Source organism: Pseudonaja textilis, chromosome 2 (assembly GCF_049901715.1).
Source record: "Pseudonaja textilis isolate UNSWEBS1 chromosome 2, rPseTex1.2, whole genome shotgun sequence".
NCBI lineage: Eukaryota > Metazoa > Chordata > Lepidosauria > Squamata > Elapidae > Pseudonaja > Pseudonaja textilis.
The window spans coordinates 238,294,051-238,793,533 of record NC_141991.1 but is presented as its reverse complement, the minus strand read 5'-3'; the positions used below and the strand labels follow the sequence as shown (position 1 = coordinate 238,793,533).

The window sequence follows — 499,483 nt, the reverse complement described above, 5'->3', positions numbered from 1 at the left end:
GCCTCATCCCCCTCATTTTGGCATATGGTGTTCATGTCAGCTACCATTTCATTAGATGCACATGCTGATTAAAAAAAAATTCCTTTATACTTGCATTAGGCAACTAATAGCAATAGCACTTAGACTTATATACCACTTTACAGTGCTTTACAGCCCTCTCTAAGGATTTACAGAGTCAGCCTATTGCCCTGAACAATTTTGGGCTCTCATTTTACCCACCTCGGAAGGATGGAAGGCTGAGTCAACCTTGAGCCTGGTGAGATTTTTACTGCCAAATTGCAGGCAGCCAGCCTGCAGTACTGCACTCTAACCACTGCACCACCATGGCTTGTATTTATGTCAGTATTGAACCTACCTCAGGCACCCCAAACTTTACTGAGCTAGAAGGGGTCCCCGTTATTTCCCCCTTACAATGTTGACAAAAACATGTGCACCTCTTTAGGGAAGAATTTAAACTTGGAAATTGGGAATTGCCATTTAAACTTAGGAATCAGGACTGTCGACTTGCTTAGGCTTTCTTAGGAATTTTAGGAATTTCTTAGACTTTTAGGAATAAAAGCAAGAATATTTTTTAAAACAACAACAATTCATGTGACATTCTGACATGCCATAGGGCATATCCTGGTAATATAATTTATAACTATAATTTATAACAATCTAAGTACCATATCATATTGTTAATATTTCAATTATTTTAAATCCATAAAGTCTATAAAAAGATAAATATCAGACAAAGGTCAGTACATTTTTCATGCCGCTGACACATAATTCAATCACAACCACTAATAGAGCAAGCGGAGAGTTTTACAAGGTAAACAAATGTAATTGGATTTTAAAGTTCTTACCCTTATGTCATACTCAAACGTTCAGTAAACCTTTGATCTGAATCCTGAACGTTTGCAAAAATGGGAACTTTTGCCCATTTAAAACATTAATTAAATAAGTTATTAATTTAATTTGGAACTACTATTCTATTTAGATTGTCAAAAATATTATGTCACTTAAGACAACATACTGCAATCCCTGGCATAGGGCACTGAATATGGGTTTTTTAAAAGTAATTTTATTAAAGACTAAATAACGTGTGACCATCTGAGTTATCCTTTCAAAGGTGTTTCTTTACTAGATTCTTCAATGTCTTCAACGATGATAGAGCTTGAAACGTACTGCCTTCACTGGAAAAGTTGGGATATATCCAGAAATGTTATCTGCTTTGAAAATAATTCAGGTTGAACTATATAGCACATTTAAATATCAGCACAGGAAATGTTTCATGATACTTTGTATTATGTCATAAGCTGCTTTATGATATTTTTATGTCATAACATATTATATAAAATGAATAAAATTTCAATTCAACAAGAGACATGGGTCCCAAAGACATGGGTACATTCTGTAAATTATTGATGTAACTTGGTTCAAAACGTTTTGCCCAGTGGTGCACCATTTCACCCAGTTAAAGGTTACAAGAAAGCTTTAGTAGTACATAGTATAATTAAAAAGATAAAAACTAATATAAATTTAAAAATAAAAAAGAAAGTGGAGAACCTTCTGTTAAAATAAATGAGCTCTTCTTCCCATATCCCATCCAGAGGTGATATTCAGCAGGTTCTGACCAGTTCTGGAGAACCAGTAGTGGAAATTTTGAGTAGTTCGGAATACCACCTCTGACTGGCCCCGCCCCCATCTATTCTTTGCCTCCCAAGTCCCAGCTGATCGGCTGAGTCTTCTTTTGTTGCCCTGTACAGGAGAATGGAGCTGGAAAGCAGGTTAGTGGGGTGGGGTGAGAATGTGGATTTTACAGTAACCTTCCCCTGCCATGCCCACTAAGCCATGCCCACCAAGCCACGCCCACAGAACCGTTAGTAAAAAATATTGAATCCCACCACTGAGCCCTTCTCTTATTTATAAACAAATCCTCAAAGCCTTTTTTCCCCCAGTTCTGATCAGCAAAAGTCAATTAAGGATTACAGTTATTTTAACCTTTATCAAACAAACCAACGTGATATCCCTTCCTTTTTACTTTTAATAACCCCGAGTTCCTTCAAATAAAGTTCTAGAGCTTAATTTCTTTTCATTTTTTCTTGTCACTTCTCACAACATTCTTCAAAAGTTTACAGGCTTCTTTTGTAAATCCAGTGTAGGAAAATTCTCCAAGACATTCACCTGGTTTGTTATTTGTATGCTGCTTTTTAAGACATCGATCAGCTTCTTTTGTGTGCGCCCAATGTAGCATCCTTTTCCATATCATTCTTATAGCCTGATATTTTTAAATCCACTTTTATGTCAATTTCAATTTTGTCAGACATAACTTTTTCTCTTTCATAATGTCCTTTAAACAGTTTATTCAAAGGGAAAGATACTTTAAAAATTAACCACTGTGTTCAGTTTCAAAAATATTGTTTAATATATCCAATATTGAAACATATTGCTTCATTCTATATTAGAGAGCCAAATTTAAGTGTTCTTCTCCTTTATTTATAATATTTAGTTCCTTCTAGCCCTCTCTAATGTATAACCTTCCAAGTCTCATCTTATTTTTTTAAGAGAATCAAAAATAACATTTTCCTGCTGGAATGATTCTTCCAATTACTTCCAAAAGCTTATTTTAAATTCATCTGGATCATCAGTCTATTTGAAACTTTCCTAAATCAAAGTTCAAATCACCCTTTTGCTATTTATTCTAAAAGATTTTTTTTTAAGTCCTTAAACTTGTATTTAAAAGCTTTTTACTGAGAATTAAAGGAAACTCACTAGGTGCTGTAAATCCAAAGTTTTCTAATATACTGTTGTGTCTGAAAAGCGGTTAACAAGCAATATCAAAAAATGATTAGAAAAAGTAGTATGCAAACCCAATATTCTTTTTGAAGGTGCTGTGATTTCAGCAAGAAGGTCATTCCCTGGTCTCTCAGAGCTTTAAGCCCACCAGAGAGTGCTGTCTTGAAGTCCACACGCAAGGAGCATCTACATGGAGTGCTTGTGAGCAATCTCAAGTCATCTCTTTGTCCTCTTCCTATATGGTATTGAATAGGTTTCAATAGATTTCACAATACAAGCCAGTTGTACAAAAACTGAAGATTTACTAAACCTTTAGCACTAAAATGAATGGTTGCAGGATTTGGATTTGGCTAGTCTAGAGAAAAAGACTTGGGGGACGTGATAGATATTCCAGTATCTGAGAGGTTGCCACAAAGAAGGGGTCAACTTATTTTTCAAAGCACCAGAGGGCAGGACAAGAAACAATGGATGGAAAGTAATCAAGGAGAGAAGCAACCTGGAATTAAGGGGAAATTTCCTCACAGTGAAAGCAATTAACCAGTGGGACAACTCTCCTTCAGAAGTTGTGGGTCATCACTGGAGGTTTTAAGAAGACACTGGAAAGGACACTTGTCTGAAATGGTATAGAATCTCCTGCTTGAGCAAGGGGTTGGACTAGAAGACTTCAAAGGTCCCATCCAGCTCTATTCTGATTGATTTATTGAATTAAAAATATGAAAGCGCAAACTTGACTGAAATCGGACATGCAGAAAAAGTCGAATTTTAGTCAAAAGGGAGATAATTATTTGATAAACAATAGAACTATGTACAGAACAATCCTATTCAATATATAAATTATATAAAATGTTGAACAAAGTAACTTCTTCCATTATTATGTTTTAAAGTCTTACATGCTATTATAGCTAGCCAGAGAGGCTGCGCAGGGATGATTTGTTCTGACCCAGGCTTTGTCAAACTTAATAAAACACGAACTGAATTTAAAAGTAAAACCCTTTTTAATGTGACCTGGGAATTACTTGCACTCCCAGCCAAAACTAATTAGACACAATTCCTCCAGATAAGAGCATGCTTTTCAGTGCTGTAGAATGCTGCCAAGAAATAGAAGTCCAATTAAGGCTAATATAAACCAACCCAAAAATCCAGAAAAAAACCGACTGGAGTACAGAGCTTCATAAAGGACTTGGAGATTACTGAACGACCTTGCTTCCTGCAAAGCTCTTCGTCATTGAGGACTGACTTTTATCCCTGATGAAAGGGGCAATCACCTCCCATCTGTACTCCTGAGTCACTCCCTCTGCTTCAGCTGCTCTTGCCCTCTCGCAGTTCTGCGCACATGTGCACTGGGAACAGGCTCCCCGGGGTCCTCTGCTTCACTGCTGCCAGATTCTGAAGGCTCCGAAGGCAGCACCCCACTCTCAGAGGGTCCTGGCCCCATCCCTGCATCGGATGTAATCAAGTCCTTGCCGGACTTCCTGACTGGTTCCCTTTCATCCTCACTGTCCGATTCCTCTGCCGTCTGCACTGGCTGCCGGCGAATCACAACAGGATTGTGCAGTGCAAGATAGGATGTCTCTGACCAAATTCAAGGCAGAGATACCACCTTCCTACCATGAGAATTTCTCCAAAATTCCCCTTGGAATTAATGTCTAAAACAAACTTTCTTTTGTCACATTGAATCAGAACTGGCAGGAGAAAAAAAAAGAGTTCATTAGTATAGGAACATCTGTAAATTGCATTTGGGCCTTGATAAACCATGGCTAGTTAACATATAGCAGTCTTCCTAAGCTGGTACTTTCCAGAAACACTGGACCCACAGCTTGGAGAGAGGTAGCCTACACAAGTAACTGCCAGACCCCAGGAATTGCAGTCCTGGTATTCTGTATATCAGGAGATAATCAGGCTGAGATCACTTCTTCCTTCTCTGCCAAGAGCTGAGTCCTACCAGCATGCATAATAAAATAAAGGAACAATGCTGGACTACACCAAAACCCCACTACTTCCATCATCTCTTATGCATAAGCTTTTCCAATACCTTCTTCAGGCCAAAATAATTAATTGAACTACAACAGAATAGAATTCTTTATTCTATTCAACATTATTTATTTATTCTGTTCAACATTACAAAAATGCTGGCATGTTTACAGCTAGAACTTTACTCTTTTCAACTTCTGACTCCCGTTGAGAATGCATGCTTCTTGGCACAAAGAACCCCTCACAAATAAGAGGCACTGTTTATTATCCTCTTCCATCAGGCTTGTGTGCTTCGCATTCAAATGGCTTCAGAATTCAACACCATTGCTAGAAGCTTTTCCCACCCTAATAAAAGCTGGGTATTGCCAGCCCACGCAGTGAACCACAAAAGCCAAAGGCTTCATAAATATAAGCGTGGGCAAATTCAGCTCTATTCTAACAGCCGCCTTTTATTATAAAAAGTTGTAAGGTCCTCTGTTGTTGTTTTCTTCTGCTTTGCTTGCAGAGGCAAAAAAAAAAGACAATAAAACTCTGGATAAATACATACAGCTCTGGGAAGTTAGAAAATAAATATTTAGAATAGAAAAATAATCTGCAAAAGTACACAGGGGCTATATTAAAGTAGCTTTCTTTATTATGTACAATAAGGCAGTACATGAAATTGAATTGAACTCTTAAGTTAGAGTGACACAGAAGTGGGCTAGTTTAAATCCCCTCTTTCCTCTGAAGGTTTGAATTCGAAAATCATTTATTTTGTAAGTACTTTCTCCAGTGCCCAGGGAGATCTTTGGAATGAGCTCAACCAAAAAAGGAATTCGAGAACCTAGCACACCAAAGCCATACAAGAGGCACAAAATTTTCCCCTCTCCCTAGTTAGGTATATTTTAATTGCTTAGAATGAGGTCAGTTTTTAAACATTTATAAAAATAGGACTTTTTTAAATAGGAAAAAAAAGCAGAGAAATGACAACATAATAACAAGCCTTTTTGGAGCTTCTAAAATGTGTTAAGGTACATAGCAGCATGTGACATAAATTTGCAAATTTTCACTAGCAGCGTATCATAGAACCCGCATGAGTAACAACAGAATGCAATTGTGCAACGTGTAAAGGGTGTCAATTTTCTGTCATGGAATCCAGGCATTTGTTTGGTTGTTAAGTGTTATATTTATTCTACTGAAGCAACAGAAAAGCATCCTGTTTCTTGTTGGCCAAAGAATAACCCAACTTAGACATCAACAACAAATTCCCTGCACAGTGCCATGGGCCTCCTATTACAGGAAGTCCTTGACTTACAATGATTCATTTAGTGACCAAAGTTACAACAGCGCTGAAAAAAGTGACTTACGGCCATTTTTCACACTTACAACCATTGCAGCATCACGTGATCAACATTCAGCTGCTTGGCAGCTGGTTCACACTTATGACGGTTGCTGCATCCCGGGGTCACATGATCCCCTTTTGTGACCTTCTGACAAGCAAAGTCAATGGGGAATCCAGATTCACTTAACAACCGCGAGGAAAAAGAAAAAGAAGTATTGACTTCCAACTCTTTTTGTTGCAGTAAAATAAGACAATAACATCAAACCAAAACTTTTGTTTTGTTTTTTTCATAATAATATAAACTAGCCGTTTCTATGAGGATCTAATCGGTAAAACCCAAAATCAAAGCTTCATTCTTTTCCACTTCAAGCACAAAGTCCAGAAGCGGTTTCCATGTGGAAAAAAAAAAGTACTGATATCCTTTCCTTTAATCAAGACAGTCCATTTTGCCATTTCATCTTCTGCAGCCATCTGTCCATGGTAGGAACCAAAGCGTCCCTTCCATTTTTGTGCATATAATAATCTTGCTGATGTCAACATATATAGTGTCAAAGTTCTCTTCCTCACTTCCCCGCCGACCACTATTTTCCAATTTACTTTCTTATTTTGTATTTTATTTTATCTTATAACTCAATTTTAAAAAATGTTAAAAGTAAGAAGAGAGAATAAAGGCTGAACAACCGTGTTGCTACCTTGGCAAATGCTGTGATTCACTTAACAACTGTGGCAAGTAAAATTGTAAAGTGGGGCAAAATCACTTAACAAACCTTTCACTCTGCAACATAGATATTGGGCTCTGTTGCGATCATAACTCAAGGACTACCTGTACTCAAACGGTTCCTTGAGATGGTTTAATGCTTTCACCGAGCACTTCACTGGGCAATGGAACGTCCGCAAGAAAACAATCAAACTCAGAGTACCAAGGACCTCACTGCTTATATTTCCTACTGTGACCAAGATCTCTGCTTATATTGCTCTATTGAGCTACGGACAAATATACCTATACCCAAGGGTGGGATGCTACCAATTCTGCCCGGCTCTATAGAACCGGTAGCTCTGAAGAGCAGCAGACATCGAACCAGTTCAGTGTTTGCTACCGTTTGGCCCACCCACATGCCCGGGCTCTTATCTGTCTTTTATTTCCTGCTTTTTTGACCTCAGCTGCTTTGCGTGGCACAGCTGAGGTGGAAAAAGCATGAAAAAAGTGGCTTTTCAAATGCTGCGCACCTGCACGCAGCGCTTTTCAGCTGTCCGGGTGGCACAGCTTAAGGCTTTTTACACACACGTGCATGCACGCACATAGTCACCAAACCTGTAGTAACACTGGTTGAATCCCACCCCTGCCTATGCCACCAAAGTTGCCCATACCTCAGCAGAGCAATATAAGTACAGATCTAGATCACTGTGAGAAATATAAAATGGTGGAATCCTTAGTGTTCTCTGCGTTTGGTTGTTTTCTTGCGGACATTTCACTACCCAAACTAGGTAACATAATCAATGCTAAATGATGCTAAAAAAGGAGAATATTTGTAGATCAGGGTTCAGGGGTTATTGGTGTTCTCTGAAGTTGGTTGTTTTCTTGCAGACGCTTCATTTTCCAAAGTGGGTAACATCGTTAGTGCCAGACTAGCTCGTTTGGGTAATGAAACATCTGAAGAAAATTACCACACTCAGAGAACACCAACAATCCTCATTTCAACCCGGAGCTACAAATATTCTCCTTCTTTAATTATAAATGGCAGCTACTCAAGGTGCTTTACTGTGATGTCCTCAGTCTTTTGCATCTTGTGGGAATACAGGAGACCAGGCAGGAAAACCCTGCTCTCAAATGGTGATGAGGGGGGCCGGGGGTAGAAAATAGTCACCAGCAATTTGAGTTCTGTGGCACTTGAAAGAGGAACACTTTTAAATGCAGTGACTTATGGCCGTTTTTCACACAACTGTTGCTTTTTATGCCAGTGAGGGTTAACCTTTTTGGCACTGAGTCGCAAAGTGCGCGTGTACACACGAATCCCCTAAATTGCGCTCCACCTCTCTTGCGTGCGTGGCAGAGACCCGAAGACCAGCTGGCTGGCGGGAGGCGTGCAAATATGCGCAGTGGAGCTGAGCTGGGGCGACAGCTCACATCCCCCCAGAGGTTCACCATAGGTTCGCGTGCCGTAGGTTCGCCATCACAGGCCTATGCTCTTGTATATTTCTTCTATATGGTATCGGACGTCATGGCTCAATCAAGTAAAAATGGTGGGTTGCACATCTATTGTAGCCTTCACCCCAGGGTGCCCAACCACCACTTAACCAAAAATTCTTGATACTTCATCATTTTTGATAAGACATGTCAGAAATAAATCAAATAGGTTGTGGTTTGGAATAAAAATCATGACACATACTTTCCCTAAAGTCAGACTTCACCAAAACAATTCTCTTAATCACAGACAGCAAGATAGATTCTGCCCCCCGCCCCCGCTGTCTGTTCTTAATGACCAAATGCAAAACATAAACAGGTGTGAATTATAGCGGAGCAATTTTGTGCCAAGAATGTTTATTTTCCTTGCGTCACCTGGGGAACTTCAATTTGTTTATTAATGAAAGGCTGGCATAAAGTTACTTGGATCCATGTAATCTAAACCACCAATCTGTATTTTGCACAGGTTGGGAACGGGGAGGCAATAGATCATGTTTTTCTCTGCCTGGCTTTCCAGATTGGACTCCTTTGGGGGTTCCTGAAAAGAAGGCAAGGCCTCTGGTAATAGTACCAGAATATGATCCGTTACAACAGTTGAAACCTTGGAGTATTCTTTTGCATCTGTAGGCAGAGGAGCCTTTTCAGTTTTCTCAACGCTTTCTTTCTGTTTGGGTAGCACAGCCAGCGCTCCGTCACTGCTGACCTTGTGAATCTCTACATAATCCATTGGCTTCGTAGATGTAAAAGGCAGCTGCTCCAGAGAAGCTAACCAGAATGATGCCTCTTGATTATGCTGAGAGTTTAGAGACAAATTGGCTTCATCTTCCAGTTGGCTTGTTTTTACTTTGCTGATAGTCTGAATGGTTTTGGTAGGTTGAGAACAATGCTTTCCTTCACTTCTCCCCAAAATGGGTGACCTTTTTATGTTTGTGGCATTGAGTACCCTTTTGCAGATCTGTATGGCATCATGAGAGGAATACTTTGGAGTGTGGGAGTGGTCTCCAGGCCATGTAGATGACTTTGGGCTCCTGTTGGCCAACTGTGGGAGATGCCTTTCAGGGTCTACTTTTAATGTTTCTGAAAGTTTTGTTCTATCGGTGTTCCTTTGAACCTCATCAGGATCTGGTACTTCTGCTGCAGGGGGCAATTTTCTGGCGTCCTTATATTTCTCTTGCAGGAGAGGCGGATTCTCACAGCTTCCTCTTCCTGAATTGGAGTCTATTTCCAGCCGTACATGTTTGTTGGGGTGACTCTTTCCATGATTCGGCATTAGCTGCTGGTCTTCGCTGTCGTCTATCTCCAAAAATTCAATCAACAGATCATCAGAGTCTGAAGTTGGAGGGAAACCTTGGCAGTCAAGAGCACTCAGCAATTCTTCAGATTTTCCTGCCTGGAGAAAGACGAAATGGACCCTGGATTACTATAAAAATGACATATTGCATAAAAATGAGCTCAAAACATTTGGACCTACAGCAGAGGAAATGCAGATGTTGAAGTGGATTACATTTTGTTAAGCAAAGTGAACGGGATTGTTGAGCTATGATGAGGCCTGCACTTCAAAATGTTTATGGAGATAGGGTAAAGCTATGTTTAATATTATGTAAAATGTTTACACATAACCACTGTACCCAGCAGCCGCATCTGACATTTTGAAGAGCCCTGAAGCTATAGTTTTGCCTCCCTAATACATAAATAGGCAATAAACTGATAGAGAATGTGAATTAAATGACAACAAACTTATTTTTATGAGTTATGAGTTATAGCAGGGGTGTCAAACTCAAGGCCCAAAGGGGACATTTGGCCTGTGGGGCAGAGGTGGTATTCAGCAGGTTCTGACCAGTTCTGGAGAACCGGTAGCGGAAATTATGAGTAGTTCAGAGGACCAGCAAATACCACCTCTGACTGGAGATTTTACAGTCTCCTTCCCCTGCCATGCCTACCAAGCCATGCCCACAGGACTGGTAGTAAAAAAAAATTGAATCCCACCACTGCTGTGGGGTGTAGATCTGGCCCATGGGGCTGCCCTGAAAACAGCGAAGGACTGGCCTGCGGTGCTTCTGCCAGTGACAACAGAGTCCGGGAGGGTCATACGCAGCCACCACAGGCGGCGACATGAGTTATGTCAAGCTGGCCACACCCACCCCACCCCTGGAGGTTAAACACAACCCTGATGCAGCCCTCAATGAAATTGAGTTTGACACCCCTGAATTATAAGGATCATAATGAAGAAATAATTTCTGTGAAAGAGATGTTCATGACACATGACACATTTGACCTATTAAAGCAGCCGCATCTTTTTCCAGACATGTGGGATGTTTCAGAAGTTGTTTCTAATTCTTTCCAGAAGCGTTTGCCTTCATCGCTGCTTCGTATTCGAAATATTAGTAGCTAATATTTCATGTAAAAAGGTGCTTAGTATACACTCCTACATGTTTCAAGGCACCGCTTTTAAAATATTTGTATAGTAGCCTTTTAAGACATATGTTATATGTTTGTCTCTTGAAAATATACAATGGTTTAATATTGTGGCTACCAAGGAGACATATTGTGGCACTGTGGCAAGCTCTTTATTAAATGTTGCATCGAAAATGAGATACGCTAGGCAACATTTAGACTGCAATCATAACTAAGGACAAGATAAAGTTCCCTATTTATACTCCATGTCCCCAATTCAGAATAGAACTTCTGTACTGGGTCTTCTTCCAAGAAAATCCCACTCAAAGGAAATGTGTTTGTATATGAAAATGGAGAATGGCTTTGCTTTTAGTTCAGGCAAATTAGCAATTTATTTATTTATTAAAGTTATATACCCGTGTTATATACAGGTTATATCCAGGTGGCACGCAGAGCCATTTGTGCGGGCACGTGAGCCCAGCCAAACTTACCTGCACTGAGCATGTGCGCCCCTCCCAGCTGATTTTTGGCCCGTTTGAGGCAGTTTTCACCCTCCCAGAGGCTTGAGGGAAGCCTCTGCAGCCTCGGGAGGCCGAAAAACGGGCTTTCCAGAAATATCAGAAGTGCTGAAATGGGCCCGTTTTCAGTCTCCCGAGGCTGCAGAGGTTTCCCTTGAGTCTCCAGGAGAGTGAAAATGGCCTCAAACAGGCCAAAAAATCAGCTGGGAGGCGCGTGCATGTGGAGTGCAGGTAAGGGGACAGGGCAGGGGAGTTGCGCGCGCATGCACAGGGGGGTGGGGTGATTGCATTGTGGGTGCTGGCACACACGTACTTTCAGCACACCACAACAAAAAGGTTTGCCATAACTGTTATATACCGTCCATCTTATTGTAGGGGACTCTGGGTGGCTTACCAAATCATAAAAGCCAAACTATAAATGTTTAAACATTCAATATTAGCAAAAATTAGATAAGAACCAGAATACAAATGGGGGTGGGGTGGGAATGGGGTCTTTTCTTAATCCATTAACAGTCTCCAGAATGGATTGCCCCTTTTGGGACCCCAGGCCAATTGGCAAAGCCAGGTTTTTAAAGACTTTGCAGGTGGGGGCTGATCTCACCTTAAAGGGCATGTCCCAAAGGTGCTTTTTTCAAGAGGCCACTGGACTTGCTGGTTTTTCTTTGAAGACGTTTCGATTCTCATCCAAGAAGCTTCTTCAGCTCTGAAGAAGCAGCTTCTTGGATAGGAAGTGAGACATGTTAAAAAAACAACAACAACAAGAAAGTCCAGTAGCCTCTTGATAAAACACCCTTGGGACAACCATGACCTGGATGACTGAGATTCTCCATAGACATAGGGGCAGGATGTTCCAGAGGGAGAGAGCCATAGCAGACAAGGCTCTTCTTTTGGACCCTGCTAGCCAAAATTCCTTGGCTGTCAGGATCCACAGCATGGCCCTTCTGCCAAAGCAAGTGGGGCAGGCCAATCCCACTGGGGTGAGAAAGCTTCTCAGTAGCCTGGTCCCAGAAGCAGATTGGCAACCAGTGCAGTTCGCGTAACAGAGATGTCACATGGGCTATCATAAGGTCCCCAAGAACTGGCTGTGTAGTTGTATTCTGTGCCAGCTGTAACTTCCAAATACTTTTCAAGGGTAAACCCACGTAGTGTGCATTGCAATAGTCCAAGTGCTCAGGGCATGGGTGATTGAGCATAGGGACTCACAATCCAGGAAAGGGCACAACATGAAGTTGGGCAAAGGCTCTCCTAGCAGAGAAGTTATCTTATTAATAGCAGAATAATAACAGCTGAAAAATTGTCCATTTGGAATGCAACATGTTTGTGGCTTGATGTTCTTTTTGGGTCAAAGAACATGTGACCAAAGTAAAACAAACATAAACAAGGTGTGACCAAGCAAAGGATTTTCACATTCTGGTGGTGAAGATCCAAACGCTCCTTTAACAGTTTACCTGTAATAATTGAGCATCCAAGCCTTTTATTTTTGGACCAGGAACTGGTGGTAGAAGGCGAGCTACCATCCTGAAATGCAAAAGGAAGACGGAAAAAAATGATCTTTCCATCTTATGTTAAAATACCATTTCTGAAAGCAACCACTGTAGTGGGAGTTAATTCCTTTTCCCAAGAGGAATGAACATAAAAAAAACCTCTGCTTATTGGAACATTTTTAGTAGGGATTTTCACAAGATATAGGTGAGCCCTTCAAAGAATTGATATCAACAGAGCCCAGGAGGAGACTCTAGACCAGGGGTCTCCAAACTTGGCAACTTTAAGACTTGTGGACTTCAACTCCCAGAATTCTTCAGCCAGCATAGAATTCTGGGACTTGAAGTCCACAAGTCTTAAAGTTGCCAAGTTTGGAGACCTCTGTCTAGACATTGGAAGAGAGTTGTTATTCTATTTCCATCATCATCATCATCCTTTGGATAAGACTTTTGATGCAAGCAGGCACGTGTATATGATGCTTTACACCAATGTTTTCCAACCTTGATAACTTTAAGGTGGTTTGTTCAACTCCTACAACTCCCTAGCCATGCTGGAGTTGAGCTTCACAGATCTTAAAATTATTGAAGTTGAGAAAGTCTTCTCTAGACTTTCTGAAATAATAAGTTTCAGAGGGGATAAATATTTTCCCTCTCATCTTTTAGCTATTGGGCTCAAATAATAATAGCTTGATGGAAATTTTGTCTCAAGTGGTGTAGGGTTTCCTGTCTAAGCAGGGGATTAGACTAGAAGACTTCCAAGATCCTTTCCAACTCTGTCATTCTAATTATGAAATACTAAATGATTAAAAACTACCATTCAGTGGCATGGTATAGGTATAAGTTGCCTATGGAACATCATCTTTATATAACATGATCTCTGGCACCAGAAAATTTGCTCTGCTTCCTGCTCCTCAACTGACTGATTATTTCTTGTTAAATACAAGCCATGGCAAAGAAGCCACTGGAAGTGAAGTGGAAATTTCAAAGCTTTCTCCCCATGTTACTGATCTGTGAATAATCACATCAAGTTGCTTCCTTGTACCAAGCAGGAAGTCTATGTTTTGTCCTTCCATTCCTGCTGTTTAAATTTAAAAAAAATTGAGATAGCATGGATGTATTTAAGGAAGTTCTAAGTTGGCACTGACATTCTTAAAGACATATATCAGAGTTAAGATGCAGGATTTTGAATGCCGAAACCTGATAATGCGGTTTGTGTTTTAGAACAAAGGAATTGACTCTAGAAAACATTAAGTCGTTTGTTTAGCCATGAATTTCCGAATCAACACAATTAATTGAATTTGCACAACATGCTATGTCATAAAGTGACGTTTACAAGCCACAATATGCCAATCCCAAATCAAATCAATCATAACTTTATCCACCCCAATTTCAAATGCTGATAGTTTGGAAAGTATTATTTAAGTTAGTGGCTCTCAAACTTTTCTTCACCATGGACCCCCCTTTAAATACCTTTTATGGCCATGGACTATGACCACAGACTCCCAAGACTTAACTCAACATTTAAATCATAACATATCTTCAAGCCTTCAGGGACCCCCTGTGATGATATTGTGCCCCCTCCTCAAGAGGTCCACCAATTACAGGTTGAGAACCACTGCTTTAAATGAAAGAAATGGTTTCAGACAAGACAATAGTCCATTAGAAAGGAACAGTAACTCTTTTCCTTCAGTGCTAATATAGATTTTATGGCAGATTTGTTTTTGTGCATTGTGCAACATCTCAAGTTGTAGCTTACTTGGTTTTTTTCAAAGCCAGTATCCAGAGCAAAATCAAACAAGCAGCAATTGATAAAAAAGTCACAATGATCCAAACAACTACATCCTTTATGCTGATATCTGAGAAAGAAAACAGACTGGTTTAAATCACATGCAGTTGCACAAAATTTTGTTGTTATTTTTTTAACTTAGAGACGACATTTTATTTGCAGAGTTTTATTAAATCTCCACAATAAGTTTGTGAAGATAAATTATGGTGTTTGAATGAATCAAGAATATCAAGTTGACTGAACCATGCAATGCCAACAAATCTGGAGAACATCATAGTGGCCAACTACAATGGCCTCTAGAGGCCAATCTACATTAAACTATGAATGAATGAATGAATGAATGAATCGACTTAACAGTGTGTGCAAACTGCTGTACAATAATCTTTATTTCACCTGCTAGCAAAATAATGCAATACAGATAATTGCCCTGCATGGAAAAAGGTATCCCAAATGTTCAAGATGATTTTAGAAAGGCTGAGTTATAGAAAATATAACTGCAACTGTCAATACACAAGAAAGCCAAATATCAAAAAAAGAAGTCAGAATGTGCTTCATTAATTATACAAAGATCTTTGATTGGGTTGGTCTTTATGAAGTTATTGAAAGTTCTGATTTCCAGAACCTCTCATTTCCCTCATGAGAAACTTAAATACAGGCCAGGAAGTCACAATACAGGCTGAACTTGGTTAAACAGACTGGCTCCAGGTTGGCAAAAGAGTGAGAAAAGTTGGTTAATTATTCAACAGATTTGCTGAAGAGAGGAAGAAAAGAAATCCAAGAAGCTCCACCCATTCCTGTCCTCAGCATGCCCTCTGAACAAAAAACAAGGATAGCACCATACCCATGGCATGATAGAGAACTACCCTTCTTATGCCAATAAAGTTTTCTGCTGGCTCAAGAAGTAGAAGATAGTATTTAATTTTGCCGAGGGGAAAAGCCTTAAGATAAATTGAACTTGTTCTTGGCTTCATAAGCCTAATGCCAACAGAAGGCCAGTCAAAAGTTTGTCTCACCTTTTTGGAGTTTAATATAAGTTTTAGGGCTCCAGTTGCTCCAGATACCATGATCTGATCTGCATCGAACCTGGGCAACATATCTTTCTCCTGGATTCACACTGAACATCTTGTAAGACATCCTTTGCCCAACAAATATTTTCTGGAAATAAAAGAATATACATGAAAGAGCTTCTATACAAAACACAGAAAAAGCTTCTCTTCTTTAAAAAAAAATACAACAACAAAGTATAAGTAGCCCTTGTTTAATGAGCACAATTGGGATTGGCAACTTGGCTGTTAAAATAAGTGGCCACTAAATGAAACCACAATGCTATCAACTTCAGCTTTCCTTCACTTTACAGACCTGCAAAAGTTGTAAATGTGAGGTCAAAAAGTTACCTTTCATCAGTGGTGTAACTGCGAATGGTAGCTAAACAAGGCAATTGCTAAACGTGGTCTATCTGCAGGGGTGGGATTCTACAGGTTCGCACCTATTCGCTAGAACTGGTTGTTAACATTCTTAAGCAGTTTGGAGAATGGTTGTTAGAAGAAATTACTGACCTAATCCTGTAAGGAAGGCAGGAAGGAAACATTCTGGTGTTGCTTACAGAAACTGCATTAACCCTTATTACATTCTTGGCAGGACTAGACTTCCTGTCTCAGGAACTCTGGAGTTTTTTTTCCTCCTTTGCTGGTACTTTGCTTGTGTAGAGTGACCATTCAAAGTTACAATGGCACTGAAAAAAGTGACTTATGACCATTTTTCACACTTACGACTGATGCAGCATCCCCATAGTCATGAGAGGCCAGGCGACGAGATGCGTGCCTCGATGTGAGTGATACTGAGTTGGCCATGCCCAGGCAGTCACATGACCACCAAGCCATGCCCACCAATTAAGCCATGCCCGCAGAACTGGTTGTTAAAAAAATTGAATCCCATCTCTGTCTATCTGTATATTTTACTTATTCTGACAAGCAAAATTAATGGAGAAGTTTAGCGGGAGGTTGCAAACAGTGACCTTGTGAACTCACTTAACAATGGCATGGGATCTGCTTAATGATGGCAACTGGAAGTGTCAAAATAAATGTCACCAACCTGTATGCAGGGGTGGGCTGCTGGGCATTCGCAGGGGTTCAGGAGAGCCCCTAGTTAAGATTCTGTGCAGTTCAGAGAACCCCCAAATCCCACTCCTGGCTGGCCCCACCCATCCTGCCCCTCCCTCCCAGGAGTCCCCATGTGGGGACGTGTTTTGGATGCAGGTAAGTGCAGGGCGCATGTGATAGCTCAGGGAGCGTGAAAAACGGACCTCCCAGAAGTTTAGGAAGGCCAGAAATAGCTTTCGGAGCCTGAAGAGGCCATTTTCACCCTCCCGGACAGTCAAAGAAAGCCTCTGGAACCCAGGGTGGGCAAAAATGCCCCTCCGCTGTGGTGCAGGAGGCCAACTAGGCCACACCCACCATGGCCAGGCCCACCCAGCAACCAGGTGGAGAACCTGTTGCTAAATTTTTTGAAGTCCACCCAGGGGTGTGATTCAAATTTTTTAACAACTGCTTCTGTGGGCGTGGCTTAGTTGGTGGGCATGGCTTGGTGGTCATGTGACTTGGGGGGCCATGGCTTCACGGTCATGTTACTGGCTGGCCATGGCCAATTCAACATCACTCACATCGAGGAATGCATCTCCTCGCCTGGCCTCTCATGACTGTGGGGATGCTGCAACAGTTGTAAGTGTGAAAAACAGTCATAAGTCACTTTTTTCAATGGTCACTCCACATAAGCAAAGTACCAGCAAAGGAGGGGAAAAAAACTCCAGAGAAGTTCCTGAGACAGGAAGTCTAGTCCTGCCAAGAATGTAATAAGGGTTAACGGAGAGGCAGTTTCTGTAAGCAACACCAGAATGTTTCCTTCCTGCCTTCCTTACAGGATTAGGCCAGTAATTTCTTCTAACAACTGGTTCTCCGAACTGCTTAGAATGTTAGCAACTGGTTCTAGCGAATAGGTGCAAACTGGTAGAATCCCACCCCTGAGTCCACCCCTGCCTGTATGGTCATGTGATATTGTGCTTTAATTCTTAGCTGTAGGAATTGTGACCCCAATTAGTATTGCTTGTTTGTTTGTTTATTAAAGTTGTTTGCTGTCCATCTCACCACAATTATTAAGTAAGGACTATCTATATTGTGTGAATGAGACTAGAGAAGTGTACAGTAAAAATACTCGTATACATGCATCGGAGCGTACTGTTTTAGGATATACTATAAACTGCAGCAAAAGCTTTATTTACATTACACATACAAACATAATAAACAAGGAAGTATTTTAAGTGCTTGCTCAGTCCCAAAGTTCTAAAGACACACCATTTTTATGGTTTATTATTCAATATATAGCGCAGGGCATGGCAATTATTATTTGTTATTATTTGACCATGGGTTTTTTATGACCTAAAAACATGCAGAACGTTTGGCCGCCAAGAGTGAAAACACTTACTTCCCACTCTTGCCCTTCTTCGGGCTTTATACGTAATTCATACTCCAGAGTTAGCCAGCCAGATTTGACATCCCCCCGAGAAGGTGGAGTCCACGTCAATAACACATATTCTCCATATACTTTTTTCTCAAATTCTAGGGAAAGATTTTCGGGAGGATCTGGCTGAACTGGAAAAAAAAAAAAAAAAAGAAGGACCAAGGATTTACAATTCACAGATAAACATGGAGGCATCGCTCAAACACTAAGAACTGGTCTTCACTCTCTTTTATCCTATTATGATGGAACATACAGAGAGCCTTTCTGGCTACTTGTATATTAAGACGTTAATCAAAAAGAAATGCTTCTTATTGTGTTATTGTCTCCTTTCACTCTTCCTCTAGACCAGAGGGAGACTGAGCTTTGCTGGCTGAGGAATTCTGGGGGTTGAAGTCCACAAGTCTTAAAGTTGCCAAGTTAGGTGACCCCTGCTCTAGACGAGAGGAAGACACCTCCTACAGCTAATTCCCTGCTTTCATTTAAAGAATCGGCAGATGCAAGTAGATGACAGTGTCCATCAAGAGGCAGCAAAAGGAACTGCCTTCTGATCATTTTCTCTTTCCCCAAACTAGGGGAAAGTCACTTCTTGACTGCGCCAACTCAGAAAGCTCAAACTGCCCAAGGAGCTGCTGATACAGTTCTACAGAGGAATTATTGAGTCTGTCATCTGCATCTCTATAACTGTCTGGTTTGGCTCTGCAACCCAACAGGACAGACACAGACTCCAGAGGATAACTAGAACTGCAGAAAAAACAATGGCTACCAACCTGCCTTCCATTGAGGACCTGTATACAGCACGAGTCAAAAAGAGGGCTGTGAAAATATTTACAGACCCCTCACACTATAGAGCACTGCACACCAGAACAACTAGACACAAGAACGTTTTTTTCCCAAATGCCATCACTCTGCTAAAATTCCCTCAACTATTTACAAAGTCTGCACTACTATTACTGTTAATCTTCTCATCACTCCTTATCACCCATTCCCTCCCACTTGTGACTGTATGATTGTAACTTTGTCGCTTGTATCCTTACGATTTATATTGACTGTTTCCTAGTATGATTTGATTGCTTGTCGTACCCTAGGACTATTATTAAGTGTTGCACCTTATGATTCTTGATGAATGTATATTTTCTTTTATGTACACTGAGAGCATTTGTACCAAGACAAATTCCTTATGTGTTCAATCACATTTGGCCAATAAAAGAATTCTAATTCTAATTCTTTGCCACTGTTTGTTGCTGATGCAACTCAACTCCAGTTTGCGAATCATGGGTTCTCCAACAGGAAGAAGTGAGAAGATAAAGAAATGCCAGCAATCCACTGATGAGCCAGGATGAGGTGATTGCTTCAATCTCCAGGCTTTCTGTTTATACAGAGAATTTACTCCCTGCACAACCAGTTCGTTGTTGTCTTAACCTCATTTAATGTCTATGGAGATTCTCCGTCAACCCAGGTTATAATTGTCCCAAAGGTGCTTTTTCAAAAGGCAACTGGACTTTCTTTGTTTTTCCTTCAAGGTGTTTCATTTCTCATTCAAGGAGAGAAGAAGCTTCTTGGATGAGAAGCAAAATGCCTTCAAGAAAAAACAAAGGAAGTCCAATTGCCTTTTGAAAAAGCACCTTTGGGACTTAACATCACTTATTTTAATCTATTAGGTGCTTAACAAAGCTACCTTTGGCTGACTGCCATTTATAGATGACGCTCAATATGACGTAAAAAATTACAATAAGATGTGGGTGAATTCTCAGGACCTTTGAACATTCTGCTATCTTTCCTGTTCAGAATAATTTGTACTGCATACCTATATTAGCTACGTCCACGTAATAAGGGTCTGCCACACTACTCCCCATTTCATTCATTGCCATTAGAGTAAAATTATATGTCGTCCAAAGCGATGTGTGCTTTTTATCAAAGTAACAGGAGTTGGACCCCGCTGTTGTGTAGTCTGGGCATTCATAGTATTTTTTATCTCTGAAAAATGCAAATAGAAAAAAAAAGGGAAACACGTCAAACAGACTGCTGAAGGTATTGCTATTGTTTATCAAATTAGTAAGTTGTCCTATGGGGAAAGATAAGAACCAACTTCTGTAGAGATACAAAATTATGTAATAATCCATTTAGACTGGGGTGGAAAACGATAGCCCTTGTGGACTTCAACTCCCAGAATTCCTGACCCAGTATGGCTAGCTTAGGAATTCTGGGAGTTGAAGCCCTCAAGTCATAAAGGCACCGTGTTTCCCCACCTCTGATTTAGAGGATGATTTATATCTTTTACCTTTCTCTGTTATAGAGCAGCGTATAGTTTTTTGGGAGACTTCCCTCAGAGCTCGGCTTCCACCAGCAAGTAAAGGTTTCTTTTTCAGGAGAGCGACATCCTATAAAGATTGGCTTCCCTGGAGGCTGGTCTGTAAGAAAAAGGCCCATGTATTTAGTCAGTGTGCCTCATTTAAGTACCTCCAACTTACAACCATTTGTAAGTGACTTAGGATCAACCCTCCACTTACAACTGTTGTAGCATTCAGATAACAGATAACAGATAATCAGAGTTGGAAGATACCTTATAGGTCATCTAGTCCAACCTCCCACCCAAGCAGGAGACCCTACACCATTTCTGACAGTTGGGAGTCCAATCTCTTCTTGAAAGTCTCAAGTGATGGCTCTCCCACAACTTCAGAGGGCAAGCTGTTCCATGGGTTGATTGTTCTCACTGTCCGAAAGTTTCTCCTTATTTCCAGGTTGAATCTCTCCTTGTTCAGTTTCCATCCATTATTCCTTGTCTGGCCTACAGGTGCTTTAGAAAATTGTTATAGAGCAATTTTCCCACAGTAATGTGATCAAAATTTGGGCTTTTGGTAAGTGGTATGCATTTATGATGACTGCAGATTCCAGGTATTTATTATTATTATTTGCAACCTTCCCCGCCCACTCCCAACAAGCAAAATCAATGGGAGCAGCAAGATTTGCTTAAATACCATGTAGTTCATTTAACGAGAGCAGTGGTTCTCTTAACAACAATGCAGAAAGGGTTATAAAACTGGTTGCAACTGACTTTAACAAATGCATTGTTGAAAATGGAAATTTTGGTCCCAATTGTAAGTTGAGGACTATCCTGTATTAGCACCAGAATAAGGGTGTTTGGGAATAAAGGCATCTTCCAACTTGTTCTGTCTTCTTGTGTGGATCAATAAAGTTTAAGGCCAAAGAAACAGCTATTGGGCAGTTAGCTGTTGGTGATTCTTTAATAATTTACCCAGAAAAGATCAAAGTATAAATTTTGATCCTGTGCAGTTTTCAAAATTTCTTTTAGCTATCATTTCTTTCCTATTGCCAGGCACTCCAAGTACTTTCCCAACTAGATTTTAGCTATTTGATGGACTCTTGGTTTACTATGTATTTTTTTTATTTCTAACAATATGCTCTTCATGTTTTTTCTACCCCTGCCTTGTTTGCATTCTTCTATGCCTTCTTTTTTTCATCTGAGCAAGACTTCATTTTTTAAAAAGAGGATACTGCTGTCATGAATGAAAGCAAATATTTTGGCAGGGATCTGTTCTCCGTGTTTGCTGTTTAGCTCCTGAATGTTTTGTTATCAAACTAGGTAACATCTTCAATGGAGTTTTTGAGTAAAATGTTCTTGTTCTTTCCTTTGTTTGAAGGCAAATTTACATGTCCCAGGATAATGTTGCAGGATCTAATCTGGGTCGGCCATTATTTCTGTCTTCTTCAAATTTGCATGTTAACTATGACAATATTATATTGATTTTTTTTTGTACTTTTAAAAAACTGTGGAATAACTCTTTTTGGAATCCTTTTAAAATAAACTTCACGCCTCTTCTGTCTCTTCCTTTTAATAAAATAAACACATTTTTGGAATCCTCAAAGATTTGGGTATAGCTGTGAAGTTTGGGAAATATGCTACAGAAATATGCTGGCAGCAAATTCATTCCTCAGCTACTTATATGTGAACCGTTTGGCTTATATGAATCAGCAGTGTAGATTTTATTAAATATACTTGCATGCAATGTAGATGTCTATCCTTAAATATTACTTCAGTGATTTTTCAGGTCTACATTTTTGTCAAATATTAAGTTTCTGATTTTCCATGGCAGAAAAAATTTCAAGAGACTGACTCACCACTATGGAAGTGGATGTATCTTTCTGGGCTCCACACACTCCTTCCACCATGATCTGTTACACAACGAACCTGAGCAGTGTATTTCATTCCTGGATGCAACTGAGATATTTTATACTGCAACTGCTCTCCCACAAAGTAATTCTGCAAAGGGGTAAAGGCAATGGAAATTGTGAAAAATGTGGCATGTTCAAGTTTGAAAAAGTTGTGACCAAAATCATATGAGTACATCAAATATATGGGTAATTTGAACCTGTATTATCTAGTCTTGGCTGACTTTGAAGTGGATTGATTTATAAGTCTTATCATCTCCTTCTAGCATGGCCAATAACCTTATTATCTGGCAGTGTGTACAGTTTTATGGAAAAAACAACATTGGGAAGGGATCATCTGTTAAGTGTTGTGCCTTATGATTCTTGATGAATGTATCTTTTCTTGCATGTACACTGAGAATATTTGCACCAACGCAAATTCCTTATGTGTCCAATCACACTTTGCCAATAAAGAATTCTATTCTATTCTATTCTATTCTATTCTATTCTATTCTATTCTATTCTATTCTATTCTATTCCATAGCTTTAAATATTTTTTTCTTTTAGATCAGTAAACAAATTCTTACAAATAAATGTATGAAATATCTCCAGGTATTTCCAGATAATGTCAGCCTATGATTATGCAATTTCTTCTAAGCCTCTTTGTTTTGGCCACTTCCCAAAGAAAAAGGCAAATAACAACAATCATATAATCAGTTGCAGGTTTTGTTTGGTTTGATGCCACTAATGATACAGAGTCACTTTGGATCACTCCCACCCTCTCATATCATAAATTCAAGATAAAATTTTTCCAGTACTATCATAGTTAAAACATATACATGTTATGGTTGTAACAATCATGATTTATATATATATATATATATATATATATATATATAAACAAAATTCAAATAAAATCAAGAAGATTACAAAATTACCCAGCAATGCAAGCCAGTAAAACAATTTAACCCTGAAATGGAAACAATGGAAACAGACCTTAAAACGTGGTTCAAGAACAAAGAAGCAAGCAATGAAATTAAACAGAAGGCATGAGTTGGAAACTTGGCTACAATGGGCCATCTTCTCTCTTATAAAGATGATGTTGGGGCAGAAAACCCTGAGGTTGATGTGGCAAGAGTTGGTACCTTTCAACAACTGACTTGCTCTGACTGCTGAAGATGCTTGGACATCTCAAACTAACAAAAAAAAAAATGAATCCAGGTGCCATGATTCAACTTTCAGACCCTCTTGCAAAGACGTTTCTGTGCTTTGTTAGGCAGCAGAAAAGCCAATGCCGAATGTTTTCTGATGACCATCCAATATTATGTCTGGGGTGAATCTTTGCATCTGTCTCACAGCTCACACTGAATAATTCCTTTTTGGGGGGGCCTTGTTCAAGAAAAATGTTTCTCAGTTGAATGCGCATTCTGGTATTTTATTTGGAGAGATGTCTGTGTACTTGGAATTCTCAGAAACATTTTTCATTTGTTTATTCTTCATTGAAGGGACTTGCTTCCTCATTGCTAGCATGACAATACCTCAAGAGTTATTCATTCATTTAAATGGTTGCTCCATGGTTGCTTACTTGAGAGATCAAGGAGATGCTGGCCTTGCATTGTATAGCCTTTCCTGAAGCAAAATATATTCATTCACACAGTATGTTTTATGTAGCCCTTTTTCATTTCTCTTCAGCATCAACCTACGCTTAGGAAATCTGCTTCTGCAAGCCAATTATGTATTCTGCCCTGCCTTGCAGCCCAGTCCTTCCTATCTACCTCAACTTTTCTTGTATACACGTGTTTGAATGTCAAGACATGTAAAGAATCAAACTTTACTGTGGTTTCAGCCCCATTTCTGAACTGAGGAAATTTATTTATTAAATTTAGGTGCCCTTTCTTTTTTTCTTTGTTAACATCAGTAGCAAAGCTATGCAACTTTCTTACCTCCCATTTTTTTCCTTCTGCAGACTTCAGTCGCAATTCATAATTACAAAGTGCTGAATCATTCACCCGCGGGGATGGAGACCATTTTGTCCACATATACATTATTCCATTTATCATTTTGATTTCCAAAGAAAGGTTCATGGGAGGGTTTGGCTTAACTAGGCAAAAGAAAATTCAAATATGAGTATTTTTAATGCTCTAGCCAAGAATTCCTCTTTTTACATTTCTGCATATCAGTCTTTCTCTGTGTCTGGGACCAGGCTCCAATAGTTTCAAAACAAATGATATAAGGTGCATGAGAGAGACTAATCCTTTATATAAGCCAGCATTATCCATTTATCCAGCTTTTCATCTTACGAATCTGGTTATCCGACAACTCTTTTAACTAAGATATTACGAATCACATCTGGGTCTTAAAACCCATGAAACTTTCAAATGAGTCATAGATCTTGTGTCTGAGATAATTCCAGTCCGATATTATTTTTCTTCTTGATTTTCAACAGAATTGATGACTAGCACTGCTGGCCTCTTCTATCAACATTGAAATTAGCTTTGAGAAAATCACGATGTTAAACTACTGTGCCACCTTCTCTCTTTCTAATTATAGAGCAAAATCAAAGCTTCAGTTTCATTTGGTTTCTGCTCTTACCCATTTCTTTTAGGTTCACATAATGGGGATCAGATAAATTACTTCCTGCGTCATTGGTAGCTTTTACACTGATGTTGTATGTTTGCCACAGCCTTGTGATTCTTTCATTAAAGTAACAGGAATTGGGCCCAGCAGATAGATAATCTGGACATTCATGGATCTCTTCTTCACTGAAATATAACCATGTGAAGCAATAGTTAACGAATGTTTATATTTATAAAAAATAAATAAGCATATACTTAAATTATTTAAAAGAGGTATAACATTAACATTACTGTTGTACGTACGCAACATGCATGGGTGGGATTCTACCAGTTCACACCTATTCGCTAGAACCGGTTGTTAACATTGTAAGCAGTTTGGAGAACTGGTTGTTAGAAGAAATTACTGGCCTAATCCTGTAAGGAAGGCAGAAAGGAAATATTCTGGTGTTGCTTACAGAAATTGCCTCTCTGTTAACCCTTATTACATTCTTGGCAGGACTAGACTTCCTGTCTCTCTGGAGTTTTTTTCCCCTCCTTTGCTGGTACTTTGCTTATGTGGAGTGACCATTGAAAAAAGTGACTTATGATCATTTTTCACACTTACGACTGTTGCAGCATCCCCACAGTCATGAGAGGTCAGGTGAGGAGATGCGTGCCTCGATGTGAGTGATATTGAGTTAGCCACACCCAGCCAATAACATGACCACCAAGCCATGCCCACCACTTAAGCCACACCCACCTAACCAGTTGTTAAAAATTTTGAATTCCACCCCTGGCAACATGGAATTAAACTTAGCTGATATCCTTAGGAATGAATTAAGGTAAGAGCTCTGCAGGTCACCTAAACACCATTCAAATGTAGTAAATCACCACATCTGGTAGTTTGCCAGATCTGTTGGGAGGCTAACTGGAAATTCCAGGAACAACAATCTTAACATATAAAGAGGGACCAGGCTTGTAGCTTTTGCAACTTCACTTACCACAGTTCATTTAGTAACTGTTCGGAATTACAACAGTTCTGAAAAAAAGTAATTTATGACCATATTTCACACCTATGACCATTGCAGTATCCCCACAGTCACGTGATGAAAATTCAGACCCTTTGCAACTGACTGATATTTATGACGGTTGCAGCGTCCTGAGGTCATGTGATCACCTTTTGCAACCTTTTGACAAGTAAACTCATTGGGAAATTCATATTCACTTAACAACTGTGTTACTAAGTTAGCAACTGCAATGATTCATTTAATATCTGTGGCAAGAAAAATAATAAAATAGGGCAAAATTCATGTCTCATTTCACAACAGAAACACAACACAATTGGGCTCAATTGTGACTGTAAGTTGACGACTATGTATACAACAGTCATTTGTCCCTCATCCTAATCCTATTCTTAAAACTATCAGATCTAGATGGTAACAATCCACATGGTCATTAGACTTTCAGTTGCAGTGTATACCTCTGAGTAGAAAACATTTTGATTCAATGAACATTATTTTACCTATAGGGTTTATCAGTGCCTTGTTGAGTTTTTACAAGCTTATGCTTCAATCTTCAGGGATGGTATCTATATCTAGTCACTCATCTTTTGTTGGCCTTTTTTTTTCTAACTGCCTTCCATTTTTTCCAAGCCACAGAGTGTTCTCTAATGACTCTTGCATTTTCACTGTTTCTAAAACATGGGGGTCAAACTCTCTGCCATCACACAACATTTCGTGATATTTTTCCCCTTCATGGAAGCTGGGGTGGGTGTGGCCTGTGCATGAGGCATCCGGCCTGCAGGCTGCCAGTTTGACACCCCTGTTCTAAAACATTTATACTTTAGCTTCATGACTAGTGCTTCAAAGGAGAAGTCTGGTATTAATTCACCTATTATTGAATGACTTATTCTTTTAATAGTCTAAAGCAGGCTTTCAAACTCCCGGCCTGTGGGCTGAATGCATCATGTGCTGGCCACGCCCACACCCGGTTTAGCGAAGGGGGGAAAGTCTCAATATATCATGTGACAACGCCGTGATGACGTGAATTTGACACCCCTGGTATAAAGTTTTGTAACAATTTTCTCCAACATCACATCCATTTTTTTTCATTCAGCCTTTCAGATGATACCCCTGACAATACATGACTTCGATATGTAAATTATGCCTGTGGTATGTTCAAATAATCCTAATTTTAAAATTATGGCTTAGACTTGTGTGTTTACAGGCATTATATTACTTTATACATAGTAATCTTATTCTTACCTTCATTGAACCTATGTGAAGAACAAAGTACATAAAAATTATTGTCCCCTCCCACTTTCCCATATATTCTTACCCAATGGTGTTGTACAGCAAAGTATAATTTGTAGGAAGACCCCCATCTGAATTAGGTTCCCATCGACAAGTAAATGCTTCATTTCCTTGGAACAGGCAACTTACTATTCTAGGTTTCCCAGGAGGAGAGTGTCCTGAAGAATTGAAATAATTAAATCAATTATTCTTAGCAGAGTAGTTACAAGCCTAAAATATGGACTTGAATTTGACTTGGTTGCTACTGTGTTCATAATAGTTTAATTCTATCCTGATTTTCTCTCCCAAAAAAACTAATAACATCATACAGAAATGTGTACCACACTGCTAAAATACAAATATAAATGAGTATTAAAGCTATAATAAAGCTACAGTGTCTCAAATTCAATATTTAAGGGGACAAAACACAATTAAAACCAAGGTTTGGTAAAAATAAAATCAAGGAAAAAAGAGATCACCTACATTCTAGCCCATAATGTGCAGACATGTTGCAAGTAACAAACAGCTATTACAATATAACAAACACACTTTTGGAATAGGCATTTGCAAGGTTTCTGCCTCACTAGCCTCAAGTCAAGTCTTAACAGGTGTTAAAGAACTAGACTTTGCCATGGTCAGACTTTGTTATTGAAGAAGCTACTCCAGCTGAATCCGTGGGATGTTAGCCTCAGGAGATACCAAGCCAGAAATCACCTGAGACTGATCAAACTCTGAAGCAATCAGATGATACGATATAATCTCCACGACTTGGCAAGTCAAGAGGAGACCAGAGCAAAGATGCTCATTGAGGCTCCTTGCCAAGCAAGGGGGAAACTCTTAATTAAAGACAGCTGTTTGCAGCCTGATTTAATGCCAGCCCTCGCCTAAGTTTCTCTGTTGGAAACAAAATACATTGAAATAACCAGAGATGGCCATGGGTACAAATACAATGACGGCTCTGTGGCCCCAAGATTTTGTAGAGTTGTATGCAAAAATGAGTCCAGCAAACACATATTCATTCATACAATAAATGCCATTGCAAAAAACAATCCCAACTACAAAAAAACTTCACTCAAGACCAGACTTATCCATATTGCAAAGAATCCGCTCCCATGAACTCAGCGCAGGACTCAAAAACTGTCTAGACAACGGAGAAAAGGACCTAAACATTGACTACAGAGCTGATTGCATCAAAAGAAAGTCACACAACCCACAACTCCGCATCCAACCCCACCCGATCCAATCCAACATCACTCAAAACTAGGCATGCACGCCCCTAACTACCTCTATTCCAACCACAACTGGCCTTAAATGCAAGCTACTCAATGCAAGAAGCCTTGTAAATAAAATATCTGAATTTCTCCTCTTACTAAATACAGCTAAATTTGACATTATATTTGTCTGTGAAACATGGCTCAACACATCTCTCCCTGACTCTATTACCACAGTAAAAGACTATCATATTTACCAATCAGATCATGAAATCTATAGAGGAGGAGGTGTTGCTATCTTCTATAAAAAGTCCCTACATCTAAAAAACATCCAAGTTACCCAGGAGCTTGCTATTCCTGAGACCATCATCTGTGAACTGTCCTTAAATATCACATTTCAGTTCTTACTATGTTACAGAGCCCCTGATTATGACATCGAACATGCAAACAAGCTAAATACACTACTAACATGGGCAGCATCCTTCCCACACGCTTTTATCTTTCTTGGTGACTTCAATCTACCTCATATTAACTGGACCCTTAACGAATGTACAACTAAACCCACACATGCAACCTTCTACAATGCAGTAACAAATCTGGGACTACAACAGCTAGTAACCAACAACACTAGACTTAACAACTGCCTCGATCGCATCTTCTGCAATAGTTTGAATTCAATTTACGGAGTACAAATTAAAGAACCATTTTCCAAAAGTGACCACACCATGATCGACTTTTGTCTCAACATACGTCCACACAAAAATCATCACAATGATGGAATCCCCAATTATAACTTCAAAAAAGGCAACTATGATCTTATAAACAATGATCTCTCATCCCTTGATTGGCGATTTCTATTCTCTGGATGCAATACTGTAGAAGACCATTACAACATATTTTTACTTGAAGTCAAAGAGTCATCAAACTATATGTACCATTAAGAACTCCCAAAACCAGAAAAAACAAATTACCCCAAACAATAAGGAAGCTTCAATCCAAAAAGAAATCACTATGGTGGAAAAACAAATCTGGTCACTTTGCCAACTTCAAAAGTCGATACAAAAATTTATGCCACCAGATTAAATCGGAATGCACCAATTATCACATTAAACAAGAAGAAAACCTTCTACGCACCAATTCCAGCTGCACTTTCTACAATTTTATAAACAACAAACTAAAAGACTCAAGGTCCACCCCCACCCCTGAAAGGACCTAATGGTAAAGACTGCAACAACGATACTATTAAAGACAACCTCTTTAACACATTCTTTGCCTCAGTATTTGTAAACAGCAATGGATCATGCCCAGAATTTCCTAGTCGAACCACAGACAACTTCAATGATCTAATACAGATCAATTTTACAGAAGACATTGTTGAAAAAGCACTATGCAATCTAAAACCATCTCTATCTATTGGACCGGATGGAATATGTGCCTACTTCTTAAAAAAGCTACCCACTGCCATAGCTGAACCTCTAAACATAATCTTTGAAAAATCTTTTAGGACCAGCTCCTTCCCAAAACTATGGTCACAAGCCACAGTCATCCCCATCTTCAAAAAGGGAGACCCCAGCCTAGTTGAAAATTACAGACCAATCTTTATGCTGCATCACCTGTAAAGTCATGGAATCAATTATTAACCAATCCATTATCCTCCACTTAGAAACAAACAACCTACTCTCTAATAAACAATTTGGTTTTAGGAAAAAACTATCCTGTAATCTGCAACTCTTACACTGCAAAAACATATGGACTACACAACTTGATCAGGGCAAAGCAATAGACGCAATCTACATAGACTTCTGTAAAGCCTTTGATTCAGTGGTACACGACAAACTAATCCTAAAACTAAAATCTTAGGGTATCTCTGGACACCTGCATTACTGGATAGAAGCATTCCTGTCAAACAGACAACAAATGGTCAAAATTGGGAGTGTCCTATCAAATTCTGTACCTGTCAACAGTGGTATCCCCCAAGGCACTGTTCCAGGACCAACTCTTTTCATACTCTACATAAATGACCTCTGTGATCATATCAAGAGCAGCTGCGTTCTCTTCGCTGATGATGTAAAGCTATTCAACACCACAGACAATACTGCTACCCTTCAAAAAGACCTTGACTATGTATCAGAATGGTCAAAACAAATGGCAACTTCAAATCTCAACAAATAAATGCTCTGTCCTACATATTGGCAAAAAATATCAGAAAATAAAATACAGGCTGAATAGTCAAGACCTTGTTGATGATCCAAACTCTCTCAAGGATCTTGGAGTACTCATCTCAAATGACCTAAGTGCTAGAGCCCACAGTAACTACGTAGCCAAAAAGGCATTAAGAGTTGTTTACCTAATCTTACGTAGCTTTTTCTCTGGTAATATTACACTAATAACTAGAGCATACAAAACATTTGCTAGACCAATACTCGAATACAGCTCATCAGTCTGGAACCTACATTACGTATCTGATATTAACACAGTTGAGAAAGTCCAGAAATATTTCACAAGAAGAGTTCTCCACTCCTCTACCCGTTGCAGAATACCTTATGCCACCAGACTCGAAATTCTAGACCTAGAAAACCTAGAACTACGCCCCCTTTGGTTTGATCTAAGTATAGTATATAAAATCATACCTTGCAATGTCCTACCTGTCAATGAATACTTCAGCTTCAACCATAACAACACAAGAGCAAACAATAGATACAAACTCAAGGTTAATCGTACTAAACTTGATTGCAGGAAATACGACTTCAGCAACAGAGTGGTCAATGTCTGGAATACTCTACCTGACTCTGTGGTTTTTTCCCCCAAACCCCCAAAACTTTAACCTTAGACTGTCTACTATTGACCTCACCCCTTTCCTAAGAGGTCTGTAGGGGGAGTGCAGAAGCGCACCAATGTGCCTACCATCCCTGTCCTATTGTTTCTTTTATATTTTTTGTATTTTTTCTTATATGTATCCATGTATTCATAACTATGTTTTTACTTATACCTATTATCTTGTAAGCAATTGACGAATAAAAATAAATAAATAAAATAAATAAAACTATTTGATTGCATACTGTGGTGTATGATTTCTGTGAATTCTGCTTATGAAACTGGCTGACAAATCTGTCTGAACATTGGATTCGATTTTGATTACACTTTTGCGTATTGCTACTGAAGGTGAATCTAATTAGGCCAGCTTCTTTTCCCAGACAAATTGTTGGTTTACATTTCTTCCCTTGTCTGCTGTTATCTGCTCGGCCTTGATCTGTTCCAGATTAAGAGCGTTCTCAAGTTAGCTTTTGAGAATATTCATATCTGAAGACCAAGCATCAGAAAAATGCAGGAGAGCTTGGCTCTGTTGAGAAACAGCTGGTCTGATATTCTGAATTATTCTGCAGTATCCTGATGAAAGAAGCACTTCTCGACTTTGAAATGTTACTGGAAGAAAACTAGTTGATGAATGATTCTGTGGCTTTCATCTTAGAACTCCTAGCTGCAAGGACCTTACATGGAATTGACTCATTTTTATCTTCTGACTTTCCTTCTCTCCTTTTTGTACATTGCCTTCTGTGAGCCAACTTGGATTATTAGAATTTTGAGATAAACCTACTAGATTTACTATAACCTTAAGCCAGATAAGCTTTCCAGTCTATGAGGCTAGCCCAAAGACTCTTATCTTGTGAAACTTCAGATGAAATGGCTACCAGGACAAAAGCATGGCAATCACCAAATGTTTTAAAGCTACGCTGGCAAATATGGCATATATGACACAAACCAAAGTTTCAGCAATGTATATTTCAAGCTCTGGCAATAAAAGCGAAAGTGGCAGCACAACTTTGCTGTGACAAATTAGGAATATTCAGTGTAAAAAAGCACAGCTGCTGCTTTCTCAGTAGATTGTTATGGTATAACAGATGGACCAGCAGATATTAGAACAATTGCCAAATTCAAATTGCAGTTGCCAAGGCTATACTTCCAGCTGCTTGGCTTCTCCAGTTATACAATAACAGATAGAGTATTTCGTTGTCTCACTTTAGTATTTTGCCAGAGTTCTATTTTCTAAAGTTTAAGCTTCCCCTAATCAGATGCTTTTCAGATGTGCTGGACAAAAAATCATATCTCTCAAGCAGCAAGGCTTCCCAATCAAATGTGGGATTTATGCAAGAAGCCTTTAGTTTTTGAACATATGCTAAGTTTAGCTAACGTTCCTTTCCTTTACTCATGAAGTTTAATTTATCTGCTGTTAATAAACTGTTATGCCAATAGATGAATTGCACATATGTATGCATGTACAAAGTAAGCTAAAGATATGAAAGAAATTTACATTTAAACATTCTAAAAACATTTAAAGGTGGGCCTGTTTTATTGTTGAAGATAATTTTTGCTGACATTTTATGATAATCCAATGAGGTTACTAGTAACAATTTAAATATCTCACTTTTTCCATGGTGCCCTATGTTTAAATGAGATCTGTACCTAAACTCACTCTTCTTGGGGCCTATAATTATCATTTCAATTCCATGATTTTGGAAGAAAAGATAATCAAGATGATTCTATGGCCCTATTTCTCATCTTTTTATTGATGATACTGAATTGTTATTTTCCCCCTCTAGTTCAAATCTTTGTAGCTACCCAAAGGAAGGAGGCTAATGTAGTGTGTATTGTTGCTCCTTATGTTCTTAGTGCTATGCCCAAAGCAAACAATGTCTGAATAAATGAAACTAGTAGAAGACTACTGCTTAAAACAAGGACATTAGCGAGCATCTAACTGTGGCTAAGGGTGGTATGACCAAAAATCAGAAATGATAGAAGTCACAACAAACACCTGGAACCAGCTTTGAGGAAAAAATAGTCTAGACAACTTGAGTATTTAATGCTTCAAAGCTATACAACCATATTAGAACACTGAAAGCACAGCATGAAATATATTAACAAATAAAAATACAATATTTAGTTTTAGTTTAGTTTAGTTTAGTTTACTTTATTGTCATTGCACCTCGTACAATGAAATCAAACACCATCTTCAGTTCACATCATGACTATGAAAATAAACACAAACACACATCCTTCACCCTTCACATATTGAACGGGAAACCCCCAACACCACACCAACACTGCACTATACAGTGGAATTCAGCAGAGCTACTACCCTGGGATAGAAGCTGTTTTTCAGCCTATTTGTCCTTGTTTTTATTATTCTGTACCATCTGCCAGATGGTAATAGTTCAAAAAAAGGGTGCCCAGGATGAGATGGATCTTTGAGAACGTTTTGAACTTTCTTAAGGCAGTGGGAGCTATAAAGCTCTTCCAAAGAGGGGAGAGGGCAACTAATGATCTTCTGGGCAATGACATTAACCTTCTGGAGTGCTTTCCTATCTGCTACTGTGCAATTGGCAAACCATACAGAGGTGCAGTATGTTAACATGCTCTCTATGGTGCAGTGGTAGAAGGTCACCAGCAGTTTCTCATTCAGTTGTTGTTTTCTGAGAAGCCTCAGGTAGTATAATCTCTGCTGGGCCCTTTTGACCAGGTCTGCAATGTGGGCACCCCAGATCAGGTCCTCTTTGAGGGTAACACCCAGAAACTTAAAACTGGCCACTTGCTCCACTCGGTCTCCATTGATAAGCAAGGGCTGGATGTCTGATCTGTTCCTTCTGTAATCCACTATAAACTCCTTGGTCTTATTGGTGTTGAGGACCAAGTTGTTGTCTCCACACCACGAAAGCAACCAGTCCATCTCATCTCGGTAGGCAGACTCATCCCTCCCAGAAATAAGTCACACCACTGTTGTATCATCTGCGAATTTAGCAATAGTATTACTAACGTGAGCGGGAATGCAGTCATGCACATAAAGAGTATAGAGTAAGGCACTCAACACGCAACCCTGTGGTGTACCAGTGTTAAGAATAAGGGCTGAAGAGGTATGATTACCTAATCTGAGCGGCCAGACAGGAAATCCATAATCCAAAAGCAGATTGAATTAGAAAGCCCAAGGTCCAGAAGTTTAGACACTAGTCTATGTGGAAGAATTGTGTTAAATGCAGAACTAAAATCCACAAAAAGCATCCTCACATAGCCCTCCCGCTGATCTAGATGAGTCAGAGCAGTGTGAAGAGTGATGGCTATACCGTCCTCTGTAGATCTACTTTTTCTGTATGCAAACTGGTGTTTATCAAATGTATGCAGAAGACCAGAAATGATGTGCCAGCAGACCAATTTCTCAAAGCACTTCATGATGATAGGAGTGAGTGCCACTGGTCTGTAATCATTGAGGTTATTGATAGGGAACTTCTTTGGCAGCGGAACAATGGTGGAAGCCTTCAAACTAGATGGAATAGTGGACTGGGATAAAGACCGATTGAAGATCCTGATCAGCACAGTCTTTAAGCACCGTCAGGACTGGAAGCCTTTCTAGGGTCCACAGCCCTCAGAATGCTCCTCACCTCCTGTTCCTCTACAATGAGGTGGGGGCTACAACTGGCTGGCAGTTGTGTTTTATCTGTCTCTGTTGTCTCCACTTCAAAGCGAGCAAAGAAATGATTCAGTTCCTTTGCCAATAAAGCCTCCCCCTCAGCAGGGATGACATTGGTCAGTTGATGGTTTGTAATTTGTTTAATCCCTTGCCACACCTGCCTCATGTAATTGCTATAAAAATTATCCTCAATCCTCAATATAAAAACATAGCAGCAGACTGAAGAGTTTAAAAGGTTCTATGAAATACTTGCATCTAACATTGTACAGTAAATTAACTTACTAACATGTTAAAAATACCAGAATTAAAATGTTTGACATTAGAAAAATAATAATGCCAGGAATACCTTATTGGGGTGGTAGGATATTCCAGAAGTAAGGAGATGGCAAGGGGTGATCATAAGTAGCACTTATTGCATTTGTGCATAACATAACATCTAGCGCATGGTCTCTGATATTATTTAAGAAATGTTTCTCAGTCTTGGCTACCTTAAGATGTGTGGACTTCAATTCCCAGAACTCCCCAGTAAGTATAGTTGTTTGAGGAATTCTGGGAATTGAAGTCCAACTATTGTGAGGCAACCAAGGTTGACAAACAGGAGATTGGAAGGGGTTGATGACTCAATTATAGTTTCTACGAAACAGACTGAGTGGGGTGGCAGATAACCAGATTTTCAGGTGGTATTATACCAACTGAATACTAGAAATAAAAGTTAAACATTAAGAACTATTAACAGTAGAGGCAGTTGTATACTAAATTATTTTAAAATTGTAATAATAACGAGTAAGAAAGACTGAGCACTCACCATCAACAAGCCATACACTGAGATACGGTAACAGAACAAATGCTTCTAATATTGACTGCCACAGCTTCATGCCTGCGCCCACTTTCACTTCCAGAAAGAAATTGGAATTCACTGGGAAATGAAATAAGATGTATTTGTTTATGACACATATCTAGAACAGAATAGCAGAGTTGGAAGGAACCTTGGAGGTCATCTAATCCATGGAAAATATTCCATGGGCCCTATTTTCAAAGTATTGTTTTCAGATAATTTAAAGGATTGATTAAGCATTTGACAAAGTTTTAAATGAGATTTCAGGAGAAAAGATGGCATGGTATGAGCTGGACTGTCTACCATTAGCTGGACACAGAGCTGGTTGAACAATTATACCCACTGAGTCCCCCCCCCCCCCCACTAGTTCCATATCTCACTTGAGGGAACTGTCAAGGAGTCAGTACAAACTGCTGAACTTATTTCTAAATAATTAATATGTGAAGTTAGAAGATACGTTTATCAAATCTGTGTATTGTGGGTAAATAGATATGGGGGGGGTGGGGGATGGGGCGCATGCGGGAAGATGTGTACACATTCACAGGAATGCACGCGCATTGCATTTTGGGGGGGTTGCGTGCGCATACATTCATGCACGCGCACCTGTGCCTTGGGCAATCGGTGCCAAAAAGGTTAGCCATCACTGCCCTATATCATTTCAGACAAATAGCTGTCCAATCACTTCTTAAAAACTTGAATTCTAGCAGAAACAAATGCAGAGTCCTTCCCACCTGAGTAGGGGAAAAAACATTAAATATGTGAATATATAGGATGTGGGTGATACTAAAAACACATCTGCAAAGAATTCTAATTAGCGGGGAAAATTAGAACAAAAAAACCCTAGCAGACATCTGAAAGCAACAAAAAAGATATAATTTTCAGTTCTACATCACATCTGTGGGAGGGTATATGAAAGACATTAGACACATACCTTCTAATCCTAACATATATAGCAACAGAAAGCAAGTCAGCTCCAGTTTCTGAAGATGGTGGCCTTGAGAAATTTGTGTTTACTCTTAATTTTCTCTAGCTTAGCGTACATATCCTTTTCAAAAGATTCTTGCCTTTCTTTACACAGCAAATAGATTGGAGTTCCTCAAAGCAGCTATAAAATTGGTTTGATTTCAGTTGCTATCTCAAATCACTGTATTATATAGCAAGGGACTCACATCTCTAAGCATGAATCTTGCAAACTAGGCTGCTTGGTTCTGGCGTAGGTGAATGCATGCAACAGCTTCATTTCAGCATGTTTTTTTATGTTGAGAACAAATGAAATGTTCTTGCAAGAAAATATTTTTCCATTTGAATTCTTTTAATTAGAAGGAGGCTAATCTGACAAGAGAAACAAACAGCAGCAGAAAGGTCTGATGTTTTTATTTATGTTCATATTAGACTTTCCCAACACTGATACTCACTCTGTAATTATTTTTTTAAAAGTGCACTTTCTCAAATTGTTTTTCTTTTATCTGAGCATTTTTATCTGAGCACTGAGACTTGAGTTTTCAGTTGCTAATTAGTTCTTTGCTTTCAAATTTGCATATATGTTCCTGAACATTTTAATAGACCTTTTCCAACACTGTTTCTGTCCCATCTTTCAATATTTTAAATAATAAATTTATTTTTTAATTGTGCCTCGATTCTTTTTAAGTCACCTTCCTGATTTAAAATAAATCCCATTTAAAAGGAATGACTTAAGTCCTCTATGCTTATACTTGTGGCTAATCCTCTTTTATCCCAACCCCAAAATTGCCAGTTCTTTCCTGTCATTGACCTGGATTAGACATTACATAAGCCATTGAAATAGTTAAATATGATCTGTTAATTAACCCAACATTAGCTAGTCACATACTGGATTAAACCATTCAATAAAATTTTCATACTATAATAGATCCATATTGCACACTTAACTAAAAGCGGACACATCACAATGTATACATCTAGCCATAATGTTCCTTCACATTAAAGTCAGGATGACTTATGACACATAAAAGACCAGGATTTCAACCACAGGTTTGTAGCTGCCATCTTGACCTTTCTAACTCACTTTGAGGATGCCTCTGGGTAGTGCAAGCTTTGCCTCATCTTACTCAATTATTAGAATATTACTCGTTCTTGATGGCTCCCTTTTTAAACTTTATTTGGCTCTTTAGAATTCAGGCAAAGAGAAAATCTATTCAATTACATGAGTGATTGCAAGCCATCAAGTAATTGTTGACTGCTAGAGACCATACAGTTATATTTTCTCCATGACTATTTGTCCCTGACCTGGTCCTGCAGTTCCTCCACTGGTGTCCTGATCATCATTGTAGTTGAGACCATCCATCTTGCCACTAGTGATTCTCTTCTTCTCTTCTGCCCCCCCCTCAAAAAAAAAAACATATTTCCAGCATTAGAGCTTTTGCCAGAGAACTGGGTCTCTCTATAATGTGCCATTTGATGAACTTGGTCCTTTGTGCTTCAAATGAGAAGGGTTGATTTTTGTGTTGATTCCTTTGTTTGTTTTCTTGGTTGTCTATGGTATTCTCAGGAGTCTTCTTTAACACCAATTTTCATGAGCATCAGTACTCCTCTTATCTTACTTCAAAATCCAGCTTTTATTTCCATAAAGTCTCATATGAAATATCATTGATTGCATGATTCTGATAGAAACTCATCCTGACATTTGAATAACTTTTCAAAGGTCTTCATGGCTGCTCTATCAATGCTAGCCTCCAGAGTATTTTTTTGAATGCTTGTTGTTGGTTGATCGTAAAAGGAAGAAGCTATCCACCGCTATGACATTTTCATTGTCAGTGAATGTCTATTCAGGTAGAAGAAGTAAACATTTCTTAAGGGTAAACTTTGCCTTTGATGCATAAGCTTATTAGAATACCAAAGCAATGTACATTGGGGTGTACTTTGCCCTATGAAAATATTCTCCAGTTTTGTTTGAAATAACATCCCGCAAGTATTTTCCTTTTGTTTTCCAGAAAAAATTGCTTTTAAACTCTTTTTTTTTTTGCTGTTCAATGTTCCAGTATCTTCAAATGGAATAAATATTTTATCCTACAACTGAGAAATTATGGTCAAATTGAATTACTGGACAATTGACTTGGACTTAAATACTTTAAAAAGGGATAAAGAAGATATAAAAGAAGTGTTTGAAAATGGCAGAACTTTTCTTGAAACTAAAAATGGAACTAAGAAATATAAAAAAAATGCTAAATGAAAGAAATGAATCGTGCTATATTACCTTACAATTATTAGAAATGGCGATTCGGGGAAAGAAGAACAACAATGAGTGCTAGCAGGAGAGGAGCTAATTAAAGAAGAAGAAGAAGCCAGCTTCAATGAACAAAGGGAGCAACGACCATCAAAATGGGAAAAAAATGGGAATTAAAAATTCGAGGGTTGAGGAGGCAATTAAAAAGGGAAATGTCTTGAAAGCCAAACAAAGAAAAAGGAAACAGCAGAAAAGGGAATTACAGAAGAAAGTCTTAAAGAGGGAGGGGGATAAAAATTGGAATAAGAAAAGGAAGGAAAAAAATGAAAGGGAAAAGATGTAATAAAGAACCAGAAAATAAGGAGATATGGAAATCAAACAAAAATAATTAGAAATTGTTTAGTCAGGAGACATAAAGACAATGGGTAGATAAAGATCAAAGAAAAGGGATTCTGCAAGGTAATGTGTTATAATAAATAAGAACGTAGCTTTTAAATGTGAATGAAATTGATATATATTTTTTCTCTTTGATTGGCTTTTTATTTAAGGATTTAGAAAGTAATTGAGGGGAATACCATGTGGAACCTTGCTTAAAAATATATATATATATGCACATGTGACATATAGTAGTTAGAAGATTATTGTTATTAAACTAGAATGTGACAATTATATAGGGATTATATTATGACAAATTTTGATTATGGATTGAACGGGAATAAATTGAGAGATGTATAAGAAAAAGGGTGGCATACTCTAATTGATACTTAAAGGGGGAAATTTTGGGAATTATTAGATTTAAGATGGAATTTATTGAATAATGAAATAAAAGTATGCGACAAAATTGCAAATATGACAGATAAAATATAAAGGTATAATGAATTTAGAATTAAAAAATATGAATGTTAGAGTATAGAATAAGATTTGAGAACATTCATAGAAAAAGGAATTAAAATAAGATATACATTGAAAATGAATTTAATAAGTGTAAAGAAAATAAGAATAATGGAGAAAATTTACTGGAAAATGGAAGTAGTGACATGATATAGAATTGAATGTGAAAGATAAATATTTACTAAGATCATGTTTGTATTGAATGTAAACCTGGAACCATGTTGTTCACTGAAAGAGATGTTTTTAAAATATAAAAATAATAAAAATTTATTTTTTTAAAAAAGGATCACCTGAGTGGTGCAAATGGATGTGTGGAACCTTCTGGGAACTGTTAAAAGGATTGTGTTGTAGATTGGAGATAGATGATGTCGTATCCTTCCCCTTCTGATGGGCTCTTTGATCCCCTCTTTCAAATCAGCGGTCCTCTCTGTCCAAAATGGGGGCTTTGCTGTCTTTAAATGCAGGTGGACTGATGAATCTAGTCCTGATGGGTTTGTTCTTCTATGTTGTGTTCATAAACGCATGGCCCAACATAGATGTCATGCCCCTGGTGGAGACTGACTCTGAGGGAGAGGAGGAACAGCCGTGTGGCTCCAGAGGTGGTGGAGGAGGCTGAGGATGGCGGCTGAGCAGTCCGAGGAGGACCCAGGCCCATCCCCTATCCATCCTAGGGCATGCAGGGAGGAGAGGGGCTATGATCCTCTTCATGGGTTGCAGGTATGAGATCTGCATAAGAGTTTGGACCTGAATGCTAACAAACGCCGGAGACAAATTAGTGTTTTATTCCTGGATGAGGTTTGTCTTGGTTGGTGTTCTTCCAACGGACTGTAACTGGTTATCTTCCTGAAGTTTGTAATTATTTATCCTGGTCTGCTGTGGAACTTTCTTCAGTGCGGTTTGTTTTTGGTTTTTGCTTCGTTATCTGCTCTTTGAATTTGAACTTTCTTTCCTTTGGAATGTTATTTTGAAAATAGTTTAATCTTCAACTGTGAACAATTAAACAGTGAAGCCAAGTTGAAGGCGTTAAAAGACCTTTATTTACCTTTTGGTTTTTGTTATATTTTTGATACACACCAGGTCATCACAATAGGAGAACAAACCCATCAGGACTAGATTCAGCAGTCCATCTGTACTTAAAAGACGAAGGCCACTCTTTTGAAGACAGCAAAGTCCACATTTTGGACAGAGGGGTCAAAGAGTCCATCACTGGAGGTTTTCAAGAAAAGACTGGACAACTGAGATGGTATGAGGATTTCTGCCTTGGGAAGGGGGTTACAAATGAGTAAATGCAGGGGTGGGATTCTACCGGTTCTGTACACTTCTGTAGAACTGGTTGCTCTGAAAAGCAGCAAACAGAGAGCATATATAGAACCAGTTCTATGTCTGCTGCTGTTTTGGCCCACCTGCCCGCCCAGGCTCTTACCTGACCTTTATTTCCTGCGTTTTCAACCGCAGCTGCTTTGCGCAACACAGCTGCGGTTGAAAAAGCAGGAAAAAAGTGCTTTTTTAACCGCTGCACACTAGATGATGATATACACGCGCACTCATGTAAAATCACCAAACCGGTAGTTATACCGGTCGGATCCCACCCCTGAGTAAATGTTATAAAACTGCTCAGATGACTCTTGTTTAACTTCCTTCATAGTCAAAAGCATCTGCACAGAAGGTATTTACTAGGAGTGAAGGACAAATCCAAGCTACAGATATCATGATCTACTGTACAGGATACAGAATGAATTATTCTATATTTCAAGGTAGGCTTTTAGTTAAATTTTCAGGAAATAGCAGATGATGGTGGTCTGAGTCTCTGGCAATTACTTAGTACACTGTGTAATCCGTAAACCACGGTTAGACGCTCAATGTAAAATTTAAATAAAGTTACTTATGCTTTATGCACTTGTTCTCCCATTCCTTCAGTGCTCCCACAAAGGCTGGTTTGTTTGTTTGTTGTCCTGGAGTGACCCCAATAGGTTGCTGATGGAGTGTGTGCATGTGTGTGTGTGCATTTTGCACTAGAACATCTGAACTCAGGCAAAGAATAAATTCTTAGAACCTCATCCAATGACAGTTCCCATAATTTTTTGTGAAGAAGCTATGAAATAAATAATGGTTTACAGGGTACATATGGCCAGGAACTCTCATTATTCTCTTCACAGACAGATAAGAAATTGGCTGAAAAACCCTTAACATAATTACAGTACTTCAAAGTACAGCTGCAGCACTACATACTTACTAGGAAATAAGTTCTACTGAATCCAGTGAATCATATTTCTGTGTAAATAATGGTGAAAGTCAAGTTAAGTTTTACTGAAACTTATTTATATGCATAGATGCTTAAAGTTTTCCTTTAAGATTTGGAGAATAAGAGAAAGCCTTGGGAACAAGATGGTCGAGCATAAAATAAGCAAGGAACATTATTCAATTTTCTTAAAATGTCAATAAATTAAGGTTTAAAATACTTATTGCTTGAATGCTGTTATGTAATCTAAATATAAAACATATAACTTTCCAGGATGCTAGTTCAAAGCAACAGAAATGCTTCTTTCTAGTACTATAACACAAATGAATAAAAATCATCAATACAGTGACTAAGAGACTTATAAAGAAGTTTAAATTTAATTTACAAAAATTGCAATTAAGACTGAAATATAAAACCACAGGTTTTCATGATGCGCTTGTTACTACTGCATTGAGACAAATAAAAATTATCACTGTAATTTTGCAATTACAGTTACCAAATCAAGTAAAATTCTTCATATACTATAGTTTACAAACTATAATGGGGGAAGAAAACACAGCAATGGCCATTGGATTAAGAGAAATCCAGGAGAAAAACTGGCAGTGTAAAAAGTGCTCAAAATAGCAAAAAATAAAATAAAAATAAAATCCGCATCTTACAAGCTAGCAAGATGTTGCAATCTAGATTTCAACAATAATGAAATGAGAATTGCTAGATATACTCAACTCAGAAGACAGAGGTGAATCCTGTGGAAAATGGAAAAGGTAAGGATGTTCCAATAAAACATCTATTACTAAGTGTGGAATGACTTTGGACTATGGTGACTACAACAAAATTTTATAGATATCCCTTAAAAAGAGGAGTGTACATGGGCTACCTCATCTGCCTATTAAAGACTGTTTTATGACCAGGAAGTAACTGTTAGAAAGAAACATGAAGTAACTAAATGTTTAAAAACATAGGAAAGGAATGTACCAAAGTTATATACTGTCACCTCTTGTTGAAGGTGAAAGTTAATAGTAGTGACTGCTGAACAGTAAAAAAAAAAAACAACTACAGGCAACAGAATAACAGAATTGGAAGAGATCTTAGAGGGCTTCTAGTCCAACCCCCTGCTCAAGCAAAAAATCCTATATCATATTCAGACAAATGGTTGTCCAATCTCTTCTTAGAAACGTTCAGTGTTCTACTACCCACAACTTCTGAAGGCAAGTTGTTCTACTGATTATTGTTTTCTCCGTGAGGAAAATTCTCCTTAATTCTAGGTTGCTTCTCTCCTTGATTAATTTGATTTTACTATTCATGGACACTATTAACATTTAGATTATTATTTATGGCTATATTAAATTATTATTATTACGGTTGGTTGCACAGTCGTCCAAGTTTAAACTGAATTTGGCATTTTTACACCCATCGAGTCCTTCCCAAGGACCTGTGATAGACAGATGATGTTTAATAATGTTAATAAAAATTTCTTTTCAGCCAAAACAACAGATTTGCAGTGGGAAAAAACCTCTTCCATGGCATTTCCATTATGCACTTACTGTAAGAGTGTTATTTAGCACTAAGAGTTTTTTGTAATTGTTTTATTAATGCATATTTTAAGTCCTGTTATCAAATTGGGGTAAGTTTTGATTGTATGTTATGACAAGCATGAAATTTAATAAAGATGATATCCCATGAATACTGTTTCTTATAATGTGTTTTGCAATCAAAGAGAGGAGGTATATGCAATAATGCTGGAGGCACAAATTTAACCAGAACAGCTTATACAACTAAACTAAATATTTTGGCATTTGTTCTCTGCCTCTTCGATTCTGTTTGGAGTAAAATTATTATACAATTAACTGTGCAACTTTGACTTAGGGTGAACATTTCCTTACACAGCTAGTGCCTACTGCCAGATATTTGAAAAGCCATTGTTCACAATGGCCTTTTGACATGTCCAGTCTCATAAATATCGAACTAGAAAACCTCTTTCTGGTTTGAAAGAGGGTCAAAGAGACCATCTTTGTCAAAACTGAAAAGCCCTCTCACCTGAGGGGGAGGGATATGACATCATCTATCTCCAGCCTACAACACAGTCTTTCAGCAGTTCCAAAAAGGCTCCACACCTATCTGCACTACTCAGGTGATCCGGAGGACACAGATAAACTTCCAGGTGGTCTTAACGACTCGCTAAAAGAATGCAAATGACCAGCTGTCTGCAAGGAATATAAATCCTTCCATTTCCCACTATCCTGTCAGAGCTGAAGAAACTTCTTGGATGAGACGTGAAATGTCTTCAAAACAAAAAAACAAGGAAGTCCAGTTGCCTCTTGCGAAAAGCACCTTTGGGATAACCATGACCTGGATGACTGAGAACTCTATAGACATTGAACAAGAAAGATTGCAGAAGATGAAAAGAATAAAGAGGCAAAGAAAATGATGGGGTGGGATTCAAATTTTTAACAACTGGTTCTGTGGGCATGGCTTAGGTGGTGGACATGGCTTGGTGGTCATGTTATTGGCTGGGCGTAGCCAACTCAATATCACTTATATTGATATTATGACTGTTGCAGCATCCCCACAGTCCCCACAGTTATGACTGTTGCAGCATCCCCAACTCAATATCACTTATATTGAGGCACACATCTCCTCGCCTGGCCTCTCATGACTGTGGGGATGCTGCAACAGTCGTAAGTTTGAAAAATGGTCATAAGTCACTTTTTTCAGTGCCATTGTAACTTTGAATGGTCACTCCACACAAGCAAAGTACCAGCAAAGGAGGGAGGGAAAAACTCTAGAGAAGTTCCTGAGACAGGAAGTCTAATCTTGCCAAGAATGTTAAAAGGGTTAATGGAGAGGCAGTTTCTGTAAGCAACACCAGAATGTTTCCTTCCTGCCTTCCTTACAGGATTAGGCCAGTAATTTCTTCTAACAACCAGTTCTCCAAACTGCTTAGAATGTTAACAACCGGTTCTAGCAAATAGGTGCGAACTGGTAGAAACCCACCCCTGGTCTTACATGTTAGAATATCCAAGAACAAAATTAAATAAAGGAAGCTTTTTTTGTACAGCCATCTCTTTCTTCAACATGTATGAAAATCTCTGTCTCCCTCCCTCTTTTCCCGGCATAAGTATTTTCCCTATCAACTAGATAGATGTGGCTTTCACTCATTTTTAACTTCTTTTATTTTGATCAATGGCAAAGCAGTTCTAGGAGTTTTATCTCAAATATCTGCAAGGCACAAGATTGCCTATTCTAAGAACACTTAAAGGGAAAATGGACAGTGGTAAACTGGAAGAATCATAGAATTTAAATTTGCTTTTATATGGAGATTTGATGGCTTACTTGGCCATCTTTCCAATAATTTTCCAAATAATAACTGTTTTTGTTATAGTACAAAATGATCGTGACTCATTCCATTTACTGCCTAGAACTTTGGCTCTTTGAACTTAACTCTCAACAGCACAAATATACCTTGTGAACTTTGGGTGAGAGAATGTTTACTGAAGTCTTACAAGCTTTGCCATAGCAACCAGTGAGGCCAGAGTTGAAGGAATGTAGGAAAAAAAACTTTAATGGAAATTTCTTGAACTATGGGATCAAGTAATTTTCAATAACTCAAACAAAGGTCAGAATAAACCACCCAGTTTGCACTGGGGCCCTTTAATTGAGTGCTCTATCACTAAATCTTTGGATTGAATTATCCTTCTCCAAAAGTAGCACATTGTTTGAGATGTTCATATGATCCTCAGTTACACTGATTTTCCTATACGTTTTTTGCTTTACTGTTTTACAAAACAAGAGTGTGCAGAAAAACCCAGGAGAAGAGAAGCTTTTCAATCCTTTTTGCTACACTAAATGAATAGTTGCTGCGTTTCTCCTCCTGGTGATAAAATGCAGCTACCATTCATTTGTAGCAAAAAAGGATTGAAAAGAAAAAAAATATTTCTTTTCTTTTCACCTGAAGGCAGTAGATTGATTAGAGCAGCTTTGCACAGCTTGATCCCTTTTTAAATTATTGCGATGACAACCCCGAGAGATCTAAGACAATAAGACCATCCGGCTATGATGGTCTAACTCTAACATGATTGATTTTGGACCTACTGAATAATTGAAACATGCTGGCTGGGAAATGCTACCAGTTGAGGTCCACATATGTTAAGGTTGCTCAGAGTAAGAAACACTGATTTAAATCAAAGGTTTAACAAAGGATTGTTGTTTTTTTAAAATCCCATGGAATAGGGGTCTAGTTTTGATTCAGACCCGGGTACATGTTAGAACATGTAGCCGTCAAAGACAGTCCTGCTAAATAAGGGCATTGAAGCCAGGCAGATGTAGCCAGGCAATTAATGTCCAGGGGTGGGTTTCAATTTTTATATAAGAATGACTTTTACCCAGAATAAAAGATCAACAATTTGTTCAAGCCTTGATTTAAAAAGTCTGTTTTCAGTGACAGTTTTCTTATGTTGCACTTTATATCCCTTATTGTTTAATTATTTAATAACTAATTTGACATCTCCCCGAACCTTTTGCTTTAAAGCGAGTGAAAATGCTTCTCTGAAATAACCACAATAATGGCCTTGGAATGAAATGACTACTTCTACTTTCTTGTTATGTAAAAGAGCCATTCAGCTTTCCTGCTTTCCCTTCCTTTCCCTTGTCATGTGGATTGCAAAATAAATAAATAAATAAATAAAAATAAAATAGGTTCCTTTATTTCTGTTTTAATAAATCATGATTTGGGTCTTAAACTGTGGCTAATCTCTTTCAATTAAATGATACAAATTTATAGTTGGCTTCTACACATAAACCTATCTAAGATTAATCAGTTTTTCCAATTGATTATTGTTGGTCAATCAGAGATAGAAAGGCTTCCAAAATTCTTGTGACTATGCTGGAGCAGAAGGAGGAGAAACACACAAACCAGAGGAATCAATAATTCACAGTTGATTAGAACTTTATTAGACATTATGAACTGTATTAACAATTCAGTTTGTTAGAAGTGGAAGAAAGGGAGAGAAAGGCATCATTTGCCCAATAAACTATGTATTTCTTCCATTTTGTACCTGAAATAACTCTTTGGGTCAAATTTTTGATGAGCAAGCATAGTTAAATCTTTTCTATCATTTACTCTCTACTATCATTTCTGTGCAATGTTTTCCACTGGATTTTTTTCAGATAAAAAAGGATCTTTCTGATGAAAACTGCAAAAACTGGAGCCTTCAAAGGTTCTCTTTGAATAATGTGCTCTTCTTTTAGATTTTGCATATAAAATTGCTCAGCATCTGCTATAATCTTCACATAATCTAATATGTGTCACATGAAGGTAAAGTGCAATGTAGTTGTGTCCTTTAATTTAGACAATTATTTCGGGTTTTTATAAAACAATGTAAGTATTGCAGAACATCTCAGTCCCACATATTATTCTCCTGAGACTGTCGTTTCTACCCTAGTCAGTTTTCAAGCTGGCTACAACATCCCAAGATACGTTCTTTGAGCCAATTCTTTTATTATTTCTTTAGCAGTGTTACAATCAAATTTCAGAATCTATCGGTATTGCCTTCAGTCATATGAAGACAATGTTGTTAGGAGGTAGTTACAGTTCACAATAACGTAACTACAACAGTGGTGCCCCTCAAGGCAGTGTTCTAGGACCAACTCTCTTCATACTCTACATAAATGACCTCTGTGATCATATTAAGAGCAACTGCATCCTCTTCGCTGAATAGTCAAGACCTTGTTGATGATCCAAACTCTGTCAGGGATCTTGGAGTACTCATCTCTAATGATCTAAGTGCTAGAGCCCACTGTAACTACACAACCAAAAAGGCATTAAGAGTTGTTAACCTAATCTTACGTAGCTTTTTCTCTGGTACTATTACACTACTAACTAGAGCGTACAAAACATTTGCTAGTCCAATACTTGAATACAGTTCATCAGTCTGGAACCCACATTATGTATCTGATATTAACACAGTTGAGAAAGTCCAGAAATATTTCACAAGAAGAGTTCTCCACTTCTCTACTCGTTGCAGAATATCTTATGCCACCAGACTTGAAATTCTAGACCTAGAAAAGCTAGAACTACGCCACCTTCGGTCTGATCTAAGTATAGTATATAAAATCATACATTGCAATATCCTACCTGTCAATGAATACTTCAGCTTCAACCATAACTATACAAGAGCAAACAATAGATACAAACTCAAGGTTAATCGCGCCAAACTTGATTGCAGGAAATATGACTTCAGCAACAGTGTGGTCAGTGTCTAGAATATTCTACCTGACTCTGTGATTTCTTCCCCAAACCCCCAAAACTTTAACCTTAGACTGTCTACTATTGACTCACCCCTTTCATAAGAGTCTGTAGGGGGCGTGCATAAGCACACCAACGTGCCTACCGTCTCTGTCCTATTGTTTCTTTTATTTTTCTTATATGTATCCATGTATTCATAACTATGTTCATTCAACATATGGATGATGGTGATCCTGAATCAATCCAATGCAGTACAAAGGCCTTTTTTACTGAAGAATGGACCATAATCTACCACATTTATAGCAATAGCAATAGCACTTAGAATTATATACTGCTTCATAGTGCTTTACAGCCCTCTCTAAGCAGTTTACAGAGTCAGCATATTGCCCACAACAATCTGGGTTCCACCCCAGAAGAACGGAAGGCTGAGTCAACCTTGAGCCTGGTGGGATTTGAACTGGCAAATTGCAGTTAGCCGACAGTCAGCAGAAGTAGCCTGCAGTACTGCAGTTTAACCACTGCACCACCGAGGCTGTGTTATCCCTTGTGGCTTGATCTAGAAATATGCATTTTTACTTTCTGGTCTAGGTTGAAAGAGAGGCACAAAGAATCAGTTAAGCTGACTTATTGCTCATGCCTACGCATAAGAATCTACTCAACTAATGGTCAAATTGGTGTTATGTAAGAGTTAAGAGAGTTCAAGAGAGGTTGGATTTAGACTGCTTGTGGGAATGTAATGACTCTAAGTTGATTCCTGTCTTCGCTCTGCTCCCAGGCTCTGCCTGTCATTCTTCTACACTACTGGTCCAAACCCACTCAACGGGTTTTCATGCCTTGGGCAATTTTCTCACTTTTAGTTCAGCATCTTAACCACTATGGTGCATTATGCAGGCTCTATTACAATAATTTATGAAGGTGATTTTTTTTTTAGTTAATCATTAATTTTATACTAGTAGAATGGTTCAGGTTTCATTTCTCTTCATTCATCAGCACCCGAAATAAACAGGTTTGTTTTTAAATACATAGAGAATGAGAGATACATCCTTAATCATTTTTTTCCCTTCCCTTTCCTGGGATGAAAGAAAAGACAAGAAAAAGTAGTTGCTAAGGTACATACAAAACAAACATTTAATCCACCCCTCAGTCACATGGGATTGGACTGGAGCCATGGAGGAGATGGCTTAATTGGATTGGAGCCATGTAGGAGAAGTGAAATAATTAGGACAATGAACGACCCTAAGGCCAGTCACACGGAAGGGAACCAGCGTGGTGGGGGTGTGGGGAGGAAGTTGTTATGCAACTTCATAATTATGAAAAAATACCGAATCAATCTCTCAAATACTGTGTGGGCATTATGAGGGCACAGAATTGTGAATCTTCTGTCCTATATAGACCTACCCCTTCTGATTTTCACAGCCAAAATGTGCACTGAATTTTCATGCTTCTTTATTATTATTTTTTAAACAAATTTTATTAATTTTACAAAACAATATACAGACAAACAAAGCATAGGATATAATAATTAAGAAATCTTTTTCTGAAAAAACCAATAAGACATCTTATTTAAAGACAGGATAATTCCAAATTATCACATTTCCATATGAACATGCTTCTTTATTGATGGTGATCAAAAGCAAACTAGGATCTTGCGCAGCTGCTTTGGATATTTTTAAAAACCCAGAGGGCTTTTGGAAGAAACCTGCTAGATTACCAAGGTGTCCTTGACCCTATAGGTTTCTGTTCATTATTTGATTCTGATTTTCTGGGTCAGCTCCTGGCTTCCAGCGATTTTTAAAAATATATTATTATTTAGTCAATTCACATGGCTGCCTGACTCAAACATATGACCCTGTGCAGCTAACCAGAGAATGAAAAAAAGATCTCTCACAGCTGCTTGAAATTCCCATGTGAGACTCTCTTCCTGTGGTTCTCTTTGGCTGTCTTAAGAAGCCACATCAATGTTGTCAGATCTCACTGCTGTTATTGTTGTTGTAGTTTTTTAAGGAAAATAAACAACAGGAAAGTATTCATGCAGTGCCTCGAAGAAATGCATTTTGTGTTTGGTGCTTATTCCCTCTGGGAGTTATGGCGTAGGAACAGGGGTGGGATTCAATTTTTTTAACAACTGTTTCTGTGGGCATGGCTTAGGTGGTGGGCATGGCTTGGTGGTCATGTGACTGACTGGGTGTGGCCAACTCAACATCACTCACATTGAGGCACGCATCTCCTCGTCTGGCCTCTTGTGACTGTGGGGATGCTGCAACAGTCGTAAGTGTGAAAAATGGTCATAAGTCACTTTTTTCAGTGCCATTGTAACTTTGAATGGTCACTCCACACAAGCAAAGTACCAGCAAAGGAGGAAAAAAAAAACTCTAGAGAAGTTCCAGAGACAGGAAGTCTAGTCCTGTCAAGAATGTAATAAGGGTTAACGGAGAGGCAGTTTCTGTAAGCAACACCAGAATGTTTCCTTCCTGCCTAAGCGAGACATTTGTCAAGTGAGTTCTGTCCTGTTTTACAACTTTTCTTGTCCCGGTTGTTAACTGAATCACTGCAGCTGTTCAGTTAATAACCCGATAGTTAAGTGAATCTGTCTTCCTCATTGATTTTGCTTGTGAGAAGGTTGCAAAAGATCTTCCGGGAACATTTATGCAACCGTCATAAATATGAACCTGTTGCCAAGCATCCAAATTTTGGTCACATGACCATGAGGATACTCCAGGGGGTCATAAGTGTGAGAAATGGTAAGTCCTTTTTTTTCAGTGACATTGTAACTTTGAACAGTCACTAGATGAACTGTTGTGAGTCATGGACTGCCTATACTTCTCAGGGGAGGTTGTTCAGACATTCTGCTGTCAATCAAGTTAATGTCCCAAAGGTGCTTTTTTCAAGAGGCAACTGGACTTTCGGGTTTTTCTTTGAAGACGTTGTGCTTCTCATCCAAGAAGCTTCTTCAGCTCTTACTGGGAGTATAAATCCTTCCATTCCCCACCATCCAATTAGAGCTGAAGAAGCTCCTTGGATGAGAAGTGAAACGTCTTCAAAGAAAAACCAGAAAGTCCAGTTGCCTCTTGAAAAAGCAGCTTTGGGACAACCAGGACCTGGATGACTGAGAATCTCCATAGACAATTATGTTAATGCTTCTACCATACTTTTGCTGCCTTTTCAATAAGATATTATTGCCCAATGTGCCATAATTAGCTATTTATTGTAAAAAAGATTGAAGTATTACTGTAAGAATTATTGTCATATAACTTTTAAAGTTATATTCATTTTCACTTTGGTTATTTCCAGCTGCTACTGGCAGCTGTCTTGGAGAACTCAGTTGAAAGAGGTCAAATGAACATATTATCCAGACATTAGGTGTTATAGGTACCCAGATACCTTCTTGGTCTATGATTAACTAATTTGTTTCCTTATTCAAGCCCTAAAACCAAGAAAAGTCTTATTAATCTGGGAGCAGAGAGTCTCTTTAGCTCTCGTCCTAATGCTCTACTGAGAAGTAGGAGGAGAAAGGCTATCCAGTTCAGAACATGGGAAGGGCCACTGTACTCAGTGACCTTCATTTATATAACTGGAAGGCAATATATTAACAGACCATCATTAAGCAAAGATTCCCCCCAAAACTAAACATGAAAATTGTCCCTAGTTATCATGACAGCTGGAATGGAGCCTAGAGATTATCTAATCCAACTTTACTTAATGAGGTTCCGTGTACAATAGAGTTTGTACAGAAGTTAATTCTTGAACAGAAAACAATACTGAGTTTGTTCTAACTTGAACTTTCTAATGGACTACAAGAAGGATTCAAGCTGTTTATGATAAAATGTTTCCAGAAGATCAACATAACGTTGAAAGAGGTTTATGCAGATAATTATTTCAAATTTCAGTTGGAGTTTTCTTTTCATTTCATTCCCATTTTGGTAAGCAATTTATTCTTGCTACCAACCCTATAGGTTGGGGAGCCTACCTTGGTGACCTATGAAAAAAAATTTTCAGGTAGTTCTAATTGTCATATGAGATTTTTAAAAAAGCTCAGAAAGGTGTAGTAAAACCCCATGTATTAGAAGAGAACAAATTAAAACACCACTCTTTGTGGTGGAACAGAGAACAGGCAACCAACTTAAACACTTTTATCTACCATCTGGCACTCCATTTCTTTTTTTGTTCTGTATATGTTTTATTTGTAATTTTCCTTTAATAACCAACATTTTTGTGGACAGTGTAATGACTGGGTTAATATATTTTTCATACAATGTTAATAGTAATAATACAATTACATATACAGACTTCTAACCTTGATATGCTCATTATGATTATAATATATTCTTTTATGTATCAATATATATTATACTATTTTCCCAGTTTGTACTTATGTCTTTATTTTCCTATTTGTTGGGTTTTTTCTATATTCACCTCCATTTCTGAGCAGTGCATTGGCAGATTCAGGAATTCCCTACATATTAGAAAGCAGTTCATTTTACTGCTATTACAGCCACTGTGGTAGCGTGGAATAACGTAAGGTAGTCCTCGTCTTATAACAGTTCATTTAGTGACCATTTGAAGTTTCAACAGATTGAAAAGAAGTAACTTATGGCCATTTTTCACACTTATGACCATTGGAGCATCCCCATGGTCACATGATCAAAATCCAGACTCTTGGCAACTGACTCATATTTATGACAGTTGCAACTATCACCTTTTGCAACTTTCTGATAACCAAAGTCAACTGGGAAGCCAGATTCACTTAACATCCATGTTAATAACTTAACTACTGCAGTGATTCACTTAACAACGGTGGCACGAAAGGTCGTAAAATGGGCCAAAATTCACATAACAACTGTTTTGCTTAGCGTCAGAAATTTTGGGTTCAGTTGTGATTGTAAGTCAAGTATTACCTCTATATATATCAGTTGTGGATCGATGGTGGTTAGCTTAGGGAAAAATCTGCTCTACACAAGAACAACAATCATACTATAGTATTTCCTGTATGCCACTGGCAGAAATGCCCTCCCTCCGGGATAGGCACAGGTGCAGCTCCTGGCTGCTCCTTCCCTCAAAGTTGGGACCTTCTCTTTAAGCATATCCTGCTAGCCTCCCACTTCCAAAACAGGGTTTCTTTGCCTGGTCAGTTTGCAGATGTTTCTGTGCGTGCCTTTGAGCTGTTGCTGATTCCTGGACACTGCCTGGACCACTCCCTGAAATTTTCTTGGCGAGATTAAAGAGGGATTATCTTAATTAAAATACTAGCTTTGAAGTCAAGCTCTAAATTGTATTGTAGCTGTGTAACTCGATCTACTTATTGTGAATAAGTGTTAGGCATTATCAACTCAGCTTGCCCACACAGTCATAAGTTAGAAACCCATGAATATATATACCTAATTGTGATATAGTTGCAGGGCCAGATTATCTATTTCTCTATTATCTCTAGCTATGTGCCAATTCACAGTGCTTCTAATGAAGAAACAGAGTACTTCTATTTAGTCAATTACTGGATGCAGAAATCACAGCAACCCAAATGACTCAGTAGTTGAGTTCAGTGCCCCAAATGGTTACAATGACTGTAAAGATATAGAACAGAATGGGCAGATATAACCTATGCAAAAATGCAAATAGAGATTACAGTACTTTTATTAAATCTGATCTAGTATTAGCAAATTTTTAGTAATAAAACTCCGCATATGCAAACCTAGGTCAGTATATGCAAAAAACTAAGTATATACTAAAAAATAAATAAATTAAATGCATTATACCTAGCAAAAATCCCTCCAGGGCCAAAAATGTGGCTGGTTTAATTAAAAATAAAATTAGACGATATCAGGAATTATATGTCAATTAAAAATGGAAGAATTAAAACATGGAAATAATTGATCCAAAATCTATATTTCAAGGAAATTCAGTCCAGCTCCAGCAAGTCTGGATGCTGGTATTATTAACTATAATTCACAAGTAAAAAAAAGCTAATATACAGTTTAGACAAAGACTCATCACGACTAGATTAAACTTAAAAAGTCATTAGATGCTTAAAGGCACTAGGCCCAGAAGAGCTGAAATCAGCAATATGTAGGACTCCTCTTCTATCTTTAGTTCCAAGACCCTTAGTTTTTATTTAGGAAAATGTAGAAACTTCATCAAAAGGGTGAGAAATGACAGTTATCATTAAAAAAAAAACCTTCTTGTAGCAGCCATGGAGATATTTTTTGCTCAATATCTTATATAAAAATAATGGAAAGAATATTTGTCAGTTAACTTCTGTCTGAAAAGGGTACAGAAAAGCAAGCTGGATTTAAAAATGGACCTAGATGCACTGATCAAATCTTTGCAATGCTATCCACTAGAATTGGATTTTTGAACATACCATTTGTTGGTTTCAAAGGAGTACTTGATAGTCTGGACAATGATAGTATTTGGCAATGCATCTGGCAGACCCAAGATACCACATAAAATACACCAAATCACCCAAGCCTTTTGTCAGATGACAAGCTGTCAAAGTAGACAATATGGAGACTGGAGTCAAGATTTCTCTATCTCATCTGGTGTATGTCAAGGTGGCATTATCTTATCACTTTTTAATCAATATAGCTCTGGTTTGTATTTCCAGAAAATCATTGAATGGAAAGGTTACCGGCAATGTTACTCAACAATTTGGTTTAGTAATTATGGATTTAACATTTATTGATGAAGCGGCCATCCTAGTCATCAGTCATGAACATCTACAAGAAATAATTAATTGTGATCATATCACAATTAAAGCGGACAAAATTGGCTTCTGGGTAATTCCTATTAAAACCAAGTATCATTTGACTCCACCTGACTTTCCAATGACGCAACAAAAATAACTGGACAAGTGATTATTTTTACATACCTTAGAATTGAAGTAAGAAGAACTAGTGTAGGACACAAGAAGTCACATCTTGCTTGAAGTGAGCATCCAATGTCCTTTTCTCGTTCTGAAAACAAAAAGATATGACATAGTATTATTGCAATCTGAGTAAACCATGCAATAGAATCAACTAGTTTTTCTTTATGGCTATGAGACTAGGTCAAGGAGACTGAAGACTATAAAAAACTATATGTTTTTGATCATTGATATCAAAATAGAAATAATCTGAAAATGAAGATGTCTGAAGAAAATGCAAGATATTAGCAATCTCAGACTTAATAAAAATCAGATGATGTAAATATTTTGACCAAGTGTTGGGAATATTGACAACTGACTATCCAAGCTGCCATTCACCAGTTTCAATAAATGCAGATAGAAACAATCCTGCGGTGGGGTTTAGTATAATGAAAATACTCATTCTGTCATGGCCCAGGGCTCAGGCTCCGATTCTAAAGAAACTGCTCCAGCTGAACCAATGGAGTATCAGCCTTATGAGATACCAGGCCAGGAATCACCTGGGCTGAACAAACATAGAGACCATCAGAACAAGTAGTGTAGTCAGATGATGACATAAGGCCTCTAAGCCCTCAGACTCAGTGTGTAGTGTGGAGATCAGGGCAAAGTTGCTCAGTGGGGCTCCTTGCCAAGGAAGGGAGTAACTCTCTTAATTAAAGACATGTTTCTCTGTTGGAAGCAGGTGTCTGATTCCCCTGTTCCAGTGTATTATGCCTTGTGAAACACTGGCTTTGGACTGGCTGGTAAACCTGACTTGGCTCTCTGAACTTTGGACTGGATTTTGACTACTTTTCTGCATGTTCCTATTGAAAGCAAAATTACCCAGGCAAATGTTCTTCCCAAGAGACTTGGTTGATGTACATTTTCTCTCTTGTCTATTATTATCGGCTCTGCCTTGAAAAATTGTAATTCTTACTTAGCAGCTGAATGTGTGTGAGTTTGAAATCTGAAATAGGCACATTTAAAAGAAGCAGAAGGTATTGTATTGAAGCCCCTAAACTTTAGTAGGAAAGAATAGAGTAGAAACTGGTATGTCCATTTAGCTACAATTATTTATGAACACCTACAGTAAAAACCAATTATAAAATAAATTAATGAAATTCTTATATGATGAGATTCTGTACCCAAATGTTGGGTATAATGCCAATAAACAAAATAAGCTTACATGGGTTATCTGGTTTATAGAGTAATTTTTGCTACAATCAATAAATGCAAATTTATTTTCTATAGATCTATAGATTCTACAGATGATAAAAGAGGTCACCAGGGTAACAATATCCATATCAATCTTTGGTCTCTGAGTATATATAATGCTTTGCAAGCATTTTCAAAATATTTATCAGAAATCTATTCCATAATCATAGCTAGTGCTCATGCATAGCTAGTGCTCCAGAATATTATCAAAGAGAGCAAAACAGGGACAGTTTAAGCTATGAATCAAGAAATCTAGTACCAGAAGTATCTTTAAAGGAATATAAATTATTTCAGCTAGCAGGGTCTAGGAGAAAGGCCTTCTCTGCCATTGCACCTGCCCTCTGGAACATCTTGCCTCCGATAGGAGATTAGCCCCAACCCTCCTGACCTTTCGTAAGAGCCTAAAGACCTGGTTCTGCCAGTTAGCTTGGGGCCCAAATGGGAGAGCATCACAGTGGAGGTGGTTGATAGATTAACAACAGATCCCTCCTCCCCTCCACCCTGCCTCCCCTCCCCATCTGGAATTGGATCATAGCATTTGCGGGTGTTAATTAAATTACAATGGAGCCTTAGGTTGTGACATAATCCATTCCAGGATTTCAGCTGCAAGCCGATTTGGTTGTGACCAGAAGCACAACTGTCTGCGCATGCACGGACAAAAACAAAAAAAAATGGCGCCGAAAGGGAATCTTTCCGCACCAATTTTGTTCGCATCCGATTTTTGAATCGTGACCCAATTCCAAAATTGGGTGGATTTTTTGTTTGCCACCCGAGGTTCCACTATATGTTTTTAATACATATGTGTATATGTATGAGTAGAAGTATATACTGCAGAGGCAGTCCTCCAGAAATTGGAATATGAGGCAATGAAAATTTACGAGCCCAGGTTTTGGGCACACTATGTTGATGACACATTTGTCATTATTAAACGGCGAGATAAGATCAGATTTATGAGCATCCTGAATTCCATATATCCAGACATCCAATTTACAATGGTGGAAGAGACCAATAACATGCTGGCCTTCCTGGAGGTGCTAGTCAGCCATAACCCAGATAGGAGCCTTCACACAGGTGTGTACTGAAAAACCACAAGCACGGACCGCATCCTACACAATGAGAGCAATCACCTCATTGCACATAAAGGCAGTTGTATTCGGGCACTGTTTAATACAGTAGACACTCACAGTACACAATATACTGACAGCCAAAGCCAAGGAACAGGCATATCTTTATCAGGTCTGCAAGCTCAGCGGTTATTCCATGGACTTCATCCGAAGGTGTACTACCCAGGGCCCGACAACCCATTGAAGTTGCCAGTGGAACAGCTACATGCAGGATGCTCCTGTATATATGGGGATTATCTGAACCTGCTGCACACATTCTTTTGGAGCATGGAGTCAAAGTGGCGCACAAACCAGACCAAACTCTAGGAATGAGAGTGATGTACCCAAAGGAAACACTACCTAAGGAAGAGACATCTTTGGTGGTTTACTGCATCAACTATAGTGACTGTACAAGCAATTACGTAGGGGAAATGGCCAAGCGGCTACAAACCAGAGTACACGAACTGGCTGTCTGGCATAAAGAACAGTGCTCTCAGATCTGGGCACGTATGAAGGAGCATAATCACAGATTCAATTTTCGAGAGGCTGACGTTGTTGCCCGTGATATAACTAAAGGAGGACACCTACTAAAAGAAGCTTGGTTTTCCAACAGCAATTCCATCAATAGACATATTGAACTACCACCGGCCTACCAGGCATTGAGACACCAGGAAAGACCCTGCAGGAGGAGCAGAGACCACTTCCCATCGGGGAGTAGAGACCAATGGCACCCCTCCCCCACCCCTGGGCATGTGGATGCATCCTATGAAGGTACAGCCAGGCCTGACCAAATCCATAGGAGCCCAGCAGAGCTGCCTCAAGCTATAAGAGACAAGAATAATGAAGAATGAGCCGGGTGACCACAAGGTCACGGGCAAAGCAACAAATTGCAGTAGCTGACAGGTTAACATCACTTCTTAGAGATAAGTAATCTAAGCTGGAAACCAGCATGACCGAAGCAAAAACAACAGAGTTAATTACAGGTGGGAGGTGGTTGGAAGGGCCTATTACCTGTGCAAGGGCTAAATTGATTAATGATATATAAAGGCATAGATCTCTGTAATGATAGTTTAAAACTGACATTGTCAGCAGAGGCTGATGAAAGCTTTGTTAAGTATAATAAATATAATTTTAGTTGTGGAGATTGCAAGATGTCTGTTTCTTCTTTTATGTATACATATGTATATATGTGTGTGTATGAGTGTGTGTGGATATATTATCATTTTAGCCATTTTCTATCCACTGCAAGAATAATAACCTCTTCTGCATGTTTCCAACCAATACAATCCTGAGCTTTCTTTTGGCAATTGGGCCCACAATACTTGCTGATCTCATTGATCCATCTGGTTTTAGGTCTCTTTTGTGGATGCTTTTTAATCAAGTGGGATCCATTCTATGACGCCTTTGCCCACCTGCCATCACTTCTTCTTGCTATGTGACCAGCCCATTTCCATTTCAGCTCTTTTATACTCTTGATGATATCATATACTTTTCATTTGTTCTCTTAATCCATGTGCATTTTTATCTTGTCTTGTAATGCCATGTGTATGTGAGCGTGTGTGTATTTATCTTGATGGTAAGATGGGCGGCAAATACATTTTATAAATAAATACATTTAGGAATGATGAAGGAATGACTGAACTTTTAAGGGAGTGTTTAGGAAAAGATCACTCATTCATGGGAAAGAAGGAAGCACGAGAAAGAAATTAAAACAAACTTGCCTTGATTTTTGTTTGGTATAAGAAGTGGCAAGGGACGACTCGGACAGGTTTTCAAGATGCTGTTATTCTATCTTATAGCAACCAAGGGTGTTCCTGAAATCTCTGCTGTGACTATTTCTTGATTTTGACTTTCTCAAAAGCTGACACTCTGTAACCTCAGGAAGCAACTGCATGTCATTGTGAAGATGCAATTTTAATTAATTTGAATAGCTGCAATGCAATGATGCTCTGAGGTATAATGGAAAATTCATCCTGAATCCTCAAGATACATAACCCTGATTATAATGGTGCTGATTCCCTTACATCCCTCCTCAAACAATACACTATCTCAAGTCTGAACTTTTGCTTATTACAAATGCAGAAATGAACGCAAGGCTGCCATTTTCTGTAGTAGACATACTCATTTTCTCTCCCTCACTATGCCAGCCTCCCTTAACTATTATATTTATGACATGTTGGAGCATTTCTAATAATTTTCACATTTAATAGTTAGGCATCCTAACTAGGAATACATGGCATTTGAAGTTCCACACATATTCTGAGGGTCATTCGAATATGCGGGTGCTTGTGGTTTTCATCAAAATCACTTTGCAGTATATGCAGAAGCGGCAATGGAGAATTTTTCTCTGGCTGCAAATATTTTACACACCTTCAGCATTTTGCTTAAAATAACCTCATCCCTTGAGAAAAACAGAAGCTAATTCTCTGAGTGTAGGCTATTTTGGCTACCTGGTAGACAATTCAGATTTATGATACTATGGCATCCAAGAATGTGCCTCCATTTTTCAATTAGCATAGTTTTCAAATTCTTTTTTTAAAGAAATTCCTTTGGTTTGTTTTTTTTACAGGGAAATACTATATTAAATAATGCCTTTTCAAAGGACTGGAGAGTAAAAATTAACAGAGAGGAAGGAATAGAGAGAAAAAAATTCTTGTCTTCCATATGATGTTATCCGTTTAATTGTGTCCAACTCCTGGCAAAGTTTACAAATATCATTAAATGGAACAGAACATTGGAGGTTTCTCATATTATTTTATTATCTAATCTAGATTTCTGAGCATCTGCCTCTGCCTCTCACTCCCTATCAATCATCCTTAAGTTATAAGATCTAGCAAAATGAACATTGTTGAATTCAGTTACCAAGTTCACTTTGGCCTAATCTTTTGTTTTTAACAGTGGCCAATCTAATAAAGCTATTGTTGAAAGGAAAAACATCCTTCAGATATGTGCCTGCCATCTTTATTCCCAGCGTGCATTTCTTGAAACAATAATAAATGTGATTATCTGCAGCATAGCTAGCTTCATTATAAAATAAAAAGAATAGAGAGTCCTTCAGCCAACTGGGCTCCACACCTGTGCCCAGGGGTGGGATTCAAATTTGTAACAACCGGTTCTGTGGGCGTGGCTTAGTTGGTGGGTGTGGCTTGGTGGCCATGTGACTGGGTGGGTGTAGCTTGTTGGTCATGTTATTGGCTGGGTGTGGCCAACTCAATATCACTCACATCGAGGCATGCATCTCCTCGCCTGGCCTCTCCTGAGTGTGGGGATGCTGCAACAGTCATAAATGTAAGAAATGGTCATAAGTAACTTTTTTCAGTGCCATTGTAATTTTGAATGGTCACTCCACACAATCAAAGTACCAGCAAAGGAGGGGGAAAAAAACTCCAGAGAAGTTCCTGAGACAAGAAGTCTAGTCCTGCCAAGAATGTAATAAGGGTTAACAGAGAGGCAGTTTCTGTAAGCAACACCAGAATGTTTCCTTCCTGCCTTCCTTACAAGATTAGGCCAGTAATTTCTTCTAACAATCGGTTCTCCGAACTGCTTAGAATGTTTACAACCGGTTCTATGAACTGGTAGAATCCCACCCCTGCCTGTGCCCCTACTCTGGCTTACCAGAGGCACTGAATATTTGTTTTACAAATAAATATATAACAATATAGACAGCCAATCTGTTGTAGTGATTAAGGCAAGAGGCTGAAAACTATAATGAATTCTGGTCTCACTTTAGACACAAAGCCAGCTGGATGACCTTGGGCCAGTCATTTTCTGTCAGCCTTAGGAAGAAGGCAATGGCAAACCAGTTCTGAAAAACTTTGCCTGGAACACTGCTGGGACTTGCCTGAGATCTATTGGACTTATTCTCCCAGATTAGGAGTCACACTTTAAACACTCCTACCACCACTAAGGCATTTTGACCTTTGCTTTCCACATCCTCTCCTGTTCCTCTAGAGCTCTAATAGCTTTCCAAATTCTCATTCTCCTTCTTTCTGATGTTGCTGCCACCTGGCACTGCTACATTCTGTAAATCACCACTGATCTGCATTGCATTATATATCATATCACATCCAGTGATGGGCTTCAAATAATCTAACAATTGGTTCACCCAGGGTCAAGTTGATTGTCATGGGAGATATGGCATACACCCATCCTCCAGCTCTGCCACACATGCAGGACGAGCCTCCCATGACGCCCAACCTTACCCTGGGCGAACCAGTTGTTAAATTTCCACCCTTTGTCAAAAGGCTGTTTCCGAGGGTACTTGGCTGCACATTGGTCTCATGGCTGCTTCAGCCTTCTGGACGCAGCTCCTTTAAGAGGCAAGGTTTCAAGGAACGAAGAGAGGGGAGTTACCATAGAATCAAGGAGTTGATGCTCCTGAGAGCTTGCACAGGAAGGTGAAGAATTAGGGGAAGTGGAGGGATTCCTCCACCCCAGTCGGTGGAGCTGCGTGTAGGGGGTGTTGGTCAATCTGCGGGCAAAAGTGAAAGGGGCGAGGAATTAAGTTGGTAACATGATCGAAGCTGGGCCCAATGTAGGGTAGACTGTGGGGTTAGTTTGGCCAGGCAAATTATTACAACACACACACACACACACACACGCTATCAAAGTGGATCCTGGATGATGTGCTGCACTGCAATGGAGAAACGGGCAATGGATCCACTTTGATAGTGGGGGTTGGGTAATTTAACAACTGGTTCAACTGAACTGGTGAAAACCGACTGAATCCCACCAGTGATCATATTGTATCATATCATATCATAACTTTTTTCAATGCTGTTTGAACTGTTGTAAAATCAATAGTTGTAAGTCAAGGTCCACCTATAATAGCCACTTAATTAAATTAACATAGAGGCAGCCCTGGGTACACCTAAGAGTTAATTTGCCTGCTTGGCCCTTTCATTTTCAACTTCTAGAATTGTAGTTTGATATCAATTCACAATACCAGTGGTAGTATGGCATTTAACGTATTCTTTTATTCTTGAAGGACTTAATTTACTACAATGAAGTCATCATCTAGCTGTTTCTGATGGATATAATCTCACTACACAGCCATTCTGTTCGGTCTACGATCAGCCACTTGATTAATCCAGGAAGAACCTTTCTTTATTTTCAACTGGTTCACTAATTGCTATGTAATGCAATTCAACCTTAAAGTTAAATATCACCCCCAAAAAGAAAAAAGAAATAAAAGCAGGCATACAGGAGGAAAACCTATCTGAACATTAAACAGGAGAGAGGTTGAACATTAGAAAAGAGTAGGGAAGTCCTTCTCTCAGTCATCATGCCCTAGTCAGCTCCTGAATGGACTACTGTAACGTACTCCACATGGGACTGCCTTTGAAGAGTATCTGGAAGTTTCAACTGCAGCACCGTGAGCAAGTTATGTATGCGAATGGTCGTAGAAAGGCACTTTCACACTTCTGCTTCACAAATTGTATTAGCTACCGGTTTGTGGGTGCTAATCTCTAAAGCCTCATGTGAAATGGAGCCAGGTTATCTAAGGGTCTGCTTCTCCCCAGTTATATCCACCTATCCCATCAGATCTGGTAGAAGGAACATTCAGGCAAGAAACTCTGTTTGGTGGATCCAGAAAAAGATCTTTTTCAGAACTTGGACGTGCTATTGAGTTGAGGGTTCCAAGGAAGTACTGGTAGTCCTCGACTTGCAATGGTTCATTTAGTGACCATTTTAATGGTTCTTTAAAAGTGACAATGCCACTGAAAAATGTGACTCATGACCATTTTTCACCGTCATGACCTTTGCAGCATTCCCACCATCACGTGATCAAAATTCAGATGCTTGGCAACTGGTTCATAGTTATGACCATTGCTGTGTCCCAAGGTCATGTGATCGCCTTTTACGGCCTTCTCACAAACAAAGTCAACGGGGAAGACAGATTCATTTAACAACCGGGTTACTAACTTACCAACTTCAATGATTCACATAGCAACCATGGTAAGAAAGGTTGTAACATGGGCAAAATTCACTTAACAAATAACGTCACAACAGAAGTTTGGGGTTAAATTGTGATTGTAAGATGAGGACCACCTGTATGGAACCCATTTAGTTGTTTAAGAATCATATTATCAAATGGCTAAAATGAACCTTGGAGGTTTTCTAGTCCAACTTTCTGGACAAGGTAGGAGTCTTTATACCCGTTGTGGTTTGACGGCAGCCTGTGCAGACAGCATCAGAATTGGACAGTGGGGAATAATAGGGACCAGTCTGGGAGATTGGGAAGGACTCGGATGAGGGTCTTGCATCTGATACAGAGATGGGGCCAGGACCATGTGAGAGTTATGTGCTGACTCCTGAGCCTCCAGAATCTGGCAGCAGTGAGGCAGAAGAACAAGGGGAGCCTGTTCCCAGGGCACATGTGCGCAGAGCTGCCAGAAGGCAAGAGCATTTAAGACAAAGGGGTGATTCGGGAGTAAGGCTTGGAGGTGATTGCCCCTCCCATAAGGTATACAGGAAGTGCAAAGGTAGAGAAACCTTTACAGGAAACAAAGTCATTCGCTCTATTCGGATTAAACCTTGAAGCTCTGTGTGGACTTTGTTTGGCTTTTTACAGTTCATTTGGCACGTTAGTTGTTGGCAGCAATTCAAAGGAGATAAAGGTGGGTGCTTATCTCAAGGGACTGTTTGGGACTCATTACAGGTTGGGAATGAACATAATTCCCAGAACTGAAATAAAACAAGAGCTGTTTGGACTAAGTATGTGATTAATTACGGTCTCAGGAAGCCTTGGTCAGAACAATACCATCCCAGACAAACGGTTCAATCTTTTCTTGAAAACCTCGAGTTACGGAGCATCCACGACTCTAAGAGCCAAGTTGTTCCATTGATTGATTCTTCTCACTGTCTGAAAATTCCTCATCGTTTCCAGTTGGATCTCCCTCTGATGAGTTTCTACCTATTGTTTCTTGTCCTGTCCTCAGATGCTATGGAGAATAAATCAACTCCTCTTTCTTGTGATAGCCCTTCAAGTATTGAAAGACTGCTATCATGTCTCCCTAAGCCTTTTCGTTGTTAGACTAAACATGCTTAATTCCCTTAGCCTTTCATCATACAGTTTAGCCTCCAAACACCTTATCATTTTTATTGCTTTTCTCAACACACTTCTTCTATAGCCTCAGCATCTTTTTTTGTATCTTGGAGATCAGAACTGGACGCAATATTCCAAGTTTGGCCTCACTGGTGCAATACAGAGTAGTACTATCACTTCCTGTGATCTTCATGCTGTCCCTGTTGATGCAACCTAGGACTGGATTGGCTTTTTTGGCAGCTGCAACACACTGCTGACTCATACTTAAGCAGTGGTCCACCAGATAGGACACTTAGTTCCTTCTACTATTGTGCTAGGAGCTGCCTATCTTGATCTAACGTGTCTGGTTTTTCCTGCCTAAATGCACAACTTTACTTTTCTAACCACTGAAATGCATCTTGTTAAATAAACTGAGATGTCTGCTGCTTCTCCAACTTTCCTCTCACTGCATTCTATACCAATGTTCATTTTTTTCTCTATTGAAACCTACAGTCTAATAAATCAGATTATGGAGAGAGAGAAAGTGCTAAAATAAGGAGGCAATTTAGTGTTGTTCACTATCTTGAGTGAGAAGGACAATCCATGAGAACAGTGCAAATACTAAACCATATCATGACATGTGCTGGGAATTTCCAAGGGCTAGAAATTGCACTTGAGAAACCACTAATAGGGCGTTTGTTATAAAGTCTTACACAAATTAATTAACTGAAATACCATAATAGGGTGTTGTAGTAGTACATTTGAGGTAATGAGAAGATACTGTGAGGTGCAACCAACTTTGCAAAGAAAGTTGGGAAGACAAGATTGCTTTCTGAATGTTGAAACCCTATGTGAATCAGGAAGTTTAAAAAAATACAATCCTATTATCTAATTTATTAGATAATAGTTATCTGAAAGTGAGAGAATTTTAAAGAGAATGTAGATAGAAAGATAATAAGGAAGAAGTCCCAGATATATTAACTTGAGAGGGTAACTGTACTTAACATTCATTGAACTCAATTTCTATTTTGATAATAAGGTTTGAAAGATGGAAATGTAATAGTTTGGGAAATAATATCTTACCTCTTTATAATTACCTGTCAAAGATGAATTATTAAATAAATAGCAAAGTGAGGAGACTAACCAACCAGACTCCAAAGGAGCATTTCCTTCTGCAAAGCAACATTTCATGCCCTCTTGCCTTTCTGTCTCAGATTAATAAATAGGTGAAAAATCCTTGGCATACTAGTGATTTGGATATTAATGCATATTTCATGTTTTAGACAAGTTTTGATCCTACTAGCCATCTCCAAATGTTCTGGGACTACAACTTTCTGTCCAGCACATGAAAGATGCCAGCTTGGGGATGATTTCATCCTCTGACATATAAGTAGTCCTCAACTTTCAACAATTCATTTAATGACCATTTGAAGTTTCACTGGCACTAAAAAAAAGTGACTTATGACCATTTTTCACACTTACGACTCTTGCAGCACCTCCATGGTCACGTGATCAAAATTCAGGCACTTGGCAACTGTCTTAAATATATGATGGTTGCAGTGTTGTGAGGTCATATGATCACCTTTCATGACCTTCTGACAAGCAAAGTCAATGGGGAAGCCAGATTCACTTACAAACCATGGCAAGGAAGATTGTAAAATGGGGCAAAACTCACTTAACAATTGTCTCACTTAGTGACATAAATTTTGGGCTCCATTGTGATCGTAAGTCAAGGACCACCTGTATTGGAATCTGATAACAACTGTTGTGTTTTGGAGCAGATACTTATTTCCCTCACAGATTAATTAACCAATAAACTATTTAAACAATTGAAGACTGCAAGAGGCACAGATCCAAGGATGTTTAATGGCGTATTTAAAAAAATCAACAGATGTAAAATAACTGTTTGGTTGAAATAGTTTTCACTGAGCTCTGACACACCATCTGCTTGAGTTCTGAATAATTCCCCAAGCCATCGCATGTTTCTCTTGTTTTTTCCTCCTCATGCGCAATTCCCAAACGTGCTCAGGGCTTCCCTTAAACGTGAACTGGGAGGTGAGGGAATGCAACATATGGCATCCCAAAGGTAGGCAAGAGTTCCTTAATAGGCCAACACTGTTTTTCAGCTTTCATTTTTCAACAGTTAGCAGTATAACCTGCACCAGATGTTTCTTGTAATACTTGTGTGAAAGTATACTTTAAGACTTTTTTTAAAATATATAGATAGTTCTCAATATTGCTTCCAAAGCCTCATATAAAAAAAACCCCTGGATACTGAAAGCGACAACCAAAATGAACAAACACCAAGAGCAATTTCTTTGTCAAGAAACTGGATTTTCCTCTTTTTCTTGATGTCATGTACCTTTTCCCTGGATAAAATATGAGAAAATGTTACTTGGCCCAGATTACTTATGAAAGAAATAATCTTTTTACTTGTTTTCTAAAAATAGGCAAATAAGCAATGCTTTCTTTCAGGACTTTATATTGAGACTGGGACAATGAAAGAACTCCATAGTCCAAGTCTCAATATAAAGTCCTGAAAGAAAGCATTGCTTATTTCCCTGTTTTTAGGAGACAATTTTTTTCTCTCCTATATTTCACTTTTATTAACCTCAAAAAGATTTTTCTTCTTCTCCTAATTCTAAAGTACCTCTACACTGCAGCTTTGTACCAGTTTAGAATCAATTTGTAATATCTGTCAGCGGGTTTGATGTGGGTTTTTTTAAAAAAATTCCCAGATTCATACTTTGTTTATTTGAAATTGTTTCAATAAGTACATGTTTCAGTAAAAGAAACTGGATGTTTTAAGATTGAAACACTGTGGAGCTTGCAGAGGGCCTATTTTCTCATTCATAAAACATTCTCCCTGGCCTCAGAGCATCCAATATAATTTCTCCATCCCCTCCAGCACTCTTTTTCTGTGAGGGTGTTCAAAATGTGTTTTCCTTCCACTCCAGCCGTCATAGTAACTTGCAATGGAATTTTATGTTACTGGAGAAAATGCCAGTGTATGTTGGAATGCAATCATTGCAATAGCTTAGCTTGTAACAACCTTTTAAATATTATACAGAAGTAATGGTGTAATTGCAGTCAGGAGGCTCCCGCTTACTGTTGCCTATTCTTTTTCAAATGGCTAAATATGCAATATTCTCTGAACACATTGATGGGGGTACCAAAGGTGCTTTTTCAAGAGGCAACTTTTCATTGAAGATGTTTCACTTCTCATCCAAGAAGCTTCTTCAGTTTGCCTCTTGAAAAAACATTTTTGGGGAAACCATGACCTGGATAACTCCATAGACATGGATGGGGTGGGGGGGAGTATTAGGAAGTTAGCCTGTGTTAGTGGGAACTGAGGGATGAGTTTATTTATTTATTTATTGAATTTATATTGCCTCCTATTCACCCATGGCAACTCGAGTTGTTACTTCTACACTAACATCCATTGAGAGTAGATATGGATTGATAGGCATTATTAAAGATATTAACTTAATGGTCAGCTGGAGAAAGCACATACGTTTTGTACGACCTTAAGTGCTTAGAGATCTCCAGAAGCAAAAAAATGATACCAGATTAGCTTCAACCTGCTTTGTGAGGGATTGGAAAGTGAATTAGGCAATGTAGAAGTATTTAAAAATTGCTTCAGAGCTTTTGATATTACAGATTTTATTGTCAAGTTTTTTCAAAGTTCATGTTTATGTCCACACATGTATTAATTTTAGCAATGTGCTTGTCAAAACACACAGGTCTATAGCTTCCTACTTCCATGGACAAGTAACCAAATACTGTAGCACCAAACATTTACTATTTAATTTTCCAATTTTCTGGTTAATTTTAATACTGAGCATTTTTCTTTCGTGAACTGCAACTTCGCAACTCTTAATTTTTACAATTAATATTGGATTAATTTGTAGCAATTTTCAAACTCAGTAGAATATATTATTACCTATAAGTTGTACTGTGTTCAACTTTTTGTTTTTATTTTGTAAACTCAACTTCACAACTCTTAATTTTTACTACAATTAATATCAGATTAAACTGTTAGCAATTTTCCAACTCTGTAGAATACATTATTATCTATAAGTGAGTTGTACTATGTTCAACTTTTTGCATTTATGTTTGTAATAAGATATTCCTCTCCTACCATCACTGCATGATTAGTGCTGATCTGAGGGGCTAAATCCCCCCAAATGCAACAGACGCACATGTATGCGTGCATGCATGCACCCTCCCCAAGGGTTTTCAATATTCTTTACAATAAGTACAGTTACATTTTAACCTTTGTGTCTAAATTTACATCATTTTATTTATATTTTATTTATTAAAGTTATGTGCCACCCATCTCACTACCGACACAACTCTGCACTTCATAATTATAATCATTCTATAATCTAACCTGTGAGGTCATCAAAACCATAAATCACAAGTTCATTTTTTTTTTCATTTTTACGCAAAAATACATACAGTGAGAGGTTTCCAGTCACCCATATATGTAGATAGCTTCTTTTCTCTAATCAAAGAAGTTAGTTTGTCTATGTCAGCAAGATCTGTTAATTTCACCAATCATTCCTCCATAGTGGGTAGTGTTGATTCCAGATGCAGCTACAAATTGAATGGAGTCAAGGGCACGTTAACTTTTGCAAGACTTAATGGTTATTTAATAAGGGGCAGGATGGGAAATTTCATACGCCCTTAATTGGCATTGCAGCACCGGAGCTGTTGATACCATCATATAGAGCAAGAAAAGAAATCAGCATCTTACATGAATTCTATTAAAATTGTTTACCCTGGATGTTTATGTGGTGGCTAGTTCAGACAAGGTCTGTTCAAACTGGATACCCAAGTTTACTTAAGACACACCCTTAATTTATATGGTCTTTTGGCCTTGATCTTACCAGCCTTCTCTTCCTGCAAAAGACATTGTGTGGATGGATGCCTGGGCAAGGTTCATTTTATATTATGCAGCTTTCATCACTACTCAGCTCAAGCTGAATAACATACATTATATGCAATGGATCCAGCCAAAGATTTTAATTTTAATAGAATGATTTGCTACGTGAAAAAGTTACTCTAGCCTTAGGCAGCTGAGGAGCAGTGGGAAATGGGACTATTGAACTTCTGTCAAAAAAGTAACCAGAAGTGATTTAGAGCCATCAGCCAGTTGTCCTGGATGGGAACTGGGGAGTTAAACAAGTAGTCGTCTCTCTTATATTGCAAGTGCTAGGATTTTAAAATGCTAAAATACAGTTAGATAGTATCCATTATTAATAGACATAAAATATGGAGAAGATTAATATATACTGTAGCTATGCAACTTAAGAATGTATGCTTAAATAATTATTCTCTATAGCCTGATTTTTTGGATATTTATTATGGAAAAATATATTTTATAGTAAGTACCATGGGGGTTATCACAATAAGTTCACTGCTTCAATTTTGTTAAATTAGGGTTTGACAAAATAGTCCCCAAGGTCAATAACAGTTCTCAAAGATTTTGCAAGAGGGAATCTTGAGTTTATCTCACAATAATTCCCTCCCTCTCTTCCATATAGCATACATCACACTTCTGACTACATTTGTTATTTCAATTTATATCTTTCTATTCTACCCATCAAGGACTTAGCACGAGTAACAATTAGCATCGTGGTGGTGCAGTGGTTAAAATGCACTACTGCAGGCTACTTTTGCTGACTGCCAGCAGTATGTCTTACCAACTCAAAGTTGACTCAGTCTTCTATCCTTCCAAAATCGGTAAAATGAGGACCCAGATTATTGGGGGCAATATGCTGAGTCTGTAAACCACTTAGAGAGGCCTGCAAAGCATTGTGAAGCAGTATATAAGACTAAGTGCTATTGCTATAAATCCCATAAAAATAACTAACAATATATTGATGATTTCTGGTGAGGATCTGGGAGTTAGATATCCCCAAAGGATTAAGGACATCATTAATTACAGTGGAGTTTGGCAGTCAGAGGGTGAATCCTGACGAGTGAAATCTCTCCACAAAAACATGAGATTGTGAGATCACCCATATTTAACATATATACAGCTGCTCCTTGCCAGTAGACTGCAGGAATCAAGATTTTTCCAGTCAACAGGTGAGCTGAATGAAAGGGAATCAAGAGTTTCCAGCTAATCTCATAATCATAATGTAGCCTATAGGGAAATACACTTTGGTTGAGCCTCATTTCTTAAGCCTCATTTCTTAATGCTTTTCGGAAATACTTTTTCCTCCTCTTCAAAATTTAAAAACCTTTGGAACAGCAAGTTTGATGGCATTCACTGATGAGATGAGTTTTCTTCAGTCCTTAGTGAAAGAAGTTTTAAGTACTTATTTAAGTACTTAAAGAACTTAGAATTTAAAGAGCTTTTGGTGTTTAAGGGCTTAGAAAAAATGTTTAAGGGGAATAAACACAAAGAGTAATTAAAATGTTGGGTTTTTTTGGGGGGGAGGGGGAAGTTTTGGAAAGTTGCAGATCCAGATGGATTTGAAGACTTCAAAATTAATTACAAAAATCTTTCCTATGGGAAACAACTCTTGTTTTGAATTCTGGGAAAAAAACATGATATGATAGGTCTTTGAAGGTTAGATACTACAGTGAACCAGAATGAACTAAATATTAAAATTAGAGGAGAATAAAACTAATACTTAATTTGCTAACACAGAATGGAGCAAAATATTTTAATATTTGATGCACTGAAGGTTAGAAGTTAATTTTAAGTATGTCTGCCATTATAAATAGACTGTGTGTAAATGATGTTATACAATAGAACAGAATTCTTTTTATTGGCCAACTGTGATTGGACACACAAGTATTTTGTCTTGGTGCAAATGCTCTCTGTATATATAAAAGAAAAGATACATTCATCGAGAGTCAAGAATCATAAAGTACTACACTTAATAACAGTCATAGGGTACAATAAGCAATCAAATCACACTAGAAAACAGTCCATATAAATCATAAGGATACAAGCAACGAAGTTACAGTCATGCAGCCACAAGTGGGAGGGGATGTGTGATAAGGAGTGATGAGAAGATTAATAGTAATAGTAGTGTAGACTTTGTAAATAGTTGGACAGTGTTGAGGGAATTATTTGTTTAGCAGAGTGATGGTGTTTGGGAAAAAACTGTCTTTGTGTCTAGTTGTTCTGCTGTGCAGTGCTCTATAGCGTCGTTTTGAGGGAAGGAGTTGAAACAGTTTATGTCTGGGATGTGAGAGGTCTGTAAATATTTTCACAACCCTCTTTTTGACTCATGTAGTATACATGGCCTCGATTGAAGGCAGATTGGTAGTAACTGTTTTTTCGGCAGTCCTAATTATCCTCTGAAGTCTGTGTCTGTTCTGTTGGGTTGCAGAACCAAACCAAAGTTATAGAGGTGCAGATGACAGACTCAATAATTCCTCTGTCGAACTGTATCAGCAGCTCCCTAGGCAGTTTGAGCTTTCTGAGTTGGCGTCAGAGGTGGTATTCAGCAGGTTCTGACCAGTTCTGGAGAACCAGTAGTGGAAATTTTGAGTAGTTCGGAGAACCAGCAAATACCACCTCTGACTGGAGATTTTACAGTATCCTTCCCCTGCCACACCCACCAAGCCACACCCACGGAACCGGTAGTAAAAAAATTTGAATCCCACCACTGGTTGGCACAGAAAGAACATTCTTTGTTGTGCTTTTTTGATGACTTTTTGATGTTAGGTGTCCATTTTAGGTCATGTGATATAATAGAACCTAGAAATTTGAAGGTCTCTACTGTTGATACTGTGTTGTCTAGTATTGTAAAAGGTGGTAGTATGGGAGGGTTTCTTCTAAAATCTACCACCATTTCTACCATTTTGAGTGTGTTCAGTTCCAGACTGTTCCAGTTGTAAGGTAAATTGTACAACCTCCTGTCTGTATGCTGATTCGTCATCTCAAATGAGACAAATCATTGTTATGTCATATGCAAACTTCAGTATTTTAACAGATGGATCGTTATGGAAGAAGAACAGGTTCTACTGGGCAAGATTGGAAACTGATCTGAATGTGGATTTGAAAATATCAGGCTACGATTTGGAAAAAGATATATTGGATATACAAATGAATGATGTCATAATAATTAAAAGGGACATCAAAATAACTTGGATCACTTTCTTATAATAATATTAATTTTACAAAGAGACCAATTAAAAGTTTTGAAGTACAGTATTTTGTGAGAAGGAACAAGGAAAAAGGAAAAGAAATCAAGTTCTATGACATTATTTGAAAGAATTAAAGGCCAAGGCCATTAAAAATAAAGGGAAGGATTATAAATTTGGTTAATTTGATCAGAGTTAAAATTGTTACTTTAACGGTTTTAAAATAACACAGGACTCAATGATACGGCTTTAATTTTAAGTTTATAAATGAGATACTGGAAGAAAAGTTCATTTGTTGTATTTTAAGAAAGATGAGTTGTTAAAATTCTTGATACTTGTAACAAAGGGGAAAGTTATTTCTTTATATATATCTCTTCTTTTTCTTTACTATATTGTTATTTTTCTTCCACTTCTATTTTTTTTTTCTATTTTTCTATTAGTTTTTTTATTGCATTAACTTCTATTTTTTAATTGTAATGTTTAATAACATTTCTACAAAAAATCTAACAATATATTGGCATTTTGCACTAAGTGGAGCTTCTGGATACCCTTCAAAATTAATTCCATCTAGATTATTGGATTACTCTTAGTGGTGACAGCAGGCAGGAGTGTACATCCACAATGGATCAGTATGTCATGTTAAAATTTCTCATAGACAAATGCACATATGGACAATACTGCCTCTTATCTGTTCACCTTTACTGTTTCAAAATATTTTGCTTTTCTATCACAAGGAATAAACTCTGATGGAAGCTGCCCCTCACATCCATGGATCTGCAACTACTCTTCTGAATTAGAATTCTGCATAAGATTGTAGTCACTTGAGTAAGCTGAGATCCAGCTGGCCAATTTACTGTTGACATTCTAATTTGTTGAGGAGTAAAGTAGTTGTATTCTAGCTTCCCCACTGTTTAATGTCTGTGTAAATTCAGTGGTATGTGTCCTAAACTAAAAGGAATTCCATACTCCTAAACCTAGTCAAATCAACAGCAAGGAAAACAGCTGTCAAGAAATATGCCACAGATTAGAAGAGTAGTAATTAAGGCATTGGAAAAGATATTATAATGCCAGGATTTGTCTATAACTACAAAAAAATCAGAATGGTGCAGGCAATCATTTTCCATGTGATAAAAGCAAAAGTTGGACTCTGAAGAAGCAGGCAGAAATATGCATTGATGCTTTTCAACGTTGGTGTTAGAAATGAAGAACACAAACAAATAGATCATTGAACAAATCCACAGCTTTCACTTGAAGCACAAATGACCAGACTCAGGTAATTGCATATTATGTGTAGACCTAGCTCTCTGAAGAAGGTTATCATGCCAGGAAAGATGGAAGGAAAAAGAAGAGGATGACCAGCAACTAGCTGGATGAGCTCAGTTACAATGGTGATGGATGAACCATTGGAAACCATGAAGATCTATGGCAACAACCTATTTGTAGATGCTTAGAGTTGGCACTGCCTTGGTAGCATACAATCAATCAAAATCTGACAGTTGTTTGGTATATTGCTATGTGCCAGCACTCCATCAACATGGAAAGAGGACGAATAAACCTCAATCAATCTGTTTATTGTGGCCTTTCCATCTTTTACACAGCTGTCTCTAAGTTTAGAGAAAGCTGAAGCTGAAAGAAATTTTAATATTGCAAGACAGAAGGATTTGGATGCCGTAGCCAATATTCTGTGGTGGGTTCCAACATGGAGTCTTTTTATGACTGCTAACTATTTATTCACCCTTATCCCCAGAAATTTTAGATGGTGGTGGTGGTGCAACAGGATCCTCTTCACTGAAAGATGCTATCTTTTGGTCAGAATAATCCTGAGACCAAATTGCATGTTGTTATCGTCTGCGCTTTCCACACCAATTTATGCGCAGACATACCTTTACCTGCTCCCAATAAAATTAAAACCTGATATGAAATTAAAATGGCATGTTTCCCTCCCTCCCTCTTCTGTCACTAACAGAATTAAATATCTGCAATGATTTCCATAAAAAAACATAAGTTTCCCAAATCTTGAAATATTATTATGTAAACTTTTATTTATTAAACATGAAACTTAGTCAACTGAACATTTAAAAATGTATCACAAATATTGACTGGCACTGATGGTTGATACGGGTTGCTGCCAGCATCCTAGGTATCGACCAAGTATCTTCTTAAAATGTATGGTGTTCTGAATAGCGTAGTTTTTTTGCATTTCCGCTGGTGTTATTGCAGGAAGCTGCAATTTTTTAATGTATTTTGTAAAATTCTTGGACATGGTGCCAAGTGCCCTGATGACAGGGGGTATCATTGTTACATTTTTCATCCATTGGCCAGGTTTTTTTAAATTATTTCTTTTATTCATTAAACATGAAACTCAGTCAACTGAACATTTAAAAATGTATCACAAATATAACTGACTGGCGCTAATGGTTGATATGAGTGCTGCCAGATCCTAAGTATCAACCAAGTATTTTCTTAAGATGTACGATGTTTCGAATAGTGCAGTTTTTTGCAACTCCACTGGTGTTATTGCAGGAAGCTGAAATTGTTATTTTTATTATTATATTATTTTTGTTGCCGCTGTTGCTGTTGTCATCTCAAGATTATAAATAATAATAATTGTATGTTTGGTATTAATTTACTATCTGCTATTCAATTTATCCCCTTATCCAATCTATAAGACTTACATTGTTTTGTTGCATTTGGTTGTTGCTTCTGTGTTTTTTTTTACTTTGCAGGTCATCTACTCAATCTAAATAGATTTGTCTTAATTTGATTTATGTATGCACACAGAATAATAATTCTCCTCAGACTTTCACACATCTGGGAGTAACCTTCCCAAATGTAGAAAGTGGTTATTGCTTCAAAGAGATTTGTTTCTTTAACCCACTTTACAAGCCACTTGTTCCAGACAAGAGTAATATTGCCAGATCTGACCAACTCAGAAAGAAAATGCAGCAAATGCATGGATGTCTAAAGATAGATGGTAAATTCCCAGAATTAGTTCCACAGTCAGATTTCCTATTAACCAGTAGTAATATAGCCATCTCATCTGGGTATAATCGGATTCCCCTTAATCCTGGCTATTAGACAATTAGGTAATGATTAAGAAAATCTAGAACTTCCTTGGAATTGAATGGCAAAGAGTAATAGTTATTACTATTATTATTATTTCAATATACAATACATGTCACTCAACTCTCAACAATTCTAGATGCCTCCCAACAATCAAAGAAATTACAATAAATATAATAAAAGATAGATATACGTTAGGAATAACAAGGTTACCTAACGTAGTTTGGGTAAAATAATATATATAAACTATGATAGTAAGTTTAAGTGTGTGTCACTTTAAACTGCAAAGCATGTAATTTTGGGTGCGGTTGTGAAAACTCCATAAGAGGGAGCAAGAGAACCTGCTGGTTTGCTGGATTGATGGTTTGCTAACTGCGTGTTCCCTGATGCTGAGTTTTTGAACGTCGAAGGAAGAAAGGAGGTTTGACTTCTTCATATCTCTACTGCGAGGAGATATATTACTGGACTGATATTTGTAAGTTTACTGACCTTATCTTTCGACACTGGACTTTGCAACTGAATAACCCCCGGGCGAACTGAATTAGTGAATGATATATGGACTGTTTGACTATGCTAAAACTCTTACTGGAATAAACTATTTAACTAGCACAGTGTATCTGTTTTACTGAGTGTAAGCTACAAAACCGTTTATCTCACATATTTTGCCTGCCTGCCTGACTGCCGTGCACATTCTGCTAGGGTGTATCCCTAACAATATAAAAGATAACAAATGTGATAAACAAGGTACCTCATACTGAAAGGTAGGGTGACATCTCCTAGCACTTTACATAGCAATTAAACAGCATAGAGAGTATAATAGAACTCTGTAGTCCTCATGCTGGCTGGGGAATTCTGGGAGTTGAAGTCCTCACATCTTAAAGTTGTCAATGTTGAGAAACACATCTTTTGGACACCATCTGACAGGAGGGAGTGAACCACTGCAAGTTGTTCCGTCAAGACCCACTTATGATACTAAGCTGGCAGGAATAGCTAACCCCCAAGAAGATAGGCTCAAGATCCAGGTGGATCTTGACAGACTAGAACACTGGGCAGTATCTAACAAAATGAAATTCAATCTAGAGAAAAGTAAAGTCCTACACTTAGGCAAGAAAAACCAAAAGTACACATATAGGCTGGGTGAAACCAGGCTCAATAGCAGTAACTGTGACAGAGATCTTGGAGTCTTAGTGGACAACTAGCTAAATATGAGCCAGCAGTGTGCAGCAGCAGCCAAAAAAAGCTAATGCAATTCTAAGTTGTATTAACAGAGGGATACAATCAAGATCAAGGGAAGTACTAATACCACTCTATAAAGCCTTAATAAGAGTACTTATTAGAGTACTGCATCCAGTTTTGTTCACCACATTATAAAAAAGATATTGAGACTCTAGGAAAAGTACAGAGAAGAGCAACCAGGATAATTAAGGGACTGGAGGCTAAAACATACAATGAACAGTTACAGGAACTGGGCTTGGCTAGTCTAGTGAAGAGAAGGACCAGGGGAGACATAATAGCGGTCTTCCAATATTTGAGGGGCTGCCACAGAGAGGAAGGGGTCAAGCTATTTTCCAAAGCAACTGTAGGCCAGACAAGGAATAATGGATGGAAACTGAACAAGGAGAGATTCAATCTGGAAATAAGGAGAAACTTTCTGACAGTGAGAACAATCAACCAATGGAAGAGCTTGCCCTCCGACGTTGTGGGAGCGCCATCACTTAAGACCTTCAAGAAGAGATTGGACTGCCATTTGTCAGAAATGGTGTAGGGTTTCCCGCTTGGGTGGGGGGTTTGGACTAGATGACCTGCAAGGTCCCTTCCAACTCTGATTATCTGTTATCTGTTATACTGACAGGCAGTCCAGGTGTATAACACAAACACTGACAATAAGTCTGGGAAAAGTAGCAGAGCTGTGTTCCTGCTAGGCCATCTACCAAGGTGACTCTGGATTTCCTGTCTTATCATGTCGTGTTGGAAAATTACACCTTTTTTATTTTTCCATTTGATTAGTTTTAATTTTGACTTGTTGTCAAAACGTTCTAACCTTGTGAGCCACTGCACTCCTACAGAACAGCAAGTGAAAATTGAAAGGTAATCCAAGAGCTGCATTATGAAAATCAAAACCACAATTGTTTTGAAAGAGACACTAACCTTTTGTGATAGTTTTACTTGGAAGGCTCATGCCGCTTCTTTTTCAGGGTTAATGTTTTTATTATGGATTACGATAGCTTTAAATGTTGACTTAAGCACAGATAGGAGTAGGGTATTTTTGCTATTATTTACCTCAAGTCAGGAGACCAGCAAAAGCAAACCTGGGGAGCTGAGGCACACAGCTAGAACACCTTTCTACATGCTTTTATTTTTTGAAGAGAAAAAAAGACTCATAACGTAAAGGCAGAGCGTGATTTGTCAGAGTGAAAAGGACTCTCTGCTTGCACCAGTACAAGGCGGTTTTACTTACCATCAAAGCAAGGATTTCACCTCAGGCTGTTGGGTATAATACTATTGATGTCTTAATTAAAACAGTGAGTCTTTCAATTAGTACTGAAATGTACGGTAGATATTATTTTGCTGAAGATTACTACATTGGATTTTCTATCACCACAGTGCCTGCAGCGCAATTCTATGCATTCTTTACCTAAAAGTAAGTATCAATGCATTCACTGGTGCTAGCTTACTCCTTGGTAAATGGTTTGTTAATTTAAGATAATTGTTTGCACATAAATATGAAGGATTGATCTCTCAGTTTTCTTGGGCCAAAGTTGTCCGGATAGCAGATTATGTGGAACCAACATCCATTTGACATGTATCACACAACAGTCACATTTGCTGAATCACATTTCTCCAAATGTATGCCTTTTGGACGTCTTAGACAGTAATTTCCAGACTCTTATTTTACCATGCTAAATTAGATATTTCATAATAGGGCTGGAAGAAACAACAGGGCGAAAGGAAATTTTTCTTGTTCTTAATTAAGAATATATGAGTTAGAAGACATTTTTTTTGTAAACGATCTAGGATCACTTAGGAGAGATGGACAGTATAGAAATGTGACAAACAAACAAACAATAAATAACAAACATGTATCTTGTTGAACCATACTTCAAAGATTATCAGCAACCTAGTGAAGAACATCTTGGTAACAATACATAGATCCTTAGCTGGTCTTATTATTCTGTCCAAGTCAGCTTTGGCCTAGTAAAAACATCAGCTTTAAAAAGCATTTAAAACTGAATGCACGATTCCAGGTGGATGTTATCTAGCTATTCATCTTTATAGAACTTTAAAGTCTTTAAAACATACTAAATTTCCTGCACAGGTAGCATTTTAATATGGGAGACTGTGTACTTTGCACATAAGCCACTGTTAAGCCTAAGGCACTTGTTTGCCAGGTGAATTGGTTGGTTGGTTGGTTTGTTTGTCAAGATGGTTGCCTCAGACAAGATGTCCTTTGAACAAAAACTTCAAAGCACGTAGAGTAGAAGGATTGCCTCCTGCAGTTTAGTTGAAGGTCTGATAGAAACCAATTGAGTTTCTTGTGTAGAAACAGATGCAACGTTTTTTACTTATTTTTTTAAAATTCTGTAACAAATTCCAATCTGTTAGTGTATTAACAAAGCAAGCATGTACAACAGTATTGTTAAAACTAATGACCCACATAAAGAGAACACCCAAAAGCAATTAAATAAAGTTAAAAGAACAATGGAACAGACTGGTGTAATTGCTTTATGAAACACCAAGAGAGCACTGCACATTTTTTTGAGGTCAACAAGTTCCAAAGCCTGGAAGCTGCTATGCAGAAATCTTGCCCTCTAGACCAGGAACTGGGTATGTTTAACCTACAGAAAAGACAACTGAAAGGAGATGCAATAGCAGCCTTAAATTATCTGAAGGACAGTCACATAAAAGAGGGAATTGATTATTCCCAACTGAGGACAGGACCAGAACAAGAACTGATGGATTAAAGTTACAAGGAAAGAAATTCAGGTTTGATATATGGAAGAACCTCCTGACTGTTAAGAGTGGTCAGAAGATAGGGAATTCTCCTTCACTGGAGATCTTCAGAGGCTTTGATAGCAATTTGTTAGAGCAGGAGTGGGCAACTTTACGACCTGTGGACTTCAGGTCCCAAAATTCCTGAACTAGCCATGCTGTCTCAGGATTTCTGGGAGTTCAAGTTCACAGGTGTAAAGTCGTGGTAGTTGCCCACCCCTGTCTTAGAGATTCTCAAAAGGATCCTGCACTGAGCAGAGAGCTGGACTAGATGGCATCTATGATCCTTTCCAGCTCTATGATTATAGCAGGATCCAATCTGGCTCCATCACTGGGACGTCTTCTGAGCTTTCAGACTTGAGCTGGAACCCATTTTCAGGGAACTTCTCTCTAGCAGAGTGTGCTGCTTCTCTGTGTGGTATTTATATTGCCTGTTTCTATGTGAGTTTTTAGGTGTTGGTTGGTATGTGTTGATGGCTGACTTTTAAGTCATTGACTGTTGTTTGCTTGTGCTGCTCAGCCTTCACTTTCAAAGTACGTTTAGGCTGGTGGTAAATCAGCATTGCTGTTGACTGATGAGGGGCCTGTTTCCCAGGTTTCAATCACTTCCCTGGCTGTTTTTGTGCCTGCATATCCAACAATCTTGGTAGCTGCAAAATTGAATGTGTGTCCTCGTTCATTGCAATGTGAGGCTACCAATGAGTTTGGGTCTCATCGTTTGACTGCTCACTTGTGCTCCTGCAATCTGGTGGTTAGCTTCCTCCCCGCCTGTCCTATATAGTCACAGGAGCAATCCATACAGCTTCTGACATGTTTTGATATATGGCAGGGTGTGCCGTCTAGTTGGTCTTGTACCTTGTTTCTTTCTTCCTCTCCCCATCATGTTGCACAACAAGACATCTTGTTACAAATGATTGTGGATACCCATTCTGCTTCAATTGCTCATGTAGTTGAATTGTTCTGTGATTATATTTAAATTTTAGCTTCATTGCTTGTGCTTCCAGAGAGCAATCTTGTTTTAGTAATGAATTATCTGCTTTCTTGTGGTTCAATGTACTGTCAACAATTCTTCCTTACACAACTCAAAGGCATCAATTTTATTTCATTCAGCCTTTCTGCTAGTCCTGCTTTCAAAACCATATACTTTATAACAATGGGAAAAAAAATTGGTCTTTGCAATACATTCTTTTATTGTCAGTTGATATCTCTGTATTTTAATGTTTTATCCAGGTCACAGACTTTCTTCAAAACAGCTGACATCCTTAAGAATTTTTGAGCCTAAGAAACTGCAATAAAATCTGCCCTTACTTCAACTGCTTCTCCTCCTACCTGCTTGGTTGTCACATTATCTTCACATTATCTTATTTATATATTCAGTTTTTGCAATGATGAGCAGCAGATTGGCTTTAATGTTTATTTCACCTTTAGCATGAGACAGTTTAAGCCTTCCTAAATGCTAGCCATCAAAGTAGTGTCATCGGTGTGAAAGGAATGATGATTGCATGGGGTAGGAACATTGGACATACTATTGATCTGGAAAAAAGGGAAAAGATCTGGAATGTGAATTATAAAATAACAAAATTGGCAGCAAGTAAGGAAAACCAACATAAAATGTTATATCGTTGGCATTTGGCAACCTCAAGACTGGCTAAGATCTACCCAAATTTAAAACCAAATTGTTGGAAGTGTCGAAAACAACAAGGTACCTTCTTTCATTCTTGGTGGACATACCCCAAAGCAAAAAAAAAAATACTGGAAAATGATTCAAACGTGGTTAGAAGAGTTAACTAAAAACAAAATTGATTTTGTCCCGGAGCCATTCCTTTTAGGAATAATTTAAAAAAAACTATAAAAGAAAGACAAAATGTCTTATATTACATATATTAACAGCAGCAAGAATTTCATATGCTCAGTACTGGAAGAAAAACTCTATTCCACCTGAAAGCTTAATAATCAAAAAAAAAAATTAGAGTGTGTGGAAATGGATAAATTAACTATGGAATTAAAAGGGAAGCAGACACAGAATACAATGAAGTATGGGAAACATGGTTTATTTGGATTGATAATAGATATAACAATAGAAAATGTAAATAATGTATATAACAGATAAGAGGGTATGAAAGTATTGTGTATTGTAAGTTTTGATAGGACATATTATATATAATGTCACAGCACTGTTTAATAACTATTGGTATTATGTATAAATGGAAAAAACTCAATAAAGCATTATAAAAAATAAAAAAACCAAAGTGGTATCATCAGCATCTCTACAGTTGCTGAAGTTTCAATTCCAATTAAATTTTAATTTCTTTCTACTTTAATTCCAATTTCTTCATTCTAGACCAGCATTTCTTGGGATATATTCTGTTTATAAATTAAAGAATTAAGATGGATTGCAAAGTCTGCAAAATCTCGAAGTATTATCTTACTAGCATGCAAGATCAGTATGTCTGTTATACAGTTTGCATTGTCCACTTTTGGCATTGGGATTAAATTGATATATTCCAGTTTTCTGGCCACTAAACTGTTTTCCATATTTGTTTACAAACTCTTGTAGGATTTTAAACAGTTCTGCTGGTATGTCCTTGACAATATTCTAGGCCCCATTTAACTTTCCTTTCCAGTTTGTTGCTTACAAAATATATGAGAATACCCTTATCTGTTCAATTCTAGTATTTTCTTACAGTGGTTGGTCAGATGCTTTATGAGGCAGAAACACACTTTTCTCACACTGTTTCTCCCTGTAGCTGGTATTTGGGGACATCTAGCTCTCAACCTAGTCCTAGTACTAACATTGAATCATGAAGATGGTAGAACCAAGCAAAGTATTTGCAAGAGTCAGTTGGGCTGACTCTTCCTGTTCATGGTCTTATGGTCTAAATGGGAATGTGGAAAGTGTTCCTCACCTGAAATTGCAGGTGGAAGCTGGAATGTGTTGGTTTTTCTGGCTACTGTCCTGTTGATTAACTTTCAGAAACCCAAATGGTAACAGCTTCTTGAATGGAATGGCAATCAACCTGAGTAATTATCCAAAATTGTTGAGGAATGATGGGTGTTGTTTAGTGCATGCTGGCATTTTCTTTTGGGGGGCGCTATTTTGAGGTTCTTGCAAATCACCAGGAATCATTACAAACTTTAAGCAAGGAAGTAGCAATTAAATAATATATTTTATTTATAAAATTTATGGGCCACCTTTCTTACCTCAAGGTAGTTTTGGGCAGAGTATTGAATTAAGCAAAATTAAGGAGGTCTCAATTGGCCAAGAAAAGGATTTAACAATGCAGCTCGTGTTAATGATGAACTATATCTCAACAATGCTTGTCATTTTCTGCCATTGACCATATTAAATTATAATGTAAACAAATGCTGATATATGGCTCTTCAAGTATTTCTGTTTTAAGCATAAAGCATTAAGCCAATGAAATACTTCTTTCTAGGCCTCTAAAGAATTCTTAATTCAGGGTGCATGAATCCCAGAAGGGTATGGCTAGCTGATGAAAGCTAAATAGCTTGAAATAGATCTATATGAGTCTCCCTCTATTTCTTTGTAGGTAAAACATAAAATTCAGGCTGCATGACTTCTTTCCTTTTCTTCCTCATCTTCCTTCTACATATTTCCTCACAATAGAAAGGAAAAACATACACCAGATTTACACTTGATGTATTTAATTACACTTGTTCTGGAAATACGTTAGGAAAACAAGAGGGCTTTGGAGACATCAAATTAAAGCCAGTCAAATACCAAAATGCTTCCTTCCCACTACTAGAACACTGATGGCAAAAAATGACAATGGTCTTCTATAGAGAAGCGTTCACAAAGACATTTGTATCTGTGGCATGATACCTGGAAAATCCTTCAAGGGATTACACAGTAGTGTGCAAAACAAAAGAATAGGAATTCACATCCTTTGAATATAATTCAAAGCTTTGAGACCTCAGAAAAAACAACTCCCAGCAATGTCTACAGGAGCTTGCTACTTTCATCAAAATAATTATGAAATAACACAAAAAACATCATGATGCCATGATGTTTTAGACCCTCAAATCCCAAGTCTCAAATCCCAAGACCAAATTATTTGCCAGACTATGTTGCAAAATTACATAATATTAGCACCCCTTCCAACAATTGGGGGAAGCGGTAGAGGCAGCAAATGCACCAAGGTTAATTTTTAATATGGTAGACATATAACCCACAGAAACAAAAGCTCTTTTGAGGTCATCTGCAATTTTTAAAAGTGGAAAGAGTCTTGAGAGGAAAACATTCAAGGAACATTGCTTTAGGCATTCTGAGCCCCCTGCCTCACTTATGAAGGTGACTGATATCTTTGCTACTAATTAAAGTAGAAACCACTTTTATAAAGGATTCCTCTCTGCACTCACTCTAAGGAGTTATCTAATTAAAGGATCTCTTCAAACAGCAGCAATTTTTCTCTCCCCCCCCAAAAAAAAACCCTAAAAAAAACCACAGCTCCCCTAATGAATAGCAAAAAGGGACTGTGATTGCCTGAAACATACAGTACTTCTGAATGGACCCTTCTATAAAAGAGATCAGATAGGCTAACAGAAATGTATTTGTCTGAGGGGCAATGAACCATATTCACTTATGATGGTCTGCGTAAGTTTATGATACAGAGACAATTTGCTGCTTCAGTTTGTAATGTAGATCAAAGAAAGGGTTCATGGGTTAACCATTCTGAAAAAAATATGACTCTTAACGCAATGTTTATGTTCAGGTAAACTAGAACTTTGAACACACTGGTTTTTTAAATACCTGGGCACTCCCTGATTGCTGTCATACGTTTACTATTCTGTCACATGTCACAGCCACATATTTTGGCATTTTATCATCTTGCATAGGAGAATAATGGAGTCCTTAGCTATCAGATAACAAAGATTTCCAAGTCTGTAGGGATTTTTTTATTGCTTTCTTTGGATGGATGCATATTATATACTTTTCTTATCAATAAAGGAAATGATAGTGTCCAAGGCCATAAAAACAGCCTAAACCAAGACCGGAGAATATTTTTTGTAGTTATATTCTGCTCAGCTGTGGGCTTGGGAAGTGAGGTACTAAAGTGACTTTTTTTTTTTTTTTGTGGTTCAGGGAAAGTTTAATTAGTTTCCACTTTTGCTTGGAGATGATGGTGGGGAATCTATGAAGGTTAATAGGTGTGTTAACCTTTGTCAGAAATATAATTAAGTTTTTTTCCCCCCGCTGCTTAACATTGGTCGGGAATTGCACTGCTATAATTTAGTCACCCCATGGGTTTATGACCATTTCAAAAATAGTGCTTTGGAGATGCACAGGGCACGGGGCCTTATAGACAAACCTCATCAGCTCTGAGCTTAGGGTTTAAATAATCTTCTTATATAGTTTGTAGAAAGATTATAGCAGATGAAATTCAAGGTATTCTGCTGATGTTTCCAGAAATAGCAGCAGCCAACAACATTCATAGATAATAATAACTTGGTATTTCAATCATTTCTGTCCCTCTTTTAGGGACATCTAACTTAAGTGGTAATGATATTGAATGGCAGCAAATGTCATAACTATATTATTTTTAACTTCTGCTAGATTATTTATGCTGTCACAATTATGTTTATGAGCTGTGGTGGCACAGTGGTTAAAATGCAGTACTGCAGGATACTTCTGCTGACTGCAGGCTGACTGCAATTTGGCAGTTCGAAGCTAACTGGCTCAAGGGTGACTCAGCTTTCCATCCTTCTGAGGTCAGTAAAATGAGGACCCAGATTGTTGGGGGCCATAGGCTGACTCTGTAAACCGCTTAGAGAGGGTTGTAAAGCACTGTGAAGCAGTATATAAGTCTAAGTGTTGTTGTTGTTTTGCTTGTGGCATTCTTTAGTTGTTGGCCTGTCCAACTCTACCAGCCTCAATTAGCATGGCCAATTGCTAAGGAATACCAAAGAAAAGGTGAAGTTTATTCTTTTATTTGCCATATGATTCACTAGCAATAGAGAAATAGGATCCTTCAAAGAAAACTTCAAGAAATTAATCCAGTTTGCACCTTTATGCAACCTAACTCATTCTTATTTCCCCAACAGCATTGAATATGCCAATACTTTTTAAACTTTTTGATGCAGTTCACAATGAAAATGTGCATAAAAAAACACTCAATACAGAGGTAAAGCACAGTGCATACAGTATATTTTTAAAGAACAACGTATTAGGGAAAAAGAAATGTGCCACTGTGAAATTTTTGAAACAGACGTAGAATTTATGCAATCTTGTCATATAAATACTGGAAGCCACAGTGAAACAAGCTTACAGCTTACAACTAACTAAGCATCAGGTCAACACAGTTGCTTATTTGAGAAGTACTGACCTCATCAGCTTCTCTTGGCATCTACTCACATGCTCATCTAACAATACTAATTGGGAAAAGAGACTCTGTCATTAAGTGACAGTCGTAAATAAAAAAAAACCTGCATAATAGCACTACTCCGCAATGGCTCTTATAGCAGTCCTGGTTGTTGTTGCTAAGAAAGGAACACGACAAGTATTAAGTGCAGATCTTATGTGACTCATGCGACTTGCAACTTCCTGCCAGTTTCTCCATGGGTGAAGGATGTTTAGACATGGACCCTTCTGTTTCTCCACTGACTTTGCTTGTTGGAAGTTGACAGGGAAGATTGCAATTCACAATCACATGACCTTGGGGTTAACTGAGATGGATGTAAGTAGTATGACCAGTCATAACAACCACTCTTTCAGCATCGTTGTAAATTCAAACAGTCACTGAATGAATGGTCATTAAATGGATTCCACCTACAATCTGCCATCTCCCACCATTGCTGCTCGTATAGGTAAGAACCTGTAATAGTGGGATATGGTAGGCTACAGGTGGGCAATGCAATGACTGAGAGGTTCTCTTAACAAACCACTCCACTATTGAAAATGCTTGTTTTAACTTTAATGGTTTGTTTTATTCGGTGCCAGTATGCCAAATCTGCTGAAAATATGAGTTCTTACTTACCTGTGCATGCTACTCGTGGCTTAATGGAGTCCACTAGTTGTAACCACACTACACCAATTTTATGCCTTGCAGTTTAATTTAGACTGACTTATAAAACAATGAGAGCAGGGCCAAGAAAAAGAGCTAAAGCAGAATAATTTGCTAATGCTAGAGCCTAAAATTAATAAAAAGAAGGCTTTTGTAGCCAAACATTAAAGTGCATATAGCTAGTAAGGCAACATTTTTTTATCTCATTCAATATCTCATTCAGTATCACAGCTGAAAATATCATACCTATCATAATCTATCTATCTAACTAACTAGAGAGCTAGCTAGCTAACTAAGTAATTTTGGACTCGTATTTTTTATTCCAATTTTATTCATTGTGTTGATTTGATAGGCTAAGGCATCAGGTTAGAAACCAAAAGACTGAGGGTTCTAGTCCTAACTTAGGTGTAAAGCCAGCTGGGTGACTTTGGGCCAGTCACATATTCTCAGCTGTAGGAGAGAGGCAGTGGCAAACCACTTCAGAAAAACCTTGCATAGAAAACTGCAGAATTAAGTCCAGGCAGTCACCAGACATCGACACTGACTTGAAGGAAAAATAAACACTGTAAAATACATGTTTTAAAATATGATGTGCCTTGTATGTAATGACATTTAATTAATCTGCTATGATTAACAAAATTGTTTTTGAGTTTAGGAGTTTATTTCCATTGGATCAAAAAGCAGAAGCTAACACAGCTTCATTAATAAACGTTAACTTAATCCCTATTAATCCCTAATGTAGTTTGCTTATTTGCCAGTTGGGTCTATTTGTTAAGATACAAAGCTAGAAACCAGGTGATTGGAGTTCTAGCCTGACCTTAGACATGAAAGCCAGCGGGGTGACTTTGAGTGAATCACTCTCCATCAGCCCAATCCACTGGTTTGGTTCTGCAACCCAACAAGACAGACGCTGACTTCAGAGAGTAATTAGGATTGCAGAAAAAACAATTACTACCAACCTGCCTTCCATTGAAGACCTAAACACAACATGAGTCAAAAAGAGGGCTGTAAAAATATTTACAAAGCCCTCACATCCTGCACATAAACAGTTTCAACTCCTACCCTCAAAATGACGCTATAGAGCATTGCACAACAGAACTAGACACAAGGACATTTTTCCCCGAATGCCATCGCTCTGCTAAACAAATAATTCTCTCAACACTGTCCAACTATTTACTAAGTCTGCATTACTATTACTATTACTATTAATCCTCCATCCTTCCTTTCACCCATCTCCTCCCACTTATGAATGTAACCTTGTTGCTTGTACCCTAACAATTTTTATTGACTGTTTCCTAGTATGATTTGATTGCTTATTGTACCCTATGACTATCAGTAAGTGTTGTACCCGACGATTCTTGACTCTTGGTGAATGTATCTTTTCTTTTATGTACACTGAGAGCATGTGCACCAAGACAAATTCCTTGTGTGTCCAATCACACTTAGCTAATAAAAAAATTCTATTCTATTAGTCACACGGTTATGGTGTCAACCCTAATTAGCAACACAGTTGTTAAGTGAATCTGGTTTCCTTATTGACTTTGCTTGTCAGAAGGTCACAAAAGGTGATCACATGACCCCAGGATACCGCAACCGTCATAAATATGACTCAATCGCCCGGCAGGCATCTGAATTTTGAATTCAGGGGAATGCTGCAAGGGTATAAATGTGAAAAATGGCCATAATCCACTTTTTTCAATGATGTAACTTTGAACGGTCATGAAATAAACTGTTGTAAGTTGAGGACTACCTGTATTAATGTGAACTAAGGCAACTGGAGAGAGAAAAAGTGATTCATGTAAAAGCTTTTTAAAATAGATTCCAAATGTGAAGAGCAAAGGGCATGTAGATGTGAATGAATCATAGCAGCCTTAATCTAGAGCTTTACCTTGCAGTGACCATTGATTTCCAGCACGGCCACTTGCAGCCAATTAAATACTATCAAGTAGTTTTTGGCATATTCTAAGCTGTTTATGCCTACGCATTCACTCTGTGCTCAGGGCCATTAAACTGTTAGGACTGTCTATTTGACTTGATTATAGCAGAGAACTTCCTCTATCTGAAAAATTATACTTTAGCTCACCTTAGCTTGTTTATCGAAACTCTGCTATAATAGAAATAAAGGGGAAGTGGAAAATCAAGCTCTGAAAGAAACATATGACTTTGTCTTGGGGCAGTGGCGATGTCCTCTGTAGTTGGAGGAATACTGTACAGGCAGTCTTCAATTTACATCAGTAATGGAGCCTGCCCATTATGGTCGTAAGTCGCAACAGTCATAAAGCAGGACATCACATGACTTGTGATTTTACAATTGTAAGTAAATCACTAATTGTTAAGCAAATCTGCACTCATTAAGCAAACCTATTGTTCATTATGGGGTGCATTTCTCTAAAGCATTTGTAGTGTGTTTTTACCATATTTTCAACTTACTTGTGCATTATTTCACTTCTGAAGCACACAACTAATATTCCTTTCTCCCCTTATAGTAACAGCATAACGGACGTTCCTGATACAAAGCAAAAATCCAGCTGTGAATTTTAAAAAATCAGAAAACATTCACGCAATTAAACAAATGTTCAAAACATTTTTATAACAGCATAGTGGGGATAAATTGGTTTACTTATGTTAATCTATTTTTGAAATTACACTCCATTTGACTGTGAATTGGGATTATCTACCTCTTCCTCATCTTTAACCATGCACATGCCTGGAAGGTCATTGCCTGTCTGGCTATAAGGTACTTTTTAAAAATGGAGAGAAAGACAGGTGTCTGCACAAACTTCACAGTCTGGGTGTTGAAGCTATACCACTCTGAGACCATCACCACCCATTGGCTGTTTCATTGTTGGACCCCTGTATTATGAATCTTGCATTTCAGCCTCGAAATCAGTTACAGCTGTAGTTACTTAAGAGTTCTCCATAAAAAAAAAATGAAATGCACTTGCACCTTAAAATCTGTTCCAGCACAGAATAAAAGTGTATGGAACTGCTTTTTGGATCTAAACTTCTCCAAAGAAATAAAACCAATGTTTCCATAGAGTGAATTATCTATGAAAGTATATTGCAGTGTATTTTAAGAAACCAATATCCTATATGCTTTACCAACACTGATTCATATGCAATACACCATATGCCATGAGATTGGAAGTTCATACTTCCACCCTCATACCAATATGAGTGACAGTGAAAAAGCTTAAACTGCTAATTCAGGTTTACCAGATGAACAGCTTCAGATTGTTTGCCAAGATAATAAAAATATTGATAAAAATGGGTAAGTATAGACATTAAAACGGTAACATTAAAGAATTAAAATTTTGCAAGCATTGTTGTAAATAATTGGACATAGTAGTCTGGATCCATTTTCTATTTGTGTGACTGAAAGGCCTGGCAGAACTAAATCTTATGTAACTTGATATCAATATAGATTACCTTCTTTTTTTGAATTCTAGATTAGCAATCAGTAAAAAACAAACAAACCCACAGCAATTCCTTAGATGATCAATCATTTCAGTTAATGTACAATCTGATGGTGTGATAAGCAATGATGAAGATAGGTGAAGCAGAAACAGAACAATTTGGCTCATTCAATATGCTGAGCTTCTTTCAGCAAAAACTTTATCCAGTAATAAGAAAGTGCATGTTTGTCCATTTGTGAACAATCAACATATGTTGTTCTGATTAAAAAGAAGGGGTTGCATTCTGGAGAGCACTTAAAGGACATGCCAAGCAAGTAGCTGGACGTGAGAAACCGTTGTTCTTCCTGTGCCATGAAGGCAAATGAACACCTTAACACAGAGGTCCCCAACCTCTGGGCCTTCTCAGCCCACTGGTGGGCCGGGAGGTGTTTGCAACCATGCTGCAGAAACAGTGATTGAGCATGCACGCATCCCCACTTGGGCAAGCAGTGGGCAAGTGTGTGCATGCACACTCCATTTGCATGAGTGGTGTGAGCATGTGCTTGCTGTTCGTGTAAATGGAATTAAGCATGCACACGCACTTATTGGATACTCATGTGGAACCTGGGGAACTGTGCCTTAACAAACGGAAACCTCCAGTATAATTTTTATTGAATTTATAAGAATGCTTATCCTCTTAAACAAATCATCAAGCTCAGGATGTATAGAAGCTAGAACTTTCAATTTGCTTGTAACAAGGGCTTAGTTGCTGGGCATAAGCAGGAAGCAGGAGCTATGGTAGCCACCACGGTAAATCAGAGGGTGAAACTGAGAAACAGTCCCATTGTAAGAAACAAAGGACAGCTGAAATAGACAAGAAAATACTAAAATTTAGGAATATTCAGTCCTTTCAAGCCAACTTTCTTCATAACCTCTTTTGTCTTTTCTTCTTTTACAGCAGCAAAATACAGTGAAGAAGAAAAATAAAATAAAAAATGAATGGCTTCAAAAATATTGTTCTGATCATTAATGTTTGGAGGTTTCTATTTTGAACATGGGTGTACAACATTGCCACATTCTCAAATTGAATAGTAATTAAACTTGTTCTGGGTAGAATTTAATTTTAAGAAATTGTCTCACACAACCCATTTTGGAAAATATTGGCTGTGTTTGCAAAGACACCCAATGATTCAGTGCAGACCAGCATTTTTTCAACATGGCAACTTTTATGATGTGGGCTGGCTTGTGAATTCTGGCAGTTGAAGCCCACAAAACTTAAAATTGCCAAGTTGGAAAAATACTTGTCTATAGAAACTTAGAAAAAACAAAGGAATGGCAATGCGGGGCTCTTGTACCATGATCAGCTACCCAAAATATCCAGATCGAGACTATTTTCCTAGGAATCCTTGAGTATGTAACTATTCCAGTCTCAAACAAAATCTTTTACAAGAAGTAGAGAGGTACATAAAATTAGACGCCACTAGGAAGAAAAATACCTTGTATTGCTAAACATAAAGATATAGTACAGCTAGCTGGCATTAATGTGAATTTGAATAACACAATATTAAATTTAGTGTTGCTTTCTATAACTTCTCTGAACCTGAAATGTGGTTTGAAAGCAGTACTGCAGGCAACTCTGCCCATCGCCTGGAGTTCAATCCTGATGGGACTCAAGATTGGCTGAGCCTTCCACCCTTCCGAGGTCGGTAAAATGAAGACTCAGATTGTTGGGGCAATATGCTGACATTGTAAAGCATCCAAATAGCGCTTTAAAGCACAATGGGGCAGTATATTGTTCTAAGCGCTATTGCTATTCTCTGCCGCTGCCTCCACTCTATGAAATATCTTGCCCCCAGAGGTAAGCTTGGCCCCCATTCTTTTGGCTTCTGGAAGAGCATGAAGATGTGGCTCTGTCAACTGATGTGGCATGCAACTCTGGGAATGGTGGGTGGATTGAGGGTTTTGCCCTCCACCTTTTAACTTGCCTTTTTAATACTGTTTTTATTTTATTCTTCACTCTGTTTTAATTTTGCTTTTAATTATGCCTCTCTTGTATATGGCTTTATGGTTTATATTTGTAAACTATCCAGAGTTACTTGCATAGTGAGATCTAAATTTGGAAAACAAATAAAGGAACTACTATGTAACTTGGTTAATTCTTAATTTAAAGTATGCTTAAAGTATGCTAAAACTCTGACAGAAAAGTGGAAAGAAAACAAAACTTGGGCTCACTGTGATTTATTTATATAACAGAGTTATTGGCATTATAATTTCACAAAAATGGATGCTCACATTACAGTCCTAGAAAATCCCCCAATTGTTCCAACTATAAAAGAAATGGTTTAACATAATTGTCAAATTAGCATTTCAATAAGCAGAAATTAACACTTGAATTTTACAATTATTTGCATGATTATTAATAGAAACTAAAGAAACAGTATCATAAACAGAACAATTAAAATATGAAGAGAGCCCTTTCCCAACCTTGCAGCCATAAAGAAAAAACAATAGTCTGAAATACGATTAGAAATGCATCAACACGATGTATTTAAAACCTCCTGTCTGGTTCGTGTATAGGATCATCAACTACTGGAAAAAAGACTTGAAGATAAAACAAGTAGTCAATACAAAATCTAAAGTTCTGACTTAGGGATTATCTATATCCCATCTTTGCTTAGTGTTGAGAGGGATTGCTTATGGGACTGAGCTGGGTTGAGGGCAGCAGATCCTTCTGAAGAGGCCTCAGTTTTGATGCTAGGCTGCTGGGCAGTCAGCTTTGGTCCAGGTTCCTGGATCTTGAAGGAAGCTACAATCTTTCATTGACAAATTTATTTATTTTTGTCAATTGTTTACAAGATAATAGGTATAAGTAAAAAACATAGTTATGAATACATGGATACATATACGAAAAATAAAATAATAAAAGAAACAATAGGACAGGGACGGTAGGCACGTTGGTGCGCTTATGTACGCCCCCTACAGACCTCTTAGGAAAGGGGTGAGGTCAACAGTAGTCTAAGGTTAAAGTTTTGGGGGTTTGGGGAAGAAAGTCAGGTAGAGTCAGGTAGAGTATTCCAGACATTGACCACTCTGTTGCTGAAGTCGTAGTTCCTGCAATGAAGTTTGGTGCGATTAACTTTGAGTTTGTATCTATTGTTTGCTCTTGTGTTGTTATGGTTGAAGCTGAAGTATTCATGATATGGTAGGACATTGTAAAGTATGATTTTATATACTATACTTAGATCAGACTGAAGGCAGCGTAGTTCTAGGTTTCTAGGTCTAGAAGTAGAGTAGAGGAGTGGAGAACTCTTCTTGTGAAATATTTCTGGACTTTCTCAACTGTGTTAATATCAGATACGCAATGTGGGTTCCAGACTGATGAGCTGTATTCAAGTATTGGTCTAGCAAATGTTTTGTATGCTCTAGTTATTAGTGTAATATTACCAGAGAAAAAGCTACGTAAGATTAGGTTAACAACTCTTAATGCCTTTTTGGCTATGTAGTTACAGTGGGCTCTAGCACTTAGGTCATTAGAGATGAGTACTCCAAGATCCTTGACAGAGTTTGGATCATCAACAAGGTCTTGACTATTCAGCCTGTATTTTATTTTCTGTTGTTTTTTTGCCAATATGTAAGACAGAGCATTTATTTGTTGAGATTTGAAGTTGCCATTTGTTTGTCCATTCGGATACATAGTCAAGGTCTTTTTGAAGGGTAGCAGTATTGTCTGTGGTGTTGAATAGCTTTACATTGTCAGTGAAGAGAACACAGTTGCTCTTAATATGATCACAGAGGTCATTTATGTAGAGTATGAAAAGAGTTGGTCCTAGAACACTGCCTTGGGGGACACCACTGTTGACAGGTACAGAATTTGATAGGATGCTCCCAATTTTGACCATTTGTTGTCTGTTGACAGGAATGTTTCTATTCAGTTATGCAGGTGTCCCGAGATACCGTAAGATTTTAGTTTTAGGAGGAGTTTGTCGTGTACCACTGAATCAAAGGCTTTACAGAAGTCTATGTAGATTGCGTCTATTGCTTTGCCCTGATCGAGTTTTTTAGTCCACATGTTTTTGCAGTGTAAGAGTTGCAGATTATAGGATAGTTTTTTCCTGAAACCAAATTGTTTATGAGAAAGTAGGTTGTTCGTTTCTTACCCTAGTCACTATTCAGCCGCAGACTATGCTGTCTCTTACATGACCATGGCCTTGGCAAGATCATCCCCACATACCATTGTACCATGGGATCATCACACCGCCTCTTTTTAATGCACACTGCAGGTGTAACACACATTAAAAGGGATGGTCAAGGTGATGTCATGGCTGCCATTTGACTTTTTTTTACACCTCTTGAGGCCATCTCTGGGAAGCAATCCTGCCCAGTAAGAATGGAATGAGCAGTGAGGGGGAGAAGCAGGGAAGACAGAATGCTTGGCAACTGGGAAGAGGTGCAGTAGATAAGATTCTGCTAAAGGTTGCAAGGAAGAACTCTTAGAACTAGCACTACAATCTTGTTTCTTATTTCTCTCTTCTGTTGTAGGCAATGATAAGTTGATTTCCAGTGAAAGAGTCACTGCCACTAATGTTGCCATTTTTGTGGTCTTTCAAACAAATATGTTTTCCTAGAGCCTATTCCGTGTTTCTATCTGCTAGAACTGATGCCAGTCAGGTTCTTGGGTGAGCATATATTAAAATGAAAAGTATCTGCTATATTATCTTTCCCAGCCCCCAAATATGGAAAATCCACTATCAGTTGTTAGTCTATCCTCTTCTGGTTCTCCTTGTTTTTCAGCAACTCTGCATTCTTAATTGCAGATTCTAGAATTGCTAATTCTCAGGTGAAGTCATTTTGAGTGGGTGTGTTCAACCACAAATGGGACGCCCATGGCACAATTAGATATCAGTTTGAGCAGACAATTCCAACATTAACTATGTGAGGGAATAGCATTCATTACAGGTTCAGATGTAAGGTATTATTCACTGCTTAGGCTTGTTTGTGTGGTAAGGACAGTTCAACATCTCTCTTAGAGCCAACCAGATTCAGTAAGGAAGTATCTCAAAACACAGCTGTGAAATCTTACATTTTGTAATGAGCATTTTTCATATGAACAGTAAATGAGAACCAGGAGATGTAAGTCCAATTCACATGGATTTATATCTTAACTCAGCATTTAGGCAGCACATGCCTAAAACAGATAACCCTCAGCAAACATCTGTTCTGTACCATAAGCTGACAAGCTGAGGAACAACAATTTGTCAATCTTAATGATGTTTTTCCTTACAAGAATAACAATACTAGACTCTTTTAGGAAGCACTTAGCAGAATTACTAAAATAATGAATGTAAAATGCTACGAAAAGCATGAACTCGCTAATTGTCTCCGTACTTCTCATTAACCACAGTCCTTTTTGGGACTGACTCATCATGAGATATTAATTTATTTATCAAATGTATTTAAGTGCTCATCTGTACATGTGATATATGATCGCTGACAATTCTGAAAATTTTGGTCTCAGGATTTAATCAGCTGAGCCCTTCGCTCCAAATGTAACCCCTTTTGTGAGCTGATATGGAAGCTCTAAGATTTCTTTGAGAAAAAGAAAAAATACGTTTTGCATAATCTGTGTACTGACAAATCTGTTGATTCTCAAAGTCCTGCTGGAGGATTATCAGGCATCTTCCGCAGCTTTCCCTACTCTCGCAGGCCAAAGCCTGTAGGCTGCTTTACCCTTTTCCCTGCCATGCTGATAAAATTGGGCTTTTTGCCTCAGCTTCAGGCCCTGTGCACACCCAGGCTGACATCAGCCTGATCGTTTCCCTCAGCCCCCTCGAGGAACCGCCCTGCTGATTGGCTGATTTATGATGATAGATCACTGGTGGAAAACTGGTTCATTGAAGCATGCAATTAATAATGCAAGTTGCAACCTGAGTTTGCTCCCCTCCACTTTTCCTTAAACAAAACAGTGGAACGGTAATTAATGGGGTTCTAAAAGGGAGACTGAGGACTCACATCCACATCCACTGTTTCTAAGCCACCTGAAAAGATTCACTTACACTAGCATGGACTCAAGCCTCAAAACATGTGGACTCTGGGGATTCTGGTGCGATAGGATGGCATCAGATTCCCCATGTGTCATTCCATGCACTAGGCTAAGGGAAGACAACAATAACCCACTAGGGACTTTAACATGCTTCCACAATAATCCACATGAGTTAAGTAATCAGTGTGAGAAAGAACTCTAGTGTTCTAGTGGACAAAATAAATATGAGCCAGTGGGGTGCTGCACCTGCCCAAAAAATCCAATGCAGTCTTAGGCTGCATGAACAGAGGGATAGAATCAAGACCACAGGAAATGCTAATACCAATTTATAATGCCTTGGTAAGACCACCCTTGGAATATTGCATCCAGTTTTGGTCGCCACAATATAAAAAAGATACTGAGGCTCTAGAAAGAGTGTGCAGAGTAACAAAGATGATTAGGGGACTGGAGGCTAAAACGTATGAAGAATGGTTTCAGGAATTGGATATGTCTAGTTTAATGAAAAGAAGGACTACGGGTGACATGATAGCAGTTTTCCAATATCCAGGGGGCTGCCACATAGAAGAGGTGGGGGGGGGGGTCAACCTTTTCTCCAAAGCACCTGAAGGCAGGACAAGAAGCAATGGGTGGAAATAAATCAATGAGAGAACCTAGAAATAAGGAGAAATTTCCTGAAAGCTAGAACTATTTATCAGTGGAACGACCTGCCTCCAGAACTTCTGATTGCTCCAACACTGGAGGTTAAATACCTGTTTGCAAGGATCAAACTTCCTAAATTGTAAGGGAGGAAATAATGGTAAGGGAGAAGCAACGAAGAAAGAGAGCTGAAAAGAATACTTTTCCCATGGCCAGGGGATCTCCTCTCCTCAAATGTTTTCTCCCACAGCATGGTACACAGACTTCTGGGAACTGTTCCTAAGGTAAGGCACAGTTAGTAATACACTTGTATAGTGACAATGTGTTCCAAGGCATTTTTCTTCCAGTGAAGGCATAATCAGACTATACATGCCCAATATAAAACAATGCAAGAAAAATTAAACACACCACAGAAAAATTGTGGCAAAAATCTTGGAAATCTGTACAACCCACAAATATTTGCATTGCGACTGCAATAGTCAATGTATCATCAGAGTACAAAACCTGGTGTGATAGCATGTTAAGTTAACGAGCAGAAAATATTTTACAATATAAATAGGCTGCTTTTATTATTGGCCAGATGTAATAGTATGTGAGAAAGACCTTGAGAGACTGGCTGAGGAGATGTTGCCAAGGGAACAGACAGATAAGGGACAGTTTAGTCAGCAGCTGTATAGTGGGTGGGACAAGAGGTTCGGAAGAGGCTTTCCCTAGTTTCTTAGGCCATAAAGGAGAGAGTGGGAGAATTATACTTTCAGCCAGAGGTGGGATTCAAATTTTTTAACAACTGGTTCTGTGACTGTGGCTTAGTTGGTGGGTGTGGCTTGTGGTCATGTTATTGGCTGGGCGTGGCCAACTCAATATCACTCACATTGAGGCACGCATCTCCTCACCTGGCCTCTCATGACTGTTGGGGTGTTGCAATAGTCGTAAGTGTGAAAAATGGCCATAAGTCACTTTTTTCAGTCCCACTGTAAGTTTGAATGGGCACTACACACAAGCAAAGTACCAGCAAAGGAGGGGAAAAAAACTCCCGAGAAGTTCCTGAGACAGGAAGTCTAGTCCTGCCAAGAATGTAATAAGGGTTAATGGAGAGACAGTTTCTGTAAGCAACACCAGAATGTTTCCTTCCTGCCTTCCTTACAGGATTAGGCCAGTAATTTCTTTTAACAACTGGTTCTCCGAACTGCTTAGAATGTTAACAACCGGTTCTAGCGAATAGGTGTGAACTGATAGAATCCCACCCCTGCTTTTAGCCCTGGAAGATTCTGTCAGTGTAAATTTACAATAAAGTGGAATTAATTTATCTGGTTGTATTTCCTGTCTGGTCTACCAAGTATGAACAACATTAATCTTGGAAATTTAAAAGTACAATTCTCCCCTCTTCTCTTTTACAGCCTGAGAAACTAGGTAGAGTCCCTTTTCTGAGCCTCTTGCTCTGCTCAGTATCCCACTATGGGCTATACTATCTCTTATTTTAATGTTCCCTTGGTAACATCCTTGGCCCAGTCTCCCAAAGTCTGTCTCACATACTAGAACAGGAGACATCATACTTTAAAGTAATACGAAGTAAGCTACAAGCCCATTTATTTATTTAATTTTACACCATTTCTACAAGTTTGTCTGCCTCAGAGGTTCTTGTAACCGTTCAAACCATATTAAGAGTTCGATGAGATATAGAGGTTCCTAACAACAACTAAAAACTTCAAGTAGAAAATTATTTCATCTAGATAAATAGCAGGAAAAAAGATATCAAGATATTTTATGAATATTTAAATGGAAACATCTTTTTAAATCTTAAATATAATTCACTGAAGTCTGTAATTCAGAACATAAATTTGAGGAGCCATATTCTGATTTTAAGTGAATACTGTAGTACAGGCTTAACCTTTCATTGTAATAATAACAACATGCTTCAGGAGATAATTTGGTGTTGTGATATTCCAAGTGATAATGAGAAAAGAGCAGAGTGAAAATTCAAAAGGGACACGACAGAATGAAACCTATACACCTGTACATACCAATTTGGGCAAAAACACATAGAAAGCTACCTTAAGGCAGGAAGAGGTATGAGAATGTATGTTCTGCTTTAGTTCAGCAGCACCTAAGATAAGAAACTTGCAAATTACCACAAATGTTGAGCGAATGAAATGAGACCTGGAAATAGCTCATAGAGATTCCATATATTCTTAATTTGTGCCTTCTCATCAGGGACTGGCTTTTATTCTTGCATCCATATTATTATTAAAACCTATTTACAAGTATGATAAAGATTAAATATGAAAAGTGTCTTCCCAAACAACAATTTCCATTATCCAGAATGCAACATATGATAGCACATGGCAAATTAACCAAATTACTATAAGATAAAAATTGAGAAGCAGCATCCCCACACACACATACCCCCAAAAAAATCTATAGGAAAAGTAACCCCATATTTGGAATTAGTTCATAATACATTCTTAAATGCATATCTAAATGTATATTCTTTAAATATGTATCTATATATATATATATATATATATATATATATATATATATATTATATATATATATATATATATATATATTCTGAGGTTCTCGCGGGTATTTGTATGTGGATCTTTGGTTGTTCGGGTTTTCTCCCGCATAAGATTCGAAGTATCTAGGCAACGTTTCGATGAAGTCTCATTCATCATCTTCAGGCTTCTGTCTTCGGCTCTGTGCTTCTCAGAGTGATTCAGAAGCCAGATAGAATTCTGCCAAGACAGAAGCCTGAAGATGATGAATGAGACTTCTGTATGGCATTCAACTTTGTTTGGGTATTTTCCCATGTCATTGTAGTTGTGCTTTTAAACAACTTTAAAAGCACAACTACAATGACGTGGGAGAATACCCGAACAAAGCTGAATGCCATATATATATGTGTGTGTGTGTGTGTGTGTGTGTGTGTGTGTGTGTGTGTGTATGTGTATGTGTATGTGTATGTATATGTATATATATATATATATGGCATTCAGCTTTGTTCAGGTATTTTCCCATATGTATATGTATCTATGTATCTATGTATGCATATCTATCTATCTATCTATCTATCTATCTATCTATCTATCTATCTATCTATATAATGTATACATTCTTTAAATGTATATCTAAAAAAAAGTCTAGGTCCCAAATAGTACCAAGATTGATGTCACTATTATGAATAATAAAACTGTCTTTTGCTTAACTTTACTCAACTAATCAATGATTACGAATGTTTAATGATGACCACAGTGCTTGAGGAGGCTTGCAATGTGTTTCACATATGTGATAATGAGCCTTATAGCCAGAACTATGCTATAGCAAACCCAGAGGATGAATGACAACACGTGTTGTTATATCTATATGTAACACTATACATTTGAAACAATTTTGAATGGTCTAACCTAAATCCATGTTAATGTTAAAAAATATGTGCAACAAGTGATTGACTTTGGGGTTTCTTCAGCTCTTCAGCAGAAGGTTAAACCACTGGTAAGAATCCCATATCCCCTCGGTCTTCTGATTTGACAGTGACCTAGTGACCCTAAAGAGAGCTTAGATAGACACACAATCTCTTGTCTCAAGTAAGAAAGACGGTACTTACTCTTGAGTGGTAAGAAAGTCTCTCCGCGTTCATGTCAGCTTGGAAGGCTTCCTGGGTGAGAAGAAAATAAAAACCTGGTGTGGATCAGATGGTTTCAGATCCCTTGAGTAAATCCGGAGAGAAAGTGTGACTGACCCACAGAAAGGCTCCAGGAAGGCACCAGACGACCCCAGGCGGAAAGAAAAATCCATATGCTTTGAAGGGATTTTGGAATTTCAAGCCTGAGACCAGAAGCAAATCAGCCCTGTGGGAAACACGACGACTCGATGAACTTGTATGATTTTTTTCACTGAAGGAGGAGCCAGAATTGCAAAATCCATGTTCCTTGCTGCAGGCAGAATTAAAAAAAAAAAAAATCTTCAGTATGCAAAATGTCCAGAGCCTGACAGCTTTACAAGGTTACAAAGGTACAAAGCTCATAAAGATGCAGCCATGAAAAAAAAAAGTATATATTTTAAGCTGTGGATTTACATTCTTAAGCGCACGTGTTTACATTCAAGCACAGAAGAGAGACATTTGGGTGTTTTTAAAGTAAACTCGGAATTCCATTCTTTCCATACAAAGGGCTTACAGACCTTTCTATGAAGTGTAGAAATTAAAAACCTTTTCTTTCTTTTTTCTTTTTCTTTTTGTGACAGTGATTTTTGAGTGCCAATCATAACTGTGAGAAAGCAAGAAGGAACAAGATGGTTTCTGATAAGACTTCATAAAATTTTGTTTGGGGGAAAAAAATAAAAGGCCCAGTGCTGAGTGTTGAAGCTATATGCTTACATTTATTTACTATGACATTTCAGTTTCTACGGCTACCAGATCTGCGTTGCATAAATTCAGAGGGCTACTAATACTTTGCTGTCGTCTGCTGGACATTTGCAGCTCAGATCTGATAGCTCAAGGTATCACTCTGTAAGATAGCTTGGACTAAGTACCCAATTATTAGCTACGATACAATTGTCTTCAACTCAGAACCACTCATTTAGCAAATGCAAAATTACAACAGCAGTGAAAAAAGTGACTTACTTTTACAGTCAGTCCTCACACTTATGACCATTACAACATCCCTATGTCACATAATGAGAATTCAGGCTCTTGGCAACCAGCCTGATTTATAATGATTGTAGCATCCCAGGGTTATGTGATTATCATATGCAACCATCCCAAGTGGCTAATGGGGAAAGCCAATGGGGATGCTATGTTCTATGGTCTACAGATATCATCGCAGGGTGTAAGCCGCCTTTTACAATTGACTGATGGTGAATTTGTCAATGCCAATGGTGCACAAGTGGTGCTCCAGTTGTTTTGGGAATAGATCCAAGGCACCAATTACTTTTGGGACTACTTACTAATTATTAGTATGCTTCGTCGCAGTCAACCAGATGTTCAAACTGGGTTTGGCATTTTTGTCTACCTATTGAATCTTTTCCAAGGACCTGAGATAGGCACATCTGGATGTTTTATGGTGCTACAGATATCATTGCAGGATGAAAGCTGTAACGAATAAAGCTCCTTTTGTAACTGATTGATGGTGAACTTGTCAATGTGTTCAAATGGTGCTCCAAGTGTTTTGGGATTGTACCCAAGGTTCCTATTACTGTATTGGTATTACCTTCGCTTGCTTTTGCCATGGTCATTCTATTTGTAAGTCTTTCCATTTTGTTATCTTCTTCAGTTCTTTCTCTTCTATTCTAGATACTGCCACATCCACAATCCAGACTTTTTTTTGGTCTTTCTTATCAAAAATTGTTATGTCTGGGGTGTTGTGTGGCAGGTGTTTGTCTGTTTCACTTCTAAAGTTCTAGGGAAATTTAGCTTCTTCGTTTTCTATGACTTTCTCTAATTGATGGTCCCACCAGTCCTTGCTTATAGGCAAATGATATTTCTTGCAGACTGATGATGATGATGATGATGATGCTTTGCAACACTGAGTGTTTTTCTGTACCAGAGAGAAATTCCTTATGTGTTGAATCAAACTTGCCAAATAAAGTTCAATTCAATTCAATTTTAAAAAATTGGACCTTTACATTCAAAAGTTTCTGTTCCCCAGACATCCCATTCATATTCTCTCTCTCTCTCTCTCTCTCTCTCTCACACACACACACACACACACACACAGAGCCAATCAGGTTGTGGTGCTTTATTTCTGTTTTATAAGAAATGACAACCATTCAGGCTTTATGATGGAAGGCATCATTTCTCCCATGCAAGTGTGGGAGGAAAAACTCAGCCTTGCAGGGTTGTTCTCTATTTACTCTATAAAGGTGTGAATGTATGGATACAGGATGCCAGAGGATTGAAGTATGTTGCTTCCATTTTTTTTAAAAAAAAAAAGAAGTCGGGGGTTGGATAATTCTGGAACAAACAGTTAAGCAATCATTTTATGAGCATTGAGAAAAGAATGTATTGTCTGGCAGGAACCAGCATGGCTTTCTCAATGACATGTCATGCCAAATTAACTTGACCTCCTTTTTTGATACAACGATCAGTATCATTAGCCCAAGGAATGCAATGGACATAGTGTACTTTGATTTCAGCAAAGCATTTGACCAAGTCTGCCATGAGATCCTGGTGCAGAAAATAGCAAAACACAGACTAGTCTGTGCTACCAATAGAGGGATACAGAGTTGATAGAAGAAAATCACAACCAATAAATGTATAGCTTCACATGTTGGGCTCCCTTCTAGCTTCCGGGCTGTTATAAACATATTGATAAACAATTTGGTTGAAGTATTACAAAATATGGTTATGAAATTTGCAGATGACACAAAGGGCAGGTGACAAGTGTCCTAGGTGGTTCATCGGGGTTCAGAAGGATCATTACAAGCTGAAACAATGCGTAAAAAACAGTAAAATACTTAGGAAAATTGTTTAGGAAAATGAAAGAAACGAGCATAGGCTGGAGAGATTGAATTGGGTAGCAACACATGTGAAAAAGATCTAGATATTTTGGTAGATCACAAGCTGATTGCAAGCCTGCAGTGTAATGCAACTTCAAAACAATCACAAACCCTCGCAGGCTGCATCAACAGAAGTGTAATGTCAAGAGTATGGTTGGGTTCTATCTTGCATTCATCAGACTACTGCATCCAGTTTTGGTCACCATAGATGTTGAGATTCTGGAAAGCGTGCAGAAAAGAGGAACATAGTTTAGAGAGATGGAGACTAAAACATATGAAGAACGGTTGCAGGAATTGGATATGTCTAATGAAAAGAAGGAGTGACATGATAGCAGTATTCCAATATTTGAGGTGCTGTCACAAAGAACAGGGCGTCAACTATTTTCCAAAGCACCAAAAGACAAGATAAGAAACAATAGATAGAAATTAATCAAAAAGAGAAGTAACCTTGAACTAAGGAGAAATAGCCTAACTGTGAGAACAATTAACCAGTGGAATGGGTTGCTTTCATAAGTTATAGGTGCTGCATCACTGGAGGCTTTTAAAAAGATACTGGGGGCAGTCGCAATCTTCTCCTTGAGCAGGAGGTTGGACTGGATGATCTACAAGGTTCCGTTCAACTCTGTTTTTTTGTTCAGTTGTAGTTAGGTCACTTTAGGAATGACTTTGAAAGGCTGGAATGTGCACTAAGGAGAGAATGCTAGAGAACAAGAGAAGCAAGTGGAAATCTATGATCTCCAGAAGGAAAAAGATCAAGAGGGACTCAGTACAGATGGAATTCAAGGCTCTTGCCAACAATCATAGCCAGCTGAGCAAATCTTAAAAACCCTGGCTTCCCAGGACAGGGGGGGAAAAAAAAGATAGTTGTACCCTTATGGGTCAAGGAAAGTCAGGAACTCCTTTGAGAAGATGGAAGTTGTGACCTAACCGTTCTTCATATGTTTCAATCTCCAGGCCTTTAACCATCTTAGTTGCTCTTCTTTGCACTTTTTCCAAAGTCTCAACATATGCTCCGCTAAGAACATTTGAGGTTACAGCATGTAGAGTTGTGAATGAACATACCTCCTTCACGGTCAATATTCCTATATGGCTACAAACTGTCATACATGATCAGAATCAGAATTGGAATAGAGCTGGAAGGAACCTTGGAGGTCTTCTAGTCCAGTGGTCGCCAACTGGTGAGCCGGGGACCACTGGTGGTCCACGAGAAATTTTTGGTGGTCCGCAGAGAAATGTCCCCCCCCAAAGCAATTAATCTAGGCTGTGCGGAAACACAAGGCTGCACTGCCCACATGGCCCGCCCACCCACTGGCCCCCACCCTTTGGCCGAGGGCAAACCTTGAGTAGAGCCATACGAGCTGGACCTGGAAGGTAAGACCAATGGTGGGGGAGGGAAATCCACCTCGGGGTGGATTGCTCACGTTGGTGGGAAAGTCTGTCCCATATTCCAGAGCTGCAGTAGTCACAGGACTGGCCCTTTGGTCATCCTGGAGCAGCTGCTCCTCCACTCGGGTGCACCAGCCTGCCATGGACTGGAGGAGCTGCTCCGAGATGACCAAAGGGCTAGTCTTGTGACTACTGCAGCTCTGGAATATGGGACAGACTTTCCCACTGACGTCAGCAAACCACTGTCAGTCAAAATTCATATTAGTGGTCCGCAGGATTTAAAATTATGAGTTTGGTGGTCCCTGAGGTCCAAAAGGTTGGCGACCCCTGTTATAGTCCAACTCCTGCTCAAGCAGGAGATCCTATATTATTTCAAACAAGTGAGTGTCTAGTCTCTTCTTAAAAATATCCAGTGATGAAGCACACTCGACTTCTGAAGACAAGCTGTTCTACTGGTTAATTGTTCTCACTGTTTGGAAGTTTCTCCTTAATTCCAGATTGCTTCTCTCCTGAGTTTCCATCCATTGTTCCTTGTCTTGCCCTCTGGTGGTTTGGAAAATAAATTGATTTCCTCCTCTTTGTGGCAGCCTCTCAGATACTGGAAGACTGCTGTCATGTCACCCTTAGCCCGTCTTTTCTTTAGATTAGCCAAACCCAAATCTTGCAACTGTTCTTCATATGTTTTTTTATTTTTTAGTATTTATTTGATTTGTCAATCGCCTACAAGATACAGGTATAAGAATATAGTTTTGAATACATGAGATAGATACTTATAAGAAAAATAAAAAAACAATAGGACAGGGATGGTAGGCATGATTAGTACGCTTATGCACGCCCCCTAATGTTTTAGTCTCCAGGCATATCTTAGTTGCTCTTCTTTGCACTTTTTCCAAAGTCTCAACATATTTTTTGTAATGTGGTGACCAAAACTGGATGCAGTATTCCAAAGGTGGTCTTACTAAGGCTTTATGAAGCGGTACTAATACTTCATGTGATTTTGATTCTATGCCTCTGTTTATACAACCAAGGATTGTATTAGTTTTTTGGGCCGCTGCCGCACACTGCTGACTCTTGTTTAAGGGATTGTCCACTAGGACTCCAAGATCCCTCTCACAGTTATTGTTTCTGATTTAGTAAAGTTTAAATCTAGTTCCTGTCTTTGCTTTTCCACCCAGAATTCAAAAAATGTATGTGATGGAGGAGTGCTGCAATGGTAACACTTAAACAGCAATTACTCATCAAAGAAACCCAGTAGTTTTATCGAGCCAAGTTTCAGTGTCTTACAGATGGTCCTCCACTTACAACTGGTCCCTACACTTACTTCCCCAAGGACACTTGATCAAAACACAGGTACTCGATAACTGCATGTAGTTGTGACAGTTGCGACATCCCAGGGCCACGCAATCACTTTTTGCAACTTGCCTAGCCCGCTTGTAACAAGAAAAGTCAATGGGGGAAACCAGATTTATTTAACGATTGCATGATTCACTGAACAACTGCAGTGATTTGCTTAACAACCATGACAAAGAAGGTAAAAAAAAAATCAGTTGTGACTCACTCAACAACTGCTTTGCTTAGCAATGACAATTCTGGTCCCAACTGTGGTCAAAGAGCATCCACTGTATATACAGTAGATCAAGGGTGTCAAACTCAAGGCCCACAGGCTGGATCCAGCCCATGGGGTGCTTAGATCTGGCCTGTGGGGGTTGCCTTGAAAACAGAGAAGGACCAGCCCGCGGTGCCTCTACCAGCAAAAATGGAGCTCACGCAGCCCACCCAGGCTCTATTTTCGGCCGCAAATATAGCCCTCTGTCAGAAAAAAACAGAGCCTGGGGAAGCTGTGCACGGCCCAGCCAAGCTCCATTTTTGGCCGTGACAGGCTCAGTTTTTAGTCATGGCCACCCCAGCCCCTGAGGTCAAACACAACCCTAATGCGGCTCTCAGTGAAATTGAGTTTGAAATTGTGATCTTCTTTCTCTGATGATGTAAGCAGGAAGATTGTATGTTGAAGAGGAAGGCCAAGCAGGTTCAGGGAGCTGAATTGGAGAGATTCAGAAGCAAGGTACCCCATAACACTTTGTATTTCATCATGTCATGACGGTATATTTCCTGGGAAAATCCATCCCCTCCACATTTCCCTGTTAAGCATAAAAGAGGAACCATTGGGAGCAGAAGTGGTGACAAAACATCTTAATTGTAAAGAAATTGACTTAAGCTTGGAACACAACACAACAATTTCCTTAGCAACAGAATGAAAGCAGTTTCTATTGTCTTTCCCCTCAAACATCCCAGCCTAATTTGCAGGCAAGTGATTTCTAGGTTTCTCCTACCCACATACTAGCTACCTCTGATCCTCTTCCAAAACCCGACAATGTTGGCCAGATGCTGCTACTTGCTGACATTTAAATTATACTGTAGCAACTGCCAATAATTGTCACAGTCACCATCATTGTTTTGGTTAATTAAAAGGATACAAAACTCGTCCAAGTTTCATCATAATGAAAGTGGGGGAGGGAAAGAGACAACAAAGAAAGTAGTAGAGTAAAATAACCCAGTAGTAGGGTAAAATAAGACAAAGCCCCCATGCTTAATAGTTTAGGGTTTGATGGATCACGTGTGGTAGATGTTTGGTCTAAAACAAAGGAGAGATCATGTTGTTTGAGATGGATTTTTCTCGCAAATTCAGACAGCAGTTACATCTGCTTGCAAACCATGGCTACCTTGTGCATACACTATTCCTCCAAGGAGAAAAATAATCCCATGTTCCTGACTAAATATTTATGCAGTACCCCTAATCTTGCAACATATTCCCTCACTTGTAAATTCATAAGCTAACATCTCGATTAGCTGTTTCTTCTTAGAACTAATGCTAATTAAATCAAAAGAAAAGATAAAAGAAATGATGCCTGCTGTGGTTGGTTTTGCTAATCCAAGTAAACAAAAACAATTCATATGCTTTTAGAGTGCAATTAGTCATAGAGCTCGATTTCAAAGTACAACAATGAGCCAATTGAGCCATTAAATATCACGTGCCTTCAATATTTTAGTGGCGTTGGATCGACAGCTTGAATCCTTCTCAATCTTTTTCCTTTGTGGGAGCCCAAAATTTCCATTTATCTCTGCTTCTCTTCAGAATGCAGAAAAGAAGTGAAAGAAAAGTTTTCCTTTGGACAGGAAAACATCCTGATCATCAGTTTGCAGAGATTTTCAGTTATCCAGGTCATGGTTGTCTCAAAGCAAAGGTGCTTTTTCAGGAGGCAACTGGATTATCTTGTTTTTTTTCTTTTGAAGGCATTTCGCTTCTCACCCAAGAAGCTTCTTCAGCTCTGACAGGATGTGGAGAGTAGGAATGGATTTCCAGAAGAAAAATTGCAGACTGCAGGAACCAGGAGCACTACTCAGGTTAATTTGTATCTCTTACAGATAAACCTCCAAGTGCTTCAATGATCAGGATACAGATTACCAGCTGTCTGCAAGAAATATATAAATCCTTCCATTGCCCACTATCCTGTCAAGAGCTGTAGAAGCTTCTTGGATGAGATGCAAAACGCCTCCTGAAAAAGCACCGTTGAGACCTCCTGGTCACCAATGCATGTCATTGGATGAGATACTCTTGGTTGCCATTTTCTGGCTGCCCAAATTTTTGCAGCCCAGGCCGGACCCATGAACTAGCTAAGTTAATTAGTCCACAGGAAACATGCCACGCGATGCCCAGTCCCCTCTGCTCTCTGAGCTCTGCTATCTGGGGAAAAAAAGAATGATTAGCAGCTTGCTAATCATTTTCAATCAGTAAACACATTTGGAATTTTGAGAGCACCTCTCACACAATGTGTGTGTGTGTGTGTGTGTGCAACCTGTCACAAAGTAGTACATCAGAAGTCCATTTCCTGCCAGTCCCTAGTTCTGCTTCTGAGGCATGGTCTCTTCTCCGCCCCGTTTCCAAGAGATTGGAAAAAGAAGAGAAGAGAAGACTGGCAACAGCGTAGGAGCAGGAGGAGGTTCGATAGAAGCAATACAGCAACATCAGCCTGGCAAATAAACAGCCACTGCTGTGAAACTCAACCTAGCCTTCCGTAATAGCAGAAGCTTTACAGCCATCACTGGAAATGGTAAGTGGCTTTTATTGCTGTGACATATGGTTTCAGCATGTGGCCTGGCCCAATCTGGCTGCTGTTTTTCTTGGCAGGAGTCAGCTACTGAAGTGAATAATGGGTGGGAGGGAGCTCAGTTTTGGCCTTGAGGAGAACCTGTGCTCATCACAAGGCCTTAAGAGCTCCCCTGGCTTCTATCCAGAGATGGTTGGAGAGATTTTGAGTCAACAATCCTATTGGTACAGTGAGGTATATGGTTATTAGAGACCAGAGCCCTAGGGGAGAACACCCATCTCCTCAAATGCTGGGGGACACACGCTGCCAGTCTGATTAAAACTTGCTGTGTAATGCAGCATTTCTCCACCTTAGCAACTGAAGAAGTATAGTATGAACTTCAACTCCCAGAATTCCACGGTCAGCTTTGCTAGCTGGAGAATTCTGGGAATTGAAAGCCATACACCTCTTTTAAGTTGTCAAGCAGAGAAACTCTGGAAATTTCTGGTCAGAATGAACCAGAAAAATACGATCTATGGCCTATTTTGCATTTTTCTAGAGATAGTCTCGATTGTAAGTCTCCATTTCATGCACCCATGCAACAACATAAATCATAAGCAAGCTGCAGAAAAGAAGTCTACAATATTTTACAATAACTAACCAACCTGGCTTAGGTTTTGTCTGAAAGTTAATTTTGTAATTTTGTTTTACTGGATTGTGCTATGAAAATCTTTAAGAAAGTAGCTGTTGGATATGATGCTGAAGAATCAGTTGAGGAGACAAAATACTAGCTAGCTTGGTTTGACTAGCAATGAAATCATTTTATTGCTGAACTGGGAGCCAGTATGGTTTAATGCAGTTACAGCATCAGGCTAGAAAGTAACAGAATACGAGTTCTCCTCCTGTCTTAACCACAAATCAGCTGGGTGACTTTGGGCTAGTCACTTTTTCTCAGGAAGGAGGCAATGGAAAACCATGTCCAGAAAACTGCAGGGACTTAATCCAGGGAATCTCCAAAAATCAGACACAACTGAATAAGAAAAAAAGTTACTTAAACACTGGCCATTTTTTTAAAAATAGAATATGAAATGTTTTTAAAATGATAATCACAATAATCTGTGGGAGCAAAAATGATAAGAATCTGTTGCCGTTTAAAGAAAAATATATAGTTGCATAAGTATTCATTGAAGTGGTCTATTTCATCAGATACATATTCCCTTTCAAGATTAAGCAATGTTGCATAGAAAAGAAATAAGGAACAGTGAGGCAAAGTTATTAATGTAAGATAAGAAAGGCCATTATACACTGTTTCTCTCCATGCTTTTCCATCTTTGCTTCTACTAGACATAATACTTCATTCATTGCTTTTTGTTCTTTATTTTTAGAAACGTTGCATGAACATACAAGAACTAAAAAAGTGAAAAAAATTGACGAAAGAGAAAAAAAATGAAAGAAATATCTATGAAAAAGAGTAAATTAAATCTTAATCACATGGAATGATATTGTTCTGAGTTTCTGTAATAGTATTAAAAGCCAATTCACGTGAGTATGTGTCGCAGGGTTTTAAAATGCTTTTGTAATCTTTCCATCAGAGTAAAAACAGCTTTTTAAACGGGACTACATATGAGTCCTTTATGCTTGGACAAGTCTGAGTTTTCAGTATCAAACCTGCCATCGCACCCATACTTTTAACCCAACTAAGTTAAACTTCTTAGCACTGCCTTTGTTTTTTGTTTTTAATTTTGGCCTTTTTCTGAAGACTTGATGGATTCCGCCCAAACACAACTTTCTCAGGCTTGTTGGTTCTTCATGATCATTCACTATACCTTCATTCAATTGTTTTGAAGTTTGATTTTCATTTTCATTTCATTTATTCTTCATAAATGACCAAACAGCCTCAAGGTAATTTTTCCAGATGTGGGAAGAATCAGATAGCAGAATTAAGTGCTTGTGAAGAAAAAGCTTGTAGTTGTGAAAATAAGATAGATGTTTTTATATTAAGATTCTGGCTTATAAGGGTTGTCTTTGTTTCTATACTTTAGATTGTTGTAACATCAGTACTGGGTAAATAATATTACATGTCCTGTATGAATATGAAGGGTTTTTTTGGGGTGGGATCTATAGTTCTCAGCCATGGGAGATAACAAACTCCAGATGTCGCATTTTCTGGGGGAAATTATTAAGAAGTTTGTTTATTTAGTTATATTATTTATATAGCCATCCATGACTCTGGGTAGCTTAAGGATTCAAAACAAACAACCCTCCCCAACATAACCTCCCAAATTCATCCCAGTGCCATGATAAAACATAATCAAATGCAGAATGGTGCAGAAAGTACAGTATTGCATGCATTAAAGGTATTTTACTCTGGGGGTGGAGGTTTGGGCTGATGGTTTCAAGGCACCATCATCTCTGATCAATAAATGAGAATAGAGCTGGAAGGAACCTGGAAGGTCTTCTAATCCAATTCAGGAAACCTATACCATTTCAGACAAATGGTTGTCCAATCTCTTCTTTAAATTTTCCAGTGTTGGAGCCCTCATAACTTGAAACAAGGTGTTTCACTCTTCTCACTGTTGTCCTCACTGTTAGGAAGTGTTTCTCCTTAATTCCAGGTTGCTTCTCTCCTTGATTAGTTTCCATCATTGTTTCTTGTCTTGCTCCTGGTGCTTTGGAAAATAAGTTGACCCCCCTCTTCTTTGTGGCAACTCCTCAAATACAGGAATACTGCTATCATGCCAGCTCTAGTCCTTCTTTTCTCTAGACTAGCCATACTGAATTCCTGCAACTGTTCTTCATATGTTTTTGTCTCCAGGCCTTTAATCTTCTAGTTGAGAGCCTCTGGTTCACCTTATTCAAATTATTCCCCCATTGCTTTGTATTCATATATTATTCATAACATCCTCCAACCTCTATACAGTCTTGCTTCTAAGAATGTTCAAGGCTCTTGACACAGGATTTTGTAGTATTTTTTGCATAATAAATTTTTGCCAATCTCCAATTTCTTTAATTCTTTAAGGTTGGCACTAATTTCTCCATGACACATACTAGTTTGTTCATGTTTTTATTTAACCATGAGCCTTCATAGGTACCTTCACTCAGTACCTATTCATTCTTGTCTCTTTTATCTTCTTGTTTCATCATAGGGTATAAGTAATACACTTCACTCTTACTGTGTTGAAATTATTTTGTCCCTCCTGATGGAACTCCTCTCAGGTTCCATACTTCAAAGTTGACAAAACTATGCTCTAAGAATAATCATTTTTTTACTTCTTTCAACATTCCTTCCTTCAAGTAGTTTACATCTTGCTCACCACCTTTCTACCAGTATTTTCAGGTCTTAAAATTAAGTCATTCATTTCCCAACTTTAGTAATAGTCTACAGACATACACACATCCATCTACTTGCTTTCATTCTTGTATAGGCTGACTCCATTTTCTATGTCAAACTCATCTTGCTTCTGCTTTAATAGTTTTCAGATTAATATTTCTTGTCATCATAAAATCTAATATGCATTGCAAATTATTCAGATTCTTAGCCAATAATAAGGTATGTTCTATATACAACAATGCACATACACTCCAACTGTCAACTCCAATCGTCAACTATCACACAAATATTCATGATGGGAAATGGAAATAAGATATAGCAACATAGCATACCTTAATGTTTCATTATTCCTGCTAACAGTCAAGTATGACCAAATTAGGCTTATCAGGGAGGCCCAAGGAATAATAACACTTCAAAAGCAAATGTTCCCACACTTCCTTTGTCAGAAGTGAGGATGGTTCTTCAAGCCTAATTCTTAAGAGCCACAGCCAAAAAACTATAGATCAGGGGTGTCAAACTCGCTTTCATTGAGGGCCGCATCAGGGTTGTGTTTGATCTCAGGGGGCCAGGATTGGCACGGCTGGTGTGAGAATAGCCAGGTCGATGTCACTAATGTCAGGGGTGCCTGTGGTGGTTTGAGCACCCTGCCAGCCAAAACAGGCTCCCAAGTTCCGTTTTCTGCTGCAATGGCCTCCTGCAACCCTCTGCCAGCAAAAACGGAGCTTGGGAGGGCACTGTGGGCCAATCCTTCATTATTTCCACGGTGGCCCTGTGGGCCAGATCTAAGTACTTTGCGGGCTGGAACTAATTTTGGGTGGATTATCCTTCAGCTAATGATCAGCTCTTCGCAATTATAATTTTCTCTTTTCACTCTGAAAACGTTAGAGGTAGGGTTTTCTTGTATTATTCCTTTTTCTTTTCTAATTCATTTTAAGTTGTTTTTTTCCCCTATTCACTCCCCCTTTCAGGGCAGGTAGAACAATTTTGATGATTGCCTTCTTAATGATTCCAGTTGCTTAGCACGTTCTGTATATAAAAATGCTGAAAACACGAGGTATACATTTATTTTATAACAGATGAGCATTGAACCAAATTGACCCCATTCAGTTTAATTTACATTCTCTATCAAACAAATTTATAAGACTAACAAATTACATTTAATGAGGTTCTGGCTATTTACAACCAGGGATTCAGGGACAGGAGAGGTTTATCTTCCTCACAAGCAGCTGAGATCTTTTTTGCAATTGATTAATGGCATCAAAGCATTTATTATTCTACTCCTGAAATAAAAGGCTCCTAGAGTGGCTTGTAAATGATTAATAAAAACCTAGTCCATGACCATCAGTTTCTCTTATACAGTATAAAGCATATAACAGAGAACAGTGGGAAAAATGTAAGCCCAGTTCTTAAAATTAGATAATAGTTGGGAATAGAATCCTTGTGGTATCTCCAATTCTATCTTATTTCAACCTTGGCAAAATGGTTGTTGCTTGATAATAATAGAAATGGATCATTTTGATAAAATGATAGCTGCCCAGAATCATGTATAACTATGCATACCTATGAATAACAAAACATATATTTAAGGAATTAAATAAAATAATATTAATGAACAGAGTGCATGAATGAAGCTTTTCAGAATGCAAACAAAGAGGATGATGAAGCCTTCTTTCTTTGCTGATTATACTTTATTCCTAAAAATTTTCCCATGTTTATTTGTCTGAACAGAGTTCTTTACTCTCAAAATACACATATTTTGGTCCATGAAAAAAACAAAAAAGTTAACTCATATTTTCTTTTACAATTTGCAGATAAGAGAAAAAGATGCTAAAATATTTTTAGCAGCATTTAAAGGATAATTTGCTCAAGCTGAAAGGTCCAAATAAACATTCAAATATTTCATCATACAAAATACACACAGTACAATTCTAGAGCAATTTCACTGCATCCCACTGAAACCTCAGTCTGCTTTGATGTATTGTGAATATCACTGAAATAAATGCATATTTTCTCCATTGTTTCCCTGCTAGCTCTTTGTTCTCCTTTCCATTTCTGCTTCCCCAGTGCCAATTTTTAGATGTTTAGGTCAGGGATGCCAACTCTTATCCTGTACAAAGATGGTGCTACAGCTAAAGGCATAAAGGCAGTTATGCCATTCTATTTTAGCAGCATGCTGCCAAAAAAAACTATAGGGATGTGTCTACAAAGTAATTCGGAATCAAAATCCATCTGAAAGAGATTAAATGATGCTACAAGTTGCAATTGAATGACTGATTTTCAAGATTATGTTGATATTGTATTTTCTTCTCACCCGTCTAAAAGATTTCCCTCAAAGGTAAAAGTGTGCAAGAACATTAAAGTGAGAGGATAAATATATGGATATATCATGAGTGGATTTAGAAGAAAAACTTATGACTGTTCAGCACTGGCCAAACAACGTGCAAAATATTTGAAAACAACTGGAGAGCAGCAAGTACCTTAAGTCCAGTGGTGGGATTCTAATTTTTTTACTACCAGTTCTGTGGGCTTGGCTTGGTGGGTGTGGCAGGAGGACTATACTGTAAAATCTCCAGTCAGAGGTGGTATTTGCCAGTTCTCTAAACTACTCAAAATTTCCGCTACCGGTTCTCTAGAACTGGTCAGAACCTGCTGAATACCACATCTGCTTAAGTCGGATATATGGGATGTGAATAGGAAGAAAGCTCTAGAAAAATAAAGAAGGTGAAACATTTTGTGTGGACAAGGACGAAGGTCACACAGCCAGCTGAGAGTTCAAACTCCTCTTTAATGCTCCAAATGTCCCCTCAAATGCTCCCACATTCTTGGCAAGCCCCCAGAGCAAAGCACACGGGCACACATACACACAGCAGTTTCTGGCTGTGCCCAGTCAGCAAAACAAAGGAACAGGGAAACGAGTCCACGAATCAAGGAACAAACAAGGAATCCACAAAGTCAGGAAGAAGGCACTGAGTCCACAAGTAAGGAAGAAGCAAACAGACCTGCAAACTCCAAATGTCTGTACCAGCACACCAATTCAGTGTTTTTTCCCAACAAATGTCCCTTCCCACAGTGTCTCCTTAAATGTCAGTCCCCAGGTATGCCTTGTGAAAAGGGGCGGGGCACTCTCCTCCCAAGTCGTTGGGCTGGCCTACACTATTCCTGCCTTCTCTCTACTCTCCATCCTCAGGGATCAAGAGGGGTCAGTACTAGCTCATTGCCTGAGCTCTGTTGCTCCTGTCCACCGCTTGCCCTCTCTCGGTCATCCTGCCCCCGTTCCTCCTTGCTAACAAGCCAATCCTGAGGGGCCCTAGGCTGCCTTGGTCTGCTCCTCTCCACATTCCTCCAAAGCCAATGATCTACTTGATCTCCGTTGGCTCTAGCTCATCCTCCTCTGCAGATTCAGGCTCTGACGGGGGCATGACACATTTAAACTAAAAGCAAAACAACTGAGAAGATGAGAAATGGTGCCATAAGTGTTCCTTAAACAAATACTATGCATTTAATAGTAGTATATAATACTTCCAGTTTATTAATTTCTTGAAATATTTTGATTCTAAAACTATTTAAAATGTAGCAAATAAATATTCAGGATGTAATGGTTTGTGCTCCAATACCTTTTGATTGATGTTGGGAGTTGGTAGAATAGATAGAATACTTTATTGGCCAAGTGTGATTGGACACACAAGGAATTTGTCTTGGTGTAAATACATAAAGAAAAGATACATTTGTTAAGAATCAAGAATCATAATGTTCAACACTTAATGATAGTCATAGGGTACAATCAACAATCAAATAATACTAGGAAACAGTCAATATAAATCATAAGGATACAAGCGACAAAGTTACAGTCCTACAATCACAAGTCGGAGGGGATGGGTGATAAGGAGTGATGAGAAGATTAACAGTAATAGTAGTGCACACTTTGTAAATAGTTGAACAGTGTTGAGGGAATTATTTGTTTAGCAGAGTGATGGCTTTTGGGAAAAAAACTGTTCTTGTGTCTAGTTGTTCTGGTGTGCAGGGCTCTATAGCAGGGGTCGCCAACCTTTTGGACCTCAGGGACCACCAAACTCATAATTTTAGATCCCAGGGACCACTAACTGGTTCTGTGGGCATGGCCTAATTTGTGGGTGTGGCTTGGTGGTCATGTGACTGGCTTGGCATGGCTTGTATGTAAATATTATATTTATATAAATATTGCATTTTTTATTTTTAAAAAAGAGCAACTTTTACCCAAAATCAGGCAAAGCAAGCAGGCTGATTGAATTGCTCACAGAATCACAGATTCATTCAGAAATCTATCTGCCATTGGCTAGCTCCATCTGTCACATAAAATTTGCTTGCAAGCAAACTCACAATTAACTCACAACACACCACGCATGTAAATATTGAATTTTTTATTAAAAAAAGAGCAACTTTTATCCAAAATCAGGCAAAGCAGTCAGATTGAGTTGCTCACAGAATCATTCAGTGATCTATCTAGCTGCCATCGGCTAACTCAGTCTCTCAAATTTGCTTGCCGTGAGTCTGCACTGAATTTGACTATGCTTAGCTAGAAAGCAAGAAATCCAACCATTTCCTGCTTCCTAGCTAATCTAAGTCTCCCTGCACAGCAGAACAGATGATGGTCGGAAAAAGGAAAAATAGCAACTTAGCAGACAAGTTTGCCGGAAAGGAATAAGTGGGCGGGGAGGGTTCCTGTGGGCCATGTGAGCTGAGCAACCTTGTGTTTCTGCTCAGCCTGGATTAATTGCTTTGTGGGGGGTGCTCTGTGGGTGAGATTTCTCTGCGGCCCACCAAAATTTTCTCGCAGCCCACCAGTGGGCTGCAGGCTACCGGTTGGTGACCGCTGCTCTATAGCGTCGTTTTGAGGGAAGGAGTTGAAACAGTTTATGTCCAGGATGTGAGGGGTCTGTAAATATTTTCACAGCCCTCTTTTTGACTTGTCACAATTAACATGTTCGTAATATCATCATGGACCATATTTTGTTTGAATACACAACAAGGGTTGTCTTTCTGAAAGTTCTCAGTATATTTCTGACTAAGGGCTGGCCTTGTTGCTATTATCTCAAAAGTTAGCAAAGTAAATTTAAATTTAAAGTCTCCTGAGCCAGAAAGATATTGAAGAAAGTAATGGAGAAGATTGCCTTGGTAATCTTTGAGAATTCCTGGTTGGCAAAATCCCAGAAGATTGGAGGAAAAGCAAATATTGTCTCTGCCTCCAAAAGGGGAATAAGAGAGACCTGTGGATTTACAGACTTGATAGTTTGATATCTATGCTAGGCAAGTACAATTACCAGAAGCTAGCATTGGTTTATTGCAAACAAGTCTTGACTTTATGAGATGTACTCAGACCTCAGCAAAATCCTCTGACTCATATTCTCCTTAATAAAAGGATAATAGGTCTAGGTCAGTGTTTCTGCTGGCTGGGAAACTCTTGGAGCTGAAATCACCATGATAAAGTAGCTGAGATTCCTGCAACTGTAAGAGGGACTCACAATCGACTGAATGCATGCTTATTACTGGTGGAAATTATTTAATGGAGTGCTCTGTCCTGTTAAGTATTTTTGTCAATGAACTGAATGAGGGAGTTCAAGGGATACATGTTTGTGGATGACAAAACTCAAAGGGTTAGATAATATTCTAAAAGAAAGAAAGGGGATTCAAAAAGAACTAAACAGGCTTAAGCAATGGACTGAAATAAATGGGAAGGCATTCAATGGGGATTAAAGTATTCTGCATCCGAGAAGAAAAATAAAAAGCAGACTTAAAGGATGGGGAAAATTGAGCTTGGCAGTTGCATATACAAAAAAGATCTGTGTATCTTTGTAGTCAACAAACATAGGTTAGCAGTGTGATGCAAGTTACTGAAAAGGTCAAAAGAGCATTAATAGAAGTGTAGAGTCTAAAATCATGGGAAATAACTGGCCTTCTCTGTCCTATCCAGTTCTGGGCACCACAGTCCCCAAAGAACAGTGGCAAATTAGACAAAGTTGAGAGGAAGAGTATGGCAATAGTGAGGAGCTTGGAAATCAACTATGAGAAATAGTTAAAAGTTCGGAGTATGTTTAGTTTAAAGAAGAGACATCTGAGAAGCGATAAGACGGAGGTTTTCAAATATCTGAAGGATTGTCATACAAATGAGTAAGTGGGATTCTTTTCTATTGTTCCAGGGGACCAGACCAGAGCCTATGGGTTCTACAAGGATGCCACAATATGTTCACCTTGATTGGAGTTCACCTTGATTGGAGATCTTTCAACAGAGGCTAAATCAGGAACAGCTGGCCCTAGACTAGTTCCATCGTACCATTCAATGTTATGATTCTAAGTACAATAAAGTAAAAAGTCCAAAGAATATCACATATGCTTTAAGTACCCTTTCATCAAGGTACCCAAAGTATATAATATACATTTCTCCAATTCTTTGTCTACAACCAAATTCCTTAGAAGTCCTCTCTAAGTTTTATCTCTACAAGCAATTCCCTCTCTTTCCATTGTTAAATGAACTCTTCTCTTTAATCCCAGCCCCTACATATATGCACTCCAACCAAACGAAAGAATCATACTGAATCAGACCAGTGGTCCAAATAATTTCCTCTACAGTCTGTTTCCAAAGCTAGGCAGCCAGATAACTGAACCAAGGTGGAGTGCAGATCCAGATGTTCTGCACAGCAACATGAAATATGAAGTTGTATCAGGCAGAAGACCAGAGAGTGGGTGGAATAATGTATCAACTGAGGTTCTTATTTAACATAGTGAGTCCATGAATGGGTATAGGAACTATTTTTGTGCTCTGCTTTTGGCATCAAAACATCTTGTGCTAGGACTGATATGAAGGCAATGACATTCCTCTTTTTCCAGCTGCTGATATTTTGAGAAATAGTGTTGCAGCACACAAATGCTGAAAAAGAAACCTTTTTTTGGAGGCCAGGTAAAATTTCTCTACCCACACATTGATACCCACTTCTGTTCATTTTATTTCATCTCCCACTAGCATAATTGCCTCAGGATTGATCAGAGAAATGCATTAGGCACCTCGCACAACATAACACTGTCTAACAAGAGATGAATCTGAGTAGGTGACCAATGTCACATTGTATGATGACAGCCATAAAAGAAAGCAGCTGGGTTCAGGACAGTTAAATCTGAGTTATTTCTGCATAAATAAGTAAAGCTGTTCAAGTCCCTAAAAGTCCCTAAAAGTTGCATGAAAATTGCAACACGACGTCTTCAGCAATACCTTTCCAATACCTTATTACTTCTATATGAATCCAGTTTTTTTTACCTTGCCCTTTAAAATAGTTTATTCAGCTTTTAAACAGTAGCTCAGTTGAGATGAATAAACCTCTCCAACTTTCAATGTAACTATTCTCAGGGTGGCTAATAGAATATATGTCTCAACAAGCCCATCTGTGATCATGATCACCATTAACAATAACCATGAAGTTACAAAACTAGTGATTGAGTCAGAACATTGGTATATTAAGAAAACACACCCAAGATCATCAACATAAACATGTATTATAGTTCTTTTTTTTATTCACAGAGCTAATTCCATGCTGTCAATAGCATGTCAGGATGTGGAATGCAGGCTAATGCATTCAAATATACCATCTTCAGACCTTCCATGGAACTGGTGATTATACGGAAAAGGCCATCCTGTACAATAACCAAAGGCATAAATTCAGTTCTATCATTAATAATCATTAAAATCTTAACATCTTTAACACTTCTTTTCAATTAAATATCATACTTCCTTGAAGACACATATAATCTCCATAATTAATTTTTCCCTTATTTCTCTTCACATATGTTTTGTAAATCATTAAATATTCATTTTGTTACATTTGTTTATTGACAAGTATTCCACTGAATTACAATAGCTATTTTATCAAACATTTTAATCATATTGTTTCATATTTTCTAAAATTATTTCTGTTTCTAATATAACCATACTATCTTATGTACCTTTGCAGAATCCCTTTTTCCATTACGTTTTCACCCCTTAACTCTAAATAGGCCCTGTTTCTCTATATTTTGCTTCTGTCCTTTATGACTTCTTTTCCTTTCTTTCTTCCCTCTCATCTTCTCCCTCGCCTTTTTACCCCCTTGTCTCTCTACTTCTAATTCTCTCTTCTGCAGTTCCTTCTTCTGTTGCTTTCTGATTTTATACTTATTGTTCACTCTAATTTTTTTTGGAGTTGTTTTTCCCAATCTTAAACTTTCCATTCTCTTTCCCCACTTTCCTTTTTCCCCCCACCTAAGATTATTTGTTCATTAAAGTTCATTAAACGTCTTCTTTGTCTCAATCTTCTTATTCTGCAGGCATTTCTAGTTGTTTCTCATAATTTCAAATCTCCATTTCTAAAAACTGAAATACGAAGCCAAAAGAACCTCTCCCTTCTTGTGTATCTTCTTTGTACTTTTTAAGTTCCATTTTCAGTTCTTCTAAAAGTGGAGCCATTTTAAACAGTTTTAAACAACCACCCGATTGATTTTAGTCATTCGAATACAATAACCAAAAATCCAGAAAACATCAAGTAATCCAAATAGTGCATTCACAGACAAATTTAGTTGTATTTAGTAAGAGGAGAAATTCAGGTATTTTATTAGGTATTTTATTAGCATTTTATTAGCACCAATGTGCCTGCAGATGCTTCTTTTTTCTACATCTGAATACAGTTATTTATTTCAATTAACTAAAAGAGGAGAAAGCATTATGGTACAAAGCAAAGTGTAGGTTTCTAGCATTATCTTGACTTATCAGAATGGCTGGACATTCCAGATAGACTGCAGAGGCATTGTAGAAGACAGGCGGTTGGCTGCAGCCCATTGCTTGTCAAACCAAACTCCAAATTTCTTTCTTTTTTAAATTATTTTTACCCCACCTTTAGTTTTATAAATAAGTCAAGGTGGTGGGAACTGTATATTTAATACTCTGTCCTCCTATTTTCCCAACAACAATCCTGTGAGCTGAGCTGGGTTGAGGCCATGTGACTGGCTCATGGTCACCTAGCTGCTTTCATACCTTAAAATGGCACTAAACTCTACATTGTCCTGGTTTCTAGCCTGGTATCTTCACCACTAAACCAAACTGTGTTTTCAATTCCATAGTATCATGACAAGTTCACACTTACTTAATGATTTCATTATTATTTTAGTCTCCCCCCCGCCCCCCGTTTTCTGACCATATATTAAAATCTAGAAGGATCAGTCTTCTTTAAGTCCCATTTCTGATGGAGTGTTCCCACCAGGAACCACACAGAATGCCATTTCCTTTTGTCAGGTGCAAGTGACCACATCTACATGTGTACAGTTAAAGTTAACTACTTTATTGTATTCTACCTATAGTACAGGGATCTCCTCTGAATACTTGGCTGCCCTTAGGAACAGATGAATAAAGTTCCCTGAAGCTTTGGGAATGGGGCCAGTCCAGGATATTTTGTAGCTGTACAACAGCTCAAGACTAATTCCCACTTGATCTCTCCTCCCTGTCTGGCTGAATGTTTCCTAAAACCATTGCTGCCCCTCACCTTGGAAACTGTGCTCCACCCAGTCTATCAGTACTAACCCCTGGCCTCTGCTTAGAAAAACTGATTATTTCTAAAAGCCTTCACCATGATGGATTGATCCTGTAATAGATCTGATTTTACTGGGGGTCTTATTATTCAGTATAAAGATTATGGAAGGATTATTATTATTATTGCTTGTTTGGGATCATATTATTGTTTATAGTTTTGGAATGTAAAACATTGAAGCCATATATACAACTAAATTAACAAATATGAATGGTATCCTAGGAGGAAAAGAAAGGAAGTATTCTTTACAGCCTTTAATTTAAAAAGGACAGAGGAAAGCAAATGACACAAACACCATGAAAAGAAGACACAGTTAGAAGAAGAAATAAAATTCTGAAAATGGTGTTCATAGTTAGAATAAATGACTAGGATTTATTTTTTATTTACTTCCAGGAAGCATTTATCATTTGTAAACGTCAGTTCTTTTGAAACAAGAAAAAAAATATTTTCACTTTCTATTAAAAATCTGCAAGTTCTCTCTTGAGCACTGTATATGTAATTTCCTTTTCAAATGGCATAAATTGAAACATTTGACAACCCAGGTTAATTACGGACCGTCTATAAATATAGAAAAGAAATGATGAATCTTTCATTATGATGGTGATCATACCTTATTTAGCTAGAATATGCAATTACCTGTTCTGTACTTACTTTACATCAAATTGTGTGCTAGGGATTTTGCTTGTAGCAGTTTAAGGCTTCCCGATCACACTGAATTTCTTTTCTAACATTTATGAATTTCTCGGAAACAAAAAGTATCATTAAGTATATTATAATTAACCTCAAAGCTCCCCCACATTATAGTCAAATTAAATACCTTTCCATTTATGTATTTAATTTTTTTAAATCCCACCTTTGTTATGTACTTTATAAATAACTCAAGGCAGCAATGATTCTTAATGCTCCTATTTTACCCCAACAACAACCATGTGAAGTGGTTTGGCTGAGAAAGAGTGATTGGCCCAAAGTCACCCAGCTGGCTTTCATGCATAAGGTGAAACTAGAACTCACAGTCTCCTGGTTTCTAGGCTGCCACAAAGAAGGAGGAGTCAAGCTATTTTCCAAAGCACCTGAGGCAGGACAAGAAGCAATGGGTGGAAACTAATCAAAGAAAGAAGCAACTTAGAACTAAGGAGAAATTTCCTGACAGTTAGAACAATTAACCAGTGGAACAACTTGCCTCCAGAAGTTGTGAATGCTCCAACTGGAAGTTTTAAAGAAGAGATTGGATAACCATTTGTCTGAAGTGGTATAGGGTTTCCTGCCTAAGCAGGGGGTTGGACTAGAAGACCTCCAAGGTCCCTTCCAACTCTGTTATTCTATTTTACTCTACCTTAACTGTTACACCAAACTACTCTGCAGTAAAAGAAGATGGTGTAAGTGAGGTATTCTAAGTGAACAATACATATAGTAGGAAGACAAGAGAAGAGATCTGGATTTTCTACAACCTGGGATAATCCCTCATGAAGACTGCTAACCACGTTAGTTGCATTTCTTAAGAGAAGTTGTCCAGACAATCTGGTACAAACATGGAATGATTGTTCCTAATCTGATCCTGAGTCTCTTCCTGATCCTGCAGGCATCCGTCAATTTCCCTGCTCTTTGCTAATCTCTTTCTAATTGTTTCTCTTATATTTTGATTCCAATTGTCCAGCTAAATTCCTCTTGCTGGCAAGGCAGACAAATACACATGAAATACTTTGAAATCTTTACTGGCCCAGGAAGAAGAAGCACTTGCTATTGAAATGTGACCATAGAGCAAAGGTCAAAATGTGGTCGTCGTTTTATACCCAGGATCAAATGCTGAAGTTAGTGCATATTCAAATTTTATATACAGGTAGCTTTCGAGTTACAACCGTAATGTAGCCTGCCCATCCCAGTCATAACTTATGTCAATCGTAAAACAAGTCAGCCACACAACTTGGCAACCTCTTTGCTAATGAGTTGTTAAGCAATCATGGTAGCTGTTAAGCAAACCCTTGGTTCACAATTGGCCAGTTTTGCTGAAAACTGGAAGTAGACGCAGTTTTTAGCAAAAACATTGTAATGCAATTATCTGAATGCTGGATGCTACAAATGGCTGTAAATGTGGCTCCATTGCCTGGAACTCAAAGTATGGCCTTGTAACCCTGGGGAGCGGGGGGAAGCCCAACCATCAGAACTTTAAATCCAGGTTGTAAGCAGGGGTGGGATTCTATCAGTTCGCACCTATTCATTAGAACCGGTTGTTAACATTCTAAGCAGTTCGGAGAACCAGTTGTTAGAAGAAATTACTGGCCTAATCCTGTAAGGAAGGCAGGAAGGCAACATTCTGGTGTTGCTTACAGAAACTGCCTCTCCATTAATCCTTATTACATTCTTGGCAGGATTACACTTCCTGTCTCAGGAACTTCTCTGGAATTTTTTTTCCCTTCCTTTGCTGGTACTTTGCTTGTGTGGAGTGACCTTTGAAAAAAGTGACTTATGACCGTTTTTCACACTTACGACTGTTGCAGCATCCCCACAGTCATGAGAGGCGAGGCGAGGAGATGCATGCCTCAATGTGAGTGATGTTGAGTTGGCCATGACTAGCCAGTAACATGACCACTAAGCCATGTCTACCCAGTCACGTGACTACTAAGCCACCCCACCAACTAAGCCATGCCCACAGAACCAGTTGTTAAAAATTTGAATCCCACCCCTGGTTGTAAGTACTCTCTAGGTAAGTCCATTGGACTAGGTAAGTCCATTGCTCACTAAATGGCTTATCATAAGTTGAGGACTACTTGTAGGTAAGTCCATTGCTCACTAAATGGCTTATCATAAGTTGAGGACTACTTGTATATTTCCTCATGTCTAGGATTGTGATCCTGCCTCTTATGGAACATAACCGACACTGAGCTCACAAGGAGTAACTCCTGAGTAATAATGGATGAAAGAAAAAAAATGCCTGAACATTTGGGAACTGGAGAAAATTTCAACTCAACTCAAGATTCAGAGGGATCTCGACAGACTCAAACAATGGACCTTATCTAACACGATGCAGTTCAGTGGTGAGAAAAAGCCCTGCAGTGAAGCAGGAAAAACAAAATGCACGGGTACACAACGGGCCATACCTGGCTCAACAGTAGTGTTTGTGAGAGGGAGCTCAGTGTCCTGCTGGACTACCACATAAGTATGTGTCAGCAGTGTGCTGCAGCTGCCAAAAAAGCCAATGCAGTCCCAGGTGGCCTCAACAGAGGGATAACTTCAAGATCACACGCTCTACCCTGCACTAGTTAGACCACACTTGGAAGACTACATTCAGTTCTAGTCATCAAGAACAGAAAAAGATGTTGAGACCCTAGAAAGAGTGCAGAGAAGAGCAACAAGGATGATAAAAAGTCTGGAGATTAAATCATAGGATGAGCGGCTAAGGGAACTAGGTATGCTTAGCCTTATGAAGAGAAGACTCAGAGAAGACATGTAGCAGTCTTCCAGTATTTGAAGGGCTGTCACAAGGCAGAGGCCTTGATTTATTCTCCATAATACAAGAAACAATGGGTAGAAGCTCATCAGAGAGAAACCTAACTGCAAATGAGGTGGAATTTTCAGACAGTGAGAACAATTAATGAATGGAAGATGTTGAGACTCTAGAAAAAGTGCAGAGAAGAGCAACCAGGATGATTAGGGGACCGGAGACTAAAACATGAAGAATGGTTACAGAAATTGGGCATGGCTAGTCTAGTGAAGAGAAGGACCAGGGGAGACATGATAGCAGTCTTCCAATATTTGAGGGGCTGCCACAGAGAGGAGGGGTCAAGCTATTTTCTTTCTTTTTTTTAAATAAAGTTTATTAAATTTTCACCTTAAAAAACAACTTCTATATACATTTTTGCAGTTATTTGTAACATCAGTTATACCATTCTCCTATACACACACACACACACACATACATTATTTACAATTACACTTTAAAGCTTCTACCTTTGCATTATATTTTCTTTCTATTTTCTAACCAGACATATCACTTTTCCCAGGCCATATAGAATTCTTTATCTTCCCTCTCCTTCAATTCCTTTGTGAATTTGTCCATTTCTGTACCATTTTTTATAATCATGTCATCTGTGGGTGTACTATCTAATTTCCAAGTTTGAGCACATAGTATCCTAGCCACTGTTAAGATATGTATCATTAGACATTCATTCTCTTTCGTATATTCTCCTTTGGTTATCCCTAATAAAAACATTTCAGGTTTGGGTACTATCTTTAGACTTGTTATTTCCTGTAGCCAGATCTGTATTTTATTTTAGAATCTTTCACTTTTGGACAAGTCCACCACCTGTGAAAGAATGTACCGGGTTTCTTTTTGCATTTCCAACACTCTGATTTTAGATTTGGATAAATTTTAGCCAATCTCGCCGGTTCTAGATGCCAACGATAAAACATTTTATATAAATTTTCTTTATATGAAGTTGTCAATGTTAATTTATAATTTTTAGTCCATTATCTTTCCAAATCTTCTAATTATATGCTGTATCCAAAATTTTTCATCCAGGTTATCATGGTTGGTTTCACTACCTCCTCTTCTCTATCAAATCTTAAAAAATAATTATACATTTTAGTTATAAATTTTTCTTCTGATCCTAATAATATTTTGTCTAGTTGTTGTGGCGGTTTGTTCTGTACTGAATTCTTCTATGCCTTTTTTTATATTTTGTTTGCAATTGTAGGTAGGGCCACCAATCTATCACTATACCTTCCTCTTTCAATTTTTGATTTGGTTTCAATATCCCTTGATCATCTTATAATTGATTGTATCTCATCGTTTTATTTGTATCTAAATTATTTGGATATATCATAGCTTCCATGCTGGAAAAGCAACCTGATATTTTAATATAATGCTTTTTCCTGATTCTGTTCCAGATCTCCAATAATGCCTCTCTTGTTCAGTGGTTTAAAAAGTGAGAACTTGTCTTATTTCTCTTCTCCCACATAGCAGCATGCCAACCAATTTGTAAGTCGTGTCCTTCAAGAGTTGGGGTCAAGCTATTTTCTAAAGCACCCGAAGACCAGATAAGGAATAATGGATGGAAACTGAACAAGGAGAGATTTAACCTGGAAATAAGGAGAAACTTTCTGACAGTGAGAACAATCAACCAATGGAACAGCTTGCCCGCTTGGGAGCGTCCTCACTTGAGACTTTCAAGAAGACGTTGGACTACCATTTGTCAGAATGGGTCTCCTGCTTAGATGGGGGGTTGGATTAGATGACCAACAAGGTCCCTTCCAACTCTGATTATCTGTTAATCTGTTAATCTGAATAGCTTGCCTCCCAGAGTTGTGGGAGCTCCATTGTTGGACTTTTCAAGAAAAAAACCGGACAACCATTTGTAGAATGGTATAAGAACTCAGGCAGGGGGTTGAACTAGATGATCTCCAAGGTCCCTTCCCGCCCTATGATTCTATGCAACAAATTGTGCCCCACATTCCTCCTATTAGAATACTCTTACTTAACAAGTGATGTAGGCTTACAACCCAGAGCCAGTTTGAAAATCTCATTTCTGAGACAGTCTTTTTCATATGAAATGATTTTAGTCACATGAACAATAAGCTGGATGACACACAAAAATGGGCTTATTTTTGTATTGATTCAAAGAACAGAGCTAAAGAATTCAGAACTGAATTCTTTAGTTAACTGTCTGTGAAATGAGCACTTATGATTACAGGAAGAACTGAAATATGTATTTCTCAAGGCCGATGAAATGAATATGAAGTGAAATGGATATAAGAGAGCATGGATGGAGATTTATTTCTCTCTTCCTTTAAAATTATTTAATTTGGAATTAACCAATCAAGGAATGACTGGGAGCTTCAGGACTTAAAAAAAGGACTGCAAAATATATCATCAACCCTATCATATTACACAATTGTGATTTACTCAAATAACTATCATTATTACATTATTATAATTTATCATTATAAATTTTACAAATTTATAAGTCATTGGTTGTTGAAGAGTGTTGCATTAAGATCTGGGCAACCTTCATTCAGGTACAGGAGGCAACACATTTGTTTTTATTTTATACCTCAGATGATTGTTACGAAGAAGTAATGGATGAGAAATACATTTATTGAGGTTTCTTGGAATAATGATACAAATGTGATAAATATTCAATCTTTTATCAATGTCTGTACACGAGATAACTAAGGTTTGTTACATGAGATAACAATTATTTGCTTCAGTATTTTTAGCTGCCTTAGGCTAAGAAGAGTAGCTATAGGAGGTGGCTGCCTGGCTTCAGGAATGCCATGACTTCAAAACTTTATGAATACATAGATGAGTAGTATGGCAAACTGAATTCTACACTTGCTAGCCTCTGCAAAATGCAAGTCTAGGGCAAAATTCAGGCCAAAATCGAATCTACCTTTTCTCACTGAAACAGGTAAAAATCCTGGGCATTCAAAGCCAGAATTAATAGCTGGTGTTTTTAGTCAATGTTAATACTAGGACTGCAATGTAGCAATTGCATTAGGTGGAAAAAAATGTGCAAGCCTTCGTCCAAATAAGAAAAAAAAAAGGGTTATGTTATTGATTCATTGTTATTTAGAAATTACATGTGGGTTTGGTTTCATTATTTGTACATAAGAGTCGTGCTGGTTTTCGCTATTTACATTTAGTGTGTCTTTTTCCTGTCCTTCATTACCAGAAAAAGGTTGTGTAAATAGAAAATTGGGACAGGCATGTCTTGGAGTTATGGAACTGAGTCATTCATCCACTTTACATGACTGCCCAGCTAGCAAAGTGATTCTGGGTGAGTAACTTCTCATTAAAACAACATGGAAAAAAAACAACAGAACAAAAAAGCTAAAAACACATCACAGTAGAGGCCAGTCACATATCTATTCAATTTAATCCTTTAAAAACAGCTTACCCAACACTCTGGTTGAAAACCTGAGGGAAAAGCAAAATTTTAATGCCTTATGACAGGCCAGTAGGGTCTGGTTCAGATCTTGGGCTGCGGGTGGGCAGGTTGTGGTTTTATAGAGCAGTGATAGAGGTGTCCTCCTGCTTCCCCCGCTCCCCAGATGATACTTCAAACTGCACTATTTACCTGCAGTTTGATTCTTCAAACTGCACTATCAGGAACTAATGATGGAAGGCTGGGTGTCTTCAGATGCTAACAAAGAACCATAACTTGGTTGGCCAAGGGCAGAGATGTATAACTCCATGGATATCATCTGCATACTGATGACACCTAATGCCCCACCAATGGATAACCTCTGCCAGCAACCTCATGGAGATGTTAAATTGGAGTTAGATTCTTCTTTTTTTTGCGAACATGTAACTGACTCCAGAGGAAAGAAAAGAACCCCTGAAATACTATGACCTTAATTCCTAGTCCCGTCTTCCCAGAAATATAAACAATACTATTTTGGTGCTATAACCTAGTTGTACTATACCAAATTGTTTGATTTTCAAATGGTGATGTACTTTATTTCAGTTTTCAGTTAAAGCAACTGAACCCCACCACATAGGATGCAAATTTATATCTATCATGGTCAAAGTTTCTTTTTATTTATCTTTAGGAGTCATAGTTCTTATTAAGACAGAGGTTTCAAGTAGGAAGCCTTAACTATTTTCATCTCACCTAATATCTCTCTGATAATTTTAAGCATACTGCAATTACTGAGAGGAAAAAAAGTAAACACTGTTAATGCAGTATATATATAAACAATGTTTAGGAAGATAATTAGTTTTATTGAAATGAAATAATGTTATTTTTTTTGCAAGGTGATCTAAGAGGGTTCATTCGTCCCAGATTTTATTGCTTTTCTTGGTCAGAAAATTCATTCATGTATTGGTCAGCCCTACCTTATTGTAAGGGGTTTGTCTGTAAAGCCGATATATACTTTTTAAAATTAACATATTATTAAACAATAGTAACACTGTTGTATGTGATTGCCTTAGGGTAGATAAATTGGCAACCTTTTCAACAATCCTTTTTAAAAAAAAATCAAAATAACAAAATCTCATAGCAAAACTTTATAACTATAAACAAGTCAAGTTGGTGTTAAAATTAAAACAGAGCCAAACATTGACAGTTAATGTCTAAACAGATTTATCTGAAATCTTATAGAATTATATGACCAGCAGAAAGGGAATAAAAGCAAGCAGAAAAGAGTCTGCCATTACAGTTCACTGGACATTTCTAGATGTTTTATATATGTAAAAAAATTAGACCATACTCTTACAAAAATCAGATTCATACTTTTCTCTATTAATACACTGATCATTAGTGCTATAAATGCCGATGAAGTTTTCATAAAACATACAGAAGTATTTTTTGTATTGTTAATAAAATAAAGCAGATATCATTTCATTCAACAATTGATCAAGCCCATCACTACAATTATTTAAAAATAGTTTGAACATCTAAAAGCACTTGTTTTACAAAGTGAAACAGAGGGTTGCAAATACACACCTTCAGTTGTAATAATAATCAATACTACTTCATTGGGAAAAATATTTTTAGTACATTGCCATTGAAGCTACATAATTTTTTGTTTGATCTAGTTCTTTTAGTGCAAAACTCTTGGAAGATCAATCTTAAAATTATTTTATAACTAAAATAATATATGCAAAACCCCTAACTAATCCACAAATCTACAGCTTGTTGGAGATACACAGTACAGATTCTGAAACCATCATGTTTAAGTTCTACATAGCATCTTCTTTGCCAGTCTTGGGGAAAAAAATAACAAGTATCATGGGTATTTGTTTGACCTGGAACTCTTTTAAACTTATTTTACAATTATTTTTAGCTTGCTAAATTACAAGCATGAAAGTGTGCTTGCCCGCATATCCACATAGCCCTATGTTCCAAAAATTATTTTCCCATCTCATATGTAGAGAGATTAAATGCATGTATTAAAATGATCCATCATTCTAATACATGAATTAAGTAAAGTAAGAAACACAATGAAAATATGTGCAGCAAGAATAAATTATGTTTTACACACTGCCCTTGGGATGCTGTAAGTCTTAAGTAATTGTCAAAATGCATGGCTTTTGGTGGGTTTGCTAAGCTGCATATAGCAGACAGATAATTCTAGGATACCATATAGTGAACTTGTATACCAGAATAATCACTAAACTACAGAGGAAAGATATCCTGTGTAAACTTTTTTTTTGTTCTTGAAGCAACATATCTTCTGTCATGAACAGGGCAGGTTTAGTTGGGGTTAAAATTAAAAGCTTCACTAAGAAATATATTAGCATAATTATAGTCAGTCACAAGGGATTTCCCAGTCTGACTCACTTCAATGGAGATTAGTTCTCTCTTTGAAATCTGTTGGATTTTGAATTGTTTAATTATGTTCCCATTGCAAACATTGGCATTCTATTGTCCTCTACATCATTACAGTAGATTAAATTTGAAGGGGGAGCATAGAATCAAAAGATTCTCTAGCCCATTAAATTCTGTCTGATATTATCTATGGATAAATGATGGGCAAGTGGAAATATATGAGAGAGTCTGAATGATATTAGATGCTATCATAATCAATGCCGTCTATTGCATAAGCTATAGTTTGCCTAATAAACTACCACCAGCTGGGTTTCATAAAATGCAAAGCCATAAATTGTGACCTACAAATTAGAATGATCACTTAAGCCATATTACGGTTAGAGCAATGCATGAGCTTTATCTACAAAGCGTCCCTGTGTCTCTCAATTAGTTTCAATGCACAATTTTCTCCCATTGCAGCGCAAAAGTACAACGAAAGTCAAATGTGCAATTCTCTGACACATCACAGTGAAATCAATAAGGCATCTGTGCTGGAATTGAATACCAAAACATTATTGGATGACATTTGTTTCAATAAAACATACACTCCTTCACCTAGTGCAATAAATTTCCACTTCAGTGACTTTTCACCAAAAAATTGAAATAAATTGGTGATAATATTAACTACAAGCTTATTTCAGCAATTATTTTCTTAGAAGAAAAACATCTATTGCAATTGAGTATATTATTCGATCTTAACTACAGTTAGATTCAGTACTTTAACCCAATACTTTTACATAAAGTCTACTGAATGTGCTGGGAAAACTAGCCAGGGATGGAGGAATTGCAATGTAACATCTGGAGGATGCCAAGTTGCAGCAGGAGTACAATACAAACTACTTCTTTATGATCATATTGGATTAAGCATTGCTTTTCAATGATTAATTTTACTTCGAATTCACAAAAGTCTTTGCAATGTGGTTTTCAAAGTCCAAATGCCCCGTTAAGGAAACAAAAGTGCTAATCCTTTGCAAAAATTTTTTTCCCCCAGTTGCAATCAATAACCCTTACTGAATGCAAACACACATAATGCCTCTAATTTCTTAACAGCCACATAGAGCTTTGTTTTACTTTCTTTTAAAAAAGTATGCTACTTACGCTTTTTTCTCCAAGAAGTCGGTTTTCCGAATAATCCACTTCCAGCCTTGCAGTCACACAGTGTGCAGATGCCAACCTAGTCTGCACAGGTTTTTTTGTGTGTGTTTTTCTGAAAGAGGAATACCTGCAGAGTACAGACCAAATAGCTTGTGCTTCTTTCTGATAAGGTCACCAGGGCTTAGCAGAATATAACAATGCTTAATCCTCATTGGTTTTGCCTGCTGAGCACCCGGCTGTTTCCTTGACAACACATTTGCAGTTGCTACGGCATTCTCAGTCACATATGATGTCAAGGTTTGATGTCAACATAAAAGAAAATTGGCCTCCTGTTTGCAAATCAGTATGGGGTGGGTCCATATAAATGTGTATGCAATTATGACTTGCATCAGTGAAAGTCTAATTTTAAAAAATTTTCAGGAGCAATCATGACAGTCTTTTCTGCTTTGGTCAATCCCTACCTTGACTATGGTGTTCAATCTCCATAATTTAAGATTTTTTTAAGCTGACAATATTTGAAAACTAAAGCTATGATGAAACATTGAGCATGCTTCATTTTGAGAAAAACCTGAGTTCAAGGAGATGTGACTACATACTTCAAATACCAGAGGTTATGTGTTGCATAGAAGAGGTTAAGATCTATTCTATTCTTTCTTATTCCAGGGGATAAAAGAAAGAATTATGATATAAATTATAGGGAGGGATATTCCAACTGAATGCTAGGGAAAACAAACTTCCTAACAGTCTGATAATAGTACCAACAATCCATAGAAAGTTGATCTCTTCTTCACTGGATATGTCCAAGCAGTTGATTAAACAGATTGGACTCAGTGGTTTTAATTGCCCCTTCAGTGGTACATGGGGGGAAAATGTTGTCTGAAACTCTGGAAAATAGGTTTTAGTGCAAGGGATTTTCTCATTAAAAGCAACTTGGTATGTTTACTTTGCCTTAGTTATGGAGAGGAATTTTGGTTCTGACTATGCAATCATACACATTTATTCATAAGTAAATCCTATTAATTTCACTAGGGATGCTTTTACATAGAAATCTCTCTTAAAGACTTTAATGGAAAAGAAAGTTGGTCTTCTCCAGCTCAATTGTTGAGTCTCAGCATCTGAAATAATTAAATCACATCACATTACAGAAGCAGTTTAGTCCTAAATGTGAAAAGATATTAAACCTCATCTTAATTACTAATGTTCTTATCCATTACTAGAAACAATTATTTTTTAAAATCATCCTAACCTTATCTCGCCAATCTCCTCCAACACCACCTGGGCTCTTGATAATTAATTTTATTATATCTCAAACACATTGCTTTAGATGTAACATTACTGAAAATCAAATTAAAAGTAATGCCCACAGCCCTCATCTTTTCAAATACAACATTTGAAGATAACTTAGTTGTTCTGTTTCTTTGTCCCAAGAAGCAATAAATATCCTGCTAGACTTTTTTGACATCTTTCTGCATAAAGTATACAGTTGAAATTGTTGTGGTTGTTGTTAGTCACGAAGTCGTGTCCGACTCATTGAGACTCCATGGACAATGTTCCTCTAGGACTTCCTGTTCTCTACCATCCCCCAAAGCCCATTTAAGTTCACCCCTACTGCTTCAGTTACTCCATCCAGCCACCTCATTCTGCCATCCCCTTCTTTTGCCCTCAATTGTTCCCAGCATTAGGCTCTTCTCCAGTGAGTCCTTCCTTCTCATTAGGTGGCCAAAATATTTGAGTTTCATCTTCAGGATCTGGCCTTCTAAAGAGCAGTCAGGGTTGATCTCCTCTAGGACTGACTGGTTTCATCACCTTGTAGTCCAAGGGACTTGCAGGACTCACAATTGAAATACTTATATCCAAAAGGATTAAGCATTTGTTTTTCATACTTTGTATTGACTCCGTTCTCTATATAAGAATAAAATGGAAAGATCTACTCTATATGCTCGTATTCCTAGAGGTATAGATGACGTAGACTGCAGAATAGATTAGACTAGACTAGAATCCCTATTATCCATTCATTAAACAGATTAAACTAAATATATATATACATATACTGTATGTACAATATATGATGTACAAGTAAAAGGTTCTCCACATCTCATCTAGATTCTGCATTTCTTCAAGGGAGGAACAAATCAGTTTTGAAAACCAGGCTTTACAGGAATATGATTTGTCCATTTCTTTTAATTTGAAAAGGAGGGAAAAAGTAGATGAAACAAAATGCTGACATACAAAAAAGCAGTAGAGAATGAAACCAAATAGAGATCAGCTGACTTTTCAACCCTCCAGATGTCATCAAGGTGGAATTTCACCTCATGTCCTATAAGAACTGCCAATTTTTTCCAAGTTCTTGGTATTCTCATGCAGAGCATTTGATTTCAGCAAGAGATCTCAGTTTTTTTCATTTTTATCCTTTCCCCAAATGGAACAAATTTAGATACTGGACATGCTTATTTTGTTGTCTTTCTTCTATTTATTTCCTTGCTTTCATTGATATCGCTGACAAATAATATATATTGTATTCTTCTCTCTGTAACTTGTCCTATCAATTTTATTTATTTGTTTATTAAATATGGCCTCCCAACTCACTTATATTGACTGGGGGCAGGCTTACAGAAATAAAATCCCCATACAAACCCAATAAGCCTCCCACACCCTCCCTGGCACCAACAATCAAGCCAACCACTTGATGGACTCCCTATTATCCTAGGGTCCCCAGGCCCATTAGAAAAACCATGCCTTCAGGGCCAAAAGAGTGTCAAAGTAGGGGGCCCATCTTATTTTGACATTGATGATTTTCCACAGAGAAGGGGCCACTACAGAAAAGGCCCTTCTTCAATCCCACCAGATGGATTCCTTTAAGAAATGGCATCCATAATATACCTGACTCCTTCCTCTGGTGAGCAAAAGGCAGTCTTTCAAAACATAGGCCATAGGAGTATTTGGAGAATTTCGTGATTTATTTAAAACATTCACTCATACTTTATAATTCTGGATGGCACAGAATTATACTGTAAGTGTTTTTGATGTTAGGTATAGGTCAGCTATTCAAATTATGTCGTAAATGGAAAGGTTTAAAGTACATGCTGTACAATGCTCAGTGTTTTTGGTTATTAAAGGTTATTAAAATTTTACCAACAAAACAGCTGAATGTATATTACCTTTGTTAGATGCTCAAGAACACTGGCATTTCAGGGACTCTTAAGGTTTGATCACAATCTACTTGTACATAAATAATACTGGAAATAATGTCTTTATAGAATACAGGCGTTTGAGGAAACCAAACATAAAATAGCCTGTTTGTCCAGTGATGGGGTATGTAATGTGGTTCATATTTGAATAAAAAAGTAATCTTACCCTAATTTTCATTTTCTGAATACAAATTTGGAAGGGAATCATGCATTTTTCTTAATTCTACAATTCAGGTTTGATTTTTTTCTGCAATTGCAACATAATTTAGGGGAAGTATAATAGAAAAAACAACAGAAAAAATATACTTTGGGGAAAGGATTTATGAATTGCCTGTTTATATTAAAATGGATGCAAAATGCATCTTTTTGTGAAAAAAATGTTTTGAAAAAAATAGAAACATAGCAGTGATACAAAATAACTTGCATTTATAAAAATAATATTATAGGATCTATCTCTAGTTTTCAAAGACATTTAAAAAAAAAAACAGTCTTCAAAATACAGAATTGGGTGCCCACATACTGTATTATACCGTGTTATTTTGTTGTTAATGAAGTTGTCGTTTCTAGCTTCCATCTCAGGCAAGAGTATATTTATCTATCTAAATTTCTAGTTAACTACTCAACAATATTAAAAGATGACAATGAAATTTAAAAGGATAAAAAGAAACATTCAGTTATTTCTGCCTAGATGGGGAACAATTAAGACTATACACAATCCTCCCTTGTGTGTGTAATCAAAGGATCAACAAATGAGCCAGCAAGGTTCCTACAAACAACGTTGATGTGACAATATCAACTTAGAATGGAAATCTGTTTTATTTAGATCAACATGAGTGTCTAATTGTTAGAAAGGTCCTTGTTCCTGTATAAAGTTAGCACCCACCCCTCTCCTAGAAGAATGAAATAGTCTAGGAAATATTAAAAAGGCAGAATATTGTACCTCCCTGGATGAGAAAAGGAGAAACATGCTCTTGGAAAGCAGCCCCCACCATTGCTAATAGCTCCAGAAAGACTGGGCCATCCTAGCTACAAGACAAAAGGCCTTCAGCTCCAGGGTGATAGGATTAGCCCTCACTCAAGATCCAAACCAGGACAAACCATTAAGCCATAATAGGAATTGACCAACATCCTTTCAGAACACAACCCTCTTCACTTCATCATCACCTAGCAAGATTCAACCAAGTGTGGAACAAAGATAGCCTACAAGATTAGCTGGACCCCTGCATAGCCCTCTGGGAGTCTGACAAGCAATAGGATACATTTCTTGCAAAGCCCAAGACAGGGTATAACTATATCTCACTCTCCACTCCATGTGGTCAGCTACCCAGAATCACATGTGCTTGGTGGTTCTGCTTCACCGTTAAAATCAAGCAACCTCCGTGTTTCCATGTTTTTCTTTCTTCCCACTTGGAACTGAACCCAGATAGACATTTCTTCCAACACGCTAATAAAGCAAGATTTCTTGTTTCATATAAATACATAATGGGGAGTGGAGAGAAACCCTTCCAACTCCCTTAATTTTTCCAGATTTTTGTTTTGCCTTCTACTGAGGTGTTTAAGGATGAAATATTTTGTCTTTATTTTTGCCAAAACAAGGTGGAAAACAATGCCATTAAAATCAGCAATTTTTGTTTATGCAACAAAATACTCTGGGGGCAGCAAAGTTCAGTTTGACACTCACATGCACTAAACTATAACATAGCTTGTTACCTTAACTTGGTTTAGCAACTATACTGATCTGTATGAATTTATGCTTAAAACAAACCATGATTTAGTCTGAAGTGTGGATCCAGGCAATGAATCATAGCTTTTAAGATACTTTTACAGATGCCAAAAAACCCACAAAGCTGTTCGAAAAACAAATGTGATATTTGACACCATCAAATCCAGATTTTAAATTTTAGTCACTACCATTCCAAAGAAAATGGTTTTAACAGTGCAGATTAAAGACAAATGTAGCACATAAAAACAATGCCCCAAAAAATGACAAAAATAGGGTTACCAAGTGATTTGTACTGGGCACAAATTAAAACACTTTAACTTGCACAGGCTCATACCTTTCCAAACTGCCAGATCTAAAATTAAGATTATTGTAAAGTTTCCATCTCATTATTTTGGTTGTTTCAAATTTAGAATAAATGGCTTAGTGCTACATCTGGGCTTTTGAAATCTGGGTCAGCTGAAATACTGGTCGCAAATAAGATATATATTTTTTTAGTGTTGTGACTGGAAAAAGAAAAATCCACGCACTCAGGACTACAAACATCTGATTCAGAGCACAAGCTCTAGACAGCTTGGGTATATTTTAGAACACTTTATGTTGATGCAACAAAGAAACAACTACAGACCACAACAAAAAAAAATGACCTTTCCACGATGTCCTGGGGATAAGGACAGGAATTTCTCTTGGGGACAGGGCTCTGGTAAAATAATTCTGGACAGAGATGGCATATGGCCCCAAAACAACACACATAAGCTTTGCTTGATTGGTTTTCTTGTAACAGAAGATTGAATTTTGCATTCTGAAATGTAAGATGGGAAGTCTTCCATTTATAACCGGTTGTTTAGCCACTGTTCAAAAGTTACGATGGACACCCCAAAGGTCAGTACAAGTCAGATTCGATATCCATTCCCCTGGCCACTTGACCACATTTTGAGTGCTTGGCAACCAGCCCAAATTCACAGCCATTGGTAACATCCTGTGGTCATGTGATTGTGATTTACAAAGTTGTTTTTAAGAAGTTATTTTTGGTTTCTGGGGGGGGGGGAAATACCTTACAGCAGTGGTCCCCAACCTTTTTTGTGCCATGGCCCGGTACCGGCATCACAAAATGATCCGCGGCCCGGTACCGGCATCAGCACGCTTGACAAGGCAAGGCGAGCCGAGCGACCGACCAGCCAGCCGTCCCCCGCTTCTCCCTGCCACCTTCAACCCCTCCTTTGTACCTTTGTTGATGGGCTTCGCTTCGGGATGGCTTTGGGACGGTCACTCATCTCGCCTTGCCTTGGGTGCTGAAAGAATCCTCGCGCCTTAGTTTCATCCGAAGCCCCCCCCTTCGATGAAACTAAGGCGCGAGGATTCCTTCAGGACCCAAACACCGCTTTCCAACCGGAAAAGCTCACCCGGAAGCACTTTCTCGTCAAACAAGATGGCGGCGCCCAGCAAACCGGCGGCCCGGTAGGAAATGTTCCACGGACCGGTACCGGTCCGCGGCCCGGTGGTTGGGGACCCCTGCCTTACAGCTTACAATGGGTTTGTTTAACAACCATGGTATTTATTCACTTAACAACTGTGGTGGGGATTTTTTCAATGGCTGGTTTTTCCCCCACCTCTCCTTGGTGTTCACAGAGGTGCTCTGCTACTTTTCTCCCTGTCTATCCTACATGGTGGCTTCCTGTGTCGTCTTCTTGACCTACTGGATCTTTTTTTTCATTTACTTAAGATGTTTTGGAGGTCTTTTGAATAGAATAAAATTCTTTATTGGCCAAGTGCGATTGGACACACAAGGAATTTGTCTTGGTGCAAATGTTCTCAGTGTACATAAAAGAAAAGATACATTCATCAAGAATTATAAGGTACCACACTTAATAACAGTCATAGGGTACAATAAGCAATCAAATCATACTAGGAAACAGTCAATATAAATCGTAAGGATACAAGCGACAAAGTTACAGTCATACAGTCACAAGTGGGAGGGGATGGGTGATAAGGAGTGATGAGAAGATTAAAAGTAATAGTAGTGCAGACTTTGTAAATAGTTGGATAGTGTTGAGAGAATCATTTGTTTAGCAGAGTGATGGTGTTCAGGAAAAACTGTCCTTGTGTCTAGTTGTTCTGGTGTGCAGTGCTCTATAGCATCATTTTGAGGGAAGGAGTTCAAATAGTTTATGTCTGAGATGTGAGGGGTCTGTAAATATTTTCAAGCCCTCTTTTTGACTCATGCAGTATACAGGTCCTCAGTTGAAGGCAGGTTGGTAGTAATTATTTTTTTCTGCAGTCCTAATTACTCTCTGAAGTCCACGTCTGTCTTGTTGGGTTGCAGAACCAAACCAGACAGTTATAGAGGTGCAGATGATAAACTCAGTAATTCCTCTGTATAACTGTATCAGCAGCTCCTTGGGCAGTTTGAGATTTCTGAGTTGGTGCATTCTTTGTTTGCTTTTTTGATGACGTTTTTGATGTTAGGTGTCAATTTTAGGTCTTGTGATATGATAGAACCTAGAAATTTGAAGGTGTCTACTGTTGATACTGTGTTGTCTAGTATTGTAAGAGGTGGTAGCATGGGAGGGTTTCTCCTAAAGTCTACCACAATTTCTGTGGTTTTGAGTGTGTTCAGTTCCAGATTGTTCCAGTTACACCATGAGGTAAGTTGTACAACCTCCTGTCTGTATGCAGATTCATTGTTGTCTTGAATGAAACCTATCACTGTTGTATCATCTGCAAACTTCAGTATTTTAACAGATGGATCGTTTGAGATGTAGTCATTCGTATAGAGGGAGAAGAGGAGAAAGCACACAGCCTTGGGGGGGCCCTGTGCTAATTGTACATGTATTAGATGTGATTCTGTCTAGCTTCACCTGCTGCTTCCTGTCTGTTAGGAAGCTTATGATCCACTTACAAGTGTGTTCAAGTACCGCTAGCTGGTTTAGTTTAGTTAGAAGAATGTGTGGAATGATGGTATTGAATGCTGAACTGAAGTCTATGAAGAGGATCCTTGTGTAGGTATATGAAGATTCAAGCTGTTGTAGGATGTAGTGCAGAACCATATTAACAGCATCATCTGTTGATCTATTTGCTCGGTATGCAAACTGCATGGGATCTAACAGCAGATCCATAATGGTTTACACGTGGGACAGCACTAGACTTTCAAAGGTTTAGTTGCTTTGTGTGTAAATTGATTGTGTTTAAATTGATTGTTTAAATCTAATCCTTAGCATGGAAGAAACATTCATATTTACATTTCACATGAAAAAAAATGCTAAACATCTTTTCAACAATGATTAAGACACCAGTGAATTACTTGAAATGTGTAGAAAAAGAGGAGTTCTGTAAAAACCAGGATTTTACGCTTGTTAGAAGATTTTCTGCTTATTGCAGACCAGTCTCCAACTTAGGACATTGTCCTCATGTACCCTAAGCTGGAAACAGCATTTTTCATGCTTGAACTCAGATTGCATTGCCTAGAGCCTTGAGTTGTCTTTCTCTGGAGAGAAGTGCAGAGATAATCATGTGTTGTACATGTGAAGCAAATCTCCAATAAAGGAATGAAAATTCTCCTTCTGAGGAAAATTCTGTGGCAAGGAATTGGCAATTGGGAAAGATGATCAAAGGTGGAAAGTGAAACTAGGGAAAGAAGAGTTGGGTAATATGCGAATCAAGACAGAGGGAAAGGAAACAGGATTTATTGCAGATATGTCCTGTTTTTATAATTATATACAGTGGAACCTTGAGTCGTGAAGATTCCTGTTTGCAACCAAGTCAGGTTTCGACCAAAAAATCCACGGGTCAGAATTCAAAAATCAGGTGACGAACAAACCTTGCCGCCACGATTTACTCTTTTGTGCATGCGCAGTCCGTCTGTGCATGCGCAGTCCGTCGTGCTTCCAGTCACAACCAAATTCGGTTGTGACCGTAGTCCTGGAACAGGTTCAGCCTGTGTTTTTTTCCATTTAAATTTTGAGTGTAACTCCAAATCCAGACCTCCATGGGTCACTAACTTTGATTTCCATTGATAAATTTTGTGTGATTTTGTTGTCAGCACATTCAACTATGTAATGAACAAAGTATTTAATAAGAATATTTCATTCATTCAGATCTAGGATGTCTTATTTTTGTGTTCCCTTTATTTTTTTGAGCAGTGTATTTAACTGCATTTGGCATTTTTATCCACCTGGGTCCATCCCAGGGAGATGTTGTTTGATGCTGTTAAATATATCATCACAGGATGTAAGCTGTTCCAAGTAAAGCTGCCTTTTGCAATTGACTGATGGTGATTTTTTGTCAATGCCAATGTGTTCAAATGGTGCTCCAATTATTTTGGGATTGCAAGCAAGGCACTTAATACCATTGGTACTTTTTATTTATTTGTTTGTTTATTTAGCAAGTCATTCTACTTCTATTTGCAAGTCTCTGTATTTTGTGATTTTTCTCTAATCCTTTCTCTTTTCTGTTGTCTCCAGCTACTGTCATGTTCACTATCCAGACTTTTGTCCTTCTTATTGACAGATCAGATTCTTATTTGTTTGAATTCTTCACCTTCTCCTCCTTCTTTTTCTCTTCCTTCCTCCTCCCCCTCTTCCATCACCACCAGCAGCAGCAGAAGAAAATCACAGCAGCTATTGACCTCTGAATAAGAGGCTGGGCTGCTGTATTTCTAGAGTAAGTGGCAAATATTTAGGAAAACAAAACAACTAACCTAATTCATCTTCTTTCACGTTATTTTTAACATATCTGAGGAGGGTCTATTTTCATCAATTTCACTTGACATGGAACTTTCAATTTCCTGACTGGGGTGTAGTGTCAGTCCATCTTCAGCCTCTCTTTCCTCTGGTTATCTTTCAAAGATAGCATCTCTTTTTCCCAAATCCCCATTCCTTTTATCTATCCTGATAGCTTCCAGTGACATAATCATTCTTCGTATGTGTGAAAAATCTGCCATATCTCTTCTAAAGCGAGTTATAGATTTATAATGAATAGATTTACAGAGGCATCCTGCCTGTATTGCCATTGCAAAGGACAATTATGGTGGGATCCATTTTTCATTGTGCTTTCTTGTATAAAATAGTGTCTCCTCCATACTCACAGCACGACCAAATAAGATCTTAGTTTTCCAAAAGCAAGTCTTTGCATTTTCCCACCCACTCCCAGTTATTTCCTAATAACTGTTTTCTCATGCAGCCTAGCTCAAGACTTTTATCACTTTCTGTATCTCCAAGGCCAGCTTCCAGTGGATGAGCTGGTCTTGTCTCACATCATCTTTTGATCATATTAGGACTCAGCATGGTTACTGTCCTGTTCTGGCCAACTACGAAATTGAAACACGTAATCCCAGCACATAAAAATCAGAAAAAAAGGGAGGATTGCTGGGTTTCTTACAGGACTGAAGTGGGAGATCTGTATTTCCCTTCATTTAGGCTTAGCTGTTAAAGAATTTTGTTAAGGTTTTTTTTTTTTTTCAATTTTTGCAGAGAAAAGTACATTCTAGTTTTTCTCAGTTTAAGAAGAGAAGACTAATTTTAACTGACTAATAAAGTCCAGCGTAATACATCTCCCTCTGGCCTTTAAATTTAACATTTGGGGGAATCAAATCAAAATGGGATATTTTCATTATCTTTCTCATCCAATTCTCATACTTCTTCCCTCTCTTGCCTAACTGAAGGTAGAATTGAAATTGTGGGGACAGTCTCCATACTGCCTCTTACCATTCCCATGTCTTCTTTTTCTTCTCCCCTGCAGTTCTATTATTTATTTATTTAGGAAATCTATTTGCCACCCATCCCGTATCCAATGACTCTGGGCAGCTAAAGCCTCAGTCACAGGCTCGTAAAATCATAAAGCTGGGAGGGACCTCAGAGTCTTCTAGTCTAATCTCCCACTCAAGGCAAGAGACCTTGCACCAACTGTGTCAAATGACAAAGAGATAGGTTGGAATCCATGCTCAAAAAAGAGCACCAACTTTCTCAGGTTGGCAGCTGTCCTTTTTGCTTTGGAACAGGAAGTTCCTGACTATCTATCCTCTGGCTGCCCTGCTACTATCCTTTAGCCTTTTTTACCTTTTCCAGATGGTAGTTGAAGGAGCGCCCTTCAAAAAGAAACAGTGGCTTATAGTCCTCTACATCTCTATACCCTAAAATGCTTCCATTTTGAGTGGCACTGCTGATAAGCTGTGCTTGGAATAGCAATAGAACTTAGACTTATATATCACTTCACAGTGCTTTTACAGCCCTCTCTAAGCGGTTTACCGAGTCAGGATATGCCCCCAATAATCTGGGTCCTCATTTTATCCACCTCGGAAGGATGGAAGGCTAAGTCAACCTTGAGCCTGGCAAGATTTGATCTGCCAAATTGCAGACAGCAGCAGTCAGCAGAAGTAGCCTGCAGTACTGCACTCTAAGCACTGTGCCACTGCGGCTCTAATGCTGATGCCCTCCTTCCCTCCCAATTTAAACATAGCATTTCCTAAATGTTAGAAGAACTGTTGATGGTACACTGAGATCCATGGTTGGCAGCTCCCATTCTAGAATGTAATTTCTAAAAGATTCTGGGAGATGTAAATAGCCTTACAGCATCAATATGGTGTATAATACATTTGTCATTACTTGTACTACTCTTGCTTTGGTCACTAGGCATGCTCCTTAGACAACTTGTGAAAGCCTTGAACACTTGAGAAACATTTTCAAGTTATATGTATAGATCACATAATACTAACAATTCCTTCTTCAGCTTGAAAATACATCTTTCTCTGTGCAGCTGAATGTACACTGGAATCAATGCACCTTTTCCTTACTATTATGATATGTACAGAATAACCCTTGAGTAACAAGGATATGCACATGGAAACGTTTATGAAAAGGACTTTTCAAGAACTACAAGAAAAGGAGCTGATTTTCTCAGAGTTGCATCAAGTTTACATCATTCTTTCTTTGGATGAAACTTATGATGATTATGTGTCTTCACTGGGAGTTTTAAACAGAGATAAACTTACATTGACTGGAATAACTGGAAGACCGTTAGAAGAGTCAAGAAGAAGGCAAGACAGAAATCAACTGAGAGAAAGACAACTGCAAGAAGAAAAACTATCTTCAACTGCCTATATTGTTAGGAAATGTTTTTCTTGTGGGGCTAAAGGTCATATAGCCAGATATTGTAAAAAGGGTAAGAAACAGAATGCCATTAATATACAGAGAGCTTGTAAAGATGTTAGTTTAGCCATATCAAGTACAACTACAACTGTAAACCATGATATATGGGTAGTTGACAGTGGAGCATTGCAGTGCTAAAAGAGTGGTTTGTTAATATGACAAAGAGTAAACAGCATGTATCATTAGCTAATGGATGGAAATTGAGAGCATCTGGAGAAGGTACTGCATACTGTTCATGTATTAATGAACTTTTACCGATGTTATATGCACCTAGAATGATATTTAACTTACTATCTATAAGAGAAATGGTAAAAGCAAGATTTGTTGTAACTTTTCAGGGAGATAAATGTTTCATTGAAAAACAGGGTAAAAGAGTTACTGCAAGATTGGATAATGGTTTGTTTATTATACATGACAATCCATTAATTAATGCTAATTCAGTTTATGAGAATAAAAAGCCTCATGATGAATGTATTCATCTGCTCCATAGACGTATGGGACATATAAATTTCAAAATGCTAAAGAAAACTGTTGAGTTATCTAATGGTATAAAATTAAAACCTTGTACAAAGTATATAAATTGCAATGCTTGCAATCAAGAAAAAAGCAAGGTAACTCCTGCAAATAGGGTAAATGGATTCGAAACCAGTGAATCATTAAAGATTGTTTTTGCTGATATTATTGGACCTATGAAACCTAGTTTAGGTGCAGCCTGTTACATATTAAGTATAATTGATCATTTTTCCAGATATGGTTTCTGTTATTTAATGAAAACGAAGAAAGAAACATACCAGTATTTTGTAAACTGGCTAAAATTTGCTGAAAGGAAAACAGAAAGTTATTAGCTTAGTAACAGATAATGGTACTGAATTTACCAATAGAAAATTTGAAGCCATGTAACAGAAAGCTGGCATTGAACATAAGCGTTCTACTCCTTATAGACCACAACATAACTCATATATTGAACGTAGAGGACAAACATTACAGGCTATGATTTCGGATTCTGGTTTATCAGAGAAACTTTGGGGTGAAGCAATAATGTGTTGTAACCATGTTTTGAATAACATAGTGAATTCAACGACTGGTGAATTACCATTTACTTGTTGGAATGGAAAAAAGCCAGATCTGTTATTTACATACATTTGGAACCCCAGCATGGGTTCATGTTCTCATGCAAGTAAGGCGAAAGGGACAACACAGAGCGAGACAATTATATTTTGTAGGTTATGAAGCTAATCATAGATCATTTAGATTTTGGGAGCCAGGTACTACTAAAGTGTATTGTAGTGCAAGTGCTAAATTTCTGGAGCATGTTGGCTGGAGAAAGCTTGAACAGGAATATAATAAGGAACAGGATAGTGTTGTTGTTGAGACTCCATTGTTTACCGATAATTCTAATGATAATAATATTGATAAGATAGTGGAGGAATCCTCAATGGAGGAATCAACAATAGAAGAACCCTCTATGACTGTAGAAGATGAGGATTTGATAAGGGAGGTAAAGGAAGAGGACATGTCAACAACACGTACTGAGTTGCCTAGGAGGTCAACTAGGGAGAGACGTCCACCTGACAGATTTCAAGCAAGCATTGTATGTCAGGTTAATACAGAACCTTCTAACTTCAATGAAATAAAACTGTATCCTACAAATGATCAGGTAGCTTGGCAGGAAGCTATGAATAGGGAGTTAAAATTATTAAAGGATTTAGAGGTGTATGAGGATGTAAAGTTAACACCAGGTCAGCGTGCAATAGGTTGCAAATGGGTGTATAAGATAAAGATGGGTGTGGATGGGACTATTACCCATAAAGCAAGATTAGTTGCTCAAGGATTTGCTCAGTCAGATAAGGACTATGATGAAGTGTTTGCACCTAGTCTGAAAGTAAATACATTGAGAGCAGCATTAGTTTGGGCAGCTAAGAATAAATGTAAAATAAACCATGTAGATGTTGAAACTGCATATCTACATGCACCTTTACAACATACCATATATGTGAAAAAGCCATTAGGTTTAAAGCATGATGGAAAAAATGATTATTGGAAATTAAAGAAAAGTCTTTATGGTCTAAAGCAATCCAGTTATGAGTGGAATAAATGTATTGTAAAGGAATAAGTTTCAATAGGTTTTGAAGCTGGTATAGCTGATCCTTGTTTGTTCCGAAGAGAAAAAGATGGTTTAATTTCTCTATTACTGTTATTTACGGGTGACATAGCAATTATAACTAAAACTGAATAAGAAGCAAATGATATTGTTCATAGATTACAGAAAAAGTTCAGGATTAGAAATTTAGGGAAGATAAGCATTATTTGGGTCTTGATATAGTGAAAACGAATAAAAGTTTTAAAATTTTGCCAGCCAAGAAGATTAGCCAATTATTAAAATGTTATAACATGGAGCATTGTAAATCTGCTAAGACACCTATGAGTAAGGAATTTACACATAGTGATATTAAAAGTCCTATGTTTGATAAAGAAATATATCAATCCTTAATCGGTAGTCTATCATATCTGAGTAATTGGACTAGACCAGATATGTCTTACAGTGTAAACCAATTGGCTAGGTATAATGCTGAACCAAATGAAAGGCATTGGCAAGCAGCTAAGCGAATAATTAGGTATTTAAAACACACAATCAATTAGTCATATTTAGAACCAAGTAATGAATTAGTCTTAACTGCATATGCTGATGCAAGTTTTGCTATTGATATAACTACTTGTAAGTCAACATCAGGTATAATGGTAATGTTGGGTAATGCTTTAATAGGATGGAAGTCTATTAGGCAACAACATATTAGTTTATCCACTATGGAAGCGGAATTCTCATGTTTATCTTTAATGTGTACAGAATTGATATATTATAAACAATTGTTGAAGGATATTGGAATTACTGTACATGATCTGTTTATTGTGTATGAAGACAATCAATCTGCAATTAATATGGCTACTAATTTAGCTGTTAAAACAAGGTCTAAGCATACTGATTTGAAATATTTGAACATTAGACAGTGTTCAAAATAAATTAATTCAGTTACAATACTGCATGACTGAACATAATATTGCAGATCATTTCACGAAAGCTCAAGGTGCAATTAAGCATAAAGAGTGTTGTGAGAATTATGGTTTAAAGATGTATTATATATTGACCAACCCAAAGGGGAGAATAGTAGGAATCTGTCCACCAATTAGTTGGGTTGGCAACATATAAAGCAAAATGTATGTTTGTAGCTTTAAGACAAAGTCACTGTGTTGATTTGTACTATATTCCGATTGGTTGGTTGTGTTGCGAATTGCCATAAGAGGGAGCTAGAGATCATGGCTTGCTCTCTCTGACATTCTGCTTCTATCTAAGCTGTGCTTATACTTTGATATTTTGTTTACTGGAAATGACAAAGGCAACCAGTAAGAAGATTTTGTAATTGGATATTCTTTGGACTGTAAAACATATATGACCTGGACCGTTTATTGGACTGTGCTATTTCCTCAAGTAAACGTTAACTCAGTTCAGTGTAACTGTGTGTGGCTGGATAATTATTCATAACTATTCTCATAAATGTTTCCATGTGCATATCCTTGTTACTCAAGGGTTATTCTGTACATATCATAACACTTACCTTCAATAGATGCCCCTATTTTCATCCCTCTTTCTGCAAGCCTATGAATCTGGGTACATTCCCCTGAACTTAATATATCTCCTATCTGAGTGCAAACATCATTCTATTTAAGAAAGACAAAGAGCTGGCAGAGAATAAATGAAGAATTATCGCTGTCAAAATATTGATGAAATTATTCACAGCTTATGAAGCAACACTTTTTAGTTCTAGAGGAACATATGGGTTTTCATGTTCCCAAGACTGCTTTTGTGCTAAAAGCTTGAAAAAGAAACATAGCACAGTTCAGGTCATTGTAATTTTAAAAAGCATCAACCTAGAAGGAGAAATATACAAGGGGATTATGTGGAATCATTATTATTAAAAGAACATATATAAGGATATTTGTACTGTTTAATGGCAAAACATCAAGGATCAGAAAAGGAAATGAAGGCTAATTGCTGTAGTGCTTTATTAAGAGACAAATCTATCCACCCTGTTACCAAAAAATAGATGAGTTGTGGTATAAATTTGAAGTGATGGACCAGCAACTCATGTCATTGAATCTTTAGACACTGCAGATCATCTGATTCCAACTGGAAGTGGTGCAATTTCCCCATAGTGAAGTATTTACTGTTCTACTGTTCTATATTTTACTATATGTAAGCTACTCTGAGTTCATTGGCAAGTGCAGTATTTTATGTTTTAAATTCAGAAATGTATAAAATACAAATGGCCATATTTCACAAGCTTTTAGTAAGAAAACGGAGTTGTGCAATGAAGCTAATTCAAAACAGAAACAATGATTCAGAGAATGTGTGGGCACACATGTTGAAGATAATGGAATTTCTTTAATCCAAATGTCATTACTTGAAGCCAGAAAATGCTGTTGCTTTTTAAAGGCATTACAAACAGGTGCAACACGCATGTCCATACATTTCTCCTACAGAACCCGATCCCTGCACAATCGTTGAAATGGTATCAAGTGCAGCCCAGAATTGAGAACACTACATAAAGGTGTGTAATCTCCATAATTCTAAAGGGTTCTATGTCATTACAGCTGTAAGCAGCATATCAGCTGTTTGAAGTAGTCCAGATAAGAAGCACTAACCATGAGTATTACCACTATTTTTATTGTAAGATTACAAGTAACAGAAACTTGCTGATCAGAAAGCCTTACTCCCTTCTTTTACTTTCCAGAAAACTAGGGCGGGTCCTTCTGAGATGCTTCTTCCCACAACGCTTTTTCCTGTTTTCAAAAGTCATTCTGACATAAAAGGTAAAGCTAAAGAAGTCCCTGCAGATTTTACTATGGTGTGTATGTGTGTGTGTGTGTGTGTGTGTGTTCAAGACCATTGAGCCAGTGCTGTCTGAAGACATTTCCATCGTCAAGTGGCCAGTATGACTTCATGGAACACTGTTACTTTTCCACCGAAGTAGTATCTATTGTCAGCTGGAAAGCTCAACCACATACCTGGAAAAATTAACCAAGAAGAAAATTATAACCAGCCACATGAGCAAAGAGATCCAACAGACGATCATCCCAAGAGAAAAATCTTCTAGATGCCCCAAACTATACGGCTTCCCAAAAATACACAAAGAAGGCATACCTCTCAGACCCATAGTCAGCTCCAGAGGAGCACCACTACAAAACCTAGCTAAACACTTAGCAAAACAGCTACAGCCCCATGCTGAAACAGCAGCTTCACATGTACAAAACTCATACCACTGCTTGGAAATGATCAAAGATCTACACGTGGAACAAGAAGATCTGCTTGTAAGTTTTGACGTAGTTTCACTATTCACTCAAGTCCCGATAAAAGAAACTCTTGAAATCATCAAAAATACCAACCAGCTAAACACCTCATGGAGCTAACAGAACACTGCTTAACCAACGCATATTTCATATACAAAGGACAAAGATACAAGCAAACTGAAGAAGCCCCTATAGGATCACCACTGTCACCTGTCATTGCAAACCTGTTCATGGAAGAATTTGAATCCAGAGCCCTGGCTAATGCCACCCACAAACCCAAACTATGGTTAAGATACATCAATGATACATTTGTGATTTGGCCCCATGGAAAATAAAACCTAAACAATTTCCTAACACACCTAAACAGCACACACCCCAAAATCAAGTTCACCATGGAAACGGAAACAAGCAAACAACTACCATTCCTAGATGTACTAATCTACAAAAAAACAGATGGCACACTAGGACACACCGTATACCAGAAGAAAACACACACCAACCGCTACCTCAATGCCCAATCCCACCACCACCCAGCACAGATAAACTCCGTGGCCAAAACACTAATTGCTAGAACCAAATGCCTGGCAGACAAGACACACATAAAGGCTGAACTATGCACCCTGATTAAAGTACTGACAGCCAATGGCTTCCACAAAAGCAAAATCACCGGTATGATCCACAAAAACACACTGAGACATAATGGAGACCTAGAAGATGAACAGACCTATGGAACAGCTGTCCTGCCCTATATAAGAGGTACTACAGACAAAATCAGTAAGATACTACACAGGCATCACATCAAGACTGCCTTCAAAACAGACAGAAAAACAGCAGCCATCCTTAGAAACCCCAAAGATAAAATTGACCTGGAAAACCAAGGCATATACGAAGTCCCCTGTGTATCGTGCCCGGCCACATACATTGGACAGACCAATAGAAGAATAAGTATCCGCCTGGATGAACACAAAAATGCAGTAAAAAAGCTGGAACACGCTTCCTCACTAGTCCAACACATGAAAGCAACAGGTCATAGCATCAACTTCATTGGCACCAAAACCCCAGCCACAGAATTATCAGAGAAGCCATAGAGATTGAAAAAAGACCTGAAAGCATGAATAGAAGAGATGATTCCAACAGACTGTCAATTATTTGGAAGCCTGCACTCACAAACAAAAATATCTCCACACCACTAGCCAGGCCAACACCTGGGCACAAACAGATCCCCTCTGATACCTCCAGCTCAAACACACCCCAACCAGGCACACAGACGAAACCTAGCTTCCTAACAAATGATATCCGTCCATTTACTCGGAGCCAAGCTGCACTAAAAGCCTCCAATACAGGAACACAATGTTGCCAGCCAATCAAGACACAAAAAAGCCACAAAACAGACAGAAAATATTAGAAACACCAGTCAAGCAGAACACAGCAAACTCCAAGACCAATAAACACAGACCAAGACTCCCAACCAAACAGGATGAAGAAAAAACCATTCTGGCACAGCAGTAGGCTAGCCCCAAATTTAAAACTGAAACAACTGTAAAAGTTTGACTCACAAACACAATACAGAAGCCTGATGATGGCAGATGAGATTCTGCCGAAATGTTGCTACAACTTTAAAAGCACAACTATAATGACATGGGGAAATACCCAGAACAAAGCTGAATACCCCATATATGTGTGTGTGTGTGTGTGTGTGTGTGTGTTTTCTTAAGTTTTCGCGGGTACTTACATGTATGGTGTTCAGCTTTGTTCGGCTTTTGTATGGTGTTCAGCTTTGTGTGTGTGTATGTGTGTGTGTGTGTGTACACACAGTAGTTGTGACATTGTTTCCATAGTTACCCATGTCTATACAAATACATTACATTTGTTACTGGTTTCCCTTATCACTTTATGGGTTATTTTCTCAATTCATAAAGATTAAATTCACATGACACAATGAAATTATGAGGTCAAGCTCCTGTTGTTTTGGAAGAAGCTATTAACATCTGTTGATCAGAAACTGTTGTTACTCTTCAGCTAAGCATCCACTGACAACTTAAAATGCTGGCTCTTTTTTCATTTCCTTGTTGTTTCAAATGAACTGTGATATAAATGGGGACATAGATGGGCAACTTCTGCCATTTTCTTTTGCTTTAAATTACGAAAGCAAATAAAACAATTGGGAACATTAAGGAAATAGTGGGCCCAGATGCCAATGGAGATTCTCAGTCATCCGGGTCATGGTTGTCCCAAAGGTGCAATAAGTTGTTGTTTCTTTTTAGTCAATTACATTTAAGTTTTTCTCCACAAAAGTGGTTGCAAAAGTGGCTCTGTGTTTGTATGAGAGAATGAAAGGACACTGTACAATGGCCAAGTGCTAACTTTTGCAGGCCTCTTAGGCAAGATGAATTCTCTTTTAAAGGTGCTTTTTCAAGAGGCAACTGGACTTTCTGGTTTTTCTTTGGAGATGTTTCGCTTCTCATCCAAGAAGTCTTCAAAAAACAAACCAGAAGGTCCAGTTGCCCCTTGAAAAAGCACCTTTGGAAGAGAATTGTATAGTGTCTTTTCGTTCTCTCTTTCTCTTACATAGAGCTGCTTTTACAACCACTTTTGTGGAGAAAAACGTAAATGTAACTGATTCAAAAACAATATTTATTGTATAAACCTGTTTTTAAATAATAAAGAGTTTTGAGGATCAGATGGCCACAGTTCTGTGTTTAACCATGAAGGTCACTGGATGACTTGGGACCAGTGATTGTCTCTCACCTTAAACTACCTCAATGGATTTTTGTTTTTCAAATGACTAACAGCTGAAGATTCAAAACCACCTATATTCACAAAAAGCATCAAATGTGAAACTGTCATTCTTGGTGACATAAAAGTCTACATGACTGCAACTTGTTAACTTGCAGTCATGTGAACTTCAATTCCAAGAATTCCACATCCAACATAGCAATTGCTGAGAACTGAAGGTCAATAAGCTGGTTAGAAGGAAAAAGAAGACTGAGACAAGAAGATCTGTCCAAGTAACAAGTGAATTCAAGAGAAATACAAGAATAGAAAAGCAATGCAATCAAATAAATATGAAGAATAAAGGATTACAACCAAACGGGAAGGGCAAGAAATTTATTTACGTAAATTACACATATTACTACTACATCTGGTGCAAAGATGGATTCAATAAACAACACAGAAGCCAATGTTCTACTAGATAAAGAAAAAAAGAAGACACATATGAATTATGCGACTCTTTGGATAAATGACACAGAAAATATCCCCAAATCAATTACACGTATCTTATTTATCATATTTATATAGCTGCCCATCTCACGGAATTTGACTCTGGGAGGTGTACAATAAAGAACAACAATATAAAAAGACAGTTAAGGTTTATATGAAGAACAGTGAAGATTTGATCATTAAAGCAAAGCCAGCCATACTAGAAAATAAAATGGGCCTTAAAAATATTGCTAATATCAAAGTTGAAGGAGTTGATGAAATATCAAGAGAATTTTTTAAAATTCTAAAAGATGATTCAATTAAAAGAGTTCATTCAGCCTGAAAACAGTATACTTTTGGCCAAGAGCAATTTATTATTCATATATACACCAATCCATATACACACACATATACAAAATCTTTATTGAGATTACTGATCCATATAGCAATTTATAATCCCATATCAAACAAAAAAATGCTAAAGAATGTTCAAAGTATCAAACAATCACACTTACCTCTACATGTTACTAGGATAGCACTCAAGATTTTGTAGTCCAAACTTTAACAACATATAGAAGGAGAAATGTACAAGTGGATTCCAAAGAGGCAACCTGAGATCACATTGCTAACATCTGATGGATGATGGGAAAGGTTGTACAGTTCCACAATGACATCTATTTTTGCTTTATTGATTATATTAATGCTTTTGACTTACTGTACAACAAGAAAATACAAATAACCCTTAAAACATGGGTGAATCTATAAAATCCACCTATCTGCCTATTTTAAATGTGTATATTGACCAGGAAGCAAAGTAATATGGAGTTCAAATGGAATGAGGCATAATAGAGATCTACTTGTGCCAAATTTGCATATTCTCACCTTATTGATTTAATTGGTATACAGAAGGTATCATTCTGGATTAGAAGAAATGGTATCATCATCAGACAAACATTCTTGAGGACTAAAGTGAGGAAGACTTAAGGAATCTCTGGATGAATGTAAAAAGATTACAAAACTACTACAGAATATTAATAAAACTAAGAGTCTGTCTACAGGAAATACAAATACAATACAACCCAATACAAATTGGCAAAAAACAGCAACAGTGCTAATTTTCCTAGGCTCAGAAATTTCACAGTGATTTTGACTAGCCATGAAATAAAGAGACAAAACAGTTTATGGCAGATTAAAGTGAAAAGACATCACATTAGCAATAAAAGAATATACTGTTAAGTCACTGTTGACATGACTTGAAAGGTTAATAATCTGAATAACAAACAAAAAATGATGTATCGCAGTACTGGAGAAAATTATGGGGACATGCTTGTATAGCAAAAAAATAATAATTATAAGTAAATGGTTCGCTGCAAGTATCAGTGATGAAACTATACATGAAACATTTTGGACAAATAATTTAAAGGGAAGAGTACTGTAGAAGAAAGATTCCGATGGTTTGGAGAACTGAAAACAATTGAAAAAGACATCATTAGAAAGATAAGTATCTACTATCATGGTGAGTTTACCAGCAACTGAATGATAGAATAATAACACTATTACAATAGGTCATCATTTGTTCTGATTCATGTATTTCGGGAACATTTTGAAAATGAAAGAGATGCTTTTAAAAAAAGATTCAATTGAAGTTACATCTTTAGTCTGAATTCAGAGTACATTCCAGATGAGTGCCCACAGTTGTTTTCTTTCTCTCAAAATATAAAACAATCAATTGGGAAGCATGTTTTGGAAATACATTGCCAACTTAAAATACAGTTTAGCTTTCACATAGCACGATCTAGTCTTCAAGTAAAAGACAGTATTGTGACAGGTCAGCCAACCTGATGCAGCTGGAACATACGTCAAATTATTAGTGATAAACTGCAGACCTATATTTTACTTGGATCAGCACCAACCATTGTGCAAAATAATTGAGTTTATCAATCAACCTGGTTTTCATTACAGCCTTTATCAACACCTGTGCAATACAAACCCTGCACACCTTCCGTGAAGGGAAATTCAAAAGTAAAAAAGAAATCCTATGTTTCTGCTGATGGTAGTTGATGATTTCTGCCAGTCCCCAGAATATCTCAAAATCTGATTCTAAAAACACTAAGCTTTTAGCGCAGCTTCTAAGGCTGCACTGGAGAGGGAAGAAAATGCCTCATCACATGAGTTTAAGTCCCTGGATGCAATATTGGATTTTACAACTTAATTTCAATACTGCATACAAAGCAGTAAATGCAAAATTGATTTTAACCGTTAAAAGGACTGGTCTTAGATTCACTCCCAATAGTAAGGCCTGAGGCACAAAGTACATATGAATAAAATTTATATACTGAGTCATGCTTTTATAAAATGCTCACATGTAAGAAGTTTTTATTATTATAAACGGCTGGTTATAAATTTACCCACCCTTTCATCAAACACAGTAGTTTATACATGTAGTTTGAACTATCTTCTGGCAACAAACCTGTGAACTATCAGCGATATATTTCCTCAAAAATAAAGAACTACAATATTCCTCAGTCTTTAACTATTCCATTTTAAAATATGTATATTTTGGCTGAAATAGAAGAAGTCCTTGACTTATAACCATTTGTTTAGCAACTAATCAACTTTACAATAGCATTGAAAAAAGTAATTTACAAACTAGTTCTATCACTTATAACCCATGCAGTATCGCCAACATCACATGATTAAAATTTGGGTGCTTGGAAGTGGCATGTAATTATGACAGTTGCAGCATCCCAGAGTTATGTCATCACTATTTGCAACCTTTCCCAGCTGGCTTTCAATAAACAATGAGGGTAAACATGATTCTTTCGTTGGAGTGATTTGCTTAACAACCATGGCAATAAAGGTAATAAAATTAGGTTAACAACCACTCTGCTTAGTAAACAAAACTCTAATCCCAATTGTGGTCATAAATTAAGGACTACCTGTATTCACCATCTGGCTTAAACAGAAGTTAAACTGACTGCCTTTTTGACTCATCTCTCAGTAGTATGCAAAATGAGCAAGAGCTACTGAAATCTCATTGGTACCAATGAGGTATTAAGCAAACTTTAGGCATTTTAATTAAATAGATAGGACACCTTTCATCTTTTTTTTACATAATCAAGGCAAGACCAGAATAAATAGACTCCTATTCAAAAAATATACTGCCAAGCAATACTTGTGTCACTGTCCTACAGAAGCAGTGTAGCTCAACACATTAAAACTGAAGCTTAGATTACTGTTCATAAATGGATTATATATGCTTGATTCTAAGTGCTTAAGCAGCCTAAAAAGTCTCACTTGATCCCAATATATTCACAACTTGGTGAATGCTATTGAGGAATGTGAGATGAGAGTTCCTAAAAAGACCCAATTTTTTATAGGACCTCTTCCAATATATTGTTTCTAACATGGAAGCAAAGAAGTCAGGGAAGATATGATTCTCCCCATTAATTTTACCCATTCCATTAGGTCTGTTAGGAGACCCACTAATTCATCCTGCAGAATGTTCTCTAAATGAATGCAGTGGGACTGAACTAAGACATAAGACGATGCACCATTATTTTCACAATCAAACTTTCCAAATCCTCTCCAGCCCTCTTTCCTCTAGTCTAGATTGCTGTAGATAAAAATCAATTATTTTCTATCCATAACAGGCTGCAGCGGACAAAAATGCACAAAGAAGTTGATTGAAATACATTAAAAAGATGCAGGAGTCACCGGCTGGATTTATACCTCAATTGTAAGCCAAAACAAACAGTATTATTGCTTAGAGCAATCTAAACCAATTTCTTCACATTGGTCACACCTTTCGGTATCTCCAGGTGAAGATCTAATTAAGTCAGGAGAACAAAGGCAAACGGAACTCTTTCCAAAACTCACCCCGTAGAGAGAAAATGTTCCTAAAAATGGTTGCTTGCTTGCTTGCTTGCAGAGTGTGAGATTCTCTGGCTTTGTAGGGCTCTGCCCAATTTCTATCAGGATTGCCAGTGAGGTTTCCTAAACCTGCCCCCCACCCTTTTTCTCAAGATTTACCTTCAAGTAAATCCAAGTACTTTACGAAGAATCCAGGTAACAAAACCACAATGACTCAGGTTTAAACTTATATATATTCCGAAGCACGAAACATCTTTTAACTTGTCAATAAACCTGCAGTGGCTAAGTCCCCTTTCTTTCTTCCCTCCTTCCCTCGCCTCCTTTGCTTTGAAAAGTTGCGGGGCAGGTGGAAATTTAACACACACCTATATACACACCGGTTACATTTCTACCTTGCCCCGCAACTTTACAAAGCAAAGGAGGCGAGGGAAGAAAGGGGACGTAGCCACTGCAGGATTCTTCTTCTTCTTTTTCTTCAGCGTTTGTCTCGCGCTCGGGCGAGGTCCGCTAATGTCCTTGAGTACTGCTTCCACACCTCTCTGTCTGCCACGTGTGTCGGGTCTGCCTTCGCGATCTCTAGATCGGCCTTGATCGTGTCCATCCAGCGTTGTTTAGGTCTACCACGCGGTCTCGCTCCTCCGACAGTCACCTTCATTACAGATTTGATGATGGATTCTTCCTTGGCGCGGCTCACGTGGCGAACCATCGTAGCCGGGACTGCCTCATGACCGTGGGGATGGGCACGGCGTTGAACCGTCTACGCACTTCTTCGTTCTGGCGCGATCGGTAGGGTGAGGCCTACCGACCATCGGAGCATTCGCATCTCCATTATCTGGAGTCTGCTTTCGACTTCTTTGGTCGTCGGCCAGCACTCTGCGCCGTATATGGCCACGGGCGCACCACAGAGTTATAGATTTTCGCCTTCAGGCGCATGGCATCTTCTTGTCACAGAGGACGCCCGTGGCGGACTTCCATTTGCCCCACGCTGCATTGATCCTGGCTGCCACCTCAGTTTGTAGTAGGCCTTCTTCCCCAAGAGTAGTTCCCAGGTACTTGAAGGTGGAGGCGCGCGGTAGCTCCTGCCCGTTCACGTGGATGGAGCCTGTCATTTCATTATCAGTGGTCAGGTATTCGGACTTTTTTAGGTTCAGCCGGAGCCCGAACTGCTCGGGCGGTCGTGCCACTGTTGGACTCGGTGCTCGAGTTCAGCCTTGCACAGGTTGGCCAGGAACACATCATCGGCGTAGAGCAGCGTCCATGGGCGGGCGTGTACAGAGTGGTGTGTAATTGTGTCCATCACCAGAATGAACAGCAGTGGTGAGAGAGCAGAGCCCTGGTGTCGCCGACGGTAATATTAAACTCCTCTGATATCCCAGCTGCCGCTTTTACACGGCTTTTGTGACATCTGTATAGGAGTTGGACCCATTGTGCGAGCAGCTCAGGCACGCCGTGATCTCGCAGTGCGTACCAGATGAGATCGTGCGGGACTCGGTCGAAGGCCTTTTCCAAGTCTAGGAAGGCGGTGTGGAGCGGGATTTTCTTCTCTCTGTGAGCCTCCATCAACATCCGCACACCGAAGATGGCGTCGGTGGTGCCGCAGTTCTTGATGAATCCAGCCTGGTTGACGCTGATGTCGACGATGTCCCAATAGCTTATCAGGACGCGTTCAAAGATCTTCATAGTGTGTGACAGTAACCTGACCGGTCTGTAGTTGGAGCAGTCCGCTGGGCTGCCTTTCCCTTCCAGATCGGAACAGTGGTGCTGCGGTACCAGTCGTGTGGCACTTTTCCCGTGGAGACGATGTTGTTGAACAGCTCGCACAGCCACAATGCCGAGCCCGGTAGTGCCTTTTCCAGAAGTCGGCAGGGATGTCGTCTGGTCCTGTTGCCTTACACGTTTTTCATGGCCTTGATGGCGTCGGCGACCTAGCTGGCATAAATGCCTGAGACTGGGCCTTCAACTGGGTCACCTCGCGGGGTTCGTGGGTGTGGGAACTCCTCGGTGGAGATCTTCTCGAAGTATTGCCGCCACCTCTCCGCAGCATCTCTGGGGTTGACGATCAAATTTCCCCCTTCGTCGTTGATCCCATGAAACTGGTCAATGTCCAGGGTCTTCCTGTGTCTGCTTTTGGCTAGGCGGTAGATCTCATTCTCGCCTTCTCGCGTGTTCAGCTTCTCGTAGATGACATCGTAGTGGGAGCTTCTGGCTGTCGCTACTGCTTTCTTGGCTGCCTTTTTGGCCGCCTTGTATTCGCATGAGCTTCTCGCTGGTCTTGTCCTGAAGAAAGGCCTTGTAGAGCCGTTTCTTCAGGTGTACGGCATCTTGTACTTCCGGTGTCCAGAGCCATGTATCTCGTTCGATGCGTCTCCGTCCTGGCTTGGTGCAACCAAGCTGTTGGCAACTTGACAGTGTGAACAGTGCTCTTCAGCATGGACCCACGCTTCCTGTGGCCCGTCGACCATCTGCAGGAACTGCTCCGGTTTGATGGGGGTCCCGCCATCTTCTTCTGGTTCCACCACTTGATTCGTGGCTGGTCTGCATTCCTTTTTGTCAATCCTGGTCTTGGGCTTGCTGATCCTGATCTTCGCCATCAGCGGCCTGTGCTGACTGCTCGATTCGTACGGGTACACCTTGGCGTTGAGCACGTTTTTAGCGGCTCTTCGTCGTACGATGATGTAGTCGATCTGTGTGTGGTGGCTCCCGTTTCTGCTATGGTAGGTGAGGAGTTGAGATTCTCGCCTAATGAAGCAGGTATTCGTGATGGTCATATCATGGGAGTCGGCAAAGTCCAGGATCCTCTGGCCATTCTCATTCGTATCGCCTATTCGTATTCGTATATTCGTATGGCTAAGTCCCCTTTCTTTCTTCCCTCCTTCCCTCGCCTCCTTTGCTTTGAAAAGTTGCGGGGCAGGTGGAAATTTAACACACACCTATATACACACCGGTTACATTTCTACCTTGCCCCGCAACTTTACAAAGCAAAGGAGGCGAGGGAAGAAAGGGGACGTAGCCACTGCAGGATTATTGGCAAGTTAAAAGATATTTCGTGCTCCGGAATTTAAAACCGGCCGCCACCGCCCGCCAAACGATTGGAAACAACCCCGAGGGTGAGATGGAGGTGCCACAATTAAAGTTTCTAAACTGCGCATGCTCTCACCCACAAACCGCGTTTCCCCGATTCCTCGGCAGGACCTTCGTTACCTCAAACGGGCTCAGCCCAGAGCCCATTTGGCTAAGTCTGCGCAGGCTCAGTTTATTCTCCCCGGCGCTGCTTGTCGGGCCGCGTCTCTTTTAAGCCATGCTGGCGCGAAAGGGCCGGTTGCCGTGGTGACGGGACGCGGAGCGTGGCTGGAGCCGGTCTCGAGCCAAGCGGGGAAAGGGCGCGGAACTGCGGCCGTTCGCGGCCATGACTGGCATTCTGTGCGATTGGCTGAATCGGGAAGTGAAGCTCTCGCGGACAGTGGGTGAGTCCAAGGAAGCGGGGTGCCATTGCTTTGAGGCGCCAGGTGAGGGGGCGACATCGCCCCCACCTCCTGGCTCGCCTCAAAGCAGATCGTGTGTTTTCTCTTGAAACGTCCTTCTTTCAGGGTGGGAGAAAAGCACCAAAGTGCATGACATTTTAGATATGCTCAGAGGCACTGAGAGTCTCCATCGTGCTGAGTTTGGGTTTTTTTTTTTTGGTGTTTTGGCTTCTGCCACAGCCTTGGAAAACGGGTGCCTGAGTTGACCCTTCTGCCTGCCTTTTTACCTGCTGCAAGGGGAGATTTTTTTAAAAAAGATAATAATATGAGGGACTTTTGAGGAGAAAGCCCTGCACATTTATGGTGTTGGCGTGGCTTATATGCCAATTCCTAATGGCCCCATATATTTTAAGTGTTGGATTTCAGCTCTTGGAAACTTTTGAAGTATTTGCTTTTGGTGACTGAGAGCAAAAGATATTTAATGGCAATAGGTTAGAAGTACCTTAGAATTGAAAACAACTGTTTTTGGTGGCAGTGCTTTATGAAAATAATATTGAACCCTGTTTCCACACAGTTACTTTGTACTGTATTTTCCATTTATTTAAAACAGGCTCATGTGATAACTTTTCTTACAAACTTTACTTGTTGACTATTTTGATAGGTTCCCTGAATTTGCAGAAAGAGTTTTCTAAGAAGGGTGGATTTGCAGTATTTTTTTAAAAAAAGACAGAGAATTGTGATTTAATGACTACTGGGACTCTATATACTGTATCAGTTATATGAGGCCTGGGGTCCCCATTTGTACCACCCAGAGGGCCAATATATGCCATTACATACCTCTGTAGCTGCTTGGCAATTTATCCACTCCACGTGAATTGTTATATTCTTCAAAATATATTTAAACTTTTTTAAAAATGGGAAGTTGACTTGCCACAAAGCAAAACATCCTCTTCCAGAATAATCATTTATTTCTTTATATCCCATTATTTTTGTAAGTAATTTAAAGCAGCAAACATTCCAAATATCCCTCCTTCGACTATTTTCCCTAGTCCTGTGAGGTAGGCTGGGCTGAGAGAAAGTGACTGGCCCAAAATCAGCAGTCAATTGTTAACTCACTGAGCTATTTCTGAAATTCCCTGCAACATGAAAAAAGTACCCAATGTTTTGTTTAGAAATGCATCCACCTGTCCTGAAAAGGTAGAACAATTATAAGTGTAGGGCTGTGCATTGTTAGAATGTGGAGGGATGCACTTGTCTGCAATTCTTTAAACCAAATACGGCCTTTTCTATGGGCAATTGCATAATTCTAGGGGAAAATGCAGCCTCCTTGAAGAATTGCAAACAGATGCAGCATTCCTTTCTCTGTGCTCTCCAAAATATTTTTTTTTTGCATTTGAATCGAAAATGCAGTGGTATAGTACAAGGGTGCTAGGAAGAATACACAATCAAGAAATGTTACTTGAAATAGATGCTTTGAAAAATTATCTGTGGCAAGTCTTCCCAGCTATTATATTGCAAAAGCGTTCACAATAAATAGCCATCAAAATCGAAACATGGGGCCCCAACTTTAGGTGACATTTATGGCTGCTTATTTTGTTATTTTGTTTCTACTGCTAGAAAAGAAATGAATGAGAAATTATCATTTTTATAATTATTCCTGAAGTGGAAGAAACGATTATATAAAAGGATTCATATTTAATTGAATATATCATTATAATTAAGCCAAAGATGCAATTTCAGTAAATTAGAATTTGCTCACAGAAATTTGCAGATTAACCCATGACATCTCCACCAAGTGATAGGAAAGCTGTTTTTCCACTGAACTACATGCAGTCCTCAACCTGCAACCATGATTGAGCCCATAATCTTGCTAAGTAAAGTGGTTGTTAAGTGAGATCAGAATCCTGATACTCCTGGTTGTGTTGTTAAGTGATCGCACAGGTCATCAAGTGGACAGAGTCCTGTGTAAGGAGTGTGTGATTCCTCAAGATAGGGGTAGATCCTGGGAGGCTCTACTCAGGAAATGAAAATCTTCCCTGCTGAAATCCAAGCAGTCCACCAGTCTTCCTGTATAAAACACACTTGCATGTGGCCTACGCTGGGCCTCTCAGGGATCTTGCACTGCTTACCTTATCATGCTGCCTCTCTTGTATTTCAGCTTCTTTTCGTCTTTAGGGACTTGCAGAAAGATCTTCCTGCCAAAGAATGTCATCTTTCCTCTGAATACAGAAGGGAATTCAAACAGAGTTCAAATCATCTGGATCTGAACTCTGTTTCTGCACCCACTGAAGGAGTTCAGTCCCCTCAGCAGGCAGCTCATTCAGTCAGCGCTTAGAGATGAGAGGAAGTTCTGGAGGCAGGTGACAGCAGCTTGCAATCTTCCCTGCCGGTTTCCCCATTGACATTATGGGGAAGCTGCAAGAGAAAATTGCAAATGGCAATCACATGATTGTTTTGCAACTGGTAGTAAGTACACACTGGTTGCCAAGCAACCAGATCACGATCACATGACCAGAGTTTGTATGCAATGTTTTGCAACATTAGGAAGTGCTTTACAGGCCATAAAACACCCTTTCTGAGGTGGTTTTAACACTGAATGGAATGTATTACCTGACTCTGTTGTTACATCCTCGAACCCCTACTCCTTTACCCTAAAACTATCTACTATTGACCTCACCCCATTACTAAGAGGTCTGTAATGGGCGTACATAAGCACACAATCATGCGTACCGTCTCTGTCCTATTGTCTCCATTTATCCGTACCTATTTCCTATATTCATACTCATGTTTATTCTAATACCTATTATATTGTAAGCAATTGACAAAACAAATAAATTAAACCACCGGCTGTAAGTTGAGGACTACTTGTACTGTGTAGCTTTTGACTGGCTATCTCCTAGCAGTCTAACCTTCTTTATTTAAAACCTTCAGACCCGCACCTTTGAAGATTTTGTAGGCAGTTTGGATAAATGGGAAAAAAGAAGCCCGAAGACTTAAACGCTGGGCCCTATCTAACAAAATGGAATTCATTGTAGAGAAAAGTAAAGTCTTACACTTAGGCAAGAAAAACCAAAAGTACACATATAGACTGGGTGAAACAAGGTTTAATAGTAGTAACTGAGAGAAGGATCTTGGGGTCTTAGTGGACAACCAGCTAAATATGAGCCAGCAGTGTGCAGTGCAGCCAAAAAAGTCGACGCAATCTTAAATTGCACTAACAGTGGGATACAATCAAGATCAAGTGAGGTACTAATACCATTCTATAAAGCCTTAGTAAGACCACACCTAGAGTACTGCATCCAGTTTTGGTCACCACACTATAAAAAAGATGTTGAGATTCTGGAAAGAGTGCAGAGAAGAGCAACCAAGATGATTAGGGGACTGGAGGCTAAAACATACGATGAACCGTTGCAGGAACTGGGCATGGCTAGTCTAGTGAAGAGAAGGACCAGGGGAAACACGATAGCAGTCTTCCAATATTTGGGGACTGCCAGAGAAAGGAGGGGGGTCAAGCTATTTTCCAAAGCACCCAAAGGCCAGACAAGGAATAATGGATAGAAACTGAACAAGGAGATTTTCTGACAGTGAGAGAAATCAACGAAACAGCTTCCCTTCAGAAGTTGTGGGAGCTTCATCACTGGACCCTTTCAAGAGAGATTGGACTGCCATCTGTCAGAAACGGTGTAGGGTCTCCTGTTTGGGCAGGTGGTTGGACTAGATGACCTACAAGGTTCTTTTCAACTCTTAGTCTGAAAAAAATGTGTATGATGTGATGTGGATTGCTCCTTATAGGAGTTCAAAGCTTGAAAACTGCCTGAAGCAATTTGCAATATCTATCCTCTCTTACACTGTAACTTATAATTAGCTGTCTGTGAAAGCAGCATAATCCCGGGTTACATTTCTTCGTATAGACACAAATTCAAGTTCATGCTCATTTTTATATTCTGTTCCATATCTTATTACTAGATCCTGCCCTTATTCTTTTTCTCTCCCTTCCTGCTTATAGAAGAAAACATTTTTAATGTCCAGAAAACTTTATTGTCCCTTTGGCATTTAGTTATATTTTCAGCTTAATTGCCTATTGATGCCAAAGCGGATTTTTCCAATTTCTTATTTAGGTCTCTCAGTTGTCAATATAAGGAAGGAGAGAGAAGGAAAAAAAATCCAAACCTTTCCCTTTTCACTTTCTTTTGCTGCTTCCGACTCTTCTTTGGGAGCGATGTTATTTCTTGTAAAATTTAAATTCCAGGGTACCTTAGTTGTTGCTTTTTCAACTTAGCCCGGTCAGCCAAAACTTTGACTTCTTATCTTCCTCCTGCACGTTCTTTTCCAGTTGAGTTCTTCTTTGAGGTGGCCATTTCTGACCACCGCTTCTACCGCCTTTGGGAAAGGGAATAATGGCCAGCTGAGGAGGAGAGATGCGGCTCTCCTTGACCCTGCTGGCGGTCTCCCCGCTCTTCACCACCTCTATGGGGTGGCTTAGCCCCGAAACCAGCCATCTCGGGGCACTCCAGCGGCAAGCCCAGGCAGAAACTGTGCACGATTGCGGATTCCTGTCTGTCGCCGAAGCCCTTCAAACCGGAAGTCCCTTCCAGCCCTATATTATACTGTACTTAAGCCTCCTTCTCAATCCAGCTAGAGTTATTAACATATAAAAAAAGCTCGGCTGTTGATATGTGACTAAGTTTGGAAGAAGAAATGCCACTTTAATCAAATTAATAATGGTTCATTGCATTTATATGCTGCCCAACTCTCAGCATCTTTAGTTATTATTAACTGCTTAGAATAATAAATTTTTAAAAAGGGAACCTGAATCTGTTCTTGCTTAACACTTTTCAGATCAGGAACGGGCTTGGTCTTGCATCTGAGTTGTATTGATGTATTTTTGATGTTAATCAGCAGTAGCTGCTGCCAACTGATGTTCCAAGTTTCATAGATGTGTATCTCTGAAATACTAACTCAAGCTAACATCACAAAGTTTTCTGCACCAAATAGTTAAAAATATACTTCTGGTTTGTTAATAAGTAGACCAAACTTCTGGTCCAGATAGAGTTGTAATTGGCTGACTATGAAGAGATTAATCAAGAAAATATTTTAGAAATATTTTTGTGCAGTCTTACTTGCAAAACTGTGTGGGTGACATGTTCTTCCATTTATATTGTACTGGAAAATTGTTCAGGCAGTATCTGTTATGACAATAAAAGAACAATGGTTGTTTTTCTTTGGAAATATTTTTATTCATGTACAAATGTGTGCAGGTTGTAGTTATCCATACAGTTGATTAAATAAACCCTTAAAAATTGTGTGGCATCCCCTCTTGGTAATTCTGAAATAATGATGTGGATTGCATAGTTTGATGCTTAATGGTTAAGATAGCCTTGAGATATTTGACATTGAGTTTCCAGAATGCCTGTTCAGATGCCCGTTGAGTGGGTTTGCTTTTGTAGTCACAAAGTCTCTGTTTCAATGTTGAATCAGGAATGTACGCATTTTATTACTGCAACTTCAGGACTTTCTGGGGTGTGTTGAGGGCTGTATATAAAAAATGAGTGGGTTGAGGACTTCCTTAGGAAAGGGTAAAAATACTGCTAATGTCACCCATTTGGCTGAAATTCTACAAGTCTTAAGGTAACCATTTTGGCCATGCCCACTTTGAGGGATGGGGAACAATCTGGATACCACAGAAGAATTGCCAAGAAGTCATGATTTTCACACTTCTGACTTAAGGAAACAAATCTCTACCAGAATTTGGACACAGAGCTTCTCATGTGAAAAGCCTTTGGAAGATGTTCCTTCTGAGCAATCTATTTACATATCTGAAATTCCCATAAGGGAAACAAGGAGAGGGTTTTCATCACCCAGGATGCTTTTGCAGATTCAAGGGATGTACTGTGACTAGGTCCTCTCAATTAATAAGGACTCCAGAGAGCAAGCAGTCCTTGTAGGTAACTGTTTATTGCAGAGTTCCTAATGTTTTAGCTACAAATGCTTTCCCTCCAGAGCAGAGTTTCACCCACACTGGAGATGAAATCCTCCTGAGGAGAAGCAGAAGAACCAATGTTCTATTCACTCTAGTTCACAGGGCAGTGCTTTTATGTTTTGTTTTGGGAAAGGTCCTTTGTTTACTGGTGCTAGGCTCACTTCTGGCTTATATTACAATTTTGCTTTTATTTCTTTGTTCAAACCTGCAAGAAGATACGCCACTGATTTTTAGTATTTGTGTTACTTAAAATCAGATTTTGCTTCTAGGCTGAAAAATTAGGATTAGAAATTAAGCGATGCCCCGGGACAACAGATTACATTTATTGTTTGTAAACTACCCGTAGCAATTTATGGGCAGGGTAGAAATTTAATAAATAGATAAAAAAATTAGGACCATATCGTATGATCAAGGATGGAGATGGCAATTGTTTCCTTAGTGATTCTTCCTAGCCAGCATTTATTATCTGCTACCTGCTATTCTATCCGTAGTCGCTTAGAGAGCCAATTTTTTGCTGATCAAACTGTGACCAAAGTAACCAAACCACAAGGTAGTTTTCAGATTTACAAGATTCTGTTATTGCAGCTTTACAATAAAGTAGAATTAACTCATTTGGCCATGTTTCCTGTCTAGTTGACAGGGGAAGGCGGACATCCCCACATTCTATACGCTACACATTTTTACTTTATATTATATTAATTTTTTTTATTATTTATTTGTATTATCTTAAATCTATTTGAATAATTAATACTTATTTAAAATTTTAATACAAAATGTCATAAAACATTTCCTGGTCTGATGTTTGACTGTGTTATGCATTTCAGCATGGGCTATTTTAAGGAGGATACATCTCTTAATCATTAAAATATCAAAGATATTTTTAACAATGACAGAATTTTTAATGTACTACTTTCACTGGAAAAATTGAGATACATTAAGACTTAATGTATCTCAACTTTTCCAGTGAAAGTAGTACATTAAAAATTCTGTCATTGTTAAAAATATCTTTGATCCTACTAGTCATAGGGTGCTATATATTACTAAAACTCTTCATTTAGATGTTGAGAAAGTCTGTTGTGAGGTAAATGGTGCAATTGATCTCGTGCTAGAGAATGCATAATTAACTTCTCCACTAGCTATTTCCATAAATCTATTGGAAGATTCAAAGGAGACTAATTCCATGTTAATTAACATGGTGACAAGCAAACCACTGCTTTTTGATGAACTATATTTTGTTTGTTTCTTTGCTTTGTTTGTTTATTGTATATAGTTGCCCATATGCCTGGGAATTCTGGGCAGCAAACAGAAACAAAAACATCAATCAAGACATATAAATCCATTAAAGATAAGTTGGATTGTTATACTGTACATCATGATAATAATGGTTGGTTATGCATCAAATGCGAAGAATCGCAACTTATAAACAAAATACTTTCCTTTTTCCTTTGGAAATTAAATCAGATGCAGAATCTTTCGCCAGAGAATTTTCTTCTGGTTATCTCATTGGAGAACTTCTAAACAAGTATGAACTTCAGGAAGATTTTGATCAGTTTTCACAAAGCAGGTGGGTAGTATTAATACTGTTCTAACAATGTTCCGATTTACTCTATACTATATCATAACTAAATTACAGTAGGCTCAATTAACACTTCCTTGTATTGGAGAACAGGGTGCGAATTTCTGCAATTCCCCTTCCCATTTTTTATATAGAATTTTTCCTTCATTCCCATATTTGCCATTGCCCAGTCAGTTTTCCACTGAAACAGAAAAAGATTGCGTGGTCTCCTGCCCAGCTTTTCTGAACTACAATAATCAGCACCCATAGCCAGACTGACCAATGTTTGTTAAAAGTTATAAAAAGAATACCTTGTTTATACTCGTGTCCCCAGAATTATCACAGAGGTGGCTGTAATCTGCAAGGAACCAGCAAGGCAGAAGTGTGCATTTCCCCCCCATATAGTTGCTTCTCCTTTAAAAGAAAACACTTTCTGGAACTGTCTCTAAGCTTTTGTCTTGGAATTGAAAAGACTGACTTTACAAGCCACTTTTAGTGAAAGTGATGCAGGACAGATAAATTCTACATTGGCAATTTTGGATAGTGGGGCAGGGCCCGAAGATTAGTAACATCTGAAAGCCAATAAATTCCCCATCCCTACTCCAACATATTTCCATCAGTATATAAAGGGAGAATACTAATAAGAGTAGAGTTTGGTATGCTTTGTATTCTTGCCATTGCTTGGTTGGAGACATCAGGTGAATGAGCAGTCCAAATAAGAAGGACAGCATGAAGATTAAGGAGTGGTTGGATTCAGTTATGAAATTCAGGAGGTGCGTGACAATGGTAATTTCTGATGTCAAGCCTTATAGCAAGATGATGACTTACATTTCATAATTGGGCAGATTCTGAAGGTACTGGTTTTCATATCATACTAAGTGATAGATTAAAAAGTTGTTAACTTGTGTCACCAGATAACTAGTCATAGTAACCAATTTCAGACACAGTATGGCTGCTTATGTCACCTCAGATGCAGTGGCAAGATTCTGTTCTGCTTTTAGATTCCTGTATGGATTAGTTTGGAGACATGGAACAGTGGCCTTGATGGGCCGTGGACTTGTTGACCACGTTCATAGTGTGCAAATAAATTACTGTATGGTATAATGATAAAGTCTCCTTTGAGTCACACTAGATTTCTGATGACTACATGGAGAACTTTATGTAATTTTCACAGCAAGAGCACAATATTGTTTGGTACTGACTTTAGGGATTCCCCCCCCCCCTTATTCTAGTTTACAACCGTAATATCCCTTGGTAGTCCATTCCACTCCAAATAGTGACGGAGTCTAATCCTACCTAGCTTTTTAAGTAAGTTTGGCTAGAAGCTGCCACTTAAACATATTAAATTCCAATGGATTGTATAAGCAATTGATTTTATAAGCAATTAAAACTAAATTAAGAAACATCGATTTTACTGGGATTAAATCTGAAAACCAGGCGTGTGTTTGAGTTCTGACGTTGCTTAGTCCCATTGCTACCATACCACATGAGGCTTATTTGAAGGGTATTAGGCTTGCAGATGAACTCACAGGAAAGTTTTACATATTCTACATATTAAGAATTTTTTTTATATTGTCTCAACAGGCTTGCCAATGCAAAACTCAACAACTTTTCTCGCATGGAGCCCACCCTTCAACTTCTGGGTGTACAGTTCGACCAAAATGTAGCCCGAAACATCATGACAGAGCAGCATGGAGCTGCTATCAAACTTGTGTACCAATTGTATGTGGCCCTAGAGAAAAAGAAAAAAGCAGGGCTCACTGGAGTTGCCATGGATGCAATGCGACCTTCAGCAAATGCAAAGCTTAAAAGTGTAGGAACCGAAATATATCGTGAGGTGAGTTTCTTTCTGTTAGGACACCTTTCTTATTGGTGAATTTCTGTCAACAAAGCATTGCCTTTCTATTTACTCCTTTTGGAAATGAGTGAGGATCAAATAAATATACAGTACAGTTCCTGTTTAGGCCACTTCATCCATAAGTCTAGAGCGCAGTGTTTTAATTGTTAATTAATAGTGCTATTATTGTTATAGTTCAACATGTAGTCAATCAGATGTTTGTATTGGATTTGGCATTTTTATCCATCTATTGAATCTTCCCAGAGACCTGGCATAGGTAGATATTGTTGTTCCATAGTGTTATAGTTGCAGGATGTAAACTGTGCCAGGTAAAGCTGCCTTTTGCAATTGACTGATGGTATCAAATGTCAATGCCAATGGTGTTCAAATGATGCTTCAGTTGGAATTGCACTTAAGGTGAAGGTGGCAAACAGACCTAATACAGCAGGGGTCCCCATCCGCGGTCTGTGGACCAGCACTGGGCAGTGGCATGCCAGATATCGGCCCGCACAAACAAGTGAAGCTTCATCCATGGGATGCAGGCAGCACATAAAACCACATCCCCTTCTGTCTGCAGAAAAACTTCTCTCCATAGAACTGGTCCCTGGTGCCCCAAAGGTTGGGGGCCACTGTAACACCATATTCCTGCCTCCTAGTTCTATCTCCGCAACAACTATGTTAAGCAGATTAGACTGAGAGGGAGTAACTGGCCCAATATCACCCAATTGGCTTTATATATTTGGAAGGAATATATATTCTGGTCTGTTCATCTATATTTTAGATTTTGAATAAAAAATGAAAAGACATATTTCCAGTTCTCATCTTATTTTCATAGGCAAGTCGCCATAGAGACCAGGCTGTTCTCATTAGAAATGCCCTCTTAGTAAGCTAGCCTCTAACTCTTTTCAAAGGTGTGTTGAGATTGCCTTTCACAAAGAGATTTTGTTAAACTTTGCTGCTGTCTTTCTTAGTGGTTTGCATGGTAGTTTAAGATGGTTTAAATGTTTTCACCTTCTTAAAAAACTATGCTGCTACAAAAATTTTTAAAAAACCCAACCCCTTAAACATGATTACTTTTTTTAAAAAAAACATCTTGGATTAATTACTGCCAAGTTGCAGAAGGTAAACACCTCTATTTAATAATTTGCAACAATACTCTGGGTCCATTTTATTGCACATATAAAGAATGGGAGCACAAAAAAGGCTTTCCACTGGACCAAACAAGTTCCACAGTGTTGATTCGTATGGGGATTCATAGTACCACTGGCTTAAACCTCTGGGAATTTCTCAAAGTTGCTTCCCGTCATAACTGGTTCACTGGAGAAAACTGATACTTTAATTACAACCGAATTCTTTTATTTATCTTCTCCCAATGGGTATCTTCACAGCTTTTTACATTTTCAGTCTTGAAACAAAGAGCTGTTGTATAAAGTTGAAGCCAGGCCGTAGGCCCAGAAAATTAAATAAAGAGATCGGTGCTATGCATTTTTCAGAACATATGTTCCCTCACTTCACATACATTATTGCTCCCTCTAAGCAGGTTGTAGCCTCACCATTAAGGCAAAAATTATTAAGTTTGTAGGTAGTCCTCAATTTACCACCACAGTTGACCCCAAAATTTCCATTACTAATCAAGACGGTTGTTGAGTTTTGCCCCATTTTACAACCTTTATTGCCACAATTCTTAAGTGAATCACTATAGTTATTAAGTTAGTAACATGGTTGTTAAGTGAATCTGACTTCACATTGATTTTACTTCTGAGAAGGCTGCAAAAGGTGATCATATGACCCCAGGACATTTGACAAATCCATGCCAGTTGCCAAGTGTCCAAATTTTGATCACGTGACCATGGGGATGCTGCAACAGATGTAAGTGTGAAAAAAGGTCATAAGTCATTTTTTTCTGTCCTATTGTAACTTTGAATGATCACTAAACAAATGGATATAAGTTGAGGACTGCCTGTATTGCATCTTTCAGGCCAAGTTTACAATTGGAATCTTTTTCACACGTAAGCCTGTTCTCTTTTTTTCTCTTTTGCTGTATTATATACTTTACCTGAGCTAATCTGGGCTCTAAAACAATCACAATCAGTTACTTAAAAAATACCATAATTCAATTGAATGTTCCTGGAGTATTGATAAAATTTCTCAGATTCTTGTGATTGGGAAGAGAAGGAAATAAAACTAGAGCATTAAAATGCCAAATACTGTCCCAGCATCTCCAACTAGAGATAAAAGAACTCTGTAGCTTATAATTGTTGAGAATTATTGATGCTCAATGTAGATTTTTCCAATCTGATACCTCGTCGACATACTGTATTCACTACAACTCCAAGTACCTTCCTGATGTATTACAAATCTGTGAATTCGCCATCTGCATGACTAATGATACTGGTGAGAATAATAGGAACCATTCTCCAACACATCTAGAAGCTACCATATGGAAGAAGACCCATACAGTTAATGTGATTTTGACGATCCTTCAGACGAGGCACTTTGCAGCACAGAAAAGCTGTTTGGAAGAGCTCCTTAAATTATTAAATCAACCGTAGAATTTTCTAGGCATGATTGCTTAGGAAGCAGCTCCTAGTAGTGCCTGTAAGGGCCACTTCTCTTCACTAAAGAGCAATATGAAGAGGTGCTTCACAAGCAATGTGGCCTTGTGAAAAAATGAACTCCCCTGTGCATGTCTCAAGTCTTGGTCTCTTCCAGTAAAATTTCTCTCTTCGGAAAAGGAAGCATAGGTGAGCTCTTCTAGAATGGATTAAATCCACCAGTCCAGGACAAACCAGATTCTTATGCATCTTCATGTGTCATATATACGTTTGTATGTATATATCTGTCTCATTTCATTTCAGAGACTCAAAACACTAGTACCCCGCCAGGCAGACCTCTCACTCCAACAAATTTCAGAAAGCTTTCAAAACAAAGTCAAGATTCTGGAAAGTAAAATGGTTGGTATGCAATTTGTGAAGCAACAGCAGGCTAGACAGATCCAGGAGGAAAAAAAGGTTGAAGAGCTTGAAAGGGTGAGTGCAGATTTCTTTCTCTGACCCAGCTACACGATACCTTCATTCCCTGCTTTGTGGTTAACCAGAGGCCATGTGTATTAGTAAATTGGTGTTTATAGCTTTATTTCCATCACTCTCATGCCCCTCCAGAAATGGCAGAACAACATGTCCCAGAATTCTTTAAAAAAAATAATTGCCTGGCTGATTGGACTTTCTAAAGCTTGCAGCTTTTATGCATCTGAAGGGCCAAAGATGGGAAAGAATGGTGTATAGAGAAAGACTTAAGAAAAGCGGTAGTAGTTAAGATTGTATTGTCTGTGGAGATTTTCAGTCATCCAATCCTGCTTGTCCAAACATGCTTTTTCAAAAGGCTACTGGACTTTCTTTGTCTTTGCTTGAAGACGTTTTGCTTCTCAGCCAAGAAGCTTCTTCATTTCTGAACTTAAAAAGCTTCTTGGATGAAAAGCAAAACAATTTCAAGCAAAAACAAAGGAAGTCCAGTTGCCTTTTGAAAAAGCACCTTTGGATTAAGATTGTATTCTATGCCATTAAAAGCAGAGTGAATGGTATCATTTACCAGAGGATATTGGACAACGTTACACAAATTGCAATCATAAATAGTCACTTGATTATTTTGAGTTAGCATGCACATAGATTTATGCATCAAGAGATACACCTAGATACGCTTTAAACTATCATGGGTTATGGGAGGAACTGGATGCACATGAGTAACTGTGATCAGAGCCTCCCAGTCCAGGAAGAGAGATAATATGAAGCATATGAATGCACAATATGAAGCTGTGCTAAGATCTCCCAGACATGACTGTCACTTGCTCTTTGAGCAGAAGTTGGGTGTCTAGGAAGATCCACAAATTATGTGGTTAGTCTATTTGGGGCAGTGTAACCCTGTGCAGAACCAAAGATGGCATAGTCTATAAAACCCAGGGCCACTCAATCTTGCCAAGGTTCAGCTAAAACCTGTTGTTCCCCGTCTGGATCTCAGGCACTGGGTTAGGATATCAGCAGTATCATTTAAATTGTCAGAGATAGACAGGCGTAATTGGGTATCATCAATACACCCCATGGCACTGGACAATCTTATCCAGCAGCTTCATGGTGATGTTGAATAGGAGGGGAGAGACTTGAAGCTGGTGGAATCCCATAGAGTTTTTATGTGATAACAGGATAATATTTAAAATTATTAAGTATGTGAAAGAATCATATTAAAATTGGCGTTAAAATTGTGTAACCCTACTGTAAAATTTTATTTCTGCACCCACATATCCATAGCTTCATCTTCGTAGTAATAATACAGGTAACAATAATAATCCTCTCCCTAGCCTTATTAGATTATTATTATGAATGAATGAATAAATGAATGAATGAATGGCACTCATTTATCTGAGTGAGACTGGTGAGTGTTAAAGCTACTTTCCTGGACAAAACTCAGAACATCCAGAAGTGCATCAGTAAGATGGCACCCAAAGATGAGCTTTGAGAGAATGTCTGAGGCAGCAGCAGATATCAAGCAGAGGAAGTGCCATGGCAAGCAAGACTAAATAAGATGGTCATTGACAGATAGCTAAGGTAGTAGATATTAAAAAATCCCACTAGTGACTACAAAGAGCCGGATTAAAAGACAGCACTGTGGCACTGATTGCAGCAGCACAAGAACAGGCACTAAGTACCAGATCCATAGTGGTCCATCACCCTAGACAGGATCTATGCAGAAAGACTTCAAAAACAGTCCAATGCATAGTGGCAGGGTATAAGATGAAGACAGGAACAGCATACACTGAATGGCACAACCAAGTAGCTGGCATTATGTACAGGAACATCAGCATGGGCTAGATCCCACAAGTCCAGATGGGAGATCCCACAGAAGGTACTGGAGAAAAGGAGGGCTGAGATCCTGCAGGATTTCCAAATCCGGCAGACAGCAGATACTGTCCAATCAGCCAGACATCATGGTAGTAGACATGGACCAGAAGACAATAGTGGTGATAGATGTAGCAGCTATATCTTCAGGAAGAAGGAGTAGCAGAAGCTGGAGAAATACTAGGACTAAAGGAAAAATTAGAATGTGGGAAGTAAAGGCCAAAATGGTCCCAGTGGTGATAGAGCCTTCGGGACCATGACTCCTAAGCTGGGAGAGTGGCTCCAACAGATGCCAGGATCAATGCCTCTATCCAGAAGAGTGCAGTGCTAGGAATAACTAGGATTGCACAGAATTCTCAAATTCCTAGTGCTCTGGGAGAGGATCCCAAATTGAGGAAGATACATATCACCATAGGAGTGAGAAAGGAGTTTTAAATTTGCTTCTGTGTGATTAAGATTTAGTCAGTAACCAATTTAAAACAAATTACTATCTTTCCCCTTGAATATTTAGAAAATTGCAGAAAAACGCAGGCAGAATGAAATCATGGCCAAAATTCAAGCAGCAGTTATTCAGATTCCAAAACCATTGCCACAGCATACTGACAAAGCGATTGAAGACCAAAAACTGCAGAAGAAGAAGAAGGAAGCAGAAGTAAGTTACGAGTTTTTATGGTCATTTAAAGAATGCACAAGCAACAGCATGTACTACATATTTTGATTATCTTGTGTCTTAATGTAAATGCATTCATTTTTAAACACAAGTATTTCATTGTGCAACATTATATTTTGTTAATAATAATGGGGTCTGATAAACTTGTGCATGAAGTAGCTTCTGCAGAGGGAATTAAAACAGGAAAGATGGCAATTTTGTATATACTGACATTGTATAAAAGGGCAGGACTACCATCGCGCTGCCACAAATGCTGTTTTTCCTGTTTTGAAGTCCTCCCGCCTTCAGACACCACCATATACATGGAAAAGAATCTTCAAAACAATGCTATGAACTGTGAAATAGATAACCAGAGATTCTTCCTGAGAATCAAATTAAAATGCCTTCCATCAGTTCTTAAGCCAATGGAAGAATATACTGGTATATCATTTGTTCTGCTCAATGGACATCCCTATCATGCCAAAGGCATGATGCTAGGAATAGGTGCTATGATTATTTATGATGTTCAGGGTACATTAAAGACAAGTCTGGATAGTTTGCCTCTGCTATGTTTCCTTCCCGTCCCCTAAATGCCAGCTACCAGCAGGAATTCTTCCACAAATCTCTCTCCTTGATGTGAGAAGGAAATGGGTCCAGGGAAGAGTCAAGATCATCTGGTTCTAGGGCTAAGCTCAGGCACCTGGCAGCTATAGGGGATCAGCTGATCTGAAAGAACCTGATTTTCCCACTGCCAAAGAAGATTGGCCTCAGATTACAGTGTTCAAGAGTTCAAGGGAGAAGAGAGTGCCCCTGCCTGCTAAAAATAGCCGCAGGATTGAGCTAATCTCACTCTCTGCAGTTGCCTCATTGAAACCCTGCAAAATATTCAATGAGGTCTCTTAGACGAGGGGTTGCCAACCTTTTGGATCTCAGGGACCACCAAACTCATAATTTAAAATCCCAGGGATCACTAACCGGTTCTGTGGGCGTGGTCTAATTTGTGGGTGTGGCTTGGTGGTCATGTGACTGTCTGGGCATGGTTTGTATGTAAATATAAATATTGAATTTTTTTTATAAAAAAGAGCAACTTTTACCCAAAATCAGGCAAAGCAGGCAGGCACATTGAGTTGCTCACAGGATCACAGATTCATTCAGAGATCTATCTATTTGCCATCGGCTAGCTCAGTCTGTCACATAAAATTTTCTAGTAAGCAAACTCACAAATTAACTCACAACACATCATGTATGTAAATATTGATTTTTTTATAGAAAAAGAGCAACTTTTACCCAAAATCAGGCAAAGCAGGCAGGCAGATTGAGTTGCTCCCAGAATCATTCAGTGATCTATCTGTTTGCCATCGGCTAGCTCAGTCTGTCACATAAAATTTGCTTGCCATGTGTCTTCACTGAATCATCGAACCTTCAGTCCTAAGGGAGGTTCAGCTATGCTTAAAAGCAGAGCCGAAGATCTAAAGACTAGATAAAAAGCAAGAAATCCAACCATTTGCTGCTTCATAGCTATTCTAAATCACAGCAGAACAGCAGATGGTCAGAAAAAGGAAAAATAGCAATTTAGCAGGTAAGTTTGCCAGGTAAGGAGTGAGTGGGCGGGGAGGGTTCCCACGGGCCATGTGGGCCGTGCAGCCTTGTGTTTCTGCACAGCCTGGATTAATTGCTTTGGGGGGGGTGCTCTGGGGATGAGATTTCTCTGTGGCCCACCAAAATTTTCTCGCTGGTTGGCAACCTCTGTCTTACACTACACCATGTAAAACTGCTAGAGTTTGTTCAGTATTTAGTGGGAAAATAATATTTTAACAGTGAGCAGATAAAGACACTTTACAGTGGCTCACATATAGGTGGGAATGAGATAAATCATCATCATAAGGACTTTGCACTGCAGTTAGGTGCAAATGGGGGAAAAATGCTGTAGTAGCTCCCTATAATTGGAATTCAGATCATTAGATGCAGAGTTGGAAATTCATCCCTTTTTCTTTTTCTTCATAATAAATATCCAGGGGAAGAAACATTCTTAACCCATACATATCCCTTCAGTTAGACAGGAGTAAATATAAATCTAGAGAAAGGTTGTTGTTTTTTTCAGAATTTAGCTGAGCAATCCTTATTTAGAATTACTTTAAAGGTGTAAATCTGTGATTGCTAAAAGCAATGGCTCCTTATATCCTATGAGTAAGTAATCAGCAGGCTGCATAGGCCCCTCACCATTCTATTTATCATCCTTAGGGTTGAATTTTTCAAGCTTTTTGTGGGGGGTTGGATAGATTTGGGGGCAAAATACACCTTAAACCTTGCAGAGGCACTGAATTTGTTGCACAGTACCACCTAATTATCCCCACCCCACCCCCCAAAATACCCACACATAGTGTACTTCCAAAAATGTAACCCTATCACTCCAGTAATGTCACACCAATAATTTTTCCACCAGCAGACAGCAGTTAAGTCTAGACTGAAAGAGGTTGTTAGAATTTGCCTTACTGACATGTTAAAATTCAGCGTAATCTGCTGTCCTCCATCTTCCCCTTTCCCTTTCAAAATGTTTTGAGGAATAACATGCACTGTTCCTAAGACAGCAGAACAGACATAGTCCCTTGATTTTATAGTTATATATAAATACTGTATAAATATCTTTTCTTAAGTTTTCACAGGTATCTATATGTATGGTATTCAGCTTTGTTTGGGTATTTTCCCACATCATTATAGTTGTGCTTTTAAAGTTGTAGTGACATTTCAGCAGAATCTCACCTGCCATCATCAGGCCTGTGTATTTTTTTTAACAAAGTTTTATTGAGTTTTAACAAAAAAAATAAAACATCGTATTTGAGTACAGCATCGTTCCAGGTTATCACATTTCCATACAGACACAATTTCATAAGCATATTCATCTTAAGGATTCAACTTCATATCAGATAAAACCTAGCTTCCTAATAAATGATAGCCATCATTTTACCCGAAGCCAAGCCACACTGAAAGCCTCCAATGCAGGAAACACAATATTGCCAACCAATAAAAAAATGCTACAAAACAGACAGAAGATATTAGAAACACTAATCAAGCAGAACACAGCAAACTCCAAGACCAATAAACACAGACCAAAACTCCCAACCAATCAGGATGAAGAGAAAACCATTCTAACACAGCAGTAGGCTAGTACCAAATTTAAAATGGAAACAGCTGTGAAAGCCTGACTCACAGACAAACACAATACACAGGCCTGATGATGACAGGTGAGATTCTGCCAAAACGTTGCTACAACTTTAAATAGCACAACTATAATGACGTGGGAAAATACCCGAACAAAGCTGAATACCATACATACATACCTACATACATAAATACATACATACATATGGCAGAACTCATATTATTTGGGTGAACGTATTATGTTTTATTGTATTCACTTGCTTTAGTAGGATCTTGTTGAGATAATGTGTGGATATTCTTATCTGGAATGGTTGCATTACTGCTTTTCCTGCTGCACTGCATTTGTTAGGGAGTAAAGCTGCTCTTGGAAGCAAAAATATCAGTGTATGGAGTATATATGGAGCATAATAAGCTGCCTTGAATCGCCATGTGCAAGTAGGTAGCAATATAAATTTTCTAAATAAAATAAATAAATAAAAATGAGCATTTAAAAATGAGTGGGGCAATCATGCAACTGCAGCCACCATCTTGCTTTTTGTAATCTTCCCAATGGACACTTCTGGTGGGGAGAAAAAGTGGTATAAAACTCATGTTCTTGAATCTTTTATGTTCAGGAACAAGAGGTGAGGGGATATTAAATTCTTCATAATTAAACATAATTAAACATATTTCAATTAACCATTGTTGTTCATTGTTCCATTTGTTTATGTGGCTATTGTTTTTTCTTATTTCATTTGTCTGCTTAAAGATGAACAGTAATTAATTGGTGCAATACAAATTAAATCATTATATTTACAGAAATATTTTCCTTGGTTCTCATCTAATCACTTAAAAGTTTGCAATACTTTCAGACTCACACAGCACATGGATGATGTAACTTAATGAAGCTCCAATGCGCTTTACTAAGCTTACTGGCACAACCCCATATTTTTTGTTTAACAAACATCTTTTGAACAGTGGAAATCCCATGGCGCAGTGCATTTCTGCTTGGGACATCTTGTTAATTTATAATGAGATGCAATAAAGAATTAAACCCAAGGAATGAATTAAAACATGCTTACTTTTTTCTAGACAACGTACACTGAAATTAGGAACTTTGAAAAACAAATGAGGAAAGAGGCTGTTGTACCTGCCAAACTCACAGAGAGGTAACATTACTTCTAGTAAATTTGCTCTGTTTTTCTGCTGGACTGTGTGGAAATAGAAACTCTGATTACCTGTTAAAACACCCTTCCACTTGCCAAACAACCTATTAATAAGCTTTTGTTTCAGTCATGCAGGTGGTTAAATCTGCTGTATTTGTACTATTGTATTGACATAAAGCTGCTGAAAAGATATGCTACCATCCATAATTTCATTTTTCACTGGAAATATGTCATATTTCTCCATGCAGTTAACAGATAATCAGAGTTGGAAGGGACCTTATAGGTCATCTAGTCCAACCCCCCACCCAAATGGGAGACCCTACACCATTTCTGACAAATGGCAGTCCAATATCTTCTTGAAAGTCTCAAGTGATGCTGCTCCCACGACTTCCGAGGACAAGCTGTTCCATTGGTTGATTGTTCTCAATGTCAGAAAGTTTTTCCTTATTTCCAGGTTAAATCTCTCCTTGTTCAGTTTCCATCCATTATTCCTTGTCTGGCCTTCGGGTGCTATGGAAAATAACTTGACCCCTTCCTCTCTGTGGCAGCCCCTCAGATATTGGAAGACTACCATCATGTCTCCCCTGGTCCTTCTCTTTACTAGACTAGCCAAGCCCAGTTCCGGTGACCGTTCTTCATATATTTTAGTCTCCAATCCCCTAATCATCCTGGTTGCTCTTCTCTGCACTCCTTCCAGAATCTCAACATCTTTTTTATAGTGTGGTGACCAAAACTGGATACAGTACTCTAGGTGTGGTCTTACTAAGGCTTTATAGAGTGGTATTAGTACCTCACTTGACCTCGATTGTATCTTTCTGTTAATGCAATTTAGGATTGCGTTGACTTTTTTGGGCTACCACTGCATACTGCTGGCTCGTATTTAGCTGGTTGTCCACTAAGACTCCAAGATCCCTCTCACAGTTACTGCAATTGAAATGTCAGCACATACTTCATTTATCAGCTGATTGTCTCATGGGGGTGAAGAGTAGGGCATAACATTTCAGTTAACATTTTGGAGAGAACTGACTTCAACAACTAGATTATGGAAAATCTTAAATCACTCTGGGCACTTAATACTACAAAATGCACAGGGAAGAAATGATATTGTGGACATTGATAGTAGTTTCATTCTTCTACCGTGACTGTACTTATACTTAATATGGCCTGGCAGTTTTATTTTTACAAATACGTTGATCCCACAAGTAGAGTTCATGAGATCTCTGCCAAAATATGCAGTCTTAATAGAAGAGCAGTGTGGTGATAGTTAACTTGTTATCCCCCAGTTAGCACAGAAGAGAGAAGACTGGTGAAAGGAAGGAGCCCACAAAGCTCTCAAAAGTAGAGCTGAAAAGAAAAGTTTTCTTTCTTTTACTGTTTTTCTTTTCTATCCTCCATCAGATCTTTTCTCCAGCACTGCTGTAGATATGGAGATATTCCAAATTAGGACCATGAGATTATGGGGTTAAAGGGATTAAATCATGAAGTCTTAATCCAGATTGGGGCTTCATTACTATGTACACAGAATGTAAATACGTATTATTTTTATATGACTTAGTGATGTAAGACAACTATGTGGATTAGGATGATTGCACCATGTCCATTGTTTTTAATGTCCTTTTTTTCTTTTTTTGTGTGTGTTTGTTTAATTATTATTTTTTTAAGTGGCCAGGTTATCTGCAAAAAAAAAATGGAAAAAGGATTCCAAAGCCATCCTATGCTTGTGATACTTTGACATATATATAGGTTGTCCTTGGCTTATGACCAGTCACTTGGTGATAAGACCTGCTCCCCCCAAAACGGATGTACAGCTAGTTTCTAAAATTCTGAGGCTGCCCACCCCACAAGATTATTTGATCGCATTTTGGGCACATGGCCAAAATGATGGCCGTTTGCAGCATTTGGCAATCAAATTACCACAATTTATATTTTTGCCAGAAATTGGTCTTTACTTCTGGTTTCCGACAAAAATCATAGTGAATAATGGGTTCCCATAACAACTGCTGCAGAAAAGTTCATCAAAATGGGTCTGGTCATGTGGTTACCTGCTTTATGACTGTCACAATTTCGTGACTGTCATTGCCAAACTCAGTTACAAATGTAAGTCTAGGCCTATCTGCATGTGCATTGATGGTGTTGTAAATATTCTAGTATATTATAAAATATAAAAGAAAAGTATGCAATAGTAATAATAATATAATGCAATATAAAGCAACAGCTAAGAAACTGTTTGTTTAATTCGTTGTGTAAAACCTATAACACCAGATGCCCCATATTATTTTCTTAGCATGATGTATGCAATAAAGCAGGCACAAGAACTAGCTACGACAAAACCAGTCATTACTGAGCTACTGAACACCTACTCAGATGATGAATATATTAGGAAAATTCAGAAACGTCTTGAGGAGGATACCTTTGCTCGAGAACAACGGGAGAAGAGAAGGCGAAAGATGTTAAGGGAGCAACTCATAGCTCATGAAGCACAAGAAGTGAGTTAGATATGCTGCCTTTTGATTTTTTTAGATGAGGCATTAATACTGTTGTGAATTAACCAGTTTGAAAAGACATGAAAAGTAAAAGCTATTATGAAACCTGTTTGGAGAATGAAGTAAATTGTACCTTTACTAGTGAAAATAATAAGCACCTTTTTTTTAACCTCTGGATCAGACTTTAATATTAAGCATAGTGCTAGATTTAAAGAAAACCTAGCATGATACTAAAAGTATAAAATCTGGAACTGTAAAAAAAACTAAAAATGAAAGACAAGGCAAATTCTTCAAATTTAAAAATAGCATCTTGATAGGTGATACCCTGATTTTATGAGTGCATCAGGACTGTTGAGACTTAAGAATTGCTGATGGCCAATCATCCATTTTTACTAGCACCTTCTTCTGACCAAGGCTTTCTGAGACAGTAACAATCACACGCTGTTCCCTTTTTTTAATTATTTCAACAACTGTGAATTATATGCATTCATAATGAGCCCATAATGAGTTCCAAACAGTTTATGAATAGTCCAACCACAGTCACAGTCCTTCGGGATAAGGCTGATAAGCACCCACCTTTATATCCTTTGAAATCCTGCCAACGACTAAATTGCCAATTAGCTGTACCAGGCCAAAGGGAGCACAAAGTCAACATGGAGCTTCAGATTTTAACCGACCAGAATGAACAAAAGTTGTTTCCTGCAAAGGTTCACATCCCTTTGTTCCTCCTTTATGTCTTATGGGAGGGGCCAATCTTACTCCAGTTGCCCTTTTTGTCTTAATTGTTCTTGCCTTCTGGCAGCTCTGTGCAAGTGTGCGCTGGGAACAGGCTCCCCCATTCCTCTGCCTTGCTGATGTCAGATTCTGGAGGCTCCGGAGTCAGCACATAACTCTCAGATGGTCCTGACCCCATCTCTGTGTCAGATGGAGATCCCTCATCCGAGCCCTCCCCAGACTCTAGAACGTGCCCATGTTCCTTCCCACTGTCCGACTCTGCTGCCAGCTCCGCAGGCCGCTGGTGGACCACAACACATTTTTAACAATACCTTTAATTTATTAATCCAGAAGCCCTTAAAAATAAACTGAAGTTAATTAACCCACAAGTGGTCAATTGATGATACTATGTAACTTGTTTCATCTTTACCTGAAAGTAAACCCCTTTCAATTAAATCGAGTTTATTCCCAAAAGATCATTTGTACTGCTAGGGCTGAGAGGAAACAACCAACCAAGGTCACCCAGCAGGCTTTGTGCCTGAAGTAGGACTACACTCATGGTCTCCCAGTTTCTAGCAAAAGCTGTACATTATGTTACTATTATGTCTTTATTATTTTAGGAGGCCTATAGAGAAGAGCAGCTTGTCAACCGACTTATGAGACAATCCCAGCAAGAGCGGAGAATAGCTGTTCAACTTATGCATGTGAGGCATGAGAAAGAAGTCCTGTGGCAAAACAGAATTTACAGAGAAAAGCAGTTTGAGGAAAGACGCCTCAAAGAATTTCAAGAAGCTCTCGATAGGGAAGAGGTAGCTAGTCATTATTGGCTTCTTTGTTACTGTATTTTTCTCTCTTGCATTTTCCCTCTCTAAGTGCCGGTTTTTTATCAAAACCACCAAATAGTGTGATTATATGACCATGGGACATTGCAAATGTCCATCAATGTGGCCATGTTGCCAAGCACCCAAAGCTCAGTCACATGACCACAGGCAGGCAACCATTAGAACTTCAAATTTGGGTCCATTTTGACTTTAAACAGTTGTAAGTTGAGGTCTTCCTCTAAACCCTTACAGTTTGTTTTTGATTTTTAAATATCTCTAGCATGCATTTACTTTTATATTTCTTCGTCTTGAAGAAATATGGGGTCCATTATTGGCCACAAAAAACCCACCATTTGGGGGGGGGGGAGCAAAGTCATTGCTTTTTAAGTTCAGTCAAGTTTATTCCCAGGAGTTGATCTAAGCATCAGACTTTCAATATGCTGGTGTCTATATTAATGACATATATGAACCTGGATTGAAAAAAATGCCAACATTGATTTGATGGCAGCTAGAAGAGTTTTCTGCAATGCAGCAATAGTAGCCGTAGCCCAAAGAATGAAATATACGTAATACGAGAAGATTGCTGGACAGTGTCTGTGAAGCTTGTGCTATTCTTCTGGAAAAAGTTAGCTTTTTCATCCTTCAAAAGAGGTTGAAAGATTTCATTCACAGTGTTCAACGAAGATTCACTTCCACATACGGATAGTCCTCAACTTATGACTGCAATTGAGCCCAAAATTTATACTGTTGAATGAGACATTTGTTAAGTGGGTTTTACCCCATTTGATGACCTTTCTTGCCACAGTGAAGTGAATCATGCAGTTGATAAGTTAGTAACATGGTTGTTAAGTGAATCTGGCTTCCCATTGACTGCTTGTCAAAAGATTACAAAGAGTGATTACATGACTCTGGGACACAGCAAAAGTCATCAGTATGTCAAGCATCTCAATTTTGATCACATGATCATAGTGCTGCTACAAAGGTCCGTGAAAAGTCACAAGTCACTTTTTTCAGTGCCATTGTAACTTTAAATGGGTCACTAAATGAACTGTTGTATGTCGATGACTATCTGTATGTAGTTGCAATACAGTTCAGTCCCATATAAATGGTCCTTTTGAAGCCACCCAAATTTTCGTTTGAAATGATAGGAACATCCACTAGAGGCCACAATTCTCTTGCGTGCCAGAGAGACTTACTATAGGAAGCTATAGAATCAGAAGAATGTGTCCTCATTTAGGTTCTTACATTTATTGCAAATTTGAGGAGCTCAAATCAAAAAATTAATGGAATAACAGTCGACTGATCATCCTGTTCTTCTGCCAACTGATATAGTTAGCAGAATTCTAACTTTAGTTAACAGTGGAATAAATGGGTTAACACACTGGTTGCACAATGTGTTTTGTGGAAGGGAGATGACTAGTGGATGAAAGTATAGTCAACATTTTGAGGCTTGCCTGGTCCAGTCCTTTCAGAGGATGAAAATAGTTGATACTTTGCTTTGCACAGACACATTAGTTTGCAAGATATGGATTTGATGGTATGTCCCTCTTCTCCAGAATGTTCTTGTATGTTCATGCAGATCTGATGGACTGCACTGATTGCTTTCCTTGCTGTTGCAAAATAGAACCAGTAGTGCCTGGCAGGTTTCTTAAAGAGATCTACCGCTGGGACACTAACTTAGCTACTAAGTGAGCAAAATAAATGCTTATAGTGGGTATCCATGGCAGGTGTGGGTTGAGCAGCAAATGAAAAAAATGGATATGTAATGTATTCTCAATGCCCTTTTTACGTGCACCATGATGTTGCACACATATGTATCATGAGCAAAGCTTATGTTGCAACCCTCACTTTGACACTGATAGCATCAGATTCTGAAGATGTTCCGATGCTTATTCAAATGTGTTCAGGTGGATATTAGATCAATACCAGTATTTAATCTGGAGTTGATGCAATCTATTTCTGAACCAGTATTTTTTGCTAGAGCTGTGCAGTGCTTTGGATATAATTCCAAAAAGACAGCAGGGCACAAACATAGTATGTGTTTGCCTTCTTTAAAACATTGACATCCTTTTCCAGAATCTTAAGGCCATTCAAGAATCTTTTTCAACTCTCTCATGATCTCAAGAAAAAGTATTGCTGATCTCTAAATCCTTGATTTCTCAAGCTGACATTCCTTCACAAGGCCATTTATATAAGATGTATTTATCTGGACTATTAATAATGACTGCGAGATTTAGATAATGAGCTTTGGTGCTACATTTCACTTCTTGTCTTATCAATTTGAGGAAATTGACCAGTTTTTCCCCCCCCCCGACTCCTTCTAGGCTCTTGCAAAACAAGAAAAAATTGAACTTGCAGAACAGGCCCTTAGAGAAAAACAACTGCATGCAAAACTTGCTGCTGAAAGAGCTGAGGCTCGCTATAAGAAGCATTATGAAATTTGCTGGGAGGTGGTTGAACAAATAATTGATTTAGCAACTAAAATAGGAGAATATAGAACGCTGACGAATAAGTAAGTCCCTGATATATACAGTTTTGTTTTTTGTTTGTTTTGGTTTTGCATTCCCTTTTGGCTATGTTGGGAAAAGTGAACTATACAGAAATTGATCCTCGGGCATCTTGATGAGAAAACGGCAATGAAGCCTGAGTAAAATTTGGGCTTGAGAACTCAATACATAGAAACAATTGCTGAGATCTGTTGAGACGTCCTCCACAGCCTGCCCATGAGCTCACCATGTGGAAATTTTAAGAAATTGATCTACACTTTGGGACGAAGAAAAGCAGTTATGCCTCATTGTTTTCTTTAGGTTGTTTCTGTTAATATTAGTTATTATAATCCACTCTAATGGAATGCTGTCAACTGAGTTATAAACATTTAATTAAATACGCTATAGGAAAGTTAAAGAGTGAACTGTAACTTGAGTTTCCTTTGGTTGGTACCCATTAGAGTGGTGAACTCCATCTCAGCATTTCCTGCCACCAAAATGGGTATTGTGTGTATACATAACCTGCAGCTCCATATAAGTTAGATAACTTAAAGCAATACTTCTCAGCCATGGTCACTTGCAGATGTGTAGAACTTTGGCTTCTTGAAGAAGCATGCTGGGCGGGAAATTCTGGGATATCTTCAAGTGGCCAAAACAGAAACGCTGCCTTAAAAATATCTACCATACAGGTCTGTCCAAGATATTTTTGTGCTACTTATCAGTTTGAAAAGTTGGGAATGAGTTATTTCTTAAGTTATGCAATTAATACTCAGTATAACATTAGTAAAATATAAATTATTTATTTATTTGATTTGTCAATCGCTTACAAAATAATAGGTATAAGTATATACATAGTTATGAATACATGAAATGGGTACATATAAGAAAAATAAAAGAAACAATAGGACAGGGATGGTAGGCACGTTGATGCGCTTATGCACGCCTCCTAGAGACCTCTTAGGAAAGGGGTGAGGTCAATACCAGATAAAGAATATTTAATTGTATAATTGTTTTTATGATAAGACTATAGTATATGTATACAGATACCTATCTACTGTTAGATATGTTATGCTGAGATATACTCAACAGTTTAATGCATTTGTTCAAATAATCACAAATTGTACAGTCTTAGTAAAATAAAAATAGTTCCAGATGAGACCATCTGTTTTTTGATCACTTTACTGATCAAATATTGCCCCCATACACATATTCAAAATAGTGTCCTTATATATAAAGAAATAATTTTCTTAAGTGAAAAATATTAAGATTAGACTTTGACAGACAATACCCATGTCCATTCTAAAATGAGATCAGTTTGACTATTTGAGCTTAACATGAATTGATCCAAATTTAACAGTTGCTTTTTTTTGACACAACAAAAATGGAAATACTCCAGAGGGGGGAAAATGAGGAATCACATTTATAAATTGTATCCATGTTTTCATTAGCAACCATTCTTATATATACAATAGCAATAGCTTATACTTAGATTTATAAGCTCCATAGTGCTTTTACAATGTCAACATATCTCACCCAACAATCTGGGTCCTTATTTTACTGACATGGAAGACTGGGTCAAACTCAAGCCCTGTCAAGATCAACCTCCAGACTGTGGGCACAATTTGCCTGCAATACTGCATTCTAACTACTGCGCCACCAGGCTATTAGCTAACACTAAGGCTATTAAATATTACTAACCACAAGCAACTTTCAGACACAGATACAGACCAATTTACAGAAATACAGATACATGCTCCTTTTATTCTTTTCAGCAGTAGCAAGAAAGAATAAAAAGGAGGTATGAAAGAGAAAAAGAAACAAAACTGAATTTAGGTTCAGGTGAGGAAGAGAGGAAAGAAAAGAGCAAAAATCTTGTTTATGAACTGTAAAAAGCATTACAATTCACTAGGCAACTAGCCTTTCCCAAACTACTATTCATAAAAGATGCATATGTTTTAGCAATGATTATTTGCAGTCACTTCAATTTCCTGCCAATTTGTTTGTTTTTAACAGTTTGAATATAAAATAATATTCCAACATATTTCCAATATACAACAACTCCCAAGTCAATTTGGGTAAAAACTGGTCTTCCTAACGTGTAATTGAGCCATTATGTCTAAATAGAATTCGTCTGACATAATTTCTTCCTTTTTTCAGAATTATTTCTTATGTTTCATATTTAACTATTGATTAATTTCGTTGATTAAAAGAATGTTCCCTTCATACTAAATACCAATTTGTTTTTCTTGATTTCCACAGTTTAATTCCTGCAAAGCTAATGCGTGACTGGAAGGAACTCTTCTTAAAAGGAAAGCCAATTTATGAGCAAGCTGACATCAGCAATTTGCCAGATGAGCCGACTCCAGAACAATTAGTAGAACTGGACAAAATTAATTTGCTAGATGAGAAAGATTATGATGAATATAAGGTACTCCCAACTGATACGGCCTAGTGGAAGAATATATAACTCATAAAATCATTGTTCATGAAGATCACATTTGTTTTGTGATTGATGCATAGGTTTCATATTAGCATAATAAGCATTTTGGCAAAATTAAATGTACTTTATACTTTGTGTTTCTAGGATTTGGCAATGCATTGATTCACTGCCACTCAGGGTGTTTATCTGTCACAATCCCTTCCATAAGCAATAGCAATAACATGCAAGAGCTTTGAGGTTGTGATATTTTCACAAGTAGAAATTAAGTTGTAGTACATTACGGTGTGCTAGAAAATGTTAATGCAAAGTAATACACAAAACCTGATTTGAAATAAACACTGTCTGTCACTGAATGAGTAGTCTTCTTTCATTGGTATTTTCTAGTACAATTCTTGTTATTTTAAGATAAGTTCATTTCAGTATCTTTAGTTTTATAATAGGCAGTTCTCAGAATTAGTTATCATTATCTCTTTTTAGGAATCTTTGAAGAGATAAGTATATATTTAAATATAAATTCCCTCTCTCCCCTTCCATTTTCAAAAGCAGACATAATTAAATAATTGAATTCTGAATATTTGCCTTTTTTGATTTCCATTCTTTATGCCTTATTTTCAGATTCCTCCATTTTCAGCTCAACTGCACAAAGAAAAATGTACATATTATTTAGGTTGGGTTTGGATTTTTTTTTCTACCAGCTTGTTTGAACTATCTTCATAAATAGCCTGTATGTTTATTTTTTATCTTGTTTGGGAAACCACATTTATATGTTCTTTTTGTACCCACATCCTGAACACAATTGGTACATTTTATTTTCATCAAGTTGTAAGCCTTAAGCATCTGTGCGGTCTTTTTGAATTAACACAAAACAATATAACTTCTTTCTTATTTCTGAAAGAAGGTTATTTCTTTGTTCATACTACAGATTATATATATATTAAAAAGATGCCCTATTTTGTTCATTTAATGCAAACATCAGAGTTACAGTGATAAATTTCCGAGATGCTTCTGCATTAATCTATTAGGATTACATTGCTCTAGTGAAATGAATAGGTATATTATACCTTTTCTCTTCACTGTGATTCATATATTATCAGTATCTTAGAGTTGCTTGTTTCCTTCGAGTAAGATGTCTAAGACTGAAGTTATCACTAACATGCCGATCAGCTAAGCAGAAACCACATTAGTGCTGCCTATATCAGAAAGATGCAGCAAAAAAAAAATGTTCATGCTAACATGGATGCAGAAAGGAAGCAACCATGCCTTGTGAAAGTTGCAGCTGCATCAACTATAGGTAGTCCTTGACTTAACGGTCACAATTGAGACCAAAGTTTATGTTGCTAAGGGAAACATTTGTTGAGTGAGTTGCCTTATTTACGACTTTTTTTGCTACTCTTGTTAAATGAATCATAGCAATTGTTAAGTTAGTAACACGGTTGTTAAGTGATTCTGGCCTCCTCACTGACTTTGCTTGTCAGAATAGCAATAGCAATAGCACTTAGATTTATATACCGCTTTACAGTGCTTTTACAGCCCTCTCTAAGCGGTTTACAGAGTTAACCTATTGCCCACAACAATCTGGGTCCTCATTCTACCCACTTCGGAAGGATGGAAGGCTGAGTCAACCTTGAGCCTGGTGAGACTTGAACTGCCAAATTGCAGGCAGCTAACAGTCAGCAGAAGTAGCCTGCAATACTGCACTCTAACCATTGCACCCTGCGGCTCTTAAGGTTGCAGAGGCTGATCATATGACCCCAGGACACTGCAACCGTCATAAATATGAGTCAGTTGCTATCTGAATTTTGATCATGTGACCATGGAGATGCTGCAACGGTCACAAGTGTAAAAAATGGTCATAAATAACTTTTTTCACTGCCGTTATAACTTCAAACATTCACAAAATGAACAGTCACTCGAGGACTATCCATGATAACATATACATCAAGTCTTTATGTGTAACCTATTTATACAGAAAGAGAAACGGGGATCTGTGGATAGACAGCTTCTATGTTTCAAAACATTCTTCATTTGAAAATGTATGAATTATTTTTTTTTCACCATGTAGCTCTATAGACAGGCTATCTTATCTGGCTGCAAGAACCCAGGTAACCACTAAATGACTGCACAGAATTATTGAAAAACCTGGCTTTGCTTCTATCAGTTCAGATAATTACTTGCAACCTACTTATAATCCATTTTTATTGATAATTTTATAAGTGCCTTAAATAATCATAGGCAATAAGTGGATTGGTTTCCAACAGTAAGTAGGCTTGTTCTGGACAGTCACTGTGGAACAGCCTCTTCCCATGTACTATAAATAATATATTAATGTTTTGACTAGAAGAAAATTACTTTGTGCAGAAAGGATCATATCATGATCAACTGTTAACTGTCACGGTTATTTCTTATATCAACAATTTTTTAAAAAACATTCTCAGCCTAGAGGTTTCTGTGTTTGTTCAGCTTCCTATTTATTTAGTATTTTATCAATCCATAGTATTCCATAAAAGGAAGGGGAGAATTAATGTACTTGCAAATGTAAGGACATTATGCTTGTTTATTTGTAAATTTATTAAAGTGCACTTGGGGAAGAAAGAAGAGGAAGACTTTAAAAAGGCATACCCCAAATTAAAAAACTGGCTGTAATTTGACCATATAATCTTCAAACTTGGCAGTGTAAATATTAACTATAATAGTGGAGGAAGGGAACAGTTTAGAGAAAAAAGCATGCTTTTTTGTGTAGGAAGATCCAAATTAAATTTCTAGTATCTTTCAACAGAGCTCAGAAAATTTCCCATCTCAATCCCCCATAGAATCATTGTCAATATCAATTCTATGTAGAGACATTATTCAGCTGGATGAACTAATGGTCTGCACTGATGTAAGACAACTTCATATTCAGTATTTCTGTTCTCTGTAGCATTATAGAGAATTCATTTAAGCACAAAAATAGACATGAAAAATGTGGGTTTTTTGCAATTGGCAATCTTGATGCCACAGATTACTTGCTTGAAATATGTAATCAGAGTCAGAGCTTCCTTACTTCTAGAGCCAAAGTAATGGCAAAAGCTGAAGAGAGATGTGGCTGTGTAAAAGTGCACACCAAGCAGTCTTTGCACTGATAATCCGTTATATCTTTTGCAAGGCTGATGTGGCTGCTTCACAAGCTGTTTCTGATGCCTTTGCAAAACAACTGCACAAGCTTTGCACAAGCCTTGCAACTGCTTTAGTGGGTCGAAGTGAGATGCTTTGTTTGTGCTCTTGCACATTCTTGAAGCACCTCAAACGTGCTTTTCCAGGAGGCAACTGGACTTCCTTGTTTTTTTCTTTTGAAGATATTTTGCTTCTCATCCAAGAAGCTTCTTTAACTCTGGCTGGATGGTGGGGAATGGAAGGATTTATATTCCTTGCAGAGAGCTGGTCATTTGCATCCTTTTAGAGAGTTGTTGAGGCCATCTGGGGATTTGTCTGTCCTCAGGGTCACCTGAATAGTGCAGATGTGCGTGGAGGCTTCTTGGCTGCAGGATGTTTTCTGCCCTGTGTCCCTTCCCTGTTCAAGACTGGCGCAGGCTGTTGGGGATGAGTTCTGTATTGTCTGCATCTCAAAGTGAAGCGCAAATGGTTCCTGTAGTCTGCAGTTTTTCTGAAAATCTGTTCATACTCCCACACCATTCATCCCAAAGTGCATAGCTAAAAGTCTAGGGGGATTCTGCGTCATCCAGGTCCTGATAGCAATAGTACTTAGACTTATATACCACTTTACAACTCTCTCCAAGTTGTTTTTCAGAGTCAGCCTATTGACAATCTGGATCCTAATTTTACCCGCCTTCTGAGCATGGTTGTTTGCTTGCAGATGTTTCATTACCAATTATATAACATCATCAGTACTAAAGAACATGGGTTTGCGCTCTGCTTATATACAGTTGCATGAACTCCCTAATGGTTTTGGGTTAAGCTTGGTAAATAAAACCAAGCAACCAAACTAAACCAATAAATCAAGGTTGATAAACTTAGTAAATCCAAACTGATTGAGTTGATTTTAACAGAATAACGGAGTTGGAAGGGACCTTGGAGATCTTCTAGTCTAACCCTTCTTCTCAGGCAGGAATCCCTATACCATTTTAGACAAATGGTTGTTCAATCTCTTCTTAAAAACTTCCAGTGTTGGAGCATCCACAACTTCTTGAGGGGGGCAGGAAGGAATTTTTGCCATATCATTGTATATATTTATAGCCCAAAGTGCTGTTTCCTATATTTTCAGTTGTGTATTCACTCTTGAACTAAGAACAGTATGGATGTGTCTTCCATAATGCCTAATTTGATTCAAGAGACATTGTTCCAATTTTTATCAGTCTGACTGTTTTTCCAGTACTAATCAAGAAGATACATAGTGAGTTTGCGAATCTATCACATGCTCACAGTTTGTTTTGAACAATTTTGCAACATCGATGAGTGCTTTTAGATATATGAAACCTTAAACAATGTCACTGAATACTCCTCCCCTTCTTCCTGTCTCTTCATGCCTTCTTCTCTTAGTTTGTTATTTGGCATTCATTATCTCAGTTTTTCTCAATCGTGGCAACTATAAAGATGTATGGACTTCAACTCCCAGAATTCAACAGCTGACTGGAAAATTCCTGGAGTTGAAGTCCACATATCTTAAAGTTTCCAATGCTGAGAAACATTACATGATCTGAATAAAGTACAAAAGTGTGTCTTAATAGAACCCAGAATATTTTCATCCAAGCTAATATGAGATGGTTTGGAGCAGCAGATAAGGAGATACACATTTCTAATTGTTGAAATCTAAAGTTGTTTATTTGAGCTCAGCTATAACTCATTATGCCAGCTAAGAGTTGTAAGAAATAAAAAGTTGTGCCCTTTCATCCATGATTCTTTTTCCATTGTGTACCTGGAGCCACTTCATAACTTGGTTAGAGTACTGCATCATTTCTGTTTACATTTGAACTAGCAAACATAGTTTGAATTTATTACTTTATGGTGAGAAAAAATTACAACTGGTTTTTTACTTTTAGATTGGTGAGAAAATTAAAAATGTATCTGTCCATTTTGGATATAACAGCCAAATATGTTTTTCCTGAATCAGAGATTGACCTAGAGCTAAGCAGACTCACAAAACTTAAATCTATCCCTTTAATAATTATTTGGAAACGTACAAGAAAAATCCAGACATATTTTTGTTTTTGTTTTCAATAACTAGTTCTGTTACTAAACAAAAAGTCAGATACTGCTCAACATCAGATTATTTGTCCTGCTTTGGCAAGAATGTTTGGTGCATTCCACTTTTGGCTCATTTGCATCTGGTTACACCATGTTTAGTGACTGGATTTGTATTCATGTGTTGGAGTTTTATAGCAAATAAGGAAGGTATCTTTGACAGAGATATACAGGTGCTATTTCGTAGGCAAAAGAGGCTTGCATTATCTCCACTGAGGCTGTCTTCTTTTGCTCTCTACAATTCTTTCCATCTTCTGTTTCTTCACTTCCCATATCGTCTTCAGAAATTAAGCCTGGCAAGTCCCCTGGCCAGAGATTTTAAAAACCACAGGGGATCTTGGAGCAAGAGAAAATCTATTTTGTCCGAAAGTTTCAGTTGTACTGGCAGAGTAAATACAGTCTGCAAACCATTATTTTTCTCAACATCAGGGAAAATCTGACAATGCAGGTTGCAAAATATCTTAGGGTGCGGTGTTTTTCTTTGTAATATCATTTCTCTTTGGCTCAGAAAGCTATTTTCCTTTGCTAATGAAATTGAAACATTAATGGGCATTTTATTTTCTTTGGGAAAAGATAATACATTCTCATTGTTTAATGCAACAGAGTATAAATATTTTCTGCTTTGAGATTTTGAATGAAAATGCCTGGGCATATATCCAGTACCTGAGCCATTGAACATAGTTCTGCTTGTTGGATACTGCCATTCATAAACAAAACAAAAAAGAGAATTTCACCAGTTCCCTTTTCTGCTGCAAAACAAGAATGAGAATCCAGGGAAATTGCATCTTTCTTTCTTCTTCCTCTTATTTCAAGCCTATTCACAATATTTTCATATTAATAATATGAGCCAGTCCTAGTTAATACCCAAGAGAAGAACCATTTATGTCATCTTTGAAGGTCAGAAGCAAAAATAAGCTAAAGTTTAAACAAAAGAAAAAAACACGCTTTCTAGAGGGAAGAAGGAAAAGGTGCTCATGTCTCCAACTGATACTAACAACAAATTACACAAATCTTTATTATTAATATTAGAACAATCTGCTTCAATGTGGTTTATTTTCAAATGGCTTATTTATGGCAGCCTTTCTTAATCTCAAAACTTTCATATGTGGTAACCTGCAGCTTCTTTAATTGTCAGTCAGAATGGTCAACACAAGTGAAAAACATGAGTTTGGGAACTGTTGATTACCTTATAATACACCTATAGTCAGGGGTGGGATTCAAATTTTTTAACAACCGGTTCTGTGGGCATGGCTTAGTTGGTGGACATAGCTTGGTGGTCATGTGACTGACAGGGCGTGGCCAACTCAACATCACTCACATCGAGGCACACATCTCCTCGCCTGGCTTCTCATGACTGTGGGTATGCTGCATCAGTCATAAGTGTGAAAAATGGTTATAAGTCACTTATTTCAGTGCCATTGTAACTTTGAATGGTCACTCCCCACAAGCAAAGTACCAGCAAAGGAGGGGGAAAAAACTCCAGAGACATTCCTGAGACAGGAAGTCTAGCCTTGCCAAGAATGTAATAAGGGTTAATGGAGAGGCAGTTTCTGTAAGCAACACCAGAATGTTTCCTTCCTGCCTTTCTTACAGGATTAGGCCAGTCATTTCTTCTAACAACCGGTTCTCTGAACTGCTTAGAATGTTAACAACTGGTTCTAGCGAATAGGTGCGAACCTGTAGAATCCCACCCCTGCCTATAGTACCACTAGCAAAGCAAGTTTGCTAGTGATAACAGCAGGAAGAAAGTCAGGCAATTTAATTTATGTCATTAAGATAGAATTCCTAGTGAGACCTAAATTATTGCAGTTTAAGTGAGCAGGTGGAATTTATTATATGAGCAAAGCCCGTTAGTTCTCTTGTTAGTGATTAAAAATATTAAACCATGGACACGTTTTTCACACAATATACATAATACAGTGGCTCATGATCTTCCTGAGAGTTTCTCATAATTGAAACCCAAAAGGTGTTGTTTGGACAATAATTTTCAGAATTACCAGTCTATGTAGCCTATGGGAATAGGAGTCTGATAATATCTGGATGTCTGGATAGTGCCATCTTGGAGAAGGTCCTTTTTTTTAAAATGGCTGTAAGCCTTGTGAATCTTGAATGAAATAACTTGCTGCAGCCTTTTCCTTTGCTCAGATAATATCTTACACAGTTAAATGAAATTTACTGCTATAATGGACACCTAACATCAAAAACATCATCAAAAAAGCACAACAAAGAATGTTCTTTCTGCACCAACTCAGAAAGCTCAAACTGCCCAAGGAGCTGCTGATACAGTTCTACAGAGGAATTATTGAGTCTATCATCTGCACCTCTATAATTGTCTGGTTTGGTTGTGCAACCCAACAGGACAGACACAGACTTCAGAGGATAATTAGGACTGCCGAAAAAACAATTACTACCAACCTGCCTACCATCGATGACCTGTATACTGCACAGGTCAAAAAGAGGGCTGTGATAATAATTACAGGCCCCCTCACATCCTGGACATAAACTGTTTCAACTCCTACCCTCAAAATGACGCTATAGAGCACTGCACACCAGAACAATTAGACACAAGGACAGTTTTTTCCCGAATGCCATCACTCTGCTAAACAAATAATTCGCTCAACATTGTTCAACTATTTACAAAGTCTGCACTACTATTACTATTAATCTTCTCATTACTCCTTATCACCCATCCCCTCCCACTTGTGACTATGACTGTAACTTTCTTGCTTGTATCCTTACGATTTATATTTACTGTTTCCAAGTATGATTTGATTGCTTATTGTACCCTATGACTATTATTAAGTGTTGTACCTGATGATTCTTGACTCTTGATGAATGTATCTTTCCTTTTATGTACACTGAGAGCATTTGCACCAAAACAAATTCCAATCACAAAGTGTGTCCAATCACACTTGGCCAATAAAGAATTCTATTCTATTCTAAATAAGCACCCGTAGGATTGTGTTTCAATTTGGTTCCTTTTTGCAGCAGCCTGGATGGATGCCAAATGTTCCATTTTATGTTGTGATTTCTTTTACTGCAGGCTATGGTTGAGGAGTGGTACCCTCCTGAAGAGATCAGAGTAAATAAACCACCTCCTGATAATGTAATATTGGGTCATGTGATTCACAGATTGATGGAACTTGTATATCCCCCAGACCCGGAACCACCACCGTCTATATTTTCTCCATTTCCTATGAAAGGTTGCATTTTGGGAAAGCTCTATAGTGGAAAAACCACCTGCTTAAACTTCTTAGGAAAAGGTAGGGTGGATTTCTATTTTCCTTAGAATTTACTTTCCCCTTGATGTCATTTTGTGCTCTCTGTGGGACAGAGGACTTCCCTCCCCACCCCACTCCCTGGGTAATGTGTTTCTGGAAGAAAAGTTGATGGGAGACTGCATGTCCACTTGAGTAGATCAAAACTGAAGGTGGGAGGACGCCATTCTCACACTTGACACCTGCTTTTTCGGACGCCTTCCCCTTTTTCTTTCTTTTCCAGTATCATTTTTTTCTATCCCTGCAGGCTCATCATATTGCAGAGAAGCATTTGAAATGTGCTAAGGGTAAAGGGGAAAGTGATGATGGTTAGAATGTAGCGGCCAAAAGAGAAAATTTTAAAAGAAAAAGAAAGCAACATTTACCAAAGCAATAGGATGCCAAATGAATTTGGCAGTGCTATTGAGAGCATTTGGGGTAAAGTAAGTGGTGAAATGAATAAAAACTACAGGACTTGCCTAAATAGAGCAGGTGATGCTTTTCAAAAACAGACTACGGATATTTCCAAGAATTGTGAAATACTAATATTGATGGGGAATTGTCCAATATCTTAACACATGAACAGACAAAGTCTGCTAAGAATGACCCTTCCAGGAAATTTAAGATTTATGATATTCACTATTTTCGCCTTCAAATGGTGAAAGCACAAGGGAACTTTTTGCCCTTACTCTAACTTGGTACTACCGTTAAAGAAGAGTATGGGTAGTCCTTGACTTACAACAGTTCATTTGGTGACCTTTCAAAGTTACAATGGCACTGAAAAAAAGTGACATGACTGTTTTTCACACTTATGACCTTACAGCATCCCTGTGATCATATGATCAAAATTCAGATGCTTGGCAAGTGAATCATATTTATGAGGGTTGCGCTGTCTGACTAGCAAAGTCAGCAATGTAATATCACTACAAAAAATGCCATTTTAGGTTGCACCAGAAGAATTTATAAATTGATGCAGGGGAAGGTTAAAATCAGCAATGCATGTTGAAAAGGGACAGAACCTTCATTGCTATATATTATTATCATCTTGGGATTTTGACACCCATCTTGGATGTCATTGAATAGACAGGAAGTAATTGTTCTACTTTATTTGAACTTGTTAATCTAAGACCTGCTTTTTATAGTTCCAGTTTATAGGCAACAGAGCACTAGATTTAAGCTAAAGAAGATGGATTCTGATTTAACGTTATATTTAAAAAAAGCAAGAATAGCTTAACAATGGAATCAGTAGTACAGACAACCAGAAGTTAATTATGTGCTGAGAATATTTCAATCCTACTCTGGGAAGGGGGATTGGACTTGATGACCTAAATGACCCCTTGCCCTTTAAAACTGCAATTGTACTAAATCATGCTGATGACTATTGGTGACTTCTTAGGTACTATCCTCTTTAGAAAACAGTACTGTCAATTAAACATGACAAAAGCTAGCAGAACAAACAATATCAGTATTTATTTATAAATACGCCAATGAAGTTCCATACACCTGGGAGTAATTTAAAATAGCACTAGTAAGCAATTGGCTGGATCAGTGAAGTCACTCCGAAAAGAAATACTGTCTTGTCCAGCAACTAACTTTGAAATTCCTAAGGACATGTCTTCAAATCCCCTAAATTATAGGAGGAAAAAATCCATATTAAGCTCTTGATATCATGTGCCATTACCATTTGATTCTAACTGACTGCAAAGGTTGTTTTTTTCTTATCTATTTCATGGTTCTTTGTGGCAAAGCCAGGAAGTACGGATCCCATGACATGAGTGATATATTTCATCAGTCCTTATGGTTTCCAGAAAGACTTGGTTCTACAAAGAGTAGGAGTGAAAAAATTCTCCAAGAATATCTTTCTATCATTAATAATAATAATAATAATAATAATAATAATAATAATAATAATAGTAATAATACTTTATTGTCATTGTACGTATACAAGATATATAGAAAAGCATTCCTCTGACCCCATTTTCTACAATCTCTTTTTATAATGACATAAAATATAATAAACCCATTACAACCAGATTGTCTCTGTGTCAGTTTTTAATATCCAGGTCCTATCTCTGGATGCATTGATTGAAGAGGCAATTAAATCCTTCCATGAAAATGAAACAGTGGTTGAAAGTTTACTTCCAGCCAGAATGGAAGGCTCTTCTTTGAATCAAATACAAGTAAGTAAAACCTGGCATGGAATGGTAAACTGAAATTGTGCTTCCAAGGACTGTGTATTATGTTTGACCAGACTTTAACAATTGATACTAAAGTTGGCCTAAAATAAAATTTCCAATTATGTCCTTCCACCTCCAAATACTTCCATAAGCTGTTGATTGGGGGCAAAAGCCTCTATTTGTACAAATGCAAATTAATTTTCAGTAAAGTTTGGAGAGGAGAATTTCACAGATTAAATCTCTGTTTTCTGTTGTGCCTTGTAAGAATAACTGTTTGAATTCCATGGCCTAAAGCAGCTTTTTTGTTTTAGTTGGTATTCATATATTGAAAATAGTAGTTTTTTCTAATGGGTCAATGACAAGATTGATATCTGTGGTTATTTGAATTATCCAGGTTTAAGGATGTTACTCTTAAGTTCCACTTCAAGATTGGGATGTAACTGGAAGTTTTCTTGGATTCACAGCTTTTGCTCAAGGAGGTAGATGGCAATTGGATGGAAAAGAGTTCCCAAAATTCATCTAATGATCCAATACCTGAATTAATAGGCTGTTAGGATAATCACTCATGCTTTGATCATCTTGTAGCTAGACTATTGCAAAGTCCTATACATGGGGCTGCTCCTGTACAATTCAAGGTGCTGGTAATCATCCAATTTGGTCTGGTGGTTAAATCACCAGGCTAGAAAGCAGGAGCCTTCTAACTCAATTCCTGTCATAACCATAAATTCGCCACCTGGGTGATATTGAGCCAATCACTGTCTCTCAGCCTAACCTACTTCACAGGGTTGTTGTTGTACGAAAATAGGACGACAAAATTGTGTTGAATATGTTCCCTTCTTGGGTTATTTGTAAAAAGAAAGAGGTGATACAAATAAATAAATCAAATATTTATAATATTAATTAATTATGTGCCATCAAGTCTAGTCCCAGGGTCTGCAACCTTAAACTCTCAAAGAGCCATTTGGACCCATTTCCTACAGAAAAGAAAACACCAGGAGTCTCAAAACCTGGGTGGGCATGGCCAACTCAACGTCACTCCCATCCAGTCACATGACCCACCCACCCCACCATGCCTAACCAAGTTTCATGGCTCCCAGTGTTTTCTGTGGGAAATGGGTCTCTTTCTACCTCCCTCTCTCTCATTTTTGTTTTTTGTGTTTTAACTTCTCAGGCCAGGCGAGGAGTGACTGGGAGGGGAGGGCGAACCACTGGTGGGATCACCCAACAGGGAGCCCCAGCAGAGAGCCCAAAGAGCCGCATGCGGCTCCAGAGCCGCAGGTTGCTGACACCCGGTCTAGTCTTAGAGCCTGGTTCGCTGAGAGATTATTTATCTTCTGTGGTTTCTGTCTATCATATATGCTCAGACAGCCGGCATGCTCTGGGTCTCATCAGTTAAACAGTGTTTCCTGGTGGGAGTTGAAGTCCACAAGTCTTAAAGTTGCCAAGTTTGGGGATCCCTGGCATAGAGCATATTTTTGTGCTTTTATGGAAGGCCAAGGATAGAGATCTGCCTCACAGGGTGGGTGGGAGGGGCAACAACAGAGAAGGTTTTTTTTCCTGGACTCTTGCCAGTTGGAATTCTTTGGCTGACAGGATCTGCAGTATATCTTCCCTGGCTAACTGGGTGAGACCAGCTGATCTAATGGGATACAGATGGTTTGGGAACATGAAATCCCCCTGCCATGTAGGGGTTTAAAGATCATAAACAGCACCTTAAATTGGACCTGGAAGCAGATCAGCACCCAATGAAATTCACACAGCAGAGGTGTTAGGTGCACCATTCTTTGGGCTCCCAAGTTTGTCAAAAAAAGGCTGCATTTTGTACAAGCTGAAGGTTCCAGATACTTTTCAATGGTAGCCTCATGTAGAGCACATTGCAATAGTCCAGATGGGAGATGACCAAGCCATGAGTGATCAAGTGGAGAACCTCCCTATCCAGGAAAGGGCATAAATGTTTAAATAGTTTTCAAGTTATATGCCATCTGGAGTCATGAAGGAATCAAGTGGCCTTATACATTTACTAAACAAACATGTGGCTCACAACAATGTGTGTGTATACATTGTGTATACACATGTATACAGTGTATACATGTATACACATGTGTGTGTGTGTGTGTGTGAGAGAGAGAGAGAGAGAGAGAGAGAGATCCATTCCCATTTTGTTTGTGCTTATCTTTTACAAACCCCTCTAAACTTGTGAGTCCTTGTCCTTTTCTGAATGAAGAGAGCTGAAGGCGTCTGATTGGTTGCATACAGTTGGTTTTCATTGAGAGAAAAAACAATGTCATGAATTCGCTTTGAAACTGGAAAACAATACAAATTTCATTATCCAGCAGGAGGAACAGGGATGACTTCATGCAACATGCTAAGGCATTGTTGTTTTTTATGCAATAAACCGTGGCTTATCAGTCACAGCTGCTAGATTCATGGCAACCCATTATGTGTGAATCCAGTCATTCGGAATTATAAATGATTGTTTATCAAATTGACAAAAAAGGAAGGGGTTAAATCCAATACACTAATAAATAAATTGTACAAACTAGGATTAACCAGCTATTGCTCAGTCCAAAGTAGGAACCCAGCCAATATTACATCATAATATTACATCATATCAAAAAGTGTTAATAATGTTCTTTCACCAGATTCTTGTTGAGTTCTTAAATTATTATATTCGGTGTTGATTTTTACAAAACTGTCTTCCAAAATTTACCAGTGAATTTACCAAAAGGAAAAAGAAATGGCTAATGATTTCTTTGCTTGTTTATTTGAAAAGGTTCTAAAAGAGGCTTCTAAGGCTTCATTGGTAGTATTGAAAACTTATGAGTCAGCAGAACAGAACATAGCAATTGAGGAGCCCAAAGGTAAATCCATAAATAAAAATCTGATGTTGGAGTTCAATGTTCATCCACACCAGGCTTAAAATGAGATGGTCAAAACAACAAAGCTCTTGCTTTGCCAAAACTAACACATAAGGATTGCAAAAATCCAGGACGCTCCTGGAGGCCAGCATAGAGCTCCAGAACATTGTAATTTGTTGCCAGCACATATGGTTGCAGATACACCGCAGCTACAGTAGCCCAAGTTTGCAGGAGTAATTTATTTTTTTTCTTTACAACAGGATTTGTGACTAATTTATATGGAGTTGTAAGTTTTTTCAACTGTCACTGTAAAGCTGACAGTATATCACTTTGTAAAATTTTGACATTAATACAACATCTTATCTCAAACTATTTCAATAAGTTTGACAAAATGCTGGGCCAATGATTCTTACCATCAAAATCCTTTGCAGAACTACAGATTATAAGTTTCAGGAGCAGAATTTTGCACTGTTTGGCACATGATGTGTGTGGAGATGGTATAATTAAGCATGGCCAATGTCTCATGGGATGAAAGTTGGGTGCTTCCAAACTACTTATTCTCATTCTCTCTGCATTGGAAGAAAAAGGTTTTTTAAAAGTTTAAAATTGTTGATATGCTTTTCCATTTTGGCACATATTCTATTTTAGCTCATATGCTTTTTTTCTGTTTCCATATTACTAATATAAAGATGCACATTGGTATTAAAAGACATTGGTATGGTTTTGGTTTATTGATTTAACTCACATGTAGTGATAAGATGTTATTTATTTGTCTCTAATATTTTTCCTGCAAGTGGAGGATCCATTTTTTTCAAGTCAAGAAAGTGTTCATCCATTGGTTGTGACAGAAAATGAATTAAGTTGGGCTGAAAGAGAGTGATTGGCCCAAAGTCACCTAACTGGCTTTCATGCCCAAGGCAGGGCTAGAACTCTCAGTCTCCAGGTGATTGGCCAAAAGTCACCCAACCAGCTTTCATGCCTACGGCGGGACTAGAGCTTAAGGTTTTTTGGTATCTAGCCTGTTGCCTTAACCTCTGCACCAAACTGGCTGTCAGTTTGATAAGATGCTAAATAATGCAAACTTGGTCATGATACGAATGTGATGGAATGAGAAGAGTTGCTGCTAATCTGAAAGCTGTAACCATAATGAAATTCAGGAATCAAACTGAAATGTTGGTTATACCACAATTCTGAATACATAGATGGTAAAAGGAATAGTGAACAGACAGAACTGAGAAATTCATCAATAATCCATTTATTTCAGTTCGTGTTATAAATACGTAAACATTTTTGTAAACCTTAGTATTAAATTTTATTATGTGTCTTTAAAAACGCCATCGTATTGATGATAAGTCAGTTGTCAAGATTTGTTTGGCTCAGAGAGTAGTAGACCATGCACAAGGAATTAATGTTAATATCCAAATCCTAATTGTTTTGCTTTTTGGTATTTTACTGTTCCTAGAAAGTATTGAGAAATCAAGCTCTGCTGTGATGGTTGACCAAATGGAGATAGAGGATGAGGCTGAATTAACTAAAGTATGAACTGGATTTTAACTTCTATTGTATTTAGATATTAAGGTTGTTTCTGACAAAAGTCTAAAAACTGAAGGTATAGACATCAATCAATATACAATAGATTTTTTTTGTTGCAGAAAATAGAATAAAAACAATAAAGTTTAGATTTGGAAAGAACATTTTGATGATATAAGCCACAGACAATTTTATATGTGTGTGGATATTATATATAAACATATAGGTTTGATTGGATTTGTTGACCAAGCTGAAGAAAACATATTTTATACCAAAGCAACTATACCAGACTTTTAAACTGTCATTGGGGTTTTTCAATTCAGCTTCAGAAGCTAAACTGAACACGGCTGGGGTCCTTCTATATTTTGAAAAATGTATATTTCTTTTCTTCAGGTCAATTTCCCCAAACCTGGTTTTCTCCCTGTTCGTTTGGGATTAAAAGTGCTAGCATGGGAGACCACTAGGCTGGGGAAAGTTCATTAATTGTTCAGTTTCATGAGGTTTATAAAAAAAAAAATTCATTGCTTCCACATCCAAAATAATTTGAAATTTCTTACAGTATAAGCTGTCCCCAAACAGCAGCACCTAATATCATATAGCTAACTTTTAGAAAGTAGTTGCTCAAATCTAGGGTAAGAACATTAATTAATTAGTGCAAGTTCTTTCTTTGAACTTAAATAACTCTTTTGACTATAATTTATGCTTGAACATGATCCATGTATGTTTTTGAAGAGAGTCTGAACTGAGCTGTAAGTAGTCCTTAAGGGGAGAGCTAGGAGTCAAGCCAAGGGGACAAAGTTGGAAAGCAGTTGTGAATCAGTAAAGACTATAATGAGCAAGGCAAAGCCAATGCTAGATTGGATGCCTTTGTACCCTTCGCTTGAAGAGAATTTGGTATTTTCTCCACTCCTATCTAACATCTACCCTGTTTCCCAAAAATATGACCTACCCTGAAAGTCCTAGCTTGATTTTTACACGTGTGCCCAATATAAGCCCTACCCTCAAAATAAGCCCTAATTAAGATCCTGCCCACTCCACGGTAGATGGGTAAAAATTAAGCTAGGGTGGGGATGGGTATGTGGAGCTGCCCTACTACTTACCTTTGGATAGTTGTAGCCAGGCCTTGCACACCCCAACACCTGCCTTGCTGGCTCATTTCTTCTGCAACCGACAAGGCTGGCAAGGCTTTCCTGAAAGCCTCTGTAGCTGATAACAAAGTTCCGGATCGATCGAGAGTTCTGTTATCGGCTGCAGAGGCCTTCAGGAAAGCCTTGCTGGCTGCAAACAAAGAACTTCTTGAAGGCCTCTGATAGTGAAAAGAAGGCTAGGGGTGATGTGCGCAAGTGAGGTTAGTCATTGGATGACATCCACCCAAAATAAGACCTGGTGGCTTTTTTGGTGGCAAAATAATATAAGGCAAGGTCTTCCAAAGGGAGAGAGAACCTGTCGCCATGAGGTGAGGCATGATCAATATGCTGGCGGAACTCAATTATATATCTCTGCCCCTCACAAACTATACAATGGTGTTGATGTCCAGTGGATGTCTGAATGGGGAACAGATTTCAACTGAATCCTGGCAAGACTAAATGGCCTTGAGTTTTAAGGTCTTCTGGATCTGGGAGCTTTATTGTTTGTATCATTTTGTTCCATATGTGTTGTTGTTCAGTCAAGTCCGACTCTTTGCGTGACCATGGACCATAGCACGCCAGCCCCCCCTCCCCCCATTCTCCACTGTCTCCTTGAGTCTGCCCAAACTCATGCTCACTGCGTCCATGACACTACCTCCTTTTGCCTCATCAGTCTTTCTCAACATCAGGGTCTTTTCCAATGAATCTGTTCATTGTATAGAGTCATAGAACTGTAGATTTGGAAGAGAATAGAAGAGTTATCTAGTCAGCCTCTAATATGCCAGAAACCAATTAAAGCTCTTCTTGAAAAGTGTCCACTATCTTCTTAAAAACTTTTAGAGAGGTAGAGCCCACAGTCCCTCTCTCCTGTAGGGTCTCCTGCTTGGGAGGGGTGGGGGTGGGGTTGGACTAGATGACCTACAAGGTCCCTTCCAACTCTGTTATTCTATTCCATTCCATTCCCTGTAGTAGACCTGTCTGGTGCTATATAGTTCTTACTGTCAAGAATTTTTCTTTATACTTAAACAGACACTGTGTGGTTGCAGTTCATACTCTGATTCCAATTTCTGATTCCAGTTTGTGTGGCCATGGAAAATGGAAGAGGATAGAAAAGTCATCTTGTGTGGCCATGTAAAATGGAAGAGAATAGAAGACTCATCTAGTCAGCCTCTAATGTGCCAGAAACCAATTAAAACTATTCTTGAAAAGTGTCCAGTATCTTCTTAAAAACCTTTAAAGAGGTAGAGCCCATCCTCCCTGTCTCTTGTAGGGTCTCCTGCTTGGGAGGGGTTGGGTGGGGTTGGGCTAGATGACCTACAAGGTCCCTTCCAACTCTATTATTCTATCCTACCCTATCCCATTCCACTTCACTCCACTCCATTCCATTCCATTCCCTGTAGTAGACCTTTCTGGTGCTATATAGTCTTTACTGTCAAGAATTTTTTCTTTATACTTAAACAGACACTTGTGTGGTTGCAGTTCATACTCTTTATTTCTGATTCCAATTTGTGTGGCCATGCAAAATAGTTTCCAACCATCTTTCTATAGGGTACTATAGGAGTTTCATTCCTATTGCAAATAGGAAGTGCTTACTGAATAAGCATCTGACTGACATTGCGACCACAGCAAAAGGTTAAATTCTCCTTCTTCAACGTCCTAGAATTTAATTCAGTCCTGACTTCCTATTTGAGTTATTAAAGAAAAACCAGCTACTGAAAACCTGTTTCAGAATCAAGGTATCATTTAATAATTGAGTACATAGTAAAGATGAATTATCTAGGAAGCCACTTATTTCCGCACAGGCCTACTAAGTCTTTATCTTAAACATAAGATGCTGTACTGATTACAGCACAATTTGCTGATATTCAATAATAGGGAAGATAATGTTTTTTGCACTGAATAAACCTCTGACAGAGATAAAGTAGATCCTTGCTGTGGATTGAGTTCACCCAAAATTTGAATTTTCTTTATGCTCCTAGGTCTTTCCTTAGTTCGGCAAAATCCTCTAATTTCTGCTTAATTGTTTTCAAACTGTTAGTTTTATTGTTTTTACTCTTTAAAATCTTTTATGTATTTATATAATTAATTTTTTGGTAGTTTTAAAAAAGATGACTGTATAAACTTGTAATAATGTTTAAAAAGCTGTAGCAACATTAAATTATTCAAAATAAGTCAATTATTTTCTTCCCATATTAAAATAAGAATTCCAGGTAGTGTTGTCTCTCTCTCTGTGAATGATTTGTTTTTAGGTTTTAATTAGAATTCCCATAGCGTGCATTTATTTTTAAAAAATGTTTTTCATTGTTTTGAGCAGAAGGATGGGATTTAAGTTTAATAAAGAAATGCACACACGTGGGAAAAGTTTATGTTTTTACTAAACTTGAATATCTTTTTAAATGTCTGTCATAAATTCCACAGCTTTCTATTCGTGCTCAGCTTGGTGCAGCAGCAGAGACATTGTTAAAGAAAGGAAAAAACATTCCAGATGAATTACTAGTTGGCATCATGGTGGAAGCTATTAGGTATGACATTAATATCTGCTTAGCTTTTATTGTAATAGTAGGGTCAGATTTGGCATTGTAGTGATGCCTAAATTAGTCTAGAAATTGTCTCCCATTAAACAGAAAAATAATAAGAGCTTGTTTACACAGACAGGAAATATTAATCATAACATTACGTTATATTCACTGTCCAGCTTTCAGAGCCTTGTGGCTCTAAAATGACACACAAGGAAAATATATCCACATGTCTGCAAGATGAAACAAACAAAACAGCACCTGGTGGAAATAACAAATGATGTACAGGTAGTCCTCAACTTCCAACGTAATTGAGCCCAGAATTATAGTCATAAGTTGTGGTGGCTGCTAAGCGGGTTACCATGTGACTGTGCCAAATGTTATGACCTTTTTTATGGCAGTTGCTAAGTGAATGCTGCAATCCTTAAGCAAACCCATTTTCTTCAATGGGTATTTTTTGCTGGAAAACAAAAGTAAACACCAGAAACCAGCAAACTGCCAATAATCACTGTCACGTGACTGTAGGATGCTGCTAACAACCATAAATGTGGGCTGCCTGCCAAGCATCCAAAATACCATCGTATGACACGTGTGTGTGTGTGTGTGTGTGTGTAGGCTCTGGAACCAGATGATAAATAGTTCTGGGGAGGTCCATTGATACTTCAGATGGTTGCTAAGTAACCAATCATTAAGTGAGGACTACCTGCAATGTTATTTTTCCTACGTTTTTATTTTAGCTTGTTTTATTTAGCCCAAGCAAGTTTGTAAGTGGAGTCTAATATACGTTTGTAATATAGGGGATCACAATCATTAATTTTATTTTGGTTTTTGTGCCTTTGAATCAATCTTAACTCTTGGCTACCTCCTGGAGGAGTCCTTGCAGTTTTCTTGGCAATATTTTCAGAAGTAGCTTGCCTACGCCTGCCTCCTAAAGCTGGGAGAGACTAGATAGAATCATAGGGCTGAAAGGGACCTTGGAGGTCTTCTAGTCCAACTAGACAGAGACTAGCCTTAAGTCACCCAGCTGGCTTTAGACAATGGCAGGACTAGAATTCATAGTCTCCTGGTTCCTAGGCTGGTGCCTTATGACTACTTCATCAAACTGGCTCTCTTTTAATGTTTACACAAGTTATTATATAGACAATCATTGTGATTATGAAGTCTAAAAGGATTATTTTATGAAGTGTTCCTAATCTTAATTTGCCTGGGGTTTGACTCTTCCAAAGTCAAATGTAGCTTTTCAGCCAAACATAGTTCCCCTAAATACTTGGCCCTGTTCTTCTTTATTTATTGAGGCAGAGATATGTCAGTTGATACAAGTGCTAAGAATTTTAGAATGCTGCAATTATTAATAATCCTTTGAAGTTTCCCCCCCTCTTATGTTATTAGTTTCCTTGTTACTTGTAGAATGCAGCGTAGTTTTCACACAATTAATTCATGTAAGAATTTCATTGCAAAGCAACTCAAAATATAGTTCCACCAGGGGGCGAATCACAATAGGATACAATATACAGTATTTCAATATTGATATATTTGCCTCAGATATACCCAACTGCCTTCTTGCTTTTGCATTCTACCAAGTTTAGTGGTATTTGTGACATGAAAGTATTTGATTCAATTGGACGGTCACTTCCCAACCTTTCTCTCCCACTTCACTGTGAAGCACACCCCATCCCAACAACACTAATTAGTTATTGTTCCCCCCATTCCAATACTGATGGAAAGACTATTTTGAAAGAATTAGATTTGGAATTGGTAAAGTCCCGTGAAGGTAATGAAAGGGAGAGGACAGGCCCACCTTTCTTCTACTGATGATCTCATTATATCACTGTTTAAAGTGAAGAGCACCAGGTTGGGACATAACAAAGCTTCCCAGGAAAAGAAATAAAATATTAATGTAATGCCAGTGTAGGCAAAGACAACACTGGCACAGGTGTCATGTGGGAGTATCTTGAAGACGCATAAGAAAAAGTTTGTTGGGGCATGTTTTTGTCACAGGTTTATAAAAGTGAAGGAAAGCTTTTCACTTTAAGCTCATCACGGTTGGTGCTCATTTGAAAAGCACCAATTGTGAGAAGGTTGACTGAAGTGAGTTTACTTGGAATCTGTGCTTTTGATGTATCAGAATTCCAAAACAGAAATTTTGGAACAACATTGTAAATGTAGCAGTGGAAGAAGGAGCACATTTCAAAGGAATTTGTTTTACTTAGGCTTTAATAATTTCTTCCAAATATATTTCATTTTTGGTCTTGATCTCTCTTGTCAACCCCTGCCTCCCTTTTTTGATTTAGTCGGCTACAGCCAGAAAAGGGTTGGATCATGGATGGATTCCCAATGACACTCAATCAGGCCAAGCTGCTTGAAAAAGCACTGACTGGACGAGACCCAGACCAGACAGAAACTAATACAATAAACTTGAAAAAGCCCACACTGGTTACAGACCCTGCAGCTCCAAAAGAGCCCCCTGTGCGTTCACCTGGTCTTGACTTTGCGATTTTGTTAGATGTTACAGACTCCATTGTGATGAATCGGATAGCAACGGAGAAGGGTAAGTTCAGCATTTAAAGCATGTGGCAAGGGTCAAAGCTTACTGAGAGATTGACATCAAAACCTATAGTCTTTAATTAATGATGGGTAATTAGGACCTGAATTTCCATCACTAAGTAATGTGTTTTTTTATTTTAAAAATAAATTTTATTAATCATATTTTCATCATAAAACATATTTCCACTCATTACAGCCTTTCAATATCAGTGTTCACTCCCATTGACATACTATCTAATTATGTAGGTTGTTACTATATATTACATATTTGTTTTTGCATTCAACATAAACCAAATATTTACAGACTTACAAACATTATTTATCTCAACTTACTATAGCTCCTACATGCCCTTCATCTATCAGCTTTGCGTCTACCTTCCAACCAATTGTACCATAATTTCAAATCTCATAGTACGTGGCAATATGGTTTTAAAGCACAACATCATGTAACCAATCTGCTTAGTGACAGCAGTTCTGGAAATCTCTGGTTACCATTGTTGAGAACTGTGTGGGTTGCTAAGCAAGGACCTTATGTTGATCGCAACGTCCAACTTCCTGCTGCTTCCTCATTTTTTTTGTGGGAAACTAGCAGAGAAGGTCGCAAATTGCAACTATGTAACTGCGGGACTTTGAAACCATTGCAAATATGGGCTAATTGCCAACCACCCCAATCATGATCATGTGATCACTGAAGTGCTGAACGGTTGCTGTACGGTCATTAACAGAGTAGCACTTGTATGGCATGGTAGCCTGTTGATACACAAGCATTTTGGTGAAGCTGGGAAGAAGATCAATTTGTCTCTTTTATTCTTGCTATAAAATCCATCACTATGGATATTATAAATATTAGACACTATTAAAAGGATGTTATTCATCTTTGTTTCTTTACATCATACAGCCATAGAAATATGTTTCAAAAGTTTATTCTTTTTTTAATCCAACAGTTGACTCCTATGAAAGTGAACACAAAACCACTGCTCAAATTTCACAAACAGAAATCCAGGAAAGAGAGGAATTAAAATCAGCGTGGGGCCAGATGCAGCACAGGTTAGTTGCATTTTGGGTTGGGAGAGGTAGCAAGAATTAAAAAATATAGAAAACTTTGCCTGGATGATAACAACGTGTGGAATTTTCACTGTATGCCCATAGAAGAAATAATATGGCTAAACACTGACTTCTTTTTTGAACCAGCTGATAAATGTAAATAGATAATATCAAAATTCTGCATCAGTCTCGTAATAACAGAATTACAGAGTTGGAAGGGACCTTGGAGGTCTTCTAGTCCACCCTCTGCTCAGTCATTTCAGACAAATGGTTATCACCATTTCAGACAAATGGTTATCCAATCTCTTCTTAAAAACTTCCGGTGTTGGAGAATTGACAACTTCTGGAGGCAAGTTGTTCCACTGATTAATTGTTTTAACTGTCAGGAAATTTCTCCTTAATTCTAGGTTGCTTCTCTCCTTGATTAGTTTCCACCCATTGCTTCTTGTCCTGTCCTCAGGGGCTTTGGAAAATAGCTTGACTCCCCTCTTCTTTGTGGCAACTCCTGAGATATCGGAACATTGCTATCATGCCACCCTAAGCCTTCTTTTCATTAAACTAGACATACCCAATTCCAACATACCCAATTCTCAACATAGCTGGTAGGCATCTTTAAATGTTGATTGTAGTCATTTCTTCTTATTTGGATTATGAGCATCATTTCATGTCCCAAAGTTGTTGTTTCTTTTTTCAAGAGGCAACTGGACTTTGCCTCTTGGAAAAAACATATCCTTGGCCTGGATGACTGAGAATCTCCATAGACATTGAGCAACATTTCAGTATTTGTGATCTTGATTTTGATATTTTATTGTGTAGAATTATAGGATTCCTGGATGCTTGGCCCCAGTTAGAAGATTGGTATTCTGAACAGCAAAATATACTTATAAAAGTCAATGCAGATATTGAGAAAAGTCTTATGTGTCAAAGAATAAAAGAAATTTTAACAGGAGAAATCATCAAGATCCAAAGTAAAGGTACGAAATATTACTTTACATTAGATTTTTTTTTTTAAAAGTAAAGGAATTGCTGTGGATTTTACTCTGCTAGTCATTGCCAACTATAGGGGGAGGTGCTCGTCTCTGTTTCAAGCCCATTGAACCAGTGCTGTGCAAAGATATTTCTGCAGTCATGTGGCCAACATGATGTCATGGAGCACTGTTATCTTCCCACTGAAGTGATACCTATTTATCTACTAACATCTGCATCCTGCTAGGATGGCAGGAGCTGGAGAAGGTAACGGGAGCTCACCTCATCACATATCACTCAGGTCTCGAACCTGGGCTGCTGATTTTCCAGCCAACAAGCCCAGCATCTTAACTGCTGATCCACCACATGACCCCTTACTTTAGATAAAGTAAGCATTAACTGCCAAATACAGTTTCTTTTCCCTTAGCCTTTTCTTTATTTCCCCATAATGTTTAGATCATATTTTAATTTTAGGCATATCAAAATAGAGGTCTTGTTTTTTGTTCTTTGTGGCTTTGTGAAATGTCTTTATATTGTAAAATAAAAGATAAACAAGACAATGTTTTATGTGGTCTAACGTAAAGGATGGAGCTCAGTATTAATATCAATGCTATTTTTTCTTTCTTTTATGTTTTCATTTTAATCATTATTATATACAAATTAAAAACACCACTGCTCATTTTTATTCTTGGTTGTTTGTTCTGCTATATTTTCTACAATAATGGAAGAATGAAAACCCCGTCTTCTTGCTTGTACTGTCTGCTCAGAAACGGGGAAATATTTTTAGAAACTCATCAAATGTTCCCATGTTTATGCAACAGAGACATGTAAGTTCAGACTGCCTCTTTAGCTGAAGTGCTATGATTATATGTTACAGTCAAGGTGATAAACTGGTTTGATACTTAATCAATGGTATTGATTGAGATCATGTCAGATTGTATCTTTGATTGTATCAAAGACATTGTCTTGAGACAATAAATGCAGCCTTGTGGAACAAATCTTTGTTCAGGCATGGAGGATGAATCATATGGAAAATGCATCCTCCCCTATGCGATGAGAATCAGTTATCTATTCATGGGTAGCTAGGAACCTCAATGTTAACCAACATTTAAATACAACAATAACAAATGAGAGATGGTTCCAAATTGAATTATTCTGGCTTATTGAAATACAGTAATAGCATTTTTAATTAGTCATTTCAGCTGGACCAAATTCTGTAGCTACTTATTTGTCTTGAGGAATTAATTAAATTAATTATATATAACCGATTTACTGTAAAATCTTCCTGGCAAATGTCTAAAAGTAATTGTTCTGTTTTTAGTTTAACAATCATGAGGTTTTTGTTTAAAATCTTTTCATTGAGAACCACTGATAGCAATTTTTGGGGTCCAGTATTCTTTTGTTCCATTCTTATATAACATAATTCTTGATGTAATATTTTATTAACCTCATTAAATAGCTGTTTACATAATGACAAAACTTATTTTCTCCATTGTCTTTCTAGTACAGCAACCTACCCCTGTGAACTGTGCAGAAATACTATTTTTTTCTTTCAAAATTAGTATATGCTAGAGTTGTGGTCTTCATAATTTCATTAATCTTTTTACTTATAAACTGTTCTGACTGCATTTTTTTTCATAATGAATTTCTACTACATTTTCTTTACATAAAAGTTAATAATACAATTAGAGTATTCTTTATTGACCAAGTGTGTGGACACACATGGAATTTCTCTCCAGTGCATAAGAGTGCACATACAAACAACAAAGTGATAAATCATAAGATATCAATAAGAGAAGATAATAGGAAAGATGAGAAGGCTAAATAATAATACAGCCCTACTACATAGTTAGGCATAAGACAGTGCTGTAGAATTAGGGGTTTAGCAGAATGATGGCATGAAGGAAAAACTGTTTTTGTGTCTAGTTGTTTTGACAGGCAATGCCCTATAGCAGAGTCCCAAGGGGAGGAGTTGAAACAGTTTATATCCAGGATGTGAGGGGTCTGTAGATATTTTCTCAGCCCTCTTTCTGGATCATACGATCCAGACGAAGTCAGGATAGCAAAGGCTCAGAACAAACAAAGACTGGCAACAAAAGTCAAAGATAATAAAAAAAGTTTCTTCCAACATATAAATAACAAGAAAAAAATCAAGGAAACAGTCAGTCCACTAAAGAGAGAAGATGTCAAGGAAGTAACAGGCAACACAGAGAAAGCAGAACTGCTTAACTCATTCTTAGCATCTGTCTTCACTCAAAAAGAAACTATAGCTCAACCCACCAAAAACATAACTGTAAAAGACAGACCAGTAATAAAAGTTAAAATAAGCAAAAAAAAATAGTAAGAGAATACCTGTCTGATCTTGATGAAAACAAATCACCGGGGCCTGATGGATTCCATCCCAGAGTTTTAAAGGAGCTGGCAGAGGTCATCTCAGAACCACTGCACCATATCTTTCAAAAATCCTGGAGCACCGGGGAACTACCAGGGGACTGGAAAAGAACTGATGTGGTTCCCATCTTCAAAAAAGGAAAAAAAACAAACCCAGGAAACTATAGACCAATCAACCTAACATCAATACCCAGGAAGATACTAGAAAAGATAATAAAAAAACAGATCTGCCAACATCTAGAAACAAGTAAAGTAATAACTAGCAGTCAGCACGGGTTTGTTAAAAGCAGATCATGCCAAACCAATCTTATTTCATTCTTCAACACAGTGACTAAATTAGTAGACCAGCAAAATACTGTGGACATAATATATTTAGATTTCAGCAAGGCATTCGACAAAGTAGACCACAACCTACTTCTTAGTAATCTAGAAAAAAGTGGAATAGATAGTGCTACCACTAAATGGACTCACAACTGGCTGGCAAACTGTACTCAAAGAGTAGTCATTAATGGGTCTAAGTCTACATGGAGGGAAGTAAGCAGTGGGGTGCCACAAGGTTCCGTCTTAGGCCCAGTACTCTTCAATATCTTCATTAATGCCTTAGATGAAGGAATAGAAGGGGAACTTACCAAATTTGCAGATGATACTAAGCTGGCAGGAATAGCTAACACCCAAGAAGATAGGCTCAAGATCCAGATGGATCTTGACAGACTAGAACACTGGGCCATATCTGACAAAATGAAATTCAATGTAGAGAAAAGTAAAGTCCTACACTTAAGCAAGAAAAACCAAAAGTACACATATAGACTGGGTGAAACCAGGCTCAATAGCAATAACTATGAGAGGGATCTTGGAGTCTTAGTGGACAATCAGCTAAATATGAGCCAGCAGTGTGCAGCAGCAGCCAAAAAAGCTAATGCAATCCTAAATTGCATTAATAGAAGGATACAATAGAGGTCAAATGAGATATTAATACCGCTCTACAAAGCCTTAGTAAGACCACACCTAGAGTACTGCATCCAGTTTTGTTCACCACATTATAAAAAAGATGTTGAGACTCTAGAAAAAGTACAGAGAAGAGCAACCAGGATGATTAGGGGACTGGAGGCTAAAAACATACAATGAACGGTTGCAGGAACTGGGCTTGGCTAGTCTAGTAAAAAGAAGGACCAGGGGAGACATGATAGCAGTCTTCCAATATTTGAGGGGCTGCCACAGAGAGGAAGGGATCAAGTTATTTTCTAAAGCACCTATAGGCCAGACAAGGAATAATGGATGGAAACTGAACAAGGAGAGATTTAACCTGGAAATAAGGAGGAACTTTCTGACAACCAATGGGACAGCTCGCCCTCGGAAGTTGTGGGAGCTCCATCACTTGAGACTTTCAAGAAGAGATTGGACTGCCATTTGTCAGAAATGGTGTAGGGTCTCCTGCTTGGGCGGGGGGTTGGACTAGATGACCTACAAGATCCCTTCCAACTCTGATTATCTGTTAAATCTGTCATGCAGTATACAGTCCTCAGTTGAAAGAAGGCTCATTGCAATAATTTTTTATGCAGTCCTAACTAACCATTGAAGTTTGTACCTGTCCTATTTAGCTGCTATGGCAAACCAGGTAGTTACAGAAGTACAAGTGACAAACTCAATAATTTCTTTGAATAGCTGTATCAACAGCTCCTTGGGCAGTGTGAGCTTTCCTAGTTGAGGTATGCACAGTTGTAGTATTATTTAAATTTAAATATATATATTATAACAACGTGCTAGCCACATTAATCCGATGTGTTTTATTTCCATGAACAGCAGGGGACACTTTTAGAATGTTCCAAATATTTGAAAAAAATCACTGCTAAGTCGAAAGACATTTTTTCTTTCAAAATGGCAGCAGGCTGCATCTTGACACTCCATCTTCTCTTTTTCATTAGCTAGTGGAATGATGTCTGTCTCCAAAAGCCAAGAAAGACATATAGAGTTACTTCTAAGCAGTTTCCTTTATTGTTCCTCACCTATAGACAGAAATCTTGCCAAACTAAAGCAACTACAGATAGTTCCTGACAGTTCATTTAGTGAATGTTTGAAGTTACAACAGAAGTTAAAACAATGACTTATGACTGTTTTTCACACCTATGACCGTTGCAGCATCCCCATGGTCACGTGATCCAGATGCTTGGCAACTGACTCATATTTATGATGGTTGCAATGGCCCGGGATCATGTGATCACCTTTTTGTGACCTTTTGACAAGCACAGTCAATGAGGAAGCCAGATTTGCTTAACAACTGGGTTACTAACTTAATTAGTGCAACGATTCACTTAACAAAACTATGGCAAGAAAAATTCTAAAATGGGGGTAAAAACTTAACAAATGTCTCAGCAGCAGAAATTTTGGGTTCAATTGTGGTTGTAAGTTGAAAACGATCTGTGCCTGCATCATTAAAGAAATACTCTGAGAATTTCTAGGGAAGAGCTATCTTGACCCTCTTCCTCCCAATCAGTCTAAACTTCACTATCCCTTCATCCTTTGGAATGCAGCCCCTCCCTCCTGGGATTCCAGACTACATTTCTCCCAGGTGTGCAGTTTTCTCCCAAAATATTTTGGAATTATTCTGTGTAACATGATGTAACTTCCAAGGTAACCTGGGAGATTTTTAAATACTTTGAAGCAACAATGTGAGCTGGAGAGAGTTCTAATTTCTTGTTGCCTACTTTTGAGATTGTTCTCTTTCACAAATACCCATGCATCGTAAAATAGCAGAAATACAAAGAGCATGGTTGTGAGTTGAACTTCCTTGCCAGCCTGAAGAACTTAGGCAGAATATACACATCCTTCTGCATGTCGTAGACATTTCCAGTTTACTTTCCCTCAAGGGAGACATGACTCTTCTTCAAGGAGAGTCAGATCACCCTACCGTCTCCCTCTGGCAAGAAAAGATACTTAAAAAGATGATATTTTAAAAAGTGTAGACAGATTTCCAGAGAAGGTGTGGAAAGAGGCTGGGTAAAGTATGGGGCCTGTCATCTTCTCAATAATTTCTGAAAATAGATTTGGACCTCCAAGAAAATGGACCAGTCTAAAATCAGTTATCAGTTTAATTAATTAATTTTGACAACCAATTATAAGATAACAGGTATAAGTATAAGCATGGTGAAATGATGAAATGGATACATATAAGAAAAAAAGAAAGAAACAATAGGACAGGGACGGTAGGCACATTGGTATGCTTATGCATGCATTAATTTCAGTACTCAAAGCTGCCATCCAGTATACACTTGCTTGGGAATAAGTTTGAATGCTGTAGAACTTACTTCTGTGTAGACTTGTTGACACTTTCATGATAAACCTGTTTAACCATGCAGAGGTGTGGAATCCGTCTCTGTCCAGAAGTTCTTGAATGCTAATCCCAATATTCCATGCCTTAAGCCAAGCTGGGTTTGCTGGTAATTCTAGTTCAGGCAACATCTGGAAGGCCTCAAATTTCCTTAACGTGACAGTTTTGACTTGCAGTTTGTTACTCTTTTCTATATTATTAGGAATGAGATTAAGTAAATAGAAGCATAGCAATTTTTATTTCTTTATATTCATTTTCATCTTATTTTTTTATTCATTTTTCTTTTTTCTTTATCCATTGTAACTATATGTGAATCCTGAGAAATAATACTCAAGACATTTGAATATTTGCTGAAAAAAATAGTAAATATTGTATTGTATTGCATTGCATTGCATTGCATTGCATTGCATTGTATTATATGATATTTATTATATTATTACTATATTGTGTGTGTGTGTGTGTGTGTGTGTGCTTTGCTGCTATTCCTGTATTGAAGGAAAAGAAAAGGAAAAGTTAGAAGGTGAAAAAGAGAAGGAGGCCATCCACCTTTTGCCAGAAGAATCATTCATAGAAAAAATGGAAGAAGCAGCCCTATTGGCAGAATTACAGGAGCCCCCACCTCCACCCCCTGCAACTAAAGGTTTGTGGAACTTCATGCATGCAACCCTCCATTTAGAAACTGAACTGATGCTCCAGGACAAGCCATTTTTGGCATCCATTTCTTTATGGTCACTTTTAAATAGTGTATGTTGCCTTCTGGCCCATGTACTTCTACAAGCAGATTGATGGCTTTACAGAGCTCTTTTCAGTGTAAGAAGAAAGTCCCTTTTGGCTTTAATTTCATTGGTGAATTCTAAGGCCAGGCCTAGAAAATATGCAAAAAGACTACCTGAGAAATTTCATAGTGAATGCAGTGGGACAGAACCATAAACAGAAGCAGCATGAAACAAATGTGCCAGTTCTGTCCATAGCATGGAACATGGTATTGTCCTGATGCCAAATGAGAGGGACAGCAATGTGTATATATGTGCATTCACCCAACCATATAGAGCAGGGGTGTTGAACTCAAGTCCTGTGGGCCAGATCCGGCCCATGGGGCACTTAGATCTGGCCCATGGGACCCTTAGATCTGGCCCATGGGGCCGCTCTGGAAACAGCGAACAACTGGCCCTTGGTGCCTCTGCTAGTGAAAATGGAGCTCCATTTTCACTGGCAGAGCACTACAGGTGACCCCTACAGGCACCCCCGACACAAGTAATGTTGAGCTGGCCACGCCCCGGCCACGCCCCCCGCCCCCTGAGATCAAACACAAGCCTAATGCGGCCCACAATGAAATTGAGTTTGACACCCTTGATGCAGAGCTTTAGCAGTGGAGATGTTTTGTAATTTGATTATCAATCTGCAGTCTTCAACTTCTCGGTGAAAAGTGGGGTGTAATGTAATTAATAAATAGCTAGTGGTAAAAAGGTAAAAGCAAGCAGACAATTTCATGACAATACTTTCTCTATAATTAGATATATAGTGTTATGTCTGGGAGCCAGTGTGGTGTGGAAGTTAAAGTGCAGGACTAGGAGAAAGGATACTCAGGTTCTAGTCCTTCCTTAGGCATGGAAAATAATTGGATGCTCCTGAGTCATTCACCCAGCCCTCATCAATGTCAGGCTGTGTGATGAGCCAGCTGAGAAACAACTCAGAAACATTGTTGCTTCATGCATTAATAGTTTTGCAGTAAAAAATAAACAAATACAATGCAAAACCAAATATTTTTGCTTCCCAAGTAGGTCTATGATAATTAGTTACCATAACCCAGAGTAAAAGTTAAGAAATTGGCAATCGAGAGATATGATCACGTTCCCCCTTATTTGAGTTTAATCCTAGACAAGATCAAAATCCAACTTAACAAGAGCAAGGTAATAAATTTCAAAATATTTCAAATCTATGTTAAATGTCCTACAGAGACCACTCCATCAGAGTTACCTGCTAAAGGTAAAAAGGGAAAGAAAGAAGAAACAATCAAAGGAAAAGAATCAGCAGCTAAATCAGGTAAGGATAATTTTGTTAAATTTAGTACTTGCTAATTACAATATATTCATGACTTTCCTTTTCAAACAACTGTGGCATATTTTGATTATATTTTGGTTGATTGATTGATCAAAATAGAGTTGACAAAGAGAAGACGATACTTTTTATAAAAGGTTCTTAATCCTATATAAGAATCACTGTATTTTGTGAGGATGTAGGTAAAAGTATTGTATGTTGGTTTGGAAAATAGTCGCTCAAATAGAGATCCCAATTTATATAGAATAAAATAAAACTGAGCTTTGGATGCACTTAATTCATCCTAGCCAAAATGTACAAAAATTGACCTGTACTGTATTTATGGTTAGCAGGAAAACTTCATATGGCGTGAAAACAGTTCAGGCTGATAATGGAATAAATTGTAGCTTTGGCAGACATGTTTGTAAAGAACTGCATTCTATTTGCTGGTTGAATTTCCTGGTAGATATTTTAAATCTGAAATGAGAGTTAATATGTTATAGTAGAGGCTTCTGGAGTTAAAATGTATATTTACATGGTCAACAAATCAGATGAAAAATCAATCTATATATATAAAAGCGAAACACCACTCAGGCATTATCACAAAATCTCCAGAACCGTAAAGCCTACAAACTTGAAATTTGGCACATATGTTCCTCTTGGCTTCCAGGTGCTCACTAAGAAAGATTTTTTTCAAAATGACCATCAGAGCATTAGTGTTTCGTATATTATAGTTAACACGCTCTGATGCTAAGGAGTTCTACTCCCCTTCTCCATCTGAAAAAGAAATCTGTTCTAAATGCAAAACACAAGCAGAAAAGATGAGTTTCCGTTTTAGTTTCATAGCAGCAACCAGCTTTAGTACAAAACAGTTGAGCTAAGCCATGCCCAGGCTCATTGCTGTCTTCTTGCTCACACAGCAAATACTGTTTCAGTTTCCATGTTTCAGTTTCCAAACAGCCCTCAACTCTCACACACTGACAGGATGCTAGCCAGATGAATACTGATGGATGCTGGTAGGCAGAGGCACAATTTTCCCCCCTTATTTTTCTCCCCAAAAACTAAGCCCGATCACATAGTTTCGTAGTGAAGCCACAGGTACAGACCTAGTACTGAATAAAATTAAGTTGGCAGCGTTTGTATTTCCAGCTTACTTGTAGTTAAGTCAGTTCCCCCTTCTCGTATTCACGATGATGTCCCAAAGCTATAAACAAAAAGGGTAGCACATTTATTTAAAATCTGTTGTCACTCTATGTCATATAAATGCAAACATTTGGATTTAGGAATATATTAATTGAAGGAATAAATGACAGATTATTTTTGACACAAATTGAACAGTTATGTTGGCACTGACATCTTGAGGACTAGATACAGTAGCTCAATAACCAGATTATTTTGTATCAGAATCTCAAGTGTAATTATGCACAAAGGAAATGACCAGAAATTCAATCCAAGATTGAAAAAAATGTTCTTGGGAACAAGTGGTGTGATACCTTAGTAAGCCCGAGCAAAGAAGTTATATAAGGAGTCCAAAGAATCTCCAGAAAATCCCTTCCAGTGCAAGAACTAATGGGGGAGTAGTAAAATTGGTTACCAGCATGTGATGGATGAGAAATCCAGATAGGAACATAAATAACTAGTTCCCACTCTACTGCATATTAATCATATATTGTGGTTCAGTCACAGGGTGGCTAATGTCTAAAACATCCTACCTTTTCATTTGTTGCAACTGTTCAAAGATTCACTGTTCAGAAAAACATAAATCTTGAAAAAAATGAAGTCTGAGTCTGGAATAGGGCAAGAAAAAGCCCTTGGAGAAAGTTTAGTGCAAACTTCTGTGTCCCCCCCACTTTAAGACTTGTGGACTTCCACTCCCAGAATTCTCCAGTCAGCAAAGTTGGCTGAGGAATTCTGGGAGTTGAAGTCCACAAAAGTCTTAAAGTTGCCAAGTTTGGAGACCTCTGTTCTGTATAGATAGTAGAGGGTGGTCTAATCTCATTTTCTTTCCTTCCCAAGAAACTTTAGAGCATCTTTTCGTATACAGACACAAATATAAATGCATACTTACATAAACAAATGTGCATATATGACACTATGATCAAAATCAAAGACCCCAAATGCTGGTCCAAAAAAAGCACATTTATAATGGTGATAGCAGCTTGTGGCAATGTTACAAACTGATTGCCATGAGAGCAAGACGTCAATCTTTCTATGGCATAAGACAATCTAAATATACTGCTTTCTACTGTTCTTAGGTCATTTCTTCTCATCTTCTCCCTGAAAAAAAAAAGTCATTTTACTTTTCTTTGTATTTAAGGAACTCCACGAGCAAAAGGACAGGCAAAATCTATGTCATCTTCCCCTGAAGATATGTTGCCTTTTAGTACTATTGAACCACCTCCAATCAAACCTGGGTCAAGTGAATGGATTTACTGTGATGATCCAATACCCCAAGTAAGCTGTCCAGAAACATCAGTTCATGATTTTCCTTTCCTTTCCTTTCCTTTCCTTTCCTTTCCTTTCCTTTCCTTTCCTTTCCTTTCCTTTCCCTGTTCATGATGATCCTTTCCTTTGTCCGTCCTTCCTTCCTTCCTTCCTTCCTTCCTTCCTTCCTTCCTTCCTTCCTTCCTTCCTTCCTTCCTTCCTTCCTTCCCTTACAAAGTTCAGTGATCAGAAATACGTTTTGTGACCCAGATCCTCATCCAGATTAGACAGAGGACAAGTGGATCGGGCTGGAGAAATTAGCTTTATTTTGTCTTTTTTTTAAATTTTGAAAGAAATCTCTGCCATATTTTATACGGCATTTTATATAGATTGATTTGTGATTCTTCAGATCCTTACTTCTACATTCTTTAACTAGTTAAGAATGGCTCTTACCTTCTGTCTTGCTAGTTCAACATGAAGACATGATGGGTTAAGTGTTACATAAAAATAAAACTTTTGAGAAAAGTGGGTTTTTAATACTTATTTTTCAGTATTTGTCTCCTACTGTTCCAAGAAAATTAGATCTGATTCTATCAGCACTGTCTAATTAAGACAGTTTATGCTGAGTAATAGTAACTAACTCATATATTAGATTCATACACTATTGTAAACTTTAAATCTAGAAAGTGAAACTGCTTTCTTCATATAACTTAGGCAGAGCTGCTACCTTTTCTCTGATTTTTGTGTGGAAAGGTTTCCAAGACCAGAGAATTTTAGGCTGTTTAGTGTGAGATGCAATCCATTCTATTTTTACACGCTTCCTGTTTGGTATAGCTACCTATATAACAAACTTGACCAAGCATCTAGTCAAGAAATATAAAAAGATAATAAAATCAGTGCAGTAAAATAAATGAATTGTCCTTGATAGCAGGGCAATTATTGCCTGGGTTTATCTAGCAGGTGAGAATGAGTAAGAAGTAACTTTCTTATCAGAAAACTTTGCCTACAGCCCAAGAGGACCTTGGCTGATACACGGCCAGAGGACCTTGGCTGATACACGGGTACATATGACATACTCTCTTTCCCTTAACACTTAAGATAGGCAGTGTATAAATAAATTCATGTGAATTCTGTATTATTTCAACTTAACAGGAAATAGCAGAATTCCTAGTTCCTTATTGGGAAACAATAGAGAAAACATACATCAACAACATCAAAGCAACCCTTAGATGCCTCAGAGATGAGCAACATGTTATCATTTATTACCTGTCAGACATAAGGTGAGTGTTGGGACTGTTGGACTCAACTTCCTCATGTCCCTTTTTCTACTGTCTTCCAACCCCCTGGATGGTCTTTCATTTCCCTGTTCACAGAAACCATTTCAAGGACTATTTGAAGCGTCCAGACCACAAGCAGGAATTTGTGACTCAGTGGCAAGTCGATTATAATTCAGTGACTGATGACTTATGGGACGATGATGAAACAAAAGAAGAACTCCATCAAAGAGTTACTGTAAGAATTAACTAAAAGTAGAGGATGGTTTACTAATTTGTAGCAAGTTGGTTTTGTTTCTTATTAAGTTGAATGGGGCATTGTAGGAAAATACACCTCGAGACTTCATTTCTAAACAGCTTCCACTGAAATAAACTAGTGCCAGCAAATATTTTGCATTATTTTTACCAATTCTCATTCCATGAAAGACAATTAGTTTATCCTTTTTTTTTAAAGACATTCTTGCAAAAGCAAAAAACTTTGGGGAACAGTTTGGAAGTAGAATATGGAGCTTCCTTAAATTATAAAGTTGTGTAGGAGTGGATGTGAACATACAGGTAGTCCTTGATTTAAGACTACCATTGAGCCAACAATTCTTTGTGCTAAGTGAGACGTTTGCTAAGTGACTTTTGCCCCATTTTATGACCTTTCTTGCCGCAGTTGTTAAGTGAACCACTGCAGTTGTTAGCAACACAGTTGTTAAGGGAATCTGGTTTCCTCATTGACTTTGCTTGTCAAAAAGTGACAAAGGATGATCCTGGAACACTGCAACTGTCATTAATTTGAGTCAGTTGCCAAGCGCCTGAATTTTGATCACATGACTCTGGAGATGCTGCAAAGGTCATAAGTGTGAAAAACAGTCACAAGTCACTTTTTTCAATGCTGTAACTTCAAACCGTCACTAAATGAACTGTTGTAAATTAAGGACTACCTGTACTGTACTGTCTTTCACTGCCAGCCGATATCAAGGGTTAAGCATTATGTTTTAAAACACAGCTTTCCAACTTTACCTAGTGACTGTCCCCCAAATGAGACTTTATGTTCCACAGAATAAATATATTTTTGGTGATGAGATTAGTTAACCGATCAATGAATTCTGTGGTTCATTGAATATAGGATTATTTGTTTGTCACCAACGTACTCTTAAATGTGCCAGTGAGCTTGGTTTCCTCCATGTAACACAGAAAGCTCTACCAGGTTCTCAGCTCATGGTATCTAGCAAGACTCTAAAGATGAAAGGACTAAAAACTGGCTTATCTCTAAAAACACACACGGTAAATGTGGCCACTGACCACAACACCTGCTTAGGTTACTAGGAATGACAAGTTTATGGTCTCACCTTTCCAAGCAGCTTGTCAAGTCAGATAAAAGAGGGAAAGGAACAGCAAGTTTGTCTTAAAGAAAGCAGTGCTTAAAGCCTCATTGGGTTGAAGGCAATAATTTTCCACACTGCGGTGGAAAGTGGCTTTTAAAAAACAGACTCTTTTTCAATCCATCATAAACTAATGAGATGAAAGCAGTGAAGTCATATCCTTTCCTATTTAATTGAAAAAAACTAAACAGTAAAAACATGCACTCTAACGCTGCATGCCAACGTGTAAATGGACTAGCAATATAATAGTTTCAGTCTACCCTGAAAGTATTTCTTTTGCAAGTATGTTATCATATAATAGAATAAATTAACATAATGTCAGTTTATGGAAATGTTTGCTTTAGTGTTATCTTTATTTTTTCATGATTTCAATATTAAATTGTACTAAATATAACTCATGAAAGAAAAGCTATTCAAGCGTTTTTCTAGATCAGAAAACACCTATAGCTTTAGTTCTGGGACAGGATTGTTCTTGTTGTTTTGGCTAATAACTAGAATTGTTGTTGCATACTAATCAGAGCATGATTCCTTCCAATTTGATCTATTTTACTTCTTTAAAAAGAGATTTTTTTAAAATTGAAGCAGCACCTTACAATGAGAACTAAAAGCATTAGCCACCAGCAATATACATATCATATTGTACAGCCTTTTACTGTGTAAGTTAAGACTAGTAGTTTTTTCCAGATGTTTTGTATTTCCATTTCCACAATCCCTTACTATTGGCTCTGTTGACTGCTTGAAGATCTGTAAATCAAAATGTTTCTTCTTGCTATGTGATGTATGGCCCAGGGTCTTTGCCATAAAACTGGTTTAAGAAACCAATAACAACCGTATATAATCTGATTTCTGACCCATTAGAAATGCTTTTGATGATGAAAACGTCCCTAGAAAGAATCCAATTCACATTCACAATTCACCTTTGTATGGGCTGAATGTTCCATGCTTCTGTAGAGGATATCAGATCCACCTGATAATACTGGCAGCTTTATCTCTCACCAGCTTTCCCCCTGGCCAAAAAAGTCGTATCTAATCCTTTATTTTTTCAGACAGCAACAATTCTGGCAAGGAGAGACAGAAGATAGTTTAAATTCCATGAATAAAATGTTTTGAGATTTTTTTTAACAATAAGGTTTTGTATCAGTTGTATTGAAACCATGAAAATCTACTGGTTTCTATATGGTTTCGTACATATAAGGCAGGGATACACCACATTTTAGACTCTGAGAACCACATTTGATCACTGAGTTGAGTGACAAAAATATTTAATTTGATTAATTGATTTAATATGGTCTGTGTCCATTATCTACAAATTTGCACTCCTTAGGTCACCTTTAAATTGCATTTTGATTATAACTTTGATGTGATCCTTAATTCCAGTATGTATAAAAGTGGGCAGCTGGTATCTGCTGTAGAATTGCATTTAACTAGTTTATTGGGGTCGGGAGGGAGGATTGGGCTGAAACATTATTGATGTTTCAGAACATTATTTGTATTAAAAAAATATTTTTTAGGATTTAAGAGATCGCTTGTGGGATATCTGTGAGAACAGGAGAGATGAAGCTGAGCAAGAACGTTGTGATATCATGAACGATGGCTGGTTGCCGGACCGAATTGGGCTTCTGATGAACCACATTTTTTCTCTTATGCAGGTCTGAAATACAATAGAAGGAGCTTTGCATTTTCATGTGTTAATGAACTTTTGGCTCAAACTAGGAATAATTAGGTTATTAGAAAAATAGCTAATATAATCAATAATTTTCTACTATTCAAATGTATGGATTTCTACATTTTGTGCTATTTGTTGCTTGGCATGTTATTAAATAACAGTTCCATAATCCAGTTTCAGTGGAACCCTCTGGCTACAGAAATAGAAGGTGAATGTTCAAAACTGCATGGATATCACATTCACATTATTTAGCACAATCTGTTGAGTACCAATTCACATTTCTCACTGTAATCTTTATTCGGCCTTCGAAAAGCCACTTGAAGCCCTGGCATTTGTAAACTTTTAGACTGTTGATACTTAGCTTTGTGTGATTGGGTAGCTTTGCCTGTCAAAAGAAGAATCCACAGTGCAAGTCTGGCCATAGGCAACAGCTCCAAATCAATAACCAGTTTGGTGGTGAACTATGATAAGACACCAACACCAACACGCACACACACACACACTCACACCACCATCACTATCACCACCACCACCAGTCTACTCTTAATCTCCTATCCAACTTTCAAAATGTGTGAGTCCTTAAAGGTGAATGACTTCTCTCTGGGCCACTGGGCAGATACAATGAAGTGGCAAAACATAACATCATAATTGTAAAGAGCCATATAGACTATTAAATTTAACCCGCTGCCTATACCCAACAAAATATCTATCCAGCTTTTGTTTGAAGTTATCCAAAGAAGATAAACCCAATACTCACTAAGTGCATCTTCAGAGAATCAGATTCAAGCACCCTGGTTCTTCATGGGCCTGTCCCAGAGGTGATATTCAGCAGGTTCTGACCAGTTCTGGAGAACTGCTAGCGGAAATTTTGAGTAATTCAGAGAACCAGCAAATTCCACCTCTGACTGGCCCGGCTCCCATCTATTCTCTGCCTCCCAAGTCCCAGCTGATCGGCTGGATCTCCTTTAGTTGCCCTGCACAGGAGAACTGAGCTGGAAAACAAGTTAGTGGGGTGGGGAAGGAATGGGATTTTGCAGTATCCTTTCCCGCCCCCCAGGCCCACCAAGCCACACCCATAAGCCATGCCCACAGAACCTGTAATAAAAAAATTTGAATCCCACCACTGGCCTGACCCATACAAACAGTAACAGGAATCCCTCTTTGAGACTGAGCTCTGGATTGGAATAATTATTTGTAGGCCCCTAATGGACTCTGAATGAGGCATATAGGAGGAATATTAGATAGAAATACAACAAATTACCAAAAAAGGTTACCATGGGTAGCATTAGGATAGATAACATCATGTGACTTTTATCTTTATTCTGTATCTTGTTCAATCCCAAGAGCCCTGGACTGGCAGAAGCTAGAGAAGATCTGGTACCGATTTAAGAATTTGAAGCTGAACCTTTGGACTGGATCACTGTCCTACTAAGCTGGATTGTTATATTATTGTGGTTTCTCTTTCTTTCTGTCTCTGTTTCCCCCTTTTGAGACTGTGGCTTTGTGAATTTTCCCATGAATACAGGGCACTGGTTTTACTTTTCAGTTATATATTTAGCGGCTTTTAGTCTAATAATAAATCAAAGGCATGACAGGTGCATAAAGTTTTGTCTCAGATGTACAGATTCTCTGAACCTGGCAAATTGTACTTGACATTATTTTTCTTGTTGGTTTTTAGCATAATTGTGGAATGAAAGAAAAGTGTTAATTGAAGAATTATTGAGTGAAATTTATCATTTAGGCCCAAATTAGATGGTTTTGGACAATTATTCATATTTTTATTCTGTTCTATAGAATCTATAGACAGACAAGACTATTATGACTTGTTCAACAAACCATGGTTTAGTGTTACATTCACTGTATTTTCAACAATGCTAATCTCAATTAATAATCATAGCTGCTATTTACAATATATATAGTACACATTTGTTAAATCATTTATTAAAACTTTCATGGTTAATGTTGGAGTAGAATCATATTTTAAGGAAAAAGGGAGAGAAATCACGCCAACAGATAATTAATGATGCACACAATCTTATGGCTAATCTCTTAATCGTGATTTTTAAAATATGTTCAGCTTGTGTCAGGCCTGTTGGCTTAGCTACAGTATCATAAAACTCCAACAGGAGTAATAGTATTATTTAGTAGATACTTAATTAACATATAGTTAAAACTCATAGTGCTTTAACATTATTAATACATAGCTCAAACATACAAAAAAATTGGGCACTAGCTCCTTTGTTCCAAAACATTGGTACCCAAATTGTAAAGATGAGAAGGGATTATTTTAAGAATAGTTTCTTTTTGTGGTAAAAGTTTTTTATCTTATAAAAAACTTGGGTACATGTTATCTTGGGTACGTTATCTTAGAAAATAATGATCAAAATATTTACAGCAGTAGTCATTACATTGATATTAATTCTATAATAATAATAACAATAATATTTGCTTATCCATTTTAACAAATCTCCCCTACAACATTAGTTCTTTTCATACATTTCCATGTTTCTAACCTCTGTTTTTATTAGCCAACCATTGATAAAACAGGTCCCATGTCAAAAACTATTCAGTTTCTTCCTTTTCTTTAATTGTCAATGTTAATCTATCCATCTCTGCACATTCTAATATTTTTTTTAATTACATTTTCATCTGTCAGGATTTTTTAACTTTTCCATTGTTGTATGAATACAATTCTAGCTGCTGTTAATGCATGTAAAATCAAATATATATTCCCTCTTATCATATTTTTCTGATATAAAACAGTATAGACATGTAGATATTGTAAAATTGTCTTGCATTTTCAGAGGGATAAGAGGATTATTATTTTTTTTTGCTTTCTTTGGACATCATAAAGAATGAAATGGACCGTTTCCAAGATACCAAAAGAGTTCTGCATGATTATTATAGAGCAATGGAAGGCAAAATTCCAATAGACACCAGCTCCGACTTTACCAGAATACCCTTGATAGATCTAATGGAAAGAAGGCTATCTGCGGAAGAGTGCAAGATGAAAATGTATGATAAAAATGGTAGAACTGCAACAATTAGTAAATAGATATGTTTGTGTTGGAGTGCCTGTAAATAGGAGAAAGAATACTTCTCTAATTAGTAAACATATATCCCCTATAGCTGGGAATTTACCGTACCTGGCATTTGGGTGGAGGGGTGGCAGGGGAAGGGAGGGAAATACAAAATAAAAGCAATATACTTAAGTAGGTATTAAACTGTATTAAAACAGCAAAAACAGTATGAAAATGAGTTTTTGAGAATTCTTCACCAAGCAAGGTGATACAAGAAGGAAGAAAACCCCAAAATTAATTTATATGCTAAATATCCTATGCATGATTGGAGAATTTGCAATTTGTGTCTCACTCTTGGTCACCACTGCAAGTGTAGCCACTGTCAGCCATGCTTTTGAAGCTCGTGCTACATTTTCCATTAAATTCTGTAAAATCTTATATAAATATACTCAATATACAGTGTTAAAAATAGAGCATCTGAGGCTCAACCTATTACTTACCACTTTCTTTTCTTTCTCTAAGAATCCCTACGATTGCTCACATATCTCCTTCACCAGAAGTTAACAGAGAAAGGATCAAATTGATTCCGGTTAAGCTCAAGGATGATCTGTTTTCGGAAAGTGTAATATTTAATTTCAGCCCAGATGAGAAACTGCTCACAGAGACATGGCATCATCTTACAACAACTATATCATCCGTGGTAGGTAAAGCCTTTATTTAGAGAGATGAGTCATAGATGCCTGGGGATAGAAGAGAGAAACAAAATGTGTGCATGATGTTGGAACTCTGGAACCAGGTTCTCAGTGCTTTTCAGGGGGTCCCTCATAACTTCATATAGTCGCCATGTCAGGGTTCCGATAGAAGAACCCAACCAAGCAAGCACCATTAAGACGATCCAATCTCTTTTTGCAGAGCTTGCATTAGGATAAAGTTTGACTTTTTAAAAAAGTGGGGTTTTTTGTTTTTAAAAAGTTTAGTACTTTGAAGGACAAGGGGAAATAAATGGTTTCTCTCTCCCCCCCCCCCTTTATTTTTAGGCCAAAGAATTTGAAAGAATACAATAAATTTTGTAAATAAAAATGGTGACAGTTCATAAAGATTACTAGGTACAAATAGAAATACACATTATTTCCATAGCAAGGAAAATAAAGCAGGAATGATTAAATTGATTACTTTATTTAAAGAGCAAAATATGTTCTTATTTGGATATCACTCCTGGAATTTGTCTTTGTGAAGAAAAAATAAATAAACTTTGATTTTAGTTTTGTTGATTAGAAAGATTTGGTGTTATACGTAAAAATGGCTAGTTATATATTAATGTGTAAAAGCAAAAGGTTGAGGCAGGAGTTTGTTTATCTTGTACTGTGTTAGGAAGAGTTGGAAGTCAATGCCCCCTTTTCTTTCTCTTTCCCCATGTATCTTACACCCACCTTTCCCCATTCCCTTTTCCTCCCTTAATTTCCTATTTACTTTTCTTTTTTGTATTTTACAGTATATAATAAAAATTAAAAAAGTGGTTGTCTTTTTGCAAAGCTTTATTGAGTGCATCATTTTGGCACAGACTGAAAGCAAAACTAGCTCTACTTAATTCCCACAGTTTTCACATAGTTAAAGAATAGTTTCTTCCCTCCCCCAATTAGTGCAGGTCACGTTGTCCAAGTAGATGTTTAGGTCTTGTTATAGGAAACTGTCCAGGTCTTTGCTGACCATCTGGTTAGATGACCTTGGTTCCCAAGGGGCAATTTCTTGTTGTCGCCTGGAACTGGCATTCCAAACTTAGCCTTCCCTCCCCCCATGGCTCTGTGGCAAGCTGGGAAGTGAAAATGGCGGCAACAGCATAATCACGCTTCAAACTTGACACACTAAGTGAGTGGTCATTAAGCAAGAACTAATGATAGCTTTGCTCAGAAACCATCTTCACATTAATGCTCCTAACATTTCTATTAATAAATGTTGGTATATGAAATTTCAGGTGAGTTCTGAGATACAAACAAAAGAAGCGGAAGAGGAGAAAGAACGGCTTCAGGAGGAGATGAAGGAAAAAGAGCGCCTCAAATCTTCACAAGCAATTGCTGGCAAAGGTGGCAAGGAAGGGAAAGGGAAAGGAGGAAAAGGTGAAAAGGACGCAAAAGGTGGGAAAGAGGCCAAAGAAAAGGACAGCAAAGATGCTAAGAAAGGAAAAAAGAAAGGTAAACGAAGTTTAGTGACATACTGTGGTCCTATTCGGAGCAGGACCAGCAAAGAGATATTAGAAGAGTAAGAAACATATCTCGTCCACGCCATCCTAAAGTTTCTCCGCATCTTCTACATGTAATGGAAACAAAACTCATCATTCTGAGGTTGTACTTCCAGGGAATATTCCGAAGGGTCAGGTCTACTGTAGCTGAGGCAACACCAAAACATACTTTTATGGAACTTGGAAGAAAGTTTCCTCCTTTTTCCCCAAACTCAGAAAGAGTTGGGTGTAGGTTTTTGTTTTTTGTCCTGAAACTTGCTCGGACCCAGTAGAATATTTACTCTGGGGAGGAAGCACCACATAGACTAAAAACATCTGGTTGCAAATTGTATACGCCCAGAAACTTTTCAGGGAGGACGGTTGCTTCATTTGGGTTCATTGCTGCAGATCTAACTCATAGAACATAGAACAACAGAGTTGAAAGGAACCTTGGAGGTCTTCTACTCCAACCACCTGCTCAAGCAGGAGACCATTTCAAAAAAATGGCTGTCCAGTCTCTTCTTAAAATCCTCCAGTGATGGAGCTCACCTACAACTTTTGAAGGCAAACTGTTCCACTGGTTGATTGTTCTCACTGTCAGGAAATTTCTCCTGTGGCAACACCAGGCAAACAACTGTTAATAAATTAAAACAGTTTGTGCTTTATAAGTATTTGAATGAAACTCCTTTTTTTAGAACTGTCAGAAGTTCTCAAAGGGTGACAAGCAAATTTGAGAAGGGCTGCAGTCACTCCTGCTCTGCTCAGATGGGAAAGAGCTTCACAGAGCTGTTGATACTGGGTTTCAGAAGGTGGCCTGGCCTTTTGAAACTTGTGTACAATCTGGCTAAATGTTATCCGAGATGACCTAGCCAGGTTACAGATAACAGATAATCAGAGTTGGAAGGGACCTTATAGGTCATCTAGTCCAACCCCCCCCCCTGCACAAGCGGGAGACCCTACACCATTTCTGACAAATGGCAGTTCAATTGAAGGTCTCAAGTGATGACGTTCCCACAACTTCCGAAGGCAAGCTGTTTCATTGGTTGATTGTTCTCACTGTCAGAAAGTTTCAACATCTTTTTTATAATGTGGTGACCAAAACTGGATGCAGTACTCTAGGTGTGCCTTACTAAGCCTTTATAGAATGGTATTTAGTACCTCACTTGATCTTGATTGTATCCCTCTATTAATGCAGTTTCAGACCTCTCTTGCCTAATCTCGTTTCCCCTTTCCAGTCTTGAGGCACCATTCATTTGCAATCGTCCTAATTGTTTATCGTTGAGCACAAGTGCAATGCTTTATCTACCTAGAGATGGTCCATAGATGCAGTGCCAGGACCCAACATAAGTACCCCCAGGAAAATGCCAGAAAGATTTAAGTACACGAAACTGGATAATTACAGAGTGCTCTCATTCTGCCTTGACAATCTAGCACTATCTTATCCGTGCACTCTGTATATGGTCCAACCATATACAGGAAATCTTCGACTTACAACAGTTCATTTGGTAACCGTTTGAAGTTACAACAGTGCTGAAAAAAAGTGACTGACTGTTTTTCACACTTAACAATCATTGCATGTTCCCATGGTCATGTGATCAAAATTCGGATGTTTGGCACCTGACTCATATTTGTAATAGTTTTCAGTGTCCCAGGGTCATGTGTTCATCTTTTGTGACCTTCTGACAAGCACAGTCAATGGGGAAGCCAGATTCACTTCACAACCAGGTTGCTAACTTAACAACTGCAGTGATTCACTTAACAATTGTGGCAAGAAAGGTTGTAAAATGGGGCAAAATTCATTTAACAACTGTCTCGCTGAGCAACATAAATGTTGGGCTCAATTAAATGAATAAATAAAATGAATAAATAGAGTGAGGACTATCTACATGCATCACACAGTTTGAGAAATTCTAGATGATTTTATTAGCTGTCTGTTAATACAAAGATAATAGCTATTCAAACATTTTTATCTTCAGATTTTTTTTACAATATTACTTTTTCCTCCAGGTATACATAGTCCCTCTACAACTGAAGTGGTAGCTACTCCTTTATCCCCAGAAGAATTAAAGAAGCAAGAATTGAAACTTAAAATGAAACAGGAATATTTTGCTGCACTGGAGCATGAAGGTATAATTTCTGCAAACAAAAGACTTAAATATCTACCCATTTAGGCCTGAGAAAATTTTTAAATTTGTTTTGGATGTTGCAAAGGTGCTGTTCGAAGGGCAACTGGACTTTCTTGGTTTTTTTCCTTGAAAATGTTTAACTTCTCATCTAAGATGTTTCTTCAGTTCTTGGATGAGAAGCAAAATGTTTTCAAGGAAAAAACCCAGAAAGTCCAGTTGACTTTTGAAGAGCATTTTTGGAACAACCATAACCTGGATGATTGAGAATCTCCATAAACGTTTGTTTTGGATGTTAACTATGTTTGCTTGAGCTTCTTGTAGATATTCTGCTTAACCTTTTTTTAGGTTCAAGTTTTGGTTAATGTGGTTTGGTTTATCCATAGTTTGTTCAATAAGCACAATTATTCATGTGTTAGGCTTACCAAATTTGTCAACTTCGCTATTGTTTATTACTTCAATTCTCTAAAAACAGAAACAAAATAAGACCAGCTTGTTCTTTGCTAGATTTAATCCTGCACCAAAACACAGAAGAGCATTACTTTGCAGCCAAAAGACTGGTATAGCAGAGAAAATTCATCTCTGATATACTCATAAAGTATGATTAGATCAAACCAAGAAATTTACCTGTGATATACTCATAAACCATAATTAGCTCAAAATATAATTTCATACCATAAAACTTAATTTATTAACTTAATCCATTTACCAAGCAATGTTTTAAGTATACACATCATTACAAGAGCCTTTTTTTGCAGCAATCCAACTGTGCAGATGCATATAGTCCTCGACTTATGACCAAAATTTAGCCCAAAATTTCTGTTGCCAAGTGAGACATCTATTAAGTGAATTTTGCCCCATTTTAAAACTTTCTTGCCATGGTTGCTAAGTGAATCACTTCAGTTTTTAAGTTAGTAACATAGTTGTGAAGTGAATCTGGCTTCACCATTGACTTTGCTTGTCAGAAAGTCACAAAGTGATCACATGACCTCAGGATGCTGCAGCCATCATAAATATGAAGCAATTGCCAATTATCTGAGTTTTGATCACATGAGCATGGGATGCTTCAACGGTTGTAATGGTCATAAGTCACTTTTTTCAGTGCTGTTGTAACTTCAAACAATCACGAAATGAATTATTGTAAGTCGAGGACTACCTGTATATAGCATTAATTGCTCTGTTTCCTACATAATACTTAATCTAATGAATGCTAGACCTGTGTGGGCCGGGGAACACTGGTGGTCCACGAGAACATTTTGGTGGTCTGCAGAGAAATGTCACCCCCAAAGCAATTAATCCAGGCTGTACGGGAACACAAGGCTGCGCCGCCCACATGGCCCGAGGGAACACAAGGCCTGCATCGCTTGCATTGCGAACAACACGAAGTAGTGAGGGGAAGGGGGAAAGGGCCGAGGGGGAAACTTGCCCCACTCGCCCCACATGCCTCGCCATTGGACTGCTTCTTTCTGCTTGTTTCTTCTTCTGCTTTTGGCTGCACACAAACAAAGCAGCAAAAGTCTTTCTTTCTCTCCCCCAAATTCCACCAGAAATCAGTCTTTGGGACCCTGCAAGGCATCCTGCTCCAATAGGCTGTGCCAGCGCGACAAGTCTCACCAAGACTCATTTCTGGTGGAGTTTGGGGGAGGGAAAGAAAGGCTTCTGCTGCTTTCCTTGCATGAAGCCAAAAGTCTCTCTCTCTCTCTCTCTTCCTGAAAATGGAGTTGGAGATGGTATCCTGCGATCCCAAATAAAGAATGATCGATGGGTAGGAGAACAGGTGGGAAATTTTCCTGCAGACTTTTTTGGGGGATTTTCCCGGGGTTTCTGGTCCGCAGGGTTTAAAATTATGAGTTTGGTGGTCCCTCAGGTCTAAAAGGTTGGCAACCCCGTGTTAGACCTTCAAAAATGATGAGCGTGTATGAATTTATACTAACTACAAGCCATTTTTAAAATAGCGGAGGCTGCAAAATCTCGTCTTGAGCTGTTAAAAGTTAAAGGATTAGCTTTCCTGGAGGATCTACAATCAAAGGCAGAAGAAACATACAGAAATATGGAAAAATGGCTTGGAGAGCGATACCTGGCTGAAATGTCTAGGTAATAAATTGTTAAAAAAGGAATAAAATTATGTTACAATAGAGGAAATGAGGTAAAAATCATTAAGCTTAAGAAAAATCCTGAATAAATAAGATGAAAAAATTCTGCATTATCTATAATGCAGACAAACTGCAGTTGTGTTTCTATAATTCTGGTAAGAGTAAATTGTGAGTAATAGTTTATGTCTTGGTGTGTATATATAGTTAAATACTGGTTGTATGAATTATAGTTTAAAAAGTAGCCGTCAAGGCTCCAACAAATCCACCCCCATTCAAATCAAAAGTCTCTAGCCGCATCTCAGAGAAAAGTAAGTTGATTTATTAGGAGTGGCGTAAACTGGATGCAGCTGATACTAAATTACCCCATACATTTCCCCCTTCACCCTGCTCTTCCCCCTCACCCCCTGGATGTGATTTCTCTAATGGGACACATCCATCTCCAAGAGTCATCCATCATGCTCTCCAATAACCTCCTTATGCTCCAACAACTTTGAGCTGCTGGGGTGATTATTTAGGCATTTCAGGAATGCCTTGTTTTCCCCCACTGCCTTTTTTTGGCAGCTAAAAAAGACCAAAGGAGTATTTATTGAGAGAAATGAAACATACACCTTTTTTTCCCCTTTCTGAACAGCTGTAAATAGTTTTTTGAATGAGCCATACAATTGTTTACCACTCTTACTTTGATTCATTAAACTTTCCATAAATGGCAGGAAATATCATTTTTATTCATTCTTTCTGTGTGAAACCCCAACAAAGCAAAATGTAGACAAGCTTTTGGTCTCTCTGCTTGTCTTATATTTTGTCATATCTGAAAAACTAGTTTTGTGTGGGCTAATCCATAGGCTGACATGCAATCTGGAGAGAATGATTAAAGTGGGCAATCCCAAACTTTTTCTATCCATAATGTACCTGGAAATGTGAAGATATCAGGACTTTGTGTCATTCTCATTGGATCTTTCTCAGTAAAATGAATACATCACTACAAAGATTTTTCAAACATAGTAAAAAATTCAGTCCAATGTCATAGGAAGTAAAAATTAGAATAGAATAGAATAGAATAGCAGAGTTGGAAGGGACCTTGCTTAAGCAGGAAATCAATACCATTTGAGACAAATGATTGTCCAATCTCTTTTTAAAAACTTCCAATGTTGGAGCATTCACAACTTCTGGAGGTAAGTTGTTCAAATGACATAGTGAACATTGGGAGATTCAGTTTAGCAAGAGAGTTTTTTTTTCCAATACAGGCATTTCAATAGCTGTTGATTTCATATATTCTAGAGAGCATATAGTTAGAGATTTTAACAGCATGCCTGGAGCTGAAGAATCACACTGATTTTTCTAGGGACAAAGCCAGTAGAAAAATATTAATTGTCAATAAAACTATTAATGTTAGATTTTGCCATGTTTTTCATTTTTAAGCATATATATCGTTACAGTGTGGATAAATTGGTTGGGGTTGCCCGGAATCATATTGAAACTTCCTCCAGGATTCAGTTTGAATTAGCCCTGGAAGGAACAGATTTCTATGTTAATGGTGATATAAAAGTATTTGAAGATCCTACTCTTCCAGCTCGTCCCCCATCTGTGGAGACTGCTACAAACAGTACACTCACTATTTCACAGCTAAGTACTCTTCATAAGCAGTTTCTACAGGTGGCACCTAAAGGTAAGAAAATACTTTTTTCATATATGTATCAAAGCATATTAATGACCATTCAAGATTTAAAGTGATTGAAATATTATATTTGTGTCCATAGTAGTAAGGGTGTTTCTACAAAGGTTAAGAACAGGACAAAATGATGATCAGTTGTTTAAAATAAAACATTTAGATTTTTTTAATACATTAACAGCGCAAACCTACTTTTCTTCAGTGCAGCTTCCTGATGTTATTCTTCAATACATTTTTAACATATTGGTCCCACAATAAAATGTTATTTTGACTGAGCCATCCTTTTCATAGTCAGATTTTAGATGCACATATCCTTTTTCATGTGCACCCAAATGGTGTGTCTTTGTATTTTTTTTAACTAAAAATATGTAGACACTAGTCAACTCTTTTCAATAACCTTTCGTGTCTCTGTTTAGACCATAGATGTCACTGGATTTATTCAAGGGCCAGATCAGCATTGTAGTTCTCCTTCATGGGCCGGCTGGGGGTGGAGTGGGGGGTGGAAACAGGATGGATGCCTCCTGCAGCACCCTACCAGTCAAAATGGGGTGTAGAGTGCTGTAGGAGGCCATTCAGACTGAAAAGGGGCATGGGGAGACTGCACACCGTGCCCTGTGTTGGCTGATAGAGTGCTGCAGGAGGCCACTTAGGCCAAAAATGGGGCCTGGGGGTGGGACTGCTGCCAGAGGCACCATGGGCTGGTTCTTTGTTATTTCCAGGCCGGCCCCATGGGCCAGATTTAAGCAGCCTGCAGGCCAGATCTGACCTGCAGGCCTTAAGTTTGACACCCCTGGTTTAGATTCTTCAAATGTACTGTGTTCTGATCTCTTAATCTTTCAACTGTCTTAACATTTAACCATATTGTATCATGCAATATCATTTCGCTCTGACAACCCATACATTTTCTTCATAATAAAGGACCTGTTTAATTCAACACTCTAAAAATATTTCAAAGAATTGCTTATAAAAGTTATAATCAATTATTGTGAATAGCAGGCATTTTTCTAAAAAAAAAATACAAATGCACAAATGTATACTAAATAATAAAAAAGGAAAGATTTTCATGAAGTCCAGACGACCATTGTTAATTTCTAATATCCATTCATACAATAGGTGAAAACTTGTATAGGCTATCCTTGCTTATTGACTATCTCATTTAGCATCCATTCGATATTACAATAGTGTTAAGAAAAATAGTTTTGTGGCCAACCCTCATATTTATGATCGTTGCCCTCCCATTTATGACCATATCCCATGGTCATGTAATTGCTATTCTGGCACATTGCAACAAAGTACATTTATAGCTATCACAGCAGGGGTGGAATTCTACCAGTTCACACCTATTCGCTAGAACCGGTTGTTAACATTCTAAGCAGTTCGGAGAACTGGTTGTTAGAAGAAATGACTGGCCTAATCCTGTAAGGAAGGCAGGAAGGAAACATTCTGGTGTTGCTTACAGAAACTGCCTCTCCATTAACCCTTATTACATTCTTGGCAGGACTAGACTTCCTGTCTCAGGAATGTCTCTGGAGTTTTTTTCCCCTCCTTTGCTGGTACTTTGCTTGTGTGGGGTGACCATTCAAAGTTACAATGGCACTGAAAAAAGTGACTTATGACCATTTTTCACTCTTACGACTATTGCAGCATCCCCACAGTCTTGAGAGGCCACGCGAGGAGATACGTGCCTCAATGTGAGTGATATTGAATTGGTTACACCCAGCCAATAACATGACCACCAAGCCACACCCACCCAGTCACATGACCACCAAGCCACGCCCCCAACTAAGCCACACCTACAGAACCGGTTGTTAAAAAATTTGAATCCCACCCCTGTATCACAGCCTCCTGCAATCACCTGATCACCACTTGCATGCTTCTCAGTTGTCTTGTGGCAAGCAGAGTTAATGGAGAACATAGCAATAAAATAGTAAGTTGTCATATGATGTTTTGCTTAACAATCACAGTGATTTGCATAACAACCGAATGGAAGTTATGTCATAAGCCCAAAACAAGGATGTGATTTTTCCATTTATGACCATGACACTTTGAGACAGAGTTGCCAGTCCCAATTGTTGGTAAGCAAGGACTACCGCTAAACCTGATTGTCCCTCCTTATAAAAGTATTCTTTCCAGGAATGGAGATAAAATTTATTGGTATGGTGTTTTTTAATGTTGTTATTTTAGATAAACATAGCTGGTTGAAATTCCTAAACAGATACTTGAACAGTAATACAATTTTCTGAACTTTTCCGAATAGTATGAAATAGGTTACAATGCCTGCCCTGCAAATGAATACAAAAATGTATAATTAGGAAACAGAACATAGAAAATGGGTGCATTTTCATGTGGACTTTCAAAGAATCAATATGAAAATAAGAAAGGACAAAATTAAGGTTACAAAAATAACCTAGAGAGTTAAATCAAACTTAACACATTCATCTCTTATGATGAAAAGTATTATATGTTGCTAGATATTGTTTGGATAACAGTATCCAGGGAGGGATAACAGAATGATAAAAGCAGCTTTCTACATCATGATAGAATCCCCAACCTGTTTTTACATGCTTGCATTTCAATGGCACAATGCTACTTTTTTCATTTGGATGAAAGGAGGACATTTCTGCAGGTAACCTGTGCTTAAATTCAACTGGCAGTATGTCATTTTCTTCTGTGATAGCTTCATCAGAAACAGGTTGTTCCCCTATAATATCTGATTTAAAAACAATGTTTCTATTAAAATTTCTTACTTGAAGTATTCTATATATTTTCTGGCCATGTGTTTCAGGAATATATAGGTTTTTGCTGTATATATTTCTTCCCTGTTATTAGAAACGTAATAGGCTGCTCATATAACTGTTATGAACCTTGTAACATTATACCTTATTCACTATACTGTATTTAAAAATCCTGGCATAGTATGTGTGGGTTCAGCTAAGTATATTACGAGTTGATTCCTAACTGTAGGAAATAAAAAATAAAATTAAATAAATAAATAAATAAAAAACATTCATAAGATTTAATGGAAGCTACAGACAACGCAGTGTGGTATGTTGGTTTGGATTTGTCCCCAACAGCCTCTTCTTAAACTACCAGAAAGTAATTTTGAGCTCTTATCATTGTAAATAATAAAACATGTCAGTCAAAGCTGCTGAAATCTGAACAGTCAGCAATGCTGCTGAATATAGTTTCAGATTATATTAATTTCTAAAAAACTTAAAGATAAACATTTCATATTTTGCATAATTTTGCGGGAAGACAAGATTTCAGCTTCACATACATAATCTAGTTAATACAGAATTCAGCATATAATTTTGCACTACATTTGAGTTATGGAGGAAAAAAATGCAATTTTCAGATGCCTCACATTTATTGTTTTGTAACAAATACAGTAACTGAACTTTTATAATTTGGAATAATTAATAATTGTAGCTCAAAATAATAGTTATATTGAAATTGTGTTAAAACACTATAATGTCGTTATCATAAACATTATGAAATATTTATAGCCATAGCAGCACTGAAGCAACTTAAAAGCAAGAAAGTAACTCCAGGCAAACAAAGCTATTCAGAGAAGAGTCACCAGTTTCCAAACATCTGGATGTTGAAGTACACATGGTTAAAATATGACAGTGACAAAGGCATTATGTACTGTGCTCTGTGTCGGAAACATAATGTAGACTTAGGGGAGAAGACACACAATTTTTGCTCTGGGACCGATGATTTTATTCTTGAATTAGTTGATGAACACAATAATAGTGAAGCTCATGCATGGGCTTCCTGTATGGAAACAGCTAGTAGCTCTACCCCAGACTCAGGTACCACTCAGCAGATGTTAAAGAACATGAGTAAAACAACCTTGAAAAAAATCGAAAACCTCTTTAGAACCTGCCATGCCATTGCCAAAACTGGACGCCCCTTCACAGACCTGGACTGGATAAGTAAACTGGATGATACGAAAGGGGTGGACATTAGTTCCATTTTCAGAAATGACAAAGCAGCAAGAATCTTTATTCATTTTATTGCTGAAGTGGAAAGAAGAGCCTTGAAAGAGAAATTAGAAAAATGCAAGTTCTTCTCTCTCATTAGCGATGGCATTACGGACAGTGGAACAACAGAAGCAGCCCTTGTATATATACAGTTTGCACATCAAGGGAAAACCCACTGCCAGATTGTTGGGATTCAGTCCATAGACATGTATGATGCTTTGACAGTGAAAAATGCTATTTTAAAAACCTTACAAACCAATCTGAAGGTCAATTTGCCAACCCATGACTGGGCAAAAAAACTGGTTGGCTTTGGCAGTGATGGTAGAGATGTTATGATAGGAGAAAATGGAGTAGCTAAACTATTGAAGGACATCCAGCCATGTATTCAGAGCATTCATTGTCTTGTTCACCGTCTTGAAATGGCCTACAAGACGGCACTGAAGAACACTCCATTATTCAATATACTTACAGACCTATTAAAAAACTTGTACTATTTTTATCATGACTCTCCAATGAATAAGAAGTACCTTAAACTAATTTGTGAAGCCCATAAAATGACACCAGTGGTTCCTTCTCGAATTGGTGGCTCTCAATGGTTTCTTCGTTTACAGACGGCTCTTCAGATCCTTTTGAAAGGTTACCCAGCAATTGCCCTACACCTGAGTAAGGTAAACGCTTTTTGAAACTATAGAATTTGAGTAACAACTGAAAAAACTAGAAATTTTCTGTCAGTGTTTTAACACATTGTTTTTCGTGTTGAATTCCAGACAGGAGAAGAATCAGATTCCTCAAATCAACAGAAAGCCAAAGATCTCTTGAAGTTTCTTCTAAAAACAGATATGGTTAAATTTTCTCACTTTTTATTAGATGTCATTAATGTCCTCAACATTCTGTCTCGTGTTGCCCACAATCCAAACACTTCCATTGCAGATGTATTTGCTACAATTCAGTCAACACTGGAGATACTCCAAATGTATCAAAAAAGGTTGGATATTAACAATTACTGCATATATTTAAGCATGTGTGAATTGAAAAGAGAGAGTTTATTACTTAAGTATCATGTTTTTCCCTCAGATCAGGGCCACGAGAACGTCTGGTAGAAACAATCACATATTTTCATGGTTACCCTCTTGTGGGAGATGGAAATATTTCAGCAACCCGACTAGAATTATTAAGCAGTCTCTTGAACCAGCTGCAAGATTGCTTTTGTGATGCTAGTGAAGATGTTTTAATCGCAAGCGCCATTGGAAGCTTTAAGCTATGGCCAGACAAATTCAAACAAGGTACACAAAGCACCTTGCAGTGGCTAATAAATTATTCCTTTCTGAAAGATGAGGACTGCTTTAATTAATATGACTGTTCTTACAGAATTTGGTGAGACGGAAGTATCTCTACTGATTCAGCATTATGAGCCCATCCTAGAATGGGCCAAAGTGAAAGTGGATGAAATTGAAACAGAATGGAATATGCTAAAAGCAGAGCTATATAATAGGTAATAGGCATGCTGCCTTAAATCCAAGTTTGTTTTACTGCTACATTAGCAAAAGGAACATGTTTAGTAATAAACATTATCTTTTCTAGATACGAAAACATCCAGAGCTTAACGTGGGATTTGGTAAACAGAGATTTTTTTCATAAATATCCTAACGTCTTGGCCCTTATCGATCTTCTCTTGACACTGCCAGCAAGTTCCAGCGAAGCAGCACGAGGCTTTGGTCAAATGAAGCTGACAATGATGAGACTGCGTTCAAAACTCATGTTTGAAAGCATGACGGATCTCATGGTCATTCAACTGAATTCTCCCGAGATCAACAAATTTAATCCCCAGAAAGCTGTTCAGTTGTGGAACGTTTCTTGGCAAAGGAACAGAAAGCTACAAGCTAATCAGGGGGATCCCAGTGGGATCCCAATTGGATTATCTCCTCGTGAGAATTTTGATACTTCATCTGATTCCGAATGGGAAAGAGAAAGTTCGTTTGGAAGCGACTAGATGTGCAACATTATTTCTGTCTCAATTTCATGCAAAGGCATTGTTTCAACAAATAACGGTTTAGGAATCATTATCTCCTTCCCCCTCCAAAAAACCCCATACTCCAATTAAAAATAAAGTGTGCAGTTGTGTAAGTACAGGAGCTGCAATGGCCATTGGGTAGAGTTTAATGTATTTTGTAACTTTTGCATTTCAGACACAAAACATGTTTGTTGAATGCTTTAGTAGCAGCTTTGACTTTTCCACCTCATGAGACATGCCACTTTCTAAAGTTGCTAATAGAACTACAAAGATATGTGAGAATGATGTTGAAAAGGGAGGGGAAGAGATACCGAGGAAATGATCAAAGAAAGTGAGGGACAGTCCAGAGGAAGAAACTTAGAAGGGATCTGCCCTGATTAATGTAGCCTTACAATAAAGTAGAATTAACTCAACTCGTTGTATTTCTTTGTCTGGTTTATCTGGGAAGGCTGGCAAGAAATCAACCTTCCCAGGTTCATTGGACCATTTCAGATTTTCATTATTTAGTTTTTTTTTAAGCTAAACTAGTTATAAGGTTGCAATCAAAACTATGTGAGACAACTATGAGAGACTCTCTACTTTGTCATGAATGTAGGGGACTTTATGATTGATTAAATTTTGGAATCATAAATTTGCATCAAATGATTGTTGATATTGTTGATATTTTTACTGGCAGGGTAAAAGAAATAGTGCCTCTCATACTTTTCCTACCTCAATTTTGTGTCTGCCTCCATCGCCATCATTGTTTTTTCATTATTCTTAAGACTCAGTAGTTTCAGCTATGGGAATGGAATATTTGAAGCTTCCACCTACAATTTATTTTTCATCATATAAAATCACAACTTTTGATCAATTATAAAAGCAAACTATCCATCCATCCATACACACAAACACACACAGAGAGAGAGAGAGAGAGAAAGAGAGAGAGAGAGAGAGAGAGAGAGAGATCTGCAGTATACAGAAGATATCCCATGCATAACAATTTAAAGAGATTTGAACAGGAAAAGAAATATATGTTGTTAAGGTAAGGACTTTCCAGGGAAAAGTACATATAACAGTTGGAGGCTTCATAAAATGTTTCTACTCCATAACTCTGGAAATTTTTTGAAAATAACTGAAAATAATAAAATAATAATTATAAAAATATTCTACTGATTACCAACACTTTTTAATCCTTTAGTATAAGATATCCCAGCACTTGAGTATAATTAGTTTTATGAAATTAAAGCATGCATATAGATTTTTGAGAAATTAAATATGACTTTGGAACGTATAGCTTTAGAAAAGTTGAAAAGTATTGAAAAGCTAGACATGGCCAAGGTCTTTCTGTAGAGCAGAGCTAAAAATATGCTGTAACTTATCAAGGATGATAGGAGGTAAAATCCAATAGCGTTAGAAATACTATTTTCAAATATGATGTTATAAAATACAAAAATACACTGTAGGGATTTCCAAATATTTTGCCCCTAACAAGATACTGAAGAATGGAAATAAATTTCTTTGAAATGCATGCTATTCTGCATTCCAGCTATATATTCGTGTCATGGCTGAAATGGAGAAATAATTATTACTGTACTTTTCCTTCTTCTGGAAATGAAATGTCTTGCAATGTAAGTTCCACTCAGAGCATATTAATATCCTTTACAATTTGCATCATATACCTTGATAACTTGACCTCCCAAAATGAAAAAAATATTTTTTCTTAGCCAGTTGCTTCATTTATTTGAATGCTCTACATGGATTTAAATTATTTGAATGGTTGTTGGTGCTGAGAAGGAGCAGCTTTTTATAAAAGGAAGATGCAATATTTTAATTGCAAATGGTTCTCAAAACTTTTTAAAGTCAACGCAAAATAATAAAGGGGAGGAAGAAATGTAATACAGCAGATAATTAAGAAAGCTCAAAAAGTCAGTTGCAGAAGGAATTATGTTTGTAATACAAACTTGAGGAAGCTATGTCTTTGTCTCTCTTCCATACAAACCATGGATATGTTCTGTGCTCCCTGGATAAAAGCTTAAATCCACCTGACTTCAGAAGGTACCACAGTATTTGCATAACTTCAACTTTCTTAATGCTTTCAAATTTTGCAGTTGCAACTGTAGAAGTGGAACCTTGCAACCATCAAATGCATGCATATTTAACTAATTGGCTCATGGAAAGAAAGCTTGGTAGAAATTAGGCATGGCACGAAGGTTCGTTGCGCTTAAAATAGCATCTGCAAAAGGAAAAATTCTTTCCCTGGTTGGGATAAGAACCAGTCATTTGCAAGTGAAAAGGCAAATGTAAAGTATGCAAATGTAAAGTAAAAGCAAAAATAAAATGAATATAAATTCACATCATAACTTGCATAGATCTCCTTCTTGTGCTCTTCCACCAAGGGATTCTCTTTGGAATACAAATTTGATTCAGATATATATTTTGCTTTAAAATTTATACATTTTCTAATCAAAGGTTTGTAAACAACCTTCTCAGTCTTTGTGAAGAGTCTGTGTACATTCTTGAAACAATACTATGCATACTTTTGATTGGATCTGCTAAATTCTGTTTTCTGCACTACACTTTTCCTTCAAGAGCTCTTGACAGTGTACATGGTTTCTTTCCTTTCTGGTCTCTCTTTTTATAGAATAGAATAGAACAGAACAGAACAGAACAGAATAGAATTCTTTATTGGCCAAGTGTGATTGGACACACAAGGAATTTGTCTTTGGTGCATAAGCTCTTGGTGTATATAAAGGAAGAAAATACATTCATCAAGAATCATAAGATACAACACTTGGTGAAAGTCATAGGTTACTGATAAGCATCCTCATAACAGATCTGAAAATAGATTAGTTGAGAGAACTAACATGAAACCCATAGCTTGATCTTGATTTTATACATACATACATACATACATACATACATATATATCACTATTTCTTTGCTGATGTCCTGCATTGTTCCATACCACCTGTTGCGCTCTTCTCAGTCAAACTGATTTGTGGTAAATGTGTTCATTCAAATGGAGATTTGGGGAATAATCTTGTGAAAGTCAACCAAGGATCCACTGCTCAGATCTAGTGAAAGCTGCCATTGCTTTCTGTCATCAGGACTTTGCGATTGATTGAGGGTGGATCAAAACAGAGTGGGTCCGTTCAATCCAAAGTCCACATTCTCAAGATGCTCTCAAGTATGGGCTAAAATAATGCCAACATTGAAGTTAGTATAGAACCTGTCTTAAATATCATTTGTTTGTCACCACTGAATGGTTTTTGACAAATGGCTGTAACCCAAAGACTACCTATGTGAATACAACAACTTAAAATGCATTTATTTGTCAGATTTCTAGGCCACTTAACCCAAGAATGACTCTGAGTAGCTTCATAAAATTAAAAAGATCTTGCCAAAAATATTATATCTTAAAGCCTCAGGGGGAAACAGGAGACTCAACTGAAGGCAGAGAAGCTTGTGATCTCTATGGGAGACAGTAACAGAAAAGGCCTGCTTCCTGGCTCGCACTGGGCGATATTGATGATTTAATGGAACTCAAAGCAAGCCATGCAAGAGAGACACTAGAGACAAGGTGATCTCTCAATCATCTAGTTCCTATGCAGCGTAGGTCTTTATAAATGATAACCAGAACCTTGAATTGCACTCAAGCCAATTGATAACCTCAGGTAGCAAGAGTGTTATTTGCATATAGTAAGCCTTCAATAGAATATGTTTAGCTCAGGATTGAATTGTGTAGTCCTTTATGCTTTTTGAACTCGGTTGCTTACTTACAGACTCACTACTTACACTACTTACTCACTACTTACAGACTCACTACTCAACTAGGTACAAAATCAGAGCTAGTGATGGCAGTGCAAACCCCACAGTTAGCATTGATGATGTGCTAGATGTTCTCTTTTCAGCTCCAATTTGGAAACGAGTTATGTTCCAGTTATTTATTAGGGTAATAGACTTTATCAGCCATTGTTCTGAATAAAGAAGGAGCAGGACATTCCTTTGGTTTCCTCTTGGATCATACCTGATTGATAGTAACCCATAGCTTTGTTTATATAGTTTAAAGAAATTGAAATGTACATCATTGTACAATTACATATAAAGTAAATTACAGTATTTGTATATAGAGTGTAACTAGGAAAGTAAGACAGGGAAATGCCATGTATCTATTGGGCAGTGAAATGTAATTGATTTTTTTTAAAAAAATGTATATCAATTCCATTTGGACCCCATTCTTCCTCTTTTTTTCTTATTCGCCTAGGTTTAATACCAAATAAAACATTCATAGATATTTTGTTTGATTTGATCACTCTGAATCTTGGGTCCAATATGCTTCCTGATACCTGGCTACATCTCTCCATGTATGATGTAAGTATCCATCACGGCACTTGTGAGGGAAAAATCACAAAAGTTAAGATGGAGACCATAATTATACAGTTATGACTGCCAGCTTGACCATCCCTATGGACACCCCTTGTATATGTGATGTTGCTTTAATTTTTACTTTTACTTTAATATATTGCTAGGTGGTTGAATTACAAAAATTGAGAGAAAGAAACATGATTTGTTTTTATTGGGTACTGTGGATAACAGGAAGAAATTATGGGAAGCTGCAGGCAAGTCAGAGGAGCATTTATCTCAGAAACAAATACCTCAGTCCAGTTGCTGAGAGATTGAGGGGGAGGGGAAGCATTGAAAAGAGAGTTCACTTTAATTATCTCGGTGTAACTCAGTGAGGCTGGAAAACACTTCACAGTTTTCAAGACTCTGTAAATTGACCTAAAATAACATTAAAACAATTGGAGTGGGGTAGGGGTGCTCAGTTGAGTCTTGACTGCTGATACTAATGGCTCTCAAGTATGAAATATACTTACCTAACTGAAATCTGTTGTTTTTGCTTCCTCTGCTTGCTATTTAGGAAAGCCTTGACAATGACACTTGTACTAAATGACAGTTTTCTGCTGGTGAATTACCATAATTACTTTGCTGTTCCTATCAGTGAAGTCCTCTATATGTCTGTCCAATTATTTATCTGTCTAAGTCCCACCTAATGGCTTCAGTAAAGTTAAAATCCAGCAACAATATCCTGTCCTATATCATCTATTCCTAATCTTTTTACTGTATGGGATAAAGCACTCATCTCCATGCTTGCAATTCTACGTTACAGTTGCAGAGCCTATCATTATTCCTACTTGTGAATTTGGACACAGTGGATTGGCGCAGATTCTTACATGCAGCTTCCCAGCCTTGGCCTATTCCTTCTGTAACGGAACTGCTTGAAACATTACAGAGATTTCAGGACGTGGATACTAAAGGATCTGGATTTGTCACCCTGGAAGAATATGATCAGGTTCCAATCCTTTAATTTGCCTTTTTAAGAGTTTGTGACTGAATCTTACTGAGAGCAATGAGATAAGCAGGTAGCCAGCCCTATATTGTGAGATCATGTCACAATCAGTGCCCATCAGTGCAAGCAAAATTTTATTTTGCCCACCATTAGTCAAAGTACCCCTCTCTAAGTGTAACTGCTAATCCCACCTCCTTTTTCTAAACATTGTGGCTTTTCAGCACTATGCACATAGACTTAGGAGGTAAACCTCATTGCATGCAGTGAGACGTATTTCTTAGTAAATATGTATTGGGTTGTACTTTACATGTGGTTTGTGGCTCAGCATGGGCCACTGTGTCTGTATGTCTGAGGCTATGCACTGATACGTATGAAAAATGAAAACAACTGAATATAAGTCAGTTTAACTCAATGAAATTAATACATTAAATAATTGGAGGGGACTGGAGGCTAAAACATATGAAGAACGGTTGCAGGAACTGGGTATGTCTAGTTTAATGAAAAGAAGGACTAGGGGTGACATGATAGCAGTGTTCCAATATCTCAGGGGCTGCCACAAAGAAGAGTCGAGATATTCTCCAAAGGACCTGAGGGCAGGACAAGAAGCAATGGATGGAAATGAATCAAGGAGAGAAGCAACTTAGAACTAAGGAGAAATTTCCTGACAGAACAATTAATCAGTGGAACAACTTGCCTCCAGAAGTTGTGAATGCTCCAACACTGGAAGTTTTTAAAAAGATGTTGGATAACTATTTGTCTGAAGTGATGTAGACTTTCCTGCCTAAGCAGAGGATTGGACTAAAAGACCTCCAAGGTCCCTTCCAACTATATAAAATTCTATTCTATTCTAACTTCATGTTACCTTTAAAAGAAGTGCTTTAGGTTTCATTCTGGTTTGTAAATATTTCCTCATCGTTTCTTTAGAAAGACAAAAGAGTCAAGGTTAGATTCTCAAGAATCTCTGTGGTTCTTGAGGCATAATAATACATAAAAAAATGGATGCTTTGTGCATGCTGGTACAATAGCATGCAATCAGAGAATCTATGCTCAGTCCTCTTAAGCATGTAAGACGGGGCAATGGCATATTCCCCCTCTCAAAAACAACGCAGTTCACAATAAACTGCATTTTTCTCCTGTGTTCAAAATATAGAAAATAGGAAAATCTAAAGTGGCAAATACACGAACATTACTATAATGCTAAAAAGTTCACAATATCTGTAACAATGTAATCCTTGGCACAATGTCTGCCGATTCTCATTCATCCAGGACATGGTTATCCCAAAGATGCTTTTTCAAAAGGCAACTGGACTTTGTTTTTCCTTAAAGACATTTCGCTTCTCATCCAAGACATGCACTGGAATTTAAGAAAAAAAGTATTGATCTGACGTCTTCAAATATTGATACAATCGCAAGATAGAAAAAATGCTGTGAAAGATCATGTATAAATTGTACTGGCACTTTCACATTCACACAGTTTGAGATTTAGAACACAATTCAGCAGACATCACAGTGGTTGAAAAAACCCAAGTCTTACTTATAGATGTGACAGTTCCAAATAATGGTTAAATAGCTCAAAAGTAGCTGAAAAGGATTGTAAAATATCATGATTTAAAAAGTGAAATGGAGATTATGGGATAAACCAGCAATTTTTTTTCCTAATAAGTATTTGAATTTTAGGAGCTTTAATAATAAAACTTGTCAAAACAACTGAAAAAAAATAGAATTATTCAAGTTTACAAAATGTATCTTATACATAGCAACTCTGCTTGGAAGCACAAAGAATTAGAACAGTTCCTGGACAATTTATAAAAAAACTCTTTTTATAAGCCCGTAATCCCTTAATTCAGGACAATTCACTTTTGAATAAAGTTTAAATTGATCCTAAACTGCCATCATTTGCTAAGTGATCTTCAGAAGAGAATTAATCATTATCATCAATGAAGTTTGAATGCTATTGTGATGCTATTTTTATTATACCAAACACTGAAGCTCCATTTGAAAAATTTTAAAATAGTCATTTCCTACCCTGTAACCTTTTTCCTTGAGAGACTTCAATTTTGTTTTCTTTTGGTTTTGTTTGTTTTCTTTTGGGTTTTTTTTATTCTTCTCAGCAGTTTTCTCTTTGGGACTCAAAGCGACTATTACTTCTCCAACTCTGATTGCTAGCATACTCTATGCCTTCAGCCAGGTTCCCTCATAAAGTTGCAGAGATGAAAAACTTATTTTTCCAGTAGTATACATTATCATAGCTCTCCTGCTCCATAAAAGCAGGTAGAAAAAAATAGGATATTGGAGAAAAATAGTGCTAGAATTATAATTTAGTAAATATGTTGTGTGAATTGAATGTGAGGAAATTGTTCCATGGTTGAGATTAAATATTTGGGCAAATTTGTCCATGCTCAGTTAATGAATCAGCTTTGCATTCGCTTTCCAAATCCATTCAAGTTAACATAGGAACTTCTTCTTTTGCCACTTAAAATATCATGAGATAATTTTGGATTGGAGAGAAGGAGAGAGTATACTTGCTTTCTTCTTCCCAATGGTCCAGGTTTAACTGTTTAGCTCAAGTCTATTAAAAAAAAACTGCATGCTGTTTTCTGCTTTGAATATAAGAATGTATAAGGATTTTGAGGATTCTGTACTAAAAAAGAAAAAAGGGGAAAAACAAAGGCATATTTATGCAGAAAGGCCTATGTTTTTGGATTCAAAAAGCCCATTCTTGTGCATTGTGTTTAATGGAGATGCTCAATCAAATCCTATCATATTGGCACTGGACAAGATAAAAAAGGGCACATGAAATCAGTGAAGCTGGAGCAGAATTGGAGGGATTTCTCAATATACAGTATAATTGGAAAGCTAGTTTGGAGTCGTGGTTAAGGCACAAGGCTAGAAACCAGGAAGCTCTGAATTCTGGTCCTGCCTTAGGCACAAAATCCAGCCTTAGACTCAAAGCTCAGACCTAGGAAGAAAGATATGGCAATCCACCTCCAAAATTTTGCCTGGAAAACTGCAGGGACATGTTTAGGCAGTCAATAGAATTGAATAGTGGTTATGATATCATACTTTCTTGAGAAGAATTCAATGAGTACAAAGGCCAATACCACCTAAAGTGCTGGTGTTTATATAAATATAATATAGCATTTCAGATAGCTGCCTTCCACAGATTCCAGCCTTAATAGGAAGACTTCCTCCAACAGTTTTGCAATGTCATGTTGTTTCAATAAAGAATGGAGTGAGTGCTGTTTCTTACCATGGATTTTAATGTGCGGTAAAGGCTTATCAAGTGGTAAAACTTCCCCACATTAATCATTCAGTAAGCTCGTAATCTGTATTCATTATCCTCCTTTATATAAACTTTCAAAAAACATTGTAATGGAGCAATAGCTGTCTTCAGGAAAAAGTGGAAGCTGCAGCAGCCTCTCCTTCAAATCTTGGGACAGAAAAAGTTTTATTCCCTATTCAGGATAATTAAACCCACAAAGAAATGTAGATATGTTTTATACACACCTACGCAGACTTGTGGTATTTTACTTCATATAGGTAAAGAGAAAAAAACATACCAAAAACTCCAGAAACAACACAGGAAGTTGGGTAGAACAATTTTTTTGGGTTCAGCATCTCATACCCCATCCTCCGATGTTTGAAATGATAAAAATGGGGGTGGGGAAAGAAAAACAAACAAATGTGTTTTGAAACAAATCAAGATACTAAATCCACCCATCATTTTTAAGAATCACTTTTCAGAATGAAATCCCCATAATATTATTGAAAAGTAATATGTCAGTGGAGCTTTCTAATTTGACGATGATCCCAGTATGAACTTTCCACATGTTTTTGAAGTGTGGAAAAGTTGAAAAATGTAAATGTTGTGAATAGTCATAGTTCAGAGGATAAGGTTTTGATTTGTTTGCTTTAGGTTGGTCTGTGGTTTAAAGAAAGTGAAGATTTAGGCATTCCAGAAAGTCCTATAGAACCTTTACCATTTAACCGTCAGAAGCATCTCATAGAAGTAAGTATAAATATTCAGAAGCCATAATCCAAGGGTAAGTCCGCCATTTTCAATGGATTCCATACACTGTCTGCTACATTCTAACAATTCTGAAGTAATGAGCAGATGCTATTTGTAGTTAGTTTTTTTTAAAAAATATATCCATTCTAAGGTACAGTTGATTATTTGCTTGACTTTCAAATCTGAACACAATTCATTGTCCATTTCTGATTATTTGTAACAGTTAAATTCAGACATTTCTGCTTTTCAATACTGATCCTATATCTATGGAGTTATTTCTTAAAATAGAAATTAAAAAATAATGATAGTTGGGATGAGAGAGGGGCTTAAATATTTTAATAAATGGGGTAAAAGACAAAATTTTAGAATTAACAATTTTATGGGGATTTTTCTATGCATGTAGATTGACCATGCAATAGTACATATACATTTTCATGCTGAGACACAACCTGTCTTATAATTTCTTAAACATTGTCAACTGAAGAAAAACAAATCCTCTTTTTCTTCCTTATTCTCAGGCTGTATGAATATTTCTTTTTAATTCCTCTATTGTATTTCAGAGCTGATACTCTTTCTTGCTATAAGTATTTTCTGTCTTATGAGTCTCCCTGGTTATCCACTTTTCCTAGTCTGAAAAAGCTTAAAGAATTCTAAGAGAATAAAAAATATCCTATTGGTGAGACCAAGGCCCATTTCATGTCAACATTTGTTCCTCAAAATGACTAACCCAATGCTTCTGGTACCTGGAAGCAGGAATAGAGACATAACCTTTTTACACTCCCTATGATTGCATCGTGCTACCTCCAGCCTCTTGCTAATCCTTCATATAAAAAAATGAATAACCGAAGCCCACCTTTGTGTAGTCATTCAAAAACCTTTCATTTTTGTTGGAATAACATTGAGATCCAGACTGTTAAAATGTAACTATCCTTTTATCTGTGGATTCCTACTTTCATACATGTCCATTACAATGTAGAAGTCATAGGTTCATTGTTTTTGACATGCATTTTAGACCTTGCATTCATAATTAAATCTATACTTCACTTCCTTGCATATGTTTATCAGTTCCATTCCAAAATCAGGCCATTTTCTTTCAGTTCTATTGCAGATCTCTTTTTCCTGCTTTTACAAACAGAGAACCTTCCTTCCTTCCTCCCTCCCTCATTTTATTTTACTTCCCTTCCTTTGCCTTCCCTGATTAATTCAACTTTTTACCATTTACTCTTTTTTTTCATGCCAAGTTGCAACCTTCCATGTGTGATGGTCGTCATTAGATGAGCGTATAGATGATGTCCTCTGCCATCCATCAAAGCCTTCATGTAAAGATGCTTAGTATCACAGTAAAGGCCTAGAACTAGATTCCCCACCTTAGCCACATCCATACTGAATTGTTGTGATTAAGCAAAATATTCAATACAGTATGTCAGTTAATGGAACTGTTTCTTCTTTTTTGCAGTTTTTGTTCTATTTATTTGCTGATCCTGAAAAAGACCCTCCTCAACTGAACTACACTAAGATGCTACTCTACTTTGCCTCTTACCCTGATGCTGTAGATGGTGTCTATCGAGCCCTTAGTGTCACAACAGGGATATATATTCAAAGGAAGAGGGAGAAACACTTTTCTCTTCCTCATATGGTAAAAAAAATTCTTGATAATAAAAATTGTATCTTGATTTGGTTGGTGACAAAAATATTTTTTTTTCCATAAGACCAGCCTCTTCTGATCTATCATTATATTTGTTGCACAGAGCTTCTGGAGAAAAGGCAGGATACATGTGCAATGTACAGAATAGTACCTAAGTCCAGTTAATACACCATTGGAACAGATAGTAATAAGAATGCTGTCAGTGTTCCAACTAACCAACTCCAAACCAATAAACTCTGAGACAGGCAGTTCCTCAAAGTTCCGTTTTTTTAGAGTTGTCATATTGGCACATCTGGGAAAACCTGAATCTGAGAGTTCTGGGTTTTCCCTTCCCAAAAGAGAAATCAAAGATCCATCTCCTGCATTCATCAGTCCATCACATGGCCCAGTCAAATCTTCATCCCAACTGGAGACATTCCCCCAGTCACTCCACTTCAGGTGCAGGGCAACATGTCCTTGACTCTCTGAGAAAGAATGTTGTTATGTCTAACCTTCTACCCCACTATGAAATCCCCGCTCCCAGCCTCGAAGTTTCCAAATAAAAATATGGCTTCCAAGGCTGACAAATGCAGTGCTTGGTAGTTCATATTGATTAGTTATGTTCAGTTCTCTGTTGCAGCCAGCCTTCATGCCTAAGGTGGGGCTAGAAATCACAGTCTCCTGGTTTCTAGCCTGGGTCTTAACCACTAGGTCATCTTCAAGAAAACTTGAAAAGCTTAGTTCAGGCAAAGCACACTATGCATGTTTCAGTAGACCTCTTGGCAATATTATAAAATTGTAGGCAAGAATGCAATACCAGTTAAACCGATTGAAAAAGAGTGACCTTTTTACAGTAGTACAGCAAGGTTTCCGCAGCTTAATAGAGTTTGCAAAGGTTTCATTCACACTAGAGGAACATCCAGTAGTTTAACTCTATTAAAAACAATGTTTGGAAGTTGTTCAGGATTCTAGGGGGCAGAACTTTGGTTTCATCCATCTCCTTGTGGATGACAGTGGAAGCTCACAGTTTGGAATCCTTTTTTTATGTACTGAATATGAGAAATAAGAGACAGCGAGAACCTGAGGAGGAATGGTATCTAGTCAGAGAAAACTGCAACACTCTGACTGGCTTTATTGTATGTGTCCCAAGCTGGTGGTCTTTCTGAGAGTCACATATCTTGCAATTGGTCACTAAGAAACTATCTACCCCACCCCCAAACCGCATGGTATCTTTGGCTTGTCTTTGTCAGTTTTTATCATCTGCTGAGCAGCTCCTAACCCTGGCTACCCAGGAGGAACAGGCAGAAGAGGAGGCTGGTGAAGAAGGGGAGGAAGAAGCAGAGGAAGAGATGGAAGAAAAGGAGAAAGAAGATGATGCCCTGTCTATCGGCAAAGACGGATACATCTCTCTAGCTACACTTCTCCATGTATTCCAGTATGAAACAAACAAAGCTTTCGACAATCACAGATTTAGTAGTCATCTGACAGAAGAGGACAATTATGAGGTTGGTTATAGCTTATAGCTCCATTGTTTACATTCATATCGTTCTTTTATTCCAATGTTTGTGGCAAGCAATGTGTCAGTTACTGACATTTAAAGAAATGGGGTAAGTTTGACTAGCAGTTGTACTATTTCTGAAATAGGATCTGATTAGAGGTCTTGAACCTGCAGGCAAGAAATATATATATATATATGCACATATGGAACGGCTGTGTGATTCAGTATTAGATCTATGCAGAGTGAAGTATGTGGAGTAGATGAGATTGTCAGCCTCTTTATTTATTTTCACCTAGTTGAAACTCATTAGTAAAGCCATTCCATTGTGTCAACAATAATCTAAACTTTAAGTGAGGCATGATAAGAGCTTTATTGAATAAATTATGTTTCACATCTTCCGTCTGCTCTGTCTCTCCAAGAATATCTTATGAACTCCTCCTGATCATGATATATTACATTTGCAGTTAGAAAGCCTTTATTTGATCATGGCATTTATTGAATGGTACCTGGCATGCTTTGTTGTGTGATGCCTCCAGGAAAAACAGATATCCGATTTATAGGATTAATATAAAGATTGTACTGTAGTGTTCTGTTCTACAGGTAAGGATTTGCAGGTCTTGAAATGTGCTCTCCTACCGGACCTTCTAAGCAACAACCAGGTCCTGTGGCAACATCAGTGCTAGCCAGAAAAGTTACTCTTTCAGTATTCATTATCAAGTTATGAAACTGAAAAAGAGACATTATTATGACATTTCACCCCAGGACAATTCTGCCTTCTATAGCAGTATTCCTCTATGTTGCTTATTGTTTTTTCAGTTGGTTCATTTACTAATAAAGTAAGCTCTCTTCATTTATTCTTAAAGCATTTCATAAAGGTATACAAGGATCTTGGCTCTGAAGAGCTGCAGCCCATCAAAATTGAACTCCTTTTGAAGCACCCCTTCATTCACGACTTAATTAACAACTATCAGGGGTACAAGCTTCCTGTAAGTATCCTTCTTTTGAAATAGACAGTATCTAAGTTACTAGTAGCAGCAGTAGTTATTAATGGTAGCAATAGTAGTGGTAAGAATAGTAGCAAGTAGTAGTTTCCACTACATACCAGGGCTTTCGCTATGTGTAGAAGAGGCACTGAAGGCATCATTGGCCTAGGTTTTTTTCCCCAAAGGTTTTTATTTTTTAAATTTTATGCATCTTTCCACATGAGCAACATGTTCCCAGGTTATAACTCACATCATTATCCATTTCACTCATCTTTAAATAAGTTTACATTTCATATTTCAGTTCATTAATTCAATATCAATATCATTTCATCCATACATAAGTTTTCAAATCTTTATCCCCTATTATTTCCATTTTCAGCTTACCTCCTATTTTATTTTTCATTACACATCATTGTTATCCTTAGTTTTCTCTAATCTGATATATAATAAACAATCTAAAAAGAGTAAAACTATAGATAAAACCAATATATTTATGATCCACATGGTATTTTCCATTCCCCTACTTTAATCATAATAGGATATTCTCATTGTACAATTCTAATATCCATTCAATAATCAACTGTATATATAGTCAACTGTATATATCCCCTCCAATAAATCACTAAAATAACTTCTTAATATCTCTCATTTTATCTTCACTTTACTTATAAACGTTAATAATCATATCTTTAAAAAAAAATTCATTTCCATTCCCTTGTTTTGATCCTCCCCAAAAGGGGGTTCATAACAACACATTTTATATACAGTTAATATTCATATATGTAATTACTCATTCCTAAAATATTTCCCTATACGTTTTAAATTAAACGCCAATATACGTTCCATGTGGTATCCCCCTTATAAAATCCCTAACCAGGGGTGGGATTCACATTTTTTAACAACCGGTTCTGTGGGCGTGGCTTAGTTGGTGGGTACGGCTTGGTGGTCATGTTATTGGCTGGGCGTGTCCAATTCAACATCACTCACATTGAGGCACGCATCTCCTTGCCTGGCCTCTCATGACTGTGGGGATGCTGCAACAGTTGTAAGTATGAAAAATGATCATAAGTCACTTTTTTCAGTGCCATTGAAACTTTGAATGGTCACTCCACACAAGAAAAGTACCAGCAAAGGAAGGGAAAAAAAAAACTCCAGAGAAGTTCCTGAGACAGGAAGTCTAGTCCTGCCAAGAATGTAAAAAGGGTTAATGGAGAGGCAGTTTCTGTAAGCAACACCAGAATATTTCCTTCCTGCCTTCCTGACAGGATTAGGCCAGTAAGTTCTTCTAACAACCGGTTCTAGAGAATAGGTGCAAACCTGCAGAATCCCACCCCTGTCCCTAACCCTTATCTCTAAATTTTTCGGCTTTATTGTTTATTTTAATTTGAGCCAACTTTCCCTTTTCTAAATTTCCCTGGTCTTCCTTCCTTCCTTCTAACATTTCACCCATCTTCTCTCCCCACCTTTACTGTTCTCTTTTTTTGAAATTTCTTCTTGTATAATTTTTTCTTCTTTTGTTTGACCCTGGGAGCATTTTCTCTTTTATTTGTTAAGTCTGTCATCAATATCATAGTTTTAATTCCTTTAGTGTCTTTTGGCAAAGTCTCTTGATCTCCATGTCTGTCTGAGCCTCTTTCTTCTTCCTTTAACTCCACCTCACCGGCATTTCTTTGTTCTGCAACCATTACCATTATTTTCTCTTCCAGTATTTCTAATAATTCCCTTCTTTCTTTGAACATTCCTTTTACCATTTGTAACTCCAACTTAAAGTCTTTGCTTATTTCTTCCATTTTTATAATAAATTGTTAATATTCAAAGTCTTTTATTGCAATCCTTGCCAAAAGTCTCCTTTATTTCTTTTGTTAATCCTTCTGTCTCTTTGTCACAATCAACACCCAACAGCCCCAGGAAGTTGCATCTGTATATCCTCTTGGTAGAATTTCTCTCCACTTTTCCCCAAATTTCTGGTGTTCTTATTATTTTATTAACAATTAGAAGTCCAGTAAATTTCCATATAATTTTGTAGGGGAAAAAAAGTCATTAGATGGCACTCTGTATCTCTTTCCACTTTTTAAAGTTCTTTTCTCTTCTCTTTTAATTATATTAAACATTAATTCCAACCATTTCCACAAGTAACTTTCTTAGTATTAACCAATTCCAGGCAAGTCCAGCATTTAATCCAATGCCTAGTTAATGTCAATTTATATTATTCAAAGTTTAGTCTCTGATTCCATTGTAGCTTTTTATAAACCAATTTTGTTTACCTTGTATTTTCCTTTTTTTTTCCTGTTTACCACTATGTTACTCTTATGCAAGGGCACTTTCTTTCTACTTCTCGAGGTTGTTAAGAAAAAAATCAAGATCTTTATCTGGTTGCACACCTCTTACCACTTCACCGCTCCAGTGCAAAACTTAAATCCCAGCAGCTTTCCATCTTCAGGGCAGCCATTTTGGACTGCCATTTCTCCCTGTCTTCCAGGGGAGTAATACTTAGCCAGGGTGGGGAGATGCGGCTCCCCTTGACCCAGCTGGCGGTCTCCCCCTCTTCGCCCACCCCTCCGAGGTTGGTAAGGATGACACCGGTCCCGTAGGGACCCTTCTGACAAGGGAAACACGGACCCAAGCCACGCACGATCACAGTCTCTGACCGTTGTCAATGGAAGTGCCACCGGAAGTCATCATTGGCCTAGGTGATTGTGCTGTACCCAGGCCATGTAGCCAGCCCATTTTTTATGAAAAATAACAGAAAAGTTAGGAACCAAAAAAAAAAAGATTACTTTGGTTGTGTCATTGGTAACTTTTGTTATTTCAGTCACCAAGCAGCTGTTTCAGTTGCCGATCAATAAACTTTAATATTTATTTCTGTACTTTGTGTAATAAAGAGCTATCATATTAATGATACTTTTCTTTTGTAGTAAAGTTAGGTTCAGTTTGGCCTTCAAATTCCTGCCTGAAGTTGAGCCAATATTGTCTGCCTCCAGAATCATGATCTTTAAAATCTGAATAAACAGTTTGAAGATCATTGTTTCCTGCCTTGAGCTTCCTCCCCATATAAAGTTTGTTCAATCTCTCTTTTCCACGAAGACTCAAGGATTAATATCTATAAATAACAAGCAGGATGAATGAGGCCAAAAACAGATGATAAATTATAAGAGCCAGGCCTGTCAACCTTGGATCTTCTCATAAAAATTAGAGAGCCTCTATATGTGTTCAGAGAAGCAGAGATTGAAAAGAACACTTTCATTCTTGGTTTCTTGGGTGGGTCCCATCAGAGCTGGAAATATATATTTCAGTTTACACTCGTCTTCTAGATGTCACCTCCATGAACAACACAAAGCAATTCCCACCTTAAGAAACATCAACCCAAATAGTCCACTAAAATAATACTCTAAAAGGCATAAGATCATATCCACATCATCTGTCAATGAACATATCTCAGCCTTTGGCTAGCAGTAAATCTGCCACTAAAACCAGACGCTCAAGAATACTGTCCTCAGTAATGGAAAAAAAGCCTTCTTAAGAGCCTTAATGCCCTTCAGAGGGGAAAGAGACATTGTGATCTCAGGAAGAGGTAAGCTATTTCAAAAGGAATGGGGGTTGCAAGTAACTGGGCCGCCACCAACCTTATATGGGATACAGTACTTTGGTTGGCTTATTGGACCAGCAGATTTTATTCTGTAGGGTCTCACTGCAGGGTCTCATGGTACCCAAATTGTGGGCTATAAAGGGCTTTATAGGGAATAATGAACACCTGGAAGCAAACTTGTGAACAAGGCCAGCTTCAGCAATAGGAGTATTATCCAGCTATTATAGCCTCCCTTTGTGGCAGATGCACTTTGCTGTAATGTTCAAGTTATCTTCAGAGATAGCTCTATGTATAGCAAAATGCAATAGAGAGAAAATCAGGATATGATTACTGATGTCAAAGCATACGCACATCCATTGGTGGGATTGAATGTACATCTCAGTGGGAGAAACCTACATCATTTTTGTAGCTTCAGGAAAATAAAATAAGACATACTTTCAAGGTATGGGTTGGTAGCAATGGAAATGTTAATGTCCAAATTTGGTGCACCTATTATTTGAACCCAAAGCTAAGAATTTGCCTTCTGTTTCCCCTCCTGCATTTCTCATTCAACTGAAGAGGAATAAAAATTGTCTTTGAATTGAAAAGCCCTGTTATCCACCCCTTCCCATAAAAAATTCCTCCAAACCACATAAAACAAATGACATTGCAAATAAAAACCTTATCTTTTAAGAATAAAGCAAAAAAAAAAATATCAACCAAGCAGTATTGTTCAGAGATCTCTTATGAGATTAAGCTGAGCAAACTGAAGGTGTGGTTTGAAAGGTGAAAGCTATGCCACTTGCAAAGCTGACAAAATCAGAGGAGAAATATAGCATGTTGTTCCAATGAAGGTGAATACTGGCTTCTAATACTGCCTATGTGTCTTGCAATTCATTGTGGGGGCAAAACACATTGTTCCTAATAAATATTGTGGCTTGTTTGCTGGGTACAGATGTGGCATGCATCTTGCTTTGCGCCTGCACCAAACAGATAAGCACTTTGAGCACTAAAATCAAGAAGTCTGACTCATTCCTAGTAGAATACAATACAAATTAGAACATCAATAGTAAAGCTTTTTGGCTTTCATATCCCCAGCCCAAACAATGCAAAGAAGCAGATGATTCTGTTTTATAAAATCATATAATCCAAATATACTGCTAGAATAGAAAAGAATTTTTTGTTGGCCAAGTGTGATTGGACACAATTGGCCAATTTGCCTTGGTACAAATGCTCTCAGTGTACATAAAAGAAAAGATACATTCCTCAAGAGTCAAGAGTCATAAAGTATAACACTTAATAATAGTCATAGGGTAAATAAGCAATCAAATCATACGAGGAAACAGTCAATATTGTCTTTGTCTGTAACAGTCAATGTTGTCAATATTTGGACAATACTGCTATTGTCCAAAGAATTATTCAAGGAAGAGGAAGATTAATAATTATTTTTTTATGCCACCACTCTCACTGATACAGCAACTCTAGGTGGCTTACAATATAATTAAAAAGTAAAAAAGAATACAAAGCAATTAAATTTAGGAGAAGTAAATAGAAACACTTAAAAATGAAGGTGATAGGTGGCTGGAGTAGGGATCATCAGCTACTCCCAATGTAGCAGACCCTATCAGGTCTCCAGGTCAAGTAACAAGCCAAGTTTTCAGGCTCTTCCAGAAGACCAGGAGAATGGGGGCAGACCTTACTTCCAACAGGAGCATATTCTAGATCAGTGGTGGCTAACCTTTTTGGGCTCCTGTGCCAAAAATTGCCAGCACCCAGAAGGCAATGTGCATGCCCTCCCAGGCTCTCTGCGCATGCACACACAATCCTCCCACGCCACTTCCTTACCTGCAATGTGCCTCCCAGCTGATTTTCAGCCCATTTGAGGCCTTTTTCGGCCTCCCAGAGGCTCGAGGAAAGCTTCTGCAGCCTTTGCAGGCCAAAAAGTGGGCCCATTTCATCAATTACGGTATTTCCAGAAATATAGGAAGTGATGAAATGGGCCTATTTTTCGGCCTGCAAAGGCTTTCCTCAAGCCTCTGGGAGGCTGAAAAAGGCCTCAAACAGGCTGAAAAACAGCTGGGAGGCACGCACATGCGCAGTGAGGTAAGTTTGCCTGCGGTTCGCGTGCCGGCACAAATGGCTCTGTGTGCCACCTATGGCACGCATAAAAAAAAACATGGCGTGCCATAGGTTCGCCATCACAGTTCTAGATTGTCTACCACTCTGAAACCATGTCTCTGTATTCATACAAGATCAGTGGTGTTGGAGATCTGAGTTAATTATTTCCAGCTCTGTTTCTATATGGTTGAACCTCTGCAAAGTTAGTTCTTCTATTGTATGGGTTCTCTCTTATCACCAAGCCCCACCCAACCAGGACAATTAAGATTGCAACGTTTGCTTTCAACTGGCACTTGCTGCCATTGCCTTCCCATCCATTTCCAATCTGAGTTACAGCAGAAAAGCTGAAATAACAAAAATGTCTTTCCCTTTCTAGTACTTGAGATAGATGGGGGTATCTTAAACTAAACTTAAAGTTTGCAGAACTATAAGCCTTCTGAATAGGTTACCAACTTGTAACCTTCCACTTTTAAAACTTGTAAAACTATTAGATTTCTACTTGTGTCCTAGAAATTTTCAAGCTAGGATTTTGGCTACATTTTGATTTTTTCTTTGCCTTCCATACAACAGCTGTTCTTTCTGGAGAAATTCAAAAGACTATCCCTTCCCCCAAGCTTCTTCTTCACTGTTTAATTTCATGGGGAGACAGCAGAGTTCAGGATTTACTAAACTGGTTCTCACTGGCAATTGTGTCTCTCTTGTGATCTAACAGGGATCTCTAAAGCTTTGCACTGCTAGGGCCTGTTAAATTTGAGGTGCTGCGCATCTTTTTCTCAATGGAGGGGATTCTCGCTTGAGCTCTTTTCCTGACTCTTAAGCTTTAGGTCTTATAAGGAAATGTTAACTGGAACATTTTGCAGTTTCTCTTGCAAATAAGCAGGTGAAACAAGCAGGGTGGAATTGAAGGGTGTGCGTATGTATTCTTTCTCTTTTTTGTGTGTGTTCTATTGGGAAAAGGACCCAAAGTTGAGTAAAAGGTCTCCTAGCCACAACTGCTATCTGCTCCTCAGTTACCTCCCATATATCTAGGACAGGGGTGTCAAACTTGATTTCAGTGAGGGCCATATCAGGGTTGTGTTTGACTTCGGGTGGCCAGGGTGGGCATGACCAGCTCAACGTCACTTGTGTCGGGGGTGCCTGTGGTGGCAAGAGCGCTCTGTCAGCAAAAATGGACTCCTGAGCTCCATTTTTTGCTACGACAGCCTCCTGCAACCTTCTGCCAGCAAAAATGGAGCTTGGGAAGGCCTATCCATGGCCCTCCCAAGCTCCATTTTCACTGGCAGAGGCACCGCAGGTCAGTCCTTTGCTGTTTCCAGGGCAGCCCTGATGGCCAGATCTAAGCACACCTGCAGGCCTGATCCGGCCCCCGGGCCTTGAGTTTGACACCCCTGGTCTAGGAGGATCCTCCAAACTGTGCACAAGGTCTGTGTATGGTAGTGCGCCCATCCAGGGTCAAACATGGAAAGTCCTTGGAATCTGTAACAATATGTAGAAAAGCCAGTAGGGAGGAGAATGGAATAAGGAAATGCTGCCTGAGAGACAGCATGCTCCCCAACTTGATAGTGGGCAGGACAAGAATCTCAGAAGGGACCCTTCCTAGTTTCTTGGGCTATAAAGAAGATGGCAGAATACTGTACTTTGAGACTTACAAAATTGATGTCAGCATTACCAGATAAACCAGACAGGAAACACGACCAGGTAAGCTAATTCTACTTTATTGTAAAGCTACATTAACAATCTTGCAAATATGAAAGTAAGGTTTTTCTGCTGGTTCATTTAGAGCCCAAGAAATTAGGGAGAGTCCCTTTTAATCCTCTTGCTCTGCCAGCTGAGGGCTCTGGTGCCTCTTATTTGACTCTTTCCTAGGCAGCAGCATCTCTTCACCCAATCTCCCAAGGTCTTTCCTACATACCTTTATAAGAGCTGTGATGGCACCGTGATTAAAATGTAGTGTTGCAAGCTGACTCTGCTCACTGCCAGGAGTTCAATCCTGACTGGCTCAAAGTTGATTCAGCCTTCCATCCTTCCAAGGCCAGTAAAATGAGGAGCCAGATTGTAGCTGACTGAAAAAAAAAGTTTTATGTGTGTGGTGGGCAGAATTGTTTGTGATTAAAAATGCCATCCATTCATAGGAATAAATTTGTATCGGGATCTCAGTGTGGTAAGGACTTTTTAAAAACAACTTACTTATACCCAGCACAAACAATTCTCACCCAACCCATGAATCAATGTTTCCTTTTTGGGTTGTGGGAGGAGAGGCCGTTAATGCAATTTTGATGCAAAATTGGTGGGCAGAGAGCACCTGGGGAAGTTGTGATAACATCCTGTCAATAGCTTGGGAGTGCCCCTCTGTTTATGAGAAGATAGCTCTTAGGTATATATTATTCCCCTTCTCTTGGCAGGTGTTAAATTAGAGAATGGGTGCCTCTGCTTTAGCTTAATAGTGGCAAGTAGGAATACAGAGAAGAAGCAATCAAATAAAATACCAGGGTACAATTTGCAAAGCTCTGTTAAATAAAACTTCTAAGTGCCATGTGGAGGAATTTGAGATATCCAAGAGGGCTTTCATTGGCTAATCCTTTTTGGCGCAGGTATTTCTTGTATGTAGAAAAGGAAATAAGCCCTAGCTGCTCATCAGTCTTCTATGGGGCCAATACACTGTAGCCTGTACAATGATGATGACAGGTATCAGGATGTCCTGGTTCAAATAATCCAGTTATGCATTGGCCCCCACATCTGCTCCAATGATATAAGTCATATACCTTGCCTGGTGATGTCATGATACATGTATTGTACTCTGTCCCCAGCCCAAGTGGGACAGTAGAAGGTTCGTTGAAACATAGCCTTCGTTCTGAATAAGGCCCATTTTATTTCGCTTTTTAAAGCACGATAAAATGGTTTGAAAGGTTCTGCAGAGTAGGACTGAATTCTGATAAGATCATCGGTACGCAATGGGAAATCATCTGAGTAATAAGTTTGTTAGGACACAAAGCATATTGAAAAACTAATGAGAGATGATATTCCTTTGTATTGTTTCCAGCATATTTTGCTTGCTCTATATTGTGTACACTAAGACAGACTATCTCTCTCTCTCTCTCACACACACACACACATATACACCGTGTTCTTCAGAATCTCTCCTTTCTATTCCCCTCTCTCAATCTTTTCTCTGCAGACACTTACCTTTTTCTTCCACAGAGAGTTTGATTTTGTACTTGGGATAACCCAAACTGAGAGGAAGGCTTTTTGTTTTTATTTATTTATTTATTTGTTTGTTTGTTTGTTTGTTTACCTGTTTGCTTTTTTTACAGAACATTTACTGGACAGATGGAACATTTCCCTGGGTCAGGGACAAAGGTCTGGCATGTTATAGCAGATGGAAAACATTGATGCTAATGTTCAAAGGGTGCAAAGATAGCATTTCCCCCCACAAATAACAGCTTTTAAAATATGAACCAACTAAGGTAGAGTTATTGGTTGGTTGTTGCAGACTTAAGCTGGATTTGTTTGTTTTCAGTGCTGTGTTTGTTTAGAGGAAAGTTACCTTGAATGCAGCAATCTTCTACATTCTAGTTCTACCTGCAGCTGTCATTATCTGAAACTAATCTTGCCCTTGTTGGTGTAGAATATATTTTAAAAATATTTTCCTGTTCTAATGTAATTTATAATTCAGTTAATTTAAACTGTCAAATGTTTTTTGCAACAATGCAAGTTCTTTTCCTGTACACTTTGCAAAGAAACTTCATAATAAAATAAATCCCAGTGTAATTGAGCATAGCAAGTTTGATAATAAGAGAATAATCTGTGGCTGTAAAAATAAGAGAAAACGAAACTGGATCTTTACATTCAGTAAAAGGACCTTCCTAACAATATGGATGGGGAAATGGTTTTATTTCCTCTTAATTGTGTTTGGATGTACTGCTCTTTAGTTTTTTACAAGCAAAGATTTTGAATTAATATGCAACGGTTAGAGGTTTAGCTAATTGTTTCTAAAGAAGTAATACATTTATGTGGGGTATTATGTTTTTTAATGCTATGAGAAAATCTGCTTTGGTAACCAAATCAGTGGTTTGTTGATCAAAGCAATCAGGTAGCTATACAGTTACATCTTTCTGATTCATTTTTCTCTTATTTCCATAGGATTTTAAAATGATTCTGCAGAGAGCAGGCCAAATTCAACCATTTAATGGAGATAACATCACATTATAAAGAAATTAAAATTAGGGCAGGGGAATAAAAGTCTGCAACTGGTTTTCAGCACCACAGAAGTATTTCCCAAATGACCTAAATGTTGGGTTAATTCTTACTCACTTGTAGAGCTGTGTCCTTTAATTGGAATAAAAATGGTTTTGTGTGCATTCTCTTTTAAATAAACGTGGATTTAATTGAAGCTGAGGGGTGGTTCAGACAATTTTTTTCAAACAATCGTAAATATAGCACGATCTGAAATGGTGCAGCTATAATTTTGTGGATTTAAGAGGTTGTGTGCACAATGCTATGGATGCTCTGTTACGGAGAAGAAGATAGCAGACAGAATGTATGACCTCTTATCTCATATTTTTGATTGGCTGGCAAAAAAAAATAGTTCCTTTGATTTGCTGTTCTACTGGTCTCCCCCACGGTCATGGCAGAATGGTGAAGAGAAGAGTTCCACGCCCAGAGGTACCATGCATATTTTCCCTGACAATATCCTTCCTCCAGCCTGCTTGTCATGGTTTCAAAACAGTACAATGGGATGGTTCCTCCATTATAGTCTGTAGAGATTCTCAGTTATCCAGGTCATGGTTGTCCCAAAGGTGCTTTTTCAGGAGACAACTGGACTTTCTTGTTTTTTCTTTTGAAGATGTTTCACTTCTCATCCAAGAAGCTTCTTCAGCTCTGACTGGATGGTGGGGAATGGAAGGATTTATATTTCTTGCAGACAGCGGGTCATAAATCCTTCCATTCCCTACCATCCAGTCAAAGCTGAAGAAGCTTCTTGGATGAGAAGCGAAACATTTTCAAAGAAAAAACAAGAAAATCCATGGATCCTCCATTATAGATTCTCCCTCCCTTTGATTCTTGAGATTGTCTAAAAGGATGAGAGCCGTTCCATGCACTAGACAGGCCTAGATGGGATTTTTCCATTGGGGAACCTCCTGTATTTACATTAGGGTTTAAATGTTTTTGCAAATAAATGCTAATTGCATTTACAATGTACACTTTTATGAGAGGACATTTAATGACAAAATGATTCAAACATTTAACACGAGCAATGCCATTATTTTTCTAATATCAAGCTTGCTAATTGGAAGTAAATCCCCTGCAGCCTAGAAATACAGCCTATATAGCCTAGCATACTATGTATGCTTGATATATGAATAGACTTAATGAAGTCATTTTTATGGGTGATATGACTTTGATTTTATATTGCTTTTTAAGTGGGGTGATAGAGAGCTTCCATATAAATAATTCTGTTTTTTAAATCATTTTATTTTTTGCAAATTCAGACTATTATTTCCTAACTTTTATTTTATGCTGTATCTTCATTGCCAAATCCATTCCACGGGGCAGACTGATGTTTCTATGCCAAAAAGAATTTCTTCCTACGCAGAACCAGTTAGATCTAGTAGTTAATGCACCAGGTTAGAAACAAGGAAATTGTGAGTTCTTCTGCTGCCTTATATGTGAAAAGCTGGCTGGATAACTTTGGACCAGCCATTCTCTCAGCCCAATTTACCTCACAGAATTGTTGCTGTGGGGAAAAATAGGAGGAGGAAAATGTATTAGGTTTGCTGTCATAAAAATAATAAAGGTACAATTTTAAAAATCTAAAATTTAAAATAATATATTAATCTTCCTACAAAAGCAAATTGTTTGGTGTGAACTATATGGAATAATAAAAGAGAATGAAAAAAGGTACCCCAACAATATCCTGGAGCAATGAAAGTTCATTGTAGATTTGTTTGTGCTTTGAGTTAGGGGATTTCAGATTCCAAATGTTTTTGCACGAGCGTGTCTAGAAGTCCCAGCCAATATAAGCTGTGAGTGTGTGATGATCATAACTGCATATTAACATCTGAAAAACCATAAACTTCCTATAGCAGGGATGTCAAACTCGCATTGTCACAGCATTGTCACGTGGCTTACTATGACTTTCCCCCCCTTCACTAAACCAGGCATGGGCGTGGCCAGAGGGTGATGCATCCAGCCCGCGAACTGCAAGTTTGGCAGCCCTGCCCTATAGGGTCATATATCTTACAGGTCGTACAAGTCTAGGACAGTGTTTGTCAACCATAGCAATTTAAGATGTCTGGACTCAACTGTCAAAATTCCCAAACCAACATGCTGGCTGGGGAATTCTGGGAGTTGGCAACCACGTGTCTTAAATAAACCCTCTTTTAAGTAACGATACTGAAAGTCACTTGGATGAAATGACATTTCCTTGTGTTTGCATATTGTTGTGTTATGTGTGATATGTACAGTGGAATCTTATACAATCGTTTTCAGTGAGCATATGTATGGTGTTGACTCTGCTCATTTTACATATTTCAGACTAACCACTTCACCTTAAACTAAGAGCTACTTTCTAGACAGCCACAAATATTACAGTCCTTCATCAGTGTTGAAACCTCAACCTCCTTCTTCATCTATCTTATCACCATCAAGACGTGAAAATTATGAGCTGAACTAGCAACTGCGTCTTCCAACTCTTTCCCCCTCTTATTTAAGGCAAATCAATAAGAATTTCATGCAGGACCACCCAGATCTTTAAAATCAGATTACTTTTATTCAGATATAGTGACAGTTATCACAGCTCAGAAGCACCAGAGGCAAAATATTTAAAAAGTACTAATAAAAATTTCAGAATAGAGAACGGCACAGGGTTTTATCATCTTCTGGATTATATTCTGTCCCCCCCACCACCTCATTCTTCCCAACCCATACGGTCTGACAAAGCTTATTTTCTTGCTGCAGCAGCTCCAATAAAGGCATTTCCCCACCAAATAAGTTTTATTTTGGCACACACACAATATCACACAATGTCAAGTAAAATGGCTTTCTTAGAGGGGCATTATGTACAGAGTTAAACTTATTCAGGGGTGCCATGCCTTAGGCTCCTCTCTGAGTTACTGATCACCTTTCTAGCCCTTGTTTAAATCTACTAGTGCAGTGCAATTATCTAATGATTGTCTGCATAAAAACTGAACAATGCCGTTGCACAAAAACAGACAATTTGCAGCCAAAGCTCTTCCTACATGTATTTGCAGCTGTTGAATTTCATCAAGATTTTATCCTCAGAAAATGGTTTTTGGAAAGAGGGTTTTGTTTTGTTTTTAATTCTTGTAATAAGGGAAAAAAAACAATATGGGGCTTATATTAGGTACCTGAATGAAAATCCTGTTTTATTTCAAGATCTTTTGTAAAAAAACAGTAAGCGTTCAGCACACAGACTAGAAGCTAATCGGAGTTTTCTTGTGCCTCCACTTGCTTCTGATGTCGTATTCCTGACTGAGTTAAAGGTTGATCATGAGTTAGGAACAGCAACATGGACTTTGTGCTTCCCCATGAACTGTTAGCATCTGAAAATTAAATCTTGGAAGGTTCATTGGTTACCAAGCTACATACTTTCTCTCCAAAATGAATATCAAATTGGATTATATTGATATCTGGACAGCAAAATAATGTTTGTAGCCAGGCCCAAAAGCAATGGAGTAATAAAAATGGCAATGTTACAGTTGCTTTTTCTTTGCAGGACAAGCAGTTCCATTTTTTTTTAAAAAAAATAATAATAAATGAGTGCTAATGCCATTCTTTTTTGGATCTCTAACTTTTGAGGAGCCTCCCATGGAGTGAATCTCACTGTTTGAGAAGTTAAAACAAGGGTATGATGAAGCGAAGTATATCTACCCTGGCTTGCTCCAAGAAGCATCATGAAGGAACATCCATGGCAGGGAAGAGTGCAGGTGTTTCTTTAAAAAGTTGTTATGACATGACAATTAAACACCTGCATCTTTTTAAAATGTGTGGCATGATTTGCACCAAGACAAATTCCCTGTGATTGGACAAATTCCAATCACACTTGGCCAATAAAGAATTCTATTCTATACATACCTTGAAAGGATTAGGGCTTCGATTGCATCTGCTACCTCTATTGGTTGATCAACCCTCTTCCTTGAAGATACTCCTGTGGCCATGATTTCACTGAATGAGTGATGGCAAAGAAGCATGGATTGGGAATGCATAGCTGAAGGTAAAGGCAAAAATAAGCTAAAATCAGAGACAGTGAAATCGAGCTTGCTGCTTTAAAATAATCAGCTACATTAATGTATTTGGACTGGCAGTTAGGACTTAAAGAAAACTTTCTGATCAGATCATGAAAAAAAAAACCCTACAGAAATCTGGTTTAGATGAAAAATGTGGGCCTCATACACTGATTTGTTTTAGTTAACGTTTTCAGCCCTGTGGTTCTTCGGATTAAGTCACTGTAAGCAGTATTATAAACCACAGGTAAATATGTGTCACAAACCTACATGTGCTGTCTAAGCAGTCTCAAATCTGTACTAAAAGAATTAGAGATTGAGTAAATAAATCCTACAGTTGTTTTTGTCCTTATCAAAACCGTTACATAACTATTTCTATAAGGACAAAGCTACATCTTGCATGTGGTTTTTCTTTCTTTATTATGAAGCTCCTAAAGCTATCACTGAACTTTATGAAGCTTATGAAGCTCCTAAAACTGTTGTTAATCTGTGAAGCTAAAGCTCTGATAGACTATGAGAAGGACATCTTACTACCCTGCTCTGTCTATGATTGCTTTCCTCCTGGGAAAAAGATGGCTACATACTTATTTCTGGCCAAGCAAGCATATATAGATAGACCTCAACTTAGCCTCAACCTCAACTCACCATTCAATTAGCAACCATTCAAAGTTACAACGGCACTGAAAAAGGCGACTTACGACTGGCCCTTACACTTATGACCATTGCAGCATTCCTATGATCACGTGGTCATAATTTGGACCCTTGACAACTGTCATGTCTTTATAATGGCTGCAGTGTCCCAGAATCATATGACCACCATATGGAATCTTCTAGCCAGTTTCCAACAAGCAAAGTCAATGGGAAGAGCTGGATTTGCTCCGTTGGCCGTATAAGTCCCTTAACAATTGTAATGATTTGCTTAACAACCATGGCAAAAAGAAAAAAGAAAACCCACAACCAAGTCTGTAAAATTGACACGACTCACTTAACAACTACTTTTTACTTAAACACAGAAATTCTTGTCCCAATTATGTTCCTAGGTCAAGGACTACCTGTAAAATGTTGGAAAGAAAGTGATCGTTTATTATTTATTAAATCTATATGTGTCCCGTTTCTTTATTAAGTGATTCTGGGTGGATTATAGCACAGTAAAACAACAATATAAAACAGTGACATTGTTAAAGCATTAAAAATAGTAAGTAAAACATTAAATGTTAACAAACAAACAAAACCTAGATAAAAAGGATTTTAAAAATTTCAGTAAGAAATAGTTTTCTTTCTGAAATCCTGCCCATTATTTGATTGCCCTGTGAAGACCTATCATTATTTGACTGACAGAAAAGATTACAAAGCAGCCTGTGAAAGAGAAAAAAAAAAGCAACCATTTTTGTCTTTTAAGCCTTCCTCTGGTCTGCAGATGATAAACCTACCAAGGTGGTAGCAATGTTTAGCTTCTTCAGTTCCGCTTCTTGGATGAGAAGCGAAACATTTTCAAGGAAAAAGCCAAGAAAGTCCTGTTGCCTTTTAGAAAAGCATCTTTGGTGCAGCCGTGACTTGGATGATTGAGAATCTCCATAGACACTTTCGAGAACTTTCCAGTAAAGGAGATCATGTGAGTGGGTTGTCCAGGTATTCAGCTGAATGCACTAAAGGGCATTAGAGATACAGTAGGTATTAGACCTGAAAATCCTTTTAACCTTCCCACTTTTAGGAAAGGAGAAATACTCTCCCATTGATTTGATTATAAGTATAGCTGTATTATTTGATTTGAATACAGCAAACTCGCCTTCCAATTGCCAACTAAATCAATGCAGATAGGGTGAGAAAGCAATTGGGCCACTCTCTCCCTCATAAGCCCTACATACATTCTACTGATAGGCCTTCAGGGCTGCCTATCCCATATGGGAGTTGATATGGTAGAAACAGTGATGGGCTTGGTGAGTGTGGCTTGGATACCATGAAATCTTCATTCCTACTCCAGAGGAAGGATACTGCAAAACCCCATTCCCTCCCCACCCCACTAACCTGCTTTTCAGCTCCATTCTCCTGTGCAGGGCAACAAAAGAAGACCCAGCCAATCAGCTGGGACTTGGAAGGCAGAGAATAGATGGGGGTGGGGCCAGTCAGAGGTGGTATTTTCTGGTTCTCCAAACTACTCAAAATTTCTGCTACCGGTTCTCCAGAACTGGTCAGAACCTGCTGAATACAACCACTGGGTAGAAGCTGCTCTTTCCTTCACTCTAAAAAACATTGCAAACATTTGCAAATGCATGTTCAAGATCGATGGAAAGAATCTGATTTAAAAACAAAAAAAACAATAGGGGAAAAAACCCAAACATTCAAAAATTAAAGTGAGGATTTTGTATGAAACCACTGGGTTCAAATGCTTGCCTAGTTAACTAGACTTTGGTTGAAATGGGTCTTATTTTCCTAAACTTTGCAGATATTTATCAACTATAGGAGGGAGTCAATAACTACACTTTGCCACTTTCTTCATGGATAAGATAGAAAAACCTCAAAATTAAATTGTCATTCGAGACAATGATGAATCTGCATACAGACTGGAGGTTGTACAACTTGCCTCGTGGTGTAACTGGAACAATCTGGAGCTGAACACATTCAAACCATAGAAATGGTGGTAGACTGTAGGAGAAACCCTCCCATACTACCACCTCTTACAATATTAGACAACACAGTATCAACAATAGAGACCTTCAAATTTCTAGGTTCCATTATATCACATGACCTAAAATGGACACCTAACATCAAAAACGTCATCAAAAAAGCACAACAAATCATATTCACGGAATCATTCTAATTTTAAAATGAAAAGCATTCATGCTCTTGTCACTAATAAACTAAATATTGATCTAGCTCCACCTTAAGAGTATATGGTTTCTGACTGAAAGATTTCTAAAACCCTATTTTGTACAAGTATACCATTTGTTGTAGGTTGTGTTAATTGTGCGCCAACTCAGAAAGCTCAAACTGCCCAAGGAGCTGCTGATACAGTTCTACAAAGGAATTATTGGCACTGTCATCTGCACCTCTATAACTGTCTGGTTTGGTTCTGCAACCCAACAGGACAGACACAGACTTCAGAGGATAATTAGGACTGCAGAAAAAACAATTACTACCAACCTGCTTTCAGTGGAGGACCTGGATACTGCAAGAGTCAAAAAGGGGGCTGTGAAAATATTTACAGACCCCTCACATCCTGGACATAAACTGTTTCAACTCCTTCCTCAAAAAAACACTATAGAGCACTGCACACCAGAACAACTAGACACAAGGACAATTTTTTTCCCAAACGCCATCACTCTGCTAAACAAATAATTCCCTCAACATTGTCCAACTATTTACAAAGTCTGCACTACTATTACTATTGATCTTCTCATCACTCCTTATTACCCATCCCCTCCCATTTATGACTATATGACTGTAACTTCGTTGCTTGTACCCTTACAATTTATATGGACTGTTTCCTAGTGTTGAAAGGTGTCAAAATGCCTTTCTTTCGAGGATTCGATTTTCCCGCTGGGAGAGCTCCGGCACAAGGATACGGACAACTGCTTGAAAGCTGGATCTTTTTATTTTTCAGGAAGGCGGAGAACAGCGAGAAGTCTGCGTTCCTGGGCTAGCTAGCTTCTTATGGTAAGTCCCTGGTTTTTTATACCCTTTTTTCCCTTTGTAAGTTGATTTTGTGTGAGTGTTTGTATTTGTGCCTAATGTTTCAAATCCTGTTTGAGTTTGTCTTTATTTCCGCCAGAGGGCAAACTCCTGGGGTGGCCAGATTGTATTATTGGTTTTCTGTAATCTCTTTTAACTTTAAGATAGTTTTTCATATTTATTCTGTGGCAATTTCCTGTCTGTCCCTTTTGTTATTTATATTTTGTGTTTGTTTTGCTTATTTGGTGTATCCTGTGTTTGTAAGGGTTTTCTAAATTATCTTTTGTTTCCTTTTCCTATCTGTCTAGTTTTCTTAATTACTTAGGCTTTTGTCTATAGGGATTCTTTAACACTTTTTATTTTATTCCTTTTCCTATGTAAGTTTGTTTTCTGGCTGACCTGATGTTCCCCTTGGGCTTTTCCTGTTTTTTGTGACACTACTGCCTTCGTGAAAGTCCCTTTCCACACCAGTATGATTTGATTGCTTATTGTACCCTATGACTATTATTAAGTGTTGTCCTTATGATTCTTGACTCTTGATGAATGTATCTTTTCTTTTATATACACTGAAGCATATACACCAAAGACAAATTCCTTATGTGTCCAATCACACTTGGCCAATAAAAGAATTCTAATTCTAAACGAGAGAGAGGAAGACAAGGAGGGAGGGAGGAAGAGGGGGGATGAGGGAGGGAGAGAATGGATGAGGAAAAGAAGTTAATAGATTTGCTGAACTGATAGTTGTAAATCTTAGTTCCATCTCAATGGGATGTTCAAGATGGGGACTTCAATCAAGAGAAGTTGAATTAAGAAAACAAACACTTTTCATAGTACTTAAGACTATACAGACCATAGTAGTATCCTTTGATCTTAGTTCACTCCTCCACAAGCACTTTTCGGGGGAGGTTTCCTGTTTCACCCCATGCCTATTTGTATGTTTTTACTTCCCGTTGCCTGTGGTTACTTTATTGATGAGTGCACTCTAGAAGGAGTTATAAACTCACAATGCAATCTGATCTTCCTCAGATTTAGTTTCTCTTCTCCTCCTGCAAGGTAGAAAGAATGTGAACTTGAGAAGATGGCAAAGCCAAATCTGATTGTGTACACCTACTTTTTTATCTTCCTTCCTTTTACTTCTTCAGAAAGTGGCTCTGGGTTGGAAACATCTATAGGATATGGTAAGTCACTCCAACTTTTTCCTTCTCACAAAAATCCAAACAATGGAAGTGAAACTTTCCAAATATGTAGTTCAAAGAATCTTGAATCTTGTTATCATTATGTATTTTGAAAGACAAATATCATACCACTTTGATGTACTCATTGATTGTATACTTTTATTTTTAGTTTAGTTTACAATGAGTGTGTATAGATACAACAAACTGCTGCACAATTATCAGATATAGGCACTGGTGTTCTAACACTCACCAATATTTATTAGAAATGTAGCACGGAGTTAGTTTTTCTTTCAGAGTATAAAGCTGGCACTTGTTTTCCTGGATTTTGCCAACAAAAAGTAAGGTAAGTTTAGATTTTATTATTGTTATTTTATAAATGAGCATTCTTTAAAAGGTTCAAGCCACCAGTTGAAAAATGCTGCTAAATAAAATCTGAATTCTAGTATGCAGCAAGAACCAGAATTTTTCAGTATTCAGTTGTGTGTCATATTATTTCAGACTCTTAATAATCTTATTAAAATTGTCAGGTACAATGGGTAGAGGAAGCAACAAGCACTTTGTCTTTAATTAGGGATGTGTATTTAATCTGAGTGCTTTAAAGTTTATTTTTCTTGGGCTAGGATAAGAAACTTACTTTGAAAAATTCAAAAATATGTATCTCTCTGCAATGGGGACACTCACCAAATGTTTATAACTTCATACACAATTAATGAAATATGCAGGTACAAGAATCCTTTTTGTATACAGGATTCTGGATTAATTTCAGACAAGGCACTCTACAAAGGATTTTATGTAAAGGCAAGTTGCAAGCTAGACATTTATGTTCCCTTTTCTGAAAATCCCCCTATACGAGGTTATATTTAGCATATGCTACATGATAATTAGACAGAATGCCCAGTTCTTAAAGCCAAAAGAAATACATTTAATTAATAAAGCAGACAATGAGTAACTAAAAATGCCCCATCTCTTTCTCCTCTCCCGCTTCCTCCTTCACCTCTTTGGCAGTTAACAAAGTAATAAGAACAGAAATCAAGCTGAAGGTTTATTTGTAAAATTGATCCTCTGTTTCTGGATATTAGTAATAAGAAGCACTATTTTATAGTGGCTGTCCTCATGTGGGACAGGTTCTAATGGAGATATGGGAGGAGAGAGGTCAAGTTCTAAGGCCTCTGTTGTGGGGTGAACTCTCAACTCAATTCTCTCTCCTCTCCTATTTATTATCCAATGAATGGTGGGGGGGGGGTCATCCATTGACTTGGGTCATATTTCATCAATTGTGCTAATGATATACGTTTGTATATTGCCCCAGGCCAGGTGCTGTTCAAGTGCCTGAAGCCTGCTAGGTTTTGGATGGGGAGAAATAAACTCAGGCTTAATCACAGCAAGTCCAAGTGGTTTTGGGTTTATAGACTATTTGAGACTAGGAAACTCCATCTTTGGTTCTAGATGGTATTACACCCCCCTCATTTGGAACTGGTAATCTGGGGGGTTCTTTTGAACACATGGCTCCTGTTTAAACAGGATCTGGTAGCTGTGTCCAAGAGGAGCTTTGTACAAGTTCATCTCATGTACCAGTTATGACTGCCTTGCATTCTCCATGGTCATTCATGTCTGGGTCACATCCCAGACGTGTTACTATGATGTATCTTCATGGGAATCTGGATGATGCAGCTGCCCCAGAATGCAGCAGTTGAATAGCTATGCACACTCTGTTTTGCCCATGTAACACTAGGACAAAATCAGTGAGAATTGAGCTGCTTGTCAATGGGCTTCCAGGTGTGATTTAAGGTACTGGTTGTCGTCTTTAAAGTCTTGTGTAACTTAGCTGAATGTCTCTGCAGAACTCTATGCTCTCAGTAATGTGGGACCACTAGAGTATGATTCCTATTCTAAGAGAATGTTATCATCAGGTGCTCTACAAGTAGGCCTTTTTCCCTCCATCCCCATCCTGAAAGAATATTTTTTCTTAAAATTACTTCAGTTCTAACCTTTAGAGTTTATGAAATTCTGGTTGTTCCAGAAAACCTTTGGTGATTATAAACTTTTGTTGTTATGGATTGTTTTAACCCTTGTTATAATGGTTGGTTTTCTTAATGCACTGAATCTCAAACTTAGCCAACCCTTTTAAAATAGGCTTTTTCTTAGTGGTAGTGGTGAGTTGTATGTATCCATCTACCTGGTCTATACACACAATTGTTTTGGAAAGAATGTGGCTGCATTTCTCATGGAAAGTCTGGTGGCCTGGGTTGCTCTGTGGGTTTATAGGAGCATAATATCCAGAAAAAAACCCTAGATTCTTTATTATTGCTAGTAAGATGCACTTTTATTTAGAGGATGTCATCTGTTTATCCCAATCATCTATGGGATAAACAATGCATCAGACATGTATCAAAGAGCAAGCATTGGTGATCTTTACGCTAAGGTAAGCTCATAATGGACCGAGCAGACTGAGAAACTAGCATTCACAGAAGAAATAGAATTTTTCCATTTTCCAAATGATATTGCAAATTCACGCTGCGTTTTAAAATGCGAATTTGTTGGCATCGCAAATGCTCTTCAGAAAAGGATTAAAAATACCCTCTGCTCTCAGTACTTTCAATATGGATTTATTCATTTACTGTAAGAAAAAAAATTGCTATTATAATTTAGTTCCAAAATTATTCTATTATATACAGCAAAGTTATGAGTGAAAAATTAATTGAACAAAGTTTGATGAAAATTCCCATTTGATGTTGAGATATTCTCACAAAATCTGCTTCATATAGTATATGCAAACTATTTCCTACCATATCCTTTACATTTTCAAAATTGCATGGTGACCACTGCAACTTACAGCTTGAAAAGTTTTATTTCTAGGGAATATACAGATGAAATAAGAAGGGCAATTACCATGAGTCATAAGAAAAGATGAGCTGCTCAAAAGTTTTCTTGGTAGTCTAAATTCTTTGATCTAGAGAATGTGTTGACACTTTTCTTTAAATACCTTATTAATCAAGGAGCAATTGCTTTTTCATATATATGTGTGTGTACATTTCTCTTTAGTAAGACAAAAGGGAAGCCTACAGCTCATTTTGCAAATAGAAGTTAAAAATTAAAATTAAAAATTAAAAGCATCCAATGCATTGAGAAAAGAAAAATTATTGAATTAATTAATTAACACAAAGTCAATTCAATGGAGAAAGCTTATAAGAAAAGCAAGTTTTACAGGATACTAAAAAAACAACAAAAAGAAGGAACAGTTGGTTTCTTGAAAGGGAATTTCAAATGCAACCACACACATTCAAAAAACTTGTTTTCTGTATCCCTTCAAGAGAGACCTATCATTTGAACTTTCTTTTTACTTCATCAATATCAGAGGAAGCATTCTTGAGATCTTAGTGGTAAGTCACATAATGTCCTAAAGAAAAGAGCATTTTGAACTGGGTTGGGAGCTGAAACATCTGTTGTGATGGGGAATTATCCTTCTTTTAAATTTGGATCCAGTCAAAACCTACAGACTGCTTTCTGTTCCTGAATCCTTTTCACAGGCAATTCTTACCATAGTATAATAATTAGAGGAAGAAATGGAGGGAAACAATTCAGTTTCATTTTCAGGAATGAAAGAAACGGTATAATTACTTTGTTTGATAAGTGCTTTAAATCTTGAAATTTGAGAAATATTTTGTGATTCTTTCCCCTTAGGTACTTGTGCAGATGATGAGCAAGAGAACAGCTTTAAGTGTTTCACTCAAATGCCAGTAGTCCTAAGCAATTTCTTAATTTGTGAAGCTACTGGGACAGAGATGAACCTGAATGAGACAAATGTCAGTTTTTCTGTGTAAGAACTTTTCTAATGTATTCAAACATCATTACTTGGGTGCTAGAAGATTAATACAATGAAAAAAATTGACTGCAGAATTTGGGGGATGCGATTTTGGGCGGTGTTCTGGAGCTACACAGATTGGTTGGGAAATACTTATTTGGCCTGTGGGTGAATGCTTAACTAATTTTAACTTAACCTGTCTTTAGAGTCTAGTAAAACTTACAGATTACTTCTCAGAAGAATGTATTTAAATGCATAAAAGAAAATACATAGGTACAGAAAAGACATCATGAAGATCAAACAATGAATTCTAGAATGCTTTGAATGGATTTTTAAACACAAAAGCTCTTTTGAAATGCAAGCTCTGTTGACTATGATCAATTACATGTGTTTGGTGAAAACAATGCACATAACCAAATGTATCCTGGTTTTGATTTTTCAATGTATACTAATTTTTCTGAATGGTTTTGGAATGTAGAGTTCATAAATTAACTGGTTGCTTGCATTCATTATTGAATGAAAAGCTAAATTTCAGTTAGAGGTTAGTGAAAATAAAAGTTGTAATCTTCTTTTACATCCAGATTCATGGACCTTCTGAAATCTATCCACAGGTTCCCTTGGTTGCAGATTAAGAACCCCTGATTTACACCATAAATCCTGAGATCATAATATATCTGCAACTTTCTTAGCCTCATGCTAGAAATAAAAAGGGTAGATTTTGAGGTACTTTAGCAAAGGATGTTAAAGTTACTGAGAAACTACAAGAAAGTTTTATATAGCATAAAGTTGCTATTATTAAGTTGGCCCTTGCTTTTATCTTAACTAGCTGATTAAGCACATTATTTTTCTTGGCTTTCTGGGACTATAAAGTTTTGTAAAGAAAAAGCGACTTTGCCATAAAAATGAATGAATGTTAAAAATAAGAAAGAAAAGATTTCTTAATGCTAATAATCCAAGAATACTCTTATTAACTGGTTGTTCTTTAGGGGTAAAGTGGAGGGATGGCATATATAAACAACACAACTCAAAGCATTTCTATGTTAACTACAGATATATAACATGACTTTATTTGTAGAACACCTGACCACACTGAAATGTAGAAGGCAAGAATTGATTCACCAGATGTAATAATTGGTCACAAGACAATTGGGGAAATTCAAAGACATTAAAAGAATCATTTTGTCATCAAGAGTACTTAATGTCCAGCTAGTTTGGAATACAGTGTATCAGGAAAAGTGTAGGACAGCTGTTGTATCTGGATAGCTTAAGATTGTGTATTGTTGTGTAAACATAAATTAACTCAATATAGCAATAGCAATAGCACTTAGACTGCTTCATAGTGCTTTACAGCCCTCTCTAAGTGTTTTTCAGAGTCAGGATATTGCCCCCAACAATTTGGGTTCTCATTTTACCAACCTCGGAAGGATGGAAGGCTGAGTCAACCTTGAGCCTGGTGAGATTTGAATTGACAAATTGCAGTCAGCCGGCAATCAGCAGAAGTAGCCTGTCTAACCACTGCACTACTGAGGCTCAGTATCATTTTTTGTACTTGTCTACTGAACTATAAAATTAATTTCCTGCCCAAAATCTTCACATGGTCTCTCAATTACATGACCAAAACAATGACAATGCTTTCTCTGAAGCTTGCAATGAATACAGTTTCCTCACCATGAGACTCTATAGCAGCTTTCAAACTACAGTGTAAGTTCTAATGAACTGACTAGCCCCCGGAAGGTCTATTTTATCCTGCTTTTCAATTCTTTCCAGAACCACTTTGTGTAGACAGGTTTTCCAAAGTTTCATTGCTCCATCATATTTTGTCACAGGTATGGGACTCAACCCCGGTCCTGCTTCATGAAAAATCCCCTTGTTGGCAATTGTTCTATATACAGCAGCGATCTAATTGATGTTTTGGACGTTTGCTTGACAATAACTTTGATCAATCCTTGCAAAAATTGCCAGAAATTGAACGCTGTTCATATTGGTAAGCAAATGTATAGTGTGGGGATTCATTTTTGAACCTGTTCAAAACTGGGGGGACATGAAGTTTAGTTATATCAAGACAGAGTCCAAAGGCTCATGGCCAATTTTCTTCTTCCATTTCCAAATTTGGAAGAAAAAGATGGGAATTCTCCGGCCACGAGAATGTTATGGTGTTGCTCCAAATCATGGAAAGGATCTGCTTTGTAGAATTGCTTGTACAAAGCAATTGTCCTCTAGATTAATTTTGTTCAACATCAGCAACTTTACAATTTTTGGGCTTCAACTCCCAGAATTGTATGCTGACTGAGGAAATCTGGGAATTGAAGTTCTCAGATCTTAAAGTTACTGAGGTTGAGAAACGCTGTTCTAAATACACAGAAGCAAAATAAGTATAATACATCGTTTCCTTAACTACTTAGAGTTGTATATTAACCAATGAATTAACACTGAAGTGATGATTCCATGCCCCAAAATAAATGATTAATTTATGAACGTGATTGTATGCATAACTACTCAGAAGGAAGCTTCGTTGTTTAATCAGGCTTTCCGGTATCATGTTCATATCACTGCTGCTTTAATATATTGTAGCTTACAAGCATGAAAACAGACATTCTAGTACAGGGCTGTCAAACTCCTGGCCCACGCCCAGTTTAGCGAAGCGGGGGAAAGTCCCAATACATCACATGAAGCTGCCGTGACGATCAGAGTTTGACACTCCCGTTCTAGTATGTGGTGGAAATAATTTCTTGTAATAATTGTTGGTTTTAGTTGGATTCCGAGTCTAGAGGTGATGAAGTTTGAGTAAAGGAGAAGTCAAAATACCCAAGCTCAAATAAGTCACCTGCATTTATGTACAGGTAGTTCTTGATTTATGATCCAATTGGGACAAGAATGTCCATTCCTAAGCAAGGCAGTTGCGAAATGAGAGGTCTGAATTTATCACTTGTCTCACCATAGTTAAATGAATCCCCGTAATTGTTAAATGAATCGCGTGGCCTTTAAGCAATTTTGGCTTCCCACGTTAAGTTTGCTTGTCAGAAGCTCCCTGAAAAGGTAGCAAATGACAATCACATGACAGCACAACCATTGTAAATACCTACCAGTTGCCAAGTGCCTGAATTTTGATCACATGACTGTGAGGATGCTGCAACAGACATAAGAGTGTGGACCAGTCATAAGTCTCTTTTTTCCAATATCGTAACTTCAAATAGTCATTCAACAAACGATTCTTAGTCAAGGACTATCAATTAATGAGAATAGAGCTAGAAGAGGCCTTGGAGATCTTCTAGTCTTCTAGACTTTGGTAATCTTCTAGACCAGAGGTCCCCCAAACTTGGCAACTTTAAGACTTGTGGATCTGGGTTCACAAGTTGCTTAAACAGCAGAGGTTTAAGAATTGTGCATGCAGAGTGTGATTTTGTGTGTGTGTATGTATTGTTAATCTTTACATTGTCCTTTGCAGTTAAACCTGAAGCACCTTTTGGTCTAAATATCACCTACCAGGAAAAAGCAAATGAGTACCTTGTTCAATTCTCAACAACACACGTAGCAAACTCATTCCTTAAAGACAAATTGGTACATCAGTTAGCCTACCGACAAGAAAATACAAACTGGACTGTGAGTAAGAATAAATAGGTTTGCATTTTCTACCTATTTTCAGTTGTATGCCTGCAAGCAAGGGCTGTTTGTTGTAGTAGGATGCCATGCAAACTATGTTCTGAGTGGTTGGGTTATTTTTTCTTTAGCCTGTGCCTAGATTTAAAAAGTATAGAGTGAATAAAAAGCTGATAGCTGCTTGTAACTTCTAACGGGGAGTCCAGGCTAGGTTTTTATTTTCAAAAGCCAACGGAAATCAATATTTGAATGATGCTCTTTCTATAAATATATTTAAAAAAACCCATATCCTCCTAATAATCAATAGGTATCCTGGCCTATCTGACACTGCTTATCTCCATTGGCTGCTTAAAGATGAACAGACTGTGATTACAGTGTAGGTGGCTAGATTCTGCATAGCAGCACTAGGGATTCATCAGGAACACGTGTTTAATTCACCATAGCTATTTTACATAACTAATGTAGCAAACCCTTTTGGATTACTACTCTTTTGCATTTTAGTATTTAATGACTACATGCCTCAAAGTTTAAGGATTGATACAGGCCTGCCAGTTTAAGGATTGTATAGGAGGTAGTGACAGATTTTATTTTCCTGGGCTCCAAGATCACCGCAAATGGGGACTGCAGCCAATAAATTAAAAGACGCTTGCTCCTAGGAAGGAAAGCTATGGCAAATCTAGACAGCATACTAAAAAGCAGAGACATCACCTTGCCAACAAAAGTGTGTATAGTCAAGGCTATGGTTTTCCCAGTTGCAATATAAGGCTGTAAAAGTTGGACCATAAGGAAGACTAAGCGCCAAAGAATTGAGACCTTTGAACTATGGTACTGGAGAAGACTCCTATGAGTCCCTTGGACTGCAAGGTGATGAAACCGGTCAGTCCTAGAGGAGATCAACCCTGACTGCTCTTTAGAAGGCCAGATCCTGAAGATGAAACTCAAATACTTTGACCACCTAATGAGAAGGAAGGACTCACTGGAGAAGAGCCTAATGCTGGGAAAGATTGAGGTCAATAGAAGAAAGGGATGGCAGATAATGGGGTGGCTGGATGGAGTCATTGAAGCAGTAGGCATGAGCTTAAATGGACTCCAGAAGATGGTAGAGGACAGGAAGGCCTGGAGGAACGTTGTCCATAGGGTCGCGATGGGTCAGACACAACTTCGCAACTAACAACAACGATAGTATAGTTAGGCCGTGCATAACTGACAGATTGGTTGCCAAATTGTGATTTTAATATAGATTTTATCTGTTATTTATTATTTTATTCTAAAATTTTTAACTGGATATTCCTTTAGTATTTTATTTGTTCTGGTCTCCAGTCTTTGACTGTAATAAACTTGATTTGATTTGATTTGAATGTTACCACTTGCTAATACAAATCTTCAAAGATATTCCTTGTTTAGATTAGAAATTCCCCCCTGCTGCTATATCCGATTTCACCCCTAGTAGTTCGTGAAGAAAATAACTAGCTGGGAACATGGAAAACTTAACGAGAAGCATTATATTTTTTGAGGAAATGTTTTCCCCTCCAAAAAATGTTTCTGTTAGTCTCTTGTAAGATTGATTACAACCAAAGAGATTTGTAAATCAGTTTACCAATGTTGTTCGGACAATGCTTTTGATCTGACCCAAACATTCTGATTTAGCATCTGCTTAGCTTAAATTCTGCCTCTAGAACACTCAATTTCATTGAGGGTGCATCAGGGTTGTGTTTGACCTTGGGGGCCAAAGTGGGTGTGGCAGGAGTGTGTGGCCAGCTCAATATCACTTGTGTCAGGGGCGCCTGTGGTGGCCCAAGCCCTCTGCCAGTGAATATGGGCTCCTGGGCTCCTTTTTTGGCTGCAATGGCCTTGTGATGACCCGGGGCACGGCACAAAGGCAACACAGTCAGATTATCAGTAGGAGTCCTTTTATTAGCTCCAACTTCACCCTCAATGTCCTGGCTACCTTCTGGGCTAGAGAAAAACTCTCCCAGGAACAGCCTTTGGCTGCAAAGAATCAAGTCCAAAATGTGGCCATCAAAAACTGTAACTGGAAGTCCAATCAAGGCAAGATGAGGTAATTAGTCTGGCAGGGCAAGAGAAGGAATTCCAGACGTGAAGGAACAGCAGTAATTCAATATAGCTGGGAGGATGCCAGGAACACAGATAGCCAAAATCAACACAAGATAAACCCACATTTGTTCCCACCAGATGCTGCACTCAGCTTGCACCTCTTTACAACTCTCATTCCCAGTTGTGGCTAATGAAGGGAATCAGGGCCCTTTCCTCCCCTGTAAGCCACGCAACCCACGTTGCTCTCTTCTCCATTCCTCCCTGCGTGCCCTAGGATGAATAGGGAGGGCCTGGGTCTTCCTTTGAACTCCCTCTGCCCTGCTCTGCCCAGCTGGACTTTGCCCTTTCCCAGTTTCTTCCACAGCCAATGGAGCCACACTCCCACTTCCTGTGAGCTGCATGTCTTCCTCCTGGGATTCAGACTCCGACAGGGGAATGACAGGCCTCCTGCAACCCTCTGCCAGTGAAAATGGGCATGCAATCCCTCCCACAAGCAGCCCTCCTGAGATCAGTTTTTGCTGGCAGATGCACCGTGCGCCAGTCCGTCACTGTTTCCAAGGTGGCCCCATGGGCCAGATCCAAGCACCCTGCAGGCCAGAGTTTGGCACCCCTACTCTAGCAGGATATGGTACTAGGGTAACTAATGCAGGTGCAGTCTCATTTCCGCTAATAGATTTCCTTCTGTTTTGAATCCAAGACTTTAGTTGGCCTATTATGACCACAGAGTGTGAATGTCTTACATTGTCCCAGTCCCAGATGCATTTCACTAACGTTTGTACAGGTACTCCCTGACTTAGGACTACAATTGAGCCCAAAATTAAATGAGGCATTTGTTAAGTGAGTTTTGCCCCATTTTACGACCTTTCTTGCCACAGTTATTAAGTGAATCATTGCAGTTCTTAGTAAGTGAATCTGGATTCCCCATTGACTCTGGTTGTCTGAAAGTTACAAAGGCAGAGGGAACTACTTTTGTCACATCAGACTTATTCACAATAGTCCTTAACTCATGACCAATCCCTGTCATGCCCTGTCATGCCCTTGGTAGAGTCAGACTCTGAGGGAGAGGAGGAACAGCCAACAGGGAGTGGAGGTGTGGCTCTGGAGGTTGTGGAGGAGGCTGGGGAAGGGCAGAGGCCAGCTGGGCAGTCAGAGGAAGAACCAGGCTGCCTCCTAGGACACACGGGGGTGGGGGTGGGGAATGGGGAAGACAACAACTTGGCTTACGAGAGAGGAAGTGGCCATGATCCTCCTCATTGGTTGCAGTTAGGGACTCTAGTATATAAGAGAGACGATTACAACACAGCATTGCCAGAAGCAAAGCATGTGTTATTTTGGGCTGAAGTTATCTTGGTTGGCATCCTTCCAACAGACTGTGCCTTGTTATCTCCTTGAATTTGGTAATTACTTATCCTGGTCCATTGTGGAAATTTCATCATTGTAGTTTGTTTTTTATTTCACCTCTATCTGCTCATTAAGTTTGGACTGTATGGTTTTCTTTTGAAGACTATTTTTGAGTACGTTTTATCTCCAACTGAGAATTATTGAACAGTGGGGCCAAGTTGGAGGCATTAAAGGACATTTATTTACGTTTTGGATTTTGTTACATTTGTGTTACACTCTGGGTCATCACAATCCCTTTAAAGTTATGATGCAGCTTCCCAAAGTACTTGTGACTTGATTTCAAAGGACCGGTCTCTATAACTTGTCCCGCTGTCATGTGATGATATTTTGGGAATCAGCTCACTTTTAACAGTCATTTGCAGCAACCTGTGGTCACGTGACCATGGCTTTCATCATTTTTTCCCCTGGTTTCAAGCATTTCTTCCTGCTTTCTAGCAAAAAATAGCCCATTGGACAAAATGGATTCATTGAATGACTGCCACATTCGCTTAATAGTTACTGAAATTTTTTTGGTAAAATGAAGGGGGGGGGCAGAGGTCACCTGCATAATGATTGCAATGACCATTATTGTGCCCTTAATTCTAGACTCCATTACTATTATAACTCACAGTTTACTTGTATTGGCTCTCTGAGTCACTGAGAATGAGTGAGCAACCATATGAATTCTCATAAACAAACAAGCAAGCAAGCAGGCAAGCGAACAATATTGATGTCAACTCAAAACTATTTCTCTGGTTTTTTAGAGTTGTCAGCAAAACGGGAGTGAGAGGAAGAAATGCATACCTCAAATATTTTAATAGATAATTGCTAGGCGGCCGAAGCTTCGGGCACGCAAGATTATTACTGAAGAGCATGGTTGATCACTTTTGGCTATGGATGTGTCCCATTGGAGAATATACATCTGGGGAGTCGGGGAAGACCAGAGATGAATAATGTGACTCAGTGTCGGCTGCATGCAGATAACGCCGACATGTTCATTCCTAATAAATGATTTTTTTAAAACTCTGAGAGATGCGCCTAGGCCTAGCAATTATCTATGAAAATATTTGAGGTATGCATTGCTCCCCCCACTGCCTTTCTGCTGACAACTCAGAGAAATACTTTTGAGTTGACTTTTCTTGGCTCTTCAGAATTTCAGTTGGATATTCTTCCCAGGATTGTCCACATTAGCTAGAGACCGAACCATCTTTTAAATGGATGTATGTGGTCTGTCATTGGGCTGCAACATTTTGTTGGAGAGCAGACTATGAACAATGGAATAAAATAAAGAAGTGACGTCCATACTTCTTCACTTGTGGTATATGAATGCAGCCAAACATTTGAATCCTTTTCTGATCATGCACCAGTCAGATCATTTTCTATGAACAAGTTGGTATGTTTTCTTGATGTAAAATAATCTACTGTATTTTGGATGCCAGTATAGGATGTTGTCACATTCCCAGCAGAGTTTGAAGAACACATTCAGGTAAACATGATTTCACTGTGTAGAAATAAATGAATGTTGTTACAGGGAGCTAAGAATTTTTGTTTAACTTAAAATGAAATTCTCAAATTTATTCCTGTCTTAGACCATCGAATCTAATTTCCTTAGATTCAAACTTCTGGGGAAGAAATTCGAGCCAGAAGTCACATATGAGATGAAGGTTCGGTCAAGGCCCAACGGACATTATTTCAAAGGCCATTGGAGTGACTGGAGCTCATCCCAATATTTCAAACCTTCAGCCAGAACATCAAGCGGAATAAGTGAGCCCAGATTTTTAATTTAATAAGAGTTAAATACAAAATTGGAATAAAAATCCAGTAAATAGTTGAATTTGGATAAATTCCCAGAATCCTGACTGAGAAAAAATTATATATCATATGGTATAAGCCATCATGGGTCCAATTAAATGTTTCTAATATTTGGTGGTTAGCCCTGAAACACTGGTAGGTCAATCAGACATTGGTGTCCTCCAGGAATGGAGGGGAGGGGGAGTCAATCAAAAGGCAAGATGGCAGAAGTAGTCCTCACCGGAAACTTGTCCAGGCAGTCTCTGAGAATCAGATGCAATTGAATGGAAGAAAAACAATACAGGTAATCCTCCACTTACAATAGATTGCTTAGTTTGAAGTTACAACTCTACTGAAAAAAGTGGTGGGATTCAAAAATCCCAGCAACCGGTTCGCTGCCCAGTTGCTGGGTGGGCGTGGCCATGGTGGAAGCCAGAAACAGGCCCATTTCACCACTTCCGGTACTTCCGATTTGGCTGTTTTTCACCTTCCCAAGGAGGCCTTCCCCGGGTGTCTGGGAGGGTGAAAATGGCCTCCCCTGGGCCCCAGAGGCCCTCTGGAAGCCGGAATATTTTACGAATTCTGGTACTTCCAGTTTGGCCAGTTTTCACCTTCCCAAGGATCCAGAGGCTTCCCTTGGGCCTCTGGGAGGGTGAAAATGGCCTCCCTGGGCAATGGAGGCCCTTCAGAAGCCAGAAACAGGCCAGTTTCCGGATTTCCGGAAGGCCCATTTTTCACCCTCCCAGAGTCTCCACATGGACCCTGCACTTAACCTTCATCAAAAATGGGCCACCTGGAGGCTCCTGGGAGGGCTGGAGCAGGGTGGAGTAGGGTGGGTGGAGCCAGCCGGTTGGTTCAAATACCGGTTCAGTGAACCAGATGCAAATTTAACATCCGGTTCTCTTGAACCAGTCCGAACCGGTAGAATTCCATCCCTGCTTATGTCCATTTTTCACACTTAGGACCATTGCAACATCCCCATGGTCATGTGATTTACATTTAGATGCTTGACAACTGACTCACACTTAACAACTGTGTTACTAACTTAACAAATGCAGTGATTCACTTAACAACTGTGGCAAGAAAAGTCATAAAAATGGGGCAAAACTCACTTAACAACATAAAGTTTGGGCTCATAAGTGATCGTAAGTTGAGGACTATCTGTATTTTCATTAGAGCCAAAAATTACATCAACAAAGCTTTCTGAATATAACATGCTATTATTATAACAACTGCCAATACCAGTTAATAATTGACCAATAGTAACTGATGTACCATGATGTACCAGGCCCTACCGATCAGATTTGATGTTAAATTATTAACATTTCTTTTATCATGTATTTTTCAAAGACTCAAAATAGCTGTGGGAAAGAATTTTTGGCAAGAAAACCACCTTGCCTCATTTCCAGATCCCTCCTCCCTTAGAGCTGTTTTGTCAAAGTATACTTCATGGAGGAAAGCATACTGTAACAGAGTAATTGTACAACATTGATAATTTACGATTTATTTTCAGTACATATAAAGAAACAGAAGAGAAGCAGGATGCTTAGTTCTAGGTCAAGGATGCCAAACTCGGTTTCATTAAGGGCCACATCAGGTTATGTTTGACCTCGGGGGGCTGGGGGGGGGGGGAGCGTGACCAGGGTGGGCATGGCCAGCTCAACATCACTCATTGAGGCTCCATTTTCGGCCATGATGGTCTCCTGCAGCCCTCTGCCAGTGAAAACGGACCCCTCCCGAGCTCCATTTTCACTGCCAGAGGGCTGCAGGAGGCCATCGTAGCCAAAAATGGAGCCCGGAGGCCCATGCATGACCCTCCCAAACTCCATTTTCACTGGTAGAAGCACTGCGGGCCGGTCCTTCGCTATTTCCAGGGTAGGCCTATGGGCCAGATCTAAGCATCCTGTGGGCCAGATCCAGCCCTCAGGCCTTGAGTTTGACACCCCTGTTCTAGGTGAATTGGAAGAAAAGCAAACAAGAATTAGGGGCCAGAGGTATCACCACAAAATCAGAAGAACATCATGAGACCACGAAATCCAAGAGTCCTTGATAATTAGAATGATTGGAGGTTGGCCATCACCAGCTTCTGCTGCAGGAACTTTGGTGGAAGCAAAGCCACCAACTTAATTCATTCTATTGCTGAATTACTCAGTCAAGAATGTTCATGCAGTGTTGAATTAAAATTTACTGTATGGTTGATTAAACCTAATCTTTCCTTCTACAGCAGTGTCGGACAAAACTTTGTTCCTCTTCTATACAATGCCTTTTAAGCATTTAGAAGACTGCAAGAATTGTCTTTGCAGTGTTCTTTCCTTAAGCATATACTTCCAACATTTTTTTGCTAGGATTTGTTGGATTATGGGTGAGCAATTATGGGATTTGTTGGCTTATCAGGGACAAACATAAAATTTTGCATTGTTACAATGAGACCTGGAGCAGAGGTGGTATTCATCAGGTTCTGACCAGTTCTGGAGAACCGGTAGCAGAAAGTTTGAGTAGTTCGGAGAACTGGCAAATACCACCTCTGACTGGAGATTTTATAGTATCCTTCCCCTGCCATGCCCACCAAGCCACGCCCACATAACTGATGGTAAAAAAATTTGAATCCCACCACTAACCTGGAGTCATAATTGGTGTGTAAACATCTTCAATTTGATCCGACCGTATATCATAAGCTAGAAGGTCAGAAGCTAGACTAATGGAAGTTAGAAGCTAGGATGTCTCATATAAAATGGATGTGTAATGGATGTATCATTAATGGGTGTCTCATATAAAATGACTATTACCTGTAATGTCATGCTTTGATTCCCAATGAAGAATCTATTACTGTTTTTAAAGCTAAGATTTCTTTCTTCAGACAAAGATGTCCTGATAACCATATTCACTGCAAGCTTCTTCGTACTTTTTGTTGTAATTCTTCTGGTCCCAATATTTTGGAGAAACAGGTAAAAAAAATTTTTTATTAAAAAAAATCACAATTCTAATTCAAATAAGACTCATTCACAAAGTTTATTGAAAGATTGTTCCTAATTAACATTGTTTTTATCTTCTTCAGGATCAAAGCAATTATTTGGCCCACCATCCCTAACCATCAGAAAACTTTGGATAAATTCTGCAACAAACTAAGAAAGGTTAGTACTTTTACTTCAGGAAAAAGTAGCCTTGCAGGCCTTCAACATAAAATGAAATACAGGTAGTCCAGAGGTGGTATTCAGCAGGTTCTGATCAGTTCTGGAGAACCAGTAGCAGAAATTTTGAATAGTTCAGAGAACTGGCAAATACCGATTCTGACTGGCCCCACCCCCATCTATTTTCTGCCTCTCAAGTCCCAGCTGATTGGCTGGGCCTTCTTTTGTTGCCCTGCACAGGAGAACAGAGCTGTAAAGCAGGTCAGTGGGGTGGGGAGGGAATGGGGATTTTACAGTAACCTTCCCCCGCTACACCACCAAGCCACGCCCACCAAGCCACACCACATCCACCAAGCCAAGCCCACAGAACCGGTAGTAAAAAATATTGAATCCCACCACTGAGGTAGTCCTCAACTTACGAACACAACTGAGCCCCTGACTTCTGTTGCTAAGCAAGATATATTTACCACGGTTCATTTAATGGCCATTCAAAGTTACAATATCACTGAAAAAAAGTGATTTATGACCATATTTCACACTTAGGACCGTTGCCGCATTCCACACTGTCACGTGACCAAAATTTGGATGCTTGGCAGCTGGTTCATATTTATGACAATTGCAGTATCCTTGGATCGTGTGATTCCCCCTTTGTGACCTTCTGACAATGCAGATTCACTTAATGGCCACATCACTAACTTAACAACAGCAGCGATTCATTTAACACCTTTGGCAAACAAGGTCATAAAATTGGGGCAAAACTCACTTAACCAATGTTTCAACTTAGCAACATAAATTTTGGGCTCAATTGTGGTCGTAAGTGTCAGATGGTGCTCCATTCAAAATCTAAGAAAGATACTCTTAGACTCCATTGTTATAGAGAAAAGGAACTTTTACTGGAAATCAAGTGGTAGCATCAAAGGAATTCTAGATCTGAGGATTTACACGTGAAAAAACACATATACCAAGTGATGGCAACATTCCCACCCACCATAGTTCAAATGGTCCATCCAATCGAAGATGTGTATAATGTCATGTGGAACATCTTCAGGTGGTGATGCAGACATCTGACTGTTGACCTTGACCTGGTTTGATAAAAAGCTGCAGTTGCACAGTAAGCAAGCAAGTAGGCATAAACAATAAAGTTTTCCCCAAGTTATACAGTTCTTTTTCTAAAACTTCCAGCACATTTCCCACCCCCACAAAGCCCAGTTATTTCTCCCTCCCCACCCCTGTTACTATGGCAGCCAAAAAGATACGAGAGAAAGAAAAGGAGCCTTGAAGGATGACAGTAAGTCAAGGACTACCTATACTTTTTTTTTTAAAAAAAAATTAATGTCTTTGCTTTACAACTTTGGGTATGCACTGACCTAATTCCCTGATAAACATCTTCTTATCTGTGCAGAATTCAGACAGCAGTTTCTTTAATCCTGAGAGTTTGGGATATGCTCACATCCACAAGGTGGATAGCGTTCAGGCTAAGTCAGAAGTTGTCCACCTTCAGCCCCCATCATATAACCTGGATGCAGAGGCTGAGGATTTAGTGGAACAAAAAAGCAACTTGAACCATAGTCATCATGGATGGTTGAAGCTCCCTCTGGCTTATGAAGGAATGTTATCGACAGAGGTGATGAACAAGGTCTACGGTGGAAGCGAGGACCCCTCTGCTAATCATTCAGTCCTCAGCATCAATCTATACAATGAGGGCAGAATTGCCGACCAACATGGCTGGAATAGCCATGATCTGTGTAAATATTCCGTTGTCCCAATGAACCACATTTTTGCCCCTGAATTAAAAACAGGCTCTTGTCACCACACTTATTCCAATGGGGAGACCAGGGTGTTAAATAAAGAAGAAACCTATGTCACGATGGCAAGCTTTTTTGAAAATAAGGGGAAATTATGAAATTGATACTTACAGGCATACAATTACCAAGGGGCATTTCTAGATGTCACACAGGGCTATAACTTCTGTTACGTTAGTTTTTCCTCCTTCCAATGCTGATTTTCAGCATCGATTTGCAGAATTATTATTTTTAAATAAAACTGTATAAAGTTTTCCTTTAAAATGAAATTCACTTGCAGTCAAAAAGAAAAAGAGTTTTCTTAATACTTAGCTTTCTACTGCAGCTGTATTTATTCCCTTGCTCAAAATTGCTTCAGATGATTTAAAAACCACCCAAAAGTGCTTGGAAATCAACAGTTTCTGCTCTTGTACCTTTAGGAATCTGTTTAGAGAGGCTTCCATGACATTGAGAAAATAAAAAACTCTGGCCTAAAGCCAAAATATGTTCATTGAATCATACAGGTGGTTTTTGTTTATCGACTGCCTCATTTAGTGACTATTTGCAGTTATGACAGTGATGAGAATGTAATTTTATTATCAATCCTCACACGTATGACTTTCATGGGTCTGTAAAGGAAGGAAAGCTGAAGTAAGATCATAAGCCCAGTCTTAAATTTACTTAGTGATCACTTTGCCTCACGACTGAATTGCCAGAATTGTCCTTGCTAAACAAGGACTACCTGCATAATATTATGCACATTTTATATAAATTAATCTCTATGACATGAAATCCAGAGAAATGCTAAACTTCATGTATCACAATTTTAGCATTATTTTGTGAACCCTAAGGTGTTTTTTCAGCTGGACATGGACAATATAAACTGTACGTTATGTGAAGTAGTACTTTATTTTTCCTGTAATAATTTCATAAAAAGTTATACCACCAGTATGATTATATTACTAGCTATAGTGATAAGTTCATTAATACAGTGCCCCCCCCCACCTTTTGGTTACTAAGGTCTGGTTCTGTGGAGAGAGGTTTTCCCACGGACCGGGGGGTGGAGGGGGCACGCGGCCTGGTTTCTGGAAAGCTGCAGGACAGGGCTGGTCCACAGACCGAGGGTTGAGTACCCCTGCATCTATAACTATAATACCAGTTAAAACTTGAATTCCACTATAAATTACTGCTGCTTTTGATTTAGCTTTCTCCAAAGAAATATTCAAGGGATGCTAAAACAATTTAATTTTTTTATTATTACGTGTTCTATATTCTTTCAATAGATGTATAATCTTGCCCTGTACTTATCATGTTGTTCGCTGCTATGTTTCATTTTCATATGATTAATTTTTATTTTGATGGAATAAGAGTTATGATGTTTGTATGAATGTAATAAATGTCTTTGAATTGGATGCTGAAGTGGCATTTAAATAAAGTCATTAAGAAACAGTCAGTTTAAGCCAGCAGATTTAATTTTAATTCATGAGCCATTATTTATGAATAATACCTAAAGCTTTCTTCCATCTGTCTTGCCTAAACAGAAGGCAGTACATCATTGTAGCCAAATATTTATTGCCAATATAATTCTGGACTAGGGTGTAATCAATAATTAAAATCTATTCAGGGGTGGGCGGCTACTGATTCGCACCGGTTTGGGTGAACCGGATGTTAATTTTACATCCAGTTCACTGAACTGGTAGTTGCAATGACTGTCAATGCTCAGCCTGTCCCACCGCTCCCAGGAGTCTCTGTGTGGCCCATTTTGGATCCCAGGTAAGTGCAGGGCCCATGTGGAGGCTCAGGGAGGGCGAAAAATGGGCTTTCTGGGGGCTCTGTTTCTGGGGCGAGGCATGGCTGCCCATGTCCCCTCGCCTTTAGGCATTCTCTTTCGGGCGATGGAAGCTCCCCAAATGCAGTCACCAGCTACTTCAATTGGCCGGTAGAAGCGGCGTCGCAGCGAGCGGAGTGTGTTGTGTGTGTGCCACACCCCGGCCTTATTTTGTGAGAAACACGGTATTTCCATTGGACTATGTTGTTCACTTACTTAGAATAATTTTCAAACCAATAGTGGATTGTATCCAATGATCCATTTGTCTTTGCAAAAGGGGCCAGTGTTTAATTGATTTAATGATTTCCCCTCCGGGCTATGCAGTACACTACGCCACATACATTTTTTGTGAGATTTAAATGGATTTGAAGGACTAGGAAAAATTTGTTAAGCGGTTTTTAAAAATATGGCACAGTAATGAGGCCACTAGATACAATTCACAGTTCCTGATTCTGTGTTTCCTGAACTTCTTTCAATAAATAAACAAATGAATAAATACATTCAGAGGTGGTATTCAGTGTGTACAGAACCGGTAGAGGAAATTTTGAGTAGTTTGGAGAATCAGCAAATACCACCTCTGACTGGAGATATTACAGTATCCTTCCCCTGCCATGCCCACCAAGCCACGCCCACAGAACCAGTAATAAAAGAAATGGAAGCCCACCACTGAATACATCCTCTTTTCTTCCAACAACTTCTCCTACACAATGTTCCCTCAGCTTCTACCAAGTATTTGGGGGAAGAAAGGAAAAGAGGACAAGCATAGCTGGAGCAGGTGGGCAAGGAGTCTACTCATACAGAAACAAAGATTCTAATTGAATATTATCAAAAACTTCCTAACAGGTGACAATTATCTAAGTATTTCATGAAATGCATTCAAGTTGAGATTGGGAGGTCCTCCGGTGGAGATGTTTGAGTTCCAGCCCAGAGGAGCAAGGCTAGATAGCTTAAATAGCCTTTTTTTTTAATGCTAGGCTTGTAGCTGGAGAAAGATTGAAAAAAACAAACAAACTCTGATCCCACCACCATTTGTTTTTGGGAATATTACTAACCAATCTGCCACATTATTTCCACTGAGAAATCTTGCTTGCTGAAAAATCAATCCTTCCCTGACATCGATGGAGCTAAAACAATGGACACAAGGATTAACAGTAATAAGACATTTTAATTTCTTTTGGTAAAGGCTGCCAATGTCATTCCATATAGAATAGCCACTGTCCTGCATGTTGGATGGAGGAGTTGTTTAGAGCAAAAGCACAAGAATAACAGAGTCATTTTAAGATATCAGATTTTCCAAGCATTTTTCATCATCACAATGAAATAGACATCGGTATCTATGGAAGCACTGACACCAGCATAATAGTTCATGAATTCCTCGTTTGTGACCTATGATAGAAAAGTTTGAAAAAAGAAAAATAAAGTTTTTATTTAAATAAAATGTGTCAACTATTACTTGCAAGAATTAAACGATACATTATGTTCTGTGGGGAGATTTTCATTCACGTATATAGAGCCAGTACCTCAGCCACACAGGTTCTTACGAAAAAGCCAACCAATCTGCACACCACACCTCCCCACCAGTATTTTATAGAGAGACGGCAGCTCCTATCACGCTTTGCTCGCACAAGCACAAAACTGAAAGCACCAGCCTGAAGATGGCAAGTGGGACCTCGTTGAAACGTCACCAAGATACTCTCAATCTTACACGGGAAAAGACTTGAACACGCCAAGACCTGCATATATATATGTGTGTGTGTGTGTGTGTGCGTGCGCGCACGTGTGTGTGTGTATTCTCTTTTCACCCCTATGAGTGGTATGACCCTCAATTTAGGGCCTCTATCAGATCTGGAAGCTTGCGGGTTCTGCATGGTATCTTAGATGCTCTTAGCACTGCACTCTTCTGGACAGAGAGTTCTGAGGTTGTTCCTGGGATTTGTGGCACCACTTTCCCAGCTTAGGAGTCATAAACCCAGATGCTCCTATCACCATTGGGACCAGAGGTGGTATTCAGCAGGTTCTGACCAGTTCTGGAGAACTGGTAGTGGAAATTTTGAGTAGTTTGGAGAACTGGCAAATACCACCTCTGACTGGTCCCGCCCCCATCTATTCTCTGCCTCCAGAGTCCCAGCTGATCGGCTGGGTCTTCTTTTGTGGCCCTGCCCAGGAGAACGGAGCTGGAAAGCAGGTTAGTGGGGTGGGGAAGGAATGGGGATTTTACAGTATCCTTACCATGCCATGCCCACAGAACCAGTAGTAAAATTTTTTGAATCCCACCACTGATTGGGAGTACTTTGGCTTTTATATTCCACACTATCGCCAATTTTTCATTCAGGTCTCAATACTTCTCCATTCCTCAAACCTTTCTGATGTTGCTGTTGTTTGGCATGCTACATCAATCACCATCATATTCTTCTGGTTCTTATCTACTACCACAATGTCAGGTTAATTGGCTGGTACCCGCCTGTCTGTTTGGATCTGGAAGTGTCATAGGACCTTGATCTTAAAACTTTCCTAGGTTTATCAAGGTACAATTCAATTGCCCTGCTCTTACAAAAAAGCACAGGAAACAATCCCATTGAAAGAAACAAGTGAAACGTGTTTTTACTGGAATGCAAGATCCAAAGAAAACGGCCACATTAGATCTGATCACATAATTATACAAGCCCTCCCAACACTTGCCCTCACATTTTTCCTATTAAAACCACAGAGTTTGGATTCAATTTCACAATTCTAAAACAAAATTAAGCATTGTTAGAGATATAGAAACATAATTTGCATAAGCTCAGTGAATTTCTTTTGAAAGGCAAGATACATATATTCCATTTTCCTATAGGAGTAAGTTGCATTCTAGGGCTTTGAGGGAATGGAAGGAGACAGAACTATTGAGTATCAATACACAGTGCATGATGCCTCCTTACTATGTCTAGTGGCTGCCCAGGAGGAGGACAAAGAGAAAAGATTTCTGTTTATAATTTCAGCAAAACCCTCTAAATAAAACAACAGAGCCTGTGGCATGTCTGGCATGATTGGCTTAACTTTGGTTTGCTTTTAATCTCCTTCTAACCTACCTGTCCATCTTTGTCATAGGGTGAATCAAAGTTGTCCAGGAAACTCCTAAAAACTTGGTCTTCACTCCATTCTCCGTTTTGGTATTTGGGATGATGTTTTACATTGTAAATCCCTTGCAGATCTTCAATGGTGATGACTCCGTCCCCTGTCTTATCTAGCTTTCGGAAAGCTTGCATGATTACTTCTTTCCTTGCATTGGACATAGGAGGCTAAGAAAAAAGCATAAAACAACATTGTTTTAACGCCACTTTCTTCCCAGCCTTTATCCTATTAGTTTCCATTTCATAATATCTAAAGTGGGTTTAGAAGGTTATATTTCCTCTATCATTTTCAGAACATTAAATGAAAGATGTGAACATGGATTCTGAAGAAGGAGGAGGAGGAGGAGGAGGAGGAGGAGGAGGAGGAGGAGGAGGAGGAGGAGGAGGAGGAGGAGGAAATGAAGGAGGAGGAAGGAAGGAAGGAAGGAAGGAAGGAAGGAAGGAAGGAAAGAAAGAAAGAAAGAAAGAAAGAAAGAAAGAAAGAAAGAAAGAAAGAAAGAAAGAAAGAACATTACTGAAGAACAGTAGATGAAATGTAGAAAAATATGACATAACTAAATTAAAGCAGAGGAACATATGTGCAAATCCCAAAGGTGCTTTTTGGATGAGAAGCAAAATGTCTTCATAAAAACCAGGAAGTCCAGCTGCCTCTTGAAAAAGCACCTTTGGGTATAACCATGACCTAGATGACTGAGAATCTCCATAGACATTTAGCTATGTGCAAATCATGATTAGTTTCTGGGCTAATTTCATACCTTCCAAAATGGTGCTTTGGGGCATCTGGATAATTCCAGTTATTTATTATGATGTGCACCATATTATTGGAGGAAATACATCAGATGCAGGTATGCACAGATCACTGATCATCTGTGAACTAGTGCTGTATTGCATCATCTGATGCATTTAGCTACCAAACCTTCTCCACAAGTTTACTATCATTTTCATTTGTATTTGAAAAGAGCAACAGTCTCCTGGCTTATATTCCACTGCTGTCTGCTGGTTGTTCCTTGGGATTTGGCTATTCAGGCTCAATTCCCTTCTAACTGAAACAGTGATTTTTTTGAGTTGGTGATGGGAAGGAAGCACTGCTGGCTTCCAAATAATATTTGTATACCACTCACTTTAAGACTGAAGGCTGAAAGAAGATGGAAAGCAGAATGGATAGAGATGTGGGGAGATATAGAAAGAGCATGTGCGGGATTGCAGGGGGCCTATAACAGGACTTCTTTCTTTCTTTTTATTGAAATTGACATGTATGGTTGTCCATTTCACAGACACAACTATAGGCAGCAAACTGGGGTTTCAAAAAAGATAAGTACAGCATCTTGATAGACCATCTGCTAAAAGAAAGCCAGGTCATGGCACACATACTTCAAAGTAAACCAGGAAGCCCGTCATTGTGGAGTCTGTCTGGCAAGAAAAAAGAATGCTTATCCACAGGAGGATATGCGTACGTAAATCTTGTAACAATCCTGGCAAATTGGAAAACTGATCCAAGTAACAGGAGTTAGCCAACTTGCAGACCTAAGCTAAAAGTTAGGTCTGCAGCAAATCAGATGTGTATTAGAATTAGATAATTTCTAGGGCATTCATTAGCCAAGACTTGGGAATAGGGACAGCTAGAGACCAATAGAACAAATTGTAGAATTATTACTAAAATGTTTATTAGATGATATTTATTATCTCACTTTGTCCCACCTTCTCCTTTAGTGAAAATGTATAAAACTTACTCAATCCTTTGTTCTTGGCTCTTGGCATTTTGGCCAGGAGCCCTTTTCCTTGGAATACTCCAATAAAAAGCAATCAGAAAACCTGCACCTCGTGTCTGGCGTCTATCATTGGCTTTGGCACCAGGCTCAGACCCGAATTGGGGACCACAGTATAAGCAATAATAGATCATATTTTACCTAGTGTCTCAATCTACTGTAGGAGTGTCAAACTCAAGGCCCAAGATGCCTCCCGTGGGGTGCTTAGATCTGGCCTGTAGGGCCGCCCTGGAAACAGCAAAGGACTGGCCCCTGGTGCCTCTCCATGCAGTCCATTTGGGCTCCATTTTGGCTGGTAGAACGCTTGGGCCACCACAGGCTCCCCTGACATGAGTGATGTCATGCTGGCCACACCCACCCTGGGCACACCCACCTGGCCCTCTGAGGTCAAACACAATCCTGAGGCGGCCCTCAATGAAATCGAGTTGACACCCCTGATCTACTGTGTCTCATGGAGTCGAAAGCCAGTGTAGTGTTTGACATTAAAGGCTCTAAAATTCTTCTCTGTAATACTTATATAATCGGGTACCTGACAGAAGCCAGCTATCTAAGTCTCCCTACATGATTTGCAACCCATTTGAGAGGGATATCAACCAGTGAATTAAAATCTCAGTTATTCACTTCTTCCTATCCAGACTTTTTTTATTTTGAAAAAAATAATTTCTTTTAAGCTGTTGTATACATGTTAATTCCACTGAATGCATATTTGTCCTTCCTTTTCTTAGAAGAAACATCTTTTTTTTTTAGCTGATAGGAAATGTGGGTGGAAATGGGTCCACAACAGCACTGATCTGCAATCAATTAGCATTGCACAGACCAAATGCCTGGATCAGATCTGCCCCGACTTCATTCTGCCTGACCTTGACTCAAATGTGGAGAGCTCATTTCCATTGCAATTAAGCACTTCTTGGTAGACTTCTGCGTGTGTGAAGCATTAAGATTTCTGTACCCAGAAAGAGTGTCAGCATTTAACACTGACATTGAAATGCTCCGGTTAGGTTCCCAGCAGCACCTATGAGGGATTTCCCCAAGTTATTTCCCCATACCAATAAACAAGTTTGTCCACTAAATGCACTAATTTCGTTAGCTTTACCAGGTAGACGAGACAGGAAACACAACCAGATGAGTTAATTCTACTTCACTGTAAAGCTACTGTATATTAACAGCATCTTGCAAGTCTGAAAGTACCTACATTTTTTCTACTATCTCAACAGTTGAAACCTTTCTGGCTGGGGGGGAGGAGAACTGGGCTATGTGAATGAATGTGCACGCATTTGTGTGCGCATGCACACCCTATGGGCTAGCATGAGTGGCAGACTGACATGCACGTGTGCAAGTGCACACCAGCCTGCCACCTGAGCAAGTTGAGCTGCATGTGTACGTACTCACCAGCCAACCATTCATGTGGCCCAGTTCTGAATAGGACAGAGCCTGGTACTGGGCTGTGGCCTGGGGGTTAGGGACCCCTCTACTATCTCCTTTACAGGGAGAATTAGAGACGGTCTCTTCTGAGCTTTTTGCTCTGCCCACTATCCAGTGTGGGCTATGCAGGGGTGGGATTCAATTTTTTTAACAACCGGTTCTGTGGGCATGGCTTTGTTGGTAGGCGGGACTTGGTGGTCATGGTATTGGCTGGCCGTGGCCAACTCAATATCACTCACATCGAGGCACGCATCTCCTCGCCTGGCCTCTCATGACTGTGGGGGATGCTTCAACAGTCATAAGTGCGAAAAATGGTCAGAAGTCACTTTTTTTCAGTGCCATTGTAACTTTGAATGGTCACTCCACACAAGCAAAGTACCAGCAAAGGAGGGGAAAAAACTCCAGAGACATTCTTGAGACAGGAAGTCTAGTCCTGCCAAGAATGTAATAAGGGTTAATGGAGAGGCAGTTTCTGTAAGCAACACCAGAATGTTTCCTTCCTGCCTTCCTTACAGGATTAGGACAGTAATTTCTTCTAACAACTGGTTCTCCAAACTGCTTAGAATGTTAACAACTGGTTCTAGAGAATAGGTGCGAACTGGTAGAATCCCACCCCTGGGGCTATGCTGTCTCTTATCTGACTATTCCCCTGGGCAGCAGCTCTTCACCTAGTCTCCCAAGGTCTTTCCCACACACCATGGTAGAGTTGGGTATGACATAGCATGTTCATGCAATAATGTGGGAAACTGTTTTTGTTGTTGTTGCTTAAAACTCACTCTTAACGTTAGGAGAAATTCATCAAAGTCAATTGTTCCATTCCCATCTTTGTCAAAGATTTGGAAAATCTTTTCAGCTTCATCTTTGTCGATCAGCACAGCATAATCATGGAGCCCTTTCACGAACTCTTTGAAATCCAGGGTCCTGCTCTTGTTGTCATCCATGATGCGGAAAACCCTGAAGAAAAGAAGGTTGACTGTAAAGAAAAGAGTTACAAAGATCAAAGAGGAAGAAAAGCAGGACAATGATGCACAAATCTAGGAAAGAAACATTTAAGGAAAACAACAAGAGCCTTGCTTCTGAGATATAGTATCTATCAAGACATTCAGCTGCATGGCACTTCCTTCTTATCTGACCCCCTTTCCAAATATCACAATGGGAGTCTACAGCTTTAGGTGCTAAACATTGTGCTGTTTGAATGTTTATGTTACTTGTATAGCAACCAATTTGAGCAACTCGTACATAACCAAGCCCCATCTTTACCTGATGTAGAGTGGTATTTCTACTCTTAATCAAAAAGGAGATATGTGCAGATATAGTAAACATGGGTCAACCTACTCATCCTTGAATTGGGCCCAAATAGCAGCATTTGGACAGTTACATGCACATGTATGAAAAATCTAACTAGCAACCAATAAATTGAAAAATCAGTTGAAATAAGATCAATGTGGCACGGACAAATGATCCATTTGGATCATGTGGGTATCATGGCTTTTCCCTTGAAAAGTTAGATCAGCAATCCTGGATTTTTTTTTCTTTTAATGACCAGGTAATCCCTTGCATTGGGCTGGAGTATTTACTGGCCTGATGCCCTTCCTGACACCTATGTGAAGCAGCAGATATTTTATCTTTGCACCCAGAGAGAAATATCTGCCACTACCTAAGATCAAACTCACAGCCTTTTCATTATGAGGCAAGAGCTCCAAGTCTAGGCCACCACATTGCTCAGATCAGTAATCCTGAATATGAGTGTATATATCAATGCTATCCTTATTTCTAATTTTTCCACACCTTTGTCTTGAACTACTTTTCACTACTCTTGCTAAGGAGCTAATTGCAATCTTCCTGGACACAGACTGCTTGGGCAAATTATCTTTGAACTGATAACATCTGATTTATCTTACTACTAGATAGGACTATTAGAACATAAGCAGTGCCCTGTTAGATTAGACTTCCAGCCCATTTAGTAGTCTGTTTTCACAGTGACTGTGAGGTCCAAGCCCATAGAAGATGCATTGATTTCCAAGAATGCAATCCTTTATTTGTTTATATACCTAATGGACAGAATCTTGCCAAACTAAATCTATAGTCCTCCACCTGATAGATGTATCCCGAGAGATTCTAAACTGTGGCTATCCTGTACCTCTCCCTCTCCCTACACCCAGGGGTGGGATTCAGCCAGTTCAGACCAGTTCAGGTGAACTGGATGTTAATTTTACAATCTGGTTCGCCAAACCGGTATTCCCAACGATTAGCTGGCCCCACCCACCCCACCATGCCCCTCCCAGGAGTCCCCACATGGCCCGTTTTGGATTGCAGGTAAGTGCAGGGTCTGTGTGGAGGCTTGGGGAGGGTGAAAAATGGGCCTCCTGGGGGCTCTGGAAGGCTGGAAAAAGGCCTGTTCTGATCTCTGGAGGGCCTCCGGAGCCCGGGGGAGGCCTGGGGAAAAGCCTCCGGAAGGTTGGGAAGGGCAAAAATGCCTCTGCCATGGTGCAGGAGGCCAACTAGGCCACACCCACCATGGCCATGTTCACCCAGCAACCGGGCAGATAATGGTTGCTAACATTTTTGAATCCCACCTCTGCCTACACCCCATATGTACTTGGAGTGCCCAGTCTCTTAATATAGGCTTCTCTCTGGAATGTACCACCTCCTCTCTGTGCTACCAAGATTGTCCTCCACTGTTTCTCCAATACATTCCATCACAATGGCCAACCAATAGCCCAAGGGAGCCCACAAGTGTTCCACCAGATGCAGTCACCTTGCCAGCAAGGAGCCCCATGACTTCCACGAATTGGTCCAATATTTATTTGAAGCCACCTAAGCTGGTCTCCAGCACTACATCTCAGAGTGAAAATGTGAGCCTGTCTTTTAGCAAATAGTTCAAGCACTGCAGTTGCTGCAAAATACAACAACTGCTAACTGAGGTGGGTCATAGGGTTGTGCCAATTTTACAATAAACAAAGGTTTGTTTCTAGGCATAATTAACATTTCTGAATTTAATGTTTAACAGTAAAAATGCCTTTGGTTGGAATATCTCAAGGCTCATTTCCTGTTCTTTGTAGGCTTTATATCCTGCCTGAGAAGTGGTATACTATAAATTAGAAGATGAGTAAATGTGGGCATTTTCCATTTTAATACTCTATTTATGGAATTTTCCCTATTAAGATGTTTGTTTGCAAAGCCTCAATGTTGTTGGGGTTTTTTTTGTCACACGAGGAACAACTTTTGTTAAGCTACTTTAAGATATTTTCCCTTTCACTAGATTTCTACTGCCTGTTGTGTATTAATCACTCACATTGAACATAATGTGTTTATTTCTTTCTAGTCTAGAAACCAAGATAATAGAATGACTTACACATTTATCTAAAAAGGTTAAATACAGTTCAATGCCTTATGGAGATTCTCAGCCATCCAGGTCACGGTTGTCCCAAAGGTGCTTTTTTTCAAGATGCGACCGGACTTCCTTGGTTTTTCCTCGAAGACATTTCGCTTCTCATCCAAGAAGTGAAATGTTTTTGAGAAAATGAAAAATAGCTCAGTTGCTACTTGAAAAAGCACCTATGGGTTAAATACAGTTCAATACACGATAAGCACAAATTATTCACAGAACACAGAGTTCGGTCATTCTGAAACTTTTTTTAGAGTTTTCAGATAAAAACCATATCATGCAATTAACCTTTTTTGATTGCATAATTTTTTCCACTAGATGGCATCAAGGATAATTTTTTTCTAGATGTCTTTGCTATCATCTTGTCATTATCTGGAATTTTCCATCCAGATATAATGAGTAGTAGCACTAGAATCAATCCTTCCTTCCTTCCTTCCTTCCTTCCTTCCTTCCTTCCTTCCTTCCTTCCTTCCTTCCTTCCTTCCTTCCTTCCTTCCTCCCTCCCTCCCTCCCTCCCTCCCTTCCTTCCTTCCTTCCTTCCTTCCTTCCTTCCTTCCCTCTTTCCCCCCCTCCCTTCTCATTCAGATCTTTTATCTTTTTCTTAATTGTTTCTTGAATGTGCTAAAAAATGTGAAAGAAAACATGAGTGCAAAGAGGACATTAAAAACTCCAACTAAAGAGCAGATCCTCACTCACCCCAAAACAGAGTGGCTGGTTCCCAGTCTTAAGCTCTCTGGGACATTTCAAATAAAGCTGAAAAGAGGCTGAACTAACTAGCTTAGGGATGCAGGCTCCACCACCGTGTGTGTGTGTGCGTGTGTGTGGCTGCCACCAGATTTCCCTTCATCGTCTATTCCATGGATCCATTTACCTGCCCAGGCCTTTGATGCCTGCTGAGCCCCTTGCCAGGCATTGGAGACGTAGCCTCTCGATTGGATCGGTGGTGCGGGTAAGGTTTTTCTTGGCTTGGATGGCCATTTCCCTGTCATGTCGTGCAGTGCCCGGCATCTAGAAAAAAGGGAAGTCAGTCATCTTAGAACAAAGAATAAAAGGCTTGGGAGGGGACCTTTGAGGTCTTCTATCCAACCTCTTGCCCATGACAAATGGCTGCCCAGTCTCTTCTTCATAACCTCCATTGATGGACCTCTCACAACTTTTGGAGGTAAGCAGTTCCACTGATGAATAGTTTTTACTCTAGGAAATTTCTCCTTCCTTCTAGGTTGGATCTCAGTTATGTCCTTCCACCCAGAGGTGGGCTGCAACCAGTTTAATAACCAGTTCGCCAAAACTGTGAGCATGTATGTGCACACCCTGTGAGCTTCAAGTTTGGGGTCTGGGTCTGTGTTATTGGTGTGTGTCAGCTTGTTTGGTTTTGGGGTCAGGGTGTGTGACAGCTGGCCAAGGAGCCGTGGTCTGTTTTCTGGATGGTGGTTGTCCTTCGTTTATAGGATGGGCTTGGGCCTGGGTCTGATGAGGGGGGTTGGCGGTGGTATCCCTCGTTGTTTTGGGTCTGGTGTTGGTTTTTGTGGCTGGGACTCGTATGTTGGTGAGGGCTAGCTTCCAGATGTCTGGTAGGTGGGAGGTATCGTCCGGTCTATTCATGTTATGGGGGTGTTTCTCTATCTTGATGGCTTCCCTGATTATTCTCTTGCTGGAGTGTTCAGTGTTGGATATTAATTTGGTTCCTTCGAAATTGAATTCATGTCCTGTGGCTTTAAGGTGCTGGAAGAGGGAGGAAGTATTTTCTTTAAAAAGCCAACACCAGACCCAAAACAACGTGTGATACCACCGCCAATCCCCCTCATCAGACCCATATGCATATATATATGTAGGTCTAGGTGTGTTCGGGTCTTTTCCCATGTAAGATTAAGAGTATCTTAGCAATGTAGGAATTGTACTTATCAATACAAGCATTCAGGGCTTGCATGAATATGAATACTGTTAAAGGCACCTAAGCCAACTGGAGCAAAAGTCCTGATAATTCTATCTGTAGAAAGTGGCTATTTTGCCACATAAAAGAAAAAAACTAACTTTTTCTAGAATATAATAAATATGTGGCTCTGAGGAGGAAAGAATTTTGCAAAAGGAATTTAAGATTACATTTTTCAATGTTTAAAACCTTTTTAATGAGTGAGGTAAGTAATACATATATATGTTAAGCTAGTTTAGGCAGCTTCATCCTTCATGAGTCGGACAAGGGTCAAACAGAAATTTCAAACCAAAGTTTTAAAATATAATGTATAATGCTAAAGTTGAGGAAAAGCAAGCAAAGCAGCTAAGATGTCCTTCTTTGCCAAGGAAATAAATGGACAAGGTCTTTGCACTTGGTTATCACAGAGAGGGTAGCAGCTCTCTATATAGTAAGCATTCATTCCTCAACTACAAATTGATCAATTATGTGCTATCAATTTGGTATTGACTCTTAGTAACCACATAGCAATGTGATAAAGAGACATAGTGGAATCGTACACACACACACACACACACACACACAGCCCATGATGTTAGCAACCAGATCCTAAGAATGATTCCTTGGAAGCAATCTTTTCTATTTCACTGCAGCTTATTTTCTATAGCTCAGTTTGCAAAGATTGAACTCCCAATGGTTTGAGAGTTATTCACTTTGCACATCTTATTTATTTATGAGCTATTTATTATGAACCATGGTGGCACAGTGGTTAGAGTGCAGTACTGCAGGCTACCTCTACTGCCCGCCGGCTGCCTGCAATTTGGCAGTTCAAATCTCACCAGGCTCAAGGCTGACTCAGCCTTCCATCCTTCCAAGATGGGTAAAATGAGGACCCAAATTGTTGGGGGAAATATGCTGACTCTGTAAACCGCTTAGAGAGGGTTGTAAAGCACTGTGAAGCGGTATATAAGTCTAAGTGCTATTTCTGTTTGTTTGCTTTTTATTCATACATTCATCTATCCAGTATGTATAGCTGCCCATCACACATTTGTGATTTTGGGTAGCTTACAATTAAACCATGATGCCAAAAAAAAAACCCATTCAAAAATAAAACAATAATAACAACAATAGAAAATGTTTAAATAATTGCAAAAAAAAAAAAAGCACACAAAGCAATTGATGGTAGAGCAGAGTCAATCGAGAATAGTGCAGCCATTTTAGGAGTCCCGCACCAGTCTCTGATCCCCAGGTCGGATGGCAAATCCATCTTCAGGCCCTTCTGGCAGGTCATCAAGGGTGGGCCAAGCATGATCTCAGGAGGAATGATGTTCCATAGAGCGGGTGCAGCAACAGAAAAGACCCTCTTGGGTCCCACAACAAACCACTTCTGCAGATCTAATGGGATGGAGGATCCTTCAACTATATGGTTGTATGTATGTAAGTCTGCCTGTCTTGGTGTCACTTTTTTTTTGCCACCTAGAGCACAAGGGAGGTGATTAGGGTGTAGAGGGTAGAACCTCTCCTGGTTCAGGAATCGGTGCAAATGGCACACAACTTAAAGGTATGCAAAGGCCCTTATAGCCACGACAGTTACCTACTCTTCCAATAGGAGTTGTGAGTCCCCAGATTGTACACCTGGACTGCCTGGGAAAGTGCAATTTCATGCAGAACCAAAGATATCCAATTCTCAGATCCAGACAACCCCTGGATTTGGTACTGTCTGGGGAGCATTTGGAGAGCAGCCTTCTGTCTCTCCTCTCTCTAGAAGACCCCCTTCTATCAATTTATACAAGTGCAAACTTAACTTTGCTGAAGTAAAACAAGAAAAAGGGCAGATTCCAGCAGGTTTGCTTATTACAATTCACGGAATGTGTATGTGTGCGTGTAAAACCACAATAACAATAAAATGTAGAGCAGTAATTTCATAATGTCTTCACAAAGGCTTTACAACGGCCTGATAGCATCAATCTGAGAGGTCAGCATGCAAAGCACTTGGTTTCCTTCTTAAAGTACAAGAGAGTTCAGACAATCTGGCAAAGTCAGTGAAGCAAAGAAGCAAACAGTATTTAATGCTCTTCTGTCCTTTAAAAAAATATCATGAACTTTTCTATTGTATACCACAAAGATGAACTACTCTTTTAGGTTTCTGTACATTATAAAATTTTATCTGTCATATGTTTTCATTGGTTGTTCAACATCTGGGGAGGTTAAAAAGCACTTTAGTCATAATTTGATGATGAACACGTCAAGGAATTCTGCTACGTACAATGAGGGCTCCCTCACAGCACCCAACGCCACCTTCTCCTGAATCTCAAAGTGACATATCAGGTGATTGCAATTATTCTGAGTATGTTGCGTATTTCTTGACTCTCCACAACACACACTCTTTATTATCCCAGATTTTTTATTTATTTTTTTAAATTGCACAAAATTTCTAAATAGGTAATGCCCTTAATAGCAAAGAGGGGAAAGGTAGGGATATCAATTACATCCTAACTCCTGGAAACCCACTGATGAAGGGGAATGAGAATAAAATGTTTGGTTACCTTGAATCTGTCACCTGTTGCTTCCACCTGAAACTATGGACGCTTTCCTATAGAGAAAACAGGCCTACCTCTTCCTTGCGTTTCCTCCCTTCTCCTGGCCTACACCCTCCTCCCCTGATTGGGCTGTGGGGGAAGGATGAACGCAGAAACCAACCAGCAGTGAAGCCTGACTGGAAGACGTCAGCTGTCCATCCATCTCAGGTTACTTGTTTACATACCACTCCCCTGCTTGAAGTTTACTACCTTGTTTCCAAGGTGATGTGTGTTGCCCAGAAGGGCCTCATGCAACCTGGCTGGGTTTGAATCCTTCTCTTCGTTGGCTAGAGATGCTCTTTCATGCTATGTTCCTCTGTTTTACATCTGGCTTTCAGGGTGACCACAGATCCTTAGGTCTTAGGCAATACTTTATTTTTTACTGCTAGCGAAAGCTCCCTCTTTTTCGGCGCAGAGGAGGAAAAAGGAATTCACCTGAACTTGCTTTTTCGTTTAAAAAAATGGAGAGAAAATGATGAAGGTTACAATTCAAGAGAAAAGGTTTGAACCTACATACGCCCATGAAATGCTAAGTTTTCTGTGTGGACTGCTGGAGAATCCTCCAGGCACTATTATGGAAGGAAAGGTAAGTTCTAGGCAAAGAATTATTTCTTTGAAATATTTAATAGAATAGAATTCTTTATTGGCCAAGTGTGATTGGACACACAAGGGATTTGTCTTGGTGCAAATACTCTCAGTATACATCAAAGAAAAGATAAATTCGTCAAGAATCATAAGGTACAACACTTAATAACAGTCATAGGGTATAATAAGCAATCAAATCATACTAGGAAACAGTCAATATAAAGCGTAAGGATACAAGCGACAAAGTTACAGTCATACAGCCATAAGTGGGAGGGGATGAGTGATAAGGAGTGATGAGAAGATAGTAGTGCAGACTTTGTAATAGTTGAACAGGGTTGAGGGAATTATTTGTTTAGCAGAGTAATGGCTTTCAGGGAAAAACTGTCCTTGTGTCTAGTTGTTCTGGTGTACAGTGCTCTATAGCATTGTTTTGAGGGTAGGAGTTGAAACAGTTTATGTCCAGGATGTGAGGGGGCCTGTAATTATTTTCACAGCCCTCTTTTTGACTTGTGCAGTATACAGGTCCTCGATGGAAGGCAGGTTGGTAGTAATTGTTTTTTATCCTCTGAAGTCTGTATCTGTATTGTTGGGTTGCAGAACCAAACCAGACAGTTATAGAGGTGCAGATGACAGGCTCAATAATTCCTCTGTAGAACTGGATCAGCAGCTCCTTGGGCAATTTGAGCTTTCTGAGTTTGCGCACAATTAACACAACATACAACAAATGGTACACTTGTACAGAATAGCGTTTTAGAAATCTTTCGGTCAGAGACCATATACTATTTAGCTGTAGGTAGATCAAGATTTTAGTTTACTAATAACAAGAGCACAAATACTTTTCATCTTAATATTAGAATGATTCCGTGAATATGATTGATGTTTTGCTTTAGTGTAATATATATATTTTTTGTTTCTGAAATAACAGAGAAGTCCAATAAAATAATTTCTTTTTTCTGTTCGCATTTTAACCAGTAGGTTTGCAGGTTTAGTGCCTTCCTGCAAAAAGAATGCAAAAGTCAGAAATTTCTGCAATATAAGGAAACTGCCACATTATCTGTGTTTCCAACTTGCGATCTAGAGGTGTCTCCATCTTGTAGTTTAAAAAAAGGTCAACTTGAGATGTGATAGAAGCCACACTTGTTTTATATGTGTAACACACATGCAATGCACATAAAAAGCAAGGAGAATTTTGATCACACAATCATAAAGCAGTCAGAATTCATCCCGAAATTAAGTTGTTTAAAAATGCAGAAAACACCAATCTGAAGATGCAAATAGTACTATTAAATCAGCATCCCACCCTCTGAGCTACCCTTACAGAGACCCCCCCTCTCCAATTTTTGCTCCAGATGAAAATAGATGATTAGCAGCTACTCACCCCATGGATGCTTTTTTGTACCTGTATTTGTCTGCACTACTCCAGTAGTTTCCAAAATATTGGACTGGTTTGTGGAGGTTATGGCAAGCTTGATTATAAAAGTGTAAATCAAATGACAGAAATCTTTCAAGGCTTCTCTGCTGCCTTCTTGCCATTTCCTATGTTGTGCTTGAAAGTTGTATATATGAAATGGTAGCTGCCTGGGAATTTCGCAACCAGATGATTTTATCCTGGACTTTTGACCATGTCCGCTTGTGATTATTTGGGGAATGGGGGACAAGAGAGTTAAATGCTATAGGAAAAGACTCTGGAAGCTGCAAGATACAAATCCTGAACCTTGAGGAGAAAGTTTAAGACATGGGATTAGGTTAAGATCAGAGCCTCAGTGGCACAATGGTTAGAGTGCAGTACTGCAGGCTACTTCTGCTGCCTGCCGGCTGCCTGCAATTTGGCAGTTCAAATCTCACCAGGCTCAAGGTTGACTCAGCCTTCCATCCTTCCAAGGTGGGTAAAATGAGGACCCAAATTGTTGGGGGAAATATGCTGACTCTGTAAACCGTTTAGAGAGGGCTGTAAAGCACTGTGAAGCAGCATATAAGTAAGAGTGCTGCTGCTATTTGCATGTATAGGGATCTTTTTCATTTTCTCTATGTACTGTTTAGGTCTTTGTAGCATAAAAACGTTAAAACCATTTAAATGAAATTAAAGATATTAGCTTTCTTGCTGTACGCTTCCCTAAAGTACCAGGTTTGATCCAGAATGTTCTTGGTAGGAATGGAAATACACACCACAAATATCAGAGGGCTCTTTCCCATCAGTGTTGGAGTTCAGTGTTCAAGTGGCTATTCAAAACCATCCAAGATTCAACTGATGAAAAGGAAAGAGGTCAATTTTTCAAATTAAATAGTTTCATAAAAGATGTAAATTTATTTAGGTTCTTTGTTCCTCTGTCACTTTTATTTATTTACCCAATTTATATTCTCGTCCATCTCCACAAGTTTCTCTGGGTTACAGTAAAATATTTAATTACAATTCCATTTAAATTATAATTTCATTTAATTATAGAAATTATAGACATCCTCTGCAAAGAACATCCAGACCATTCAATTGACACTATTCAATTAAGATTAATTTATTCATGAATTAGCCCAATTACATTGGGTGCATGAATAAACAATAGTTCTAATTAACATATGTTCTTCAATATGCTTCCATCAAGCAGAAGCCAGGATTTAAAATAGAAGATAATTAAGAGAAGTAGTAAAGGTAAAATGCTTTTCTGGAATATCCCACACAAAGAAATAATTATAACTGCTTGAAAGTCAATATGATAAATTAACATTTAAACAATTAACAACCATATTTATTAGGAGCATTTTCTTCCTTTAAAATCTAGCCATCAAACAATCCTAGAATCACGGGTGGCAATAAACTTAAAGATTTATTTTGAAGTAACTATGTACATAATTGTTTCAGTCTAGGAATTATAGGAATATATAACCAAAGACAACAGGTTGGAAAAAGTTCATCTAGATAAAACAACTGGACATGGGACAGGAGACAATGGCATCATTATACCAAAGGCTTCATAATTGATTCTTTTATCTGCACAGAGCCAGCATATTCTATGTAGAGGTGTTTGCTAAATACAAAGGAATTGTACAATTATGTGAATATTCACATAATGTACACCGGCCCTAATGTTAATCTAAAATAGTGTTATTAATACAGTATATAAATAAAATATTGCAGAAAAATCCATTCAGGCAAACTTTATTCTAATTAGATTTAAATGTACATTTAAAAAAAGAGATCGGTACATAAATAATTTTACAGGTCTGCAATTTTGGATATCCAAATCAGATATACATGTCTGCACTGAGGTGATGAAGACAAAGGGAATTCACTTAGTCGTGCTCTCAAAGCCCATGTGTAACATGCACTACAAGGCAATTTTATGAATTCATCCAAATTTCCCTTATTTTCCAGAGAAATAAATTATATAAACAAAAACAAATGAAGTAAAAAAAAAACCAGAATGGGTACATCAGTTTGTAAATATACAATTTAGGATGACTGAGACAAAACCACAATGCTCAGGCTTCAGTATTTCTGATTACCTATTATGTTGTTCAAGCTACACAAGCTTGCTCCATTATTAGTGAGATGGTATTTGTCCCATTGGTAGTGTAAATCATCCTCTTGATTTCTTTTGGTAACTTTTGATCTATAGTCATGTCATCCACAAATACAAATAAAAATCTAGCATAACTTCTATATTTTTAAAAGGTACAATTCTGGCAAATGTCCTTCACATTGAACACTTGTAGTATGGCCAATATCAGTAGATACACTACAGCAAAAGGAGCACTTATTGGTAAAATAAGAAACTCACACTCAAAACTCACGTTACACAGAGAGAAATCATGATGTTATTGAAATATTTTCTGATTTAGGAAGCATAGACAGAAATTGCAGAAAGAAGTAATAGAAAGTAACAAAGATGAGAAAAGCCCTTTAAAGAGAGTTTGGATGGACATATTCAGATCTCTCAACATTTTTTCCTTTTCCTTTCTTTTTGTACATTTTTAGAAATAACCACAGAAGAAAAACTAGCACCGGAATTGCTAAATTCAGAACACAGATTTTTTGGCAGAATTCTCCATTTTATTCTGCAAATGATGTTTATTTTAATTTTAAGTGAACCATATCTCTCCAAGTATTGATAACGACAAAAATGAAAATCATGGCATCTTGTAATATATACAGTATTATATACCAAGATTGCAAAATATCATTGAATTAGCTGATCTTCACTATTTTGAGCTCTGTGGAAAATGAAAAAAAAAAATGTTTCAACCATTCCTTGACAACACCATTAGCAGCATAATTGTGTGCAAATAAAAATTGTGAAAATTCTGTTTCAAAATGATTTCTTCAGTAGTACTACACATTTTGTAATGTTTCCCACAACTAAAAAACTATTTACTATACAGATGCCCCTTATTTTATTTTTTTGAATTCTCTGCACTCAGTTCAGGCATCTCCTTCAGCATTTCAGTTACACACCAAACATTGACAATTAGTGAAACATATTGTAAAGTTCATTTTAATTCCATTCATATACACCATTACATTTTACTTTAATTTATACTGCAGTAATGCACACATCCCTAATTAGATATAAATAACAATTACTTACTGGCAGCAAATATATATCTCATTGATCATGACCCCAATATTATTTACAAAGCAATTTGTTCCAATACTTACCATTAGGTATAAAGAATTCAATGGCAAATATAAAGTTTTGCATGAATGTATCTGCTAAAAAGCCACATTTTCCAATTTGTTTTAAAAGATGAAATCAAAATTCTTCACACAACAAGCACAGTGACCATGACACTCTTACAAGTGAAAAAATGAGTCAGCTTCAAAAATATATAAAAATGTTTTAAATCTTTGTGTTGTGGCATGAAGTTCCAAAGCAGCGTGCATAAAGCATGACACTGAAGTTTTAATACTTAACGAATGAAGCAGTTTGAATGGCTGACTGGAATGTTTTATAATGCTTTTATGCAAGCTGCCTGATTTCAATTTGAAGGTGATTCCAGACAGAAACATGTTTGTCTCCCAAAAAGAAAAAAGTACTATTTTAAACCCAATCTCCTTCCCTTGATCTGCCAGTCACCTGAGAATATCCCACAGCATAGTCCATTTCCAAACTTGGAAGGAAATTACATGTGAAATTCCAGCTCACTCTTCAAACCAAAAGTGAGCATCTAGTCTGCAATTGTGCACTTGAGCCAAACATGTTAACAACCTTTCAGAAGCCTGTTAAGTTCTCAATTTAGTAGTTAACAAAATTTCTGTTTATCTAAACAAATAAGGCATTAAAACTATTGGACCTTTTGGGGGGTGTCAAAAAATGTTCGGAAGAAATTTGGTAACTCTAAAGTAGCTTTTCTTAATAGACTTGAGATGTTTGGAACAATTTATGGCATCGAAATAATTTCTAAATTCTAAGCTTAATGTTAAACTGGGATTAATGTAATAATTTGCAAATTCCTTTGCCAGTACATTCCAGTTTCCATTAATCATAATTTGGTAGGTTGAGCACGGAGTGTAATTTCAGCATTCGTGAAAATAGTATCCCAAGTCATACTTTACAGATAAGCCATTCGCTTTCCAGATGCACATTGCCTAAAACGATGCTTCACTGAAGCTACTGTGAATCACAATAACCTTTCTCTCTCTAAAATGAATGTTTAGGTTTACGTGTTATAAAATACACGGCTCAACCATTACTGTGTCTATTTTCTTCCATCTCTTCCTTATCACTTTCTCATGCTACACCTGAATTAGGACACTATAAGGAAATGCCCAATAAATTATCACACATTATTTATACGGCTGTTACAAACAAGAATGCAAAAACATCTCTTTGTACTCATAAAAATTCTGCCAAGCACTGTGGCTTTAAGGCTGCATTGTTCTGGGATGTTTAACCAACAACAACAAAAATCCAACAACAACAAAAATCTGTTGTATAGCATTACTATTCACTAATCAAAATATTACATCCTTTTCTTTTCTAAGATAACAAAAAATCTTGTGGCGAGATGGGCGGCAAATAAGTAAAATAAATAAAATAAAAATGCAAAGTCCCTTCCAGTATGAAACACAGGATAGTGAAAGATGTTTAAATCCTCATGATAATCAATATCTAATCACTGGATTTGGCTTCAAAAAAACAAACAATGGCAAATGCTTACTTTTTCTTAACATCCTCCAATATTGTCTGGCCCCAATAATACTGCACACATTTCTATATAACATTCATGAATACTTATGAAAATTATTTTGAAAAAATCTCATCGTCTCTATTTGAAAAGGTACGGGTTTTTTTTCCAGTGAAAAAAGTGCTCTAGCAGTAAAAATACAGTCTTGATTAAAACAGATTTTCTTTGTAAGGCAATGGCTGGGTGCCATCTTTTTTCCAGTTTCATATTAAAAGTATTCATTTTTTCAAAAGGCAAGATCCAAACTGCAAGAACGATTGAATTACATTTAAAGCCATGGACTTTAAACTCCAACTTTGCAATTCAGAATGGCAAAAATATAATTTAGCTGAATGATTTTAACTAGCAATGAATCCATGAATCTTAAAATATATTTTTGTGATGTTTTTCCCTTATAGCTCTATGTCAGTATATGTGGTTAAATATTGTGTTTTCAAACTGTTAAGATATGATTAAGATTTTATCAATATTCTTATGCGTGCAAATGTCATTTGCTATATAGATAAAGAAAACATAATTTTTTTTTTCTGTTCAGTAACTCTCAGGCAGGCAACGAAGAAAAGTTATTTTATGTAGATTTGTAAAATCTCTCCAGGTCTTCAAGAACTTGAATTGAGAGCCCAAACCAATCTGAATGGCCTTTCACAAATCATACCAAAGCTGGAATAGAAGCTAACCATAAATATTTGCATCAAGTAGGGCTAATCTAATGACTGCACCTAGGAAAACCTAATTGTGTTATTCTTAGAAATCTCTTTTGAATCTGAAGACTTCTCCCTCCCTCCCACCACCCAAAAAGAAAACTTCCCATAGGTGCACATTTACAATTTTATTTTGGGCCCAGCATTTGTTATTTTAAGACTGCCTCTGCATTACCTTTATCTTGATTCAACTCAGTAAGTCAAAACCTTACTCCTTTATGTCTGGGCAGCTTCTAAAATCTAGGAAAGGTGTTTGAGGTTGACCAGGTTTCTTCCATTAAGAGGTAAGAATAACCCCAAATATCAAGGACTTTCAGTCTCTGAGCCATCCGGCGCCCCTTTTTCTTCTTATTCAAACCTTATTCGAAGTTTGAAGGAGTGCGGGGGAAGGTAGAAAAGGCAGCACTGCAGGGGTTAGAAACCAATGCTCTAAACCCGCCTTGAAACAGGCAATTAATTCTACAAAGTGCGCTTTGCTAGAGGGAAAAAAGTTCCTTTCTTCCTCGCGTTCCATTTTCTTTTCTTGCGAACTGAAGCTGATTCGATTGCAGAATGAGATACGGAAAGGGCGTTTTTCCAGTGTGAGATCCAAGCGATTTGGGGCTTTAGACATCATCAAAAATTCTACTTCGAGACATTGACAAGTATCTTCCACCAGGTTGGTACCTATAGAATACAGAGGAGGCTTTAAATATGGGACTTGCATGGCCCTGTTTTTGAGCTGAAGACATTGAACGAGGGGAGCCACATTAGCTAGCTATGCAAGTCCAAAATGAGAAGGGGTCTCGTAGCACCTTTTCAGACTAATAACGTTATTACACAGGGTTGTTGTTGGGGAGAAAATAGGAGGAGGAGAGTGTAATATGTATGTTCACGCCTAGGGTTACTTATAAAGTAATAAAGGCAAAATGAAAAAGCTAATAAATAAATCAAAAGCATAAAACTTGTGATCTACACCTCATTTATCACATGCATGGAATAGCACCATGAATTGTGTAAATCTTACAAAGACCAATTGACAAAAGATCAGTGATAACATCTCTGCAATATTCCAATTTATACGGGTAGTCCTTGACTTATGACCGCAATTGAGCCCAAACTTTTTGTTGCTGGGTAAGAAAATTGTTATGTGAATTTTGCCCCATTTTATGACCTTTTTTTTGCCATAGTTGTTAAGTGAATCACTGCCACAGTTAAGTTACCAGCACGATTGTTAAGGTAATCTGGCTCTTCCCCGTTGACTTTGCTTGTCAGGTCACAAAAGGTGATCACATGACCCCAGGACACTGCAGCTGTCATAAATATGAGTTGGTTGCCAAGCATCTGAATTTTGATCATGTGACCATGGGGTGCTGCAACAGTCATAAGCGTAAAAAATGGTCGTAAGTCACTTTTTTAGTGCCACTGTAACTTCGAACGGTCACAAAATCAACTCTTTTAAGGCAAGGACTACCTGTATTCTAATTTTTCCATACAAAAGATGGAATATCTAGGGCAAAGGTCTCCAAACTTGGCACCTTTAAGACTTGTGGACTTCAAATCCCACAATTCTGGGACTTGAAGTCCATAAGTCTTAAAGTTGCCAAGTTTGGGGACCCCTGATCTAGGGTTACAATCAGCGTAAGAACTCAGTGACAAGGAATCCGATATTAATAATGGAAACAACTGTCTTTCAATGCCAAGAATATTCAAGCACTTGAAATTCAGTGCAGATGTATAATAATAGTTTACTATCATTGCACCTTCTACAATGAAATGAAGGATGAAATTATGAAATGAATTACAACATTATGAAATTATGTGTATTACATTAAGTTTTCTTGGTAGTATTTCGGTACGGGAAAGTCAGAAAAGAGAAAACAGTAAAATCTTTTTCGGAGCAACCTTCTATAATTCTCTCTTTCCTGGACCTGATGTTGGAAACTTGCCCTGAGATAGCCTGCTTTGGTTCGTGTTTGTTTTAACAGAACACAGTTAATGAGAAATCTGAACAGGAATTTCCTGGCATCAAGGAAATTATTGTGACTTAAAGAGTATTTACAGACATTGTCTATCTAATCTAGATGCTCCTCACCTTCCTGATTCAGAGTCAAGAGGATCTTCGTTGACTGAATCTGCATTGAAGTCCAGAGGTTCTGCGTCCTGAAGAAGTTCTACTCTGTCCCTTTCGTTCCTTCCATTTGACCTGGTGTACTTGGACGTCACTGCAGGGAGACATTTTACAATATAGTCAAGGGGCATGTTGAACTCCAGCAAATAGCTGAAAAGGTCTTTGCCAGGAAAAAGGAAACTGATTTGGAACAGATAGATGGTCTAATATTTTCAAGTATATTAATTATTAAGATTAATATATAAGACAAAAATCCAAACACCATTTCAAAAATAATGCAATTGTTATTATATGTATTTATTATGAATATAATAGATTGTATACATAATAAAGTATGAATAAAATATAATTACTCAATCAACATTTGATCAATTATTTCACAATGACTCCAATTTATTTCTAGTTTGATGTCATCAACTTCACTGAAAGTTGTGCCAACCCTCTTGGAACTGAATGAAATAGTGTAGTCAAATATTATCCAGAATAAAATAGGATAGGATAAGATAGGATAGGATAGAATTTTTATTGGCCAAGTGTAATTGGGCACACAAGGAATTTGTCTTGGTGCATATGCTCTCTGTGTACACAAAAGAAAAGATACATGAGTCAAGAATCATAAGGTACAACACTTAATAATATTCATAGGGTAAAATAATCTACAGAAATATTCAAGTTTGCCCAGAGCAAGTAAGAGAATTAAATGAGACCCTACTCAATTACATTTCTGAATTTAAAAAAAAACCCTCTTAAGTCCAAAACATAAAGAAAAATTAAATTGTTAATGGTATACTTACATCTGTTTGTATTGATCTCTGTGAGAGTAGACTCTTTTTGGTCTGCTTGAATAATTCTGTTCCTTGTTGAAGGTTCACGATTGTTTCCATACCGTTCTTTCCACTCCTATCCAAAAAATACACAGTGAATACACACACAGGCACACACACATTAGATAACACAATAATTTTAATGTCTGACTTTCCAAAGTATTTTCTCTAAAGACTGAGAAAGTGGAAGAATGTAGCACTCAAAGGAGGATTCAACACCAAACTGACTATTAAGGCTACCACATCCAAAATGGGGACCATGCTCCCACCTACTAATTAGTAATAATTTTAAACGAGTGAAATTCTGTATGATTTCACATACTAGGAATGCCTAAATTTGCAAGAGTTTGGTCTTCTCACAGGAGATAGCTGAAATCTTGTGAGAACTGAAGATGCTTCAGTAATTGGGGCATTTATAAAAAGAAAGGCACCCATGTTCAAAATGCCAGCATCTGGTACCAAAAAAGGAGTAGGTACAAAATACCAGGGAAATCTAGCGATTATAACCAAATGGTTATAATTCTGCTCAGAAAAAAACCCCAATGTTTTACACAAAATGTAATATGCCACCTATTTTTGCCTATTTAGGATTGGATTACATGCTACAGACATGATCATATTCTCTAAAGTTAATATTACTAAATTTTTACTGCTCAGAGAAAATATATTCAACTGTTGTCCCAAAGATGCTTTTTCAAGAGGCAACTGGACTTTCTGTTTTTTTCCCCCCTTTTTGCTTCTCATCCAAGAAGCTTCTTCAGCTCATAGCTGAACCATGATCTGGATAACTGAGAATCTCCATAGACATATTAAACTGTTGTACATACCCGTCTCCTGTTATCACCATCTTCCTGCCTTTGCCGTTTTCTCTTTTCTAGGGAGAAAAATGTTTTCATTTAGATGTACAGTGGATTTAAGAAAAGAAAAAAACTTAATATACACTTGCAGTGAAATCAGTTTTCTTCCATTAAGAATTACAAACTTTGGGGTCAGTAGAAATGCATGATGCTTTAGTTCCATGGTCTTCAAACTTGGCAAGTTTAAGACTTGTGGACTTCAACTCCCAGAATTCCTGAGCTAACATTGACTGGAAGATGAATTCTAGGAACTGAAGTCCACAAGTCTTAAAGCTGTCAAGTTTGAAGACCCTGGTTTAGTATGTCCCCTATCTGTTATAAATGCATCATGGTTAAAGGAGCCTGGTGGTAGCTGCTCTTTGGAAGACTATGTTCAAATTTCCTGATCAGCAAAAAATGTGAGGCATTATTGAGTAGTGGGGCCAAAGTATAAATTGGACATGCTTTGGAAGTGAACAGATTCAAAACAATGCCCATTTTTTCCACTGTGAATATTCAAAACACTGTCTAATCTAAACCAATCCAAAGAATTATCTATTTTTTTGTCTTCCTATCCCTTTACTATCATACATATACAATAATGTTGAACATGGAGCAAGGGGAATTGAGGCCAAATTCCTTGATTTTTGCTCAGGAAATATTTCTCCACATGGGAAACAATTATTACAAGCGCCAAAATCAGGTCTAAAACTAGATTTAAAAAACCACGTTGCTGGTAGAATGAAGGCTAAGCCACTATTCACCTCTATTTTTTTAGTGTAGATTTTACACATGTACATTAGAAGGGTTGTTTATGTGTTAAGTCAAAAATGCACAAAGCAGAATTAGGAGCCTGCATTTTTTAACAATGTAAGAACGGAAATACTACTTTTGCCTTAAAACTACACAGAAACTAGAAAATGTACCAAACACCGGCGATATTAGCAAAAATGTTTAACAATGTGTCCACCAAGTGTTGGAAATGTAATCAGACTGTGGGTACCTACTATCATATGTGGTGGACATGCATAAAAGAAAATATTGGACAAAAATACACACATGGCTGGAAAAGATGATAAAGCAGCATATAGATTTAAAGCCAGAAATATTTTTGTTAGGCATAGTACCAGAAAGCTATGATAAAAGGACTATATACTTAAAGCTACATATATTGCCAGCAGCGAGAATTGTATTTGCACAATATTGAAAAATGAGAACACCCCACCTGATGAAAATATAATTCGGAAAATATTGGATTGTGTAGAGAGCAGATTGACATAGACAATAAACGATCAAGGAGATACTGAGTACTATTCAACATGGAAAAGATTTTATCAATGGTTAGAGACAAGAGGTAGAAATTAGATGAAGAAAGAGTATTGTTATGTATAAGTAAAATATGAATGTTGTTCATAATTATAAGTATGCTAATATAATATGAGAGTAAATAAGCTAATATAATTATAAATATGGCTATAATTACTATGTGTATTATCATTTACTATCAGTATATCTGTTATTTTTCTTCTTTTTGTAAAATGAAATGCACGGACATTACACTGTATTCAAAATACCTATAAATAAAAACTTGACATTAGATAAAAGAAAAGAAAATGTACCAAACAACATTGCATGCATGTAATGTATTTTTTATGTATCATTGGCAACAAATGCTAGGTGGAAGGTGAATCTATTAACAGAATTTTCAGAAGAGTTGCCCTCCCTACTTACTTTCAAAACACAACAGCCCTGATTCTCAGTTGTGGAGTTAGCTATTGAAAATATTAACTATCAAGGAAGCATCTCATTAAAAATCATTAAGCGGCGCAAAGAGAGCTAAAAGAATCTATTCATCATGTCCTGCTTTGCAAGGTCATTCGGTTGACCTTTTTGGGGGAGACAAGTACAGATGCATTTTTGATATCAGGGTCCATGGTGCTCTGTGAACCTTGTTGTTTTCTTGCAGATGTTTTATTACCCAAACGAGGTAAATTAGTGCAGTGATGCTACCACCCAGTTTGAGTAATGAAAACCTGCACGAAAACAACCAACTCAGAGGGCGCCAAAGATCTGTCATGTCAACCCTAAACTACAAATAATCTCCTTTATCGGCATAGTTGGTATACCCCAGGAAGATCGTTCTTTAAAAAATGGGGATAAAGGAGTAATCTTTAAAATCCCAAAGTTCTGTATTAGAATGATCACAAGCAGCCTCTCTTGTACCTCTTCTGATTAACTCTTTCCCTTCATCTATTAGGTCTGAAGTCATCTCATTGTCTCCCATGAACTGCTGGAATCCCAGAAGATTCAAACACCGAGTTCCTAAACTGGAAAAAAAAAATCATTGCCAAACAATAAAAACAAACAGAACAAAATAAAGATATTTCTTGCAATTATCACAGTGGAGGGGAAGTGTTGATTTTGTGTAACTGAGGCTACCTGTTGATTGCTCCCAAGAGTGCTTCTCAGCAATGAGATAGCTTGCTAAGTCTAGAACCACCTGTACTACAGAGAACTTTATGGAATTACTGCCATGGGAGAGAAAAGGGGAGGGGAAAGGCAAAGAAACATTGGCCCAATCCAATCTCAACAAAAAGAAAGCAATCATTTCACAAACTACCATATTTTTTGCTTTCCCCCTTCTGCTCCCAAAAGTGGTTGGAAATGTCTGTGTGTCTTATGGAGCAAATATAGCTGGTCCTCTGGTGAATAGCAGCCGGGCTGTGGCAGCGGGGTCCTTTTACAGTGCTGACTCCCACCTCTTCTGTCTCTTTTCCGCAGTGCAGAGGTCAATAGGCAGAGCTGGCACATGAGAGAACACCTATCTGTGGTCCTCTCAGGCTCCGCCTCCTGCCCTCACTACACCATTTTTCCTCCTCTAAACCTAGGTGCGTCTTATGGTCAGGTGTGTCTTACAGTGCAAAAAATATGGTATATGAATTGAAATTAAGAGTCAAGAAAGATACAACATAAAATGTTTTACAATGTTTAACATATCTTTTTAATTTCAGTTCATAAGACCACACCTAGAGTACTGCATCCAGTTTTGTTCACCACATTATAAAAAAGATGTTGAGACTCTAGAAAGAGTGCAGAGAAGAGCAACGAGGATAATTAGGGTATTGGAGATTAAAACATACGAAGAACGGTTACAGGAACTGGGCCTGGCTAGTCTAGTGAAGAGAAGAACCAGAGGAGACATGAAAGTAGTCTTCCAATATTTGAGGAGCTGCCACAGAGAGGAGGGGGTCAAGCTATTTTCTAAAGCACCTGTAGGCCAGACAAGGAATAATGGATGGAAACTGAACAAGGAGAGATTTAATCTGGAAATAAGGGGAATCTTTCTGACAGTGAGAACAATCAATCAATGGAACAGAAGTTGCCCTCGGAAGTTGTGGGAGCATCATCACTTGAGACTTTCAAGAAGAGATTGGACTGCCATTTGTCAGAAATGGTGTAGGGTCTCCCGCTTGGGAGGGGGGGTTGGATTAGATGACCTATAAGATCCCTTCCAACTCTGATTATCTGTTATCTGTTACATCTGAATTAAGTAACATTCTAATGATTTGTCAAGCATGAGAGCTATGTATTTTTGGTGGTATAAATTTATTTCACTTATCACCACCCAAACAATCTGAGGAGCCTCACTGATTATTGTGCTTGAAACTCTAAAATTTCAATGTCAGGAATAGAAAGGGAAAAACTCAAGCTGATGTTAAAGTTCGCTCTATTTTTTTCAACATTTTCCGAACTTGCTGAGAAAAGCCTTGAGAATGGAAGAGCAATTTCAGAACACACAATATCCAAACAATGCAACTTTGAAAAAAAACCTATTTCCTACCTGAAGTAAGTAGCAATGCAGAGAATGACAACCAGCATGGGATAATAAATATAAAAGCCATCTGCTATGAAGGACAATACTTTCATTGATCCCATAATCTGGAAAGTAAAAAGTAATCAATGTTAACAAAGCCAAATTTTGTTTTTTTGCTCAAAATATTTTATATACTGATATTAAATAAAGTCTAGCTTTGAATCCATAATTTTAGGCAGTATGTATTATATGGACACCTCATTATACCATACAAAATAGGATTATAATTTGAACCTGCAGAGAATGAATAGTGTATTTAATGTTTTTTAAAAAAATAAATCTATCAATATAATTAAGAAAGGAAGAACACGTTGTCTGATATTCATCTTCATATTGTACAGTATATTAAAGAAGTAAAAATAATTGCACACATTCAAAATTGCAGCTATAAGTTAACTCTCTGATCTCTGCCAATAGAAAATGGCACAGTATAAGGTAAGTCTGACTGCTGTTTTATTATCCAAACTGATTTTTTTTGTCTTTTAACGACCCCATAATTCCTTATATCAGGGGGGAGTCGGAGCAACTGAATGAACAGAGTATTTACTGGCCATATGCCCTTCCTGTGGCCAATGCAGAGTAATCAACAGATAATTTACTCATTGTGCCCAGAAAGAAATATCTGCCACTACCTAGGATTGAATTCACAGCCTCCTAATCGTGAGATAAGAGCTCCACCTCCAGGCCACTGCACCACTCTGTTACCCAAATGAAATGATTTGTATAAATAAGAAGATAACGTATAAGAAGAGAATCTGTAACTGGGAAAACTGCAACTAAGTATGGTCAGCCAGGCTGCCCTCCAACTTCTGCAGGCAAACCCAGAGCTCAGACCATGCTAAGACAAAAGGATTCATATGCAGTGCTGGAAAACTGACTGGATTCAACCATCTTCATTTTTTGTCATCTTTTGATACATGATGAATGAAATGTATAACAAGAGCCTCCCAACTTACAAACCAGAGCATTTGGAAGGAATCTTAATTTTTCTTTCTAAAATGTACACTAAATTTTGTTTAATGAGATCATCCATACCAGGATAAAATCAGTATGCCCCACCTCAAACTTCAGGAAGGGATTCTGACTAATCTAGACCTTTTCTTTTTAAATTATAATTCACTTACAAGGAAAGAGATTTAAATACAGCAAGGAGAACATGAGGTTGCCTTAAATTGAGTCCTTGAAGTGTTCTGGTTTTTGAAAAGAAGATTATTAAAGCATTAATGTTTGATCTAAGGCTGACTCATAGAAGCTAGACTGATGTGGCCATCATCATAAGTTATCAAGGTCATAAACTTTACTTGCTAATATGTATTCCCCATACATTTATCCTATTCCTAAATAATTCAGGTCCCAGAAAAGGTAAGGAAAACAGATGTTCTTATCAAAGATGTGTCATCTTATCCTAGTCCAGCTTTGGTTTATGAAGCATTTTAGTTTAGTTTACTTTATTGTCATTGCACTTCGTACAACGAAATTAAATACCATCTTCAGTGTACATTATGACTATGAAAATAAACACACACATCCTTCACATTCTATACACTGAATTGAAAACCCCTGATATTGCATTAATATTGAACTATACAGTAGTGTTTTTATGCTTTTCTGGGTACAATATCATTATGGGTCATGGGATACATTTGCTAGGCATCAAATGTAATTTTTATTTCCACACTACATGGATATTGAACCAAAATTAGATAGCCTTAAATTTGGATTTAAGCCAACAATGGTTTGTTTTAGAAATCTGCTGTTGTTATTATACATTATATTTATTCTATTAGCTTTACTGAGTACGAGAAACATAAGTTTACTATTTAATTAGCTGCAATAAATACAGATAAAACACTAATTTTCATCTACCCAGTGATGGACTTAAGAAATACGGGCTAAGATTAATAACAGCTAGGAATTTTCTTTTTGTAGGGATTTCATTTAAGCTTCTGTCAGTAGAAACAAATTGTATATAGGAAACTGAGACTTGTATGCAAATGAAACAATTTCTACTGAGCTGAAATAGCCAAAGAAAGAATCAAGTCGGTCAAAACAGATTTGAAATCCTATTTTCAACTGCTTTGAGGAAATCTCTTAGTATCAAATACATAAATACACCACCGTAAAAATAAACAAATACGGTTGACTTACAGAGGTATATGCAGTTGGCTGATCCGTGGTTCTCTGAGAAATTGCTGCATCCATGTGAGTCAAGCCCAAAAAATTCAGACATAGTGGAGGAGTCAAACGACAGAACAACCTGTGTGAAAAGTAGCAGCAGTTGAAAAGTAATTGCAAACTCTTCCTTCCATATTAATAAGGGTGCATATGTTCATTTTACTGTATGGAACATTTTTTTATTCTTTTCATGCAGAGTAAATTAGGGAACATTTATGTAATGCAGGCAGTCCTCAACTTATGACTGTAATTGAGATCGCACTGACAACTGTATATTATGGTTGTTAACTAGGTCACCATGTGATTGTGCCCAATTTTATGGTGGCCATTATAGTGAATGCCATGGTAATTAAATGAACCTATTGTACGCTAATTAGCATTTTTTTTGCCAGAAAATGGAAGTAAATGTCAGGTTCCATTAAAAAAAAATGGTGTAAATTGTGCTTATGTGACTCTCAGGGTTCCAACCGATGCCCTAATTAAATCATGAGCCTCAGGCCAAGCTTCAAAAGAAATCCAGTTATTTATTAGGAGCTTCATGTTGGCATGGACCAAGTGGAGCCAACTCTGACCTCACTTAATTTATGCTCTGGCTCTGACCCTGTTTCCCCCTCCTCCCCAAGATGTCTCATCAGTCTCATTCCCCAATGAAGCAATTACGCAGGTTGTAGAAGTCACTCCTTCCGGCCACTGTGGGTTTCCGTGGAGGTGACCTTGACTTTACAGACTGGAATGTGCTTTGTTTTGACTGAAATGCAAGTTCCTTGATGCAGCTGCGAGGTTCGATGGCCAATGCCCCTTGCCTGTGGTAACTCGAGAGCAGGTCAGGGATGCTTCGCAAGTTGACAGTGACAGTAGGATGCTGCAGTTGACCATAAATGTAGGCTGACTATTGAGTGCCCAAAATGTGGTCATGTGACTATATGGGTGGGGGGGGGACAGCCATCAAAACTTCAAACCCAGTTTGTAAGTAGCTTTGGGATTCTTCATAACTTTGAATGGCTACTAAGCAACCGATTATAAATTGACGACCACCTGTATTTTGCATCACATACAACTGTAAGCAGTATTTGGGCTCGATCTAGGTATGTGTTACTGGAAGAAGATGAATCCAAACAGATTTCCTCTTTCTGTTCCCAGCAACCTCCAGAAAACACTCTTCTGAGAGGTCCTTATCACTTTCTGAGCTTGGTTGCTTTCTTTGTTCTACCCAACTCTACCCAACCTAGATAACATCGTCGGTGCTAGTACTGACACTGGATGTTTTCTTGTAAACCTCATTATCGGCAACAAAACAACCAAGGTCAGAGAGCACCAAGCACCCCTCATTTCAAACCTGAGCTACAAATATACTTTTTTATTGATAAATCCTCTTCCAAAAGTTGGGAGTTGAGTCTCTACCGAACGGAGTGGAATGGGCAGGAAGAAGGGAGATATTGTACAGGAGATCCCTCTACCCAGTTTCTCAGTGCTTCTCTCCCCTAGGTCTCCTACGAATGAGATTCTTCTGCACAGCATGGAGCAGTTTCTGAGGTTCTCCTTCTGCTAATTACATAATTATCACATGTACTAATTGATGATCTAATCTGATTAAAAATTAAATCAAGAGCTATTGTGGACTCTGGGTTTTGACCAAGATCTAATTATATTTCAGTGCATTCCTGCTTTACATTGACTGTAATTGACCAAACAGCAAAAGTAGCAAAATAAATACTTACATGCCACTGAAGAGTAAACTGTATGCGTCTGTCTGATGGTGTGAAGCTAAGTAATAATAGTTGAATACACGGATCCTGAAGACCGTAGAATAAACGCAGATACTCAGGAAAAAGATTGTGAAAAAACAAGCCATCTGCAAAACAAGAAACTAGAGTTGTTATTTGGTTCAATTAACAGCTGCAGACAGGTGCCATGTGAATGACCTAACCAAAGTAGCGAATTGCCTTCTAATCCCAAACTCGAATAGCTCTAACAAAAAAGCTTGCTGTAAATCTAAGCAGTTTCCTCAAAGTCAATGAATGCAGAACTTAACAATAGGCTCCTACATATAAATATGAGAGAAATTGCCAAGCCATCAGATTAACTGACCTCTATGTAAAAATAGTTGTAATTCTTTTCCGCTAGTCGTATGAAGACTGCAAAGAGGGAAAGAACTGGCTTTGGGCTGAAAAACGTGCATTCTGACCACACAACAACGATGGAAAAGGTAGCCAGGATAATGGCGAGAATCCTGTGGAACCATGGCCGTAGAAGACATTCCCAATACCATTCTAAAGCAAAGCAAAACAAAACAAACAACAAAGGGGAGAAAATATGAAAATTGTTTCAGGTAGTCCTTGATTTATGACCATTTGTTCAGAAACTCTTGGAAGTTAGAACCTCACTGAAAAAAGTGACCTACATTTATGGCCATTGCAGGTTCACCTTTATGATAGTTGCAGGGTCCCAGAGTCACATGATTACCATTTTTAACCTTTCCAGCTGGCTTCCGACAAGCAGAATCAATGGTGAAGCTGGCAGGGAAGGCTACAGATTGCAATCATGTGACATTTTGCTTAACGATGCAGTAAAAACCAGGTTGTTAAGAATCAGATGGTCGCATGATGCCTCACTTAATGACCAGAGCATTTAATGACAATTTTTCTGGTCGCAATTGTGGACATAAGTCAAAAGCTATTTATATCTTTTCTAGTAGCAGCCCTTGAGCTGAAGTACCTATAGCAAGGTAGAGCAAACAGTAAGAGGACACAGGATGAACCTCACGTACAAAATTAAACCTAAATAGAAAATGATAAGGAACAAGGTTTGAATGGTTTTTTTTAAAAAAAAATAACGCCATAAACTTAGGATGGAGTGGGTTGAATCCTTTTCATTGTTTTAGAGGGTTTGCTTAAAATATGTAATCTATTATGGGTATAACAAAACATACCAAGAGCTGGTGAATAGAGATATTGGATAATTTTGTTTTCAGCTTCTTGAGACTGAAAAGTATGAACAAATTGACGAGTGGCACTGGATTCATTTTTTGCCACATCTTCCAGGTAAAAGGCTTGCTCTAAAAGAATTTGCCACTGGACTTGTGTACGACGATGCCTTTGAACTGAATAAATTACCTAACAAAATAAAAACAACATTCTAGTTATCTATGGCAATAAGGGCAGAATAAGATAGAGATGATTTCCTAAAAACTCCCAACAAGTGCTTTCTTAATAAACAGAATAAACATTCCACTCCATAGTGCATGCATATACCAAAATAAAGATAGAAATAATTTTTATGAGGAATATGGGTCAAGTTACCAAATATCTTCCTGCATACACATTATATTAAATACATAGGAACTTGCCTTCCACCAACACCTTAATTAGCATCACTGATTATGGATATGTGTGGATATATTTTCATGCACTAAGCACATTGTATTGTAAGCACACCTGCTTAGAATACAGTGCATGCTTAAAAATAAGACTGGAAATAATTATATATTTTGTAGCATTGTAAATAGCTAAGACAACTGGAGTTCAGATACCCAACTATTCTAGCAAAATAAACAGAAAGAGTTTGGAAAGACAGCACAAATTAACTTCATTACTTGGTCATTCTTAGGCTCATATAATGAATACCTAGAGGGGGAAAAAGTATGTAGATTACATGCCAGATTTGCACACTGCAGCTCAGACATGTAATTCACATCAGTGAGGAAGACATGTTCTCTGTCAGATGGCCAGCCCTTTTCCCTACTGGAAAGACTGTGCATCTTTGGAAACTGGGGGTAGAATTCCCATGAACCTGTGGTCTGGAGCTGGAAAAATACAAAATTTCCCCCTACTCCGCAGTCTCCAAAGCTCACGAAAACTGAAGCAGAAAACATTTTCAGTAGAAGAGGAAGGAACAGGACACAGGGAGGGGTAAAAAGAGTCAGCCAAGATTAATCTTGATCAGATCTCCCTAAAAAATCAGGGACATCCAGGCAAGAGATGCTGCTGAAACAGAGGAATTACAGTGGAAGGGCAAATACCTCTGGAACCTGAGATTAATTTATCTACTCAGAGCACTTATAGCAATTATATAATACAGAAATAGATCCTCTGAAAGGCAGAGAATGTATTGAGATGTTGTGATTAAATCTTAGGAGCAAAACAACAGAGTTTAAGAGACAGCAAGATGATAACTAAAAATCTGTCTAAGATTCCAGAGTAGCTTGTCCTGGTCTCCAAGCCTGACAGAAATCTGCATCTAGATTAGGAAGCAGGGATTAGGAAAAGTCAGCATTTATCATATCTTAAATCTTGTTTATATGGTGCTCGTTTGATCTCTGAAATGCACTTATAACTTTCCAAAGATTGGACAAATAGGTGCTGAGGATTTGAAATGACTTTGTTGGATGGTAGGACCATCTTTTCAACCACAGCATTGCCTAGACCAGGGCTGCCAAACTCGTGGCCCGTGGGCTGAGTGCATCACGCACTGGCCACGCCCATGCCCAGTTTAGCGAAGTCCCAAGAAAAAGTCCCAATATGTCATGTGACACCGCTGTGACGACGTGAGCTTGACACTCGTGGCCTAGGCTAACTAGAAATGTATTCCAGGCACCAGAGAGGCTAGACAAACAATCAAGGGCCCTCAAAATCCCAGACTGGCCTAAATGATACCAGTATATTATTTGGAACACTGTGTGGGTCCCAGGACTCTTATCATATTTGAATACCAATGTACAGGTTTTCCAGGAATGTAAAGTCCCTACAAAGAAAAGACAGGCGCAATTGTTATGACAGAGCTAAAGGATACATGCACCCCAGTATAGCCAAATTACATTAGATTTGGATCTAATCCAAAACAAAGCCAATGCAGTGGTATGGCCTGAGGAATATCAGGCTGCATTTGAATAATCATCTGCTCTATGGTGTGATTATAGGAAGCCCAACACAAAAGTAGCTTGTTTACTTGAGTCTTGACCTCTTAGACTATAACTTTAAATTCGAATACATTCAAGAGAAAACAAACACAGCAATGGGTGCAAATATCCAGAGGTGTCTTTGAGGAGGTCTACCAAGGAAGGGAACTTTTGGATTATTTGGATTAAATGGAATGCAGGGATATTATTCTGTCACACGTATATGTTATCCTATCTGCATGTTCTGGTTATACATCTGCTACAATTTCACATGTATTGAACACATGCCATTTACATTATCTAACTACCTGCTTATGAAGCTTCACTAGGTTTTTCTCTGTTGGATAAGTATTGGATCTTTCTTCAAAGTCTTCATAATCATCCATGTTTCGACCCATCCTATCTTGATATTCTGTAGGACACTGAAATAAAAAGAAATTATATTGCAGTCTATATCAAGCCTCTCTATCAAAGCCTATCAGTGAGCTCATTTGAAAAAATAACTGAAGCCTTAAAAATGATCTCCTCTGATGATACCTGAGCTCTTATTTTCCTTCTTTTTATCCAAAGTTTCTCTAGCAAAGAAGAAAGCAGTGGGCTACCTTGTTTCCTTGATCTGTTAAAACAAGGAATCTAAATTGTGCCTACTACAGAAATACAATCACAAAATTCTGATTACAGGTAGTCCTCAACTTAGGAGCCCAAAATGTCCATTGCTAAGCAAGACAATTGTTAAGTGAGTTTTGCCCTATTTTGCATCCTTTCTTACCACAATCGTTAAGTGAGCCACTGCAGTTGTTACGTTAGTAACATAGTTATTAAGTGAAGCTGGCTTCCCCATTGACCTTGCTAATCAGAGGGTCACAAAAGGTGATCATACTTTGGGACACTGCAACCACCCTCAATATGAGTCAGTTGCCAAGTGTTTGAAGGTTGCAAAAGGTGACCATGACCCCAAGACCTTGCAACCGTCATAAAACCATGCCAGTTGCCAAGCGGCTGAATTTTGATCATGTGACCATGGGCCTGCTGCAACCGTCATAAGTATGATAAATGGTCATACGTCCCTTTTTTCAGTGCTGTTGTAAATTCAAATGGTTGCTAAATGAATGTTGTAAGTTGAGAACCACCCGTAGTCCTGCAGGAATATTTTTGTCAGAATGTCTATGGAGATTCTCAGTCATCCAGGTCATGGTTGTCCCAAAGGCGCTTTTTCACAAGGCAACTGGACCTTCTGAAGAGCTGAAGAAGCTTCTTGTATGAGAAGTGAAACATCTTCAAAGAAAGTCCAACTGCCTTGTCAAAAAGCACTTTGGGATTTTTGTCTGAAAATCCTGAGCTTTTGTGCGGTTTGCCTTTTCTTCTGCCAAAGTGGCTGTATACAAGTGAAAATACTGAAATTAGTAAAGGTCTTTCTCCTATGATATTTCCTATGGCTCCTATGATATTTCCTATGGCTATTTGCAGTAATTTTTCTCCTGATTGCTACAGTACAAGTGGCCGTAATTCTGGGCCTGACCTGGCACAATGGAACACTGAGATTAAGTCAAGGTATCCTACTATCTACTGAAAAAAGGGAAAATATCCTTTAACCAGGGTTGAATTAGCCTTCTTATGCTGCACTGATAATTTCATACTCCTGTGGCAACATCTAATACTGCTTGATTAAGCTACCTTTTTTAATATTGTATCCACACATTTCCTCAAAGGATGGTTGTATTTGATGCTTTCATTTACTTTACGGACCTCCTGTTTACGTGAAGAAAAAAAGAAAAACCAATCAGAAATATAATTTCTACACAGAGAAACTTTTAATATGACGTTCAGTTAAATTTAAAATATTTTACAAAAAGGTTGGACTTTTACAAGCAGTGACAGACTCATTGAAGAATTGATTTTGAAACCTGTTTTAGTAAAAGGATGGAAAAGCAGGCAACGTTATTTGTAATGGAGTCCTCTTTTTACTTTGCACCATTTATGCTCTTTGGCTCTGGGGCCTGGAGGTTTTATCTTTAAAAATTAAGAGTTGAAATTATTAAATAAGGGAGTAGGAAATTCCCTTTACAGTACTGAATAGCACTGCAGCTGACATAATCCAAAGTGCTTGTCATGCCCCTGTCAGAATCTGATTAGGAGGGGGAGGCTGAACAGCTGACAGGGAGTGGGAGTGTAGTTCCGTTGGCTGTGGAAGAAACTGGGGAAGGGCAAAGTCTGGCTGGGCAGAGCAGGGGAGAGGGAATTCAGAAGACGACCCAGGCCTATCCCCGTTCATCCTAGGGCACGCAGGGCGGAATGGAAAAAAGAGCAACGTGGGTTGCATGGCTTAAGGGGGAGGAAAGGGCCCTGATTCCCTTCATTAGCTGCAGCTGGGAACACAGTGTATAAAAAAAGGAAACTGCGCGCAGCAAGCTGTTGGGAGCAAATGTGAATTTATCTTGTATCATCGTGGCTTATCTGTGTTCCTGGCTTCTTCCCAACTGTGCGAGTTTTACTGTGCTTTCAAGTCTGAAATTCCTGCTCCTGCCCTGTCAAACTAATTACTTCAGTTTGGTTTGTTTGGATTTTAAGTTACAGTTTGTGTGTAATTTGTTTTGGACTGAATTTTCTACAGTTAAAGGCTGTTCCTGGGAGAGTTTTTCTCCAGCCGAAGGTAACCTGGATATTGGGGGCAAAGTTGGAGATAATAAAGGGACTCTTTTAGCTTATTTGACTGTGCTGCCTTTGTGCCATGCCCCGGGTCATCACAGTGCTTGTTAACTTTCTTGCTATCCTAGATATCAAGAAATTGTATGTACCTTTAGCATTTTGTTTCTCAAAATTTTTTATCTACTTCCTTTTGTATCCCTGCATTAAGCTGTGGATTTTTACTTGCCTCCATAACATCCTCCAGGTTTTCTTCTGCATCTGCCTTTTCAGTCATCAGTTTAGCAGCCTTGAAGTAGGTCTTCATGAGAAGATAGCCCTTTTTAGCTCCATTCCAGTGAGAACGAGGAATTTCTACTAAGCCGTATCCTAACAGCAACACAAGCAGAAACAGGCCCCAGGTATTGGCAGCAGCTATTCCAATTGTCTGCAGCTGACTCCTAAAACAGAAAAAGCAGCCTGGGATTTCATACGCAGTAAGTACTAAAGATTTCAAACCACTGTTATATAAAATCCTGGAGAAAATCTACTTATATGGCTGCTAATAGTCAACACCATGTTGATGGCCCATAATCAATCAATCAAATATTTTTATCAGAAAAATATTAAATTCTTTTTCTATCGTACTCATTATATGACTAACGATTCCTTTTCCAGAGTGTAATTTAATACATGGTTGATAGATTACAGACTGGAGAATTCTGGGAGTTGAACTCCACAAATCTTAAAGTTGCCAAGTTTGGAGACCTCTGATATATTAAAAGTACAATAATTTGCTATATCCAAGAGGTCCATATGAATTTTGATGATACATAAAACAAGAAGCAGCCTCGCGGTGAGGGGAGTCTGTGTGTGCGCTTGCCCCGAGGCCGCTTCTTCTGGCCGATCGAAGTGGCTGTTGACTGTATTTGGGAAGCTTCCATCACCCGAAAGAGACTGCCTAAAGGCGAGGGGACATGGGCAGCTATGCCACATCCTGAAGTGGCTGGGGACTCTGCCTTCAGGGAACTTCTATAGGCTATCGGGGTATTTAGCCTAGGCTACCTGCAGGGCACTCCTAAAGGCAAGTTTTCTCCCCATCCCCCACGCCCTTCCCCCCCCCCATTTCTCTTCACCTCGTGTAGTTCTAACGAACTATGTGAGAAATGGCGGGGAAACGCATGGATTAAATAGGCCTAAATTTTTGGGGCGGGGCTTAATTTCACCTCATGCCTAGAAATCATGCTGGGCCTTCCTATTGGTGGAGGCCGTATTGTTGGAGAAACACGGTAGTATGATGAAAAGACAAAGGTGTCCCTGCAGGTTATACCCTGCTAATTGTGACCTTACGGATTGGTGCTCATCTCCGTTTCTTAAGCTAACAGGCAGTATTGTCTGGAGAGGTTTCTGTGGTTATGTGGCCAGCATGACATCACACCACAGCACAGAGCATATAGTAATACATGGAACACTGTTATCTTCCAGCATGCTTATAACAGATAACAGATAATCAGAACTGGAAGAGACATTGTAGGTCATCTAGTCCAACCTCCCTGCCCAAGCGGGAGACCCTACACCATTTCTGGCAAATGACAGTCTAATCTCTTCTTGAAAGTCTCAAGTGATGGCGCTCCCACAACTTCTGAAGGCAAACTGTTCCACTGGTTGATTGTCCCACTGTCCAGGTTAAATCTCTCCTTGTTCAGTTTCCATCCATTATTCCTTGTCTGGCCTATAGGTGCTTTAGAAAATAGCTTGACCCTGACTCTCTGTGGCAGCCCCTCAGGTATTGGAAGACTGCTATCATGTCTCCCCTGGTCCTTCTCTTTACTAGACTAGCCAAGCCCAGTTCCTGTAACTGTTCTTCATATGTTTTAGTCTCCAGTCCCCTAATCATCCTGGTTGCTCTTCTCTGTACTTTTTATAGAGTCTCAACATCTTTTTATAGTGTGGGGATCAAAACTGGATACAGTACTCTAGTCTTACTAAGGCTTTATAGAGTGGCATTAGTACTTCCCTTGATCTTGATTGTATCCCTCTGTTAATGCAACTTAGGATTGCATTAGCTTTTTTGGCTGCTGCTGCACACTGCTGGCTCCTATTTAGCTGGTTGTCCACTAAGACTCCAAGATCCCTCTCCCAGTTACTGCTATTGAGCCTGGTTTCATCTGGTCTATATATCTGATACCTATTCATCTACTTACATTTGCATGCTTTCTAACTGCTAGGTTGGTAGGAGCTGGAACAAGTGACATGCGCTCACTCCGTCTTGCGGCACTCAGGTCTTAAACTGCCAATTTCTAGAACTGTAACAATCTAAGACTCAGCGTCCTAACCACTGAGCCACTGCATCCTTTAGTTCAGGGGTGTCAAACCAGCGGCCTGCAGGCCGGATGCATCATGCGCAGGCCACACTCACCCCTGTTCCGTGAAGGCAAAAAATGTCACAATACATCACGTGACATCAATGTGATGAGGTGAGTTTGACACCCCTGCCTTAACTAGTATGAGGCAAAAGCCATATTGAATCAGTGAAACTTGATATACTTTCATCCACAAAAAAACCCCTAAGGGTAGTAAAAATTACCTGCAACTAGGTATTAAATATCGTATCTTAAAATCAAATTCAACAACATAAGTTCTAAGCCCTAGCTCCTCCAATCACTAAATAACAATCTAAATATGCAACATACTAATATACTAAAGGCTTAGCAATATTACTTACCATTGCAAGCTGATGTTTGGATTTATAGCTACATATATCAAAAACGCCCCAAAAATCAAAAGGTACGTTCCATAATATATAGCATTTTCAATTAACGCTGTTTTAATCTTCCCAGTAATGGAAAAACCTCCTGATCTAGCATAGGACTGCATAAAGGGTAACAGAATCCTAGGAATGAAGAGGACAATGAATATAGCAAGAGTTTCATCCTTTTTCCTTGGTCAGAAGTAAATACTTGGCCCCCTTATACACATACAAATAATCCTAAATTTTAGAAAAACTGGCAGCTATAATATTTCTGAAACGTCTTATTCTAAGAGGCAAAGAATAAATCAAAAGGAAGGAAGCAGTTACTTCACAGAACTGATTTCAGAACTGTAGCACTGGCATGTTAAGTAAATCTATCATTGGCAGCAGGTACCAAGTTCATATTTTGTCACCATCTGCGACAAAAACGTATATCCAACTGACTCAGTGAACATAGCAGCTATTTTATAGCAAAACCAAGTTCCTTCCTCAGTTTAGCTTCTCTGATGGCTTAAATAAGATTATTTCACTTGGCTAGAATAGAGAGAAGAACTGTCTTAAAAACGTAAAGAAGTTTGATCCTTCCTGGTGGGCAAATCTGTCTTTCAATTAAAATGTCCCAAAGTTTTCATGTTAGTGATGAACATTCAAGTGATAAGATATTCAAATGTATAAACTGTAGTTCCTCTGAATATTTTAATGTAGGCTGTTTCAAGCATTCCAGAAATTTCCACAATACTTACCATGTTAAAAACTGTGATGTCCAGTATACAACACGCCAAAAAATGGGCATAATTCTATCAGGGATATAACTCCATGGTTTGATACATTTTTGTTTACTATAAAGACAATGAGAGAGTTAGCATTTAACATATGCATGATACAGAAAACAAAGCACTGAATTTTGATGGGGAAGCAATATTCTGAGAAAGGCTGTGTTGCAATGTAAATAATAAGCCTCTCACAAAGCTCACAGGAGCCCCACAAATTGCAAGAAAATGAAAAAGGTGCCTGAATGACAGCTACCTAAAAAGTACATTTAGGTAATATGAACTCCTGGTGTGTGTGTGTGTGTGTGTGTGTGTATAGATAAATAGACAGAGAACACACGTGTGTGTGTGTATGTATTCTTTCGACAGCGGGCATCAGAATTTAATTTTTTAATATGTGTCAGTGTGTTCACAGAAAAAAATGACAATAAAGTTTATCTTATCTTAATTACATACAGTACAGATAGTTCCCCTTTTAACAACTGCAGTTGCAAAAGTGATGAAAAAGTAGCCGTATGACCAATCCTCACATTTACAAACTTTGGAGGTGTGTAAAGAAATGGGAAGCTGAAGAAAGATCACAAGGACAGTTGTGTTTTCACTTTTGTTTAACCACTGAGTTGAGACAGCAAAGGCCAGCTGGAGTAGTGGAGCCCAAGGAAGCAAAGGACAACTTGCGTCATGTTACTGGGCTGGGCTGGGCTGGACTGGGGCAGCTGGGGATTCCCAGGGCAGCTGCGACTGGTCCCACAGCTCAGGGGCTTCTTGCAGGCCCACAACTGCAACGCTCCAAAGAAAGTCTTGAATTGAAGAGTGGCAAAAAGCTCTGGAACAGGCGTAACAAACTCAAGGGCTGCGGGCTGGATCTGGTCTGCGGATGCTTAGATTTGGCCTGCGGGGCCATCCCAAGTTCCGTTTTCACTGACAGAGCGCTGCAGGAAGCCCTTGCAGCCAAAAATGGAGCTCAGGGGGGCCGTGTGTGGTCCTTGGCACCCTGGCCATGCCCACCCCAGTCACACCCATCTGCTCCACCCACCCCCCCGGAGATCAAACACAACCCTGATGGCGGCCCTCAATGAACTCAACATCCCTGCTCTAGAAGCTGCTTGCAAGGAGGTGGGGAGGGGGATTAGGAGGTTGAGGGAACTGAAGAGGAGGCAGAGTCTTAACTTGGAAGAACTGAGGCTCAGGGCTGGATTAGACCAAGCCAAGAATAGTTTGAAGTGTGATGGATTCTTGGGTAATCATTGGTGGAGTTCAGTTAACAATGGCAACTGTGGAGTGCTGGGGTTACCATTGCTATGAGGTCATGTGATGTCGCACTTTATGACTGCATTGGTAGTGACTGAAACTGCAATCCCAATTACTTCTGTAACTCGAGGACTACATGAATTATTAGAATAATAAGAGAGCTCATAACTATTCAGCATCGTAGGGTCATACATGCAGATTAAATTGATTACTCAAAGTAATAAAAAGGCTCAGAATATGAACTCATTCAATCCTCAGGCCCAAATTAAACCGTTTACCATTTGAGTTACTAATTACAGCATAAATTGGATTATTCAGCCAAACTAATAGTAACAACATGACTCATAAAAAGCATCACCAATGAAGGGATGCAATCTAAACTGGCTTGAATGTTGTGCCCTTTGGCTTAGAACTATGACTGCTTTTCTTTATATTCCCATCTGTCTCATTAATTGTGAATGAGACTGATTTGTTTCTGTTGTTAAGTGAGACGTTTGTTAAGTGAGTTTTGCCCCATTTTATGATCTTTCTTATCTCAGACTTTAACTGAATCACTGCAGTTGATAAGTTAGTAACCTGGTTGTTAGATGAACTTGGCTTCCCCACTGACTTTGCTTGTCAGGAGGTGGCAGAAGGCGATCACATCAGGGGTAGGCTGCTATCGGTTCGGCCCGGTTCTATAGAACCGGTAGCTCTGAAGAACAGCAGACACTGAACTGGTTCGCTGCGATGAATTTTTGGTCGTCTGTTTGGCCCACCTGCCTGGGCTCGTGGTTGTCCTTTATTTCTTGCTTTTTGAACCTCAGCTGCTTTGCACAGCATAGCTGAGATTGAAAAAGCAGGAAAGAAGAGGATTTTCAAATGCTGCGCACCTGCGTGCAGCGCTTGTCAGCTGTCCAGACGGCACAGCCAGAGGTGGGATTCTACAGGTTCGCACCTATTCTCTAGAACCGGTTGTTAACGTTATAAGCAGTTCGGAGAACCGATTGTTAGAAGAAATTACTGGCCTAATCCTGTAAGGAAGGCAGGAAGGAAACATTCTGGTGTTGCTTACAGAAACTGCCTGTTAACCCTTATTACATTCTTGGCAGGACTAGACTTCCTGTCTCTGGAATGTCTCTGGAGTTTTTTCCCCCTCCTTTGCTGGTACTTTGCTTGTGTGGAGTGACCATTCATCATTACAATGGCACTGAAAAAAGTGGCTTATGACCATTTTTCACACTTACGACTGTTGCAGCATCCCCACAGTCATGAGAGGCCAGACGAGGAGATGCGTGCCTCAATGTGAGTGATGTTGAGTTGGCCACACCCAGCCAGTCACATGACCACCAAGCCACGCCCACCAACTAAAGCACGCCCACAGAACCAGTTGTTAAAAAAATTGAATCCCACCCCTGGGCACAGCTGGGTTTTTTGCAAATGCTGTACATGCGCACGCAAAACGCATTCTCACCGAACCGGTAGTACCACCAGTTGAATCCCACCCCTGGATCACAGGACCTTGGGAAACAGCAACAGTCATAAATATAAACCAGTTGCCAAACATCTGAATTTTGATCACATGATCATGGGGATGCTACAAAGGTCGTAACTGTGAAAAACGGTCATGTCACTTTTTTCAGTGTCGTAACTTTAAACGGTCACTAAATGAACTGTTGTAAGTCGAGGACTACCTGTGCTATGTAATAAAAAAACCATATTGCAACATCTTTATGCCAAGTTACACCACTTTGAATTAAATAAGTTTTATTGACATCTCACTGAGGACTTCACATTCTCATGACATTTTTCTCATTTTTGTTAAGAGAAAGACTCCTTGCCCTGCCAATGTTACATGGTTGTCGAGATATTTTTTTCAGATTAAAAAAAAAAGAAATTAATTTGTATATGCCTTGGTACCTCTGAGTGGGATTAGTATCTTGATGTTGCACTGCTGATCCACTGTTGGTCGGATTTGGGTGTGAGTCATTTAGATCAAGCTTACACCGATTGTATATAGTCTAGAAAACGAAAAGTCAGCAATTGGACAAAAGTAAAATAAGAGTTATAAAGACATTGGCCTATTATATTCATCAAATACACTAGCTTCCCAAAATGAAAAGCCCCAATTTTGCTATGCTGATGTGTGTCAATTATCCTTTGCTTTTAAGCAGCTCATTCAGAAAGTATGCAATGAGAGAATATATCCTTACAGGACGTGTCAAGAAAATGTATAATAAAGTGAATAGGCTCAAATTATTTAATAAGCACACTTTACATTAGATATTAGATATCTGATGTAATTTTTGAAAATAAATTATTACAACCAAATAACAATAAGTTCTTATCTGCCAATCCTATGGAAAAATTATAACCAAATTTTATTAAAAAGGAGAAAATAAATATGGAAATTCTTACCGTAGTGACATCTAAGGGCAGTATAAAGACTATGAGAAAACAAAGATACCAAGCTAATAAAGTTGCAACGATCACAAGTTTGTGCTGCTTTTTGAAGTCACCATATCGCTGAAGTATGATTAGTGCCAAAAAGAAGACGACAACTATCTCAATGCCCAAAGCTGCACCACTCATTATTGTTCACTGATTCCAAACAGCATGTATTGGTTCGTAAGAGGGTTACATCTATAATAAACAGCAAAAAAACAATGATATAAATAGAATATGGCTTGGAATAAATATTTAATTCATTAATATTCAGCTGAAAAGGTTAAAAAAATCCATTTAACTTGTCTACCACATTGGACTCTGCTCTATGCCATCGGACTTCAGTGTATTTTAATATCCACAGAACAAAAGCACTGATCTAAATGCTACTTCAGTTCCTGAGTAACTTCTGTCCTTCTACAAATGGATATTGGTCCTGCTGCCCGAGGTTGATAGGAGTACAGTAACAGTGTAGTAAATCTGGAGTTGGGGAAACTTGTGGCTGTTTTAGAGAACACAAGAGAAGAACAAGGAGATCACAGACCTTTCAAATGATTTTCTGTCCCTCTTTGGTCTTCCTGCTCCTTTGACCCGGTTTAGATTGTTTTTCTGGCTTGTTTCTTTAAGCTGTTGTTTTATTGATTTGTGCTATGACTGTTTTGGATATTATGTCATCCCTTTTCAGTCATACTGTGGCAGAAAGGTAGATTATACTTTAAAGAATAAACAAGATCGGGAATGACAAACTGTTAATTTTATGCTTCATTATTTCATTTGTCAGCTCTTATTAAATCATTGGAAATGAACTTCAAACCACAATCACATAAGTAGTACATATTGCTGTTGTAAGCAGAGATGAGAAGAAAGATTAAAACCTGACAGGCAAACTTTTATCCTATACTGTAATGTAATTTTTACTACACAGGTACTGAGAAAAAGCTAACTATCATATCAAACACTTCCACCAGGATAATAATTTTAATAATTTTAAAGTGTCAAATTAGTTAAAGTAACTAGCGGGAAAAAAGCTTAAGTGACTGCTGGACTAAAAAGCACAGCAACTTTTCAAAAGCAGTTAAGATAAAACTTTAAGCAAACACTACACATATCTGTAAACTTGTTTTCCCTACAATTTCTGTGAAAAACAATGTCAAAATGAAACTATAGTTTAATTCCAGAAACTATAGTATAATTCCAGTGAATTGAAGTTGGCAATTTAAAGTGTGCATTTCGCATTCATTTCCCTTTGCCCTTGCAAACTTGCCTTTCAGTTTCCCTACTTTGGAATGAACTTTTTAAAAGCAGCACTGCTAATTTTGTACAGGAATCAATCACCATTTTAATTCAGGCACATTTATCCTTACAGTGGTACCTTGGTACTCAGCTGCTTGGAAATAATCAGATTTGGTACTCAACGCATTTTGATATGAACATTTTGTCCAAGTACTTGTCTGTTTGGTACTCAACACACAAATTAAAACCTGTCAGTGTCGGCTGCCTTGTGACTCACTATATTATTTCTTGTGGGAAAAAATTGTTTGGTGCTCATCATTTTTGGAACTCATCACACCTCCCAGAAACAATTAACGATGAGTATGAAGGTACCACTATATTTGTTCTTTATCAGATATATTCTTCATGGATGAACACATACATGACTTCCACCTACCCCCACCTAAAATACAAAGTGCTGCAGTACTGAATTCTAGCACTTCTATTCATCTAACACTAGAGGACAGAAATAAGCAACAACTTACAAGTAAGAGAGTTTCTATCAACATACGTGGGTAGCTCTGGCAACAGGTAATACCAGAATAAATACATATCCAATGATAATTATTCATATTCATGTCCTACTTTCATTTAGCATGCTTCTATATCCGATCTAAGCAAGCCAAAAAAAGAAAAAGAAAAGAAATTTGGAGCAGAGAATCCTGCAGAACCAGAGTGGGCAGCCAGATTTTCAAGACTTTAAAGCACCCAGTAAATATTTTTAAAAATATTCCTTAGAATTAGGAAGCTTTCACTCCAATTCTACCATAGTCGCCTCCCAGATAGGCTGGTTGCTGTTCTTGAAGAAAATGCCCTTCCCCAACTCGATACCATCTGATTCTGCCCGAATCTCCAAATTTCCCAGATTGCGGGTGATGGGAACTGTAGTCCAATACACCATAGGGGGCCGAGTCAGGGAAGGCCGGCCTGAGAGGGCCAAAGAGAAGAAAGCTAATAGGACGGGAGGATGAAGATGATGCGAACTGTAGTCCAATGCAGCTGCAGGTGATGGGAACCATAGTCCAATATACAATATGGGGCCGAATTGGGGAAGGCCAGCCTGAGAGGGCCGAATAAAAGAAAGCGAACCAGTGGCAGGAAGATGAGTCTGCAAGTGATGCGAACTGTAGTCCAATGCAGGCTGTGGATGATGGGAACCATAGTCCAATACACAATAGAAGGCTGAGTCAGTGCAGGCCGGCTTGAGAGGGCCGAATAAAAGAAAGCTAACAGTGTGGGAGGACAGGGCTGCGGGTGATGGGAACTGTAGTCCAAACACGGGCTGTGGGTGATGGGAACCGTAGTCCAACACACAACAGAAGGCTGAGTCAGTGCAGGGCAGCTTGAGAGGGCCGAATAAAAGAAAGTTAACCAGTGTTGGGGGACGGGGCTGCGGGTGATGGGAACTGTAGTCCAAATGCGGGCTGTAGGTGATGGGAACCGTAGTCCAATACACAAAAGGTGGCTGAGTTGCCAAAGGCCGGCCCGAGAGGGCTGAATAAAAGAAAGCTAACCAGTGTTGGAGGACGGGGCTGCGGGTGATGGGAACTGTAGTCCAATACACAATAGGTGGATGAGTCGCCAAAGGCCGGCCTGAGAGGGAAGAAGAGGAGAAAGCTAACCCGCGGCGGGAGGACGGGATTCCCAGTGGACTTACCCGTCAGAGTCGGATCTGGCCACTCCCCGGTTGCATCCTTTCGCGGTCCCCGTTCCTCGCCGAGTCGCTGCTGAACCCCGAACCAAGGACGGCGGGCTTTCTGTTCAGCAAGACTCCTTCCCGAGGCTGCTCCCGGAGACTCCCGGCTGCTTAAGTCCTCAGGCGGAGGAAGTCCGGCTCACCGCAGGAAGGAACCGAGCCAGCCACCAGCTGAGCCGCAAGACACCTCGGACATTTCCGGCTCCGTTCGTTTCTCAGGCGCGTGAGGAAGCCTGGGAAAACATATCCACGTTGCCGAAACCTGCCACTACTTCGACGTCACTTCCTTCACAAAAGGGATTGGGGTGGGGGTGAACTACAATACCCAGGAGAAATCGCGTTTTGCTACACGCTTGCGGTGGGAGCAGGGTTTGTCACACACACACCCCCGTCGCTTTACGGGTGGCCTGCAGTACCCAAGAGGCATTGCGAAAGCCAAGCTTCCTTTGTTTATCTACCAGAGGTCAACTTTAAGACTTGTGGGCTTCAACTCCCAGAATTCCTCAGCCAGCTAGAATTCTGGGAGTTGAAGTCCACACGTTTTAAAGTTGCCAAGTTTGAGAACCCGATCGAAGGTGGTAAATAAGTTAGAAGTGGGTCGAGGTGGAAGAAATCTAACGATGGGGGGGCGAAGGATCGGCATCAATCGGTCAATCAATCAGTCGGTCAGAGAACGTACATTGTGACCCCGTCATTGATCCATTCTTTTTGTAACTACCAATCCCTGATCTATGCGCTGTAAAGCAGTATGTAAGTCTAAGTGCTACTGCTATGAAGGTTGCAGTCCTAATACCCACTTGGATCGACCCGGTTTATGATTCAGTTGACAAGCATTAACATTGCACTTGCTGAGGCTTGATTTTAAATTGGTGTTTTCCAGCACTAATTGCCGGTTTTTATTTGCAATTTAATGGTAGATGTTTTATAGCTGCTGCATTTTATTAGAAGTTATGCATTTATTGCAAATGCGTTTATCCCAAACCCCACTGGAAAAGAGCAAAAGGAAAACAATTGCTCTTAATAATATTTATCGACGTTTCTTCCAATAATCCAGGGGTCTTTAAACTTGACAGCTTTAAGACTTGTGAACTTCAACTCCCAGAATTCCTGAGCTAACATGACTGGAGGAGGAATTCTGAGAATTGAAGTCCACAAGTCTTAAAGCTGTCAAGTTTGAAGACCCCTGCAATAATCCAATAATTCCCTCAACACTATCAAACTATTTACTAAGTCTGCATCACTATTACTGTTAATCCTCCCATCCTTCCTTTCACCCATCTCCTCCCACTTATGACTGTTTTACTGTAACTCTGTTGCTTGTATCCTAACGATTTTTATTGAGTATTTCCTAGTATGATTTGATTGCTTATTTATTTATTTATTGAAAATCTGGAAAAAAGTTTGTACCCTATGGCTATTATTAAGTGTGGTACTTTATGATTCTTGACGAATGTATCTTTTCTTTTATGTATACTGAGAGCATTTGCACCAATTCCTTTGTGTCCAATCACACTTGGCCAATAAAGAATTTCTATTCTATTCTATTCTATTCTATTCTATTCTATTCTATTCTATTCTATTCTATTCTATTCTACTCTACTCTATTCTACTCTACCCCTCTCTACTCTACTCTACTGTACTCTACTCGTGTCTGTCTGTCTGTCTATCTATCTATCTATCTATCTATCTATCTATCTATCTATCTATCTATCTATCTATCTATCTATCTATCTATCCATTCATATCTATCTATCTATCTATCCATTCATATCTATCTATCTATCTATCTATCTATCTATCTATCTATCTATCTATCTATCTAATCTAATCTAATCTAATCTAATCTAATCTAACGAAAGTGTTGTCGTGGAGTAATGGACTGCATGAGAACGGTTTCCACTACAAAGAACTACAATTCCCGACAGCCATCGCGAGGTCTAGGAGAACGTTAGCCCGGGCAGATCGAGCGCGCGGAGGTTCTTTTTGTTTGATTTCCGGAGCTTGCGGTAAATTTAACCACATCAACAAAGCTGAGCAAGGCAAGACGCGGGAAAGCAAAAGCCGAGGGATCGGAGATCCCTGTTCTTCATGCATCACCCTCTTGAGCATCATGCACAGGTAAAGATAAATGGTTGCAGCTAGGTAGGCGGATGCAAAGAAAAGATTAGGAGCGGCGGGATTGGCTTGCGCGACTTGTTGCGGGTCGTTTGGAGTTTCAGCCTAAAAATGCTTCAATTCACAAATCGGGCGTGTCCTTTTCAGATTATAGCTGCACATCTATTCACTGCAGAGGATCCCCAAGGGATTATGCATCATAAATATTTGCATAATAAGAGCAAAGAAGTTTGGAAAATTAGGGTACTGGCGCGTTGTCCATATGCGCAGTTGGCACAGGTGGATAAGTGTGCTAGCACATGGATTTGAACAATGCCGGAATAAAACTCCGCAGATGTGCATATGGGCTGAATATGGGTCTCTTTTTGTCTTTTGAATCCAGTTGAAAATATACATACTGATGGGAAGTCGTCTCATAGTATTGCAACGGTGTTGCTAAACTGTATTTGGAAATGCTGTATTTGAAATTGCAAAAGTACTTTATATTAAAGGTTGTTGCATCTAGGTACAATGATGTAATATGTCATTTAGGTATTTAAGAGTTCCGTTGAGTGCAGCTACATCAACCTGTCCATTGATTTCTTCTAAACAGGATATTAGGGTTTGTAATTGCTGTCCTCAGATTTGTCCTCTACATAGGTAGTCTTCAATTTACAACCACAATTGAACTCAAAATTTCTGTTGCTAAGCAAGATGGTTCTTAAGTGAATTTTGCCCCACTTTGTGACTTTTGTTAAGTGAATCACTGTAGTTGCTAAGTTAGTTAAGATGGTTGTTAAGTGAATCTGGCTTCCTCCCATTGATTTTGCTTATCAGAAGGTTACAAACGGTGATCACTTGACCCGAGGACACTGAGTTCATAAATATGAACGAGTGGCCAAGCGGCTGAATTTTGATCACATGACCATGGGGAATGCTGCAGTGGTCATAAGTGTGAAAAACGGTCATAAGTCTTTCAGTGCCCTTGTAACTTCGAATGGTCACTAAATGGATAGATATAATACTATGTCTAGTCTTCTGTTGAAACAGGGTGTTTTATTTATTCTTCCATGCAGGGCTTCCATCAATCCAAACAATTTCTGATGATAATTATAACAAGCTGTCAGTCTCCCAGTCCAATATGTCTTTTATTTTTCTATCTGTATGTATGTATGTCTATCTATTATCATCGTCATCATGTATGTATGTGACTATCTGTCTATCTATCCTCTTTCCTCTATCTTTATCTGTCTGTCTGTCCTCTATATCTATCTAGCTAGCTAGCTAGCTAGCTAGCTAGCTATCTGTCATCCATCCATCCATCTATCCATCCACCCACCAAATTTACTGGCCGCCCATCTTATCACAAGGCTAAATTGATGAATACATTTGTGTACTTTACTCAGTATGTACAGTATTTTGATGGTATTACTTCATTACTTTACTCAGTATGTACAATATTTTGATGGTATTGTTTTGGTTGCAGGAAATCTCCTTGGCCTAATTCACCCATCACACAACAAGCCCCCCTTTATTCAAAAGCCACAATTATTTCGATTTAGTCATATTGTTAAAGAATACATCTGTTTTCTAAGTTATAATATTTGATTCTGTGCAACTTGTTGAGTAAAAAATAAAATTGAAAACACAACATATGCCAAAAAAGGTATTTGTGACCAGATTCAAAGTTCCAACAGCTGCCCACACCCTGACCAAGTGATCACATTTTGGGGGCTTAGCAACTGGCCCGCATTTACGGGCATTTGAAACAGTCCACATTTGTGACTGCAATTTACAACTTTTTTTTTTTTGTCGGAAACCGGCATTTACTTTCTCCTTCTGGGAATAATCACCCTTTGCAAACAGTGACTTTACTTGATGGCTTCAATGTTTGCTTAATGATGCTGCTGTTTGTGTTAGGACCACAGTGTTTGCTTAATGACAGCTGCAAAAAAAATAAAAATAGACACGATCATAAGCTGACCTTAACAACCGGAACAACATTTGACTGTAATTCCAGGTTCAATTATGGTTGTACATCAAAAACTAGTAGTAACGTATGTAGTAATGTATAAAGGGATTCCAGTCAAGCAAAGAATGAAGTAAACATATCTGGAACTTTTAACTCTCATCTTCCATAATAATAATAATGATTCTGAGTCTTAACTACTTCAATTATTGATTATCTAGCTGTTTTCTTATTAGGGCAGTGTTTGTCATACCAATTATTAAATTTTCTGGGAAAACAGAGTTACTTGCTTTGTGAATTCCTACTACTAGATCTAATCAAGCAGAACAAAGTCAGCAGGCTTTTTCTAGCAAGATTATTTGGGGCACGTACAACTTGCATAACGAACACACAAAAATCATTCTTCCTATATTTATATGCCTGTCATTTATTGAAATCTTTGACCAATCCTGTCAGAATAGAACAATCCCTGGCCTCAGTACTTTTCTGGAGGAGAAGCAACTATTTGTGCCTCTCACATCATTTTTTAAGGTGTAATTTTTAAAGGTGTAAGTACAAAGGCATGGTTTTTTTAAAGGTGTAAATTTTGAGTGGCTCAAGGTAGACTCAGCCTTCCATCCTTCCAAGGTCGGTAAAATGAGGGCCCAGATTGTTGGTGGCAATAGGTTGACCTTAAACAGCTTAGAGAGGGCAGTAAAGCACTGTGAAGAGGTATATAAGTCCAAGTGCTGTTGGTATTAAGTCTCTGTTCCTGTGTTGGCTGAAGAGCTATTATGGATTGCATATAAAGTAGTAGCTGTGGGGCCTTTGTATCCTTGCAGGAGACATCTTCAGGAAATTCCAGATTTGGGGAGCAACATCACTACAAGTATCCCATGGAGCTGGCATCCCAACAAGACTTCAGGTCTCCTCTCAGGCATGGGAGTGTCTCCTCTTAAACTGGACAGTGAGAACACCCCCCAGGATCTGTTGATGTGTGTGGGTCCACCCACCAAGCGTCAGAAAGTGAGGGAAACCAAATTTGTGATTATCCACCAGCCTAGACTGCTTCAAGAAAAAGTCGCAGGTAAGACCTTTTTTGCCCCCACCCCCCACCCCCCCCAAAAAAGATCTTTTCAAAATTCTACCTTAGGATGATGATAAAGTTTAAATTGATAGCAATTTTTTTAATTATAAAAGCAGTCTGATTAGTTGGATTCACCTATTATAGATGAGTTTTCCTTAATCTTGGTTCAACGTCAAGAAACAGTTCCTAAAGTAACACAGCAGACTTGCTATAAGCCATAATTTGCAAATCAGAGTGGCTGAATTCACTTATCCATTCCTCCCTGCATGCCCTAGGATGAAGAGGGGGTGGGCCTGGGTCTTCTCTGAATGCCCTCCGGATTGTGCCCTTCTTCAGTTTCCTCCACAGCCACCGGAGCCACATTCCCACTCCCTGTCAGCTGTTCCACCTCTCCCTCGGAATCAGATTCCAACAGGGGCATGACAGATGGGTACCTAAAGAGCAAAAGGCCAGAGCACACAATAGATGCAAACTTAAGGTAAACCACACCAAACTCAATTGCAGGAAATACGACTTCAACAACAGAGTGACCAGTGCTTGCAATACTCTACTTGACTCTGTGGTTTCTTCCCAAAATCCCAAAAAAATTAACCTTAGACTGTCTACTGTTGACCTCATACCATCCCTAAGAGGCCTGTAAGGGGTATGCATAAGTGCACCAATGTGCCTACCATTCCTGTCCTGATGCTCCCTTTTATTCTTATCCATTTCATGTATTGATAATCATGTTTATACTTCTATCTGTTATCTAATATATGCTCAATGAATAAAATAAATAAAATAGAGCCCATAACAAGCCTGTTGTTATGCCTGCCACACCTCACTAACAAATGGTGGGTTTGAGCAGGGTATTTCTTAAACTGGTTGACTATACTTCTTCAAATTTTCTGAAAACCACGTTTCACTCTTTTAGACTGGTTTGTAGTCCCACTGTATTTACCTTGAAGTGAGTTACATGGAACTCTGTAACATTTATTTTTGAAAGCTGTCTTGGATTCTGTGTGTTGTTGTGGATTTTCGTTTCAAACCATGTAAGATCCAAAATTGATTTGAGACCAGTGCTTCCATTTGTTTTATAAACAATGTTTATAGACACCCTAAAACAGATTTTTGAAAGCCTGACCATTAAGAGTGCAAAATTCATAGTGCTAAAACCTATACTACTTAAGGATAAATTACTACAGAATGACAGAATTGCAAAATAAAAACAAATTAAAATTAAGCAAGCCAAGAAAGTTGAAAAGGTTTTCCCCAGCGCTAAAGTAAAACATGTTAGGCACCAGACATTTCCTCCACCTGTGGTTATGAATGGATTATTCCTTTTTAACTCCCCCACTATATGTCATCCAGTCAGGATACCACCAATTTAGTGGGCTTCTTATTGTTTTGTGGAATCTGTTAAAATGGAAATGAGCATCATTAATGGTGATTCAAATTTCTTATCCATCTTGTTTAATAGTAAAATGACCTTAACTGACCCACACAACCTCAGACAATTATGGGCCAGGTACATACTTTGCTGAAAGGAAGAAATGCAGTGTTCTCCATGAGTTGGAGAAGTCCAGCTGGATTTCCTGTGCAAAAGATGCTGGAAAAATTTAGTTATCAGCCAATGGACCAGTTAAAGCAATTCTGAAGCTTGGCAGCTTTAACATATGTGGACTTCAACTTAAAGAATTCCATTCCAAAATGTGGAAGTCCACACATTTTGAAGCATCAAGCTTAAGAAACACAACACTCCTTCACAATAATTCTTTCCTCTCATCCCCCAAAGGTGTTTCTTGGGATACTTTGCCAGATGAACTGCTGTTGGGAATCTTTTCCTATCTAAACTTGACTGATTTGCTGAAAGTTTCCCAGGTTTGTCAGAGATGGCATCGCCTTTCGTAAGTGGCTGTCGATTTCTAAATAAAACTGTATATATAAATATACAAAAGCATTTTCTTTGTACTGTTTGCTGAATTGGTTTCCATTGAGCATTATTATGATTTGTTAATCTCAGTAGGAATTCAGTGACTTGGGACTTTCACTTGTCATACGTGAGGCAACAATACTCCATATACATAAATACTGTAATAGCATGATATTAGGATGGAATTTTAACTGCATGCTGCAGAATTGTAATATTTTCCACCTAGATCTAAACAGATTTGTCACTTTGACTCTTTTTCTGTTTTTAAATGAAGTTTTGTGAAGATTTTGCCCAGCACACACAATATTTATTCACTTTTCATAGTGTCAATACTTCTTGACACCAGTTTCCCATATATGTATAGATATATGCATGTACAGTATGTCAACTTACAACCACAACTGCGACCAGAACTTGTATTGCTAAGCAAGGTGATTAAGTGAGTCATAGCTGATTTTTGTGATTTTTTTAATGAGTATTGTATACTAATCTGCTCATGGCAACCTTAGTTTTGCTAATATTTTGGGTTCAATTGCTATTAAATTAATTTCCTTTTTCCCCCCTTTTCTTTTTTAAAGGCTTGATGAGTCGCTGTGGCAGAGTCTTGATCTTGCAGGTAAAAATCTTTTGCCAGGAGTGATTGGCCAATTGTTACCCTTGGGAATAACCGCCTTCCGCTGTCCAAGGTCCTGCATTGGGACACCTTTGTTTAAAACAAGCAGGTAAATGCCACACCTAATATACTGTTGTATGTTTTGCAAAAAGAAAAGAACGCTTTTCAAAGAACTAGAAAACTTTGTCAGCTGACCTAGACTTTGGCACTGGACATCAATGCAATGCAATGTCTGAATAGACAATCTTTTTTGGCCAAGAGCAAAAAATGTTCACCCTGGTTAAGTTGTCTACTGAAAAGAAAGCTGTCATGGTGGGCAGGGTTAGCCCCAAAACAAAATAACATTGAGGCTATAGACCGGTGCTTCGTTTTGAACCATCTAGCCTTCATATGTACAGCTAGTCCTTGATTTACAAACATAATTGGGCCCAGAATTATGCTTCTAAGTCATTGCAATTATAAGTAGGGGCACCCATTGACCAGAAGTAATTTTTTGATTTTTTTCGTGGCAGTCATTAAGAAAATGCCTTGGTTGTTTAGTGGACACTTAAGAATTGTATTCCGCTGTTTTCCTCACACTATTGCTTGTCTTCTCTTTTTTAGGGCTCTTTGTGTGCAACATCTGGATTTATCGAATTGTTCAATAAAGGTTATAGATCTTGAGGGTATCATTGGCAGATGCCAGAGTCTGCAGAATCTCAGCCTAGAAGGTCTCATACTTTCTTCGGATATAGTTAGGTGAGCGATTAAAAAGGTGTGAATTTTGGATGCTGACTTCAGGAAGAGAAAGTCGTAACAAATCCTTGACAAAATCCTTGCCTGGTTCACAGACTTGGAGTTCATGTGTTGGGGGGTGGGGGCTCATTGTTCTGATTGCTATGCCTGTTTTTCTGTGGGCTGTTATCCTTTATAACAGAATTCCCCAACGTTTCGCTTTGCGGCCTGCTGGAGGGAGAGAGGATGGAGCTACATGAGTGGCCAGCAAATGTGCGCGTGCCCAGCTTCATTTGCACAAGCGGTGTGCATGTGCCTGCTGCTCACTTAAATGGAGTGTGCATGTGCACTGCTTACACAGTGAAGGTACATACTCGCTCTGCTGTTTCCACAGCCCAGGCTGCAAACCCATCACAGTCCACTAGGGCAGGGGTCTCCAACCTTGGCAACTTTAAGACTTGTGGACTTCAACTCCCAGAATTCCTCAGCCAGCTTTGCTTTCAAAAATTATCCTCATGGTACCTAGAAAACAACCTGCATCTAAACATCAGCAAGACAAAAGAGATGGTGTTAGACTTCCGGAAGAGAGAGGAACCTGCCCCACTTTACATCGAGGGGGGCTGTGTGGAGAGAGTTTCATCCTTTAAATTCCTGGGAGTCTATCTCAGCAAAGATCTCACCTGGAAAATCAACACAATCCAGGTGGCCAGGAAGGCTCAACAGAGACTCCATTTTCTTCGGATCTTGTGAAAGAATAAAGTGGAACAACGACTGATGACATCCTTTTACTGGTCCACAATAGAAAGTGTCCTCACATATTGCCTTACGTTGTGGTATTCTGGCTTGACAGCCACGGATAGAAAGATATTACAGAAGGTGGTAAGCACAGCACAAAACATCGTGGGCTGTTCCCTGATACCACTAGATGATACCCCTAGGGCTCGCTGCCTTAGAAGAGTGAGGAAAATGCTCAGGGATGACTCACATTCCGGTCAGCACTTCTTCACTCTCCTACCATCGGGTAGGAGATATAGAAGCATAGCCAGCTGCACTAACAGGCTGAAGAACAGTTTCGACCCTGTCAGACTTCTGAATGGAAAATAATTTCATGTCAACATAGTATGATAGATTTGCAGGACTGGCGTGTTGTGCAACAAGGTCCCATAGTGTAATAAGATTGGGATTGGGTTAGGGACTTCTGTCCTCACTGTGAGTTGTGTTGAGAGGTGTGTGCACGAAGGGAAGTTCCGCCAATCTCATTGTACACATGTTGTACTTTGACAATTAAGGTAATAATATTTTGGATGTTGTAAGTTGCCAAGAGTCTTTGGGTGTGGGCTGGTTATTATAAATAATAATAACGTAGGGTGGAGGTATTCTAGAAGCAGGCTCAGAGACATTGCAGAGTCATGTAATTATTGAAGATCCTGTGCCCTGAGCTGTAGATCACAGGAAGTATTGGGTTTACCTTCTCATTGGTTGATTTCCTTCCCCTTTGTGTCAGTGATAAAAAAAAGTAAGAAATAAAATGGTTTCCAGCTCAGCCGCAGAATCAAAAGCTAAACAATTTTGCATAGAGTCCTTGCTTAATGACCTCAATTGCGGCTAGCAACTCCTATGGCCAAGTGATGTTGTTAAATCAGACAACATGTGACCACAACTTGTGAGTTTAACTGCCGGTTTCTCCACTGACTCTTCTTGCTGGAAGCTGGTTGTGTAGGGTGCGAATGGCAATCGTAGGCTGCAATTGTAAATGCCTACCAGTTACTCCCAAATCTTAGTCATATGACTGCGGGAATGTTGTGACACTCATATATGCAAGGTCAGGTCATAAAATTACTTTTTCAGGACCACTATTACTTCAAACAGGGAAATTATTAAGCAAGGACTATCTGTACTCATCTTCTGTCCTGTAGTCTGTGCCAAAAGGGCTTTATGGAATCCTTCAATTACTTCCTTTTCCTTCTCTGTAGAATTGATCTGTCCATTCATCAACTTAACAAACTTTGTAGTAGTAGATCAATAACTCATTAATCCAAAGGCAATATTTTAAAATGTTCTGTTTATTTTGAAGGTAGGAACATAAAAAGCGGTGAATGAAAGACAATACCTGACTTTCTGCTTTTTCATTCAAGAAGGGAATGCCTCTTTTAAGATAATGTCTTCATGTATGCATTATATTACTTCTATTGACGTGAAGATGTACCCAGGTTCAGTCAGTTGAGTAACTGAACTTCTAATTAAATTGATCTTAGGAATCCTTCATAATTGCACCATGTTTAAAAATTCAGCCTACATCTGGTTTGGTGTTCCTTGTAATATACAACTTCTTTCTCCCTCATTTTTTACTTAAGATATAACTCTTCACTCAGTTTTTGGACCCCTTGGCTTCACAACATTGGTGTTGATTTTGAAGCTGTGGGGTTTTTAGAATCATTTTTGTGATTTGTATTTTACTGCAGTTCTCTAGATCTTTCCTTCTCCACTCCTTCCATGTAAAGCAGAGGTCCCCAACCCCTAGGCAGCAAACCTGTCCAGGTCCGTGGCCCGTTGGGAACTAGGCCATGCAAGGAAAGCTTCATTTGTGCAGCGCGCATGCACAGTAGCTAAACTGCATGTGCAAAACCATCCCCTCCCCTCTCACTGCCATTGGCGGTGCCGCTGCTGCTGCTAGTCCGTGAAGGTTTGGGGCCGCTAATTTAAAGAACATGGATAAATTTTTATTCTTTTTCCCAACAGCTTTTCTCTTTTATTCTATAAACTGCTTTATTTTGCAAAGAGCAGTATATACATTAAATAAATATTCAGAAAATTCATAACCAATTTGGCCCATTAGAAATAGTTGGGTATCTTCGGGCTCTCTTGCAGTTTTGGCTCCTGATGATTGAACAAATCAATTTTAGCAGTATTTGAACACTCTGTTCTTTCTCTTTTTAGAAGTATAGCACAAAACCCCAACTTGGCCCGGCTAAACTTATCTGGATGTTCTGGATTCTCTGCAGATACTGTGGAAGTGTTGTTGAAAAGCTGTCTGAGGTAATATGACTTACATGAGAGGTTACATTGAATTTAGCACTAGTGTTAAATATTCAAAATGGGATTTGTTGATAGAAACTCTAATAACAATCCAGAGTTCAGATTAGAGGGACAAGTTGCCGTGGGGTGGAGTGGTCATCTAGGCATTCACACATTGAGTTGTGCACAGATGCAAGAAACTCATAAATACGATGCATAACAAAAAAAATACCTTGGAATAAAAAGAAAGGCACAAGTAGCTAGGTGTGGATGATGTGTAAGGGAGGCCATAAATCAAGTTGTATCATTTTTGCACCATGGTACCAAACGGGATGGCTGTGGTATTTCCTCTAGGATATTTGCCAATTTTCACTTTTTCTGCAGACCTGGGCTACTTTCCCTCCTGGTCAAAGGATTCCCAAAACCTCAGAATAGATTTCAGGGACAATAGAAGAACTAAAATATTTAAAAATCCACCACAGCCCAGTTCTGCTAGTAGAAATGCTATTATGGAGAACAACAAATTTTATACATAAGAATTGGGTTCACATATCTTGCTAATCTGTAGTATTTGTTTGAATTTAGCACAGCATGTTAATTTGAACCCAGTTGTAGGATGCAGCCACAATTCAGTGCAATTACTGAAGCCAGCATTCTTTAACAAGCTATATTAAACTATGGCTTAGCACAGTGAGTGAACTCTAATGTATTGTGTGATTGATTTTTCTTTTTCAGTTCTGAATCTACCGGCCTTCAGTGCCATGGTGTTTTGTTGTATAAAAATTAAATGAAGGTTATTTGATTGAATTTCAAAATAGAAATGTTTTACATTTTTATTTTTAGACAATTTCTAGATATTTTGATGCTTTCAAAACTCTCAGTTGATATGTATTAATCAAATCTATATCTCATGAGGTGATTTTGGGAGGCAGGCTATAATTGATAGACAATTTTTAGAATGTATTCCTTCTTCAATTTATACACAGGTTAGAAGAATTGAATTTAGGCTGGTGTGATTTCACAGCTGAGCATTTGAAGAACGTAGTCAGTCATATTCCTTCCAAACTATTGCAATTGAACCTTAGTGGATACAGGCAGAATCTCCTGATCTCAGGTGAGTTTTGTTTTGAAACAGTGGATTCAGGTGACCTACCCCATTCCTCTTATGATAATGTGAGGGGGAGATGTTTTCCATTGTAACTGAACAGGAGTTCGATTACACACCCATTTTTCTCCTTAAAATCTTAAAACCACCTGGTAAAATTTTTTAATGTGGTTTCTTGCCATGCCTCTCAAAGCATGGTATAGCGCTTGAGCCATCAAAATTTTCAGAATCCGAACCTGTGCTGAGACTTGGATACTGCTTTAATCCAGCTTCTACCACATTCTGAATTAAATACTATGGTTTACTTTTGGATTCCCACTTGGATACAATACAAACTTCCACATTCTTGGGAAAAACTTGATTTGTATAAAGGCCAGTAGCAGCTAAGAGCAGCTGTGATTTCCAATTTTTGTGTATATAATAATTTCACTTGAACTCAATCACATTGAAAAAAAAATCACCAACAGTCCATCGGGAATATTTTACATCCTTTTACAATACCTTTTAACAGCATTAAACAATATTTGCCTTCCCCCTTGGGAAGGACTTGATAAGGAGACAAACTTGCAAAATCCAGTCTAAGTATCTGGCTGACCAACCATAATTTATCCTGACTAACAGAAGCTCCCTGGATTAGAGTCAAAGTCTATCCTGGATCTTCCTAGAGAGCCCAACTATATAGACTTGTATATGCAAAGAATAAGCTCTGTCACTGAGCTAGTTAGAATTGCTTAAATGATGGTTTGGACTTAGATATACCAAATTGAATGGCCCATTTGCTTGTGGGATTGTTGAGGTTGGAAGAAGTGGTAGATACTTGATTAGCCTTATCTCATTAATACATAGCCCTGTTCAGGCTGGGTCATTTTCAGAAAGCGGAAAGCAGTCTGGATGACAGACTAAGTTAGGGGACAAAGAAGCCCTCTGACCTTACAGTTTACTTCCCAACTAAACTAGCCTTTTCTGAATGATTCTACAAATGGTAGCATCTGTAAATTCATATAGTAGGAATTAGCATTTTCAGGGGCTAAACATCATTACATAATGCATATTGTCACAAGAGTTCTGGCAAAAATAGTGAACTTTTGCAACAACTGGCAAGCTTGTGAGATTTTGAAACATTCTGTGATTTACTTTCTAGGCAGTTTAGGCATTATCCTAAGGTTTTGCAGAAAATACTGAGTTTTGCCCCATTTTATGACTTTTCTTACTGCCGATCTTAAGTGAATCACTGCAGTTGTTAAGTTAGTAACACAGTTGTTAATCTGGCTTCCCCACTGACTTTGCTTGTCAGAAGGTCGCAAATAATGATCAAATGACCCTGCAACAGTGCAACCTTTCTAAAGGTGAGCCAATTGCCAAGTGTCTGAATTTTGATCACGTGACCAGAAGGATCACGTGCAGTGGTCATAAGTGTGAAAAACAATCAAGTCACTTTTTTCAGTCCCGTTGTAACTAAACCAACTGTTGTAAGTCGAGGACCACCTGTAGATGTTGCATTTTCTAGTATGAAAAATGTGTTAAAACTAAAGTAGCCTTTTCAAGTCCTAGTAGAAAATGTACTTCTGAGCAAGTAACTTATGGCAATTGTTGTAAGGTCATATATTGGACAGTGCCACTGAGCAGCTATGATTATATTTCACTTTTCTTTTTCAGATGTTAAAACATTACTAGAGAGATGTTCTGGTCTAATTCATTTAGATTTGAGGTAAGCACTGCAACTGAATACCAGTCTGCATCTTTGAAAGATTTGTGCTTTTAATAAAAAAAACAATGACAGATTGAATTAAAATACATCATATGCCATGTATAAGCGATAGATTAATATTGGAGTAATGTCAGGGTTCCAAGTAATACCCCCATACCAAACAGAACTCCGAGGCAGGTAGATTCCTCAAAGAATAATTTATTTGGAGATATCATATTGGCATAGATTGGGGAAAACCGACTCTAAATGTTCCTGCAATTTTCACCTAATTAAAAGTTTCCCCCTTTTCCCAACCAAACAGTCACCTGGTCCAATCTGGGTGCTGTCCAGTTGCTTGGTAACTCACTCCTCCTTTCTTCAGCCACCTGTTGGGATGTCCTTGGTTCACAGGGGAAAGTATTTTGTTTTGGCTATAAACCTCAGCTATCTCTATTCCCCACTCCCTAGCCCTCATCTCCATTGTGGCAATACTGAAGCCTCAAAATGGCCTCAAGTCAGACCAGTTTCAGAGTTGACAAGTGTATTTAAGTGCCTAAATCTGTATTAAAATTTTACTGTTCTGAGTTGGTCCTTCTAACTAAAATTACCCATTGCTTCTTTTGCATTTTTAGCCCAGCTATAAATAAATCTTGCCAAACTGAAGCATCCTATTATCTATATCAAGCACAGACCATTAGGGAGGGGCTGTCTTCACCCTCTTTCTCTCACACAAAATACCTGGACTGAGCTGCCTCTGGAATGCACTCCTTCCCTTCTGGGAATCCAGCCTACTTACATTCCATCACAAGTGCTTAGTCAAGTGAAAGATACTTGAATATACGCATCCAGAATTAAATAAAATATAAGTTTTATTTTTATAAAGACACTCAAATCTCAAATAAATGGAAAATAAAATTTTCTTTAAAACATTCGTTACAGTGACAGTGTTATGTTGAAGCCTGAATGCTTTGCCTACTTCCACCGACTCACACGCCTTGAACACTTAAGTCTTAGTCGATGCTATCAAATACCTCCCGCTGCTTTACTGTAAGTAATTTTTGATATCAAATTGTTTTGACCTAAAATTGAGAGCTAATCCCGCAAAAGCTAATTTTTTGCAAGCTATTACAGGTGAAATGTACTGCATAGTGTTTCCTTGTGACCATAAACAATTGTGTTAATTTACTATAGTTTTTTTTTTAAATGCTACGATTGTTACAAGCTATATTAGCTTTTTCCAAGTGGCACTTTTTTGTTCTTTGTGATATGTAGAGTTGTTTGTAAGAAAACATGTTTTTTTTAAAAAAGGTCCTGTTCTTGGTATCAAGAAAAGGTTTTTCAAGTTTATGACTTTGAGTGCTCTTTATAAATACTCCACGCTGATTTTTCAATGTCTGCCTGTCTGTTTTCTTCCTTTACTCGCTTATTATGTTTTAATAATTTAATTACTATATATTGATCCTCCTTTCAAAAAGAGGACTTTAATTTCTTCTGCCATTGTCATTGTCCCAGTTTCCACCAGAGGTCTCCTGAATGCCAGAAAGTATAATTGAAGAACGTTTCCCTGTTAACATGGAATGTGTAGATTTAGGGCACACAGATTAATTATGTCCCAGCGTATTTTTATGATAGCCGTAATTGTTTATGCCTTAGTTGGAAGGATATATTGGCTTGAAACATTGGCAGAAAGGTGGGGGGAAAAATCAGTTGGAATGCCTAAGTTCCTCCCTTTGCACATTCTGGAAACATACAACTGACAATTTCTAACCTGGAATAGCTGGATGGGATACAGTATAAAAAGGGGGAAGGATATTTGTGACGTGCATAAGTGGACCATCGTGCCTACCGTCCCTGTCTTATTGTCCCCATTTATTCGTACCTATTTCCTGTATTCTTACTCATGTTTATACTTACACCTATTGTCTTGTAAGCAATTGACAAATAAATAAAATAAATAAAAAAATCTGATTGAATGCTACCTTTAATCAAGGATGGGGCCAGGGGTGGGATACGACAGGGTTAACTATCGGTTCAGGATTACAAGGTTTGGTGATTTATGATGTGCTTCCCTGCACACTGCACCGCCTGTAAATAGTCATCAGCACGCTGCGTGCAGAGAAGCAGCCTTTGAAACAGCCCTCTTTTCCTGCTTTTTTAACTGCAGCTGTGCCTCGTTTGGCAGTTGAAAAATCAGGAAAAAAAGATCAGGTAAGAGCCCAGGTGGGTGGGTGGGCGGGCAAAAACATCAGCAGACATAGAACCAGTTCTATGCTGCTCTTTAGAGCTACCGGTTCTACAGAGGTGGACAGAACTGGTAGAAACCCCCCTCTGGATGGGGCTATGCACACTTTGAAAATGATTTGAAATTGTACTTTGGACCAAGCACACATAAGATCCAACATTTCTATTTGGAATCATCTACAGAGTATACACGGCCCTACTCAAGAGTATATTTGTTCTTGTCCCAAAGGTGTTTTCCCAAGAGGAAACTGGACTTTCTGGGTTTTTTTTTTTTTTTTCATTTGAAGATGTTTCATTTCTCATCCACGAAGCTACTAAGATGCTTTTTCAAGAGGCGGCAGGAATTTCTGTTTTGTTTTTTTTCCTTTGAAAACATTTCACTTCTCATCCAAGAAACTTCTTCAGAGCTGAAGAAGCTTCTTGGATGAGAAACAGAATATCTTCAAAGAAAAATAAAAACCAGAAAGTCCAGCTGCCTCTTGAAAAAGCATTTTTTGGGACAACCATGACCTGGATGACTGAGAATCTCCATATATATTTGTTGTTCTTCCACTCATCAGAAGCTAAGAGAATATTATACAGCAGATGCATGATTAGAGGGACCACTTTTAACTATCATTGTAGATAACTTTTAAAATTATCACTTAACCACTTATTAGGGTAAATTCCTCAAAGGTGAGATACAGCACATTTTTAAACTGCATAACCAAACTGGAGAATGGTGAACAGTGGTTACTGGGATACTTTTATAGTACTGTATATATAGGGTGGAATTCTATTGGTTCAGACCGGTTCTATAGAACCGGTTGTTATGATTCAGCGTAGTTCGAGAACTGACAAATCATGCCCCTGGATGGCCCCGCCCCTCTGCCTGTCCCGCCCCTCCCTGCCCAGTCCTTATTGTGCATGCCCGACATCGCTGACTGCATTCTCCCCACCCAGTCATTCAAGGTATTTTTTTTCTCCCGATGATCAGCTGTTCCAATGATCAGCTGTGCTGGGATCCCCCTCGCTGTCTTACTGCTTCGCCCAGGCGGCTTCCCTGAGGCCCAGGAGGCAAAAAGAGGTGCACAGGTGTCTGTGTGTGTGTGTGCTGGGCCGCCCCCTCCCACACTCCAGTTTTTGCCTTCCTGAGCCCCAGGGAACCCTTCTGAGAGCAAAAACGCCCCCCTAGGAGGCTTGCCTGAGGCCTAGGATGCAAAATAATGGGGGGAGGATCCTGCAAAAAAAAAAAAAAAAAGCCATGCCCACCTAGTCACATGGCCATGCCCACCTAGCCACGCTCACAGAACTGGTTGTTAAAAAATTTGAATCCCACCCCTGTATATACAGGTAGTCCTCAGCTACAACCTTTCATTTAGCAACCGTTCAGTTACAACAGCTTTGAAAACTGACTTACAATTGGTCTTCACATCTATGCCCATCATAGCACCCCCCGGTCATGTGATCAAAACTTTGGGTGCTTGGCATGTATTTATAATAGTGGCAAATTTCTGGAGTCATATGATACCCATTTGCCACCTTCCCAGATAGCTTCCAATAGGCAGTCGATGGGGGAATCTGGATTGGCTTAATGACCATGTGTTTCACTTAAGAACTGCAATGATTTGCTTAATAACCGTGGCAAGAGCAAGGTTGTAAAAACAGATGTAACTCACTTAATAACTGCTTTATCAACAGAAATTCTGGTCCCAATTGTCAAGGACACCTGTATATATGTAATAAAAAAAATAATCTGCCATGCTGTTTATATGCTGGGGACCACAAAACGAAATGGAACTGATCAAGTAGCTAATCTAATTTTTAACGGTTTTAATTATAAAATAGGTCCTTTAAATTTTTAAATGCTATAAGCTGCCCTGAAACCCACATCTAAACGGATGTTGGAACGAACACCCTTGCAAACAACTTACTACTTATGGAATATACAGAAATATTAAAGTATTACATGGTTTTCAACATGCCCTTGAATTTAGAGAAGAGTGGTTAAGTCACAGCTGTTATTACATGAGGTGTGCTGCCAATCATTTAGTATTGAACACATGAAAAATTGCACTAGCTAAATTAAAGGAATTATTTTGTTGTATTTTTTTTTCTTTTAGTGAGCTTGGTGAAATTGCTACGCTCAAAACGCTGCAAGTTTTTGGAATAGTGACTGCCAATTCCCTACAGCTCTTAAAGGCGACGCTTCCGCATATAAAGATCAATACCTCCTATTTTTCACCAATTGCAAGGCCGACCATTGGCTGCAAAAAGAACCAAGAAATTTGGGGAATCCAATGCAAACTGAACTTGAGAAATCTGGCTGGGGTTTAATACATCTCAAAAAGACTCTTTGACTTCTACCAAGAGCATCATGAGTTCCTCAAGTCTTCACTGTGGGGTTCTTGGCATTCCGTTTTAACCTCACAATTTGCAGATTTACCGACCCGATTTTACCAGTTTATGACCAAATGCTATCAAGTATTTTACAAGTTGTATTTTTTAATGTTTTATGTTCCATGACTTATGCTGAGGCCTATCCAAGGAACGCTAATCATGCGCAAATAGTTGCCGTGCAATATGCATGCTTTCTTTGTGGAAACATTTTTTTTAAAGGTAGCTCTAGTTAATAAAACTTGTCCAAGTGTTCATATTCTCTGTTTTATCCATGCCAGTTGTTGTTGGTGTTTGTTGTGGTTAGCCGGCAGCAGGTGCAGATGGCTGAGGAGAGCGATGACTCTGATGAGGGGCCAGGACCATCAGGGAGTGGACTGCTGCCTTCAGAGATTGTGGGGGCTGGCAGCAGTGATGAGAAGGTTCCTGAGGAGCCTGTGCCAAGTGCATGTGCACGAAGGATTACTAGAGGAAAGAACAATTACAGCAGCGCAGGCGACTTGGGAGTAAGGCTGCAAGGTAATGGCCCCTCCCTCAAGAGGATAAAAGCCAGGTTTGTAAAGGCGTTCTTTGCAGACAGCAAAGAAGCTCTTAGCTCAACTGGTGGACATCTTAGTTCATGAATCTTGTAAATTAGTTCTTATCTCTAGGTTTTTGGCAGCCTTGACAAACAACTTGGCAAGGCTCTTTCTTGTCGGAGATAATTGTCGGAAAGCAGCCTTTTATCTGTAAAGGAACAGCATTCGTGATTAAAAGGTGTGGGCTGCTGCCTTTGTCTGTATTTGCTCTCTGGGAACCCAGTTGGGTCAGAACAGTAGGGAGTAGAGTGTATTTGTGTTGATATACTTAAGATTCTGGCCTTTATCTGGAAACAACATCGTAGTTGTTTAGATCTCAGCTCTGGAATTTCTTGTCTCGAATCTCTATAGTCATTGAGTACAAACAACACAGCTACATGTTGCTAATGGTTACACAGATATTCCTTACACTTGGGACTGGAATTTCCATCATTAAGAGATGTTCTTGTACAGCACAATGTCACGTGGCTGCATTGCTTAGCAACGGCGACCCCTGCAGACCCTACTGCCTCTGTTAAGCGAGGATTGTGGTTCATTAAGTGAGCACCTCTTGCAACTTCCTGCCAGCTTCCCACAAGCAGAGTCAATGGGGTAGTTGGCAGGAAGGGATAAGTCCCTGGGGAACCACAGGCAGACTGGCCGCTGCTGCTGAGTGAGACAGGGAGTGGGGTAATATGTGGGTGGCTGGGGAGGCACAGCACGAGTGAGCCAGCAAAGCTTGGTTTGAATACAGAGGGGCTGGGGGAAAGTGCTCAGATGGGCATACTTGCTGGAGTAACTTGCAACATTCCTTGCTTGGCTTCCCCACTGAATTTACTTGGGGGAAGCCAGCAGGGAAAGTGCAAATTGCAATCATGTTATTGCACAACCCCACAAGAAGTTGGTTGCCAAGTACCTAGATCATGATCACCTGACAGCAGGGCTAGTAGGATGGCTGAGCATAACCGTTTGTTTGACACCATTTAAGTTCAGACAATGAACAGGCCATTAATAAAAGACTACCCGTACTACATTCAAATAAAAAAATAAAAGCAGAATACAAATACATCTTAATCCTGCTGTTATTGTCCATCTTGTCAAAACATTAAAAAATAACTTATAACCAAAACAAAAATGTGCTCTTCAAAGTCTCCATATTTCCCTGTGCACCTGATTTTTTTCCTGCTGAGAAGGTAGTAGCAAGATAAAAATGTCTAGTTAAAATATAACTGAATTGTCCTTAAAAGGGAAAATCAATAAGGGAAATCCAAGGAGCAAAACATAACTGCAACCTGATTTTTTTTTCATGAAATAGGATATTAATTTTGCTACATGAAAGACTCAAATGGGAAATGTAGTTGCATTAGTTCTAAATGCATTATAATATATGAGAAATTACTATGAAGTATCCTTTTTCCTAATTCTTCTGTGGTCCTAATAGTACAATATTTAAAAAGAAAAGTCCTATTTACAAGATTTCATAAAGATGTGCACAGATTATTTAACGTTCTAAGTGCACAGATTATTTAACATTCTAAAATGTATTTCTTGTTACGGTAAATGTTAGTGACATACAAAGCAGTTTAAAAAGCAAGAAAAAATTCATTTATTAATTTACTAACCACAGCATACATTTTAAATAAAACAATTTTGAAAAAAGGCATAGTTGTATTGAGTTTAATTTGTACACATTCAACTATTTTTGACACAGCAATATTTGCTTTTTTTTTTTAAGAACTTTTGGCTTAAAGGCATGTTCTTAAGATAGAACAATCTTTTTAAAGACTGTCTTGTTTCCATTCTATTTTCATTACTGTTAATTATCATGGCCAGAAAATCTATGGTTTGTCACTCAATTGTTTCTTTGATGCTCATTAAAAAAAACCCCACATTTGGCACATTTAATTGCATTATTAGGAAGTTCCAGAACGTCAGCAATTTGAGGGTTAAGAGTGTTTTCTGTAGCCCACAAGCACCTTTCCTTGGTAAGGCATATTGTGCAAACACAAATATTTGTATCCTCTCAAAATGTGATTGAAAACAAAAGGTGACCCTTTTACAATGTACTAAATAGAGTCCAAATGCTAATTGTTCACAAGCCCTTCCCACTGCTTGACTGGCCAGTAGGGGAGGCAGATAAAATGAAGCCCTGATAGCACACTTATAGACACTGTGATATCAGACAGGTTTGGCATTTAATATGGATTTAGTATTCCCCCAGATTTCAGCTCTTGGCCTAGATGGCATGAGTCAGATGATAAGGAAGGATGTTTGCTTATTCCCAAAGAACACTAAGGTTTTTTTAAATCTTTGGCAGGACTCAAAAAGCCCACTATGATATCCTCCTCTGCTTTTCCCTTAAAAAGACATCTAAGAACACTGCTATATAAAATAGCAAGTAAAACCCACATTTTAGATCACATCATTTCAAAGGCCAGCTGCTCCTCGCATCTTTTTATTATCTTTTAATCTAATGGACAACAGTAGTATGGTATTCTTAACCCTTCATTACTGGCACAATTTAAGAAAATGGGACATAAATTTTCAACATGATGATCCATTTGCGATGAGAACACAGTACCATTCAAATATTTAGTGAGTCCTATCAAGAGTCTGCTGTGGGCCTCTCCCTTAGCACTCAATTCCGGCTGGTTTAATTTTTTGTTTTTAATAAAAGAGACATCAAGAAAACTTGCAAAGCAAAGAGCCAATCTCAAGTATCATCTTCACAAACTCTTACCGGCACACAGTCACATAAGCAATCTGGAAAGTGTGCAATCGCAGCCAAGTGTTTCCTTAGAAATGTCTACACACCTCCACAAGAAAGCATCTTCATCAGTTTGCCCTCTTGTAGATGACTGGCTAAGGTTGCCAAGGCAGGCATTTTGTGAACAGTCACAATCCAAGGCAGATGTTGGCATGGCCTCAACATTCCACATGCTTCCGCTGATCAAGAAAGGCTGGGAAACCCACCAGAGAGAACCAAGACTTAAATACAGAGAGTTCAGCATGCTGGGGAAGAAAACATATTCATGTTAAAGTTGCCCATACTCCCAAATTAACAATGTCAACTTTAGAACTTGAAGGTCACAAAACAAACACTGAGAACATTGAACCCATTTTACAACTTCCTTAATTTCAAACTAACAATTACAGAGCATATCCATCCTGGTTTTATTTCACTCCTGTTTTAAAGATATTTACTTGAAACAAAGTCCATTTCAGCTTCCCAATGACTAAAATCATAGTTGTGTAAACATGATCTCATACTTTCACTGAAAGACTTAGAAGCTTTCCCTGATAAAAGCCTGACATGTATATTTCAGTGTTTTTTCCCCAGTGTTACTTTGTCTTCTAAAGGGTTTATGTTCGAGGGCAGGGCCAGCTGCTGGAGAGTGGCAGTGCGAGCGATCTTCGCTTTGCAAGCCGCTTTTCCTGTGTTCGTGGAGCTCATCAGAGCTGTCAGAAGTTCTGGAGGGACGGCTGAAGGAGTTGGGATGTCCTGTGAACCGTGAGCAAGCGGCGGACTGGGAGAAGGCGGCCAGCAATGGCCGCTGAGATGATCGGATGGCTGAACAAAACAAGCGATCAAGCAGAACGACGGTGACCTTTACTTGACCGAAGTTTTTATTCCCCCTAGGCTTTTTGTGAGAAGTGGCGGAAGGGAGCGCTAATAAGACTTCAGAGCCATGGAACCTGGTGAGAGGTGAGCACTGTGAAAGTTCTAATTGTAGCGGCAAGGGTGCTAGACAGCGAAAGAACTAGTGAAAAGGAAACCAGGAAACAATAAGAATTGAACAAAGCTGAAAGGGGCAAAAGAAGAGAATATAAAAGAAATCTTGTAGTGTATTAACTTTTGATATTAAATAGTCTGTGGAAAAGAAAAAGAAACTAAATAGAGACTTGGAAATTTGGAAACTGTGGTAAAGCTTTGAAGGAAAGTTGAGTTTCTACAAGAACAATGACTTTGCAATATAGAGTGTGACAACTAGAAGAAAGGGACATCTGCTGGACATCTGGTGGGATATAATTGCTAGTGTTTTATTTAAAAAGAGAGAAGGAAAAATAAACCTGAGAAGTGACTGTTGAAAACCACTGCACTTACATAATTATATAACTACATTATACATATTGAACTAACTAAGTTGCTTTCCAAGAAGGGAAAATATCTACAGCTTTATAAATAATATATCTGTATATCTATATATCTTTTTAGAATATAAACACTCATAAAAGTTTATAATCTATCCTTTAAAACTTTCATTGAATATTGAATATAGTTATTGTTAAATACAAATAGAAGATATATCTCTGTTAATTTTTTTACATAGGATTAAGTAAGACTAACTACACTTTGGGGTTACTGTAGAGAACTCTATTATAAACTACTATAACTGATAATCTCATAAGGTCAAAGTAATATCCTTGATATTGGGATTAGTTACTGCTGCTTTCTGATTGATGATTTCTTATCTAAGGACAAAACCTCCCCCCCCCTTCACTGAATTAGGGCATAAAAGGGGCAAAAGGGAAAAAAGTTTTAAAAACATCATCAATAGATAATTGGCTAATACCCAACCCAAGGCATAAAATAAAAACCAACAGTGGAGGGTCAATGAGGTGGAAGCCATAAGTGGGATATTTTGTTAAATAATAGCTTTTGGAAAAGTTTATTTAATATGGCAAGCAACCCAAATTTGACAAAGATAGGGGAGGGGAAAAAATACAACACAAGGCTTGATGATACCTTCTAGTCCCTCAACACAAAAATTAATAGAGGATATGATCCAGAAGGAACGATCTAATTCTTATAAAGACCTCCAAGTTATGATGTAGAACACGTAAGAAGTCATGTTAAAAAACCAAGAAGCCATGTTAAAAAATCATAAAGTTTTCAAAAAAGAGATTGATGTCATAAGAAATGATACAAGTGAATTAAAAGAAAGAATGCAACAGATAGATGGGAAGAGTGAAGCCTTCCATGTCCAAATTACCAAAAATGATCAAAAACTGGTAGAAATAGAAGAAAGACTCTCCAAAGAAGAAAAGAAACTTATGGAGATGAGTGAGAAATTAATCTCAACCAACAAGGAATAGAAACATCCGTGATCTTTGTAGAAGCAGAGAGAGTCTCCCAATACCTCAGGTTTCAAAATAGAAGAAAAAGAAGACGACCTGCCAGAAAAGATGGCTGACCTACTGGCAGAAGCTTTAGGGATCGAGAAAGAGCAAATGATTCCTGAAATGGATGAGATATACAGAGTCCAAACAAGCAGAAGTTCATGTGAAATTCACCAAAAAAATCAATCAGAGATGAAATTTTACATCGAACACGCGACGAACAACTTGAATATAAAGGAAAATAAATATTAGTGCTAAAACAAGTTCCAGAAAGCATGAGGGAGAAAGTACCAGTTTTTGACGACAAGACTAAATAAAAATAATATCAATTTTAGATGGCTAACACCGGAAGGGATAATGGTAATCTGGCAGGAAAAAAATACAAGCTTGACACCGAAGAAAAGGCTGGAGATTTCTACAAGCAATACTGTGACATTGAAGAAGATTCAGGAGATCAAGGAGAAGAGAAAGATATAATTGAAGGTAGAGACCCAGGACAAGCAACAGAAGAAACAGAAAGACTACAAGAAACAGAAAGACCTAAGAGAAGAGGAGATGGAGATAAGATAGAATATTATGGAAGGAAATATGAAGAACCCCAAGAAGCTAGAGTCACCAGAAGTACGAGAACAAGATACAATTAAGAAAATAGATGAAGAATGGGGGATCTAGTCAATAATTATTAACAGACTTAACTCACCAATAAAACATTAGAAAATATTCATCAAATTACAAAAATTGAAAACTGATATAATTGCTCTGCAAGAAGTCCATATAAGATAGAAGCGGATGGTGGTGAGGTGAGACTGCCCATAGGCTGCTCCTAATGGCCAACAGAAATGGCTTTGTGGGGAGGCGAGTCTGCTCTCATGGCGCTTCTAAGGGCCAATAGAAGCGGCTGGTGGCGAGGCGTGGCTGCCCGTGGAACGCTCCTAACGTCTGTTATGAGCAGCCTGGTGGCAAGGCAAGTCTGCTCACAGGCCGCACCTAACGGCTAATAGAAGCGGCTGGTGGCGAGGTAAGTCTGCCAGGGTGGCGCTTCTAATGGCTGTTAGGAGCAGCCTGGTGGCAAAGCTAATGGCAAGTTTCCTCCCCCGCCCTTCCCCCCACTTCTCTTCACCTCGTGTTTTTCCAGCGATGTGAGAAATAGCAGGGAACACATGTTTTAAATAGGCCCAAATTTTGTGGGAAGGACTTAATTTACCACATGCATATAAAATAGTGCTGGGCCTTCCTACGCAGGGGTGTATTGTTGGAGAAATACAGTACAAGAAATGAAAATCACTCAGAAGAAAAGATTAGAACCTACCTAAGGAAAGCTGATTTACCAAAGATCCCAGAAGACATGAAATTAATGCTCAATGATGAAATTACCATGGCAGAATTAATCAAAGCAATCAACAAACAAAAAGAAACAAAGCATCTAGCCCAGATGCTATACCTGCAGAGCTATACAAATAACATCAGAATTTATATACACGTTGGAGGTCCTAACGAGAATAATTAGACAAGAAATACAGATTAAAGGATTGGAAATCAAGAAAAAAAAATTTAAATTACAAGCATATGCTGATGACTTAGTATTTTTTTTAGAAGACCCTGAACAAACAAGTCCAATATTATTAGAAAAACTTGTAGATTATGGAGAGGTAGCTGGTCTGAAAATGAAGAAAAAACAAAAATTATAGCCCAGAATATGACCAACAAACAAAGAGCAAATCTTGTTAAACTATTAGATATCCAAATATTACAAAAAATAAAATATCTAGGAATTAATATTTTGGCACGTTGCTCCACAATAAAGGAGGATAATTATGGAAATTTATTGAGACAAATTAAAACAGATTTAGAACATTGGAACAGTCTTCAATTATCATTAATTGGCAGAATTTCAGCTATTAAAATGAACATATTACCAAAAATTTTGTTCCTATTCCAAAACATAACAATCAAATTAGAAAAAAAATTCTTTAGGGAACTGAATAAAATAGCATTAAATTTTGTGTGGCAGGGAAAAGACCAAGAATTAAACTAAAACACTCACAAGATGCAAAAGAAAGAGGGGGACTAGGTTTCCTGGATTGGAAATTATATTATCAAGCTGCTGCCCTAACATGGATTAAAGATTGGATAAACTTGGGGGGGGGGGAAGACTTTTATTCTTAGAAGGGCACAATTTGCAACAGGGCTGGCATGCATATCTATGGCCTAATAGACATATAACACATCAATACTTTGTGAGACATAAAATCTGACAAGCTCTAATATTAATTTGGAATAAGATCACAAAATTGGCTTTCCTCCTTAGAAGCTATATCATACCCAAATGTCTAGAACAAAAAAAAAAGAGGGGTAGCAATATATGTCAAAGATAGATTTTCAGCCAAACAAATTTTCAAAGATAACGAAGGAAGAGTTCTAATTATAGAAGTGGAAATGACTGACAAGAAAATAATAACAGCAGCAATCTAGGTCCCAAATGGAAGTCAGGAACAGTTTTTTTAAACCTACACAACACAATCTGTGATATAGAATATGAAGAAATACGTTTAATTGGAGATTTCAATGCCATAGTGGATAAAGAACTAGACTATAAAAGTAATGAAATTAGGAGAGGAAATAGAAGAACGTTACCCAGAACATTTTTTGATATGGTTAAGGATCTAAACCTACAATATCTATGGAGAGAAAGGAACCGGGAGGTATGACAATTCACTCACTACTCGAATAGACACGAATCATACTCAAGAATTGAGATGGTGTGGATGTCAAGAGGAATCAATACAGACATTAGAGAAGTGGATATCAAACCGAGTCTTTGGGCCGATCACAACCCTATTAAATATAGCTGGAGAGGGCGCAGGAAAATAGCAAGTTGAACAATGCAATGTGTAATTTTAAAAGAGAAGGAATTTAGATCAAGAATGGAAAAGAAATTGGCCCTATTCCTTAGTGAAAATAGAAAAAAAAAGATATCAATAGAGAATCTCTGGGATACATCTAAAGTGTATATGAGAGGGGTGGTGATTGCATATATGGTGAAGAAAAATAAAGAAAAAAAAATACAAACAGAAAAAATTACAGGAGGAGTATAAATGACTAGAAATAATGCTACAGAAAGACCTGCAATTGAAAAATTTCAAACAACAAATGAACCAAGTCAAGCATAAATTACAATTGCTAGAAAAAGAAGAATTGGCACAACAGTTAAAACAAACAAAGCAGAATTTTTTCAAGTACGCAAATAAACCAGGGAAGTAGCTAGCACACAAGTTGAGAAAACAAAAGGAAAGAGGCAAATTAGAAAATTACAGGATGAGTTTGGGAAAATTTATTATCAGGAAGAGGAAAAAAGAAACATAGCCCAGAAGTTCTATGAGGCTCTATATAAAGAGAGTGATGAATACTTAGAACGAGATACGATGGAACTGCTAAAAAGGGCAGAATTGTCAACAATTCCGGAGGAGACAAAAACGATGCTCAACAAAGAGATCAGAATGTCTGAGGTGCTTGAGGCAATAAATAAACAAAACATTAACAAGTCACCAGGCCCGGACAACCACCCAGCGGAAATATGCAAAGAACACCAAAATACCTTAGCATCATTACTAGATGTATTTGATGCAGTTCTAGATGAGGCAAAAGCTCCACAATCCTGGCAGGAGGCAACTATAATCTTGATACCGAAAGAAGTGGACCAAACGCTAATCAAAAACTATAGACCTATATCACTTTTAAATGTGGATTATCGGAACAAGATCTTCGCAACAATAGTAGCAGATAAACTTAAAAAAATCTTAAGCAAATTTATCCATAAAGACCAAAATGGCTTCCTATCCAATTGGCAAATAAAACAGAATTTGAGGACTATATTGGACATTTTAGAGTACTATGAGATTCATAGCAGTCAACAAATGGCATTACTCTTCCTTGATGCACAAAAGGCCTTCGACAACATTAAATGGTCATTCCTTTTACAACAAATTAAACATATGGACTTTGGTGAGAAATTCTTCAATATCGTTAGTACGATTTATTCGGAACAGAAGGCTAAAATAATCGTTAATGGAGAGGTAGAAAAGGATTTTAAGATCCAAAAAGGAACTAGACAGAGCTGCCCATTATCACCATTACTTTTTATATGTACCCTGGAAGTATTGATCATAATTGTAAGAAAAGAAATCTTAATAAAAAGCCTAGAGATTAAAAAAGAGGCATTTAAATTACAAGAATTTGTGGATGATTTGGCATTCATTTTGGAGGATCCAGAAAAATCAGGACCAAAATTTATTGAGTTATTAGAAGAACATGGCAAAGTTGCAGGGCTAAAAATTAATAAGGATAAAATAAAAATGTTAACTAAAAATATGAGAGAAGCAAAAAGAGAATCCAACTAAAAATGGATATACAGATAGTCAAAAAAGTTAAATATTTAGGAATTATTATTTCGCCAAGTTGCTCCACATTTAAAGAAGATAATTATGATAAATTACATCAACAAATTAAAGACAATTTGGCAAGATGGAGCAACCTAAGACTATCATTATCAGGAAGGATTTTGGTAATTAAAATGAATGTGCTCCCGAAATTGTTATTTCTATTCCAAAACATACCTATAAACCAAAACTTCTTTAAAGAACTAAACAAGACAACCTCTAATTTTGTATGGCAGGGGAAAAAAAAAACGAGGATTCAACTTAAATTATTACAAGAAGCCACAGAAAGGGGAGGTTTTGGCCTCCCAGATTGGGAAATTTATCATCAAGCAGCTTCACTTACATGGGTTAAATACTGGATACTATTAGAAAATAGAAGAACCCTGCAGTTAGAAGGACACGACTTGCAACAAGGATGACCAATATTCATTTTTGTATGTAGTTAATAAAGGTTAATAAAGGTTATGTGTAGATTCATAAAGGCTTGCTTAATAATCAGAAGGAGTTGCAACAAGGATAGCACGCATTTCTATGGACTTGACAAGCCAGGCTTACATAGACATTTTCAACAACATAGAATTAGGCAAGCACTATTTAAGATTTGGAATAAAACTAGAAAACAGATATATTTAGAAATGCCAAATTGGATATCAATATTGGAGGCAGTAACATATCCAAACCTATTGAAACAAAGGAAAGCTATCACCTACAAAGACGTCTTAAATGGGGACAGAGAGTTAAAAACTAGACAGGACCTAAAACAGCATGGGATGGATCTAGAATGGTGGGAATATTTACAGCTACAAGCAAGGTAAAAACAGGATAAAAAAGAATGGGGAATTAACATGCAAGAAACAGTCTTAGATAAAATTCTCTTAGGATCAGAGGATAAATTGATAGGAAAACTCTACAAATTTCTATTAGCCTATAAATTAGAGGAAGAACAGGTAAAGGAGACTATGTGGTATGGACCAGAGACTTTGGGTACAGCATTAATTTAGATCAATGGCAAATAATATGGGATAGAAATAAAAAGATCACCATGGCCACTGCATATAAAGAAAATCTGCTCAAAATGTTCTATCAATGGCATCTTCCACCAGCCAGACTGGCCAAGATGTTCAAAAGTCAGATCCCAAATAGCTGGAAACGTTCAATAGAATGGGGAACATATTACCATGCATGGTGGTGCTGCAGAAAAGCGCAGGAGTATTGGCTTAGGACGGGGAAGTGACTGGAGGAAATGTTGGGTCTTAAAGTAGATCACCTACCAGAATGCTTTCTGTTAGGAATTATGTCAAAAAATATAAGAAAGATGAGCTTTATTTGATTATACATATTATTACTGCAGCAAGGATAACATTTGCCCAGAACTGAAAAAAGACAGTTATACCAAGTGAAGAAGAAGAAATAAACAAAATCTTACTATGCGCTGAAATGGACAAGTTAACTCTAGAAATGAAAAACAAAGATAAACCGGCATACTACGCAATTTGGGATAAATTCTATCATTGGTGGGAGCAGAGAGGAAGGTCTTAAGTTGGGAAAGGAGTTGTTCAAAGGGTATATGATTGGATGAGATGAAAAGAAGATAAATGATGTTAGAAATCTATTATATGAATGAACAAATGTATATATGTATATAGTTGAAGAATTCTTTATAGGAAAACATATATATATATGCGATATTGACCCCAAATCATGTCAAAGCGACTTCACCATGTTCAATGTTTTTAATTGTTTTGTTTAATAAAATGTTTTTTTTTAAAGTATGGGGAATAAACTGCCAAGATACAATTCTAGACAAAATACTATTAGGACCAGAAAAGAAACAAATAAAGAAATTTTATAACTATCTATTAGACTATAAGATGTATAAGGAGCAGGTGAAAGAACCAATCCTAACCTGGGCCAGAAATTTTGGTTATAACATACATCTGGATCAATGGCAGCAAATCTGGGACAGGAATAAAAAGATCACTCTAGCCACATCTTATAAAGATAATCTATTTAATATGTTCTACAGATGGAACCTCCCACCCACCAGACTAGCTAAAATGAATGGTTCCCAATCACCGACATGCTGGGAATGCCTAAAAGAATGAGGCACTTACTATGTGGTGGGACTGCAAGAAAATGCAAGAATTTTGGCAAAAAAATTGGCAATGGATAGAGGAAATGTTAAATTTAAAAATAAATTATACACCAGGAATGTTCTTACTAGGAATAACAAATGAGAATCTAAAAAAAAGCAGATCTGTATCTAATTATACATATTATCACAGCCGCAAGATTATCGATTACCCAAACATGGAAATTAAAAGAAATACCTAATGATGAAATAATAATAATAAAAAATCTACATTGCGCCGAGCTAGATAGCTTAATGTTAGAACTGAAGGAACGAGGTACTTCAGAATTCTATGAAATATGGAAAAAAATTATAATTGGAGGGATATGAAACGAAGTAAAAAAAATGTAAAATAGAAATTAAAGTTTACACTACAATAACATTTCTAAGATAGAAATGAATATAAAGATTTACAATGTAAAGAGATACACACACACACACACACACACACACAAATGCTATATTATTTGATGACAAATACTCCTTTTTGTATATATTTAATAAAGATTAATAACTGTTATGTATAGATTCATAATTAAAGGCTTGCTTAATAATCAAAAGAAAAAAAGAAAAAGGACTCATCATATAGTTCTCACACATTGCAGGTTAATTATCATTATTTCAAATATAAGCAGCTAATGCATTCTGTAATATTTTCAAAATGTCATTAAAACCAGCAAGAATTATTCTTTTTAGTGGCAGCCAATTTCCAAAATATCCTGGTATAAGTAATGTAAACTAATATACTGCTGAATACTATCTTTGCAAAGACTTTTGAATACTACAGCTACCTGAAATTAACAAAGGAAGAGAGATTGGCAGTAGTCACACACTTCTGTAAATTGTCAGGTAAAATGTGAGGAGGGGAAATCAATTCTGTATGAAAAACAGTTTCTATGGATAGAACTAGAAAAGGGTCAAATAAATCTCTCCATTCTGCACCTCTCAGGCACAAAGTTCTTGAGAACTAGGGGAAACTTCTAGAAATGATTTGGGAGGAACGCAAAGGAGAAGATTCTATCCCTGAGTGGAAAAACACTGTTGGACTTGTTTATATAATATTGGGTTTAATACACTATTGTGAACAAAATGTTCCCATTATCTTGAAACTGTTCATGCATATGCTTTAGAGACTGCGAAAACAAGTAGTTTTCAAAATGCATGAGTATTTCTGCACTTGATGGGTAAAGATTATTATACTCCTAATACAAATACAGTTAATTTTTTAAAGGAATGATAGTGTGTATTTTGCTATGTTAGAACCTACTTAATGGAGTACCTGTCCTTGGGAGTAGAACAAACAATTAAGATAGCCAACCCTCAGCTGCATTATTTCTTCCTGTAGTAGGCCTATCCAAAGCACAAGCAGGCTAGTTAATTGTATTTAAGTCTACATTCTTGTATGGGATGGGGGAATACTGGGAATACAATAGCCAGTTTGGTATGATACGAGAAATACGGTAAATAGAAACATGGTTTGTAGTAGAAATATGAATATTAGACTGTAATAGAACAGTAATGAATCCTAATTCAAACATGGAGAATTAAAAAAATTAAAGTTCTTTCTGAAAACAAAGGTATTATTAAAGATTCTTAGATACCACACTGAAGTATGACCGAACATCTTTAGATTAACCTTTATATTATTTGCTTTAAAAACTGAAAGAGTTCCAAGGTATTTTGCTGAACCAGTACTATACTACTTCCATTGAAATTTACAGTTTAATACCAACTGTATTTGACTTCACCTTATTCTGAAAAGCATTCTGTGGAATCAAGCTTTTAAAGGCTAATAACTTTGTTGGTCTGAGATACAAACTAATTATATTTCATATTTCAAGATGCAATAAATGGCAAAACATTGATTTTTCCAGGAGTTTCTCATTCAGAAACAAAAATAAGTCATTTCAATCTTTGTTTCCCAAATATCTGTAAGGATTATTTTCACATTTGGATTGATGCAGCTCATTACTTTGTGAAGAATTTTGAATACTCTCAATGATGTCTTCAGTCTTCTAGCAAAACAGTACGTAGGGCATCTTCTGTATTGATTAATATTGATGCTATTGCTCCATCATTAAATTCAAATGAAGTTCCTCCATCTACTACCATACAGGCATCCCAACAACGAGAACGAATGCAAACTCTGAAAATACATTAAAGAAAAATATTTCTGACAAACTATCAAGTGAATAATTTCAAATGCATATAATATAGAAGCAACACATATTTGATAAGATGTTAAGATGAAATAATGTGGTCATTTAATCTGGTGGTGGTGGTGGAATGATGTTGCTAAACTATAGATAATCCTCGACTTACAATAGTTAATTTCATAACCGTTTGAAGTTACAGCATCAATGAAAACAGTTACTTATGATCATTTTTCATACTTATAACGGTTGCAATATCCCCATGGTCACATGATCAAAATTCAAGGCTTGGCAACTGACTAATATTTATGATGGCTGCAGTGTCTCAGGGTTATGAGATCACCTTTTGCAAGCTTTGACAAGCAAAGTCAATGGGGGAAGCCAGATTCACTTAACTGTGTTACTAATTTAACAACTGTAATGATTCACTTATCAACTGTGGCAAGAAAGGTCGTAAAATGGGGCAAAGATCACTTTAAAAGTCTTGCTTAGCAACAGAAATTGTGGTCATAAGCCGAGGACTACCAGTAATGGAAAGTCTACTGAACTTCTGGTTTTGTTACAGATAGGAATGCCTAAGAAAAGATTCAGGTTGAGAGACATTCTTGAGGGAAGATTTCAAAATACCTATTGTATTACAAAAATAAGAAAAAAATTTCTTCAGAGTGCCCTTTCACCCATTCTGCTGAAATAACACATTTAATTATGTTTTTCCAAACTATGGTAGGAGAAAGAACTGTACATATCATTTTCAGTGGGTATCTTCATGAAACATTAATCACAAATGGAACCTTATATCATTGCAAAGGTAGCTTTGGGGAAACAAGCATGAAATTTTTCATGCTTTTTCCTGTAAACTGAAAAGAAATACTTAATTGACTAACATTATAATACTATTTTTACAAAACCCATCATCATTTTAAAGGACATACTTTTTCAAAAACTATAACTGCTATTAGTTTTGCTTCCACTGGAAGAAATAACCTTTGATGCATTTTTTGTTTGCTTTCATTTAAGTCAAATATATTGTCCTTTTGATTAAAAAATGTCCTTTATGAAGGGCTACAATGTCTGCAAATTTCCTATATCCTTATATTATAAAGTGGTAAGAATTTGCTGGATGACACTTTGCATTCAGTCCCAAAAGTGGCATCAATGGGCACAAGAGAACAAATGTAGCATATAAACTTTTTAAAGCAGCTAAGTCTTTTCCATGGTTTGTATAGCTTCCTCCTGCAGCTCCACATGATCCAATAAAAGATGTATCTGCTTTATTTTAAAAAGTTGCAAACAGGTGCTATATTTACACTCATGTAAACTCAAAAATTGTTTTGGTATTGGTCAGAATTACTACCCTGCCTTAGTGATTTTAACTAATAGTTAATAAAGACAATCAGCTTTGGATTTCCAAAATAGAATTCAGATTTCTACATTGTATTCAGGGACCTAGAGATCAACTGAAAGCAATTCCTTCCAGATCTGAATCTAAAATAGCTGTTGCTCAAATTATGGTTAGATAAACACTTACTATTAATACTTACTTTGAAGCAAAGCCTCGTTGCCGACTACTTGAAAAAACACGGTTTGAAATGGGTTCTCGTACACTAAAAAACAACCTAGGTTCCTCTGGACTATAGAGCAGTGATTCATTATATCCATTTGTGACTGAAAAAGCAGAAGACAATCAATCAGGTTCTTTAAGTAGAACACTAAGAGTTAGTGCCCAAATCATTTTTTTTTATATTTTTTTCTGATATTATGTAACATAGAAAAACTGTAGAAAGCTTGTGGAGATTCTTAAAATATTGTGGAAATTAACTTGCTTAAATCTGTTATTTTGTAAGTTACTAAATGTTATGTTAGTCCAGGGCTGTCAAACTCCAGGCCCATATGTCACACGCTGGCCATGCCCACACCCAGTTTAGCAAAGTGGGCAAAAGTCCCGATACGTCACATGACGCCACCATGACAAAGTGAGTTTGACAGTCCTGTGTTAGCCTATCTCATCAGATATTTTGGAAATATGACATATTTGAAGAAGCACTTGAACTACATACACTTTATTTTATTTATATATACAGATGTAAAAAGGAGTCCCTGCAGATTTTAATTTGCTAGTCATTGCTGACTATAGAGGATGGTGCTCGTCTGTTTCAAGGCCACTGAGCCAGTGCTGTCCGAAAACATTTCTGTGGTCATGTGGCCAGCATCAGATCATGGAATGCTGTTACCTTTCCACTGTACTATGCTTCTGAACTGCTAGGTTGGCAGGAGCTGGAGCGAGAACAGAAGCTCATCCCATTACGTGGCACTCGGGTTTTGAATCTGGGCTGCTGGCTGCCATCTTGAAGCCCAGCACTGCCCCCATTTTTACTTACAGATGTAAAAACCTTTAAATTAATGTATTATATTAATGCTTGCAAGTTAAATGCATAAAATAATGTTGATTATTTCCGTAACTCTGACAGTGGTGGGATTCCATTTTTTTTACTACCAGTTCTGTGGGCGTGGCTTGGTGGGCGTGGCAGGGGAAGGATGCTGTAAAATCTCCAGTCAGAGGTGGTATTTTCCGGTTCTCTGAACTACTTAAAATTTCCTCTACAGGTTCTCCAGAACTGGTCAGAACCTGCTGAATACCACCCTTGAACTCTGAAATCCTGAGCAAAATTGAAGAAGAAAACAAATTGGTAAACCACAATGATTAAACATGCTAAAAATAGGCCTCACCTTTCTGTATTAGTTCCTTGTTCAATGGAAGCTTCAAATTCTCATAACTTTTAGCTATTAAACCAAAAGAAAATTATTTGTTATAGAAAATTATATTTTGCATTTGCTAGACAACATGTTACAAAGAACAATACTCACTCTTACAAAAATAAGAAATAAAATTCTAAAAGACTTCTATTTCTGACCAGCACCTGACCAAACAATAAGAGAAATATATACAATATATATTGCCACTTTTACAGGATAATCTCATCTAATATGTATGTCTGTTATATATAGGAAAATAGGAAAGCGATAGATTCCCCATCCCTGATAAATTTAAGGGCAGTTTCGCAAAATGCATCCTTTATTCTGATTCAAGATTATTTGTTAAGCAAAACAATTTGGTTTCGTTGAACAAAAAATATAATAAAATACAGATTTTATTTTCTAAAGCCATGTACAGTTATTTAAAAGCTTTTCAAGTCTTATAAGTATTCTTCTTCAACTTATTTTCCCTGTTGCAGAAATTAGACCTACAATATAAGCACAGTTTTAACAGCGATGTAACTTTTATATCATTCTAGTAGTATTTCAAAGTGCTGTTATTGATGTATAAGTGATAAATATTTAGCCTCTGAAGAAAGACAATGTACTTTTAGGCTATTTTAAGTTCAGATTAAATTAGACAATACGCCAAACAATTCTTTACTTCGTTTTCAGTGATGAGCATGTCATTAGGAACTCACCAATCTTAAGAATTTCTTCCACAGCCTGATTTGCTATTTTGTTGATATTAAAAGACCTAAAAGAGAATTAAAAATAATACCTAGATCAACTCTAGCTCGGAAGCCTTCGTCCATACCTCTAGAATTTTTTATTATTTTAATTAATTAATATTCATTACTATTGTTTGACTTGGAAGCTGAAGAAAAAAATAATAATAAAAAATGTGGGCTAATAAAGTTTAACAGCAGTTTAAATAAAACAGAAATTCCCAAAACCCACAACATTGTTCAACCATTCAACAAAGTTTTTCATTTAAAGGCTACCTAAACATTGGAAAATTATCCAATGTTAAAATTATAAGCATTTCTTGGGATAATATTAAGCATGCTTAACTCTTTATCTAGAAAAGTTGAGGGAGTAGTAGAATTTCAGTCAAGTAACCCGGCAGATTAGAGAAATTATGTCTATTTTTGAGTGCTTACAGAATGTGTTCTAGAAAACAAACATTCACTTGAATTCTAAAATCATAATATTTTGTAAGGATAGTAATGTATGTATTTTACGAGTATTAAAATGTTTAGTAGATAGAAATTTGTGATAAAAAAATAACAATCCAATGATTCTCACACATAGCATATGCAATTGTTAGAGTTATTTTTATTTTCTGAATAATAATATTCTATGTATCTGTATCATAAAAGCTTGCTGCAATGCATCCCAAACCTTTTTTTTAAATATTGAAAAAATTTCCAAAGGCTTCTATAACTGAAGGTAAGCCATCTGTGCTGTTGACAAATGCAAAAGTCTTTTCAATACCAAAGGCTAACCATTTAATACTATTTATTCAGAGACAGTAACATGAAGGATGTACAATAACTATGCCATTCCTATTCAAAAATTTATAAGGATTTTAATTTTTACTGATTTGTAAAAAATGTTTTATCCCAACCAATTTATATTTTAAGATGTTCAAGCTTGTAGCCTTCCAGAAACATGTAAAAATGAGGGGAAGTTTCCCCCTGAAAGCCTTTGATTATCTATTTTCTTATCATCTGATATAAATTATTTTAAAATATATAAAAGGAGGCAATTTGATGTAGTGGTTAAACTAGTTCCTAGTCCAATGCCTTAGTACAGTGGTTCCCAAACTTTTTCAGTCCACCGCCCCCTTGGTGCTAGAAACTCATCCTCAGTGCCCCCCACCCAGGGGTGGGATTCAAATTTCTTAACAACTGGTTCTGTGGGTGTAGCCTAATTTAGGAGCATGGTTTGGTGGTCATGTGACTGGGTGGGTGTGCCGCAGGTCCACCCCATTGAGCCTGCTGCACCGGAGGGACTTGCCCAAGCAAGTCTGAACAGAGTGGTGCAGCAATGAATGGGGTGAACCTGAATGGCCAGCACCTAGAATGTGGCTGCAGTGACGCGTTGGAGAAGCAGAGCAAAGCCAGAGGTCAGTAATTTTTGTTGCAAAAAACCTGCAGCTGCTGTGTGTCTGGATGCTTTTTGCAGCAAAAATTACCAACCTCTGGCTTTGCTTGCTCCGCTTCTCTAACGCACTGCTGTGGCCGTCAGCAGTTGTCACGCATGCACGCGATGTCACACATGTGCAATAAGGATTGACTGGGCAGGGAACAGAGGAGCGGGCAGAGAGGAACAGGGCCAGCCAGGGGCCCGTTTTATCGGTTCTCCGAACTACTGGGAACAGTAATGAGACAGTAGAATCCCACCCCTGAATTGCGTCCTACGAGAAGCCCACCTCCAGTGCCCCCCTTGCCTCTTAGCGCCCTCCTGCCAGCCCCCTTGCCTCTTAGCACCTCCCTAAGGCATCCCACCGCCCCCCCCAGGGGGAAGTACCGCCCACTTTGGGAACCACTGCCTTAGTACATTTGTTTGAAATCACCTTAAATGAATGTTTCTCAGAAAAGAAGTCCCAAACATTAAAATACATTCAACATTTTTTTCCAAATATTTTTTTTCAAATACATACCCAGGGTGACATATAAAATAGGTAAGGCTTAAAATAACGCAGTAAATATAAACCCTCTACAACTTACTTCTTATAACAGCGGTATAGCATGTTGTATCAAAATAAAGGTGCTATATATTATTCCTTTTGGAAGATTTCCACAGATTAAGTGATAGGACAGAAGCACAGCAAACTTACCAAGCTTTTGATCCTGTTCCAGTGCATATATTGAGACCTGAGCTCTTTTGTTTCTCCCATGGACCATCATCTACTGATATTTCATAATAAGAAGCCCTACGAAGGGAGAATTTAAAACTGGGTTTGCAGGACTTATAGTTCACCCTGAATAAGACAGAACACAGCCCGACATCAGGCATGTACCAGTCTAAAAAGGCTAATTTCAAACATGGCTGAAAATTTTATTATTAATTTGTATGCAGCAGTTTTAAAAAGTAGGTTTTAAAGAATAAAGATTTATTTTTGATGGATAGGGTTTTTTTAAATCAGTTTTCAAAACTCCAGCATGTTGTTAGTACAAAAGCAAGCCATTTTGAAAGCCTTTTAGAATTTTCTGGTAATTTTGTTTACAATTAGCAGGAATCTACTAGTATTGAACACAACAGAAACACATACTAGTTTCCCTTCTACATAATTGTCCCTACTGTCATTAAAATTCAAAATGAAATTCTGAATTCAAGCCACAAGTGAGAGAAATCCCCTTGTCCCTTATTTATTTTTACTTCAATATGAAGTTCTATTAGACAATGCTAGAAAAGGCAATTTTTACATAGCTAACATAGCCCAGTGGAACAGTGAGAACAAAAATCAAAAATCCAATACCAAGACATAACAAGCAAGGTGAAAATTAGACACATTAAAGACCAGCTAATGATTTTTCTTTCAACAACTCACAATAAAATGAATATGTAAGACTTCTTGAAAAATATAGCACTTAATTGCTTGCTCACAGGCTTCAGAAGCAAAATATTATTATTGGGATTCAGTAATCAAGTATGAATGCAATTCAACAGATTAATCAGTAAGAAAGCAAAAGAATATAAAGATTGATTGAAGAGACTATGAATCAAGGTAGTTTGGAAATGTTTTAATACAAATAAAGGTTTACAGGCTATGCCAAACAGTAATGCTTGCAAGTAGATGTTTAGCATACCTGGATGAGAGAGACTCTCCAATAAAGACTTCATTTAACGATCTTACAGGCAAGAGGTGTGGTTCAGAAATCTGAGATCCTGCAATCATGGGCAAATTACATGGGTGAAATATAGGCCAAGCAGATGTCTCTAAAAACACACTCAAACATGAAAATGTCTCTGAACTAAAATTAAGATGATCTTTATTTTCAGACTTGATACAAAGCATTCATTTTATACAAACCTGACTGCATCTGTTCATAGGAGCTCTGCACTTAATAGAAGCATTTGATTATTTCTATTCTGAATATGTTCTCCTACTCCGTTGAGATGGTAAATTAAGAGCTGAAGATGACAGTTTAAGATTGGGTACTATCATCAATCAGAGATGAATACATTTCTGGAGAAAAACAGTACTCACTTTGATCCTGAAATCTTCCATTAACATGGGCCCTGCTGTGCTGTTCTTGACTCAGTTGCTGTTCATGTAAATCTACAGGGACTGGATTAACACCAGTTCCTTCAAGGTACAACCGGATTCGTTGCCTCCATTGCCATCTTTAAAGATGAGGGATAACACAAAAAGTAAAGCAACTAAAACAGCTGACAATTTTTTTCATGAATCACCACTACAACTGACCCATACAGCATTCAGAAAAATATTAACTATTTCATATAAACATTACTTAACTCACAAAGAAATTTATTTGATGGGAATGAAATTCATACTCTTATTCACAATCTAAATTATTAAATAATTTCTGAAAGTTCTAGGGCAATTTAACTTCAAGTATCCCAAAGACAAAATGTTCTTTTTCTGGTTTTCTGATGTTGGAAGAGATGAATTTTCAGAACAATACAAGATGATTTAGTGTGAAACCAATCAATCTAAATATTATACAATCTATTTAAGGAAAAGAAAAATGCAATTGTTGCTTTAATATTCCTCTTAATAAAATTAATAATTATATTCCTATTACAATCAAATTATGACTTGTTTAATTCATTATTTTTGCCAGATTCATGGTCACATATGTATACAATATTTAGAAGATAATCTGTAGGCATGTCACCAAAATATAAAATAACCAATTCCTTATTTACTTTAATTATTTTTAAAATACTGGTTAGCCTATCTAACAAATATTAAGCAGAATGGTAGTATACCAGCTATTGAAGAATAACTAGTAGATTTGATAATCATTGTACACAATGATCAGAAATTTATTATCTTATTAACAGAATTAAATTTCTAATTGAACTATAGCGTGTGATCAGCTTAACCAAACATATACATATCTTTTTTTTTAAAAAGGCTACTCTGATTATTCCATTTTCTTCTAACATTTATAGAGCCTTCTCACATCATACTTTTCAAAATAACAATAGCACCTAGACTTATATCCTGCTTCCCAGTGCTTTACAGTCAGCATATTGCCTCCAACAATTTGGGTCCTCATTTTACCTAACTCAGAAGGATGGAAGGCTGAGTCAACCTTGAACCTGGTGGGATTTGAACTGCCAAATTGTAGGCAGCTGGCTGCAGCAGAAGTAGCTTGCAGTACTGCACTGTAACCACTGCGCCATAGTGAGGGGGAAAAGTGTTTTCTAACCAATTCTCCATTTCAGAACCTATGTGATTTGCACGACATGTAGGAAAATGTGATGGGTGCTGCCATGTGAAATAGGGAAGGGAAGGAAGGATTCACCATTATTTTCAACTTTATTCATAATTAAAGCCTGTCTTAACATAACTACCTGAATTGTTCCTACTGAAGATTCCAGCCAAGCCCATTCCTCCCACCATTTTTCCCACTCTGTCAGACTTTCAGCATGTTGTATCCACTGAGTACATTCAGCTTCTTCTGGCTGTTGTAAGAAGAGGTATGTGTATCCCATTAGACCTTTGTCCATTTTATTTGGTATTTCTGCAACCCTGTCATGACTTCATCAGATTAGCACCCTTTTATCTCTCAGTGGCCTTGTTTTTAATGCTGATACTGTTACTACTCTCTATTTAAAAATAGTGAGTTTCATAATTAATTGAGTTTATTTACACTGTTGGATTACACTGATTTCTACCAAGTTATATTAATCATCATATCATAGTTCTTGCCCATTTCTTGACAATATTTTGAGTTCATTTAAAACTGACTTCAAAATACGTATATGTGAAAATTAAGCATTGTTTTGCATTCAGTGATTCATATTCTTCTACATTAATGTAGGATGGGAAAAAATAATCATTAGGTTTTATCCCCAATACATGTCAATTATACTTAGACAATATTTGTTTAAAACCTAAAAAGATTTTTAAAGACAAAGTTATCTAAGGAGTTAAGTTTATATTACCTGAATTCACCAGTATAAAGTTTCTGCAAAGCATCTGGAAATGAGTGCGTATATCGTACAGGTAAACACAAGTGGCCCTCAGATCTGTATATCAAATAACAATGGAAAAATAGTGCATTGTATTAGAAAACTCAGTACATTTTTGAAGCAAAGATTTATTCCCTCTCACCCATTGTAAAAGAGGAATGTGTCATATAATAATGGATTATATTACTCTAACTGAATTCTCATCCATTTTAATTGGTAAACATGGGGGGCTGAGCTATCAGCTATTTCTCAGACACGTCGAATACACTGAAGTCTTTTATTTCACAACAATTCTTGTTTGTGACCTCAATTTAAATATTTAAATTTAAATATTTAAATGTATGCAGTGGACAAAAGCAACAACTCTCAAAAAAAAACCCATACCCATCACACTATTACCTTCTAAGGTATGCAGTGTTAGCAAGCACAGAATGGGATTAAGAAATAGCAAGCGATAGAAATTAAAGGCATTTCTAGAAAAAAAAAACCCATAGCAAAATACAGCAATAGCATTTAATTCACTATTTCTTTTCACAATGTTCCACCTCTCAGATGCTGAATTATGCAGAATGAACAGATGCACACTGAACACAAAAGTGAGTGACAAGAAAGAAATACATAGAATGCATGATTGAATCCAGGCACCAACTGAATGTCACAAGGTGTTTTGGAATCAGCATCTTATTTTCCTGCAATTGCAAGGCCACTTCCCTCTCCTGTTCTATATCCCACTTCCGAAGCATTCCATTCTGACCACATTCAGCTTATTTTGATATTTCTCTAGACGAACTCAACTCCCAATTCCATACAACAAAGAAGGTAGCAACATGCTCTTATACTAGAAGCAGTTTTATGTACTTGACAAATGTCCTTGCCTTACAAAAAGCCACATTTTTATAAGATCAGCAATTTAGGGAAATACATGTATGGTATCTTCAGTGGAATAAGGGAGATGAATACAACTTCCTCTCTGAGTATATTTTTACAACTATTTTCCTATAGTCTTTCAACTCTTCCTAATTTTTGCTGCAAATATTTGCTTATATGTTATACATTACCCCTTACAGAGGTTCGCCATTCCACCAAGCACCCTTTTTTTCAATATTACCTATTCATACTTCTCCATGAACTTCAGTGGCACCTTGTGATATAATTCTTTTCATTTTATTTCATCGTCTTTCCTCGCATCCACTTTTCAATCATTGTCTGGAGATTAATTTATCTTCTAATACTTATTCATATAGGATTTTACTCCTCCTGCAGTAGTTGTTCTTCCTCTCTCATTTCTTTTACTTCTTTTCCTCTTCCTCCATGTCCATTTTTTCCCCAAGATTCACTCTTGACACTACCAAAGTGAATCAAAGCACCTCATCACCCAAGCATCCTTCACCAATCCTCTTAATTTTTCATCATAAGCACAACTAACAATTTTACATGTGAACTGATTTATGTTTACATATGAAAGAACTTCTGCTCAGACCATTTACATCATGTTTCTCTGTATGTATCTGTCAATTGCACAAACTGAGTTCTATTATATCAGATCTTTTCTTTTAGTTCCATAGATATGCAAAACATGTTTAAGTTCATTTTTTTTTTGCAGCCAAAGTCAACTAAAGGAACCCTTTACAAGCAGAGTAAAAAGAAAAAAATACAACTCAAGTCATTTGCTTCTCCTGCATATGCCATGGTTATCACCATACCAGTCCAAAGATATTTGTCTCCACTATCCATCATGGCTTTGATCTATAAGGCTTTCATATAATACTTTTAATAATATAGAGAAACTGATATTAAACTATCATCTTAATTATAGCTAAGCCATATGTAGCATTCCCTGCTCATAGTAACAATACTAGTAAATTTTGACACATTTTGGACAGAACTTTGCAAGCAACTAATACACAGTTTTGCCTACGACATTTTCACGTTTTATGCAAATTAACATAGAGGCTATTATGCAAGCTACCTACTGATGTTCTCCTTTCATCAATTCATGGTATTAAAAATACACGGGTTTTAAAAATAGATTAATTTTACTACTTTCAGATTAGATGTTGCTGATCAAGAGAACCAGTTTAGTGCAGTGGCTAAGGCTCCAGGCTAAAAACTGGGAGAACACGAATCCTGCTTTACACACAAAGCCAGCTATGTGACATTGAGCCATTCTCTCTCTCAGCCCTAGGAAGAAGGTCATGGCAAACCATTTGTCAAGAAAAGAATCAAGGCTGATTTGAAGGCAACCCTCCCAAACCCACAAATTACTGCTTTAGAGACAAAGAAAGAGAGGAGAAAATAGCACATGATAAATATTTAAAAGCAAAGATTATATTATATTATATTATATTATATTATATTATATTATATTATATTATATTATATTATATTATATTATATTGCAACATACAAGAGATAGAATTCATTTTGTTTAAAATGAAATTTCATTTTAATATATAATCAATGAACTGCAGTACATTGTATAGCATTAGGTATACAGCCAAGTAGAAAGTAGCACTACTTTAAGATAATCAAATGCTATTATCAATAGTAACACTCAGTTACTCTTAGAACAACAAGACTTAGGTAAAAGCAAGATTCACAACCAAACATTAACTCCAATTTCCCCTGAACTCTGAAGTGAGAATTCAACTATTACATCAAAAAAAAACAACTATAACATTAAAAGAATAAAATTTTTAAAAGGCAATAGGTATGTTGATTTTAATCAGAGGACTCCCGAAAGATGACAATGTAATATTTACATTATAATGGATTCAAGATATATAATTCATGAGCTAAAAATGCCAATGAATGCACTTCTAATGAGAATTATATAAGCCATCAGACAAAAATGTCTTTTGATGCTAATGAATACCAGTATACTATTAGACTTAGTGTTGAATTTAGATCAGGAAAACCAATATTCTAGCTCAGTGGTCGCTAACCAATGGACCGCAAGAAAATTTTGGTGGGCCACACAGGAATGTCCCCCCAAAGCACCCCCCAAAGCAATTAATCCAGGCTGAGCCCTGGATTAAGGCCCACCCATCCCTTGGCTCCCACCCTTTTGCCGAGAGCAAATCTGCAAAAAACAGTGCATCCCTCATCGGGCAAGACGAGGTAATGGTGCTGTTGCAGCAAGAGGGGGCTGGTAGCACAGGCGGGCTGAAGTGGCAATATTGGAGATGGCCAGAAGGTGCAGGAGCACCGTGCTACTTGCATTTGCGTGGCACTCCCGCACCTTCCAGTTTGCTTCTCCTGGCCTGGGTACTTCCTTGATGGCCATGGGCTGTAGGTACGGCCCGGGGCAGGAAAAGTACCAGCTGGTGGTGGTAGGAGTGGAGGGAATGAGAAAGTTTGCGCTCACCATCCAGTTCAGAGGTTCGGAATGGGGCGTCGGCATCAGTTTCCTCGTCCCTCTCGGCGCTCTGCTCTCCTGCCCCCCCCCCACGGCCCCAGCCATCGCTGCCCAGGGAAAGCACAGGAAAAGCAAGCAGAAACATAGCTCTCGCTAGGGCGAAAGAGCTGAGATCAAGAAAGGCACAGGCAAGAGAAGACGGAAGCTGCCGCCCTTGAAAAGCGCCACTTTCTGTTGCCTGTGCCTTCCGATCTCTGCTCTTTCACCCCAGCAAGAGCTATGTTTCTCCTCGCTTTCTTTTCCTGGGGGAGCAGCAGAGACATCAGAGCTGCTCCCCCCACCCCAGCAAGGCAGGCCTGGAGGAACGCAAAGAATTGCAGGCAAGCACCGTGTTGGAAATGCCAACACATATTTCCAGCATGCTCTCCTCCGTCCCGAAGTAGGATTGAGTGGCGGGGAAAGGAGCAGGGGAAAGGAGAAGTCTGCTGGCTTTCCTTTGGCATGGGGCGGGGGTTAGGGAGACCAAATGCACAGACCAAAAGAGTGCCGAGGACGACGGGCTCCTAATAACCAGCCTGTTTGTGCAGGCGAGAGCTTGAGCTTTTTTGGGCTCGACACCTCCCCTCTTCGGCCTCCACACAGGGAGGGACCTTTCTCTGCTTGGAAGCGATGGGAGAAACCTGGAGCTTAGCTTCGGGGAGTCCTCCTATGTGGAGGCCAAAGGGGAGGTGTTGCCTGCTTATTAGGAGCTCGTCTTTGTCAGCACTTCCAGCCCAGCCCTCCTTCCCTCTCCTAACCCCAGGCAGCCACACCTGGAAAGGAGGGAGAAGTTTCCTCTGACTTGAGGGAGATATGAGATAGCTCTGCTTTTCTTTCGTTTGAGGTGGAGCCAGTTCCTCCCCGCCCAAATCTTCCCAGCCTCCAGGTACCATGTGGCTTCTTAAATCCTTTCCCCCACAAAGGATGAGAGAGGCCCCTCCTTTCCCTTCGCTCTGCCCCACAGTTATGATTAAGCATTTACTATTTTATTATAATTAAATAAGCATTTATATATAATAAGCATATATATCTATATCTATATTAAATTTATATTTAATATAAAAATAAGTTTTTATATTAAATATATTATATTTTTTAAACAATTCATATTAGAAGTCCTTGGGATTTAAAAGTACAAGTTTGGTGGTCCCTGAGGTCCAAAAGGTTGGTGACCCCTGTTGTAGCTCATACTTAACCATGGAATTCATTAGCAATTTTGTGGCCTGTTACTATCTCTCATTTCCACCTATCTTACGGACTAATTGTGGGCGGCAAATGAAAAAAGCAGAATATAACTCCAGTAAGTAAATAAAATACATCGATACTGGAAATTGTAGACCTTAATTTAGAACATCTGATTTATTTAGGCATATAGATAGACCCAGTTTGGTCTAGCAGTTAAGGCATCAGGATTAGGATTAGAATTAGGTAAGGATTAGTGGTCAAGTAGTTAAAGCGGGAGACCATGAGTTCTAGTCCCATGAAAGCCAGTTGGATGATCTTTGGCCAATCACTCTCTCTCAGCCCAACTTGCCTTACAAGATTGTTGTGGTTGGGAAAAGAGGAGCGCGGAGAAGTATTGTCACCTTGAATTATTTGTAAAAATGATAAAGGTGTGATACAAATAAATAAATATTTGACATCAAATATTTTAAAACAGTTACATTTATGAACTTACAGGAATATTTTGTATACTTACAGAACAATTCTGCTTTTTTCCAAATACATAATACTGCTACTGAATTAACCTGACCATTTATGTTTCTGAGGACATTTTCATATAGGTAAAAGGTAAAAAAAATGTGGGGAAAAGGTTGAATATAAAATAATGCACCATAAATATCTTATAGAGCTTAAATTGCTATAATGTGTCATTTATTTATTTGGCTACCCAACCTCATTACAAGATACAGCAAATCTTACGCTCACCTATCTGGATCTGTATTTATTCCAATAACTGGTTTTAATTGATCCAGTACCTTACTGGCCGCCAGAAGCATTGTTCCATCACCTAGGAAAATATAGGGCTTGGTATCAAAGCATGTTTAAGAATATTTTAACATTCCAAAATGAAGTATTGGACAAACATCTTAAGGTGAAAAGAAGAGTTATATTGTGCTGATATGTGCCTCAACACATTTGGGGGCTACTAACACATCTTTGAGGGCAATCACCTGAAACAGCAGAGGTACATGCTCTCCTGGAGAGGATAACTCTTGATTCAGGATTCAGACTCAGTTAAACTAATAATTAACCTTCATTTGGTAAAATATTCTGATGGATGACTATTAGATTCTCCCTGGATAGGGAAGTATGTATTTCATGATCCTATCAGAGCTCTCAGCAATGTTTCACAGCATAGTATCTTTCTGACTACTTATCAGGTTTGGAAATCAGAGAAATTATTTTGCAATGGTGCATTTGAAACAGGCAACTCCAGTCAATAATTATGAGGGAAAGTCATCAAGCTATTGTTATTCTAATATGGAGGGTTCAACAGTCCTTTTGCAATATTTATTATTTGATATATTGAGAGGTACAAAGTTGTTGAAATCATACTATAACAATAAAAGACAATAAGAAATTAACAATGAACAATAATCCATTTTGCTTTTCTTAATATAGTAAATTTCTGTATCAATGGCTGGTTGGGTTAAGGTATTCTCGCCAAATAATAAATTCACCCATAAAATAATCCAAATACACTATCAAATCATACAAAAAAAAGTACAACTATATCATCTAGTGAATTCAAATATTCATTCAGAGCATAACCTCTGTTCCTGTACTTAATGGAATAACTAGTTTTTTTCTGAAAACCAGAAGATAAGGATTAAACCAACATCTGCTAGGAAGGATTTTTGGAATATTGGAGAGGTAACTGAAAATACCTACTTTCAAAACCCCATCAGATGGTGTATTTTTACAAATGGGAATCAGAAGGAAGTTGACCCTATTTGATTTGTTCGCACTGTCAGATAAGTTCAAGAGAAAGTGGACGCCCGGATAACTTGGTTCAGAATCACACAGGATCTTAAAAGTGGCAACCAGCACCCTGGCAACTGGAATCAATTTCCACCACTATGCAATGTGGCCATAAAGTGCAGCCGAATCGCTTAGCAGTAGCAAAATCTGCAGTCCAGTTGCCACGATTAACTGAACCCCCCCAGTCATTAAGCAAAGCAACTTCCTGCAGGCTTCCCACATCCAAAGTAAGTGGAGAAATCAATGGGAAGTGCCAGGCTGGCAGGCAGGTTGCTGCTATATTGGAGAGGGTGCATAAGAGTACACAAAACTATGACAGAGGCACAGTGCAGGCAAGGTGTGCAAGAGGTGCAGCAAGGGTCAGGGAGAATATGGTATGAGTCAGGGAATATATGTGAGAGGCATGACAAGGTCTGGGAGGGTGTGGCATGGATTGAAAAGTGTGCACAAGGATGTATGGGAGGCACATGTCAAAGAGGGTGTGCAAGTGATTGGTGCAAGCTGGGAGGGCTGGGAGATGGTGTAAAGATGGGGAGACTCATCCCAGAGGAAAGAGGTTCAGGGTAATCACACGGTAGAATATATCAGTATACATCAGTAGGTAAGAAAGTTATAGCTTTAGTTTGGCAATATTCTGTCACTTAGGTGTAAGAAAATAAAGGATTGGATTTAATTGGATCGTACAGTCTCATCAGGTCCTGGCAGTTCACCAACATTTTTGTTTACACTTACTTGTAGATTAGCAAATTTAGCTTTCATATTTCTGCAAATGTATTTACTCAAGTTTTCAATAACTCAAAATACATTTCCCCACTCACAAGTTAATACCTCCTGCTGCTATAACAGCATCTGCCCATTGGACAGTCTCTTCATCATAGTCTCTCCGTTTCACAAGCCGAACTTCAATCTTCTCATTTCTACAGAGAGATATTGAAAAGCAAGTGATTGTTCTCATTTTCATGGTTAAGAAACGCAAAAAGTGAAGTCAGTCAATACCTCCTAGGAAAAAAAGGAAGTCTAAATACTGCCTAAAGTCTAAATAAAGCCTAAATACTGACAAAATTCATATGAACTACTGACAATTTTGTGAAACAGATCAATAATTTACATTAGGCCAAGTTATCAGTTGCATGAAAATATCCACTTATTGCATTCAATTTTCTCACATGTTAAATCCATGTAATCCATACATCTGCAAGAATTAAACAACATCATTAGAATTTTGTTGATGGGGTGGGTTTCTACCGGTTCTGTCCATCTCTGTAGAACCGGTAGCTCTGAAAAGCAGCAGATATAGAACCAGTTCTATGTCTGCTGATGTTTTTGCCCACCCGCCCACCCAGGCTCTTACCTGATCTTTATTTCCTGATTTTTCAACTTCAGCTGCCGAACGAGGCACAGCTGCAGTTAAAAAATCAGGAAAAGAGGGCTGTTTCAAAGGCTGCTTCTCTGCACGCAGCGTGCTGATGGCGTGCGGCTCGCAGCATGCAGGAAAGCACACATAAATCACCGAATCTCATAAATCCTGAACCGGTAGTTAACCCTGTCGTATTCCAGCCCTGGGTGAACCCACTTGGAATCAGAAAAATGTAGGAACTAATTTGGTATAGTGGTTAAGGCACCAGGCTAGAAATCAGGATACCATGAATTCTCATCCTGCCTTAGTTCTCATCCCCTAGGTAGAGGCAATAGTAATGCACTTGTGAAAAAACTTGCCAAGAAAACACCAGGAATTATAATGTTCATATATTGGCATTCCTTGACTTACGACAAGTTGCTTAGCGACTGTTTGAAGTTACAACTGACCTCCCCAGGGTTGCTTATAATCCGGATTTGAAGTTCTAGTGATCACACACATCCCCGCACCCATGTGATTGCATTTTGGGTGCTCAACAATCAGCCCACATTTATGGTTGTTTGTAGTATCACACAGTCATGTTGGCAGCTCAGATTAGGTGTTGCTGATTAAGAGAGCCAGTTTTGTGTAGTGGCTAAGGCTCCAGACTAAAAACCAAGAGACCACAAGTCCTAATTTATGTGCAAAGCCAGCTACATGACTTTGGGCCAGTGTCTTAAGTCGTAGGAAAAAGGCCATGGCAAACCACTTGCCAAGAAAGCTGCAGGAACTAGTGCAAGCTGTCACCACAAAAGAATCAAGACTGACTTGAAGGCAATCCTCCCAACTCTCACATTATAGCTTTAGATGTGATCACAGGTGATCACATTTTGGGTGCTCAGCAACCAGTCCATATTTATGGCTGTTTGCAATATCCCATGGTCATGTGACCATAATATATGGGTTTTTTGCTGAAAATTGGTGTTTACTTCTGCTTGCTGGCAAAAAACACCCATTGTGAACAATGGATTTGCTTAACAATTACTGCAAAAAAAGTTGTAAAATTTGGAGTGCCCATGTGGCATGACTTATGACTCTAATTCCAATTCAATTATAGTTGTAAGTCAAGGACTACCTGCACTACTGGATCAGAGGCATTGTCTAACATTTTTAAAACAGGGAATAAAAGAATAATGTATAAATGTTCAGAGCCTCTGTTCACTGACCTTATTTCAATTATAATCAACATTCTTGATATACATCCTTACCTTAGACTATTTACAATATGTTCCACATTTTTTGTATGAATCCGATGCCGTTCTAATAGACCACTGTAATTAGATCCTTTTAATGCAAGCTGTGAAAGAGAAAATTGGCAAAACAAATTGAAATAACACAGGCAATTTAAAAAGGTAGGATGCAAAGAATTAGAAACTTTAAAATTATTTTTCCACTAATTGAAGCAAGTACATCTATAAAAAATATTTTAAGATTAAAAAATAATGTAAGAATTTGCAACATGTTACCATTTAAAACCTACAGACTTTAAATATATACATTAATCATGTTAATCAAATTTTATCTTAATGAACAGTATGTCATCTACAAATAACTGCCTCCTCACATCACATAAGTTTCCCATCTTGTTCAAACCAAGCAACGATGGTTAATAACTTCAAAGCAAAATAGGAAATGAAGCCATTATTTCAAATGGGCTTCATATTCTGCTTATTCGGAAGCTATCATTTATAGTTTCCCAGTTCAAGATGATATTTTTTCCTCTGTCTGAATTTTATTTTCTGACTTCATTTTTTGCTCTGTTTCAGTGAATATGACACTACTGTAAATCAGTTTTACATAGAAAAATACAACCTAGAACAATCATGTCATTTACTTGGACCATCTCCATATTCCTAATGACCAGGTTTTTACTACTACTATGAAATAATTCTCTGAAAACAGTCTATTAAATCTCCTGGATGGAACATTCTTACAGACTTCCCATCTTGTAGAGAAGAGTAGTGGATTAAGCCTACCCCCTCAGGACATAGTTTTATCATTACAAGGGAATAATTGCAATAACTTTTGCATACTAACTTCCTACTACCTAGTAACTAATACACAAAATCACGTGACCCAATTACATGAATATGTCTGTCAACAAATTGGAACAGCTCCAAAACTGTCATGTAACTACACATGTTTGAGTTACTTCAATCACGGTAACCAAACAGAAAACAGAATTAAAATAAACCTAGTAAATCAAAAGAAATATAGAACAAATGGGAAAACAGAATCAGCTATATTTTTAACAGGAACCATTTTCAATAATCACTTCATTAAAATTCTCTACAGCCCTCAAAATTTTGGCTGCATTCTCTGTATTCATTGTCAGACTATTCAGCTGATTGGACATATTTTGAAAGATTCACAGAAGTATTTGATTGACTAAACTGAAAGAGTATCATCTGATGTTGCATGTGTAGAGGTAAACTATGGTAGATTCTTAATATACAACTTATGTATATTATAAATTCACAACAAAGTGAGTATACAGCAGCAAAAAGCTAGAGAAACAATGCTACATTTCATTTCATTTTAATTAGTCAAGTTAATACAATGATCCATCAAAAAAGGAATTAGAACATCAACTCTTTACATTATTCAATATACCAGAGTATAGTTGATCAGAAATAACAAAAAAGATACATAGTATTTCTATATTAATCCCTGCTCAGAGCACTTCTCAATGAATGTAACCCACATATTACATTGTGAATGCTGTGTTAATTACCTCCAGGAATTTTGAAATACCATGTTATTTAAAAAAAAATCAAGACATTCGAAACATTTAAAAATATGTATCAGTAAAAGACCTTCACACCAGGTCATCATTAGAATGGCACAACTGCTGCTATATCTTAGTTTCACAATAGACTTATATGTACATAAGTCACATTGCAAGTGAGCTCCTTATCCGAGCTAACAAAATGTTCAACTCTGCTCTATTTAATGACAACACAGTTTAATATGAGGTATTAATCTGTTATGATTCTAAAGCCTTATATGTGACATTCTTTAAAAAAAAACTATTGAGAAGTTTATGTTTTATGGATTTGTTTATAAATAAGGAGCAGTTATAGGAAGAAGAGATATGTTCAATTTTACAGAAGGGTAAAAGACTACCAAATTCATTTAAACGTGATGAGGACTAGAACTATCTTCTTTATATGTTTCTTTTCTTTTTCTTTATTTCTTTATTTTCTTTTTCCACTTTTACTTTTTACCTTCTTTCCAAATTTACTTTGTATTAGTTTTTATTATTGCAATACACACACACACACACACACACACACAAACCCCAAGAGACAATGTTTCAATCCAGTCATACAATGAAACTAACTTAGTTCACTGAAAATGTTTCTTTAACTAAAGCTAATGTGTCCAAATGTCTGACCTTTGGATAACGCTATCAGAACATGTCGTAAATACTCACTATCAGAGTCTTTTTCAGAGACTGAAAAAGTCAACAAAGCCAATCTCATTGGGTTAAGAATGTCTTACCAAAACTACATTCCAGGAAAAAAAGAACTCTGAAAAAGATACTTTATAGGTGTTTCAGTCTTTATATTCTAGTCTACAATTATTTTCTTAATGATATTAAGGTATAATCATGACTGGAAGGGTCACAACAACCCCTTAAATATTAATTATTCTAGGTAAAAATTAAAATTTACTAGTAGCCTACTGCCCTGAAACAACTTTGAGGGTGTCTAAAGAGCAGCAAGAAACAGGGAAATTATTTCTAGGACTGATGAAACAATTCTTCATCTATGGTAGATTACCAACTTTATCTAGTTCCAATTTCTTAACTTAGGCTCACGAAATGAACATTTCATCAAAACTGGATCAACTGAAAAATACAAGTTATCTTGTTTTATTTTACTAGTGGTTAAGTTTAGTTAGTTGTCAACAATTTGTGTGTGTGTGTTTATACAGATACAGACACACACACTGTGTGTGTTGGTAAATCAGATTGACAAAGTGGGGAAGTGTGAGCTTTGCAAAGAATTTCTGCCTGTGTTTCTAATATTTTTCTATCTAATCTCCCTTTTCTTTCAAATTCAGGGTCATTTTCATTTAGGATAAATACAATAGAAAGAAGCAAAAACCATAACATTGTTTAAAGAAGTTATTTAGTAACTATTTTATCATTACTGAATAGACAAAAGTGTTTCAAATGAGTACCAACATTTCTAAATCCTTGGGAAAAGATTGAAATGTTTTGCTAATTAATAGAATGGATACAATTCAGAGACTTTCACAGTCAAAGCATCCTGTGCAGATAATATCAGAATCCGCACAGTGACCCCACTTTAAGGAACTGCCACTGCTGCCATCTGAAAAACAGAGCAAGACTTGAATGATAAGTAAGAGTTTAACAGCACTATGTTCTATGGACAAAATCTGGCTCTACTCTATTCCCTAACAACAAATCACTGATGATTGTGTGAAAGTACTGCTCTACAGTAAGCCATTTATTCTGCAGAAACTGTTCTGAAGTTTAGTGGGGGGGAACAGTAGTCTAGCAACTGTAAACAATACATCCACATGGCTCTAAAAAACTGCTGCCAAGATAAAGTAAGTTGGATTGAATGGGAACAGAACTAAAAAAAAATGTTTACCCAAAAGCAAAACAAACGCTTTTGGTGGAATATATTTTCTATCTGCATTTATCCAGTCCACTTCAAAATATTGCAGGACGCCCAGGACAGATCTGAGAGACTCAAAAGAGCTGAAACTGAATTGTTTTTAAGTTCTTATTTTATCTCATTCATATTTTTTTCTTATATTTTTCTGCGCAAATACAGGATCTGCTTTTTCTGAAACAACCAAATGATGATCCATTGGTTGATCAAGAATTGACCAACAAGCCAGGAATTGTCACCTGAGCCATCATTGTGGGTTGAGGGAGTGACTGGCCCAAGGTCACCCAGTCAGCTTTCAACTTAAGACAGAACAAGAATTCAGTCTCCTGGTTTCTAGTCTAGTGCTTTAACCTCTAGACCAAACTGGCTCTCATTTTATTTCATTCATATCTATTTACTTGCTTTACAGTATGCCTATATTTAAAATTAATCAGAATGGCTAATGTTACATTTCAAATAAGCATTTTTTAAAAGGTAATTTCAGCATGCTTAAGAATGAAGAATTAACAACTAAACTAGATAACTGAAGTATCTAGCCAAGATTCTCCAGTCTGGTATACTGCCTGGAAGTGATAGAAGTTAAAATCAAACACACTTAAAGCCTCTAGATTTTTGAAGACTGAACCAGCCCAAAACATGATTAAAGATTGAACATCTGAAGAATGCAATGTTCCATGTTACCACCTTACCTGATTACCTTTACTTCTTTGTTTGCATAGTTCTAATCTATGAAAAAATATAATTTCTTAGAAGATGTCAATATTGATGGCTGAATGGAATTCACCAAATTAATGGAGAACAAGTATGCTAATTAGTATAAGCCATAAGTAATTTCTAATATCAAAAGTTGTATGTCTCTAAAAGCCAATTGCTCTGGAACAAGTAAATGCTATTGAGATAATGTTCAGCTTACAGGAACATAATGACCAACTAAATAGAACTTGATCCTGTAAAAATATTCTAAATATTGCTGAAATAGTTACAGCATACTGTACAACTCTGAATAAGACGTATGAGCCAAATTCATGTGGTTCAACAGTCTTCCTTAAATGACCCCTTGTACTACAATCTTAGCATTACTGTATCAATCATCATAACTGAATTCTGAAACCTGGGATTCCAAAACATCGGAAGACTGTATTGTAACACTTATAGGAAGACCAATGGGCTGCTTGGAAGTGGGTGGGTGCTATCCACTGCCATAGCCGAACCTCTAAGCATAATCTTTGAAAAATCTTTCAGGACCAGCTCCTTGGCAAAACTATGGTCACAAGCTGCAGTCATTCCCATCTTCAAAAAGGGAGACCACAGCCTAGTTGAAAATTACAGACCAATCTCTTTATGCTGCATCACCTGTAAAGTCATGGAATCAATTATTAACCAATCCATTATCCTCCACTTAGAAACAAACAACCTACTAATAAATAATTTGGTTTCAGGAAAAAACTATCCTGTAATCTGCAACTCTTACACTGCAAAAATATATGGACTACACAAATCAATCAGGGCAAAACAATGGACGCAATCTACATAGACTTCTGTAAAGCCTTTGATTCAGTGGTACATGACAAACTACTCCTAAAACTAAAATCTTATGGTATCTCTGGACAACTGCATAACTGGATAGAAGCATTCCTGTCAAACAGACAACAAATGGTCAAAATTGGGAGTGTCCTATCAGATTCTGTACCTGTCAATAGTGGTATCCCCCAAGGCAGTGTTCTAGGACCAACTCTTTTCATACTCTACATAAATGACCTCTGTGATCATATTAAGAGCAACTGTGTCCTCTTTGCTGACGATGTAAAGCTATTCAACACCACAGACAATACTGCTACCCTTCAAAAAGACCTCGACTATGTATCAGAATGGTCAAACAAATGGCAACTTCAAATCTCAACAAACAAATGTTCTATGTTACATATTGGCAAAATATATCAGAAAATAAATTACAGGCTGAATAGTCAAGACCTTGTTGATGATCCAAACTCTGTCAAAGACCTTGGAATACTCATCTCTAATGATCTAAGTGCTAGAGCCCACTGTAACTACATAGCAAAAAAGATTGTTAACCTAATCTTACATAGCTTTTCTCTGGTAATATTGCACTACTAACTAGAGCATACAAAACACTTGCTAGACCAATACTCAAATACAACTCATCAGTCTGGAACCCACATTATGTATCTGATATTAACACAGTTGAGAAAGTCCAGAAATATTTCACAGGAAGAGTTCTCCACTCCTCTACTCGTTGCAGAATACCTTATGCCACCAGACTTGAAATTCTAGACCAAGAAAACCTAGAACTACGCTGCCTTCGGTCCGATCTAAGCATAGTATATAAAATCATACATTGCAATGTCCTACCTGTCAATGAATACTTCAGCTTCAATCATAACAATACAAGAACAAACAATAGATACAAACTCAAGGTTAATCTCACCAAACTTGATTGCAGGAAATACGACTTCAGCAACAGAGTGATCAATGTCTGGAATACTCTACCTGAGTCTGTGGTTTCTTCCCCAAACCCCAAAAACTTTAACCTTAGACTTTCTACTATTGACGTCACCCCTTTCCTAAGAGGTCTGTAAGGGACATGCATAAGCGCACCAACATGCCTACCATCCCTGTCCTATTGTTTCTTTTATTTTTCTTATATGTATCCATGTATTCATAACTATGTTCTTACTTATACCTATTATCTTGTAAGCAATTGACGAACCAAATAAATAAATAAAATAAAATATTTCAAATTGATATTTCTTGGACAATAAAATAGCGTTTAGCAACCAAACCTTAGAATAATAAAGGGACTGGGGTTTCTATGTCAACAGTTGCTGCTCTGTGTAACTGAGAACAGATAAATTATAGTTGTCTCTTCCCTTAATTAAGTAATTACATTGTAAAGACATTTGGTTTAAGTACTGTCTACAATATATTGATTAAGAAATAACTTCTTTAACTGTAAATTGTTTAAAGAAAGCGAATATATTGGGAAGACCATATGTAGTCCAACTTTCTTTCATCTGGTTTTCCAAGGTCTATTGGATCAGCCTCCAGACTCAACCACCAGGCAGTTTGATATGAAATAATTTCTTTGCTTTATCCCTATGCTTTCTAATTATAGGTATGTTTATATCAAGGCCTATGAAAATGCAAGATCTGGAGGTACTACTGCAAAGAGAACAGATCTTATACCAATGCTGAGATTTGTTTTGGTGTAACTTTTGTAAACTTCTTCAAATGCAATCAATGGACTTGACCAGGGGCTGTTTATTCCACAATAATTGAATCTGACTCTAGTCTAAGGATGTTAAACAACGATCCTTTGTTTGCAACTCCTCTCCAATAACCTACTTTCCTTGCCCCCTGGAACTGAAGGCAGCCTAGATAAAAATGTCCAAACTCAAATCAAACCTTTATTAAAATAGCTGCACCACGTGCACATGCACATTATAAAACCTTTCTTTTTTTTTTTCTTCTGCTCCAAGATCCCTGCTATAAAAAAAAAAAACAGAGAGGCACAGACCAGTCACAAATTGTTCACTAAGTTTCTCTTAAGTTTTCAAGCGGTGCAAGGACCAGGTCTGTGAAGCCTTCAAATATCCCTAAGGCAGCCTTCCTCCAGGTATGCTGGAGGACGTCTCCCTCGCCCCCCCCCATCACCTGGGACACGGGGGGGAGGAGGACGAAGCCACCAAAAAGACACCCCCCCCCAAACGCCACACTTGCACCCACCACACCTCTAGGCTCCTCCGTCTCCTTTCCCCGCGGGGGGGACAAACCCACCGGAGGCGCCGCCGCTGCTCACCAGCTGCTTGAGATCCTCCTCGGAGAGCCCCGCATAGCGGTACCGCTGCTGCTCGAACTCGTAACGGGTCGTCTTAGCCACCACCACCACCCGGGATGGGCGGAACCCGCTGCCGGCCTTGGAGGACAAGCTGGAGCGGCCGCCGGAGCCGAGGCACCGCCGCGAAGGGGAAGGAGAAGGAAGGGGAAAGGAGGGCGGCGGCGAAGGCGGCGACGACCCCTTTTCCGCCAGCGCCGGACAACGCAGGGGGAGTCCAACTGTGGCGGCGGCGGCGGCGGCGGCGAAGGAAGCCGCGGGCTCAGCCAAGCGGACGCGCGGGAGGGCGAGCTGCCTCCTTGACGGCGGTTGCCGCCGTAAAGATTTGAGCAAGGCGCGGAGGGTGGCACCGGGATTGCCGCCACTCAGGTAGCTTGGGAGGCAGGTCATAGCCCGGGCTCGGGAGAGTCCTCCGGGAGCTACCGCCGCTGCCGAAGGCTGCCGTATAGTGGGAAGGCGAAAGAACGGAGCGGCGACCTTCCCCCTCACGGTTGTTTTTTTTTTTTTTTGCGCCGTTCTCGTGCTCCCGAGGCGGAGGCAGCGTCCCGACGCACCCACTCCTCCGCGCGGCGTGCCACTTGACACCCGCGCGCACAGGTGGCTGCGTGCGCGCTCGATTAGAGCGCTCTGAATCCGCGCGGGGCGGGGGAGGCCGCGCACGCGCAGATCAAGCCCCCCGCCCCCCCCGACTCTTCTTTTATCCTCCCCTCCGAACGTCACTTTGTCTTCTGCGCCTGTGCGGCCGTTTGACCAATCAGGAAGGAGAGAGCTGTCTGTCTCTCCTAGATTCGGAAGGAGAACGGCGGGAGGGCGGTGGTGACGGCGGCGGCTTTCCCAAAAGAGCGACGCCTTTGCCTCCTGAGCTTGTGCGCAAGCGGGAGCGTCGCAGCGCTCTTTTAACGCGTCGTTCGGCTTTCCCTACCTTCAGCCGTTTTAATCGTAGTGAAGTGCACTCCCGCCAGTTTTAGGGAAGAAGCTACGTGGAGTGCGGACTTAATTCCCATCTTTTCATTCTGTACTATTGCCCGGATTCATCTATTTTTATTTGCAGTTTGATTTTTATGGACTAACGAAATCCAGAGTCCTCCCAAGGTAGTTGATTGCGAAGTACCCAAAAAGCTAGAGAATCCCCAAGATGAAACCTTGTTCGCTTTTGGCGTGACTCCATTAAAATCAAATTCCAACCCTAATTTGATATTTGCAATCATGTGGAGCTACCAAGCTCCATGTGGGAGGCTCCATTCAAGCATAACAAGTTGCTTTTTAAATCGGAAATGAACTCTCTGGGAAGCAATAGCAAGAGCACTTTACAGTGTTTTACAGTCCTCTCTTAAAGAGGTTTACAGAGTCAGCCTATTGCCCCCAGCAATCTGGGTCCTCATTTTACCCACCTTGGGAGGATGGAAGGCTGAGTCAACCTGGTGAGACTCGAACTGCCAAATTGCAGGAGTAGCCAGGAGTAGCCTGCAGTACTGCACTCAATGATAGAGGCATTCAATTGGAACCTATCCTGGAAAATACTGGGATAGAGGAATCCAGAAGCTCTTCAAGAAGCCTTCAAAAGCACTCAGGCCCATTTTTAGATTTGCTATATTTTTATTAGTATTGTGTATGCATATAAATCAGGATCTTTTAAATTCCCAAGTCAGACAGGACATAGATAGTGCCAATTTTGAATTCTGTAAGAAGGAAGGAAATTGGTTTATATTGAATCTGGGCATGGGTGTGTCTAATCCAGCATTCTTAAATTTATGCTGATTGACCAGTCACCCTTCAGGATTTCAGAGGATTTTCCGCTGGAGTATTTGGAGTGAGAAATGCAGTTAACTAGTATTTATATGTGCAATGCGTTTGTTTTCCCACTGAATCACCATCCTATCTACTGCACCACTAAAATCACCCCTTTCCTCATTTCAGAGACTTCTTTTCCTTTTCAGCCTAGCAAATTTTCTTAAAAAACATACGTGTTTGTGCATCAACAGATGCACAGAGTTATCTAGGATGTATAACATAATCTAAGATTCCAATTGGGAGAAGAAAGGAAGGGGAAGATTTATTGGTTATGTAGGTTACAAATGAGAGTGACTGCAAATGCCTGAAATGGGTTTAAAACCCATTGTGTTTGTTTTAAGATAGTCCTTTTAATGATTCAGCAATCTATCTTTCAATCATGCTGCTTTTCTTTCCCCCCAAAATGGCCCTTTGGGATCTGCAATAGAATTTTCTTGAAGACTGAAATGCTTTGACATTCATTGGCAACAAAACCCTTTCTGATTTTTGGCTACCACAGTACACTCTTCTCCTACAGGGCCTTCCTTGGCAAAGGTATGCTAACTGGGTAATCCAATAACCTGTAACCTGCATTACAATATAATACAAACAAGTCAAACTGCCTTACTTATGAGCAATATTTTCTTTACATGTTTTCCACCTCACATGCTTTCTACTTTGCTTTCTACTTCAGAAAGACTGTTGATGATGCATGTTTATCCAGAAATTTGATAAATTCAAGAAAATAAGTGCTATATATTAAACATTAACTCAATAGTCCCAGGAAGCTGTTTCAAAGATGGTTCTGATTGGCAACCCTTTGTACTCATTAAAGCAAATTCAAAGTGTCCATTAGCAAACTTCAAAATATAAAATTGCTGGCAGGTAAATATAGACTATAGGTTGATGTTAACTCATTGCAGTTCATAGAAAATGTGCATATGTTAAAGTTAAAAGATACTTATTGTTGCAAAGTCAAGATTTATTTTAGATTCATGATTAAATAAATTTGGTAAATATGCATTGAGGAAGAAAAGGCAGATGATCCACTAAGATTAAAAGCCAATAAATACAGAAAATTTTATTTCTTGCTCTATTTAGTGCACAATAATATCTGAAGCTATACGAAATACATATATAAGCGGTTATATGAGGAAAAAATACACTTTAGGTTTTTCTGAATCTACATGATATTGCAGTAATAATAATAATACATTAAATAAAACACAAGAATATAAAGGATAAATTCCATTGATCCTACCAAAGTCATATGCCCTCTTCATAGTGTTTTCCCCATTTAATAAAATAGGAATAAAATATTTGTATTTACAGGCAACAGAAATAGCTCATTTGTATATCCTTCAACAGCTAAAATTATTTTTAATAATTTTAACATGTATTTGAAAATCCTTTGAAATCTATTAAGGCTAATTTAGATCACTTTACATATTTTATGCTTAAAGATTTACATCATTATTATTATATATCCTACTTTTTCTGAGAGAGTTCAAGGAGATTTGCAAGAGATTTCTATTAATTTTATTTCCACAATACGCCTGCAGGATGGGATGGGATGACATAGGTTTATTGAATTTGGGTCTCCCAGGTCCAACCGTTTAATCACCACTCTACTCATCTTAAAGTGCAAAATGTGGGATTTTTACATTTTTCTCTCTGAATAGTGAGCCAAAGTGCTACTTTTAGAAAAACACTTTCATTTTAAAAACAATACAAGACCATATGGACCATCATCCATAGTATTTTGGATCCTGCAGTCTGTCATTCAAAGTAAGATTACACAGGATATGGACTGTGTAATCAATGCATTTCCTCCCAAGGAAATAAATTCTATTATGTGAATTTTAGAAAAAAAGGAATCATCATCACCATATTAGAAATTATAGTTAGCAGCCATGAAACTTATACCTGTGACACTGCATCATTATAACTGAAACAGCTGAAATTTGTAACTTCATGGTGTTTTTAGAACATTTATTTTAACATATTTTGCTCAGCTAAAAGACCTTGAATTGGACTAGATTATAGTGGAGCAATAGATCAAAGAGAAAGACAATCAGTGGGACTCATTCTCAGTATGACCAGTTGCTAAATAATTGACTGTTGCACTTTACAAACAGATAAGCAGTATTTAATAACTTACCCATTTGGTAATGTGTTCAAACTTTGAGCTGGAACTTACTTGATTATTATGGGTGCATTTGTAACTGACATGGATGGCAAAATTATGAGAATTGAAGTCCAGTACATTTACAGCATTGTTTTCAAGCTTCTGAAAAAATTCTAGGAGTTACTACACATCTGAAAAGTGCCAAGTTTGAAAATTGGATTTAGAAGAGGGTAGGTTGGAAAAAGTTGATTTAAGCCAAGGGTCTTCAAACTTGGCAAGTTTAAGACTTGTGTATTTCAACTTTCAGAATTCCTGAGCCTAACATGACTGGAGGAGGAATTCTGGAAGTTGAAGTCCACAAGTCTTAAAGCTGCCGAGTTTGAAGGCCCCTGATTTAAGCTATAGCACATAGGCCTTTTTGTATCCAAGGACTTTAAAAAGCAAAACAAAAACTTGTTCAGAGCTTCCAAGGATGGCAGGGGTATAACAATGATTTCCCTGGAAGGAGCCCTTTTTAAACTTTCTTTTATTGTACATTGGGTGCAGGGGTGGCATTCGACCAGTTCTGCCCGGTTCTGGAGAGCCAGTAGCGGCAACGAGCAGCGGAGACGGAACCAGTTCGAAGTGCATCAGAATTCGAAGTGCATCTGCTTTGTGCGGCGCAAAATAGCGCCGCGTGGAAGCTGCTGCAGCGACCAGCATCATGCAGGCTTGCAGGAGGCAAGTTAGAATGCCTCTGTACCTGCACAAAGTGTACGTTTAGCACGTGCATCCACACAAAGTGTGCATGTGGGCACACCGTGCCCACTAAGCCACGCCCACCGAACCGGTAGCAACTTTATTTGAATACCACCACTGATTGAGTGGGTTGGTAAAGGAGGTGTCTCCAACATAATGCACCTATTTTATATGTTTTTAAAAAACAGAAAACTTGTCGTCCTAGAAGCCATTCTCTTGGTAGAAAGGGCATAGTTATAAGATCTGACAAATTCCATCGATAGGCTCTGAATTTATTGTTACAGTCTGATGACGCTATTCTTTATTAGTTGGAGATTATCCACAAAGTTGAATTCTATCAGAAATTTAGGTTATTTCATTGTTGCCAAATATCATGATCACTGTCAACAGAGTTGCCTGTCAAATATTTCGTTAGTTTACATGTATAATATCTTTAAATGTAAATGGGAACAACAGTGTCCATGGGATCCAAATGAGTCAAACTGACCAAAGTATCATTATGAAGTTCTGATGCAAGCCATTTTTCTGCCTACATTGTGACATTGGGCATGCCAACTTGCAGTGTGATGCTATAATGCTGCCTTTTAACATTCCAGTAAAAAGCAGCAAAATCCCACAGAGGCTACTGATTAACAGCTTCAGCAGTTTGGGTGGAATTATATCTAATTATGAGATCTTAGTTTTTAAGCACTTCTTTTCTGTAATCTGCTATAACTTGTAACCTTAACAAGAGGGACATTCAGACATGATAAAGAAGCTACTTTGCAGATAAGTTGTCCTAGGTATCCTGAAGCATCTCTTCTGAATGAACCCAAAATGCTGCTCTTGGCAGTGCAAATTTATGAATTTTCTGGACTAATTTAGCTTCAGCAGATGGCAGCCCTTTCTGCCAGATCAGTTCTGGTTCATATTTGGGTGGGGCATCAACAGAGGATTCCGGGGCTGTTGGCTAGACTTGGAAATTAGGGAAAAAGTAACGTCCCAGAAGGGATCAATGGCAAATCACTTCTATAACATTGCTAAGAAAGCTGCATGGATGCATTCACCAGGAACCAAGTTCAACTCAAGGGCACCTTTATGGATCTTCAGGCAGATTTGTACAATTTTGTGGCAGCATTCTTTAGATCTGGAGAAAAATTGGCCTCATAGATTGTTAAAGGATTTACAATAGTACTCATTTGCCTACCACATACATCTCTTAGTAGGAAGAGAAGGGAGAGGTAAGGCATATCTAGTATTCAGGCATTACTTCTTGGATAAAAGAACCCAAGCTGGAGACTAAATAGCACAAGCGTGTTCCTTTCAAGGAAAGACACAATTTTAATATGATTTTTCTCAAAAGGTAAAGTCTCAAGACAAGCTCAGCAGGGGAAGATCTATACATTTTTTCTTGTATAAGTAATACAGAAGTATTGCCATTGCTGCCTTCTGAGACTACAGATAGAAGAGGTGTAGGAACAGTTTATGCAAAAAAAGAGACAAAAATGATATAGGAGAGAACTGAAGCTGTATATTAATAGGCTTAACCCTACATCTACTTGATAATTGGCTAAGAACTGCTGAATATAGTAGGATTTGGTTCCAAATAAATATTCAAACGATTACATCCTACATCCCACAGAAACCAATAATATTCAATCATACTTATTTATATGGGAAATAACAGCATGTTTTTCTCCTTTAAAATGATTTCCATTCATAATTGAGGTATTTATTTATCACCTGTTAACTTTGGAAATACTCTTTAGACTTTTAAGTGTACTGTTTTAAGAGATACATTCTTAGAAAACATATTAGCTTTTAGTAGTCATTAATAAAACTATCATCTTTGGCAGTAAGATATGCCATAAAATTGTTAGCAAGATCTCAGAAACATTTTTGTCATATCTTTTAAGGCATACAAGGGAAATGAATCTGCAATATACAGTAAACTTAGGATCTACTGGAGGCATAATCCTAAAATAATGGATGATTGTCCAAATGAAAAGATAAAAAGGTAGGAACTTGGCAAAATAAAAAAGGAAAATGTACCCACATTCAAGAATCATTATAGTACCGTTAATAATTAAGATGAAAAACTCCATTCTTTAAAAATATTATGAACTGGAAATCAGAAAAGGAGGCGGCCAGACTATTGGATAACAAGGAAGCTAAAGATGTACTAAAGGAAGATGTGATTACAAAGAAAATGAATGAATTATTTGACTTAATCTTGAAAGACACAAAACAGATATCCATTCCAAAAATAAATAGGACATTCTGAATCAGTGTAGCATCTGCAAATATAAATTGTCTCACTATTTTGTGAGCTTTGTGATAATATGGTGCCATGATATTTTAACCATGGTTTTAAAATAAGCCAAAGAACTGTGGCCCAAATATAATGATAAAGTATAATTTTCTGAGACATAAGAGGACCATGAGTTGTACTTCTGCCTTAGGCACAAAGCCAGGTGGGTGACCTTGGGCCAGTCACTTTCAGAAGGAGACCCAAAGGTGCTTCTTCAAGAGGCAACTGGACTTGCTAGTTTTTCTTTGAAGACATTTCGCTTCTCATCCAAGAAGCTTCTTCGGAAGCTGAAGAAACTTCTTGGATGAGAAGTGAAATGTCTTCAAAGAAAACAAGAAAGTCCAGTTGCCTCTTTAAAAAGCACCTTTGGGACAACCATGACCTGAATGACTGAGAATCTCCATAGACTTTCAGAAGGAGACAAACCAGTTCTGAATTCTTGCCAAGAAAACTATAGGGATTAATCCAGACAATTGCCAGGTGTCAACAGTGACTTGAAGGCACCAAAACCCAAAACCAAACTCACCAATCCAGTCTTTGCCTTCGTCAGTACTTCTATCCAGCCACTGGCTTTATTCCCCAAATCCTCTGAAACAGACTCATGCTTTTCCTTCCTGAGGGAGCTCTTATCCAACTATCCAGCATTCCCTCCAGCCAGCTAATCTCCCAGACATAAAAATCAGCTGCTGCCAATGAGAAACTCTGTAACCATCACTCCAAAAGAAATGCTAACTTTGCAGCCAGACAATGTGGTGGCAATTGAAAGAAATGTGCTAATCCCAGGTCAGTGCAACCTGCTAGCAGAAAGGATAGCAATGAAGTGATGACCTTGGTGTGATTTTTCTGGGATGATATAAAACTCTTCTTTTGTTTGGAGTTGTTTGCATTTATGAATCAAACTCGTATGCAAACAGCAGGTCTGGGAAAGTTTGTGTTACCTATCTGCAAAAATTTTGTTTAGGTTCAAGACTGCACTGCGTAGAATTGGGGAGATGCAAATATCAGCTTAGAATATTAAGCTTTGAAGATTATTGCAAATTTAATAACAGACCTAAAATAGAGTAATATTTTATACTGTACACACACATACATATACACATACATACACATGCTTCGTAAATAATTACTGCTCTAAGTAGATGGAGCAATCATTTGTAAAGGATGAATACCATCATGGATCAGAATTATTGTTTTCTTTAAAACGGCCCTTAAAGCCGTTCGTCCCCCAACCTGAAAACTATTTCTTCTGAATAATTTGAAAAGAACTGAGGCCAATGTTGGATTCCTGTTACAGGTACTGATGTCTGGAACCTTTAAAGTGCTTCTTTCACCTATTCTCCACTTCTTTCCTTAATCATATACTACCTCCTGTGCGGTTCTTCATTCCAGTGTCTTTCATTCCAACATGGTGCATTGTCCCTAATGTCCCTTTAATGGGATGTACAGAGTTGTCAGGAACAGACCACAGGTTGTCTGCGAATCCATGGAGAATGCTCTGGAAGAGAGTTTGTAAAGTGTTACTTAATTGTGTTAAGCAAATCAATATTATTTGTATTCTACCCTCATTAGTTTTACAAGTAACTCAGGTATACCTTCCTCCATCTATTTTCCTCAGAACAACAATCCTATGAGGTGAATTGGTCTGAGACAGCTGCCTTTCATGGCTAGGACAGGACTTGAACTCAGGACCTCCTAGTTTCTAGCCTGGTGCCTTAATCAGGCCAGAAATTCTTTAAATTCTTTTTTTCTTAATCCTTAAAAATTCAGACTTGTTACACTTGTCACATTCAGTCATTATTTGTGAAACATGATGGACAAATAACATGACTGTTCAACCCTCTAACCATTTTTAAATGCTTATTTTGGTCTTATTAAGTTTTGTTTTGAGCAGAAAGGGTGATATAAATTAATGAAGTATTACAAACATTTCGGAACAAGAGCAAAACATTCTTTTTCCTTTGTTCTTACCACCTACATGATAGAATTATTAATTTACAACAGAAGTAATTGCTAGTAGATTTTTTACCAACTGGTTTTTCCCCAGACTAAATAGTATCATTTATGTATTAAAACCTTCCTGGCTTCACTTTTCTCCAATATCTTTTTAAGACAAGCCCCAAATAATCATTAGTGGTTTGGGAACCTATTTTGGGTCAGAAAAGTAATTTTTAAATTTTATTTAATTTCTTTGTTACCTTCTGGGAGGAGGCTTTGTGCTATCTGAAACAGAACAACTAAATTCTGTAATAGCTTTTCCATAAAGGATCAACCTTGTTAATTTTCAAAGCTCTTTTTTCTGCTATGTATTCAAAATGGATTCTGATTAATATACATAGGATAGGATAGGATAGGATAGGATAACTTTATTGTCACTTTGAATGTATGCTAATTGGCATACATTAAAATTAAATTACATTGCATACAGCACTCAAAGCAGAGGTGGTATTCATCAGGTTCTGACCAGTTTTGGAAAACCGGTAACGGAAATTTTGAGTAGTTTGGAGAACCGGCAAATACCACCTTTGACTGGAGATTTTACAGTATCCTTCCCTGCCATACCCACCAAGTTACGCCCACAGAACCGGTAGTAAAAAAATTTGAATCCCACCACTGACTCAAAGGATCTTCACCTCTAATATAAACATAAACATGACAAGATAAAAAAATAAATACAAAATTATGCATGTACCCATATATATGACACAGAGAAACAACACAGTCTAGTTTGGATGTATACGTGTGTGTGTGTGTGTGTGTGTGTGTGTGTGTGTGTTTGTGTATCTTAAGAACTTACCAAATGTCAAAAACTTCTCTGTCCAGCTGGACTTGAAATAAGCTAGGGCAATCTTTAGCAGTAGGAACAGATAACAAGCTAAATACTCATTTTATTGTAAGATAGAATTCCTTGGAGAATTGACACTCATCAAGATAATTGCATGGTGTTTAGCGTATTCTCTCCGTACCCAATGAAATATATCAGTTGGTGTTGTAGTAAATAGCTTACTACTCTAAGTTCATTGGGTAGAAGTTGGAAGTCTCAAATTCCTTCCTCATAAGACTTCTAGGTCTTTGCATTCTAGCCCTGTCTCTTGCTTTAGGAAAACAACACGTGCTTTCTGCTGTACCATCCATCTTCCAGAGGCATTTTACCTGGTGGCTGGTCACTTAAATCTGGCACATGAGAAATAGAACCTGTACTTCAATTCTGGTGATTAAAAAGTAAAAATGAAACAATTCCTAAGGCACTAAGAAGCATTGCAATATGAGGTCAAATGTACCATATCTCTGAGTCAGCTGCGAAAAGTTTTGGATATTCCACTTCTGTTCTTTATTGATGGGAATTAAGTGCCAGGCAAAGACACCAAGTCAAAATGTAGTGTGTTTGTTCATATGCTATCTGTCTGTCTGTCATGTCTATCACTATCTAAAGGCATTGCATTTGTAATTTATTTTCTATACAATACATTATCAAAATACAACCAAGAATGCCTTAATTAATCATGTCCTGCTTAAAGGTACCAACCTAGACAAACAATACTTAATTATAACTATGAAACAATACAACATCATGCTACATTTTTTGGAATAACTTTTTACTAACAATAGGTAAAATCTCAGTTTAAGTTTCAGACAACATACTAAAATGAGTTTAATCTAACAGGGAAATAGAGTTTTCTGATTTTGAGTCACAAGAGAGAGCCATGCCAGCCAAGGATGAAACTATGCTTATTCTCATAATGCTATAAATAATAATTACAGAGAAACAACCACAACCCTTTTCAAGTTCACGGCACAACTGAATATTTATCTTGAGGAAAATTTGACTTCTGAATACCACTAACATTAAATGAAGTGAAGGAGGATTGTTTATACATTTTAGGCAGAGTGTTTTGCAACTAAATGCCTGACTGATTTTTCTGTGGGAACTTCTAGCAGTGAAAGAAAAAATATATATTATCCATTTCCATATCGCTGTCAAGATGGACATCTCCATATAGTCAAGGGCGGTTTACTTTGTTTCAATGAAACCTTTACTTTTTAATGAAAGTTACAGTAGTCTTAATGGATTCTCATTGAAAATGTCTGCATTAAATTCAAAGAGTTTGTTAGGTATAACATTGGTCACCTAACTAGTTTGGGTAAGATAATATATATATAAGCTATGATTCTTAGTTTAAAGTGTGTGTTACTTTAAATGCAAAGCATGTATTTTGGGTGTGGTGTGAAAACACCATAAGAGGGAGCAAGAGATGCTGATGAGAAGCTGACGATTCCCTGACGCTTTGCTGGCAATTACTGGAGTTGCAGACGGAAGAGAGGAGTTTCTGAGTTTGTTGCATATCTCTCTCTACTGCGAGGAGATAAATTACCGGACTGTTATTTTGTAAGTGTACCGACCTCTCATTTTGGACATTGGAATTTGCAAATGAATAATCCCTGGACGGACTGAAATAGGTGTATGATATATGGACTGTTTTGACTATGCTTAAACTCTTGCTGGAATAAAACTATTTAATAGGCACTTGTATCTGCTTTTACTGAGTGTAAGCTACACAACACTTATCTCACATATTTTGCCTGCCTGACTGACTGCCCTGTGCAGATCTTGCTAGGGTATATCCCTAACAGAGTTGTATAGCTCTTTCCCAAAATCCCACACTATGCAATGGTACTGTATAAGTTAGGAGTATAGATTTAGTTTACTTGGTTAGAATGAGGTTCCAGTCAAAAGGTTTAAAATGAGCCTGGTGGGAATTTGCTAATTGCCAGAAACTGTAATACTTCGCTAGCAGAAATAATGAGAATCCATCCAGCAACTCTTTATGGATTCCATCTCCAGTTCCCATACTACCTGAACTAGTACGGCTGACATCACTAACTGATAGTATTTTTATTTTAACTATAGCAGAAAGCCTAGCCTGGATCTATGTTCACAAATGGCAAGCTCAGCCTTTGTATGTGGGTTATGTCATTCTCAGCACGCCAGAGGACACCAAGAGGCCTTTATAACTGATGGCCAGATTTAGACTTTGAGAGCACAATGTGAGTGCTTTTACAAAATGGCAGTTATGGAGCAAGGCCAGTCACAGAACTGCAACTTCATCAAGAAGGAATTAGAATGGGCTTATTCCATGCCAACCCTAGTAAAACTACTTTTTAATGTGGTCTGTTATCATTGCTTCCCTTTGCCTTTTTAGGGAAGGGAGGAATTGATCCTATTTCAAATCGAGGCATTGGATTTGAGTCACTCTGACTCCCATTGTCTAATAATTCTTGGAGAACCATTTAAAAAAAGTCTAGTGAGCCTAATCAAAAAATAAGGTGGGAAGGCAAGGATGACTGATACTGAATAGCACAGAGAGTCAGTGTTCCAAGTAACAACCTCCAACTCAATAAACTCCGAGACAAGCATTTCTTCAAAGTTCCATTTTATTAGAGTTGTCATATTGGCACATCTGGGAAAACACAAATCTGAGAGTTCCAGTATTCCCTTCCCAAAAGAAAATCAAAGATCCATCCTCTTCACCCACCAGTCCATCACATGGTCCAATTAAACATCATCCCAACTGGAGACATATTTCCAGACACTCTTCTCCAGGTGCAGGGTAACATGTCCTTGACATCATAAGAAAGAATGTTGTTGAGTCTAATCTTCTACCTCTCTATGAAATCCCCTCTCCCAAATTCCCAGGCACTAAATCTGGCAGCCTCCAAGCTTCCAAGTAAAATATGGTTTCCAAGGCTGGCACAGAGAAGTTGAAGTTTGCCATCTTGCCTTTGTCTATGGTAGATATGATGTGTGGCAATAAAGAATATATGGTTGGCCTGTATTCATGCCCCTTTGTGGGAGAGCCTATTGTCTATATTCTCTTCTCCATAGCTCAGTCACATGACCTATGCTGTACAATTATGCTGTAATCATATGAATCTTCCATAAAAACAAATAAGATGGTGATGCCTTCAAAAAGAATTTTAACAAAGAAAGTAGTTCCTTCTGAAACATGGGCAATTCATGAGCTAGAATAAAATGTAGGGCTATTTTTCAAAGTCACTGCTAATGTATGATTAGCTAAACAATGGATAAAAAAAAGAATTACACTGAAAAAGAATTATACTGAAAAAGAAGGAAGGCTCAAACAATATTTTATATCCATCCTTTTTTTAAAATGTAAAATGAGTATACAGTATAGTCAATTCAGTAAATAAGCATATACGTCCCAATTATTTATCTCTTAGATTTATAACCTGGCTTTAATTTAGGAGATCATAATGGCAAGCATAGGCCTCCCTCCTTCAATTTTTTACCCATAATATTTCAGTGTATTGTGGAATTTTCTGAAAAAGAAAAGGAAAAACTACAATTCCTTTGTGCCATTCAGAGACAGACAACAAACAAGAAATTCAAGAAATGCAGAGAACAGGCATGACGAGAAGAAGAGCACCTACTCATTTCTACCTGTCACACCACTGCAAAAGTCACAGTATGTAAATTAGCAATTAGTAATTCAGAATTTCAGGAAAGAATTTTGCAAAGGATGAGTTTGGGAGCAAGAACAGCAAGATTGAACTACAACCCTTTCAGGGTTCAATGCAGAACCAGCCTACATGGAAAATAATACTTCCAATACTGGAAGTTTTTAAAAAGAGATTTGACAAACATTTGTCTATTCGCCAAAGCACCTGAAGGCAGGACAAGGAATAATGGGTGGAAGATTAAAGAGATATCCAACCTAGAAATATAGAGAAATTTCCTTACAGTGAGAACAATTAATCAGTGGAACAATTTTCCTCCAGAAGTTCTGGGTGCTCCATCACTGGAGGTTTTCAAGAGGAGATTGGGCAACCATTTGTTCTGAATTACACAGGGTCTCCTACTTGAGAAGGGGTTGGACTAGAAGATGTCCAAGGTCCCTTCCAACTCAGTTATTCTATGTTCAATGAAATAAGTAGAATGAAGTGGACCAAGTCAAAATAAATAAAATGAAACACAAAGTGTCAGCGGTTCTGCCAAGTTTCCTTCATAAGAGTTGGGGCTAGCATGATGTCAGCAATATCCTGGAGACAAATATAACAAGAGTTTAGCTGACAGGCTTCAAGGAATCCACAGGTTTTCTACTATCCCATTTTTTTTATTTTGAACACCAATTGCAAATGAGTGTGCTTACGTATGCTTGAACACCCATGTGCACATACTTATGAAGCCCATCAACTGAAAAGAAGTTGTACCACAGCGTGGAAGATTCCCAAGGACTGTAAGCTTAGCAATCACTGCCCAGTAACCCTTATCTCTTTTTTCCAAATCTGGGTCAAGGGCCTTTGCTTGTCAACCAATTGTTTAACTTGCAAATCAGCACACAGATTGGATATTGCATTCCACTCGATAAACAGATTTGAGCCTTTTATTATGTTCCTCTGCAAATAATTTCAGAGGAATGGTTTGGTATGAACACTGATTGAAGTGGACATGGATTAAAGAAATCCATTCTTCAATCTGATATCCCCACAGAAGGTTGGATTATAGTTCTCGTATTTTTCTACAAACGTCTGGGAATAATGCAGGCTTTTTACTCCAATCTGTCTGAAGGGCATGAATCTGGGAAAGATCAATCTGTCTCTATAGTTTGAAAATCTAAAGCTCAATTCTCAATGCTTACCGACCCAACAATGCCAGAACAATTATCTTCGTGGTTATGTTGAAGTAAATTCTGTCATGATCAATACAATTTACTCCTAAAAATAAGTCCATAGGTCATAAATATTTAGAACTGTTCCAAAAACTGCAAACTGCCTCTTGTTTTCTTTTGAAGATGTCATAAATAGCATGTGGACCCCAATGCTTTAACTTAGATAATGCAGGTGAACAATAAAGAATAGAACCCCAGTTTCTGCCCAAAACGACCTCAAAATGTCCTTCTTTTTCAAATGCTGCTAAGTATAATGCCAACTCCAAAAAGTAGCCACTTGTTCTATTTGTTTTCTTAAAACCTCTCAGATTTAACTTGAAGAATATTGATTCAGAACATCTCAACCTCTCACACACCCTTTTTTTTTGGAGGCGGGGGGAGCAGAAATTTACATTTAGATAAATACAAACGGGACACATTCCAGCTAGCCAACCAGCTCTCCACCGGCATGGTTGGGCTTCCCTTCAAATGAATAAGTGGGTATCCATTCAAGTCTATTAGGACTGAAGTCTAAGACTATGGCAATTAATAAGAGAGTTTAATCAATAAACTCTTATTTACTTAGTAGTTTAATAAATAAAATATGGTTTAAAACAATTGGTTGTTTGCACAGATGTTCCCAAATATGAAAGGATTACTGTTTCACATATATTTAAGACAAAGGATGTTTATGACAGAAAATTCATAAAAAATGCTGTCTGTCCTATCACACAAACATTATATGATGTTTAGAGAAAAAAAAATTATAGAATGCTGTTAGAAAACTCAAAAAGTGAGGACAAAGGTCTTTATTAAATGAAAGCTTTTTAATTTCTGTTCTTGAACAGCTCCCAGATGTTTCAATGAGGCTGATGCCAAAGAACATTCCAGAAGATTGTCTCCAATGCAATCAGACCAAAATGAATCATGCACAGAGCATGCACAGAGAACAAAAAGGAAGTTAAACTTTAGCACTGGGACACATTTCCCTTTATCTCATTTGTGCAGCATTTTTCAAAGTAAAACAAATGGACACAAAGGTCAATTGCAAATACCCTCAGCATAAATGGAGCAAAAAATTACAACATGCCAAGATAATGAAGGTTGTATTGCAATGCACACTTACATGGGAGGACATTTGCAGTGACTTCAGCTTTTATATTGACATATAACAGTTGTAAAATGAAGGTGCAAATTAAATACAAACGAGGTAAGATTTGTAGCAATTATTTGGATGAGAAGATGATAGGAACGGATATCAAAGTTGCAGATGTCACAAAATTAATACTGCAGAAGACAAATAAAATTCAAAATTCAAAATTCGTGATAGGTTTGCAAAATGGGTTGTGAACAATAGGAAAAAAATCTGACAGACAGAAATCAAATGCACATGTAGAAGGAGGGATTATGTGTATTGGCAACAGTACTTGTTTAAAATCCTGAAATTGTAGTTGATTATAAGGTAAATGTTGTCAGCAGCATTGTAGCTGAAAACAAAGTCAAATACAGTTAGATTATATCACCATAATATACTAATTGATACATTTTATTCTGCTTTGGTCAAAATCCTACCTCAAGTTCTAGGTTCCAACAGTTTCAGACAAAGACAAAGAGAGGGATGAAAATTTGAGAAAACTGAAGAGAGTAACAATCAAATGGTATCTCTCTACGTCTCCACTTGAGAATCAGAGAATTAGGAAATGAAAGATTATCATCATCTTCCCATCCCGATCATAGTTATATTGATTTTATTGTTGTTGTTAGATACATAGTCAGCCAGGTGTTTAGACTGGATTTGGTTTTTCTAACCACCTATCGAGTCCTTTCCAAGGACCTGGGTTAGGCTGTTATTTGATGGCATTAAAGATATTGTCAGAGGAAGCAAGCTCTTTCCAAGCTACCATTTTCAATTGACTGATGGTGATTTCATCAATGCCAGTGTTATTACCACTAATACTATTATTCTATACACATCCTGTTGCAGTGTTCTTCAACACTGCTCTTTTGATGCTCTTCTGATTGTTTAAGCTTTCTGTTGTGGTTCCACTAAATCCAGGATATCACATCAGGGAAGACAGTATTAGTGCATAAGTGCATCATCATGCCTACCGTCCCTGTCCTATTGTCCCCATTTATTCGTACCTATTTCCTGTATTCTTACTCATGTTTATACTTATACCTAGTATCTTGTAAGTGATTGACAAAATAAAATAAATTAAAATAAATAAATCTTGTGACAAGGAAGAAGTAGGGTTAATTGCATTATTCTCTGGAAATGTTCATTCTGCTAGGAAGACTGGGGCCAATATTACAGGGAAATATTTTAACATATGATATTTTGTAAGTATTTCCTTCAAGCCTCATAACCTAAGGATTTCCTCATTTTGCTCATTCTTCATGCACTTATAAAATACATTGCACAATCCTGATTTAAGCCATGAAATTGCACAACGGGTTTAGCATGCCAGCTTGATAGATAGTTCCATTATCCATAAGACACCTTCACTATAATCACTTGTAAGAAGGTATTATACTACAGAGGGCTGGATTTTGGAGCAAAGTTTAATTGGAACCAGTGGATAAATTTCCCTTATAAGTGTTCTGAATGTTAGGTTTCATCCCATTTGGGAAAGTTCACAAGAAGTTGAAGAAAACAACCCAATTTCACCAACTACAAAGATTCAATAATATATCCTACATAACAAAATAATGTTCACCCCTCTTATGTTTTGTTTTCCTTTCTGCCTACGTGAGGGATGACTTGGTACAATCTTCTGGGCTTCCTTTACAGCCATCCAATTTGCTATCATTATCTTTTCTCTTCCATTTTTGTTCAATAGTACCCGGTGAGCAGCCAATTGTTTATATGTCTGCAATTTTACTATCCATAAGAACTATTTATAGCAGGTAATACTCAATGCCTAGAACAGATCAATATAGCCATAAGTGCATAATGGATTCTAATAGAAATGACCTTTAAAATAAATTCAGGATAATTAAAAAGTTATTAACCTGAATATTGCACTTTTAAAAAAAGCAAACTTTGGAGTATAGTGCATGAAAGAAAAAAGCAGATGCTGAAGTTATGGAATCTCTTATAGAAGTCCTGATTTAACAGGGATCAACAATCTAAATAATGCTGGTAATCTAATCTAAGTTATTTTGCCAAGAGTATTTAAAGAATTTAAAGTAATTTTTGTTATCCACAATCCAATTATTGAATGGTAAGAAATTCCAGGATTTTGCTCATATCCAAGTCAAGTTTCTTTTACAAAAGGATCCCTGGAGATGTTACGCCATTTTTAAAATATTTAAATCTGTTTATAGGTACAGCAGTTGGGCATAGTGGGGGGCCAACAGCCGGATATTAAACAAGTGGCTATCACAGGTGCTCATGAATCAGCTTTCTAGAGATAGTAGAACACAAAGTTTAATGAGATTTTTCCATTTGCATTGGTACATGCTTGTGTCTAATCAATACAGAGGTTTTCTAGCCTAGGTTTTCAAAAGTGGAATTCTTGCTTGAGCTACTGCTCCAGACAAATATTGTGAAAAGAGTTTAAAGTTCTTTTCTCGGCAACCATGGAAGGAAATTCCCCCTTCATCCTATCTTCTGGTTCTTTAGAATTTCTCCCCAACTCCTAGGGTCCCTTCCAACCCTATTATTCAGTGTTCCGTGTTGGTATGTTCCCACTATCTTCCCAATTGTCCTAACATGGCTGACTCAGGAATTCTGGGAGTTGAAGTCCACAGGTCGTAAAGTTACCTACTCCTTTCTTAGACAATATGGTTGCCATCCATTGCTCAGCAACTGGTTGGAGGAAGAGTACTTTCCCCTTTCTCTTCTTATGCAAAAGGCTCCAAATTGGTTGCAACCACCTAGCTACCATTGCTTTGCTCCCTTACCCTCTCTATGGACTTGCTGGAGGGAACAGAGCACAGGGTAGAAGGGGTGAGCAGTGAGAATGCTCACATAGTTGTGGAAAAGTGCTGCAGAGTTGAAGCTGCTGACCCTTATGGAAGACCCTGGAGATTGGAAGGGTAAACTATAGTGAGATTATTTGCAAATTACCGTGTTAAAACGTTCATATCAAAATAATACAAGTGTTTGCCTATCAGCTTGAAGGTACCAGAGCAAACCTGTCCAACTGGTTTTCCCAATGTTAAGAAGTTCCTATTCTGTCCAGTAACTAAATCTGGAGTATGATTTTGCTTCCTTTCCCACCTCCCCTCTGTCTTTTTCTTGTGGTAAACCTGTATGTGTGTGTTTATCTGTCTCTCTGTAGATATGTGTATATGTTATATTTAACAATAATGCAGACAGTCCCATAACAATTCCTTTTCCAATTTTACTCTGCCATTTGTGAACCTCATATTTTAAATGTGTGAGTTTCTAACCTTTGAAACGTGCCCTTTCTGCTCCTTAAACATTATATTATCCAACCAGATTTGCAAGCTAAGCAGCAGCAGAAATATTTTCCCCAATTCTTCCTGCAGTGAACTTAGCCCGCTATATTCTAGGAAAGTAAATATTGAATTATAATTTGCATGAACCAAAGTTTATGTCAATCTCATGAAAGCTTTTTTTTTTTTTTAACCTGATCTATTGTTGCTCCCTGGAGATCTTTTTTCATTCTCTTCATCATCGCTGTCACAAGATATTGGCTGAACATCTAGCTTGTATTCCGCTTGATTTATACCACATTCCTGTTTTGTAAAGTTTTTCAAAGCAACAAGACGGTGATGGATGGCTGCATAGAGGGATTCAATGTCCTTTGTGCTGGCCTATGTGATAGACAGAAAGCATGGACCCATGAGGTGTTGTATTCCAGAGCATCAATGAAAAGCTGAACAAGCAGTAAGGAAAAAAAAAATGAAGAGCCATGTAGCAATAAGAGAAAGTGACTGACTCCTGAGTGATTCAGAGACTTCTAAACAGCAAACTTGTAATGCTTTACAACAGAGGTTTTCAAACTTGGCAACTTTAAGACTTGTGGACTTCAACTCCCAGAATTCTCCAGCCAGCTGGCTGGAGAATTCTGGGAGTTGAAGCCCACAAGTCTTAAAGTTGACAAGTTTGGAGACCCCCTGCTTTATAAGATCAAGGTGGAAGCGGAAGTGTAGGTCCAATACCATCATTTTTACAGAGAAATGCCATGAAATTGGAACATATGGATGTCCATCAGCTGTCTTTTTTTTATCTGTCAAACAAAATATCATTTGCTATTTGCTGCACTGTACTTTATTTTTTATTTTTAAAATACATCTGTACTCAAAAACCAGCCTTTTCTGGATGGTTTGGAGCAGTATTTCTTAAACTCTTTTTCTCTCAAGACTCCTTCCCAACTCTAAAAATTATAGAGGAGACCCCCAAAAGACCTTTAGTTTGTATGGGTAACTCTATTAAAAACGAAAATTGATGCATTTGCTTCTACTACTGTTTTCACAATTATTTGATGGGATTCTAATATTGTATTACTTTTCAACAGAGGCTGGGAAATAAATCTAATTTTGCAGGCCCTTGAAAGGGTAACTTTTTAAGAAAAACTGACTTAGAATAACACAGTAGAACATCTTTAGGTAGTGTTAAGCAGCTCTTAGCCCAACAGATTATTTTAAGGAAAAAGCTCTATTGTTTATTTATGTACTGTATTTTGTATACTAATTACCATGATTCAGGTTTTCCACAAAGCAGTTTTAGGATACAAACTGAGTAACAAGTAAAACATCTAAAATGTCACATGTATTCTTATTTGTGTGTCTTATTGCTTCTTAAATGAAGGCATTCGTAACTTCTTGCCAGTATTTCACTGTCAAAAAAAAAACGGGGGGGGCAGGAATATTTTGGAGTAGTGTGCAAAGGAATGCTGCAGAATATTGATAAAAGTCCAGAAAATATTTTCTGGTTCAACTAATAGTTTAAAAAAAAACTTTTGAAAATCAAAGTGTCAAATCAAATTAAAATGAAAAACTTAAATATCTTATCCTTTTCTAGGATCACACAGGATGAGCCTCAGTGGCACAGTGGTTAGAGTGCAGTACTGCAGGCTACTTCTGCTGACTGCCAGCTGCCTGCAATTTGGCAGTTCAAATCTCACCAGGCTCAAGGTTGACTCAGCTTTCTATCCTTACGAGGTGGGTAAAATGAGGACTCGAATTGTTAGGGGAAATATGCTGACTCTGTAAACCACTTAGATAGGGCTGGAAAGCAGTGTGAAGTGGTATATAAGTCTAAGTGCTATTGCTATTGCTATCATCACCACCACCAATCCAATGAATATGTCAGATCTTTGAATTGGGTATTTTCCAGCTATTCAGGTTTTATTCAAGAGGCTAAGGAACCATCGGATTCTTATTCTTACTTGTATTAGGAAAACTTTGACGGAACCATCCTCCAGATCTGTTGCTGTGACGCACACACTCTTCCGGTTTGCTCTTTCTATCACCATCTGAGTCCACAGCTTGGTGTTAAGAATAAGCCTCATGCTTCCTTGATTTCGCATGACTGCAAGCACAAGAAACAATATCAAAAAAGTAGGCAAGGAAACTGAAACATATTAGACCTAAAGCAGATTTTCCTAGCAATTTTGGGAAATTCCATTACTCACTCTCAAGATGCTGAAGGGCTTCTGCTTTTTCCAATGAAAGAGACAAAGGAGACTTTCTCTATGAATGTAGAGTTAGCAGCTTCCAAAGTACTTGCAGCAAATATATCTTTCTTATGTTCAGTACATATGTACATAGCTGCATTGACCAGGCACAGCAGCATAGCAATAGTAATTGCACTATTAATATACCACTTCATAGTGCTTTACAACACTCTCTAAGTCAAGGGCCCATGGGCTGGATCAGGCCTCTGAGGTATTTAGATCTGGCCTGCGGGACTGCCTTCGAAACAGCAGACTAGCCTGTGGAGCCTCTGCCAGTGAAAACAGAGCTTGGGAGTACCACATGTGGCCCTCCCGAGTTCCATTTTCACTGGCAGACAGGAGGCAGAGGGTTGCAGCAGAAAACAGAGTTCAGGACCCTGTTTTCACTGGCAGAGTGCTCAGGCCACCATAGGTGCCCTGACATGAGTGACGTTGAGCTGGCCATGCCCACTCTGGCCACACATACACACACACACATCCCCCCACAAGGTCAAACACAACCCTGATGTGGCCCTCAATGAAATTGAGTTTGACATCCCTGCTCTAAGTGGTTTAAAGTTATTTGTCAAGTTGAAAGGAGAGCAAATGAGCCTTTTTGGTTGATTCTTTTCTTGACTTGGCCAGTGATTCTCTACAAATTTGGCCAACCATTTTAATTGTAGAATAAACCTGCATAATATAACAATCAGATCCAAGCCAAACTATGGTGAGAAGGATTGAGAGATGACAAACTGATAATAACTGAACAAGAGAACAAAGTAACAGAGTTGGAAGGCACTTTGGAGGTCTTCTAGTCCAACCCACTGCTCAGCAGGAAACACAATATACCATTTTAAACAAATGATTGTCCAATCTCTTGTTAAAAAGCTCCCTAGGAAGGGCTCCCTAATGTTCAACTTAGGACTTCCAAAAGGCTATTGTTGGATGTGGATTATCTTGACTTTTTAATCTTTGCACTCTTCTTCAGAACTATGGTTTTAATAGTTAGCCCTGCTAAAATGTGATTTTAAAATATTTAATACTTTGGTAATATGTTTTTGCAGATGGATTGTATGTGCATATTTTCTAATAAATGAGTTTATGTGTAACATGGGAGACCTCCAGAAAGTATCACACTGTAGGCTAGACTGAGAAGTCAAAGCAAATCCTAAAGAAAGACTGTGATAAACCAAAATTGGTCTTGTTGACTGAAAAAACTATATAGTTGCATCCATATGATTCCTAGGAATCCAGAACATTTATATATAGAATTGTAAAATTAATTTTTACCCAGTCTTGACTGAAGCATTCCATGCTGATTGCTGGAGGTATCATTGAGTCTCAAACAACCACTGCCTCTTTCAGTCCAACATAACAGGGCTTTATTAAATAAAAAAAGCCTGCAGTTGATCTAAGACAGAAGAAATCATCATCATTATCATTATTTCTACAACAGGAAATGTTTAATAACAATGGTCAACTGGTTTCTAGGCTATTTCTATAATTGCTATCAATTAAAAAAGAGGAAAATGACAGCTAAAAGATCTAAACTGAATATTGCATGTTTACTACTTAGACATTTAAAAAGAAGGGAAGAATAGAATTTCTTATCAGAAATTGAAATAAAATAATCACCCCTTTCTTAGAGGAAGATGGTTACTTGTGAACTTGCAAAATTCTAATCTCTTTCTTGTTCTTGTATGGCAATACAAGAAAAATCCTGCTTTACGAGTCATTTTTGGTTTTTTTTAAATGAATTTTTTTTTCTAAAAGTGTTACTTAACAAGCATGACTGATTATCCTAATCCTGTGTATGAAAAAGCAGATTTCACTATGCAGATCCTTAGCTGAATGATAAATTATACCCAGATTGAAGTTCCTATGCAGACTCAGCTAAGCATTTCTGCACTATCTAGTCTCATCCTTGTAAAAATCTGTGACTCTGTCTTTTTACTGTCAAAAGGTTGAGTGTGGCAGCCCCTTTCTTGCTGTCTCAGACAATTGGTCAACATAACATTTGCTCTTTGACAAAAGCTTCCAACCTGGGCAGTTCTAACTGCTACACCTGTAGACAATTGGATTTGTTTTATGATTTAAACAACTACAAAAGGATTTACACGGAGAATGAAAATATGTTTCCTGAACATTATCTTGCTCAGCATTGAAGTAATTGCTTTTGTTTCCACTTGATTTTTCTAAAACAACACTACGTGTACAAGACAGAAACGTGAAGATATAAGTGGTCTTGTGTAATTTAGGACCTGACATGAGGTGGATTAGCTTTGATACTTTTTAGTGCACATGGGTTGTATTTTCATTTTTTGTGTGACTAGTTTGATAACTCCTGAGAAACTGTTCTGGAATTTAGATGACTATGAAAATTGATCGTTTCCATTAAATAATTTTTGAGGAAGCTATGTTTAAGAAAAAGAACAGATGACAGGTAAGTCTATGGAGATTCTCAGTCATCCAGGTCATGGTTGTCCCAAAGGTGCTTTTTCAAGAGGCAACTGGACTTTCTGGTTTTTCTTTGAAGATGTTTTGTTTGTTATCCAAGAAGCTAAGAAGCTAAGCTAAGCTTCTTAGATGAGAAGCAAAACATCTTCACAGAAAAACCAAAAAGTCCAGTTGCCTCTTGAAAAAGCACCTTTGGAACAGATGACAGATACGTTGCATATTAACCATTGGTAGAGCTCAACTTGCAACCATAACTGAGGTCCGGATTTTTATCATAAGACATTGCAGTTATAAGTTGATTCACATATGACTGGACTCAATTTTACAACAGTTCTTTAAAAAGTTGTCAAGCAATTTTTTAAGCACATTGCATGATCATAAATCTGAATCTAGCTTAACCAATGGGTGTTTTTTTTACCAGAAAAATGGCAAAAAAAATGGCAAAACATGATCATGTGACTGAAGATGCTGCAATCAGTCATAAATGCAAGGCAATTGCCAAGTGTCCGAAATACAATCATGTCATTATGGGGATGGTGCAGCAGTCGTAGGTTTGAAGACAGAATGTAAATAACTTTTGTTGAGCCCAATGCAACTGTGAATAACTATGAATAACTAATAAACGACTACTTGTAAGTTGAGGATACTTGTGGTTACCAAGTGAACTAAAATAAATCTCTAGCACTAAAATGAGATAATATTCCTCATTCAGTAACTGGCTTCAATAAAAAAAAATCAGCAGCATTCTCTTGACATACTGTTACAAAAACCATAAAGCCACTGTGTTAAATCAGTACATCAACAACTGTTCAGAGCAGAGATGATATTCAGCAGGTTGTGACCAGTTCTGGAGAACCAATAGCGGAAATTTTGAGTAATTCAGAGAATCACAAATACCACCTCTGACTGGAGATTTTACAGTATCCTTCCCCTGCCACGCCCACCAAGCCACACCCACAGAACCTGTAGTTTAAAAATGAGAATCCCACCACTGGTTCAGAGGGAGATATACCTGCAATACGTTGTGTTCCTCTTCTTCTCCTGTTGTGATTTCTATTTCCTCCAATAAATATCTTTGTGCTGTTTTGCTAGATAGGTAAGCAGCAGCCGATTCTGCTAGTGTTGAACTCTTAGCACAATGAGGTGCTATTCCACAAGAAAGTAAGGAAGAGAAAATGATGAAATTGCCACGTGAGAAAGGTCTTACAACGGTAATCAATATTATAGATATTAAATACATTATCTCCAAATCGACTTCAATTCAAAATTAGCTGTTATTAACATGGAATTAGACACCTCTGTGGCAATGAAGCTGGTGAGATTAGATGGATTAACTGTGGGGTTTTTTGTGTGTGTGTGTATATGTGTGTGTATATGTGTGTGTGTGCATGCATATGTATACACACATTTACATTGACACACATTTACATATATTCTCTATACATATATACATACACATACAATATATATATATATACAGATAATCCTTGATTTACAATCATTCATTTAGTGACTGTTTGAAGTTACAATGGCAGTGAAAAAAGTGACTTATGACAATTTTTAACACTTACGACCACTGTAGCATCCTGATGGTCATGTGATCAAAATTCAGATAGTTGGCAACTGGTTCATATTTATGACAGTTGCAGTGTCCCGAGGTCATACGATCCCCTTTTGTGACCTCAATGTCAGTGGGAAAGCCAGTTTCACTTAACAATTGTGTTACTAATGTAGTAACTGCACTGATTCACTTAACAACTGTGGCAAGAAGGGTCATAAAATGGGACATAATTCAAATATCAACAAATGTCTTGCTTAGCAGCACAAATTTTGCTATTGTGGTCAAAAGTCGAGGACTACCTTCAGTGGTAGGATTCAAATAATTTAACAACCGGTTCTCTGCCCTAATGATTTCTTCCAACAACTAGTTCACCAAACTGCTCAGAAAGTTAACAACCAGTTCTCCCAAAGTGGTGTGAACTGGCTGAATCCCATCACTGACCACTTGTATATATGTAGGTTGGACATCCCTGTCTGAGAAGGTATGAAGATACCTGCCTTGGGCAAAGTCTCCAAGGTCTTTCAGCTTTATGAGTCTATGAAGTTCCACCTACATTTTTTTGTATGAATTGTGCCTCTAGAACACAATCACACAATTGCAGGTGCTATTTTGACTTTTTTAAATATAGCCTATGAACATCTTTGGCTGGGAAATAAATTACAAAATACACTTTGAGTAGGATGGGTGGTTCAGAAACGTGAAAAGTAAATAAAATAGAGAGGCTAATGTGATGGGATTAAAAAAAAATTACTACCGGTTCTGTGGGCGTGGCTTGGTGGGTGTGGTAGGGGAAGGATACTGTAAAATCTCCCTTCCCTTCCCACTCCACTAACCTGCTTTTCAGCTCCGTTCTCCTGTGCAGGGCAGCAAAAGAAGACCCAGCCAATCAGCTGGGACTCAACGGATGGCAGAGAATAGATGGGGGTGGAGCCAGTCAGAGATGGTATTTGCCGGTTCTCCGAACTACTCAAACTTTCCACTACCGGTTCTCCAGAACTGGTCAGAACCTACTGAATACCACCACTGATCAGGCTAGAAAGACAAAGTAGGCTGATATGATGTATGACATGTTCCTTTCTAAGTCTGGCTTTTCCTTAAATCAGCCATCTCCATTCTGGATTCTTGTAGATGTGTGGCCTATAACTCCCATCACCCTCTGGGACAGAGGGTGAGGCATTTTTGCAGGAACTGTCAACTAGTTCTGGTTGAGAAAGGCTCAGTTCTCAGTGCTTAATACAATTACCACATACACAATGTTATGAAAGTGCAACATCAATGTTATGCCATTGTTTTCTAAGAAACAGAACTTACTTGCCCATGGGGGAATGGTATGGAAATCTGGGGCACAGAGAGGTTTCTTTTCACTGATATTCTTCCCATCCTCAGACTGCAATTCCGGGGATTTCTCAGGTTTCTAGGAAAATTGGAGAAAGATCTGATTTGAATAAATACGATTAGGTCTGGAAAGATAACAAAAACATTGTGAGCGGACTTTTAAACACGTGAAAGGCATTGTGATGTACACAGTGGCACAGGCTAGGCCAGGCTAGTCTAGGCTAAAATAGCATGAGGTAATTTGTGAGAACTCAGACATTGTATTAAATAATGTGCAGGAGGACATCATTATTAGGCTATAATATAATTTATTTGTTTTGGAACAGCGTGTTACGTGAATACACAACTGCAGTTTGTTTAACCTGTTCTTAAGGTTCAGTCTGTTGCATGAACTAAAGCAGTAAGTGGCAATCCCATGATCTCACATACGGTAGTGAGAGATGGGTACATTCCTATCCTGTCTTTAATAAAGCAAGTTAGCGTGATTTTTAAAAAAAATAAATCTTGCAATATTATATACGTCAAGTGGAAATTTTCTTTAGAATATTTGATCCAGATTTTATCAACAGTAAATAGATTCTGGTGCTTTTTGATTCCACCATTTATTATTTATTTTGCTTACTAGAATAAAACATATCTAATATAAATGTTTGTGCATTGAATAGATAGCCCATATTGCTTTAAATATAGATTGAGGACTAAAACGACCACAATCCTGTTATCTTTTAAGCTAAATATCTGGGGTAGAAACAAAAGTTGTCATTATTACCGTGTTTCTCATATAATAAGGCCAGGTCTTTTTTTTTTTTTTTTTGAGCCCCGAAAAAATGGCTAGGATGTCTTTTCGGGGGTGAATTAATTTCTCCCCCACACACACACCCTCGCCTAGGGCACCCCGCAGGCAGCTACACCTCACCACCAGCCACTCCTAATGGCCAATCATGGTGGAGTGTGGAGGGCTCCCTACCTCCACCAAGCGCCTTTGCTGCAGACCCGGGTCAGCAGGCGGGCGGCAGGGATGTCCGCCGGCAGCGTTTCAGTTGCTTCTCAGGCCTCCATAGCTTCCATGGTTCCCAGTGGTGGTGCCTCTCTCGCCAGTGCCGTCTTCAACAACAGCATCTGAGTCGCTCCCGCTTTTCCCCTGTCCCCGTAACAACTGGAAAAAAAACATTTTGAGGTACCTGGGAGCATCGCGTGCTGCGTTTTGGTTTAATCCCGAGCGGCTGGGTGGGCCTGAGAAGAGCTGAGTGACTGTCTCTGCTGCTGCTACCCTTGGTGCTCCAGCCTTGGGCTCTGTAAGTTTCCAAAAGTCCCGGTGCGCAGACAGTTCCTGCATTCCAAGCATGCCCAGGCTGAGCTGCAGCTTTCCCTCTCTTGCCAGTGCCGTGTCCAACAACAGCGGCAGCAGCGGCGGGAACTGTGGAAGTTACAGAGGTGGCTCCTCCACCCAAGAAGCAGCTGAAATGGTTCCATGGTTCCTGCCGCTCCTGCTACTGTTGTTGGAGATGGTGCTGGCGAGAGAGGGACAGCTGCAGCTCAGCCTGGGTGTGCTTGGAATGCAGGAACGGGCTACGCACTGGGACTTTTGGAAACTTGCAGAGCCCGAGGCTGGAGCACCAAGGGTAGCAGCAGCAGAGACGCTCGCTCGGCTCTTCTCACGCCCACCCAGCCACTTCGGATTAAACCAAAACGCAGCGCACGACGCTCCCAGGTATCTCAAAATGTTTATTTTTCCTGTTGTTACGGGGATGGGGGGAAAAGCGGGAGCGACTCAGACACTGTTGTTGGAGACAGCGCTGGCGAGAGAGGCACCAGCACCAGTGGGAACCGTGGAAGCTACAAAGGCCTGAGAAGTAGCTGAAACACTGCCAGCAGACATCCATGCTGACGCCACCCACCTGCTGACCTGGGTCTGTAGCAAAGCTGCTTGGTGGAGGTAGGGAGCCCTCCGTGCTTCGCCATGATCGGCTGTTAGGAGCGGCTGATGGCGAGGCATAGAAAGTTCCCCCCCACCTCCCCCACCAATTTTGCATGTTTTAAAATAGGCCTAAATTTGGGGGGAGGGGCTTAATTTCATTTTATGCCTAGAAAACATGCTGGGTCTTTCTATTGGGGGGGCCGTATTGTTGGAGAAACATGGTAGCTGTGTTTAGATGGATGTTCTTGACTACGTATACCAAGATCCTAGTTAATCTTCCTAAACTTTTCAATGTTATTATTGTTGTTGTTGTTGTTAGTTGCAAAACGGTGTCCAACCCATCACAACCCCATGGACAATGTTCCTCCAGGCCTTCCTGTCCTCTACTATCTTCTGGAGTTATTCAACTATTCAATACTATAGTCTAAAATGCATGGGTCAGAAGCAACATTAATGTCTTACTTAATACAGCATAGGATCTTTGTGCCAAATTGGGTAAGGGGAAGGTATATGGTTCCAACACTTATTCCCAGATTCATAAATTCTCATTTAATTGGAAGAAGCCATGAAGTAACACATTTATCAGCTCTCTGGATACACTTGGCTATTCTCAATTATTCACATACTTTACATGGCATCTAGAAATGTGCATATCCAATAATGTATATTTAGGATGTTGAGAATAAAAGCATTTTAACCATGTTGTATTAGATGATCCTGAATTTATAATGCAAATACTTTCCAGTTATAGAATTACCTAATGGATGAACGGTGTGCCATTTCTTGCAGTTCTATTGGTTGGAAACACGAATTGAATTACAATGACTTTTCAGCACCTAATGGGACCTACTGACCACAAGGGGGCAATAGACTGTAGATAAAAAAATTAAGGAAGTATCCTGTGCCCCTTTCCATCCCTTTGTTGTTCTTTAAATTGCTAATCTGAAGGCACCTCATTCTGCCATTCCTCCTCCCCTACACACACACACACACATTTAGTTGTATAGAATGCTCTTTGATTTTTCTCATGGCTGAATATAGTTGGCTAGATGCTAGGCTTTGCCGATCCTTAAGCTAAATATTACAAATAAACATTATTATTGTTACCCCAAAACCCCTGCTTTACTAAGGGTTGAGGGGTCCTTTTCTCACAGATGTTTCATTACCCAAACTGGATTAAGATCATCACTGCATTGTGCACTGATGATGTTACCTAGTTTGGGTAATGACACATCTGCAAGAAAACAACCAAGTTTAGAAAGCACCAAGGTCCCCCTAATTTCAAATATTCTCCTCTGTCAGTATCACTAAGGATTGCCCAGGTGAGATTCCCATTCTTGGAGACCTTGCAAGCAGTCACAAAACATTTCAACTCCAAACAATGTTGAAGATATTACTGGTTTAATAGCAACAGGTGTGCAGAAAATAGCAGCTGAAATATTTAATGGGTGGGATTGGGCTATTACCTGCTGATTGGTGTAGCTGAAGTGATTATTCATACATTTTTGAAATATCAACTTTATTATTGGATCAAGTGCTGTTTAGACAGTGTACTAGAATAAAATGCTTTTTGCAGCCTAGGAGAGAGCCAAACTCATAAGTTTTAAACTGATAATTTATTGTCACAAAGAGTATTGCAAATATTATGAAATATATGTCTGAAATGTCTGAAGTGAGAAAAGTCCCTCTTTAACTGTTATTTCCTGATCATCTAGATTTGAATTTAACAATGGGAAATGCAAATGACTACAACCTTCTTCAAACTTAAATTCATTAACAAATTCATTAGTATTAAAGCATTCATTAATACTTACCAAAACTCTTTCTACTATATTTTCTCCAAATACAAAGTTAGAATGTTCACTTTCTGAAACAGTTCTGTCTTGGGCTAATCGATTGCTTGAATTAAAAAAAAGGGAATATGTATTTGTTTACTTACTTAATTACAACAGTATGTACGCTGCTCAAAACCAAGGCTCTAAATGGCTAATAAAATATTATGAACAGTGACGATAGATGAGAGACAAAGATAGACAAAGAGAATCAGACACCAGCCACTGTCTCTCCCAGGGTTATTTTTGATCCCATTTCAACCTGCACATTCTATTTTGTAACCTTGAGCTGCCATTCTTATTTATAGTAAGATCAGTTTATTCTATCCTTTACCTTGTAGACCTGTCATTAGAATATAGAATAACAGAGTTGGAAGGGACCTTGGAGGTCTTCTAGCCCAACCCCCTGCTTAGGCAGGAAACCCTACACCACTTCAGACAAATGGTTATCCAATCTCTTCTTTAAAACTTCCAGTGTTGGAGCATTTGCAACCTCTGGAGGCAAGTTGTTCCACTGATTAATTGTTCCAACTGTCAGGAAATTTCTCCTTAGTTCTAAGTTGCTTCTCTCCTTGATTAGTTTGAAAAGAGCCTTCCTTCCTTCCTTCCTTCCTTCCTTCCTTCCTTCCTTCCTTCCTTCCTTCCTTCCTTCCTTCCTTCCTTCCTCACGAAAAAAGTTCATAAAATTCTCTCTATAATAATTCTATTAAGTATTGAAGACTTGACCTTTTGTTCTTTATGGTGGCATCCTTCTGAAATTTCCTTGCCTCTACTTCAAAATCTGAAAGTATGCCCCACTTTTCCAGGTTGTAAAGAGGCAAACTCAAATTATAATTCAGAATAATTGAAAAGGTTGACTAAATGGCTGAATATTTCTTTCTTTCGATCATCATCATTTAAATAGATTTCAATTAACTTACTGCATTGTGCTAGAGCTTGAAATCTGTAGTGGGCAAGGAATCTTTTTGGAGACATCAGTCCATGCATAGGTATCTTCAGACATCTAAAAACAATTCATTACATCAAATTTCTTTCACATGCACTCTAAAACACACCGATTGAGATAACTTCCCCACCTCCTTTATTCTATCCATTACAGCAGTAGCTTCCAGAAGTAAGAAACCTGTATTGTAAGTACCCAAATTTGCCCTCTTTGTGGGAACTATTTTTCCCAAAAAACAGAAAAAACAATTTTGTTGGATTTGGTTAGCACATTTGCCTAAAAAGGCTTTGAAACATCCCAAAGGTGGTTTTCAACAGGCAGCTGGACTTTCTTGTTTTTTTTCCCTTGAAAATGTTTTGCTTCTTATCCAAGAAGCTTCTTTAGTTCTTGGATGAGAGTCAACACTTTTTCAAGGAAAAAAAAACCAAGGAAGTCCAGCTGCTTGTTGAAAAGTACCTTCGGGATATTTCAAAGCCTTATGTGAACTGGATGCTTCATGGCTGCAACAATAAGAACATGTACTCTTGATGGTGCATTATATTTTACCTGTTTGTCTGTTTCATGATTCTCCTCTAGAATTTTTTCATCAGTTCTCTTCTTTTCCATTCTGTATTTAGTCACTTGTGGCGGCTGCAGTCTGGCAGGCCTTAAAACCTCTCTTTGTCTGTTGCTTCTTGGAAGATCTTGAAAAATAAAATGGAAAAAGAATTTTAACTCATGCTATTCTTTCCTGATGACAATCTTCTTATACTTGGGTTTCTTAAGAGTTGTTCTTCCAAGTGAAAAATAGAATTTTGTGATTGCTACAGTGCCTGGATATCCCTATTCCTCAAGGACCAAGGCAGCTAGATTTCCCCCAGGTTTAGCAAATATTTTACAGTTCTCATTTCCCCTGCACCTTTTTAAACCTTTCCTCTTTGAAGGTATAAATAAGTAGGATAGAAGTGATGTACCTGCTTAAATCAAGTCATATGACACACGTCCACATGGATGTTTAAACACTGAACTTTCACGCGTCACATATCAGAATCACCTACCTGCCTCTCAGTCTATAAGACTTGCACACAAGGACATAGTTTTTGATAAGCTAGTTTTATGGCAGATATCTGAAAAGCTATAATTGGAATAGAAAACCAACAGCTGGAAGCTCTAAGATTCAAATCATACCCAGAATAGTCACAAAGTTGAAACTTTACATCTCTTTCTTCTGATGGTTTGTGACAGATCAAGAACTGGTTGTTCCTTTGTAGGAAGAGTGACTGGTAGCAACATTCACCACAGAAACAAAATGTTCCTTCTGATCAAAGCAACATCATTGCAACTCAAGCCTTATACATGTGTTGTGCAATAGGCTTATGATTGTAATTGATCCCACAATTTTGGTCATAAATCATAATGGTAGTAAACCAGGCCAGCATTTGGCCACATCCGATTCTATGACCTTTTTTGTGCAGGTTGTAATGCAGAGGTGGTATTCAGCAGGTTCTGACCAGTTCTGGAGAACCGGTAGTAGAAATTTTGAGTAGTTTGGAGAACCAGCAACTACCACCTCTAACTGGCCCCATCCCCATCTATTCTTTACCACCTGAGTCCCAGCTGATTGGCTGGGCCTTCTTTTGTTGCCCTGCACAGGAGAATGGAGCTGGAAAGCAGGTTAGTGGAGTGGGGAGGGAATGGGATTTTGTAGTAACCTTCCCCCAGGAGTGGGGCGGGAATGGAGATTTTATAGTATCCTTCTCCTGCCATGCCCACCAAGCCACATCATGCTCACAAGCCATGCCCACAGAATCGGTAGTAAAACTTTTTGAATCCCACCACTGTTATAAGGCCACAATTGTTAAGGGAACCCATTGTTTGCTATGGGGCAGATTATGAGGCAGAGGTAAACCCCAGCTTCTGAGAAAAACTTTGTAAATTACAGTCATGTGACTAATGGGGCCCTGCCAACGGCTATAAATGCAGGCCAATTACCAAAGCATCTCAAGTGCATGACTGGTCAGGGGGATTGTGGAACTTCAAATCTGGGCTGTAAATCACTTTTTTGGGGCTATACCCAGTGGTGGGATTCAGCCGGTTCACACTGATTCAGGCAAACTGGTTGTTAAGTTACCACCACTGCCCTGCTATCAAAGTGAGAATCCTGGGACTGTGCTATGCTGCAATGGAGAAAGGGGCAACAGAGCAGCTGACATGAGGGAAGGAGAAGGACTTTTTCCCTCTTTCTTCTCCCTGCTCCTCCTCCTCCCCTCGTGCCAGCCCCTCCGTTTCCCATTTCTCCATTGCAGCACAGCATCCAGGATCCACTTTGAAAGCGAGAGGGGAGGAGGGAATTTAACAACCACTTCACCCAGGGTCAGGTTGGCTGTTGCGGGAGGCTCGTCCTGCATGTGCTGGAGGATAGGGATGGCCACGCCTCCCACAACAGCCAACCTGACCCTGGGGGAACCAGTTGTTAAATTATTTGAATCCCACCACTGGCTATACAAAGGGTCTTCAAACTTGGCCAGTTTAAGAGTTGTGGACTTCAACTTCCAGAATTCCTTCACTAACATGACTGGAGGAGGAATTCTGGGAGTTGAAGTCCATAAGTCTTAAAGCTGTCAAGTTTGAAGACCCCTGGGCTACATCATAACTTTGAACTGTCGTAAGTAAAGGACTAACCGATAAGGTCAAACTCATCCAAAAGAGGTAGAGTGTTCAGTACAGCACAATAGTACAACACTACCTGATGAAAAGAAACAGAGCTGTGTCAGTCACTGATTGATACGGTATCTATACCAATTTTCCTCAATCTTTTACCTTTTCTATTTCCTTCTCTATCAGCTTTTACACACCAAATGGGGGATAAGATAGTTATATTTAAATAATTCTCCATACCATGTTCTGTTGCTTTCACATCAATACAATCTTCTGATATGCCCGAAGTCATGAATACATTGTTCTTCTTTACTATAAAAAAAGGTTTTCCAAAATGTTCAACAAAATTTGTGTTCTTTTTCCCCCAGATGTTACATTATACCGAGCTTTACTCATCTTAAGCTTTTGCAAGACTTTTAATGTTCTTTTTTCAAGAACAGTATCTAGTCCACTTAAACTCACCAAAGCTCTCTTACAGAGATAATTGATAATGAAGGGATCATCAGCCTGAAGGTACAGACTAGCCCTTTGCAAAATATGTTTTTTGAGCCAGAAAGCTGATGGTGATAACAGAGGACAAGGAAGTTGGAACTGACCAGAAGGATTTGTGATATATTAATTTATTTTATTTTAGTAGGATACCTCATTTTTTGTCAGAACAATAAAGTGGCACAAGAATGAAATTAATTTGAATGAGCCTAATTTGAGAGGGGGGAGAAGAGGAAGAGGAAGAGGAAGAGGAAGAGGAAGAGGAAGAGGAAGAGGAAGAAGAAGAAGAAGAAGAAGAAGAAGAAGAAGAAGAAGAAGAAGAAGAAGAAGAAGAAGAAGAAGAAGAAGAAGAAGAAGAAGAAGAAGAAAATAAAGAAAAAAGGAAGAAACAACATATATGTTTACATGTCAATTTTATGTATTCACTTTCTAGATCAACATTTAACTTACCTGGTTGAGAAGGTGGAAACAATGGAATGATGATAAAGGATGATTTTCTTATTTGTTTCTTGGAACATACAGTGTTTTTTTTCCCCAGTAGCATTTTACATTTCATACGTTCATAAGTTATTTATAGTTGAACGCTGACGTAGTTATACCGGTACTTATTTTCGCTAACAAGTAAGATAGGCTTCGGTATTTTATTATTCATACAATCTCCCCCTTACTGTCATTCTGCTATCATTTATTTCAAGCCAAATTTTTTAAATGGTTAGAAATAAAAGCATGGCATTCAGGACTTCAGGGATGTAACATTTGAAACCAAATTTTGGAAAAGCGGCACTTGCCAATGTAAATGGAACATAAACAAATGATTAAGGGAGAAGCCATACCTCTATAGGACTCCAACTCAGAGGACTGAAAAGAAAAATATGAAGCTCTTGCACGTTTTCTGGATCCACTGGGAACTAAGGGCAAAAACAAAAAACAAAAAAACAGAACACATGATAATAATATCAAATTCCAGCAAATCCCAGTAATATACAGGTAGTCTTCAACTTACAAGCATTTGTTTAGCGACTGTTTGAAATTACAACACAGAAAAAAATGACTTACAACTGGTCCTTGCCCTTATGACCATGGCAGCATCCCCATGGCCACGTGATCAAAATTCAAACCCTTGGCAACTGGCATGTATGTACGATGGTTGCAGCACCCAATGGATTGTGGTAATCTCCATTTGTGACCTTCCCAAATGACGTCTGACAAGTAAAATCAATGGGGGAAGATGGATTCACTTAACACCTGCATGATTCGCTTAGCGGCAACCCTGATTTTCTTGACCTCTATGGCAGAAAAGATCATAAAAACAAGCATGACTCACTGCCTTGCTCAGCAACAGAAAGAATCTGTGGGGTGTGAAGACTGGTTGTAAGTCATCTTTTTCAGGACGGTTGTAACTTTGAAGGTCCCTAAATGAATGGTTGCAAGATGAAGCCTACCTGTATTTGGATTCTGAGGTTCAAGAGTTCTAACCTCCTACCCTTTCCACAAGTTTGCCAAGGAAGATTTCTGAACAAAAATCCTGTTTACCGTTTTCAGTCTTGTGCACTGGATCTTCTGCAGGTCTCTGAACAAAAAGAAGGATTGGTTAAATCTTAAGTGAAAAGTTGTAGATGTCAACAGTTTTTTTAAAAAAAATTAGATAAGGTGGACATTCAGACTGTCCAACTCTTTTTGCCAAGCTTGTCATTGATCTCTTGACCAGGGGTGGGATTCAACCGGTGTTATTACCAGTTCGGTGACTACATTTTGTGCGCGCATGTATGCTTCGTGCGCACCAGTGGTGGTATTCAACCGGTTTGCACCGGATTGGGTGAACCGGTAGCAAGAATTTGGTGTGGGTCGCCAAACCGGTAGTAAGTTCTGGCTGGCCATGCCCCCGATCCGATCGCCCTCCCACCCGATGCTTGCTTACCCGCTTGCCTGACATTCACCTAAGGTATTTCTTTCTTTTTTTCCCTCTCGACAATCAGCTGTGCATAGATCAGCTAAGTTGGGATTCCCCTTGCTGAGGCCCAGGAAAGGCAAAAAATGGAGGGAGGAGCTCAGCCCCCCCGTCCAGTTTTTGCCTTCCAGAGCCCCAGAGGAGCCTTAGGGGAGCAAAAACGTCCCCCCAGAGGCTCCTCTGAGGCTAGGAAGCTCCCAAAACGGAGCTTGGAGGGGTACTGCACGCCCCTCCCATGCTCTGTTTTTTTCCTTCCTGAGCCTCAGAAGAGCTTTAGGGAGTAAAAACGCCCCCCGAGGCTCCTTTGAGGCTAGGAAGCTCCCAAGATGGGTGGGGGCAGCAAAGCAAAAAGCAAAAAAAAAGCCACACCCACCCAGTCACATGGCCATACCCACCAAGCCACGCCCACAGAACCGGTAGTAAAAATTTGAATCCCACCACTGGCTCGCATGCACGCCAGACGCACGCTGCATGTGTGTGTAAAAAACCTTAAGCTGTGCTGCCCAGACAGCTGAAAAGCGCTGCAGGCGGGTGTACAGTGTTTGAAAAGCCTCTTTTTTCCTGCTTTTTCAACCTCAGCTGTGCCACGCAAAGCAGCTGAGGTTGAAAAAACAGGAAATAAAGGACAGGTAAGAGCCCGGGCAGGAGGATGGGCCAAACAGCAGTAAGCACAGAACCAGTTCGGTGTCTGCTACTCTTCAGAGCTATCAATTGTATGGAGCCAGGCAGAACCGGTAGTATCCCACCCCTGCTCTTGACCCAGCCTAACTAAACCAGTTTCCCAGGCAAGAAACAATTTGTTTATATAAGTCTAATTATTGCAAAAAGAGAGTGAAGTCAAAGAAAGGAATTACTGTATTTTTCCCTCCATAAGAAACAGTAATGACTGTCCGTCTTATGGAGCGAATATTGTGTCACAGACCAGGCTGCAGCAGCGGGGTCCTTTTACAGAGTGGGTTGGTGTGCTGGTGACAGGCAGCAGTGGCAAATGGCAGCAGTGATCCCTGCTGGAACAGCTGGTCGGCGGTATTCCGGGAGGCCAATCCAATCGCTGATCAGCTGCTCAGCGCCAAAGGCTCCTGCATTCCCCAGTGGAGGCAGCAGAAGCGGGATATTTTTTTTCTTGTTTTCCTTCTCTAAACCTAGATGTGTCTTATAGTGTGAAAAATATGGTAGTTGATGGCTGTCGGCACAAATTTGCAATTGCCTTTTTTAGTGGCTCAAATCCATAGCTTTCTCTTCCTGCTTTTTCATGAAGTAATAATCTTTGCACAGGGGTGGCTTCAAAAATTTTAGCAAAGGGTTCTCTGCCCAGTTGCTGGATAGGTGTGGCCATGGTGGGCGTGGCCTAGTCAGCCTCCTGCACCATGGCAGGGGGGGCATTTTGCCCTCCCCGGGCTCCGGAGTCTTTCCTCGAGCTTCCAGCAGGGCAAAAGCAGCCTCTCTGGGCTCCGCAGGCTCTCTGGAAACCAGAAACGGGCTGATTTCCAGGAGGAAATTCTCAAACTTCCAGGAGGCCCATTTTTCCCCTCCCCGAGCCTCCATGTGTGCCCTGCATGGTGAGGGGTGAGGCGATGTGAGGTGAATTTGGGGGTTTTCCAAACTGCACAGAATCCCAAACCCCTGCAAACCTTCAGCAGCCACCCCTGTCTTTGCACAACACTTGGTAGTCATGAATCCAAGCCATCATTGAGCCTTTGCACAGTGTGCTTGTTGAATGTTTATATTCTATGTGGCTGTCTATATCATTCAAAGTTTTGGAAAGTACACTGGAGATTATGGCAGATTCCCCTATTGCTTAGATATATATAGGCTTCAGCTCTGCTAATTCCTAGTTAGTAAGGCTAGGCCGGAAGTTGAATGGATGGTACCTCCTGTGGAAGACAGCGCCACCATTTTTGGATGAAACCATATCTTCTCCTCTTGAGCCAAAAAGAGCAACAGTTCACCATACACACAACAAATTTCATTAATCTTATTGCTAATTACATAATATTAATTATGAATGTTTGTTTTCCATTCATATCAAGCATTCAGTGAAAACTTCTTTCTGACTGCACCTGAGTTAGTGTGACGTGAACTGGAAGGAGCTCAATTTAAACATTATTCTGAATTCAATTAAAGGAGAAAGAGCAATCAAACCTGTTGATACCTCCATGCTTATGCAGAGCAACATGGGGGAAGGGGGAATCTATGTACGTACAAACATGGACCTAAATAGGACATCACATTAATTCATGTTTTCCCAATCACGCTACCATAAATAGTTTGTGTATACAGACGATTCACTAAGATAAGATAAGATAAGATAAGATAAGATAAGATAAGATAAGTCAATTAGTATTTCTCTTTCTGAAGATACTGTTTCTATGCAGACTGTCAAGATCCCAATTGACGAACCGAATCAAACAGACTTGAAACTTTCCGGTCTCTTTCTACTAAACTTTATCAAATACATTATATTGGCACAAATTGAAAGCAAAACCAACTCTAATTAATCCCCATGATTTTTGCGTAGAATCAATTTCCCTTCCCCTCATTAGTTCATGTCACATTGTTCAATTAGCACTCCCAATCAGTGGCGGAATTCAAAATATTTTACTACTGGTTCTGTGGGTGCACGCAGAGCATTCTAAAATGGGCAATTTTAAGCATGAAAACTTACCTTACCATCAGCGCTGGTGAGTACAACAGCTGAGGCGTGGCAATCCACTCTGCCATGCCTATCAGCTGAGCTACAAAGACAGGAAATATAGGACAGCAAAGGGTGGGGGTGGGTGGGCAGGGCCAACTGCTACCAGATTGCTAGAACCGGTGTGAACCGACAGCATACCACCACTGGCCCCCATATTGTTTTAGCAGCAGTAAAACCTTTAGCCTTAGTAAGCCAGATGGCTGAACGACCTTGGTTCCCACAGAACTGGATTCTTGTCATTGTTTGCTGGCTGGAACTAGCATTCCACAGGTAGCTCCCCTTCTCCACAGCCTGTGTGGCAACTGAGAAGTGGCAACAGTTGAAATCAACACAATTCCACTTTGAAGTTGACACAGACATTCAAATAAATTGGCAATCCCACTTCACCCACTATGTAGATCCACGTCAGCTGAGTAAATTATTAGTAAACAAATGCCAGAAGGATTGGAGGAGTTTCAGTTCTCACCTTGCAAGGTCGCTCCTTCTTGAAGACAAACATGGGCTGTGCAATCACTGAAATGTCTGGAAGTAGAACAGAAAATCCCAACATGAAATCTTGTAGACCAGTTTGTTGACTGCAGATTTCTATTGTTTTCCTCTTTTCCCTTGAAAAAAGCAATTATTTGGTCTTCAAAATCACATTGTCTTCAAATCTGCAGGGGTCACCTTTTCTATTTAGGGTTGCAGATATAGCAATAACAATAGCAGATTTATAAACCGCTTCATGGTGCTTTACAGCCCTCTCTAAGAGGCTTACAGAGTCAGCATATTGCCCCCAACAACCTGGGTCCTCATTTTACCCATCTTGGAAGGACAGAAGGATGAGTCAACCTTGAGCCAATGAAGATTGATCCCATGACAGTCAGCAGAATTAGCCTGCAATACTGCACTCTAACCACTGTGCCACCACTACACTTGTTGAAAATGTAGAATTTTCTAAATAATTCAGATGTGTACAAAAATGCATATGTGATTCAGCTACAGACTTCTAACTTGAGAAAATATGAAAACAGAATTCCACTATGCCCTAGAACCTGAGAATATAGTTATTGCTGCTCCTAGTTTCAGACTGCAAGTGTGTCCCACAGACAGACTGTAATTAGATACAATCAATTTTTATTATTACATGTAGTTTCTATATGTCAGAAAGTATTGCTCTCATAGATTAGGCAAAATCTATCCCATTTGTCTAAAATTTAAAATATATTGTTTGTTTGTTTAATTGATATCCTCCCTTTCCTCTAGTACAGGGGTCGCCAACCTTTTGGACCTCAGGGACCACCAAACTCATAATTTTAAATCCCAGGGACTACTAACCGGTTCTGTGGGCATGGCCTAATTTGTTGGTGTGGCTTGGTGGTCATGTGACTGGCTGGGCATGGCTTGTATGTAAATATTATAAATATTTATATAAATATTGAATTTTTTATAAAAAAAATCAAAATCAGGCAAAGCAGGCAGTCAGATTGAGTTGCTCACAGAATCACAGATTCATTCAGAAATCTATCTATCTGCCGTTGGCTTGCTCAGCCTGTCACATAAAATTTGCTTGCAAGCAAATTCACGAAATTAACTCACAACGCACCATGTATATAAATATTGAATTTTTTTATTAAAAAAGAGCAACTTTTACCCAAAATCAGGCAAAGCAGGCAGGCAGATTGAGTTGCTCACAGAATCATTCAGTGATCTATCTATCTGCCATCGGCTAGCTCAGTCTCTCAAATTTGCTTGCTGTGAGTCTGCACTGAATAATAGAACCTTCAGTCCTAAGGGAGGTTCAGCTGTGCTAGAAAGCAGAGCTGAAGATCTAAAGACTAGCTAGAAAGCAAGAAATCTGACCATTTCCTGCTTCCTAGCTAATCTAAATCACCTGGCACAGCAGAACAGATGATGGTCAGAAAAAGGAAAAATAGCCATTTTAGCAGGCAAGTTTGCCGGGTAAGGAGTGAGTGGGCAGGGAGGGTTCCCATGGGCCATGTGGATGGCACAGCCTTGTGTTTCTGCGCAGCCTGGATTAATTGCTTTGAGGGATGCTCTGAGGGTGAGATTTCTCTGTGGCCCACCAAAATTTTCTCACGGACCACCAGTAGGCCATAGCCCACAGTTGGCAACTGCTGCTCTAGTGCATGGGTATCAAACTTCAGTCTGTGGGTCGGATGTGTCACGCACAGGCCAAGCCCACCCCAGCTCCATGAAGAGAAAAAATGTCATCATGAAATGTTCAGAGTGGTATTCAGCCGGTTCTGATCAGTTCTGGAGAACCAGTAGCAGACATTTTGAGTAGTTTGGAGAACCAGCAAATACTCCCTCTGACTGGAGATTTTTCAGTATCCTTCCCCTGCCACGTCCACCAACCACACCCACAGAACTGGTAGTAAAAAATTTTGAATCCCACCACTGGATACATGACATGACGATATGATGACGTGAGTTTGACATCCATGCTCTAGTGGCCAGGCGTCAAACTCATGATGTCACATTGTTGCCATGTGATATATCATGACTTTTTCCCCCTTCGCTAAACTGGGGGTGGGGGTGGTCAGCATCCGGCCTATGGGCTGTGAGATTGGCACCCCTGCTCTAGTGGTTCATTTTATTCTCCACTCAATTTTTCCCTCAGACACCCCATGGACTGAGAGAGAGGCATGCCCAAAGGCCCCTACTGAGATGTCATGGATGAATTTGGACTGCTTCAAGTTCTCCCTGGTCTTAGTCCAACATTTTCACCAGTAAAGGCATCCCCCTCTTTCAGTAGAGACTAAAATATCAAGTGAACCATTGACTGTTCATCTTGAAAGCAAAGGATTATTATTTGACATTTGCTAGAAGTAATGTTAGTGTGAAAATCCAGTAGAGATCTATGTGTAATCATAAATCATTTTTAAAAGGCCATGCTGTTTGCTTGTACACAGGACTCAATTTATAAGAACATAATAAAATATTTATCCCAAATTGTTAATAATTATAGCCTTGAACTGCAGAAACATGGGTAGAATTCTATTCCTTCAGGGAGCTATTGAAAACTGAATTGCATATTTAAAGAACAACAGATTAAGCTAGCTCACAAAGCTATAATTTGGGCCCAGTTTGAATCATCCCGCAAGACTCAAATAACACGTCTGAGTATACCTCAAGGAAAACATATGAACATATTAACTGATTCATCACACTTATATTTAAGATATTTATAGATAACTTGGGCTTAATTGGTACATTTAGTAATGCTGGAATATTCAGAAACCCTTCCCAAGTATAAAAATGGCACTTTACAGGATACTCTTTGTGTGTGAGCATATATATAAACACATGAATAGTGTGGGCCACCCTTTGAATGGTGTGGGAGTAGAATGGATTTCCAGAGAAAAAACTGCAGGCTACAGAAACTAGGAGCACTACTCAGGTGACCCTGAGGACATAGGTAAACCTCCAAGTGCTTCAATGACCCTCTAAAACAGAGATGTCAAACTCACATCATCATGGTGGTGTCATGTGACATATTGGGACTTTCCCCCCTTTGCTAAATTGGATATGGGCATGGCCTGCACGTGACGCATCCAGCCCATGGGCGAGGAGTTTGACAGCCCTACTCTAAAAGGATGCAAATGACCAGCTGTCTGCAAGAAATATTTTATTTATTTAATTTATTTGATTTGTCAATTGCTTACAAAATAATAGGTATAAGTATAAACATGAGTAAGAATACAGAAAATAGGTACAATTAAATGGGGACAATAGGACAGGGATGGGAGGCACAATGCTGCACTTATGCACGCTCCTTACATACCTTTTAGGAATGGGGTGAGGTCAATAGTGGATAGTTTGAGGTTAAAGGAGTGGGGTTTTGAGGATGTAAGTACAGAGTAAGGTAGTGCATTCCAGGCATTGACCACTCGGTTTCTGAAGTCGTACTTTCTGCAATCAAATTTGGAGCAGTTTACATTGAGTTTGTATCTGTTGTGTATTGTTGTGGTTGAAGCTGAAGTAATCATTGACTGGTAAGACATTGTAGCAGATAATTTTGTGTACTACGCTTAAGTCCAACCGTTGGTGGCATAGTTCAAGATTGTCCAAGCCCAAAATTTTAAGTCTGGTGAAATAGGGTATTCTGTTGCAAGCAGAGGAGTGTAGTACTCTTCTCGTGAAATATTTCTGGACTCGCTCAATTGTATTAATGTCCAATATACAGTGCAGATTCCAGACAGATGAGCTGTATTCAACTCTTGGTCTAGCAAAGGTTTTGTATGCCCTTCTTAGCAATTCAATGTTTCCAGAGGAGAAGCTTTGTAAAGTTAAATTTACAACTCTTAACCCCCACTATCCTGTCAGAACTGAAGAAACTTCTTGGATGAGAAGCGAAACGTCTTCAAAGAAAAAATAAGAAAACTATTTCAAGGCCTCTAGTGAAGGAGAACCAGTCCTGCCATATTGGTAGCCTGTTCCCTTGGCTGACAGTTTGTATAATCAGAGAATTCTTCCTGAAGGGCAATCTGAACTTTCTTCTTTGTAATTTTTATCTCCTGGTTCAAATCCTGCCCCCTAGGGCAATAGAGTTTAAGTGCATTCCCGCTTCTCAAGAACAGCCTTTCAGATATTTACCTAACAGAATAACAAAGTTGGAAGGGTCTTCTAGTCTAACCCCTGCTGAGGCAGAGACCCTATGCCAATGCCATTTCAGACAAGTGTCTGTCCAGCCTCTTCTTAAAAACCTCCAGTGATGAAGCACCCACAGCTTCTGAAGGCAAAGCTGTTCCACTAGTTAATTGTTCTCACTGTTAAGAAGTTTCTCCTTAGTTCCAGGTTGAATCTCTCTTTGGTCAGTTTCCATCCCCTGTTTCTTCTCTTGCCTTCTAGTGCTTTGGCAAATAGGTTGAAGGCTGGTTACATATCTCCATTCAGTCACCTTTTTTGCAAGCTAAATGTACTTTGATTCTTTAACTGTTTTACTTAGGATTTCCAGGATCCTTCTCCATCTTAGTAAATCTCATCTTAATTTGCTCCTTTGTCTCTTTTCAACTAATCTATAAATGTAGTTACAACATTTAAAAAATTAGTACCGTGTTTCTCAGAAAATAAGGCCGGGCCCTCGAAAAAACGGCTAGACCCTCTTTTCGGGGGTGACTTAATTTCTCTCCCCCCGCACACCCTGTGGGCAGCCATGCCTTGCCATCAGCCATTCCTAACAGCTGATCATGGAGGAGCGCAGAGGGCTCCCTACCTCTGCCTTTCTCACCAGCACCATCTCCAACAACAGCGGCAGCAGTGGCAGGAATCATGGAAGCTACGGAGGCGGGTCCCCCACCCGAGAAGTGGCTGAAACGCTGCCGGTGGAGGAATGCGCAGCACTCCAAATGCGGCAGTGGCACGGGCAGAAAGGAAAGCAATGGCAGCGGAGAAAGCAGCAGTGGTGGGCACCGAAGTTCTCACGATTTAAAGTGCCCCGCTGAGGCCAACATCCCCGCTGCCACTACTGCTGCCGCTGCCCGCCCACTGACCCGGCCTGCAACCAGCACCATACCTGGGTCTGCGGCAAAGGCGCTTGGCGGGGGTAGGGAGCCCTCTGTGCTCCATGATCGGCCATTAGAAGCAGCTGGTGGTGAGGCGTGGCTGTCTGCGGGGCGCTCCTAACGGCAAGTTCCCCCCCGCCCTCCCCCCTTATTTCACCTGTTTTAAAATAGGCCTAAATTTGGGGGGAGGGGCTTAATTTCACCTTATGCCTAGAAAACATGCTGGGACTTCCTATGGGGGGGTGTATTGTTGGAGAAACATGGTAGTATGATTGAATATAATTATTCCATTAGTATAATTCTATATTAACATATAGTATAATACCAGGGCATTATGTTTCAGCAGAGTGAGGAAGATGACTAAGGTTGAATAAGCTCTGTGCTGGCTTTTCAACAAGTTTAAACAGCAATGGGATAGAATGGGGTAGGGATTATGATGTTGGACTGGAATTAGAACAATGAAGTCCACACTCAGCCAGAATATCTGCCTGGATGGTCTGTTGCTTATTATGTCTCAGCCTAACCTCCCTTACAAAATCATCCTAGTGAAAATAAAAGTGGAGGAAGAATGACCTTGAGCCTCTGGGAGAAGAAAAAAAAAGCAAGATAGGAGGAGGAAGGAGTCAGGAGAAAAGATTTTGAAAAACAATGCCCCTGACTGAGTATGATCAGATATTGATAAATCATTGTGTACCAAAACTTCAAGGCCACTGAAAGTTGGCAAGAGTCAAACATTTTTCTATACCAAAATTAGAAGCATTTTTTTTTAAATAGCTGAAGCTCTGAGTTGGGAGGAACTGAGGAGGTGTTCATGATTGGTTGATTTCTGAATGGCACTGAACATGAGGGGACATCACTGTGTTATATTAAAGAACAACAGATGGATTCCTTTGGCCAAAGTTCTTAAGAATACTGGCAGCTATTGTTCAAAAACTCTGGACTGATCCATTGATTAAATGGGTTTATACTAATTATACCTCATTAGTCTATTTGCCTAATCAAGTGATGCTTAAATTTGCACTGCTGCTACAGCTCCCTAAAATAATAAATAAATAAAACAAATTTTTGTTGTTGTTGTCATTAAGGTTGACCGTGAAATAAATGTGTTTAATAAATAAATACATGTTAATCTCCATATCAGAGAAATCCTCAAATTTTGCTCTACAGTTTGTACATATAAAATCAGAATGTTAGATGGGGTTCCCACATTTCCTATGCAAATCTGATTTTATTATGTGGGAAGATTCCAGATACCACGGAAAAAAATGGTAAGAAAATCACCTTCATCAGAGAAATGTGCATAACATGTTCCTCCCTTTTACTAAGCAATGCATGGGAACTTGTCTTTCCTGCAAATATCCATTTTTTTCTCATCAATTTGCTCTCATATCAGCCTCCTCTCTCATTTTGAAGCCTGGATGAAGGGGAAAAAAATTACTAGACCAGGAAGAATTTGGAGAGAGTATCAGCACTGGTGATGAAATTGTTTATTTCAGTTCCCATGGATTCTTGTCATTCCAAGTGTATAGTGCTCATGCTGTTCCATACTGTTTCTCTGCATCGGTTTGACAAGAAAAAGTTTTTAAAATAGTTTTTTACATACTTTCTTGCACATTTTTCCTTATCCATACAACTTGGCTGTACATATGTCTTTTGGACAGCGGTGTTCTCTTAATGTAATTTTTCCACATTGTTCTCAGTTAGATGTCAATGATTGTGCACCTTCTCAGTAGGAGATATGAATTTTGGACAAAATTAATTCAGAAGTGCAAAACAAAGACATGCCTTTGTGTGTGTGAATAGCAATATTTCTCCTCAGTTAACTCTTTCAGCCTCTTAGCAGCATTATTAGAAAGATATGGACTTGAGAAATTCTATTCTATTCTATTCTATTCTATTTTCTACTCTACTCTACTCTATAATTCCATTCCATTATTACACTCCACTCCACTCTATTCTTCAGAACTAGAGCATATAGTTCTACATTGGCTCCAAAACTTTGTTTTTTATGGAAAACCTTTTCAGTGAAGGCCATTTCTGGCACTCACACATCCATTCATAGGGAACAAATGATTCTGTACACCTTAAATTCAGGGAACACCTATTCTGACCTGTAGAACAGTTTACAATGATTTTTTGTAAGTTTGCCTTGTATTGTTGGCATGCAAAACTAAAGAGTTGGTGAGAACTTTGTTCATAAATGCAGTTTCAGAATTCATCAATGTGAGGATGCTCTTCATGGACTACAGCTTTGTGTTTAACACTATCATCCCAGATATACTAGTAACCAAACTGTATAATCTGCAGTGCTCCCCACGTGCTCCTGGATTAAGAACTTCTTGACAAACCACAGTCTGTTAGACTTGGCCCCCACCTTTCTTCCACTATTACACTCAGTACTGGTCCCCCACAAGGTTGTGTCTTGAGCCTCTAGAAAAACATTTTATTTTGGGTGGGTGGAAATGCAAGGAGAGAAATGTAGAGAATATTAAGGGCTCTTCCAGATAGGCTACACTTTTAGCAAAAATTTGAGCTATTTCATTCATTCACTGGTTCATTTATTTGTTCGCTCATTCATTATTTTTACAAACAATTTAAGATGGCAAATAAACCTAATATTCCTTCCTCTTCCCATTTTCCCCACAACAACAACCCTGTCTTGTGGGTTAGCTGAGGGAAAGTCCCAGACCCAAGGGAATCTACTTGGTTTTTGTGATTAAGGTGGGACTAGAATTCACAGTCTCCTAGCTTCTAGCCAGGTGCCCTAACCACTAGACTAAACTGGCTATGGCCTCTGCTCAGAAGCTGTGACTGGATCCTTATGAGTGTAAGCTTTCTTGGATTCCCCTGTTCCAATCATAACTTCTCTTCTTACCAAGAAATTCTGTTTCAAGCAACAAGGACCACTGCAGAATTACAAGCACTTCACCGTAATGGTAGAAAGAGAAAAACTGGCCATCCTGAAATAACCTTCCTTAATGCAAGAGATGTAAGAAGGAAAGCAGACTGATTGGGGATGGGTAGATGCATGCAGAAGTGAGCAATCTAGGGATAGAAGCTTGTTGATGATGTAGACTTATCGGCTTGATTATAATAAAGGTAGCAGTTGGTGGCTTCTACAAATGAGCACATTTTCACATGATGTCAGTCTTGCCAAATACTCCAGACAAGAAACACATCCAGAAGTCTTAGCTTTACATTTATTATAAGCTTCCATTACTATAAGAGATTTTTGCAAGTCTGAAAGTACATTTCTCATTCACCTTTAAGATCCAAGAAACTAGGGAGGCTCCATTCTGAGTTATTTAACATAGCTTAATTGCTTCTATGATCTTAGCTGCCTCTTATCTCACTGTTGTCTAGTCTGCTGCTTTCTTCCTTCTGTCTTCCAAGGTCACTCCCACATATCATTACCCAATGGTCTGTTTTTATATATCCAGCCCAAGGTCATTGTGTGGCTATTCTGTCACAATAGGGGTGCAAAAATAGGGAAGTTCCAAAGAAAGAGCAAATTGTTTGAAGCTTTTGAGGCAGCAGTATCTGCAAGTTTCATCTAAAAGCACCACCCACTGGCAACATGATGGATGGAGAGAAAAGTAAGAAAAAAGTAAAATTTTTACATTTAGGCAAGAAAAACCGAACACACAAGTATAGAATAGGTGGCACCTGGCTCAACAGTAGTAACTGTGAAAGGGATCTTGGAATTCTATTGGATGAATATGAGCCAGCAGTGTGCTGCAGCTGCCAAAATAGCCAAAGCAGTCCTAGGTTGCATTAACAGAAGGGTAGAATCAAGATCAGGTGAAGTGTTAATACCACTTTAATGCTTTGGTAAGGCCACACTTGGAATACTGCATCCAGTTTTGGTCACCGGGATGTAAAAAAGATGTTGAGACTCTAGAAAGAGTGCAAAGAAGAGCAACAAAGATGATTAGAGGACTGAAAGCTAAAACATATGAAGAATGGTTGCAGGATTTGAGTATATCCAGTTTAATGAAAGGAAGGACTAGGGATGACATGATAGCAGTGTTCCGATACCTCAGGGGTGCCACAAAGAAGAGGGAATCAAGCTATTCCCCAAAGCACCTGATGGCAGAACAAGAAGCAATGGATGGAAACTAATCAAGGACAGAAGCAACCTAGAACTAAGGAGAAATTTCCTGACAATTAGAACAACTAATCAGTGGAATGACTTGGCTCCAACACTGGAGGTTTTAAAGAAGAGATTGGAAAACTGTTTGTTTGAAATGGTACAGCGTTTACTACTTGAGCTGTTATTCTGTTGTTCTGGTGGCATCCTGCAGTTTTTTTGGCGGCGGGAGGATGCCTGGAGAAGCATAGGCAGTGCAGGACACTGAGGCAGAGGAAGGGTGGAATAACCTGACACAGCAGCCTCTCCTCTCCTGCCTGCCTGTCCTCTTCAGAAACTACAGCAGGTTCCATGCTCTGACCAACTGATGTGGCAGGAACTAGTTATAACTAGGTTGCACTGGTCTGAGGCAGCCCAGTCTGTGTTGTGACTCAGAGACTGCTGGACAAGTCACTACTGAAACCTGCCGAGTGTGCTCTTTTCTGGCTGGCAGAACAGGAATAATCCAGCTCTTTCTGCCAATAGAAGACTGGGCAATAAATTTGTCTGCCGGGTTCATAAATAATGACTACAGACCCGAGCCTCTCATTTTCCTCCTCACTTTTTAAGGATGTACAGAACACTCTGGGACTACAGCAGAAACCAATTTGTCCCTTTCTGTTAGGCATAATTGAAGCTGGGCACAATTTACACATTTTTTTTCTCCCTTCTTCCATGTTTATTTCCCTGATTGTAGTTCTTCTGCCCAAAAGAGGCTCATCAAAGCAACTTTCCTTTAGCTATTTTAACAACATTAAACACTGGCATTTTTAACTTGATAAGGTTAGGGCTAAGAATGTTTTCTTGCATGGAACAATTGAGTCTGGGTAAAGACAAACAAGCTGCCATTTGTAGTTGGAATGAGAAAGAATCAATGTTTGCTTCATTGTGGGGAAATAAGCCCAAGTCCATTGACACAAATGGAAGAAAAAATATACATTAGAATAGCTTGGAAGGTAGTTATGTACTTCTAGGAAGAAGTCAGAAACAAGTTCTCAGGATGGAGTCATCACTGTAAACTCAGAAAGGTAACCCCTATAATCTTATAATTTTTGAGGTCAAGGCTCTCCTCCCAGAGATCTTAAGGCTGTAGCCTTAGCATATTTTGAAAATAAATACTTTAAATAACGTCAGTTTGGAATTAAAATGAAATAAATTTTAATTTAAATCATTTTGAGGCATGTCTTGAAATATTCATATTCAATATTCATACAACTTTGGGTGCAATTTTTCTCTAAAAAGGTAAATTAAATTGCACTTACTAATAAGTAGATGTGAATCTGATACAGGCTGCAAACAGACTGACTCATCCATCTAGAGACAAAATTGTGATCTGTATACAGTAGATAAGGCCAACTTGCAACAGGAAACAACCAGTTGGCTTGGTTCATATTTTACTGCGAATTTATTAAATTTACACTTTTTGAATGTTGTATATAGTAGTATATAATATTTGCAATTTCTAAATTTTGCAATGAGATTTGTTTTTTAAATTAAAAAATAGGGGAATGTACAAACAAAAATGACCTTAGTGAAAAAATTGTGTCTCTGTGTGTGTGTGTGTGTGTGTGTGTGTGTGTATCTCAAATAGATTAAATTTTATTTACGGTCTTAATAAATAAATTAATATGAAAATAAAATAAAATAAACCATAACAGATATCGAAGAAACTGATTCAACCACCCCAATTCTAAATCTGAAATGTTTTGATGTGTCAACCACAATGTCTTGCTCATTTATACTGTTGGGACTACAGCCACCTGAATTCCATATCCAACGTAATGACTTATAAATCTACAGAAGTCTTTTGTAAGTTCTCTAATCACTTTTACAGTACCTATAATGTTTTTTCTATGCCACCAGTGCCCTACATGTCAATAGTTTATGAAATAGGAGATGTTTAGCTTGATCCCCTGACACCGATATTATTGCCAAGAAGCACTGACCTAAAAACAGGACTTGCCTAACTGTTGAAACTGGAACAATATGTTTCAAAGAAACATCACACACACACAAACATCCCAGGGCAGTAACTCTATTGAATTCTATTGCATAGTGCAATATTAATGCAATATCAGGGGTTTTTAATTCAATGTATAGAAGGTGACGGATGTGTGCTTGTGTTTATTTTCATAGTCATAATATACACTGAAGATGGTATTTAATTTTGTTGAACGAGGTGCAATGACAATAAAGTAAAGTAAACTAAACTAAAGATGGAGGTGTTTCTCCTTGAAGTATGACCATGTTGTTGATTGCATCATCTATGTTCATTTAAAGAATGTTGTGCTAAATCAGAACTTGGGGAACTCATTAGAACCATGAAGCTGATACGGAATAAAAGAGTTTGTTAATAAGTTCTAAAAAGAGAAGATGCATTATGGCCACATTTTGATAACCTAGTGCCTTCCCAGAATTGCCATTGTAGCAATTTGTCTGAAATAGTATAGCATCTTCTGCTTGAGCAGCGGGTTGGACTAGATAGAAGACCTCCAAGGTTTCTTCCAATTTGTTATTCTGTATTCTGTTACAATGCTGCTGGAGCCAAGCTTCAGCAAATACGGAAGACTCAGAAGTGCAAAAAATCCTATAGTCACCCCAATGACATCAACAGAATTTCAAGAATGTATTAAAATATGGCCTAGACTAAGATGAACATTGTGTAGGAAAATAGGGGGAGGCCTCATAATGGAAGGTTCAACCATTTGGACTGGTTTCAGATTGTCGAGGTTAAGCCAATTATGAAAGGGAGATCATATTTTTAATTTTTTTTCCAGGCAGTTGGGTTTGTTTTGCTTTTTAAATTTATTTTAGGCGGTGCACTGCAATTTTTGCATGTTTCTTGACTCAACATAACAAGAATTGTGCTACTAATTTTAGGCAACCATACCTCTAAAATCCAGTAAAGCAATTTAAGGGATGCCCACTGTCTGTAAAAACTAAATTTCATGGACCTCATGAGGATTTGGTGGTTTTAGGCTGCCCATCTGTGATCAGAATAATGATCAAAATCACTCAGACCTAAACTCTGGCTGAATTAAAAAGCTCAGTGGATTCATTTGAAGCTAACTTCTTCCATAGATTCAATTATAAAAATATATGCATTGCTCCCACTGTTGGGAAGAAGAATTAGTGTGACCACAAATATTTAAAATGCTTACAGCTTTTAACTGACTGCAATGGCTGCTAATAAGAAGAAGATAGAACCATGAAGAGAATTCTACTTGGGGCAGGTTTAAGGCACTGAATACCAAGAGAAAACCTTGAACAAATCCTAAGTATTTATCCCTTACCTCTTCATATATTAATACCCCAAATTGTCAAATTGGACAGGATTTTGACATATACAACCCTGAGCAATCTTATGATATTTTGTCACTCTTGCGCAGGCAAGATGTAGGGTACACGGTCAAGTTTTTGAAGTCTTCTGAAAGGCCAACAGGGTTTGTGTTATTTTATTCTATTGATTTTACTTATTTAATTTGTCAATCGCTTACAAGATAATAGGCATAAGTATAAACATGAGTAAGGATAAAAGAAATAGGTATGAATAAATGGGGACAATGGGATAGGGATGGTAGGCACAATTGTGCACTTATGCACGCCCCTTACAGACCTCTTAGGAATGAGGTGAGGTCAATAGTGGATAATTTAAGATTAAACGAGTGGGGGTTAAAGGATGTAACAACAGAGTCAGGTAGTGCATTCCAGGCATTGATCACTCTGTTGCTGAAGTCGTACTTTCTGCAATCAAGTTTGGAGCAGTTTACATTGAGTTTGTATCTGTTGTGTGCTCTTGTATTGTTACGTTTGAAGCTGAAGTAGTCATTGGCTGGTAGGACATTGTAGCAGATAATTTTGTGTACTATGCTTAAGTCCATCCATAGGCAGCGTAGTTCAAGGTTGTCCAAGCCCCAAAATTTCAAGCTTGGTGATATAGGGTATTCTGTTGCGAGCATTTCTGTTCTAATCTCTGAAGGGAGAAGATTCCACAAAACAGAGGCTACAGCAGAGAAGGCCCATCTTCTGGTCTTTGATAGCCAACATTTTTTGGCTGATGGGATCCACAGTATGCCTAGTCTGATGGACTGGATTGCACAGGTAGATATTCTTGGAAAAAGATGGTCCCTTAGGATTTTTGCCATTATAAAAGTTGAAAATTCCCAAAAGTTATTTAGGGGTGTCACAGATACCCATGTTATGCAAGTGCTGCATTTCTGACCCCCGATATAAAATACATTTTCTACTGCCTAGTCTTAAATTAGAAAGTATCTTATGATTATATTATGTTGTTGTTTGTATGTACATGAGAGCTTATGCACTGGAGACAAATTCCTTGTGTGTCCAATCACACCTGGCCAATAAAGAATATTCTATATTCTATTCTTTCAAATGATTCCCCATTGCAAAATTCTGAATTTTATTTCTCTTTATCTCAAAATGTCTGAAATATAGTCAAAGCGACAAAACACTCATGGACTCTGTAACAACAATTGCTATTACTCCCAGGAATATATCTTCCAATATATTTGTCAGGTTGGGAGAAAACAGTTTCTTAACCAATTATTTTTAACCATCAGTTAGAAGTGTAGAAATCAATTCTAGGATATTCAGTTCAGTATCAGAATAATATTCAAAAGATTCTAATTCCTCAGTGTGTGAAAAAGTTAGAATGATACGGCAAGTGACTTAAAATGGCACTGTAATTTTATTAGCAAAATTTCTTTCTATTGTTCCATTTTTTAAATATATGAAATCCTCTCTTTGGTTTAAAAATGCCACCTGAAGCAGCATCAAATAAGTTAATATACTGTATATAACAAGTTGTGGCTGATGAATCAGGTTGTTAACAGTGGGGCGTGCATAAGCACACCAACGTGCCTACCGTCCCTGTCCTATTGTTTCTTTTATTTTTCTTATATGTACCCATATATTTTTGTTTTTCTTATATGTACCCATTTCATGTATTCATAGCTATGTATATACTTATACCTATTATCCTGTAAGTGATTGACAAATCAAAATAAATAAATAAAATAAAAGTATGCAATCTCTGAGTTTGAAAGGAGTACTTCTATCTGTCCTGAAGCACATCTTCCAAACTGAGTTTGAGGCATTCTGTGGACCTCCCCAGAATTAAAACTGCACATTGCAACATATGGGAGATGTTGACATTAATCATTTGCTTCCATCTTCTATGATTGCTTCTGAGTTTCTTTATTTGCTTAGAAAGCAGCTCTTCCTACTGGAACATATGGACATGGGCAAATTATTTAAGAGGTTTAAATAATGAAAAATGATGTTCTCCAACCCAGCGCAAAATCATAAATAGACAACCTTAATGAATCTTTCCTGCAACCAAGGACAATCATTCGAATAGGTTAATGCAACTTCTCAGATGTTCATGGCTAGGTTGGCTTCAGATGTCCCAAGTCAGAGCCTACATTGTTCTCAGCACAGACTCAGTGGTCACCATTCACCAAACCTTTGGAGAAGCCATCAAGAATTAAACTATCATTCTCAAGGAAACTCACACAATTCCTAGTTTCTCACTGCAATAAATAGCAGTCTGTTCATTTCAGCTCCACTTCGCTCACAAAATCTACCAACATTGGTTTATTTCAGCATCATGTTAAGTCAGAATTTTCTCAAATATAGTTTGTTGAGTAAGCCATATTGCCCTCTTTCACAAACACCACTGGTCTATCAGGGCTGGACTTGTACATCATTCTTTGTAAATATAATTTAAAAATAAATTGAACACACACTGTTGGGTAATATAATCCACATGAACTAGCAATAACCAGTTGCTCAATTTTGAGAGGAGAGCGGGACTACTGTAATATATATTATTTATCACTATTCAGAAGTTTTTGTCAGGTGCTGCTTAAAGGCATTTTGGAACAGAGCAGCATCTAAAACACAACAAAAATACAAATCAATAAAATAAAATAAAATAACATACTGTATGTTCAACATTTCTTCTGCTAAAGTATGCTTTAGCACAAGGATGTCAAACTCAATTTCATTGAGGGCCACATCAGGGTTGTGTTTGACCTCAGGGAGCCGGGGTGGGCATGGCCGTGGGGCCCATGGCCAGCTCAACATCACTTGTTTCAGGGGCACCTGTGGTTGTCTGAGTGCTCTGGCAGTGAAAACGGGCTCCAGAGCTTCATTTTCTGTTGTGATAACCTCCTGCAACCCTTTGCCAGTGAAAAAAGAGCTTGGGAGGACCACATGTGCCCCCCCCTGAGCTCTGTTTTCGCTGGCAGAGGCACTGTGAGCCGTTCCTTTGCTGTTTCCAGGGTGGCTCTGTGGGTTGGATCTGGCCCCCAGTCCTTGAGTTTGACATCCCTGCTTTAGCACAAGTAGATATCTCCCATTTTTACATTCGAGGTCATAATTTCCCCTACTGTGCCACCCGCACCCACTAATTACATTGCAAATTGAGTGAATCTGACCTCAGTCTACATTATTGAAATGGTTAAAATGATGCTGTGACTTGAATGAAATCCCAGGGATTTCAATGAGTCCACTCTGAGTGTTTGAAATTCACTTTATAAATATATACTCACTATATAAAACCTTAATATTTCCACTCAAAAAGAAAACCATCTTAAAACATAGGCAATATCGTTGTCTTTCTTTAATGTTCAATACATGCCACTAGGTGGCAAACTTCTGAGGTTAGATTTCTCAATGTTTATGAAGCATTATACACTGATCATTGTTGTTTCCCGATGCCCTTTGGGTAATTCAATATATATATATTTATTTTTGGAGGGTTTTACGCCTGCGAATAACATTCTTAGTGAACAATCTTTAGGAAATTGAATTATCAAAAACAGAGCCTTGCAGATGCACAAGATTGCAATTCCAGTATGGAATGGAAGACTCCTAATGGAGTATGCTATTATCCATTCCAATGGAGGTAACTGATATTGAATTTCAGAACATCTGGAACATCATTTTCATTGAAGGTATCCAGGAGGGGCACATGGAATATGTTGTCACTGTGTTGCTATTATATTTAACATGGATACAAAAGTACTTGAGCTGATGTCAGCTTTCCAGGTAAACCAGACAGGAAATATAACTTGATGAACTAATTCTAGTTTATTATAAGGCTACATTAACAGAATGTTTCAAGTCTGAAAGTACAAACTTCCCACCATCACCTTTAACTGATCCATTAGGGCAGACCTTTCAGCCTCTGATTTTTAAGCTATTGGGAGCTCTTGGTTCTCTTGTTTGAGTGTTCCCTACACAGCAGCTTGTTCTCCAATGTCATCCTCGCAGTCCATTACAGGGAAACACATGTTATTATGTTTGTGACATCATTGTGGTTTGTAATGGGCATCTGTGTCTAGAGAGTTTATTGTGAGTATTCCAGCATAATTGCCTTTACTTACTATTTGATTTACAGATGAAATTCTTGACCAGGGATAGCACAAAATTCTATTCCAGGTGAATTTTTCATTGCAGAATTTATGACAAAATAACCAAGGGAACAGAGGTTTCTCTATCCTAGCAACTTCCAGATAGTTACAGTCCATCTTCAATCATACATAGGTCTTCTCCATGACATTGTCATCCAAACACTAGCAAGTGATGCCCCTATCTTAGCAACTTGCATTTGCAATGTTCTGTGTGTACAAAAAATAGGCTTATGACAAAATGTTCCACCAAACTTCAGCTGTCCTGCAGATTTTGATCTCTAATTTGTCATAACACCTGTAACTTGATCAGAAAGTATTTTCCAAGAAAAACAGATCAATGAAAATAAGATTGAGGATACATTTTGTTGTTGGATTCCATGATTTACAAGAAATCCCAAGAACTCTATTGATTTTACTCTTGGGAATTTTCTCTCTCCCAAAAGTGTAACAGGGATTGTTAAGATGAACTCAGCAAGAGGCCTTGGGAAAACTAAGACATAGATTCTTTTTAGGGACATTTAATCAGCCTGACATGGACTGGAAATTGGCTTCAAGTAGTAAAATAACCCTGAATTCACTGTGGATTTTTTTTTTAAAAAAGTTTGCTTTCAATAACAATTAAAATAACAAATTAATTACATTAATTTCAGGAAACAATGGATTTACCTTCCTCTTTGTGTCTGTTGCAACCAAAGCTGTGGAACACATAGATGTCAGTTTGGGGTTTTCCAGTTTGGTCCATGGTCCATGTGCTTCTCCTTTTTTTGAAATGAGGTGTGTCCTTCATTTGATGTTCAAAGCTAAGAGACAAAGAAATGGTACTTCTTGTGCAGAAAACTCTTATAACCGAAAGCACATTATTTACTAGCAGTGGTTTGCTGGATTCTCATAATCAAGATCCATAGAGCTATCAAAACATTACGCAGAATTCTGCAATATTCATACTTCTTTCTTTTCCTCTTTGCAGACTCTTCGTGAGCAACAACAGCATTTACAAAGACGTTCTGGCAAATGTAACTTTACTCCTCTTCGTATTTAGTCCTGCCACAATTTTTTTTCTAGAAGCCCAAAGCAGTTTCTTCTGAATTGAAACCGCACAAAAATTGCATGTCCCAGGACCAGAAAGAAAAACCTGTAGGAGCTTCTGTGAAAGAAAGCTGCTTTCCTGACAGTTCACACTGGAGAGGCACTTAAGAGAGGCAGGACTCTGGGAGGGGATATGTAAAGTCATCCCGATTAACATAAAGAAGGAATGCAGCCAATGAATAATGTTTCGTTTTTCTTTCATGGGATTTATTAACAGGAATCTGAGATGGCTAAGTTTCATGTTCCCTACAGATGAGTTGGAAGCGAGATTTTTTTTTGTTCAGAAATGTTTTTCTATGCTTTTCTAATCTGAAACTTTTAACAAATTTATGACAGCATGTGTTTCTCTAGTGTCTTCCTTGGACTTGATACAGCAAAGTAATTTCTCAAATTGGAAAGGGATGATCTGATCAGTAATGTGCATTTATGTAACAGTAACTGTTGAGAGTGGAACAATTAAGTTCTCATTAACAAAAAAAAGTAACTCTTTAACCCTTGCGCTGTGTGGCTCTCGAGATATTTTTTTCTCATGATGTAGGGAACAAACAAAATGTTAAGAAGGTATGATATTTACAGTATTTAGTTACTTACCAAGCGCATCTGAATTACATTAAAGTAACCAAAATGTCTTTACAATCCCCAAGGCATGTCACAATTTTTGAGCATCCCTAATGTTTGAAAGTTGAAAAATTGGACATGATAAGTGTGGATGAAGAAGAACAGGACTAGGTTCAAACTTATTAAAATCAAGTGGCTGGGCGGCAGGGTTTAAGGATTCCCAGGTTTGATTTATTTCCTGCAATTAATCCTGCATGGAATAGAAACCACAATCCCATGGAGCGGGTATGCAGCCTGGGTTGCCCCTAGACTTTCGGCTCCTGCTCATAGAGCAGGTGTTAAACACGGCTAGATCTTTTATACAATTCCATCTTTGGCCAACTGTGTACATTCCTGGATCGGGAGGCCCTGCTTATAGTTTCTCATGTCTCTTGCCTGGATTATGACATGCTGTACAATAGAGCTACCTCTGAAGACTACTCCGAAGCTGAAGTTGCCTCCTAAACCAGATAACACAAATATTGAGGGACATACCTTGAGAGCACTACTACTTTGGAAGCTACACTAGATGCAATTCAAGGTGCTGGCTATTACCTACAAAGTCCTTCATAGCATAGAGCCAGATTCAAGGTGCTGGCTATTAGATGGTAGGTCATCTATGTCCAATTATTTTGGCCTGCCCAACAAGTTCTGATAGAGTAGGCATGCTCCATCTCCTGTCTATTAAATAACATAAGGTTATTTATGGTCTGGGGAGATGCTTTTTCTGCCATTGCAACAGACATCTAGACAGCTCCAACTCTTCTGACATTTCATATAGTGCTGAAGACTTGGTGTTTACCTCAGGCAGGATGTTAGGTGAGCCAGTTTTCAGGGGGCTTATTTAGGAGTATGTGTATCAGTGGTGGGATTCAAAAATTTTTTTACTACCAGTTCTGTGGGCCTGGCTTGGTGGGCATGGCAGGGAAGAATACTGCAAAGTCTCCATTCCCACCCCACTCCAGGAGAAGGTTATTGCAAAATCCCATTCCCTTCCCACCCCATTAACCTGCTTTCCAGCTCTGTTCTCCTGTGCAGGGCAACAAAAGAAGACCCAGCCAATCAGCTGGGGCTTGGGAGGCAGAGAATAGATGGGGGCGGGGCCAGTCAGAGGCGGTATTTGCTGGTTTTCCGAACTACTCTGAATTTCTGCTACTGGTTCTCCAGAACTGGTCAGAACCTGCTGAATACTACCTCTGATGTGTATATACTCACTCTCTCACACACATACACACATACACCTAAATAAGCCCCCTGAAAATGGACTATATGAGGTTCTAAGCCTGTCTTAGCCACAAAGCCAGCTGGGTGACCTTGGGCTAGTCACTCTCTCTCTCAGCACTAGGAAGCACACAGTGGCAAACCACTTCCGAAAATCTTGCCAAGAAGACTGCAAGGACTAGTGAAGCCAGTCACCAGGAATTAACACTGGCTTAAAGGCATACATAGACATTTGTATAAATATATGGAAAAAACAATTACTATCAACCTGCTTTCAGTTGAGGACCTGTATACTACACGAGTCAAAAAGAGAGCCGTGAAAATATTTACAGACCCCTCACATCCTGGACATAAACTGTTTCAACTCCTACCCTCAAAACGATGCTATACAGAGCACTGCACAGCAGAACAACTAGACACAGGAACAGTTTTTCCCCCAAAAGCCATCACTCTGCTAAACAAATAATTCCCTCAACACTGTTCAACTATCATAAAGTCTGCACTACTATTACTGTTAATCTTCTCACCACTCCTTATCACCCATCCCATCCCACTTGTGACTGTATGGCTGTAACTTTGTCGCTTGTATCCTTACGATCTATATTGACTGTTTCCTAGTATGATTTGATTGCTTACTGTACCCTATGACTATCATTAAGTGTTGTAACTTATGATTCTTGACTCTTGATGAATGTATCTTTTTTGTACACTGAGAGTATTTACACCAACGGTGTCCAATCACACTTGGCCAATAAAGTATTCTATTCTATTCTATATATGCATAGATGAAGTGTTTTTATATTTGTTCTTATTACATTTTGTTTTTAACTGGATGTTAAGTGAGTGCACTGAATAGCCATATAAATTTAATAAATAAATAAACAAGCCCCATCATTTCACTGTAGTTTCAACTACACTGCAGACAGAAATAAATCAGCTTAGCTCTCCACCATCACTGACATCATGAGAAATTCAGTAAGTTGGTTTCAAACTGTCTCAAAATCTTTGTATTGTTGTACACTTAAGTTAGACAGTTTTCAGCTATGAGTCTTTACTGGAAAGTTTGTATTAACATAGCAATGCTTTGCCTAAGTTTTATTTTAGTTCATAAATCAGGTTTGTTTGTTTGTTTTACTCTTAGGCAACCTTGTATTAACCAGTTGAAATGGCCTCCGTTTAAATCTGAAGTTAGAAGAAAGCCATCTTAGCACAAAATTTGCAACCTTAACAGATAACAGATAATCAGAGTTGGAAGGGACCTTGTAGGTCATCTAGTGCAACCCCCTGCCCAAGTGGGAGACCCTACACCATTTCTGACAAATGGCAGTCTAATCTCTTCTTGAAAGTCTCAAATGATGGCGCTCCCACAACTTCCAAGGGCACCTTCTGTTCCATTGGTTGATTGTTCTCACTGTCAGAAAGTTCCTCCTTATTTCCAGGTTAAATCTCTCCTTGTTCAGTTTCCATCCATTATTCCTTGTCTGGCCTTTGGGTGCTTTAGAAAATAGCTTGATCCCCTTCTTCTCTGTGGCAGCCCCTCAAATAACCTTGAATTACTGGTGAATATTTGATGACGTCTGTGGTGGTTTCCTTATTTGCTTTGTGTGAGGTAAGTTAAGAAAGGGACCTTGCAGATTATTCTAGGCCTATTTCTGTCTCATCCCCTCAAACATGATTGCTGGTGTAAGAACATTGGTGGGGAAACCCATCAATTGCTCTCCTTGAGGTGAGAAGTAAGCTAGGAGAGGAAGTAAATTTTGATTCGACTCTTGGGTTGAAATTTTTATTAGAACACTGAGTCATATTTAAAAGTAGCCCAATTAGCAACTAATGGGGTTATGAAAGCAGACCTTGTAAGTCATCCTGTGGCTGTCAACTGTGCCTAAGTTCAAGTGGGAGGTTCCTTTTGAAGCTTCAAAAACGTCCTATACTTGGAACAGCTTTGTTCATACTTAGACGAGTTCATTGAGGCAATCTTCCGTGTCTTGTGTCCAATGCATGAAACACTATCTTCTGCAAGCATTATGGTATATCTCATGCCTACCCTTGGGCCCAAAGGGGTGGAAAATTACTAACAGTCCTCAGAAAACAAATTGCAATCTTCAAAATAAGGATTAATACAATCATGGTAAAACCTAGGTGACACTCAAGTCATAGCAAACTTAGGGCAAGAAACTAGAACATACAAATTAAAACCAATCAATTTCAGTTTGAGATTAGAGATCCATAAGAAAGATTCCTTGCTATGAACTGGGCTATCTAAGTATGAAGATTTTAGAGATGCCAATTAAGTATCTGATTTTCAACACCATATTCATTACTCTTTAATCTGAGCCAGTGAGGTTCACTTATATATGATGAAGGGCACTCTTGTTACCACATTTGCTCAGTTTAGCTCAGTACGTTTGCAAAATAAAAAGAGTGTTTCTTTCATGTTTCTTGTCAAAAGAAGTCCATTTGAAAGGAATGAATTAATATCTATAATGTAGGAGCTATCTTTCTAGAACCCTGGCCAGATGTGAGAGAAGAGAAAGAAGAAACAGAAAACCCCAAAGTGCTTTTTTCACGAGGCAACTGGACTTTTCTTTGAAGATGTTTTGCTTCTCATCCAAGAAGCTTCTTCAGCTCTAACTGGATGGTAGGGAATGGAAGGATTCCCTATGCAAGCATCATTAAAATATGAATGCTGCTACTGTAATTTGGCTGGAATATGCAAGAAAGATTTGGAATATAAAATGAGCTAACCAGCATATTCAGTTAAGAATTATTGTTAATAGCATGTTTAATAACCTATTACTTCTTCTTCGGAGAAAACTAATCTAAGTTACCATATGATTTTTCTATAGGTTTTTGTCAATAAAATCAGAATAACAGAGTAAAAGAGTTAGAAAGGATCTTGGAAGTCTAATCCCACACTATGTCAGATAAACAGTTGTCCAGACTCTTCCTAAAAACCTCCAGTGTTAGAGCATTCACAACTTCTGGAGGCAAATTGTTCCACTGATTAATTGTTTTAACTGTCAGGAAATTTCAGTTTTAGGTTGCTTCTCGTTGATTAGTTTCCATCCATTGCTTCTTGTCCTGCCTTCAGGTCAGAGGTGGTATTCAGCAGGTTCTGAGAAATCCTGGAGAACCGGCAAATACCACCTCTGACTGGAGATTTTACAGTATCCTTCCCCTGCCACGCCCATGAAGCCACGCCCACAGAACTGGTAGTAAAAAAAATTTGAATCCCACCACTGCTTCCTGTGTTTTGGTTCAACTTCCTGGTCCAAGCAGGAAAGTCTGCACCATTTCAGAAGGAAGGCTGTTCAATCTCTTCTTAAAAACTTCCAGGGTTGGAGCACTCACAACTTCAATATCAATGAATATCAAAATCAATATCCCATTACAACAATTAAATTAGACAGTTGAATCATATTAATTATTTCAAATACTGAATGGACTGTGTGACTACAGAACGTCAACATTCATTTGAACATAATATGTAAAGCTATAATTTTACATATTGGCCGGGTTAACATGTTGAACACTAAATCGGATTTGAAGAAACAATCTGAGTTTCACATACTATCGATGCCCAAGTATATAACATATTGTCATGGGTTTAAACTGTGGCCTGTTCACATAATACTGAACTACAAACTACCCAGCCCCATTTAGGCTACGCCGCAGGTTGTGGAATGCAGCCATTCTATTTGATCCATGAGTTTAAAAAAAAAAACCCTACTAGCTGATAATGAGCCAAATACTTCTATAAAGTTCAATAGGTTCAGAAGCATCATTTAAATACTTCATAGCTGTACTCCATACAAAACCTGGAAATGTGTCAAAGAGGATGAGTCTGTTCATAGGATTAATTTCCAATGGTGACACTCCACCTCCTAGTGCACAATGGGGAATTTTAAATATATTTCTGGAACTTCTAAAACTGGCTCCTGATTCCCTGCCATGCAAGCCTCTGATACAGTGGTGGGATTCAAATAATTTAACAACCAGTTCTCTGCCCTAATGATTTCTTCCAATAACCAGTTCACCAAACTGCTCAGAAAGTTAACAACTGGTTCTCCCGAACTGGTGCGAACTAGCTGAATCCCACCACTACTCTGATATATCTATATATATATATATAAAGCAAAATATCACTCACGCATCATCATAAAATCTCCAGAACCGTAAAGTGTATAAACTTGAAATATGGCACATACGTTCTTCTTGGCTTCTAGGTGCTCACGAAGAAAGGATTTTTTGAAATGACCATCGGAGCATTAGTATTTTGTATATAATTATTAACACACTCTGATGCTAAGGAGTTCTACTTCCCCTCCCCACCCGGAAAGAAATCTGTTCCAAATGCAAAACACAAGCAGAGGAGTTTCAGTTTCAGTTTCAGTTTCACAGCATCAAGCAGCTTTTTAGTAAAGAACAGTTGAGCTAAGCCACGCCCAGGGTCCTTGCTGTCTCCTTCTTGCTCACACAGCAAATACTGTTTCACTTTCCAAACAGCCCTCAACTCTCTCACACACTGACAGGACGCTAGTCAGACAAATACTGATGGATGCTGGTAGGCAAAGGCACAATTCCACCCCTCCCTTATTTTCCTCCCCAAAAAACTAAGCATAACCACATAGTTTCGTAGGGAAGCACAGGTATCAAGCTAGTTTTCTATATAACAGTTCCAGCCAGTGTCATTCAAATCAGGGCAAAATAATATTTTCTGTAGTTTTCGCCTATAAACCTTTCAAGGGAGATATTTAGGTACAAATGCAGGCAGTCACTGAATCAAGAAGCTCTTCTAATAGAACATCAGATATTTTGGAAAGGATGAAGGAAGGCAAAGAAGGACAACAAGAATAGTAAAACCAACCTGAGTCTGAGATCCTGTATTTATAAGGGGCTATATAAATACCTTTTAAAAAATACAGCAGATTTCAGAGAGTTAAGCAGAATGAGGAAGAGGGCAGTTTTCACAACACCAGGCATTAAAGCTATTTGTTCAACTTAATAGAAGAAAGCAAAAACAAATCACATAAAAGAGAGCTGGTGTTTCTTCGCAAACATTTGGCTGCTGTATGACAGGGTTTAAAGCCTGCTGAGCTCAAGAATTTATGACGGTCACTGTTGGCCAGGGTGGATTCCATAAACAAAGATCCCTGTATGTAGAAGAGAAAGAGTACTTTATGTATAAGTAAACCTTATTATAGAATTGCCAGTAACCTCTAAGTACTTATAACTGCTGATAATAAGTTTATAAGTTGTTGGCAGTAAAATGGCAGTAAACAATTATTTGAGCAAAGAGGGTATTGATAGGAAAATCCAGAACCTTATCTGCCCTTAATCCTTCATTTCTTATTATCTATCTATCTATCTATCTATCTATCTATCTATCTATCTATCTATCTATCTATCTATCATCATCATCTATCTCTATCATCTATCTATCCATCCATCCATCCATCCAATGGTGGGATTCAATATTTTTTACCATTGATTCTGTGGGCATGGCTTGGTGGGCATGGCATGGCTTGGTGGGCGTGGCATGGCTTGGTGGGTGTGGCAGGGGAAGGATACTGCAAAATCTCCATTCCCTCCCCACCCCACTAACCTGCTTTCCAGCTCCGTTCTCCTGTGCAGGGCAACAAAAGAAGACCCAGCCAATCAGCTGGGACTTAGGACATAGAGAACAGATGAGGGCGGGGACAGTCAGAGGTGGTATTTGCTGGTTCTCCGAACTACTCAAAATTTCCACTGCTGGTTCTCCAGAATTGGTCAGAACCTGCTGAATACCACGTCTGCATCCACCATTATCTACCTACCAGTATATATTTAACTACTTATCATCTTTCATTGAATTTACTGAAGGTAGCAGAAGTAAATTTCTAAGATAGCATACCCAGAAATCCATTTAAGTGATCTACTCTTCAAAGACTTGTAGCTGAACATTGTAGCATGCTAAAAAAGTAAGTATGTAAGTTCTGGTCTCCAGCAAAACAACTTCCCTGCTTCCTGTTATGCCTTGTACCCAGTGTCAGCATGGCTATTTGTGCATTACTTCTGATTTTTCTTTTTCAGTTAGACAAACAACTGTCTGTTATGCCCCATTTTTTGAGCCATCATTGGAAAGCAGTTTGCAAATGAGAGCCGATTTGATTTAGTGATTAAAGCTTTTGTTGTTGTTAGCCGCGAAGTCGTGTCCGACCCATCGCGACCCCATGGACAATGTTCCTCCAGGCCTTCCTGTTCTCTACCATCTTCTGGAGTCCATTTCAGCTCATGCTGATTGCTTCAGTGACTCCATCCAGCCACCTCATTCTCTGTCGTCCCTTTCTTCTATTGCCCTCAGTCCTTCCCAGCATTAAGCTCTTCTCCAGTGTGTCCTTCCTTCTCATTAGGTGGACAAAGTATTTGAGTTTCATCTTCAGGATCTGGCCTTCTAAAGAACAGTCACCTCTTTAAAGCACCAGGCTATAAGTTAGGAGACCATGAGTTTTAGTCTTGCCTAAGCATGAAAAACAGCTGGATGACTTTGGGCCAGTCAGTATCTCTCCAGCCCATGATGTCAGGCCCAGATGACAAGATGGTTGGTCAGTTCCTATTGCAACCAATGCTCAACATTCAGTTGATTTGAAAGAGGATCCTGCAACTGTGGGAAAATGCTAGGGAGAAAAAAAAAGGAAAACAATTTGCAAATGCTGTTAGTGAGAACATTCTGGAGAAAAAGTGGGGGTGGGATTTACTGGAAACAGCTCTGATAGTTTGTTAATTTAATAGAAAGGCAGGATGCAAGAAGAAGAAAATACAGTTATCTATATACTCAATTATACAGGCATTTCATATATTGTATATTCACTCCACTCTTATAGTTTCTGCAAGGGCAGATTCCCCCACCCCCCAGTAAACACAAGGTATATTTAGTTAATAAATTCTTTTAGATTTAAGTTTTGTGATCCTAGGCTCTTGCAAAGAACCATAAGATGCCTTTGAGATCAGATAAAGAAGATGACCTTGAATATGAGAAATTGGACATTCAGTTCTTCCTTGTGATTCTCTGCCATTTCCACAATTTCTTCATGATCTAAAGATTCTGGTCTTGGAAAGCCCTGAAAGATCTTGGATCTTGCCCAGTGAAAGAAGCACCAGATCCAAAGAACCCCATAATCAGGGCACTAATATATATATTAGAACATCATTTTTGTGGGACAAAGCACTTGACCTCAGTGCAAAAGATCCCAGTTTCCTCATATAGAAGGTATCAACATTTCTTAGATAGGCTGGGAAAAGCTCTCATGTAACACCCTGAAAAGCCATGTCCAAGTCAGAGTAGTTAATGTTGAAAGAGATCAAGTATTACCCACCATTGTAAGACTATTTGCTATGCATTTCTGTAACATCCACATTCCTAACAATAATTTAAGGCACTCTAAAACTCTGCCCAATCTGATAATACTCTTCTAAATGTTATTTTGCAGAGTAGGTATGTTTTGAGCAAACAATTCATAATTTGCTGGTAACGCATAACTGGGGGAAAAGAAACAATATTGCCTTGTTAAATTACTATTGTCTGGTCTCAAGGTCTCATGGTTGCATATGGACTCATGGTTGAATAAGATTTAAGAATTTGTTTAAGAAAATATATGTTGCTAAATTTGAGGGACTCAAGTATTGTAAGTTCTGTGCATAGTAATTTGTAGAATATTAAACACTTTAAATTTAAGAATCCAGAAAAGGACTGTTAATTGATACTTTTTTTCTCTTTTCCATTCTAGACTCCAAAAGGCAAGTGAGTTTGTATAAGGATTTCAAAATCCTACAGAGATTTGGGTTCGTGTGAGGTGATCTTTTTGCAGATGAACGTATTGTTCTTCCATTGGTGGCAATTTCACATCTTGTCCTGAACATTACAGGACAATTAGTCCTGATGTCTAAAAACCCTAGTTAATTTTATCAAATAATTTTGGTAATGTAGAGATAACACAAGTTAGACAGGATGAAGCATCACTAGCATCTATATAAAAATACACAACAAGGTATGTATTATGCACACCAATGTCCCAAAGGTGCTTTTTCAGGAGGCAATTGGACTTCCTTGTTTTTTTCTTTTGAAGATGTTTTGCTTCTCATCCAGGAAGCTTCTTCGGCTCTGACAGGATAGTGCGGAATAGAATGAAATCCAGTCAGAGCTGAAGGAGTTCCTTGGATGAAAAGCGAAACATCTTCAAAAGAAAAAACAAGAAAGTCCAGTTGCCTCCTGAAAGAGCACCTTTGGGACAACCATGACCAGGATGACTGCGAATCTCTACAGACCCATACACACCAATGGTATCATAAATTGTGGTGGAATATAGTAGGATGGATTACAGAGGAATAAGAGGCAACTTGGTCAAAATCTTTTTGGTGAGAAAAAGAGGGTGAAGTATCTCCCTAATAGTTCTCAGAGTATATGGTAGATGCAGAGTGCTTCAGTCTGGCAAGACTAGGTCCATAGGTATGGAACAATAAGGAACTCACCTTGGAAGAATCATCATGTGTCACTTTTGGGGTTCGAGCCTGACATAAACCCACTAATTTAGGCAAGGGTTATGTATCTTGATCTTATTAAGAACATTAGGAGATCTGTGAATTGGGCAGATAGCCTTTTGAGTCTTTGGGGGATCTATAAACGATTGCTTCATGAGAGACAGTGGGCAAGAAACTGTAGAAGAAAGAGGGAATGGCCTTGAAGGACAAAAGGAAGAGCTGATACCAAGGGTACTCTAAGACAGGGGTCTCCAGCCTTGGCAACTTTCAGCCTGGAGGACTTCAGCTTTGCTGGCTGGGGAATTCTGGGAGTTGAAGTCCTCCAGGCTGAAAGTTGCCAAGGTTGGAGACCCCTGCTCTAAGATAAGCAGGGCTTGAGTCAAAGCCAAGAAAACAATTTGAGAAAACATCACAGAAAGCTCCTCCCTAGTTCTCATGAGGTTAAAGTGAAGGAGTGAAGAACATGTTCAGACTTCAAGAATCTGTTATTATAGCCCTGACACATGTGGTACCAATTTCTTAGTCTGGTCTACATTGTAAGGCTGACAGAAATCATTAGGGGAATCAGCTAGAGGAAATGAGCATAAGGCAGGGGTGGGCTTCTGCTTGTTTGGACCGGTTCTAGTGGACCAGTAGTTCCAATGATCAGCTGACCCCGCCCTATCCTGTCCTATATTTCCATCTTTCTCAGCTCAGCTGATTCATGTGGCACAGTGGATTTCAGCTGTTTTACTTACTGGGACTGCTGTAGAATGTAAGCTTTTGAGATTCAAATTTGTGTTTTTTGAACACTGCATGCAAGAAGCACACACTCACAGAACCGGTTATTAAACTGGTAGCAGGCCACCACTGGCACAAGGAATAAGTTATATCTGTCTCTGATTTTTAAACATGGTTCTCCATATGATCCAGTCTACCAATAGACTTCTTCACCTATCCTTTCTATATAGTATGTTATCGATCATTCTGGAAAATAATTCTCTCCATATTGACAGCTGCTCTAAGCATGAAGAAAGGAGTTGCATCTTGCATAACAACGAAGTAATATTTGTTGTGAATAAGCAGTTATTTTATACAAACTATTATACAATCACTGGCATAGTGTCAGGCATAAGAATGACACACTGAGTTTCTTAAGATCAGTTCCCTTATTGTTCTTCACCTATAGACAGAAACTTGCCGGTCTAAAACAACAATTTACATAACTATAGATAGGGAACAGTTAGGGAGGAGCCATTTTAACTCTCTTTCTGCCAATCAAACTTTCCAAGCTCTGCTTCCTCTTTCCCCTCTGGAATGCAGCCCCCCCGCCCTTCCTGGGAATCCAGACTACATTCCACCATACATGATATTTAGCCATTACAGATCCATTTTCAGGGATACACCATTACCCAGGTCTGGAAATTCCCATGGTGGAGGGAGACAGCCTGCACAGAGCACAAATTCTTGCCATTCACGGAGCGTGTAGAGATTAATATCAGTTGATGGATTTACAGCTTCTGCTATGCCAAAACTTCTGTATGCTGTAAACAAAAAAGTTGTGACTAATTTTATCCCAACATGTATATCACATATTCATTTCACCTTCCCTTTCTTTACCTGGTCCTTCCAACTGCACTAAATATATTCCACAAAATATGATATGACATTAGCAATGTAAGATGGGCTGTCAAATACAGCATCATCCAAACTTTGCCACTAATCCTAAAATAAATAAAGGAAGTATTCATATTAAGAAAGTAAGGAAGATGATGTTAACGAAATATGCAGGAATCATTTCAGGAGGGGAAAGTCCAGAACAAGAAGTTAACATTTGAAAGCAGTTCAGATGGATGCCTCCTTAATTCATCTATATATATAAATGTGTGTGTGTGTGTGTGTGTGTGTGTGTTTTAGCATAACTTGGGACGCCTCAAGCAATTTCAACCAAATTTGGTACACAGATGACTTACTCTCTGGAAACAAATACTGTGAGGGTAAGACACCCCTAACACTCCTCAGAGTTTGTGGGTGCCTTAAAATGGCTTCTACTGTACAGTACTTCACAGTACTGTATGGCTTCTCAGTCTAAAGGATCGTGTGTGTTGCTGACCATACCCACAGGAGTTGCAATTCTATATATTATTCAATATATATTAGCTACAGCAGCTGTACTAGACGTAAAAATATCCAATGCCAAAACAGATTTATATTGCTACAATAATAGTTGAGTGACAGTGTAAGACATTATAAATTGCTAATGAGGAAACAACCATTAACAGAAAACACAACACTTAATGTACTGGGTTAAATTGATTATTTTGGGCCATCTCAGCACTGGAGGAAAACCCAGAAGTTCATAGCAAAAATATTTAGCATAGATATATTTATGATCATGTCAGTTGCTAAATGCTGTTCATTTCTTTTTTTAGCTACTTCCCCCTGTCTCTCTAGAAACTCTGTTGGGGAAGATAAGTATGCTTGAGCCAGAGGTCTTAACCTCATGTCTCCTAAATCCAGTTTTATCAAGTCCGATTAACCATTATTATGTGACACATTGCCTCCTACCTTTCTCTTATCCATAGTCTAGAAATGAGGCAACTTTGTCTTTAACTACTCAGCTTCAAATCAACGTTTTATTTCTCCACCAACAAATGTTGCAATAGATATGATCTATCACAGCGGTTGCCAACCGCAAGAAAATTTTAGTGGTCTGCAGAGAAATGTCACCCTCAGAGCACCCCTCCCCAAAGCAATTAATCTAGGCTGTGCAGGAACACAAGGCTGTGCTGCCCACATGGGCCGTGGGAACCCTCCCTGCCCACTCACTCCTTACCTGGCAAACTTGCCTGCTAAGTTGCTATTTTTCCTTTTTCCAACCATCAGCTGTTCTGCTGGGCCAGGAGATTTAGATTAGCTAGAAAGCAGGAAACTGTTGGATTTCTTGCTTTCTAGCTAATCTTTAGATCTTCGGCTCTGAACCTTCCTTAGGACTGAAGCAGGGCAGACTCAGCTAGCCGATGGCAGAAACACAGATCTCTAAGTGAATCTGTGAATCTGTGGGCAACTCAATCTGCCTGCCTGCTTTGCCTAATTTTGGGAAAAGTTGTTCTTTTTTTATAAAAAATTCGATATTTACATACATGGTGTGTTGTGATTTAATTTTGTGAGTTTGCTTGCCAGCAGATTTTATGAGTTTGCTTGCAAACAAATTTTATGTGACAGACTCAGCTAGCTGATAGCAGAAAGATAGATCTCTGTATGAACCTGTCATTCTGTGAGCAACTCAATCTGCCTGCCTGCTTTGCCTGATTTTGGGTAAAAGTTGCTCTTTTTATATAAAAAAATCAATATTTATATAAATATTTATAATATTTACATACAAGCCATGCCCAGCTAGTCACATGATCACCAAGCCACACCCACAAATTAGGTCACACCCACAGAACAGGTTTTAAGTAATTTGAATCCCACCCCTGCCTCTGTGTGTGTGCGTGTGTGTGTGTATGTGTGTGTGCGTGTGAGAGAGAGGGGGGGGGGGGGGGAGAGAGAGAGGTTAGATCAGATGTCTCTCTCTCCCACCAACGTTAGTAAGTCACCGTCAGTCAAAATTCATATTAGTGGTCCTCGGGATTAAAATTATGAGTTTGGTGGTCCCTGAGGCTCAAAAGGTTGGCAACCCCTGACCTATCATCAACATCATCATGTGCTTAGGGGCTGGACTCTATCTAATTTCTACTTCCCACTCTAAATTCCCTACTGGCAGGGTTATCCATGGCTAGTCAGGAGAGACTGGAGTTCTCTCAGGAGTATCTGCCCACATAATATCTGACTGGCATATTCCAAAGCATTTTCAGGACTTACACAGGCTCCTTATGTGTGTTTATCATTGTTTTGAAAGAGCGCTAGACATTTTTAAAACCCAAAAAGAGACACATTAAGTCTCTCACAAGATAGTGCTAATCCTGCCCTGGACCAAAGATTGTTTTCTCTCTCTCTCTCTTTCTCTCTTTCTCTCTCTCTCTCTCTCTCTCTCTCACACACACACACCATTGCTGGTTCTGCCAACAAGTAGTTTTGCACTGGTACTGTATATTTGGCACTTTTTACTACTTGAGGGCATGCCCGTGGCATTTTGCCCACTTGTATATTGCTTTGTATATCCCATGGGTTATTTCCAGGTGGTTCCAGACACAGCTACTCATAACCAATGCTGCTGTTCATTTGCAACATTAGCTGAGGACAGAATCCACCCTTTATTTGTTGCTTTCTCCAGCTTCATCCTGGCTAGACAAACTTATGGACCTCAGCCATGGAGGAAAGTACAAATGAGAAACTTAGCTCTCTTATACTATGAAACAAGATGCTCTTGCACCATGGTAGATGGCTTGAAAGAGAGGGGTAAGGATTTGACAGCCTTTTCGGTGGATGTCCTCTGTACATTAGAGCACAGACAGTCTGATTTGTACAAACAATAGAAAATAAATACGTAATGGATTATTTAAAGCATTTAAACCACATTAGCTTGCCTGCCTGCTGAGATCATAACTTCTGGTAGGAAGAAACAGGTCCTGGCACCTGGGAAAAAAGAGACCATGGAGCAGATACTGACTGAATGATTATGTGCTTTCAAGTGTCAACTTCTACCAATCATATAGATAGATTTTATCTTTGATGATCTGTTCGTGACCTTGTCTTTCGGATCTTCCAATGGTGCATCCAATACCACTGTATAGTTAATCCTCAGGTTATTTTAGTGTTTGGGGCAGGGATTTTCTGTTGCTAAGCAATGTGATGATAAAGTACAATGTCATGTGACTACATCAATTAAAAAATAGCAATTCTGGAGGTCCTGGTTGCTGTCGTTAAAACAGGACCGCAGAGGTCATTAAGCGAGAACCTCACTTGATCACAACTTCCAACTTCCTGGCAGGTTCTCCTTGGCTGCTCGTGGGAAGCCAGCAGAGAACATTGGAAATTGTGATCATGTCACTGTGGAGATGCTGCAACTGCCAGAATTCTGAAGATTGGTTGTACCATTCACTCAGTGGCATAGTAACTTTGAATGGTTGCTGATTGAACGGTTGTAACCAAAGGACTACCTGCAAACTAAGTCCATCCGCTTTGCTGCTGGTTGTTCTCTTCTTCTCTTTTCCTTCCACTTTCCCCAGCATTACAGCCTTCTCTTGTTGTTAGTTGCGAAGTCGTGTCTGACCCATCGCAACCCCATGGACAACGTTCCCTACTGCTTCAGTGACTCCATCCAGCCACCTCATTCTCTGTCGTCCCTTCCTTCTTTTGCCCTCAATTGTTCCCAGCATTAGGCTCTTCTCCAGTGAGTCCTTCCTTCTCATTAGGTGGTCAAAGTATTTGAGTTTCATCTTCAGGATCTGGCCTTCTAAAGAGCAGTCAGGGTTGATCTTCTCTAGGACTGACCGGTTTGATTGCCTTGCAGTTCAAGGGACTTGCAAGAGTCTTCTCCAGCACCATAGTTCAAAGGTTTCAATTCTTTGACGCTCAGCCTTCTCTAGATAGCTAATTTTTGGTAATGTGACCAAAGTAGAACAATTTGACTCTGATTTTATTCCTCAAGTGGTAACTCTGAATTGATTTGTTCAGTAGTCCATTTGGACTGTCCATAGTATTCTCAGAAATTGTACTGGGCTACAATAATCCTACTCCTCCAAACTCCTAAGAACAAAAGGAATATGCTTCAAAATCTTATTATTTTGAATACACTCATTATAGATTATTGTTTTCAACAGGTTTAAATTTGCATTTGCAGAAAAGATCAATTTTTGAAGGAAAGAGGGAGGGAGAGAAGGAAGGAAGGAAGGAAGAGAAGGAGGGAGGGAGGGAGGAAATATAATTAGGCTGAGAATGGGCTTTCAACAAACCACATGAATTAAACAAATCATTTTGTCTTGTCTTCATTATTGGAATGCAATTAAGATTCCAAACCATTTCCCCATTTTTATTTGCTAAGAAAGTAATGGACATCTGTGAACATTTAATAATTTACAAAGTAGAAGACTGAAAAAATCAAGAAAAGTAGAAAATAGGAATTCTTTTAGTTCAAGTCATATGCACTTCTATCTATATTGGACCAAGTTTAGTAAATTTTCTTCTGTTCATTTTCCATTTTATTCTGAACTTGATCAGAAGAATTAAAAATACAGGATCATGACCTCGTATTAATATTTTCTATTCCTTGGCTATAAACAACAATCTGCTTCAGTTGCAGCTGGAAAAATATCAAAAAGCTCCCCCACGCAATTCAACATTGACAGTGTCAGTCAAATATAAATGTGAACATACTCAAGCTATTCCTCTAGAGAGGCACCCAAGTATTAAAGTAGATCTCCAACCCAAAGGAAGGGAAGATGATAAGTAGCAAAAACTTGCAGGTTACCAGCTTCTCCAGTTACAGATTTGAGAATAAATGGAGAGTTTTTATAGCAGCCTTTGGCTTTGTCAACAGAGCCTGCTTCTTCTTGTGTGTACTATGTCACGTAGAGAGAGACTTTTTCTGAGCCTTGGGTCATGCCTAGAGCTGGTTGGTTGCTTGAGGATGCCTGCTGAAACCAGAGGGGACAGCATCAGGAGAACAAGCCAGGCTGGATTGCTCTGTAAAAGCTCAGAACAAACAGAAGAGCATGAAGGTGTATCGCACGCTCGCAAGAGATTTAATGTGCTCTGACACAGGTGAAAGAACCAGAGTTAGAATCAGAACTTTTCCGTTGGAAACAACTCTGGGGAATCTCCTCTAAGCACTTCATTCTTAAGGCACAATAGGATGCCTATATTTTCACCCAGGATTACCCAGCAGTGGGATTCAAAAATTTTAACAACTGGTTCTGTGGGCATGGCTTAAGTGATGGGCGTGGCTTGGTGGTCATGTGACTGGGTGGACATGGCTTGGTGGTCATGTCATTGGCTGGGTGTGGCCAACTCAATATCATTCACATCGAGGCATGCATCTCCTCACCTGACCTCTCAAGATTGTGGGGATGCTGCAACAGTTGTAAGTGTGAAAAATGGTCATAAGTCACTTATTTCAGTGCCATTGTAACTTTGAATGGTTGCTCCACACAAGCAAAGTACCAGCAAAGGAGGGGGAAAAACTCCAGAGACATTCCTGAGACAGGAAGTCTAGTCCTGCAAAGAATGTAATAAGGGTTAACGGAGAGGCAGTTTCTGTAAGCAACATCAGAATGTTTCCTTCCTGCCTTCCTTACAGGATTAGGCCACTAATTTCTTCTAACAACAGATTCTCCGAACTGCTTAGAATGTAAACAACCAGTTCTAGCGAATAGGTGCGAACTGGTAGAATCCCACTCCTGCTAAGAAGTTACATTTCTTAAAGATGTGTAACTGCAGAAAAATATTTTTCCCTCTGAAAACCCCCTTTCCAAACAGTGATTTTGGAAAAAAAACAAAACCTTTAAATTTTAAATATTCAACCTGTCAGCCTTCAAGATCTTCTACTATTACTTTGCATCTTTTGGCTGCCATAAGTAACGGGGAGAGGAGGGGGTAAAGTCTGGGAAGCAAGCTGGAGGTGTTACATTCTAGTGTTGCATAAAATAAGGAGGGGGGAGTATAAATTTTTGCTTAGGTTTCTATTTCTCACTTAGCTTTCTTTTCTTTGCGCAGCTCCAAACCTTTATCAAAATATGCCAAGGTCAACAGACAGTGGCCTCATCACCACCTGAAGATGTCCACATGATCATATTCACAACTTTTAATTGGAAGAATCATTTGAACTATTGGGGGTGGGAACATTTCCATCACTTTGTATATGTGACTTGCGTGCCTAATTCCTCAGATTCAGAATTCTATTGTTGCTACCACTTCATTTTCAGTAAAAGATATCTTTTCTCTAATCTAAGGAGTCTAAGTATTTCTTTCTTGAATTTTGAATGGAGCACTACCTGACATTATTCTGAATCTCACTCTACCAGCCCACCTGGATAAAATATCCAGTTTCTTCCGAGCGGGTCTGAACATCATGTCATCTCCAACTAGTGACCAGGAAGAACTGGGAGCCATTGAAGGGCAAGATTCCTTGCTGTTACTGGAGGTATGGGAAGCTGAATTGTTAGCGGAGCTCAATCTGGAAGAGATCCCAGCTGTGAAGCCCAGATGGTCGTTGGGAGTTGGCTGGAAGGATCTGGAGGAGGCTCCCCCCCCCCTGGAATCACCACCACCCAACGGCGTGGAAGAGAGGAGCCATGGCAAGAGAGAGAAAAGAGAGATCTTTTACTGGACCAAGCCAGGCAACTCCTCAATGAGGCGTTTGGACAACCTCACTGTTGTAGAGCGATGGAACAGATGAGGCTTAGACCAGAGCTTACAAGTAACAGACTTTATTCTGGGGGAATAAAGGGTTGTCGCGTCTGCCCGCTAACAAGGCAGACTGCAAGCGAACAACGGCTGGCTCTGCCCGACAGCCGGCTTTTATAGCCGACTGTCAAACGGAGCCAACCAATGGGAGCTGCTGGTGCTCCCGCTCAAACAGCGGACCTGGTTGGGAACTCCAACCAGTCCCAAAGACATAACACTCACACTGCACAAAGGTATGAGGGGGAAGGGGAGCAGCCCCAGCCAGAAGAAACCAAGCAGCCCCCACCCCCATAAATCAACCTGAGCCAGCACTACAGCCAGCAGCAGCCCCAGGGCCCCCAGCAGGAGGTGAAATTCCTAGAAGGCATAGAGCTCCCAAGTTGCCTCCGTTAGAAATAAAATATGGGGGAAATCCCAAAGACTTGTGGGGTTCCTAGCACAAGTTTGGAGCTATATGGAAGAATACGGGGGGGAATTCTCCTCAGAAGCAGCCAAAGTGAGATGTGTTACCAGGGCTCAGGAGGGAATAGCTGCAGAGTGGATGGTGACTTTGCATAATGATAACGCCCCCCAGCTGCTGAATTATAACCTGTTCATGACTGCTCTGCAGGCAAGATTTGAGGACCCACTGGCGGAGCGAAAGGCCAGGATCAGGATGAAGACCATAAATTAGGGGCAGAGATCAGTGGCCGATTACACTCAGAAGTTTAGACAGCTTGCATGTCATATCCGAGGCTGGTCCCAGGGAGCCCTGATAGAAGCATTTAAAGATGGATTAAATGAAGACGTATACCAGAGACGCATTGCCAGAAGGGACCCCAATGACTTGCAGATGTGGTACTTGCTGGCAGAAGAGGTGGAAATTGATCTAACCCGAAGAAGACGCCGTGGGGGCTCTGGGTGGAGCAAGCCTGCCCTCCCACGTCTTCAAGAGGCCCCCAAGCCCCAGAAGGGAGGGGTGGTGGCAAGACCCAAACCCACTGCCTGCTTCCGATGTGGGAAGGAAGGTCACTGGGTGTGGACTGCAGGGCCAAGTTGGATCCAAAGGGGGCACCAAAAGGAGGGAGGAAGCCTGAAAACCCCCCAGCAAAGCCTCGCGAGACTGCGCTAAAGACAAGGGAGGTTGTAGAGGTCACCCCTCCGGAAGGAGAGGAGCTGGGACCTCCGACCTCCTCTGAAGAGAGTGAATCTGACTTGGAAGGCGACTTCCTGGTAAGTCCAAACAAGGGCCCTATGACCATTCCAGTGAAATTGAGGGTACCCACATCAGGGGCCGAAGGGGAGATGCTAGCCTTGCTAGACTCTGGGTGCACGAGGTGTGTAATCAACACGAGAGTAGTGGAGGAAATGGGCTTAAGACTAAAACCTTTAAAAATGCCCATAGCATTTTGCCAATTGGATGGATCAGTGGCGGGGGGCTGCCCTGCACGCTTCATAACGGAACCCATAGAAATGACCATGGGAGAGCATAAATAAACCCTGTGTTTTATTGTGGCCCCTGGGATGGAGCAACCGCTAATACTGGGATTACCATGGCTCCGGAAGTGGAACCCCCACGTTAACTGGAGGAAGGGGTCGTTGCGCATACGTACCAACCAGCGACTGGAAAGGGAGGGGCGGTCTCAGCCAAAGCTTCAGAATCCAGTTGAGTTAGCCTCCACAGGTATTGAGAACTTGAAGGGGGAGGAGAAAATTCCGAAGGAATATTGGGATTTAAAGGAAGTGTTCAGTGAAAAGGCCTCAGGTGAGCTCCCCCCTCCCCCTCATACCACAACCTTTATTCTTTTCAAATCACAAAACACCTAATTAGAGTTTAAATTGTACTATTCAGCATTATTTATATCAAAGAAAGCACATAAATAGTCTAAACATTACAAAAAGCTTTCATTTTGGTGAGATATCCTGTAGAGAACTGCAATATATATATTTTTGCTATCTAAACTCAGGAATCTTGGGTTAACAAGATTTAATAAGTACTGAAGCAAAAGTAGAAAAAAAATATCCAGAAATGTAATAATTAAAGTTGCTTCTTTGGATAATATATAATCGCAATCTAAAAAAGAATGCCATATTAAATTAAACTATGAGAACATTATACAGTCATAATAAATATAATTATACATTATATTTCATTAACCGCTTGCCTTCAGAAGTTGTAGGTGCTTCATCTCTGGAGGTTTCAAAGGAAAAACTGGACAGCCACCTTCTGAAATGGTACAGGACAGTGGTGGCTAACCTTTTTCGGCTCCTGTGCCAAAAATTGCGTGTGCGCTCACGTTGTGCACTCGCATGCCAGCACCCAGAAGGCAACGCGCGCTGGCCCCCCATGTCCCCTGCACAGGTGGGCGCAATCCCTCCTGCATGCACTGTGCATCTCTGTGCATGCATGTAAGATCCCCCTGTGTGTGCTGCATGTCTCTGCATGCATGCGCATCTCTGTGCATGCATGTGCATCTCCTGTGCACCCCCCCATCCCCCCGCATGCACGCCAGATACCCAACAATCAGCTGTCAGGTGCGGCGCACAGGTGCATGCGCAGTGGGGCTCTTCCGGATGATCCCTTACATGCCAGCAGAAGTGGCTCCGCGTGCCACTTACGGCACACGTGCCCTAGGTTCTCCATCATGGGTATAGGGTCTCCTGCTTGAGCAGGGGGCTGGACTAGAAGACCTCCAAGGTCCCTTCCAGCTCTATTCTGACTGATCATTAAAATATTGAACTTTTATACTGAAATATGTATGCCTTTACATAGGAATAAGTTCCGTAAAAGGCACGGGGCATGTTTTCAATTGTACAAAAATGTAAGATGCAAATAAGAAGTTTATCTTTGATCAAAAAAGTTGCTCATCTCAATTTCTGAATCTTTTAATAAAATTCTGCTGCTAAGTTTTGATTTTTATCTCATCTGGAAAAGCCTGTGCTTGGGCTGATTGATGCGTCTCTGCATTTTTAATTGGTGAGTTATAATTAGCTTAGATTTGGTGTTTTCCAAAGAAGGAGCTGTTTCATTCAACGTCATCATCACAAGCAGCAGCTGTATGGATAGCTCCAGGGGTGGGATTCTACCAGTTCGCACCTATTCGCTAGAACTAGTTGTTTACATTCTAAACAGTTCAGAGAACCAATTGTTATAAGAAATTACTGGCCTAATCCTATAAGGAAGACAGGAAGGAAACATTCTGGTGTTGCTTACAGAAACTGCCTCTCCATTAACCCTTATTACATTCTTGACAGGACTAGACTTCCTGTCTCAGGAACATCTCTGGAGTTTTTTTCCCCTCCTTTGCTGGTACTTTGCTTGTGTGGAGTGACCATTCAAAGTTACAATGGCACTGAAAAAAGTGACTTATGACCAACATTTTACACTTATGACTGTTGCAGCATCCCCACAGTCATGAGAGGCCAGGCAAGGAGATGCATGCCTCGATGTGAATGATATTGAGTTGGCCACGCCCAGCCAATAACATGACCACCAAGCCACGTCCATCCAGTCATATGACCACTAAGCCACGCCCACCACATAAGCCACACCCACAGAACCAGTTGTTAAAATTTTTGAATCCCACCCCTGGATAGCTCCACTGCAGGAGTACAGCCTCTGTTTCACCAAAAGATTTTCCCAATTAATGCCTTCATATTGAGGATAGTTGTTTCCAGTGTTGACAAGTTAAGTGTGTGCTATGCCATTTCTGTGTGTCTACCCCCTTGTATATTATGTCACATATTCCTGTTCACTATTGCAAGTCATTATTTATTTATTTGTCATGTATTTATTTCCTATCTTAATTATTTTGATAACACAAGGCAACTAACTTATCTGTTACATGCCAGTCTGTATGTCACATCACAGTTTAATCTAATTTAAGTCAGATTCCTGTTTAAAAGACCACTTACAGACAGTGAACACTGCAAATTTCAACATTTTTTCTTCTCCTTGTTCAATCCTCCTGATCAAGCTTTAGATCTTATGCTACTTAGAACAGGTAATTCTCTTCTTATGCAAACCGTGATGTCTGAATCTGTCAAATTAAAGTGCTCATATATTATGTTTGGGACAAACTTGATTTAAAAAAAAAACATATTGTACTAAACCCTATGTATCTGGCTCACATTTTGTGAAATTTGGGGATTTCTTTTCTTTTTGTAGCTTTACTTAATGAACTCAGCTGGGCAAATATTGGGGTGCTCACATTGCAATACTGGTCAAAACGGAGAAACGTTAGCAGAAATTTTGAGTAGTTCAGACTGGAGATTTTACAGTATCCTTCCCTTGCCACACCCACCAAGCCATGCCTACAGAACCGGAGTAAAAAAAAAAATTGAATCCCACCACTGCGCTGCACCATAGAGAGTACCTTAATTTACTGTACCTCTGGATGGTTTGCCAATTGCACAGGCAGATAGGAAAGCGCTCCAGAAGGTTAATGTCATTGTCCAAAAGATCATTGGTTGCCCTCTCCCCTCTTTGGAAGAGCTTTATAGCTCCTGCTTTCTTAAGACAGTTCAAAACATTCTCAAAGATCCATCTCATCCTGGGCACCCTTTTTTTGAACTATTACCCTCTGGCTGACGGTACAGAATAATAAAAACAAGCACAAATAGCCTGAAAAACAGCTTCCATCCCAGGGCAGGAGCTCTTTTGAATTCTACTATATAGTGCAGTGTTGGGGGTTTCAGTTCAACGTGTGGAGTGTGAAGGATGTGCGTTTGTGTTTATTTTCATGGTCATGATGTGCACTGAAGATGGTGTTTGATTTCGTTGTACATTGGTGCAATGACAATAAAGTAAACTAAACTAAACTAAACGAGTTCCCTTATTGTATACCTGTATGTTATTTTCATTAAATACATAGTTTTTGTACAGATTTTTTCATAACGTATTTTTTGATTGTGAGTAAACTATATTGCCAATTTAGAAAGATGAGAGGTTGCAAAATGAGAGGCATGTTACAGCTCATGTATTAATTTGAAAATGGAAAAATTGTGGACATTGGAATTTGCTCTTTATAAATTATTTGATGAGGGATTCTCTTTGTAAGGAAAGCCCTAAAATGTAGGTAACTGCAGCATTTCAAGGTCTCAGCCCAAAATTTAGACACCACCCTCTGCACCTTCCTTCCATTCCAATGTTGACTGCAATCCACATTGCCTTTAAATTGCAGCATCCTGCAAAAAATGATGAAAGCCTTATAACTGGTGCCATTTCTACCAATCCATGGCAAAATCAATTCCTGCTGCTCCAGATGGCCAATGTACAGAGATTCCTTTATTTTGGATTTATTTGGGTGGCTTTTCATCAAGCTTCCAACTACTTGTCCTCCCACCCCCAGTAGCACCATGTCCATCTAAATGTCCAATCAGTGGTATGCAGAGGTGATATTCAGCAGTTTCTGACCAGTTCTGGAGAACCAGCAGTGGAAATTTTGAGTAGTTCGGAGAACCGGTAAATACCACCTCTGACTGGCCCCGCCCCCATCTATTCTCTGCCTCCCAAACCCAGCTGATTGGCTGGGTCTTCTTTTGTTGCCCCGTACAGGAGAACAGAGCTGAAAAGCAGGTTAGTGGGGTTAATATGGCTACTTTGAGAAGCCCTCCCAAAATCTTCTGGGTATGTGCTGAGAGTCTTCTGTTGCCCTAGCAAATGGAGACCCAAATGTTTTGCACAGGCCTAGTTCATATTCAAGTGTGAATTAAACAATTACTCTTTGATTGCATCTAAAGACGCTCTGCAGTATTGTTTTATACTCTTTATCGCCCAGTCTCTTGTAAATGGACTGAATGCCCTACATTTTTATAAGTAGAAAAAGAAACCTGCGGTGCTATAGACATTAATTTTAAGAATATAAGAAGCTGGACTATTTAATCCAACATCCTGGACAAATCAGATGCACATTATTTTGCACGAGGAAAATAATTGTTTTTGCTTGGTAAAGTATTCCAATCTATTTTTAATTTATTCACATCTTTCTTTCATTAACCAGATCTTTTTTTTAACCTAAGTTCATTGCAGATATTTAGCGAGATCTTTAACTTTAGCCCATCCCTGAAGCCCTTAAAACAGAAGTTTCTTTTGATAAAGATGGCATGTTTGTTTACTTCTCTTTGCATTTTAAGCTCTCTTTTTTTTCTCCCTGGGGTGTGAATGAACATGTGACATATTTTGAATTCCTTTCCCAGTTAGAATAACATTTCAAGTGTCTCCATAGAAAAAGAAAACCTTGTTTTGTTTTGTTTTAATAAAACATTGGCCTCTTTACATGTTGGTTTTTTTTTTGCTAGAATGGCATTTTCAAGTATAAAATACAGGAATTGGAACCATGCTAAGGAAGATCTGTGTTCAAATCATTGGACAATTATAAAATTCACAGGCTGATTGTAACATAAATTAGCCAAAGAAGATCTTTGATGCTGCCTTGACCAGCAGAGGAAGGGAGGGAGGAAAAACATAAGGAATAAAATTACAGAAATAGCATTTAAATTGCCATGTCTGATAACAACACCATCCAAAAATTATAGTGCCTGTAACTTGATGATATAGATGTTTCAGGAGTTATATCAATGGTCATTCCATGGAAAAACACTATTTAGTGGTTGTTCCATGAAAAACATCACATGATTTATCCTAATAGTCATTCCCTCTCTCCAATGATTCATCCAAGTTCTAAGACAGAAGTCCCAAAAGGTGCTTTTTCAAAAGGCAACTGGACTTTCTTGATTTTTTTTCTTTGAAGACATTTTGCTCCTCATCAAAGATGCTTCTTCAATTCATCCAAGTGTCTTGTATAAGAAGTGAAACATCTTCAAGGAAAAAAGCACCTTTGGGACAACCATGATCTTGATGGTTGGGAATCTGCATAGACATCTAAACTAGGAGGTGTGCATTGGTTCACCTGTAACATGCACAACTCACAGACGGCAGTCATGACCAGGAGGCCCTTTGCACAGATACATCTTATGCACTAGTTGTGCCATCTTATGCACTAGTTGGGAGGCCTTACTTGTGGTTACTCATGATTAGACTGTTGTGACACATTCTACATGAGCTACCTTTGAAGAGCATTCAAAAACTTCAGCTGGACCAGATTGCAAGAAGATGTGCTCTTTGGGGCATAATACTGTAGGCTTACAACACAAACTTGCACTGGATCTCAATAGGCTTCCACGTTGCCCTCTTTGAAGCTCAAGTGGAATAGAGTTACATCACTTGTGGGGCTGCCTCTGGTTTCTCTTCATCCTACCAGATCTGGCAGAATGAATAATGGGAATGTTTGGAGAAGCAATGTCATCTAGGAGTGACATGATAGCAATGTTACAGTATCTCAGGGGTTGCCACAAGGAAGAGGGAGTCAAGCTATTCTCCAAAGTACCTGAAGGCAGGACAAGAAGCAATGGTGGAAACTAATCAAGGACAGAAGCAACCTGAGAACGAAGAAGAAATTTCCTGACAGTTAGAACAATTAATCAGTGGAACAGCTCTCCTCCAGAAGTTGTGAATACTCCAATACTGGAAGTTTTTAAAAAAGATGTTGGATAATCATTTGTCTGAATTGGTGTAGGGTTTCCTGCCTAAGCAGAGGGTTGGACTAGAAGACTTCCAACTCTGTTATTCTATTCTATTCTATTCTATTCTATCTTCTGTGTTATTATGTGTGCCTTATCAAACAGCCTCCCCTTGTTATTCAGACTGTCCCAACTCTATTAGCTTTTGGAAGGCTGTGAAGACAGGAGCTGGGATATTAATCTTTAGAGCTCTGGGATGGATTGGATAGATGCAATAAGGTTTTATAGGAGCCTTCATTTGATTTCATTGTGGCTTTAATGGAATATTATGCTTTTATTTTTTTCATCACTAAGAGATTCTTGCAAGAATGGGTGGGTATAAATATTGGATATAAATAAATCCTACGAAGCTGTAATGATTGACCATATAGGAAGGGAATGATAAAAAAAAATGCAGTGCTAAACATATGAAGAACTCTAAGATAGGGAAGACTGGGATAACTGCAGCAGTGAAGTTCCCCTTTCTATAGCAAACATCAATATCTAGGTCCATAAACTAAGTGAAAGTTGGATTTTCTGAACCGAGATCAAAACAGTAAAATGAATCCATTTTACATTCACTGTTTTAAATCTTGATTTGAAAGAGTGACATAAACATCTTAATTTTTTAAAAGATGTTTTTAGCAAATCTTAAAAACAAAGATACCACATGATGGCTCCGCATGACATTGTTCCATTCAATAGCAAACACAGAAGCTGTATCCCGTGTCTTATGGGATGGTTTGTATCATGTGAATGATCAAATATATTGCTTTCCTCTTGACTGCCCTTAGGGATATCCAATCTGATTGGCTCGGCCATTTGAGGACATCATCTGCATTCAGGGCATGCCACCTATTGGCTGAAACCCACAAGGAAGTAAAAGACACAGCAGTGAAGCAAGAAATAATGTTACCATTAACTGTAGGCAGAAAACACAAGACCATCAAAGTAATTGCATTGTTATGTTTATTCCAGGTATTAAAACACAGGTAATCTTTGACTAAGGACCATAATGGAGCCTGGCGGCTTGTTTTTGCTATGGTTGTAAAGCCAATATGGTAGTCACAAAATGGTCCTTAAGTGAATGCAGTGGTTGTTAAGCAAACCCATTATTTAATATGAGCTGGGTTTTGATGGAAATCAGAAGTAAAAGCCAATTTCCGGCAAAACCTCAGTATGTAATGTGACCGTGAGGTGCTGCAAATGGTTGTAAAAGCAGGCCAGTATCTACGCTCCCAATTTCAAGCAATTGCTAAGCGACAGATCCTAAGTCAAGGATTACCTATAGATCAGTCTCTATGTAATCTATGAAATATTTACTGTGTGTTTAGAAGTCAACTGGCACTGTTAGGCTCTGTGTCTCGCTCCCAACTTTTAAGCAGAGGTGGTATTCAGCCAGTTCTGACCAGTTCTGGAGAACTGGTAGCAGAAATGTTGAATAGTTCAGAGAACCGGCAAATGCCACCTCTGACTGGCCCCTCTACCATCTATTCTCTGCCTCCTGAGTCTCAGCTGATAGGCTGGGTCTTCTTTTGTTGCCCTGCACAGGAGAATGGAGCTGGAAAGCAGGTTAGTGGGGTGGGGAGGGAATGGGATTTTGCAGTATTTTTCCCATGCCATGCCCACCAAGCCATGCCCACAGAACCAGTAGTAAAAGAATTTGAATACCACTGTTGCTTTAAAGTTCTAGGAAGAACATTTGCAGTTAGGAGGGCATGTGATATGGATGGTAGCAAAACAGCTGCCAAGATAGGAGCTTGTCCAGTCACAAGATGGTAGGAAAGCAAACTGGTATGGAATATGCTTTACAGGTAGTCCTTGACTTCCGACCACAACCAAGCCCAAAATTTATGTTGCTAAGTGGGACATTCGCTCAGTGAGTTTTGCCCCATTTTATGATCTTTCTTGCCACAATTTGTTAAGTGAATCCCTGTAAATCAATGGTGGGATTCAATTTTTTTTACTACCGGTTCCGTGGGTGTGGCTTGGTGGGCAGGGCAGCGGAAAGATACTGTAAAATCTCCCGTCAGAGGTGGGATTTGCCGGTTCTCTGAACTCCTCAAAATTTCCGCTACCGGTTTTCCAGAACTGGTCAGAACCTGCTGAAGGCCACCTCTGCTGTAGATGTTTAAACTACTAACATGGTTCTTAAAGTCCACCTGGTTTCACCATTGTCTTTGCTTGTCAGGAGATTGCAAAAGCGGGTCGCATGACCTTGGGAGACGGCGATGGTCATACATTGGAACCACTTGCCAAGCATCTGAATTTTGATCACGTGATCACTGGGAGGCTGCAAAGGTTGTAACTGTGAAAAGCGGCCGTAAGCCCTTTTTTTTTTCAGTGCCGTCGTAACTTTGAATGGTTGCTAAATGAACTGTTGTAGGTCGAGGACTGCCGCCATTTGAAAGAATCCTCAGTTTTTCAGCTCAGCAAGTAGGCCAACCAAATATCAGACTGTGAGTACCCATTTGTATTTACGGAGAAGGCATATGCGATCAGTCTAGAGCCCCCAAAGGCTAGGATGTAGCGAGATCCTTGAGACAATTCCATCTTGTCCTTTGAAATAATGCAATTATTGAACCCCTGAGCATGAACAAGGGGTGCATTTGCATGTGGGCATCTTTTGACAGGGCAATTATTTCCCCCCTGGTCTGTCCTATAGAAAGCTCACATACCTGGGAAGTCAGCGTTGAAAGTCTTCCATGCAAACACCCAGGCCAAGGGTAAATTATTACTTCCCTTCTCAATCCATCTAAGAGTTCTGGGGATTTTCCACCACAGTGTCAAAGCTGAGGGAAAAATTTTTTTTTCAAAGGGTAGCAGAATCTCCAGCGGACAGATCCTAGAGCTGATAATAGTGGCGCTTGATTAGCTTGACTAAGGAGGCTTCTGGCAAAAGCTTAACTGGAGATTTGCTTCTCTCTGGATGGATATTTTGGCTCCCTTTCAACATATGGAAGCTTTTTCCTGGCTTGTTCGGAAAAATCCATTTTTCAGCCAAATACAGAAGGGATGATAATAGTTTTTTTTAATACTGAGAGCAATATAACCACAACATTTGGACGAATAGGCTGTCTCAATGAGGATTAGTGACCCTTTAGTAATATCTCTACTATATTTTAGCATAAATACATGTTTTATACTTAAATATGTATGTATTCTTACTCTGTCTGATATCTTGGTGTTATAATATCCAAGTATTTTAAGGTTAATTAATCTGCTAAATTGAAAGCAATTTTACCCCCCTAACAAATCATCAAACAGAATTCCTAAATGCAAAATGTTAACATTATAATGTGGCATAAGCAGAAAACCTCATTTAGTATTTTCTTATAAAACCATATGTATAATCTCAGGTTATAGCTTTTTCAGTAAAGGACTCTTGTTTACCCCAATGATTGTTTTAAAATATTTTGTTTAGTCATGCTTGTTTTATAACAATGTACTTTTTTATAGTTATGTAGTTTTTAAAATGGTTTTTATAGCCATGTAGTTGCTAAAGCAGAAAAAAAGCACTCTTATTTATCACTAAAAACTGTAGATAGTAAAAAGAAAGAAAGAAAAGCATAGCATAGCAATATATCCTTAACAATGAAAAGAAAACATTTTAATAAGTTCAGCTTACTATAAAAAAGTGAGGAAATATTCAAGTTGCAATCCTTACACAACACATTCCCCCAAAGTCCTCACAAAAGGGGCCATCAAAGTTCATTTTAAATAATTAAATGTGCAGCATTTCAGGTTTGAAGGTTAAAAAAAAGAATCAGTGTGTTTGACAGCTCACATGGATTGCCTGTCTATGTCTCTTTAAAGCAGCTATGTCTTTTCCTGGGACTGCAAAATAGCATCTGCAGCTATAGCACAATCTAGGGAAAAGAGTTGGTGGTTTCCTGCCAAGACTCATTCTCACATTTAAAAATTATGTAAGACCCCAAAAGAGCTTTTGTTTGTATTTATCAATATTTATTCTATTAAAATTAAAATTGACACATTGGTAGAATATTTATTTATTAAATCATATACAAATAACAACATTTTATATATAATTTTATTAAAACATTTTAAAAAGGAAGATTAAAAACTAATACTAAAAGCTAAAGACTACAATGTAAAATAAGAAAAGAAAAAGAAAGAAATCAAAGAGAAAACTAAAAGTTCAAGAAAGAAAAAAATGAAAGAAAAATAGACAAGAAAAAAGAAAGCAAACATTGGCGTCCCATCTTCTTTACAACTGTTTTTAAAATATAAATTTACCTCTTACTCTATGGTTGCAATATGTAACATTCTTTTTTCTACCATCTATCTTGTCAAATCATCAAAACATGAACCATAAGTTTATTTTTAAATGTTTCATGCACAAAGTCCATGCTAGGTTTCCAATTAGCAATAAACATAGATACTGTCTTTTCTTTGATCCAAGAAGTCAATTTAGCTATCTCAGCAAGTTCCATCATCTTCACCAACTTTGCCCCCATTGTGTCTAATGCCAAGCCTTTCCATTGTTGTGTATACAGTAAACTTGCTGCAGCTATTGTGTATAAAAACAAGTACCATGACTTTTTTCCTCAACTGTTTGTCCATCAATCCCAAAAGAAAAATCTCTGGTCTCCGTTGGATATTAATCTTTAAAATCCTCTGAATTAGCATAGGTATTAGTATCTATTTTTTTCTAGTTCTTTTATATGTGCACCCAATGCGATAACATGTCCCTTCTTCACATTTCCAGTATAAATTTCAAATGCCTTTAAGAACTCTAGACAATTTCTCTGGTAACACATATATACCAATGCATTAAAATTATCTTTAAGATTATAGTTTAGTGTAAATTTCAATCATTTCAGCCACCTATATCCCCATGATTCCATTTGATTATAACCAAAAATTTTAGCCCACTTTATCATAAATTCTTTCACTTGTTCTTCTTCCATTTCACATTACAATAAAAGTTTATACAAATTTCCTTACATGTTCATCATTTGTACACAATTCTGTTTCAAACTTAGTCTTACAATGTTCAAAACCATAAACTCTTCTGTCTACTTTAAATCTTTCTAGTAACTGTAAATAGGAGAACCATTGATAATTATATCACTCTACCACTGCTTCTTCTCTTGATTTTATTTTACATTCTTTTTGACAAAGTCTAAACTCTCATGGTAAGTTAGCCATTTCTGTTTGTCTATTATTTTCCCTCTATAAAATGCTTGTTGTGCTGAGAGCCAGAGTTTTCAGGTACAACTTGTATTAATATATATTCAATATTCTCAATAAGGCACATTCAAAATAATGATTTGTTTAAAAAATCACATTAACCTTGACGTTGTTGTCCCATAAATATCCATGCCACCCAAAAGACTTCAGGTTTCCAGCAGCACCCACTCTTTCATCCAAACCAAACACACAAGCTGAAAAAATACAATTTCAAATCAGATAAACCCAATCCTCCTCTTTCTTTGCATCTTGTGACAACTTATATTTAATTCATGTTTTTTCCCCTGCCATTCAAATTTAGATGTATCTTTCTGCCACAGTATAAATGGTGCATCAGCTGTCAAAAGAGGTATTTCTGAAACAAAAACATTACTCTAGGCAAAACATTCATTTTGATAAAGTGCGGTTGGGCATGAAAAACTGGAACTGGTGGAAGGCTGCCACTCCCGTCCTACCACTCCCGCCCCACCTCCACCAATGTCAACTCTCTTCTTGCCAACATCCCACCTCCTGCCACTGCTGCTACCCCACTCTCCTCTGACACCCCGCCACTGCACCGCCTGCTGCCATCCCACCAATGATAGGATTCTTTTTTTTTTTTACTACAGGTTCTGTGGGCGTGGCAGGGGAAGGATACTGTAAAATCTCTGGTCAGAGGTGCTATTTGCCAGTTCTCCAAACTACTCAAAATCTCCACTACCCGTTCTCCAGAACTGGTCAGAACCTGCTGAATGCCACCTCTGCATCCCACTAGCTGCCATCCCACCAGTTACCACCCCACCCATCAATGTCACCAATGCTGGCAAGACAAGGATAGCTGAAGGGCCAGATGTGGCCCATGGGCTATAAAATGTCCAGATCTATGATAAGGAGTCCGAAGGCTAAATGGTACAATAAACAATTAAGGGGACTAGGTGTGTCTAACCTAGAATTAGAGATGACATGATTGCTATCTTCTAGTGTAGGAGGGGCTGTCAAAGAGAAGACTATTCTCAAAGATTCTCCCAAGCAGCTTGAGGAAAGGACAAGAAGCAATGGATGGAAACTTGCTAAAGAGGAATCTAAGGCTAAATTTCCTGACAATGAGAACACTTGGAACAATTTGCCTCCCAGGGTTGTGGAGGATCCATCAGTGGAGGTTTTCAAGAAAAGACTGGACAGCCATTTTTTACGGGATGGAATAAGATCTCCTGCCTTGGGCAGAGGAATTGAGCTAGAAGATCTCCAAGGTCCCTTCCAGCCCCATATGATTCTATTTATTTGGCAAATTTAGATACTGCCCACCTCACTCACAGATGTGTAAATAATCTATGCTTTTTTATGGCTTCATTGTCCGTTAATACAGAACCTCTTTTTTTGTGTGTATAATTTCAATATCATTTTCTTTTCCTTTTCATAATTTTGTGCCAATCACTTGCTTGGTTTGTTTGCCAACTCATTTTTCCCCATGTGTTTTTCTTGATAAAAACTGAATCCAGCAAAACAGGGTTCCCTCTGTCCTAGGACCAGTGCAGGCAACTAATTAATTCAGTCTCAAGCTACCAGTGCACGATGTTCTCTAGACCTTTCCCATTGCTACTATTTTCAGCCAAAGCAGCAGTGGGATTCAATTTTTTTAAACTACTGGTTCTGTGGGTGTGGCTTGGGGGGCATGGCTTGCTGGATGTGGCAGGGGAAGGATACTATAAAATATCCATTTCCATCCCACTCCAGGGGAAGGATACTGTAAAATCCCCATTCCCTCCCCACCCCACTAACCTGCTTTCCAGCTCCGTTCTCCTGTGCAGGACAATAAAAGAAGACGCAGCTGATCATCTGGAACTTGGGAGGCAGAGAATAGATTGAGGCGGCTCAGAGGTGGTATTCTGAACTACTCAAAATTTCCGCTACTGGTTCTCCGAACTACTCAAAATTTCTGCTACTGGTTCTCCAAACTACTCTGACCAGAACTGGTCGGAACTTGCTGAATACCACCTCTGAGCCAAAGTCAATGTGGAGTAGCTGTATGACGGGGGAAAGAAAATTAGGAAAAGGGCAGGTTATCCTTTCTTTCCTGTAATTTTTCATGCAAGATCACTTTTCTCAGCTAGAGAAAAATGATTAGATAGAGTCAAAATCAACACCACATGAACCTTAGCTTTCAAATAAACCCACTGCTGCTCTGACCTCTGTAGAGTCCCCACAATTTTTTCTTAGTCTAGTCCACTATTCCAAATACCTAACTTGACAACCTGAATTTCTCACAGGCTGAGCAGGCTGATACTCCAGAGTTACATGCAGCTTCTGAATGATTGTGCATGCATGTGCATATGCAGATGGGCACATATCTTAAAGTTTGCCTCAAATCTTAATTGGTGAAGATTGAAGTTAAGGACTTTTCCAGTTTTGAGGAAGGAAATACACAAAACCCCCTAAAGTAGAATTATCTTAGTAGAACATACATTTATGTAGAACCTCTAAACCTATTCCTAAAACCTGGAAACCCTAAAGGTCCTGGCCCTGCATGCATATGTCAAATGAATGTTGCCTTAGAAATACAGAACAAAGCAAACTTGGTTATCTTCATGATCACCAATTAACTTTGACTATTCAGTCTGTACATAGAAGAAAACCTGGTACATCAAACTTAATGAGCAGCAGATTAAAGCTAAAATAGCTATATCTTGAAGTATAAGCTCTGTATGGGAATAGGTCATTCCCAGAAGCAATGTTTATTGCCATCATGGGTTCCTTTGTACTTTGAACTACAGCTACCCTTTAGGCCAACCTGATATTCTAATTCTTCATTGCCCAGACCCAGGTTTTGTCTCTGCTATCTTGGACATCTCAGCCTTGATTCCAAGTGGTTTTGGCTTTTGAATTCTGGACTGATTTAATGCCTGTTTTTCTGTGTGCTCTATGGCCATCAGTAACCTTTGTGGGAATTTGACCTCAATCTGTGTAATGCACATTTACCACTGTCAATCCTGACTCGGGACAGAATAATATGTTCCTACAACGAATTCAGGTTATGTACATATGATGTCATAGTCCATATATATAGGTCTGGCAAATGGATTGAAAGTTTCATCACTATTTTGAGAATAATCACATGGAAAAGGTCACTCCGGTGAGTTTACAAGGGCTCCTTATTACAACGGGAGGATAGAATCCCAAGGAGATAATTCAGGACTTCAGACCTCCACTTGTCAGACTCATGTGAGTAATACTTCTAAAGAATGAAATTTTACATTTAAAAAAACCCAGTCTATTAATGTCTTCATTCTTTAAAAGCCTTAACTTGGTTTTGAAAAAAAAAATACTAGTCTCTGTGTTTCATTCTGGTTAATTAAATCCCAAGCCAAGAATGGAGTAAATAACTTTATCATGTCTTCAGGAATGTCCTTTCTATGATAAAAGGAAGAAAATGCCCTCCCCTTCCACAGTTCAATATGAAAACACTGACATGATAGGAATTTTACCTCTGGTTTGGTGGAGATCATGCCATCCCTTGTCACTGTAGTGATGGTCACAACTCCTATGCCTTGGGCAGGATGATAAATGATAGATTCAAGCTTTCTCAGAGGTCCTGAAGAAGGTTGCAAGAATTGGGTATGTCTAGTTCAATGAAAAGAACTAAGGGTGACAAGATGGCAGTGTTCCAATAGCTAAAGAAGAGCGGGGTCAAACTATTTTCCAAAGCACCTGAGGGTAGGACAAGAAGCAATGGATGGAAACTAATCAAGGAGAGAAGCAACCTAGAATTAAGAAGAAATTTCCTGACAGTTAGAACAATTCATCAGTGGAACAACTTGCCTCCAGAAGTTGTGAACGCTCCAACACTGGAAGTTTTTAAGAAGAGATTGGATAGCCATTTGTCTGAAATGATATAGGGATTCCTGCCTGAGCAGGGGGTTGGACTAGAAGACCTCCAAGGTCCCTTCCAACTCTTGTTACTCTTATTAAGGCAATTTTGAAGGTCCTTAGCTATAAGAACGAGGAAATATTTAAACAAGATAATGTATCTTAGAGTGAGACATCATTTGAATATTTTGAGCTTCAAAAATATTAGGTCTAAATTTGAGGCACCCTTTGATCTTGAAGATCAGACCAAATGCCACTGACCCACCACTACCACCATCTGGCTGGCCCTTCTCTGTCTGGTCTGTATTTACTTCTCTGTATTTGCTTCCATGCACAAGAGTAATTTATACATTCCAGAAGGCAGGATGGAAATCTTGGATGGGAATGTTTCACAACAGCTCATTGGGCAATGAAGGAAGCCTGCAGGAAGCCTAAGGCAGGGGAGATATATAGTGGGAGAGTACATCTGAGGAGAAATGGGGTATAGCAAAGGGGCCCAAGAAGGGGAAGAAATTTCCTGAGTTAAAAAGGGGATGAAGAATATGAAACATGCTCAGAAGTAGAGTGGATACACCCTTGCCTCTCCTCTAACAACTGTAGCATGTCTCCAGGACTGTTCTTGTGAGGTACTTTTGTGGGAAGGAGGGCTAGAAATAAGAAGGTGCAAATAATGCACCAGAAATGTAATTTACAAACCTAGAAAAGACAAATATCTATCCTAATATCAGACCGTTCTTTATAAAAGAAATTGTGTTTGCAACCTTCTTCTTAACCAACATTCTAGAAAATGTTTACAAGAAAAGGAAGAAAGCTAATAAGTTCATGTCATGAAAACATGAGACTGGAATAATGTGAGGTATTTCGGATGGCGCAGTCTGGGGTTTCTCCCATGCAGAAAGCTGGAACTCACATTAGGGGTTTATTTGGGGGGAAATTCATGTCCTTCAAACAGTTTCACAATAATATTTAGGCACAATGGGCTTTAAAGAGTTCTGGGGTTGCATCCAAACAGTTTCTTTGCCAGAAACCCGAGAGGAGTGTGCTGTGTGAAAAGAGGCCCTTAATGTTCCAACTAAATCTTTTATTAAAGCACTTCTTCTGATGAACACTTTTTATTAATTCTATAATTAGCATATTAAGAGGATAAGCTTTCATGAGCTGCAGCCCACTTCGTCATATGCCCACATCCACTGGCTAGACTGAAGTAGAATTTAATAAATTAAGGAAATGTGAAGAACTAACACAGTTCTCCTTTGACAATTTGGAGTTGTCTTTACTGTGAAAGATATGAACTGTGCCATAAGCACATTTGTCACACTTGTGAGCCAGAAACTGGGAAATTAATCCCTTTTGTTCTTTTTGTAGAGCAAAAGAAAATATTATGGCAGGCAGGTAAGCAGGCAGGCAGGCAGGCAGGAAAGAAGGAAGGAAAGGAGGGAGGGAAGGAGGGAAGAAGACAGGGAGGCGGGGGGGGGGGGAAATGTTGATTGTCTATCACTTGGGAACCAGCAATTGATATATTCATCTAGTAGATTTAGAGATTCCCCGATAAAAATACTGCTTGCTCCTATGCTTCTATATATGGGATCAGGGAGATGTAAGTTTTAACTCTGTCTTAGGCACAACAGCCAACTGGGTGGTTTTGAGGCTGTCATTCTCAAACAGCATAGAAATTGCAATGGCAAACTGTTATGTTGTGGGAAAGACGACTCGAGACCAGTTAATCTTTAGTTGCTTTTAATTTTCTCTCTGGAACTGAACAACAACTCTTTTATAGCAGCTGCTCGCGGCTCGCGGCCAATGACGGCTATTCAAGTTTCCCGCCGTCCGGCCGGACCAATCAGAATGGAACATTCAAATATTCAAATATACAACACCCCTCCCTATGTGGTCCAGTCCCACCAATCAGGTCATCCCTATGTTACGTAGTCACGTAAATAGGTGGGGCTCTTATGGTTCCTACTGGACCTGCGCAATTCAGTTGTGGTGTTGTCTTTGGACTGTTTGGATGGGTTCGCTGCTCCTCCCGTCCTCTTCTGTGGAACCTCCTGGAAGGTGGAGTCAGCCATGCCATTCCCGCCTGGCCTTTTGGGGCTGGTTGAGTCGGCTCGGCTGCTCCTGCCAAGAGTGACTTCGTGATGGTTCTCCGAGGCCTGCTCCAGTCTTCCAAAGTTTTCTTCTTCTCCAGGTACGTGATTTCAATTTCCTGTCGGGGCTAATGGTGGTATTGGTTGTTGTGTTGTTGTTAGGGTTTGTTTTATTTCTCGTGCTTGTGAAGGGTCTCCCCCTCCCCTCTCATTTGTGTTTGAGGGGTCTCCCCCCTCTCTGGTTTGGTTATTATTTTGGTTTAATGTTTGACTTCCTGTGTTTGTGTGGGCTCTTCTCCTTCTTCCCTTTGATTGTTAGTGTTTCTCAATAGGGCCCTTGATCTGAGTTCATCTATATGTCTCCTCCAGCTCTTTTCGTCCTCTGTCTCTACCCTGTATGACCGGGGTCCTGTTACTTGGATTATTTTAGTTGGTATCCATAATGGCTCCCCTGTTAGGTTTTTTGCATAGACCAGGTCCCCTGTTTTAAATGTACGGCACTTACTGGAGGAGTCTGTTGGCTTTTCTGTGCTATATGTGGGGTGTAGTCTATCTAGACAAAATCTTAGTTTTCTTCCCATTAATAGTTCTGCTGGACTTTTATTAGTTGTGGTGTTTGGCATAATGTGCTGTATCGTTAGCAATTTATATATTTTTTCCTGGATATCTCCAGATTCTAGCTTGTGTAGTGTTTCCTTAGTATAATGGATCATGCGTTCCACCCATCCGTTTGTAGCTGTCTGACCCGGCGCTGTTAAAGCGTGTCTTATGCCTTGTTCAGCCAGGAACCTCTCAAATGTTAGTGCAGAGAATTGCGGTCCGTTGTTAGATATAACTAAATCCGGCAATCCATGCATTGCAAAAAGCTTTCTTAGTTGTCTAATAACAGCTTCTGTTGTGATTGAGTGCATAATGCTTACCTCTAGCCAATTTGAGTAAGCGTCTATGACTATTAAGAATGTGTGTCCTTTAGTTGGTCCAGCAAAATCAATGTGTATTCTAGACCATGGGCCCCTAGGTATTTCCCAGTGAAGTGTAGGTGCAGAAGGGGGTGCAGGTCTAGATTCTTGGCATTGTTTGCACGTTGCTACCCATTTCCCTATATCCGTATCCATCCCTGGCCACCATACATAACTCCTGGCCAGGGACTTCATTCGGACAATACCCGGGTGACCTTCATGCAATAATTTAAGTATTTGTTCCCTCAATATGTCCGGTATGATCATTCTATCCCCCCATAGTACACATCCTTTAAAAATAGATAGTTCAGTTTGTCTATGCCAAAATGGTTTAACAGTCTCGTCACTTTCAATCTCCGGCCATCCTTTACCTACCCAATTTAAAATCCACGCCAGGATTCTGTCTCTCACGGTTTCCTTCACAATGTCTGTTGCTGTTATGGGTAGATTTGCCAGCATCTCAATGTGCAGGGTTGATGTGGTTGGTGCTGGATCATCATCTAACTCAGGTAGTGGAGAACGGCTCAGGGCGTCAGCGTGTGTTATGTTCTTTCCTGGCTGGTAGATTAATTCGTAGTTGTATGCAGCGAGGAATTTGGACCACCTCGTCATCCGCGGTGACAATATGTTGGGTGTAGGTTTGTTTCCTGCGAGTATTCCTAAAAGAGGTTTATGATCTGTGATTAGTGAAAATTTCCTGCCATAGATGTACTCGTGGAACCTTTTAACTCCTGTTATTGTGGCCAATGCTTCTCTATCCAATTGGCTGTAGTTCCACTCCGCTTTTGATAGAGTTTTTGAATAGAATGCAATCGGTGCTTCTCTTCCATTGGGTAATATGTGGCTGAGTATAGCCCTGACGCCGAACGGTGACGCATCGCAGGTTAACGTTAGTGGCAGGGTTTTGCTATATTGGATTAGTACACAGTCTGATGTAGTTAAGTCTTTGATTCCCTGGAATGTGGTTTCTTCTCATCGGCCCCAGGTCCAGGTAGCTTATTTATCCAGCAACCTGTGTAGCGGTTCTGCTATCATTGCCTTCTGCAGCAAAAATACATTGTAAAAATTAATAAGTCCCAAGAAGGCTTGTAAATCTGTTTTATTTCTGGGCCTGGGAGCTCCCTTGATTGCTCTGATTTTCTTTTCAGTGGGGTGGATCCCTTCTTTGTCTATAAGGTATCCCAGGAATTCAACCTTATCGGTGGCTAATTGGCACTTCTCTCTTTTAACTTTAAGTCCCGCCTCTTTAAATTTTTGTAAGACCTCCCTCAGGCGGTCTTCCAGTTGTTCTTTGTCCTTGGCTGATACCAGCACGTCATCAAAATATGGCACTACCCCTTTAATTCCTTGCAGTAGGTGCTCCATTAGACTCTGAAATTCCCCTGGGGCCACGCTAACTCCGAATTGTAGTCTTTTGCATTTGAATGCCCCCCTATGAGTCACTATTGTTTGTGCTTCCACGGTTTCTGAGTCAACTGGCAACTGTTGATAAGCTTGCATAAGGTCTAATTTCATGAAAATTCTACCTCCCCCCAAAGAGTGTAACAGGTGCTGTACCACCGGAACTGGGTATGCGCTTTGTTGTAGAGCATGGTTGAGGGTAGCCTTGTAGTCTCCGCAGATGCATACGAACCCATCTGGTTTGATAGGAGTCACAATTGGGGTTTCCCACCTTGCGTGGTCTATTGGTTCTAATATCCCCTGTGCAATAAGTTTATCTAATTGTTCATCAATTTTTGGTTTTAATGTGAAAGGAACTCACCTCGCCTTTAACCTTATTGGGGCTATCTTAGGATCCAAATTAAATGAGATAGGGGACCCTCGGTACTTGCCCAGTTCTCCATTGAAGACGTCCTGGAATTCTCTCATCAGGTTCTCTTCCCAGTCTGTCTCAGTGATGTTTATTCCGGTCACTCCGATTCCTAGAGGTTCGGACCATTCGAGTCCCAGTAGGCTGGGGCGATCCCGGTCAACTATGGTCAGTGGAAGGACTTTCGTGTATTTTTTTAAATTTGATTTGGAAATGTCCAGTTCTGACTACGGGAATTCTGTTTCCCTGGTAGTCTTTAAGTGTGAGTTTTTGTTTTTCTAGTTCCTTTCTTTTCATGTCAGGTATCAGGCTTTTAAGA

At 38.5% G+C, this 499,483-nt stretch overlaps 10 protein-coding genes and 1 long non-coding RNA gene across 23 annotated transcripts; 6 read left to right on the top strand and 5 right to left on the bottom strand.

Moving 5' to 3' along the window:
* Positions 1 to 5,360: 5,360 nt before the first annotated feature.
* On the bottom strand, positions 5,361 to 131,935 carry PRLR (prolactin receptor). Of its 4 annotated transcripts, XM_087927390.1 has the most exons (16): positions 131,798 to 131,935; positions 100,260 to 100,448; positions 100,121 to 100,171; positions 54,899 to 54,983; positions 35,431 to 35,541; positions 27,004 to 27,136; positions 24,704 to 24,873; positions 24,055 to 24,212; positions 22,082 to 22,223; positions 20,223 to 20,352; positions 19,749 to 19,918; positions 17,909 to 18,075; positions 15,445 to 15,586; positions 14,402 to 14,501; positions 12,613 to 12,682; positions 5,361 to 9,642 (listed from the first exon to the last, which is right to left on the bottom strand). In XM_087927390.1, the coding sequence occupies exons 5-16, from the start codon at positions 35,498 to 35,500 to the stop codon at positions 8,650 to 8,652; spliced, it is 2,445 nt and encodes an 814-aa protein (XP_087783516.1). In that variant the 5' UTR covers positions 35,501 to 35,541; positions 54,899 to 54,983; positions 100,121 to 100,171; positions 100,260 to 100,448; positions 131,798 to 131,935; the 3' UTR covers positions 5,361 to 8,649. The 4 variants fall into 4 exon arrangements, with proteins under 4 accessions (XP_087783516.1, XP_087783514.1, XP_087783515.1 ...); XM_087927388.1 differs by having other exon boundaries at positions 100,121 to 100,448; XM_087927389.1 differs by having other exon boundaries at positions 100,121 to 100,364.
* A 27,600-nt stretch (positions 131,936 to 159,535) lies between these two features.
* Positions 159,536 to 266,257, top strand: SPEF2 (sperm flagellar and cilia associated 2). 3 transcript variants are annotated; one of them, XM_087927381.1, is made up of 38 exons: positions 159,536 to 159,725; positions 167,164 to 167,266; positions 168,842 to 169,094; positions 171,953 to 172,123; positions 174,495 to 174,635; positions 178,863 to 178,939; positions 181,221 to 181,422; positions 182,754 to 182,942; positions 185,279 to 185,466; positions 187,700 to 187,868; positions 196,159 to 196,378; positions 198,422 to 198,552; positions 201,323 to 201,410; positions 202,870 to 202,943; positions 206,483 to 206,586; positions 208,872 to 209,128; positions 210,069 to 210,171; positions 210,985 to 211,142; positions 217,347 to 217,490; positions 218,807 to 218,893; positions 221,205 to 221,341; positions 222,464 to 222,591; positions 222,685 to 222,823; positions 225,467 to 225,604; positions 228,476 to 228,636; positions 229,164 to 229,341; positions 230,614 to 230,830; positions 232,864 to 232,983; positions 234,935 to 235,073; positions 236,509 to 236,738; positions 246,985 to 247,091; positions 247,891 to 248,073; positions 251,987 to 252,079; positions 253,536 to 253,715; positions 254,954 to 255,208; positions 256,065 to 256,187; positions 265,179 to 265,331; positions 266,008 to 266,124. In XM_087927381.1, exons 1-37 carry the CDS (start codon positions 159,668 to 159,670, stop codon positions 265,302 to 265,304), a joined length of 5,571 nt encoding a protein of 1,856 aa, XP_087783507.1. In that variant the 5' UTR covers positions 159,536 to 159,667; the 3' UTR covers positions 265,305 to 265,331; positions 266,008 to 266,124. The 3 variants fall into 3 exon arrangements, with proteins under 3 accessions (XP_087783507.1, XP_087783508.1, XP_026569513.2); XM_087927382.1 differs by having other exon boundaries at positions 265,179 to 265,224; positions 266,008 to 266,092; XM_026713728.2 differs by lacking the exon at positions 265,179 to 265,331 and having other exon boundaries at positions 266,008 to 266,257.
* Positions 240,249 to 241,464, top strand: LOC148127430 (zinc finger protein 862-like). Its single transcript, XM_087927387.1, has one exon. The coding sequence runs from the start codon at positions 240,340 to 240,342 to the stop codon at positions 241,408 to 241,410; it is 1,071 nt and encodes a 356-aa protein (XP_087783513.1). The 5' UTR covers positions 240,249 to 240,339; the 3' UTR covers positions 241,411 to 241,464.
* Positions 241,567 to 242,818, top strand: LOC148127429 (zinc finger protein 862-like). Its single transcript, XM_087928643.1, has 4 exons — positions 241,567 to 241,712; positions 241,802 to 242,010; positions 242,096 to 242,219; positions 242,309 to 242,818. The coding sequence occupies exons 1-4, from the start codon at positions 241,567 to 241,569 to the stop codon at positions 242,715 to 242,717; spliced, it is 888 nt and encodes a 295-aa protein (XP_087784769.1). The 3' UTR covers positions 242,718 to 242,818.
* Positions 266,258 to 274,760: 8,503 nt separating the features above from the next.
* Positions 274,761 to 292,791, top strand: IL7R (interleukin 7 receptor). Of its 2 annotated transcripts, none has more exons than XM_026714190.2 (8): positions 274,761 to 274,957; positions 278,636 to 278,771; positions 280,583 to 280,740; positions 282,202 to 282,356; positions 287,378 to 287,552; positions 290,437 to 290,524; positions 290,635 to 290,710; positions 292,110 to 292,757. In XM_026714190.2, the coding sequence occupies exons 1-8, from the start codon at positions 274,858 to 274,860 to the stop codon at positions 292,608 to 292,610; spliced, it is 1,389 nt and encodes a 462-aa protein (XP_026569975.2). In that variant the 5' UTR covers positions 274,761 to 274,857; the 3' UTR covers positions 292,611 to 292,757. The 2 variants fall into 2 exon arrangements, with proteins under 2 accessions (XP_026569975.2, XP_087783502.1); XM_087927376.1 differs by having other exon boundaries at positions 274,804 to 274,957; positions 278,636 to 278,757; positions 292,110 to 292,791.
* Positions 292,792 to 295,461: 2,670 nt separating this feature from the next.
* On the bottom strand, positions 295,462 to 308,585 carry CAPSL (calcyphosine like). Of its 3 annotated transcripts, none has more exons than XM_087923105.1 (5): positions 308,458 to 308,585; positions 304,874 to 305,010; positions 301,391 to 301,587; positions 297,385 to 297,594; positions 295,462 to 295,702 (listed from the first exon to the last, which is right to left on the bottom strand). In XM_087923105.1, the coding sequence occupies exons 2-5, from the start codon at positions 304,989 to 304,991 to the stop codon at positions 295,601 to 295,603; spliced, it is 627 nt and encodes a 208-aa protein (XP_087779231.1). In that variant the 5' UTR covers positions 304,992 to 305,010; positions 308,458 to 308,585; the 3' UTR covers positions 295,462 to 295,600. The 3 variants fall into 3 exon arrangements, with proteins under 3 accessions (XP_087779231.1, XP_087779230.1, XP_087779232.1); XM_087923104.1 differs by having other exon boundaries at positions 301,391 to 301,568; XM_087923106.1 differs by having other exon boundaries at positions 301,391 to 301,568; positions 308,526 to 308,575.
* A 376-nt stretch (positions 308,586 to 308,961) lies between these two features.
* LOC148127428 (uncharacterized) lies at positions 308,962 to 318,152 on the top strand. Its single transcript, XR_015742395.1, has 3 exons — positions 308,962 to 309,076; positions 316,493 to 316,614; positions 318,020 to 318,152. It is a non-coding gene; the product is annotated as an uncharacterized LOC148127428 (long non-coding RNA).
* Positions 313,547 to 343,748, bottom strand: LMBRD2 (LMBR1 domain containing 2). Its single transcript, XM_026715720.2, has 18 exons — positions 343,418 to 343,748; positions 340,462 to 340,686; positions 339,964 to 340,064; positions 336,787 to 336,882; positions 336,017 to 336,184; positions 333,542 to 333,752; positions 332,344 to 332,418; positions 330,978 to 331,091; positions 328,705 to 328,888; positions 327,864 to 328,045; positions 327,494 to 327,627; positions 325,749 to 325,857; positions 323,568 to 323,665; positions 321,950 to 322,053; positions 319,718 to 319,764; positions 318,861 to 318,966; positions 318,031 to 318,160; positions 313,547 to 316,622 (listed from the first exon to the last, which is right to left on the bottom strand). Exons 2-18 carry the CDS (start codon positions 340,633 to 340,635, stop codon positions 316,562 to 316,564), a joined length of 2,094 nt encoding a protein of 697 aa, XP_026571505.1. The 5' UTR covers positions 340,636 to 340,686; positions 343,418 to 343,748; the 3' UTR covers positions 313,547 to 316,561.
* A 1,534-nt stretch (positions 343,749 to 345,282) lies between these two features.
* SKP2 (S-phase kinase associated protein 2) lies at positions 345,283 to 362,503 on the top strand. The gene is made up of 10 exons (XM_026715740.2): positions 345,283 to 345,574; positions 348,341 to 348,585; positions 350,360 to 350,471; positions 351,076 to 351,219; positions 351,714 to 351,848; positions 354,762 to 354,860; positions 355,826 to 355,953; positions 357,601 to 357,652; positions 358,571 to 358,678; positions 361,975 to 362,503. The coding sequence occupies exons 1-10, from the start codon at positions 345,567 to 345,569 to the stop codon at positions 362,186 to 362,188; spliced, it is 1,245 nt and encodes a 414-aa protein (XP_026571525.1). The 5' UTR covers positions 345,283 to 345,566; the 3' UTR covers positions 362,189 to 362,503.
* A 1,884-nt stretch (positions 362,504 to 364,387) lies between these two features.
* Positions 364,388 to 402,517, bottom strand: NADK2 (NAD kinase 2, mitochondrial). 4 transcript variants are annotated; one of them, XR_015742394.1, is made up of 13 exons: positions 401,822 to 402,517; positions 394,564 to 394,652; positions 392,788 to 392,876; positions 390,904 to 390,985; positions 385,551 to 385,634; positions 383,620 to 383,756; positions 383,219 to 383,297; positions 382,246 to 382,341; positions 380,102 to 380,157; positions 379,374 to 379,427; positions 378,188 to 378,311; positions 376,242 to 376,639; positions 364,388 to 365,817 (listed from the first exon to the last, which is right to left on the bottom strand). XR_015742394.1 is itself a non-coding variant. In XM_087927383.1 (13 exons), the coding sequence occupies exons 1-12, from the start codon at positions 402,245 to 402,247 to the stop codon at positions 376,501 to 376,503; spliced, it is 1,455 nt and encodes a 484-aa protein (XP_087783509.1). In that variant the 5' UTR covers positions 402,248 to 402,480; the 3' UTR covers positions 364,388 to 365,817; positions 376,466 to 376,500. The 4 variants fall into 4 exon arrangements, 2 of the variants coding, with proteins under 2 accessions (XP_087783509.1, XP_026571547.2); XR_015742393.1 differs by having other exon boundaries at positions 382,246 to 382,389; positions 401,822 to 402,486; XM_087927383.1 differs by having other exon boundaries at positions 376,466 to 376,639; positions 401,822 to 402,480.
* Positions 402,518 to 409,845: 7,328 nt separating this feature from the next.
* RANBP3L (RAN binding protein 3 like) lies at positions 409,846 to 459,165 on the bottom strand. 2 transcript variants are annotated; one of them, XM_087927385.1, is made up of 14 exons: positions 458,633 to 459,165; positions 441,358 to 441,413; positions 437,782 to 437,818; positions 437,082 to 437,156; positions 436,000 to 436,071; positions 433,669 to 433,805; positions 433,100 to 433,182; positions 432,162 to 432,246; positions 428,406 to 428,508; positions 426,546 to 426,679; positions 424,367 to 424,487; positions 422,810 to 422,952; positions 421,046 to 421,232; positions 409,846 to 410,278 (listed from the first exon to the last, which is right to left on the bottom strand). In XM_087927385.1, the coding sequence occupies exons 1-14, from the start codon at positions 458,751 to 458,753 to the stop codon at positions 410,235 to 410,237; spliced, it is 1,398 nt and encodes a 465-aa protein (XP_087783511.1). In that variant the 5' UTR covers positions 458,754 to 459,165; the 3' UTR covers positions 409,846 to 410,234. The 2 variants fall into 2 exon arrangements, with proteins under 2 accessions (XP_087783511.1, XP_087783510.1); XM_087927384.1 differs by lacking the exon at positions 409,846 to 410,278 and adding an exon at positions 420,249 to 420,473.
* Between the last annotated feature and the right edge of the window lie 40,318 nt (positions 459,166 to 499,483).

What these genes read in the sequence shown, in the direction of transcription:
- RANBP3L (XM_087927384.1), bottom strand. Translation starts at nt 458,753, where the DNA reads ATGAAGGACACACCTCATTTCAAAAAAAGGAGAAGCACATGGACCATG. An exon ending in TGTGAAAGCAACAGAACATG is followed by an intron (nt 433,806 to 435,999) that starts GTATGGAGAATT and finishes TTATTTTTCAAG; the next exon opens with ATCTTCCAAGAAGCAACAGA. An exon ending in TACCATTCCCCCATGGGCAA is followed by an intron (nt 426,680 to 428,405) that starts GTAAGTTCTGTT and finishes CTTGTGGAATAG; the next exon opens with CACCTCATTGTGCTAAGAGT.
- LOC148127429 (XM_087928643.1), top strand. Translation starts at nt 241,567, where the DNA reads ATGGTTAAATTTTCTCACTTTTTATTAGATGTCATTAATGTCCTCAAC. An exon ending in GCCAGACAAATTCAAACAAG is followed by an intron (nt 242,011 to 242,095) that starts GTACACAAAGCA and finishes CTGTTCTTACAG; the next exon opens with AATTTGGTGAGACGGAAGTA. An exon ending in AAAGCAGAGCTATATAATAG is followed by an intron (nt 242,220 to 242,308) that starts GTAATAGGCATG and finishes TATCTTTTCTAG; the next exon opens with ATACGAAAACATCCAGAGCT.
- SKP2 (XM_026715740.2), top strand. An exon ending in GCTTCAAGAAAAAGTCGCAG is followed by an intron (nt 348,586 to 350,359) that starts GTAAGACCTTTT and finishes CATCCCCCAAAG; the next exon opens with GTGTTTCTTGGGATACTTTG. An exon ending in CCTTTGTTTAAAACAAGCAG is followed by an intron (nt 351,220 to 351,713) that starts GTAAATGCCACA and finishes TCTCTTTTTTAG; the next exon opens with GGCTCTTTGTGTGCAACATC.
- PRLR (XM_087927388.1), bottom strand. Translation starts at nt 35,500, where the DNA reads ATGAAGCTGTGGCAGTCAATATTAGAAGCATTTGTTCTGTTACCGTAT. An exon ending in TTGCTGTACAACACCATTGG is followed by an intron (nt 24,874 to 27,003) that starts GTAAGAATATAT and finishes GTTATATTTCAG; the next exon opens with TGAAGAAGAGATCCATGAAT. An exon ending in TGGATGCTCAATTATTACAG is followed by an intron (nt 9,643 to 12,612) that starts GTAAACTGTTAA and finishes GTCTTTCTCCAG; the next exon opens with GCAGGAAAATCTGAAGAATT.
- IL7R (XM_026714190.2), top strand. Translation starts at nt 274,858, where the DNA reads ATGGCAAAGCCAAATCTGATTGTGTACACCTACTTTTTTATCTTCCTT. An exon ending in ATTGAACGCTGTTCATATTG is followed by an intron (nt 280,741 to 282,201) that starts GTAAGCAAATGT and finishes TGTCCTTTGCAG; the next exon opens with TTAAACCTGAAGCACCTTTT. An exon ending in AAGAAAATACAAACTGGACT is followed by an intron (nt 282,357 to 287,377) that starts GTGAGTAAGAAT and finishes TTCCTGTCTTAG; the next exon opens with ACCATCGAATCTAATTTCCT.
- SPEF2 (XM_087927381.1), top strand. Translation starts at nt 159,668, where the DNA reads ATGACTGGCATTCTGTGCGATTGGCTGAATCGGGAAGTGAAGCTCTCG. An exon ending in AGGTTGAAGAGCTTGAAAGG is followed by an intron (nt 172,124 to 174,494) that starts GTGAGTGCAGAT and finishes TTGAATATTTAG; the next exon opens with AAAATTGCAGAAAAACGCAG. An exon ending in ACTTTTCTCTTCCTCATATG is followed by an intron (nt 253,716 to 254,953) that starts GTAAAAAAAATT and finishes TGTCTTTGTCAG; the next exon opens with TTTTTATCATCTGCTGAGCA.
- NADK2 (XM_026715762.2), bottom strand. Translation starts at nt 402,247, where the DNA reads ATGACCTGCCTCCCAAGCTACCTGAGTGGCGGCAATCCCGGTGCCACC. An exon ending in CAAGGAACTAATACAGAAAG is followed by an intron (nt 378,312 to 379,373) that starts GTGAGGCCTATT and finishes CTGCTTTTTCAG; the next exon opens with TCACAAATGGATATAATGAA. An exon ending in CAACGAGGCTTTGCTTCAAA is followed by an intron (nt 376,640 to 378,187) that starts GTAAGTATTAAT and finishes ATGTATTTTCAG; the next exon opens with AGTTTGCATTCGTTCTCGTT.
- CAPSL (XM_087923105.1), bottom strand. Translation starts at nt 304,991, where the DNA reads ATGACAGGGAAATGGCCATCCAAGCCAAGAAAAACCTTACCCGCACCA. An exon ending in AATTTCTCCTAACGTTAAGA is followed by an intron (nt 297,595 to 301,390) that starts GTGAGTTTTAAG and finishes CTTTTTTCTTAG; the next exon opens with CCTCCTATGTCCAATGCAAG. An exon ending in CCTATGACAAAGATGGACAG is followed by an intron (nt 295,703 to 297,384) that starts GTAGGTTAGAAG and finishes TTTCTATCATAG; the next exon opens with GTCACAAACGAGGAATTCAT.
- LOC148127430 (XM_087927387.1), top strand. Translation starts at nt 240,340, where the DNA reads ATGTTGAAGTACACATGGTTAAAATATGACAGTGACAAAGGCATTATG.
- LMBRD2 (XM_026715720.2), bottom strand. Translation starts at nt 340,635, where the DNA reads ATGAGTGGTGCAGCTTTGGGCATTGAGATAGTTGTCGTCTTCTTTTTG. An exon ending in ACATCACAGTTTTTAACATG is followed by an intron (nt 336,185 to 336,786) that starts GTAAGTATTGTG and finishes CTTCATTCCTAG; the next exon opens with GATTCTGTTACCCTTTATGC. An exon ending in CTTGACTCTGAATCAGGAAG is followed by an intron (nt 316,623 to 318,030) that starts GTGAGGAGCATC and finishes TGTATTCTATAG; the next exon opens with GTACCAACCTGGTGGAAGAT.